Below are 539308 nucleotides of genomic sequence, written 5' to 3'. Positions count from 1 at the left end.
ATGTGGGCTTTAGGGTGTGTGGGCTTCAGTAGTTGTGGCTCGTGGGCTCTAGAGCACAGGCTCAGGAGTTGTGGCACATGGGCTTAGCTCCACGGCATGTGGGATCTTCCCAGACCAGGGATCAAACCTGTGTCCCCTGCATTGGCAGGTGGATTCTTCACCACTGTGCCACCAGGGAAGTCCCACAATATGTATTTTTTCAAGGTTCATTCATGTACCAGTACTTTGTTCCTTTTTTTGATGGAATACTATTCCATTGCATAGATTATACCATGTTTGATTCAGCCATTCATCAGTTGAAGGACATTTGGGTTTTTTGCACTTTTTGGCTATTATAAATAGTGGTTGGTGCTACGAACACAGTACAAGTTTTTGAGTGGATGTATGTTTTCATTTTATTGGGTATATACTAAGGAATGGAATTGCTGGGTCATATGGGAACTCTATGTTTAACCTTTTGAGGAGCTGCCAGGCTGTCTTCTACAGTAGCTGCACCATTTTACATTCCCACCAGCAGTGTCTAAAGATTCCAATTTCACCACCTCCTCACCAACACTTGTTATTTGTCTTTTAAATATAGCCATTCTAATAGGTGTAGGTAAGGTTAGGGTTAGAGTTCAGGGTTAGGGGTTTTGATTATAGCCATCTTAGTGAGTGTGCTCTGTTTGGTTTTGATTTGCATTTCCCTAATGAGTAACGATGCTGAGCATCTCTTCATGTGCTTATTGGACATCTGTATGTTTTCTTTAGAGTATTGTCTATTAAAGTCCTTTGCCCAGTTTTCAATTAGTTTTTTGTCTCTATTTTTCAGTTGTAAGTTTTTTTATATTGTGGATCAGTCGCTTATCAGATGTATGATTTGCAAATATTTTCTCCCATTCTTGGGACAGGATCTAATTTTAAGACCGAACATAAAGTTTACAGTAATAAACACAGTGTGATTTTGGTGAAGGATAGACACATAGATCAATGGAACAAAATAGAGAGTACAGAAATAGACCTGTAGAAATATGTCAAATTAATCTTTTACAAATGAATTAGAGAAGGCAATTCAATAGAGAAAGTATAGTGTTTTCAACAAAAGGTGCTAGAAAAATTGAACACTCATAGGCAAAGAAAAAAAACCTGGACATAAACCTCACACTTCATACAAAAATTATCTCAAAATGGATCATGGATCTAAGTGTAAAATATAAACTATGAAACATGTAGAAGAAACCATAGATAAAAGTCTCTGTGACCTGGGATTAGGCAAAGAATTCTCAGGCATGACTCTAAAAACATGAATCTTAAGAGGAAAACTTGATAAATTAGACTTCATCAAAAATAAAACTTTGGGGCTTCCCTGGTGGCGCAGTGGTTGAGAGTGCGCCTGCTGATGCAGGGGACATGGGTTCGTGCCCCGGTCCGGGGAGATCCCACATGCCGTGGAGTGGCTGGGCCCGTGAGCCATGGCCGCTGAGCCTGTGCGTCCGGAGCCTGTGCTCTGCAACGGGAGAGGCCACAACAGTGAGAGGCCCACGTACCGCAAAAAAATTAATTAATTAATTAATAAAAAATAAAACTTCGGCTCCGCAAATGACACTATTAAGAAAATGAAGTGACAAGCTACAAACTAGGAGGAAATATTTGCAAATTGCATATCTGACAAATGATTGCACCCAGAATATATACAGAACTCTCAAAATTCAACAATAAGAAAACAAACAACCCAATTTTAAAATGGTCAAAAGACCAGAAGAGATATTTCACCAAAGAGAATATATGGGACTTCCCTGGTGGTGCGGTGGTTAAGAATCCGCCTGCCAATGCAGGGGACACAGGTTCGAGCCCTGGTCCGGGAAGATCCCACATGCAGCGGAGCAACTAAGCCCATGCGCCACAACTACTGAGCCTGCGCTCTAGAGCCTGCGAGCCACAACTACTGAAGCCTGCATGCCTAGAGCCCGTGCTCCGCAACAAGAGAAGCCACCGCAATGAGAAGCCCGTGCACCGCAATGAAGAGTAGCCCCTGCTCACCACAACTAGAGAAAGCCTGTGCACAGCAGCAAAGACCTAACGCAGCCAAAAATAAATAAATAAATAAATAAATAAATTAATTAATTAATTAAAAAGAGAATACATGGATGGCAAATAAGCCCATGAAAAGATGCTGCACATCACTGGCCATCAGGGAAACACAAATTGAAGTCACAATGATATATTTTCTCACAACCATCAGAACGACTAACATGTAAAGATTCTGACAAAGATGCACGGACACTAGGACTTCCCTTCATTGCTGAGTGGAATGCAAAACGGTAAAGCCACTCTGGAAAACAGTTTAGTGGTTTCTTACAAAGTTAAACATACAGTTAGTACATGAACCAACAATCCTACTCCTAGATATGGTATCATCCCAGAGAAATAAAAACTTATGTTCACATAAAGACCTACACAAGAATGTTCATAGCAGCTTTATTTGTAATAGCCCCAAACTGGAAAAAGCCCACATGTTTGAGTGGGAGAATGAATGAACATTAGTACCGTGGAGTACTACTCTGCAATAAAAGGAAGCCAACTACTGATACCGGCAATAACATGCATGGATCTCAAGGGTATTATTCTAAGTAAAAGAAGCCAGTCCTACAAGATGACATGCCGTATGGTTCCATTTATAGGATATTCTTGAAAAAGACAGAATTATAGTGGTTGTCTGGGTTTAGGGGACAGAGGAAGGTGAGACTGCAAAGGGGCAGCCTGTGGGAGTTTTGGGGCTGATAGAACTGTTGTGTGTCCTGACTGTGGTGGGGTTACACAAATCTACACACATGTCAAAATTCACAGAGCAGTACATTTAAAAAAATCAACTGTATTGTATGTTGAAATAATAACGTGGTGAGCAACAGAGTAGTCCCCAAAAGCACATGACATTAGGATTCTCTTATTGACCAGCCACCTCCTCCAGCTTTTCAGGAACAGAACCAGTCAGTACCTCCCTCCTCAGGGCCCACTTGGCAAAACCATTGCTTTCTTGGAGGAAACCCAGGGATCCTAGAGCCAGTGTCTGTGGGGGAGGGGGGTGCGGGGGGGATGCTGGCATGTGGGTCCAGCCACAGGACCCACCGAGGAGCAATGCAGGCAGCACGGGCACAGGCCAGCCGAGGAGGGTGTGTGGGCACTGCTCCTCTGGCTTCTCCCATTTTGTGATTCTGAAATGGACAAGGGCAGTGCAGCACTGGGCTGCCTGGGCCCCTATCTCCCCTGGAGTCTGGTCAGGCTGCGGCCAACGCCCCCTTTAAGGCCCAGCAAGGGCAGCCGGAGTGATAGCCCCTCACCCCACCAGGCCCACCGGGCCCTGACTGCCCACTGTCACTGGATCTGATAAGAGACCCACCCCCCATGGCCCCCTCCCCTCTCCCAGCGATGACCACAGCCTGGCCCCCACCCTGGCTCCACATATATAAGGGGACCCTGGGGGCTGAGCACCACGGACACCAGTTCTCAGCATACCCAGCTCCCACTCAGCCGCCACCATGTCTCTGACCAGGGCTGAGAGGACCATCATCGTGTCCATGTGGGGCAAGATCTCCACACAGGCAGACATCATCGGCACCGAGGCCCTGGAGAGGTGAGCACCAGTTGGGCTGGGATGGAGCCTGGTAGGGGACAGTGTGGGTCACTGAGGACAGGGGTCAGTAGGAGGGGTCAGGGAGGATAGGTCAGCAAGGAGCGTCAGTGAGGAGGGGCAGTGAGGAGGAGGCAGTGAGGAGGGGACAGTGAGGAGGGTCAGTGAGGAGGGGACAGTGAGGAGGGTCAGTGAGGAGGGTCAGTGAGGAGGGGACAGTGAGGAGGGACAGTGAGGAGGGGACAGTGAAGAGGGTCAGTGAGGAGGGGTCAGTGAGGAGGGGACAGTGAGGAGGGACAGTGAGGAGGGGACAGTGAGGAGGGTCAGTGAGGAGGGTCAGTGAGGAGGGACAGTGAGGAGGGTCAGTGAGGAGGGGACAGTGAGGAGGGTCAGTGAGGAGGGGGCAGTGAGGAGGGTCAGTGAGGAGGGGACAGTGAGGAGGGACAGTGAGGAGGGGGCAGTGAGGAGGGTCAGTGAGGAGGGCACATATGCAGGTTCAGTGAGCACGAGCAGCGGTGAGGCGGGTGCTCGGCGGTCAGCGAGCAAGAGAAGGGGCATGGGGAGGGTGACGAGGGTCGATCGTGTCCCTCCCTCAGCGCCCAGCACCCAGGTCTCCACAATCATTGTTGATTGAATGAGTGAGTGAAGGATGGAACGAATGACTGGAGGACAGGGCGGTGAGGGTGAGGTGGGCCGGGCCATACTGGAGCTGGGGCAACAGCTGAAGTCCGCGATACCGATCCTGTGTGTCTTTAAAATGTTCATATTGGGGTCAAGTTGCACTTTTTGCCCTAATATTTACGTTTTAACTCCCGCGTGCAAACGTGACGTGTCCCGGCCCGGCCCGCCCCGCCCGCAGGCTCTTCTCCAGCTACCCCCAGACCAAGACCTACTTCCCGCACTTCGACCTGCACGCGGGCTCCGCGCAGCTGCGCGCGCACGGCTCCAAGGTGGTGGCCGCCGTGGGCGACGCGGTCAAGAGCATCGACAACGTGGCGGGCGCCCTCTCCAAGCTGAGCGAGCTGCACGCCTACGTGCTGCGCGTGGACCCGGTCAACTTCAAGGTGGGCGCGGGGCGGGGTCCGGGGCGGGGCGGGGTCCGGGGACGGGGCTGGGTGCTCGCCGCTCGCGCCGCGCCCGCCCTGAGCCACCCTGTCGCCCCAGCTGCTGTCCCACTGCCTGCTGGTCACGGTGGCCTCGCACTTCCCCGCTGACTTCACGGCCGACGCGCACGCCGCCTGGGACAAGTTCCTGTCCATCGTGTCCCGCGTCCTGACCGAGAAGTACCGCTGAGGATGCCTCCCGACCCCCAGGGCAGGCTTCGAGCCCTCCCCTTCCCCTGCACCCTCTTACGATTCCACCCGGGACCCCCAATAAATGGATGAGGATGGAGGGAGCCTGGTTGTGCGTCTCAGTATTGGGGGAAGCGGAGGAGAATGAAGGGAGGGAATGGAGGCTTCGCAGGAACACTGCCCACCCTAGTGTCACCCCCGGCCTGGAGGTCACTCCCAGGGTGCTTTGGGGGCGGTCCTTGGTCCTGAGGACCCCAGAGTCGCGACCGGAGGGAGCAGAACAGCCCAGGACCGCCCACGCCGTTTTCTCGGGTCAGACCTGAGTTTGTGCCTCTTTCCCGCCTCCCAAATCACCCAGTCTGTCGCTTCAGTCAGCGTATTGTGTGTATGTGTAGGGTATGTGTAGGGTATGTGTAGGGACTCAGGGGCCTTTCCTCAAAGCTTGTTGTCACAGCTCAGGCACTGAGAGGACCCTTGACACCTCCTGGCCCTCCGCGCTCTTTCTCCCAATCCCTCCATCAGCTCCCTGTGGAATAATTGTAGATCCCCCTGAAGTCTGCAGCCAAGACACACACACACACACACACACACACACACACACACGCGCGCGCGCGCGCGCGGCGTGATTCAGTTCCTCCGCGGTGACAGGGACCTGGGTTGGCAACCAGGGTCCCCAGGTTCCCGCCGCGCTCCTGAAGATAAGGGCGGGCAGGGCGCCGGGGGGCAGGGCCGCTATAAGGAGGCCGGGACTGCGGGCGCGGCACCCAGAGCAGCCACGCCAACGCCATGCTCAGCGCCCAGGAGCGCGCCCAAGTAGCACAGGTCTGGGACCTGATCGCCGGCCACGAGGCGCCCTTCGGGGCGGAGCTTCTGCTCAGGTGGGTTGGGGCTGGGTCTCCAGAATCGTAGCGAGGCGGAGACTGGGGTGTTGGGCCTGAGTCGGGAGGGGGGCGGGCCTGACCGGGGGTTCGCGGGGTCTGGGCGGCGCAGACGCTGGAGGGACCGCCCTCCCTCTTCACCCTTGCTCCCGCAGGCTCTTCACGGTGTACCCCAGCACCAAGACCTACTTTAAGCACCTGGGCGACCGCCCTGACGAGGTGCAGCTGCTGAGCCACGGACAACGTGTGCTCGAGGCGGTGGGAGTGGCCGTCCGGCACATGGACAACCTGCGCGCGGCCCTGAGCCCGCTTGCCGACCTGCACGCACATGTGCTGCGCGTGGACCCCACCAACTTCCCAGTGAGCCACCCCGGGACGTAGCAGGGTTCGCGCGCGCAGCCGAGGCGGGGAGGCATTCGGCAAGGAATTGGCGAGGACAGAGCTCTTCTCACCGGCCTTTTCTCCCGCAGCTGCTGATCCAGTGTTTCCAGGTGGTGCTGGCCTCCCACCTGCAGGGCGAGTTCACGGTGGAGATGCAGGTGGTGTGGGATAAGTTCCTGACGGGCCTGGCGGTAGTGCTGACAGAAAAGTACCGCTGAGTTCTGTGCCCCGGGTCTAGGTCTGCGCATGTCAATAAACAAGCCTCAAAAGTCTGGACCCCGCGCAGGTGTGGTCTTTGGGGAGCAGGCGGACTGACGTCACAGTTGCGGGCAGAGAAGCTCCGGGTCCTGAGGGGAGCCTCGCGGAATCTTAGGGCAGGATCCCCAACCTTTGCTGACAATGGAACCAGGGGCACAGGAACGGGACCTTGGGCACTCAACAAACCCTGAACGAGGACAGTTCCCGGTCTGACAGTCTGGGGGTCCGGGCTGGGTGTGTACACCCAGAGGCTTGCACAGAACAGTTGCCCTCCCGGGGCAGGGGAATGTGGTGGGGCCGAGCGCGTGCTCGGATGGGGGAAGGGTCTTCGGCTTCACCTCGCATCTGGCACCCGTGCGGTGCCATACCATTTCCAAAGCACGTTCTCATTCACACACTAATTCGTCTCCGTCCCTACCTCACTCCAGGAGCCGCAAGCCTGAATCTTCGCCTCTTTAACAGATAGGCGGGGCACCGAGGCCTAGGGGGCAAGTTCCTGGCCTGAGGCCAAACAGACTTCGTGGCCTAGGGCTCCACAGACCCTCATCTCTGTTCTTTCCCATCTTCTCCCCTACTTCCAGCACTCACTCTGTAGTTGCCTTGCCCTGGTCCAAGTTAGTCCCTTCCTCTGAATCTCCTGGGGCAGGGGGTGGGGGTAGGACGGAAGACCTCTACGGCCACAACCCATGTCACGTCAACATGAGGTGGGATACTAGGCTTGTCCCTAAGCGAGCTGAGCCTGATGCATCCGACGGAAAATCCCCAACTGCGCTGGGTCTTTTAAATAATTTAGAAGATCCTAATGCAGGGTGGGTGCCTGGCAGGCCCACGGCCACCCAAACCCCACCCCAGCTCCAGCCGCCCCGCTCAGTCTCTGGGGTCCCTGGGCCATGGCGCCCACCTTACACACACACACACACACACACACACACACACACACACACACACACGTGCCCTGTCAATCTCTCTTCCCTCTGCAGCACTGGTGCAGGGATCTTAGTGCTCCATTTAGAGCCTTTGCAAATGCAGGAGCCTGACCCTGGGAGCTCTCCAAACTCTGAATGAGAATGGTTCCCCGGCTGATAATCTCACATCTGTGCAGGGCTGGGAAGTGGGGGACCAAGTCCAAAGCAGGGGGTGGGGAGGGGCTGCTGGATGCCAAGCCCTGACCCTGGCTGAGTGGAATGCCCCCACTGTCCATGACAACACCTGCTAACCCGCGCTGTGCCAGGGCCTGCCCACCATTGTGGGTACGATGCTTAAAGGACTTCCCCCCTGTTACATTCTGCACCCACATTATTTACATGGGCAGTTTACAGCTCTTCATCCTGGGGAAAAGTTTAGTGCGAAAGCAGCTTGTTTCACTTCGGAAAAGACTGTGCTCCTCTCCAAGACTGGCAAATAGACACCTCGAGGCTACACCAGCTAGGGACAAACTCGGGTGCCAGTGGGTTTGCGTGGCTCGGAAATGTGTGTGAGCTCCCAGACCCACAGGAGCGGGAAAAGAGTGGGCCCCAGGACTGGGTGGGGCCCACTTGGGACTCCAGCACTCCCGCACTCTCTCGAGACCGAGCTTGCCAGGCTGGCACCTCCTGGCCCTGTGCCAGCCAATGAGCACGGCACGATCGGGCGTGCCCCTCGCACCCCAGGCATAAAGGCTCGCGCACTCCCAGCCCTGCACGCTTCTGGTCCTGACCCAGACTCAGAGAGAATCCACCATGGTGCTGTCTCCCGCCGACAAGACCAACGTCAAGGGCACCTGGTCTAAGATTGGCAACCACAGTGCAGAATATGGCGCAGAGGCCCTGGAGAGGTGAGCAGCCCATCTGCCCGGCTGGGACTGGGGCCGGTCGCCCCCGTCACATCCTGGTCCTGGGCCGACCGGCCTAAGCCTGGCTCTCCCGTCTCTTCTCCACTCAGGATGTTCATAAACTTCCCCAGCACCAAGACTTACTTCTCCCACTTCGACCTGGGACACGGCTCCGCCCAGATCAAGGGGCACGGCAAGAAGGTGGCCGACGCGCTAACCAAAGCCGTGGGCCACATAGACAACCTGCCCGATGCCTTGTCTGAGCTGAGCGACCTGCACGCCCACAAGCTGCGTGTGGACCCGGTCAACTTCAAGGTGAGCTCGCGGGCCGGGTCGGGAGAGATCTGAGCTAGCAAGGCAGAGAGTGCGGTGGGGTTCCAGAGGTGGAGCACGGCGGCATTCCCCCAACCCCGCGGCCCCTGACACCCCCTCTCTCCGCAGCTCCTGAGCCACTGCCTGCTGGTGACCTTGGCTCTCCACCTCCCCGCCGATTTCACGCCCTCGGTCCATGCCTCCCTGGACAAGTTCTTGGCCAGTGTGAGCACCGTGCTGACCTCCAAATACCGTTAAGCTGGAGCCTCCGCGATTCCTATCCTGGCCTGGGGCCCTCTGGCGCTCTGGGCACCCTCACTTCCCGATCTTTGAATAAAGTCTGAGTGGGCTGCAGCCTCTGTAGCCTCAGTTCTCTGTGTCCACAAACCGTGCTGGGGTCGGGGTGGTTCCCAGCAACGAGGAATGGGAGGGCTGAGGAGGGATGGGAGCTAAGGCTGAGGCCTCCCAGAATCTGCTGAACCAAGCTCTGACTTGCAAGGGCTCTGCCCGAGGTGGGTAGTCCTAAAATGGCACCCTGTTTTGCAGTTTCTCTGATCCCCCTTAAAGATACAGTTAGGGGCTTCCCTGGTGGCGCAGTGGTTGGGAATCCGCCTGCCGATGCAGGGGACGCGGGTTCGTGCCCCGGTGCGGGAGGATCCCACATGCCGTGGAGCGGCTGGGCCCGTGAGCCATGGTCGCTGGGCCTGCGCGTCCGGAGCCTGTGCTCCGCAACGGGAGAGGCCACAGCGGTGAGAGGCCCGCGTACCGCAAAAAAAAAAAAAAAAAAGATACAGTTAGATACAAACAACAAACCACACAAATAGGCTTTTTGTGGGGTCTCCCGGCAGTTCTGCCTTGGTGCTGTGAGCAACCTTCACAAAGGCCCCCGTCCCGCGCGCCAGTGCCCTGGACTCCATGCTGGAACCTTGCACACCCCACCCACCCTGTAGCCCTTAGGGACCCTATCAGCACCTCCAGCCAAGCCCCCATCTTCAGGGCAACACCCAGCGCTGGATAAAAGTTTGGGGAGAGTGGTGGGGCCCCTGCTCACCACTTTCTTTCTGGACAAGGACCTCTTCGAACAGCTGGGGAGTGGCTTCCCCCTCTCCACCACACACTCTTCCTCTGCCCCACAGCCCAATTCGCTTTCATTTAAATATAGAAAAACACTGAAGAATTAAATTAAAATCCACCCATGTTTTTTTTCACACACACACGCACACCCTTTTTGTGTGATTCAAAGGAGAGAGAGAATCCCTCTGTCCTGTCCACCTAACCCCCGCAGAAAGAGCCAAGGCTCACAGTTTGGGACTGACCCCACTGGCTCCTATCCTGCGCTGAGGGGACACAGCTACATCTACAACTGTACTTTTTTTTTTTTTTGGTCAAAAATACTATTCTACCTTAGGCATATTTTTCTTCAACCTGCTCTTCTCACTGAACTGTGCCTCCTCTACCTGTCTTCTGGCCAATTCATTCGGCTCTGTCTCACTTCATATATTTGTTGGTCATTTTGATATTTCCATTAATTTCCTGTTAAAATCCTCTGTCAATCGTTCTCATAAGTCATTTGTCTTTTCCTTATATCTTTGTGGGAGGTCTTCCCATATTGTGAATGTAAGACATCAGCTGAGAAATGTTCCTCAAATCTTGCCTTAAAAGGGCCGGGGTGGGGACTTCCCTGGCGGTTCAGTGGTTAAGACGCCGCACTTCCAGTGCAGGGTGCACGGATTCGATCCCTGGTCGAGGGACTAAGATCCTGCATGCCCCGCGGCTCACCACCACCCCCCAAAAAAAGGCTGGGGTGCAGCAACTACCACCCTGGAAGAAGAAACTTGAACCCGGAGCCCCCCAGCCGGAGGGATTCCAGTAGAGATTTGTTGAGGACATGTCAGCGATGCGCACACGTCTTGTGTGCATCCGTCTCTGGCCTGAACTAGACTCACCGAATCGCCCATTCATTCACTGATTCTGCCCAAATTTAAAATGCCTAGTGTGTGCCAAGCCTAGGTCCAGGGTGGGTGGGACGGGCTGACCTACTCCCTTCTTCCATCCCTCAGGGGTTCTAAAGGGTGGAAGAGCGGACATCCACCCCGCTCCACAAACCGGCCCCCGCCAGCTGGGACCAGGATAGCACTTCCGGGGAAGGTGGACGCAGCGGGCGGGAAGCAGCCGGTGGGAGGGCGAATACCCTGGCCAGAGTCTCCAGGTCCCTCCCCAAACTGGGAGCGAAGCACGCACCGCCCAGCCAGGCGCAGACATTGCGCCGCGCGCCCCCTGCTGTCCAGGTCCATAGGCGCATCCCGGCCCCGCGCCAGCCAATGAGCGCGCCCGCGATCGGGCGTGCCCCTCGCGCCCCAGGCATAAAGGCTCGCGCACTCCCAGCCCTGCACGCTTCTGGTCCTGACCCAGACTCAGAGAGAACCCACCATGGTGCTGTCTCCCGCCGACAAGACCAACGTCAAGGGCACCTGGTCTAAGATTGGCAACCACAGTGCAGAATATGGCGCAGAGGCCCTGGAGAGGTGAGCAGCCCATCTGCCCGGCTGGGACTGGGGCCGGTCGCCCCGTCGCATCCTGGTCCTGGGCCGACCGGCCTAAGCCCGGCTCTCCCGTCTCTTCTCCACTCAGGATGTTCATAAACTTCCCCAGCACCAAGACTTACTTCTCCCACTTCGACCTGGGACACGGCTCCGCCCAGATCAAGGGGCACGGCAAGAAGGTGGCCGACGCGCTGACCAAAGCCGTGGGCCACATAGACAACCTGCCCGATGCCTTGTCTGAGCTGAGCGACCTGCACGCCCACAAGCTGCGTGTGGACCCGGTCAACTTCAAGGTGAGCTCGCGGGCCAGGCCGGGAGAGATCTGAGCTAGCAAGGCAGAGAGTGCGGTGGGGTTCCAGAGGTGGAGCACGGCGGCACTCCCCCAACCCCGCGGCCCCTGACACCCCCTCTCTCCGCAGCTCCTGAGCCACTGCCTGCTGGTGACCCTGGCTCTCCACCTCCCCGCCGATTTCACGCCCTCGGTCCATGCCTCCCTGGACAAGTTCTTGGCCAGTGTGAGCACCGTGCTGACCTCCAAATACCGTTAAGCTGGAGCCTCCGCGATTCCTACCCTGGCCTGGGGCCCTCTGGCGCTCTGGGCACCCTCACTTCCCGATCTTTGAATAAAGTCTGAGTGGGCTGCAGCCTCTGTAGCCTCGGTTCTTTGTGTCCACGAACCGTGCCAGGAGTCGGGGTGGCTCTCTTTGCCTTGGACCAAGCAACTCTCCGAGGCAGGTAAAGAGCGGGAAGGGGAAAACAGTACAGAAGAGGGACGGAGCCGGTCCCACTGCCACTGCCTGGGATTCTCTGGGCAGCCCTCACCCTCACCCTGGAGTGACTTGCTGAGTACATCCTCCCTTTACCGAATTCCAGAGACTTGCGTATTCATCGCGGGTTTGCTCAAATAATGGGTTTGTTTCCTGTCTTTACATTTTATGGCACATACACTTGTGCTGAGAGTTGGTGGACCTCCAGCCTAGGACCTTGGAGCTCTCCCAGGGCTCTTCCCAGAGTTGGGTGGTGGGGAGAACACAGAGATCACACTTCTTCAGAGGCTCACTGAGTACCCCCTCTCCATCAAGTGCCTCCCAAGTACATGCACAGTCTAGAGGAAATTGGGGTGAGCAGTGCCATTGCAGAGCCAGGCAATTTCCTGCATATGCCCCTTTCACCTGGTACACCCCCCAGGACACTCACAGGGTCTAAAGGACTGATTTGGGGGGCCCAGCTCAGGATCCACTGCATCACCCTGAGGCCCACTGACTCACCCCAGTGCAGCAGTGGAGAAGAGAGCCCGGGGGGTGGGGTGGGGGTGTGGGCGCCTGCACTCCGATGTGCTTCCTTCCCATGGAGAATGCCCCTAGTGCCCAGTCCTGGTAGTCGTCCAGCCCTGAGCCCCCGACTGAGAGCAGTGTCCTTTCTTCCCTGGGCCCAAGTGTCATCCTCAGAAAATGCGATGGCAGGTTCCCTGACTCAGCGTGTCATGCTTTTAGCACAGCTGGTGGCACAGTATGAGCTCTGTAAGAGGCAGTCTTCCTTATTTTACTATTAGGAAAAATGAGGGCCTGGGCTAAAAGTGGAAACAACCCAGATGTTCATCAACAGATGAGTGTACAAAATGTGATCTATCTATCCATAAAATGGAATGTTATCCGTCCATAAAAAGCAACGAAGTGTCAATACATGCTACAACATGGATAAACCTTGGAAACGTGCTAAGTGAAAGAAACCAGACACAAAAGACCATATATTGCATGATTCTATTCACATGAAATGTCCAGAATACGCAGATGCACAGAGACAGAAAGACTGGTAATGGCCAGGGGCTGGAGGGCAGGGGTTATGGACTGACGGCTAATGGGGACAGAGTTTCTATTTGGGACGATGAAAACGTTCTGGAACTGGACAGTGGTAATGGCTGCACACACTCTGAATGTAATTAAAGACACTGAATTGTACACCTTAAAATAGCTAAGACAGTAAATTTTATGTTACATGAATTTCAACGCAATTTAAAAAAACAAAAGGATGTATAGTGATGCCTGGCACAGCATGAGTGCTGCATAGGTATTAGCTATTATTTTGGGATATATCCTAGGCACCCATTATAAATGCTCATTGTCAGAAAGGGGCGTCTGTTATGAACCAGGCACAACCTTGGAAAGAAGAAATTGTTACCTTCCTTATATTCCATAAATGAGAAAATAGACTCAGAAAGGTGTCATAATAGACTCGGGAGGGAGGTAGAATAAGCTGACGTTCAATGCCAAAATCCACGCTAAAATTCAGGGCAACCTAATATTAATGATACATACTAAATATTAGTTTCCATAGAGTAAACCTTCAAAAATACGGGCCTCAGGGTCCAGGGCGATTAGGAAGGCCCCAGGTCGGAGCAGACGCTCCGTGGAGCGCTCCGGGCCCCTGGGGCCAGATTCTGCGACCAGAGGCACGGCGAACCCAGGAGGCCAAGGGGACCGCGGTCCGATACGCGCAGGCGCAACCCGGACTTTATCAAGGCTCCGAGCGCGCGGCCGGGCGGGCTCCACGATGGTGCTGGAGGCGGCGGACCGGGCTGCGGTGCGCGCGCTGTGGCTGAAGCTGGGTAGTAACGTCGGCGTCTACACGACCGAGGCCCTGGAGAGGTGCGCACAGGCCCCGGGCTCCCCTGCCTTCAGCCCGCTCGGGAAAGCGTCCTCCTTCCTCCCCAGCCTGACTCGCCGTTCCTCCCGCAGGACCTTCCTGGCCTTCCCTTCCACCAAGACCTACTTCCTCCACCTGGACCTGAGCCCCGGCTCCGCCCAGGTCAGAGCGCACGGCCAGAAAGTGGCCGACGCGCTGACCCTCGCCGTGGACCACCTGGACGACCTGCCCAGCGCCCTGTCGGCTCTGCGTGAGCTGCACGCGCATAAGCTGCGCGTGGACCCCGTCAAGTTCCAGGTGAGCTCGCCGGCGGGGTCTGACCCCTGTCGCCGGGGGAGGGGGCTCCCGTCAGGGAAGGGGGGTGCACCCGCGTGGAAACGACTCCCTCTCCGCAGCTGCTGGTCCACTGCCTGCTGGTGACCCTCGCCCGGCACTACCCCGGAGACTTCAGCCCCTCCCTGCAGGCCTCGCTCAACAAGTTTCTGAGCCACGTGATCTCGGCGCTGGCCCCCAACTGTCACTAAACTGAAAGGGTGGTCGCGTGGGGCTTGTGTTTGAGTAAAGTCCGCGGACAAAGCCTCGGGTGCGCGAGTGTTCTCTCTAGGCGAGCGCGCCCTGGGCCTGACAGGGGGCGGGGGCGCCCCTCCTAAATGAAGTAGGGGTCTGAGGAAGCCCGAGTCTCACACTACCAATTGTCAGATCCCAGCAGGACGCCCCCCGAACCCCGGCAGCCTGAGGCAAGTCTGGACAGCGGGTCCCAAATCCCAAGTGGTAAACCCCGACTAGCCATGCCCTTGGGCGCGACCACTTAGCGGTGCAGACCCGGGGCTTCGGCCACTCGGGAAGGGGTGGCAGGTGGCGGTCATGGTCGCAAGCTGGCGAGGCCGGACCCTCCTCCGGGCTGCCCACTTCGGACACCTCAGATCCACCTAGAAGCGCGCGGCACAGCCTGGGAGAAAATTAGGGACCGGCGCCCCTGCCGGCGCGGACCGGAACTGCGCCGGTAGCCTTGGGGTCAAAGGCACCTTTGCCAGACTCTGGACCTGGTGGAAGGAGGTGGCTCCTGCAGCGGACAGGGCGGAACAGGGAGCCGGCAGAGAGCCCTGCCCACATGCCACACTTCTCAGGAAGCAGACCTCAGAGCGTCTTCCTTTAAAAAATTCGGAGAACTACTCCACTTGCTGCACCTGCCTGTGTATCCCAGTGGGCTCAGCACATCCATTATTCCTTCACTCCCCACTTGACACATGGGGAAACTGTGTGAACAATGGAGGGCATGGGAGTCCCATCCAAGAGTACATGTGTGACATGCACAGACAGAAGTCCCCTCTTATCCTGAGGGATATATTCCAAGACCCCCAGTGGATGCCTGAAACCTCAGTACTGAACCCGAAGCATGCTATGTTTTGTCCCATATGTACACACCTATAGTAAATTTAATTTATAATTAGGTACAGTAAGAGAGTAACAGCAATAACTAATAAGACAACGACAACAATGTACTGTAATAAAAGCTATGTGAATGTGGTCTCTTTCAAAATATCTTGCCGTGCAAATTTGATACCTTTTCCATCTCAATACCAGAGCAGTTACCACGCACTGCAGCTGTAACTTTTGCAGTTTGAAGTGCGACAGCAAAACAGCATGAATTTTTTTCCTTCTTCACAATTTCACAGATAGAAGATTCGTTCTTACCATAGATCTTCGCAACCTCAGCATACGATTTTTTTCTTTCCTTATTGTCTGGAACTTTTAGCTTTTATAAAAAAGTTAATTTTTGGCTGTGTTGGCTCTTTGTTGCTGTGTGCGGGCTTTCTCTAGTTGCAGAGAGCGGGGGCTACTCTTCGTTGCGTTACACAGGCTTCTCATTGCGGTGGCTTCTCTTGTTGTGGAGCACAGGCTCTAAGCATGCGGGCTTCAGTAGTTGTGGCGTGCAGGCTCAGTAGTTGTGGCGCACAGGCTCAGTAGCTGTAGCGTGCACAGGCTTAGCTGCTCTGCAGCATGTGGGATCTTCCCCGCCCAGGGCTAGAACCCGTGTCCCCAGCATTGGCAGGCAGATTCTTAACCACTGCGCCACCAGGGAAGCCCTAGCTTTTCATTTAAAGGAAGCACTTGAGGTCTTCTCTTTGGCACATCACTCCTCTTGTGCTTTGAGGCCATTATTAAGTAAAATAAGGGTCACTTTGAACACAAGCACTGAGATGCTGGGACAGTCCATCTGATAACAGAGAGGGCTATTCAGTGACAAATGGGTGGTACACACCGGACAAAGGGATGGTTCACAGCCCAGGCGAGATGCAGTGCGACACCCGGAGATTTCATCACAATACTAGAATGCACATTTTAAAACTTATGAATTGTTTATTTCTGGAATTTTCCATTTAACATTTTTGGACTTGGGTGGACTGTGGATAACTGAAAGCATGGAAAGTGACACAGTGGATAAGAAGGGAATAGAGGGCTTCCCTGGCAGCAAAGTGATTAAGAATCCACCTGCCAATGCAGGGGACACGGGTTGTTTGAGCCCTGGTCTGGGAAGATCCCACATGCCTCGGAGCAACTAAGCCCGTGCGCCACAACTACTGAGCCTGCGCGCTAGAGCCCACGAACCACAACTACTGAGTCCACGTGCCACAACTACTGAAGCCCGCACACCTAGAGCCCATGCTCCGCAACAAGAAGCCGCCACAATGAGAAACCCGCGCACTGCAACGAAGAGTAGCCCCTGCTCACTGCAACTAGAGAAAGCCCGTGTGCAGCAAGGAAGACCCAACACAGCAAAAAATTAATTTAAAAAAAAATAAAAAGGGAATAGACATACCACACACACACACAGATGCAAACACCCACAGGCAGAACAGCCCCACAGAGACATGTGACAAGGTAGCATGTAATGTAAGTCTTCCAGGTCCTTCTAGGCACATTTGCAGAGATTTTCTTTTTTTTCTTTTGGCCGTGCAGTACAGCATGTAGGATATTAGTTCCTCAACCAGGGATTGAACTCATGCTTCCTGCAGTGGAAGAACAGAGTCTTAACCACTGGACCATCAGGGAAGTTCCTTGGAGAGATTTTCTTAAGAAATGGTATCCTCAAAGTGTCACTGGAAAAAATGAACACACTGGATGATATAAAGAGCAAAAACTTGGTATGGGAGGAAAAGACACCATAAACAGAGTTAAAAGAGGAACTGGGAGAAAAATATTTGCCACAAATAGCAAAGGGTTATTATTTTTTTCTTTACAAGATCCAAATTCTTCTTTCCCACCCCCTCAACTTTTTTTTTTTTTTTTTTAAACACCAGTCAACCCAATAGAAAAATAAGCCAAAGGACAAGCAGGCAACTCATAGTATACCAATGACCAAGAGACATTTGCAAAGATACATAAAGACATGCAAATTAAAATGCTCATTAACAAGACACCTGTCATGGAAATATTTAAAAAGGCAAGATCAAATACACTCCTGGTGGAAGTTTTAGTATAACCTCTTGGGAGGGTAATTCAGTTGTATACAGTTGTGGGCTGGGAAATATTTAAATAACTGGCACTCAGAAAGAACGGAATGGGAACTGATTTGTAGCATATGCCAATTTCTGTGATGTAACTACTGCCATCATGGTTGATTCAGGCTATCAAACAGGTTATCACTGAATGGGAAATGAGGAAGAGCTATACAGGGACTTCCCTGGCGGACCAGTGGTTAAAACTTTGTGCTTCCACTGCAGCGGGGTGCCTGTTCAATCCCTGGTCAAGGAAGTAAGATCCCACATGCTGCATGGCTTGGCAAAAAAAAAAAAAAAGAGTGATTCGGTTTCACCTTTAAAAAAAAAAAAAAAAAAGGAAGATGTATAGTAACTGCCATTGTGTCATATTTCCACTGTCCAGATACAAGAGATGTAAACATAGATGACAGTAAACTGTAGTAACATAATTAGGAAGTAATTGGCTTTCAGTATTTATTACCTGTTTTTCACATGACCTATTTAATTGTAAATTACTATAACTTAATTTTTAATAGTGGTTGTGTTTAACAACAAGCTCTCAAAATTCCTACAACTTAACCTGAGCCAATACAAGCAGGTTCCAGCACACCGCTGGCTGTATCCTTTATTTATTTTTTTAAAAATATTAAATTTCTTTTGGACTTCCCTGGTGGCACAGTGGTTAAGAATCCGACTGCCAATGCAGGGGACACGGGTTCAAGCCCTGGTCTGGGAAGATCGCACATGCTGCAGAGCAACTAAGCCCATGCGCCACAACTACTGAGCCTGTGCTCTAGAGGCCGCGAGCCATAACTGTTGAACCCATGTGCCGCTACTGAAGGCCATGCGCCTAGAGTTCATGCCCCACAAAAAAGAGAAGCCACCGCAATGAAAAGCCCGCACACTGCAACAGAGAGTAGCCCCCACTCACCACAACTAGAGAAAGCCCGCGCGCAGCAACAAAGACCCAACACAGCCAAAAATAAAATAAAAAATAATAAATTTACAAAAAATATATAATAAATTTCTTTTATTTCTTTACCTAGGAATAAATCTACATCAAATATCAGTATATAGGGACTTCCCTGGTGGTTCAGTGGTAAAGAATCCACCTTCCAATGCAGGGGACGCAGGTTTGATCCCTGGGCGGGGAACTAAGATCCCACATGCCATGGGGCAACTAAGTCCACACACTGCAACTACCGAGCTCGCATGCGCCTCAATTAGATAAGAGAAAACCCTCACAGCACTAGAGAGAAGCCTGTGCGCTACAATGAAAGATCCCGCATGCCTCAATGAAGATCCTGTGTGCCACAACTAAGATCTGACACAGAAAAAAAAAAAATCAGTATATAATTTATCATTATCACAAAAAGTTATTCTGGAATAAGAGGGAAAGACAATCTCAAAATTCACCCATCATCAGGATGTTCCAATGACCAAATCAACCTCATGTTCACCTTGTTCATCTACAGAACTCATTAATATAACCAAATTTGCCTCACAACTACATATATATATACATATTTTGGTAGGCCCTTCTTAGTTATCTATCTATCTATATTTATTTATTTTTGGCTGTATTGGGTTTTTGCTGCTGTGCACGGGCTTTCTCTAGTTGTGGCAAGCAGGGGCTACTCTTCGCTGCAGTGCCGGGCTTCTCATTGTGGTGGCTTCTCCTGTTGTGGAGCACGGGCTCTAGGTGTGCAGGCTTCAGTATTTGTGGCACTCGGGCTCTGGAGCACAGGCTCAGTAGTTGTGGCACATGGGCTTAGTTGCTCCACGGCATGTGGGATCTTCCCGGACCAGGGATCGATGCCGTGTCCCCTGCAATGGCAGGTGGATTCTTTTTTTTTTTTAATGTGGACCATTTTTTTTAGTCTTTATTGAATTTGTTACAATATTGCATCTGTTTTATGTTTTGGTTTTTTGGCCACGAGGCATGTGGGATCTTAGGTCCCTGACCAGGCATCGAATCCGCACCCCCCTGCATTGGAAGACAAAGTCTTAACCACTGGACCACCACGGAAGTCCTGGTTATTTATTTTAAATACAGCAGTGTGTACATGTCAATCCCAAACTCCCAATCTATCCCCCCACCACCAACCTTACCACTGGTAACCATGTTCTCTAAGTCTGTGAGTCTGCTTCTGTTTTGTAAGTTTATTTGTATCATTTTAAGATTCCGCACATAAGCGATATCATATGACATTTGTCTTTCTCTGTCTGATTTACTTCACTTAGTACGATAACCTCCAGGTCCATCCATGTTGTTGCTAATAGCATTATTTCATTCTTTTTAATAGCTGAGTAATATTCCATTGTATATAGGTACCACATCTTCTTTAACCATTCATCTTTTGATGGACATTTAGGATGCTTCCATGTCTTGGCTATTGTGAATTGTGCTGCTATGAACACTGGGGTACATGTATACTTTCGAACCAAGTGTTTCTCCAGATATATGCCCAGGAGTGGGACTGCTGGATCATATGGTAGCTCTACTTTTAGTTTTTCAAGGAACCTCCATAGCGGCTGCACCATCTTACATTCCCACCAACAGTGTAAAGTTCCCTTCTCTCCACACCCTCTCCAGGATTTACTGTTTGTAGATTTTTTGGTGATGGCCATTCTGACTGGTGTGAAGTGATATCTCATTGTAGTTTTCATTTGCATTTCTACAATAATTAGCGATTTTGAACACCTTTTCATGTGCCTCTTGGCCATCTGTATGGCCAAGAGAAATGTCTATTTAGGTCTTCTGTCAATTTTTTTTTTTTTTTTTTTTTTTTTTTTGCGGTACGCGAGCCTCTCACTGTTGTGGCCTCTCCCGTTGTGGAGCACAGGCTCCGGACGCACAGGCTCAGTGGCCATGGCTCACAGGCCCAGCCGCTCCGTGGCATGTGGGATCTTCCCGGACCCGGGCACGAACCCGTGTCCCCTGCATCGGCAGGCGGACTCTCAACCACTGCGCCACCAGGGAAGCCTGGCTTGTTTGTTTTTATGATATTGAACCACATGAGCTGTTTGTAAATTAGAAGACTAATCCTTTGTTGGTATAAATAATCCCCAACTCATTCTATGAGGCCACCATCATCCTAATATGAAAACCAGACAAAGATACCACAAAAAAAGAAAATTACAGGCCAATATCACTGATGAACATAGATGCAAAAATCCTCAACAAAATATTCGCAATCCAAATCCAACAATACACTGAAAGGATCATACACGATCAAGTGGCGTTTATCCCAGGGATGCAAGGATTTTTCAGTATCCACAAATCAATCAGTATAACACACCACATCAACAAACTGAAGAATAAAAACCATATGATCATCTCACTAGATGCAGAAAAAGCTTTTGATAAAATTCAACACCCATTTATGATAAAAACTCTCCAGAAAGTGGGCAAAAAAGGAACTCACCTCAACATAATAAAGGCCATTTATGACAAACCCACAGCTAACATCACACTCAACAGTGAAAAGCTGAAAGCGTTTCCTCTAAGATCAGGAACAAGACAAGCAGGATGTCCACTCTCACCACTTTTATTCAACATAGTTTTGGAAGTCCTAGCCGCAGCAACCAGAAGAAAAAGAAATAAAAGGAATCCCAACTGGAAGAGAAGAAGTAAAATTGTTATTGTTTGCAGGCAACATGATACTATACATAGAAAATCCTAAAGATACCACCAGAAAACTACTAGAGCTCATCGATGAATTCGGTAAAGTGGCAGGATACAAAATTAATACACAGAAATCTGTTGCATTTCTATACACTAACAACAAAATATCAGAAAGAGAATTAAAGAAACAATCCATTTACCATTGCATCAAAAAGAATAAAATACCTAGGAATAAACCCTACCTAAGGAGACAAGACCTGTACTCTGGAAACTATAAGACACTGATGAAAGAAATCGAAGACTATGCAAACAGATGGAAAGATATATCATGTTCTTGGACTGGAAGAATCAATACTGTCAAAATGAATATACTACCCAAGGCAATCTACTATCAAATTATCAATGGCATTTTTTACAGAACTAGAACAAAGAAATCTTAAAATTTGTATGGAGACACTAAAGACCCCAAATAGCCAAAGCAATCTTGAGAAAGAAAAACAGAGCTGGAGGAATTAGGCTCCCTGACTTCAGACTATCCTACAAAGCTATAGTCATCAAAACAGTATGGTACCAGCACAAAAAGAAATACAGATCAATGGAACAGGACAGAAAGCCCAAGATAAACCCACCTACCTGTGGGCACCTAATCTATGACAAAGGAGGCAAGAATATACAATGGAGAAAAGACAGTCTCTTCAGTAAATGGTGCTGGGAAAACTGGACAGCTACACATCAAAGAATGAAGTTAGAACACTCTCTAACACTATATGCAAAAATGAACTCAAAATGGATTAAAGACCTAAACGTAAGGCTAGATACTATAAAACTATTAGAGAAAAACATAGGCAGAACACTCTGACATAAATTGCAGCAATATCTTTTTCAATCCATCTCCCAGAGTAATGGAAATTAAAACAAAAATAAACAAATGGGACCTAATTAAACTCAAAAGCTTTCGCAAAGAAAACCATAAACAAAATGAAAAGACAACCCACGGAATGGTAGAAAATATCTGCAAATGATGGTTGTATCCTTTAAATCCAAAAAGTGCAAATTCTCTAGGCCTGCGGTCCTGATTCTGGGATTTATCCTGCAGAAAACAGGCACACACATGAAGATGTATGCACAGTGACGTTCTTTGCAGATCTGTTTATCAGAGCAGAGAAATAAAAAGAAAATAAGAAAAAAATATGGTGCACAACCAACACATTCATCAATAGGAGAAAAGTTTAAAAATTATGGTAGATGACACCATAAAACTAGAAGAGAACAAAGGCAAAACATTCTCTGACATAAATCATGCCAATGTTTTCTTAGGTCAGTCTCCCAAGGCAATAGAAATAAAGGGAAAAATAAACAAATGGAACCTAATCAAACTTACAAGCTTTTGTACAGCAAAGGAAACCATAAACAACGAAAAGACAACCTACGGACCAGGAAAAAATATTTGCAAATGATGTGACTAACAACAGCTTAATTTCCAAAATGTACAAACAGCTCATACAACTCAATAACAAAAAAACTAACAACCCAATCAAAAAATAGGCAAAAGACCTAAATAGACATTTCTCTTTTGATGGCCAGATGGCCAACAGGCACATGAAAAGATACTCAAAATCTCGAATTAGAGAAATGCAAATCAAAACTACAATGAGGTATCACCTCACACCAGTTAGAATGGCCATTATAAAAAAAGTCTAAAAATAACATGCGAATTCCCTGGCGGTGAGGTGGTTAGTACTCAGTGTTTTCACTGCTGTGGCCCGGGTTCAATCCCTGGTCAGGGATCATCCCAAGAGCCGCGAGGTATGGAGAAAAAAAAAAGAAAAAAGCCTATAAATAACATATGCTGGAGAGGATGCGGAGAAAAGGAAACCCTCTTACACTGTTGGTGGGAATGTAAATTGGTGCAGCCACTGTGGAAACAGTCTAGAGGTTCCTAAAAAAACTAAAAATAGAGTTTCCATATGAACCAGCAATCCCGCTCCTGGGCATATATCTGGACAATACTATAATTCAAAAAGATAAATGAACACCAATGTTCATAGCAGCACTATTTACAACAGCCGAGACACAGAAACAACCTAAATGTCCATCAACAGAGGAATGGATAAAGATGATGTGGTACATATATACAATGGAATATTACTCAACTATAAAAAAAAATGAAATAATGCCATTTGCAGCAACCTGGATGGACCTAGAGATTATACTAAGTGAAGTAAATCAGAAAGAGAAAGACAAATGCCATATAATATCACTTATATGTGGATTCGAAAATATGACACAAATAACTTATCTGTGAAAGAAAAACAGATGCACAGACATAGAAAACAAACTTATAGTTACCAAAGGGGAAAGCAGGGATGGGGGAGGGATGGATTGGGAGTTTGGGGTTAGTAGATGCAAACTACTATATACAGGATGGATAAACAATAAGGACCTACTGCATAGCACAGGGAATTACATTCAATATCCTGTTAAACCATAATGGAAAAGAATATGAAAAAAATGTATATGTACACATAACTAAGTCACTTTGTCGTATAGCAGAAATTAACATGTAAGTCAACTATACTTCAATAAAGTAAATTTTAAAAAAAATTATGGTAGAGGCACACAGGGAGGTCAGCCTCTGGGCACAAACAGTGAACAATGCCAAAACAAACGATCATGGAACAAAATACACAGCAGGTCACTGTAGAGAATAAATCCAGGTTCATATTGACATAATCACAAGAAAACTGAAAACAACACACACTAAGTGATGGCAGCAGTTCATGGGCGTGGGACTAGGAAGGCAGAGAAGACAGCTGTCAGTATACCTGATCTAATCCCAGAAAAGGAAAGTGGTGGCGGTATGAGTGATTATTCATTTATGTGTATGTGTTTCGCCCTTTCACAATTAATTTGCAGAAAACCTTGCCCTGAGCATTTGTAGCAAAAATTCTATGCACAAACATAATTTTCCTTGGGGGATTTTTATAGAAGTGGAATTTCTGGTATGCCCATTGCTATGGCTTTTTGATAAAATTTCCAAAACTGCCCTCCTGAGTTTCGTGAGCAGGAGGCGAGAGCCTGCACCCCCCACCCCGCAGCCCTCATTTAGCTCATTACTTGTGAAGGTGAACGCTGCTTGCTCCATCTTGACTTCTCTGTAGAATCACCCACTTTCCCAGGGTGGTGTTTGTTCTTTGTCAGGTCTGTGGACCTGACGCCTTTGCCCATTTTTTTCTGTCTTTCTTGGGGGGAGTCTCTCCTCGAAATATACCCAACCCTTCCTTCAGGCCTCTGGGCCCTGTCATGCTCCAAGGCTTTGCCTGCTCAGTGCTGCCATTTCCAACCTGGCAAGAAAAGAGGCTACAGCTTTATTTATGACAATTTAAAATACTGGATAAGATGCCTTTCATCTTCTCAACAGTACAAAGGGCAAGCAAGATGATAAGGAATTTTCAGACCAAAAACCAAGTAAATGTGAGAATTCAGAAATGTCACAGCACCTATACCACCTGCGTTCTGATGTACTTGCTGAAACTAGCAAACTTGAGCTGGGATTTTTTTTCCTTACAGGCTCATAGGTTAAAAGGGCCAGTATAAGGTGACGTACCCAAAAGGTGACTCCTCCCCATAAACATGGGGCCCTAAAAGGATACCCCACTGGGTATCCTCTCCCCAAACACAGGGACTAGGAAAAACGAGCAAAGAAAGAAAAAAAAAAGCAAAAACAAAAAAACCCTTAAGTTCAGCAGAAAAGGGAAAACAATGCCCTGATAAATTGAAATCACATGCTGATACCTGTGGCTTTGCAGACCAAGTTCATATCACCAGAGGGGTCCTCCCCTTAACCAAAATCCCCAGGCTGTGAATTTTGTGTAAAATGATCCTGGACTCCCTCATCGACCCCTGGCAAACAAATCCTCCCTTGAAGAAATCACCATAGGCCACAAAGGGCCAGGACTAGCAAACTCACCAGGCACAGGGGGAAAGAAGACATCGTGCGTGAAAGCCAGCAGATACATGAGTCAGCAGAATGGACCTGCCGAAGTGTCAGATTCAATTACAACTTTGCTTGTTCAGAAAATTAAAGACAAGATTTCAAATATCTGCAGGGAACCATAAAATATAATAAGTCACACAGCACATGTGAAAAAGAACTTTTAGAAATGAAAAATATAACCATCAAAAATTAAAATGGGGCTTCCCTGGTGGCACAGTGGTTGAGAGTCCGCCTGCCGATGCAGGGGACACGGCTTCGTGCCCTGGTCCGGGAAGATCCCACATGCATCGGAGCGGCTGGGCCCGTGAGCCATGGCCGCTGAGCCTGCGCGTCTGGAGCCTGTGCTCCGTAACGGGAGAGGCCACAACAGTGAGAGGCCCGCGTACCGCAAAAAAAAAAAAAAAAAAAAAAAATGCAATGGATAACCTTAACAAAACACAGTCATAGAATTAGTGAACTTAAAAATTAAGTCAAAATCAATTATCAAGACCGTAAGACCCTGCACAACACCAAGCAGGAGCTCTTCCTTTTTTAAAATTTTTAATACTTATTTGGCTGCACCGGGTCTTCGTTGCAGCACGCAGGCTCTTAGTTGTGGCATACAGGATCTAGTTCCCTGACCAAGGATAGAACCCATTGCCCCTGCACTAGGAGCTCAGAGTCTTAACCTCTGGACCACCAGGGAAGTAGCTTCCCAGCTCTTCCCTGAATGTCATGCCTCGGGTGCCTCACTTGCCCCACCCTGTCCTGACTCTACTGAAGGATATATTTCAGGAGAAGTCTGAACTGTAAGAAGAGTGAATAACAAAAACACTGATAAATACAAACACTGATTGTATGTAGTTATAATGTCTATGGAGTTAAGAAAAAAAAAACACCGAAAAGCCCTATACAGACGCGGAACACGCGCCGATACTAAGCAAGAAGGGGTTCAGAGCCCTCAAGTCCTCTTAAGTCCTTGTACCATCTGTCATGCAAACAATGTCTTCATTAACTTTAGACTCAGTTTCCTATTGCTGGTATAACAAAAACTCAGTGACTTAAAACAACGCAAGTTTATTCTCTTACAGTTCTAGAGAGCAGACAATCAAAATCAGTTTCTCTACGCTGAAATCAAGATGTCCGCAGGCCATGCCCCTCGAGAGGCTTTGGGGGAAAATCCTCTCAGCTTTTCAGCTTCTAGAATTGCATTCCTTGGTTCTTGGACACTTCCTCCAGTTTTAAAGCCAGGAGCACCCAGCCTTCTTTGGTGGCCAAATCTCCATCTCCCATTTGTGATTGCATTAGGACTACCTGGATAATCCAGAATCACCTCCATCTCATAATCTTTCACTTAATCACATCTTCAAAATCCCCTTGCCATATAAAGGAATATTCACAGGTCCCAGGGATTAAGACCTGTATATATTTGGAGGCTATCATTCAGCCAACCACAACATATCAAGTATGCATGTTGTAAAATTCTAGGGGAAGAATAGAAAGAATAGAAATAGAGCATATGACTTCCAATCTAACAGAGTGAAAAACACTGTTAAAATAAAACAATCCCCCCAAAAAGGGGCAAAAATGGAAAGAGAATGGGTATGACAAATGGAAAGCCCCCCACAAAAGACAGTGTCAACAAAACCAAGAACATTGTTAACTACACCGACTATGACTTAACTAATCCAAAGGATAAAGATCCGACAAAGGACTTTCAGACAAAAGGCACAAATAGAGTAAAAACAAGTGTCACTAATAACAATGATGGAGACAGACTCTAGAGTGGAGCCTGTAACCCCACCTCTTGGTGTTCTCCCCCTGTGCTGTCACCTCCCTTTGAGTGTGGCTTTACTTTTTGTTTATTTGAAATTTATTTTATTGGAGTATAGTTGATTTACAACGTTGTGTTAGTTTCTGGTGTACAGCAGTGACTCAGTTATACATACATATAATAGTTTGCATTTACTAACCCCAAACTCCCAATCCATCCCTCCCCCAAGCTTTTTATTTTTAATATGGTGAAATACACATAACATTTACCATTTCAACCATTTTAAAGTGTACAATTCAGTGGTGCTTAGTACATTCACAATGGTGTGCAATCATCACCTCTATCTAGTTCCAGAACTTTCTCATCCTCTGAAAGAAAACCCTGTGTCCATTACCAGTCACCCTCCATGCCTCTCCCCCCTCAGCCCCTGAAAGTCACTCACCTACTGTCTGTGTGAATTTACTGATCCTGGACTTTTCATGGAAATGGATACAGTACATGGTCTTTTGTGTCCAGCTTGTTACCCAGCATAAGGTTTTCAAGGCTCATTCATGTTAGACATGCATCAGAATTCCAGTCCCTTTTAGGCCGAGCAATATCTCATTGTAGGAACAGACATTTTGGGTTTTGTTTGCCCCTGTATCTGTTACATATGGGTTGTTTCCACCTTCTGGCTACTGTGAATACCATAAACACGCTTGTACAAGGATTTCTGAGTCTCTTTCAGCTCTCCCAAGTGTGTCTCAAGGAGTGGACCTCTGCTGGGCTCTGTGGTAACTGTTCCCCACACCCTCTCCAGCACTTGCTGTCTCCATGTCTCTCTTGCCCGCGCTCCCCCACCCCCACCCCCACCCCCCGACCACTTGTCTTGTTTTTAACCCACAGGATTTGGGGCGGGAATGGGAAGGCACTCCCAGGACTGAGGTGCTGCCTGTCTGGCTAGGAGACCCTCTCCCTCACCCGCTGCCCTGAGCCACCCTGTGCAGGGCCTCCTGCCAAAGCTGGAAAGCCGCTGACTGCTGCCACGACCAGGTGAGCTGGGGAGGACCCTTCCCCAGTACAGCCTCAGATGACAGCCCTTGCAGCTCTGGGAACCCTGATGCTAAGAAGCGGTGGGACAATAAATGTGTGTTGTTTGTGGTAAGTGATTTTCAAAGAGAGCAGAGACCTCTGACAGGGATTGTGGGGGAAGATGGGGGCTCCCAGGAGCTGGAGATGTCCTATCTCTGGACCTGGGTGCACATGCAGGGCCTGCTCCTCATTCTCTAAACAAAGTGTTTTGTGCTTTCTTCTGTACAGAGCCTGGGCCTGGCCTGGGGCTGACTGGCCTGGATTCCCAGGCAGGCTGAACTTCGGTGGGGCTCCAAAGGAGGCACTAGCAGCTTCAGAAGGAGGCCCGGGACAATACAATACTGTATTATAATATATCACATTATTATGTAATTATAAGCATCATACTTTATATACAATGATACTGTGTTATATGTTTGAAGTTGCTGAGTAGAGGTTAAAAGTTCTCACCACAAGAAAAAAATCATGTCACAATATATACATATATCAAATCATTACGCCTGAAACATAACATTTGTCAATTACATCTCAATAAAAATTAAAATATGAAGGTGGTCGGCATCCAGGTGGGGGAAGTCACCTTGGCTGGCCGCTCGCGACTTCTCTCCTGGACAGTGAGGACAGTGCTCCTCGCACAACCTCCTTGGGAGGGCACCCCCAGGCCCATGGGCAAGGAAATCAGGCAGGCCAGGCTGTGGGGATGACATGGGGAAGGGAGCCAGCCACGGAGGGCGGGGAGCAGGTGCCCCAGTGAGGGAAAGACGGAAGAGCAGAAGAGGCCGGAAAGCGCCAGAGAGCTGTGGGTGCTCAGGACACGCAGGGACCTCCAGGAACCCCTCGGGCTTTCCCAGTGGACTCCCAGGTGCCCTGGCGCAGGGGGTGGAGGGTCGCCTCCGACCAGGGATCACTGGCACTTGGTGGCAGACGTGTAGGTCCTCAAGCAGCCATCAGTTTTGTTGCCTGTGACCCCGTGCCCAGGGCCACGTGGCACCAAAGCCTCCTGTGCTGGAGCGTACCCAGGGGTGTGGGAGGAGGAAGGGTTGTCTGAGGGCCGGGCTTAGGGCCTGTGCAGTGGACATAAAGGAATACAATGCGCCAGCAACTGTGGACAGGACTCAACCCTCTTTTCCTCCGGTCCAAACAGAACAAGTGTAATTTTCCGCATGTGCCCTGGTGGCAAGAGCTTGAAGCCCTGCTCTAAGGAGTTGGACAGCAGCTCAGTTCATGTCCCAAGAGATATGCCACTGAGGGTTTGCAGCTGGTGGCCCAGCTGTCGGGGACCCCTCCTGCTGCCCCCAGTCCAGCTCTCAGTGTGTTCCGGACTAGCAGCACCAGCAGCCCAAGGAAACTGTTACATTCTTGGTACCAATACAGGCTACAGGGTGGATGAACCCTCCAACACCACGCTCAGTAGTAAGAGGTGCTAGTCACAGGTCACATCGTGTGATTCCAGAGACAGAAAGTAGATTAGTGGTTGTGCAGGGCTGGGGCCAGAGGGAAGGGGGAGTAACTGCTAATGGGTACAGGGTTTGGGGTGATAAAAATGTTCTACAGCTACACAGTAATAAACTAGACAGCACAACATTGTGAATATATAAAACCCACTATACCATACACTTTAAAGTGGTTAAAATGTTGAACTTCATGGTAGGAGCGTTTATCTCAATCAAAAAAATCTACCTGCAAAATAATAAAAAAAAGTCTACATTCTTGGACCCCTCCCTAGACCAAGAGAAAGTCTGCGGGGGGTGGGGGTGGGGGAAGCCACCTGTTTTAACAAGTCCTCCAGATGACAATGACATGCAATAAAGTCCAAAAACCACTTAGCTGACCCAGTCTCCCCAGAGCAGGACCACGTGTGGGTTCTAAGCCCCACTGTGGCCCCCATCCCATTCCCAGGCAGGGGGCCCACCAGAGGCACTGCTTGTGCACACCCCCTCCCCAAATCACACAAACCATGGCTGGACACGGCCCCACAGCCCCAACCAAGAGCACCCAGCTACATCCTGGGAGGATATCCCTGTATCCACATGATGCAGCGAGAGCCTGGGAGCTGCCTTGGATGCAATGGGCTCCCACGCAGCAGCAGAGCCAGCACAGATCCTCCAGCCCTCCCTTCCCTAGATTGTAGCTCTGGGCCTGGCTAGAGATCCCCAGAAAGAGAGGGGAGAGCAGCTGAAACAGCCCTGCCCCCCCAACAGCCTGGGGCCTCCATGCACTTAGGAGACTCCACAACCTACACAAGGTGCTACCACCATGCCACACCCCACCCCTGCCAGTGGCCAGAAGCATGGTGTGTGTGTGTGTGAGTCCCTGAGAATTTGGTGACAGGGAGGGTCTGAGGGCACCACAGAGCCCTGGGGTTGACCCCAGGGGCCTAGGGCCCACCATCACCATGGGCCCCGGAAGCATCTGCACCTATTGGCTGGGCCGACCCAACTCTCTGCTAGGACTGCAATCACCTCCCTACCTCCATCCCTGCTCTTCCCTGTTAAATAAGTGATTCCCCACATCAGTATTTTAACAAGGAGTGAGGGGGCTCAGGTAGGTGGCCCCCTCCGGCCCCAGTCCCCTCCTCTCAGCACCCTCCGGGTCCTCCACCCACCTACCAGGCCCTCTGCTGGAACCCACCCAGGGTGCGCTGTGGCGTCCTCAGAGCAGCCTCGGTGTCCTGGGTTGTGCACTGCCCCCACCAGTCTGACCTCTTCCTCTGCCCATCCAGAGCAGAGGGCCACGGCCGGTCTGCTGCACTCCTGTGCCCAGGAGTTGGGCCAACACGGAGAACCCAAGGCTCAGGGGTCAGGGAAACCAGGCTCTCAGGCCCTGTGATGTGCCAGGGGCAGGCGGGTGCCTCCAGCACTGAGGCTGGAAGAGCCAGGTAGCAAGGGCTCCCACTGCCTCGTCCTGGACTGACTGGTGAGCGTCCAGGTGTAAAGGGAGCAGAAGCCGCCCTCCAGGCCCTCCTGGGCGTCTTGACCTCAGCGCCACCTGCTTTCTGGCTGGGACCCCAGGCCTCCTAAGTACAGGGACACCATCTGCCCTCTGCCTCTTCAAAACCACCCCTCTACGGACAGTGGCCACCACAGTGATTGCCACTCAACTGTAGACTCACAAATGGTTACAGTGGTAAATGTATATGTACTGCACGACAATAGAAACAGGACAAAACCCCAAAACATCCCTTCTGGAGGTGATGAATGGAGGTGTGAGGAGCTGTGCAGCCCTGCCCCTGGCTTCCCGCTCAGTCCAGCCCCCACCGTCACAGGCCAGGCTACACCGTTGAGTCGGGAACCCATGACCACAGCCCTCACCCCCTTTGCCTCTCCCTTCCCAGGAGACCTTTACACCCCCTGCCCCGCCCCCGACCCAGGCTTTCTGCCAACTTGTATCCACTTCCCACCTGGGAGGGCACACCTCCACCCACCAACCAGACAGATACTCACCCCTGGCTTCCCAGTGGTCTCCCACTGTGAGCAGGGTTATGTTCCAGCATGTTCTGGCCCAGCCAGAAGCTCCCTCCAAAAATACTCCCACAAAAGTGAAAACAAGAAAAGAGCTCGCAGTTATACTTTTCTGAAGGGCTCACTTTAGCAATACGTGCAAAAGGGCTGAGGGAGAGTGGGTAACACCACCAGGCCCCCCAAGGGTGAGTCAAACCACACCTGACCCCAAAGTCAGCACGCCCCCCTCTGAAGACCTCGTGGCTGTCATGCAGATACTATGCACGGGTCTTTCTTGGCCCTAAGTAACTCCAAGAGGGGGAACTGTAGTTCATCTGAGCTCGAGTGCCATGCTAAGGCTGCTTACCACAAACCAGACAGGCAGCCCTCGGTAAGAGGGCAGCTCAGACTTCAGAAAGACATGTGGAGCCCACAGAGCAGACGGCCGGGCACATCCGGCCCCAGCCAGTCTGGGTGTTGGAGGTGCACAGCACATCATATGCCAAAAGTCAAAGGGGAGTCCAACGTAAGTCACATTTCTAAGCTCAAGTCAGATGACCCCTGGTGTGTCCCCCAACCTGCGGAAGCCACGGCGAAGTCTAGCACAACCGGGGACAGGAGAGACTGCACCGCGGCCGTCAGGAAGCAGTCTGTCAGGCTATTTATTCCCACTTGACATAACCCAGAACACAGGAGCAACTCTGTACATCTCGAGAAACTCACAGCTAGCTCCAAAACAATAGAAATGGTAAACTACAAAAGATGAGTTGTATTCAGCAAATATAAAGGGTAACGTTAGGCTGTGTCAAACATGTATCGGACTATTTACAGCGCGTGGGCGTGGGTTCAGATCTCGCCGGCCTCCTTTTCCTCCGACCTCCGTGACGCAGTCTTTCCATTGGTGCTCTCGAGCCTCCAGTCGGTGGCCCCCCGCTCACTCCGCCCGCGCTCCCAGGACTCCTCCCTTGAGGCCCGCTCTCTGGAGAACCTGGGAAACAGGAACCAGAGGCTCAGCAAGGGCTGGCCCTCCCTCCTGGCTGCTCCTCAGGCACTGACACCTTGGACCCTCAGCATCAGGCCAGGTAAGGGTAGGACCCACCACGGCTGGAAGGGCCCTAGCAGACCAGACGGTGCCAGGCCTGCCGTCTTGTGCCCAACCCACTGCCCAGGGAGGGCTGGGCAGCCACTAGAAAGTGACATCTGCAAAGGTTTCTAGTAACAGGAAAAGTTTTCACTATAATGTGAACACTGCAAAGGAAAATACGACAAGAGTCCACACATGGAATACGATCCATTATGTAAAAACACAATGGAAAAAAAGATATTTAAAATTCATCATACCAAAGCTAACAGTGGTCGTCTCTGAATATGATCATTAGTGGTGTTTTTTGTTGTTGCTGTTTTTCCTTTAAAAAACCACAACAGAGGTAAGCAGGGCCTAGTCAGGGGCTCTGTGTACCAAAGTGACAGTGAGTGTGCAGCCCGAGCATGGCCATGCCCACGTGCGACCACCTCCTCAGTCTCTCAACCGTCCCAGCCCTGAAGCCATCTGCTGCCCTCGGCTTAGGGCTCTCAGTGCCCTGGGCCCCATTCAGGACTCCTCAAGGCCCTAACACTCTGTCCCACAGATGACAGACCCCCAGACCCTGGCACACAAAGAAGGGTTCACTCCTGGATGCAGCTACTGAAGGAGTCAGAGTAGTTACTTGTATTTCGAACTCCGGTCCCTGGATGCCCGGCGGTGGCCCCGGCTGTGGCTCCGGGAACGGCTTCGGTGGCGCCGGTGTCTGTCTCGGGACCGGGACCGGGACGACTTCCGCCGCTCTCTGGAGGTAGATCTTGACCGCCTCCGACGCCGGTCCCGGGAGCGCGACCTGCAGCAGATGTTCTGCTGATGCTTTACTGTTATCTCCCCTCCTCCCACAAACTTACAACTTGGGTTCACAATAATCCCACCAACTACTCTCTGGTAACTACGGCCAGACCCTTCCCGCTGACGCTTCCTGTACATTGGCCAGGAAACTCCCGTCTGCCCAGCAGGCCCCAGCAGCGCCCTGACTGTCCCTCTCATTGACAGTGGGTCCCCACTCCCACGCTGCACTAAGCCCCAGCCAACGCCAGCTACAAACGGGACTGGAGTCTCACCCACGTCCTGTGCCCTTCATGAGCCAGACCTGACCACCAGATAATAACTGTGAAGCTATAAAGGTTAAGTATTAAGTGCATACAGAAAAGAACATCTCACTGAGAACACATAAATGGAAAACCTACCTCCTGCGATCTCTGGTTCTTGATCCAGACCTAAAATGGAAAAAAAGATGAACAATTTCCCCAAAACAGCTCCATCCCTTACAGCTGAGGGGCGGTGCCTCAAGTTCACGTGGTGAAGGAGGCCCGCCTCCAGCCCCAGCTGCTTGGAGGCAGAACGCAGAGACCAGCACCCAGGGGTCCATGCTGCACTGAGTTGAACCAGTGGCTCTGCAAACTCTTCACAGTGGACACCACCTCAGCTACACAGATAGTCACATGGCAGGTGCAGGACTGGGCAGGACACCCAAGTTGCAAACACAGGTTCACTGCCAGTGAGTGTCACATGAGCTCCCTGGGAAACATACAACCAACAACTAAGAAATGCACTTTACAATGAGGTCTCATTTCATTCCAAGCAGAAATTTACAAGATCACCACCAACGTGTGCTCAAGGAGGAAGTGACAAAAGATGCTCTCACATCATGTGGCTGGAGGGTGATCTGACAAAGCCTCTTGAAAAGCAATTTTTGTAACACCTACCAATATTTATATATTATATTCCTTTATCCCAGGAATTCTAAGGAATGTTATAAACCCTCAAACTCATACAAAGATGGTCACTAGATTACTTGTTCAAAAATAGTTTCATAAAAACTTAATCAAAAAATTTTTTTAAAAAGCAAAGGCTTTGGGCTTCCCTGGTGGCACAGTGGTTGAGAGTCCGCCTGCCCATGCAGGGGACGCGGGTTCGTGCCCCGGTCCGGGAAGATCCCACATGCCGTGGAGCGGCTGGGCTGTGAGCCGTGGCCACTGAGCCTGCGCGTCCGGAGCCTGTGCTCCGCAACAGGAGAGGCCACAACAGTGAGAGGCCCGCGTACCGCAAAAAAAAAAAAAAAAAAAAAAAAAAAAAGCAAAGGCTTTAAAAAACATAAAAAGCAAAGGCAACAAAAGCAAAAGTCAACAAGTGGGACTACATCAGACTAACAAGCTTCTGCGCAGTGAAGGAAACCATCAACAAAATGAAAAGGCAACCTACTGAACAGGAGAAAATATCTGCAAATCATGTATCTGATAATAGGCTAATATCCAAAACACAAAAAGAACTCTAAACAGAAGGGGAAAAAAAAAAAGGTAAAAACATGGGCAGAGGACCTGAATAGACATTTTGTCAAAGAAGACATACAGATGGCCAACAGGCACATAAAAAATTGCTCAACGTCACTATTCAGCAGGGAAAAGCAAATCAGAACCATAATGAGATATCACCTCACACCTGTCAGAATGGCTGTCATCAAAAAGACAAGAAATACACTTGTTTGTGAGGATGTAGAGAAACGGGAATCTTTGTGCACTGTTGGTGGGAATGTAAATTGGTGCAGTCACTATGGAAAACAGAAAGGAGGTTCCTCAAAAAATTAAAATGGAACTACAATATCCAGAAATTCCAATTCCGGGTATTTTTACCTAAAGGAAATGAAATCACAATCTTGAAAAGATAGCTGCACCCCCATGTTCACTGCAGCATTATTTACAGTAGCCTAAACATGGTAACAACCTAAGTGTCCACTGATAGATGAACGGATAAAGATGATGTGGTTGTACGTATACAGTGGGATGTTATTCAGCCACAAAAAAGATGGAATCATGCCATGTGTAACAATATGGATGGACCTTGACAGCATTATGGTAAGTGAAATAAGTTAGACAGAAAAAGATAAATACTGTATGATCTCAGTTATATGTGAAATCGAAAAAAACCCAAACCCATAGATACAGAGAACAGACTGGTGGTTGCCAGAGGTAGGGAAATGGGGGTGGACAAAAGGGGTGAAGGTGGGAGAATAAAAGGATATAGTTAATTACAGCATCATAGTAGGGACTTTGTGTAGCCTTCAAGAGCACAGCTGCTATGGGAAGGTCTCACATGTGGAGGGTCCCACATATACCCATGCACACAACATGTCCAGCGACTGTCGTCACCTCTGTGTCTTTTTACTTAATATATTTTTACACTGTTTTGAGTCTATTTATAATCAGAATCTGTTAGATAGTTAAAATAATGAAAAGAAACACAAAAGATACAATAAAGGATTATTTGTCCTGAGTTATTCACTAAGGAATTCCTCCAGGAAAGCCCAGTTTCTGTGCCCAATATGAGAGCGTGGTTACTCGGCGCTCCAGCCTCTTCCTTGAACTCTGACCAGACCCACTGTCTCCACCTGCATGTCTCTTAGGCTGAAAGGATGTCTCTTAGGCTCAAATACAGCCACGGCCAAATTCTCCTCCCCACCTCCTCCTCATCCCAACACACCATTCCCAGTCTCCCCACCGCCATAAGCGGCCACTCCTGGTCAGAAACCCTGAGCCAGCTCCACTCCCCCTTTGCACAACTCGCTCTGTCCACTAGCAAATCCTATCAGCTCCACCCCCAGAACACATCATTCCCTCCTGGCCCTCACAGGGTTCGAAATGCCACCTCCTTGGCCTGGACCCCAGCTAGCTCACGTTCTCTCTGCTTCCACCCTACCACCCACGAGCCTGGGCCCACACCGGAGCCCGTCCCTGGTGGGTCCTGCCCATGGCGGCGTGAGAGCATGTTCCTCTCTGGTGTCCCATTTCCTGCCTGTCCTGCTGGTCAAGGGCTGCTCCACAGGAGGTGCTGTGACAGGTCCCCCTCCACCCCTGCCAGGGAGTCCACATCTTTCTAGGTAAGCATCAGGTGGCCACAGCTGCTCGAGCGGCTTGGGTGTCCTGTCCACACCACACAGCTGTGCACACAGGTCCTCCTGGACCAGCCAGAACCTCGCATGACCGAACGTGCTATGTGTTTGCTTATTTTTCTTTTAAGAGCCACCCAGGTAACTGGCAGACCTCAACTGTCAAGGGCAGTAAATATGCAGTGCTGCCAGGAAGAAGTGGGGTGTCCTCAGGTCGCATGTGCTCACCTCCTGCTCAGTCGTTCTTCCCGCTCCCTCTCCTCTCTCCTCCTCAGCCGATCCTGATTTCTCTTCTCCTGCTTTTCAGCCACAGTTTTCTAAATCAACAAAAAATTGGAAGATGGGGGAGGAACAAGTCACACACTAGAGTGAACATTATTGAACAAAGCACCTTTATGTGACCTCAATACTGACAATTTAAGAACCTAAGAGAAACTCAGGAAACAGGAACACATTCTTCATAAAACCTCTTAAACAATGGAAAATACATGGGAAAAAAAAACCCTTTATCATTTTACAAGTTCAGTGACAAACTACATACCTAAGTGCTGTACATCTAAGTCACAGAAATTTTATCATATTGCTCAAATCAATCCATAAATTTAATTTTTTTACCCCAAGGAGACTCCACAAACTTCATGTAAAAGAGAAAACATGTATCTGACCGAATCCATCTTGCTGCAGGAGCCAATCTGCCCTGCCAAGTTGCAGCCTGCCCCGGGGTGCTGGCGGGGCTTCCTGGGAACAGCAAGCTCCACACGTCCCATCAGGCTGGGTCATGGTGAGCACAGTGGACAAGGAAGGCAGACAGGCAGGAGGTGGCCTAGCAACCCCCCTGCCAGAGCACTATCCACTGGCTAGCTCAGAGCACCCCAAAATCAACTCGGAGCCTTTCAATGCCCCTCCTTGCGCTGCTGAAGGGAAGGCCCTGAGGGGGAGGAACTTAGAGCCAGGAGACAAAGGCCCGAGAGGGCATAAAGGGTGACCTTAAATCTCAGTTCGGATGGGAGCCAGGCCCCAGGAAGAGAAGGCGTGGCCAGGACAAGGAGAGGCCGAGAACCGGCCTGTGGGCTGGCATCACCTCCTTCCCAAACCCTCCCCACTCCCTAAAACACTAGGTTCCCCCACCTGAGGAAAGTCCTCACTCTTCTCACCCTGCATCCACCTTGGAGCATGGCCCAGGGGGTGCACAGCCCAGGGCAGGTGCACACCTCCAGTACCACTGGGAGTGAAGCCATCTCTGATTAGGGCACACAACTCCCACCTTCCTTATCGTTAAGAGGTGCGCTTCCAAATACATTTTCTGTTGATAGTTTAACAGCTATTTATCAAAATCTGTAACTTAGTTGGGTTGTTCTATCAACTATATACTGCTCATAACTGCAATGACAATACATCACTTCTAGATCAAGTGAATACTTAAATTCTAAAGGTTTCAATGTATTCTGAAGCAAAGGTACATCTTAAGAAAAAAACAAAAGGCTTTCAGATATAAGAAACATTAGGACAAAATTCTGGGGTGTTATGGAATGGGAAGACAATTTAAAGGAAATTCCCTAAGGAGCAGATTTTTAATGGGGATGGTAGTTGACACCAAATTGTTATTTACATTCTACTGACTACATATAAAATATTTTTACGTGTTTTATACCCATAAATTTATAAGAAAAAAATTCCAACTTAAAAATGTGTGACAAAGAATATCATTTTTCAAAATTCTACTGGGAGCACAGGAGCAAATGTTTCAAGAACAGTGCTGAGACTGACACCCAGCTCCCTCTCCCAGGGCCGAGTCGCACATCACTTATGGGGGACCGTCCTTGGATGCAGGGCTCTGCCACCCGCTGCTCCTTCCTGGGGGCACACAAGGCCCAAGGCCTTGACTACTGTGGTGTCCTACAGTCAGGTGCCATGTGTCTGTCCTTCCAATAGATTTCAGGTGTCTGGATAAAAGGCCTGCACATTTCCCAGCATCCCATCATAGGGTCCCAGTACACAATTAGGGAAAGCACCATCCATTTGAAGAAGACAATTCAAAATATCACAAACTTATTTAATCTTCCTCCTTGGCATTCTGTACCCAAGATGTCGAATGTTGTAGAGCTTAACCCAGAACAATGAGGAGCCCCGAGGAAGGGACACAGGCATCCAACAGTGGGCCAGGGCTATCAGAAAATGCCCCATCACCTTCTCAACCTTCTAGCCAGACCACCCTCCATGTGTCCGCCTCTGTCCAAGAAAAAAAACTGCAGACTACTGGCTCTTTCCCATCACCAACAAAAGTGTTTTCAGAGGGGTACGAGAACTCTCTGTACCGTGGGACTGAATTCTGCCATTTTCCTCTGTAAACAAGGGGTAGCAGACTAAATAAATATCCCAGGCTCTGCTGGATTCTGAGATCTTAGATCTCTTGTGGGAACATATGGATGAAATCTGAGTAGTTCACTGTAAAACTCAAGTATAAAACCAAGGCATGATCTTAGAATCAGAACAGAAGATTTTCAGTACCTCCACCAACCCCCCCTCCAAAAAAAACCAAAACAAAAACAAAAAAGAACACAAGGTTTTCTAAAAGCAAAGAGATGTGAAGACAATCAGAAAACTTCTCGGGTTTCTTCAGAAACGCAACACATTAACATACCCTTAACTGATCGAGCTTCTCACGGATCTGAATGAACCCCAAGTGTAACTTGCCCCCGAAGTGGTCTGCAAGACGACGATCATTGTCATGGAGACCAAGGTAGGCTGAACAGACTTCACAAACACGCAGCTTCTGCTGCTGAAAACTGGATGCAGGCATGGAATTCCTGTATTCTTCCTGTAGAATGGGAAGAGAGTGAGAGTCAAATGTCACTGTCTACTCAGCCCCTAAAATGGAAGTATGTGAAGGGACTACAGAGATGACTTTTTTTTTGGCTACGTGGCATGTGGGATTGAACGCGGGGGTCCTGGCAGTGAAAGTGCCAAGTACTAAGTACTAGACCACCAGGGAATTCCCTAGAGATGACTTTTTTTTTTTAAACGTTTTATTTATTTTTTGGCTGTGTTGGGTCTTCGTTGCTGCGCGGGCTTTCTCTAGTTGTGGCGAGCGAGGGCTACTCTTCGTTGCGGTGGCTTCTCTTGTTGCGGAGCACGGGCTCTAGGTATGCGGGCTTCAGTAGTTGTGGCATGCTGGCTCAGTAGTTGTGGCGCATGGGCTTAGTTGCTCCACAGCATGTGGGATCTTCCCAGACCAGAGCTCAAACCCGTGTCCTCTGCACTGGCAGGTGGATTCTTAACAACTGCACCACCAGGGAAGTCCGAGATGACTTTCAAATACATAAAAACTGAATCGTTTACAAAGCTTCAGATTCTTGTAACCAGCCCAATTTTAATTGTTTAAGAAATGAGCTACCAGTCATGATTTCAAAGCAACAAGGGGTATTCAGAACACTGACACACAGGATGCTGTGTGTGCTAAAAGGCTAGCAGGGAAGGTGAGTCCCCTGCTATGGTGGAGAGCTCTGCAAAGACCAAAGAAACAAGAGGAGAGAATCTTCAACAGAGGTCTTAAAAAACAAACAAAAAACCTAAACCAAAGAGACGAGCAAAAAACACAGGAGTATCTACGGAGATTGTCCCAATGTTCAGGAAACTGTATCCCAACACAGCTCCAAAAGCTAAAATTTGGAAGGACAAATACATTAGACACTCTCTTCAAAGGAGGAAGTGTGCCAAATGGAACAAAGCACACTCCCTCCTGCAGCCAGTGCAGTCTGAGTCTAATCCTAAGAAGTCACTAGGGACTTCCCTGGTGGCGCAGTGGTTAAGAATCCGCCTGCCAATGCAGGGGACATGGGTTCGAGCCCTGGTCTGGGAAGATCCCACATGCCGCAGATCAACTAAGCCTGTGCGCCACAACTACTGAAGCCCGCACGCCTAGAGCCCGTGCTCCACAACAAGAGAAGCCACTGCAATGAGAGGCCCACGCACTGCAATGAAGAGCAGCCCCCACTCACTGCAACTAGAGAAAGCCTGCGTGCAGCAACAAAGACCCAATGCAGCCAAAAATTAATTAAAAAAAAAAAAAAAGTCACTCGGCTTCAAAGCAAAATACACGAAACACAAAAGAAAATGAACCAGAACATGGTTACTGCCGCTTGTGCTCAAGTTAAAACATTCCTTCAAAATCTAGGTTTAAGAAATGCATTTCAATAATCATTTGCCCTTAAAGGGAAGACTGAATGTAGTAATCTTCCATTAATTCACACATTCAAAATGTTCCCTAGGAAATGCAAATCAAAATAAGACATCACATCACTCACTAAACCGGCAAAGGTACAGAAAGGCACTCTAGTGCCCAGGACCCCCACTGTCCTTACTCCGGCCACTGTCCCCATCCTCATCACCTGAGTGCCCCCCATAGGCCTTCCTCAGAACTACAGGACAGAACAGGATGGGGTAGGGTGCTCTTCCTCCCCTTAGCAGGAGGCAAGGCTGTCTCGTCATCCTAAGAAATGATACAGAGAGGTGCTGCGTACTCTTTACCCAGTTTCCCCCAATGGTTCTATCTTTAAAAACTATAGCACAACATCACAGAAAGAACACAGTGATACAGTCAAGGTTCAGAACATCCATCACCACACAGGTCCTGCCTGCTGCCCCTTCACAGCCACACCCACTTCTCTGACTCCTGGTGACCACCAATCTGCTCTCCATTCTTATGGTTTGGTCATTTTAAGAATGTTATATAACAGATCCACATAGCCCTTTGGGATTGACTTTTTTCACTCAGAATAATTACAACTGATTTTGAAAGAGATTAGAGGAAGGCATTCAAAGTTTTACAACTACAGAGAGGGGCAGAATAATATCACAAATAGTGTACCCACCATATTCAGCACTTCTGCTTAAGGTTTTTGTTTTTCTTTTAATGAAAGATATAGAACATTATGATGGAAATTCAGTTCCTGATGTTTCCCTCTCTAGTGTCTGTTCTCTCCCTCCCCAGAGGCATTCGTGTGCGTTCAGCATAATCTTCAGTGCTGTCTCTGTACTTCATTGCACATGTGGACCCATAAACCATGTGTGCACCTGGGGCATTTAGAAGTCCTGCGTCAGCACTACAGGTCTTTCTCCCACCTGTGTTGCTGGAGAGTTCTCTCCAGGATGTTGCAGGCAGATGTGTTCAGTTCGTTCACTGCTGCAGGACTCCATTTCAGGGGCACATGGCTGTTTGTCCATGGGTGGTTTTCCAGGTTACCGACGGTTGCTCATTTTACCAGTTCTGCTGTGAGCGCCCTTCCACCTGCCTTCTAGCAAGGATGCTTGGAGTCCTGGGCACAAGTTGCCATGGGTCCCCTATCCTGCTGCCCTCTTGGCTGTCTGCAGACATCCAAGTGGTGAACCCCACATCTACAATCATTCAGCCTATGCATAAATCTCGGAGCCATCTCACGGGTTTCTGGTGTCTGCTCTGCTCTTCAAAGCAGGAAGGCTTGGCCTCAGGACTCGCTAAGAGGCCGCAGAGCTTCCTTCCTGACCCTCTGGCCTTTCTGCTGGAGCTGTCAGCAACCGAGGGAGCCTGACTTTTTTTTTTACATGTAAACATAAATTTCCCATTTAAGTACACAGGGGTTTAGTATACAGCCGTGTAGGATTTCTACGCAGGACTTGCGACTCTTCATGCACACGTCATTGCCTGAGTGGGCCTCGCTCGAACACCCACAGGCAGTCGGCAGTACTCGTGTATTCAGCTGAGAATCGTTGTGTCATCGCTGAGCTGCTACTATGTATCAGGCACCATGACAAGCCGGGGGTGCAGCAACAACCAAAACCAGCCCTGCACTGGGGCACCGCCCACTCCACCATCTCACCTCTACCCACCATTCTGAGAACCTTCTCATCTGGTCTCAGCTAAGGGCCTTCCAGGGTCCCTCTGTCCTACCTGGACACGCCCTGCACCCCCCAAGTGCACCCATCTTCATCAGAATTAATCTTATCCGTTGCTCACATTCCTTTCTGCCTGGCCCCCCTCTCCACAGCAGTATCATCTCCAACAGGAGAGGGAGTCTTCCGGCTTGCTCACAACTAGAGAAGTGCCTGGCCCATAGCTGGAGTTTGACAAGCACTTACTAAAGGAACACACCCGCCCCTTCTTCCTCTGACTACCATTCCCACCGTTCTCGAAGCCTACCCAAGCCATCTCCGATTCCAGCAGTGAGATTTGAGAACCAGGGAGTATGCAACAGAGGAAATCATCTAGGAGGAAAACGCTTGTCACGGATACAGACATTGAGTCCCTGACTCAGCTTCTCCACCACACAGCAGTGTGTCCTGGCCTGGCAGCCTAGCGGACACCACCTGGGTACCACCCGCAACCTGCACGGGTCTCTCTACTGAGGACACAGTGTCACTAAGCACCAGGCCTCACTGTACATAGCATCTGCAATGCAAGTCTGGCCCAATTACACCAGGTGAACACCCACCATGCTGCCCCCTCCCTGGGAGCCAGATGGACAGACGGCAGGTGCTCACTAACACTCCTCCGCTGACTGTTATACCCAGGACGCACTCTACACGTGGGAATAATGCGCAGAGATGGCAAGTGCCTAGTCTGAGGCCACACGGGGTCACAGGGGCAGAGTGAAGACACAAACCCCAGTGTGTGCTGACTCTAAACCGTATAATCCTGACAATACACCACGTTATTTCCAACTCCTTCCCAATATGTATACAAAAAAAGAAGGCATGGCTTAATCTTAACCCAAAAGGTCAACTCTGGAGTTACTACTTCCTCCCTCTCTAAGACATTTTTGTCACCAACCTCAGCTTCTTTTTTCTTTGCACGGACTTTCTCCACTTCCATAAGAATCTTCTGGGATTCATCCACATTTCCTTCAGCTCCTAGCTGTTCAGCTTTAGCAAGAAGCTTCCCTATTTCTTCGTTCAACTCATGTACTTTTTCTGCCTAGGAAAGAGAAACAATCAGGTAAGGAGACATCTAAAAACAACAGATTTTTTAATGCAAAGAAAACGAGTGTTTCTCTTGTTGCATTTCTGGTCTGTTCCACTGAAAATATTAGAACAGCTGGAAACCCTCACTGATGACATGTGAATTCTAACAATTACGACATCCTTAACGCCACCACTGAGACTGATCATAACTAGACCTGTGCACCACGTTCCAATAAAAGCAGTGGCACCGCTGTTACTGCCAACAGGCTGCAAGGACCATCATGTGGGTCAGCTTCTAGACCATCTCTTTTTATGCCTTCTATTACAGTTCAATCTTCTGGGTAAGGGTAAAAAAATGCATGGGTCTAAATGCATACACTTATACTGTAAGCAAAATGCCTAATTATTGGGATTTGCTTTCAGAAATAAAACGGCACCGTTGATCCAGTTTGCAACTGTCTATTTCCTAAGAAATGCTTTTATAAAACTGAAAGGAAAAAAGACACTGAAGAGAGTTCCACTGAAGAGGAGACAAGGGTCATCCAGATGACACACGGGCCAATTCCACACAGATCTACTTTCTTCTTCCATGATATGGATGCACCACAGTTTAACCATTTCCCTGCTAACTTTTCTCATTTCCTGTTTTATGTAGGGATGTTAAAAAAAAATTAAAAAAAGAAACTTTAAAACATACGCACACGCGCGCACACACACAAAAAACAAAACAAAACAAACAAAAAAACCCACACGCACAGTGTGGGGAGGGGCTAAGAGCTCAGCGACGGCCTTCCCTCCTCACTGGGAACAGCCAAGGCAGTGGGTACCATCCATCCCAAAGATGCATCCTCAGCAGTGACCGTGACTGCTAGCCCAGTGGCAGACCAGTTCTTACGACAACAATGTGAGGCGAAGGCCTCCCCAGCATACCTTTGCGGAAACTTCTGCACTGATCTCCTCTTGCGTCTCTGCCAGCCGCTTCTTGGCAAGCTCAGTTCTCCGATCACACTCAGCAATAAAGGACTCCAAGTGATCCATCGCCTAGCTCAGGAGAGGCAGAGAGCTACAGTCAGTGACATGCCTACGACCTCAGAACTCACGTGTTCGATAGGAAATAACAGTCCTGGGTTGGTTCTTAAAGCCTGTAGGTTCAGTGGGAAGATCTGAAGCTACACTACAGCTAAAATGTCCACAATCACATTCAATTAAGGGGCTCTGTTAAACCAAATGACCACTCAAAAGCATGTCTTCTCATCTGATTTATTTATTTCCAAAATTTGTAAAAGAACCCCCATCCCTCAACAATGTTTCCAAGAAATTTCTGAGGAAAATTAAAACACCTGGCCATAACTAACAGTGGTCTCTGAGGGTCAGAAAACGCTGGACTGAGCTAATGTCAGAGGCCCTCTCCTGGTGAGTCGTGGGAGATGCAGATGATGTACTCACTGGTCTTTGTGAGCCACGTAAATATTATTCCCTCATGTTCTGAGGGTAGAGTTCCCCCTTCCACCTCAAAACAAAACAATAGAACAAATGTTACTGAGAGCTGTGAACACGTTTAGTTATTGCCCACCGTCTAAAGTAGCGGGAAAACTGGTTACTACTTACCCAAAAAGGTAAAGGAAAAGACACTCTGTAAAGAGTTGGTGGGAATCAATAAAATACTAATTAATAAGCAGTCACATATGCTAAGCACTTAATTTGCCGTAATTAGTCAAAGGCCCCAACATAACTTCAGATAAACATACAAACAGGACGTCACTTTCCCAACTGTCAGGCTAGGACCAGTGATAAGTAGCACCTCCCAAGTTGCTGAAGTCAGCATCATGTTACATAGACAGCAAGTGAGGTTAGCAGTGGATGACCAGGTTAGACAGGGTGAATGATCCACCGCTGAAAAATAGAGAAAGGAAAGTTCTGGGTGGAAATGATAATAAGGCAGGTGAAAGTTAGGCCAACGGACCAAGGAGTGATAATCTATGTCTCTTCCTCCAAATATGGTCAGGAGAGAGCACTCCTCAAGGATTGGTGTGACACTGGAATGGACAGTAGGGACACTGGAGAGGATTACAGTCCCCTCTTTTCAAATGAATGCATACTTGGGAGTAGGTCAAGATAGGGAAGAGGCTCGTGATGGTGCCAAGCCCCACTGCCCACAAGGCCAACTCCCAGATTTCACTCTACACACTTGGAACTCAGGACCTCTTTCCTGTCATTGGTCCCCAAATATTCTCAATAAACATTTCACTATGTTCAAATCAAATGAGCAGGAAAGCCGATGACTGGCATTTGTTTGCATGCATGCACTGCATTTCCTGGAAGTATGTCAAGTTGACCAGCTCTGCTGACAAGGTGGGGACTTGCCAGGATCAGAGCGCCAGTGAGCTGACTCGGGTCATGTACCATCTGTGTTCACCTGGAACAACAGCTCCTAACAGACCAGCCTGAGAGGTGCAAGGGTCATGCATGCACACGTGCTGAGACTTTGATGCAGAGTTCCTCTATTGTCTACCCAAAAAGAGGGATCTCACACCTGACACAGCCAGGGATCTGCTCAACAGGGGTTGAGTGGGGAATACACATTGACAGTTCTGCCAGTGCCTTTACCAATCAAGGCAACCAGCTGCATCTAAGCAAAATATAAACTGACTCAGACATCTGATAAGCTAAAAATTAAATGGTAAACTTCACAACACAGACTAGACATACTGCAGAGACGTCTCTTAACTGCCATGTTCTTTAAAAGATGGCTCTGTCCTACTGCCCCTCCCTCTCTTCAATGTGCTTCTCAATTCCATATTGGTTCCTAAATCAAAAAGCAGGTTTAGCATTTCCCTGGTGGTACAGTGGTTAAGAATCCGCCTGCCAATGCAGGGGACACAGGTTTAAGCCCTGGCCCGGGAAGATCCCACATGCCACGCAGCAACTAAGCCCATGCACAACTACTGAGCCTGCACTCTAGAGCCTGCGAGCCGCAACTACTGAAGCCTGCGCCCCCTAGAGCCCGTGATCTGCAACAAGAGAAGCCACCACATGAGAAGCCCATGCACCGCAACGAAAAGTAGCCCCCTCACGCCGCAACTAGAGAAAGCCTGCATGCAGCAATGAAGACCCAAGGCAGCCAAAAAAAAAAGCAGGTTTAAATGATTAAAAAAAAAAAAGGTACTCAAATCTAAAAATTAAGTCCTAATCACAAGGTACCACTTACTAGGAAGTTATCCACCTTTGTAATTCAGGGGTGGTGTGATGAACCATGAACTACTCAGGGGGCCTGGGCACACCACTGGCACAGGGGGCACACAGGTCTCACTGCCGCTGGAGGCTGTCCGTCCACACACAGGACCATGAGGTGCTCTCCCTGACCCTGCCTGCCTAGCAGCATCAGTGAGCCTGAGGAGCCCATGCTGTCAGCAGAACAGTCACAGCAAACGTGTGCCTCAATAAAGCCACGCAGGGGCTCTCAAGGTACCCAATTTTCAGATGAAGAAATGGAGGCACAGTCTCCAAACTCCTGAGTGACGGCATCAGGATGCAAAGCCCCTTGTGGTTTGACTCCAAAGTACCTACACTTAGTCCTCACAGTTCTGAGGCAGTTTTCACCAGCCCAGTTTATAGAAAATAGAAAAGGGCAAAATAACTTGCCCAGGGTCACACAAGGACTCTCACCCAGGACCTGACTGGGAAAGCGTGACTGTCACACTGCACACCTACAGAGACCAGGTGTAAGCAGAACCGGTCCCATTAGTTGATATGGTGTGTTGCTCTGGAAACCTGTCAAATAAAACATCACAAAGCAAGACAATGTGGGGGAAAAGTGAACCATATTTTCACTGAATTAGAGAGAAGCAAATCTTTACATTTTCCACATGTGAACACTGAAGAAATGGGCTGCCCTGTAACCTTAATGTTCTGTGTGTCTGTGTTCAAGTTGAAAAACTTGAGATGTATTTACAGAGATGACCAATTCCCTCTCCTAGGGAATTCCATAACACTCTCAAGAAATCAAGGCCTGGTCCTGGTGCAGTCAGAATGAGGCTGTACTGGGCTAGAAGGAGCCAATGGTGAGGCACTTTCTCCCAGATAACCTGAATTTGGGGTGGAAAAGTGCCAGAGGTCCCAGCCATCAGCCCAAGCTGAGGGTCTAGGCAGTGAACACCTACACAAAGAAACACCTTTATGACAACCCTGTCAGGCCCACAAAGAAATACCTTTTTACACCTTTCTGACTGGCAAAAACTGTAAGTTTGGTAACTCGCTGCTCTGTTAGTAAAGATGTGAAAATGGGAACTCTCACACATCACTGGTGGGATCATTCACCCCTCTGGAGAATTCCGTGACACTAACTACCAAAACGACAAAAGCACATCCTTTCTGGGCCAACAGTCCCGCTTCTAGGGATCTTTCCTAGATACACTCACAATGTGCCAATGTGCAATGCAGCACTATGACCATCAACAGGGCATGGTCCTATAAAACAGACACACATCCTGTGGAATACTATGTAGACACAAATGGATGAAGTACACTATACAATAGGAAATAATCTCAAAGATATGCTGAAAACTTAAACCAAAAAAAAGGGAAGGGGGGGCAGATATAGAGCACGTGTACAGCAGACTACTATTTGTGTTTAAAAAAAAAGAGGGTTTCCCTGGTGGCGTAGTGGTTAAGAATCCGCCTGCCAATGCGGGGGACACGGGTTTGAGCCCCGGTCCGGGAAGATCCCACATGCCGCGGAGCGACTAAACCCATGTGCCACAACTACTGATACTGCACTCTGGAGCCGGCAAGCCACAACTACTGAGCCCACGTGCCACAACTACTGAAGCCTGCGCACCTAGAGCCTGTGTTCCACAACGAGAAGCCACTGTGATGAGAAGCCCACACACCGCAACGAAGAGTAGCCTCCGCTCACCACAACTAGAGAAAGCCTGTGCACAGCAACGAAGACCCAACACAGCCATAAATAAATAAAATTTATAAAAATAAAATAAAATAGAAAGTAGAGATACATGTCCCTCAGGTATCCACATAATCTCTGAAGGAAAGAGAAGAAACCGAACAACTGGTTACCTCTGGGGCCAACCAGGGGGCTAAAGAACAGAGAAGGAGGCAGGCTTCACAACATACCTTTCATATCTCAAACTCTTAATCACGTGAGTGTTTTACATGTTTTTAAGTTACTGACAGGACTTCCCTGGTGGTCCAGTGGTGAAGAGTCTGCCTTCCAATGAAGGTGATGCAGGTTCAATCCCTGGTCAGGGAACTAAGATTCCATATGCTTCCATATGGGGAAACTAAGACTGCATGCCACAACTGGAGAGCCTGCGATCTGCAACTATTGAGCCTGTGTGCTCCAACTACTGAACACATGTGCCACAAAAAAGAGCCCGTGCGCTGCAAAGAAAGATCCTGTGTGCCGCAACTAAGACCCAATGCAGCCAAATAAATAAATAAACAACTGACAAGCAGTAACCCTAGTGACATAACTGATCTAGGCAATAATCCTCAACTGCTGCTTAAAGCATGAGGCCAAAGGCTGATGGGGGCCTGTGCAACCAAGTCAGGCTGCCTGTGCCACCCAATTCCACTGACGTTTTGCCACCCAAGGTGACGCACCAGCCAGTGCCCGTCCCGGCCCCTGCACTACTCTGTCAAACGAGAACCTGATTCTGACCGTCAAGCTTCCAGATCTAACTCCCAGGTTATAGGAAGTTTCAAAGATAAAGGAAAACACATTAAAAAGACTGCATTATAAGGATGCAATCAGCAAAATCCAGGATATGAGAGACTTAAAAATTAATTTCTTCAAACAAACAGATTTAAAATGACTTACAATACATCCTAATGTGTGGCTCTTATTTTGAATTCTGAGTCAAACAAATGATCGTAAAAAAAATACTTTTTGAGATAGTCTGGGAAATTTGAGGACTTAGATAATGTTAAAAAATTTTTCTTTTTTTTTTTTTTTGTGGTACGCGGGCCTCTCGCTGCCGTGGCCTCTCCCGTTGCGGAGCACAGGTTCCGGACGCGCAGGCTCAGCGGCCATGGCTCACAGACCCAGCCGCTCCGCGGCACGTGGGATCTTCCCGGACCGGGGCACGAACCCGCGTCCCCTGCATTGGCAGGCGGACTCTCAACCACTGCGCCACCAGGGAAGCCCTAAAAAATTATTTCTTAAATTACCAATACTTTAAATAAAATTATCTTCTAGATGTACTATTTGCAGTACTTACAGATGAAATTCTATGTCTAGGAACTACTGTAAAATAATCCAGTGTGGAAAGACAAGAATAAAGATGAAATAAGAATCTTCACGTCAACAATCACTGAAAACTGGGAGATGAAACCCAGAGATCTCATTATATTATTCTGTCTACTTCTGCATGTTTAAATTTTTCCTCAATGTATTTTTAGAAACAATGCTAATAAGATACAAACTACTATATACAAAATAGACAAACAAGGTCCTACTGTACAGCACAGGGAACTATATTCAGTATTTTGTAATAAACTATAATAGAAAAGAATCTGAAAAAGAATTTATATATATGTATAACTGAATCGCTTTGCTGTACACAAAAAACTAATGCAACATTGTAAATCAACTATATTTCAGTTAAAAAAAAAACAACAAACAACATGCTAGTAAGGAGATTCTGTCACAACCAAATATAATACCAGATCTTTGTATGCAGAGTAAAGAGAACTTCAAAAGCCAATGGCAACACTGAAATATTTACAGATGAGATGACAGGATGTGTGAGGTTTGTTTTGAGATTTGTGAGAAGTGGGTACACAAAGATGAAACACAGTTGGTCCTGAGCTGATCATTCCTGAGGCTGAGTGACGGGTACATGGAGATTCATTATACTGTTACACCTCCTTTTGATGTATGAGATTCTCCATGGTAAAACAAACAAACAAAAAACCAAAAAACAAACAAAAAACCCTGACCATCCAAGGTCAGCCTGTAGCATTTGAGCAGCAAGCTGTTGCTTCCTTCCACCTTAAAGCTGTGGTAAGGGACTGCCTCCAGGGAGCGGGAGGGGCACAGGGAAAGGGGGCTTTTGGCGTTTTCCGTGATAGTCAATGAATTCTGATTCAGCCACACGCTTCCAAGGAGAGCACACAGAAATCTTCACTATACACAATTTTATCTTTGTCTTTCTCATGATTTCCTAAGGAATTTTAAGTCATTGAACAGGTGTCACAAAGTTTCAAGAGCACAGTCTACCATTTGAGTGTATCATAATTTGTTCATTCATCATTGAGCCTTTTTTGTTGCATCCAACTTTTCAATCTTATAAACAATGCTAGCTACCACAAACATCTTTGTGTACCAGTGTTTGCCTGTGTTTTCAATCACAGTTGACCCTTGAACAATGAGGGGGTTAGCGATGGATTGTGTAGTACTGTAGTATGTATTTATTGAAAAAAATCCATATGTAAGTGGACCCACACAGTTCAAACCTGTGTTGTTTATAAGAGATTTGTAGAAGTAAGTTACAAGGTAGAAATACCTTTAAATTTTCATTTCTGCCTACTATTTTAGCAACCTGACTGGACCTAATAACTTTTCACGACTTAGCATAATTTGGAATTCCCCGGTGGTCCAGTGGTTAGGACTCCGTGGTTCCACTACAGGGTGCACTGGTTCCACCCCTAGTTGGGGAATTAAGATCCTGAACACCATGAGTCAAAAAAGAAAAAAAAGAAAGCATAATTCTTTCTCCTCCCCTAAGAAATAATCACTTAAGAGCTTGGTATATACCTTTTAAAATTGTATCAAAACGCATATAAAAGCAAACAATTTTTACTCCACTTAGGAGTTTTTCAAGCTTTTTTCATTTTTCACATCAATACACGCATCTTCTGTATCTATAGCTGTGTTTCACTGTATTTTAACACAACTATAACCATTCCACAATGAATACACATTTGCATTTTTTCACTTTTCACTAATCCAAAATGATGCAATAAACATCTTAAGTCTTCTCATACATAGGCAATTATTCTTCTAGGACAATTTCTTACAAATTGCTTAGAGGGGACTCAAAGTCTATAAATATCTGAAAGTAGTATAAAGGGCTGATGACCTCTTTTAAAAGATTTACCGAGGGACTTCCCTGGTGACGCAATGGTTAAGAATCCACCTGACAATGCAGGGGACACAGGTTCAAGCCCTGGCCTGGAAAGATCCCGCATGCGGTGGAGAAACTAAGCCCATGCACCACAACTACTGAGCCCACGAGCCACAGCTACTGAAGTCCACGCACCTAGAGCTCGTGCTCCGCAACGAGAAGCCACTGCAATGAGAAGTCCACACACCACAACAAAGAGTAGCCCCTGCTCACTGCAACTAGAGAAAGCCCACACGCAGCAACGAAGACCCAACGCAGTCAAAAATAAATTTTAAAAAAAACCTTGCATGATAAACATGGCTTAAAATATAATTCAAATGCCTGTTACATTAATAATATATTTAATTTTTTCAATATGAAGACAAAATAAATGCTGTACTTTTTTTGTCAGCTGTCTTTCTAACACAACCTAGATAAAAATAGCTCCTAAATATCCCTGACTGATCTGCTAAACGGAATGACTCCTCTCCCAGCGTCATTTGATGCTGCTTGCATTAATTCTGGCATCAATCTTATTATACTTTCAGAGACTTTGGAGATAAATGTTTGGCTCACCTCACAGATTCATTGTCAACAGTGAAGATATTCTACCAAAACACTTGGTAAGATACATAAATACAAGTTATTAAGAAAAATCAGAACAAGTCATGATTTAGCGATGGTTCACAACTTGTGAAAACAAAACCTGTGTCCACCTTCCAATAGCGATGACTACACTGTAGTCCCTCCAGAAACCAACCTCAACATGGGAGCTGCTGGTCCCACGCCTAGGAACTGAACAGTCCACAGGCTACATATGTGGCAGGCTAGGAGACTAGCACCAACAGCAGGTCATCAGGAGGCAGCAACAGGTCAGTGATAGCAAGAGTCAGCCCACTGGCCACATCTGGCCGAAAAGCTTCTGAGGTGTCTGATTTATCAAAATTGCAATTTTGACAAGAAAAATCACAACTAGCCTTTCTGATATATACATATATATACCTATATACATACATATATATATTTATACATACATACATATATATATTATATATATATATATTTGTTCATCCTGAATGGCCTATCTTTGAAAGATACAAGTGACCTCTGAAGACAGGTACTGGATGGCTAGTCACGTGGAAAGGGAAGACTTTTCACCTGGAATCTGTAACAGTTACGTTTCCTACCGAAGAGATTTAAAAATTGGATTTTTATCAAATTCTTTTAACAAATCTATATTCTGGAAAAGCACCTTATTTTTTCCTTCTAAGTTTATTCTGCATAACTAAGGGAAAAAAAAGTTATTTTAGTTTGGTATTTTAAAGTCAGGCCACATTTACCTCTATCAAAGTAACCCATCCCGTGCACCACAACGAAGAGTAGCCCCCGCTCGCCATAACTAAAGAAAGCCCTCACGCAGCAACGAAGACCCAACGCAGCCAAAAATAAAATTAAAAAATAAATAAATAAACCCATGCACATCTAAACACTACTGATATATATATATGTTAAAAATTTTAAGGCTGGGTAAATTTTATGGCTAGTGAATTGTATCTTAAAGCCATTATTTAAAAAACCTTTTTATGGTAAACTCTCCCTAACACCCAGAGGTACCTGCTTAGCGCTCCACAAAGCACCACTCACTGTGTGGCAGGACCATACCTTACGCAAGTAGCCCCCACTAATAAACATTTCCAGTACATCCTCCTCTTTTTACTTCAGTCTTTTACTTTCACAAAAAAAGCTGCAATGGGCACCTTTTCTGTGTACCCATTAACACATATCACTAAGATACAGTCCCAGCAGAGTTCTGGAACAAGTGTATACAAGCATTTGACATGCTGAGAGCCACCTGACAAGACTGCCCTCCCACAAACACAGCTGCTCCAAGTCACCCTTCGTTCTTCAGGACAGGAGGCCTCCTGCGTAGGTTTACAGCACTAGCCATGAAACATTTCAACATGAGCCATCTGTTAGGTCAAATATGATTTTTAAGGAGTTGAAAGGACAGGTGATTACCTCTTTAACAGGAAAAGGTATTCCTGCAAATGGTAAATTTTCACAATACAAAAAGGTCTCGTGACCCACTTGAGCCCTCCAACTAAGACAAGAATGTTCATAATCTCTTGGTTTCTTCTAAAACTACTCTGTACATCTAGGTACGTCAATGGGTATAAATGTCCTTCCTTTTTAAAAATCACACTACAGAAGCCATCGTATCACACTTGCTTTTCCTCTTTATCTTGAAGATAATTTCACAACAACATACACTGAACCACACTGAACTCAATCCTCTTTCCATAGCTGTACATCATTCCATTGTAAAGAAGAGCAATGACTTAGCCAAGCCCTCAATGAAGAAGCCTACAGTGTTCTGGCTTTCTGCAGTTCTAATGCTGCAGGAATATTCTGGAGCAAATTTATCTTTGTACATATGCAGAAGTATCGGTCAGATATACTCTCAGAACTAGCACTGCTGGGATGTGCTTTCACACCTTCAGATGCTCAATTATCCAGGAGGTGTATCAGGATTACTTAACTCTCCATCTCCTTAGCTCTGAGTGAGGGTGAGTATCTGCCATAGGATTAGATGCCTACCAGAAAGTGTCCTTTTCTATCCTTTGCCCATTTTCTATTCAGCTATTGTTACAGTTCTTCTCAATCATGATGAATTCTATATACAAAGGATACTTGCCCTTCGTCATATGTGCTGCAAATATTTTGTCCCAGTTGAATTCTTATTTTATGTATAGGAATTTCTGATATGCTAATATTTTTAAGTGCCTACTCAGAAAAATGTATCCATCTTTCCCTTATAGCTTCTAGGCTTTATAACATGTCAAGATGACAGAACAAAATTCTCTTTTGGGGGATCCAACCTGGTTTTTCCCCCAACTAGCTAATCCATAGTTCCTAATAGTGTTCATTGAAAAACTCATCTCCACAGTGGCTGAACACATGCCTTTCATAAAATACTAAATTACCGTATATGTTTCAGTCTTTCTGTAGTCTAAATTTCTTCTATTCATCTATTCTTCAGCATAAATTCATCAGGGCATTTAAAAAGTACACTGACATTCTCATGTAGCAGAAATGCTTAGATTTGTGATCCAAAAAAATTATGTTACTAAAATTGAAAATTTAACCTATACATCTGTGTATCTAACTCTTTCTGATATCCCAAGGTAATGGTCTCTTTACATAAGCGTTTTTCAGGTACTGAAGAATTTAAACTCACAATAAAGAAAACTTTCATCTCCAAGCCCCATCTATTAGTTGAGCTGTTTGTTGCTAAAGGCATTTTTAGTTAATTCAAAGATTCAACACTGATGTTGAAGACTGTACTTGAAAAAGAAATGATAATTTTAATCACTTTTTAAGATTACTGATTTAAGTAGAATTGACTCTAGCTATAATATATCTCTAAAATGTCCATTGGCAGGAAAAAAAAAAGTCTTTCCTTGGTTTTGCTTTTCTCTGACTTCCTCCCACCAAGCTCAGTGCCTTCCCAGTCTTCACTGAGGAACCTGAATGGCATCAAACCCCTCACTGACCCCTGGTCAAACCAGGGATGGAGGACTTGGAAAAAGAAAAAACTAACAGAGTGACTCCATGGGAATTCCCTGGCAGTCCAGTGGCTAGGACTCGGCGATTCCACTGCAGGGGACCTGGGTTCAATCTCTGGTCGGGGAACTAAGATCCCACAAGCAACACAGCACGGCAAAAAAAAAAATTTTTAATAAATAAATAAATAGAATGGAGTGACAATCATGCATTCTCAATGGGGACAGGGATGAAAACTTGTCATGAAGAGTGAAAAAAATCTTAGATATTACAATGGTTAGTGGCCCGGAAAGGATCACATAAACTGATATGCTGGGTATCTGTGGTATCAAAATTTCATGGCGGGGAAGTAGACAAATTATGGGAAAAGGTCTAAAAAAGGCTCCTTTGGGAGGCAAAAATGACAATAAAGTTATGAAATAACATTTTATAACCACTAAATTGCAAAAATTTAATGGTCTGACAATACCAAATGTTAGTGAGGATGTGTACACTGCTATTAGGGCTGTAAACTGATACACATTCTCAAACAGGGAGAAAAAAGAAAAAGACAACATTACAGATCTTTCAAGAATAAACGTGCCTCTCCTACAATCCAGCAATACCTCTCCTAGGAATATACCCTAGATAAACCGTTGTACACGTGCACCAAGAAGATATTCAAGAACATTTATAACACTGTTCATAATAGTTTAAGAATAAAAAATTAAAAAAAGAAACTAGTATCAACCCAATTGTCTATGAACACAAAATGGATAGTTTGGGGAATACTCAAGCAGCAATGAAAACAAACAAACCATACTCAACAAAATATGTAAACTGGAACATAATACTGAAGGAAAAAAGTTATTAAAGATTACCTATGCTATGAAACCATTTTTATAAGACTCAAAGAGAAGAATAAACACAATGTTCAAGGAATCATAAAATATGTAATAAGAAACATTTTTAAAGAAAATGATACATACAAAACATAGAACCGAATAGGGATGATAGACACACAGACACAAATCGGTACTGGCCACGTTCTAGCTCCCAGCCAGAGAGCTGTGGAATGACATCTATTATTCTGCTTCATAACTTAAAAGGTTACATTATTCTTGTTGGTGCAGTATTTGGCTCTTCACAGTAGGGAATAATTAACACAAAATAAAACTTACATCCAATTCAAAAAAGAGGTCCCTTTCTTTACTTGCAATCTCATAATCTGCTCGGAGGGCCAAATCGTGGATTTTGGTACATTCTCCTAAATCCATGCGCTGTGAGAAAGAAACAAAAATTTACACATGAACATCTACCCATTTGTAGGAAGCACTGTGACCTGGTGTTTTAGCTGTCATCAAAATAAACAGTACTTTTTTGGATATTAACTATGATAAGAAAATTTAAAAATAATATGGCTAAGAAGACTTATTTTCCTTTTATTGATACCGTCATGACTATATGACACTCAGAACAGGTGCATTTAAGTGTGATGATTTATATCTCTTACAGAACCAGAAATAGACTAGTAATGTTTTCATTATTTAGCTTTTGCCAGTTTTATTATTGCATTAGTCACATAAATGTTTATTCGGTGAATAGCAACATGAGGGGTGAGAGGGTGGCAAGGAAGAGGCCAGGAAACAAAAGTATCACTGATAGCAGCAAGTTTCCATGCATTCCTTCTTGCAGCCACGACTACTCAAGATGCTACAGAGACAAAAAGAGGAAAAAGAAAGAACAGAGAAAAACGAGGTTTTGGAAATTACAACATAACCTAACACCTGGCTTTGTGTAGCTCTTTGTATACCAAAGGAAATAAAGCAGAACAGGCTGATTCAGAGCCAAAGCAATTCTCCAAACATTCTCCTAACCTGCTAAATGGCTCTGGACACGTAACTGGGAACACAGACTGGACCATTCACTTGCCCCATTTGAAAAACAAAAGGCTCTTTTAACAAAACAAATTATTTGTGTTACCAGTAAGATTTCGCCTGATGTGCTATTACATGTTGTGAGCACATACAGAACAATTAGTAGTGCGTATTTCTCATCTAAATCCTAAGTAGAGGATCCTGTACAGGGACACCCCCACCCCCACCCTTGCCTCTGATCATCTAAACAGCAACAGGGACGTTTGGATGCTGAGGGTCAGGCTAATAAGTCAGAGAATGCAAGTTAAGAAAACCCAAGAGCCCAATGAGGAGACACCTTGGGAACCCAAGCTGTTGGTCACAAGTACGACTAGCAAACAAAGAATGATGGAGTTCAGGAACTCCTTTAAGCTCAAACTACAAGTGTGTCCAAAATGAGATCAAAAAAATCTTCATGGGTTACAAAACCCTCAACATTTTAGTTTTTAGGCACATGAGAGAGGCTCGCAGTGCCTGACTCCTGGGTCCGAATCTCAGAAAGTGCAGCCATGCTCTTAACAAAATTTCCTTCAGTATCCCAGTGACAGAGCCATGAGGGGACTGTCTAGGGTGGAGTTTATCTTCATTTTGACTGAAGGCTACATGCCAAAAGCTCTTTTCTCCTTCATTATGCTTACTTCGAAGTCATGTGTAGTTTACACATGTTGGTTACGTGGGGAATCCAGAGGTAGGGAAACAAGTTCCAAAAGCCAAAGTTGCAGCTAAAATTGCTATCACTGTAAAGCTGACAACTTTTGCTTCCTTCACTCTTTTAAATAGCAAGTATAATTCTTTAAAAATATATAGCTTCCACAAACAAAACTCTAAGTGCAACAGCTGAAAAATGAGAGATAGCTATCAGAAATTATTTAAAAGCTAACAAAATTCTGTTACTCAAAGAAAAACCACCTCCAGATGAAGCAAGCACCGAAACCGCTGAGTACTATAATTTTAACTGCAAATCAATTTCCATTCTAAAAACTTCAACTGTCAAGAAAATTTCGACATTAGGGAACCACATATAAAGCAAAATTCACCATTACCTTCCTACAGGTGGGAGCTCTCAAGCTAAAGCAAGTGGAATACAGGTCTGGGGTTCCATGGTTACTCTGGAGGTAGCTTTTCAGCTTTGCCAAGGAGGCAAGGAAGTACTGGCCAATTCCCCTAGCAGCCAAACACCAAGCACAGCTGAAATACCACACTCATAAACTTCTTCCAAAATATTCCAAATGGCTGTCAAATCCAGCATGTCAGACCCCCCCTTTTTTTTTTTTTTACTGAACAAACATCTGTGTTCTCTACTCTCCAGTGGTCTCACACTGCAGACAGGGAAGGGCAAATAAAGGCTCCTTCTAGAACCTTCAGGAAACCAAAGTTCTACCACAAGACAAGTTACACTACCTTCCCTCCAGCTATCCCTCCGCTCTTACTAATCAATACATTTTCCCATCAAGCCTCAATAAAACGATTGCTTCCATTCCTCCGTTGTCTCACCCCTACTGACAGGAGACGGTTTTGAGCAAAGATTTGGGTATGGAGCAGCCCTTGGCAAGCTGAGGGTTATAACCATTTTCATCTTGCAGCTGTGTTCTAAAGAATTATATTGATTCCAATTTAACACAACACAAACTCTACCTCTCACTTGCCACCTCCACGCAGCCCACACCCGTTAAGGCTCAACCTTTACAACACCATCCAAGTTCCCAACCCTCACCTCAACTGACCTCACGACCCCGCACAATTGTTCACGGCACCCTCACATGAACATGGGTCTCCTGGGCTCCCTCCTCCTCAGTCTGAGCTGCCCTGTAACCCAGGCGGGACGGAGTGATGCTGAGCAGTACTTGGCCTCTCATCACTGCTCTGGTTCCACAGCCTCTGTCTCCCTCCCCCTGAAGCACACCAGCCCAGAGGCACCTGAGGCACCCCTGCTTCCCTCTGCTCCAGCATCCACCTGGAGCGTTAATCCCCCAAACGCACACGTGTGTTTTTTCTCACCATTCAGGTCTCTGCTCCCATGTTCCTGAGAGGCCTTTCCTTATCACCCTATCCAACAGTCCAGAACCTACTCATTCATTATTTACTGTCTGTCCTGTTCCTCCATTAGATGAGAGTAAAGATTTTGTCTTATTGGTACCACATCCCCAGTGCCTGGCACAGAGTATGTGTCCAACAAATATCTGGCAAATGAACCTATACCTAACACAATAAACATTTGTAGGAAATGCCCTCATTCACCAGCATTCTGGAACAATGCTACATAGGGATCCAATCAAGAAAAATATGGTTGAACTGCTTCACGCTGGTGCATGTCCCTCTACTCCCTTTGACTTCTTCCACTAAGACCTACCAGCAATTCCAGGTTATGATGCCTCATACAGGAGTATCCTACCGCTGACTGCTTATGACCAGTGGAAGCCAGTAGTCTACAGTGATGGCACCCACAACAATCTGGAGCACACAGTAGTTATAATGTTTTCCTATACCAGGTCAACCACTGGCAAAACCCCAGCTAACAAAGGCACAAGGCTTGGCTTTCATTTCCTATTTGCTGTCAGAAGAGCCAGCTTGAGAAGATTCAATACACCTGTGCAGTTTGCCAGACGCTGCTCCCCCAAAATGGTAATAATAAAAGCAACAATTAATTATGAAGAAAACGTTCCCCAGCACATGCACATGTGACCCTTAAAATGAGTAGACATTCCAGGAGGGAGCTGTGAAATCTGAAAATGCTGATGGTGTTTACAAAACTAATTTTCTGTAAGTGTCTGAATCACTGTAGATAATCCACACTCTTTAGTCTTCTTAAATCCTACCTAATTTTGAATAAATGCACATTCTGCAAAACTAGCATTTATCTGTTTGCTTCATCTGAAATGAACTTAAAGTTTCACTTAGAATTTTACACTTCACTTAGAAGTAGAGAGATCTATACTTATTGGATCATGTATTGATTTCTTGAAAGGGTGGCATAACACAAAATTGCAAATCGATGTTAGTCCTGATTTTTCAAAAATCTAAAAATCTGGGGAAGAAACATACCTCGTTAGATCAAAAGTCTAACATGTGTTTAACCTGAAAACAAACCAACCCAGAATCTTAGAGCTACAGGCTGACCTGAAGTACACTTTTTGCTAAAACCAAAGGAGACTAGTATTTGCACTACTTAGTTGTGAATACCTCAGTATAAATGACTCTACAAAAACCTGATAACTTTACAAAGAGAATTTTATAGAAGTGAAATATGTCATTATATAAAATTCCACCCCACTAACAGAACCTATCACTTGAAGGGCAGTAGGTAATTTCTGCCGGGTAAAGGAAAACAGAATTCAACCTGAAAAACCTTCAGTGCCTACACAGCATCCATGTCTGAGTGTCCTATGACATCCCCCCCAAATGTACCTACCGTCCCAGCCAGAATGTCGTGGGGGCAGCAGTCCAGAAGATGACTCTTGCAGACACGGTCATCTGTAAACTTGACCCTCTGTCTGGTTTCGTCTCCTGAAATTCATGTGTGGTTTTAAATAAGACAATATTATCACATTAAGCACAAAAGCATATCTGGTACAATTCACCTGGATGATTTGCAGACTACCAAATACACTGAAAAGCTGATCTAGAGGTATTTACAACTGGAACGAAATACAGATGATTTTTGATGCTAAATATATCATGAAGAATCACACTTAAAGAGATCTGACTCCGTCATTGTGCCAAGGAAGTCAAGGAGTCAGAAGGAAAATGCTGAGCACCAAACAGCCATTAGCCCCACACATACATGTGGGCAATGAGATACCAAAACCCATGCTAATCAGAGGGCGATGAATCACCATGTATGACTTAAAGCTGGTAGTTTCCAACAAAAGCTATTTATTAGTCTAATCATTTTGCTATAGACCAACGTATAGGCAGTATTTTGCCAAAATTATATGAAGAAAGCTTTCTCTCTCTACTACTGACTGATAAATAATCTGAACCTAGTCTACCTATCCCCCTTTAACCCCCACCCTTAAAAAAGACAGTTGGCACCTGAGAGTCACTTTTAACAAGACAATACCAAGAAGAAAAAAAAAAAGGCAAAAAAGGAACTAGGTTAGTCAATACACACTGTGAGTTCCAACACATACTGTACCCATCTGCATTCTTCAAGACCTCAGCTGCAGAATTTTATGCCCGCTGTTGAAAAGTTTTAAAGGAAAAGTTTTCTTGCCCAACCTGCAGTAAGGAAGTCAGGGGAATGATACATAAAAGTAAAGGCAAAGTGGAATGTGACAAATTTTAAAGCTAATCTGTGTATATGACACAGAGCTGTGTAATACTAAAGGAGGAATATATTTTAGGATTTGCAAGCATCCAGGATTAATGTAGTGTCTTTTTATTGAAAATGTTTTCTTTCTAAACTACACTTTTAAAGTTACTTGTGAAAAAAAGCAAACACTTTTTTGTTATAACAGCTTAGAAATTGGTTGTGACTCACGGCTCGATGAACATGAGGCTTTTCTGCAACTCCCTTGCAGATTGATGTAGGCAGGCAAAGATACACTGAACCTTTATAAATAAAATAGAGGGGCCACAATTGTTCAGTTTGTATGAAATAAAAATATGGGAAGCAATTCAAAAGCAACTCAATATACAAAGAAAGCTAGAAAGCACTTATTCGCCTATGAAATAAAGTGCAAACAATCTGCACAGCCCTGCGAATGTGCCAGTGTGGACTTACAACTTCATTACTTCGGTAGAAAAGAAAACACAAACCACAGCAGGTATATAGTTTTGCAAAGATGCAACCGCTTTCTCCTGAGACAACCATCAAGATCTTGCGCTCCTCCCTACAGTACAACCTACCTAACGACTGCCAAGCGCTGGCTAAACAGAGGCTCTCCTGTGTGGCTAGAGGAAAAGGGGGCTGGAAAAGCACGCGGCAGGAACCCACGTTAGAAAAGCTCAATTTACGGCTCCCCTTGCAACGGTACAGAACAAGACGGCCAGGGTTTCCAGGCCATACGGCTCCCTTGCGCGGAGGAGCTCCGCCAGCCCGCTGCCAGCGCCCAGAGCCCCAGCTGGCTGCAGCCCTTCGCCGACTCCCGGTTCGAGGGGCGGCGGGGGCCGCGGGGGTGGAGGGGAGGCGGAGAAATAGCAGAAAGGTCAGCGGGGAGGGGGCTGGCGCCCCACCGACAACGCGGGCTCCGAGGGAGGAGCCCGCCGGGGACCCAGCCTGCGGGAAGAGCTCAAACAAAGGCCCGGCGCCCCCGGTCGGCGCGCGGGGGAGGGGAGGACGCCCGCGCAGGCGCAGACGGTCGCGGCCCCCCGCCTCAGGCCGCCCGGCGGCCTCGCCTCGCTCCCGCCCCAGCCCCCGCCTGGCCGGCCGCCCCTACTCACCGTCCCGGGCCGTGCCCATGAGCTGGTCTAGCAGGGCCCGCATCTGCGCCTGGGCGGACATGGTGGCCGGAGGGAGCGGCAGGAGCGGCCGCGACGGCTTCTCTCAGACTGCGGCAGCGGCGGCGGCGGCGGGGGCGGCGGCGGCAGCGCGGCGGCAACGAAGAAGGGTCGCGTCGGCCTCGAACCCGCTCGGCTTCTTCCCGCCGCGAGGCACGCCGGGAGGAATTGCGTCGGCGCCGGCGCTTGGCCTGCTGGGAAATGTAGTTTAGGGGCGGAGCCAGAGTCTCCGATGAACAAGCAAGCTGTGCAAGGGGCGGGGCCAAAGTCCCAACCCTGATTTTAGTGTGGATCCCAAAACTTACGTGCTCCGCTGAGGCTAAACCGCAATAAAGTGAAATAAGTGTAGACAATACAAAACAAAAAAATAGGGCTTCCTTGGTGGCGCAGTGGTTGAGAGTCCGGTTACCGATGCAGGGACACGGGTTCGTTCCCCGGTCCGGGAAGATTTCACATGCCGCGGAGCGGCTGGGCCAGTGAGCCATGGCCGCTGAGCCTGCGCGTCCAGAGTCTGTGCTCCGCAACGGGAGTAGACCACAACAGTGAGAGGCCCGCGTACCGCAAAAATACAAAACAAAACAAGGAAATAAATCCCGTGTTTTCTTTCTAGCCGTGAAACTGGGAATGTATCCTTTAGCTACTCTCAGACTTTTTTTACACCTGTGAAAATGGTGCCTGTCACATGACTTGTGAAAGTTAAATGAAGCATGGAGTTCCTGTTAGGTTCTGTGACTACTACTTGGTGGTGGTCCCTGAGTTCACAGTCTGCCATCCACCAAGACTGCTCTAGCCCTGGCCACTTCCGAGACTGACAATGAGCCTCTGACACATGCGTACAGCGGACAGTAGGGGACCGTGATTCATACCATTGGAACTGCCCACATATCCAGATGTGTATTTGCTTGTTCCGACTGCAGTGCCCTCACACCCAAAGGTCTGCAGGATGCCTGATTTACTGACATGGAATCCTGCACAACTTTGTCTCATATAAAGAAATCCATTTTATGGTAAAGCAGGTCAATTATTTATTTCTGTGTAGCAAGCTGCTTCAAAACTCAGTGGTGTAAAACAAAAATGATTTATTATTTCTCATTATTCTGTGGAGTTCAGGCAGGGCTTAGCTGGGCCCTGGGCTCTCTGCTCTAGGTGATTTGTCTTGGTTCACAAAATTGCTTGTATGAAACTGGGCTGAGCAAAGATCCAAAAAGGCTACACTGATGATCTGGCCCCTCTGTGGTTCTCCATGTGGCTTCTGTATCTGTACATGACATCATAACATTCTGAAGTCTAGCCCAGCTTACTACATAGTATGGCAGCTGGCTGCCCCAGGGGAAGGAGTGGAAGCTGTCAGTCCTTTTAAGGCCTAGGCTGAGACCCCCAGAACTCTCCTTCTACCATTACCTATTGGTCAAAGCAAGTCAAAAGGTGGGACTGCCCTGGTAGTCCAGTGGGCAAGACTCCACACTTCCAATGCAGGGGACACGGGTTTGATCCCTGATCAGGGAACTAAGATGCTATATGCCATGCGGCATGGTGCAAAAAAAAAAAAAAGTCTGTGATTTAGTTAATAACAATGTACTAATGTTAATTTCTTAGTTTTGACAAATGTATCATAGTTATGTAAGATATGAACCCAAGGAGAATCTTGGGTAAGGGTATATGGGAATGTTTGTACTATTTTTGCAATTTTTCTGTAAATCTAAAATCTTTCCAAAATTAAAATTTATTTTAAAAATAGTATGTAGAAACAAATTCAAACAAGTTATTATCACAATAACTACAAAGAGATTAAATTTATTAGTTAAAAGAGAACATCAAATAGGATTTCATGATAATCCATTTTTATGCTATTTAGAAGCAATACACTTGAAATACAAAGATGTGTAAAGGTTGAAAGTAAAAGTGTGGGAAAATATGTAGGCTAACACCAACATAAACAAAGCTGATATAGTTACAGTATAAGGTTTAAAGGAAAAAATATTAAGTATGGAGAAGTCATTGTATTGAAAAGGGTTTTGTTCACAGTAAGATTCAACTATTTTAATCTTGCATGCATCTAATCAAATAGCCTCAAAATATGCAAACCAGGGCTTCCCTGGTGGCGCAGTGGTTGAGAATCCACCTGCCGATGCAGGGGACACGGGTTCGTGCCCCGGTCCGGAAAGATCCCACATGCCGCGGAGCGGCTGGTCCCGTGAGCCATGGCCGCTGGGCCTGCGCGTCCGGAGCCTGTGCTCCGCAACGGGAGACGCCGCAGCAGTGAGAGGCCCAAGTACCACAAAAAAAAAAAAAAAAAAAATGCAAACCAAAAGATGACAGAACTGCAGGAAAAACAAATACACCATCACAAAAGTGGATTTCAATATACACCTTTTAAAGTGTTTTGACTAACACAACATTGTAAATCAACTATACTTCAATTTTAAAAAAATGTAGGGGGCTTCCCTGGTGGCGCAGTGGTTAAGAATCTGCTGTCAACACAGGGGACACAGGTTTGAGCCCTGGTCCGGGAAGATGCCACATGCTGCAGAGCAACTAAGCCCATGCGCCACAACTACTGAGCCTGCGCTCTAGAGCCCGTGAGCCACAACTACTGAGCCCATGCACCACAACTACTGAAGCCTGTGCGCCTAGAGCCCGTGCTTCGCAACAAGAGAAGCCACCGCAATGAGAAGCCCGTGCACTGCAACAAAGAGTAGCCCCCACTTGCTGCAACTAGAGAAAGCCCGCGTGCAGCAACGAGACCCAATGCAGCCAAAAATAAATAAATGTATTTTTTTTAAAAAAGAAGGAAATGTAGGGAATTCCCTGGCAGTCCAGTGGAGGTACTTTCACTGTAGGGGCCCAGGGTTCAACCCCTGGTCAAGGTACTAAGATCCTGCAAGCTGCGTGGTACGGCACCCCCACCCCCCCAAAAAAAGTAAATGTATAGTCTTAAATGCTTAAAATATTGTTTTAAAGGCAGTAATTTCATGACCTAACAAGCATTCAACTTGAGTTAGAAAAGGAAAAACACAACATGACTGAATAAAGCAGAAAGGAGATTACTAAAAGAAGACAGAAATCAACATAAAAGAAAACAAACATACAATAGAAAGGATCAACTGGGCCAAAAGGTGGTGTTTTGTTTTTCTGAGGTTTTTCTTTTGGCTGCGTTGGGTCTGTTGCTGCGCGCAGACTTTCTCTACTTGAAGCGAGTGGGGGCTACTCTTTGTTACGGTTCACAGGCTTCTCATTGTGGTGGCTTCTCTTGTTGCGGAGCACGGGCTCTAGGGCTCTAGGTGCACAGGCTTCAGTAGTTGATGCCAGCTCGGTAGTTGTGACTCACAGGCTTAGTTGCTCCGCGGCATGTGGGATCTTCCCGGACCAGGGATCGAACCGTGTCCCCTGAATTGGCGGGCGGATTCTCAACCACTGTGCCACCAGGGAAGTCCCAAAAGGTGGGGGGGGGTTTTGTTGGGTTTTTTTTTTGCAGTACGCGGGCCTCTCACTGTTGTGGCCTCTCCCATTGCGGAGCACAGGCTCTGGACGTGCAGGCTCAATGGCCATGGCTCACGGGCCCAGCCGCTCCGCAGCATGTGGGATCTTCCCGGACCGGGGCACAAACCTGTTTCCCCTGCATTGGCAGGCGGACTCTCAACCACTGCACCACCAGGGAAGCCCCAAAAGGTGGTTTTTTGAAGAGACTAACAACATAGACAAACTTCTGGTGAAACTGATGAAAAAAAGAAAAGAGAGAGAGATAGCACAAAGCAAAGAATAAAATGGGAGTGTAACCACAATGAGAGAAGGAATTAAAAACTAAGAGAACACTATGAACTTTATGCCACTATATTTGAAGCCTTGTATTAAATGGAAAATTCCTGGGAAAATATAATATTAAAATGGACACAATAATAACAATAAAGTCAGAACTGCCATGTAATTGTTAAATAAACTAGAAGAGTAATTTAAAATCTTTCTCAGGCCCCTTGCAGCAGTTTGTGTGATGGCTGAAAAAGCATCTGAACTGCAAGAAGAGAATGATGATGGCCAGCAGGTTCATGTGATGCCTAGGAGAGACCTTGACAGTCCACAGGAGCAGGTAGGCAGAGGCAGCCAGCGTTGGTCCAACCTTCTCACAGTGGGGTCTTGCTACAGCTCTAGGAAGAGGAGAAAGAAGACCCCCAGAGAGGAGGAGACTGCTGACCATGGAAAAAACAAATAAAACACTAAGATACACTTAATAAAATTAAGTTCTAACTCTAAATATTACAATGTATGTGAAAGTACAAAGGAAAAAAACACACACTTGTATGCTAGGGAAAATTCTATTTTGCTTTCTCTAAATTATAATTTTTCTCAAGAGTCAAAAGGCTGTTATTGTGCTTCATTTTAAGAACAGCAAGTCAGAAACGTCAAAAATTTAAAGTGTCATCCATCTTGGGGCAAAAACCAGACTTATGCTATCAGTCTTTAAAAGCCTTAAGCCTGGATTTCCCCGGTGGCTCAGTGGATAAGACTAAGAAGTCCACATGCCGCAACTGAAAAAAAAAGAAAAAGAAAAAGAAAAAAAAATCCCGCATGTCGCAACTAAGAGCCAGCGCAGCCAAAATTAAAAAAAAAAAAAAAAAAAATGTTGCTCTCCATCTGGCTCTACAATGATTAGGTGACCAGCCACTGCAGTTGCTGACCTTCAACACACCCTGAAAGAAGTTCAGGGCCAAGATCAGGAACAAGGCCCTCTGTGCTCTGGGAAAACTGGCAGAACAGGCCTTCAGATAGGTAGGTATTTTCATTACAAAACTTTATGAACCCAATTTCTTGCATCTTTTCATACCTAGAAAAGCAGTAAAATAATTAACAGAGACATCTGCCCCTCATGACTAGCAGCAGCCTCTACCAAGATGTATGCTTGATTGCACATTACTCCCCTCACCAAAAGCATGTACATAATATATACTGACCCCGCCCCCCAGCCCCGCCCCATTCCAAAGTTCAGAGCTCACTGACCGGCTGTCTCTCCTGCTACAGTCCTCAGTAAGCCGCAAATAAAACTGAACTCACAGCTCTCATGTTGTGTGTGTGGTTTGTTGTGTTTTTTTTCAGTTGACATTACCCAGAACGTCACCTCAGTATCTGAAGTTTCCCTCTGTCCCCTCCTCCTCTAATAAGTTGGGGTTTTATGCACCAGCATCAAGGTATTAATAAATCTTATTTAAAAATTTTTCCTTAAAGAATGCATCAGGCCCACCTAGTTTTATTGGTGAAAGACTGGTTTTCTACCCAACTTTTTAAAGGAACAGACCATTCTAATCCACAACCCTTTCTGAAAAATATAAAATGATTAAATATTCCCCAATTCATTCTATGAGGCCAACAGTGGCCATGGCCCACGGGCCCAGCCGCTCCGCGGCATGTGGGATCCTCCTGGACTGGGGCACAAACCCGTATCCCCTGCATCGGCAGGCGGACTCTCAACCACTGCGCCACCAGGGAAGCCCGAGGCCAATAAAATCTTGATAGCAAAACTAGACAAGGATAGTAAAATAAAGTGCTGTATAATCCAACCTCACTCATAAACATAGAGCCAAACATTCTAAACAATATCAGCAAATGAAATCCAGCAACATGTAAAAGGATAATAGGCCATAAGCAAATTGGTTTAATCTAGGCATACAAGGATCAGTTATCTTTAGAAAGTTAATAGCATTTACCACATTAAAAGATTAAAGGAGAGGAAAAAAAGATTAAAGGTGAAAAACTGCATAATCATCACAAGAGATGCAGAAAAAAAAACACTTAATAAAATTCAATGCACATTGATGATGTAGATGAAAAATTAACCAATCAACCTGAGAAAGAAATGAAACATTTTATCCGAGCCAAATTTGAGGACTATAACCCAGGAAGAGCAACTCAGAAAGCTCTGAGAACTGTTCTGCCCATTAGAAGTAAAGGAACAGTTCTTTAAGTTTTTTGAGACAGAGGGCTGTACATCAAATGACATATTATTGACAGTTTACATGATCCAGATCTAAGTGTCATTGTGGTAGGTCATGTGGTCCCGTACAAGATCAAGAAAGAATGTTATCTTTTAAGGAGTCCTCTTGTGGGTGCTAGGAGAACGCTGCTGTTTATGGCTGAGCAGGTATTTCTGCAGATGTGGAGGTTTGGTCGATGCATAATGCAGATATACAATGCACAGTGGTGGGGAGACAGGAGGCAAAGGGCAGAGAAGAATTTTTTATGATTAAATTTTTCTTGTCTTGCCATAAAATATGAATTTTATTTCACAACAATAAAAAAAACTCTTAGGGAATTAGGAATAGAAGGAAACATTTCTAACCTGTTAAAGAGTATCTACAAAAAAAAAATCCTACAGCAAATGGTCAACTATTGTAAATATTCTCTTTAAAATCAGGAACAGGACAAAGATGCACACTACTGCTTCTATTTATCAGCTCAGAATGGCAAGAAAAATAAAGACATAAGGATTAAGGGGGAAGAAACAAAATTGTCTTTATTCAGATTATATGATTATATTCTGAGAAAGTTCAAAAGAATCCACCAACAAAGTATTAAAGATATTCTTAGAATGGTTGCTGGTTAAAAAAAAATATGTAAATCTTTGCACTATTTCGATATGCCAACAATGGAAAATGTAATATTTTTTAAAGACACTGTTTTTTTTGACTGCACCTCACGGCTTGTGGGATCTTAGTTCCTCAACAAGGGATCGAACCCGTGCCCCCTGCAATGGAAGCACAGAGTACTAACCACTGGACTGCCAGGGAATGCCCAAGAAAATATTATCAATAGCATTGAAAACCGCAAAATGCCATCTAACAAAAGAAATAAAAATCTTACTGTAAGACATCACAGAAGGCCTAAATTAAGTGCAGAGAGAGTCTGAGCCCGTGTTCTTTTTTATTTATTTATTTATAGCTGCATTGGGTCTTTGCTGCTGCGCAAAGGCTTCCTCTAGCTGTGGTGAGCAGGGTTTACTCCTCGTTGCGCTTCGTTGCAGTGTGTGGGCTTCTCATTGCGGTGGGTTCCCTTGTTGCAGAGCACGGGCTCTAGGTGAGCAGGCTTCAGTAGCTGCAGCATGCGGGCTCAGTAGTTGTGGCTTGCAGGCTCTGGAGCACAGGCTCAGTAGTTGTGGCACAGGGGCTTAGCTGCTCTGCGGCATGTGGGATCTTCCCAGACCAGGGCTCAAACCCGTGTCCCCTGCACTGGCAAGTGGATTCTGAACCACTGCGCCACCAGGGAAATCCTGAGCCCGCGTTCTACGTAAGAAGATAAATCATGTCACTTCTCCAGTGTGATTTACAGATTGGGGACCATTCTACTGAAAAGCCCTACAGAGTTCTTTTGTGGAACTTGGCCTGATTGTGATTTTGACCGAAGAATGAATGGCTGAAGCTTTCCAGAAGAAAAATAAGGTGGAGGGACCTGTCCAACCAGGTATCACGAGTTACTATAAAGGTATTGTAATTGAGATTGTGTGGCACCTGCACGCCAGAAGAGAATGTAATGATCCCAGGAAGAAGCTGTGGGCATTTAAGACTTCCCTCCATTTCCCAGTGCTCCGGTAAAAAGCCCTAGTCCCCTGAGACTCTTCAGATACTTAGGAGAAAGAAGTCTGTAGTAATTTGTCTAGTTAATTGCTGTGATTCAAAAGTATAATAACTTGCCTTATCTTTCTGAGAGGGTCAAGTAGTTTCAGGCTGGCTTAGGTGCCCAGGTACCCTGGGGCTGCCTGGGCCTGGAGAGATTCATCTAAATATCAAAATACTTGAGTCCAGAGGGGATCCTTTCAGGAGATGAGGAGGACAGATGTCTCTTTCCCTTTATGAACAGATGGAAGTCATTTCTCTGAATCCCTCACCTAGGGATGTTGTGTCAGTCCACTCACAAAGGAAAAATTTCCATCAGTTCTCAATGGGTTGGGTCGGGGGAGGCCTGTGGGAGGTGTGAGGGATGTTTCATACTTACTATTACTGTGGGGTAATTAACAAGAAACCTGGTTTGATGCAGAACACCTTGTGTGAGCATTAGGACAAAGTTATCAATAATGAAGCTGAGGACTTCCCTGGTGGCGCAGTGGTTAAGAATCGCCTGCCAATGCAGGGGACACACGGGTTTGAGCCCTGGTCTGGGAAAATCCCACATGCCGCGGAGCAACTAAGCCCGTGCGCCACAACTACTGAGGCTGCGTTCTAGAGCCTGCAAGCCACAATTACTGAATCCCGCGTTCTAGAGCCCGTGCTCCGCAACAAGAGAAGCCACCGCAATGAGAAGCCTGCGCACCACAACGAAGAGTAGCCCCCACTCAACACAACTAGAAAAAGCCCGCGTGCAGCAATGCAGACAAAAATAAATAAATAACTTTATTTTAAAAAAATAATAGGGGCTTCCCTGGTGGCGCAGTGGTTGAGAATCTGCCTGCCAATGCAGGGGACAGTGGTTCGGGCCCTGGTCCGGGAGGATCCCACATGCCGCGGAGCAACCAACCCCGCGAGCCACAACTACTGAGGTCCGCGCCTACAGCCCATGCTCCACAACGGGAGAGGCCGCCGCAATGAGAAGCCCGTGCACCACAACAAAGAACAAAAGCAGCCAAAATAAATAGATTAAATAAATTTAAATAAATAAATAAAAATTAAATTAAAAAAATAGAGCTGAATTTTAAAAACCCAACAGAAACTCATGCATATACATTGTTTTTTAAAAAATATGCCAGATCGTTGGGGTAAAGAGGGACTAACTCAATAAATGGCATTAGCACTCCTGGTTATCCAAATGGAAAAAAAAAAAAATGAAGTTACCTTCTTACCCCATACTAAAGCTATTCCAAGTTGAATTAAGGACTTAAATGTTAAAATCAAAACTTTAAAAAAACATTAGGAAAATACGTGGGAGAGTAAGGGGGTAGGAAAGGATTCCTTAAACAAGACACAGAAAGTACTAACCATAAAATATTGGCACTTTTTTAATATTAAAGTGAAAAGACGAGACGCAAACCGAGATTTTTACAACACACGCCACCGACAAAAACTTAATATCCAATACAGGGCGCCAGGAAACAACACGAAAAGACAAGCCTTTCAGCAGAAACCTGGACCAACGACCAGAACAGGCACTTCCGGAAGAGGAAACGTCAGGCCAACGCAAGTAAAACCAACTAAAGATGCTCGAACGCGCTAACAACCGCGGAACCGGAGCGGACCGGCAGCAACCCCAAGGCAATCTGCGGGACTGTCACTACCGTCCGCGTTGCTCAGCAACCGAGCCGGCCGTGGGGCGGGGCCTGAGCGCGCTTTCCGCCCCGCCCGACCGGAAGTGACGCCGGGAGCGGGGCCGAGTAGCCTGGTGGCGGCGCGGGCAGCGGCTCTGGCATCCTCGGGAGGGCGCGGCGGCGGGTGAGTAGCGCGTCCTCTTCCTTCTCGCGCGTGCGCTCCGCGGCCTCGCGCGGGTCCACCTCTTCCCTCTCGGGCCGTGTCTCTCCGCGTCGGCGCGGGACCCCGGGAGACCCCAGCCCCAAGAGCCCGCCCGTGCTCTCGCCCACCGCCCAGCGTTGGAGTCCGTGCGTGTCCGCGCCGCGCTGTGGGTGGAGGAGCTACGCGGGAGCCGGGCAGCGCAGCGGGTTGGCAGGACCGACTGCCGCAGCCTGGGTTTGTGTGGCGCTCAGTTCAGCCCCGCTTTCCCCCAAAGACAGGATTTAACTCCCATTAGGAACCTTCCCACCCCAGTTGGCTGCATAGGAGGCAAGCTAGCCATCGCTGCACTGGTTGCCTGGAAGTAATTAAAAATATACTAATACTAAAATAGTATGTCCATGAGCTGCCTCTCGCCAGGGTCAGATATGCATGTCCTCTTTCTAGGACGGCGTCTGTTTGACGACTGGCTCAGTAATCCAAAGCTCAGCTGACGGTTACTCACCTATAGAGGTGATTGCTCCCTACAGCCTGTCTTACTAAGCAAAAGCAAAGCAGAGTTTAAAAGCGGGGAAGAACGCTGTCAGTCTGTGAGAGTTCTCACTTCCCCCATGACTTGATTGCCTGGGAGCTGACTGATAGGTTATCAGGGTATAGACAACTGCAAATACTTGCAACTCCGTGATTTCAGCTGAGGAGCTTGTGTGATGTGCTCACCTACCCCTAGGCTGCTAATGCTCTTCTGAGCCTCAACCAGATGGCTCCATTGCTCTCTTTGCACTTTCCCTGTGAGCCTGAAGTTACAGCAGCCTAGATGAACTCAGCAAGTACTGAGTGTCTGCTGGGTGCCAGGCATATAGCACTCATCAAGACAGAATTCCTGTCCTCAAGGAGCTTCAATTCTATGGGAGGATACAGATAATAAGTAAGATAAATAAGCAAAATATGGAGCATGCTAAAGAGAGAATACGGATCAGGAAAGAGTGAAATGGAAATGACCCTGTTATCAATGAAGTGGACATTTATTTGGGCATTTTACCAGTTCTCTGAGTCCTTGTTGCACGGATTGGAGTGCTTTTGGCTTCAAGTGTCAAGCGTCCATTAAAACTAGATCAACCTCTGGAGGCATTCCACCTACTTTCACTTAGGAAAGTCCAGGGGACCAGAAATAGATGGGGCCAGGGGCTTAAATGAGATCATCAGGATTTAGTGATGGAGTGTGGGGGTCTTACTACCATCCTCTCACACACTTTCTCTTTGACCTGTTTCTCTCTATGTTGCCTTTCTTCTTCTCAGGTTCCTGCCTCTGCTCTACCTGCTTGTATTAGTTATCTGCTGCTCCGTAACAAATCAACATCAATGATGTTTTAATGGATTAAAACATCAAACATTTATTACCAGTTTCTGTGGGTCAGGAATTCAGGAGTGAATTAGGTGATTATAGTTCAAGGACTCTCATGGGATTCTTTTTTTTTTTTTTGCCACTCCACGCAACATGCAAAATCTTAGTTCCCCGACCAGGGATCGAACCCATGTCCCCTGCATTGGGAGCGTGGAGTCTTAACCACTGGACCGCCAGGGAAGTCCCAAAGGACTCTATGGGGTTACCACCAAGATATTGGCTGGGGACGCAGTCATTTAAAGTCTTGATTGGGACCAGAGGGTCTGACTTCAAGACAGTCCACTCACTCAAGGCCTCAGTTCCTTACTGGCTGGCTGTTGGCTGGAATCCTTATTTCCTAGCCACAGGGCCCACGTGCTCACATGTCGTTGTCTTCCCTCAGAGCAAGCGATAAGAGAGGAGAGAGAGGACGGTGGAAGTCACCATGGTTTTTATGATCTAATTTTGGAATTTTGCTGCTGCTCCTGCCATATTCTGTTTGCTGGCATCACTAGGTACTAAACACTCCACTTTTGAAGGGAGGCACATCAAAGAGCTTGTGAACATATTTTAAAACCACTCCTGTGGGAAAAGAGTGCCTATTCCTGTAATTCCAGTTGCAGTTCCAGATCTAGTATTCAGTTGGGTCCTAATCATGTGAATCTGATTAGTTAGCTAGCCCTGGGTAAGGAGCCCTCCCCAAAGTTACCAGAACCACACTAAGCTTGTGGGAAAGTGGATTTACCCAAAGAAAGCCCAGGTGCTGTTACAGAGAGAAGGAGTGGATGTCGGGTAGTCAAATTGACCCCTATGTCTGATACATGCTATCTATTTCAAATCAGTTAGAAAAGTTTACAAGCAGAGCATAGCAAGAATTGGACATTTATTCAGACAGGTGAATGTGTATGTTTATTTTATGCCGTGCACTATGCTTTGTCCTGGGAAGACAAAGGCAATAAACGAGTGATGCCCTCCGAAGTTCTTCACCATCTGGGGGTAGGTCTCACCAGTGGCTCAGTGGGTATGGAGCAGTGGTGGGCGGTGGGTGGGTGGGGGACTGGTTTGAGTGGGCTATGAAGGCCCAGTAGGAGTTACTGGTAGGTCAGCCTTGTGATGGGGGAACAGACGTTGGGTATAGGGTTTGGGAAGACATGATACTAGAGGTAGGCGATAGCCAGGTGGTGGAAATACCTGCAGGCAAACTCAGGTGGCTGAGCTTTGTTCTAAAGTTGTGAAGCGTCAGTCAAGAGTTTCAAGCAGGGGAATGAAATGATCAGGAGATATTAGAAAGATGTCTCTTGCAGCATCAAGGAAGGTTTGAGAGGGCTACAGAAATCCAGGTGAGAAGTTATAAAAATACGATCTAAAGTAGCGGCCGTTGAAAGGAGGGGTTCAACTGAAGAGATACGTCAGAATCTGCAGGGTTTGTGGTTGTTGCAAAATTTACTACGTACCTCACCCGAAATCAGTCTTTAGAAAAACCACAAACTTAGTGAGTTTTGTTCCCACTCTGACTTTGTAAAATCCTTCATGAAGCTTAGGTTGTCTGGATGTAGTGTCCAAAAAGAAGAATGCTGATTCCTAAATGAATAACCAGGAAGCAGATATTGAGAGATCAAGTGGCATATCTCTAACTTTTTAAAAATTGGAGCAAATTTTTTAAGAAATTGGAGGTGGGGCATGGGAGAGAAGTGTGGTCTGTAGATGGAAAAGGTTGGCTCTGTGTTGGTAATTGTTGAAGCTGGGTCGTGGATGAATGGGGCTGGTGGTCTCTACTTTCATGAATATTTAAACATTTATGTGACAACAGGTTTTTAAAAAATAAAGGTAAATAAGTAAACTTAAGGCATATTTATAGGGTTGATCAAAAGTGATCAAGTAAGAATTATACTTTATCTTCTTAAGAGCTTCTGCTGTCCTTAATGTAAGGACAAGAAGAAACACTGATTTGTGGGGGAATCAAAGGAAATTGGATCTTCCTTAGAACTCATGAAAAAAGCTTACTCCATGTTATTTTACAGACAAACCTACAAAACTTGTTCTGTGTAACAGTTGCTTGTCTGAAATTCTGGTAGCCATTTCTCCGTAACTCCCTTTTAGGTGGTATGTGAGCTGCCCTCAATTACTCTGAAAGTTTTGCATCTCGTGGAGAGGAACTGTGTGCTGAGGTTCAGGTCCTAAGCACTGACCTGCCTGTGAAACACTTGCCTTTAACCGGGAACCATGCATGACCTTAAAATTTGTTCTCATTTGAAAGATGATTAAGGGCCTATTGTCTGTCTTGAGATTATTGTTTGGTGAAGAGAAGAAGTAGTTGTTCGGCTGTAAACGGCTGAACACTGTAGCCATCATTGTCTGACTTTTGCTTTGCTCAGCCGAAAACCCAGTCTGCCCAGTTGGGTTCTGTGGGCGTCTCTCACATGCCTCTGGTTGAAGTGCTGTCAGAACACTTGGGCCACTGGGCCGGGACACAGGCCTCCTAATGTATAAGACATTCCTAAACCATTTGTATATGTCACAGCTGGCTTTGGGGACGAGCATTTGAGCACTCACACTATAAGATCGGTTTGTGGGGCTTCCCTGGTGGCGCAGTGGTTGAGAGTCCGCCTGTCGATGCAGGCGACGCGGGTTCGTGCCCCGGTCTGGGAGGATCCCACATGCCGCGGAGCCTGCGCTTCCGGAGCCTGCGCTTTCGGAGCCTGTGCTCCGCAACAGAAGAGGCCACAACAGTGAGAGGCCCACGTACCAGAAAAAAAAAAAAAAAAAAAGATCGGTTTGTGATTACAGGTCATGAGGTCTGTGCATCCAGACAAGCTCTTGAATGAAGAACTTGATGGGCCTTATCTCACCTTCTTGTCAAGGAATGGCTCCCAAAAGCTCTCTCCCGCGTTTCACTGACACTTAGTTTAACTGACACTTACTAAGTGTCTGTCGTTTGTTTAGCACCAGGGAAGTCCTGCTGCCCTAAAATAGCTCTCGGTCAGAGGCTGTGGGAGGAGTATTATGGGTGCTTTGAAAGAAAAAGTTCGAGTTCTCAGGTGGAAGGTGGCCTTCCTGGTCCGCGGTGCTCACGTAGGCTTGATGGTAGTCCAGCCAAGGCTCGGAGCACTGAGAGGACCTCCTGGCAGGAGGACCATCCTGAGGGAAGACTTGAAAATCCGTATCCCTGGGAGTTCCCTGGTGGTACAGAAGTTAGGACTCTGCGCTTACACTGCTGAGGGTGCAAGTTCAGTCCCTGGTGGGGAACTAAGATGCCATAAGCCGCCTGGCACAGACAAAAAAAAAAAAAGAAAAGAAAACCAGGATCCCTTACTGGTCAAATCACAGCAAGGCCAAGTGGACAACGGCGATTTGCAGATAAAACACATGCCCAGTGGATACATGACAAGATGCAGTATGTTTTGTCCAATGTAATTTCTGTCCTCTAGAAAAGTAACCCCGCTGAGTGTGAACTAGGGGTGAGAGCTCCCCAGTGGAAAGAAAGAAATCTGCTCCACTCTCAGCTGCACCTTCAGAGTCACCCTGGACCATATCAGTACACAGTCCAAGAGTGGTAAACTGATCTTTTCATGGTTTAATCCAGTGACAAAATCCTTTCGGTTTCTATTACTAACTGGTGAAGCTAGATAGTAAAGTTAATCTATAATCAGAGTCTTTTCCTAAGTATTCCTTACATATTTTCTCCATTTAAAAAGCTCATCTGCACAACATTGTAAATCAACTACACTCCAATAAAAATTAAAAAAAAAATAATAAAAAATTAAAAAGCTCATCTGCTGTTTCCTCCAAGCCTCTCCTCTGCCTGTTTAAATGTATTTTCTCTCTGTGTGTTTTCTAATTTGCAGGTACCTTTGATTAAAATAATGTCTACTTTGTGAAATTGTCACCCTAGTGAGATCAAGTAATACGAGAAGTAGCTATTCCTGTGTGAGTGGAGGAAGGTGTTCTCTGTCTGGGCAAATAGAAGTGGGCTACTCCTTCCGTATTCTGTCACAGAGCTGACTGTAGTACCAAGTTCTCAAAATTCTCAGCTAAAACCAGAGTTAAGATTTTAAGGCATCCAGTTTAAACTGAACAAAAATTTTACTTAGTTTAAACCAATTTTTAAAATACGCAAACTACCTTTCCAGTGGAAGTGCTTAATTTTCAAAGTCTGATCTCTTTGATTCGTTGTCCGAAAAGAATTCTGTAAAATTGAAAATTTAAAAATTGGGGGTGGTGGTGCATCTCTTATTAAAGTCCCCTGAAGTGATCTTTTCTCCCCCCCCCAAAAAAAAAAACTTACCAAATTTTAGTTTAAAAAGGTTAAACCCCCTACTTTCATAATATCTGTAGAATTGTCAGTTATTTGTTGGGGCAATTTTCCCTTTTCCCTCTGCCCTTGTTAGAATCTTTTTTTTTTTTTAAGATTTACTTTTATTTATTTTTAGCTGCATTGGGTCTTCGTTGCTACATGCGGGCTTTCTCTAGTTGTGGCGAGCGGTGGCTACTCTTTGTTGCGGTGCACGGGCTTCTCAATGTGGTGGCTTCCCTTGTTGCGGAGCATGGACTCTAGGTGTGTGGATTTCAGTAGCTGCAGCATGCAGACTCAGTATTTGTGGCTCGCGGGCTCTAGAGCGCAGGCTCAGTAGTTGTGGCGCACGGGGTTAGTTGCTCTGCGGCATGTGGGATTTTCCCGGACCAGGGATCGAACCCACTTGCCCTGCATTGGCAGGCAGATTCTTATGCACTGAGACACCAGCAAAGTCCCTGCCCTTGTTAGAATCTTTTTTTTTTTAACAGCATCATTGCTTATTTATTCTCAGTGTCTCACCTGTTAGAATCTTTATGCTTTCTTTATCCATCAAAAAAAGTTAGAGACATTTTTATTTTTGAATTTTCTGTTCTCTCTGTCTCAGTAAACTGTTCTCAGAGAAAGAGCTCTTGGAGAAAAAGGAGTTCTTTCCTTTATGCAAATACTGCGTATTCCTGCCCCTCCAAATGTTAATTGTTACTGGGCTTTACTGTCCTTCCCCAGGAGGCAGGAGGGCAGGTTTGGCCTTGAGCAGACACACCCGCAGGTGTGTGGCCCTTTGAAAAGCTGTACACAGGGATTGCATGTTTATCTCAAGCAGGTTATTCTTAGACTCATACCTTTTACCCTAATATGTATCATATTGATACATTTTCTTTCTCATCTCTCACATTTTTCTTCATTTCTTTTTTGTTTCATTTTACTTGACATTTAAGTCAAAAAGTGCGCTGCATAGTCATCATTTCAGAAGCTCAGAAGTGGCAGGAGAAAATCCCAGTCAGTGACTGTCTGGAAATCCTGTAAACCAATTTCTGATCTCTGTCCTTAAGACCACGAGCTAGTTAGAAATGACAGAAAAGGACATTAGATGCAAATGAGGTAAAGATACAAGTCTCTTAACCTCAGAGTCTTTCCCTTTATTATCTTTTCTTCATTTGTTGTGTCCTAACAGCTTTTGTTTTAAGTGAAAACTTCATTCCTTTTCAGTACCTGGGAAGTGTGTTCCTTTAATTTTCTGTATATGTGTACAAATGTGCATTGTGTTTCCCTTAAGATCTGCTGCCCTGATGTTCCCCAGGACCCCTGTTCTCCAGACTTCTCACATTGAGTTTAGCTAACACAGAAATATGCGTTTTTATGCCCAGGTTGGACTTCCAGAAGCCTGTCTTTCCAATGGGCCTGTTACTTAGAGCCCATAGGCCGGTGGCTATGGGTCTTTTCTGTGCTGGCCAACGAGGAACTAGTAAACACACCTGATTTCAGGGATGCGCTTTATTCTAGGTTATGGTTGCAGCTGCTTCATTGCTATATTGGAGGCAAAAGACTTTTTTTAAGTTTCTATTACTTCTTTATGTGGAATTTAACGACAGCAGCTTCAATTTGAAACAAAAAGGAAAAAAGCCTGGAGTTCACAGACTTAGTGATTCGGCTTAGGGATAACCCTTTGCGTCTGCTGGGGTCAGGTTGGCACCTTGAGCTGCCTGTGTGCCTTTGGTGTGAGCCTTCTGCCACAACACCTGGGCTCAGGATCAGGCGTGTCCTCAGTGTTGGCGGCGCTGGGGCCCCGCCGTCGCCACAAGCGCTCCCCTGCTGTCCGGGCGGTCCTGCTCCCCGGCCCTCCGTGACCTCGGGCACCTGCGTGGTACTGTACATGTTCCCGGGTGTCACTGTACACGAGCAGCAAGGAACCACACGGACCTTTTCCCCACAGTGGGAAGGGAAGTGATTGCCGTGGGGAGTTTGCAGAAAGGCTGTAATTATTTTGAAATAGTGGCAGGTTGGGGGTTGGCTGTTCTTTTGGATGTCCTCGTAGAACTGCTCTGTGGTTGATGTTCTGCCAAGAACAAGCAGAACAAAACAGAAACAGTTCCCACCTCTGGAGCAGAAGCTTCATGATCGGGCGGTTCTGAGGTGTCGCCGGGCCCTGGGGAAGCTCTGACCCCCCTCCCTTGCTCAAAGTTTGTTTGTTTGTTTGTTTGTTTTTGCGGTACGCGGGACTCTCACTGTTGTGGCCTCTCCCATTGCGGAGCACAGGCTCCAGACGTGCGGGCTTAGCGGCCATGGCTCACAGGCCCAGCCGCTCCACGGCATGTGGGATCTTCCCAGACCGGGGCATGAACCCGTGTCCCCTGCATCGACAGGTGGACTCTCAACCACTGCGCCACCAGGGAAGCCCTCAAAGTTTGTTTTTTTAAATTATTTTTAATTAATTTTTAAAATTTATTTATTTATTATTTATTTATTTTTGACTGCGTTGGGTCTTCGTTGCGCGCAGGCTTTCTCTAGTTGCGGCGAGCAGGAGCTACTCTTTGTTGCGGTGTGCGAGCTTCTCGTTGCGGTCGCTTCTCTTGTTGCGGAGCACATGGACTCAGTAGTTGTGGCTCGTGGGCTCTAGAGCACAGGCTCAGTAGTTGTGGTGCACAGGCTTAGTTGCTCCACTGCATGTGGGATCTTCCCGGACCAGGGCTCGAACCGATGTCCCCTGCATTGGCAGGCGGATTCTCAACCACTGTGCCACCAGGGAAGCCCCTCAAGGGTTTTTATTATTTTTTTAAAACTGTTTATTTGGAACTAATTATAGACTCACAAGATATTACAAAAAGCTTGAAGTGCTTTCCCCTGGGCCTGGTGGTGACGTCCCTGGGGCTAGCGCATTATCAGAGGTGGGAGCTAGATGTTGGCACAGTGCTGATCACTGTGCCGCAGACCTGCCCCATTCCTGTTTCGCCAGTTCTCACACGGACTCCCTTGTCTGTGTGTCTGATGATATGAGAGTCTATCACATGTGGACGTTTGTGCAGCCAGCAGCACAGTTGGCACGTGGACCGACCCCCCTGACACGGGCCCATCCTCACTGCCCCTCCCCACCCGGCACTGCGGTCCCACCGCCTGCCCTTAGGGACCCAGCTGAGGGGGAGGATTCTCGAGGTGTCAGATAGAGAGGTTATCATCTCTCCCTCTGTCCAACTCAGTTTGTTTTTAGGTGAATAAAGTTTTGTTACTTGAGTTGGTTATGCTGGGTATGCCCTCCCTACCCAGCTTTCTCTCCTGAAGAATAGAAACCTTCCCTGGAGAAGGATCACAGTATCTTTCACCTATCTGTTATGAAGTATCTTTAACTTGGAACTCTGTTAATGATTAAAAGGAAAAAAAAAGAAATTATTCAGAGTAATGCAAGTGAGCCAGTGATTTCTGCGGGAACAGTGAGTGAAGTCCTTGCTCTTAGAGGGATGACGGGAAGCAGCACTTAGGACCAGTTCTGCTTCAACCTCCAGTCGGAAAACACCAGAGCTGGAGCGTCCCGAGCCGTCCCTGCGCTGGGACCCTCCGTCTGGAGGGCATTGTTGCCTCGCAGGAGCTGAAATGGCTGCTGTGGCTTCTGCCCTTTGGCCCTCGTCTTGCTGCCACCCTTCTGCATGAAGCCCGTCAAATATTCAAAGATGTTACAAAGCACAATTCAGTATTTCACTTTTTGTAATTTTTTATTACTGACCCCAGTATAAAAATAACGCTGTGAGGTCAGGCTTTGCCCGAGGTGAGGGCTGTGGCCATTGGTGTTGTTCACAGTGCAGTGTCCTGAGGCCTGGGGTCTGCGTGGCTCAACCCACAGGACTGGGAAAGCCCAGGTGTGACGTTTCCCCACTGCTTCTCTACGTTTGAGAGCTGTGTTTCTTTGGGGCCAGTTTGTGCTTGGTGTTGTCTCCAGACTTCTCCAGGGAGCTGGTGAGAGCGTGTAGTGGAGAGAAAGGGTCCCAGCCGAGGGGGCTGGGTTGCCCAGCCTGTCCTCGGAGGGTCCCCCTGAGAGAGCCTGGGGGCGGCAGGGCCTGGTGCCAGCGGCTGTGTCTGAACCAGACTGCCCCCACGGCCATGGGCCCGACGGAGCCTCAGCCACCTTGCATCCCTGGCGTCCACCCGTTTTCTGAGTTTGACTCTCTGGTCTCCCCATTCATTCTGGACACTGTCTAATCTCTTTCCAACAAATTCTCTTTCTGCCTACACTAGCTAAAGTGTTTTTGGCAAACAGGAACCTTGACTGGTGTAGAGAGGTTGGGTAGATGCCCGGGTGCCTCGGATGGGAGGGGGTCTCTGCCCGGGTGCCTCGGATGGGAGGGGGTCTCCAGTCCCAGCCCCTGCTCTAGACTACACCGCCACCTGTGGTGACTTAGATTAGATAGGGAATCATTCCTAAATTGTGACCTCCCTTTTAAACAAGTATCCCCACTGCCAAGAAAAAAAAAAGCCAGACTGGCTTTGGGTCACATTTGGTTATAAGAACCAGAAAAGGCTTCATAAATAAGATGGCATTTTCCATGGGCCTTGAGGAGTGGGTAGGGTTTGAAAGGAAAGGATGTTTTAGGTGGACTTAGACACAGGGAAGTGTTAGGATTAGGCTTTTCAGGGACACCGGAGGGTCTGCAACCCGTCATGGGGGCCACAGCTGTGGGGGTAGCGGGTGACAACCTCCCAAACACAGTTTTTTGATTTATGCTCTTTGGACACTTGAAGGGCTTACATGTAGGTAAAGGGATTAGATATTATTCCAAAGCACAGAATCTGGATCAGGGGACGGTTACAGGAGAGCAGATTTTAGTTCAGAATATGGCAAATTCCTAGTAACCAGGACTGTGCAGCATGTAGGGCTTGGCTCCATATTCCAGGAGTGGAGGTGTCCCCAGAAGGGACAGGAAAAGGCCAAGAAAGCAGTGTTCCCACTTCATTCATGTGCCACTCAGGATTGTGCCATACTCGCAGCATAACTACACAGTTATTTTTATTTAGTACTTTTCTTTAATCAACTCACTTTTTCTAGTTAAATACACTTTAAGAGAAAACACCAGAGAGGCCAGGGGCACAGAGCTGGAGGAGGGAGCCATGTCCAGAGTCCCCATGGCCTGGGCTGTAGCTCTCCCACCCCGGATTCTCACAGCTGTGCTGCTGCCCCAGAAACCAAAAACCAAAATAATGGCTGAACATATCCACCACTTGGCAAAAGATGTAAACCTACAGGTTCAGGAAGCTGAGCAAACCTTTAGCGGGATAAACCCAAAGAAACCCATGGCAAGACACATTGTAATTAAACTTCTGAAAACTAAAGACAAAGAAAATTTGGAAGTAGCAAGAGAGATTGACATCTTAGTTATGGGGAGAAACAATTCAAAGGACAGCAGATTTCTCACTGGAAACCGTGAAGGCCAGAAAGAAGTGGCATCATGTTTTTCAAGGGCTGAAAGAAAAGAACCTATCAAATGTCAAGCACTGAATTCTATATCTGGGGAATTATTCATCAGGAATGATGGAGAAATAAAGACATTATCATGTGAAGGAAAATAAATTGGTTGCCAGCAAACCTGCTCTAAGAGAATGACTGAAGGAGGTTCTTGAAACGTAAAGGAAATGTTAAGAGAAGCATTCTTGGAACATTAGGAAGAAAGAAAGAACAACAGAAAAAGCAAAAATATGAGTAAATATAATAGACTTTCATTCTCTTGAGTCTTCTAAATTATGTTTCATGAATGAAGCAAAAATATAACACTGATGTGTAGATGTATGTAGAGGAGATATTTAACACAATTCTATTATACACAGACTGGTAAAGGCTTAAAGCAGGGATGTGAGGTCTCCACACTTCACTTGAACTAGGAAAATGCTGACAGCAGGAGACTGTGTTAAGTTAGGTGTGTCTAATAATGTCCAGATCAACCACTAAAAATCTTCAGCGAAACATGCTAAAGCACCTAGATAAATAAAACTAGAATTGTAAATAATATTTCCCTTATTCATAAAGTAATCCACAGGAAGTCAGGAAGAACAAAAGTGAGAAACAAAAAACAGAGAACAAACAACAAAAGGCAGAATAAAGGCCTAATATATGGATAATTTCCTTAAAAGTAAGTGGTCTGAAAATACAGATTTGCAGAGTGGATTTGAAGAAAAAAAAAAAAAAAAGATCCAGGGACTTGCCTGTCAGTCCAGTGGTTAGGACTCAGTGCTTTCAGTGCCGTGGCCCAGGTTCGATCCCTGGTCAGGGAACTAAGATCCTGCAAGCCGTGTGGCACTGCCAAAAGAAAAAAAAAAGATCCCTGTGCTGTCTAAAAAAAACCTACTTCAAATATATGATATAGGTAGATTGAAAATAAAAGCATGGAAAAAGATATACCATGTAAACATTAAGAGACGATAAGAAGAGCTATTAATGTCAGATAAGACTTTAGAGCGAGAATTACTTGGGGACGGGGGGGGGGGTATTGTGCAATGATAAAAAGGCTGAGCCACACAGAAAATACAGCAATCCTACATATGTGAGCAACAAACTACAAAGCTGCCATTTCTTTAAAAACTGAGTTGGCTGTCTGTATCCCCTGTTCCCCATCCGTGAATTCAACCAGCTGCAGATTGGAAGTATTCCAGGCGGAAAAATCCAGAAAGTTCCAAAAAGTGAAACTTGAGTTCAATGCACACTGGCAACTGTCTACATAGCATTTACAGTGTACTGGGTATTATAGGTTATCTAGAGATGATTTAAGGTGTATGGCGAGGGGTGTGTGTGTAGGGTTATGTGCATCCCATTTGATGTAAGGGACTTGAGCATCTGTGGATACTGAGGGACGACTACTCAGCAATACAAGGAATCAACTGTATTCATACAGCAGCAACACAGAGGGACCTCAAGGGCATTGTGTTGAGTGAAAAAAGCCAATTTCAAAGTTCACATACTATGTTATTGCATTTCCATAACATTCCCCAAATGACAAAATTTTAGAAATGAAGAACGGGTTGGTGGTTGCCAGGGGAGAGGGATGGTGGGTGTGGCTCTTTGTGGTGATGGAATATAGTTCTGTATCTTGATATACATGAATTTACACAGGGAACGCCATAGCATAGAACTACGACGTCGCTCTCCTGGTTTTGATACGGTTCTGCAGTTGTGCTGTAACCGCTGGGGAAGGCTGAGACGGGGCTTCTCGGTATGATCTTCGCAACTTCCTATAAAGCAGTAATTTCAAAATAAACAGTTAAGGAAAGAACCTTTATCAGTTACCGGAAGTCTAAGACCACTGTCACCATAAACGGAAAGACATCCGTGAAAAAATACAGAGATAACTAGAAATAAAAATATTCACCTGGCACCACCTAAATTGTCTTGTGTGCTGCCAGTGGTGTAGGACCCAGGCTTTGTGAAGCCCCCTTACGGAGGGGTGGGAGGTCATGGGACTTCACTGGAGGACTTGGGACCCTTCAGTGCAAAGAAACTGTGTTCCTTAGTGAAGTTCAGGTTCTCAGGATCTCAAATATAGACCCTCAACTCCTTGGGCAGCTCCAGGCTTGAAACACTTCGTTTAACAGGAAAAGAGGGCGCTGGTGAGATGCCTGAGGTCTCTGTGTCTGGAGAAGAGGAGCAGCAGCACAGGGAGAGGGTGGTGACAACGATGGAGGGAGTCGCCCCCCTGCGCCCCCGCCGCACACTGAGCCCCCAGCTTTACATGCACTACCCAAACCTTCCCAACAACCTAATAGGAAAAAGAAACTGAGGAAAGCCACAATCCAGAGGCAGAGCTCACTACCAAACCCAGCTTCAAAATCTGCTCTTTCTCGCCATCCTGTACCCTTACGTACATGCATTTAGGGTTCTTTTATTTTGGTGCTAATCTCTCTCTCTCTTTCTCTTTTTTAACCACCAAAGCATTTTTATTTTTGTCACTTGACAACGTACACAACAGTGGAATTGTACTATTACTTTGCTCGACTTCCTTAAATATTACTTAAGTAGGCATGTACGTTTAAGAAAAGTAATACCTTGAAGTATTCTGTAAACACAACCCCTCTCAATATGTTTTCCTGCTTTGTTTCATACATAAATAGCATTTTACAAAGTTATGAATAAAACTCTGAACTCTTATGGCCTAAAAGTGTGTGTAGATTCTGGAGCTTGACAAGATGTTCTCTTTATGATTTTATAGCTAACATACACTATTTTTAAAAATTGAAGTATAGTTGATTTATAATGTGTTAATTTCTGCTGTACAGCAAAGTGATTCAGTTATACATATATATATGTATATGCCTTTTTAAATATTATTTTCCATTATGGTTTATTATAAGATATTGACTATAGTTCTGTGTGCTATACAGTGAGACTTTGTTGTTTATCCAGTCTATATATAAAAGCTTACATGTGCTGACCCCAAACTCCCAATCCATCCCTCCTCCAACCCCCTCCCCCTTGATAATCACCAGTCTTCCTCTGTGATTCTGTTTCTGTTTCATAGATAGGTTCATTTGCGGCATATTTTAGATTCCACATATAAGTGATATCATATGGTATTTGTCCTCTCTTTCTGACTTCACTTAGTATGATAATCTGTAGTTGCATCCATGTTGCTGCAAATGGCATCATTTCATTCTTTTTTATGGCCGAGTGGTATTCCAGTATATATATGTACTGCATTTTCTTTATCCATTCGTCTGTCAATGGACATTTAGGTTGTTTCCATGTCTTGGCTATTGTAAATAGCATTGCTGTGAACATTGGGGTGCATGTATCTTTTTTTTTTTTTTTTTGGCCTCACCGCACAGCTGGCAGGATCTTAGTTCCCCAACCAGGGATTGAACCCAGGCCACCGCAGTGAAAGCGCTGAGTCCTAACCACTGGACCATCAGGGAATTCCCTGTATCTTTTTTTTCTTTAATAAATTTATTTTATTTATTTTATTTTTGGCTGCGTTGGGTCTTCGTTGCTGCACGTGGGCCTTGTCTAGTTGCAGCAAGTGGGGGCTACTCTTCGTTGCGGTGTGCAGGCTTCTCATTGCGGTGGCTTCTCTTGTTGTGGAGCCTGGGCTCTAGGCGCATGGGCTTCAGTATTGTGGCCTATGGGCTCAGTAGTTGTGGTTCACGGGCTTAGTTGTTCCACGGCATGTGGGATCTTCCCGGACCAGGACTCGAACCCGTGTCCCCTGCATTGACAGGTGGATTCTTAACCACTGTGCCACCAGGGAAGCCCCATTCCCTGTATCTTTTTGAATTATAGTTTTGTCTGGGTATATACCCAGGAGTGGGATTGCTGGATCATATGGTAATTCTGTTTTAGTCTTCTGAGGAACCTCCGCACTGTTTTCCACAGTGGCTGTAATGTGTGCTATTTGCAGTGTTTATCATGGGTCAAATGACTTATCATCACAAGTTACTGCACGAGTTCCGCCAACGACAGACCTTCCAGTTCACTTAGTAAAGATGCCATGTGTTAAAAAGTCAAAATGGGGACTTCCTTGGTGGTCCAGTGGTTAAGACTCCGTGCTCCCAATGCAGGGGGCGTGGGTTCAATCCTTGGTCAGGGAACTAGATCCCGCATGCCGCAATTAAAAGATTCCCGCATGCCACAGATAAAGATCCTGCATGCTGCAATGAAGAGCCTGCGCAGCCAAATAAATAAATAAATAGATAAATATATATATATTTTAAAGTCAAACTGGCCAAGAGACATCATTATTATTTATTTTATTTATTTATTTTTCTGGCTGCACCACATGGCGTGTGGAACTTCCCCAACCAGGGATCGAACCCAGGCCCCCTGCATTGGGAGCGTGGAGTCTTACCCACTGGACCACCAGGGAAGTCCTCCCATGAAATTCTGTTACAGGAACAGAATCAATACGCTCCTAAATTTTCCAAATTTTATTTTGAACCACCACTTTGATTAGTTAAAACTTCCAGAATAAAAATAATGACACACAAAAATGATCTTAGAAAGGCACACTTACCATTCCTGGCACAGAACATTTGATTTTTAGTTTTTGAATGACTGGAAGTCATTATTCCTTAAGAAAACATTAACGTATTTGTTGAAAGTGATTTATTAGGTAAGTGAAAATGAATCTTGCACATTGGCTGTTTCATTTTATATAATGAGTAATTTTTTAGGTCTTCACTTATAGGGTGTAAAACTTAGAAAAACATTCTCTAATATGCTTATGAGAATTAAATGATTCAAGCTACAAATAAATACTAAGCTAAGATTGAGGTGGGGATCCCATTGGCGATTTTATTTTATTATTTTTGTAAACTTATTTATGGCTGCATTGGGTCTTTGTTGCTGCGCGCAGGCTTTCTCTAGTTGCGGCGAGCTGGGGCTATTCTTCGTTGCAGTGTGCCGGCTTCTCATTGCGGTGGCTTCTCTTGTTGTGGAGCACAGGCTCTAGGCGCATGGGCTTCAGTAGTTGTGGCACACGGGCTCAGTAGTTGCGGCTCGTGGGCTCTAGAACACAGCCTCAGTAGTCGTGACACACAGGCTTACTTGCTCCGTGGCATGTGGGATCTTCCCAGACCAGGGCTCAAACCTGTGTCCCCTGCATTGGCAGGCGGATTCTTAACTGCTGCACTACCAGGGAAGTCCCCTCATTGGCGATTTTAAACGAGTTTCTCACAAATTCTTTTTGATCTCAGATCAGTTTATGACCTCAACAGATGTCTTAGTGGCTCATTCACAGTTTTAGAAGCCAACGTCTGCTGGTTAAAAAGGTGGCTCCTGCGGGGATGTTTATCACAACATGGCCCTGGACCAGGTCAGCCCGCGGGGTGCTGGTCTCGCGGGACTGCCTTGGCCCCTGCAGAGGGAGCTGGCCTCCTGAAGCCTCTGTCCGTCCACCATCAGGTCTGTGATGGGTCTTATTTTGTCCTCCCCTGCATGCGGGCTTGGCCAGACCGTAGGTGCTGACCTGACTCCCCAGCTGTGTTGCTAAGGACCGTTTGGAGAGAGTTTCCCTTTCTGCTTCTACATCCAGATGGGTGGTAGCGTGGGGAGGGGGTTCTCTCTGCCCTCACTGGGGGACCAATAGCATTCCTTGTGTTCCCTCCATGATGCACCATTGGTCTGACTTAACAAGGAAACCTGTGTAGCAGGGACTAGAGAATAGTTTGGGCTCATATTTCCTTTAATTTTCAGAGGTCAGGTTTATAACTCGATTATTCTACTCACATTTTAAAACACACTTTATGGTTTTCAGTGCACAGAATATTTCTGGAGGGAGCCGTGAGAAACTCGTGCCGCGCTTCTGCTCCTGAGCCTGGGGCTACGGAGGAAGGGCAGTTATGCTTTTATATCTTTCACACGTTGTATCACATAAATTTATTGCTGACTTAAAAAAAAACCCAAACTACATCAGTAACTGTTTTGCACTGTCCTTGTTTCTTCCAAACTACATCAGTAACCGTTTTGCACTGTCCTTGTTTCTTAGCTTAGGGAGTGAAAGACTGACTAGGAAAAGGAGTGGTTTAACTTACTGGCTTGGGGTCATCGGCATTGGGGTTTACTTTACTAAGCTTGCCGAGAACTCCAAGGACAAGAACCCCCAGGCAGCTGGATGGAAGGAAGGTGCTCTTCCTCCCTTTTATTTGCTTTCCTCCAGGCTGGCAATGGGGAGGTGGCGTCTCCATGGCAGGGCAGGAGGCAGGAAGAATCTAGCCATGTGGTGGTGAGAGTGGGGTGACCACAGCAAAAGGGCAGACTCTTGGGCCAGCGCTTTTTCCCAGGTGGCTAGACCTGGGAGTCGCCTTCTGCCCGGCCCCACCCAGACAGGCTGATTTGATCGGGTGGTGAATGTGCCCAAGGTGAGGATCATGGCTCAGGAGGGACCTCTGTGCTCACCCCACTGCGTTCACAGACTGCCTGGTTGCATTTCACCAGCGCTTTGCAATCCCCACATGCGCCTGCGTTTGTGAAAGCGGATTCCCTGTGCAGACCTGGTCTCCAGGTGTGCCAGCCGCAAACGAGGTCTGGGAAACAGGGTTGTAAGTGGGATGTGAGTGGTTGTCATTTTGAGCAGGTGCCCTCATGCTTGCACAGCCGTGGTTCAGAGAGCTTGAGTTTCTGGCCCAACGTTCTAAAGCTCTTACAAAAGAGAACTTTATAGATAGAGCTTTTAAAATCAGTAATTTTAGCATTCTGGTCTCTCATTCAGTTTGCTTTGCTTTGCTAAAAGAATCTACGCATGTTAAACATTTCACACTCCCCTCGCTGGGACCACAGAGGCTGGATGCGCCAGGTAGATCCAGGCTCTGCTGCCGGCTCTTTCCCGTCCCTCCCAGACGGGCCCCCACCTCCCGCCCCACGGGTAAGATGCTTGGGCTTGAGGAGGCCCCTGGTCATGAGTCCTTGTTTGATTTCCTGTGTCCAGCTCATTACCTCGACAGGCTCACCTTTTCTGACTGCAGGATGTTAAAACTCATGTCTCAGCACTAGGGGGAGGCACAGAGATTTGTTTGGTTTTCTTTTTAAATTGTAACATACACACAACATGAACTTTACCATTACTGACATTTAGTACACGCGTTGGGTTTTGCAGCCATTGTTACCATCCCAGAAGGAAGGCTCACCTATTAGCACTCCCCCCAGCCCCTGGCACCCACTTATCTACTTTCTGCCTCCAGGGATCTGCCTGTTCTGGACATTTCGTATAAATGGAGTCGTACGATACGTGACCTTCTGTGTCTGTATAATCTCACCAAGCGTCATGTTTTTGAGGTTTGTCCATGCTATCGCCTGTGTCAGAGCTTCACTCCTTTTCATGGCTGTGTAATAGTCCACAGTGTGGGCAGACCCCATTCTGTTTATCCATCACCTGTTGATGGATAGTGGGGTTATTCAGAACAATGAAGCTCAGAGCATTTGTGTAAGTCCCTGTTCTCGGGTCTCCTGGAAAAACACCTAGGAGTGGAGCTGCTGGGTCGGACAGTTGCCCCGTATTTGATCGTCTGAGGAACCGCCAGGCCGTTTCCACAGCGGCTGCCGTGCTTCCTCCTCACCGCTGTGCACGACTGTGTTTTCCAGGGTCTCTACCTCCTCACCCACCCCTGCCATTTTACATGTTATTACCAAAGCTGCTCTAGTGGCTGTGTACACAGGCTTTTAAGTGAATTATTTTTATTAAATAATAGAGAAAAACAGTTAAAGTCAGAAGGTAAAACGTTTATAGAGAAAACCAGCATTCTGTTGTCTCTTCCTGCCTCCCTAACCCACCCCTTCCCAGAGGGAGCCCTTCCCGCTGTCCTGGTTTTAACCACTGGCACAGCCTCCCTCTCATGTAGATGAGGCTTATAACCCACTCAGACCCTTTGATCCCTTGCACCCTCTCAATATAATTTGTGTTAGTTAGGACACTGGTTTGGCTGTTTAAAAAGGACCAAAATAACAAATACCTTGCCTTACGCCAGGCAGAAGTTTGTTTCTTTCTCGCACGATGAAGAGCACAAAGCTTGGTGATGAAGGTTTCCAGCCGTCAGGCCCACTCTGTCTGTGGTTCAACTTCAGAAGTGTTTTCCGTCTTATTTTCCGAGGTGGCCGCCCTGGGTTTCCTCCCCGACACGCCCAGTGCTGCCAGCAGGGGGGGCAGGAAGGAGGGAGGTCGTCCCGCATCCCCCCCACCCCCCCCAGCCCCGGCGTGACTTTATCTTGTTACCAATAATAATTAGCTTGAGTGAGCGCTCACTGTGTCAGATGCTGTTATAAGTGCTTCTGTGCATTTACTGCTTTAACCCTCAGAGTCTTGTAAACACTGTTTTCCTTTCACAGGGAAGGACACAGGTGCGGTCAGACCTTGCAGCTCGCTTGGGTCACCCGGTGAGTAAGTACAGCCCCCTCCCTGGGGGGCTGACCCCGACTCGGGTTGGGAGGCCGGTCAGAGGTGCCTCAGTTAATAGTTAATGTTTAATGCATGCTCTGCTGTAGTCTAGCCCCGCCAGCCTGCCCAGGTCAGCAGGCAGGAGCTGCAGAGCGTAGAGGGAAACCCGTCCTGCGTGCTGCCTCTGTGCACCCACTGCCCTCTGAGTTTGAGGCCTTCTCCAGTGGAGTCTGTGACACCCTTTCTTGGGCTGATGGGCCGCAGTCACAGCTGCCCCTGGGGCTCCTGACCACCTCTCCTGTGTCGCCACCACAGTGGCCAAGAAGTGAGCTTGGGGGTGTGCACACGATGACGGACGGCAAGGACTTAGAAGCCGAGATCCACCCCCTGAAGAACGAGAACAGGAAGGTGCAGGAACATCTGGGAAACCCAGCGGGAAAGGAAACCAGCGTGAAGCCGCCCCCGCAGTCCCGCCTCTCCCGGTGCCGGACGGTGGCCTTTTTTCTTTCGCTGTTTGTCTGCCTTTTCGTGGTGTTCGTGGTTTCCTTCATCATCCCATGTCCAGACCGGCTGGCGTCACAGGGGGTGTGGAGGATCGATTACAAGGCAGCAGGTGCGGGCGGCTTGTGGGGCAGGGGCGCTGAGTATCCCTGGGTCCCCTGGAGTCTGGGGGCCGGGGGCCGCCTCTCATGGAAACAGGAGCGTCCTCAGGAAGGACGGGCGGGGGGTCAGGAAAGGAAAGTGGCCCATTTGGTTACTTTTCTGAATTAAAAAAACATAGTAAAACAGAGCAACTGGCAGAATAGATGTAGCGAAGACTGATCTAAATGTGAAAACCAGGCAGCAGATTTGTGGCTGGGTCTCCCTGACGTGCTCCAGCCGAGTTTCCAGTCCGCCCCACCGCAGTTGAGCACACTTGATTTCTCTCTCGTAAAATCTTGGCCTTATGGAAGCTGCTGAGTCAGCTTTCCTCTGGGCACTTCCCTGCCTGTTGGGAGTTGTGCCCGTATCAGCGGGCGTGGGTGCTGACAGCCTCGCAATGTTTCTTTGCACAGACTTGAAGCCCTCTCTGGTGGAATAAGGGGAATTTCTTGTTTAAGCCCCACTGACGGTCAATTTTGTTCAGAATTTGGTGCCTAATCTTGAGAGGGTGAAGTAATACATGTTTGTGTTTATTTTTGGCAGCTTAATTGAGATATAATTTATTATCATAATATTCACTTGCTTTGAGTATACGATTCGATGATTCTTAGTCAGTTTAAGACTTGAGCACTGGGACTTCCCTGGTGGTCCAGTGGTAAAGAATCTGCCTTACAATGCAGGGGACGCGGGTTCAATCCCTGATCAGGGAACTAAGATCCCACATGCCGCGGGACAACTAAGCCCACGAGCCACAGCTACTGAGAGCCCACGTGCCGCAACTAAGACCCGACGCAGCCAAAAATAAATAAATAAATTAAAGAACTATTATTTAAAAAAATAATAAAATAGAATAAACTTGTTTAAAAAAAAAAAAGAGACTTGAGCACCTGTGCAGCTGTCGCCACAATCCAGTGTTTAGCACATCCATCATCTCTACACGATTCCTTGCCCGCAGGCCCCAGCCCCGACTCCAGCCCTGGAGCTGCCAGTGGGCTTCCCATCTCTATACACTTGCTGTTCCTGGACGTTTCGTGTAAATGAAATCATGTAAGATGCATCTTTGGCCTCTCTCACTTACATGAGTTCATCCATGTGGTAGTGTGTTCCTTTGTGTGGACAGACCAGAGTATTCATCCATTGACCAGTTGGTGAATGTTTGCATTGTTTTCAGTTTTTGACTGTTAATGAGTAACACTGCTGTGAATATTTGTGTACAAATCTTTGTGTGGACATATGTCTTATTTCTCTTGGGTAGGTTGCCAGGAGCAGAACTCTTGAACCTCGTGGTAAGTTTGTGTTTGACTCTTGTCACTGCCAGGCCTTCCCCAGAAGCTGCACCGTTTCATGTCCCCACTGGCTGTGTGGGAGAGGATTCTGGCTTCTCCACATCCTAGCCAACACTTGTCATTATCTTTTTTTTTTAATTAATTAATTTGTTTGTTTGTTTTTGGCTGCATTGGGTCTTTGTTGCTGCACAAGGGCTTTCTCTAGTTGCAGTGAGCGAGGGCCACTCCTCGCCGCCGTCACAGGCTTCTCATTGCGGTGGCTTCTCTTGTTGTAGAGCACGGGCTCCAGGCGTGCAGGTTTCAGCAGTTGTGGTGCACGGGCCCAGCTGCTCCGCGGCATGTGGGATCCTCCCGGACCAGGGCTTGAACCCATGTCCCCTGCATTGGCAGGTGGATTCTTAACCACTGCACCACCAGGGAAATCTCTTGTCTTTTTTAGTGTAGCCTTCCTAGTGGGTGTGAAGTGGTACCTAACTGCATTTATAGTCTGCGTTTCCCTGGTGACTAATGATGTTCACGTGGGTTATTAGCCATTCTTACGTCATCTTTGGTAATTGTCTATTCAAATCTTCCGCTCACTTAAAAATATAATTGTTTTATTATTGAGTTATAAAAGTTCTTTTAACACAAGATTGTAAATCAACTGTATGTCAATAAAAAAATTTTAAGTTCTTTATATGTTCCAGGTACAAGTCTTTCATCACATATGTGATTTGTGAATATTTGTGACCCATCTGGGGCTTGTCTTTTTATTTTCTATAGTGTTTAGCATGGGTTTTGTTTTTGGGGTCTAAGAACTCTCTGCCTAATGTGAGGTCATGAAGATTTTCTCCTGTTTTTTCTTTGAGAAGCTTTAGAGTTCTCACTGTGCCGTTTAGGTCTGTGATCCATTTCGAGGTGGTTTTTTGTGTAGAGTGTTTGGTGGAAGCAAGTGGCAGGATTTCTAGAAATGGTCACACATGCCTCCCTCCCAGCAGGACCGTCTCAGAGGCACAAGGGCACCTCCCTGCTCTCGGCACTGATGCTGCAGAGCTCCCGTGAGTCTGGGGGTGGGAGGCGTGCATGTCGACAGTGTCGGGAACGTGGTCCTTCCCCCACTGAGTGGCCTGGCGCCTTTGCTGAAACGCATTCAACCATCAGTTGTGTTCTGTCCTTCTGCGTCCTTACACCAGTGCCGCATCGTCTTGATTTCCACAGCTCCACAGACGGAAGTCTTCCAACTCTATTCCTTTATTTCTCCTCAACATTGTTTTGGCTCTTTGGGTCCTTGGCATTTTTATAAAATTTTAGGAGCAGCTTGTCAATTTCTGTAAAAAAGGCTTCTTGGGTTTTAACAGAAATTGTGTAGAATCTATAAATTAGTTTGGGTAGAGTTGCATCATAACAGTATCCAACCTTGCATTCCCCGTGTAGGGAGTTTTACAGTGTTCAGTGGGCAAGTCCTGCACTTCTTTTGTTAAATTTATTCCAAAATGTTCTCTTTTTTTTTTATGAGTACTTTTATCTAAGCATATTTTTAAATTTTATTGAAGTATAGTTGATTTACAGTGTTGTGTTAATTTCTGCTTTGCAGTAAAATGAGTCAGTTGTACATATATATATTCTTTTTCATATTCTTTCCATTATGGTTTATCCCAGGATATTGAATATAGTTCCCTGTACTATGCAGTAGGACCTTGTTGTTTATCCATCCTATACATAATAGTTTGTGTCTGCTAACCCCAAACTCCCAATCCACCCCTCCCCCACCACTGAATATTCTCTTTGATGCTCTTGTGATAGGAATTGTTGTGTGAATTTAATTTTCAAGTTCCCTTTGGTAGTTTATAGAAACACTGCTGGTTATTATATGGACCTTTTAAATTGTGGCCTTGAACTCATTAACTAGACTAGTAGGGGTGTATGTGTGTATTTAGAATTTCCTACGTACAGAATCATGCAATATGCAAAAAAAAACGAGAGAGAGACGGTTTTACTTCTTCCTTCCCTTTTATTTCTTTTTCTTGCCTGATTTCATTGCTCGAATCTCCAGTACAATGTCGAACAGATGAGGTGAGAGCAGGTATCTTCCTCCCAATCTTGGGAATAAAACATTACATGTTTCAGCAGTAGGTGTGCTAATAGCTGTAGGCTTTTTGTAGATGCCCTTTATCTGTTTGGGTTTTTATAATGAAAAGGTGTTGGGTTTTGTCAAATGCTTTTTCTCTGTCAGACAACTGTGTGGTTTTTGTCCTTTATTCTGTGAACCTGGCATATCACCTTGATTTTCAGATGTTAAATCAACCTTGCGTTCCTGAGGTATAACCCACTAGATCATGTTGTACCATCACTTCTTCAGGTTGCTGGGTCCAGTTTGCTAGTTTGTGTCTGTATTAGTGAGGGATATTGAACATAGCTTTCCCTCCCTCCCTTTCTTCCCTTTCTTTCTTTCCTTCTTTCATTCTTTCTTTTTTTAGATTATTAGCCCCATTTTATTTTATTTTTTTGGCCATGCCACACGGCTTGTGGGATCTTAGTTCCATGACCAGGGATCGAACCCATGCCCCCTGCAGTAGAAGCATGGAGTTCTAACCTCTGAGCCTTCAGTGAATTCCCAAACACAGCTTTCTTTTCTGGTGATGACTTTGTCCTCATAGACGTGGAGAGAGCAAGGGCCCTCTCTCGTCTCTCCTGATGGTGGGTGAAGCCTTCAGACTGCCCGGAATATGTGGGGTCTTATCAGAACCAACTAGGGTGTCTCACTTTCTGGCCCATCTCCCTATGTGTATCTCACCCTGGAGCTGGCTCCAAAGTTGGCCTCCCCTTGGTCTGCCCCGGAGATCACTCCTGTTTTCAGCCCCCCTGGCAGGAAGCTGCTGCTTTCTAATCTCACCCAGTGTGGTACCTGGCTGATGGAGGGTGAGCATGGGAGCAGCCCAAGGTGAAAGGCCCCAGATGTCCTCTGTTCCAACCCACGGCTCAATAGTGTTTCTTAAATCAGTGTTTCTTGATTTAAGGTGTGCCTTCAGTCTGGTTCCAGTGTCCTGAAATGGGTGCTTTTGACAACTTTGCCTCATTTTACTGTTATTTTTGGAGGAGAGGATTTGTTTGCCAAGCTCTTCACTCCATGATTCTGGAAGTTTTGTGTCTGGTATTCAGTTTTATTTTTAATTATGGTAAAATACACATCACCCAAAAATCGCCATTTTAAAGTGAACAAATAAGTGGCATTCAAACATTCACAACGCTGCACTGACCATCATCACTCTTTTCAAAACCTTTATCATCTCAAACAGATATTCTGTGCCCAACACACAGCAGCTCCCATCCTGCCCTCCTGTCCACCCTCAGGTAACCTCTGTTCCACTTTAGTCTCTAGAATATGCCTGTTCTAAGTACCTCACATAACTGGAATTGTCTGTCTTTTTGTGACTGGCTAATTTCACTGAGCATAATGTCCTCGAGGTTCATCCATGTTGTAGCGTGTTGCAGACTTCATTTCTTTTTATGGGTGAATAATACTCCATTGTATGGATGGATCACATTTTGTTTATCTATTCTTCTATCCATGGACACTTGGGTTATTTTCACCTTTTGGCTGTTGTAAATAATGCTTCTTTGAACATTCATGTACAAGTAACTGTCTGAGTCCCTGCTTTCATAATTTTATTTTTATTTTTGGCTGTGTTGGGTCTTCGTTGCTGTGCACTGGTTTTCTCTAGTTGCTGTGAGTGGTGGCTGCTTTTCGTTGCGGTGCGTGGGCTTCTCATTGCGGTGGCTTCTCTTGTTGTAGAGCACCGGTTCTAGGGGCCCGGGCTTCAGTAGTTGCAGCACATGGGCTCAGTAGTTGCGGCACACAGGCCCCAGAGCATTTGGGCTTCGGTAGTTGCATCACGTGGGCTCAGTACTTGTGGCGCACAGGCTGTAGGGCACACGGGCTCAGTAGTTGTGGCTCGCAGGCTCAGTAGTTGTGGCACACAGGCTTAGTTGCTCCGAGGCATGTGGGATCTTCCCGGACCAGGGATTGAACTCGTGTCCCCTGCATTGGCATGCGGATTCTTAACTACTGCGCCACCAGGGAGGTCCCCTCATGGTTTTGGTCTGCATTTCCCTTTTAACTAGTGATGTTGAGCATCTTTTCATGTGTTTATGGACTATTTGTATATCTTCTTAGGAGAAACATCTATTCAAGTCTTTTGCCCATTTTTGAATTGGGTTGTTTGCTTTGTTGTTGGGTTGTAGGAGTTCTTTGTATATTCTGGATATTAATCCCTTATCAGAGGTATGGTTTGCAAATATTTTCTCCCCTTCTGTGGTCTGTCTTTTCACTCCCTCGATGGTGTCCTTTGATGAAGTACAATTTACTTATTTTTTTCTTTTCCTGCCTGTGCTTTTGGTGTCATATCCAAGAAATCATTGCCAAAACCAATCCCTATGTTTTCTTCTAAGAGTTTTACAGTTTCAGCTGTTAAGTTTAGGTCTTTGATCCATTTTGAATTCATTTTTGTATATGGAGTGAGGTAAGGGCCTCATTTTGTTCCTTTGGTGTTTGATTTTAAAGCATGTAGTTTATCATTTGAGTCCTTGAATGAAGGAAGAGGTAGCCCCTGTGAGTGTGGACATGTGGACTCCAGACCCCAGTCTGATTGGGGAGGGACTTGGCCCTGAGCAGAAGGTGTGCAGAACGTCCATTTGTGATGCCCAGGTGTCCTTAACAACGGACACCCAAGTGATGAAGAATTGCTGCTGCTCTGAAGGGGTGTGGGGCTGCCAGCCCACGAGGAAGCAGCGCTTCCCTGTGGTTGCTCCGTGGGCAGCTGCACCTGGCACTAGCCCCACGGCGCCCAGAGTGGGGCGCGTCAGGCCTGGCCTGGGAAAGTAGCCGGTGGTTTCCTTTTCAGTTGCCTATGACTTTCTGGCCACAGAAGACGTGAACAAGGACAGGATCCAGGATGTTCTCTTTCTTTATAAAAACACCAACAGCAGCAGAAGCAATTTCAGCCTCTCCTGTGCTGATGAAGGTAATTTTGTTTTTACCCAAAAAATGAGCTCCCTGCAGGAGGAGGAATCCCCTCGCCCTCTCGGTTTTGGGGGAAGCAGTTGGTGGAATTTCTGGGAACTTTCATGTCACTCACCTTCCTCACTGGGCTGCTGACCCCATGGGGTCAACACCAGGGATCCAGGGACAGAGCCCAGGGCAGGGCCACAGCACGAGGCCGGCACGCTCAGCCCTGCAGACCTGGGTCTCTCCCTCCAGGCTTTTCCTCCCCCTGCACCTTCGTGGCCGCTGTGTCGGGGGCCAACGGCACCGTCCTCTGGGAGAGGCCCGTGGCCCAGAACAGGGCCCTTGTGGAGTGCGGTGTCCCCCAGCCGAGGGGCAGCGGGGCGTCTTCTGCCTGCATCATCCTCGGCAGACCTGGCCCTTTCATTGCGGTAGACTCGGTCACAGGTAGGCTGCTTCCTGTGTCCCCCAGGCCTCCGCACACGGGTCCGATGCCAGGATGCTCTGAGGAGGGTCAGCCCGGGCTCTTGTGGGCGGTGTGGCTGGATAGGAAGGAAGGCACGGGTGGGAGGGGGACGCCCCATGAGGAGTCACACTTCACTGTCGTCCCCTCCTAAGTCCCGCCTGTGCCTGCGGCATGGCACCTGGAGGGGGTGGGGGCATTGCTGATGCCCGCTCATTGGGCAGGCCCCGGGGATGGGGTGTGTGGGCCTGGCTAGCTCGAGCCCCGAGACCTGCCTTAAGGCAACAGGACCTGGTCCTTTTCCGAAGCCCTAAGGAATTCTGTGCCTTGATGCTAGGTTTGGGGGTAGCAGCACTTCCTTTGTAAGTTGTGGTTTTAAGAGTAGGGAGGAGAATAAAGAGCAAGCTGGAAATATTTTGAGAAGAGAAGAATCTGACTAAACACGGGCGTGGGCAGATCATACTCGGGTCACATGCTGTCAGGTCAGGACCTCAGTCCCCGGGTCCGTCCACAAGGCTGCACTTTCATTCTCGTCCTGTGCACGGGGCAGAGGCTGCATGTGTGACCCCAGTGGGCGGCAGGGAGGCGAGGCCCTGCCCATCTGAGGGGGAGGATCTGCGTCAGCCAAACACTGGAAACAGGATGAGAAGAAAGGAGGGGGCTGTGCTGCCCCAAAGTGACGCTGCTGACACGTGCCTATGGGCGCCAGGCGGCTACACGCATGTCTTTTTCCATGGCAGCACACGGGCCCTGTGCTTGGTTTTAGGGGAGACCCTGTGGAGCCATCCCAGCAGCTTCGGGGGGAACGTGTCCATCCTGAGCCCTCTGCTCCAGGTGCCTGACATCGATGCTGACGGGGTCCCAGACCTGCTGGTCCTCACCCAGGAGGAGAACCAGGTACAGCTCTCGTTCCAGCCACTGGCCTCCCCCGCTGCCCCGAGCTCGGGTGCCTGCAGACCCAGCGGGCACTTCTGGGCCCCCCAAGAGTGGCAGAGAGTGCGCTTCCCACTGGTGCCATGGGCACAGCTCTGAGGATGGTGCGGGCGGCCCCACGTCTCCTGGCATCAGACACTATAGGTTCGACCCTATAGTGGGTGGGCCTGCTCCCCTTCTCCTCCGTGTGCTGCAGGTCAACGGCTACGTCTATTCAGGCGGCACCGGGCAGCAAGTCGGCCCCCCGGGCAGCCTGGGTGTGGACGGGACCAGCGGCTCCATCCTCTATGTCACCAGTGCAGGTGCCCACTACGTCCTCATCCCCTGCGGTACGTGGCATCCGCTGCCCCAGGGTGGCCTCCCTCGTGGGCCTGCTGGCACCTGGGAGGAAGCAGGTGTGGGGCTGGTGGCTCCCGCTGTCGTTCCAGGGACTGGAAGTCATCACCCGCTGACAGGTGACGCAAGGCTCTTCTTTGTTCACAGGCACCTCCCTCTGCAGCCACTCAGTGAAGGGCCTGTATGAGAAGGCCACCGGGAGGGAGAGCTCGCTCAAGAGCGACCCCCTCTGGGAGGGCAGGCTCAACGCCACCTCCCGCAGGCTGCAGGAGCACAGGTCGGGGGTGTGGGCGCCTGTGCGCGGGGCCCCGGGTGCGAGGAGGAGCCGTAGGGCGGGCACAGGGCCCTTACTTTGTGTCAGGTGTCTGAGGTCGTCCTGGGCTCAGACTCAGTAAACCAGCAAACAGAAGACAAATAAAAACAGGGGAGAAGATGGCCCCCCCGCCCCCGGGCTCACTGGTCCCTGCATCCGGTGAGGGCCTTCCTTGTAGTTTGAAACTGGAGAAGTAAGAAAGATGAGGCTGAGCCCTGGGAGCCTGAGGGAAACAGCCCGGCAGGCATCGCTGGGGAGGGTCCCGTCCCCAACCCTACCCTAGGGACGGGCCCTATCCCGTCCCTCCTGCCCATGTAGCTCGGGAGCTGTCCGCTACCTGATGAACGTTCCGGGGAAGGTGGGTGAGGACCTGCTTCTTGTGAGTTCCGAGGCCTGCGTGCTGCTGGACGGGCAGGAGCTGGTGCCCAGGTGGACCCTCGGTGCAGCCCAGGTCCTGAGGTATGGGGTCCTTCTCCAGGGAGCTGGGTACCCCAGGGTGTCCCCCCACCCCCACCCCTGGCGGCCCTGGGGACAAGGCCCGTATGCTTCTGCCAGAGGCCACTGCCTGTCACCTGGTGCTACCCTGCCCTTGGGGAGGAGAGTGAGACCCCCTGGCGTCAAAGCTCCGGCCCGTGCAGGTGCGGCCGCAGCCTATCCCAGGTGTCTCCTTCAGAGGCCCGTGTGAGCCCTCCTCTCCACTCTCCTTCCAGAAAACCCATCCTCGGCTACTACAAACCCGACACCCCAGCCATGGTCATTGAGAACGGGACCGGCTCCGAGAGACAGGTTGCGGCACTTGCTCCTGGGTCTCACCTTTGCCCGTAGCTGAGGGAAGCTGGTCTGAGCCATAGGCTGAGCGGGGACCAGAGGCTTCGGTGAGCCGCCCTCTGGGACGCAACCCTGTGCTGCCCCTCCCTCTGCAGATCCTGCTCCTGGACCTCAGCTCCGGGGCTGTCCTGTGGAGCCAGGCTCTCCCAGGCCTCCCCAGGGACCCGCGGTCCGCCAGCCTTCCCACCGCAGACCACCGCTCCGCCTTCTTCTTCTGGGGCCTCCACGAGCTGGCTGGTGCCAACCAGACGGTACAGTCTTGGGTCCTGGTTTGTGGCATGGGGTGGAGCCGGTGGCTGGGTGAGTGCAGATAGATAGAAGCCATGCAGGGTGGGCAGGAAAAGGGGGTCTGGGCTTTCTGGGAGGAAGTGGGTGCGAGGGGTGGCAGCTGGAAGACAACCGAGAAGGGTCAGGGTCAGGTGGGGAAGGGGGGCGGGAGGTGGGTGTTTTGTGGGACGCCGGCGGACACAGCTCTGGGTGTGGTCCCAGTCAGGAGCGTCCAGGAGGGTCAGCCTCATGCCCCCACTGCACTCCCTGCAGGAGCGCGGAGCCGCCGGGCACCACCTGTACATGTTCCACCCCACGCAGCCCGGAGTCCTGCTGGAACTGGCCAACATCTCCACCCCTATTGTCACCTTCCAGGGTGAGTGTGCCCCGCATGGGCCCGGGCCGCCAGCCATGGGAGGCCTGTGCTGGCTGGTCCCGGGACCTGATGGCCATGTCCCCACAGTGGTTCTGCTTGAGCCGAGCTGCCACGCTGCCTACATTCTCCTGACGGGCCCGGCCAGCCCGGATCCACCCGGCCTGGTCTCTGTGGCCAAACACCAGGTGCGGGACCTCATCCCGAGCAGCAAGGTAGTCCGCCTGGCTGAGGGTGGCCCCGACAGCGACCAGGCCGTCAGGGACCGGTTCTCTCGCCTACGGTACCGGAACGAGGCCTAGACGTGGTTTGGCCAGAGCCCGAAGCGGAGGTGGCTGCCGAAATTTCACATCCTGGGAAGTCAGCCCTTCACTGGCTCGGTCTGCACGCTGACTCCCGACCTGGTGACCTGGCGACGCTCTCCACTGGGCCCGTTACCCCAGGGACGTGCCAGGGCCTCTCCCCTCTCCCGCCAGCATGCCAGGTCCTCGCTCAGGTCCCCACTCCGAGCCCCACCCAGGTCTCCCTGGGCAGAGCCTGTGCTGGCAGCAGCTCACCCTCACTCCTCCATGCCTGGCCAGAGCCTTGGCTGCAGAATCCCCTCCCTCTTTCTGTCTGAGCCTTGCCTTCTCTGCACTGTCTCCCTGGGGTCGTGGAGCTCAGAGGGTGGTGGGCCCTGGTGGCTTGACGCAGGCCTACACCCTGGTGTGGTTGGTGGTAACTCGCCCTGGAGAGCCCATGACAGGGCCCATGAGGAATGGGTCCTGGGAGGATGTGACAGATGGGCTGCCTTGAGCTGTGAGGGTCCCGAGGACCTGGCCCCAGGATGTGCCCTGGGGTCAGCGTGCACCCCTGGGTACACACTGGAGCTCCTTGTCCCTCAGGGATCCCTGCACCCCTGGGTGTAGCCAGCGGCCCCTCCTTCCTGGTGCTTGGACACCCCCCCACAGTCGGTGTCACCTGATGCAAGACTCACCTCTGTGCCTTGGTCACCCCAGACCCGCCTGGTGCTGTGGGACACAGCCGTGCCCGGACAAAAGCAAGCAGCCTGATGACCGCGGGTGCCTCGGGAAGAAATCAGAATAAACACTGGTTTTGCACTGTCTGGAAAGCCCCATGTGTGCCTGTGTTTGTCTGCTGGATCAGTGGGAAAGGCTGCTGGGGAGGTGAGGCCAGCACCCACACCACCCAATCAATCAGAGACTGGGAGCGTCCAGCACGGCCTCCAAGTGCATCTCAGGTCTGTGGTTCCCGCCCTGCTCACCCACAGCAGGCTAGGAACCCAGCCTGTGGGCACTCTCCCACCCGGGACAGGCAGGGGGTCCCCCCCAGCACCTGTGTCCTCCAGGACTGAGCTCTGGTAGCCGCCCAGGCAGCAGGAGCCCAGGGGGCTTCAGTGAGACAAAGGTTTGGGTTACCAAAGTGATGGGGGCTGTTGTGGAGAATCCTGCAGGAATTTCCTGAAGGCGCTTACGTGTGACAAGCCTGCTTCCAGAACCAGGTCTGTTTCTCCTTGTGAAGGCCTGGGAGGCAACAACAAGGCTGAGGTTGAGGGGTTGGATTCCGTGTCCCTGTGAGAAGCCACCCGGGCCCAAGGGCCCAGGTCTGGGTCCACAGCGGAGGATGGAGAAGCCGGCTCTGGGCAGGGACCAGCCTTTAGGTTCCAGGATGATGTGCAGGAGTTTGGGGTCTGGGCCGCCCCGGAGACAACCTCACCAGTGCAGCCTGGACTTGTAAATAAAGCCTGCACTGTGCTCCCTGTCACTGTGACGTCATAGGGCACAGCTGACCCTGGAGAGGCTGGGTTCAACACCAGACAGCCTCCTAGACTCTGTGCTCACTCTCCCCTGGAAGACTCAGGCATCCGTGTGCCACCAGAGCACAAGCTCCCCACTGTCTCCCCAAGTCTGCAGCCTGAGCCCAGCCCAAGGCCTACAGACCCCACACAAGGGATCCTCCACCCACTGCCTCTGACACCTGAACTTCCTGTTGTCCTTCACCACCTCCCTCACCAGTGCATTCCTCACCCACACGCCACACGTGCGTGCACACCCACCACAAGCACATCCACCACATGTGCACCCACCACGATTTGGACCACAGCAGGACAGGCTCAGAGTGAGGACCCAAAGGTCTTTTATTTCTGCGCTGGGAGCGGGAGGGTGTGGGCAGCCCTGAGGGAGGGGTGGCGCTGCCCCAGCTGAGCCAGTCTGGCTGTACTCCCAAAGGAGCAGCTGAGTCTCGGGGGGCCCTCGGAGTGGGGACTCCCTGGTGTCTTTCCCCAGAGGCTCTGCCGCCCTGGCTGTGAACCAGGGCTGGCTGTTGGAGGAGCAACGATGCTGGAGCCATCTCTGTACAACACCGGGGAGAAGCCATGGGCCTCGGGTGGCCACGGAGGTGGAGAGGCCACGGCCCAGTGGGGGCAGCACCTCCCCCTGCATGCCCACGCGCCCTGCTGGAAGCCACCTGACTATGAATCTTGCCCGGGGAGTCACCAGCGGGGTGGGAACCGGCGTGGAATGCCAGGTGTGCTGCCATCTTGTCTCAGTCCAGGGCACCCCTGCCCTGGGAATCAGCACCCGAACAGCCCCTTCTGGGGGGGGGTGTGACAAGGGGAAAGGTGGAAGCCACAGAGGTCGGTGTCCCCGTAAGGCCGGGCGCTCGGGTTCTGAGGGGACTCCCGCGCCAGGGAGTCTCAGTGGCTGCAAGGACCCTGGGCAAGAGGAGTTGATGAGGGCAAGATGGCCCCATTCTGCCCCTGCCCAGGCCCACCTAGGCCTCCCCGTCACCACCCGAGGGCTCCCTGGAGGCAGAGGCAGGAAGGAGAGCAGGGCTGGGGCTGGAATGGCGCGGCTTCCGCATGAACGGGAACACCCTGTGGAGACGAAGGGGCCTGAGCACAGGGCGCCACCCCCGGCATCCCACCTGCCTCCCTGGGCACCACCTGGCTGACCGTCGCTTGGTCTTCGGGGGCACCACGGCCTCCGCCAGCAGGTCTTTGTACAAATCCGACTTCAGGAACCTCGGGTAGGAGTCCTGCAACAGACAGCATCTGGGCCTGATCCCTTCCCACTCCTGGTCTCAGCCAGCACTGCCCAGGCTCCTCCAAGGGCGGGGCCCACAGTGGACTGGGCCGGAGCAGCCTCCCCAGACCAGCCCAAACCGGGTCGGGCTCAGGGAGACCAGCCCCCAACCACGCAGGAGCCCGGTGCCCACACGGGGAGTGAACGTGGCGCCTCCTGCGACAGGGAACCGGTGTCACTAGTTCTTGCAGACGCACAGAGTGAGGCTGGGCATGTGGAGCGGGACAAAGGCAAGGTCGACAAATCCACGGGATTCAATAAAGAGGGACAGGAATCTACGAACCCAGGTGCTTATGTTTAAAAAAGAAAAATACACATTTTAAATTGTTAACTTCTGGTGGAGGGACAGGGGTATAAACAAGATTTAGTTGAATGTACTTTGTAGATTGGATTTTGAAGCTGTGTAGATATTTTATGTAATTATAAAATAAATAAGCAACCCCCAAACACTGAAGGGGGACAAGTGAAGCTGGGCGTCCAGCGGGCGACACCACCCTAGCCACACGTAACCGAGTGTCCAAGGGGCGTCTGAGGGGCTGTGGACAAATGACCGAATAAACAAACAGTAAACGACTCTCAGTCACTGTGAATGGTAGTGTCGTGCTGCTCAGCTGAGCTACTGAGTGAATCTCGAGAAAAAGCAAGTGAGTGAGTATGTTGGCACCACTGAAAACCCAGATGTTCAGTAGGGGAATGAGGAGAGAGAGAGAGAGGCCAAAGAGGTTAAGGAAACTCTATAATCCTGATTCCGAATTAGAAGTATCAGTATGAACTCCTGGTATGTTTTATTTAAAACACGTATTTCCTGATTCTGTCCACTGAAAGTCCTGGGAACCATGACCACCCCTGGCACTATGACGGGTCTGATGTGCAGGTCATGGTTTCTGAACACCACCCCCGAGGGAGGGCTGAGGGCCCGAGGAATGGCTGGCTTTAGGTCTGGAGTAGGACAGCCCCTTAGAAAGCTAGGAAGTACCATAGATTTCGGACACGTCACAGGACTCAAGAGCAATCAGCCGGAGAGGGTGGGACCTCTGCACATCCCATGAGACAAGGACTGAAAGGGATTGAAACCCATCAAATATGGTCAAAACGTGAATTTACAATGGTATTAAAAGCATCCGAACCTCACTGACTACCCTTGGCAGATACCAGGGGTCCAACTGCTTATTTTGAAAAGTGGTACTTAAAGAAGGAATCAAGGGACTTCCCTGGTGGTCCAGTGGTAAAGAATCTGCTTTCCAATGCAGGGGACGCAAGTTTGACCCCTGGTCAGGCAACTAGGATCCCACATGCAGCAGGACATCTAAGCCCACGTGCCACACCTCCAGAGCCCATGCGCTCTGGAACCCGAGCACCACAACTAGAGAAGAGAAAACCCACACGCCACAACTAGAGAGAAGCCCGTGTGCCACAATGAAGACCCGATGCAGCCAAAAAAATTAGGAAAAAAAATATTTAAAAATAATTATGTTTAGGACTTCCCTGGTGGTGCAGTGGTTAAGAATTCACCTGCCAACGCAGGGGACACGGGTTCAACCCCGGTCTGGGAAGATCCCACATGCCGCGGAGCAACTAAGCCCATGCGCCACAACTACTGAAGCCCGCGCACCTAGAGCCTGTGCTCCGCAACAAGAGAAGCCACCACTATGAGAAGCCCGCTCACCGCAACGAAGAGTAGCCCCCGCCCGCCGCAACTAGAGAAAGCCCGCGCACAGCAGCAACAGACCCCAACACAGCCATAAATAAATAAATAAATATGTTTAAAGGAGGAATCAAGCCTCGGTCCTGCCTTTCCTCTATGATCGGTACCACTGGGACAGCAACGAGCAGAGAGAGGAGGCGTCAGAACAGGGAGGCAGTGATGGGTTAGAACATCCCATACCCTCATGAAATCATGGATCTGGGCCAGACTGTCAAGGCTGCTTTCACCACAAAAGAGAGAGAGCTGGACTGACATCCCTCCTGAGTGGAGAACACATCGGACACCACCTCTGAAGTAACTATTCCCGACCAAACCGAACCAACAACAACAAAACTGAAAACAATCTGATCAAGGAACACAGTGTCCACAGAAGCTGGAGAAAGGAGGACGGATTCTCCCCTGGAGGCTCCAGAAGAAACCAGTCTGCTCTCACCCTGATCTCAGCCCCGAGACCCCATCAGGCTTCTACACTCCACAGCACAGAGAATAAGCAGCAGCGGGAAACTAGCCTGAGGTCACATGGGGAAGGGGACGCGACTGGCCACTCGAGGGCATTGAGTAAATACTGCTGGTGTTTCGCGTGTGATGCTGGCCTCTGCAGCCATGTTGAAAGGGAAGCGGTGGCCGTGTCCTTTAAGGGAACTTCCTGCAATACCTACAGACAGGAAGTCTGGAAATGGCTTTAAAGTCGCGGGGCGGGGTGGTGGTGTGTGGTAGGCCACTGGACAGGATGGACCGTGAGTCCAGATGGGCCCCGAGTCGACAGTTTGTGAAGGTGGGCTGTAGGTACGTGGGGATTCGTCATTTACTTTTTGTTCATATTTGACCTTTTCCACGTTAGAACACTTTACAACCACGGCTGGACAAGCCCTGCAGCTGCCCTGAGCCTCGGTTTGCTGCTCTGTAAAGCGCAGTGTGAGCTGCGGGACTAAGCTGGCAGGAGCCACGGGGAGCAGGTGCGGACCAGCCTCTGAGCTGTGGCCACTGAAGCCACCTGACACTGGCTTGGGGCGGGGGGGGGGGGGGGGGGGGGGCGGCGAGGGAGGAGGCGCCTACCTTCTTCATCAGCATGTAGATATGCAGCTGGGCATCGTCCAGCACATGGCGGTGCGGCCGGCCCAGGCCCACCAGCGTCCGCTCCATCGTCCGGCTGTCAATGTTGACCCAGCGGGCAGCACCGGGGGCCAGGAACTGCCTGGCATGGGAGAGAGGAGCCCCGGTGGGTCTGGGCCATTTGGGCTGGCCGCTGCCCGCCCCCCGCCCCACCCTGCGGCACTCACTGGTACACGGCGTCCACCAGGGCGGGGACCTGGGCCTGCCCTCCGTGGCGCAGCTCCTCACAGGCCTCCCAGAAGCTGAGGTTCTCAGCTGGGGGTCCGGGCACGGGGTCAGGCCCACCCCATGCTGGTGGAAACCTGGGGGGGGGGGCTCGAGCAGGGAGCCGGGGCGGGGGCTTCTCACCACTGAACTCTTTACTGAGAAAGTCCATGAAATGGGCCCGTCCCACAGGGTCTTCCAAGAGTTCCCGGAAGCTGAAGGCCCACTGCTCCACACGGAGCCTTGTGGGCACGGCCGCGCTGGGGGAGGGGCGGGTGGGTCAGGAGCACGAGGAAGGCAGGGGCACACCTGCAGCTCCTGGCCCACCCCGGGCTCACCTGGGTGCATTCATGGCCCAGTAGGTATCGTTGTCTGTGACCCAGGGGTTGCTGGGCAGGCACCCCGACATGATGGGGTCGTGCGGCCCACGCTGGCTGCTAAATTTCAGGTACCTGGGGGTGGAGGGTGGTGCCAGGGCCAGTGCAGGGAGTGCTGTGGGGACGAGGGCACTGGAGGAAGGGTTTGGGCTCTGGGCTGGGGGTCTCCAGCCACCACCCCCATCCCACTCACGCCTCGAGGCAGACGGAAGACTTCACCCGGGCCCTGCCCAGTGCCTTTCGTAAGCACTCGACCTAAGATGGGAGACCTGTGAGGGGCGCCGGGGCTGGGAGCCACCAGCCCACCCCTCCCCTCCCTTCTGCCCCCAGGACCTACCTCCCGCCTGTAGAAATCCACGGTCTTGGTCTGGAAGGGGCCGGTGGGCTGCAGTTAGAAGGCAGGTCCCTATAGGGACTGACATCCCACCCCTGCCCTGCCCTCCGGAGCCCTGGCCTCTAATGCAGGGGTCTGACTTTCCAGGACGCCTCCTGGGGCCTCAAGTCTGGACGTTTCGGGGTGTTCACCAAGCCCTCAGGTGCTCAAAGTTGCCTTGAGTTTCCCCAACTGTCACTATTTCATGTTTTCAAATGTACTGAAGGGAAGGGAGGGCAGACAGCACCCTCAGGATGCTTGTGGTGCCAACCTCTCCTCTCAGCTATCTGCGTGACTTTGCTGGAAATCACAAACCTGTGACCGTGAACTATGATTTTGAAGTCAGGAAGATGTTTTCTCAGAAAAGTACTAGATGACTCCACTCTATGTTTTGGGTGTCGTGGGATCTGACCGAGGACTCTGCTGCTACAAAGTTCGGACACGTGTCCTGGTCCAATTCCATCCAGTTTGGAGGCTTTGGAGGCGCATGGTTCATTCGGCCCTGGTTGCTCGGGCCCGTGGCCCTGCTCGCCACCCCTCCAAGTCCCCACAGACCCTGATGCTGCCCTAGCCTGGGGGAAAAGACCCCCTCCCCCCATAGGGTCTACTGTACTTACTTGCACCCAGGGCAGCAGGTGGGAGGTGAGAGAGAGCGAGAGTTAGCAGGGGGCTGGGAGTCGGGGCAGTGAGCTGGGGAGCAAAGCAGGAGACTTGGAGTGACTGAATCATGGGACATTTGGATGGACAAGTGGACAGGTGGGTGGGCAGCCCCCAAGCAGTCCCCTAGTGGTGGAGTGGGTGGAGTGGTGGGGTAAAGTGGCAGGGGGGGAGGTGGAGGGGTTAAGGGAGGTGGGGGCACATGGAGCGGAGGGCACTGTGCAGGGGTGGGGAGTGGGCTGGGGGTGTGTGCATGCAGGGTCCTCACCATCTGCACTCGCCCAGCAGTGCAGGAATTCCGCTCTGGACCTTGCTCCAGCACGCTGGGGACCCCGGGCTGCAGAGGGGGGATGAGATGAAGCGGGGGCACAGCTCAGGCAGGCTGCTGAGACCCTCCTAACCCCATACACTGAAGCTCTGCGCCCATGTCAGGCCCTAATGTGGAAACATGCTCAGGGGAACTCGGGACCTGTATGCTCTCTGCCCATCCCCACCCCAGGGCACCCTCCCTGTCTAGCCCACCCTGGTCCCCTCTCCAGCCCCTCACCCAGCTCCTGGCTCCTAAAGCGAAGTCTGTGACCTGCCCCCAAGCCCTTGTTCTTCCTCGCCTCAGCCAAACTCACCTCCGAGCTCCTGGCTGCTCAGGCCAGAACCCCAACCCTACCTGAGACAGCCCCTCTGGCCGCACCTCGTCCTGACCACCCCGTCCCCAGACACACATGCCTCCCCGGAGGCCACGGGCGCCATTACTGGTCCCTCCACAGGACCACTGCCGGCCCTCAGCCCACTGCTCAGCCTTGGCCACACCCACTCCACCCTCAACGCCTGAGACCCCGTGACCCTCAGGTGGAAGATTAAGGGTCATTTTCCCAGAGGCACTACCCACACCTGATGAGGTAATCAGGCCCCTGGGTTCCTCTCTGTTTTTCTTCATGGAGTATTTTCCCCCGGAGCTTCTATTCAGGGTCCGCTGTGACTGCCCCTCACAGCACACATCTGTGTCTACTGGTCTCTCCACTGCCCCGCACAGTAGGGGGACCTCAACCCACCTGCCAGGCCCACGGATCTGGGTAAGGCCTGACCCAGGCCAGCACCCCAGAAGCTCTTGGCCTATGACCTCAGTCCCTCATGCTGCAGCTGAGCCTGCCCCCACTCACCTCCCCCAACCCCAAGGGCCTTCAGGTGCCCTCACTCACCACCACACACCCCCCACCCCCACCCCACCCAGGGCCTTCAGGTGCCCACATTCTGCTTCCTTAGACCCAGAGAGAAGCTGCTGTGTCCTAGTCTGTGGGTGGGGGCAGCTCAGGCCTGGCCTTGTGACCTCTGGGTTCTCATGAATCACAGAAAAAGAACTTCCTGTCACCTGACAGGATCCCTAAAAGCATGTCCTTCCCAGGGGTCAGAAAGCAGGTCCTCCTCAGCGAGCACCTGAGGAGGCACACTGACCGCTAGCAGGACTCCGCTGCTGTCCAAGGACCACCCCCCACAAGGGGCTCACCGGGGGCCTGTTCACCAGCCAGTACGTCTGCTCCTGGCATGCGATGACCAGCCTGTCCCCCTTCCTGCGCTGCTTAGCTGCCCTGGGGGGGGGGGGTAGGCAGAGCTGGGGGGACACTGTACCCACCACCTCACCCCCCACTTCAGGCCGAGGCCTGGGCAGGCAGCCAAGCCTGGGTGTGCTGTTTCTGGTCCCAGGGCTGCCAGTGCCTGGGCCGGGGGCGTGCGGGGCATGCAGGGCGTGGTCTCACCACAGCTGCTCTCTCGCCTGCATCACTACCAGGTCCCACGTGTGGCTGATCTTCCTGTGCAGCTGGTCATAGTGCTCCTGCGGAGTGTTGAGGTCTCCAGCGGGAAACTCCCTCCGGTGCCCAGCTCTGGGGTGTGGACTCCCCACCTCCCCTCTGAGACCACCTAGGGTGTTTGTGCTTGTGTATCCACATCACCCTGGGGTCTGGGCTGTGTGCTCTAGGGCCACAAGTAGGGACTGGGTTCCTCTGGCTGGATTCAGCCTGGGAGGGGTGGGGAGGGTGTCCCACCTTTTCGTGGTCAAACAGGCCCCCCCGCTTTCGGATGTTCTTCTTGGCCAGGTAGATGGCTGGAAGGACAGGGCACAGGTTGCAGAGGAGCAATGTCAGCTCCCCCTCCCCTGTGGCATCCCACCTGCAGCCACCAGTCCTGGGAGTTTGTCCCTGGCTAGCCCACCCCTCCTCACTCACCATAGTCCAGCTCAGCGGCTGGCCACAGGGTGCTCATCCAGAAATAGGGCGTCTGGTGTGGTGCAAGGACAAAGGTATCTGTGACCTTCTGGGCCTTCCCCGCCCCAAGAGTCATCCCCACCCTCTCAGCTCCCTTGGGAGGAGACTGGGCTGGCTGGGGAGTATCTTCCCACTGTCCCAAGGCTCAGCTGACCATCCACCATTCCGTCCACCTGGACCGAGCTGCGCTTGGTTCACTGACTCTGGGCTCCCTGCCCAGGCCCAGGAGGTAGTTGTAGTGCTGGGGGGGTGGGGACTGAGGGCAGGCCCTGCCAGGGTCCCTGGTGTGGCCAGGGAGGGCAGGAGGGGGGGCTCCATCATGATTGAGGACGCACACTGAGGTGCAGGGATCCTGTCCTTAGGCCCCTTCTTCAGGGCTGGGGCCTAAGGACCCCGGGTAAGCTGGTGGAGTCCTCTGCAGGTACTACCCCTTATGGGGCCCTGCTAAAGGTCCCTCCCCTTAACTTGGTCTTTCTGTCACAGGGACGCTTCCAGTCCAGGCCTTTTGGGGAGGGGGCAGTGGACCACAAGATCTGCAGTGACATCACAGGTCCTGCTCCTGCCCCAGCCCCACCCCTTCCAGGAGTGTCTGCCAAGGCGCTGCTTGGTGGGATGGGTCCTACCTGCTCCCAGTTGAGCCTGACCTGAAACCTATAGGGCGTTTCATCCAGCCGGAGCTCGAGGTGGCAGGGGTCTCGCAGTGGGTATAGGTAGCCATGCCGCACTAGGAGGGTGCCCAGGTGCAGGGCCTCTGGGGAGCAAGGTGGTGAATTCTTAGTGGGGGGAGCCGAGCCGGGTCCCCCAGCACAGTGGGCTTGGCCCCAGCCCTAGGCCATCAGCACAGCGACCCCAGGGCCGGGTATGGGGTGCAGGAAGAGCAGCGGGCTGACCCCTTACCCTCCTCTGTGATGCAGTACTTGTGGATCAACCACTCCATGATGTCGTTGCCTGCATAGCAGAGACTGGGGTAGGGGGAGGCCGAGGCAGGGCCGGCACACCCCGCCCCACCCCTGCAACACCTCACCAGTCACTGCGTGAGGAATGACGGTGATGAGCAGGCGCTGGCTCCGCATCTTCACGCCCTGGTCGGGGTCCTGCATACTCACGACCATCCGCTCCATCTGGGCAAAGGAGGTTGAGGGCCTGCGGTGGCCTCCTACCCCACCCCCATATCCAGATGCCCCGGAACAGCCCGGGATGCGCCGGATCAGTGTGCTTGAAGGAGATTAACGCTCACTGATGGTGGGATTTCAGGCCGTGGCTGACCGCGGAGGCGAGGGGGGGCGCGAGCGAGCGGCGACCCCAACCCCGGGGTCTCCGCCGCCCCACCCCGCTCACACAGTGCCATCGCCTCAGACCCGCGTCCACACTCGCGCGCTCGCGTAGTATCCACACTCGCGTGCACCCGCACTCACTCCTCTCCTGCCCCTCCCGGCCTCGCGTGTCGGGAAATCGGGGGGCGGGGGCGGGCGGGATCCCGGCACCCACCTTGCTCAGATGCGGCCTCTGCGCGCGGCGGAGCCCGCCGTGGGACGCGGGGCCGGCGGCCATGGCTGAGGCAGGCCCAGCGGGGCGAGGGTGTCCGGCCGCCCCGCCCCGCCCCTCCCCTCCCCTCGCCTCCTCTCCCGGGCCGCCGCCCCGCCCGCGAGTTAACCCTCCGCAGCGCGGGGTCTGGGGTCTGGGGACGCGCGTCCGATCATCCACCTCGAGCAGGATCCCCTCACATCACGAGAAACCGAGGCCCGTGCCCGCGGGAGCTTGCCTGGAGCTTCGAGAGGGGGCTTGGACCCACCCGGACAGCGTGGGGGGAATCAGCCTCTGCTGGGACGGCGGTGGGGGAGGCTCAGAGGTGGGGTGGGAACTCAGGGAAAGGATGGGGACTCAGAAAAGGGGAGAGGGGACTTGTGGGGAAGGAGGGCTGGGGTGGAGGATAACCGTTTAGGGTCACTGTAACCCCTCCCCCATACCCACCTCCTGTGTGGCGCCCCAGGATGTGGGCGACCAGTGGTTCAGGGGCTGTAAGGTCTGGGTGAGGGGTCGAACTGCCCTAGGAGTGTGTCCCTGCAACTGTGACACTGTCCCTGCCACATGCAGGTGCTACCGGGCTGGTATGACACTGCGTGGCTGCATAGGTGTGCTGGGCGGGGGCCCTTGAGGCCTGGGGAAATATGGCAGGCAGCTCACTTCCCCTCTGCTGCACCGATGATGCCTGGGGCACCAGTTGGGGAACAGACAGAGACCCCACCCGGGTTACCCCGAAACTGTGGGAGACTGTGGGAGGGGGCTTTACTGGGAGAGAAGGTCTCAACACCTGCCCCCCAAGATTCGTGGGCAGCCTCTGGGCTCAGGGCCCAGCCTGGCCGTTTCTCTCCCTCCTCCAACAGCTTGGCCACCCACACCCCTTTTGTTGGGGCCATTTTAAAGTGGTGCAAACAGGTCTATTTCTGATTTTCAGGTGCTTGGGGCAGCGCAGGATGTCGGGGTTAGCCTTTGGCCAGAGCCTCCGACATGGCCATCTGAACCCATTTCCACTGCAGGCAAAGCCATGTCCAGGCTGAGCTGGGGCAGGGGTACTGGAGGGGTGTTCTACCCTTCCCAGGTGCCATTCTCCTTTACATGCCAGTGAAATTCTCTCACCCAGCCCCACCCACACAGGTGGGGTCAGGCTGGCACCAGGCCTGGCTGTCCTCTCTTCATGGATGGGCTTCTAGAGAGGCTGAAGGCCCCCAGAGGCCAGAGCTATCCCCAGCCTGGGGACAAGTGGCTTCCCTGACCACCCCAGGGAAGGGGCAGCAGGATGTGACCCTAGAAGGGCTGGGCTCCAGCTGGGGAGATCCTGCCTTGGAAAGACTGTGGGCAGGTGCGGCTCCAAGGGGGACAGTCCCCACCCTAGCACACGTGCCTCCCGCACCCACGGCCTGCTGGCCTCCTTCTCAGATAGGGGGCTCCTTTGGGCCAGGGCAGATCTGATCCTTGGGTGTCCTCAGAAATGGGGGGGCGGAGGGGTGTAAGGAAGCAGGGGGACTCTAGCTGGTGTTCTGCCTCCCCCTCCACTTTGACCCAGCTGTCCCCAGCCTCAGGTCCAGCTCACCCCTGCCCCTGCCCCGCTGACCCCCATCCACCTATCACAAGGTCTGTTTAGGCATCAAGACCAGAGGCCCCTTCTGTGCGCCCCTCTCAGCACTCCACCACCCCGTTCTGTTTCAGATCAGTGTCCTTTTCTCCCCAAGGACAGGGGCCTCTGAGCATAGAGCATGCAAAGACACCTCCACCCCCCGCCATGCTCACACAGCCCAGTCAATAAACACTGGAATAATGGCTGTGTCTCCAGACTGCACCTCACTGTGTGTGTGGACACTGGCCCCTCCGTGCTGATGCCTGTGAACCTCTGGGGTGCGGGGCCAGGAGGCTGTGCATACACACACAGCATCCCCCACCCCACAAGGCTGGGCAGACTCCAGGAGTCCCCTCTGCCCAGACATAAATAAGCTCCAGCGGGGGTGGGAGTAGGGGGAGGGGGAGGGACTGTCGGGCCCCAGGTGCGGCCTGCGCTGCCTGCAGGTAACGAGAGCCTGGGGACTTGGTGGGGGGGACGCACCTGCTCCACTCGCGCCCCCAGCCCCACCAGCCCCGCCCAGAGGGCTTCCCCAGAGACTCCCCAGACTCCGGGCGGCGCCACGGGGTGGGGCAGCCCTGATGGCCAGAGCCGGGTGCAGGCGGGGCGGGATGCTGGGACCGTGACTGCGGCGGCTGTGCGGGGTCCGAGTGCGCCCGCGGCGGGGACGACCGAGTGCCGGCGCCAAGCGGGCGACACGCGCGTCTCTGCGGGGCTGCGCGGGGTCCGCGGAGCGGCTGGGGGCGCGCGGCGCGGGCGCGGCGCTGGGCGCGGGGGGCGCTCCCGGCCGGGATGAGCTCACCGCAGTCGCGCCGGGGCTGAGCGCCGAGCCGGGCGGCGGCGGGGCGGGCGGCGGCTCCTCGGCGGCTCGGCGGCGGGGCCGGGCCGCGGGCCACCATGCTGGGCCTGGACGCGTGCGAGCTGGGGGCGCAGCTGCTGGAGCTGCTCCGGCTGGCGCTGTGCGCCCGAGGTGAGCGGGCCGTGGCCAGGGCGGCCACGTGGGCGGGGGGCTCAGCCCGGGGCGCGGCGGCTTCTCCCCCGCGGAAACTTTGGGGGCGCTCGTGGGGACCTCGCGGCGGGGTCCCCCGGCAGGGCTCTGGCGGGGGTGGGGGGCTTCGTCCAGGCCAGACACTCATGGGGCAAGGGGTCAAGAGTGGGCGGGTCTGTTTGTGAAGCCAGGGTAGCAGGGGGGCCCTCTCCCCGTGGGAACCTGCCCCTGAGGTCCCATCTCCCTTGGGTGGGGCTGGGGCTCCTTCAGGGAGGGTGTGGATCCCGGGAAAGACTGGAGCGCAGTGGGCAGGGACTCGGAAAGACCCTGCCCCAAGGCACCATGGGAGCTTCTCCTAGGACTGTGGGAAGGGCTCAGAAAGACCCCTGCGTTAAGGCGCCAGGGGAAGGGGCTTAGCTGACTGGGTCTGGAGGCACCTGGGGAGGTGGCCTCGGAGCATAAGTTGAGGGGTTTAGAGAGAACCACCCCTACCCTTCAGGAGCATTATGGGGAGGAACTCCCAAGACTGTGGGGAGGCATTCAGGGAACGCAGTCCCTGAGCAGGGTGGTGGGGACCCTGAGAGGTGTCCGAGAGCCTTATGGGAATATGGGAAGAGGCCTAGGGCACTGGGGACCCTAGAGAGCGGCGAAAAGGCAGAGCCTCTGCTCTAGAGAAGACCTCAGCGGTCACCACTCTGTAGTGGTGGACCCTATCCCTTGGGGCTGTCCCCCATTTGGGGTCTTCCTTCCCCCTACAGTCAGGGAGGGGCCTGGGATGAATGGGTGGGGCAGGAGGATGCAGCTGGAGCCTCCAGGGATCACCTGCCTCCATCTCTTGGGAGGCTTCTCCACTCCCCAGGCCCTTCCCCAAGAGGCTGGGTTTGGGCGCTGCTCTGCATCTTCTCGGCCCACCCCTCTCCCAGAGCTCTCACCGGACTCCTGTTAAGTTCCTTCCTTTGGGCAGTGGGAGGTCCAGCTGGCCAGACGGCAGGCTCCAGCAAATGCCAGGTCAGCTGGCAGCAGCTGCTCACACACCCTCCCCGACCCCCAGTCCTTCTGACGGACAAGGAGAAGGGGCAGCTGCCGCCAGATGAGGTGCTGGATGAGGCCGTGCCAGAGTACCGGGCCCCGGGGAGGAAAAGCCTCCTGGAGATCCAGCAGCTGGACCCGGACGACGAGAGCCTGGTTAATTACAAGCGGGCGTTGCTGGGGCCTGAGCCGCCTGCCGTGGGTATGCCTATGCCCTGGGCTGGGGTGGGGAGGGTGGGTTAGGGTTAGGGCACCTGTACACTTCTGGTTTCTCTTCAGACCCAAGCCTGCCCAACGTGCAGGTGACCAGCCTGACACTGATGTCTGAGCAGGCCCCAGGGCCCATCACCATGGACCTCACAGGTAACTCCCAGGATGCCTGGTGCAACCCTGAGCCCCAGGCAGGGACCTCACAGGTAACCCCCTCCGCAAAATACAAACTGATCTTTGGGGTAGAGACCTGGGCTCGTTGCCATGTACCTCTTAGGACCCCCCCATGCCCAATCCCAAGTACTCAGACCTAGACCTCACAGGTACAGGCCCCCCATGGGGGCTCCTGGGGCAGGGTCTCAGCCATCACAGGAGTTCACACTTAGCTGCACTTTCCCTAACAGGGGAGTTGGCTGCGCTGAAAAACCGGGTGTTTGTCCTGAAGGAGGGTGTTGATTACAAAGTGAAGATTACCTTCAAGGTGAGGGAGCTGTCACGAGGGACACCAGCCAGCCACAGGCCCAGCCCCCCCAGGTTCCCCCTAACACCGTCTGTCCTTCAGGTCAATAAGGAGATCGTCAGTGGCCTCAAGTGTCTGCATCACACCTACCGCCAGGGCCTGCGAGGTGAGGGCTGCGTGGAGGGGGCAGCCCAGGGGGAAGGCTCGGGGTGGGGGCCAGTGGGGCAGAGGGCAGCCCCTGACACCCTCGCCCTCCCCCAGTGGACAAAGCCGTCTACATGGTGGGCAGCTATGGCCCGAGCGCCCAGGAGTACGAGTTTGTGACTCCGTTAGAGGAAGCGCCCCGGGGCGTGCTGGTGCGGGGTGCCTACGTGGTCACGTCCTTCTTCACCGATGACGACAGGACCCCCCACCTGTCCTGGGAGTGGGGCCTCCACATCTGCCAGGACTGGGAGAGCTGAGTGCCCCCTGCCCCAGGGCTGTGTTCCCACTTGCGGTCCTGGTCTCCCCCACCTCTGTCAGTCGCTGCAAGGGACCCCTGACCATTCCCCGGCCCCCTCAGTGGCCAGACCCCCCTGCCCTCTGTCCTGTCCCGGGATGTCCCCTCCCCAGGCCTGGCACTGTGCCCTGAACAGTCCTATTAAACGTTGCTCTGTCTTGGTGCCCTCGGTGTCGCCTGTCTGCCTCCCCGCCCCCGGGGTGGGGGGGGCCTCCCAGCCTTATCTTCCCTGCAACCAGGCTTGCGTGCCACGTGGCGGCAGCTGCTTGGCCCCCCACCCCCTTATCTGCCCCTGCCCCGTGGGCCCCGGCACTGCCATGGACGGCCAGCTCCTGCCAGTGCTGCTGCTGCTGCTTGGGGCCTCAGGCCTGTGGGGACAGGGGCCAGGGCCCGAGGGTCCCTTGGAGGAGCCCCCTGAGGAGGAGCCCCCAGAGGAGGAGCCCCCGGAGGAGGATGGGATCTTGGTGCTGAGCCGGCAGACCCTTGGCCTGGCCTTGCGGGAGCACCCTGCCCTGCTGGTGGAGTTCTGTGAGTGCTTGGGGCCAGTGGGGCTGGGAGACCCGCAGGGGCCACCTGGGGGGTTCTACCCCCCCATGCCAGGGCCACTCGCCCCCACCGTGCTCCTGGAGCTCTGTCAGAAGATACCCGAGGCACAGCCCTGGGGCTGAGCTGGGCCTGGGGGTCCAGCCTCACAGTGGCGAAGGGCACAGGTGCAGGGGAGACCCACGGTCATTGTCCTTCTACAAACTCTTCCGTAAAGGGCCAGCTAGCATTCAGGCTTGCACATTCTTCCGGGTTTTTACAAGCTTTTCACACGTGAGAGCCATTCTTAGCCAGCAGGCCTCAACAGGCAGATGGCCGGGCGCCGGCCTCAGGGGGCGGCAACGGAAAATTCCTCCTAAATTCAGTCAGGACAGTACTGGCCACTGCCTCCCCAAGCTGGGGGCCTTGAGGAGGCTGGTCTGCGGCGCTTGGGCTCCATGTGGCCAAGGCTCAGGTGGGCCCCTGATGAGGGAGGTGTGGACAGGACATGCTTGCTCCCTGCTGGGCCTGACTGGCCCCAAGGTCGGCCAGCTCTGGCCGGGCGGGAGCAGGGGCTGCGGCTGGGGCCATGGAGGCCTGGGGCACTCATGGTCCTGTCCCCCAGACGCCCCGTGGTGTGGGCACTGCAAGGCACTGGCCCCTGAGTACAGCAAGGCGGCTGCCCTGCTGGCAGCAGAGTCGGCCAAAGTCAGGCTGGCCAAGGTGGACGGGCCCGCGGAGCCAGAGTTGGCCGAGGAGTTTGCGGTGACAAAGTACCCCACGCTCAAGTTCTTCCTTGACGGGAACCACACGCACCCGGAGGAGTACACTGGTGCGGGGAGTGGGCATGGGTGGGTGGGCGGGTGGCAGGGCTGGCCCAGGCTGACGGGAATCTCTGCAGGCCCCTGGGAGGCCGAGGGCATCGCTGAGTGGCTGAGGCGGCGGGTGGGGCCCAGTGCCACGAGGCTGGAGGATGAGGAGGGCGCTCAAGCGCTGATAGATGCCCGGGATGTGGTGGTCATTGGCTTCTTCCAGGTGAGCTGGTGGCATGAGGGCCGGGCCTGGGAGCAGGGTCTGTGAGGCCAGTCAGCCTCATAGGCTCGGGCCCCTTAGGACCTGCAGGACAAGGATGTGGCTACCTTCCTGGCCCTGGCCCAGGATGCCCTGGACATGAGCTTTGGCCTCACCAACCAGCCTCAGCTCTTTCAGAAGTTCGGCCTCACCAAGGACACCGTGGTCCTCTTCAAAAAGGTGGGTCAGGTCCAGAGTCAGGGCGGAAGTGGGGGTCGGAGTCAGGGCGATGGCTCCTGCTGACCCACCCGGCACTGTCCAGTATGACGAGGGGCGGGCAGACTTCCCAGTGGATGAGGAGCTGGGCCTGGACCAAGGGGATCTGTCACGCTTCCTCCTCACACACAGCATGCACCTGGTCACGGAGTTCAACAGCCAGGTGAGTGGGGCTGGAGGGCAGATGCGGTGGGAGCGGAGGATGGGAGGCGAGCGCGGGAGCAGCCCATGAGCGCCACTTGCCCCCGCAGACGTCCCGTAAGATCTTTGCAGCCGGGATCCTTAACCACTTGCTGCTGTTCGTCAACCAGACGCTGGCCCCCCACCGGGAGCTGCTGGCGGGCTTCCGGGAGGCAGCTCCCAGCTTCCGCGGGCAGGTACTGGCTCAGCCCACGGGTAAGGGGTGAGGTGGCAGTGGGGAGGCGGGGCGCCTACGCAGACTCCCTGCTGGCAGGTGCTGTTTGTGGTGGTGGATGTGGGTGCCAGCAACGACCATGTGCTCCAGTACTTCGGCCTCAAGGCCGAGGAGGCCCCCACCCTACGCTTCATCAACATTGAGACCACCAAGAAGTACATGCCTGCGGACAGGGGGCCAGTCACCGCCACCTCGGTTGCAGCCTTCTGCCACGCAGTCCTGGGTGGGGAGGTCAAGGTCTGCTGCTGGACTGCCCAGTTGGGGGGTGGGAGTGGGAGCAGCGGCTCTTGGGAGAGACCCCCCCAATAAAGCACCTGGCCGGTTCTCCCAGCCTTATCGCTTGAGCCAGGAGGTCCCCCCCGACTGGGACCAGCGGCCAGTCAAGACCCTCGTGGGCAAGAATTTCGAGCAGGTGGCTTTTGATGAAACCAAGAACGTGTTTATCAAGTTCTGTGAGTGCAGAGGGCAGTGGGCTAGTGGGCAGCAGCGACCCTGCTGGCTGTGCTGATGCCCCCCTGTCCTAGATGCCCCATGGTGCACCCACTGCAAAGAGATGGCCCCGGCCTGGGAGGCACTGGCTGAGAAGTACAGGGACCACGAGGACATCGTCATCGCCGAGCTGGATGCCACGGCCAATGAGCTGGAGGCCCTCCCTGTGCACAGCTTCCCCACCCTCAAGTACTTCCCGGCGGGGCCCGGTCGGAAGGTGAGGCAGGACCCCATCCTTGGTCTGGGCTCAGTCTAGGCTCTTCAGACCTCGGCTGGAGATGCGGCGTGGCCTCGGAGGGCTGGCCTTAGACCCTGGACGGTGTGTCCCCCAGACCCGCCCGTCCTTCCTCAGGTGATTGAATACAAAGGCACCAGGGACCTGGAGACCTTCTCCAAGTTTCTGGACAGCGGGGGTGAGCTGCCTGCAGAGGAGCCCACGGAGGTGCCCGGAGCCCCCTTCCCGGTGGGTGTCTCTGTCCCAAGGCTCCAGGTCTCTGGAGGAGTCCTCTGGATGCGTGACTGTGACATGGGCTGGGCTGGGCTGAGGGTGCAGCTTCCAGCTGGGTCTCTATGACCCTTTCCAGGAGATGCCAGAAAACACCACGGAGCCCAAAGATGAGCTGTAGTTGCACCGCGTCAGCGCCCACCTGGGGAGCCGTGTCCCTTGGTGCCCATGGAAGCTGTGGGCTGTGAATAAAGAACTCTGGTCCTGGACTGTGTGTGTGGTTCCTGAGCAAGGCAGGCCCCCTGGCCCTTGGTTTGGGCCCAATCTCAGCCTCCTGGGTCCTTCACATCTTGGATGGAAGATGGGTCCCTGGCTCAGGTCTGAGGCTCCACTGGGGCAGAAAGGGGGAGCATGGCATTGCTGCCGGCTTCAGGCCCACTCTCTCTCCCAAGCTCTGCTAGCGTTGCTAAACGGCACCCCCTCCCCGCCACAGAGGCTGGCCTGACTTCCTCTGGTGGCTGGGAGACAGGGCACACATCCCAGGAGCCAGCCGAGGGGCATTCCCGCCAGCCACATTGGACAGGTGCAGTCCACAGCCAGGGAAGATTCAAAAATGGTTTTATTTCATTATTATCCAAGTACCTTTGAAAAGATAATTGTACAAGTCAGCGCATGAAAAACGGGCTTGGGGCAGCCCCTCCCCGCTGGCCCAGGCCTGAGAAATGTACATATTTACATGGGCCCTTAGGAGGAAGGGGCCCGGGACCCGCTGAGCCCACGCTTGGGCCTCGGTGCTCCGTCGCCGGGTCCACACAGTGAGGCAAGAGACAAGCTGTGTTGAAGGCACTCGGTGACATGTACAATGGACAGAGGCCCCACAGGGCCCCCTGCACCCCGGCTCTGGGACAGGCCTGACCAGGGCAGGCCATGGCGGGCGAGTCCCAGAAGGAGAAGCAGAGCCTGTGGGGTGAGCGCCGGGGGCGTCCGCGGTTAGCAGCAGGGGGCCGCGGGGGAGGGTCTCAAGGCGGCCCCATGGTGGGCTCCCTGCTGGGTGGGCTCTTGAGTGTCCTGCAGAGGAGTGGGTGGAAGCCTGTGGGACCCCAGAGGGACCCCCCGCCCTCCTGGACACAGATGGACCAAAGGGGCGGCAGCTGTGAGGCGGGCAGCACCTGGCCTTCCGCCAGCAGCCGTGTGTCTGCCACACTCTTGCAACCCGGCACAGGCCCTCGTGGTGCGCAGCGCGGAGGCCAGGCCCGCCCGTCAGTCCACCTTCTCCACCTTGCCGATGACCTTCTCCTCGAAGACGGGCAGCACGGCCCCATCCTCACGCACCTCCTCGAACACGACACCGCATTCGAACTCGTCGCTCACCTTCTTGAAGTAGTATCTGCGGGTGGGAGGGGCGGTGAGGGCGGCAGCGTCCGGCAGTTTGGCGGCTGCCCCTGACACCTCCTGCAGGGCACGCGAGCCGGTTCTGCCCGGTGCCTGAGTGCCGGTGCTTGACACGTGCAGTGACCACATGCAGGGTCTCTGCCCCGGCCTCTAGGTGCTGTGGGGGAGGAGTGGGTGGGCGTGGGGTTTCTGTCCTCTCCACTGGGCTAAAGCGCCTGCACTCGGCCCAAGGCCCCTCCAGTGGCCACAGCAAACCACCCAGGCAGGCCCACAGTGGGCTGACTCCAGCCGAGACCCCATGGGCCCCACCCGACCTACAGAGCCCAATGAGGAGCCTGCAGGGGCTGGTCTCAGGCCGGCAGGGCTGGGCAGCCCAGGGCAGACCTGTGGAGGATGGTTAGGAGGCTGAGACGAGGCCGACTCAGGTCACACCAGCACAGGGATCAACAGACCCTCCAGACCCCTTGCTCGGCCTGGAGCCCTCAGTCACCTGAGATCACCCATGCCCCATCTGTCGTGGGGCTCACGCCGACAGCCCGTGGCCAGACACGTGGAGGCAAGGACTCAACGAGGCACGAGCACACAGCACTGTCTCCTGAGCTGACCCCACCAATGCCTCTCACCTGTAGTTGCCTTTCTTGGTCAGCAGCTCCTTGAACTGGCCCAGGGTGACCGCACGGCCCCTCACCAGGGTCCGGTAGGGGATGGGCTCCCCACAGAAATAGTAGGCCACGACGATGCTGTCACACGACTGGGCACTCCCACCGCCTGCCTTCCTCTGCGATTTTGTCCTGGGGGGCGGAGAAGCAGCGGTGACTGCTGGGCCCCAGGCACCCCAGTAAACGACAGAGCAGGGCCTACAGGGTGGGCTGTGCCACGCTCAGAAGTGCCACACATCCACAGGCCCCGACGCCCACCCCACCCACATAGCCACGTCCAGCCCCGGGGGGCTCACCCCACATGGTGCCTCAGCCCAGGTTTCCAGTCCTGCGCCAGCCACAGGCCCTGACCCAGGCGGACAGCGGCTCGTCGCCTGCCCGCCAACCGTCCGACCGGCGCCTCGGCCTGCCCACCACCCACGAGGCCCTGGTCTCACTGTGGCTTGAACTGCCTGGCGGGCAGCACCCACTACCCAGACCACGTGAAGTTGGGCGAGCAGGCTTCTCAGAGCCAGAACCCACAGCAGATGCCTCTGCTGGGCTGCATGAGACAGCCAGGCCACAGAACCCGCCACAGCCACCGCCTCGAGGCTGGGCTAAACTGCTCATGTCCTAGTAAGGCCTACAGCCCCAAACTTCAGAAACACCTAAGGCCAGGGACTGGACGAATAGAACTGTGACGGATCCTGACACGGATCTGCCTCATGGCAGAGAGCTTGTCACGAGACCATAAGCAGCAGCCAGCCACACTTCCAGAGACCGCTGAGGCCAGCAGCGCCTCCTGCCCAGGCTGAGGCAGCACCCGTCTCCTCCAGCGTCCTGTCCTGTGGCCACTCCAGAGCTGCGCCGGTGGAGCCTGGCACAGCCCTTGCACTGGCCAGCTGGGCGTGTCAGTGTCATGTCAGGAAGGCCACCTGAGCTTACAGCAGGCTCTACTCTCCCTGGGGACCCCCCCACCCCGGTGCTCCTGGGCACAGAGCAGGCTGTCACCTCAGCTGTGTGGCCATCCACTGCCTGAGCCAGGCTCCCAGCGCCCGCTTCCCTTCCCTCAGGCCTGCAACCTCAAGCCCAGGCTGTCCTGGGAGCCCAGCTGGGGTTCCTGTGGGGTCCATTCTCTGCAGAAGGGATGCCGAGTCCCTGCTTCTCCAGGGGCCACTGGAGGAGTGACCTATGGGGAGGCCGTGAGCCCCTCAGCACACTCAGCCGGGTGTGATGAAGTACTGTCTGGGGTCAGCCCGGCAAGGCTGAGGTGGGGGCCCCTTCCTTCTTCTCTGTCTTGAGCAGAAGTGCAGGGACAGGGTGGCCAGCACTGTCTACATATGGCCCTTGGCTCCCCAGTGCCCAGCCTGGCCCACGCATGCCCAGGGAGACGACCCGCAGGTGCCTGTGGTCCACGTGAGAACAGAGCCCGCTTGCTGTGCACAAGTGCCCGGGGCTGACGCTTCCGGTCAGCAGTGCCAGGGGAGTCAGGGCTGCAGCCCTGAACCCATCAAGCCAGGCAGGTCGCTGACCAGCGAGTCCCAAGGCCTGGTGGGGACGTGAGGCCAGAGTGCGGGAGGCGAGTGGACCTCCTCTCTGGCCCGTTGGTCACTTGTCACCACGTGGACGGTCAGACGGTTCCTTTGACAGAGATACACTTGCAGACCCAGCTCTTCAGGTGCAGTGCCTGAGCTCCCATCGTGGGTACAGCTGCGCCACTGCAGCACCTGACCGGCGGTGCAGTATGGCTGGGCAGTACCGGGAAGACCCGGGGGGAGCGCACGTACTCTGTCTCGGAGAGCTCCAGGTCGGACACCGCTGGCACCACGCTCAGCACGGGCGTGCACGCTGGCCTGACACAGGAGCGCCCCCGCTGGATGACCTCCTGCACATACCTAGGGAACAACGGCGTCAGTGAGCCGCATGGGCCTGGGCAGGGCCTCCAGCAGCAGTTGGCGGTGACCACAGGAGACCAGCGGGAAGACGGAGCAGGGGCTCCCAAGACGCTCTGTCACCACAGATGAGGCTCCCACTGTGTGCAGCGGACAGGACACCAAAGCCCTCCTTGGGTTGTGGAGCAGGGCGGGAGGATCAGGGCTCCATCAGGATGAGTCGAGAGGCCGATGCTGCTTCCATCCATCCAGGGTTCCCAGACCCTCATCTGGGCAGAGGCTCGGGCACCGGGAACATGCTGGGGTCCTGTCACTTCATGCACACTCAGAGGAGCCTTCGCCTTCCAAGAGGAGCTGCCCTGGCCTCCTCCCTGGGGTGCAGCTCTTCCTACTCAGCACTCGACACAGACCTGGGCTCTGGAGCGCGGCCGCTGCTCCGTCTGAAGGGGACTCGCTGCCTGGCAGCTCCTCTCCCAGTGGCCTTCCACCCCGGGGGCGATGCTCTGTGGCCCTGACACAACTTCTACCTTCACCGGCCTGGGTGGAGGTCACCCCACGAGGGGGGCCCAGCTCTCTGGTCTGTAGCCATTTACAAAAGGCCCACGTGCCCTAGACTGACCACCGTGGAGGTGCCAGAGCCGCCCATGTGCTCAGCTCAGCATCACCAGCCAGACAGGATGTGCCGCTGGGCAGGGCCTGTGAGTACTCACAGGAAGAACAGACAGCGGGCAGCAAGGATGATGGGCCAGGAAGCCCCTGCAGGGGGTCCTCACGGCAGGGAGGGTGTCCACACGCCCTGGCCCCCACGGTGGCCCCGCTGCTGCCCTGCTGGCCTCCAGCTTACAGGCTAGCATCAGGCGAGGCCACCTGCACAAGCCTGCTCCCCGGCTCTATGCTGACGAGCGAGATCACGGGGTGTGAGACAGCTAGGCGTAAACATGGTCACCTTCAGTGACCCGGGGGATACATGCGGGCTTCCAGCTATGCCCAAGACGGACGCTGGGCAGGGTCTGCACCCTGACGCCAGCTTCCCCAGAGCAGCACGGACCCAAACACGGTGAGGCCAGACCCCAGATGCCCAGCTGACCGAGGGCAATGGGAGCCAGTAACATCCAAGAAAAACAGTGGCTGCAGTTTGATGACCACACTCTCCAGATTTCCAGGCCCCTCAGAGACCCTGATCCACCTGGGAATCCTGATGGGTCAGCAGGCCCGGGAAAGTGACCTCAAGGGCCGAGCTGCAAGGACCCAGCCTGGAGGGACGACCTGTCCCCCATAAAGGGGAGGCCTTCCTGGCCCCCTGGGGCCACCCTGGCCCTGAAGGCCAAGCAGGGCACAGTGAGGAGGGCTGTGGGGCTGGGGTCTTTCCAGGAGAAGAGTTTACACCCACACACATCTCAGCACCAACGTCCTGCCTGCACATGACATCGGGGCTCCCCTCCATGTAGCTGTGAACCACATGTTTCGGGCCCCCTTCGTGGAGGCAGCTGGGAGCCCCCAGGACCACCCCCTCCTGGCTCAGCCAGCACAGCAGCCAATGGTCATCTGACTGTGACCTCCAGCAGTCCCAAGGTAAGGGCGAGTGAGCGCATGTGCAGGGCAGTTGCGACACAGAAAGGGCTCCCCCTCCCTCCCCAGAGGGACAGTGTGATGACCACCTGCCCTCCCAGCCCTCGGCCACACAGCAGGCAGCCCTGCTCTCTCGAGGTCCCGTACCTCTGCCTCGAGGGCGCCTTGCTGGCCCTCTTCTCCTCCTCCTCCAGGCGCCGGCGGGCCTCCTCCAGCTGCGTCAGAGGGTTGGGGGCCGGGTTGGGCGGCATCGTGGGGTCCTGGATGAAGAGATGCGAGGGCTGCACGGAGGTCCGGAGCTGGGCGCTGACCCAGGGGTGCACGGCCCCGGGGCGCTCGATGGACAAGGGCCGGGAGCTCTCGTGGGCCTGCTGCTTTTTTGCCCCGGACGACCTGTGGGGCCAGAGAACAAGGTGAGCAGCGCCCACACCCCCCACGGCCCCCTGCACCGCGAACGTACAGTCCTTCCTGGAAACTTGTGTATTGAAATATAAATCACATCCTATGTGAATACTTTTTTTTTTCTGCTTCCCCATGAAAACTTCTTTTAAAGAAAAGTTTTCAGTGTTATTGAAAAGTATTTTGATATTAAAATAAGTGCTCTTTGTGAAAAACCTGAAACAGTCAGGAAATTCAAAGAAAAAAATAAATGTAATTCAGCAACAGCCACTCTCGGTATATTCAGTGTATTTCCTTCTCCATTAAAAACACTTGACACAGGGACTTCCCTGGTGGCACAGTGGTTAGGAATCCGCCTGCCAATGCAGGGTACATGGGTTCGAGCCCTGGTCCAGGAAGATCCCACATGCCGTGGAACAACTAAGCCCACGCGCCACAACTACTGAAGCCCCCGTGTCCTAGAGCCCATGCTCCACAACAAGAGAAGCCTATGGCAACGAGAAGCCTGCGCACCGCAACGAAGAGTAGCCCCTGCTCGCCGCAACTAGAGAAAGCCTCTGCGCAGCAACGAAGAACCAACGCAGCCCAATATAAATAAGTTAAAAAGAAAAACAAAAATACTTGATGTAATTAGCATAATTCTGAACATGTGATCTTTCCTGATTTCCCCCTCCACATGACATCACGCTCCCCATCATCAGACACTGAGAATGTGCTTTACATTTGTGTGACCTGCCATCACTCAATCACTGAATGGAATTCAAGTGAAAACATCTGCCTCTCTCAGCTAGGCTGGAGGCCTCAGAAAGGGGGGCTTAGCCCCAGGAGCAAAAAGGAGGGAATCCCAAGAAGGGGCCCTGGGGAGAGTTGGTTGACCCAGTGCCCTTGTGATGCCAGAACTGCCCAGGGAATGTACCCCAGGGGGAGGTGGACTCCTCCTAAAAAGTCCCACAAGGCCGGCCACAGGGAGACCTCACCCCGTCCCCTACCCCTCACTCCCTGGCCCCACCTTCCCCCCATTCTCCCCTCTACGGGCCTCACCTCCCCTGGGCCCACAGATCCCAAGAAGTGCCTGGTGGAAACACTGCAGCATCAGCATTTGACAGAACCTGCAGCCCAGCCAGAGGGCAGGAGCCTTCCAAACCCAGGAGGCTGTTTCTAGACTCTCACTCTTTACCCACAGAAGCCCTCCAACCCTCCATTTGGGGTTGGGGGAGCAGCCAAGGACACAGCCAGTCCTTGTGAAAATCGCAAAAGAGAGAAATCCAGAGAAGCCAAAAATCCATCCCCACCAGAGCAAGAGAGGGGCTCCCAGAGAGGCCCCCCACCAGGTCAGGCTCTGTGACTGCAAAGGGTCTGCACACTGGCAGGGGGCTTGTTCCAAGGTTACGTGGACCTTGGAACATGTTGCCACGGGAACAAGGGACCCCGTGTTACCAATGACCTGCCTCACCTACCTCACACACACCACTCGGCCCTTCCCAGGAAGGCCCAGGAACAGCGAGGGCCAGGGAAGTCCGCCCATGGGCCGACCCCACCAGCCTCAGGCCCCCCGCCCAGCCCTGTCCCCACCATGAAGGGGACAGGGGTGACACTGAGACCGACACAGAGCTCAGAGGGATGCAGACCAGATGAGAACTGCCCCCGGCAGCCGGAGGACAAGCAGGTCAGGCCCATAAGGTTCCTTGTGCAGGCCCTGCCTTAGCTCCTTCTCAAAGGAGGGCAGCCACATGGCAGGAGGCCCCTCCCCGGTGGGGTGGGGGGGGCTGCAGCAACTTCAGACTGACCCCACCAGTGGGTACTCCTGCCCAGGACACTGAAGCTCATTGACGACCCCCACCCCATCACAGGGTCCCCACAGGGAGGCGTTGACCTCATGCTCCCATGGACTGGACCTAATTCCAAGGAATTCCTACTTCCATGGCATGTGGCTTGCACTAAGACCAGCTGCTCAGGATGCTGGCAGAGGGGCGCTAGAGGCTGGCAGGGTGGCTCTGGACGCCTGCGCCCACAACCGCACAGGGCCCACGCCCCCACACGGCTTCTCACCCGTGGCCAGCCTTCCGGTGCCTGCTGATCTCCTTCTCGCCCTCGATGATCCACTGCATGATTTTCTGGTTCTTCTCTGCATCCTCAGAGGGGCCTGGCGCCTCCACGCTGGTGCTCTTCCCCGACTCAGCCTTCTTGGAGTTTCTTTTGGAGGTCATGCTTGCCTTCCCGCTGCAAGAGCAAGACCCGGGTCACCTGCTACTTCAGCTGGCCCAATGCTGGACAGCTGGCCCAGACCCTCATGGCTATGGGAGGGTGGCCTGGAAGGGCCCCTCCCTGAACGTGGGGCCTCTGCACTGGCTCTGCGGGCATGAGTGGGGTTGTTTTGGCAGACTCTATGGTGGGAAGGAAAGGAAGGAAGGTGTCTGGGCAGCATGGGCCGGGAGGGTTGGAGCCAAGGTGGCAGCATCCAGGGCCTGGCCACCCTTCCTCACCCAGACACTGCCCTCCGAAACAGGTGCATCTGACCTGACCATGCTTCAAGGCTGGAGCTCCAGCGGCCAGTGCACCCAGGTGCCTGCTGTCTCTGTGGCTGACCCTGATTTAATGACTTTTAAAGGGGAATCCTGGCTTGAAGGCTGAACAGAGGCCACAGTAGATACGGCCTCTCGCCTTGACCCCTTTTTCCTGGAGACACACACAGCCTCACTGACACAGATGCAGAAGGAGGGAACCGCCGCAAACACTCACCTGTAGGCCAGGCTGTCACTGGTGGTGGGGGCGGCGCCCATGCTCTCCACGTGGCTTCGGGGCTTGGCCGCGTGGCCGTGCAGCTCTGGGCCCCACGCGAAGCTGCTCTGGACCCGGCGGGAGGCCTCGGCCTCGGCAGGCTCCTTGGGCCTAGCTGAGCCATGGTGGCCGTGGTGGTGGCCGTGTCTGTGGAGGTGCAGGCCAGCTGTGTCCAGCTTCGCCCCCGACTTGGGCACGTGCTTTCCATGCCCGGGCACTGTGCCTCCTAGCGCTCCCATCTTGGGCATGTGCGCACTGTCCGGGGAGCGGTGGCCGGGCCCTGGTGACTGGCAGCCCGGTGTCCTCATGACTCGCTGCACATGCTCGTCCAGGATGCTCTCCGGGTTCTCCTCGTGTGCATCCCGCAGCCCCACACAGCTCACATCCGCATAGCGGGGTGGGAAGTGGTGCCAGGCCGGGGCTGAAGGCAGCTTATGACTGGCCCCTGGGGGGCCAGAGGACACATCACCATCCTCACCTTCTTCCTCCTGTGGGGACAAGGCCACATGTTACCTCTCGGCACTGGCCGCACTGCGGAAACCCCACGCTTGGGGAGACAAATCACAAGCAAGCAAAGGCCAGGAGCCCTGAGCCTGGGATGAGACCCTGAGCCTGAGGTGAGGTGCTGGAGGGGCCGCCCGACCCAGAGCGGCCCCCAGAGCCCCTCCTGTCCCTGCTGAGTCCTGAGCAAGTGCAGCTGGGCTCTGGGCAGTCTGCACGGCAAGATGGTGCAGACGGATGGAGGCTGGGCTCACCACCCGAGTGTGGCGGGTACGCGGTGAGGAGGGGCACAATGCCAGTGCCGCGGAGACCACTGGGAATCCTGGCACTGGTTCCACTTTCTTTTATGCTTATCAATAAAAATTTTGTTTTTTTTTCAGTTGAGTTTTCCTATTCCTCAATCTTACTGCCATATTTTCCATCATATTTTCAAAGGGAATGTTGCCCTTGTACAGAAGAGCTCTTGGTTTTTGCTTACCTTGCTATTGGTGTCTTAATAAATTCTGACATTAAACTAACAGAATTTCCTTTGACTCTCTGAGAATTACCATAACCACATCCATAAACATAAATATTCGATCACTTTAATTCCAAAAGATACTGGTCACATTTATTTTCTTGTCTTATTGACTTGTCCAAACCAGAATGCTGAGTATGTCTGGTCATAACTGAGAAAACGGGTGACTAAGCCACGCTGCACTTTAACACAAAAAACCTCCGGGAGTTCACCACAGGACTCACCACTGCAAAAGTACCTAAATGTCATTCGGACATGCCGTCAGCTGTGGGCACTGCAACTCAGGATGGAAAATGGCACTGAGGAGGACAGACAGGGAGAGAGGGATGGATGGAGGGGGAACACACACCCTGTGGGCACAGATGGGAGCTGCCCTGGCAGAGCCTCAGACCGCTGGGCTCCTGCACCCCATCCTGTGTCCCCATCCCGACCCCTGTGCTTTGCAGGGATGAGGGGCTGGGAGACTCCTCGCCAAGTCTTCCCCAGGGCACTGCACTGTTGACACTATTCACCTAGGGCAGCAGAGAGCAAGAGGGAACCTCCAAATTCCTACGGATCTGACATCTAGTTTTTCTTAATAGCTCTGCATGTGCAGAAATTCAATTTTAGAGCTCTATAATATTGATATTATACATTTATATAACCACTCAGCTGCTAGTATTCGTTTTTTTTTTTTTGTGGTACGCGGGCCTCTCACTGCTGTGGCCTCTCCCGCTGCGGAGCACAGGCTCCGGACGCGCAGGCTCAGTGGCCATGGCTCACAGGCCCAGCCGCTCCGCGGCACGTGGGATCCCCCCGGACCGGGGCACGAACCCGTGTCCCCTGCATCGGCAGGCGGACTCCTAACCACTGCGCCACCAGGGAAGCCCGTTTTATTTTGTTTTTATTTTCCAAGTTTTACAATGAAAATAAGTTATTAAAAAATCTGTAGGATTAAAAAATCCCTCCCTCCCACCCTCCCTATCCCACCCCTCTAGGTGGTCACAAAGCACTGAGCTGATCTCCCTGTGCTATGCAGCTGCTTCCCACTAGCTACCTATTTTACGTTTGGTAGTGTATATATGTCCATGCCATTCTCTCACTTTGTCACAGCTTCCCCTTCCCCTTCCCCCTGTGTTCGTTTTTTCAGAGCGGGGTTGCAGGAGGCGGAAACCATGCCCCTAACTGTCCCTTCAGCTCCTCCGCAGGCCTCACGGCCTGAATGAGAGCAGCTCAGCCAGCGCAACCCCCAACCCCAGCCCTGCCGGCCACTCCCTCCCAAGCAGTGAGACCAAGTCACGGGAGCCGGCAGGGTGGGTGCCTGTCGGGTGACCTCGGGGGCTGCGCGAGGACAGCTGGTCAGCTCAGGGGAAGCCCTCAGGCCATACCTTCTCTGCTGTGAGGGCCGTGCCGTTGCCATGCAGGCAGAAGAGGAGAGTGAGGGCCAAGCAGGCTCCCTAAGGCTCCTCGCAGCACAGCCCTGCCCGCCAGCGTCTCACTCTCAGGGCTGCCTTCTGGTGCTGTGAGGGGTCCCAGGTTCTGACATGCTACGGGAAACCTGCCTGCTGTCTCCCCACAGGGGAAGATGGGGGAGCCAGGCCCCCTGTTTCAGGGCTGGGCATCACTGGGAGCTCTGGAGCCGGGTGCAGGCGGCAGGAGAGGGGAACTCCAGGTGTGACCACGTGCCAGGCCCCATGTCCACCCTGATGGCAGTGCCTCCAGACTGTTGTACACACGGCCCACCCGGGGAACGTGGAACTGAAACAGCAGGGCCCTCCCAAGGGTTCTGATGGGGTCCAGCGAGGGCTCAGGTCCTGTATATTAAATAGGAAGATCGGGTGGAGAAACAACTCCTTCAGGAAACGTCACATTTTTGAGTTTCAGGTATTGGGCAAAATATCAAGAAGAGAACAGATTTCTGCTCTAAGAGAAAAAGCAAAGGCCCGTGGGACACAGCACTGAGGCCCACAGAGTCCAGGGGGGACTGGGCACAGGGAGGGCGTGTGAGAGGCACACCTGTCACTAGCACCTCTGCACGGAGGCCCTGAATGTGTGGAAACGAGTCTTGTAGAATGACACGCCCAGGGCAACAAAAGCAAGGTATCTCTGGCAGTTATGGGCAGAAAGGTATTAAACCAAATAAATTACAAATATTATGAAACTTCTTAGCCTCCAAAGTTCCATCAAACAAGGCTGCAGGTCAGAAAACAAGACAAAACAGAGCCTGTGTCCAGACCTAAAAGCCACTCTGCACTCGGAAGTGACAAGTGGGAGCCTCCTGCCCCTCCTGCCCATGTGAGGGCATCTCAGCTCCACGTGGCAGGGAGGGCACTGAGCAGGATGCAGGCCAGGCCTGGGTCCGCGAGCAGGTGTCATGGGAGAGCTGCCCATAAGCCCCCAAGTCGGGGTGGAGCATGATCCAGTGGGGCAGGGAGGTGCTAGGGGGCCCTGGTGGGAGCAGCTCAGGGCCTGAAGTCCCCCTAAACTCTACCGAGTGTGGTCACACACTTCAGTGACCCTGCGTGGTGCCCCGCCATGGGACCCACTCACCATCCGGACGCGCTTCAGCCGCTCCTCCAGCTTCTCCTCGGCCTCCCGCGTCCGCTGCACAGCCTCCAGGCGGTGGATGAGCTCTGCGGCAAACTTCTGGGGCTCCACACGGACTTCCTTTGGCATTCGGTACGTGCGCTGCAAGGAGACACTGCTGGTGAGCCGTACGTGCAGTGTGGAGCTGCTCCGCACCCGGGTGGCCCTGCCACACCGCAGGTGAGGAGAGAACATGGGGCCTGCATTTTATCCAACCCAGAGCTGACCCAGCAGTGAGAACGAGCAGACACCACCGCTTCCCACCTCGCATGACCCCGGATGGAGACACTGAGCAGGCTGGGAGCTGCGTCCCCAGGACAAAGGCCACCCCGGCACCCTCAGCCCAGGGGCGCCTACCCCGAGAGCTTCTGGGCCGTCCCAGAGAAGCGCTTCTCGTGACTGCCCAGGCTGGGACCCAGGGCAGCTGGGGCCATGGCAGAGGCGTGGCAGGAGAGCTGCAGCTGCGAAGACCACTGAGGACAGGACGAGCCCACGGGCCAGAAGGGCTGGCCGCTCCCTGCAGCGCCCGCCCTGCACACAAGGGGGCAGCAGTGCCTGGCACTCAGGTGTGTGTGGACCAGGCTCTGGACTCTGATGTTGGGATGAGGGACACAAAACACTGGGTACAGAAAAGAGTCAAGGGAGAGGGGGGATGACAGACGGCTCTTCCTTTCAGAGAACATAATTCCGCGATGCAGTTTACAACAATACACTGGATAGCTTTTTCTTTTGCGGGGGTGGGGAGTAGCTAGCTTTAATGTGAAATAATTTCAAATCCAAAACAATTGCAAGAAGAGTACGAAGAACTCCTGTGCACCCTCACCTGGACCCCAGCCCACTGCCACCTGCCACACTTGCTGTAACTTTCTCCCCTAGACACAGGCACACACTTTCCTGAGCCAGCAGAGAACACTGCACATGTGACGCCTGCTAACTCCCATACGCTTTAGAATGTATTTAACAAAAACCAAGGACAATCCTGTACCTAGCTACAGGACAATTATAAAAAAAAAAAAAAAATCCTGATACAATATTCTTATCTAATCACAGATCTTATTCCAATTTCACCAGTTGTCCCAATAAACGTCCTCTATAGCAAAACATGTTTTAAAAATCTAAGCCACTGAGGTCTAAGTGAGGGAGGGATGGGAGCGGCAGGAGTGCTGCATGAGGAGGCTGGTGAGGGAGAGGGGAGACCCAAGGGAGGGAGGGCCTGGAAGGGCCTGGGGACAGGGTGGCGCACAGGGGCCCTCTCTGACCTCTGGGTGGATAGTGGCTATGTAGAACCCTGGCCTCCAGACAGAAGCAGGCGAGGCAGGAAGCCGTGGGACAGGGGTGGGAGCCTGGGTGGAGCTGGTGCCCACACAGCCCTCCCACCAGGGGGCTCTGGACATGGTCTGGATTTGCACACCCATTCCTCATCTACAAGACAGGAGTGAGAACAGTTCCTGGTTCCTCAGAAACATGTAAAATTAGGGAAGAATGTGACATCAAGGGCTCAGAAACAAGCCACTGAGGCTGATGCTGACCACGACAGGCTCGAAGAGGCCTGGACACAGGCCAATGCTTCAGAGGCGGAGAAGCTGGTGCCAAGGGCCAGGCAGTGCCCAACACCAGTCAGAGGTTTGTCCTGGAGCCAAGAAGCCCATGCCCAAGAAGGGCAGTCAGGGTGCCCAGCACTTCTAGAAGGTCCTGAGAGAAGGTGGGCATGGATGATGAGCCCCAGACGACTGGGCGGTGGGACGGCCAAAAGGCCGGGCCCTGGAAGGAGTCCTCAACAGCGGGCGTTGGGACAGACCACAGGGACCTGAGGGCAGCCCGGCCCCACCAAGCTGGTTGGTCAGAGGTCAGAGGCAGGAGAGCCGGGGCAGGGAGCACTGAGCCAAGAGTGCTGTGACACCAGCACGACATCCAGATGGTGAGAGCGCACGGTTCTGACCACACAAGAGCAGAAGGAAAAAGTTCTTGACGAGATCCAGCGAGTCCATTCTGGAAAACAGCCTCCAAACTGTGCAGCTGTGACTCCAAAAATAGGAAAGCTGTCAGAAGTTACAATGATTATCAGATTCATGGAAGAACGGTAACCTCTCCAGCTTTGAAGAAATTTAAAAACACCACAAAGGAAAATATTTCAAGTAAATAAAAATGTGAAACTTCTGAGGAATATAAAAGGCCAACAAAGAAAGAAGAGGCTCCTCTCTCAGCCTTAAGGATCTCAGGACCAGACACTTCACATGTGGAGAGCCACAGGCTCCCCCACATGCCGGCACCTCTCTCCCACGACAGTCACCCACATGCGTCCCCTCCACTGGCCTCCCCAAACCCCCGTGCATCTCGCAGCGAGGAGCACTGAACACAGTAGACCCCCCGAGAAATGGCAACTCCCAAAAAAGACATACAACGGCAACAGGAGTCCCAGCTCCCTGGACCCACCTCCGCCCACCACCCAGCATCCGGTCCGACAATCAAACAATGTGCACGGGCTCCCGGGGCACCAGCCACAGAAGACATGTCGCTGGCGAACAGAGGCGCGAAGCAGCATTCTCTTCCCGTTGGCGGGGAAGGCGTCCACGTGAGTCGTGGTGGATGAGGCTGAAGTCCCTTCACCTTGAACCTCAAACCACATCACTGAACAAAACTCGGCTGCACCTTCTGCCCCGAGCACATGGCCAGGCTGAGCACAGCTGCCGACCAGCCCCCGACCAGCCCTCGCCCTGGCAGGGACTCCGCTCCCCGTGTGCAGACAGCCGCACCCCAGGGAGGACTCCCCCGACTGCAGGCCACTCACGGTGTTTCTCCTCTCACCCCCATTTACCCGGCAGGGCCGTTCTCTTGAATCTGGGCTCAAGGTGCAGGGCCAGGAAACACAGACCCTCAGGATGCAGGACTGCCCGCCAAGGGCCTTCCGGGACCCAAGGGCACTGCTGTTCTGATTCTGGAAGCTGCTCGGGCGGCACGTGGGCTCTGGGCCACCCTGTCCTCTCCGCCCCTCTCAGTGCTGCACGCAGACAACCCGCCCCCGTGCTACTCCAGCTCTTTCTGTAGGTTTTGTCTAACACTTCGCTTAATTTTTCAAATTAAAAAAATTTTATTTTGGAAAAAATCTCAAACTTGCAGACAAGTTGCAAGAACAACATGAAGAACATTTTTTCTGGATCTGACAGCAGACGGCGTGCTTCCTACACGCAGGGACTCTCCCACACGAGCACCTCCAGCCCCGACCCGCCTCCCTGGGCTCACCCTGGAGGGTGCGGTGGCCTCAGCTGGGTCCACATGGGATTCTCATGACCCCGTGACCTATGAGAGTTAAAGGGCAGTTCTTGTGCAGGATGGCCCTCGGCTCAGGCTATGTCCTCGCAGGGGTAGCTCTGGCGTCCTGTTGCGGACGTAGGAGCCCAGGCAGGTCCTTTCACAAAGCAGCTTTCTCCCCCGGGAGTATGTGGTCTGTGAGGGGACACTGGGGACGATGCTGACACCCTGCTCATCAATGGGCTCGACCCCCCCCGTCACGTCAGCATCCACGCACGGACCCCACTCCACGGCACTGACTGTGACCCTTTCCATGTCCCCTCACACCCCTATTTTCCAGGACACAAGATGCTGGGCACCTCCTCTGTGCCCCTGCCCAGCCTGGTCCACAGAGCAGAGAGAACACGTGTGGCCACGGCCTCGGCTCAGGCCCAGGCTGCTCCAGACATGAGCCAGCTCAGCGCTCCCCAGGAGGCTGCCCACAGGCAGGCACACGCATGCGCACACACGTACATGTACACACACACGTGCACACACAGCCCTCATAGCATCTTCCACTTGTCCCTAAGCAGACACCATCGGTGCCTGGTTCAGGCGCATCTGTGCCAAGGGGTAGCTGGGAGGTGACAAAATGCCCTCTTCTCAACCGTATCACTTTTCTTATTTGGAAATTAAAGCGTCTACAGAAAAGTGAAAAGACTCTAACCAAGGAATCCTGATGGAGGGCAGGTGTGTGCAACAATCCTGAGATGCATCTGCTTTCCCTGCACAGAAACCGCCAGGAAGACACGAGTCACTGTGGATGCACCAACGCGACAAGACCACATCTTCCCTGCAAGGTCTTTCCCGCTCCAAGTCAACGCGTCCAAACGAGAACAGCTAATCCCTCCCGTCATCAGCAAAGGAACTCTCTGCCCAGCCCCACCCTGCACTGGGCTCTCTGAGGGTCCCCAGTGCCCACGATCAGGAGAACCACTATCACCTTGTTATTTTTATCCAAGAGGTGAAGTTGAGGCAGCTTTGAAGTCAGGACGCCCCACAGTTCAGCCACAGGCGGCCGATGCCTTGTTTCATCCCGAACAAAGCAGTGCTCATGGGTGCTCAGGACGGGGGCACTGCCACGCTGTCCCACAGAGCCGCCGGCCGCCAGTCTGGCCAGGCCTGGGCATCGAGCCAGCGACAGGCTCCGAGCGGTTCTCCCACCTCCAGGAGAAGCATCTCATTTAACACGATGGGAAAGGCTGTGAGGAGGGCAGTCCCTGCTCATCTGTACCGACTGTGCAGGCACTGCCCCCTCCAGCCACAGGGCGAGAATGCGTGTGACCATGTGCCGTGCCTGGACCTGAGCTGAGCTCCTCGGAAGCCAGGCCAGTGCCACAGCAGCCTGGTCAGAGTGGAGAGAACGGGTGGGCACGGGTCCAGGAGGGCAGGTGAGCCCCAAACTCGGAGACGGGGAGGGCGAGGGCTGTGCAGACGAACTTACAGGAATGTGAGGTAGAGGCACGCGCCCGTTGACCTGGACGCTCTCCTGCATCTCCCGGCGGTGCTGCTTGCGGATCCTGTAAGGTGGGACTCCATCCCTGTCCAGGAGAAAGAGACAGTCCAGAGTGAGCACAAATAGAATGGCTCAACCAAGTTCGGCTGAGCTGGCTTTATCTAGAGCAGGGCCAGCACAGCCTATTTTTCTGAGGTGTGATGGGCTAAGAATGACTTTTACATTTTTAAAGCAGAGGAGGAACATGGGACAGAGACTATTCGTGATCCTTTATGGAAAATGTGTGCTGACCCCTGCTTTACTGCCCAGGCAGGATATGGTGTGCCTACCTGGAAGGGGTGCTCTAAATGGACTGGAAACATTGGAGGGCTGCAAAATCAGTGGCCAAGACAATCTAGATACTGTTGAAAGAGATTTCCAAGGTTCCTATATTCTGCTTTCTTCCAAGGTAAATTGGTAATGCAGTGTAATCTCTCTGTCAAATGCTCAAATTAGCTTCCTTGATGTAAATTTTAGTTATAAACCCTTTTGAAGATTATGATAAAAATAAAAATTAAATTACATACTGTTGGGACTTCCCTGGTGGTGCAGTGGATAAGACTCCACACTCCCAATGCAGGGGGTCTGGGTTTGATCCCTGGTCAGGGAACTAGATCCCACATGCATGCTGCAACTAACAGTTCACATGCCACAACTAAGGAGACCGTGTGCCGCAACTAAGGAGTCCTGGAGCTGCAATTAAGGAGCCCACCTGTTGCAACTAACACCTGGAGCAACCAAATAAGTAAATAAAATTTTTTTTAAATTACATACTGTCTTTAAAATAACGAAGCACTTATTCAAGAGAAGTAGCAGATCCAACACATGGCTCACTGCACATGTGCTGTCCCTTAAGAACTCGGCAGCTCTCTCCTGCCATTTGAAAGCTACTCCGGGGAGCACAGTGGCCAATAGGAGCCTTCTCTGGTCCCCGCTTCTGTCTCTGAAGGACTCTGCAGCGTGCTGCCACCTCCCACAGCTCGAAGAGATGGCCCTCCCAATCGTCTGCTACTGAAATACTCTAGCCTCCCAGTTGTCCGGCAGGTGCAGTGAACGTCTGTGCCAGTGATCCTAACCCCTTGCATCCTGCTCAAGCACTGCCCACAGGGCAAGTGCTGCCAGAGCAGTGCTGTTTTCACTGGACACCAGGATGGGAACACGCAGCCATGACAATTCTGATCTCACTGCATCGACTGCTAGAGCGCCTAGCAAAGGCACCAAGCACGCAGCACTCAGCGTGTCCTGGCCCCATCCCAGGCAGACACACATCCACAGCTCTGTGGCTTTGTGGGCGGGCAGGGCTGCACCCCAGGCTGGGTGGAAAGGGTGCACTTAGGTTCAGAGCAGGGCAGAGAGAGGCTGCGGTGTACCCGGGTGTCCCTGGCTGTCAGGGTCCCAGGCAGTGCCACAGTGCAGATGGCTCAGCAGTCCAGCAGGGCCAGGCTGCTCCAGAGGACAGGCATCAGCGAAGAAAAGCGTCAAGTACATCTGAACGCTCTCACATGTCCCAGGGCTTGTTCAGGTGTCCCAAGCCACCAACTTGTCTGTTTCTCATGTACTCTGACAGGGCACCTAAAATCCATACGCTTCTGAGGATCAGGCACCATCCTCAGAATCTATGCCCGAAGTCAATGGACTAGGAAGCACTTCACCAGGTGGAGGCGACCTTGAGTTGCCATCAGAAATAATTTAGATGAAACACACGATCCTATTTTTTGCCTCATATACATTCAAATATCTGCCACAATTTTACATTCCTAATTCTCGACTATGCCTACATTTCTGAGTCTCAGTGTAAACCAAGATGAATAGAACATCAGGGAAAAAATATTAAAAAATTTTTAGATCTTCCCTTTAGCAAACACATGTCCTTTTCTTGGAGAGAATTAAGAGACTAATTGTCATTGCAGTAACTGAGTTTTGGGGAAGAGGAAAACAGATCTCGTGCTGTCAGCTGCTCCCGGGGGTCTGAAGGGCTGCAGTTCGTTGGAACCCTTTTATGTGATACTTCATATTCACGGAAGGTAGTGTTTGAAACCCCAGTAATTTCAACTAAGTTGTTAAAAACATGTCAACATTTTATACTAAAGATTCAAGACAAAGGAGAAGGTAATGATGAATGAAAAATGCCCCACAGAGGCTCAACCTGACAGGATGACGCCTCCACCATGTGGTCACCAAAGGGGAAGAGAAGAGAAAGGGCACCAGGTGCACACAGCACGGGGCTGTAGGAACCTGCTCAGCGACCCGTCCCGTCAGCGGCCTGACCCCCCATCCCATCTAGCAGCCTGCCCCATCCCGTCCGGCGGGATGCAGCGTGGAAAGCAGTGCAAAGACACAGGCAGCACAAAGCGTATACCGAGAAGACGGCCCACAGAGCAAGACCTCAACGTGGAAAGGCCTGCTCACCTACAAAGACGAGCTCGGCAGCCTTTTCCTCTTTATTTAGACCTATCTGACCTCTAGACCCTAGCCAGGGCGGGGGCAGAGTCCCCATGACCCGCTGAGAGCAGCCAGGGCCACAACCCCACATGCTCTCGTGGGGACAAGACACCTGCGGATGCGGCCACGGGCCCACACCTGCTGGCTTCACACCCAAAGGTTGCCTCCTGCCCTGGGCCTGGGCCCGGCCAGAACCTTCCCCTCGGTGGCGGTCAGATGGCAAATGGCGTACGACCGAAAGCTGGGCGAGCCTGACACTCATGGGTGGTGGATTCAGGGCCCCACGTGACCCAAGCAGGCAGATAGGCAACACCCTGATGTGACATGGGCATGGTCTGACACAATCAAACTTCTGACGCACGCCTGGGTCCCCAAAGTTATCTGCTGAACCAAAGAGAAAGGTATCAGAAACAAGCACTTCCCCCCAAGGGAGGGTTTTCCCTGGAGAGGACGATGAAGGAAGCTGTCACCATCAAGTGACACAGAGGCTCAATGTGGCTCCTGTGGCCCCAGGTGGCCACCCCTGAGCTGTCGGGCAGAACAGAACCACACTGAGGGGACGACAAGCACTGCTGAGCAGGTGAGACGGCTTCCAGATTAAAGGAGCGTGAGCACAGAGCAGGATGGACCGGAGACGCCCTCGGGGACGGCCCGCCTTGGCCGCGCCTCCGACGTGAACACCAGAGACCCAGAACCTGGGGCGCCAGCCCAGGCAGCTCTGAGGCTTTCCCTCTTCCAAAGGTTCCAGCAGCCTTGGCCTGGAGGGAAGCAACTACAACAAACTTTGGCTCCAGTTTGTTTGCGGATTTCTAGCGACACTCCCTGCAATGCAGATGCACTGACACCCCACTGGGGAGGGCCCCAAAACAGCTTCTGGGGAGAAGGCCCTGGCTGCCCCTTAGGGGCTGCTCTCCCAGGCAGGGGCACTTACACGCTGCTGTCGGTGAGGGACAGGCTGTCAGCATCGCTGGACAGGCTCTGCTGCTCACTGTCGTTGGCGCTGGTTGCTGGGGCGAGGGCATAGCCGGAGTTGACATAGTAGGGGTTGACAGGCTCCCGCCAGGATCCATACCTGCCAACAAAGAGGCACGTTAGCAGCTGCCGGACAACATCCTCGTGCATTTATCCACATTTTCATAATCATCTGATATCCCAATATGTCAACTGCAGACGCAAACAATTCAGAAGACGGAGCAGAAAGGGCTGGCGTCTCCACCCTGCCTCCCACCCCGCTGTCCTTCCCAGGGAGATGGGCATCTCCCACATCTTCCCTCCACATGAGGCAGACGTGTAAGTGAACACACGGAGCGGTATTTGGGTTGGCATTTTTATGCACATAACTGGAAACGGGGCACGGCTGCTCTGCTCTCCCTGCTCCTACAGAGCGCTGCCCGCAGACTCGCTAATCAGCCGCAAAGCCACCCGACCCTGTGGGCACAGCCGCAGCACCGGTGCCACGGCCCCCTCAAGAGGACCACGGAGTGGGCCAGGACTCCCGTGCACTGAGAACTGCCACAGGACGGATGAGGGGGATGGTGGGTGAAGGGACTTGTGGGTTTAACAGTGGCTGTCTCGATGCCCCACCGGCCACTTCCTCCCAGGAGCAGTCCAGCACTCCCTGGGTGGGACCCAACACCACTTGTCATGTGAATAGCCAGAAACTGACACCTGGGTTTAGTCTGCATTTCCCTGGTTGGTGGTCAGGCTGGAGGTTTGGGTGTCACTTAAATTCCCTCCTCTTTACCTGTTCATACCTCTGTCCATTTTCTATTAGACTGTTTATGAGTTTCTTAGTGATTTACAGATGCCTTTAAATATTCTTACTATTAACCTCTGGTTATATACGGGAAAAATATTTTCTCCCTAAATGTCACTTTTTAACATTGTTTATGTTGATCTTGATATTACAAAAGTTTTTTATTTCTGTGAAATCTGATTTACCAATCTTTCCCTTTATAGATTTTTCTGTATCTTACATAGGCCAGCTTTCCTCATTCAAAGATTACAAATATATTCTTCTGTTTTTCCTCAAATGCTTCAATAGTTGTTTTTTTAAAATTTAGATCTCTACCTGAAATATGTGTGTGTAAAACCTACCTACTCCCTTGCATCAAAATGGAGAGCCAGCCGTTAGCATTAAGTACTGCACAATCCACCTTGTTCTGAATACTTTCACACCTAACTCCCCGAACACATGAATCAATTTCTGGAGTCTGCTCTGCTCTGCTCATCCCACGACGGCCCTACCGGCCCTTTGCTGCTGCTCCCCACACTGCCTCCTCTTCCCAGAGCCTCCCTGGAAGCAACGCTGGTCAGTCCCCGCGGGCTGCCGAGGGCTACGACGTGCTGGAGGCCCATCGAGCCCGTGCAAACGCCCCTGGCTCCAGCCTCACTCTGGTCAGGGCGCTCATGAACAGCAGCTGCACTGACTCCAGGGACATGGTAGGAGTCACCTCGTCCCTTGGACTTGTGTCCTCGATGCGGGAGGAGAAGGGACCACAACACTTCTAAACTGACGGAGCCCCGTGTGGACGCCCACCACCGGAAGAACAGAACTTCTGGAAGCCCTGGTTTGTGCTGTGCACACACTCAGGAAAAGGCACCTTTCCATCTTGGACACCTGTCATGCAGCACACGTGGGCCAGGCCGGGCAGCGCAGCTGGAGAGGAGCGGCCCACCTCCCCAGGGGCCACAAGCACAAACAGTGCAGCCATGGCACCCCACCTGTTCTGCCACTGAGGCCACAGTAGTGCATGGTGATGTGGCACACAACTCTCCCGCCAGCTCAGGATCAGGTGCTCTTCATCCCCACACCGCAGGGGGACACTGCAGAGGGTCAGTCACCACGCACCACGGTCCTTCTGACCCACCCACGGCAGCCTGAGGGCATCCCTGGAGCCCACTAACATGTTCTGGCCAAATGAGGGCAGCGTCAGCGTCACAGAGGCTTATGGGAAGGGATGGGGACACGTTCACGGACGGGGACCCGCACGCACCTGGTCCTACATTTACGCTGACATGGAGCAGACGTCTGCAACGTCACGCTCTTTCTCAGGGACACTGCTATTCCTCTGGTTCTTTAAAAACAAAACCGCCAGTGCTGTCACCATTAACAGCCACTGTACTGGAACTCAGATCACAGGGAGCGCTAAGCTGCTCTTCAGTGTCCCCGTCACGTCGTGGCCAGCACCCCGCACACCCATGAGGGCAGGACCAAGCCTGCGACGCCAATGCACCAGGGCCGTCTGCTCCCTCCTGACAGGTCCCAGGCACATCTTTCACGCGTATAGAAAAACCAGCTTTGAGGCGATAAGCAGGAAAAACATGGATCCTTTCCACGGCCTCCAGTACAGAGCAAACCCCACTATGTACACAGCTCCCAGTCCAGAACAAAGGGAAGCAAAGGGCTGTCGAGAGAGAACAGAAAGGAGGGAGACCAGCGAGGTGCTGACCGTGGACAGGAAGGCTGGCTCTCAGGACAGAGGCGCTGCAGGCTGCCGCGCGACAGAGGAAGTTCTGGGAAATATCACTCGGGGGACGCTGGGCTGCTCCCCACAAGACGGCCAGGAATCAGAACCCAGATGTGGCATCCAGGGAAACCTCCAAGCTCTCTGTAGTTTCCAGTCCTCGGAATAAAAGCCCGCCGGGGACCGTCCGGCCTCCCTGTCGCCTGCTCTCTGGGGTTGCTGCTGGCAGGATTTTGCTTTCCATCCTTTCACACTCAACCCTCCTAGATCCTTTTACTTTTGTGTGTCCTTTGTAAGCAGCTAGCCTTTTCAAGTTCCAGTTTGACCATTTTTCCTTTTAATTGCTTCCTTTGGTCCTGTTGCATTCAATGTGGTTACAGAGAGTGGATCCACCATCTCATTGTTTGCTTTCTGTTTGTCACAGCTGTTCTATCTTCTTTTGTTCTTTCTTGCCTTCTTTTGGAATATTTTTTATTTTCCATCTCCTCCCTCTAACAAAGTAAGCCTTTTACTATTCTTTCAGTGGTTCCTTTAGAGATTATAACAGGTACCCTTGATGCATCAAGGTCCAATTAACTGCATTTTACCTGTTCCCAGGCAACACATGGTCAGAATTAACTCCACTAGGGACAGTCCAATGGTTAAGACTCCGAGCTTCCACTGCAGGGGACACGGGTTTGATCCCTGGTCAGGGGACTAAGATCCCGCATGCCCCCCAAAAATAATTAACTCCACTCACCTCCACACACACACATGTGCTGTTGTTATCCTGGATTTTAATTCAGTGTAATGTCTTAAATCCCACAAGACATCATCAGTATTATTTTATCCCACCAGCAGTCACCTAGAGTTACCCACATACTTGCCCTTTCCCTCCTGCATTGGGTGTTTCCACCTGAGAGCATTTTCTTTCTGCCTGAAGAACACCCTTAAGTATGTCCTTTAGTAAAGGGGCTGCGGCTGACAACTTGGTGTTTGTTGGTCTGAAACTGTCTTAATTTCCCCTTTATTCCTGAAGGGTATTTTTACTGGGTTGGAATTCCGGTTGGTAATCATTTTCTGTTTCTAGGGAACTTTGTAAGCTTTTGGTGGGAATGTAAAATGGTACAGTCTCTGTGGAACACAGTGTGGCAGCTCCTAAAAATTAAGAGTCACCATATGATTCAGCAATTTCCCTTCTTTGCATATAGCCAAAGGAATTGAAAGCAGGGTCTTAAGAGACGTCTGTACACCCAGGCACTTTGAAATGTCACTCCTCATCATCGACCTCTCCACCTCCCGCAGCTCCTAGGAAGGTGAGGTGGTGCCGGCTGTTGCTGCCCCCCCTGCCACACCCGCCCCAGGCAGGCTCTCCTCCAGGCCCAGCGCCTGAGGCCAGAGTGCCACATCAACCCACACTTGGGATGCACAGCGGACAGACACGCCACAGACCAAAAACAGCAGGCAGCGCAACCCTGACATGGAGGTCGAGCTCGGACCCCGTCCACTGTCCCAGGAGTGGCCTCTAGAGCTATTCCTATGTTCCAAGATGCAGGCCACAGCCACACACTGACTGTCGTGTCTTCAGCCGCCTTCAACCTGGCTCCTAGTCCACCTCCTTCCCGAAGTGACATTCTCAAGAGCCTGGGCCAGTCGTTCCACAGAATGTCTCACATGAGATCTGCATCTAACATTTCTGGCAGAACGTCACAGAAGCGATGTTGTATCACCTCAAGGAAAACCATGGGACTTCCCTGGTGGCGCAGTGGTTAAGAATCTGCCTGCCAATGCAGGGGACACGGGTTCGATTCCTGGTCCAGGAAGATCCCACATGCCGCGGAGCAACTAAGCCCTTGCGCCACAACCACTGAAGACTGTGCGCCTAGAGCTCGTGCTCTGCAACGAGCAGCCACCACAATGAAAAGCCCGCGCACTGCAACAAAGAGTAGCCCCCGCTCGCTGCAACTAGAGAAAGCCCGTATGCAGCAATGAAGACCCAACGCAGCCAAAAATAAAAATAAATAAAATAAAATAAATTTATAAGAAAAGAAAAACACCATGCCGGTTGGTCCCAATATTGGTGGCAAACCCAGTGCCTGCCAAGTGTTTCCACTCTAAATCTATTACTTTTCCTTTGTAATTAAGAGGTAATTTGTGGCGGAGATACTTTGAGATTATATACAAATCCTGTTCACACCCATCACTTGATCTGTATTTATCAGTTGGCGTCCTATGTACCCGAGCGGATTTTTATTTTATCCAGTGGATTATAATCCATTCCTTCCAGCTCTGCTCTTCCCAGAGCCCAGAGTCTGTCTGAGAACACTCCCCCACTCCCAGCCCCAGCCCTGACAGATTTCCACCAAGGAGGTATCCGTAAACCTCCTTACCTGGATCCCCAAGGCTTCCTCCTCCACATTTTTTATCACATTGTCTTGTATTCTTGAGTGCCTGATTATTTTTCATTCAGTACCTGGTTATTCTGGATGGAAAGCCAGACACTGTGTGAAAATCTTTCTAAACTGGCTGCCTGGGATGATGCTTTCTTCCCTAGAGCGTAGGCATTTTACCCTGGCCTGTGGCTGGTGCACTAGGAATCCAGCCACCTTAATCCAAAGTCAGGAACTGAGAGAGTCCGGGCTGGGCTGCAGGCTCTCAGAGGGTGGGGGGTGGATCCTGACCATGTGTGGGGCACCTTCCTCCCACGCAGGCCCCAGCCCCCTGGAGCCCAAGGACCAGCCACACTTTCCAGACTGTCTCCCTGGGCTCCCTTCTCCGATGGGCCTGCCATTCCTTCCTGCTTGGTTAGCTCTCCAAAGGCTTCAATATGATTAAAAAGAAAACCAATTCCCAGCGTTTCTAGCTATTCTCAGCAGTTTTCCCTGAACTGTGTGGTTGTCCAATACTAGAAGTGTGATTCTTCCATTTATGGGAGACCTCCTACCCCCTGGAAATCCTCTGGATGAAAGAGGATTCCTAACTTGCACCACTCCCGGGAGGAATGTCGATTAGACCTCTCTGCTGGCCCCACCACCTGCAGCCCAGCCTGAGTGCTCACCCCACACAGCCCCGCAGAGCCCAGAGGGTGAGGCCTCATGGAATCACTTTTTCACCTTGGTCAGCATCCTTCAGCAGAAGTCTTGTGATTTTTTACTCAGAAATTCAGGCACATACTGCATTATGCTTCACGTTATGCTCCTGCTTGTTCTGGCATAAAAGTAATGCCGTAAGTGGCTTACCAAGTCTGCTGAGCATTCCAGAAACACACTCAGATTCCTGTCCTGCAGCAGCTTCACACGCTCAATTTGAGAAGCAAGGCTTCTGGTTGCCACGGCGAGACAGTCCCTGTGCCGCTCGCCTTCACATTGGTCTGGAGGAAACACCGGAGACCAGATACTCCACTCCCTAACTCTCTCCTAAGCAAGGTGGGAGGTCTCTGATGGGCCAATAAGGTGCAGTTTACTTTTCTTAACATTGTAATTTGGCCACATACAAGTGCAGTCGCCTCAAGTACCTCCTAGAATTTTACTTGTGATTCTACTGGCCCCTAAAATCCCAAATCTGCCTGTGGGACACTGGTCCTTGCTAGTCACTGGGCCTTGGCCCACACAGAGTTGCTAACTGTGGTGTGCGGTGCCCATCTCTCCTCCGGCAGGTGGCAGCTTCGGAATGGCGCCTGGCACGCGATGCATTCACTTGCCGACGTGGGGACACGGCCCAGCTACAACCTGAGGTTAAGCGGGAAAGGCACTTGTCTCCGTGCCAGGTGCCACTGGGAGCACAGCCAATGAAACAGTGTGGGACGGGGCAGGGATGTGAACAATGATTAAGGTCATTTCAGACAAAGAAAATAAGCAGAGACCAGAGGAAAGACGGAGCCTACGTGGCTTCCCCGACCAGTCAGACATGAGGCCCACTCAATAGTGGGCCTTAGCACAGCCCTGGGAGCCCTCCTGGCCCCCGTACCCAGCACCCTGCCGCCCACTTCCTGACTCTGGATGCTGGAGTCGTTTCCAACCGTGGCAGCCTCATATCTCAACCCACAATCCTTCTGCTCAGTGCCACACGTGCTGGAACTGGCAGGGCCCAACCCCCAGAAGTCACATCCATCTTCACCCAACACCTACTCCTCACTGAGCTCAAGCCTCACCATGTCCCAGGCCCGCATCTGCGTGCGGGGGGCTGGCCTGGGCACTGTGGGGGTCCCTGCTCACACGGAGGTGTTGGGGACGCACCACTGCACACTGTTCACAGAGGCCTGCAGTGGGAGCTGTTGGATGGGAGGCTTGCCACGTGGCCAGAATCACTACCCCAAAGGGACAGCAAGTCCACTCCTGAGAGCACTTCCTCCATCAAGACCTTTAACTGATTAAAGGTCACACCTTCTGGACGAAACAAACCATCCCAAATGTGACCGGCATACCACCTGCTGAAACAGCATATCTATCCGTGCACACACTTGTGGTCCTCGGCATTAAGGAAAACGTGCTTTCCTCCTGCCCACGGGGAGGCAGTTGGTGGTGCAGCCACCTGGTCTTTAAGGCAAACGTGCGCTGCTTCCTCGGCCCTGCACCCCTCGCCACGCTCACCCCGCTCCATTTCTGCACGTGCAGCCCCGCAGCACTTGGGAGCTCAAAACCCTCCGGGCCATGGAAACCTTCCGGGCCTGGCCACTTCAGGGTCTGAGGCCAGGGGGCCTAGAAGGGCAGAAGTGTGACGGAGGGAGGGGACTGCCGCGCTGCCCAGGGTCCCCGCCCTGCCCATGCCACTCTCTTCCCTGAAGAGACCATCCACCGTGCACACATCGGTTACCACGGGAACCGCAGCACTGGTCCTCAGTGAGCAGAGGCCGACGCCCACTCGTACCTTGGCCCTTCCTCCCCGGCAGGTCTAAGCCCTCCACCTGCCTCTCCCCAGCCCACAGGCCACAGCTGCCACGTATCTTAATTCCTACACTGCAGTGCCTCCAATAGTGCTACGTAATTCATCCAGACTCTGCAGTTGTTTCCAACTGAAGGGCTGGTCAGAAGACCCTGATTCTGGAAATAGGAATCCCGCCTTCCTCTGTTTAGGGGAGCAGAGGGGGCAGTGTTGCTTCCTTCTCTGGGATCTCCATCAACTCTTCAAGGTGAAAGAAAATCCAGAAACCTCTTGTCTCAAGGTCTGGCCCACGCTCACCCCATCACTCACAGACGTGGTGTGAGGAGAGCTGCGGCTCGGGCTTGGCCCTGGTGAGCTCGCCCCGCCTGCCGGACCCACCTGCCCGTCGTCGTCAGCAGGAACCGGCCCCACTCCGCCTTCGGCTGGTTCTGTGACCACGCCTGGCTTCCACACCTGTAAACCGAGGAGAGCAGACCCAGAATGAGCCCCACAGGCCCACGCACATTGCTAAGTGGGAGCGGGCGGCCTCGTCCTATGAGCAGGAGGGCAGAGTCCTGCTGCCCTGGAAAAGCATCAGGAGAAGTGGGCTCTGGTTCCTGTCCTCTGTTTTTAAACCCACAGAAAATAGTATAGTTATGGAATTCATGGGCAGGAACCACAACGATGCTGAATGAGTGTAAGAGAACATGGCTGACCTTCCCCACGCTGCTTCTGACAGAGCTTCTCTCTCTCTAAGCAAACGCGAGGATTTAACTTTCAGAATACGTAATTCATTTGTATATTCAAACATAAGAAAGATTAAAGGTACACCCCGGTGAACAGCGGGGTTTATCATCCCCATTTCAGAGGATGAGGGGAGCTGCCATCTGGTTTGCTCGGCCGGCCTGCAGGAACACGGACGCTGCGTCCCCTGTGCTCCTAAAACCCTGGGTCCCTGAGAGAAGGCACATGATGTCTTGCACACAATTACAGAGCGCAGTGTGAGGGCTTCTGACACGCGTCCACCCTGTGCGGCCGCCACCATGACCAAGAGGATGAGTGCGTCCACCGCCCCCAGTTTCCTTGTGCCCCTTCCGATCCCCTGTCCAGCCCCACCCCCACCCATCACTGTGTTCTCTAGAATCTCACACAGGAGCACACGCCCCCTCTCATCTGCTTCTCCTGCTGGCACATGGATCCTGCAGTCCATGCACGTCGGCCCTCTCATGCTGAGTGCTGCCTGAGGATTGGGGTGCTGCAGCGCACCCTCCACCCTCCGGTAACCGCTCTCCTCTGGGGTTGTACAGCTCCACATCGGGCCAAGGCCAGCGCCCACCCTTCACTGCACCAGCTCCAGCGGCAGGGAGTGCGGTCTATAGAATCACGTGGAGGGAGGGCACCCAGACCAGAGCTCTCTCCCCCCCACCCTCTGGGAACCCAGCACTGAAGGAGGAGCTCCCACCCAGACCCCAACAGACATGCGGGGCTCGCCCCGCGTCCGTCCCCACCCATCAGAAGGAAGGCAGACAAGGCAGCTCCTGAACAAGGCCACTTGACCCCAAAGCTCATCTTCTCACATTATAGCGCCCTCGAAACCACAGAAAAACGACCAAGACAAAGGCACAGATGGCAAGGACACTTCCTCATTTCACTTGTAAGTCCAACTTTTTCTCCCACGTCACGTGGCTCACGGGATCTTAGTTCCTGGACCAGGGATTGAACCCGGGCCTTTGGCAGTGACAGCCCATGTCTTAACCACTGGACCGCCAGGGCCCAATCTGCCCTCACCACCACTTACCAGCTACTAACCTTGGGCAGGCTCCTCCCCTGCAAAGTGGACCTACAAGGGTCGCCTCTTTGAAAGGAGTCCAAGCATCCTACAGAACAGCACAAACAAGGCGATGCCGAGGGCCAGACTATGCAGAAGGCCCTCAACTCAGACGGGTCCCCACGCTGTCCTGCACGGTGCCCCACACAAGGAACAGGACAAGGCTGTGTGGTAAAGGCTGCAGGTCACAGTCAAATCCCACAATTCCACCTAACTTCCTGTACGATGCTTAACAAAGCATATTCAAGGCTCTGAAGTCAGAAGAACATCATACTCAACGGAGGCCAAGCACTCCTGACTTGAAAGATTCACAGAGAAGAAAGCTGGGGCGGGGGGGTCCACCTGTTATAATTTCCTCTTTGCCACAAATCTTTTATGTAGCTATGCTACGCAAACCAGTAACTCTTTATAATAACTGTTGAAAATTCACAATGTGGGTGAGGTGGATTATGGAGCCCATCTTCCCAGGGAAGATTACACGTGTCGAGAAGACTCCGGAGGGATCCACATAGAACAGTGCTACCTGTGAGCAGTGGGGTATCAGATCGTTTTTCACTTATCTGTATTTTTCAATTTTCCTGCACCAAATATATTTCTTATATAACTTTGATAATAACATGTCCCTGGATGTTTATTGCTGCAGAGCAGTTGTTGGTATCTATGGAACAATATATATGAAGACCACTTTGAAAATTATAAAGCGCTATACAGAAGTCACATCTGGAACTTGCTAACGAGAGCTCAAACATGGTGACAACCAAACCAGAAACCCCGTTCCTCTCTGCTTAGTGTAAACACTGAAAATTTAAATCAGCTTTTCTCTGCTCACAACCGCTTTCTCAAATGTCAGCAGAAATCTCTTCAGGACCTGGACTTACACAAATGTTTCATATCAGATTTTTAGGTTACATGGATTTGATGAAGAGGAAGTTTATGTGGTAGTATTTTTTTTTTTTTGCGGTACGCGGGCCTCTCACTGTTGTGGCCTCTCCCGTTGCGGAGCACAGGCTCCGGACGCGCAGGCTCAGCGGCCATGGCTCACGGGCCCAGCCGCTCCGCGGCATGCGGGATCTTCCCGGACTGGGGCACGAACCCGTGTCCCCTGCATCGGCAGGCAGACTCTCAACCACTGCGCCACCAGGGAAGCCCTGTCCTTTACTTTTTTGTTCAAACAGATTCATGGTGAAAATTAAAATTTCAAATTTCTTTTAAGGAACTTTTAAAGAGTAACAGTTAAGTAAAGAAAGGCTTAACAGTTGGAAAAATTTTGTTTAGCATAGTATTAATTGGGTGAAAAAGGTGTAAATTATGTCAAAATGAGAACGTGATATAATTAGAAATAAAGGGCTGAAGGATATTTCCTTCAGTTAAGTAGTGTAACTGGAACTTTTTACTCTTTAACATGTCTTTTATAAATGCATGGTTAATAATTTTATTTGTTGTCAGTAATTAATAGCTTATTAACATTTTCCTCATCTCTGATAATGAATCTTAAATTACAAAAAAAAATTGTCTAAAAGCTTTAACTTAAAAATGAAACTAGATATTGAAATAAATTTGATACTTTTTTATAAAAAAAACAAACAAATGTTTTCATCTGTTTTAAGGCACAAGATAGCTACCAAGGAAATGAGATCTTTTAAGGGGCCAAAGCATGAGAAAAAAAAGGAAAACAGACAGGCAAGTCAAACATACGGTCCCACTTTTCCCCTTGAGGTTCTCAAGCAATGAATTCCAAGCTGAGAATGTGAAAACTTCCAGAATTCTTAAGTGGGTGTTCCAAGTGCACCAAAGATGTGGGCCCTGGTGAAAACCTCAGGCCTTCAGTCAGGACCCCAATGGGCTATATGCTAGGAGAAGGGATGAACCTGAAATAGACCAGCCTGCCCAAAGACTGAAGTCCTGTGTTCAAATCAGATTGGTTCCTGGCTGGAGTAAAGTGACAGGTCCCCACACTAAAGGCCAGTCAGAAGCAAAAGTAAGCCCTCACTGGAGAAAATTACGATCAGGAATTTCAAACGATCTCTGAATTTTTCATATACAATGTCTGGTGTTCAATAAAAACTGCCCAGCATACTAGGAGACGGGACCAACTGACTCAAGAACAAAAGAAAAACAGACAACAGAAACAGAACCACAAAACACCCCAATTTTAAAATTACAGGACATTAAAATATATGTGATTAATGTGTTCAGTAAGTTAAAAGACAAGCTGGAGAGTTTGAGCAGGGGACAGAATATTTAAAAAAAAAAGAATCAAATGAACACTAAAACTGAAAAATATAACAAATGAAGTTAAGAACTCCACAGACAGATGTAACAGTAGACTACACACAACTGAAGAGAAATTAGTGAATGGTACATAGGTCTGGAAAATATGCATACTGAAGCATGATAAGGACAGAAACTACTGAAAAGACTTAAAAAGAAGAAAGGTATGAAACATGAGTAACTGGAATCCCAGAAGGAGAGGAGAAAGAGAGAATACAGCAGAAGCAATATTTGAAGAGCTAATAACTGAGAACTTCCCAAAATTCACGAAAATCATCAAGCCAGAGATTCAAAAAGTACTTCAAACCTCAAGCCAGATAAATAGACATGATAGTAAAACTTCAGTAGTTTTACCAAAGACACAGAAGAAAATCTTTAACGGTGGCACCAAAAAATGACAAATTACCTTGGACGGTGCAGCTGTAAGACTAAGAACCCACATGCCGCGGGCAACTAAGCCCGCACCACAACTACTGAGCCTGCACGCCGCAATGAAAGATCCTGCACACCTCAACAAAGATCCCGCATGCTGCAACCAAGACCTGACGCAGCCAAATAAATAGATAAATAAATACATACATACACATACAAAAAAAATAAACAACAACTGCATAAAAAGCAATGGGGGAGTACATAACTTGTTTTAGTTTAACCTTTAGTCTTTACATTTTCCGGTAAGTGACAAAAGAACCAACTTACACTCAAATAGGTCAGGGATGCATGCTGTAATCTCTAGAGGGACCACTTAAAAAGTAGTAGTACAGGGCTTCCCTGGTGGCACTGTGGTTAAGAATCCGCCTGCCAATGCAGGGGACACGGGTTGGAGCCCTGGTCTGGAAAGATACCACATGCCACAGAGCAACTAAGCCCGTGCACCACAACTACTGAGCCTGCGCTCTAGAGCCTGCAAGCCACAACTACTGAGCCCGCGAGCCACAACTACTGAAGCCTGCGCACCTAGAGCCTGTGCCCTGCAACAAGAGAAGGTACTGCAATGAGAAGCCCACGCACCGCAATGAAGAGTAGCCTCTGCTTGCCACAACTAGAGAAAGCCCATGCACAGCAAGGAAGACCCAACGCACCCAAAAGTAAAAATAAATTAAAAATTTTTAAAAATAGTAGTACATAAATGTAGAACAAGCTAACAGAGGGGGGCATTTGAATAACAAAAAAAATTTAATCCAAAAGAAAGGAGAATGAGGAGGAACAAATAAAACATAAATACTAAAAGATAGCTTTAAGTCCAAATATATTGGTAATTATTATATATTAAATATAAATCAACTAAATATGCCAATTAAGAGTAGATCATCTGGGGACTTCCCTGGTGGCACAGTGGTTAAGAATCCACCTGCCAACTCAGGGGACACGGGTTCGATCCCTGGTCCAGAAAGATCCCACATGCCGCGGAGCAACTAATCCTGTGCACCACAAATACTGAGCCTGCACTCTAGAGCCCATGAGCCACAACTACTGAGCCCACATGCTGCAACTACTGAAGCCCGCGTGCCTAGAGCCCATGTTCCGCAACAAGAGAAGCCACAGCAATAAGAAGCCCACGTACTGCAACGAAATGTAGCCCCCACTCGCCACAACTAGAGAAAGCCCGCGCACAGCAACAGAGACCCAACGCAGCCAAAAATCAATCAATCAATAAATAATTTTTTTTAAAAAGTAGATCATCTGGATTTTTAAAAAGCTATCCATATCCACCTTATAAGAGAAATAACTTAAATATAAGAATACAGAAAATTGGGACTTCCCTGGCGGTCCAGTGGTTGGGACTTCACCTTCCAATGCAGGGGGTGCGGGCTCAATCCCTGGTCGGGGGGCTGGAATCCCACATGCTTCACGGCCAAAAAACCAAAAAACATAAAACAGAAGCAATATTGTAACAAATTCAATAGAGACTTTAAAAATGGTCCACATAAAAAAAAATCAAGAAAAAAAAAGAATATAGAAAATTTCAGAATTCCGGGGCAGTCCAGTGGTTAGGGACCTGCACTCTCACTGCTGAGGGCCTGAGTTCAATCCCTGGTCGGGGAACTAAAATCCCACAAGCCACACACTGCGGCCAAAAAAAAGAATACAGAACATTGAAAATAAAAGACTGAAATCTCTTCACGAGAAAAAAAATTTTTTTGTAACTACATATGGTGACAGATGTTAACTAGACTTACTGTGGTGACCATTTCACACTATATACAAATATCGAATGGTTATGGTGTACCCCTGAAACTAAGAGAATGTATGTCAATTATATCTCAATAAATAAATAAAAGATTAGGAAACACATAAATCATGCAAATACTTTTAAAAGAAAGTTGGGGTAGCTATACCAATATCAGACAAAGTAGATTTTTAAGCAAAAAGCAATATTAGATATAAAGACATGTTATAATAATAAAATGGTCAATCCACAGAAACAAGTAACAACTCAATGTGTATGCATGTAAACTATGGACTCAAAACACACAGAGCAAAACTGGACAGAAAAAACAACAACAGACAAATCCACATTCATAGTGGGAGACTTCAACCAATAAATTCAGCCTCGACATTCAACACTAGTGGCATATTGAAACACATAAGCCATATCTTGTTTCTGAATCCTTAATAAAAGGAATCAGATAGAATTTCTCACTTGATCTGATTTTTTTTAAACTAGATTTCTTTATCAAAGGTGGGAGGCCAAAAAGGGTAAAACCAATGCAGAGGTAGCTCCTGGCTGTGACATGAACCACAAGGGAAGCAGCGGCTTCCTTGAGATAAAGGTCAGGGGTCTCAGGACGGGGATGTGAACGCTGTACTCAAGGGCACAGGCGGGCGGGTGGATTCCGCACATCTTGCAGGTGTTTTCTAAGAACTCGAGTCATTTCTTTCACTACATATTTATCAAGAGCAGACCTGCAAGACAGTATCTTAAGCCAAGGACAAATAAGACTAAGACACAGTCCTTCTCAAAGGGCTCTGAGCTGTTTAAAGCTCAATCTGAAAGCCATTTCAATGTGCTTTTACCATCTCCCACCAGCACAACTCAGGGTCCCCAACAATCTCCAGGCTGCTAGACGTAAGGACACCAGCCCCCATCTCACATCACCTATCAGCAGTGCCGACGGCTACTCAACCCATCTTTCTTGGTGCACTTTCTTCATTTGGTCTCCAAGACCCCATACTCCGCTGGTTTCCTCCAACCTCACTGCCAGGTCTCTGCAACCCTAGGCAGTGGAAAGCCGCCAGAGGCCTTCTTGTCTCTATCTACGTTCGCTCACTGGGGGGGTCACAACAAGGCTCACGGCTCCAAATACCATCAATACACTGACAATTTGAGAGAGACCAAAGCAGAAGCCGCAGTCTCAGAAATGCCAAGTCACCTCTCTGCGCTCTCCTCCCACCCCTCGCCCCTCGGCCACTCTGCCCCAGCTAGGCTGCCTTTCCTACTTGCTCTTCCCTCGTCCTCCTCCAGGTACACGGTCTGTGCTCTCACCTTCTTCAGGCTTTGCTCAAAAGTCACCCTCCAGAATGAGACCCTCTCTGGCCACTCCTGTGAAAATGGCTCCCTCTGCCCCAACTTAAACTGCACCATCTGAAATGCTCAGTATTTTAGTTGCGTTCTCACCTTGTATCTCCCCCTGTTAAAAGTGTAAGCTCCACAATTGGAGGGATTTTTTTTTTTTTTTTTTTTTTTTTTGTGGTACGTGGGCCTCTCACTGTTGTGGCCTTTCCCGTTGCAGAGCACAGGCTCCGGGCGCGCAGGCTCAGCAGCCATGGCTCACGGGCCCAGCCGCTCCGCGGCATGTGGGATCTTCCCGGACCGGGGCACGAACCCGTGTCCCCTGCATCGGCGGGCGGACTCTCAACCACTGCGCCACCAGGGAAGCCCAATTGGAGGGATTTTTATCTGCTTTGTTCACTAGTGAATCTCCAGCTTCTAGAAGAGTATATGGCACATGGAGGACACTCAATGAACGAATGAATCTGTATTTCTGTCAATTCTCCTTTTAAAGGGGCAGCTGTATTGGGGCCACACAGAGTCATCTTTTCCTGTCTGCTCAGACACAGCTTCTCTTGGTCATATGTGGACCGCTGTCCTTGAGCCCCCCTTTTGTTCTCCAAAACTCCAAAACACCGATCGTAATAGTCTGCTGAGAACATCCAGTTATTTTACCAGCAAAACGAGTTTATTCAGGAATAGCAGAGAATTGCAATTCAGGACGACAATGCTATAGCAAAAACTACAGGCAAGTCCAGCAAACAAAAGAGAGGAGTGTTACTTTATAGAGAAAAGGAGGAAGCTGAGAGGGGTGCTTTGAACCAAAGTCCCTTGGAGGAAAGCAAGAGTTCAGGGTGGTGATGGATTCCTATTGGCTGAGCTGCAAGGGTTCCAACAGGCTGGGCTTGGCGCTGGGCAAGAACTCTTCCTTCCTCCTGCAGGGGCAGTAAAGTAGATACCTCCCTGCTGGGAATGCAAGGTACCTCTCTTCCTGCGCGGTCTCTAACTGAGGTGGAGTGTAGGGCATCAGAGCTCCCCTTCTGGACTCCAGACTTTAAATGAGGTTTCCTTTATTCAGTTTCACAAGTCCACTGCCAGCATAGGGATCAACTGTCCTCAGATGAACAAACAGTCCTCAAGAAGATTCAGTAAGAAATCCAAGAATTACACAAGAATGAGATACAGCATCCATATCTTCCCCAAGACACCAACCCTTCAGCCGTGCCTAATTCAGGCAAGCTTAACACACAGAACAAATGTGCTCCTGACAAGTTATATGTATGCATATAATTTTTATCCACTGAATAATCTCAAGGGTACTAAAGGCATCCCAAAGAGAATTCTCATTGAGAAAGAAAGAATCGGACTTCCCTGGTGGCACAGTGGTTAAGAATCCACCTGCCAATGCAGGGGACACGGGTTCGAGTCCTGGTCCAGGAAGATCCCACATGCCGCGGGGCAACTAAGCCTGTGGGCCACAACTACTGAGCCTGCACTCTAGAGCCCGCAAGCCACAACTACTGAAGCCCGTGTGCCTAGAGCCCATGCTCCGCAACAAGAGAAGCCACTGCAATGAGAAGCCCACACAGCGCAACAAAGAGTAGCCCCCGCTCGCAGGAACTAGAGAAAGCCCACATGCAGCAACAAAGACCCAACTCAGCCAAAAATAAATAAATTAAATATAAATAAATTAAAAATAAATAAACTCTTCCCAAACTGACATGAGTTAAAAAAAAAAAAAGAATCCTTCCACAATGTTACCACCTACAAATTACATATTTTACAGTCATCACATTAGATCATCGCTAAACAGCAGTGCTCCACATCTCCTTTTCCTTCACTGACTTCCCAAAGAATTCTCATTTGTATTTAAAATAAGTTTTGCAAACTAGGCCCAGCTCTATAACCATAGGAAAAAGGAGCAGTCTTTCTCCCACATATGCAGGACTTCTTGACACAACCCACCATGTCTCCCTACTGAGGGGTGGGTAGGGGCATGATGTTAATGTGAAAGTTAATACACAGAACCCTCACTTAAAATGGAGATGGGGGAATTCCCTGGCAGTCCAGTGGTTAGAACTCCATGCTCTCACTGCCAAGCACCCAGGTGCAATCCCTGGTCGGGGAACTAAGATCCCACAGGCTGGGCAGTGTGGCCAAAAAATAAATAAATAAAAATAATAAAATGGAGTTGGGAGGCCAGGAAAGGGAGCCCTCACACCCTACCATCATCAATTGCAGACCCAACAGGAAGAGACATACCTTTGCATCTCCAACATGAAGAAGGACCACCCAGCAGGACCGAGAGAGAATTTCTCTTTGCCTGGCAACAGCTCAGCCAATGAAAAGCCACTGTACTCTGAACTCCCAGTTTCCTCCAATGGGCTCTTTGTTTATAGCAGCCCCTCCCAACTCCTCCTTCTCCTGTATAAAAGAAGTTCCTCTCCTTTGTTCTCTGGACTTGTCTGTGGTTCGCTATAGACTGCATGTCCCAAATTGCAATTCTTTGCAATAAACCCATTTTCTGGTAAAATAACTGGCTGTTATATTGTTTTAGGTCAACACCAGAAAGATTTTTAAATGCTGATCCATGAACAATTAAAAAAAAAAAGATGATTTCGTCTTTTTAGAGTATATATTCAGAAAACAAGAGCAAGAGAAATTTAGTAGAAAGAGCTGAAAACACAACAAAAGAAAACAAACAGAAAATAGGAGAAGAAGAAACAAGATTTAAAGGATCATTCCAAATGGTCCCACATCTAAATAACACAGGCTCCAAAATGAGAAAAGTAATGAGAAGTATTTTGACAGGGACTTTTTAAGCCAATGCAACATAAGGGAAGATTTATGTCAGAAAATCAAATGAAAAAATTCAACAACCATAACTTTAAAACACACACACACAAAAATGGCACAAGAAAGAAAATGCTTGGTCCAACTTGGCTCAGCAATGAAAACACCAAATATGGATGTAAACCAAACCCAGAATGTGTTAATAATCAGGCCAGGTGGTGGGGAAAGGAGAGCATCCACAGAGACTGGCTCAGGGCAGATGCCCCAAGGACAGCAGTATGAGCACATCACTCAGAAAGGGGGGTGTGATGGACTGAGAGTCTACATCCCCCAGATTCTGATGTGGAGGCCCCTACCCCCCCATGTGGCTGTATTTGGAGATGGGGCCTCTAAGGAAGTCACATGGTTAAATGAAGTCATGAAAGTGGGGCCCTGATCTGACAGGATCATTACCCTTAACCAGAAGAGATGCTGGAGAGCTGTTTCTCTCTCCACACAGACACACTGAGAAAAGGCCATGTGAGCAAACCATGAGAAGAATGGAATGAAACCTACCTTGCCAGCGCTTTGGTCTGGGACCTCCAGCCTCCAGAACCGTGAGAAATAAATGTCTGTTGTTTAACCCCCAAGTCTATGATATTTTGTCCTGGCAGCCTGAGCTAATACACTAGGGTAAAACACAGTTGGAAGCGGCCATCCTGGAAAGGCCAGAGGGTCATGAGACTGCTAAATTTAGTTATCAGCCTTTTAGCATTATTGGAATTTTTCCTTCTCTCCATTGTTTCAATAAAAATTAAAATTAATTAAAATACTGGTATAGGGACTTCCCTGGTGGTCCAGTGGTTAAGACTCTGTGCTTCCAATGCAGGAGGTGCGGGTTTGATCCCTGGTCAGGGAACTAAGATCCAGCATGCCACGGTCAATGTGGCCAAAAACACACAAAACAAAACAAAACTGGTATAGCAGTGCAAACATTAAGAAGACCGAAGATCATACTAAAAGGAAACATTTATATGCATCCTTTTAAAAGAAAAAATATGCTGTTGAAAAACTGCACATAATTCACACCCTCTTGTGATATATCTTTGTATATATTTTAATAACATACTTTCGAATTACAAAGGTTTATGTTTTATAGGAATTTGGAAAATGTCGAAAAACAAAAAGAAGAAAATAGAAAGCCTATGTTCTCTAACCATGCAGAAAAAAAATCCCTGTGCAATCAATCCTGCTATTAGACATTCAAGTTACTCTAACTGCTGGCTATTACACGCAACATTCTTTATGATTTTTTTTTTTTTTTTGCGGTACGTGGGCCTCTCACTGTTGTGGCCTCTCCCGTTGCGGAGCACAGGCTCTGGACGTGCACGCTCAGCGGCCATGGCTCACGGGCCTAGCCGCTCCTCAGCACGTGGGATCTTCCCGGACCGGGGCACGAACCCGTGTCCCCTGCATCGGCAGGCAGACTCTCACCCACTGCACCACCAGGGAAGCCCTATGATTATTTTTAAATATTTGTTCAAGAGAAGACACTGGCCCTACAGACTAAAAATGAGCCGGTGATCCAGAGAGGGTCAATACCAGATAAAAGCACGTTAAAGATTCGAAGGGCACAAGGCTGGATGAGCAGAGGGCCAGGGAATGGGAGCCTCCTGCTGCTGGGGGCTGAGAAGGGTGCCCACCCAGCCACACAACGCAGGGCTCACCTCTATCCATCATCAAAACTGGAGGAGTTTGGTCCAAACTAAAGAGCTGAGTCCAGTTGCTACAAAGAGTTTCACCAGTTCTGAGAAGGCTTGTGGGCTGAGGCTGTAATCCACCCAGGGGAGGGGTGAGGAGGGGTGAGCCTGAAGCCCTTCACATGCACCCACAAGGTCCTGTGAACGGCCTCTTTGAAGACTGCGTTTATTTTCACAAAATCAGACAGCCAGCCTGAGTTCCAGGAAGGGACTGAAGAGATTTACTGAGTTGTTTCCTCAGAGCAAACACTTTTTGGAATTAATGAGCTCTGAGAGGACACTGAGTGGCTCACAAAAACGTGCATTTGTACTGATGTGACATGGGGGAAAAATAAAGCAACGATTTTCTTACACACACACACGTACTCGGCCTCAAGCTGGACTGAAGAAAGAATTATTAGACTGCCTTCCTTTCCTAAATGAACAACCACTACTTGGCCAAATTCCATTATTTCTAATGACTGCTGGGTAAACTGGTGTAAATGAAGTCAGGATTCTAGAAGAGAATAACAGAGCCAGTGAGTATGAATCAAATTCCAGCCTCTGTGACGCTAACTGATGCACAAACCTGCGAACTGGCTGATCCCCCAGCAGCTGATGCACAGAAGACACACGTGACCAGCCGCCAGCCCAGCCTCCCCAACCCAGCGGCCAGGCGGCAGAACCACGGGCGGCGTGGGCCTCGCAGACCGCTGTCTCTGTAGGCACTTCCCTTTCATAAACCCACCAACGTGGAGCCCCAGACAAAGGGGCCTCTCTATTCCAAAATTCTTCAGGCTGACAGCTAACTGCACTTCCCGGACTTTGTCGAAACATGTCATCAAAGACTACAGAGTTTTGGGGCTTCCCTGGTTGTCCAGTGGTTAAGAATCCGCCTTCCAATACAGGGGACGTGAGTTCAATCCCTGGTCGGGGAACTAAGATCCCACATACCGTGGGGCAACTAAGCCCATGTGCTGCAACTAATGAGCCCATGCGCCAGAACTAGAGAGAGGCCCGCGCGCCCCCTGCGCTGCAACGAAAGATCCCACGTGCCGCAACTAAGACCTGACGCAGCCAAAAATAAATAAATAAATGAATAAATAAACAAACAAATATTAAAAGAAAAAGGCTGGGCTTCCCTGGTGGCGCAGTGGTTGAGAATCTGCCTGCTAATGCAGGGGACACAGGTTCGAGCCCTGGTCTGGGAAGATCCCACATGCCGTGGAGCAACTAAGCCCGTGAGCCACAACTACTGAGCCTGCGCGTCTGGAGCCTGTGCTCCACAATGAGAGGCTGCGATAGTGAGAGGCCCGTGCACCGCGATGAAGAGTGGCCCCCGCTTGCCACAACTAGAGAAAGCCCTCGCACAGAAACGAAGACCCTACACAGCCAAATAAATAAATAAATAAATAAATAAAAAGGAAAAAAAAGAAAAAGGCTACAGAGTTTTATATGACTAAAACAGAGAAAAAATATTTTTTGACTCTCCTGTAACTAGTTTAAAAACTTTTATTAGCCAGCCTCCCCCCCCCCCACTGATAGGCATGTAAAATGCTCACAGTGTGCTGGTACCACAACAGGGTCTCCCGTGGACACGCTGTGTCACAGGAGCCTGGGGTGCAGTCCAGGGGCAGTGGGAAGTCCCCGCGTCGTGGAAGAAGGAAGAGCGTAGTCAGACCTGCATCTAGAAAGGTCCGTTTGGGCACTGTGGGGAGAAAAGACTGAGGCAGAGGCTCACCCAGAAGGCTCTGCGGGTCCAGGAGGAGGGTGGGGGGGCCGGAGTGCAGACAGCAAGAGGCAGAGGGTTCAGCATACATTCGGATGGGGAATCACGTGGACCACGTTGACCTGGTAGATGGTGGTGCCACTTCTGGAGGTAAGGATGGCCACGAGAGGAGCAGGTTTGGGGTGGGGAATTAACATGCCTCACTCTCAGGAAATATGATTATTAAAATCGGGATGTGTCATTCGTTACTTTGAAATCATTTGTAACCCAGATACAAATTTCACCAACATCTAGCAGACCACTAAGTTCAGATGATGATGAAGAACCACACAAGGATGTGAAACTCCCTGAGCACCTGCTGTGTGCACTGAGCCTGCTGTGTGCGGGCACCCCTAGGGGTCAGCTCACAGAACCTCCCTGACAACGTCATTGGGCAGGCCCTTACTTCATTGTCCCCATTTTTACAGAAAAGCTCAGAGAGGTGAAGCAACTTCCCCACCATCACACAACCAGGAGAAGGCTGACCCAGAAGACACAGCCTGTGGAAAAGTCACCAAGTGAGGGGTCCTTAAGTGAAACCACTGAGATAAATGTTCTCCCATTCAGCCAGCAAGGGGAATGGGAAGATTTGTAAACTCCTGTCTTTTTGTTTTTTCAGTTGCGCCACATGGCTTGTGGGATATTAGTTCCCTGACCAGGGATTGTATCCAGGCCCTAGGAAGTGAGAGCGTGGAGTCCTAACCATTGGACCGCCAGGGAATTCCCTGTCAACTGTCTTGAGAGCCCCACAGCTGCACACTAGGGCCTGTCTGAAAACATCTCCAGTGAACAACCTTGGGATCATCTGTTCAGTTAAAGGAATTCATCCAGTTGGACAAGTTACATACCTGGAAGGTGACAAGGGACTGGCAGCAGGGCCATGCTCTCTTCCCTAGCTTTGTGCCCCACATTTAAGAGTGACTAAAAGCACAGCAGTAGGAAGAAAGAGGGGGAAGGCCACAGGGAGAGCCACACTTTACAAATGAGTCACCTTCCATCACAAATGACCTAAAAATTCAACAGTGAAGAGTATTTGCTGAAGGTCAAATCAAACAGGCTCACTATTAACGGGACCAGTGTCCTGAGACCCCCACCACCAGGGCCACCGCCACCCTTTGGACTGGAGCCCCTTGGCAGCCAAGTGCCAGAGTCACCGCCCCAACCCCACCCGCTGCACTGGAATGCCAACCAGAAACCCCAGATCAATCTCACTTTTCCACCTTCCACATGAAACTATACACATTTGGGTGCTTCCTCTTTTTACATTTCCTTTAAGCCATTTACCAGAAATACAGTTGATAAGGCAACAAACAAGTCAGGTAGTTCCTCAGTCTGGAGAGGAAGGGTTAGTCACCCACCCTTCAAAGGACCCACAAGTCGCTGAGTTATTCCTGCTACAAACACCATCTGTGCTCCACTCTCCGGCCACGGCCGCGATGACCAGCCCTGACCAAGAGTGCCTCACTGGCTGGCCCACCAGGAAGCCATAAGGAAATATCAGCTGGACCCTGTCCTCAGGGAACTTCTCAGTGAGGGAGGTAGTGAAGAGAAATGGAAAGCATCTGCTGCTGTTAGACATTAAAAGCAGCAGTGAGGGACTTCCCTGGTGGTCCAGTGGTAAAGAATTGTCTTCTAGGACTTCCCTGGTGGCACAGTGGTTAAGAATCCGCCTGCCAATGCAGGGGACATGGGTTCGAGACCTGCTCCAGGAAGATCCCACATGTCGCGGAGCAACTAAGCCCGTGCGCCACAACTACTGAGCCTGCGCTCTAGAGCCCGCGAGCCACAACTACTGAAGCCCGTGCGCCTAGAGCCCATGCTCTGCAACGAGAAGCCACCGCGATGTGAAGCCCACACACTGCAACGAAGAGTAGCCCCCGCTCGCTGCAACTAAAGAAAGCCCGTGTGCAGCAACAAAGACCCAATACAGCAATAAAAAATATATATATAAAATGAATAAATAAATCTTTTTTAAAAAAAGAATTGCCTTCTAATGCAGGGGACGTGGGTTTGATCCCTGGTCAGGGAGCTAAGATCCCACACACCACGGGGCAACTAAGCCCACGCGCTACAACTACTGAGCTCACGCTCCTCTACGAGAGAGCCCGTGTGCCGCAAACTACAGAGCTCATGCGCCCTGGAGTCTGCGCGCCACAGCTAGAGAAGAGAAAATCCACACGCCACAACTAGAGAGAAGGCCCACGACCCACGATGATAGCCCACACACCACAACAAAAGATCCTGCATGCCTCAACTAAGACCCGATGCAGCCAAAAATAAATTAAATAAATAAATATTTTTTTAAAAAAAACAGCAGCGATATAGACAAGGTCCTACTGAAGAGCATAGGGAATTGTATTCAATATCCTGAGATAAACCATAATGGAGAGGCTTCCCTGGTGGTCCAGTCGGTAAGATGCCACGCACCCAATACAGGGGGCCCAGGTTCTATCCCTGGTAGGGAACTAGATCCCACATGCATGCCACAACTAAGAGCCTGCATGCTGCAACTAAACATGCCACAACCAAGAGCCCACATTCTGCAACTAAGACCCAGTGCAGCCAAATAAATAAACAAATAAATATTTTAAATGATAAAAAATAGGAATCCCCTGGTGGCACAGTGGTTAAGAATCCACCTGCCAACGCAGGGGACACGGGTTCGAGCCCTGGTCTGGGAAGATCCCACATGCCACAGAGCAACTAAGTCCGTGCACCACAGCTACTGAGCCTGCACTCTGGAGCCCGCAAGCCACAACTATTTAAGCCCGTGCTCCTAGAGCCTGTGTTCGCAACAAGAGAAGCCACCTCAAGGAGAAGCCCACATACCACAACAAAGAATAGCCCCCACTCATCACAACTAGAGAAAGCCTGTGCGCAGCAATGAAGACCCAATGCAGCCAAAAATAAATAAATAAATATATTTTTAAAAAATAAAAATAAAAATTGGGTTGCCTTTAAAAAAACATAATAGAAAAGAATATAAAAAAGAATGCATATTTTGGGACTCCCCTGGTGGCACAGTAGTTAAGAATCCGCCTGCCAAGGCAGGGGACACAGATTCGAGCCCTGGTCCAGGAAGATCCCACGTGCCATGGAGCAACTAAGCACGTGTGCCACAACTAGTGAGCCTGTGCTGTAGAGCCCGCGAGCCACAACTACTGAACCCACGCGCCTAGAGCCCGTGCTCCGCAACAAAGACAAGCCACAGCAATGAGAAGCCCACGCACCGCAACAAAGAGTAGCCCTCGCTCGCTGCAACTAGAGAAAGCCTGTGCACAGCAACGAAGACCCAACACAGCCATAAATAAATAAATAAATTTATTTATTTAAAAAAAGAATGCATATATATGTATAACTGAGTCACTTTGCTGTACAGCAGAAATTAAGACAACATTGTAAGCCAACTGTACTTCAATTAAAAAAAGAGAGAGAGGGGTTTCCCTGGTGGTCCAGTGGTTAAGAATCCGCCTTCCAATGCAGGGGACGTGGGTTCGATTCCTGGTCAGGGAACTAAGATCCTGCATGCTATGCGGGGCAACTAAGCCTGCATGCCACAACTAGAGAGAAGCCCGTGCGACGCAACAAAGAGCCCACGAGCCGCAACGAAACTCCCGCGTGCTGCAACTAAGACCTGATGCAGCCAAAAAGAAAGAAAGAATTTTTTTTTTAAAAAAAAGAGAGAGAGAGACAAAAGAAAACCAGCAGCAATCGCTAAGCACAGGTGGTTGAAGGGCTGAAGATGGCTTGACTCAGGCCTGACCAACCAGGCCCAGCACAGCCCCTGGAGGCCAGGCCAGGCCAAGCTTCTGAGCCTGCTAATGTCTTACAGACCCTGGTCCCCCAGGCCAAAGCATTAAGTATATAAACAGCCAAAACACCTTCAGAGGACCCTCTGCCAATTCACACCAAATTTAAATGGTGCGTATGAACCAACCAAAGTTATGTTCAAAGTTCCACTGAAAAAGGGCAATAAAGACTGTGAAAGTCTTCCACACAAAGAATAGAAGAGCAGCAAGTTATTCTGTGACCCCTCAGCCCTGGGCTCTTTATCCTAGTCACCGCAGGTGACTAGGATAAATGCAGAAAAAGCCAGGGGCATCCCTGTTTTCTCAGTTTTGACAAAGACCCACATAAAAGGCTCATTTACCATCTCTCAAGCCAGCGATCTGAAAAGATCTGAAAAACAGCCGTGTGCACACATGTGAAGCAAATGAGGACTGTTGCTCAGGCCTCCCGCCAGGGAACAGGGAGCCTGGACGACACCAGTGAGCACAGTGGGAGCAGCCTCCTGGCTGACACACTCCTCCACGCAGAATCAATGCTGAGAGAAGCACCTGCTGCTGCAGGAAACACATCCCCTGAGCTGAGGTTCCCACCCGGCTCCTCCTCCTGGCAGCGGGCATTCACTAGCTGCCTATTCACTACCCACTCTCCTCCTCCCTTCCCCGACCCCAATCTTCCCCTGAAGGACCACTCCCCCTGCTGGAGAGTGGTGATGCTGTCTGAATGGGGCACCCCACTTTTCTTCTGGGGTGGCCCTATTTGGTGTAAGCCCAAGAGCAGAGCCTCAGTCCTTGCACAGTGATTATGCTGGAGTGGGCAGGACACACTGGCACACAGCACCCCCAGCCACTCAGGGCAAACTGCAGAACGTTCCTTCAGTGGGAAGCATCTGTTTACAAAACAAGGGAGCCAACCTGAGAGCGAAGCTGGCCGCAGGAAGGCAGAGGCAAAGAAGCATTCAGAAACGGGACAGTTTCTTACAAAAACGAACGTAATCTCAGCATATAATCCAGCAATTGTGCTCCTTGATATTTTACCCAAAGGAAATGAAAACTCACGTCCACACAAAAACCTGCACACAGGTGTTTACCGCAGCTTTAGTCATAACTGCCAAAAACTGGAACCATCAGGATGTCCTTCAGCAGGTGAATGGATAAGTAAACTGTGGTCTATCCAGACAATGCAATATTATTCAGTGTTAAAAAGAAATGAGCTATCAAGCCACGAAAAGACACTGAAAAACCTTAAAAGCATATTACTAAGTGAAAGAAGCCAATATGAATAGGCTACATACTGTATACTTCCAGCTACATGGTATTCTGGAAAAGGCAAAACTGTGGAGACAGTAAAAAGATCGGTGGTTGCCAGGGGTTGGGGGCTGGAGAGGTTAAACACGCCGAGCACAAAGGAAACTACCCTGTTTAGAGTGATAGATACAAGTCACCGAGAGGGAACCCTAATGTAAGCTATGGACTGTAGGTGATTAGTGTAGGCTCATCAGCTGTAACAAATGACCACCCTGGTGGGGGATGGTGATAGTGGGGGAGGCTGTGCATGTGTGGGGGGAGGGGTATATGGGAAACCTCTGTACCTTCCTCTTAATTTTGCTGGTAACCTAAAACTTCTCCGAAAAAAGAAATAAGTCTTTGAAAGAAAAATGGCTGGAGTCCGAATCAAACCACATCTGAAGCTGGGCCTGCCTCTGGACTTTTCACTTACCTGAGCCAACCAATCCCCTTCAGTGTTTAAGCCGGGGTGGGCTGGCTTTTCTGTGACTTTCACACTAATGCATCCTAACTGCACACCCTTGCAGAGCAAGTAGAATGTGCTGGACTCCATATCCTGCTAGTGCTGATGAACAATGACCCTGACACAGGGGACTGTCCACCCGCACAACCGCAAAGGCAGCCCCCAGAAGGACGGGGTCTGAGCACAGGCAGGACTCGTGAGTGCCAGACTCCCACGGCCACCAGCAGCTCCACGAGAGGCAAGTTAAAAACGAGCATGTACGAGTCCTTACAGCAACATATTCTATTAATTTGATAGTAAAGGTTATTTATTACAAATAGAGCAAACCAAAGAGAAAAAAAGCAAAGTTGCTGCTATGACCGGCCCCCGACTGAGAACTGAAAAGTGTGCAGACTGGCTGGTTGGGGGAGGGGTGGCACGCAGGAATTTCTAAAATTAGAAATCAGAATTGAGCTCAATTTGTTTTTCCCTGCAGCCCAGGCCTCAAATTTAATCCCATTTTTAAACTGTTCTAATCAAATATGACAACTTAAAGGTTAGGTCTGAAAAGCTGTGTCAGTTACTAGCCTTACCTATCAGGATAATTTTATAGTATATTCTGCCCTAAAAAGACTGCTAAATCAATAAGGTTTAAAGACAGTGTGAGCAAAAGGCCCACAAAAATTACCTAAGCAGTGTATCTTCAATCACATCACTTAAAGGACATTTAAACCTTAAAAATGTTTAATCCTGTGTTTTATCAGCAAGTGACCAATTTCTCTGCCACAGTAAGCCTGAAGAAGTGATCTGCGCTTTTACTAACTCCACGGGAGAGGCCCAGCACTTGGGGATGTGCTTGCAGACTCTTGATTAAATCAGCAGGGCCACAGGAATTCCAGGCTTTCAAAGTTTCACAGGCAGGAGTATCCAGAACCAGCTACAGGGAAATGAGTGAGAACCGAAGTGCCCACTAAAATCGGCAACAGGCTCCAACTTGAGACCAAATAAACTTCCAGCAACCACAGAAAAGAGAACGAAGAAACAGGTTTCCAAAGTGGTAACAACTTCCCGATAGCACCACTCCACGCCTCCAAAGCCGCATATGTGCCCACGTGCAAAGACTGTGATCACAACTTCAGAATGCTGGGAACTGAATACACAACAGCACAACTCATTTTCCTGGCGGGAGAAAGGTCCAATCCTGGAGCCACAACCACTTTGGAAGTTCCCAAAGTGCTCGGACAACTTGAAGCACATCAGCCTCCTCACCACCACCCCACCCCCTGACCTCTAGGAAGAACCTTATAAGACAGTTACAAAATGCAATGATCCAGAATTCTCTGCGTACTGATGCACTGAAATGTCCACTCTTCTCTTTATTCAGCCAAAAGGATTATGTCTGCCAGGTAAACCACCTTCTGTGCAAGAGGACACAAATTTTACTGCTAAAGGGTAAGGTTTAGGGACTCCCCTGGTGGCACAGTGGTTGAGCGTATGCCTGCCAATGGAGGGGACACAGGTTCGATCCCTGGTCCGGGAAGATCCCACATGCTGCGGAGCAACTAAGCCCGTGTGCCACAACTACTGAGCCAGCGAGCCACAACTACTGAAGCCCACGCACCTAGAGCCCGTACTCTGCAACAAGAGAACCCACTGCAATGAGAAGCCAGTGTACTGCAACAAAGAGTAGCCCCCCCGCTTGCCGCAACTAGAGAAAGCCCGCGCGCAGCAACGAAGACCCAACGCAGCCATAAATAAATAAATAAATAAGTAAATTTATTAAAAAATAAAAAAATAAAAATAAAGGGTAAGGTTTAAATGTCATATCACTTCTAAGAATTCCAATGTTCCTAATGACTTACAAAGCCATATATTTTAGGCTGTTCTTGATAAAAGTGCCCTCAAAATACAAACATTAAAAACATCTAATGACAAACGTGAAGGCATCATGAGTAAAGAGTAAAACCACAATTTGCCCCAGCTCCAGGAGTCCACCCACTTTGGGGCTGAAGGACAAGACCTTTCCCTGCTAGTTCTCCAGGTCTTGGAGGTGAGCACAGAAACGGAGGCCTCGGGTCGGACTCACCTGAACTCTCTGCCTTCGCTGTACCGTCTACTTGAGGAGGCCCTCGGGGCGGCGGTTTCCAGGAGCAGCTTCTGCGTGAGCCTGCCAGGGGGAGCAGGGTCTCTGCCATCGTCTTCGTCTACGTCTTGGTCACATTTCCATTCCTCATCTTCGTTCAAAGTGGGTAGGTATCCAGGTACTCCCTTCCCTGTCCCCGACCCGGAGCTCTGGTCACTGCAGAGCTTTGGGCTCTCCGAGCCTGTCCTCGTGTACTCCAAATAAATATCGGACTTGAGGAACGAGGGGTAGGTGTTCTCCTCCATGGTAGACTGGATTTCCGTCTGGGCCTGGTCGAACATGGCAGGATCAATCTGCTGCTTCATGATGCAGTCCTTTATGAAGCTCTTGGTGGCTGGCTTGGTCTGCCTGGACACAATGCCATTGTTATCGAGGATGTACTTGCGGTAGATAGCTCTGGCCAGCTTCAGCCTCTTCTCCTCATTCGAGTCACAGGGCTCCAGTTTCCTAAAGCCGCTGCAGGCAAACCAGAAGTCCAGGAGATCAGCACAGTCCTCCTGCTTCAGAAAAGTTCTAAACAGGTTTATCCCGTCTTGATCATCCAGTAGGGAGTGCAGCGACTCGGCCCACTTCAAGTACGGAGGGGTGGGCGAAGCGCTGCCCTCAGGCTCGTACCCCAGGTCCAGATCTGAGCGCCTCGGAGTGGCTGTTGAAGTCTCACCTTTAATCCCGGCACCTTTCCCAGAGCAGAAGCTGTGGCTGATGGGCCTGGGGTCCGTGGACACCAGTTCACCCTCCTCACCAGGCACTGGGGGTCGGGGGGCATCTTCGGTGAAACTTGCTCCGAGGTCCAAGGGGAAACCCTGCTCTTGGATATTCATTTTGGGACTCTGTGCGTCAATGAACAATGAGCGCTGCACCCTAATACATCAGTACTTACAGCTCCAAAGTGAATCAATCTGTCCTGTTGAAACCATTAAGAGGACAAGGATTAGGAAAGGTGGGTCCATGGAAACATGACCACAGAGGTTTTCTCAAGACAAGACTCGCAATGATGCCCTCCCGCTCGAACTCAAAGCCAGAAATTCAGTTTAAATTTTCAATCTTTTGTCACAAAAAAGATTTGTACTATATTAGAACAATTTCTGGAAACTTTTCCAACTACAGGAATGCCTCTGGCACTAAGAAATGAATGTCCAGAACACAGAGAGCGCCACTACCCTCAAGTGTCATTCTGTGAGAACAAAGAGAGACTAGCAGCCCATCCCAGCTACAGAGCTGCATGGCCAGTCCCTCTCCTCAGGCTCCAGGAAGGCAGAAGGACTGGAGGAAAGAGAGGTGCTTCTGGTCCTCCCAGCTGTATAAACCTCACATGAAAGACGAGGATGTGTATCTGAGTAGAACAGGGTCGCTGTGATACTCAGATATGGCACATCACTCACCAGAAGGCAGGCGGTCTGCTCTCCACTCCACACTCTCCAGGCCCACAGCCACTGTGCTTCCTGCTGCCCCATTACTTCACACTTACTGTGCCTCACAACATATGCGAACACACAGCAACTTGTTCCTCTAAGTCTCAACACGCCCAAAAGAGCAGTTACCCATGGGTCGTTTTCAGCATCTTCAAGTGAGTGACCAAAGGACATCACTCACATGCACAGGCACAGGGGCCTTCTCACGCTGCCAATGATGTGGACAGTCTTTTTTTTTTTTGCGGGATCTTAGTTTCCTGACCAGGGATTGAACCTAGGCCCTCAGCAGTGAAAGCACGGAGTCCTAACCACTGGACCGTCAGGGAATTCCCGTGGACAGTCTTAAAAACGCTTCATCAGAAAGCTGCTCTCGACTTTAAAACCTTGCTTAAAAGGAAAGTGTCCTTCTGATAGCAAATGACAATTGAGTACTCTGAGGAGCAGAGAAGGTATAGAACAAACGAAATCCAAACACACTTAGCCAAGGAAGCATACAGCTCACATGATTCAACTCCATAAAATGAAAAACAAATTACCCACCCTCTTAGAGGTCAGGTGACTATGGGTTTTGTTTCTGCTGTCAGATGCCTGTCTTGTATGAGGGAGGACTGTCCTGGACCGGGACACTGCCATGGTCTTTGGTCTTCCCTGTCACTGAGCCCACGAGCTCAGGCTACACCTCCCCACCTGGCCTGCTGGATGTAAGTGGTCTGCCTAGAAGGAGACTGGAGAGAAGCATGACAGATCCAAATGCCTAAAGCACTGAACAAGCCAGAGGGAGCAGAGTGAAATCCTAAAACCTGGTACAAACACAAGGCGTGGATCTCCCCAGCCACCTCTCCACACTCTGGGTCCTGGCCTGCATGTAATCTGCCCCGGTACCTGCATTCTCACACTGCACACACTTCAGTTCACCTGCCAGCAGCTGCCAACAGCTAGAAGCATCTAGAGATGGAGGATGGGTCACAATTATTGTTCTGCAGCTAATGACTTTGTATGAAAACTACAGTGTAGGCTGCAATCTCAGCCTCGGCAGGAACAGCCTGCTCCTTCGTCAAGGCCCACGGGCTGTGACACTCTGCTGCTCGTGGACCACTTCAACTGCAAAGTCCTTTTTTTGAGTCCCATCAACACGGAATGAGCACCTTTGATGTCTCCACACCAGTTCATGGATGTCTAGTGTCCTCCTGTCGGGGACACCATCTCAGGAGAGAGGACCTGCACCTGGTGCTCTGAGCCTTACAGATGGAGATACTCTAGTTCACTAGCCTTGAGAAAAAACCAAGTCACTGCGTTCTAATAGGAGGCTAATGACAAGTCACTGTCACTTATCTCTTAAAGTGCTTATGTCTTCCATGTAAATGATTTGTAGCAGCCTGATTTAAACATTTTCTGCAGGGCCCACAGCATCTAACACAACGTCTTGCAACTAATGGGCACCAATAAACACCTAATTCATTAACATTAAGGAAAACAACACTTGTCATAGACGCCAAATGTCAGCTCTTCACAGGTGCTGAAATAGCAGCAAATTCAAGATCTAGCCCTTTATTATAAAAATGTGCTGTCTTGGTAGCCTAACTTTTGATTTGTGTGAACACGTCCCCCTAATCATTTAAATTATTTTTTCATAGCCCAGAAGAAACATTTCTTAAACTTCACATATATTTTTGGCTGTCAAATGACAGAAGACCTTTGGTGTCCCTGGAAGCACACGAACATCTCTCCAAATTACTGCTGTTATTGAAACGTGCTCCAATTACCAAAATATCTGGGTTCCCACGGAGAAGTACAGCAAGCATTCAGTGTGCACACACATACATACCACAGATAAAGCAGTTACATTAATTCAGGTTAGAGTCAAACGCCCACAAACACGGAATCTGGCCAACAGCCTGTAACCACCATCAGTAAAGGGATTCCATAAAAGGAATCCACAACTCTGATAACTCATTTAAAATCACCTTCAGTCACTGCCTAGGTGCACCCTCTGGGTACCATGGCAGCCAGCTCAATGCTATACGTGTGTGTATATTTATTTATTTTACTCAGATAGAACTTTAAAATTTTTGATTTATGTGGAGTGTGGAAATAATAGAGCATGATTCTGACATATTCCCAACTGTCCATTAATTAAAGTCTTGAAGGGTTGGGACTACTGTTTTACATGTAATCTGTTCCCCCACCACCTAAATCCTCAATGACTAATGTAACCCAAAAAATCCACTTAGCTTTTCTGAAACTAGAAATCCAAGAAACATCAATACCTGCTGAAAAATCAAACAGAAACATTGTATTTTGCATGCTTTCCCATCCTTGTCTCTGAATAGAAGTTCCTAAAACTGAAACCCAGATACTGCTATCTTGGGAGGTCAGGTTTAGACTGTGTAAGTTCTCCAAAACAGGGCCTGGTCCAAGTACATCTGAGATTCTTCCTGAAGCAGCAGAGAACGTTAAGTACAAGCAAGAAGGAGGGGCTGAGATGCACAATAACTCTTTATTAATTATCTTAGAGATGGGCTGAGAAAAATCCCCAAAGGACTAATGTATTTTTCTCTTCTGTCCTCGAGGCTGAGCTGTAAGTTTCACTGTCCTGACTATACAGCTCTGGTTTCATGAGCGACTGAATTCCAAAATGTAGGGCAGAGGTAGATTCTAAGATACACACCCAAGAGAGAGTTTTGGGGGCGAGGCATCAACCTGAAAGAGTAAAGCCCCTCAAGCAAGCCAAACCACAGCAGAGACCCAGATTCAGGCACCTCTGCCTCAGAGAGTGCCCTCCTTGGGTTTCACACTCACTCATTTCTACTTTTTGCTGGGGGAGGGGAAGGGACACTCCACTGTCCTGCTTATCTCCAGGATCTCTCTGCACCCCACCCACTGTGGCCGAACATGCCCCAGGCCCACAGACCACAGCACTTCAACCGGCACCATCCAATCAAACACATCAGCTGCAGACCCTGGTCTCTTCCAGGAGGGCCCCCCATTCCTTCTCACAATCCTGAGTATTCCTCACCCCCTTCAGCTCACCTACAGCAAGTGGCTGCCCCTTCTGAACCAAATCCCACTCTTCCCCATCCACAGGCTCCAGAGTCAACAGACCTTGCCTTCTGCATCACCTGCTAGCATCCCTTCCTAGACACACCCGACCTCCCAAGAGTGGACCCACACACCTTCCTCACACGCTCCAAGCCCGCACAGCCTCGGAGCCCGCACACCCTCCAAGCCCCTCTTCCGGGTCCCGCGCCTGGCCCGGCCTACGCGGCCTACAATGGGCGCCGCACAGGCCCGCGCCCCTCAGGAATGCGCGCCCGGCCGCAATACTCACCCGAGCGGCGGCGGCGGCGGCGGCGGCGGGGCCCCGGGACCGGCTCCCAGAGCGGCGCGGCGCGGCGCGGCCCATGCGCTCAGCGGCGACGCGGCGGGCGGGACCGGGCGGGGGCGCGGCCCCGGGCGGCCCCCATCGCAGCGGCGGCGCGGCGGCCCGGAGGCGGGCGCGGGCAGGCCGCGGGGGCGCCGCCAAGACCGGCCGCCCACTCCCACCGGCCTGCTCCGCGGGGACGCAGCTCCGGCCCAACTCCGGCCGGTCCGGTGGCGGTGGCGGTGGCGGTGGCGGCGGCGGCGGCGGCGGCGGCGGCGGCGGCAGCAGCCGCGATCGCTTCCCCGAGCCGGGAGCCGAAGCTCACAGCGCCGAAGCCCAGGCCGGAGCGCCCCCGCCGGCGCCGTCCGGAAGTGCGGGGGCGGGGCCCGGAGCGTGAGGCGGGGCTTGGAGCGCGGGGGCGTGCCAAGAGCGTGGGGGAGGGGCCATGGGCGTGGGGCGGGGCCAGGAGCGTGGGGCGGGGCCGGGAACACCAGACGAACCCCGAGAGCGGTGACAGAGCGAAGCACTGTGGTGGGCGGAGCCTCTAGTGTGGAGGCGGGGCCGGAGCGTGGAGGCGGGGCCAAGAGAGTGGCAGCCCGGCCGAGAGCGCTAGACGGAACCGGAGCGCAGGGAAGGGCGAAGAGCGTAGCGGGTGAGGTCGAGCGTGGGGGCGGAGCCTCGAGCATGGAGGCGGGGCCTGATGTAGAAGTGGACCCTGAGCGTGGAGGCGGGGCCAAAAGCGTCTAGGCGGACCCGAGGCGTGACGCAGAGCGTGAGCGAGTGGGCGTGATCAAATGTGTCGGTTGGGGAGAGGCCGTGGTGTGGACGGTGCCAGGACGCTGTCAAGGGTGACCCGGGAGGGGGCGCCGGAAACTGCGCTGGGCCCCTGGGGCTGTGTGGTCCGGGAGGGTGGCCCGAGCACCGAGCAGATGGGCGGTCCCCAGGCGCACCGCGGGCGCACGCCAGGTTGCAGCCCTTTTCTGCTGCCCACACGGTGTCCACCGGCCCAGGGCTCCCCAGGTCGGCACCCACACGCCCGACCCGCGCCCAGCCGGCCTGCCACAGCCTCGGAGGGAGCTCCCTGAACGGGAAGACCTTCTCAGGAGGACGGCCACCAACAGCCCACGGCACGGAAGAAAGCAGGTGTCCCGGAGTTGGGCTGTTGGAGAGCACAGCCCGGCTGACTAGGAACTAAGCCCCTGGTGACATCCAGCCTCTTTGTCCCCCTGCTCCGTGCCTGCTGCCCCCCAGGCAGCCAGGACCCTGAGAAGGTGGGCGTGGGCTCTGCCCTCCCTGAGTCCCCAGCCCATCAGGACCCAGCCAAGACCAGGGCACACAGTAGGCATCCAATAAATGTTGGAAGTCACTTGGGCAGGGGCCCCAACCTCCAAAGAGCTGTGGGCGGGACTGGCTGAGGCCCCACCCCAACTGGTCCAGCCTGCCTCAATTTCTCCCAGGCACCATCCAGCGTCCCGGCAAGGGCTCCACTTCCCATCACTGCCCCGTGGGTCCCACTGGCCCAGGCCAGCCTGAGAGCAAGGGCTTCTGGGTGTCCTGATCCCTGCACCCACTACCCTTCTCCCCCTCGCTGTTTCCATGGCAGCCCTTGCCTGATCTGCAAGCCCAGCTGGCTAGCTCCCATGTTGCCCACCCACCACCAGCCCTTCCCAGAGGAAAAGGATGTGGGTACCAGGAATTGATTACTGCCCCTAAGGAATTGCTTCTGCCACTCCCATGATCACCCAGGACCTCATCCTCCAGCAGTGCCATATCAGACCTGGCACCTTGAAAAATGCTCCCGACAAGCTCCAGGGCATGGCTGTACCCACATTATAACACAAGGAAGTTGAAGCTTAGGCCACACAGGGACCTGCTCACCTCCTCCCGGCCCAGGGCTCCCCAGCCCCTCATCCATCCCACACTAGCCTCAGCGGCCCTCACCTGGCCTGCTCTCTGGAGCTCTCGCAACCTTCAGGGCTCTTCCCTGGGTGCATTTGGTCACTTGCCCATCGGCATGCTTCAATTATGCTGCCCCCCCAACTCCCCAGTTCACCTCTAATGCCACCACATCTTCTCCTGATTCACCCTTGCTGCCCATCCTCATCCCTCATAGCTCCCAGGCAAGGGGAGAAGCCCAGGCTTGGGGCACTCTACCCACCAGCCAACCTCCTACCCAGCTGCCCACTGCTGGCCCCTGCCTGGGGTGAACGGCACAGAGGCATCCCAACCCCCAGCATCCAGCTTCCCAGGACTCAGCACAGCCTCTGACGCCCAGGGTTTCATAGGAAAGGGGAGCAATGAGGGACGAAGGCCACCAGGGAAGAATCCCCAGCCTGCCAATGGCCCAGGCCACCACCCAGGGCAGGCTGGGCAGGAGCAGGGGCTATGGGTAGGGACAGCACATCAGAGGAACTGCACTGCTGAACTCACTAGAGTCCTGGTGGCAGGTGTCACTCTCACCCACATCCAGCTGGGATGGCCCCAGGCCTCCCAGTGCTGGGTACAGGAGATGTCTTTGCAGCCTCCCCCTGACCCTGTTCAGCCACAGAGCCTTAGAGACAGAGTAGGTGGCCATCATGGCACAACAGAGTCTCTGTGGGGTGCAGGAGTCCTCGGTGGGCCGAACAGACATCAGGACCTCCAGGACACTGGTCCTCAGGCTGTCTTTCCACTCCCAGACACGGGCCCCCAATGCTTGCCTTGGTTCTGCAGAGCTGCTGCTGTGGCCAGGCCAGGCTCCCAGGGTCGTGTCCACATCCATCCTCCTCCTGGCCCATGGTGGCAGATGTCCCCAGGCCCTGGGACCAGAACAGGGCCCTCGTGCCTCTGGCTCCTCGGGGCCCTCGCCCTGTGGGGACAGGAAGGGAGTCAGAAAGCCTGGAGGAAATGCTGTAGCCCTGCTTCAGGGTTGTGGCTATGGGCACTCAGGGAAGGCTGGAGCAGGGTGGCGGTGGGAGGAGCCCAGAGGAGGGAGCTTGGGGAGGCTCTGAAGAGAGGGAGGCAGGGAGGGCAACCCTGGGGGCCTGCACTGGAGCAAGGGTGACCTGGCAGGGGGGCTGCGTCAGCCACCCAGAGCTGAGAGCAGACACAGAGCCATGGGAGCCTCACTTGGGAACAGGGAAGTCCATGATGGAGCCCTCTTTTCCTACAGAAGTCCTTTAAAATGCACCCCTCCCTGGGGGCAGGAGTCTGCCACAGGAGGCTTTAATGTGATAAACTGTAGATGACATTTGTTCAGGCTTTCCAGGAATGAAATAAAAAACTTAAGAGCAGAAAGTAAATCATTTTCTTCAACTGAGACATAAAAGGAATATTTGAAATTGAGTGAGCTCTGAAGCCTTACAGATGTTTGTCCACTTGGCTGGGGGAGACCACTTACAAGAATTAATCCTTGGGAATCATCCAAGATGCACCAAGGTGGTATGTTGAGGGGCGTCCAGCATGGCGCCATGTGTGGGGGATGAGCCCCGCAGACAGGCTACTGCACGTCAGATCCGCACAACTCCTGACTCCCAGGAGGGGAGGGCAAGGAGGGGCTGTTCTGAGTCAGGCTTCTGGAGGGAGTTGCAAGCTTCAGGCTGAGCCCCTTCTGGGCTCTGCATTTTCAGCTCTTCTGCCTGGCCCCAGGTGTGCACAGTGGGAGTGCGCAGTGGGCAGGCAGGTGAGGACCTGGAGAGGGAAGCGGCCTTGGCTCATCAGTTCTGACAAGTGCAAGTGGACTTCCCTTCTGAGAGGCGGCCCCAGCCACAGAGGCCAGCCACCTTCCTGGCCATGAACCTAGACTCCTGGGCTCCATGTTTTGTCTTGAGTGTCCTTTTTCCATCAGTTCTGAGCTCAGGGAGGAGGGCCAGGTGTTCCCCCATCACAAGTTCAACAAAGGATGTGGAGACATCACACCAAGGGCGTGAGAGACACCACCAAGTAGAAAGGCTTGGAGCCCATGCACACGGTACCCACTTGGGTGGACGCAGAGAATGTGCCTATAAAGGCAGGAACTACCCCAGAGCATTAATACCGGTCATTGCTGGAGGGCAATTAAGGCAGGCTCCAGTCTCTTCACACATCAGGAAGAAGCTCTACAACAACATTACTGTTGAGATCTTAGGAAAACCAGGAAGCTCTGCAGCAGGCCATCGTCCCATCAACGGTCAGTATGAATTAATCCATCAGAGTGAGGCCAGCCTCAGGTGAGGATCCTGGGGTATGGGACAGAGCTGACCCATGGGGCAGTGTCAGGCAGGGTGTGACTGCCGTGGTCGCCCCGAGTCGGCCTTGGGACCAGCAAGAAGGTGCCACCTTGAGCTTCCTGGGCTGGCCAGCTCCATGACCACCCTGGGCTGGGGCCTCCCAGGGCCCCGACTCTGCCTCAGGCAGGTCCCCCACCTCTTTCCACCTGTGTCTGGCTCCTCTCACCCTTCCCACCTGGGGGCAGGTGTGTCCTCCAGGCTGCCATTTTGCATCCCTCTTGTTGCCTGGAGTTCTCTTGCCAGCCTGCAGCCGAAGCTGCCGCAGACAGATGCCCAGGAGCAACCTCAGTCCCAGTGCCAAGCTAGGGAGGTGGGGGGACAGGAGCAGGGCTTTGCTTCAGACAAACTGGCTTCAAGGTCACCTCAGTGGTGCAAGACACTTTCTGACCCCGCTGCTCTCTGTCATCCAGTCCTGGTGGCCCCTGCTCCTAGGAAGCACTTCATCCTGCCCTGGCCTCTTACAGGCCAGGAGGTCCCACCCACAGAGATGGAGAGCTGAGCACTCTGCCATTGCCGGTGCGGGCAGTACGCTCACAAACGGGCACGGTGGTCACCTGCTTGCTCCCGCTCGCTCAGAGCCCGGAGTCCCAGGCCCCGCAAGCCGGTGGTATGCTTGTCTCAGGGTCCCTGCACAGACCACTCACCCAGCAGACCTGACACAGCTCCCCTCATGCCTGCCGGCCCCCAGGAGTCAAGGGCAAAGCCCCAAAGCCAGCACACTCCATGCCAGGGTGCCCTCTACACACCCCCAACTCAGGTCTCACCCTGTGTCCTGAGGGGGTCCTGTCAGTCCAGGCTGAGGGGCACAGCAGGGACACCTTTCTGCACTGCCTCTCTGGAGGATTCTGACTGCGAGGGTGTGTCTAGTGGGCTCAGGGATGGAGGATGAGCATCGAAGTCTCGATGGCCAAGATGGCTCCCACCAGCCACAGGGGCTTGGGAAAGAGGAGGGGTGAGCAACCCACCCACCCCCAACCCAGCACCTCCCCAACTTGGGGGCCTCAGCATCACCCGCCCAGCTCCTGCCTCCCTGGACACTTAAGCGTCTGCCTGTGTTTTGGGCCGGCCAGAGACTCTGGGCACCTCCTCGAGCCAGAGTATCCTCCTTAGCAAAGTGAGAGTCCCAGCGTGATCCTGCTAGCCTCAGAGGTCTGTGTGTGACCCTCCATGAATGGGCCCAGGCCACGAGATGGAGCCCACGCCGGCTGTGGTCTCAGACACATCACAAACAGAGGACTGGGCCTCCTGGCCTCGCCCACCCCCAGTGCTATTTCCCCAGGAGCACTGGTGTCCACATGGAAGGGCCAGGTTCCTAGAGACCTCGGCCCAACTTCTGGAAGCAGCAGGTAAAGTTCCACCTTCCCAGTCAGCCTCAGGCTACTCCCCTTCTGGTCTTGGGGCTGCCTGCCCGCCTGCTGCACTGACCCTCACGCCGGGCAGACTCCCCCTCTGTCCTCTCTGTCCCTGTCCTGGCTGCCCCATCCCCTAAGGCCTCTCCCGGTGCTGTGAGCGCTCACATCCATCTGAGGGTTATTGTTTCTCCTTCCACCTGACACATCTCATTCCACCCCCAGCCCCCACCCCGGCCAAGTCCCCATAGTCCTGGGGACCAGGGCCACCCCTCGAGCTGATAGCTAGGGGCCTTGGTGGCGGGAGGCAGGGAAGTGCTGCCCCAGGTGGGCCAGCTGCCCCTGTCCCCAGCCTACCCCTCCAGGTCTGCCTCCGCCACCCACCCTCCACTTTGCCATCCTTCGATGTCTCTCTCGGCTGCCTAGGAGCCCTGCGGCTGCCGCGGACCAGTTGTAAGTATGTGATTATGTATGCCGGGTCCCTCTGGCCCCTTTGTTGCTGCAGAATCTGTCATGGCAAACAAAAGTGCACTGGATTAGCCACAGTGGATTAAAAGATTTGCTTCTCAGAGTTTACCTAATAACCTAACAATCGCACTGACGGAGGCTTTGAACCTCCGAGACACACTCGCCAGGCCATCTGGGAGCCCTCAGCCTCTGCGGGCAGCAGGACGGTTGGGGTGATTACAGGCAGCCTCCGCCCGTCTTCACACCCGGCTCGGCCGTGGCGGGCCTGAGCGCTCGGCTCCTGCCAGGCCCGTCTGGGCCCAACGTGGAGACGAGACCAGACTCCAGGAGAAGAAAATGGAGGCTCAGGTTGGGGGCCAAGGCCCAGGCAGGACCTCCTTCCAGAGGGCCCGCTGCCCAACGCCAGGTGTGGGTGGTGGGCACCAGCCCTTGCCTGCATGGGCCCACCCCCCCAGGGGCATCCACACGTCACACACAGCAGCAAGGACACTGCAACATGGAGTGCGGCCATGGCCGGCAGGTGACACTCCGGGCTCCACCATGCCATGGCGCACAGCCCCACAGCCAGCGCCCCTCAACGCGCGTTCCTGCACACACGCGTGCACACGCGCACACACACACGAGCGCGTCCCTCTTTGATCTCCAAAGGACACTCCATTTACAAGCTCTTAATCGCAGCTGCCTTTTCGGGCCCGTCCTCTGAAGTCCCGAGTAATGGGATTTGGCGCTTCTGATCCATCTTGGGCTGACCACTCCCCGTTATAGGTGGACGTTTTTTCCTTTTTTTCCGCCTTTTTTTTTCTTCTCGAAAAAATGCTTCTGAAATCGCACTGCCTTGACATGCCTGTTGCCTAGCCCTGGGAGCAGTGGCCGGGCAGCTGTTACGCCCAGGGCCTCGGCCAGTTGGGGGTCTTTGATGCCGCCTCTACGTGAAATCTGCCGAGAAAGACCCACGAGAGCGATTTTCGGACCTCGGTGCACTGGGATTCATCCTGCCTTGCGCCGTTTCCTTTGTCTCTCTTCCCATGACCCTTCCTTGGGGTACCTGGGGAGAGGGGCCCGGGGTGAAGGTGCAGAGGGTGGGGTGGGCTGAGGGCTGTGGGCTCAGCCACAAGAACAATGGGCAGCAGGGAGCACGTCCACCTGTCTGCCTGTCTGCCCGTCTATCCGTGCGCCCACCCAGCTTACCTCACCTGCCTGGCTCCGTGTGCCTGCTCCCGCCCCACCGGCCCGCGCTCCGCCATGCTGGGCCTGGCTGTCCGTCCGAGCACTCTGAGCCACTCCAGGAAGCGGGTCCCTGCTCTTGGACACTGTGTGGCTGCAAGGAAGAAGCGTGACTCTAGGCTGCAGCTCGGGCTCCCACCGCCGATTGGCTGAGGCAGGGACCAGATGACGGCCTCGGAACCCTATGGTAGCCATGGCAACCAGCCCCTTTAGACACCGCCACCCCCGAGCCACTCCTGACTGCGGAGGGAGCAGGCGGCACCGCTGGTGGGCCCGCGCCAGGGTCCCCTTGGAGGGTCAGGTCAGACGTGGCTGGATGGTTGCTGCTCCTGCACCAGTTGTTGGGTGGTTTTTTTTGTGTGTGTTTCATGCACGTCCAGTGTTAGGGGTCCCTGTCCCTCTCTTGGGACATGTGCTAGGCCACTCCATGAATGCCCTTCCTGATGCCCTGGCAGTGGCAGGAACAGTGTCCTTGCAGCCCCTACCGAGAGGAAGACTTCAGGTCAGGCTTGTCCCAGGAGCTGAAGGCCAGGCCCAGTCTGGTGAGAAAATCATGTGTGAGGGCAGCAGGAGGAGGAGCAGGAGGAACTCCCCACCCCCAGGAGGCAGATCCAAGCTCTCCTCCACCTCAGACCCCACAGGGCCTCCTGGCCTCACCTCTGCCTGCCAACCCCTCCGCAGCCCTCTCCTTAGTCCTTTGGACACACAGACACACACAGCCCCAGCATGGCCCTGCTGCCCCACAGACCTTGTGTCTCCACCCAGTAGGACCCTGGGACACTTTCCAACCCTGTATCTTTGCACCCGCTCTTCCTGTGGCCTGCCCCAGGGTCTGCTGGCCTCAGTGAGGCCTTCCTTGATGTCTCAAGGCCACAGCTATTCAGCAAGGGCACAATGCAGCATCACTCCGAGAACTGGCCATCCTGGGTGTTGCAGGACAGAAAGCAGCCCAGAGCCACCCCCACCCCATCTCCATGACACCCCCTGGCCTTTCAAAAAGCCTGTGGGGTCAGCACCTCCTGGTCAAGGCCCCCACATAGGGCACCTCAGAGCCCTAGGAGGCCCAGCCCCACCTGCTGAGCAGAAGATGGAGGAACACCTGCAGGGCTTGGAGAAGCAGGTTTGGGCCTCAAGCCCCCAGGAAGAAGCCAAGGCTGAGGCAGGCCCCTGCAGAGGCCACTGCCAAAGCCAGAAGAACCCAGGAGTAAGGGGGAGCACGGAACAGGAGTCCAGAGTGGTCACATATCTGAGGGAACAGGCACAGGGCAGGCTGGGCTGGGCCCAGAGTCACAGGGCACAGACGCTGCTTGGCCAGCACCCTGAACTTGTCCTGAACTCTTCACACTGGCCTGGCCACACCCCAAGCTGCCCAGTCATGGGGCTTCCACCCCTAGCCTTGGGGCATCCCCTGCTGTGCTGGATGCCATGCGCAGACAGATCTTGTCCAAGGGCAAAGTGGGCTGGGTCACCTGTGGGTGGTAAAGGGGCCAGGGCCTGAAGCCTCATTCCCGGGCTCAGGGTGAGCAGGGGAAGACTCTGGCAAGCTACGGCACAGAGTGCCAACCTGCACAGGGCTGGTGCTGCTGGGCAAGTTCTCCTGACCCAGGGCTCCAGCTAGGGGGCAGCCAGTGGCGGTGGGAAGAGAGGGGCTCAAGGGGGCAGCAATGGATGGTGAAGGTTGAGGTGGGTCCCAGTGCGTGTGGATGGGCCCCACAGCAGCTCCCTTATGCTCCCAGCACCCTGACAGGGCTCCAGTTGCCCTCTGCACACCTGCCACCCTGCAGACCCTGATAGTGAGGGGTCAGGCACAGAGCCCTAGACTGAGCCCTGCCCCTCTCAGCCTAGGTTGTCCCCTCTCTAGGTAGGGTTGGTCCTTTTGCCTGCCCTGGGACACAGGGACAGTGGAATCAGGCAGTGGACACAACAGGGCCTTGACACATCACGGTGTTGACGGCCATGCTACTGTCAAGGCCTCCAGTGCTGGTCCCGAGGGCCCGTCCCCAGTCCATAGCCATAGTGATGCTTCACCCTCCTGTCCACAGCCCAGCATGGAAGCTGACTGGTTGAGCTGTTGTCATAGAAACACACAGGAGGGTCGACCCAGCTGGTACAGACAGCGGCATGGCCTGTTTGCTGCCATGGGTCAGTGCAGGGCAGCTCATGCTTCCATAGGTTTGACCTTGATCAGCACAACCCCCTGCACTGCACCAACCCAGGGTTCCGATGGGCTGCAGGGCCTCAGCCAGGGCAGAACTGGAGCTCTGACAGAGCAACAAAGGGGCTGTGGTTGAGAGGTGTGGTTGACGGAAATGAAGGCAGCTCAGGGGCCTCCGCCTGACCAGGGCCGGGAGGGTGGGACACGTGGAGGGCAAGGATGTGTGGCTGATGGGCAGCTCAGCTCCTGGCTCCATGCTTGTGGATGAGTGCAGCCCTTGTGTCCTCTCCCCACTCCCACCTCCCAGACGAAACCGGAAGGTCTGGGTTATTGTTTTCTTGGGGCTGGGGAGTGAGTTTGTCACTCAGTGAGGGCTTCTGAACCTTTCCTGAGTCAAGGATTTTTGTGAGAATTTGATGAAACTGATGCTGCACCACCAGAAAAATGCTCATGTTTTAGTTCTGGGGCCAGGACCACACTCAGACCCCCACCTCAGTCCAGCCTCAGGCTATACAGGGGGCAAGTGACCTGCTAAGGGCATGCCAAGCTCCTCCCAGGAGCCAGCAGAAGCCAGCCTGGGCCCACCAGTGCTGACAGGGAGGCCAATTCCACCCTCCATCCACCTCTCCCCTCCCCCGTACTGCTCACACCTGGCCCAGCCCCCACCCTGCTCAGGCCACAAGCCCTATGCCAGCGCCAGGTCCCTCAGTTCCCTCGAGGCTCCAGGAATGGCACAGGTACCCCCTCAGCCTGTGGTCTTAGTTGGGGCGGGAAGGAGCAGGCAAGGGAGGGGTACCTGAGTCAATATCAGTGAACTGGGATGTTCTGGGTATGCATTGCAGGGGTACCCAGGCCACAGACTGGGGGTGGGGGTTGGGGGAAGGGGGGCGGGGCACAGAAAGGGGATCCTGAATGTGGGAGGGAACCAGGAGGTGGAAGCTGGGGAGACTGGCCCACCCAGAGCACCAGCAGTCTGTGTGGTTCAGACAACTGCGCTGGGCGTTGCCAGCCCACAGAGCCGGGCCAGGCGTGAGCTGGGCATCATCAGCTTTTGGTAAAATTCTTAAAAAATTAAAAGGGTCACAGAACAGGGATGAGGACACGTGGGGTCTCAAGGCGTCCCCGGAGGACACTGGGACTGGTGACCTCTGGGGCATTCCCCCCAGGGCTCTGACCCAGAGGCAGCCCCCAATCCTGGATGACATCCTTACAAGCCATGGAGCCTCCAGGGCCCTCCTGCAGCCGTGCCCACTGGCCAGCTGCATGCTCCCTATGGCCTCCCGCCCCATAAACACAGCCCAGGTGGCAGCACTTCCAAGGCTCCCTCAGGGGAGCCTGGTGCCCCTCAGTCAGTTGCCAGGACCAGGTCAGAGGAACCCACCTGTGTCCTCCCAAAGAGACCCAAATGGGTCTCAGTGCTCAGGACTTCCAGGTAGGGTCAGCAAAGAGGGTCATGCCACCCCCAAATCTCAGAGCAGGAAAGGCCTCAGGTGCCTGGTCCAGTCTCCCACTGGGGGCCACATCCCCACCCAAGTTCAGATCTGGGTCAGCTGAAGAGGGAACATCTGTGTCACAGGCCCCGCAGGCCATGTCGCTTCTGCCTCCTTTTGGACCGTGACAGGGAGGTGCTAACAGAAGCTCCAGACTCAAGGCCTTCCCTGCGAGACACTGGCACCAGCAGCACCTTCTGGGGCCCCTGCACCTCCCAGAGCTGGGGGGGTGGTGCTTGCCACCCCAAAGGCAGTGCTGGTGTGGACACCATACAGCCACTCCCAGAGCCAGAGCATAGCACCAGGTCTCTGCTCTGGAGAACATTCCAGGCAATGTGCCTTGAGCAGGAGCGAGCACAGTCCTACTCTATCCTAGGATGCCTCCCACAATGCTGGGTTCTCCCAGAGAAGAGAAAAGCACCAAAACCTTACACACCTAGGGACCACCACCCACCTCAGCTGCGTCCTGGGTCTCTGAGGCATGGGGTGAGCCTGATCCTCTAAGCAAAGCAGCACACACACAGCCCAGCTCAGACTTTACTCACACTGTCCCCCGAGGGTGGTGACCTGCCTTGGCAGGGCCTCCACTGCGGGGCGGGGGGGACAGACGCAGCGAGAGGGCCCCAGGCCTCTGGGGATCCTGGGACAAGAGACCTCCTGGGGCCTCCACAAAGCCCACCCCACCCGGGAGCTGCACGGCCAGCACACACGACCATGGGTGGCCCTCACCACCACCCCAGGCTCTGTCCACGGTGCCAAAGGGGGCGGGGTGCTGAGCCTGGCTGCCAGGTCCAGGTCCCATTGCGGCTACGTCCTGCTGGCTCTCTTCTGCATCACTGCTGGCTCAGATAGCGCTTGCTGCTGAAGCTGCTCGATCAGCTCTTCCACGTAGACCTTGAACAGAGGAACGGGGTCCTAGGGAGACAAGGCAGGTCACAGTGAGGCGCTCTGGGGAGGGTGGGGATCCAGCTCCTGACCAAACACCGAGAGGAATCGAGCATGAGAGGACCAGGCCCCTCCGGCTTGGCCACGGGGTCAAGCAAGGCTACTTGCCATCCGCTAGCCCCCAGCCCAGAGGACAGTGCTCTGTTCGTGGGAGAGGGGCTGCAGGGCCCTTGGCTGCAGAGACTCCGGGCAGAGAGAAGGGGCAGCAGCTGCGACAGGCCCCCTGTCCTGGCAGCTATCACACGCTCCAGGCTCCTCTAGGGGACAGACACAAAAGGCCTCAGTGCAGTACTGGGCAGACCCTGGGGAATACTAGGTGGCCACAGAAATCGATGGTGCCAAGCATCCAGCTCTTATCCATCTTCCCATCCACGAAACCAGCCAGCGGGGGCAGGAGAGAGTCAGGACCTGGAGGGGAGGGAGTGGGCCACGCGGAGACCACAGCCCATGGCTCCCGCTGGGCAGCAGTGCCTTCCCAAGCCCACCCAGTGCCCCTGTCAACGCACCCCAGGGGCTGCTGCTTGGCAGCTGTGCCCACTCCTGAGAGGGCAGGGCAGCTGGTGCCCACACACGCTCACCTTCTCTTCCAGGAGCCTCTGCTTCTCCACGGCCTCGTCCAGCGTCAGGCCAACCCACTCGGCTTCCGCCTCCGGGATGACAAACGCCTGGGCAGACAGAGATGGGCTTGTGGGTGAGGTCAGGGTCAGGCAGCCGGCCAGGGGGCCCACGAGGAGCAGTAAGTAAAGGCTGGAGCCCTGACCTTGTACTTGTCGTAGATGGCCGCCCTCCTGTCGGGGTCATCTGGGTGCAGCTGGGGGTCCTGTCGGGCGAGCCGCAGCAGCATCCCTCGCTTCAGGTCCATCCCAAACTTGGAGCACAGGTCCTCTTTCGGGGTCTGGCAAGAGTCTCTGCATGGGGCCAGGTGCTGTGGGCAGGGCCCTGCCCACCCCACCAGCCGGCCCTTCCAGCTTCCTCCCCAGCAGCTGGCAGCCCCCAGGCCAGCCTGGTGGAGCACTTTAGGCCAGGTGGGCAGCCCCAGCACCCAGACCAGAAGCGAGGAAGGTCTAAGAGCAGAGAAGGAGACAGCTGTGCTCCCTTGGCCACATGGGCAAGATGGCCGTCCACAGTGATGACCTCCCACTGGGGCTGCCCAGAAAGGGACATGGTCTCATTTACATCTCACAAGGAACCCCAGCATGGTGCAGATCTGCTTGCCTTGAGAATGTAGAAGTCAAACCCGTAGGCCTCGTCGATGAGGTCCAGGGTGCGCATGGTCACGGTCACGGTGAACCTGGTATCCAGGATCTCACTGTAAAGCTCACGCTGGAACAGCTGCGGCTTCCACACCTTCTTCACCCTCTTGGAGAGCTGAGGGGGCAAGAATCTTGGTGAGCGTTGCTGCTTCTCCCCACACACTAGAGTGGGGAGACTGGGCATGTGGAGTTGCACGAACCAGTCCCCACCTGGGGACCCAGTTGCCCACCCAGAGGTCAGCTTCTCCCCAGACCCTGCCCAAGTTGCTGGTGTTTATTCCAGACACACCGCACACACAACCATAACTCCACGGTCCACAGGTCATCATATCCCAAACCAGGGACCAAGGGGCCAAAAGCAAAGGGAGACTCTAGCCTAGGAGGTCTCAAAGACATAAGCCCCCTCCTCCCCCCTGCCTCCCCACCAGAGGCAACACAGCTCAGGGAGCAGACTCAGGAGACCTGCTCCCAGGTGAGCCTCTCAGCCTTCCCAAATGCCAGCCCTGTAGGTGTCACAAAAAGTAGGGAAAGTATGGCGGTCAAGCTGACAGGTGACCTTAATCCTCATTCTCCATCTCTTCTCCCCACTCAGGGCTCCTCATCTATACACTTAATCTGGCTGCCAGAACTGTGACTTTTTACTCCTGAGGACACTCTTCAGATGGAGCTGTGTCTCCACCAGACTATAAGCTCCCTCTCCCCGAGGGGTGGGGGTCCCTTTCACTGTCCAGGTACTTCCAGAGCCCGGAGCAAGGCAGCGAGGCACAGGAAGTACCGCTCAAGCCCGTCCTGCTCACCCACCTTGTCGTTGTTGATGTATCTGTGACCCTGCACCCAGCCCTCGCCGCCCCAGAGCCCCAGCTGGGACTCCGGGGGATAGTGAACGGGAATGGGCACGTCCTCCACGCGCTCCCGCTGCCCGTTCTTGGGGTTGATCTTGATTTTGACCCCGTGTGGCCTGTAGTGAACGGGAGTGGGCGTCCGCGCCTCCTCCAGGGAACGCAGGTAGTGCTGGGGCAGGCGGGAGTAGATGCCCTCCCGCAGCCGGAGCTGCTTCCACAGGCCGACTGGGACCTTGTGCAGGGGCATCGCGGCGAGCCTGGCAGGAGGCAGGGACCACCGTCACGCGCGCCCGGCCGGACGCGGGCCCCGACCCCCACCCCCGACTCCAGCCCCCGGCGCCCCGCCCCATTCCTACCCTCACGCGCCGCCTCGACCCCTGCCCCATGGCCCCGCGCGGCCCCGAGCCCAGCGACGTAACTCCAAGCGGCCCGACCCCCCCCCCCCGACTCCCGCCCCCGGCCCCCAGCCCCATCCCGACCCCCGGCTCCGCCTCCGTGCCCCCCGCGCCCGGCCCCCCGCGCGGCCCCAACCCCGACCCCGAGCCCCCGCGCGGCCCCGACCCCAGCCGCGTAACCCCGGGCGGCCCAACCACCGCAAGACCCCAACTCCACCGCCGGGCCACCACCTTCCTAACCGAGTCCCGCTCCCCGGCGGAACCGGAAATTGTGTCGGGGCACCTTGCCCTCCACTCGCCGCTGACTGGCTGCAAAGCCGGTCGGTCTACACCCACCTCGTCCCGCCCCCTTTCACGTCTTTAGGGACCGTGGAAAACTCGCTGCGGAAACGGCGGCAGCTGCAGGCACCGTCAGCAAGTGTGGGCCCATTTCCCGGGAGCAGGGACTTGTCATTCTCGGTCCCACCTCCCCTCCTCCCGGAGGAAGCGCAGAAAACAATGTAAAAACTCTTTTGCCGTGAAACATCATGTAGAATATTAAATTCACCAATCACAGTGCAATCAGAGCTACAGAAAAATAAGTCTTAAATGTCTTGAAAAAATTCCTCCCCAAAATACTGTATATAAATATTTCCGCTTTACAAGCCTAGAGAATGCTCCAGTGGCCAAGTGCTGGGTGACTGGGGGTGCGGGAAGCCTCCAGGGAGGCCGCAGCCTGGACAGGACTCAGAAGGGAAGACGCCAGGGCCAAAAGATGGGAGAGTGCGTGCCCCCCACCCTGGGCTCAGCAGCCCTGTCCAGCACCCTCACACAGACAGCAGCCCCTTAGGGAGGGGCAGGGCACTGCTCCTGGGGCAGTCAGCAGCCCTTACCGTGCTTCCACCACAGAGGAAGGAGAAAGGCAGGGCCGGGCCTCCAGGAGCCCCCTCCCAAAACGTGTGGTTGGGCCAGTGGGGGGCGGCAGCCATCACCTTCTCTCCTGGGAGTAACTCAAGGAGATGCTCCCTAGACAGGGCCCAGGAACCCAGGGGTCAGTAGGACACAAAGATGGGACAAGGTGTGTCCTGCAGGCCCAGCACTCCCAGAGCAGCTTGGCAGCCCCCTCCCCAGGAACCTCATCTCAGGGGCCTGCAGCTCCAAAACTGAGAGCCAAAGGGAGTGAAGGGGGAGGGCTGGACAGCCAGAAGTCAGCCTCCCCCATGCTACCCATGGCAGCTGGCCCTTACGGACACCCCAGTGACATCAGCTCCCTGGTAAATGTGGTCACTCCTTCACATGGCAAATGTATTAGCAGGGGGCATCCCCATGCCCGTGGCAGGCTGGCATTCAGGGGCACAAAGTGTCAATGAGCCAGGGATGGCATAGCTCCCAGCCTATGGGGCAGGGGCCCATGGGAGGTGGGCTCAGGCCTCCTCGGCCCACCTGGGTCTCTCATACCACAGCCTCACAGGGGAATAGGGCAATGGGGGACTCTTACACTATATCTCCCTCCAACCATCCCCAGGCCAGAAGAACTCAGAACCTGACCCCACATGGTACCTGTGGTCTCCAGGCAGCCAGGCCCAGGCCCCAGGGGCCACTGCAGATACCAGCTGGGACCTGCAGAGTGACCGAGTCAGCTGGCAGCCAGTGGGCACAAGGGAGTTGGGGGTATGGTCCTCTCCTCAGGAGGAGAAAGCAAAAGAGTGCTCAGGGCAATTTTATTCAGTTGGAAATGGATCTGGACAGGGTCCCTCTCCTTTGGTCCTGCCCCTGGCTAGAGAGATCATCAAAGCTGCAGACGTCCCCAAGCTGGCTGTGTCATGTCACTGTGTACAGCTCGTCCCGGTGGTTCTTGCAGATCTCATAGTGGCAGGTGAGCTTCTGGGAGCAGGCCCAGGGCTTGGTGTGCTGTTCACGTGGTGGCAGCAAGAAGGCTGCGCTCCCTGCCAGCAGCATGTGCCAGATGCTGTGGGTATAGTAATAGTTGTCGCTGGTCATCATGGAAGTGTAGATGGTGATGGCCACAGCGGCCATGGAGATGCCGGGCAGGAGGTAGAAGACCCAGCGTTGCCAGGAGGGGGGGTAGCAGTGGCGCCGGCGCCCGCAGCGGTACACCTGGAGAAAACCACCACACGAGTGTTGGCACAGGGGCTGCAGCCACAGCTCCTAGGGGCCTGCCCTGGTCTGGGAGTATGGGCTGCTTGGAGGGGTTCAAGGGCACAAAGATCTATGGGTTCCTCAGGCCCAGGCCCTGGGCATGAAGCCACACTGAGCCCCTGTGGGTGCCACTGGCAGCCCTCAGCAGATCTGGAGGACTCAGACCCAGGACTGAGAACATGGCCAAAATGAGGGACCATGCTCTCTCCTCCCAGAGTAAGGGTGTATGGAGAGCCCATGCTCTTTTACCCCAATTACCAGGAGAGGGAGCCTGGGCAGGACCCCAGGCCTGCCCTAGTTCCTTACCCACATGGTGACCATGACCACAATGGCAAAGAGGCAAGGCCCCATTGTGTTCCAGGCGGCCCTGCGGTCCAGCTGCAAGGACATGGCGAAGACCAGAGCGCCCAGGAGAAACAGAACCTGGGCAAAACACAAGGACGATGGCAGGGTCACAGGAGCCCTAGGCCTGGTTTGTCTTTAATGGCACAAGGTCCAGCAGGAGCAGGTGGTTTGGGCCTGCTGGTCATCCCACTGTCCCTACTGCCCCCCAGCACCTCTGCCAGTCCCCTTGGAGCAACTGGCACACCCTGCCCTGCTCTGCTGGCTGGGAGGGAGGTGCCCCTCCTCCAGCTCCTGTATTGCTGGGATCCATCAGTCCCAAGGGTCCATCTACAGGTGGATTTCTAATGTGTTCTGTTTTGGCCGCGCTGCACAGCTTGTGGGATCTTAGTTCCCTGACCAGGGATTGAACCCACGCCGCCCTCAGCAGTGAAAGCACGGAGTCTTAACCACTGGACTGAGAGGTAATTCCCCACAGGTGAATTTCTGGGGCACAAACTTGGGCAGGCAGGGCACCAGGGCACGCATCTCCATCAGCCAAGCCCAGCTACAGCAGAAAAGTCCCTGAAGTGTCCTCAGCACCAGGGACTCCAGGAGCACAGCTGGGTGCTTCTCAGGGAGGTCTGGTCCAGGGTTGGGTCTCCAGACCTCCTCTCTGAATGGGGCCCTGGGAGAGAAACAGGCCTCGCCCAACCCTGCCCACCACCTTCCTTTCCTGGCATCCTCCGAGCAGCTGACACAGTCCCTTCAAAACTGGAGGCAGCCTCTTCCAGCAGGCGACTGGTCAGTACAAGAGGTTTTGAAGGGCAGCGGCCAAACCCCCTTTCTGGTGTCTCCCTCGACACGCTGTGCACAAGGGCTTCCACCCACCCAGAGCCCAGACCCCGGGTATCAGGAAATCGCTCACGTATTTCAGGGCAGCCTTCAGCCGGGCCATGCAGAGGACGGTGACCCAGATGGACACTCCAGAGCCCAGGAAGTCGCAGTACTGCAGTGTGTCATAGTTGAGGATGCACAGCACCGCTTCACCCGGCTGGTCGCAGGCATGGTAGAACTGTGGGGCCGGGCGGTGAGCAGCAGCCCAGGTCCCCCTACCACCCCCAGGGGAGCAAGCAGGCCTACCGTGGAGAAGAACATGGTGTAGGCGTAGACGGAGGCCTCCACCAGGAGGGAGCGGTGCACGGAGATGGCGATGGGGGCCAGGAACACGAGGTTGCTCAGGGTAAGCAAGAGGGCGGCCGCCTTCTGCTGGGCCGCCGTCTGGGCTGTGCTGTTGTCTGTGCAGCTCCACCCACGCCAGCCTGTGGGCCAAGGCAACGCAGGGGGTCTGAAGCCGGGCAAGTCGGGCAGGCTTGGCAGGGGGCACTTTGGAACCTCAGGGCCCGCCCCTCACCCAGGGCCCTGCAGAGAAGCCCCTTCCTCACCCCTGAGCAGGCCGGGACAGGTGTGGGTAGGTGTGGGGCACATGTGGGTAGGTGGATGCCAGTGTGGGTAGGTGGGGGCAGGTGTGGGCAGGGGAGGCCAAGATCAGAAGGCAGTACCATCTCTGGAGGTGCCTCTCTGTGCCCGCACGGGGGCACGGTAGGGGTGGGAAGGGGGCATCTGTCCTTGCTCTTCGGGGGCAGAGCTGGGATGGGCTCCCAGAGGAAGGCACAGGGCTGGGAGGCCAAGGGCACGAGTGGGGGGAGACATCAGGACTGTCCCTCACCTGCCTTGCAGCTGCAGCCCGCATACAGGTAGCCATGTCTGCGCAGCAGGAGGCACTGGCCGTAGGGTCCACAGTCATTCAAGCAGGGCACCAAGTTCAAGGTGGTCTCCACGAGGACCGAGGCCTGCTCACACTCCCTGCAAGGAAGGGGCCATAGGAAGGCTGGCTGCTGAGGTCTGCCGGTCAGTCCCCCACCAGTGCTCCCAGCAGGGTCTTGGACACATGAATCCAGAGTTGAGGCCCCCGAGCTCCGAGCCCTGGAGGACAGCAGCCACAAGCTCTGCGAGGCCAAGATGCCCCTCTTCTTCCCGCTGCCCGAGTACCAGCCTGTCTGGGGCTGTGTCCTGGACCAGTCCCCCTGCTTGTGTCCGGACTCTCAGAGCTGCCACAGGAAGAGTGGCCAGGTGGAGGTGGGGAACCCTTTAGAACTCCCAGAAGTCAACTGACCCTGCACGGCTTGCAGGAAGTTGGGTCAGTCCCAAACTGGGATGCGGGCAGCCCTGTCCATGGTCCCGAGCGCAACCATGTGGCCGGCTGCCCTCAAGTTTACTTACTCAGGTCTCTCAGGGCACATGAGCTGCAGGGAGAGGTACCAGTTGTCTGTCTCTGGGTAGGGGATGATGAGGTTGGCCGTGGGAGAAGAGGCACTCAGAGACAGGGGGTGGCCCTGGAAGAAGGCTGCAGGGGAGGAGGAAGGCCTGGTCATAGGGAGCCAGAGGGCCTGCTGGTCCCTGGGCCGGATGCCACCTATACCTGTGGTGCAGCTGAGCGAAGCGTTGAAGCTGAGCAAGGGTGAGGCAGCAGTCACACAGGCTACCACTGAGGTGTTGGCAATCGCAGTCTGGAAAGGAGGCCATTCAGGGTCAGGCCCTGGCCTCCACCTCAAGTTCACCCCTGGTGCTGGGTGCTGTTCTCTGTGGCCCCCGCTGGCTCAGGGCCTACCAGGACCCTTCCTCCCCAAGCCTGCGGCACCCAGCTTCTGACCCTACCTGCAGCCCTGGGCCTGCCGACGGGGACCTGCTGCCCCGCAGAACAGGCCTTCTGTTTCTCAGATGGTGCCTGTTCTGGCCCAAGGCGTGCTGGGCTCACTTTGTTGCCCGAAAGGCCACCCCAATCCCGTCTCCGTGCCAAAGTCGGCACAGGGAGGCCTGAGCAGCATCACTCCCCCCAGGCAGGTCTGAGCCCTGGGCCCTGAGCCCTGATCCGAGCCGGGCCTCTAGGAGCTCTTGAACCAAGGTACCTTGTTGACCCGCATGGAGATGGTGAGGGAGCCCCCGCTGTCCATGCCTGTGTTGAGGTTCAGCCGCATCACCGAGGGCATGTCCGACTGCACGAGCACCGAGACCCTGTCCAGGGGCTGGAAGCGCACAGATACCACGTCCACGTCTTCCCGCAGGACGGGGAAGCTCCTGAGGCAGAAGGAGCCGCCGCCCACCCTGCCCCTCCGGTCCAGGTCCTGGTAGCTGGGGGTCGGGGGCAGCAGACCAGTGGAGGCGTTGCTGCTTTGGTTTGGGCTGCTCTGCAGAAGGTGCTGGAAGTTCACACTCCACGGCCTGCAGGCTGTCAGGACCACAAGGGGCTCAGCTGGAGAAAGGCCTGAGGGCGGAAGGCAGGGGGTAGAGCCATCTCCCCGCTCAGCCCACCTGTGAGGGCAGCCACAGCACTGAAAGCCACGGACACCCGGGGCCCGGCAAGGCTCTTGGCCGTCACTTGCAGCCACCGGTCCCAGGGTGGTGAGGGCAGCAGCAGGTGGCAGGCCTGGGTGGGGCCGCTGCAGGTGAGCACCTTCTGGAAGTTTCCAGGCAGGGTGGCCAAGCCCACGGTGAGGCGCACAGGGCAGCCCAGGCTCCCATTGGACGCACAGCCCTGCAGCTCCAGCCGCAGCTCCTGGGTGTACTCGGGGACGAAGACCCTGCAGCCAAAGGGATACGGCCTCACTTGGGCTCTGCAGCTTCAACCAACCTCCCCATATACTTCACCCTCAGAGTGGTAGCCAAAGGGCACGAGACACCTAGCCCCCACTTCTTAGCACGACCCAGAGACACAGACCCACTGCTCTTTCACCCACAGTGAGGACAGCAGTACCACCCACTCCACCCAACCTCCACTCACTTGAGGTAGCTGGGGTGGGAGAGAAGGGTCTGTGGAAGAGGCACGTCAGGCTCCAGGATGGAGACCTCGACCACTCGCACGACCAGCATGTCAGGCTGGAAGATGTAGGCACAGGTGGGAACAAAGCCCTAAGGAGAGAGTAGGCACAGGGGAGAAGGGGAACCAGGAGGGGGCAGCAGGGCTGGACCAGAGAGCCCTAGGGTTGGGGGAGGTGAGGCTGGACCAGAGAGCCTGTGGGGAAGGGTGTCAGGGCTGGACCATAGAGCCCTAGGGTGGAGGGGCAGGGCTGGGCAACAGAGCCCTGAGCAAAGTCTGCCCTGGGGAGATGAAAAATAGGGACTGGCCATTCATGCACTGTGGGGTCCTGCCCACCCCCTGTCCCTGGAGGGAGCCCCCTTACCTTCACCTCAATCTTATGGGATGAAGGGGGCAGGTGGGCGGCCACAAACCAGTCCCCGGGTGCTGGGTGGGAGATGTTGATGGAGGCGTTGCTGTGCAGCATCTTGAGGAAGAAGGAGGGCTGAACGGAGGTGTTGTCAGGGAAGCTGGTGCCCAGTGGGTTGATGACGGGAGGGGCACCATAGCGGAAGTACCTGGAGGCAGGGAGAACAGGGCAGGCTCAGGTGTCGCCCAGGCGGCTCAGGCGGGGGTGGGGGCAGTGGGCGGGCACCTACACGGTGATCTCCACGTTGGTGCAGGTGGGGCCACTGCCCCTGGACACCTGCAGCAGCCAGCGCAGCAGCACTGTGTCTGGGGGTACCCGGAAGTGGAAGAGCCTGGCGCTGCCATACCAGCTGTAGAAAGCCAGCTTCTGCGGGGCCTGCGAAAACTGCTCCGACACCAGCCTGGCATCTGCGGAGAAGGCGCTGTCAGCCGGGCCAGGGTGCCCAGGATCCCCCTCCCCTGGGGAGAAGATGGAGGCCCTCATGCCTGGCCTGGGCCAGAGAGAAGGGGCGAGGGAAGCCATGGAGCCCCTGGGATGCCTGGCATGCCCACTCTGACCTCGGAAAGGTCACTGCTCCCCCCCAGCCCTTGGCAAGGGCCCAGGGCTCAGAAGTTTTCACTCAGGCATCACGTTCCCACTCACGTGCACACATCCATCTTTCTAAACCCCTCCAGCTCTGCCAATGATCTCTAGCTCACAGGCTCAGTCTCCCACAGCCATTCCTCTGCCAACTTTCCCCAGATCTCCACATCCCAACCACCAGCCACCCCTTATCAACAAGGCCCAAGCCACCCAACACCGATCACCCCAACGGTCTCAGACCTTAGAAGCAGGAAGAGTCCCACTCAGACGGCAGCTCCTCTCCACACTGGTCACAGCCCCCCTCCCCTCCCTCCACTGCAGCCCTGGCACATCCAGGGCTGAGGGATGGAGTCTGAAGGGCACAGGAAGTGGTCAGGGTGGGACCCCCCCAACTGCCCTGGGCACTGGACGCCAGGACACTCTCCCCCACCTCCTCTGAGCCTCCCTAGCTCCAGCATCCTTGATCCTGGTTCCACTGGACAGGCCAGGGAGTCCAGGTCTGGAGGCTGGCTGCCTGCTCAGGCCATGATTTGGGATACAGTTGCACCAGAGCCGTCACCCCTCCTCACCCAGACAGGAAGCAGGCAGAGACCCTGTGGGGAGGGGACCTAGGCTGGAATGGCTACCCCCCAGCTCCAGTGGGCACAAGCCCGTGCAGAGTGGCCCCAGCCCGGGGCTCCCCTGCGCCCCAGTACTGGCAGTAGCTCCCAGGCCCCCACCTCCGTGACTCGCCAGCTGCCCTCCCCCACACACTCCAAAAGTTTGCACTTGCAGCCCCCTTTTGTCATGCCAGCCTTTCCCAGACCAGCTCTGAAGGTCTGCTGGGACTGGGCACAGAGGCCTGTGGCCCCAACCTGGATTGGGACCCTCCTGGGAGTGTCCGGCACAACCTCGGCTGGAGCATGTGTCTGGGGCCCATGGTGTAACCACCTGCCCCATGAGTGGGTGAGGGTGCCCACTCAGACCCCCCCTCTAGGGCCTCCCAGAAAACAGGCATGCTCTGGTGCTCTCTGTGTCCCAGGGGTGGCTGACAAGGCACCTGGGCTGCATGGTAGGAAGCGTGGCCCCAGTGGCCCCAGCACCAGCTCAGGCCTTGTTCTCCGCGTGACCTTGACCATCCCTTCCCCTCTCTGGGTCCTAGCTTCCTCTGAGTTGGCTGAGGCGGACAGCACCTCCCTTTGGCTGCCCCTCCCTCCATGGTTAATGGATGTTAAAGTGCTTTAAGAAGAAAGGCATTGTGGACACAGCAGGGTGTGGTCTCCCTCTCCTCTGAGCTGGGTACCTCCCCCTGCCCCACTGGGAAACTGGCAACTCACACCACCCCAGCAGCAAGCCCGGGCCCTTCCAGGTGGGCCAGGTGAGCAGGTAAGGGAACCAGGTGAGCAGCTGGCTTTCCTGCCAGCCTCCTGACCCTGCCATGGAAACACCCTGAGAAAAGATAACAGCCCACTTGCAAAGCCAGTCTGAGCTCGGAGGAGCCTGGTATGGGGGGCTGGGCAGGGGTAAGCATCACATAGGACACACTCCAGGCTTTCCAGGTCTACTGGCCACCAAGTCCCAACTGCCAACTGTGGCCTGAGTGCCAGGAGACTAGCAGCCACTGAGCTAATACAAACTTTCTCCTGAGGCTGCTGCAACCCTCCCCCCCCACCCCAGGACCACAGGACCTTAGAGAAACAGTCAGCCAGCCCACCAGGCACCCAGCTTCTAGATGGGGCCAGGCAGGGGAGGTCCCGCTGCAGTGTGCAGCCCCCTGACCAGAGAGTGTCCAGGTCCTCTGGCCCCTGCCAGCCCTGGACACCTGCAACCCAGCTGGTGGCTGTGAAGTTTCAGCAGGTGCATGAGAGATAAGAGGGGTCACCCTAAGACCCAGTGGTCCCCACTCCCAGGCCACACAGCCCCTCCAGCACTGCACCCCCAGCTCTGCAGCTCTCCATCTGAGCCAGATGTGGAAGACACATTTCTGATATCAGGGAGGACCAATCACATGCATACCTGCTCTGCCCACAACCCCCTCCAAGGACACAGGGCTGGGGGTAGGAGAAAGAAAGTCTCTGAGCCTGTCCTGGGAACCCTAGTAAGGGCACCCTGTCCCACATCCTCCAAACCAGGACAGGCACACAGTGCGGAGACCCTGCCCACCCAGAGACGCCAGAAGCCAGGATCACACAGAAATCAGGATCACTTCAGCAGGCCTGGGAGGTGAGCGGCTGCCCCAGGTTTTCCATCTCCATAAACTCTTCACCAGTGACCCTCACCTAGCCCTGATCCCGGAAAAGGAGGAAAGGAGAAATCAAGCATGACTTTCTCATCTGTACCCGATGGAGCAATTTCATCAGGGGCCCATCTCGGGGAAACTGCCTTTCATTTCAAGCTGTGCCAAGCTCAGAAACCAGAGGCACAACCCTCAAAGAAACAGGAGCTTGGAGAAGCAAGATTTCAGAGAAGGGGGGATGGGCTGGGAGCCAGCCCCAGGCTGTGCTGGGTAAGCTGCCTACTGCCCGGTGGGGTATCTGGGCCCTCCCAGCCCCACCAGCCTGCCACCAGAGAGCCCAAGGCCTCAGGAATCAGGCAGTTTACTCAGCATCCTCAGGTATCCTGCAGAACCCCAAGGACAGCACCTTCTGGTCTAGCCACCGCCTTGGGCCTTCGTCAAAGGGAGTGGAAGTTCCCAGACAACACAGAGGTGCCCATTTCTCAGAACCACTCTGGCCTGCTAGTGTCCTGAGGACGACTGGGAGTCTAGCCTCCAACAAGCAAGGTCAGCTGTTGAAAGTGACCGCAGTAGGGTGGTGGTCACCTTGGGAGGAGTGGAGGCATTACACCCACCCCAGCTGCTACTCTAGGATCTAAGCAACTTTTTCCCAACTCTGGCCCTCTCCCAGACCAGATGAGGACCCAGGAATCCCACGGCCCAACGTTTCTTCCCAGGGGCTCTTAGCTCCCCCCCGCAGCTCTTGAGGTCCCAGAAGAATCCCCCTGGGCCACTTCACCCCCACGTCCTGGTGTGCGAGGCTCGTGCCCGACCAGAACCCGTTGGGAGGAGGAGGAGCAGGAAGGAAGGGAGGACTCGCTCCAAGGGGACCGTCTGGCTGAACCCGGCCCCGGGGACAGAGGAGGGGGCGCGGGTGTCCCTTCTACCGCCCGCTGTCACACTCGGTGCCCCGCAAGGGGCCGCCCTGCGCCCCCAACCCAGGGTGGGGACCTGGGCCCTACGTCCGCGCCAGGTGAGCGCACAGGTGCCCCCAGGTGACTCACAATCCCGGCCGCTCCCCCCACTGTTCCCTCCGCCCCCCAGCCCGAGCCCCCGGGATGGCGCCCGCGGGTCCGCGCTCGCTCACCGCTCTTTTGGCCGTCGCCGGCGGCGGCAGGCGGGGACCGAGCGAGCAGCAGCAGCAGCAGCAGCGGCACAGCCACCGGCACCACCGCCACCAACGCACCCCCGGTCCCGGTCCCAGCCTGGCGCATGGCTCCGCGCTCGGCCCGGCGCTAGCCGACCCGCGTACCCGGCCGCCCACCCCCGCCGCCGCTCGGGCAGCCACGGCCGCCACTGCGGCCCCAGCCGCCGCCTCTGCCCTGGGTTCCCATCGTCCAGGCCGGTCCCAGCCGCCGGCGCCCCGGGCACTTCCGCCTGAGAGGCCCCGCCCCGCCGGGAGCTGGGCCGGAGAGCGGCGCCGGGCGCACGGCGCTGAGCTGGGCTCGGGGAGCGCGCGGGGAAGGCGATCTGAAGGAGGGTGCGGGGCGGGGGTCGACGCGGGGCGGGGGTCGATGCGGGGACCAAGAGGGCGCGCAGGGAAAATGGGTCGGAGGGAGGTCCGGACTGGTGGGGGACTCGGGCCCGCGACAGTGCGCAGGTGGGGGAGGCGGGGCGGGATGGAGTGGAGGGTCTCGGGACACGTGGGGCGGAGGGAGGAATGGGGGCGAAGGGTGGCGCGGGACCCCGGGGGCCGCGGGGGTCTTGGTTCAGAGAGAGAAATGGTGGGGCGTGACTTGGAACGCGCAGGAGATTCGAAGCGTCCGCGGAGTGTCCCCACATGCTTTCTGGATGCGCTGGGGGGACCCCGGGACACCAGTGTCTTTCGGTCCCTGCTCGTGGGCCGGGCGCCGCGCGAGGTCCGGTCAGCCTGCGCCGGCTCCTGCCTCCCGGAGCTAGACTCCCCGGCCGGCCTCCCGGCGCGTCACACCACAAAGGCGCTACGAGTATGTGTGAAAAACACTTTCATGGAAAAATGAAAAGGCTCATTGTACATATTTCGTACACTGTGAAGGTGGCGATTCACGTCAGTGGATGGGACTCACTCACCCTTGACATCCGGGTAGATTCCAACAGATTAAGGATTTCAGCGTGAAAAGGAAACGATGGAGGGACTGGAAGAGTACATGGGGAAACTTTTTCACAGTTTAGGGGAAGCGAAGGCTTTTCTACATGTGACCTTGTAGGCTAGAGGCAAGATAGAAATTCAGCTACGAGCAAAACTGAGTAACCACACTCAAAAAACAAGCCTCAAATGGAAGGACACTTGCAACTCACATCACAAAGGGCCGATCTTAATGAGATTACTAATAATAAAGAGTTCCTACAAGTAAATAAGAAATATCAACTCTCCCACAGCAAACCACCAGAGAAGATTCCTGGAAAGGATATGCAGATGAATATTTCCCTCCTTAGAGAAATGCAAACTGAAAAGCACCCAGAGGCCTTCTTTCACCTAACAAATCTGCAGAGATCAAAAAATTTGATCCTACCGAAAGGGTGGCATTGCCCACAGACTTTCTTAGGTTTGCTGAGCCTCCCGGGAGCCCCAGTCCTGCCACCGCTGTGCATTTTCCCTGCAGATATGGTCACAGAAGCGTGAGGCTGCATTCAAGTGCAGCATGCACCTAGATATTGGTCATGAGGGTATGGGCATTAGAGTCATGGGTACCCAGATCGAAATTCAAACACTGTGATATTATAAACACTGATCCAGTGGGCTGTAAAAGGAAAACCAGGAAGCTCTGTGTACTAATTGGGAATGGTCTACCAGGGGGACTATTAGCTGAAAAAAGGGAAGGGCAGAATAATGTGTTCAGAAAGCTACCATTTTTGTACAAAAAAATTTTTTTAATTTGCATATCTTAAAGACGTAGAATGCCTGGAAGCATCCAGCAGCCGGGGAGGGAAGGGAGCCCTGTGGCCGAGGATTGGTAAGAGGGGCTATACCTGTTTGCACCTTTCGAACTTTGTACGTATGGGGGTGTTCGCGCGTGCGTGAGGGTTTACCGGTCGGGAGGGAAGAGAAGCTGACCGGGGAGCCCAAGGCCACTGAATGCTGGGGGGTAAGGGGGGACGGTGAGGCATGGTGGGAGGGTGGGGGAAGGAAGTCCCAGGTGTGAACCCTTAAAAGAGACCCTTTATTCCTCTGGAATCTAGGCTGGACCCCCCTCACCCCTGGCCGAAGGGGGCTCCCAGGTTCTCAGTTTTAAGGGACAGAGACCAATTCTGGGTTTTGCTGAGCTTCGATTTTAGTGCACTGTACTGACCCAGATCATGCTGGGGACAGCAGCTGTGGTCAGCACTGAGCCCTGCAGACTGTTCCAGCCGAGATCCATCCCTGCCCCAGGCTGGGCTCAGCGGTCCCCCACCAGCCCTACCCACTCTGAGGGTCACCTCAGTGTGAGGCTCCCGGGCCAAGCTCCCCAAGCAGGCAGGAGAGGAGGCATCGGTGCTCCATCTAGGGGGCTCAGGAGAACTCTGCTACGTAACAGAGTATTAATAATGGAAAGGAGGGACTTCCCAGGTGGTCCAGTGGGTAAGACTCCATGCTCCCAATGCAGGGGGCCAGGGTTCAATCCCTGGTCAGGGAACTAGATCCCACATGCATGCCGCAAAAAGGTCCCGCATGCCACAACTGAAGCCCAGCGCAGCCTAAATAATAAATAAATATTTTTTAAAAAATGGAAAGGACCCACCTGGGAGGCCAAATGTGAAGATGGAAACAGGCCCAGTGGCAGGAGGCCCCTTCTCGAGGTCTTGCGGATACACGGTTCTGTATCCTACCTCACACTACACAGAAAAATGAATTCCAACTGGATCAGGCTGTCAACTGTCAAGAATAAAATGATAGTGCTTGCCTCAGCAGCACATATACTAAAATTGGAACGATACAGAGAAGATTAGCATGGCCCCTGCACAAGGATGACATGCAAATTCGTGAAGCGTTCCATATTTTTAGGCGGGAAAGAGGGGAGGGATAAATTGGGAGATTGGAATTGACGTTTACATACTACTATATATAAAATGGATAATTAATAAGGATGTACTTTATAGCACAGGGAACTCTACTCAATACTCTGTAATGACCTATATGGGAAAAGAATCTAAAAAAGAGTGGATATATGTATATGTATAACTGAGTCACTTTACTGTACACCTGAAACTAACACAACATTGTAAATCAGCTATAATCCAATAATTTTTTTTAAAAAAAGAATAAAATGATAAAAATATTAAAAGGAAACTAGAACACGTCCCTTAGAATACAGTCATGGGAAAGAATTTCTTGAGCAAGACAGGGAACCGGGGAACATGAAGAAAAAGTTACTTATTTGACTACATTTTTTAAAATGCTACGTAATTATAAAAAGTGTGAAAGGATAGACGTCATCAATTAAGTCAAAAGACAAATGGGAGAAAACATGTGCTTTGTGTGATAAACGGTGAATATACCTAAGATAGAAAGGAAATTCACACACTGAAAAAAAGACAGTCCAAAAGAAGACACTGGAAATATCCCATATCCCGGCAATTTACAGAAGATGAGAAAGATGAAAGTGGTCCCCTGGTGGCAGTGAGTGACAGGGGCAGATGTTGCCAGGGTAGGATACCCCAAGAGTGATGCTCTGGTTTGAGTGCTCCCCCTTGGCAGCCCTCACCAGCTTCCCTGGGCTGGCAGATGCAGGTCAGGCTACCTGGGACCCCAGCTCCGAGAAGAAGCCACCCACACTGGCTCCCCCTGCAGTGACCCGAGCAGGGGTGAAAAGAGGTCTAAAATGTTTAAAGTTGCAGTCCCAAAAGGATAGGAGAGAACGAGGCAGAAAAAACATAAGAAATTTGGTGAAAGACATTAATGTACAGATTCAAGAAGCTCAGTGAATCCTAAGAAGAAATCGTACAAAGAAAATCACACCCAGGCACATAATAGTCAACTACTGAAAACCAAACAAAAAGAGGAAATATTGAAAGCATCCAGAGAAAAATGACATTCAAGGGAATAACAATTCAAACAACCTATGACTTCTCTGCAGAAACAATGGAGCAGACAGGACAGGGGGGAGGAGAAAACAGACCTACATGGTTGCAAGATTCCTGCATCTTACATGAAGTGGCACAGTATAAATTCTAAATAGTCTGTGTGATGTTAGGGATGTAATTACAATCCCTAGAGCAACCAGTATAAAAATAATGCTAAGGTATACCTAAAAATCCAATAAATAAATTAAAAGGTATTTTAAAATATTCATTTAATCCGAAAGAGGTCAGGAAAGGAGGAAAATAATATAAATCAGAGGGGGCAAACACAAAACAAATAATAAAATAGGAGACCTAACTCCAACCATATCAATAATTACATTAATTATTCATGGACTACACACTCCAACACTCCAGTTAAAAGGCAGAGATTATCAGACTGGATTTTCTAAAAAGCAAGACCCAGCTATCTACATCCATAAAGACACAGATGGGTTGAAAGTAAGCGGATGGACAAAGACCCAGCATGCAATAATAAACATGAGAAACTGGAGTCCCTATATTTCTATTAGATAAGGTGGACTTCAAGACAAAAGGTATCACCAAAAAAATTTTTTTTTTCATAACCATAAAAGGGTCAATTCATAAGGAAGAAATAAATATGTATGCACCTATTAAAAGAGCGTCAAGGGACTTCCCTGGCGGTCCAGTGGTTCAGACTCTGTGCTCCCAATGCAGGGGGCCTGGGTTCGATCCCTGATTGGGAAACTAGATCCTGCATAACACAGCTGGGAGCCCGCATGCTGCAACTAAGACCCAGTGCAGCCAAATAAATAAATAATTTTTAAAAACCAGTTCTTGGGCTTCCCTGGTGGCGCAGTGGTTGAGAGTCCGCCTGCCGATGCAGGGGACACAGGTTCGTGCCCCGGTCCAGGAAGATCCCACATGCCGTGGAGCAGCTAGGCCCGTGAGCCATGGCCGCTGAGCCTGCGCGTCCGGAGCCTGTGCTCCGCAACGGGAGAGGCCACAGCAGTGAGAGGTCCGCGTACTGCCAAAAACAAAACAAAACAAAAAACCAGTTCTCCATAAACTTCAAAGAATTTGGGTGATACAGAATATGCTCTCTGACCACAATGGAATTAAATTAGAAATCTATAACAATAATTAGGTAACTAGAAGTCAGTGAAAATCAGACTCAGGGTCTCCTGAGAGGCTGCTGGTTTGCAGGTGTTGGGGAAGGGGCAACCTGGAAACTTCCACGTTTACCCAAAGAGGCACAAGATTAGAAACAGCTGGAGAGCCGGTGTAGGGCAAGGAGACAGTAGCAGCAGGGCTGGTACGGAGTCTGGTTCTACTGGGTTGCCCCCTCCTCCCACCCTGCAGGGCAGGGTCTCTCCAAGCAGGAATGTCCCAGAAATTCAAGGCTGTCGCCCCTCATTCCCCACCCATCTCATCCTTAGTCAGGCTGCAAAAGTGTCAACGGGGGCTTCAGTCATCTCAAGGCTAGACTGGGGTAGGATGTGCTTCTAAACTCACATCCGTGGCTGTGGCCTCAGGTCCACACTGGTTGTTGGCCAGAGACCTGGGTTCCTTGTCACGTGGACCTGCCCGTAGGGCAGCTGGAGCTCTACGCAGGATGTGGGGGAGGAGAAAGGAAGAAGCAGATCAGCGGGTCTGGTCACCAATCCTGGAGGCAACCTCCCATCTCCTGCTGTTTTCTCCTTGTCACTGGGTGCAGCCCACACTCAAGGGGAGAGGGTTACGGGAGGGTGTGGGCGGAGTGGTTTTCTGTTATTAACTTGTAAGAGTTCTTTATAAATTCTTCATACTAGACCCTGATCAGATTTATGAGTTGCAAATATTTTCTCTGGCTCTGTAGCTTGTCTTTTCCCTTTCTTGATAACTCCACGCTGTTCACCTAAACGGGTTTGGTCAGCTGAGAGTCTCACTAGCAGTGAGGGGTTCCAGTGGTCCACATCCTCGCTAATATCTGGAATTTTCAGACTTGGAGATTTGTACCATGACTTTATTTGCGTTTCTCTGATTACTCCTGAGGCTGAGCACCTTTGCGTTATTTACTGGCCGTTAAAATTTCCTCTTTGGAGAAACGAATCTTCAAGTATTTGCTGTGCTGTTGGGCCATTGGTCTTTTACTCACTGATTTCTGGTCATAGAGCACTAGACGTGCACAGGTTTTAAGTGGTGGAAATATTCTTTCCTGTTCTGTGACTTGTCTTTTTCTTTCTTCATAGTCTGTGTGTGTGTATTTAATATATTTTATTTTTAAGAGTTTTAGATTCATAGCAAAATTAAGCAGAAAGTGCAGAGTTCCCATATACCCTCTGCCCCCAAACATGCACAGCCTCCCCCACTATCACCATCCCCCACCAGGGCGGTCATTTGTTACAGATGAAGAACCTACATCCTAATCATCCACAGTCCGTAGCTTACATTAAGGTTCACTCTTGGTATTGTACATTCTATGGGTTTGGACAAATATATAATGACATGTATCTATCATTATAGTACCATACAGGGTAGTTTCACTGCCCTAAATATCCTCTGTGCTCTGCCTGTTCATCCCTTCCAGTGCCCAACCCCCGGCAATCATTGATCTTTTTACTATGTCCAGAGTTTTGCCTTTTCCAGCATGTTATATAGTCAGAATCATACAGTATATAGCCTTTCCAAACTGGCTTCTCTCACTAAGTAATACGCATTTAAGTTTACTCCATATCCTTTTAGGGCTTGATGGCACATTTCTTTTTTCTTTTCTTTTTTTTAAAGACCTGTTTTGTTTTTTACCTTTTATTATAGAAATTTTCAAACATACACTGAAATCAAATCATACACTCAAGCCCTCACATACCTATCACACCAGTTCAACAATCATCAACATTTTGACAGCTCTGTTTCATCTACTCCCCACCCTTTCTTCTTTTTCTTTTAATATTTTTATTTTTTTAATTTATTTATTTTTGGCTGTGTTGGGTCTTCGTTGCTGCGCACAGGCTTTCTCTAGTTGCGTCGAGCGGGGGCTACTGTTCATTGTGGTGCACAGGCTTCTCAATACAATATCTTCTCTTGTTGCAGAGCATGGGCTCTAGGCGCGTGGGCTTCAGTAGTTGTGGCACGCGGGCTCAGTAGCTGTGGCTCGTGGGCTCTAGAGTGCAGGTTCAGTAGTTGTGGCGCTTGGGCTTAGTTGCTCCGTGGCATGTGGGATCCTCCCGGATCAGGGCTTGAACCCGTGTCCCCTACGTTGGCAGGCGGATTCTTAACCACCGGGCCACCAGGGAAGTCCCCTGTATTTCTTTTTATTGTTGAACTATATTCCACTGTCTGGATACACCACAGTTTATTTATCCATTCACCTACTGAAGGACATCTTGGTTGTTTCCAAGTTTTGGCAATTTATGAATAAAGCAATTATGAATAAACCTGCTATAAACATCCATGTGCACTTTTTTGGGGACATACATTTTCAACTCATTTGAGTAAATACCAAGTATAATGATTGCTACAGCACATGGTAAGAGTATGTTTAGTTCTGTAAGAAACCACCAAAATATATTCCAAAGTAACTTCCATTTTGCATTTCCACCAGTGATGAACTAGTGTTCCTTTACATTCCTGCTAGCATTCGGTATTGTCAGTGTTTTAGATCTGGGCCATTTTAATGTCTTCATGGTGCTTTTTATGAAGTTCTTCATTTTAATGTAGTTGAATTTGTCAATCATTTTCTTTATGATTAGTGCCTTTTGTGCCTAAAGAAATTCTTCCCCTTAGAAGGTCCTGCTTATAGTTTCTTACCTTCTGAAAGCTTTATAGATCTGCCTTTCATATTTAGGCCTTTAACCTACCTGAAATTTATTTCTGTGTATGTAGGATTAGGTCTCTCTCTCTTTCCATATGGATACCTGATTGACCCAGCAATGTTTATTGAAAAGTCTGCATTTCCCACTGATCTGCAGCAGCTCCTCAGTCATATATTTGGTGCTCGTACATGTATGAGTCTGTTTCTGGGTTCTCTATCCTGTTCCCTTGGTCTACTTGTCAATACCTGGGCCAACACATGGTCGGAATTATTACAGCTATGTAACAAGGACTGATAGCTTGCAGAACAAGCCCTCTCACCCTCATCTTCTTCAGAGAGTCTGGGTAGTCAGGCACCTTGCATTTCCGTATTGTAATTCGAGACCACAAAACAATCCTGTTGGAACATTGATTGGGGTCTGTGGGTCAAGGTGAGGACAGCTGACCACTGGCCCTGGGCCCTGGCTCTATCTGAAGGGCTCAGGGGTGCAGGGTCCGAGACAGGATGTCTGTCGTCCTAAGTCTCAGAAGGAACTAGGGCTGCCTTGCCAGGAGGAAGCTGAATGTCAACAACTTGGAGACAAGAAAGTCATGCACCAGATGAGGACAGAGACTGAGAGAAAGGACGTTGTTGCAGACCAGCCTCACTTGGACCAAACCTGGCCGGCTTGGGGGAAGGAGAGAAAGGACTCTTCAGGTGGATACATGGCGGGGGTTTTAACCCACGTGAAACTGGACCTGTAACAACTGAAAATGATCTGAGGGCTATGAGATCCACTCCTCAAAAGATGCGAGAGGAGAGTCTAGAAGGGAGGAATGCGGTCACGGAGAAATAAATACCGAGCAAATGTATTGATAAAGTGCTTCCACGTTTAGTGCCGGACGCGGGAGGAGAGTCAGCATCAGAGGAGAAATGAACAGCCTCGTGTTTGTGCTCTGCTGTATCAAATGTGGTCATAAAGTGCTTCCTTCTGGTATCTTCCTTTCTGAGGCTGGGTTTCCTGGAGGTGGACCCTGATGTGGACCTGTGTGAAAATGTGAGAACGATGTTTTAGGACGTGGTCCCAGAGGACACTCAGGGGGAGTAGGAAGTGGGTCTGGAAAGGGAAGAGAAGGAGGCCCAGGTCATGGAACTCTGGCCTGATCTCTCGGGAACCTCTGAAGGCACCCCAGAACTGTTGCGATATGGGGGCCAGGGAGATGCAGGGTGCACATCTCTGCCTCTGGGGGAGGTAAATCCCCCAGCAATCCCACACAGTGGCAGTGGGTCTGGAAGCCTGAGGAGGGCGTCAGGGTGCAGGAGAGGGACAGGAACAGGGACCAGAGGGGACAGGACGAGACAGGACAGAGCAAGAAGCAGCCCATGTGCCAGAACCCTATTCCCTGAGACACCGTCAGCAGCACTTTCCAGAGGAGGGGACGGGGGCTCAGGGCGGGTAAAGGTGTAGCCTTAGAAGAAGGACCAGGGTCGAAACTCAGGTCTCCTAACTCACTCAGCCAGCCACCTGTGAGCCTGAAGTCTTCACACAGAAGCTGCACAGATCCTGGACAGAAGAGGATGCAGGGAACTGTGGTCGGAGGAGCAGTGGACCTAGGGCCACTCTTCTACTTGAGCCCTGGCTTGGCCACAGAGAAGCCAAGGGATTCCACATCTCAGATGGGCTCAGTTGAGCCAGGCTGGGTTGAGTGGGAGGCATCTCAACAAATTACCCCGAATCTGAACGGCTTCACACAACAGCCAGGATACTTTCTGCTGATTCTTTGCTGAGTTAGGGAGTTGGGCAGGGTTCAGCTGGTGGCTCTTCTGCTCCCTGAGGCATAAGCTGGGGCTGGAACTCTCAAGATGACTACCCACACTTCTGGTGCTTTGGTAGGGATGGCTGGGGGCTGGGGGCTCTTTCTTTCTCTTTCTCTGTGGCTGCCTTAGGCTTCTTTACACGGAAAGGAAAGTCCAAGCCCGTGCATCCCAAACGGCAAAGGCAGAAGTGTAGATCTCTAAGGCCCAGATGAGGATGTTACCCAGCGTTTGTGCAGACACAACCAGCCACAGGGCCAGCCCAGATGCAAAGGGGGTGGGGAAGCAGGCTCACCTCCCAACAGGAAGTGGCCACCTTGCACAGAGCAGTACCGTGAGCCAAGTGCTGCACTGTCTCTGGGAACAGGGATCAGTCTGGGGCTGGGCTACAGCAGCCTCAGAGTCCCAGAGCAGTGTAGGGCCTGACCTGTGCAGGGTTGGAAGTGGTTTGATGAAACAGCCAAGATGCCTCAAGACATTTAAAATATGTGACATAATAATAAATGCTTTTTCATTTTTTTGGTCTTTTTTTTTGTTTTTTTTTCTTATTTTTTGCCTTTTCATCTTTGAAAAAACAGCTTTGTTGAGAAATAATTCCATACTAAACCATTCACCCATTTAAAATTTACAATTCAGGGGCTTCCCTGGTGGCGCAGTGGTTGAGAGTCCGCCTGCCGATGCAGCGGACACGGGTTCGTGCTCCAGTCCAGGAGGATCCCACATGCCACGGAGCTGCTGGGCCCGTGAGCCATGGCCACTGGGCCTGTGCGTCCGGAGCCTGTGCTCCGTAACGGGAGAGGCCACAACAGAGAGAGGCCCACGTACCGCAAAAAATAAATAAATAAATAAAATGAAATAAAATTTACAATTCAATGATTTTTGGTGTACTCACACATATGTGTAACCATCACCACAGTCAATTTTAGAACATTTTCATCTCCTAAAAAGAAGCTCCAGGGACTTCCCTGGTGGTCCAGTGGTTAAGAATCCACCTTCCAATGCAGGGGATGCGGGTTCAATCCCTGGTCGAGGAACTAAGATCCCACATGCTGCAGGGCAACTAAGCCCTCATGCCTCAACTAGAGGGCCCGCATGCCGCAGAGAAGATCCTGTGTGCCGCAACTAAGACCTGAAGCAGCCCAAAATAAAATAAAATAAATATTAAGAAAAAAGAAGCTCCATACCGTTTAGCTATCACCCTCCCATTCCCCCACCACTCCCCACCCCCAGCCCTAAGCAACCACTAATACTACTCTCTGTCTCTGTATACTTCCCTATTCTGTACTTTCACATGAATGGAATCATACAATATGTGGCCTTTTGTGACTGAATTCTTTCACTCAGCATAATGTTTCCAAGGTTCCTTCAAGGGAATTCCCTTGCGGTCGAGTAGTTAGGGGAAAAAAAAGTTCATTCAGGTTACAGCATGTGTCAGTATTTCCTTCCTTTTATGGCCGAATACTATTCCACTGCATGGACTGACCACATTTTGTTTATCTATTCATCAACTGATGGACACTTGGGTTATTTCCACCCTTTGGCTACTATAAATAATGCTGCTGTGAAAATTTGTGTACCAGTTTTTGTGGACATGTACTTTCATTTCTTTTGGGTATATACCTAGAAGTAGAATTTCTGAGTCATATGATTCGATTTCTAATCATTTGAGAAATTGCCAGACTATTTCCCAAAGTGGCTGCATTATTTTACATTTCCATCAGTAATGTAGGAGGGTTCCAATTTTTCCACATCCTCACCAACACAGGTTATTATCTGACCTTTTGGTTCTAGCCATGATAGCGGGTATAAAGTTGTCTCTCAGGGTTTTGATTTGCATTTCCCTGATGACTAATGATGTTGAGCATCTTTTCAGTGCTGAATCAAAGTGATTCAGTTATATTGTAAAGCAATTATACTCCAATAAAGATGTAAAAAAAAAAAGGGATTCAGTTATATATTCTTTTCCATTATGGTTTATCACAGGATATTGAATATAGTTTCCTGTGCTATGCAATAAGATCTTGTTGTTTATGCATTGCATACATAATAGTTTGCATGTGCTAATCCCAAACTTCCAATCCATCCCTTCTCCACCCTCCTCCCACTTGGCAACCACAAGTCTGTTCAGTGAGTCTGCTTCTGTTTCATAGATAAGTTAATTTTTTTAAATGATACTTTTTTTAATACATTTTTATTGGAGTATAATTGCTTGACAATACCGTGTTAGTTTCTGTTGCACAACAAAGCAAATCAGCCATATGCATACACATGTGCCCACATCCTCTCCCTCTTGAGCCTCCCTCCCACCCTCCCTATCCCACCCCTCTAGGTCATCACAAAGCACCAAGCCAGTCTCCCTGTGCTATGCTGCTGCTTCCCACCAGCCAACTGTTTCACATTTGGTAGTGTATATACGCCAATGCTACTCTCACTTCGCCCCAGCTTCGCCCTCCCACCTCACGTCATCAAGTCCATTCTCCATGTCTACCTCTTTATTCCTGCCCTGCAACTAGGTTCATCAGTACCTTTTTTTTTTTTTTTTTTAGATTCCATATATATGCGTTAGCATACGGTACTTGTTTTTCTCTTTCTGACTTACTTTACTCTGTATGACAGGCTCTAGGTCCATCCACCTCACTACAAATAACTGTTTCATTCCTTTTTATGGCTAAGTAATATTCCATTGTATATATGTGCCACATCTTCTTTATTCATTCAACTGTCAATGGACATTTAGGTTGGTTCCATGTCCTGGCTATTGTAAATAGTGCTGCAATGAACATTGTGGTGCATGTCTTTTTTTAAAAAAAAATTATTTATTTGGCTGCACTGGGTCTTAGTTGTGGCATGCGGGATCTGATTCCCTGACCAGGGATCGAACCTGAGCCCCCTGAATTGGGAGCACAGAGTCCTAACCACAGGACTACCAGAGAAGTCCCGTAGATAAGTTAATTTGTGTCATATTTTAGATCCCACATATTAACTGATATCATATGGTATTTGTCTTTTTCTGACTTACTTCACTTAATATGATAATCACTAGGTCCATCCATGTTGCTGTAAATGGCATTATTTCATTCTTTTTTTTTTATTTCATTCTTTTTTATGGCTGAGTTATATTCCATTGTATATGTGTATCACATCTTCTTTACTTATTTACCTGTTGATGGACATTTAGGTTGTTTCCATGTCTTGGCTACTGCAACACCACTTGTTGAAAAGACTATTCTGTCTCTCATTGAATGATCTTGGCTTCCTCACCAAAATCAGTTGACTACAGAGGTATGGTTTTATTTCTGGACTCTCAATTCTATTCCATTGGTCTATATGTCTATCCTTGTGCTGGTACCACACTGACTTGATTTTTATTGTTTTGTGATAAGTTTGAAATCAGGAAGTGTGAGCTCTCCTGCTTTGTTCTTTTTCAGGAGTTTCTGGTTATTCCGGGTCTCTTGCAAACCCACTGAATTTGAGAATCAACTTACCAATTTTTACAAAGAAGTCAGGATTTTGACAGGGATTGAGTTGAATCTGTAGATCAGTTTGAGGAGCATTGACATATTAACATGTTAAGTCTTCCAATCCATGAATGTGGGATGTTTTGTCATTTATTTAGATTTTCTGTAATTTCTTTCAACAATGATTTGTAGTTTTTAGAGTATACGAAATCAAAAGGGAAATCAGAAAATACTTTGAGATGAAAGAAAATGAAGACACATCAAAACTTATGGAATATGGTTAGTGCAGTGTTTAGAGGGAAATTTATAGCTGTAAATGTCTATACTAAGAAAGAAAAAAATATTTCAAAACAATAATCTAATCTCCCGTCTTAAGACAGTGGAAAAAGAAGGTCACTTGTATTTAACATTGTACTGAAGATTCTAGCCAAGCAATTGATTAATAAAATGAAAAAAAAAAGACATCCAGATTGGGAAGGAAAAAGTCAAACTATCTCTATTCCTGTATGACATAACCTTGTATGTACAAAATCCTGAGGAATCCACTAAAAAACTGTTAGAATTAATAAATGAGTTCACCAAAGTCTCCGGATACAAGATCCATATACAAAACTCAATTGTATTTTTATATGCTTGTAATGAACAACTGAAAATGAAATTAAGAAAACAATTCCATCCACAACAGCATAAAGAAGTATATATGCTTTTTGAAAAACTCATTACAGGACTTCCCTGGTGGTGCAGTGGTTAAGAATCCACCTGCCAATGCAGGGGACATGGGTTCGAGGCCTGGTCTGGGAGGATTCTACATGCCACGGAGAAACAAAGCCCGTGCGCCACAACTAGTGAGCCTGCACTCTAGAGCCTGTGAGCCACAACTACTGAAGCCTGTGTGCTACAACTATTGAAGCCCGCGCGCCTAGAGCCCGCTCGGGCTCCGCAACAAGAGAAGTCACCGCAATGAGAAGCCCACACATTGTAATGAAGACTAACCCCCACTTCCCGCAACTAGAGAAAGCCTGCGTGTAACAACATCCAACGCAGCCAAAAATAAAATAAATTAGAAAAAAGAAAAAAAAGAAAAGAATCCGCCTGCCAATGCAGGGGGCATGGGTTTGAGCCCTGGTCCGGGAAGATCCCACATGCCACGGAGCAACTTAGCCCGTGGGCCTAGAGCCTGGGCTCCGCAACAAGAGAAGCCAACACATTCAGAAGCCTGTGCACCCCAACGAAGAGTAGCCCCCGCTCATCGCATCTAGAGAAAGCCCGCGCACAGCAACGAAGACCCAACACAGCCAAAAATAAATAAATAAAATTAAAACAAAAAGAAAACGAAAACTCATTACATAAGATCTTGCAGCTGATCTCATATTTCAAACAGTACTGCGCCATCTTCTCAACTGGAACAATATAGTAAATGAGAATATCTGTGATTTCTGCTTGCGATAAAGTCACAGGCACCGTAAGGGTTTCAGTGGAAGCTAAATTCCTTCAGTTAGAGGAATGCAGTTACATGTCCACTTGAGAATAAAGGTGGGATTTTCCCCATCCAAATGCAGAGATGTCCTGCCTGACCATCCAGGTCCACCCTCCCCTGATGCAGGGTGTAATTTCCGAGGGAGACTCAGGTGGGAGGACACCCCCCGCCCCCCAGAAGCAGGTCCTCCTGCTAGGGCGGGGTGCAGCCCAAGACAGGCGCAGGAGGACTTGCATGAACTCAAACTGATACTTAAGGACTGTGTTCGTATAAAGACGAATACAATCCATGCTGTGTTCATCATCATTGTTGTTTTTTTCTTCTGATTTTAACAGAAATTGACATTAAATACTTCCTTAGGCCGCCTGAGTGAATCAGGGTCGGTGTGGGGCCGCGAGGGTAGAGGCCATGGGGGCCTTGCGCCGCTCTCCCTCCCTCCACCCCTCCTCCTCTCCCCCTTCCCCTCCCTCCCTCCTACCTTTCTCCCGCTGCCCGTTCCCCGGGTTCCTTTTCTCCCTCTGCCCCTCCACCTCCCTCCCCTTCCCTCCTCCCGCTTCCCTCTGTCCCTCCAACCCTTCCCCAGGTTCCTTTTCTCCCTCCACCCTCCTCCCTCCCACTTCCCTCTGCCCCTCCCCCTCCATCCCCGGGCCTCTCTCTTGCGCTCTCAGACAGCACTCGCGGGCAGGGAGTCATGCGCGGTCTCTCCGGGCGCGCGGCGCTGCGGGGGCTGATGTGCCGCACGCGGGCCCCGGTCGCCAGCCTGCTTGCGCGCTCCAGCTCTGGTGAGTCCGCCCACCCGGCGGCCATGCGCGAGGTGGGGCGGCCTGAGGCGCCGCAGGCCTCTGCTGGCGCACGTGCGGGCCCTGGTGCAGGGGGCTTGAGGCCTCGGGACTGGCCGGCTGGAGCTGCGCGACCGTCGGGTTCTCGCCGGGCTGGGGCCCTGCACGCACCCCCCCCCCCCCACCACCGCTCACTCCCACCCAGCCCCCCACGCCCCCGCTCACCTCCTCACCGTGCTCAGGGCAGGGGGTCCCCAGGGTTCCAGGGCAGGAGGAAGCCAGAAGCCTGGTGGCCACACTTTGCAGCGGACTCGGGGCTCCTGAGAGGGGTCATTCTCATCAGATGAACACTGCCGTCCTGGGGCGTTTTTCCCTCTGGCCTATCCCTGCCCGCTGGTATCCACAGGGACCTCTGCCCTAGCTGCTGACCCTCAGGCTCTTCCTGAGCAGCAGACGTCCTGGCGTTCCAAATGCTGGCAAGAGTGAACTGCCACCGGCTGAGGCACAAGCCAGCTGGCAGCAGGGCCCCCAGGCACTGGGCTTGGGGGACGGAATAAGGATGGGGGGACTTCCTCCAGCGCGGTTCACTGAAGGGATGTGGTGGGAACCCACTGTCTGCTCTCCAGGCCCTGCACAACTTTGGTTTATTTTCCTCCTGGGGATGGGAAGGCAGCTGCAGATGCCTCCAGGGACACTGGCCCTCCTGGACCCTATGTCTCATCGCTCCTCCAGTTTTCTCCTCCCTCTTTGCAGGAATTAGCTGGACATCCAGGGTCTGGGCTCCTCTCAAAAGTACACTTGACCCTGGACCCAATGCTGAGGGTCAGCATAACTCTGGAAGTGGCCTGGGGCTGTAGGAGGGTGACGATGCTGGGGGGTCTTCCGGGCAGTGTCTCCCCAGGAGGGGGAAGACTGTGGCAGTGTTGACTTTAGGTCTGGAAGCATCCCACCCTGGAACCCCACAGCAGCCTGGCCAACGAAGGTGTGAGGGGAGGAGCCCTCTCAACTCTCCCCACCTGCAGACAGGAACCCCTCCACCTTTCTCCTCAATCCCCAGGTCCCTTTGTCCCGCTGTCTGTGGCCCAGCCGGTGGGGAAAGTGCACTTCTGTCTCCCTGGTCCCCTGCCATTCCTTCACCTGAGACCCAGAAGATGGGTGGTAGTTCCTTCCTGATGTGGCAGGTTGGGGGTTCAGACATTGTGCTAGCGCCACAAAGGACAAGAGTGAAAATCAGGCCAAGACTTGTACTTTCTTTCCAGTGTGGCATCTTTGGGCCTCCAGGTGGCCTCTGAGCTGGACTGTGCCTCCCTAGGCCTCCAGGCTGTCTAAGATAGATGCCTTTTCAGGGGACTCAGCTCTATCATGGGCAGCTTCTGCCACTGCCTGGGAGGGCCCATGGCCCCTCTGACAGGCTGAAGTCCCCAGGGACCCCCTGTGCTGCTTGTCCCAAGGGGTAGCACCATGCTAGACAGTCCTGGCTGTGGACACCACACTTCTCCCCTCCAGAGCTGCTCTGCCTGAGGCAGACACTCTGAAGTCCAGGTGACCCCTGGGTCCTGGCAGGGGAACCCAGGTCCGGGAGACATGAAAGGGTGAGGCCTCGGCAGCCCCGAACCCCCCTCTTCTAAAGGAGGACCCTCCTGGACCCTGGAGCGGACCCTGGTTGCGGTGAAGCCAGACGGGGTGCAGCGGAGGCTCGTTGGGGATGTGATCCAGCGCTTTGAGAGGAGGGGCTTCAAGCTGGTGGGGATGAAGATGCTGCAGGTACCAGGGCTCTTGGCCTGTGGGTGTCCCTGAGGGGACTGGGATGGGGGGCTTCTCACATCTCAGCCCTGCGTCAGGAAGACATCCCGGTGTTGGCAGTAGAAGGGGAGGGGTGGGGAGGTGTCTGCCTTGTGCTTTTGTGGCTGGAGTGCTGCCCCATGTAGGTGTCGTCTGCAAAGGGCCCTGTGATCAGTACACCATGTCACTGTCCCAGTGCCTGGTGGGGCTCCCTCTCCAGGGCCTCCTCTCACCTCCTTCCCCCAATGCACCAGGCACCAGAGAGCATCCTTGCCGAGCACTACCACAACCTGCAGAGGAAGCCCTTCTACCCAGCCCTCATCAGCTACATGAGCTCCGGTCCGGTGGTGGCCATGGTACAGCGGGGCAGGGGTGGTGGGAGGGGTGGAGGGTCCTGGACTGAGCCCTTGGTGATACCCACCTCTCCCCACCTCCTTTATCTCTGTGCTGCAGGTCTGGGAAGGCCCCAATGTGGTTTGCACCTCGAGGGCTATGATAGGACACACCAACTCGGCTGAGGCTGCCCCTGGCACCATCCGGGGAGACTTCAGCATCCACATCAGCAGGTATGGGGGCCCTAACACACTTGGCCACTTGGAGCTGAGGGCCAGCTCACTAGGGGCTTGGGGTGGCGGCTTGCTGCTAAGGCAGATCCACCAGACCTGGGCTTCTTGCTCAGGGGAAAGTAAAGCCAGAGGAGACTTTTACTGATGGCACATCACACCTAACGTTTGCTAGTGCAGTTTTTTTAAAAACCCTTTCATGCACACAGGAGAAGATAAAGCATTCCGTGGGTGTTTTATATGTGCTCTGCCATCGTTGTCTGTCACCTCACTTTATCGCCAGACACCCCGGGGGTTAGCACAGGACAGATGAGGTTGTGGGTAAGAAGCTGAGATCAGGCTGTAATCCAGTTTTGCAGCTCCCCTGTTCTTCCTTTCACCTCTGTACAATCACCCCGCTTGCTCCCCTCGACAGTAGGGGATCAGCAGACTGTCCCTGGGACCCCCAAGGTGCACGCAGCAGACTGTCCCTGGGACCCCCAAGGTGCACACTGAAGCCTGTGTCCTACCTCTGCCACCTGGCACAGGAATGTCATCCACGCCAGCGACTCCGTGGAGGGGGCCCAGAGGGAGATCCAGCTGTGGTTCCAGAGCAGTGAGCTGGTGGACTGGGCAGACGAAGGCCACCACAGCAGCATCTATCCAGCCTGAGCACTCAGGGTGCCCTCGGTCACCCCAGCATCCACCCAGGACCAACTACCTCTGTCGACAAGACCTTGAGCCCACACCCATGCTCTGCCCATCTGTCCCAGACCCACCCGCCTGTCCACCTGCTGCCCCACCCCAGCCCAGAGGGGTTGAGCCACCAACTTTATGTGCCTTTTAGTATTATCCGAAGCAAGCAAGAGATTGGACAAAATCCTTTCTGTACCAAAGTGCCAGACAAGCTTTGGGGTGCCTCCAAAAGCTGGTAGTGTGACCTCCCTTCCCCCAGAGTGGGGACATTAAAATTCACTGTGCTGTGCGTGGGGGTGGAGTGCTCATTACAGCCTCTGCCATCTCTGAGGTAAGGATGAGGCCTTTATGCAAAGTTGTAAGCAGCCTGAAAGTAGAAATGAAGCTTACCATCTCTCACACACCAGGAGGGAATCAATAACTTTGTTGAATGTATGAGACAGGCAGAGGTCCAGAGATCTCCAGCCTGAAATCTGGGGAATCCAAGCTGAGCCCCTGAGCTAGTGCTCTCCCTGAAGGAGGAGCCCTAGGCAGGACTGGAGGGTTGCAGGAAGGGGTAGGCAGGGAACTGAAGCCGCCCCCAGGGCAGAAAGGCTGGTGACCACACTGACACTACACACTTACGCCTGGTCCTCAGGTGTGTCCCCGGTCACTTGTCACAGGTACTGGACACCACACATCATTACACCTGCTGAGGCCGACTTGGTCCTCACTCAAATTTGACGTCTTGCCGACGGAAGCGCTGGTCCCGGATTCCCGGCTTTGGTTGCTCTCTGTGCCTACACATGAGGGCACGGATGAAGTGTACTGACTTTACTGGCCGCGAGAGGGTCGTGTTGGGAGCCAACCCTGGGACTGGCCATTCGAGAGAAGGGCCTTCCTTGTTTCCCATGGCTTTTCTGGGCTCTACTCTCCTTCCCTCTTCTACGTCACACTTTTGCAACAGGAAAGGGAAGCGTCCAGGAGGCGAGGAACTTTAAATGCTAAGCGAGTCCGACCAGGTGTTTTAAATGCACAGCAGGGCCCAGGGCGGTGAGGGAAGCCGAGGGGCCCTGGGCCGGCCCGCGAGCTCCACCTTAGCCCAGGAACCGAGTGTCCCCTTTGTCCGGCCGGCTCCGACCCCGGCACTGACGCCCAGCCTTGTGAAAAGCAGTCGGGAATGCGGACAGCTCCCATCCGCGTTCACCGCGCCTCCGCCGCGAGAACCTGCCCGCCGCACTGCGCCTGCGCACACCTTGGCGCCCAGAGTGACTTCCAGTCCCAGCAGGCCGCGCGGCCATGCGGCCGGACGTCCTGGGAGAAGCGGGGGGAGGGCCGGGAAGGACCCGGTAGTCCTGGGAAGAGGGAGGGCCGGGGTGGTTGGAGCGTCCTGGGAGGAGCGAGGGGACGCGGAGGCGGGGCTTCCTGGGAGGAGCGAGAGCACGCGGAGGCGGAGCGTCCCGAGAGGGGCGAGCGCCGGGTGGGCCGGGCCTCCTCGTCCCAGGCCAGCCAGAGAGGAGGGCGCGGGCACAGCGCCACCTGTCCCCGGAGGACGAGGTCGGAGTCCTGTTCCCGGCGGGCCCCTGCTGTTCTAGCCTCCCAGGCCCGCACCGAGCGCCATGGCCCAGCCACCGCCTGACGTCAGCGAGGACGACTGTCTCCCGGAGTACCGCCACCTCTTCTGTCCGGACTTGCTTCGGTGAGGGCCGTGTCGGGGGCGCCCCAGGGAGCCGGGCAGGGGGCGGGGGCGCCTGCGGTACGGGCTGCACGGGGACTGCGGTTTTACTGGGATGCGTGAGGACCCCATGCCTGATGGCCAGACTGTCCGGAGGTCCAGGTGCCCCAGAGATGCAACTGCTGGTGTTCTGATCTTTGCATGGCTGTGAGCACGGTCTGTTTGTCCTGTGGGTGATGGTGGGTGTTCATTAGCAATGTTCCGAGGTGGGGGTGAGTGTCAAAGGACACAACCAAGCCAAAGGTCAGGAGAGGGAAGGATTTATTATTGCCAGCAGCAAGTAAGGAGAACATTGGAGATTTTCCCCAAAGCGGAGTCTCCCCGCACAGCAAATTTGGGGAAGTTTTAAGCTAAAGGTGCATGCATATTCATGAAGGGTTTGGGCGGTTGAGAGACCAAGCTTTAATTGATTGAAGTCACAAGGGTCATCATCCCTGAGGTTCCAGTTGATCTGATGATTGCGCACTTCAGGCTAATCTTTACCATGGAAACAACTGGGAGTCTTTAAACCTGATTTATTATCTTTGCTATTGTTACTTCTCTTGCTGATGACAATCGTTAGTTTCTGTATTCTTTTTTTTTTAACTTGGATAGAGTTTGACCCCTATCCATTTCTTAAAACTTTTATTTTATTTATTTTTTTATACAGCAGGTTCTTATTAGTTATTTATTTTATACATATTAGTGTATATATGTCAATCCCGAACGCCCAATTCATCCCACCACCACGCCTCCCCGCCACTTTCCCCCCTTGGTGTCCATATGTTTGTTCTCTACATCTGTGTCTCTATTTCTGCCCTGCAAACCGGTTCATCTGTACCATTTTTCTAGGTTCCACATATATGCGTTAATATATGATATTTGTTTTTCTCTTTCTGACTTACTTCACTCTGTATGGCAGTCTCTAGGTCCATCCACGTCTCTACAAATGACCCAACTTCGTTCCTTTTTATGGCTGAGTAATATTCCATTGTATGTATGTACCACATTTTCTTTATCCATTCGTCTGTCGATGGGCATTTAGGTTGCTTCCATGACCTGGCTATTGTAAATAATGCTGCCATGAACATTGGGGTGCATGTGTCTTTTTGAATTATGGTTTTCTCTGCATATATGCCCAGTAGTGGGATTGCTGGGTCCTAGGGTAATTCTATTTTTAGTTTTTTTAAGGAACCTCCATACTGTTCTCCATAGTGGCTGTATCAATTTACATTCCCACCAACAGTGTAGGAGGGTTCCCTTTTCTCCACACTCTCTCCAGCATTTGTTGTTTGCAGATTTTCTGATGATGCCCATTCTAACCCGTGTGAGGTGATACCTCATTGTAGTTTTGATTTGCATTTCTCTAATAATTAGTGATATTGAGCAGCTTTTCATGTGCCTCTTGGCCATCTGTATGTCTTCTTAGGAGAAATGTCTATTTAGGTCTTCTGCCCATTATTTGATTGGGTTGTTTGTTTTTTTAAATATTGAGCTGCATGAGCTGTTTATATATTTTGGAGATTAATCCTTTGTTGCTCCATTTGCAAATATTTTCTCCCATTCTGAGGGTTGTCTTTGTGTCTTGTCTGTAGTTTCCTTTGCTGGGCAAAAGCTTTTAAGTTTCATTAGGTCCCATTTGTTTATTTTTGTTTTTATTTCCATTACTCTAGGAGTTGCGTCAAAAAAAGACCTTGCTGTGATTTACGGCAAAGAGTGTTCTTCCTATGTTTTCCTCTAAGAGTTTTATAGTGTCTGGTCTTACATTTAAGTCTTTAATCTGCTTTGAGTTTATTTTTGTGTATGGTATTAGGGAGTGTTCTAATTTCCTTTTACATGTAGCTGTCCAGTGCTCCCAGCACCACTTATTGAAGAGACTATCTTTTCTCCATTATATATTCTTGCCTCCTTTGTCATAGATTAGTTGACCATAGGTGCATGGGTTTATCTCTGGGCTTTCTGTCCTGTTCCACTGATCTGTATTTCTCTTTTTGTGCCAGTACCATATTGTCTTGATTACTGTAGCTTTGTAGTATAGTCTGAAGTCAGGGAGTCTGATTCCTCCAGCTCCGTTTTTTTCCTTCAAGTCTGCTTTGGCTATTCGGGGTCTTTTGTGTCTCTACACAAATTTTAAGATTTTTTGTTCTAGTTCTGTAAAAAATGACACTGGTAATTTGATAGGGATTGCATTGAATCTGTAGATTGCTTTGGGTAGTAGTCATTTTCACAATATTGATTCTTCCAATCCAAGAACATGGTATATCTCTCCATCTGTTTGTGTCATCTTTGATTTCTTTCATCAGTGTCTTATAGTTTTCTGAGTACAGGTCTTTTACCTCCTTAGGTAGGTTTATTCCTAGGTATTTTATTCTTTTTGTTGCAATGGTAAATGGAATTGTTTCCTTAATTTCGCTTTCTGATCTTTTGTTGTTAGTGTATAGGAATGCAAGAGATTTCTGTGCATTAATTTTGTATCCTGCAACTTTACCAAATTCATTGATTAGCTCTAGTAGTTTTCTGGTGGCATCTTTAGGATTCTCTATGTATATTATCATGTCATCTGCAGTGACAGTTTTACTTCTTCTTTTCCAATTTGTATTCCTTTTATTTCTTTTTCTTCTCTGATTGCAGTGGTTAGGACTTCCAAACTATGCTGAATAATAGTGGCGAGAGTGGACATCCTTGTTTTTTTCCTGATCTTAGAGGAAGTGCTTTCAGGTTTTCACTATTGAGAATGATGTTGCTGTGGGTTTTTTCATACATGGCTTTTATTATGTTGAGGTAGGTTCCCTCTATGCCCACGTTCTGGAGAGTTTTTATCATAAATGGGTGTTGAATTTTGTCAAAAGCTTTTTCTGCATCTATTGAGATGATCATATGGTTTTCATTCTTCAATTTGTTAATATGGTGTATCACATTGATTGATTTGCATATATTGAAGAATCCTTGCGTCCCTGGTATAAATCCCACTTGATCATGGTGTATGATCCTTTTAATATGTTGTTGGATTCAGTTTGCTAGTATTTTGTTGGGGATTTTTGCATCTATATTCATCAGTGATACTGGTCTGTAATTTTCTTTTTTTGTAGTATCTTTATCTGGTTTTGGTATCAGGGTGCTGGTGGCCTCATAGAATGAGTTTGGGAGTGTTCCTTCCTCCACAATTTTTTGGAAGAGTTTGAGAAGGATGGGTGTTAGCTCTTCTCTAAATGTTTGATAGAATTTACCTGTGAGGCCATCTGGTCCTGCACTTTTGTTCGTTGGAAGATTTTTAATCACAGTTTCAATTTCATTACTTGTGATTGGTCTGTTCATATTTTCTATTTCTTCCTGGTTCAGTCTTGGAAGGTTATACCTTTCTAAGAATTTGTCCACTTCTTCCAGGTTGTCCATTTTATTGGCATATAGTTGCTTGTAGTAGTCTCTTAGGATGCTTTGTATTTCTGCGGTGTCTGTTGTAACTTCTCCTTTTTCATTTCTAATTTTATTGATTTGAGTCCTCTCCCTCTTTTTCTTGATGAGTCTGGCTAGTGGTTTACCAATTTTATTTATCTTCTCAAAGAACCAGCTTTTAGTTTTATTGATCTTTGCTATTGTTTTCTTTGTTTCTATTTCATTTATTTCTGCTCTGATCTTTATGGTTTATTTCCTTCTGCTAACTTTGGGTTTTGTTTGTTCTTCTTTCTTTAGTTCCTTTAGGTGTAAGGTTAGATTGTTTATTTGAGATTTTTCTTGTTTCTTGAGGTAGGCTTGTATTGCTATAAACTTCCCTCTTAGAACTGCTTTTGCTGCATCCCATAGGTTTTGGATCATTGTGTTTTCATTGTCATTTGTCTCTAGGTATTTTTTATTTCCTCTTTGATTTCTTCAGTGATCTCTTGGTTATTTAGTAATGTATTGTTTAGCCTCCATGTGTTTGTGTTTTTTATGTTTTTTTCCCCTGTAATTGATTTCTAATCTCATAGCGTTACGGTCGGAAAAGATGCTTGATATGATTTCAATTTTCTTAAATTTACCGAGGCTTGATTTGTGACCCAAGATGTGATCTATCCTGGAGAACGTTCCATGTGCACTTGAGAAGGAAGTGTAATCTGCTGTTTTTGGATGGAATGTCCTATAAATATCAATTAAATCTATCTGGTCTATTTTGTCATTTAAAGTTTGTGTTTTGTTATTAATTTTCTGTCTGGATGATCTGTCCATTGGTGTAAGTGAGGTGTTAAAGTCCCCCACTATTATTATTATTATTTTTAAATTTATTTATTTATTTTTGACTGTGTTGGGTCTTCGTTGCTGCATGCGGGCTTTCTCTAGTTGCAGTGAGCAGGGGTACTCTTCGTTATGGTGTGCAGGCTTCTCATTGTGGTGGCTTCTCTTGTTGCAGAGCACAGGCTCTAGGTGCACAGGCTTCAGTAGTTGTGGTGCGTGGGCTCAGTAGTTGTGGCTCACGGGCTCTAGAGCACAGGATCAGTAGTTGTGGTGCATGGGCTTAGTTGCTCCACGGTATGTGGGATCTTCCGGGCCAGGGCTTGAACCTGTGTCCCCTGCATTGGCAGGCAGATTCTTAACCACTGAGCCACCAGGGAAGCCCAAAGTCCCCCACTATTATTGTGTTACTGTCGATTTCCTCTTTTATAGCTGTTAGCAGTTGGCTTATGTATTGAGGTGCTCCTATGTTGGGTGTATATCTATTTATAATTGTTATTTCTTCTTCCTGGATTGATCCCTTGATCGTTATGTAGTGTCCTTCCTTGTCTCTTGTAACATTCTTTATTTTAAAGTCTATTTTATCTGATATGAGTATTGCTACTCCAGCTTTCTTTTGATTTCCATTTACATGGAATATCTTTTTCCATCCTCTCACTTTCAGTCTGTATGTGTCCCTAAGTCTGAAGTGGGTCTCTTGTAGACAGCATATATATGTGACCCCTACCCATTTTTATTAAAAAAAAATTTTATTTATTTGGCAGCACCGGGTCTTAGTTGTGACATGTGGGATGGCATGTGGGATCTTCAGTTGTGGCATGTGGGATCTAGTTCCCTGACCAGGGATCAGGTCCCTGCATCAGGAGCATGGAGTCTTAACCACTGGACCACCAGGGAAGTCCCAGTTTCTGTATTCTTTTGAGACCTGTTCGAGGACAAGACTGTGACCAGGCTTAGATCATAGAATGGCTTAGGCCAAAACTGCTTCTCTTATGTCAGGAAAGCCATGCGTGTTTCTCTTTCTCCAGGAACCGTCTACTCTATCCACTTAGCAGGTGGCTGGAGGAAGGCTTGTATGTTTTGAAAACATTTCTCATTTAATTGATAACTTTCTGCATAGAGACTTTTATGCATAGAGACATTCTTCCCAAAGATTCAAAAAGCTGAGGAATGCAGGCTTTAAAAAGCAGCGTTTCTCAAATTTGACAGAAGTGCCCAGTGCAGAGGGTCAGTGTCCTCCAGGAGCACCTCCTCCCCGCCCCCATTTAACGGGGGCCTCTTTAAAGAGCCTCTATTTTCTTCTCTCAGGGACAAGGTAGCCTTCATCACAGGCGGCGGCTCTGGAATCGGGTTCCGGATTGCTGAGATTTTCATGCGGTAAGCACTGCTCTGTGTGCTCTGTGCCCCATCTTGCTCCCCACCCCCTTGCATAGACCCCACTGGACCCTGGGATCTTGGGCAAAATGCCGGTGGGTGGTGGGAACCCCTCTAGCCCCAGGGCCATCAGAGAGCATCTGAAAGGGGTCAAGTGCTGTCCGGGGAGAGGCAAGACTACAGCCTCTCCTAGAGATTAGTCTAGACTGTTGGGCTCTGGCCTCAGCACCCCCATTTGTACAAAGTGGGAGGATCCAAAGGTTGAGGTAATTCTACTGCAGTGTCCCCCAGGGTCTTGCTGAGCCAGGGTCAGTGTGGGCCGAGTTGGACCCTGGCACCATGCAGAGCACAGTGTCTCCTGGGACACAAGGTTTGTGGTCTCAGGCCCAGGTCAACAGTTTGTCACCCCCACCTAGGAGAGGCCTAGAGTTAGGCTGGGGTTAGGGGAGGTGAAGCTGGTTTCCTCCAGGACCCTGCTTTTCAGAGATGTCCCACTGGACGAGATTTTGGGACTCATCCATTCCAGGTGAATTTGTTTTCCTAGCTGGAAGCTTTGTTGCTTCTCTGAGCAGAGCGTGGCCAGCTGTGCTGTGGTGTCCTGAGGATTCAGTGGGACTGGCTTAGCAGGTGGTAGCTGGTACTGTTACTGAGTTTGAGGCTGGGTTTGTCGGGAGGTAAGGCAGGGGAGGTGCCCTGGCCCTGGAATGGGCTCTCTGTCCTTCACTCCAGCCTCCCGGGGAGACCCAGGTGGACCCAGCAGGACTCATGCAGAGTCTGGGCCCTGTGTCCAAGACTCACAGCTGCTCACATGGTGTTTGGGGCAAGGCCCACATCCCCGCATGGCTGGCGTACCTCATGCCAGAGAGCCCAGCCCAGAAACCAGTGGTGCCTGCCTGAGGTCCTGCCACAGTCTCTCAGCCCCACAGAGGCCCCTGTGTCCTCTGCTAGCTGTGCCTTCAGCCCTAGGCTGGTGTTTAAGCCTGAGAGACCCTTTGGGGAGGGGGACCTTTGCTTCAAGCGCCAGGCAGGAGCCCGGCTGGGCGTGTCCCTTGCACCTTGCTGCCCTCACACCTGCCCTCTGGCTTTGCAGGCACGGCTGCCACACAGTCATCGCCAGCAGAAGTCTTCCCAGAGTGTCGATGGTAAGGGGTCTCTCCTGTGCCCACATGTCCATGGGTAGCTTTGGGGGCTGGGAGCCTGGGCCTGGAGGGTCCTGAGGTCCAGAGGATGATTACACCAAAACCTGCCCCTGTTCCAAATACAGAGCTTCAATGGAAGTGGCCCGCAGGGACATCCTTGTCTTTTTAAAGAATCTACTTATTGGGTCCTGTGCAGGAACCCTTATGTTGGGTGGTACTGTGGCCCCAAGACAGATATCTGGGCTCACCAGGGTCATGAGGGTGGAGAGTCTCTCCACTGCCATGGCTGGTCTCGGGGCAGGGACTGGACGTCAGCTGGAGCTGCCGTTGACCTGTGACTAGTGACCAGGGGCCTGGAGGGTGATGAAAGGGGAGAGGGTGCGGGCTGTCTTAGCAGCGTCCACCAGGGGTCATGGCCCTAGGGAGTGGCCACTTGCCAGCTGTGTCTCTGCAGAGTGGGTTTCAGCAGCAGAGCCCGGCTTCCTGGCAGAACCTGGCTCATCATCCTTATCAGATTCTGAAGGGCTGTTCCTCCAGGCTGAGGCCACCAGCCTGCTGCCCACCTCTCTCTTCCTGTCCGGCCTCTAGGCTGCCAGAAAGCTGGCTGCTGCCACTGGCCAGAAGTGCCTCCCTTTATCTCTGGACGTCCGAGCTCCCCTGGCCATCATGGCAGCCGTGGAGCAGGCTCTGAAGGAGTTCGGGAAGATCGACATTCTCATTAACTGTGAGTCACTGTTGAGCGAGGCCAGGGGGCTTCCTTTTTTTTTTTAGAAAAATCACAGTACTTTATTATTTCCAGCGCAAAGGGCAGGTCTTTGAAAAACGAGGGGGCAAGTTCTGATTGCGGGGAGGAGGCCCCTTCTTGCTGGCTATGCATGAGCGAGTTCCACAGGACCACAATGACCGAGTCCCCACGCAGGACCATCTTGGAGATGTAGCGGTGCTTGTTGACTGGCTTGGACTTCTTCTTGCTCCTGCCACTCTTGGGGACCTCGGTCCACACCTCCTTCACTTTCTCCAGCACCATGTTGCGGTGCCTATCAAAGGCCTTCACACGGCCCAGGAGCTTCTTGTTGCGGCAATTGATGAGCACTTGGGTGTTGTTCTTGACCGACTGTGTGAGCACGGGGAGTGGACCCATGTTAAACTCTTCCTCCTCCCGCTTCTGCAGCTCCTCTGGGGTCATCTCACCCTTGGGCTTGTTGAGGAGGCACATGGTGGCAGTGGTGGTGGCCGTGCTCTCAAGTCACTAATGTCTCCTCCACATTGCTTCGGCCTTCTGGCCAGGGGGCTTCTGACAGGTCAGCAATACCAGATCTCCCTGTTTGGAGGCCCCAGAACTGTCCTGGCTCCAGGCCACTGTCTCAGCCCAGCTCAGCTCCTTCCGGGTCAGTGCAGCTGTGGCTCAAGAGGATGCCCTGTGAACTAGGCTGAATCATAGAGTAGGGCCACTCTTGTGTCCTGAAATTCCCCCTTAAAGAAAAAGGACTACATGTTATTGTTTTAGTATAGTTTTAGATTCGCAGACTAATTGAGCAGATAGTACAGAGAACTCCACATACTATGAACACCTTGCATTTGTTACAACCAGGGAACCGATATTGATACATACGGTTCACTATAGTCCCTATTTTACATTCAGCTTCATTTTTGCTGAAATTTCCTTTAAAAACATCCTGCGTCTTATTTTCCTGCCACTAACAAAGTCATAAGCTGGGCAGCTTAAAACAACAGAAATATATTCTCTCACAGTCTGGAGGCCAGAAGTCTGAAAACAAGGCTCGGCGGAGCTTCTGTCCCAGGCCCTGCCCTCAGCTCCTGGGGTTGCTGCCTGGTGGGCCTTGGCTCTGGGCTGCACCCCTCCAGCCTCTGCCTTCCACACACTGCCATCCCCTGTGCACGTCTGTGTCCTCTTCTTTTTAAGGATGCCAATCCTTGGGCTTAGGCCACCCTAATTCAGTATGATTTACTCTTACCTTGATGACATCTGCAAAGACCATCTTTTCAAATAAGGTCACGTTCACAGGCACCAGGGGTTGGGACTTCAGCGCATTTTTTTAGGGACACAATCCAAACCATAATACCCATCCTGCCCGTCATTCAGGAACTTGTCCAAATGCTCAGGTTTCCTTCCCTGGCCAACCTGGGCCACCCCGAGGGTCCAGATGCTTCAACTGCCCGGGGCTCCAGCACCATCCGCTCTCTCCTTCCACTGGCAGGTGCAGCCGGGAACTTCCTGTGCCCTGCCAGTGCCTTGTCCTCCAACGCCTTCAAGACCGTGATGGACATCGACACCTTGGGCACCTTCAACGTGTCTCGCGTACTCTACGAGAAGTTCTTCCATGTGAGTGTCCCGTGGCCAGGGCCTCCCCGCTTCTGGCCACCGCTCACTGCCCCTCTCGTGTGTTGCAGCGCCATGGAGGGGTGATCGTGAACATCACTGCAACCCTGGGTACCCGCGGGCAGGTGCTCCAAGTGCATGCAGGCTCTGCCAAGGCGGCCGTGGGTACGGGCGCCCCCTCTGGTCTGCCCACGTGGGTTCCTCCCCATCCCTGTCCCCGGAGGCCGGCAGTGTCCCCCCACCCCCACCCAGGCCTCCCTAAAGGCAGAGCAGCCCTGCTTCTCCCTCATGCCTGCCGGCCTCCCGTGCAGATGCGATGACACGGCACCTGGCTGTGGAGTGGGGCCCCCAGAACATCCGCGTCAACAGCCTTGCCCCCGGCCCCATCAGCGGCACAGAGGGCTTCCGGCGGCTGGGTAAGGCTCCCGGGAAGCCCAGGCCCCCCAGCGGGTGCTCCCCTAAGCACAGGCACCCCTGCCCCCTCCACCGTGCCTCCGAGGGCTCCCCTCCCACCTGGCTGGGACAGGCCTGGGATCAGTGCCAAATCCTCATGGCTTCCCAGGGTGGGCAAAGAGTCCGTCTCCAGGCTGGGGACAGTTTGCACAGCCCTGCAATGGACTAAGGGTCAGCTGGACTTGGGCAGCTGCCCCCTAGAGCTAGAGGCCAGGGGCTGCTGGCCTTGATGTGTGAGCCGGACACAAAGTGGGGCCCCATTGAAGCCTCCAGAGCCTTGGCAGGGTGAGCAGAGCAAGGCCCTGTGCTGGTTCTGTAGTGGTGTTACTGTACCTGGCCTGTTCCTGCTCCCCCAGGATGATGCTAACGATGCCCCCAACATTCCCGGGTGTGGTTCAGGGAAAGCTGGGCAGGGGAGGGTAGAGGGCCCCGGGGTCCTGGGGCCTACAGGGGCTGAGCCTCCCACTGCTTCCCAGGTGGCCCACAGGCCAGCATGAGGGCAAAGGTCCTGGCAAGCCCCCTGCAGAGGCTGGGGAACAAGACGGAGATCGCCCACAGCGCCCTCTTCCTGGCCAGCCCTTTGGCATCCTATGTGACGGGGGCCCTGCTGGTGGTTGATGGTGGGGCCTGGCTGACATTCCCTAACGACATCCAGTCGCTGGCGGACTTCTCATCCTTCTCTGCTAAGCTCTAGGTGATGTGCCACTCCCACCTTCAGGGGTCACCTGTGTCCTTGGCCCCCTCCCCAAAATACCCACCTAGTGGACTGATGGTCACTGTGCTGGGCCTGATGCCTTTCTCCTCAGTCTCTTACGTGTATTTCTAGATGTATTCTCGGGCACTGTTGGGTTCCCCTGCTCCACACATAGGGCAAGGCTCGAGTCTTCCAGGGCAAATGGGTGGTGCTGGGAGGGGCCAGCCCCACGGAGCTGCACTGCAGACCTCGGGGCCTCCCTGAAAACCAGAACCTGTATGGCTTGCCTGAAGAGGCTGGGAACCCTGTCTCTCTTTGGGAGCTCCCCTGGGTGACCCTCTCTGGGGGCCTGAGGGCTTGCTGGGCCCATGGGGGTGGGGGAAGGTGCCACTGCTCTCTGCTTCCCCTCCTCCCCCACCAGTCCCAGGGGTATGGCCAGCCCTTGAGACCTGCTCATCCTAGTCCTCTGAGCAGCAGCTTCCTTTGAGGATGGCTGAGGAGATGTAACCGCCCTGGTTGGGACCTGGCCCCTAAGCCTCCTGGGTCCCCGTCGCAGGGTGGTGGCAGGAACGTTCTAGGACTTTGGCTGGCTCCTGTCCCGTCCTGGGGGCGGGAGTGCTGGAGGGACACCCAGGAGCTCACAGCGTTCAGTCACACCATGAAGCTGCAGTTGGCGTGGGCTTCTGTGGAGAACCCCAGTCTCAGAGGTGGGCTTGTTTGTAGGACAGGAACTGCTGATTGGCCATCTGTGGTTTGGTGGCCGGCAGACACGTTCTCAGTGCCCGGGGCATGCGGGCGACCAGGTGGCGGGAGAGTGTGGGTGCTGGGCAGGCCCCCCGGTCGCTGGGGTGAGGAGTACTGATGGAGGGCTGGGAGGGGGCAGAGGGGGCCACTGTATCCACCTCCAGGAGACGCACACAGCCTGGTGGCCTGCTGCTTGCCCCAGCCTGGCCACTCACACCCCCAGGGCTGTGCAGGAGGTGGGTGCCCCTCAGTGCTCTCCAGTGACCTTGTGTCTGCTGGCATTTCTGACAGGCAGGGGACAGTGTGCTGCAGAGGAGCTGGTCCACACCTGCTCTCGGATCCCTGCGACCTGCCTCCCGCCTGCCCAGCCTGAGCGCCAAACCTGACAATTCCAACAAGAGTGTCTGAAGCAGAGACTGGCCTTTCCTCTAGGAACCGTGCTGCATCCACATTCCCTCCTCATGGCCCTGTCTCCCATGCATGGGGGGCAGGGACTAGGCAGTGTGGCTGGCCTGCTGACCTGCTCACACACGCCGGGGAGGTCTGGGTTCCAGCGCTTCGAGAGTGTTGAGGAGGCCAGGACGCAGGGGTGTCCCCCTTGCACAACCCAGGGTCAGGGCTGTCCCGCCACCCCAGCCCCTGCCTAGGCTGGCCTCCTTTCCCCTCCTGCCTGCATCCAGTGGGTGTCCTGAGGTGGCTCCCATGGCCTGGGTGGAGAGAAGGGGGCATTTCAGGCTATCTTCTCTTCCTTGCTCTCCCGCTTTGAGACCTTTGCTTGGCAAAGAGATGCCAAACTAGGGAGGCTGGAGAAGCGTGTTTAAGCCTCTCCACAAGACCTGTGTCCTGGGTCCTGTCCCCGGGGGTGTAGGCTGCAGAAGGGACCTCTGCCGGCCTCCAGTGACACGGGCAGGGTTGCTCCCCACCTGCCCTGGAGTCTGTCCTTTGCTGGGACATCCCCAGAGGACTTAGTCCTTGGTCATTTAGGGGCTCACTTTCTAGGTCCTCCAGGTGGCCTGTCCCCATTGTCACCAGCACCCTCCCTCAGGCCCAGGGGGTGGGGGATCTCTGGACCCTCAATTCTTCCCCAATGACCACTCTTTGACACACATCCAGGCCAGGACCTAAGGCGGCCACTTGGATCCTGGGCTTGTTTTCTGTGCTGTTTGTTACAAACTTCAAGGTGCTCAAAGCTGTTGGTCTGCCCTCTGGCTGGACATGCGGCTTGGGTGCCCCCTTCCTCCCTGCCCCCATCTGTACCGTCCATTTGCATAAGCACGGGTCCTAGAGTTTTGCCAGAAAATGCATTTACTTAAAAAATAATCATTTTCCTGTGAAAATATCTATTCATTGGACTTCACAAATGTTTTTAGAAGGAGAAGGAGGGCACCTGAACAGAATCACTGGTGATCTGGGCGTTTAGTGGTGTGTCTACTTCCTGTCTTTTTCCTGTGAAGAGTTTAGAAAACACTTTTTACCTAATACGTGAAGCCCTGGTCCTGAGGCAGGGGGAGCCCACCCTGAGGCGAGGGGAGGCTGTCTGCTCCCCTGGTGGGAGGGGTGTCCTCCACAGCTGGTCCTGGAGTGGGGCGGGGGGCGCTGCCTGCCCTGCAAGCTCCTGGTGCTGCCACTAGAGTCCTGAGCTTGAGCCCTCTGCCCCAGATATCCACACCCACCTGAGTTCCTTCCCGCCTTCATGGGTGCAGGGGCATGGCAGGGAGGCCACCGGGCAGAAGGAGCTCCGCTTGCCATTTAAACAGAGACCAGGGTGTGGTGGCATCAAGTCTACCAGCGAGGCAGGCAGATGGGCGCTCGTGATGCCACGGGAGGAGGAAAGAACCATGAAGGCAGTTCCTGGGGAGCTGCAACCATAGACCCCACGTGCCAGAGAGCTGAGGCCTGCCGTCCCTGGAGGAGACAGAGAAGGCCCTGGGGAGGGTGTCCCGCCAGCCACATTCAAAGGCCTGGGACTCAACAGCAGCGTAGCTCCAGGAGGACAGAAGAGAATGAAAGGAGTGAGCCTTTTATTACTGTTAGTCAGGATTCTCCAGGAAACAGAGCCAGTAGGATATATATAGATCTGCAGGAGGAGATTTATTATAGGGACTGGCTCATGTGACTGTGGGGGCTGAGAAGTCCCATGATCTGCCAACTGCAAGCTGGAGACCCGGCAAAGCAGATGGCGTGATTCAGTCTGAGCCCGAAGGCCCAAGAACCAGGGGCTCCGACAGCCAAGGGCACCGGAAGGTGGATGTCCCCGCTCAAGCAGAGAGCGAGGGAACTTGCCCTTTCTCAGCTCACACTGATGAAGTCAGGTCTTCCATCTACTGAATCAAATGCTAATCTCTGAGAAATACCCAGAGATACCGATCTACCAGCTATCTGGGCACACATTAGCCCCGTAAAGCTGACACAAAGTTAAACATCACAGTTGCACACACCATGAGGTCCGTGCCCATGCTCATCGTCTGCATGTGGTGGTCAGTTTGGCTGTAAGGAATCTGCCTTGCTGTTTGGCTTAGTCCACCAGCCCCGGCTGTCATCCTGCAGGTCCAGGACACCTGCTGGGGGCTTGTGGGTCACGGGCACACCTGGCGCGTTTCACTTGCCAGGTGGGCTCTGGGACGAGCTGGCAAAGGAGGGCCAGGTGCACGTGGTGAGGGAGTTAACACCGGCCCCAGCAGTGGCACTCGGACTTGGTGGCAGTTGGCAGAGAACTAGGTTGTCCCCTTCCACATTAACAATCTCTACAATTCCCTTAGAAAATGCCAGGTTCCCTGAAAGGAAGGATCATCTTTTATGTGTGAACCTCAGCTGTGGAAGCTGATTTACAGACCCCGCCCACTCCGAGTCCCCCTTCCATGGCATGAGGATGCCTCACGTCTTTTCAGAACTACACATAAAAACATCACGGCCGGGCTTCTCTGGTGGCACGGTGGTTAAGAATCCGCCTGCCAATGCAAGGGACATGGGTTCGAGCCCTGGCCTGGGAAGATCCCACATGCTGCGGAGCAACTAAGCCCGTGCGCCGTAACTACTGAGCCTGTGCTCTAGAGCCCGCGAGCTACAACTACTGAAGCCTGTGTGCCTAGAGCCTGTGTTCTGCAACGAGAAGCCACAACAATGAGAAGCCTGCGCACCGCAACGAAGAGTAGCCCCTGCTCTCCGCAACTAGAGAAAGCCCGTGTGCAGAAATGAAGACCCAACACAGCCAAAACAAAAACAAAACAAAACAAATAAGTTAATTAAAAAAATAAACAGGAAACATCATGGCTACAGCATAGGGCTGCCCACCACCGGGGTGCAGCCTTCCAGCCCCTGCTCCACGTTGTACATTTTTATTTTTATTTTATTTTTTTGGCTGTGTGTCTTCATTTCTGTGCGAGCGGGGGGCCCCTCTTCATCGCTGTGCGCGGGCCTGTCACTATCGTGGCCTCTCTTGTTGCGGAGCACAGGCTCCAGACGCGCAGACTCAGTAGTTGTGGCTCACGGGCCCAGTTGCTCCGCGGCATGTGGGATCTTCCCAGACCAGGGCTCGAACCCGTGTCCCCTGCATTGGCAGGCAGATTCTCAACCACTGCGCCACCAGGGAAGCCCTGTACAGTTTTTTGAATGAATATGTGAATGACCCCTGTGTGTTGTGAGCCACAGAAGGTGTCCCCGAGGCGTCGCCATGATGCAGTGAACTTTAAAATTCACTTATCTAAACTGTTAACTTGGGGGAGTTTGGGGGAGTTTCTCTGCCGACTCCTGTTGCCATGGTAACTTGGTAAAACTCACTGGCTTGCCTGTGCTTTGTCTGCGGTCACCCTGGAAAGGGCTGGAGGTCGTGCTTTTTTGTTTCTTGGTCCCTTGGTTGGCATCCTCCACACGTAGGTCTCTGGTGGCCCCGCGCACTGTGGGACCTGCCAGGGGTGGGCCACTCAGATGGAGGAGGAGACTTGGGAGGCTGAGGCTGACCTTGCCCGGACGCGGTCCACCCACCAGGTGCACACTGAGCCCTTTGCCTGGTGCCCTGGCTGGGGGCTGGCACAAGCACGACTGTCCCTCCGGAACTTCCTCTCGGCCATGCACGTGGGCTCGCGGAGTGAAGCAGGGAGAGATGGTAAATCACCAAGCACCTTGCCAGTTGGAGGCTCAGCAGATGTTCCCCTCTCCTCTGACCCTCACATTGCTTTGTCCTTCTCATGTGGGTCAGACTGAGCCTGCCTTGCAGTGGTCACGCCCCCACCCTGGGCTGTGTGTCCAGGCGGGGTCCTGCTCACCCCTGGCTCTGCCCCGAGGCCCGATCATGCTGCAGCCGGGCAGCCGTGTCCTCTTGAGCAGGGCAGAGGGGCTCTCCGGGGTCAGGGCTTCCCAGGCCGGGGAGGGGACTGGGCGTGGGCCCCTTGGGGCATTTCCCTCTGGGCACTTAGGCTGGTCTCTGCTGGATGCTGCAACAGATACAAAGAGGGGATGTGGGGGGAGATCCTGGGAAGTTCACAGGCTCCAGGGGTGGGATGCACTGGAGCTTGGGGACAAAGCTGGGGCCCAGGGTTCGGGGGTTCTTCCTTCTCCCACTTGACCTGCCCTGTTAACCTGCCCCTCCCCTCGCTGCCCTTCTGCTCTCTCTGCCCAGGTCCCAGCTGCCCTGTGTGCAAGCTGTAGCCCAGCCCCCTGAAAAGAGACGGCATTCCTTCTGTCAGACACACATCCCGGTTCTTGGGAAAGGTGCTCCCTTCGGGTCAGGGTCTGGCTCTTGCTCAATAAACCATGGCCAAGGGTTGACTGCATTATATGAACCTGGCAACTCCCACTGCTTCTAGAAAACGCGTGTGAGCAGGCATCCCATGTGGGTCCTGACTCACATCAAACACACTCACTAGAAACCAATGTGTAGACCAGCGTGCTGAGAATGTGTGTGTGCGTGTGTGTGTGTGTGTGAGATCGCATGAGTCTCAGGTCCCCTCTCTGGCAAAACCCGAGGGCCAGTGGGAGATGGCAGAGGCTCCCTGCTCACCTCTTGGGCCAGAGTTCTGCCCAACTCGGCTCTTCTGTCCTAGGGGCCGTGGGGGACCAGATCCTTCTTTGGACTTCTCTTTTCCTTGATTGTGCTAATCGGGCCCTTCAAGGGAACAGCCCCTCAGATGGGATTGCTGGATTTCATGTTTACCGCTGCATCCTGGTCCAGGTCTCTGGGATTAGACCTACATTACCCTGTCAGCAGACAGAGGTTTCTATAACTCTTCAGTCATTTATTTACTGATTATCTTGCATTATTTCCTAGGTGACACATGTTATTAGTATGGAGTTCCTTAACTCAACTCCCAGAGCATAACTTTATTTTCACATTTTGGAGTATTTGGGGGGCACCTCATCGCATCCCTACATCAGAGCATCTCAATGAGACAGCACCTGACAGGCGTCTGCTGAAGAAGGAATAAGGAATGTTAGGAATATGCAGAATTAACGTTTAACTTTTCCACCATCACATGTAATTTGGACAATTTTTACCCCATGGGAGGAGAATGGTGTGAATTATATCTTCACCTCTGGAAAATGTGACCCGAGGCTAAGAAAGGAAGTTCTGAATCTGCGTACAAACCTCTCCCAGCCTGGTGCTTGGCGCCCATCCCCCCGCCGTGGGCTGTGATTCTGGCTGCAGGGGAGGCGTGGGAGGTGTGGGATTTGGGCGCTGTGGGGACTGGAGATGCCTGTCCTCACAGGAAGATGGGACCAGGTGCCAGCAACTGCAGAGTGAAATGTTAAAATAAGAAAATCATCCAAACCTCGGCTGAGTCAGGAGGAATTAAATTGTGCCTTACAAACTCATGGTCTATTTTTACTCTAAGAAATGTACTTTACTAAACTTGAAGGTGAGAAAAAAATCCTTCCCCACTGAATAAATATCAGTAAACAGGAGTATGGACTGTGATCTTGGCTTCAGGAGGCCACGGGGAGGGTGCGTGTGATCTAGACCTAAAATTGACTCTGTTCTCAGTTTACTTACTCTACACAAAATGTATATGTAGTTTTTTTTTTTTTTTTCTTTTTAAAAATATTTTATTTATTCATTTTTGGCTGCGTTGGGTCTTCGTTGCTGCACGCTGGCTTCTCTCTAGTTGCGGCGAGTGGGGGCTGCTCTTCGTTGCGGTGCGCGGGCTTCTCATTGCGGTGGCTTCTCTTGTTGCGGAACACGGACTCTAGGTGCACGGGCTTCAGTAGTTGTGGCTCGCGGACTCTAGAGCACAGGCTCAGTAGTTGTGGCGCACAGGCTTAGTTGCTCCACGGCATGTGGGATCTTCCCGGACCCGGGCTCAAACCCGTGTCCCCTGCATTGGCAGGCGGATTCCTAACCACTGCGCCACCAGGGAAGCCCTGTATATGTAGTTTTTAAAATTTTTATATTGAAAATATTTGGCCAGCAGTTTGTAGCTTGATTGAGGTATAACTGACATTCAGAAGACCGCACATGAGTGAAATCTACAGTTTGGTGAGTTCTGACATTTCTACATCCGTGAAACCATCACCACAATTAAGAGGATGAACATACCCATCGCCTGTAAAACGCCTCCTCCCGCCCCTTGGAAACCCCCTCATTTCTCCCTGCCCCTTCATCCCAGGTGACCCAGCCAGGATGGCAGTTCAGGACTGGGAGGGGGAGGCCAGCCTCTTCTGGGTGGGAGGAGAAGGTGGGACAGGAGGTAGAGGTGCTGAGCCCTCAGCCAGGTCCAGAACCCCTTTCCTGGGGCGCCCAGTGGCAGGCTGTTTGGTGGCCCTGCTCCTCCCTTGCTCTGGCCCCATCACGGGCCTGTGGCAGGTCACTTCGTCCTCCAGAATAAAGCTCTGCCCCCTCCTACTGTCCATCTCCAGGGCATATCCATGGCCTCCCTGGGGCACTAGGTCCACCACTGGCCAGCTGAGAGGCTTCCCCTTGACTGCGGGCTGGCTCCTTCTGGAGCTCTGGGTGGAGGGCTTGCTCCAAATGCAGATGTCCGGCCCAGCACAGCCCGTAGTGCTCGCTGAGAAGGGACCTGTCACAGAAGCATCTGTCCTGTCCCCATGGGAGGTGGGCTTCTTTAGACGCCCCGAGAACTGTTCCACAACTCTCTGGTCTGGGTTCCCAACATCACTCCACCTTGGACACAACTTACTTTCAATCTTCAAATGGCTGATAGGGATGGTCTCACAAATAGGTGGTGGAAGAACAGATGGTTCTGGGAAACCGGCTCATTAAGTGAGAGAAACAAAAGTGGGTCCCTATTTTACACCACATTTTTTAAAAGTCCAGGGACTTCCCTGGTAGTGCAGTGGTTAAGAATCTGCTTGCCAGGGCAGGGGACATGGGTTCTAGCCCTGGTCCAGGAAGATTCCACATGCCGCAGAGCAACTATGCCCACGTGCGCCACAACTTCTGAGCCTGCGCTCTAGAGCCTGCGAGCCACAACTACTGACCCCATGTGCCACAACTACTGAAGCCCGTGCACCTAGAGCCTATGCTCCACAACAAGAGAAGCCACCGCAATGAGAAGCCCGCGCACAACAATGAAGAGTAGCCCCCGCTCGCCGCAACTAGAGAAAGCCCGTGCCAGCAATGAAGACCCAACGCAGCCAAAAAAAAAAAAATTCCAAATAGCTTAACGACATACTTGAGAAAGGAAAAGCTATAAATAGAGGTGGATATCTTTGAGACTTTGGGTACAGGATTTACTTACTGAATTTAAAAAGTGTTTAATTATGAAATCCTTAAAATATGTGGACAAGCCCAGACGCACATGTACTCACCCGCCAGGTTTACCAGATGTTGGTACTGTGTCCTGTTTATTCCCAGTCTGCCTGTTTTGGGAGGAAATAAATGTTACAGGTACAGCTACCTTTTACCACTCTCCTCCTCTGTCCCCCTCAATATAATTCCCACTTTCGTTGTGGTATTTTTACTACAAATGAAGGTGTTCAAAAACAATATATGTATTGAAACTTTGCAAAAATGGTATTACACAGTATCTGTTCTGTAACTTGCTTTCTCACACAGCTTGTTTTAGAAGTCTGCCCATGTGGTTGTGTGAGGATGTGATCCATTTGCTGAAACTGCTCAGTATTCCATCACAACAGACTTCCCCTCAGCCAGCCAGCAAGCTCTTCACGGGACTACGGAAACCAGGGCTGCCTCAACACCCCTTTCCTTCCTCCTCTTGGACCTGAAGGTGGAGAAGCAGGAGTGCCAGGTTAAGGGGACACAGAGCTTCAGCTGTATTAGTTCTGTGAATCCCCACACTTGGTTGACATCAGACTAAATTTCTACTGGTTGATGTCAAATGCTATCGTTACTCATTCCCTTGATTATCAGTGTGGTTAAGCATCTTTTTTTATGTTTATTGGCCAATTGAGTTTCTTCCTCTGGAACTGCTTATTTGTATTCACTGCTGATTTTTCTACTAGTTTGCTGTTCTTTTACTGTTTTATGAGGAATTCTTGTGTATTCTGGAAATAAATCCATTGTCAGTTACATCTGTTTTAAATATCTCTTCCCGGTTGCTATGGACTGAATTGTGTCCCCCCAAATTCATGTGTTGAAGCCCTAGCCCCCAAAGCAATGGTATTTGGAGATGGGGCCTTTTGGGAGATAATTACCATTAGATGAGTTCATGTAGATGACCTCCCATGATAGAATTGCTGCCTTATAAAAAGAGGAAGAGGGAGAGATGGCTGTCTTCACCATGCTAGGACACACCTAGAAGGAGACCCTCACCACAAGCTAGGAAGAGAGCTCTCAACAGGAAGGAATTTGCTGGTGTGAAAAGTAATGAAAGGAAACCTCACCAAAATGGAACCAGGGTGCCAGACGGGGGAGCTTTCATGCGCATACCACTCAACATCAGCACAGATCCCAACATGTCCCAGCAGGAAGGGATACTACTTTACTACCCAGCAGGAGGAAGAAACAATTTCTCTTTAACCAGCAACAGTCCAGCCAATGAAAGACTGTCACAACTCAGCCAATGAAAAGCCACTGCACCTAGAACTCCCAGTTTCCTCCAATGGGCTCTTTGTTTATGACAGCTCCTCTCAACTCCTCCTTCTCCCCTATAAAAGCATTTCCTTTCCTTTGCTGGACATAGTTGCATGTCTCCAATTACAACTCTTTGTGGCTTCTGAGTAAACCCATGTTGCTGGTAAAATAACTGGCTTTTTAATTGTTTTAGGTTAACACTGGCATCTTGATCTTGCATTTCCCAGACTGCAGAATTATGAAAAATAAATGTGCTTTTTAACGAACCAGTATATGGCATTTGGTCACAGCAGCATGAGCAGACTAAGACACCAGTCTATGATGTGTCTTTCATCAAACAGAAAGATAATTTTTTTAAATTAATCTTTACTAAGGCATAATTTACATACAGTAAAATTCATTCTTTGTCGTGTACAGTTCTGTGAATTTTGACAAACACATTCAGTTATAGAACCACCATTACAATCAAGATATGAAACAGTTCCTTCACTTCAACAAATTTCCCTCTCCCCCAGCCCTCCCACCCTCTATTTGATTTGTGTCCCTTTACTTTTGGGAAGTTTAAATTTTAATGTATTTAACTTTAAGTCATTGTCTTTTTAAAAATGGTTTGTAATTTTTATTCTTGTGTGAGAAACTTTCTTTCTCCAAGGTCATAAAGCTATTTTTCAATGTCTTCTTAAAGTTTTAAAGTTTTGCTTTTTTTTTTTTTTTCTGGCCACACCTTGTGGCTTGCAGGATCTTAGTTCCCTGACCAGGAATCGAACCTGCACCCTCAGCAGCATGAAGTCCTAACCACTGGAGTGCCAGGGAATTCCCTTGCTTTCCACTTTTATGTCTTTGATGGCTCTAATTATTTTTGTATCTGATATGACATAGGGATCTAGTTGTAAGGTTTCTGTACAGACAGCTAGCACCAGCTATAGAAAAGTCCATCTTCCTTATGATTAGCAAAGCCACCAAGGATAAAAATGATGGGTTTGACTACCCAAAATGAAAGATTTATGTCTAATCTTCCCTAACAGGCAGAGTTCATGAAGGGGTCACAGGCAGGGAGAAGATACTTGCAACATCAAAAACATATGAGGGATTTTACCTAAAGAAAAAGTCAGAGAACCCAAAAGAAAAGCAAGTGCTACAATTGGGCAATTCACAGATCCTAGTGGTCAGTAAACACAGTAAGAAACACTCAACCACATTAGCATTCAGCTAAATTCAAATAAGACAAGATGAGCTGCCGTTTTAAGTTCATCAGACTAGCAAAAATGGGAGAAATCATATGTAATCTCTTTTGTAATTTTGGTGTATTTCCGCATTTTAAAAATGTGCATTAAATAAGATAGATTTGTGATCAAATTTATCCTTGCCTGTCACCTTCCCCTTCCTCCTGTCAGTGGCCAGATCTCACCCAGGTGGTGGAGAGGCCCTATCCCAGGAGAGACATGTGCATTCTTCCACTGAGGCTTCTTGACCTACTTTCCCTTTGCTCCCTTGTCAGGTCCAACAGGGCTGTGCTACACAGCTAAGAATCTGCTGAGTCACCTTGCTGGTCTTCATTTTCCCATCTTTCTCCGTAGGTCAGAGGTCACCAGGGAAGAGGGATCAAGGAGACCCATTTGCTTGAGAGTTCCAAAAGATAAGTGTTTAACCCAGGTACCTTTCAAAAAGAAAGACTCACAGAGGGAGGTTTTCACAGACATTCACTCAGACTCAAAAGCCAACAGATGTGAGCTGTACCCCACCCTCTCCCTTCCTCTTCTGGGTACCTGTTACATGGCTAAATTAAAATGTGCACGGGGTGGGCATGGAGGAGCAGGTTAAAATGGCAGCAGGGGCTGCTTCCCTTGAGTTGATTCATTTCATCCTGAATGTTAGAGATCAAAAATGTCTAAAGGGAGGACTTCCCTGGTGGAGCAGTGGTTGAGAGTCCACCTGCCAATGCAGGGGACACAGGTTTGCTCTCTGGTCTGGGAAGATCCCACATGCAATGGAGCAGCTAAGCCCATGCACCACAACTACTGAGCCTCCACTCTAGAGCCAGCGAGCCACAGCTACTGAAGCCTACATGCCTAGAGCCTGTGCTCCGCAACGAGAAGCCACCGCAATAAGAAGCCCGCGCACCGTAACGAAGAGTAGCCTCCGCTTGCCGCAACTAGAGAAAGCCCGTGCGCAGCAACGGAGACCCAACACAGCCAACAATAAATAAATAAATAAATAAATTCATATATTAAAAAAAATGTCTACAGGGGATGCTTGAGGTCCAAACGCCCAGTCCAAGTGCCCAGGAACTTGTTACCTTTAATATTTCAGGAACAGAGTTTCTTGAAGTGGTCTAAGCAGGTAGGTGCATGCTTTCCATGCTGGGGTTCTGTTTGGGTGCATCAGCCAGCCAAGGAATGCAGATTTTTCATGAATTGGCACAGTAGCAGTAGGAGTGCTGCTTCCTCGGGGCACAGCCCTCGCCTCATTTGGTTTTACCTCCTCCACATTAATACCCTTATTTAGAAAGGTTGACACATCACTGTAACTACCTCTGAAAACTGTATCTGGTCAAAGGCACCAGTCCAATTTCAGATTCTTGCCAAACTGGAGATAATTTATTTTCTTTGAATGCAGTATCTTCCTCATGAAAGCATACAGCTCTTATAAGAAATTGAGAATATAGTTTTAGGGTTGCGGGGCGGTATTCCTTTGCCCTTCTTTTCCCTAATGCCAACCTCACAAAATCTGGTGCCATGTGCCCTGGGATTTTGTCATGGGAGATGAATCAGTTAATTAACACACTGCTCCTCACAGTACACTTGGAAACAGGTTCAGTTTCCTTTGGTTCTTGCCAAAGATGCTTATGAACATACCTAGTGCTGGTGCTTTCCCCGATACATCTCATTACAGGCTCTAAATGAAGACTGTAATGTTAAGTGCACCTCGCCTGAGGCCTGGCAGCTCACCGGCTCCTATCCAGCATGTCTCCGCTTTCATGCCTGCTTCAAGGTGCCCATGTTGCTGCCTGGCACCCTGTGTCCCCACTGACGATAGTGACATCTAGAGAAACACATGTCAGTTGTCAAAGACAGCCGCAGTGCTTGGGAGGCTTGACCGTACACTGGTGATGAACACTGGATATCCTACGGGAAAAAAAGCACTTGTCATAGATTTTAAAAAAGGTATCAGTGTTTGGCCACGCGTTCCTTCGGTCACAAGTGATGGACCTCATTTTCAGGGCCCTTCCACACTCAGGCGGGGGCTGCTGCTCTTGCTGCCGCAGGTCAACGCCTGGGCTTTTCCGCGCGACGGGCGACTGCGGAGGGCGCCACTTGCACTTGCCCCGCCCCATTAGAATCGTGTTCGTTGCTTATCAATTTGTGGGAGCGCTTTACACTTTCAGGACTCAGTCCATCCGTCCAGTGCGTGGGTCGATGACGTCAAGCCCGGGCCCACAGCCTCTTGCTCCCACCTCTTGCTCCCAAACTTCAGTACACTGCGAGGGACCGAAAACCCCAAACCACGCAGCCGCGCCGGCGCCTGCCTTTATAACAAGGCGGCGAGGGGCGGGGCCAGCGTGCAGCGCGACGTGATGACGTAAGGCCGAACGGGGGGCGGGGCGAGGGCGGTGGCGTGCGCTCCGGTACCTCGGGTGCTTTCTCGTCGTCCGCCTAGGCTGCGTCCCCCTCAGCGTACACCTCCGCGTCGTCCTCCTCATCAGGGTCTTCTTCCTCCTCCTCCTCCTCAGGGTCCCCTTCTCGGCGTCCCCCTCCTCGGCGTCCTCTCCCCGCTCTCCCCCTCGACTTCCCTCGGCCGCCCGCCGCCGCCATGGGCCCGCGCCCGCCGCGCCGCCGGGCCGAGGACAGCTGAGGCGCGGCGCGAAGATGGGCGAGGGCGAAGCAGGGCCCGAGCGCCAGCCCGAGCAGTCCGGGCGCCCCGCGCGCGCCCGCCCGCGCCGCCGCGGGGATGCCCGCGCCCGCCGCCGCGCCCTGAGCGCCTTTGTCTGCCGCCCGCGCCGCCCGCCGCACCACTGGCCTCGCGGGCCCGCGCCGCGGCTGGGGTCGCGCCCATGAAGATGGACCCGAGCTGGCCGGCCTCCCCAGCGGGCGGCCCGGGCCCAGACCCAGAGCCCGGTGGGCCCGGAGCGCCCGCCGCCCCCGCCCCGCGCCCTGGGCTCGGCCCGCAGGACCTCGCGGCCGGCGCGGATGCTGGGCGAGCTCCGGGGCGGGAGCGGCAGCCGCAGCGCTCGAGCCGGGACTCCGACCCCGACCCGCCGCTGCCGGAACTCGGCCCGCTCTTTTCCTGGATGACGGAGCAGGAGGGTGACGGCCCCCCGCACAGCGCGTCTGGCCGCGCGCAGGACTTCAGCCGCAGCCATCACCTGAGGGGCGAGGTCGACTTCTTTCCTTCCTTCGCGTCCCCCGCGGTGGGCGAGCCGGCCCTGGAGCTGGGTCCCGGGGACCCGGACCGGCCCTCGGACTTTAGCCAGACCTGCCCCCTAACGAGCGAGCCCGCGGGGTGTCCGGAGGACGGCCCCCGCCTCCGAGCCGTATTCGATGCGCTGGACGGGGATGGGGACGGCTTCGTCCGCATCGAAGACTTCGTCCAGTTCGCCACCGTCTATGGGGCAGAACAGGTAACTCGCAGCGTGGCAGACGGGCCCCGCGCGGTGTTCGCGGAGTGCCGGTTACGCGTTCTCTTTTGATTCAGTTCTTCTACTCTCACCTCTGGTTGAATTTCGCTGAAGCACCTCTTCCCCCTTTAAAGAGGTTCTATTCCCGGGAGTCAGTTTCTTTCCCTGCCATCCCAAGCCACACAAGCTTATCTCTCCTAAATTGAGAGATTCTCCTGGCGTGGGGACATGCCCCTAGGCTGCCGAATAAAAGTGCCCCGTGGATGGAGAAGTGCCAGCGGTTCCCCCAACTGAGGGCCCAGGTCTGGTTTGGCTGAAGTAATTCACTTCTTTGGTCTGCAAAGGACAGGCTGCACTTGGATGCTTAAGATCATGTTAATCTATTTTGAGCGCAGTTACTTTACTGTGTGTGTTTGGCTTATGTTTTAGGTAGATTCGTTGTTGGGGAAACAGTGAACGTGAAAAACGGTCATTTCCATACCTTTTGCGCGGAAGGGAAAGGGATGAACCCCAGAGGGACGGGAATGAGCCTAAGAGCACAGCGGTGAATACAAACTCGAGCAGAACTCCATCAGGGCCATCTCCACTCTTGTAGGACAGGTGAGGTGCTGGACAGGTGACGGGAATGCACAGGGCAATGGCAGGAGTCCTGTGCAGCTCCCAGGGCTGCGGCTGCTCTGGGAGAAGGTGGGCCTCAAGATCCAGGTCTTCCTCCATCTCAGCACTTATGAAAGTTTATGTGGAGACAGCAGCAGGGCTGTGTACGTTCTGCTGTTAACCCAAATAGACATCAAATAGGTTACTGGTGTTCATTTTTAAATATTTTACTTAGTAGTGGGAAATCACAAAAGGTTGATCTGCTAGTTTCTGTATTTTATTGACTTTTCATACATGTGGGTATTTGTTAAGTGGGTGTTCAGGTACATATGCATGTTTAAGCCAAGAGGTAAAATTGACATCCTGCTATTTAGGGTGTCTGCCATAACATTAAGAACCTTTATAAAGGATCTGTGTGCCCCCAGAGTATTCACAGTGTCCATTGAGCTGTCATGTAAAGAACTGGGTCGTCCTGAGTCAGGGCTCCTTGTTGAGTTTTCAGCGTGGGCATGTCCCTGTGGGGCATCCTGAATGTTGGCGTCTAGGTCAGTGTGAGCTCCTGTTTAGCTCTGGGTTGAAGACATTGCTCAGGACAGGTCTTCCATCTCAGTGTAATGGGCAGAGAGAGAGGTACGTGACTGACAGTTTCCTGTATGGTTAGTATGGATTGTGATTGCTGGTCTAAGATTTATTTATTTTTTTAATAAATTTTAAAATATTTTATTTATTTATTTTTGGCTGCTTTGGGTCTTTGTTGCTGCACGCGGGCTTTCTCTAGTTGTGGTGAGCGGGGGCTACTCTTCGTTGCAGTGTGCATGCTTCTCATTGCGGTGGCTTCTCTTGTTGGGGAGCACGGGCTCTAGGCACGTGGGTTTCAGTAGTTGTGGCACGTGGGCTCAGCAGTTGTGGCTCGTGGGCTCTAGAGCACAGGTTCAGTAGTTGTGGCGCACAGGGTTAGTTGCTCCACAGTGTGTGGGATCTTCCCGGACCAGGGATTGAACCTGTGTCCCCTGAATAGGCAGGTGGATTCTTAACCACTGCGCCACCAGGGAAGTCCTGGTCTAAGTTTTTTTTATGCTTTTCCTTCTTGTCCCTCGGCTGGAGAGCACCTTGGGTATCCTTGGTTGTTTCTCATTAGTGTGATGTGTCTTCTCTGCAAACATTCCCTTCCTCATTACACCAATCAAGAATGTTAGGAAAGTGGCACATTTGTTCTTCTTTACCATAATCTGACTCTTAATAGAGTGCCTTATAGCTTATATGAGGCTCATTTATGTTTTCACTGGATCATCAACCTTTCTCTGAGGTAGTAGGAGGCAGAAGGGATTCATCCCACTTTACAGGTAAGAAACTAGAGGCCCAAAAAGGTTAAGTTACTTTCCAAGGCCTCACAGATTGTCAATGCAATAACAGGGACTACACCTAGGTCTTCTGGGCTCATAATGTTTAGGTGGCTCTCAACTTCCTAGGTTTGGCGCCCCTAAATAATCCCATAAAGTTTCATCTTATTGACTTAATAAAACCATTTTCATTTGAGAACCACCTTTTGTTGTATCATTCTTAGTGATCACAGTGGGAAAAAATTGGGGTTGTTATTTGGGTCTGAGCTTTTTCTAAATACAAAGTAGAAATGAGTCAACATTCTTTGTTCTGGTAGCCCCTGGTGGAATTTTAAATTTGGGGGTAAGGCCAGGATGACTCAGGATTTGGTGGGGATGGGCAAGTGAGGGAGATCTCTTGTGACGTTGCCCCTTCTGTCTGCTGTCCCAGACTTCTCAGGAAGAAGCAGTGTTGGATGTGATCTAAGTACCAGACTTGCACAGGTTTCCTGGGATGGTGGAGGAGAGCTCTTGTTTTGAAGCAGATAATTAACAGTGTAGCAAAAGGTTAATTTTTGTGTCTGTGTAAGGTTTGCTAGCCTTTATTATGACTCAGTCTTGCTTTTCCAAGTCCAATGTCAGAATACATTATAGAGGAGCAAAGAGAAGAAATATTCCTTGATAGTGAAATAATTTAGAGAAAAGTGAAGAATTATACCTCATGATAAATATTTTTAATTTTTTAAAATGAAAAGTATTGAACATACATAAGAGTAGAGAGCATAGTTTAGTGAAACACTCTACCTGCCCCCAAGCCATTGCAGTTTCCCAAAGTCTTGGTTCATTTGTGAACTCCCTGCTCCCCACCCCCAGATTACTTTTGAAGCACATACCTGACATATCATTTCACCCATAAATATTTCAGTATGTATCTCTAAAAGATAAGAATTCTTTTTTAAACATTTATGATTTTTTTTTAACTGTAGGAACAGTTTGGATAAGCTGGATAACAGCAATAAAGACCATAAGTTGCTGTACTTTCCACCTTGAGATTTCAAAATAGTGAGTTCATGAGTCTCTTAGGCTGGTCACATTACTGTCCTTGATGATCGCAACTCAATTATCTTGATTATTGTCAAATTTTCAAAGGTAGCACTTTCAGTATCTTTTAAGTAATCTGTTTATGAAGGAAGTGTTTTAAATTATTTAAGTGGATTATCTGAATTTTTAATAGAAGCAGTTCCCATTCATAATACAGATGGCTTTTGTGTCCCTCTTTCTTTAGCAATGTCATGGTGTGTTTGGCTCTCATTACCTCATCTGGTGATAGATCAGGTGTGGTGTAATAGAACACAGTGTTGGCAGGAATTGAAAGGGGAAAGAAGACTACAGCGGAGCTCTCTGGTTGTATTTTCTTGACCAGGAATTTATAGTCAGATGTGCCCAGGCACTAGTTCTGAAGTTGCAATAGGTTATCTTTAAGGCCTTGACTGTCTATGAAGATTCCTCGTTGACGTGACCCGTTCGTACTGAGAGGACTAATGCTTTTGTAGTCATCACCAACTTATCATAAAGCAGAAATTGTAAAATAAACTGTGAGAGTATTGTGAGAAGGATTCATTTCTTTTGGTGTTATTTTTCAAAGGAATTAATTATAATTGTAAAGGTTATTTTCACAGTGTAGCACTCACTTAAGCATTTACATTTTAACAGTCACGGGTCATTTCCAGAAAGCCCTGCACGTTGGAGCCGTGAATGCCCTTCAGTAACCTTGTGGGCCCTGTCCATCCTCCTCAGCACTTGCAAAAGGAGGCTGCTGGAGGAGGTGTCAATGCAGAGAAGGTCTCCCTGCTTTTCATTCCTTTCCATTCCTCTGCTGGTGGGCAGTTGGAACTCCCTGGGGACGTTTGGCCACACCTTTTAGTTGCTTCAGTTTCCTTTACAGTTTCTGTCCTAGTCTTGGGTTTGCGTGTGTGTGTGTGTGTGTGTGTGTGTGTGTGTGTGTGTGTGTGTGTGTGAGAGAGAGAGAGAGAGAGAGAGAGAGAGAGAGAGAGAGAGAGAGAGAGAGAGAATGAGTGTGCGTGCGGGAGCAGGTGCACGTGAGAGCTGGTAGTGTGTGTGTGTCTGGGTCTGTGTGTCGGAGGAATTGCTAAAAGGCAGATGACGTTCCTTTCTGTGCTTGGATCCCAGGCAATTTTGTTAGTGTCTTAAAAAATGTCTTTTTCATAGTATAAAAGTAACGCATGCTTATTATTTTTAAAAACTGGAAAATACAGAGTTATAAAATATAAAACAAAAAATGACCAATAATCCCACTATCACAAGAAAAACAGCATTAGCATTTTTGTGCATTTCCTTCCAGACTTTTTTGTATACACACACACATAACTGTATAGAAGTACACAATTGAGGTCGTATTGGGTAGAAGCTAAATTATTTTTATAGATGTTTATTGTTTATTTTCTATTATTATTTTTAAATGTTTATTTATTTATTTATTTATTTGACTCTTCCTGGTCTTAGTTGCGGCATGGGGGACCTTCGTTGCGGCACGTGGGTTCTTTTAGTTGCAGTGTGCAGAATCTTTAGTTGCAGCATGCGAACTGTTAGTTGCGGCATGTGGGATCTAGTTCCCTGCCCAGGGATCAAACCCAGGCCCCCTGCATTGGGAGCACGGAGTCTTAGCCGTTGGAACACCAGGGAAGTCCCAGATGTTCATTGTTTAAAAAATAGAAGTAACACCAGTAAGCAAAATATAAAAATAAGAATCACCTATAATCCACCATCCAGAGATAACTATTTAAGTATTTAATGTGTAAATTAAAATATATGTAATAATGCTTCATTGTCCAAAAATGGTATAATTCCATGTCTGTTGTTTTGAACCTGCTTTTTGACCTGTTTTTTAAAATTGAAGATCTCAGATGTATACATTCGTCCCTCTGTATGGAGGGTAGGATTGGTTTCAGGACTTAGCCCCCTTGGATACCAAAATCCATGGATGCTCTAGTTGCTTATACATAATGGTGTGATATTTGCATATAACCTATATACATCCTCCCATATACTTTATTATTTTTTGTTCTATAATATTTTTTATTGAAATATTGTTGATTTACAATGTTCTGTTGATTTTTTTGGTTTTATCATTTTTTCCTCCTATATGCTTTAAATCATCTGTTTTACTTATAATATTTAATACAATGTAAATGCTGCATAAACAGTTGTAAATACAGTGTGAATGTTAGGTAAATAGTTGACAGCAGGTGGCAAGTTCAAGTTTTGCTTTTTGGAACTTTCTGGAATTTCTTTCCCCCAATTTTTTTGGCCACTCTGCACAGCATGTGGGATCTTAGGTCCCCGACCAGGGGTTGAACCCATACCCCCTGCAGTGGAAGTGTGGGGCATTAATTTAACTTCCCTGGACCACCAGGGAAGTCCCCCCAGCCCCAGCCCCCAAAATGTTTTTGATCCTTGGTTGAATCTGTGGATGTGGAACCCACAGATACGGAGGGCCAGCTGTACTTTAATGGAAGCCTAAGGCTTACTTGTCCTCAGGGAGATTCAGAGTCATGTGGGATTATTCCAGTGTAGGATCTAACATTTAGGAAGAATTAAATTCCATGTGGACTACACAGATCACATTGTAAAGGGCACCAAGTTAGGGGTTGCTTCCTTTTCAAACACTTGTTTCGTTTAAATTCTGGGCACAGGGTCTAAACATTAATTATAATAAAAATATCAGACAAAAGGGTTAGGCACCCACTGAAGACTGTTTAGGTGGCCATTGAAAGTACTTTTATGATAACTGCAACGTCTCCAGTGTAGCCTAGATTATCACTTCTGATATAAGTGAATAGTCGTATATAAATTCATTGTATGTATACCACGATTTTAACTGGGTAAAAGTTATCCATGTGAAAATAAAAGTCTTGAAGGAAGTATTAAAAATTATTTTTCGGGGCTTCCCTGGTGGCATAAGTGGTTACAAATCTGCCTGCCAGTGCGGGGGACACGGGTTCAAGCCCTGGTCTGGGAAGATCCCACATGCTGCGGAGCAACTAGGCCCGTGTGCCACAACTACTGAGCCTGTGCTCTAGGGCCCGTGAGCCACAACTACTGAGCCTGCGTGCTACAACTACTGAAGCCCATGTGCTGCAACTACTGAAGCTTGTGTGCCTAGAGCCCACACTCCGCAACAAGGGAGGCCACTGCAATGAGAAGCCTGTGCACCACGACAAAGAGTAGCCCCTGCTTGCTGCAACTAGAGAAAGCCCGCACGCAGCAACGAAGACCCAGTGCAGCCAAAAATAAATAAAATAAATAAATGTATTTTAAAAAATTATTTTTCGTTGTGTGGGTGCGTGTGGTGGAAATGGGGTGGTTTTATTTGAAGTATTGGCCAAATTTTTATTATGTTACTCATTTTAATTATTTTGAAAAGTAGTGCCTGTACATATACCATAAATTTCAAACAGTATAAAAAGGAATCTAGTAAAAAATTTCATTGTCATCTTTAGAAATAAAAAATGTAAATAAACCCGAAAGACAAAATATTTACATGTTTTACTTCGACTCTGTTAAGGTTTTAGTTCAATATACAAAATACATCTAAAGAAACTCAGATTTTCTAGTAAACTTAAAAACTGCATAGAACGTTGAATTAGCATGTTCAGATGCTTATTGAAGATGGAATTTTAATTTTAAAAATTTATTTTTAAAATTTATTTATTTATTTTTGGCTAAGTTGGGTCTTCGTTGCTGCGCATGGGCTTTCTCTAGTTGTGGCGAGCAGGGGCCACTCCCCGTTGTGGCGTGCAGGCCTCTCGTTGCTGTGGCTTCTCTTGACGCAGAGCACGGGCTCTAGGCGCGCGGGCCTCAGTAGCTGTGTCTCAGGGGCTCGAGAGCGCAGACTCAGTAGTTGTGGCATGCAGACTCAGTAGTTGTGGCTCACGGACCCAGTTGCTCCACAGCACGTGGGATCTTCCCAGACCAGGGCTCGAACCTGTGTCCCCTGCATTGGCAGGCAGACTCCCAAACACTGCACCACTAGGGAAGCCCTTTAATTTTTATTGATATTTGGAGAAATGCGTATGAGAAAATGCCTGTAATTTTTGAAGGTTGGCATTTAGCTTTCATCAGCATCTAACGTAAGTAAGTAAGAACTTCCTGGTGAAAAGAATTGCACTGATTGCATTGGAAGTTTCAAAAGCTTTTGAGATTAGTCGATTAGTATAAATGGATTCAGTATCATGGTTAGGGAGAAAAAGAAATTTTTTCAGTAGGTACATTTTGTTTTTTCTGTCTAAATATTTAATACTTGTTTTGGCAAGTTGGTATTACTCTGGTTACAGTCTTGTGGTGGTGTGTTTTTCGTAAGTTTCAAAACCAGAGCTAATGTTGAGCCAGTGTCCTGTCTGTGCTGATGGATCAGCTGTCCCGGCTCCTTGTCTGTAAACCTCTTGCTGGGCAAGCTGAACCTTGGGCTGAGAGCAGCAAGCCTGGAATGGGTGCTGCCCCCTTTCAGCAGGGACATATTGTGGGCAGGGTGTCCTGGATGGCTGCTCTAAATATGACACAAACCAGAGAGCCAATAACATTTTAGTATTATTAGCTGTAAATTACTTGAAGTAGTGTCACGATGCATATTAAGTCCTTTTGCATACAGTGTCTGTATGTCTGTTATTTGGGATTTCTAAAATCCCAGGTATTTTTAGCTATTTTCTTGAAGTCCCAGCTATTTTTTAAAGACCCATGTCTTCAGAAGGATTTAAGGATATATAACTCCTGTAATTCTAGTTTGTTAAATGACCTACTTTGCTTTTTCTTTTGTTGGATAATTTTTAAAAGCATTTACAAAAGTTTTAGAGCCTTCTGTGCCCACAGGTAAATAGTCCTGCTGTAGTCAGAAGTGAGCTTGCCTGTTCATATCCCTGTTTTGAGCTAGGGCTCCATGGTGTTGGGACCTCACCCAACCTCACCTCATCCATGGTGTGGATGTCAGAGGCTTTAATGATCCATTGTTCTTTTTTATTTCACATACTTTACTCTGATTTTTCTTTAAGCGAGTTTAACCAGCTTAAAGCCTAAAATTCCGGTTATGAATGATGTGGTAGCACCTGTTGGCTGAGTCTGTTGGCAGGTGGTTTATGTGTTTGGACCAGAGGCATTGTTCAGGACTCTAAAGGCCTTTATTGCCATAAATCACTGGGTCAGTAAACAGAACAGTGGCTTAGCATTTTACTGTCACTAGCAATCCAAGGATGTTTTATAAACCTTTTTGTTTAGATTAAGCTTCCTGCCAGTGAACTGATTAATCATATATATTTTAATTTTTTAATTTTGAATTTTTTAATTAAAAATTTTTATTGAAGTATAGTTGATTAACAATGTGTTAATTTCTTCTGTACAGCGAAGTGACTCAGTTTTGTATATATATTTATATTCCTTTTCATATTCTTTTCAATTATGGTTTGTCACAGGATATTGAATATAGTTCCCTGTGCCATGCAGTAGGACCTTGTTGTTTATATATTTGACAAGTTAATTGGTAATTTTGGGCTTCCCTGGTGGTGCGGTGGATAGGAGTCCGTCTGCCAATGCAGGGGACATGGGTTCGATCCCTGGTCCGGGAAGATCCCACATGCCGCGGAGCAGCTAGGCCCGTGCGCCACAACTACTGAGCCTGCGCTCTAGAGCCCGAATGCCACAACTACCGAAGCCTGCGTGCTTAATTAAAGCCTGTGCTCTGCAACAAGAGAAGCCCCCACTCCCCGCAACTAGAGAAAGCCTGCGTGCAGCAACGAAGACCCAACACAGCCAAAAAACATTTTTTTAAATGGTAATTTTAATTTTACTCATAGATTACTTGAGCCACAATAAAAGTAAATAAAAATTTACACTGATTAGAGAGATTAGCATTTCCTTTGAAAGCCTACTAAAGTAACTTTAAAAACTTCAACCAGTGAGAATATTTTTCTCACTTGACAAACAGATGAGGATGGTTCGAAGGTGTGAGTTGCGGGAGAGATCTGATCAGAGGATGGCTGGCCTCCTGGCTCTGCCAGAGTTGATGGCTGGCTCTGTGTTAGGTCCATCCTGGAGCTCCTGACCACGCCCGCACAGGAGCACAGGTCTTCATCTGGGAGAAGCGGGAAGCACAGCCAGCCCAGGGCACCTCTTTGGCCCCAGTGTTCTGGAGTAGGAGCTCTCAATAAGATTTTTTAAAAACATGTGAATCACAGATGATATAAAAACTCTTAAAAGTCAAAAGGAGGGCTTCCCTGGTGGCGCCGTGGTTGAGAGTCCGCCTGCCGATGCAGGGGACGCGGGCTCGTGCCCCGGTCCGGGAGGATCCCACATGCCGTGGAGCGGCTGCACCCGTGAGCCGTGGCCGCTGAGCCTGCGCGTCCGGAGCCTGTGCTTCGCAACAGGAAAGGCCACAACAGTGAGAGGCCCGCGTACTGCAAACAAACAAACAAACAAACAATAAATAAAATCATAAAAAAAAAAAGTCAAAAGGAAAAGAGACCAAAGCTGATAGAAAAATGAACAAGAGATATGAAGACATTGCACAGAAGATACACAAATGGCCCTTAAATATATGAAAAGATGCTCAGCTTCGCTTATGATAAAAGAAATGCAAATTAAAATCGCTGAGATAGCATTTCTCACTCTTGGCATATATGTAAAAGCTTGAACACATTCTCTTGGTGACGTTTTGGGAAACAGGCATGCTCTTGTATTGCTGTGGGAGTGCAGGGTGGTACAGTCCTCTTGGAGGGGAGCTTGGCATTATCTGTGTGTGCATTTACCCTCAACTTCACAGTCCCACTTCCAGTCATTTACCCTGAGGATATACCTCCCCAGGTGCGAAACACCAGATGCATGGGGTTATTCATTGCAGCATTATTTGTGATATAAAAATGGAAACAACCTAGATGTCCACCCAGGATGAGTGAACCAAGGTACATCAACTTAACTTAGAACTGTACAGCTGCAAAAATAAAAAAGGAAGATTTCTATGAACTGGTAAGAGTTATTTCTAAGATGTATTAAGTGAAAAAAGAAAGTATTGATACAAATTAATATGCATACTATGTGGTAGGAAAGAATGGGTGCTTATATGAGGCCTGCTAGAGTAAACAATGGGGATAGAAAGTAGAATTGTGGGTGCCGGGGGAGGGGGATTAGTGTTTGATAGGTAGAGTTTCAGTTGAGGAAGATGAAGAAGTGCCAGAGATGGATAATCGTGATGGTTGTACAACAGTGTGAATGTACTTAATGCCACAGAGCTGTATACTTAAAAATGGTTAAAAATGGTTAAAATGGTTAAAAAATGGTTAAAAATGGTTAAAAATGGTTAATTTACCCCAACTTAAAAAAGAAAAAGAGGAAAGAAAAAAAAAAAAGATCTGAGGTCCAGAACACTGAGTGATGGACTTCAGTCTTCAGTTCAGAGGAGGAGGAACCTACCCTCTCAGCCTCTAGTCTGATCCTCAACCCGTCCGAGGTTTCCATAGTCAGAGGCTCTAGGACAGGGCCTGACTGAAAAGAAAAGAAGGGAGAAAGAATGTGAAATAAGAAAGAAGAGGAAGTAAGAATATGTGTATATTGTAAGTCAAGTATACTTCAATAGAAAAAAATTTTGACTATATATATCTGCTTCTCTTTGCAAAAAGAAACATAGGAAGGATAGACTAGAAACTAATTAAAATAACTTATCCAAGTAGGTGAGGGCAAGTGGTAAGGGATCTGGATGGAAGTGAAACTTATCCGAGTATGCCTTTTTATATAATTTTGACTTTTTGAACCATGCAGATATTCTGCATATTCAAAAAGTAAAGCAACAATGATAGAAAAAAAGACATATTGAATTCAAATAGAAACAGGTGAACCTAGAAGTATATTGAATTAATAACATAACCATATAAGAAAGAGTAATTCCAGTTACACACACAGTACTCTGTATTCCTTTAGTGGGATATATTCAGAAGAAAAAAAGAACTACAGAGAAATATACTACAGAGTAGGTTTGTTGTTGATAGATCAGAGTAGTAGTTCTGAACTGACTTTGGCCATATTTTAGGATAAAATGAGCACATGTACTGGTGTTGGGAACCAGAGTTCCCTGGGAGGAAGGAGATGAAATGTGAAGAAGAGGTGAGGAAGGACCCTGCTGTCTGGTGATTTAAATCGGAGGTATGAGTATGAATACATGATTAACAAACATTCCTAACCCTGTTTTCTGAGAGGGTCTAGGGGCAATGATACCCCAGTAGCACTGAGTACACCTAGTCCCCAGATTTTGGTTGCCAAATACCATTTTCCACTAAAGGGATCGGGGATCCTTGGAGAAATGCCGTATTCCAGGTTCTGGGCAGGGAAAATTCAATGTGAGCCTGGATTATCTTGTACCAGAAAGCAAGGAAGTGTTCAAAAATTGATGGGGACATGCCAAAAAAAAAAGAGCAGCTTGAATGGGTTCCTAATGGGCAAATCTGGGGCATTTTGAGCACAAAAAAGAATAACGATCATGGATACATTGAATTTAAAAAGTCCATGGCACAGAGAATAAAAATCACTCATAGTGATACTCCAAAGGGGGTGCATAGGGCTTCTTATAGACAAATGCCAGTTAAGGTAGAAAGTCGGAAAGATTTAGACAATCAGTATTTTGCAACCACCAAGGTAATAATTGATTCAGGCAAGGATCATCAGTGGTTGTCAAAAAACGTGGTTTAAACATTTTGTTGGTGGCAGGGACGGCAGGATACTCACACAGTCTAAAGTGTCTTTCCAGTGATGATTGATTACAAAGGGAAAAGATCTCTTTACGTTGGAGAAGTCTGGTGGATTCCGCCTTGAGCACGTGATCAAACTCAGACTCTCCGGTAGTGGACAGACTATGCCCCTCCATGGGATGCAGTGGGAGGGACAACATTCTTGCCAAAAATGTTTGACCTGAGTCAAGTAATGAGAAAAAAGTCAGACACATGCTGTAGGGCATCTACAGGACAGCTGCTTGGACTCCTCAAATATGAGTGTGGTGGAACTTCCCTGGTGGTCCAGTGGATAAGACTCTGCGCTCCCAATGCAGGGGCCCCAGGTTCGATCCCTGGTCGGGGAACTAGATCCCACATACATGCCACACTAAGAAGTCCACATGCCGCAACTAAAGATCCTGAGTGCTGCAACTAAGACCTGGTGCAGGGCTTCCCTGGTGGCACAGTGGTTAAGAATCCACCTGCCAATGCAGGGGACACGGGTTCAAGCCCTGGTCTGGGAAGATCCCACATGCCGCGGAGCAACTAAGCCCATATGCCACATCTACTGAGTCTGTGCTCTAGAGCCCGTGAGCCTAGAGCCCATGCTCCGCAACAAGAGAAGCCACCACAATGAGAAGCCCGCACATAGCACAAAGAGCAGTGCAGCCATAAATAAATAAATAATGACCTGGTGCAGCCTAAATAAATAAATAAATATTAAAAAAAAACCCTCATATAATAAAATATCAGTGTCGTAAAAAGGGTCGGACACGTAGATTGAAGAAGACTAAAGAATCATGACCACTAAGGCCTGGCCCTTGACTGGATGCTGGATTAAAAGAAAACAAAACTACAAAGGCCATTATTGGGATGGTTGGGAAATTTTGAGTATAGATGGAACACTTGATAATAACAGTGTTAAATTCCTTGTGGGTCATAATACTGTTGTCATTATGTAGGGGAGTCTTGTTCCTAGGAAATACATGCTGGAAGGGTTAGAGAGGTATCAGGACGTCTGTGGTTTACTTTCAGCAGTCCCACAGAAAAAGCACGTGTGTGGAAAGAGACTTATAGCAAATGTGGAAAGACGTTAGTCATTGCTGACTCTAGGGGAGGGATGTAGGTGTTTCTTGTGTTCCTCGAACTTTTTCAGTGAGCTTGACGTATTTAAAAATAAAAAGGAAAAATACAATATGGGAAGTTCATTGATGTAATCTACACTACATCTTGTACGGAATGTTAGGTTGTGTGGCTTTTATCAATCTTAAAAACAACCAACAAAAAGAAACAAAAAACTCCTTTATTCCCAAACAAGTGAAAGGAATGTTACACCTATGCACCCAGGTTTTCCTTCTTATTGACTCAGTGCCCCGTCTAGCATTGTTGGTTCATCGAGTACACAAGGTATGCAGTGACCCCTCTCTTTGACACAGGGGTTGAAATGGGAAATTAAAACTCCTCTTAAACTAGGAATAGCTTGTGATAAAACCATATTCTTATTTATCAGGAGATTCTGCTCCCCCAAGGGGCGTGAATATCTTGTTCAGCCCAGAGTCTCACTGAGAAGGGAATTTAGAGAGAGCCCCTTTCCTCTGTCTGGTGACAGTACTCAAATGGGATAAACCCATACTTGAACAAATGTGTGAAAGGACCTTAGAAATGCTTAGGGAGCCAAAAATAACTTCTTGTTTCAGGGCAACTTCATGTATTTTATGCTTTGTGTTTTGTCATGAAAATGGCTGAGTGCTGCTGTGGAGCGTGTACATACACATACCTTAAGTGTATATGGCGGGTGTTGCACATTGCGGTCCTGAGGTTCGTTCACTGTGGGTTTTAGATATCAACAGAGTGCAGCAGAATGGACTTGTGTGGGGTTGGTTTAAGCCACAAAGATCCTGTCGTCACTGCTAGTGATGTAGAAAGCCTTTAAAGATGGTACAGTGTACGGCTTCCCCGGTGGCGCAGTGGTTGAGAGTCCGCCTGCTGATGTAGGGGACACGGGTTCGTGCCCCGGTCCGGGAAGATCCCACATGCCACGGAGTGGCTGGGCCCGTGAGCCATGGCCGCTGAGCCTGCGTGTCCGGAGCCTGTGCTCTGCAACAGGAGAGGCCACAACAGTGAGAGGCCTGCATACCGCCAAAAACAACAACAACAAAAAAGATGGTACAGTATATATTGTGACCTTTGGGTGATGGGCAGGAGACTCCTTGTGTATGTAGGTTGTCAATGCCTTAGACCACTGATTCATCAACTTTTTATCTCAGACTCCTGTACATTGTTCAGTGTCGTTAAGTACCAAAGAGCCTTCATTTATGTGGGTTATTTCTGTTGGTCTCTGCTGTATTAGAAAGTAAAACTAAAAACATCTTTTTTTTTTTTGCTGTGTGGTGCGGCATGTGGGATCTTACTTCCCCGACCAGGGATCGAACCTGTGCCCCCTGCTTTGGGAGCGTGGAATCTTAACCACTGGACCACCAGGGAAGTCCCTAAAGTATCTTTTTATTAGTTCATTAAAAAATAATCTATCACATGTTAACATTAATGGCATATTTTTGAAAAATAACTGTTTTCTAAAATAGCGAGAGGAGAGGCATTATTTTACATTTTGGCAAATGTCTTAAATGTCTGGCTTGATTGACGAGAGCTGGTTTGTTTAATATCTGCTTCTGCAAGCGATCTGTTGTGTCATGTAGCCTCTGGAAAACTCCACGGTACATTCGGGAGAAAGTGTGATGAAAGAAGGCAAAGGACGTCTTAGGATGTTATGGAACTAGCGTTGATTTTGCAGACCCCCCTTCCTCAGACACTAGGGTCCCCTGGGGTCCCTGGACCACTGGTTGGTTGAGAACAGCTGTCTTACACTCCTGAAGTGGCTGAGTTGTGGCCTGATCTCACATGTTTACACGCATCCAAATCACCTGTAGATCCCGTAGTCACTGGCTGCTGGGCTGCCCCAGAGTGTCTAATTGATCTGGTCTGAGTGGGGCCTGTTTCCTTGGCACAGTTCCTGGCGATGCTGCTGCCCCTGGTCCTGAGGTCATGTTTGGAGAGCCACTGTCCCAGAGAGTTCTGAAGATGTTTGCATCTCTTTAAAGACCACGCTCCCCAGTCATATTTTAACATGCCTCTTTTCCTCACTGCTGTATTTATCTGGACATTAATTTCACCAGTGTTTACTTGGGGCCCACTCTGCCGGCCCCTCAGGAGGCCTCCGGGCTGCCCTCTGCCCTCTCTGCTTTGTCTGGTAGAAAATCACAGACAAGAAGCCAGGACCCCGGCGGAGAAGTCTATTCACTTTGGCCCGTTCTTCCTGCCGTGTCCCTGCTACTCTCTCACTTCAGCTTACTACGTGTGTTTGGTAATTACTTTATATTCTTTCTTTCCTTCCTTCCTTCCTTCCTTCCTTCCTTCTTTCTTTCTTTCTTTCTTCTTTCTTTCTTTCTTTCTTTCTTTCTTGCTGTGTTGGGTCTTCGTTGCTGCATGCAGTCTTTCTCTAATTGCGGCGAGCGGGGGCTACTCTTCATTGTGGTGCGCTGGCTTCTTATGGCTTCTCATTGTGGAGCATGGGCTCTAGGCGTGTGGGCTTCAGTAGTTGTGGCACGCGGGCTCGGTATTTGTGGCTCATGGGCTCTAGAACGCAGGCTCAGTAGTTGTGGCGCACGGGCTTAGTTGCTCTGCGGCATGTGGGATCTTCCCCGGACCAGGGCTCGAACCCGCGTCCCCTGCATTGGCAGGTGGATTCTCAACCACTGTGCCACCAGGGAAGTCCTATTTTATTTTTTTCTTAATTTATTTACTTGGTTTTGCAGGTGGGCTCCTTAGTTGCGGCAGGCGGGCTCCTTAGTTGCGGTATGCGAACTCTTAGTTGTGGCATTCATGTGGGATCTAGTTCCCCAACCAGGGATCGAACCCGGCCCCCATGCATTGGGAGTGTGGAGTTTTATACATTGCGCCACCAGGGAAGTACCTACTTATTTTAGTTTTATGTTTCTGTTTGATTTTTTGTCATGTGTATAGTTTAAAAAGTGAAATAGTGTACCGCACGTCATATGATGAAAGTAGCTGCACTCTCCTGACTGCCACCTCCCGCTCCCAGGCTCCTGGCTGTTTCCTCTCTTGGTGTTTTCCTCCAATTTTAGGTACTTTTTATTGACTTTTTCTTGTGGAAGGTACACCCACATATTTCCCTTCCGTCTCCTCCATTCTTTCAACATGGTTAATCCCAGTCTTGGCTAAGTAGGCATTCTGAGTTTGTCTTATTTTGACTGCAGATATTTTTGATGGCTGACCCGTTTAGTGTGCGGTGATTACACTTCCTTTCTAATATAGCCTTTTGCTTTTCCTGGAATTAGTGATCACATTAATGTTTCCCTTTGCTCAGTTTTCTGCATACCTGTCAGTATTTCTTTCTAGCCTGTCTTCCGGGGTCTGACTGTTCTGCTTGTACCCTGGGGCTCCAGTGGGGCTCACCTCCCACCTCTGGGAGTACCTGTGGTTGCATCTCCTAAGTCGGCCTCCCTGCTGGGGCTTCCCTGTTAGACCCTCTACCAGGCTTTTCTTTTCAGGTATGACGCCCAGTGCTGCGTCATCCGGCATCCCCTCTGTGCGCTTACATCTCTGTGTTCTCTCCTCTAATCAACTTCCTGCTTGTCTGTTCCTGTGCATCTTCTGGAACCTTGGGGCCTTGCCTCTGGAGTTGCATTTTCCTGGACTTCGGGAGGGAGTGGAGAGAAGCTCCCGTGTTCTGCATTTAGCTCCGTTTTGGCCCTTCTCTCTCCTCAGCGTCCCAGACATGCATTTGTCAGGACAGGCTTAGGCATCTGCCTGCAGGCTTTTCTGTCTGCTCCACCATCATCCTGTGACCCAGGCAGAGCAGGACTTGTCAGTGTCCCCTGGCTGGGGGGACATGACCAGATGCAGGCTCTGCTGCCCCTTTCCATTCTCCCCCAAATGTTATCTGCAGGAAATCTGGGTCAACAGATGATTTGACTTAGCCTTTCTCGTCTGTATTTCACATGTGTGTGAAAGTTTTCATATTTTGACAAAGTCCACAAACATGAACTTAGGTTGTTTAAACTTAGAATATTCCATTACGTTGCTGTGCTGTGACTGGTAAGCATTTATTTTTTCCAGTGTTTCTCTACTAGAAGTAATGCTGCCGTACCCCCAGCCACACGGGTCACTTTTCATGTACCTAAGTTCTAAGCAAGAGCTAATTTTTGTGATGGGGAAATGGAGGTTATTGCCTTGGGCTTGGAGTCATAGATACATGGAAGAGGTTTACTCAGGCTTTTTTGGCATTTCAGAGCTTTTCTGTGGGAGCCGAAGTAGGTACTAAAGAGAGGAGGCAGAAAGCCCTTGGCTGTGCTTCTGGAAATACCTCAGCTGCTCAGCGAGGGCTTCCTGTTACTGGCTCTGAAATGCAGTCCCTGGAGAACCTGCAGGCAGTGCTCCCCGCCCACAGGTCCTTCTCTTCCCGGTTTGCAGGAGCTCAGCCCTGGACGGTGCTGGGAGTGTGACCCCAGGACGCCGGCACCCATGTGCCAGGGACCTAAGCCCAGGGCACTAGGAGTCCTTTGTGCTGTAGCACGTGGCCTCTGGATGTAGTGTTCTTTCATGTTTGGGCCCCTATTTTTCCATCTATAAGGTGGATGTTATATGTGTTCAAGGACACAAAACAGTCAGAGGGACTCGGGTGTGGCTTCAGGCTCGGGCACCTGTCATTCGTTCACTCAGCACCTATGTGCAATGGCGTCTGTGAGCGCCTAACCCATCCAGGCGGTGCTGTGGGTGCGGGGGCATGGGGACATGGTGGTGAGGAGGGCTGGCCCGCTTCCTGCCCTCCTCAGGACGTGGGACAGGTCGTCCCCAGGAGCTGCAAGATGATACAAGTGCTGTGCGGGAGAAGCAGAGTGTTTGAGGTTGTGTAACAGGGAATCCAGCCTAGTTGGGAATGTTTCCCTCAAGGAAGTCGGTTTATTCTTGTTTATTCTTCTTTTTTTTTTTTTTTTGAGGTAACTCTTGAGCCTACATACTGAGGCTTAGCGGAATTAGTGAAGCAAATGGTGGAGAGGAAGAGCGCTCCAGGTGGAGGCACAGCCTGTGGAGAGGCCTGAGTGGGAGGAAAGAGGACGCTTGAGGGGGACAAGGAGCCTCGGGGGCAGAGGAGGTTCTGGGCCAGGCCTAGCAGGGGATTTGGTCTTTAGTCCCAGGGTGGGTTGAAGGCGCCAAGGAGTTTAAGTAGAGAAGGGTCGGAAATGAGACTGACTCTTCCAGAAGATGGTTTGTTTGGAGAGGACAGGGGTGGACGGGGAGACCCGATAGGAGGCTGGTGAAGAGTTCGGCCAAGGCTGGTGACCGCTTGGATTAGGTGGTACTCAAGGGGATGGAGCTGGGGGAGGCTAGAAGGGACCCCAGGGGGCAGTAACTGTCCCATCCTGTGGCCGAATAGGTGCGGGTGGGATGGAGGGCCTAGGCCTAGGTCTGGGGGACATTTCCATGGATGTCCAGTGCTCTCTGGCCTGGAGCTTAGAGACCAATCTGGGCTGGATGTAGAATCTGAGAGGTCAGTATGTAGAAGGACTCAGCAGCACGTAACACAGCCAGGCTCCGAGAATGAAGAAAGTGCGTCCTCACACAGGACAAGCCTCCGGCGGGTGACCCTTGACAGCGTCCTGAGATCCTGCCCGTCTGGGCTGCAGCAGCCAGGTCCCTCTGTTCCTGTCTGAGGAACTCTCCCCCAGTCTTCCCAAGGCCCACTGACCCCACTCCGCTTTGTTGGCCAGTTTGCTTGTAGGCACTCCCCGGGCTGGTCCCTGCAAGTAGGGTCCCTGGACTGGCAGCAGGGCCCAGAGGCTTGTTAGGGACACAGCATTCACTCTGCAGGGTGAGGTGTGTGAGAACCACTGGTTGACCAGTCAGGACCACTCTGCTGGCCTGGTTCCAGGCAGCCTTGCCTGCTGGGCCTCCCCCACACTAACAGGCCATTCCTTGCCTCTAGCATTCTCTGTTCCCCTTTCCCCACTTTGCTTTTCCCCTTAGCACTTAAAGCATCTAGCAAAGTCCATGTTTTACTTATGCTGCTATTTGTCATCTCTGTCTCCATTCCCACCTGCCCACCATGAATGTGCCTGGTGGGCCTCCCAGGTATTTGCAGACACACATGGCTGAAGGAAGGAAGACCCGGACAGGATGGGGGTCTGTCAGCAAGGACAAGGGGGAGTGCTATGGGCGACCAGCCGTGGCCGATGGCGTCCAGCTGGAGTCACCAGTGAAGCCTCCGGAAAACACGAATGTTGAGGCCCCCGGGGGATGGAGAACGCAGAGGGGGCTGAGGAAAGGGTGTGAGGGCCAAAGGCTGGGGGCCCTGGCAAGATACTCACCTGCTCCAGGCCTCTGTCCAAGTGAGGGTCCTGGCAGTGCCTGGTTCACAGGTGCTTGTGAGCAATGAATAGGGCAGGTGTGGTGCTGACCCGGGGTGGGGGGTACTCTGAGTGATTGAGGGTTCACTGTGTGCAGAGCCGTGTTCTCTAGATTTTAATTCCCTTTGGGACGCCCTAGAGGAACTTTAAAAAGCTGCATGTATATTTATGGCTTGTGGCTCAAGGGCCCTGGGGTGTGTGGTTACCTAAAAGGTGTGCAGGAAGCTAGTGCTGGCCTTTTAGGGGGAGTTGCCAAAAGAAATTAGGAACACATTTCCTGCCTTCTAGGAATTAATGGTTTGGGGGCTGTTTGAAATTGGGTAGGAAGAGTAAATACTTTTCTTTTAAAGGGAGGCTTTGTTTCTTGTCTGTGGTTTCTGTGTGTTTGTTTTTGCCGTGTCTGATTATTTGGGACCCTTCAACAGATCAGACCCTATTTTTTCCTTTGGTTGATTTTTAATTAATTTCTGTTTTGTGAAAAACATTCTGCCTCCTAAGAATCTCCTGTTTCCAATTCTGTATGTATAAGTAGCATATTCAGTGTTAACCTTTTCACTTCCTAAGTATAGTCATGCTCCAAAACCATGTTACATTTACCTGGTTATGTGTTGTGTTATTATGTTGTATTATTAATGTTACATGTGGTGAGCTTGTAAATAGTTTCAAAACTTGGGAACTGCTTAAAATATTTCTGGACCTTACCTTGCTGTGTTCCTTTTCTTTGTATTGAAAACTTACTAAGTGGCTCAAAAGACTTGGGATACCATGTTGGGGATGAAACTGGTTTCTGTGGAAGCCAGAAGTGCAGGGAGAGGTGGACCAGGCGGCTCCTTTCTCCCCCTCCTTCCCCTCTCCCCTGAGGACAGGTGATGGTGGGCGCTCCGTGGCCTGGCTGGCACTCTAACTTCCTGAAGGATGCCCTCTTGCTGGAAGAGAGCCCCTTGCGTTGCCGCAGCGTCCTGCCTCTGGTATCTCAGAAAGCTGGAGATGCATCTTCCTCACCAAGCTGCTCAAGAGACACAGTGAGACCCTTCTATCCCTTGAGGAAAGACAGACTCACTTCTGAAGATGCTGTGTGCTGAGTCTGGGAGGCACAGCTGGGGAGGCGAGCTCTGTCCATGCCCGCCCACCTTCTTCCTCATCCAGCCTCTTGAGACCTGAGAAGATCAGCTTGGGTCCGTGTTCCTTCAGCCTTTGATGTTCCTGATGACTGAAGTCATATTTTTCCATTACTGCAAAACATGTTCCAGAAGTGTACATCCTAGGACATGAAATCTCTCCCAGTTGCTGTTGACAGTAGAGCGTGTCCCGTCTCCACATCCACCCCCTCCCCGAGAAAATGCTGCTTATTTATTTAAACACCCACAGATAGACAAGTCACAAAAATTAAATATGGATTTGAAATTTCCTGTGATGGTAATAAAATAATCCCTTATGTCTGATACTCTGTAGTTTCTACTACAAAGAGATTTTGTACACAAACTCTCCTGCGAGCTGGGACGTGCCCAGTTGGTGGCGCCATGCATGGGCTGGAGCACTTCGTCCTGCCCTGCTCTCTCCTGCCCTGAGCCGGGCCCTCTTCCTGTGATGTAATAACACAGTCTGCCCTTTGATTGTGTGTTTAAGGAAGGAGGAATCCAGGTTCAGATTCACAACCTATGAAATAGGAGGGTCCCTACATGGCACTGTTTTTTGGAGGTGGGGTTAATATTCCCGCTTGTGGGTGTCTTGGGGAGTCTGGGGATGGTGGTTGGAGTTACATTCTTTTAAAAAAATTATTTATTTATTTTTGGCTGCGTTGGGTCTTTGTTGCTGTGTGCGGGCTTTCTCTAGTTGCGGCGAGCGGGGGCTACTCTTCATTGTGGTGCGCCGGCTTCTCATTGCGGTGGTTTCTCTTGTTGCGGAGCATGGGCTTTAGGTGTGCGGGCTTCAGTAGCCGTGGCTCAAAGGCTCTAGAGCGGAGGCTCAGTAGTTGTGGCGTACGGGCTTAGTTGCTCCGCGGCATGTGGGATCTTCCCGGACCAGGGCTTGAACACGTGTCTCCTGCATTGGCAGGCAGATTCTTAACCATTGTGCCACCAGGGAATCCCCTGGAGTTACATATTAATAAACAAGGTCTTTGGCTCCTTCAGTCCCGTCCTGTCTGGTCCCATGAAGTCCTCCTGGGGCCAGGCCTCTGCTCCTCCCTCTGCTCAGAGGGTCTCAACCTGCAGTGGCATCGGGTGGCCTGGATGGCTTGTTAGACCACAGTGCCAGGTCTCACCAGCAGGTCCCCTTTTCAGCAGTTCCCGGGTGGGGCCTGAGAGTCTGCATCCCTAACGAGTGCCCAGGAGGTGCTGCTGCATCACTGGGAGACTTCTGCCCCAGAGCCATGCATCTGGACCCTGGCTGCACACAGTGACCCAAGGGCCCTGCTGTGCCGTGGGCACTTTCCATCCCGCTCTCTGGGGTGGGACCAGGAACAGAGGTGGAGAACTTGGCTGTGAGGGAAAACCCTTGTCCTGCCCTAGCAGGTGTGTCGAGGGTGAGACCAGGAGCTCGTTGAGGAGCCGCTCTGAGAAGACACAGTTGCTGAGAGAGGCTGCATCTGAACCTGGAGCTGTCAGACCCAAAGTCCCATTACTTTCCACTTTGGGGCACTGCCTCCTGGGGAGAAAGTCCCAACACTGTGGTGACGGGTGACTGGGGCCTCACTAGCTGGGTGTATTAGTGGGGTCTTTGTGGCCTTTTTAAGTCATCAGTAAACAAGTATGTTTTTTGGTCAGGCTTGAAAGTCAGTGCTTGGGCCTGGACACAGGCTTCCTTTGTGGCGGTCACCATAGAGGTTCCCTCCTGGGTCCTGCCCCTCTGCCTCGCCCAGGCCCAGTCAGTGTGAGGGGTACTTGGGGAGAGAATGGGGGGCCGGGGCCGCACATACTTTGAATTAAAGCACTTTTTCCTTTCCTTCTGGAGCCTTGGGTACTCCTCGTGAAGGCTGCTGCTGTTTGCAGAGGAGCAGAGGCTGGACAGGGCTGTGTGCAGGAGCTGGCTCTCCTGCTCAGCTGTCCACGGTCCAGGTGGTGGTGCTTTCCTGGGAGCAGCACTCCAAGGGAGTCGGGAGGAGATATATTGTTTTCTGTGCTGTCGGAGTGGCCCTGTGTGCTGAGCTGTGGGAAAGCACAGAGCTGTGCTTCCCGTGTGTGCATGGGGTTCACGGGCAGCGCCTGTGAGTGACCCTCTGGGCAGGAGCTCTGGTTCCGCTGGCTGCTTATCAAGTGGCTCTTTGACCACAGAGGGGACCTCAGGACAGTCTCCCTTGTCGAGTGTGGTTCTCCCAAGAGTCAGGAGAGACGCTGCGGGGGCAGGTGCCTCCCTCTCCTCCCCTCCTCCACCCACCCTTCTCCTTTTTCCACTTGTTTACGGTTGTGTTTCATTCCAGCTTTGGGTGGGTTGGTTTACTCTACTAAAATCCAGGAAAAACAAGGCTGACTTTTTTGCTGTGGGAAACAGAAAGCCCTTTTATGAGAAAGTCCATCCTTATCAGCGTGATTCAATTCACTCTGGCTGGTGAGGAGAGAAAAGCCACAAAGTTGCCAGATATTTTCCTCTTGGTGATTTTATTTTTAAAAACTGCCTTCAAGGAGCCTGCCTTATGATGCCTTTTGCGAGAAGTACTGGTTAGTGGGGCTTAATCCGCATTTAGAGGAACATTTGGCTTTCTCTTTTACACTAAGAACTTTCTCGTAGGAGGAATCTTAGCATTTGTAACATGTGAATCAAGAACCTGTTCTCAGGTTGGTATTGCCTTTAAAGCAATAACAAGGTAATGTACATTTACATAAAAACATGCAAATAAAGGAGAAAACAAAAATCCCATCTGGCACTGTGAATCATTTCAACCTTCTAGGCTTTAAATCATTATTTATATAAGAGAGATAAATAAAACTAGAGTCACAGTTAACTTACAGTTTTAATTTACTTTAAATCAGTAGATTATCATCATCTCTCAATGTTGGTAGATTTACTCCTACAACATGATTTTAATGCCTACTTTTCCATCATGTGAATGAATGTGCTAGAATTTATTCAGTTAATCCTCTGTCTTTGGTATTTTAGGTTTTCATTTTTCTGCTGTTATAAGCTTTTTCCTAGCTGAATCTTCCTGCACAATCTTTATTATGTCTTTAGGTTAAAGTCTTAAGAATGAGGCTTCCCTGGTGGCGCAGTGGTTGAGAGTCAGCCTGCCGATGCAGGGGACACGGGTTCGTGCCCCGGTCCGGGAAGATCCCACATGCCGCGGAGCGGCTGGGCCCGTGAGCCATGGCCGCTGAGCCTGCGCGTCCGGAGCCTGTGCTCCGCAACGGGAGAGGCCACAGCAGTGAGAGGCCCGTGTACCGAAAAAAAAAAGAATGTAATTGCTGGGGAAACATGTGTAGATCTTAAATGATTTTTTAAATGTTTTTAACACCAAATTGTCCTCTAGAAAAGTATTGCCAGTCTGATACAGGGACAATGGTATATCAGTGTAGTTTTAACTTGCATTTTTCTTATGAGTGTGTTTGACCTGATGTTTCTCTAAAAGTATTAGTGAACAGTATTTTTGTGTGTGTATCTTTTGTGTCACAGTGAGTGCTGACTGGCCTCCATTTCTTAACCTGTGATGTGGGGGTCAGCTCAAGCAGCCTCTAAAATCCTGTGGAGCTGTAAAAATGTTATGAGTTTCTGTAGAGTTCCTTTCTTTTGTGCTATTATCCCTTCTTACATGTTTCAGATGGATGCCATCAGTCTATATCATTAAGGAATAAATACTGTCTTTGTTTTGGTTTAGCATTCTACTTTTAAAGAGCAAAGTGCAGAAGATGAAGGCAGAGAAAACAGGCTGATAGTGGACAGAATGAGAGCCTGAAGAATTTTCATTTTGTGCTGACTTAGAAGTTTTCTCCACTGTTGCATGATCCCTTGATAATTTTTTAAAAATTGTGATGATTATAGACATTAGGCCCGTTCTACAGTTAGCTTTATTTAGCTCCAAGGTTTAACACTTCACATTTTAGAGCTTCTGGAGTTTTTTTTTTTAGTCCTCTCAAGATTTGTCCTAGGTACTGTCACAATCTAGGAACTGTCACTTTTAGGTTTAAACAAATCTCAAAACAAAACAAAACTACTGAAACCCAACCACAGACTACATGGGTGTGGCTGTTTCTGACCTGGTCTGGTGCTGGGGAGTGACATCTGAAGGGCGTTTTCCCCAGTCAGGTGGCTGAACCAGGTAACTGTTGGCTCCTGTACTGGGTTTCCTGTGGGGAAACGGTTCTGCCAGAAGACCCGAAGGGCTGAGGGAGAGAGCCTGTCTTCTGGGCACTCGCGCATTTGTTCCCAGCCGTGTGCCACCCTGGGCCAGGTGCAGGTCGAAACCCCAGCGAGCAGGATGGGGTGGGGTGGGGGAGAGACTGTGCTGAGTGCCGTGTGGGGAGTGGAGGAGGTATGTCCTGATGGTTCTGGGGTGGGGGTGTCGGTCTTCCTGGGTCTTCTGGGACCTGCATGGGAGGATGGTCTTTTGCGTCTTGTCATCTCTTCTTTCCCCTGCTGATTGCCTTGGCCTCTCTGGCCCACGTCATAAGTCGGTTGTCCAAGTGAAGCAAAACACTGGCGCTACTCGAGGGCGGGGCGCTACTTGAGGTTTGCCTTGTTTCTGGTGGTGACTTTGCAGCATCAGCTCTCCTTATAGAGGGTGTCTTCTTCTGGGGACTTAAAGAGTGACGCTCGCAGGCCGTCTTCCCAACATCGCCCTTGGTACAGCTCACCTGGGGGGCTTGGCTCACCTGGGCAGCCTGCGGGGGGCAGAGGACCATCTCAGAGCTCTTTGTTTAAGCAGAATGATCACATAATGAAGTCCTTGTGCCACTTGTAAATCTGTGCCTTCAGATACACCCAGGAGGGAGCTGAAGGCACAAGGGAAAGAGTTTTGGGTCCCGGGCTGTGCTTACCCAGTGCCCTGGGTTGTAACCGTCTGGAGCACACAGGGGCAGCCTTAGGGCCGAGGGCAGTTAGGTACCTTAAAGTAGGGGTTTTATCTGTTGTTTCACATGGCCTGTGGCGCTGTGTCTCTTCTTATCTAGAAAAGTGAGTATGTGCAAATCAGAGGCTTTGCCATGTTCTGGAGCTGTGGCTGCTGGAAGGCCCTGAAATGTGTGCCCCCAGCTCTTTCCTATGCTTGTGTGACCTTCCTAGGAACAAAGCGAGGGTTGTACCACAGTTTTATGAGAAAGTCCATCCTAATCAGCGTGATTCACTCTGTGAAGAGCTTGTTTTCAGGGGCAACTCATGCCATGCCAGCCTGGGCCCAGGGGCCACCAGTAGCAGTCTGGGCTTCTGTGGCGGTGTCTTTCTTAGGCACTGTCCCTACATGGTGACTCTGGGCTGCCTGCTCCACCAAGGAGAGAGAGGCCTTTCCTTGAGGCAGAGCACAGGGTCCAAGAGGACATTGGTTCCCCAGTGGGGAGGTGGGGGTCTGTCCCCATAAAGGGGGACATGAAAGTCCACTCTGGGCAGCCACCTGCTCTGGGAGACGCATATGTTCTTCTGGGGCATGGTTTGATCTGGCCGCATTAAGGGGGTCTCGACCAGCCCCCCACTGTTGCGTCCAGCTGCTGGTCCCTGTGACAGAGCCCTCCTTTCACTGAGTAAATGTTTACTGAGCACCTGCCGTGGGCCAGGCACCACTCTCACCCTGGGGTATAGCATTGAGCAAAATGGACTATGGCAGTGGGCCCCTGCCAAACGGGTGAGAATAAAGGTTTAAAATCAGCATTCAGTACAGCAACATGGATGCAGCTAGAGATTATCATACTTAAGTGAAGTAAGCCAGAAAGAGAAAGACAAATACTGTCTGATACCACTTAGATGTGGAATCCAAAATATGATGCAGATGAACCTATCTGTGAAACAGAAGCAGAATCACGGACATAGAGAACAGACTGGTGGTTGCCAAGGGGGAGAGATTGGGGGAGGGATGGAGTGGGAGGTTGGGGTCAGCAGATGTAAGCTTTTATATAAAGAATGGATAAACAAGGTCTTACTTTATAGCACAGAGAACTATATCCAATATCCTATGATAAATCATAATGGAAAAGAATATATATAAAAAAGAATGTATATATATGTATAATTGAATCACTTTGCTGGACAGCAGTAATTAACATTGTAAATCAACTCTACTTCAATAAATAAATAAATAAATAAATGTTAATAAAGTAAAATAAAATCAACATTCAGGTAAGCTGAATTTCTTCCAAGAGGAGTGGATTGACTTAAAACAGTAAGGGTGGAAATTGTATCTCAATAAAGTGTTATTTTAAAAAAGTAAGTTGGGTGTGGTAGGTTGACAGTGGCCCTGGAAGATATCCAGGTCCTATTCCCTGGAGCCTGTGAACATTACCTTACATGGCAAAAGGGACTTTGTGGATGTGATTAAATTAAGGGCCTTGAGATGGGGTTATCCTGGTGGGCCCTCAATGGAACCACAAGGATCCTTATAACAGTGAGGTGGGAGGAGAAGAGGACTTGGCTGTGTGGCATTGGAAGTCGGGCTTGGGGTGTCCAGCCTCAGTGAATGCTGGCAGCCAGACGGCCAGGGGGCAGATTCTCCCCTGGAGCCTCCAGGAGGGACCAGCCCTGCCAACTCCTTGATTTCAGCCTAAAGACTCATTTTGGACTTTGACTTCCAGAACTGTAAGAGAATAGGTTTCTGTAGTTTTAGGCTACTAAGTTTGTGGTAATTTGTTATAGCAGCCACAGGATGCTAATACAGTAGGGGAAAGTGTCCATGATCCAAGAAAGGAAAACAACCAGTTTCAAACAGAGGACATAAAATTCAAAGTGCTTCAGTAGCTGTGGAGGGAGACTAGGAAATGGGATGAAACCACTAGCGTTTTACACGTAGACCCTCTTGAGAAGTAATATGATAATATTTACCCAGGTCGCTAAATGTCATTGTGTTAGAATCACACAGCATGTACATTTTTTCTTCCTAAAATTATACCATTATATATTTGCACATCCTTGTTCATAGCAGCACTATTTACAGTCAGCAAAAAGTGGAAGCAACACCAGTGTCCATGGTCAGATAAATGGATAAACAGAACATGGTGTATGCATACAGCGACTGCCATTCAGCCTTAAAAAGGAAGGACATTCTGACACACACTGCAACACGGACAAACCTGGAGGACATTTTGCACAGTGAGATGAGCCAGACACAAAAGGACAAGTCCTGTATGATCCCTTCTACGAGGTCTCTAGAACATCAGATTCAGAGACAGAAAGTAGATAGAGGTCGCCAGGGGCTGGAGGGAGGGTGTGGGGTGTTAGTGCTTAGTGGGGACAGTTTCAGTTGGGAAGATGAGAAAGTTCTGGAGATGCTGGGGGTGATGGTGCACAGCAGTGTGAGTGTATTTAATGCCACTGAGCTGCGCACCTAAGAATGGTTAAGATGGTAAATTTTATGTATATTTTATCACAACTAAGATTTTTGAAAGCGTGCCATCATAGCCTTTCTGAAGGTAAAGTAGCAGTAGGCATTAAAAGCCTTCGGAAAGTGAAGGCTCAACGAGGCAGCCCCATTTCTAGGTCAGAGTGAGGAAAGCCGCAGATGCTCTAGACACCTGTGCTGTCATGGTTACGTTGGTTTGTGATTGTGCGTCACTTGCCCGGCCTGCCCTGCCACACACAGCACTGAACACCACTGGCTGTTGAGTCTCACTTCGCTGGTTCCTCACCCAGGGCGGAGGCCCAGGGCTGCTCCTCCCCCTTCGGTCTCACTCACTCCCAGGCTAACACTGTAAATGTGGCCTCTGTGCTGATGACCCCCAACATCACTTCTCCAGCCTGGCGCACTCCTGGATGCTGGGCTCATGCTGGGATGTCAGATGGCCGTCTCAGACTCATGGCTGAAGCTTTGAGTGCCACCTGCAGTGTCCCCATCTCAGTAAACAGCAGTCCCACCCTTCTAGCAACTCGGGCCAAAACGTCTTTCTCTCACCCGACTTTATGATCCATTGGGAAACGCTGCTGGCTCTGTCGTCAGGATACGTCCAGAGTCCCACCACTTCTCAGGCTTCGCCTGTTGCTCTGCTTGGCTTGTGGGAGCACTGCCTCATTGCCCCACCCTGCAGCCTTGGCTCACAGGCAGCCAGATAGTAGTGTTAAGGCAAATCCTGTGACTCCTGTGCTCAGAGCTCTCCCAGGGCACTGACCACCTTTCTGCTGCCAACCCCTCGCTCCCTCTGCTCCAGCCACTGGCCTCCTTGAGGCTCCCTGTGTGCCACGGATTTGCCTCCTCCTGCCCTTTGCACTGGCTGTGCCCTCTGCCCGGTGTCTGTCCAGGCTGCATTCCCACCTGGGACTCAGGGTCCTCCACCACGCTCATTCAGTTCCTTGTGGTTGTAGTGCTGGGATCCCTGTTTTCTTGCTGGTGGTTGGCAGGCAACAGCCCTTGGGTCCTACTGGCCACCCTCAGGTCCAGCCATGTGGCCCTCACAGCACAACAGCTTACTTCTTTGTGACCAGCTATCTGCTACAGTTAACACACGCACTGGCCTTCATGTTTGCCGCACACGGCTATCCCATCATATCCACAAGCCCTCTAAGGACCCTGTCCCCACAGCGTCCAGTCCTGGAGCAGCTGACGACACAGAGCCAGGTCTCTGCCCAAGGCAAACTGCAGTAAGGTCCCCAGTCGACAAGCCCAGCTTGTCAACTTTTTAGTGACCACTTTTAAGTATAGAGGGATGGTCAGGGACCTCAGATCCTTTAGGGAAGCCTCCAGCAAGAAAGGCAGAGACCAAAAACAAAAAAGAAAAAGTGGAAGGCACTTGAAGGGAACAGAGTCAGTGCAGAGAGCAGAAGAAAACTTGGAAAATGAAACGATTTATATTGTCAGGTTAAAGAACACATCACATTCAGAGAACTAGAACACACCCTGAGAAATTAAAAATGAAATAAAAGCATTTCTTTAATAAGAAATTAAAAACGAAGATCAAGTCAAGAATACATCCCAGAAAGTTCTTTAAAAGGCAGAGATACTAGGAGATGAAAGATAAGGACGAGAGCGTGATTAATGAGGTGCACTGCCGGACCAACAGTTGTGGGGAGGGGCCCAGAGACACCGTCATAGGGACCTTCAGGAGGACTGCGTCTCCAGGTGAAAGGGCTCTTCCTGTGAGGAAAAAGTACCCCCAACAAATATGGCGAATCCTGCCAATAAAGAGAAGGGAGATTAAAACAGGCCGCACACAAAGCATTATGACGGGGTTGGTATCAGAGGCCACAGCACGTGCAGGAGTGGGGTGGATGGCCTTCCCACTGCATTGGGACAGGTTTCCACCCTACAGCCGGGTGCAGGCACCTGCCCAGGTAAGGGGAGAGTGCTGGCCTCAGATAAGGATGCTCAGGATGCACACCACGCACCCCCTCCTCACGAAGCTGCAGGGGCTTCTGTGAGATGAGGGGCACTAAGAAAGGGGAGGACACAGGGTTCCCAGCATGGAAGGTGGGAACGCGGGCTAGGAGCAGCGGCATGAGGAAACACAAGGAGTCGGGTGGGGCCGGGGGGTGGGGGTCTGGGGAAGGTTGCATAGAGCAGTAGGTGTGTGGACAGTGGAGGCATGGAAAGCAAGGGAATTGCTAAGCAGAGGAAGAAATTATGTAAGAAAGGCAGTGCTCTCCAGTGAAAAATATTTCTGTACTCCATGATGTGAATGCTGCAGAAGGCCTAGCTAAACTGGGGTGGGAGGGTGGTGTTGAATTCTTGCTTTTCATCATAGGAGGCCAAAATGCAGCATGTAAATTTGACAAGCCACGAAATAGCACCAGGAGCACATTAGTTAGACGTAGAGGCAGTGAACCCCCAAAACCATCCAAAGCTGAAGAGCAGAAAGAAGGGCTTCCGAATGGAGCCAGGCGGGCAGGAGTGGGGGTGGTCTGTCCTGTTTCAGCCTGCAGCGCCGCGGCTGCTGAGCTGCATACCTGTGCGTACCTGTGCTGGATAACTGTGCGGTTTCTTCTTTTCCTCCTTTACTTATTCTAAGGGGCCTGGGTTAGGCTAGGAGTCCAGGGGTGTCCCGTAAGGAATGACGCCTCCACTTCTGATGTGCAGAGAGGTGACAGGCTGGAGGGCACACTGCACGCTGCCCTCACATGTCCGGGAGCAGGGCCTGATCGTCCTTGATCCAGAGAAGAGCCGTGAGGGGGACCCTTTCGTAGCCCCTTGGGGGGGCCCACAGTGCCCCTTCTGGGAGTTGAGATGCAGGGAGGGGTGGAGAGGCCTCTGCGTCCAGCAGTGCCTCCTCTTCACCCTGATTAACGAGGTTGCATAAGTTGAACAGACATGTTCTCTGTTACTCCTGTAAATTCTGTTTCATCTTTTCAGCACATTTGCATAAAGCTTGAGTGTTTCCACTTGACTATTTTCCCGAGTATTCTCATGTGCATTTTAAGATTTTATTGTCTTTAAAGTAACTTGGAGCGGCTCTGTGAATATACGAAAAACCGCTGAATTGTACCCTTTAAATTGGTGAATTGTATGTCCATAAAACTGTTAAAGAAATAAGGTGGTCGGAACGGCTGCGTTCCCTGAAGCGGCTGGAGGTGCCCCTGCCCCAGACCCCAGCCTCCCTGACCCCCACCTCCCACACCAAGATCTTCAAACAGCAAGCCTCCAAACTCCTAGCGATGACAGACGTAGGGAGACGGCAGCTTCTGGTGTCCCTGTCCCAAAGCACAGCAAGAAGAGCCTCCCAGTCACGGGGTACAGCTGGGCTCTGAGTGGGCGCCTTCCATCCACAAAGGACACGGCTGGCGACACTGCAACACCTGTGTCTAAAGACAAAAGTGGATTCCTGAACATGATACATGAGGAGTAACCTTGTCCATCTAAGACCAGCACGATGCTTTTATTTTAGAATTTTCTAAGCCCTCCCCCTTAAACCAGGGGCGGTTAATCAGTTCATCGTAACAGGTGATCTAGGATCACCCCTCCAGGTGCAGAGGCAGATGGCCTCTGGATGCCTCGGGCACTGGCTGGTCCCTCCAGGTGCTTGGGCAGAGCAGCCCAGGACAGCTGAGAGGAGTTCTCGGCAGCAGGGAAAGCCGTTGTATATATACGGCACGTAGTTTAGCTGCTTTATAGATGCTCCTAGAAAGAAGGTCAGATGCCTTTAGGTGGGCGAGCTGCAGGCCTCGTTGTGGACATTCGGGGTGAGCTACCATCAGCTTCTCTCCTGCCCCCGCCTGCCCACCCGCACGTCGGTGTGAAGTTTATGAATTGCTATAGGAGGCCCTAGAGCATTTTGCTTCTTGTCACCATGGCTGCTGCTGCTTATTTTTTCCCCCCATGGAATACCACATTTTATACATTCTTGTGTGGATGGACATTTGGGTTGTCTCCATTTTTTTGGCCATTACAAATCAGGCTTCTGTTATCCTTTGTCTACAAGTCTTGCTTTGGACGTCTGCTTTCATTTCTCTTGAGTAACACCTAGAAGTGAAATGACTTCTTTCGTGTGATTGTGTGGTAGGAATAAGACTAACCTTCTTAGGAATTTCCAGACAGTTTCCCAAAGTGGTTGTGGAATTTTCCAGTTGGCAGCAGCGTGTAGGAGAAGTCCAATGCTCATCCTCCAAACACTTGGTGTGTGTGGTGTGGCCAGTCTTACATTCTGGCCACTCAGATACACATGCACCTCACTACAGTGGGGATTTACATTCCCTAATGGTTAATGATGTTGACTTGAGACCTGAGTCTTTTGAAACTTGTTCTATGGCCCAGTATATAGACTGTCTTGATAAATGTTCCATGTACACTTGTCAGGATTCTACTTATATAGGCTGGAGTGTTCTGTAAATGTCAGTTAGGTTGAGGTGCTTCTGATAAAAGACAAGCTGTTTTGAAAATGTTACAATTCAAGGACAGTGGTAAGGAGCAGGTGCAGGAAGGAGGGTCGCTCTCCTTGTGAAGGGCTGTGCTTTCCCATGATTTCTGTGACTGGGGCTTCTGTGGCTGGAGTTAGCTGTGGTTGGAGAAGTTGTTCTGGCTTCCGCAGATTATGTCTGCACGTCTGTAGCAGAAACAATATGATTTGCCAGTAAATTTCTCTTGTTAGAATAACCACGTGGAAGCTGGGCCCATCTGCCTGCAGCTGGTTGCAGAGTGGGGTTCTCTCCTGGGGTGTTTCTGTGGTCTCCTGTGTCTGTCTGCCCGACGGGTGTTAGCTGGCTTGGAGGGGGTGTACTTCTCTGAGCTTGGTTTTTTGTCTCTTCTTTGCAAGAAAGGGCAGGTTCTTAATTTCCAGGCTCGTTGTTTTTTCTGAAGGCCTCTGAATGGAGTACTTTGGGCTTAGAGAATAGAACGATCCCCCAATCATCAGCTGCATGGACATTGATTTATCCTCCAAATTATAAAGAAAAATAAAGTGGACTTTTTTTTTTTTTGATTTTGGCTGTGTTGGGTCTTCGTTGCTGCGCATGGGCTTTCTCTAGTTGTGGCGAGCGGGGGCTACTCTTCCACGCGGTGCACGGGCTTCTCATTGCAGTGGCTTTTCTGGTTGCAGAGCATGGGCTCTAGGCGTGCGGGCTTCAGTAGTTGTGGCACTTGGGCTCAGTAGTTGTGGCTTGCGGGCTCTAGAGCACGGACTCAATAGTTGTGGCACACGGGCTTAGTTGCTCCGCGGCATGTGGGATCTTCCCGGACTAGCACTCGAACCCGTGTCCCCTGCATTGGCAGGTGGATTCTTAACCCCTGGGCCACCAGGGAAGTCCCCTTAGGAATCTTAAGGACATATTGGCCGCTGTGGATTTCAGGTCCCCAGCAAGCGAGATTTAGGAATGAGGGCCTTCGTGAGATAAGGAGGGAGGATTCAGACTCCATGGTCTCAAGAAGTCAGCTGCTGCGTGGACTTCCAAGCCCAGTGTCTCAGGAACACGTGGGCCCTGGGATGGGGGAAGGCTAGAGAATCCTGAGCTGTGGGTCAGTTGGCTTGAGCTGGTCCCTGTCCACGCACATCAACAGATGCGGGAGAGGGCTAACTGTGGCAGCGTCCACCAGCCTGCCCAGCACAGAACAGTGCTTGTGGGGGGCCTTGGCCAGAGTGGGTTCTCCACCGCTGAGCGCCCTGTTTGCCTGTACCCCTCCCCGAGTGTGCCCTGTCCATGCGTCAGCCCTTTGTGGTCCAAGGTCCGCCCTATCCCTGGCTGACTGCCTCCTCCTTTGCTCCCTCTCCTCCCCCCATCTTTCCTCTCTTTCTTTCTTGCTCTTCTTTGGTCTTTTTCTCCTTTTTTCTTTTATTTTCACTATGGAAAGTTCAAGCCTATAGAAAACTAGAGAGAATTGTGTGATGCCTTCCTGGTGTGCGCCCCCCTGCCCTGACACTTCTCAGCCATGCCAGCTGGGTGCGTACATGTAACCACATATATGCCTTACCCTCTAAATATTTCAATAAGTATATATCAAAAAAGCAATGCGCTGGGACTTCCCTGGCAGTCCAGTGGTTAAGACTCCATGTTTCCAACGCAGGGGGTACGGGTTCGATCCCCAGTCGGGGAACTAAGGTCCCACATGCCACATGACGTGGCCAAGAAAAAAAAAAAAGCAATGCACTTGGGAAAATTACCAAAATATCATTGTCACACCTATAAAAATTAACCGCCGTTCCTCAATATCATCAAATAATCAGTGTTCAGTATCCTGCATCAGTCAGTATTCAAGCTTCTAGTTATCTTATAAATACGATTAAAAGCTTTAAAAAATTTGAGTCCAGGGCTTCCCTGGTGGCGCAGTGGTTGAGAGTCCGCCTGCCGATGCAGGGGACACAGGTTCGTGCCCCGGTCCAGGAAGATCCCACATGCCGCGGAGCGGCTGCGCCCTTGAGCCATGGCCGCTGAGCCTGCACGTCCGGAGCCTGTGCTCTGCAACGGGAGAGGCCACAGCAGTGAGAGGCCCGCGTACTGCAAAAAAAAAAAAAAAAAGTTGAGTCCAGACCCAGAAAGTCCCTGCATGGTAGTAGGTTGATGTGTGTCTCCTGAGTCTCTCTTTTTTTTATTAATTTATTTAATTTGTTTATTTTTGGCTGCTTTGGGTCTTCGTTGCTGTACGTGGGCTTTCTCTAGTTGCGGCGAGAGGGGGCTACTCTTCGTTGCAGTGCGCGGGCTTCTCCTCGTGGTGGCTTCTGTTGTTGAGGAGTACAGGCTCGAGGCTTGGGAGCTTCAGTAGTTGTGGCTCGCGGGCTCTAGAGCACAGGCTCTAGTTTTGGCGCACAGGTTTAGTTGCTCCGCGGGATGTGGAGTGTTCCTGGACCAGGGCTCGAACCGGTGTCTCCTGCGTTGGTAGGTGGATTCTTAGCCACTGCACCACCAGGGACGTCCCTCTCCTGAGTCTCTTTTTTTTTTTTTTTTTTTTTTGCGGTATGCGGGCCTCTCACTGTTGTGGCCTCTCCCGTTGCGGAGCACAGGCTCCGGACGCGCAGGTTCAGCGGCCATGGCTCACGGGCGCAGCCGCTCCGCGGCATGTGGGATCTTCCCGGACCGGGGCACGAACCCATGTCCCCTGCATCGACAGGCGGACTCTCAACGACTGCGCTACCAGGGAAGCCCCTGAGTCTCTTAATAAAGGTTCCTCTCCATCGTTTTTTCCCTTAAAGACAGCAGGTCCCTTGTCTGTCTCTGTCAAGGGTCTCACGGACTGGGTTTTGTTGATTATATTCCTCAGTATTGTTAACACATGTTGATCATTGTATTTCCTGTAAATTGGCAGTTGGATTCCGGGTGGATTCAGGCAGTGTCTCGCTGTTCCATCAGGAGACACGTGGTGTTTGGGTGTGTCTTCTGTGCCCTTGGGGGCACTGAACATCGTATTGTGTGATGTGTGACGTGTTGTTACCTCACCAAGGATCGCGGGCAGGACCTGCTGTTCTGGTCCCATCACTGCTGCGCTTAGTAGCTGGGATGCTCTGTACAGAGCTATTGCCCTCGTTCATATACTGTGGCCCCATTATGCCTGTGTAGGGAAGGCAGGCCCACCACTTGATTCTTTCCCTTTATGGGTTAGTTTTCACAGTAATAAGTGGGTTCCCTAGTGTCTCCAGTGATGATCAGTGACTTTTACTGCAGTCACTCCATTGTGAGTTGAGGCGAGTTTGGTGTGTCCAGTCAGTGCTCAGATCAGCTCACTTTTGTGTTGGCTCCTGCGTTCTTTGATGTTGACCTGACAAAGTCTTTCACAGCATCTTTGCTCTCAGGGATGACAAAATAGTCCAGGCTCAGCCTGCACTTTCCCTAGCACTTCTCCAAGGGTCCTGGTTCCCTCTAATGGGAATTGGAATGTAAATACCTTCACCTGGGTGCGAGGGGTGCTGACTGCTAAGTGGACAGAATAGAAAGTGATTGTTTTGTTTTTAGTACATCATGAGTGATGCTTCATGGTGGTACTTAAAATTCAAAATCAGAATTATAGGGTATTTGCCTGGCATCTTCAGTCTTATATCTTTTTCTCCTTTCTCAGTCGTGTTGGGGATCCCAGTCCTCAACAACACATGGCCTGGTGGAATTCGAATATCCCTTGTTACTTGGTGTTGCTGCCAGAAATGTTAATGATCATTTAATTTTCTTCTATAAATCACTTGATTTTTGCATATTCAAAGGATTTTTTTCTTTTCCTTTAAAGTCTAAGAAATTCACCAGAATAAGTCTTGTATGAGGTCTTTTGGGGATGGGAGTTGATATTCTTAGGGATGTGATATATTCTCTCAATAGGTAGTTGACCCCTGAAACATGGTAAGTCAACTGTACTTCAATTAAAAAAAAATAAGATAAAGTCTCAAGGAAAAAAATAAGGAAGAAAACAAATATGTAGTTAAAAACTTTTTTTTATTCTAGGGAATTTTTCTTAAGTATAGTTTTCAATTTTATTTATTTATTTTTTATACAGCAGGTTCTTATTACCTATCTATTTTATACATATTAGTGTATATATGTCAATCCCAATCTCCCAATTCATCCCACACCCCCACCCTTGGTGGCCATACGTTTGTTCTCTACATCTGTGTCTCTGTTTCTGCCTTGCAAACCAGTTTATCTGTACCATTTTTCTAGATTCCACATATATGCATTAATATACGATATTTGTTTTTCTCCTTCTGACTTACTTCACTCTGTATGACAGTCTCTAGGTCCATCCACGTCTCTACAAATGACCCAATTTCGTTCCTTTTTATGGCTGAGTAATATTCCATTGTTTATATTTACCACATCTTCTTTATCCATTCGTCTGTCGATGGGCATTTATGTTGCTTCCATGACCTGGCTATTGTAAATAGTGCTGCCATGAACATTGCAGTGCATGTGTCTTTTTGAATTATGGTTTTCTCTGGGTATATGACCAGTAGTGGGATTGCTGGGTCCTAGGGTAATTCTATTTTTAGTTTTTTTAAGGAACCTCCATACTGTTCTCCATAGTGGCTGTATCAATTTACATTCCCACCAACAGCGTAGGAGGGTTCCCTTTTCTCCACACTCTCTCCAGCATTTGTTGTTTGCAGATTTTCTGATGATGCCCATTCTAACCCGTGTGAGGTGATACCTCATTGTAGTTTTGATTTGCATTTCTCTAATAATTAGTGATGTTGAGTAGCTTTTCATGTGCCTCTTGGCCATCTGTATGTCTTCTTTGGAGAAATGTCTATTTAGGTCTTCGGCCCATTTTTTGATTGGATTGTTTGTTTTCCAATATTGAGCTGCATGAGCTGTTTATATATTTTGGAGATTAATCCTTTGTCTGTTGCTTCATTTGCAAATATTTTCTCCCATTCTGAGGGTTGTCTTTCATCTTGTTTGTAGTTTCCTTTGCTGTGCAAAAGCTTTTAAGTTTCATTAGGTCCCATTTGTTTATTTTCGTTTTTATTTCCATTACTCTAGGAGGTGGGTCAAAAAAGATCTTGCTGTGATTTATGGCAAAGAGTGTTCTTCCTATGTTTTCCTCTAAGAGTTTTATAGTGTCTGGTCTTACATTTAAGTCTTTAATCCGTTTTGAGTTTATTTTTGTGTATGGTGTTAGGGAATGTTCTAATTTCATTCTTTTACATGCAGCTGTCCAGTTTTCCCAGCACCACTTATTGAAGAGACTGTCTTTTCTCCATTGTATATCCTTGCCTCCTTTGTCATAGATTAGTTGACCATAGGTGTTTGGGTTTATCTCTGGGCTTTCTATCCTGTTCCATTGATCTATATTTCTGTTTTTGTGCCAGTACCATATTGTCTTGATTACTGTAACTTTGTAGTATAGTCTGCAGTCAGGGAGTCTGATTCCTCCAGCTCTGTTTTTTTCTCTTAAGATTGCTTTGGCTAATTAATTAATTAATTTGGCTGTGTCGGGTCTTAGTTGCAGCATGCAGGATCTTTGTTGCAGCATGCGGGACCTTCATTGCAGCATGAGGGCTTCTCCAGTTGTGGTGCATGGGTTCCAGAGCGTGCAGCCTCAGTAGTTGTGGTGTGTGGGCTCCGCAGTTGTGGCACGCAGGCTTACTTGCCCTGAGGCATGTGGGATCTTAGTTCCTCGACCAGGGATTGAACCTGTGTCCCCTGCATTGGAAGGCAGATTCTTAACCACTGGATCACCAGGGAAGTCCCTTAAGTATAGTTTTAATATTTGTTCTTTGCTTTGATTTTTCTTCTGAGGGACTTCTAATATCCATATATTAGATCTTCTTTGCCTTACTTCAGTATTTGTCAGTTTCCCTTGAATCCTTTTTACCTTTCTATTCATTTGTTTCTTGAGAGTTTTGTTGAAGTATAACATATATACCAAAAAATTCATCCATTTAAAGTGTACAGTTTGTGAATTTTAGAAAATTTATAGAGTCATGCCCTTCACCTCAGGCTAGTTTTACAACATCTCTAGATGTTGTAAAGGGATCCAGAAAGATCCCTTGTGCTGTTTGCAGTCAACCCTTGCTTCTACCCCAGAATCCCAGGAAACCACTGAGCTCTGTAGGTTTGTCTTTTCTGAAAATTTTCTGTAAGCGAGAAGATATAATTTGTAGTCTTTTGTGCCCAGCTTTTTATCTAGCAGAATGTCTTTGAGGCTCTTTCATGTTGTATGTGTGTCAGTATTTCATTCCTTTTCGTGGCTGAAGAGTAGTCCTTTGTATGGAGGGACCACATTGTGTTTATCCGTTCCTCAGCTGGTGGACATCTGGATTGCTGCTGCTCTTTGGCTGTTTTGAATAATGCCGCTTGCTGTAAACATTTGCATACACGTCTTTGTTTGGACCCACGTTTTCCTTTCTCTTGCGAAGATCCCTAAGAGTAGAGTTTCTGTGTTGTGTGGTTGGCCCTGGTTTTCCAGATTTCCCAGACCATTTCCCACCCTTCCTGGCAGCGTCGGAGGTTCCTGTGCCTCCACTTCCTCGGCAACACTTGCTGTTGTCAGTTGTCTTCATTACAGCCGTTTATGGTTTCAGTTTGCATTTCCCTAAGGACTCAGGATCTTGACCATCTTTTCATGTGCTTATCAGCTATTTATTTATGTTGTTTGATGAAATGTCTGTTTAAATCTTTTGCCCATTAAAATGAATTGTGTTTGTCTTCTTGTTGAATTTTAAGATTTCTTTATACATTCTGGATGCAAGTCCTTTATGAGATATATGATTTGCAAAGATTTTCTCCCAGTCTGTGTCTTTTAGTTATACTAATGGTGTCTTTTTTTTAATTAATTTTTATTGGAGTATAGTTGATCTACAGTGTTGTCTAAGGGTGTCTTTTAAAGAGCAAAAGTATTAAATTTTGATGAAATCCAGTTTATACTTACAAACAGAAACTTATCTTCTTTTTGGAGAGTTTCATTCTCTGGAACATCATGTGTGTATTATCCCACTTACTCTTTATTATTTCTGATGTCCAGGGTCTACTTGCTGGAGTCAGTTTTACTAAGGCCTCTGCACGGCTGGGGTGCCTGTCGGGATGGGCGGGTCTGTGCTGTGCATAGCGCCTGGATCCTGACTGCAGTAATGCCTAAAACTTCAGCACACTCAAGAAGCATGGCTTTTGGCTTGAGAGCAGGGTCTTATTCTGTGGTTTGTGGTTCATGGTTCTGGGCACTGTTGGCAGCATCTCCCCAGATGCCACCTGTGCCCTGGCTGGAGCTGTTGCTGGCACTCCAGTCAGAGGACCTAATGGCCCTTACTTTCAGCACTGCCCCTTGCAAGCCGCCTGCTTCTCTGAATGTGGTGAGATGTCACATGCACGACCCCCCCACCACCCAAAGTGTGAAGGCTCCGATAACATTCTCACTTGGCCATTGCAGGTGAAGGACTTAACGAGGTACTTGGATCCCAGTGGGCTCGGCGTGATTAGTTTCGAAGACTTCTACCGAGGGATCACAGCGATCAGAAATGGAGGTCAGTCACCCCACCGTGGGCTTCTGTCGCCTCACCCCTTCCTCAGCCCCCTCCCTCAGCCCCCCGCCCCCCGATTAGTGACCCTCACTCCTCAGGCTCCCTTTGCTGAGCCTTCTCCTCCTTAGAGCCCCTGAAACATCCCAGGTTTCAGAAGGCCCTCTCTCCCACCTCGTTCTTTGCTCCTCACGCACTGTCCTCCAGAATTCACTGACTCAGCTACTTATTTGTAATGTTAGAAGTCTACTGCCCCTTTCCCCAGAAATTTTTTTTTTTTAATATTTATTTATTTGGTTGCACCGGGTCTTAGTTGCAGCAGCCCGGCTCCTTAGTTGCAGCTCCAGGGCTCCTTTAGTTGTGACTTGCCGGCTTCTTAGTTGCAGCACATGGGCTCCTTGGTTGCGGCTCGGGGGCTCCTTAGTTGTGGCATGCATGTGGGATCTAGTTCCCTGACCAGGGATCGAACCCAGGCCCCCTGCATTGGGAGCATAGAGGCTTATCTGCTGTGCCACCAGGGAAGTCCCCAGAACTGTTTTTTTTTTATGAAAACTTCCAAACATACAAAAACATTGCAAGACTTACACAATGAACACCCACACGTGTGTTTGCCATCCACAATCTGCAGGGAACATCTTCCTGCGTTTGTGTCATTATATATCATATATCCACCCATACATCTGTCCAACAATCCATCTTTTTTTTTTAAATGGGATGCACTTTAGACAGGTATACTGCCGTACACTCCCCCAAACACCTTGTCCTGTGTATCAGTCATTACTGATTCATTAGAGTTCAGTATTTGTTTGCAGTCTTATTTTGAGTCAAAGTTTACCTTTTGTGAATGCACAAATCTTGTGTGCCCTTCTGTGAATGTTGATGTTCTCCTGCTGGGATGCAGACCCCTGCCCAGAGCCTTACTGTCCCCGGAGACAGCTCCCTGCTGGCCTTCCAGTGATCCCCTCCCTTCTGCCGGCATCTCCTTGGCTGGTTCTGTCAGCATGGATTAGCCTTGCCTCTCGTGGACGTCACATAAATAAACCATTGGCCACACTCCCGTGTTGTGCTCGCCCGCGTGTGATGCTTGTGACTCACCCGTGCTGCCGCGTGTCAGGGCACTCTTCCCGTGTGGAGCTGTGCTCACCTGCATGCCTATGCAGTTTGTCCGCCCCCCAGGTGATGGACAGTAATATGTCTCCAGTTTGGGCCCGCAATGAATGAACCTTCTAGTGACGCTGAGGTCCAAGTCTTTGTGTGGACAGTGTTGTCATGGCTTTGGGGCCTGTGGCCAGGGATGGGATGGCTGGTCGCGTGCTGGCTGTGAGCTTAGTTTCTTACAGAACTGCCAGAGCGAACGTTTCACACTCTCACCGGTTGCCCATATGCTGTCCTTTTAAATAAAATCCCGAAGCTCTGAATAGAGTTTTCCTTCTCATTCCCCATCTGTGGCCACGTGCTGGGGTGAGGGTGGTGGGAGGTCCCAGTCGCAGGCTTGTTCCCTCCTCCTGCTCTTGGCAGAGGAAAAGGAGGACGTGCAGACCTGGGCAGGACCATCAGTTACCTGATGGGGCTGGGTCAAGGGATGCCTTTGGGTCTTATCAGCAGTTGTTGGTAGTGTCACCTGTCTTGTCTGTCCCCGCCCCAAAGTTATTGCCTAGCAGTGTCACGTGGGCAAGGTTTCCTAAACCCCAAGTCCCCACTGGCTCTTTCTCCCAGTCAGTCTGCATGCACGCCGTCTGAGGCCCCGCGCAGCCTGGGGACCCCATGTGTGCACGGTACATGCCGAGGCCGTGTAGCTGCCCTCAGTGTGGTGGGTGGGCCAGGCTGGAGGACCTCACGGGCCAGCTCCGGGCTGGCAGCCCTCTCTGGGGGCCAGCTGGCGTGACTGGCGTGAGGCTGGTCCAGGTGGGGGGCAGTCCCAAGGCCCGTGTGGTGAGCTGGGTAGTACCACCCAGAGGTCGTACAGGGGGTGGTGTGGGTGAGGTGAACCCTGGGCTCCAGGCTGAGAGTCTGCAGGCGGAGGCTTCGTGCCTGTGTCTGGATCTGTGTAACCAGTGGGTTGTAGTCCTTCAGTGATTTTTTGGAGGTTAGGTGTGCGGTTAAAACAGAAAGTTGTTTAAAACTTCATCCCTTGCACAAAATTTTTTGGTGGCTTCATGCAAATTTTTGCTTCTCCACCTCCAGTGTGTCTTGGTTCTTCCTGGTATGGTGTGCTCACCACCCCACAGCAGACACCCAAGCCAGGCCTTCGGGAAGGTCACCGGGGCCACCGCAGGCACGCCCAGGACGCGGGTGGGGGTGGGGGCTGGCTTGTCCACCCACAGCTTCCTCGGTTAACCTTTGGGAAACTCTAGGTGTAGGCTTTTTTCTCTTAGTTTTAACAAACCAGTGTGATTTTTTTCTTTGACTCATCAATTATTTTAAACAATTTCTAAATGTATTTTAAGATCTTGTCAATAATTTGAACCTAATCATGTGTGTGATAGTCAGAGAATGGGATCTCTGTGCTGTGCCTGGAGTTTGAGGTCTGCCGTGTGACTGGTTTTCACGCGTGTGCCACGTGTGCTTGAGAGCTTCCCGCTGGGTCCATGGGTGTCCGGACCCAGTGGGGCTGGAGCCGCCGCGTTGGGCTGCCTGGTCTCAGTCCCGGGGGTCAGTAAGGAGGTCACATGTCCCAGAGGAGGTGGCTCCGTGGGTCTTTGTCTTCAGCAGCTTCATTTCACCTTCACCCCATGTGATGGGTTGGCCACAGGTTGGCGGTGATGGGAGCCAGGGCCCCAGGACTGGTGGGTCATTGGAGAAGGCTTCGCAGCTCTGCCCGAGGGCTTGGGGGTGGGAGGGTGGTGGGTGCATAGGGGTCAAGCCCAGGACACCAGCAAGCAGTCACTCATGCCAGGAAAAACAAGACGTGGAGTAAGAGGAAAATGTGCTTCTGGAATACTCTTGGCCAGAGGGGTCAGTGTTTATGTGGTCACAGTAATTAAACAAATTGAATATTCAGGTAAGCAGAGACTAAGCCATTTTGTGGGGAAGAAGGTGCTAAAGTCCCTGAGTGCTCTACTGGGATGTCAGCAGAACATTCTAGAGTTCAAGAACTTATGGGAATTGCTGGGACACTTGGCCTGACATGAGCCAGGCTAGGCATGCTGCTGTCCACCCTCAGCCCATGGCCTTGGGGGGAGTGGTGTGGACCACTCCCTGGGGTGACCACGGAGCAGCTGCTGACCACGGGGCACCTTCCAGCCAGGGCCGAGACTGGGCTTTCTCTGAAGGGTCAAGGGCCCTGGGCGTGGGCAGGAAGGAGCACAGGACAGTGGCCAGCGAGAGACGGTGCCGGGGCTATCTGTGTGGTTCTGAGGCCCTCTCTGAGCCTCTCTGAGCCCACGTCCCCGATTCTGTTGCTGGGCAGTGGCTGCTCTGTTCTGATAGGCCCACAGGTGACGAGAAACAGAGCAAGCTCAGCTGTAGGAATTCCTGGGGGGTCGTGACCTAGGGGGTCCCAACCCTGGGCCTCAGGAGTCAGAATGTGCTCCCTGGAAAACTCATGACCAGGTGGGCGCGACCCAGTGTGCTGTCAGAGCTCTCCAGCCACCAGCCCGTCAGGCCCCGGCGTGGGAGCAGAGTGACCCCCATCTATTGAGCCGGAGGGGTGCCAGCTGCTGTCCCCGAGGCTGTCCCCTGGTTGCACGTGTCTCGAAGTTTCGTGTGCATAGATTTATCAGCCTGGTGAGAGAAGATGGTTGTCTGAGAATGTCTTGTCTCCTGGGTCCTGCTTGTCCCTTGTGGTCAACCTTCCACCTGATGCTGAGATGGGGCTCGCCACACCCCTCCTCCCTCCTTGCCTTGGCCTGGGCCCTTCCCCCTGCAGCTGGGGGGCCCTCTGTCCTCACTTCCTCCTGAATTAGAGCCTCCAGGTCAGGACAACTTTTTTTTTTTTTTTTTTTTTTAATGTTTTTGGCTGCGTCGGTTCTTGTGGCACACGGAATCTTTCGTTGTGGTGCGCAGGCTACTCTCCAGTTGTGGCGCATGGGCTTAGTTGCCCCACGGCATGTGGGAATCTTAGTTTCCCAACCAGGGATTGAATCAGCGTCCCCTGCATTGCAAGACTGATTGTTAACCACTGGACCACCAGGGAAGTCCCCAGGTCAGGACAACTTGGTGAAAGTTCCGCCTCTGAGGCCCACACACATCACTGAGTCTCATTATTTGTGCATTCTTTTTTGGTAACATTTCCACTGTAATTAAAAATAAAAGCTTCTTAGGCTGTCCCAGAGTTAGCCTGAATGCTCTAGGAAGTGGTGCTTTGATTCTTCAGTGGCACGAATATTCTGGAACAGCAGCGTCCCACGTGGTGGTGTGGGAGGGTGAGGCTCAGTCTCAGCATGATGCCACACTGCAGCTGGTGTCCCCCGCCCCAGTTTAGCCTATGCAGAGCAGACCCCACTCCTGAAGTATGTGCCGGAGGGAGCAGAGAGGGTGGTCGGCCTGTCGCGTCTGTCAGGGTTGGTCAGGGGCCCAGCCTGGCCAGCAGATAAGGTGGGGTCCTCGGGTGGGCAGGCTAAGGGGAGGCTGCTGTGATGAGAGCTTGAATCAGGCAGATGAAGGGGCTGCAGCTGTGGGAGCGGGCAGCTGAGACCTGTCAGGGCCGTCAGCTTTGCCGAGAGGACCATTCCAGGCTCGGGGACACAGCACCGGTGGAGCTGGCTTTCTAGTGGAGGACAGCCCGGACAACCCCGGGAGGTGATGGGACTCGGGGGATGGTGAAGCTGGGGGCACACAGGTCTCCCAGAGGGTGTCTGGGAAGGGGACCTGGGGCCACGCTGCACATTTGGGGCTGCAGGAAGGCTGGGGGGCTGGGCTGGGCAGCTTGGGTGCCTCAGGAGACTCGGCCTCTTCTGGAGTGGGCAGTGCTGGTTGGGACGCCCCTCCCCGCACAGTGGGTGAACTGCTGGGAGGGTCAGGGCTGTGGGCCCTGCTTTTCCTTTTTTTTGTTTTTTGTTTTTGGCCTCACTGCTTGTGGGATCCCAGTTCCCCAACCAGGGATTGAACCCAGGCCCTGGCAGTCCTAACCTCTGGACTGCCAGGGAAATCCCCCTGCTTCTCCTTTATTTTTTTGGTAATTTGACATCATCATTCAACTTTTGTTAGGAATGGAGAGTGAAAATAAAATTAGAATAAAAACAAGTCAGAGACGATTTTGAAATTGTTAACTCGTAGCATTTGGGAGAATGGGAGCGTGATCACCTGAACTGCTTTCAGCCAGAGCTCACCTCAACATCTTCCTGCCGGCACCCCTGCCATGGCCATGGTTGGCCTGTCGCGTCTGTCAGGCTTCCGTTCTGCGTCCAGGAGTGGAGCACTGACTCCGTGTACTGACCCAGTTTTGCAGAGGAGCGCAGGAGTCTGCTGTCCTCGCCACAGGCCTTGTTTCAGGAATAGAATGAAATCAAGCCGGGTTGTTACAAATGGGCCATTGCTCTGGCTCATCCCCCACCCCCAGGCTCTGGAAGAACAAGATAAATAAACAGTAAAAACTGATACTTAATTGAGAAAACTGATAGAAGAACCATATTTAGTTCCCATCGAGATTGTAGAAATGCGAGCTGCGTTCACACGTGCCTCCACTGCATGGGGCAGGACCCACCCCTGGAATCTGAGCACATGTCCACCATGGCTAAGATGATTGGCTGCTTTCTGAAAGTTTTGAATTCTCTGTTTCAGTTTTTGGAAGTGCAAGCAAGACTTAACATTTGAAAGTGGAAAGGTAGGCAGAGTCAGCCTAGCGTTTTACAGCTTTCCGCTGGGGTAAGTGGTCCTCTCCCTCCCCTGCCCCAGACGCCAAAGTCTTCCATCCATAGTCACCCTCTCCCTATGGTTCTGCCATAGTTCACCTGCACCAAAGACCAGGCCTCCAATGAGGGGCTGCAGGGCTGTGGGCTGGCATGGTGGGCAGCAAGCACGGGGTCCAGGTCCAGCCTGTCACGCTCTGAGGCTCCTTCACTCCAGCCACCGTCTGAGCTACACTCCCCTAGGGAAAATGGTACAAAGCAACTGCAGCAAAAGTACCTGTGATTCTTAAGACGGAAGCAGCCAAAGGGCTTTTGCAGTCTTGAATTTGGAGCAGCATCTCACAGTTACTGAACGTGTAAACGTTTGAATCTGCTTGATTGTCGAGGGGAAGCATGATTATTCTGTTCAAATTGAGAGCTCTTCAAAAACAGTACATAGCCACGTGTCCTGCCACTGAGGGGTCCGGCAGCGTCCATCCCCCTCCCCAGGCTGTCCTGTGACTCCAAGCCTCAGAGCCCTGTGGGCGTGGTGTCCAGATGCCAGAGAAGAGCGTCCTCTGGCCAAGGAGGCCAGTGCTGACCCTTCAGAGTCCTTTTCCCAGGAACATCAGGAGGCTTGCTGGTCCACTTGGCCCTCAAAGGCCTCTACTCCATACGAATAAGTGACTGATGTTTTGTTAGGTCACGTGAAACACACTCAACAAGGAACTGATGTGTGTGAGTAGTCACTGCTGTGATCTGTGTTGTGGATTTTCCTCACCACGCAGTCCTCTGTGCTCTGTGGATACCACCTGGGACACCAACTGCCCAGGTGCCCGGGTCACCCTCCCTCCTGTCTGACTTGACTGCAAATCGAGAGTTCCAACTTCCTCCGCAGGTTTGATAATTTGCTAGAATGGCTCATAGAACCCAGGGAAGCGCTTTACTGACTGTTACCAGTTCATTATAAAGGATATTATGAAGGTTACAAATGAACAGCCAGGTGAAGAGGTATATGGGGCAGGGTCTGGCATGGAGAGGTTTCTGTCCCCATGGAGTTTGGGATGTGCCACCCTCCTGGTATCTGAGTGTGTTCCCAACCCGGAAGCTCCCCGAACCCCTTCATTTGGGGTTTGTGTGGAGGCTCCATTACACGGGCAGGACTGTTTAATCCCTGGCTGTTGGAGATCAGCTGCATCTCCAGCCCTTCCCCATCCCGGGAGATCAGAGGTCAGGAGTGGGGCTGAAAGTTCCCTGGCAACCAGCCCCCATCCTCTGAGAGTCACTTCACTGGTGTGAACCCAGGTAAGGCTGAAAGGGGCTTGTTATGAATAAAAGATGCTCATTTCACCCCTTCACTCAGGAAATCCCCGGGGTTTTAGGAGCTCTGTGCCAGGAACCAATGGAGACAAAGACCAAATAAATATTTCCTATGATATCACAGTAATGAAGCAGCTTCAGGAAACATAGGCGTCTTGCATGCTCTTTGGGACGGGCTATGCCCTGACATTGCCTAGAGGCCATGGGAGCAGAGCTTTTTCTGCAGAAGGGCCACTGCTGTGGGCTCGTGTCTGAGAAGTGGGGTCTCTGGTGCTGACGTCAGCGTTATCCAGCATGAAACGATAGCGTTTCCTTCAAACTTATTATTATTATAAAATAAAATGTGTTGTAGAAGGTAAAGTTAAGTAAAAAGGGAGAAAATAAAAGCTGCCATGGGTCCAGCACCTTGGACAGATGTTATCACACTGACACCTCCCCAGACAAGACAGATTCTTTAAAACGTGGAGTCTGGGACTTCCCTGGCGGTCCAGTGATTAGAACTCCACACTTTCACTGCCAAGAGCCTGAGTTCAGTCCCCAGTTGGGGAACTAAGATCCTGCAAGACGCGTGGCATGGCCAAAATAAATAGAACGTGGAGTCTGGCCCAAAGCCTTGTTTCCCCGGGGGCTGCACTGCTTGCCTCCTTTCCCCGGGGTTTCTCATGGCCAGTCCAGGTCCTGCTCATGTCCACCACGCACGCACCTTCCCCCTTGACCTCTCTGGGGATACTCTGGGCCACCTGCTGAGCCGGGTCTTCTTTCTCTAGCAGATCCCGACGGCCAGCTCTGCAGTGTCACGCCTGCCCCTGACGAGGAGCCGCCAGCCTGCCCCGAGGAGTTCGATGACTTCGTTACCTTTGAGGCAAGTGGTCTTCCCGGGAGAGCTGAGCGGGCATCTGACAGATACACCCTCTCTTCCTCATGTACCCTAAATCCTGCTTCACTCATTGGTCCCCACGGCTGTTTTTTGTTTTTTTTTTATAGATCTTTACTGGAGTATAATTGCTTCACAATACTGTGTTAGTTTCTGTTGTACACCAGAGTGAATCAGCCATATGCATACATATGTCCCCATATCTCCTCCCTCATGAGCCTCCCTCCCACCCCTCCCTATCCCACCCCTCTAGGTCATCGCAAAGCACCGAGCTGATCTCCCTGTGCTATGCTGCTGCTTCCCACTAGCTATCTATTTTACATTTGGTAGTGTATATATGTCGATGCTACTCTCACTTCGCCCCAGCTTCCCCCTCCCACCCCATGTCCTCAAGTCCATTCTCTGTGTCTGCGTCTTTATTCCTGCCCTGCAACTAGGTTCATCAGTACCTTTTTTTTTTTTTTTTTAGATTCCATATATATGCGTTAGCATATGGTATTTGTTTTTCTCTTTCTGACTTAACTTCACTCTGTATGACAGGATCTAGGTCCATCCACCTCACTACAAATAACTCAATTTCATTTCTTTTTATGGCTGAGTAATATTCCATTGTATATATGTGCCACATATTCTTTATCCATTCATCTGTCGATGGACATTTAGGTTGGTTCCATGTCCTGGCTATTGTAAATAACGCTGCAGTGAACATTGTGGTACATGTCTCTTTTTGAATTATGGTTTTCTCAGGTATATGCCCAGTAGTGGGATTGCTGGGTCATATGGTAGCTCTATTTTTAGTTTTTTAAGGAACTTCCATACTGTTTTCCATAGTGGTTGTATCAATTTACATTCAACAGTGCAGGAGGGTTCCCTTTTCAGCACACCCTTTCCAGTATTTATTGTTTGTAGATTTTTTGATGATGGCCATTCTGACCGGTGTGAGGTGATACCTCATTGTAGTTTTGATTTGCATTTCTCTAATAATTAATGATGTTGAGCATCTTTTCATGTGCCTCTTGGTCATCCCCACATTTCTGTGGGGAATGGCATGAAGGGCAGGCAGGCAGGGCTCATTCTGACACTGGTGGGGACACTGTGGTTGGCGGGCGTCTGCTCTCCGTGCTGTGCACCCGGGGCTGGTGGCCTGTTGTCAGCAGAGGGGCAGGCTCTCCTGTGACATTGCTATCCCCTTCTGCCAGACTGCCAAGCAAGGCCAGAGCACGGGCTCCTTTGTGAAATGAAGAGCTTCTGAGAGTCCCTGTGAATGGTAACACCCCACAGGATCCCACTGCCCTCTTCTGTGTCTCTGTAGCTTGTTCCCTGCTCTGAGAAACTGCCCAGGTATTAGTCACCCCCCAGATGACACAGGTTCCTTCCTGACTGTCTCTCACTTCTGCCAGCACAGGCCTCCAAGCCACCTGGGAGCATTCACCCCTCACAGCTTTGTCCTAGAGTCCCACCTGGGCCTGAGCCCCTGAGGGCAGGGACAACCCCACCTTGCGTCCCCCATTCAGCAACAGCTGGTGTGTTCATTCTTTGTGTGACCTGGTGGTGCCAGGCCCAGTCCTGGTACATGGAGGCTAAGTGCCCAGCTGGGACGTGTGCTGGCTGTGAGGCATGGTGTGGCCGGGCAGGGCTGAGGGTGTGCAGGACCCTGACGTGTCAGCTGTCAAGTCAGCTGCCAGACCCCGAGACTGTGGGATGGCGAGGCATGGAAGGCTATGTGTGGAATGACACACCTTGAACTTTCCAGAAGTGCAGCTAGGTCAGGGGAGAGCCTGCTTTTCTTGTTCAGAGTGTCTAGAGAACCCCGTCTCCTCACTTAGTGGTCGGCCAGCAGCAGATCTCTCCTGCCTGTTGACACACCAGCACACACTTTACCATCAATGTCGTCCGTTTTGTTCTTGTCTCGTATTTCCGTGAGGGCGTTATACTGATTCTTTGTATTTGATGTGTATGTGGGTGTCGTGGGTTGAATGGTACTCCCCAGAAGGTACATCGGAACCCGTGAATGTGACCTCATTTGGAGAAAGGGTCTTTGCAGATCTCGTTAAGTTAAGGATCTCAAGATGGGATCATGCTGGGTAGAGTGGGCCCTGAATCCAATGACCAATGTCCTTTGAAGAGAAAGGGAGATGACGCACGGGGAGAAGGCGGTATGAAGACGTGGGCAGAGCTGGAGGAACATGGCTGCCAGCCGAGACATCCCCTAGCCACCAGGAGCTGGACGAGGCAGGAAGGGTCCTCCTCTGGAGCCTCAGGAAGAATTCAGCCCTGCTGACACCTTGATTTCCAACTTCTGGCCTCCAGGTCTCTGAGAATATATTCCTGTTGTCTTAAGCCACCAGTTTATGGTAGTTAGAAATTGGCAGCCCTGGGACTTCCCTGGTCGTGCAATGGTTAAGAATCCACCTGCCAATGCAGGGGACACAGGTTCGATCCCTGGTCTGGGAAGATCCCACATGCCACGGAGCAACTAAGCCCACGAGCCACAACTACTGAGCCCACGTGCCACAGCTACTAAAGCCTGCGCACTCTAGGGCCTGCGTGCTGCAACTGCTGAAGGCTGAGTGCCCAGAAGCCGTGCTCCACAACAAGAGAAGCCACTGCAATTAGAAGCCAGTGCACCACAACAAATAGTAGCCCCCGCTCGCTGCAGCTAGAGAAAGCCCAAGCACAGCAACGAAGACCCAATGCAGCCAAAAAAAACCCCACCGAAATTTAAATTAAATTAAATTTAAAAAAGAAAAAAGAAATTGGCAGCCCCAGGGAACTAATACAATGAGTTTTGTTACTCAGGATAGTAAAAGGCGTCAACACATTTGATCCAAAAGGGTGAGGCCCGGGCTTCCCTGGTGGCGCAGTGGTTGAGAGTCCGCCTGTCGATGCAGGGGACACGGGTTCGTGCCCCGGTCCGGGGAGATCCCACATGCCGTGGAGCGGCTGGGCCCGTGAGCCATGGCTGCTGAGCCTGCGTGTCCGGAGCCTGTGCTCCGCAACGGGAAAGGCCATAACAGTGAGAGGCCCGCGTACCGCAAAAAAAAAACAAAAGAAAAAAAAACCAAAAGGGTGAGGCCCACTGACGCTGGGGCTGCCTCTTGAAGCCTGGGCGGAGCAGGCTTGGGGTGCTGTCCGATCGCTGGCTCCTGTCCTCTGCAGGGCAGACCCCCCTGGCATCCGACAAGTGTGGCCCTCCCACCTTTTTTTTTTTTTTGTGGTACGTGGGCCTCTCACTGTTGTGGCCTCTCCCATTGCGGAGCACAGGCTCCAGACACGCAGGCTCAGCGGCCATGGCTCACGGGCCCAGCCGCTCCACGGCATGTGGGATCTTCCTAGACCGGGGCACGAACCTGTGTCCCCTGCATCAGCAGGCGGACTCTCAACCACTGTGCCACCAGGGAAGCCCGCCCTCCCACCTTTATGGTGCCTCAACTCTCAGGTGTGCCATCCCCCACCTCGCGCTTGTCACCTTGCAAGGACGTGGGTGGGAACCTGACGTTTCAGAGTATGCAGCAGGAATGCTTCTCAGGTTTTTAGATCTTAATTTTTTTTTCAACAAGGAGGGAATATTTCTTTTTAAGTTTTTTGGTTGCTTTAAAAGAATTAACACACTTCACATTTTAGCAGTTTTAGGTTTTCTGCTCCACAGAAAATGGAGTAGACGGTACAGAGAGTTCCCATTACACCCCACACACATACACAGTTTCCCGGCAGTGAACATCTTCCATTTGTTATAAAGGGTGAACCAATGTCGATACATTGTAACTAACTGAAGGCCATGGTTTACATTAGGGTTCACTCTTGGTGGTGTACCGTCTGTGGGTTTTGATAAATTCATGACATGTATCTACCATTGCAGTTTCGCTGCCCTAAAAATCCTCTTTGCCCCCCAAATTCGTCACTTCCTCCCACTAGCACCTGGCAACCTCTGATCTTTTACTGTCTCCATCGTTTTGCTTTTTCAGAATGTCGTAGAGCTGGTTAGAATCATACAGTGTTGGGCCTTAAAAGTTCCTCCGTGTGTTTTTATGCTTTTCAAGGTTTTTATTTTATTTATTTATTATAAATGTATTTATTTTTATTTATTATTTTTGGCTGTGTTGGGTCTTCGTTGCTGCGCGCGGGCTTTCTCTAGTTGCAGCGAGCAGGGGCTACTGTTCGTTGTAGTGCACGGGCTTCTCATTGCGATGGCTTCTCTTGTTGTGGAGCATGGGCTCTAGGCACGCGGGCTCAGTAGTTGTGGCACACGGCTTAGTTGCTCCGCGGGCTTAGTTGCTTCCCGGACCAGGGCTTGAACCCGTGTCCCCTGCATTGGCAGGCAGATTCTTAACCACTGTACCACCAGGGAAGCCCCCTTTTCAAGATTTTTAGTTGTAATTTTGAGGGGAGTGGAATTAGGTGCTTAGAAACTTGTAGAAAGCTGTTTTTTAAAAATGTTTTGAATCATGTAATCCTAATAAGTACCATAACGATATGAGTGAAGATTACGTGTATTATATCCAATACCACATCTGGAGACCCTCTGCTGGCGATCTTCAGAGATAAATAAGCCTTTCGTTGAACATTTTCTGGCTGGGCACACAGCGGTGCTGGTCAGGGTGCACTATGCAGTAGCACTTGGTGGACTGCTGCTCCCGAGTCCTTTCCTGCTGGGGACGCTTTGGGGGACCCGTGACTTCCGGTGTTTGACTGAGCATCCCTTTGGCCCCAGCTTGTAGGAGAGCTCCTAGGAGAAAGTTTTTATTTTTATCATTTTTAAAAAATTTTTTTGGGCTCAACACATGGCTTGTGGGATCTTAGTTCCCTGACTAGGGATTGAACCTGGGCCCTCGGCAGTGAAAGCACGTAGTCCTAACTACTGGACATCCAGGGAATTCCCCAGGAGAAAGTGGTGATTCTGAGAAGGGGGAAGGGCGGGGCGGTGAATGAGGGTTGTCGCTGACGTTCTGGGAATGAGAAGAAGGTTCCGGGTCCGAGAGTCTGAGCGAGGTGGAGGGTGGACTGGCAGAGGACCTGCTGCCCATGGGGACGAGCGCGTGTCAGAACTTCTAGAGGGGCGATGGGAAAGTCGCAGAGAGCAGGCGCCAGCGGAACGATAAGCATGGTCTCTGCTGTGCCTTCTCTGGCCCTCCCTTCTCCTCCAACTCTTGGCCTTAATAAGATGATGGAGAAATAGGTCTTTTGTTCAGACTCTTATCAGAAAGGTTAGAAAATCAAGAACAAAAGCCACTCTGTTTGGAGATCTGACTGTGAAAAACCCAGCAAGCACTTCCTGAACTTTGCCCCCCTTGCCAGCTAGAGCAGCAGGTTTAATGGAGCATATCTGGGAGTGGGTTAAACTTCTTCCGAGACAGCGATGTACCTTCAGGTGGACACACAGGTTTTGCAGAACCTCAGCACGATGAGCAAATAGAAGGCCGCTGGAAGCTGATGACCGGTCTGGACAGAGTCCCCAGCGCTCCAATTCCATGGAAAGGCTGTCTCCACGAGCGCGCCCTTCCTGGAGCTGGTGTGAGGAGCCGGGCCCTGGCCAGGCTGGCATCTAAGGGTAAGAGGAGGCTGGACACCGGCCACGGTCTGCCCGGCAGCTTGTTCCCCTTGGAGGAACCATGACCAGACAGCGAGGGCCCCAGGCAGGCCTGGGCGCCCTCGAGCCCCTCACTGATGGCCGTGAGCGTGGGCTTCCTTGCCCACCCGCTGGCCCAGCGTTTGTTAACCGGTGAGGAAACACAGCCAAGCTTTCTAATGTGCACTTTGATTTCCACATGAGCTTATCCTAACGTGTAATTTGTAATCATTTTTAAGCTGGCGGCATAGACGGTGGGCTGGCAAAGCGAGGTCCTGTCTGGCGGCACATGGGGGCTGCTGGGGTGCCTCTCTGAGCCCTCGGTGTTCCTCCAGTGGACCACGCTCACAGACAGTTTTCTGCCCTCTTAAAAGGCAGGTGTTCACCCGCCTGCCCTAGAAAACTATCTGGCTTGCTGAAATTTATTCAGGACAGCCTGGACTTCAGGGGGTGAGCAGGTGGGTAGTGTCTGTGAAACGAGCTGGCCCCGTCCTCCCGGTCCCCTTGGCCCTCCCTGGGCCTTGCCCTGGGGTCCTCTTGGAGCCTCTGGGCCTCCTGCCCCTGGGGCTGCTCTGTGTGCTCCGGGGCCGGGCTTGCTTTAGGAATGAAGATGGAAGGTGAGCATGTCTGCTTGCGAGGTGTGGGCGCAGTCGGGTTTGCATGGCATCTGCTTCGTCTTGCATTGTGAGGAATTACTTCCACCCTGAACCGTCCTCCAGGCCCCAGGGAGGGTTCCGGCTGCAGCCCGGCCTCAGCAGCATGACTGCAGGTGAGGTCAACAGGCCCGAGCTCTGGGCCTCCCCCGGCACCGAGCTGGCCGGCGCTTCTGCGCACCCCGCTGCCTGCGAGGACCTGGGGCCACACTGGCCAGAGGAGCCTCTGCTGGAAGTGGTGGTGGTTGGCTGTCTAAACGCTGACCTCAAGGTTCACGTTCTGTCCCCTACAGGAAGCCATCTCTGAGGCCCCCAGTCCAAGTCCAAGACCCGCCTGCTTCCGGGTCGAGGGCGAACAGAGGGGAGGGGAGGGCTCCGGGCAACTGTCCCTCAGCCCAGGAGCAGCGGGCCCAGCCTCGCACATGGTGGAGCCTGCCTGGCTCGGACAGTGTCCCTACCTGCAGGCTGAGCCCAGAGCCACCTGCTTGGTGGTGAGGAGAAGGAGAGTGGAGGCCTCTTGAAGGGATTTCCTGATTTCAGATTTTGAAATGAACGCTCTTTGTGAATGACTTAGTTGCCTGAGATTCCAAGGAATATCAGGTTTTCCCTTGGAAATAAGGAGCGGCATGGAATGCGTGCAGTAGGTACCTCGGGTGCCTTCCCTGCTTCATTCTGTCCTATGTGCAGGAGGCAGAGGTTGCACCACCTATGACACGTGAGCCCCCGGCTTTCAGGCTCTGTTCTCGTACCCGCCTGTGTGATCTCTAAGTCTTGAGTGGTTACGACCTCTTGAGATCAGCATTGCAGCCCCTGATCTACAAATGAGGCAGCACAGCTCGGATGCTCGAGAGCCCGGGCTGGGAACACACGGCTGCTGGACGGCAGACCGAGGATGGGCCCTGGGTCTCCATCGGGCGCAGGTGCGGAGACAGCCGTCAGGGACCCTCTAGCCCGCCCCCCCCCCCCATCGTGTGACACCAGAGCCCGAGGACAAAGTGCACTGTCTCCAGTTGCTTCTCTGAATTCTTACTTGTTTGCAAATTGTTAACCTCAGACTCTTTCGAGCATGAAAGGATGGCTACTTCTCCTAACCAATGAAGTTGCACTTCAGTTAAAGCTGAGATTGTACATTGAAAATGGCCTGTTTAATGGTTCTTCAGTTTTAAGTTCATTTGGACAATCCACAAATATCTACTGTCTGCTGTACGCCCAGCCCTGTGCTCGGTACTGGGTCCACAAGAGTAAAAAAACAAAGATGTGTTTAGTGGGAAAGTAGACCTTTTTAAAATTAATTAATTAGTTTATTTTTGGCTGTGTTGGGTCTTTGTTGCTGCATGCGGGCTTTCTCTAGTTGCAGAGAGCAGGGGCTATACTCCTCGTTGCAGTGTGCGGGCTTTTCATTGAGGTGGCTTCTCTTTGTTGCAGAGCACAGGAGGGCTCTAGGCGCACGGGCTTCAGTAGTTGTGGCATGTGGCCTCAGTTGCTGTGGCCCATGGGCTCTAGAACGCAGGCTCAGTAGTTGTGGCACATGGGCTTAGCTGCTCTGTGGCATGTGGGATCTTCCCGGACCAGGGATCGAACCTGCGTCCCTTGCATTGGCAGGCGGATTCTTAACCACTGCGCCACCAGGGAAGTCCGGGAAAGTAGACATTTAACCAGAAAACATAATTGGTCAAATAATTGATGAATTCGTATTTTGAGGTTAGACCACGTAATTGAATTTCAAAGCAATAGGTTGCACATACAGAGCAGATATTGATGGAGACTTTTTAAAAGGCATAGTCTTACACTATTGAACATTAGTTCCTGGGGTAGAATTCATTCCAGTGCTGGAAAGCCACAAAACGGGCTGTTCTGGCATGTATCCTGTGATGTTGGGATACTTTGTGTCCATTTTAGGCATATTTCTATAACTAAGTTTAAAAATCCCTCCAGTCATTCTTTTCTGCTCTTGAACATGTGCCTATTTTTCATTTTTGAAAATACTGAAGTGTTTTGTAAGCTACTGTTTCTGCTTAGAAGTACAGGAGGAACATCTCCCACGTGCAAGCTCCCCCTCCACGGGGTCCTTTCCCGGGCCCCGGGACTGACTCTTGGCTCTCTCTCCTAGGCCAACGAGGTGACAGACAGCGCATACATGGGCTCCGAGAGCACCTACAGTGAGTGTGAGACCTTCACGGATGAGGACACAGGCACCCTGGTGCCCCCCGAATGCCTGGACGCCACGGAGGAGCCCGGCCACGGCGCCCTGCTGCTGCTCCCGGGCAGGTCTGTTCCTATCTACATGGCCCAGGGCTGATGGCAGATGGGTTCATGGTGGGGTTCATGTCAGGTGATCCAGAGGGGAGTGTGAGCCTGCGGAGGGCTGTGGTCCTGGGAAGAGCCTGCGCCCAGCTGAGCGTGCAGCCTCCATCAGAAGGTGCTCCTCTGTACAGATAGGAATCCTAGGAGAAAACATTTGCTTGGTCTTTTGGATTTTGTCATCACAATTCTTATGACCCAGGGTGAGACACATTTCAAACGTCTTCATCTTTATGGCACCCTGACTCCATGCGTTTGAGGACAGTGAGGGGGAAGGGCCGGATCAGAGAGGCCAGGTGCCAGGTGGCCCATGTGGGCCCAGGTGACGGCTGGCGGTTCTGCCCTGGGCTCCCCAGGAGGCCTTGAAACTGGAATTTTGCTTATTTTATTTCGTTTTGTTTCTTGTTTGGCCCCTGCAGAGCTTGTGTTTTTCCTCCCTAATTGAAGATGGCATGCCTATCCCAAGCGCCAGCCCTCCCGCCGCCCCCCATCCCAGCTCCTTCCCTGGTACCCTGGCTCCTGGTTTGTTCCTCACTCAAGGGTCATCACACAGTGTGTATCCTTTCTCCACCTGGCTTCTCCCACTTGGTATTGTGGCTGTGAGGTTTATCCGTGTCTGTGTGCACCGTTGTGAGTGGTTTATTCTGGTTATTATTGAGTGTTCCTTTAAGAAGCCCACAGCTTCTTAATTTCCTGTAAGTGGGCATTGGGGCATTGGGTTTGCTCACAGTTTGGGTTTCATGAATAAAGCTGCTGCCTGACGTCTTTTGGTGGCCGGGTTTGTTCCTCGGTGGCGTAGGGCGCACCTGGGGCACAGGCTCCTCTGTAGGGGTTACTGCAGGTCAGACACTTACAGGTGGGGTTTGGTAGCTCCCTGCCTGCCAGCCGCCTGCGGGTTCCAGCTGCTCTCCATTCTCGCAGTGCCTGGCATCCTCCGCTTCTTCACGCCTGTTGTCTGAGGGCGCGCAGAGCAGGTGGTCCTCACTTGGGTTTCCCAGGTGCCTGACGGGGGCAGTGCCTTTCTTGCACTGGCTGCCCATGTGGAGACCCTCTCCTGTGCAGTGCCTGTTCCAGGCTTTCGCCCCTTTGTTGATTGCAGGACTCTGAAAGCTCTTCCGTAAAGGCCAGATAGTAAACAGGCTCGTGGCCCGATGGTCCCAGCACTGCTTCTCAGCTCTGCGTTGGCTGCCTCTGCAGATACAGGCGGTGGGTGGATCTGGCCTCCCCGGGTCCCGTGGGCCGTCTTTTCCTCTGTCTTCAATTGTGGGAGCTCTTCCTCTGTCTCAGGGGACTCCTTTGTCCCGGGTGTGTTGCAGGCATCTTTTTCCCCCTCTGCAGGTCATCTTCTCACTTCCCTGGGGTGTCTGAGAACAGACGTTTTAAATTCTACTATAGTCCAGTGTATCTGTTTGTCTTTTGTGGTTGGCACGTCTGTGTTCTGCTTCAGAGGTCTCTGCTTACTCCACATCACTGTGACGTTTACTTCTGCTTTTCTTTAACAGCTTTATTGTTTTGCCTTTGTTTTCAGATCTTTCATCTCCCCATAAGGGAGTTTTTGTGCATGGTGTGAGGCAGGGGTCATTTTTCCTGTATAGATGTCCATTGGCTCAGGCTCGGTTTTGAAGCTCCCTCCTTCCTCATTGCCCCACAAGGTGGCCGAGTGCATGGGCTGTGCCGGACGCCCTGCTTGGCCCTGTGTGCCCTGTGCAGGTCAGCATCGCTCAGTCCTTCTGCTCCAGGCTTGTCGCCCGCTGGTCCTGCCGTTCGGCCATGTGCACCCTCCAGCCTCGCTCTACAAGGCTGCGTTGGCACCTTTGGCCTTCACATTTCCATGTGGATTTTATATAGATTCAGCTTGTTAGTCTCTGGAAAAAAGTACCTGCTGGGATTTGGGTTGGGATTTTGCTGGATCTGTAGATTATTTGGGCAGAACCAACATCTTGTCCCTATGGGTCTCCCAGTCTTTGAACATAGTTTATTGCTCCATTTATTGGGGTCTTTCCTTGATTGCTGCGGTGTGGGGTGACCGTCTGGTAGGGAAGGGGGCGTCGTGCGTGTGCGTTCGGCCATTGGGCTCTGTTGGGACTGGAGGAACACCTTCCAGGGCCACCAGGGGCCAAGCCCAGCGTGTGGAGATGGGAGCCCAGAGTGGCTTGCAGTGACCAAGGAGGGAGGTGTGAGGGTAGAATACGTGGGGTGGGGTTGCCACGTTTGCTGTAGCTTCCTGATCAGTACTTCTTTTTTTTTTTTTTTTTAAAGAATTTATTTATTTATTTATTGGCTGCATTGGGTCTTCGTTGCTGCGTGCGGGCTTTCTCTAGTTGTGGTGAGCGGGGGCTACTCTTCGTTGCGGTGCGCAGGCTTCTCATCGCGGTGGCTTCTCTTGTCACAGAGCACGGGCCCTAGGCGCACGGGCTTCAGTAGCTGTGGCTCAAAGGCTCTAGAGTGCAGGCTCAGTAGTTGTGGCGCATGGGCTTAGTTGCTCCGTGGCACGTGGGATCTTCCCGGACCAGGGCTCGAACCCATGTCCCCTGCATTGGCAGGAGGATTCTTAACCACTGTGCCACCAGGGAAGCCCCTGATCAGTATTTTTTAAGGTAATAGGTAAGTTCTTTTAAATTTCTTTAAATATTTATTTGGTTGCACTGGATCTTAGTTGTGGCTTGCGGGCTCCTTAGTTGTGGCTCGTGGGGTCCTTAGTTGTGGCATGTGGACTTTTAGTTGCGGCATGCATGTGGGATCTAGTTTCCTGACCAGGGATTTAACCTGGGCCCCCCGTATTGGGAGCGTGGAATCTTAACCACTGCACGACCAGGGAAGTCCCTAAGTTCTTTAAATTCAATTTGGGTCAAGTAATCGAAGTTGAAGTGTCAAATCTGGGAAACCATTATGAGGTCTTAGTTTTTCTCTGGAAGTTTCTAGGCTCTGGGCTGTTTTGCTGCTTAAGCAGTGACTTGCCCTCAGGATTCGTTGAAGTCACGTTGGTGTCAAATGAGAAAATCTTGAATTGCCACGAGGTTGCCGATTATAATCTAAAGTCACCCGTTTTCTGTCGATGCGGTGCGTGACGGCTGCGTGGTCTGCCCCGGGTCCCCAGCACCAAGTGCACATCCCCTCTGACATGAGGACAGGCGCTGGGCTCCTCGCCGCCCACGGGCGTCCACGTCCGGCCCATGGAGGCTGTGCATGCTCCCTCTCACTTCGGGGGCAGCTTCCTCTCCCGGGGTCTGGGCACGTGGATCCACGAAGCAGCTCATCTACAGAAACAGAAAGTAGCTTAGTGTGAAATGGTGTCTGTCGGAAGGAATCATTTCTTCCTGTCTCTGTGTGAGAAGGTGAGGGCTGGTAGCAGGCGGGAGGCAGTCAGACTCGGACACGCTCTTCAGAGAGCAGTCGGACGTCCCGAGACCATTGGGGTCAGGTGCCTCGGGGAGCTTGCGCTGCGTGTCGTGCGACTGTGGGTCTGGGCAGCGGACAGAGACTGGCCCCTCCTGACTACCAGGCCTGCCCCTCTGAGGGGGCAGCTCCTGCGCCTGCTCACAGGATCTCGGGGGGTGGGGGGGTCTGTGGTGAGGTGGTGGCCCGGCCCCGGGGCAGGGAGCACCTGCCGTGTGCCCGGGTTGCAGCAAACACCAGATTCGAAAGCTTATTATGACACAAGGACATAGATAATATAAAGATCTTGTTTTGGAAGTGATGATTTTGGGTATGTTGGGCCAAGTGAAGTACATTGTTAAAGTCAGTTTCACCTGTGCATTTACCTTCCCTAGCGCGGCTGTTAGGACACGAACTCACACGTGTGGTCACTGCACGTTTCTGCTGGAGGCTCAGGTCACGCCCGTGGCTCTGGGGGTGCCCGCAGCCCATGTCGGCAGCTGACACTCGTTTGCCTCTGCAGGTCCCACCTGCACAGCCAGTCGGTCGTCACGGTGATAGGAGGCGAGGAACATTTCGAGGACTATGGTGAGGGCAGTGAGGCGGAGCTGTCCCCAGAGACCCTCTGCAACGGGGAGCACGGCTGCAGAGACCCCATCTTCCTCACCCCCAGGTAAGAGCCCTGCACCAGGGCCCTGTCTCTTCACGTTCTGTTAAGGGGGAGGGTCTCCTTTTGGTTCACAGAGAACTTGTTTTATTCACTGTAATATAATTGAACAATGCCACAGTCAAAACTTTAAGATTTCTATCGGGATAACAGTTGGCTGTGGTTCCTCTCATCGGTTATGGTCCCAGTCACTCCCCGTTTATGCGGCCTCAGCCGAGTCCCAGGGCACAGAGCTGGGGTTGGGAAACTCGGCTTTACGGGTTTCACAGTGCTGTTTGTGGATCACATTGTGGTTTGCATTGAGCTTGAGGGAGGCTGTGTGTGTGAGAGAGAGTGTGTGAGTGTGTGTGTGTGAGAGTGTGAGTGTGTGAGAGAGTGTGTGTGTGTGAGTGTTGAAACCCTGCTCAGCAATCTCAGTCTTGCTGTGCAGGTGGACCTCGTCCGTCACTTCCCTTTGTGTTTTTTACTCACTGAAGGCCTGTGGAAGCCCTGCATCATTTTTCCAAAGCCATTGCTTGCACCGTGTCTCTGTGTCACATTATGGTAATTCTAACAATATTTCAGACTCTCATTATAATTGTTTGTTGTGGGAATCTGTGATCAGCAATCCTTGATGTGACTGTTGCAAAAGGATTACAGGGCTTCCCTGGTGGCACAGTGGTTAAGAATCCACCTGCCAGTGCAGGGGACACGGGTTCAAGCCCTGGTCCGGGAAGATCCCACATGCCGCGGAGCAACTAAGCCCGTGTGCCACAACTACTGAGCCTGCGCTCTAGAGCCCACGAGCCACAACTGCTGAAGCCTGTGTGCCTAGAGCCCGTGCTCTGCAACAAGAGAAGCCACCACAACTAGAGAAAGCCCACGCACAGCAACAAAGACCCAATGCAGCCAAAAATAAATAAATAAATTTAAAAAAAAAATAGAAGGAGCTCCTCTCCCCAACAGGGAGCAGCCTTCTACTTAGGAAAAAAAAAGGATTACAGCTCCCTGAAGGCCTAGATGCTGGTGAGCATTTTTTAGGAATAAAGTATTTTTTAGTTAAGATATGCATGCACATGGGTTTTTTCTTTTCTTTTTCAATTTTTAATATTTTAATTTTTTGGCTGTGCCGTGTGGCTTGCGGGATCTTAGTTCCCCGACCATAGGGCGAACTCGTGTCCCCTGCAGTGGAAGCGCAGAGTCCTAACCACCAGGGAATTCCCTACGTTGTTTTTTTAGATGTGATACTTTTACACACTTATTGGACTATGGTACAGTGTAAACGTCACTTTTACATGCACTGGAAACCAAAAACTTCGCATAACTCACTTTATTGCACCACTCACTTTATTACGACGGGCTGCAGGTGACCCCGCAGTATCTCCAAGGTCTGATTGCACGGTGTTATCATCTGTGGTGTCCTCGGACCTTATTCCTCTTGCTGAAAGTTTGTGCCCTTCGACTGGCCTCTGAGGGAGGTTTAACATCACAAATGGCTCTTCGGATTCATTTTCTTATAATCACCTGACATCCCCAAACTCTCTGGAAAATTCTGGCTTTGAATAAACTCAACTGTGGCATCTAAAGGGCAGGACCTTTGCTCGTGGAGCTGGCTCCTGCCCAGCTCTCCTGCCTCTTCGGGCTGCAGGAGGCCCTGGGAGAAAGCACCCACCCTTGTATCCAGGTCAGGGAATGTGCCGGCCCCTCGGGGAGACCCTGGCCTGGTTGGACAGCCTGCACATGTTAGTCACCTCTCCCTTCTGCCCCCAGTTCTGGAAATTCTCCAGCTGTGCCAACAGCAGAGGCCAAGGGCCTGGGCGGGGGCCAAGCCAGCAGGGCTGCCTGACGTGCTCCAAGTGGTGCTGCCCCGAGGGCCAGGCTGTGGCCCCGCGGGGCGTGTGTCTCCCCATTTTGGTGATCTCTCCATTTGTTCCGTGTGTCCATCCCTTATCCCTTGTCCGCAGGGTTACTTCTGCGCTACGATTGATGTCTCACTTTAACTTTTCTGTAGCCTGGGGTCCTAATGCCCACAAGACGTGGCTGCCATTACCACTGCCCTGAAAGCCCACTGAGATTAGGTCGTGGCGCGGCTGACGGAATTATGAGTTTTTAACGAAAGTCATCCACCCATAGTTCTTGGTTCTGGTGGTTCTTAGACAGTTACTGACAGGGTTACAGAACAGAAAGTAAGACGCCCCCTGGCCGTGTGCGTTGCTCTCGCGCTGATGGGTTTCTGACAAAGGAGGATGCAGTGTGTCCAGTCATTTACTTCTTGGCAAAGCAGGGTTCTTCTTTTACAACGAGCCGCGGGGCTGCGCCTGTGTCTTCTGAGAGCCTGACCAGGAAGGTGCCCCCAGCCGCTGCGCCGGGTGTTGCAGGTCCCGGAGGTGGTGCTGAGGGTGACAGAGGCCTCCGCGGCATCCGCCTGACAGCTCACCCTGTCAAGCCACCCGATCCTTGCTCTCTCCTGAAGCCACACCTCTCGTCCCTCCAGCGCTGACCCGCTTGCCGCCAAGCTGCACAGCATCCTCACAGATGAGGCTTTTGAGTTTTACTGTAGCCAGTGCCACAAACAAATCAACCGCCTTGAAGATCTTTCTGCTCGCCTGAACGATCTTGAAAAGAATAGGTAACCTATGCGGTGCCTGGCCTGCTCTCTGTCCCGGGGGAGGCAGACTCCGCCTGCCCGCAGCCGCCCCCACTGCCCTGGCCCAGGTGCCACTCCCTATGCCTGGCCCACTCCGGGGGCTTCCTCCAGAGGCCAGGCAGACGTGCGGACAGCAAACTCTTCGGCCCCTGCCCTGCATGTGCTGTTCCTGGTCTGGTGCCCTGTGTGCATGCCACGGTCCAGTCCCCTGCCTCTGCCCTGCCTGAAGACAGCCAGCATGTGGGAGAAAGTCTGCTTTTAGAAAGATGTGCTTTCTCCGTTTTACTGAAAGATGTTTGAAGTTGAGAGTCACAAGAAGTAGCACTGGGAAATCTAAAGTGAGAGTAGGTCTTCAGTGCAGACTTGTGAGCAGCTTTCAGGGGCGTCAGTTTGAATTGGGGTGAGCCCTGCCCTGAGCTGGTCTCTGGGAGGCTGTGCAGCCTCCGTCAGCGGCAGGGTCACTGGCTGCTCTGTCCCCGGAACGGGCCGCTGGGCCCAGCATGCCTGCTGCTCTTCGCCTCTCCCTCTCCTCATCTCCTGGTTCCCTCTCCGCCCCCTGTACCCACACCTAGTCAGAGTCCCAGGAGGAGGCACCTGGCTCCTCACAGCCTCACAGGCTCCAGCTGCAGGAAACATTTTGGGTGGTTTGCACATGCTGACGTGTCCGTTAGGCAGATTGCTGATTAGCTTGTTGTGTGGAGGAGAGATGGGCCCTCGTGCGGCGCACCCCACAGCCCCAGCCCAGCGGAGGGAGTGAGGGACTGCCAGGCGCTCTCGTGCGGGCAGCAAGGAAGGGGTGGGACGTGCCGACCAGTGCTGTGGGCTCCCATGCAACTTCCTGGAGGCAGGGGCCTTGGACTGGTGGGAGTTGCATGGAAGGTGAACCATCCTAATGGTTTTGGCATGTACGCTTCCTCCTGGGCCTGCCGTCTGCCCTTGGGGCTTGGCCTCGGCCGCTCAGTCTGCCTGGTGGGCCCTGCGACCGACAGCCAGTAGTGTCCTGGTGCTGGTTCAGCCCTTCCTCCTGCACTTGTGTAGCTCACAGCTTGGGCCGGGGTCCAGCCAGCACCTGGTCAGGTGAGGGATAGGGCCGATCGGCAGCTTCAGAGGGGAGCTGGGGGTGCCAGCAGCGCTGAGGAGAACTGGAGGTGCTCTTTGAGGAGCTTCTAGGGAGACCAGGGATTCCAGAGACCCGCCAGCCTCCCTTTACCCCTCGTGTTCAGCCCAGTGCTCAGCGCTCCAGGATGGCTGCTCAGCCTGGCGGGGATGGTCATTTGTCCTTCCCGAGCAGGGACCTGCCTTCCCCGTATCTCAGCTCTCACCCTCCAAAGGTACTTGATGTGGAAGTGATCTTTTCCCACATTGAGGACCTGCCCCAGGGTGGCCACAGTCGCCTCTGCTAGGCTTTGTGGGGCAGAGAACAGACTGGGACGTGGCCGAGTCCAGCCAGCAAGTCCAGGGGGTCTTACATCCAGTTTCAGCCACCTGTTCCCTAAGACAGGCACTAACAAGGGGGCTAATATGCCATCAGAACCCTCGTTATAATCAGTCAGGAACTTTCCCCTACACACTCACTTAAGGAGATGTGAATCTTACCCATTGGTTTCCATGGAATTGCCTCAAAATAAACGTATTTGGTCATGCTTTGTGGTTGGTGAAAGGTGATTTAGTCCAAACCATATTCAGACAGCAGCTTTGACGTCTGATATAATTTCTACCCATTGAACCTCAGAACATACATATTTTCCACATACCTGGGAGCCTCTGTAAAACGGTTCATTTTGTAGAAACTGAGAAGTCTGCTTTACCCAGAGGTGCAAGTGATGCCAGCCCCTGAAGGGGGACAGTACATTGGACAGTGGTCTGTCCATTCCTGTTGCTTCAGGATGAAATTAGACTTGTGTTAAAATGTACAGCATCAGTCAGGGCCCAGTCAGAAGAGGGGACCACACAGTAACTTGAATAGGAAAGTTGAATAGAGAGTGACCATTGTAACTGGGGATTGGAGTAACGTGGCATTGGCTGGGAGGAGGGCTCAGGAGGAGACGGGGCAGCAGCTGTGAGGGAGGAGCAGCGGCTCACGCCACCGGCTGCAGAGGGCGTAGCCGCACCTTCTAAAACTTGCAGAAGTCTGCCCTCTGGCTGCCAGGAAAGCTGTTCGCTGGGAGGGGTCTCACCAGAGGGACTTCCACCACGGAACTGCCTGGGAGATGTCAGGTGCAGCCGCCCAGGTGGGATTCGGGAGTGTGGGGATCAGGGCCCAAGTTCAAACCCTGGTGCTGCCCAGGCAGCAGGGGCACCTGGAAGCAGGCCCTTTCCTGGGTCCCTGTCCAGCACCCTCTGCCGACACAGCATCACAGGGGCCAGGAGCTGGTAGGCAGGACGAGCCCAGAGCGGAGAGGCAGTGCATTGGTAATGGGTACAGTTGCTGGTGATGGGAACAGCGTGTCTCCCCAGACAGGGTTTCTTGCCCCAGCCTGAGGGGGTCACAGTAACTGATGGGTGTGTGTCTGTCTGGCCATGACGCTATTCTTGTTCTCATAGGTTGAAGCTAATAGTTTAGCAGTTAAATTGGGAAGCAAACGAGGGGTATGGTAAGCTTGGCCCTTTTGCCACTGCAGGTGATCACGTCAGGCAGGCGACATGGGGCTGACTTTCCTGTCCTGAAACGGCGGCAGGAAAGCTTTGCGAGTCTCTGCGCAGCTGGGCTGGTAGAGGTTGAAATGTCAGTGCCAGAGTTAAAACCGACAACAGAGCTTTCCTGTACACACGGGTCCGTGTCACGCCTTGTGTGGAGCCCCTGACGGCCGAGCCTTTGGAGGGCAGTGTGGCTCCAAAATCACTTGGGACGTGCCGTTGGCCGATGGCTCGAACCCAGCATGGCCACCTGTGGGTCCAGGCGCTGGGGCCAGCCCCTGAACCGAGGCCCGGTTGTGACACCATCTGAAACTTCCTTGAGGGCTGGGACTAGGTGACAGGCCCCTGAGATTGTCCCCGTGCCCCTGAATGTTTTGCTGAGCGAGCCTTTCTGTGCATGGAGCTGGCCTCGGGAGCGGGTGCTGCATGCCTGCGGACGCGCCCCCGCCCCATATCTCTTTCGCCTGAGTTTCCTGCTTCCTCTCCATCCTCCCTGTCTGTTCTCTGACACCGTTTTCCTGTTTGTTTTGATTTCTGCAGTCCATCGAAGCGGCTCTCCAGCAAGAAGGTGGCAAGGTAGGAACCCTGGGTGCCCACTGAGGTGCTCTTCTGAAATGTGTCACTGGTCACAGTGCTTTAAAAACTTGTTTAGAAAATACTATTTTCAAGGTATTTTTTTAAAAACTTCTGAAAGTACTTCTCATGGTTTGGGATTGAAAATAGTTTGAGGGGACGGGTTGTAAAAAGAATTTCCAAAGCAGTAGATTTGGACCTGTGTTTGTGGCTGGGGGTCCGTGGTGGAAACTTTTGTCCTTCCTCCTGTTCAGTTGAGTCTTTCCCATGTGAGGGCTGTAGGCTAACCTGGTGGGGAGGGTCAGCGGGGCCCTGATGCCACAGCCCAGGTCTGGGTCCACCTCCTTCAAGGGCTGTGTCCTTTCCACCCCTGCTGGCTCCCCAAGGTGAGGAGGAGGTGGAGGAGCTCCTAAAGAACAAGCGTTGGTGACCACTTCTTCATTTTTCAGTTTTGGGAGCTGCCCACTGGCTTCCTGCAGTGAGAGGTAACAGCACATGCGTTCACCCCTCCTGCCAGGCCTGCTCTAGGCTTGTAAGATGCCAGCATTCTTCACAGGAAGCCATGTGATGTGTTACTGGATTTCCTTTCTAAGATGAGTTGTTGCTTCTCCTGGAAGCAGTGATTGCCTTTATGTTTTTATTTGCATCGTCTTCTGCCTCCACTGCCTGGCCCTGCTGCTGCCTGGATGGTTACCCCAGAGCCCTAACCCTCTCCGCCCATGCTGTGTGGGCTGCACGGCTGCAGCCCCGCATGTCTCCCTGATGCCGGGTCCTGGTGTCTGTTTCAGGTGTTGGATCATCTCTCCCCCTGAGCCCCTTCTTCCTTTTTTTAATCTCCATTTTCTATCTAGCACGTCTTCTGGTAGCTTCTTGAGAAAAGACATGCCCAGGAAATAAATTTTCGAGCCCTTGTTGGACATTTTACTCCTGTGGTTTGGCTTGGGGTGGAATTCTAGATCAGAAGTGGTTTCCGTTTAGCCATTTTGTAGGCGTTGCTCATTATCCTCTAGTCCTGGTGCTGCTGCAGGACAGTCTAGTGCTTGCTGGTTTTTCTTTGTGACTGCTTTTCCCTTCTGGAAGCTTTTAAAGGTGTTCTCCCTGTCCCTGAAGCTCAGACATTTCAGGACGAATCTTGTGCGTCCTTTCCACCATTAATTACGCTGGGTGGAGTGAGAGGCGTGGTTCCAGTCTGGAAGTGCCTGCCCTGAGCTCTGCGGGCCTCTCTGGAGCGCGATCCAATCCGCAGAGCCCTCCACCCCACCTCCTGGTCCTGGAGCTCCTACCCCCGGAGCCCCTGCCCCCAGAGCCCCTGCCCCCGGAGCCCCTGAAGGCGGCCTCTCTGCTCTGGCTCCCCCACCCTTCTCTGAGCTCTGTCTCTCTTGCTAGAGGTCTCCCTCTGAGTGGGGTCCTGCCTGGCTGCCAACCTTCAGGTAGTTCATAGGCTGTGGTGCAGCCCGTTTGGAGGCCTACAGTCCTGAGTTGGGTGCCTGGTGGGGGCCGCCCCTCCCCCATCTGAGCTCCTCCCTTGCTGCCCCTCAGGTGCCAGCCGCCTGGGCTCTCCTCCAGCGTCCAGCGCCCTGGACATCTCATCTCTGGCCCTGTCTACCCTTCTGCTTCTGTCCCTGAGAATGTAAAACACTTGTTTTTCTTTTCCTATCATGTTAAGGGCTGAGGGTCCAGGGGAAGCAGAGGTGAATCCAAAGGCCCACCCTCCTCACTTGCTCTCTCCATCACCTGGGTCTTGGGAGCGTCCTAGTAATTCCAGACCATGCTTTGATCATAGTTTCAGCATTCCCTTCTCGCTCCACCTTTTACCCAAACAGCCTGCAGCTGGTGAGACTAAGGAAGCTGACTTGCCCTCCCAGCTCCCACACCAGGCACGTGGACGGACCTGGAGCCACCAGGGCCCGGCTCCTCGGCTTTTGGCCTCTGTGGCTGCTGCTCTGAGAATTCATCTTCCTTTGTAGATACCCTTTGGTATAAAAAAGGCCAGCCTGCAGGTGTTTGTTGTTTACAAACAGGCATCGTCTGCAGTCGGTGCACACACACACACACACACACACACACACACACACACGTGCACTTTGAATCTGCTGCTCTTCTGCCCTTAGAACTGCCACCAGCCTTCCAAGGAAACTCAAAATGCTTGCTGTCATTTCACTCTTGTGGCATCGTTTCAGCCCAGGCCTCTGACCTGGCTGTGTGCTCGCCTGGGTGCAGATGGCTCTGGGATCGGTGTGCCTGGGGACCTCACAGGGCGACAGCAGGTCTGGGGTCGGGTGACATTTAGGGTGCAGTCCCGTCCACCGGCCAGGCTTGACCTGACTCCCTTTGGGGTGGATCAGGCATCCCCCCCCTTCCCCTGGTAGGTCTCCTGAGCCAGGATGGGCTTAAATAAACAAGCTCCCCACCCACCATGGGAGGAACCTTGGCTTTACCCTAAGGTGGCTACATGCTGTGGCCACACACCCTAACCCCAGATTCAGCCCTTGGAAAATGCCTGAACCCCTGGTCTGAGATCAGGATCGGGTGTCAGCCCCCAGGCTTTGGACCCTCCTCAGGGTGGTCTCTGGGTCTGGGGTGGGCAGCTTCCTGCCCCAGGAGTGGCGTCAGGAGCTCATGTTTAGGTCAAGGTCATGGATGTTAAGAGGAGTGATTAGATGGCAACTTGATGGCCTGTCCTCCCCTGGCCCTTGGGATTCAGCGCCCTCGGGGAATTGAGTGAAATCCACAGAAATGCCCGGATACGTACCCCCCAGGGCACAGTTGGGGATTGTGGTCTACAGGGATAAAGATGCCCTTCCTTTTTGTTCCCCTGAGAATGTTTCTGGAAAAGAAATGTAAGGAATGCGCAAGCTCAGTCAGTGCTGAAAAGGAAATAGAACTTCATATGTTTGGTAAAGAGACTGTACTTTTTTTTTTTTTTTTTTTTTTTGGCCATGTGGCACGGCATGCGGGATCTTATTTCCCCAACCTGGGAACGAACCCGGGCCTGCTGCAATGGAAGCACAGAGTCCTAACCACTGGACCACCAGGGAAGTCCTGAGAGTGTACTTTTTAACAGTGTTTTATTGAACTGGCTCTGTGCTGTGTCCTTAGTTATGTGACAGCCTGCAGATCCCCATTCTGTAGCATAGGGAGGGTGCCTAGCTTCCTCAGGGTCACACAGTGCTGAGGCTCCTCCCGCATGTGTCAGAGCCAAGGGCTTGTGCCCTTTTCACGGTCGGCCCCCAGAGGCCCCGAGTGTGTCTTGCCATGGCTGCCCCAGGAGGTGTGCCTGGAAGTCAGAGATGGAGAGGACGTGGAAGTCACGGTGTGCCCACAGGTCATGACCTTGAATTAATATTTCACGGCTCGGGGAAGATGAGATTATTTCATATCACTGAGAGGAGTGACGTCCTGTTTTATTGCCCAAGTTCAAAGTATCTTGGCCCAGTAGCTGGTAGGGAAGAAGGCCGGGCCCGTTGGGCTCCACAGACTATGGCCTGTTCACCCAGCCCTCGGTAGTGGTGTCCTGCCCGGAGTCCCCTTCGGTGGAGACCTGGCCGCCTACTGCTGGGTTCTGCTTTCCAGACCAGCCTGGGGGTGTTCATGTGTACAGGCCTGGCCGCGAGGTTGTCCCTCTTCTTTGCTCTCCTTGCTCTGCTGAAGGACCTTCGCTGGACAGGGCTGTCGTTTATTCTCCCCAGGCACCTGCATCAGTCAGGGGCCCTGACCATGGAGGCCCTGCAGGACCCTCCCCCAGACCCTGTGGAGGGCATGGAAGAGGACATTGCTGACAAGGTAGGCCCTGGATGGATGGCAGGGCCGGAGGGCCACGTGTGGACAACTCAGCGGCCTCAGGCGCAGGCCCCCAGTGGGTGTGTTGAGTGAGGTGCGCAGAGGGCACAGTGGGAGGTGGTGATGGCGCCGGCAGGGCTGCACCGTCCACCAGCCCTGATGATCTCTGGCGGGTTTCCTCGGGTTGGCAGCTGCGGGGTGAACAGGAGAGGTGTCACGTTGTCCACGGAGAGGTGCCGGCCAGGGAGGCGGGAGGGCCCGCAGCCTGCAGTGATCCTAGAGCCAGGACGGTGGAATCGGCCACTCCTGAGAGGTTGCTGGGGCAGGGCAGCCTCCCTGTGGCCAAGGCCCTGGGGCTCCAGGACCAGCTCCAGGAAGTGCAGGGGCAGGGTGGCCACAGACACCCCCCCCCACCTTCTCTCCCACCTCCTTCTGTCCCCCTCGCCCACCTCACCCTGCCCCCCGCCTCCTGGACCTCTTCAGCACCTCCAGCATCTCAGCTCTGCAGAGCCCTCCCCAGCTCTTCGGTCTGGCCGTCATGCCTCCCACCACCGCCTGGTGAGCGTGTCTGGCTCCAAACCCCGGGCCTTTCTGTCACTCGAGTCCCCAGTGTGAGCCGCCTCTGTGGGCTGTGTCTGGCGGAGCAGTGGCCCTGCCTGCGGCCCCTCAGCTCCTTTGCCTTTGAGGGTCGAGGGCACCACGTGCTCCCCCGTCCTCACTGGTGCCCATAGGGCTGCGCTGCCTCGTTCACAGGGCGTCTCCAGCCTGGTGGGCATGGCCTCCAGGACAGTCTGCGTGGGGCACACACTCTCCCACCCCCTTGATTCTCAAGCCACCATCTTGCTCCCCAGGTTGTCTTCCTGGAGAAACGAGTGTCGGAGCTGGAAAAGGACACAGCTGCCAATGGGGAGCAGCACAGCCGGCTGAGGCAGGAGAACCTCCAGCTGGTGCACAGGTGAGCGCAGGCCTCTTAGTGCCTGTGGGATGTGATCCGCCCCCTGGTCGTTCTCCTCCCTTCAGGTTCTCTGAGCACCACCCTCCATTCAGCTGCTGGATGGTGTGGGGTGAGCAAGGCTCCTGCTGAGGGCTCTCCCCAGAGGAAAGGGTGAGGGAGGGACCTCTCAGGAGAAGCCGGGGCCAACACCCGGCCTGCAGACTGCCCGGCTGGGATTCCCGTCTGGGGGTGTCTGGCGTGTGCCCCGCTTCCAAGACCTGTCCTGACCGAAGGTGCGCCCCCCACCCCACGCAGGCTTGCTTCATCTCCGCATCTCCTGGACAAGGAAACCAAGGCAGCAAGTCGGGGCTCTGGGGTGGGGCCAGTGCCTCCAGAGCTCCCTGTGCTCGGGTACTTGACCCACCCTTGAAGCATGGGGTCCTCATGGGGCGTAGCAGTGCGACCGAGCCCCACGTGGGAGCCGCGAGCTCTGAGTTAGAAATAACAGCCGTGTGGAAGTCGGTGTAAGGAGGGAGCAGGTGCTTCCCCATCTCCTGTTTTGCAGACTTTTCACAGCACGTGGTGTGGTTTTCGGTGTTGGGAAGCTGGTCACGCTGTGTACCTCACCCCAGTTTGCAGCACTTCTCCTGCAGAGGACAAGGGACTTGGCCTGTGTGCAGCCAGAGCCTTGGCGTCACAGACCCCTTTCAAGAGGTCCAGAGGCTGGGAGCACGGCATGTGTTCTGGGCGAAGCCTGGCCCTGCCGAACCCTCTGCAGCCCCAGGCTCTTCACCCTCCGAGCACTTGTACCAGCGCTGGACACGGGCCCCGAGGCTCTGGGGGACGCTGGCCTCCTGTTGTGGCTTCTCCTGGGCGAGATGGGCCTTCATGACCTGTCCTCCTGCTCTTGGAGGCTGGGAACCGGGATGTGCCATGCTGTCCTGGGCGCCTCGCCCACTGCTATAACAGAGCAGCAGAAGCACGTTCTCCTGTGTGGTCGAGACCCTGGCTCGGGGGCCACCTGCTTTCCTGCCCTGCTTTCCTGCTGCAGAGCCAGAGGTGGGGTCGGCCCTGCTTATGCGAGGACTGGGGCTCCAGTGCTGCGTCTGCAGGACATTCCTTACTCCCTCCCTGTCCTTGTCCAGGGAGATCTGGATGGGCCACCAGACTCCTTTCTCCAGCTGACTGGAGGTTCATCTCATCCAATGGGCACTTATCAGTTATCCACGTTTGTGGTGGAAAGTCCACACTCTGTGCCCTGCCCGGCCACCCAGCCCCAGGGCCTGTCATATCCACTTCCTGGGGCCGTTTCTGCCAGTGTTTGCCTAAGTTCCCCTCAAGCACACACTCCTGCCGCTGCTGCTTGGCGTTTCCCAGCCGCACTGACCCGCCGCACTGCTCTCCTTTCCTTCCATCCTAGGAGTTCCACCTGCTTTCTCCACATCTGGTTTCTTATTCTCCAGATCCTGCATTTCTTCTTTGCTTACTCGCTTTCTGAGCAGATGCCTTACTCGCAGCATAGGAGCCAGGCTTCCTAAGGCCTCACGTGTCTGAAAACGGGGTTGTGTCGTGTCCCCCCTCCACCCCCACCATCGATAGTGTGGCTGAGTCTGGGATCCCGCTGGGAGCTGGGTCCCTGGAAGCCGGCTCCGCTGCCGTCTGTCCCGTCTGTGACCAAGGCCCTGGCACTGCTGGGCTCACTGCTCTGTGGGGTCCTGTTCTCTCCCAACGCTGTGAGGGTCTCTTGTTGTTTCCTGTGCTGAGGGCACGTGGTTTCCAGCCTTTAAATCTGGAAAACGTGTCTCTCAGAGTTTCTTCCATTTTCTTGTCTGTCTGAACTTCTGTTAATCAGATATCAGACCTTATGGACCTTCCTTCTCATTTTCTTTACTTCCTTATTCTCTAACTTTCTCATTATTCTTTTTTTCTGTGTAATAATCTTTGGTTTTCTCCTTCAGTTATTCTATTGAATTTAAAATTTTGTCGTGTCGTAGTTTTAATGGCTAAGAGTTACTTCTGTTACCCATTCCTTCTGCGACAGCTGCTCCTGTTTCGTGGACATGGTGTCTCAGGCCTCTGAGGGTGATAGTTACAGGGCTTCTGTGGTGTTTCCCACATGATGTGTGTCTCCTTCAGGTCGTTTTTTCTGTTTGCTTTGGCCACTTTGTATTAAGAGCTTTCCTGTGATGTCTGGTGGTCTTTGGCTGTCTGTTCACTCTTGGGTGCGAAGCACCAAAAAGCAGATGAGAAACCCTGTGTGGACGGGCAGCTTGGAGGCATGGGCTCCGGCCGTCCGTAGGCAGGGCCCAGAGCCCTTCTCTGTGGTTTGGTCCGTTCCTGTCTCCTGCACTTGGGAGTGGTGGTCTGGGAAGAGGCCAGGGTCAGGGTCCCCATGTGTACCTTCCTTCTGTCCCCATGTTCTTGCTATACCTGCCTTCGAGTCTGCCATGGCTGACCTGGGTGGGGTGGGTCTGTACACCATGTCTCCAGCCTGGTATCAGTATCAGTGCAAGGTGCCCTGGGGCCAGGCACCTGGTGGGCTTGTGCCCGGGAGGGTCTCCTGCCCACACCCAGCGAGCAGGAGGCAACTGTGGGTGCAGGCCAGGATGGGGGTAATTCCCCCTGGGAATGATGGGGACTGTCCTTGCCATCAAGACTGTGCCGTGGTCTGAAGGCCAGTCACCCTCTGTGAGGTGAAGGGTGTTTGGGGGGATACATGTCCTGCTTCAGAACTGCCCTTGACTAGAGCTGTGGGCCATTGGGGGACGTCTCAGTGCCTTCCTGTCCCCCCTCTGGGCAGGGCCGCTCTCTCCAGCTCTGGGCTCAGCATCTCAGGACGGTTTCTCCCCTCCCCCTCTGCCTTGCAGAGCCAATGCCCTGGAGGAGCAGCTCAAGGAGCAGGAGCTGAGAGCCTGCGAGATGGTCCTGGAGGAGACACGCAAGCAGAAGGAGCTCCTGTGCAAGATGGAGCGAGAGAAGAGCATCGAGATCGAGAACCTGCAGGCCAGGTCGGGGAGAGGGGGGACGGGGGACCCGCGGGCCAGGTTGGGGAGAGGGGGACGGGGGACCAGCAGGTCAGGTGGGGGAGAGGGGGACGGGGGACCCGCAGGTCAGGTGCGGGAGAGGGCTGATGAGAAATGCAGCTGGGCTCTCACCACAACAGCTGGCCACCCCAGGAGGGCACGATACCTAGGAACAAATTTGATTTTACGAACAGTGGAAAAACCTTTATGAAGAAAACTAAAAAACTCTACTGAAGGCCACAAAGTATTTGAAGGCAAAGACTGACACTACCTGGATGTCACTTTCTCTAATCTTTCTCCAGTGGATGCTGCACCATTCAAAATCAAAGTCAAACTCTTTTTTAAGGCAACTTGAGAAAAGTACCCCTATGCTCCCCTGAAGGCATAAGCCTTAGATAAGTCAGGAAAAGGGGAGCATACTCTGTGCAGACACCCCACAAAGGCACAGGAGTGGACCAGGAACTCAGGCTGGGGGCGTCCACTCACGGTGACACGTGGATGTCAAACGTTGTTTGTCAAAGAAAACCAGCAGAGAACCTAGATGTCCACAAGTTAACAGTCACCTGGAGGTTCCTGCTCATCCTCCCTCTGCAGAGCTCGCTCCTGGGTGGGTAGTGACGGGGAGGCGGGTATTTCACAGTCTTCTTAACTGAATGGGCACCACTCTCAGCCTTCATCATGCAGCCATTTTACCCTTGTGAATGACAACTCTAGGCTCTTTAGCATGTGTTTACCTCCAGCTCTTAAAGCTGGAAAATACATTTTGACACATTTTCAACAGTGGGAGGTGGCAGGAGGGACTGCACACAGAGCTGTGCTGGGGTCTTCCTGGACGGGAGGCCTCCCCGGGGGCTGGCCTGCCGTGTCATCTCCCGGGAAAGCCTTCTTCCTGGGCCTCGGCACAGTGCCATCCAGTGGACCTGCAGGCCACAGCCTCTCCGTGGGGCCCTGTCCACCGGGCTATGGGTGCCTAGGGGCGGGCCGTCCTGCCTCCCGTGTCTGCCAGCACCAGAGCCTGCACGGCAGGGGGCATCCTGCTGGCTGAGTGGGACATCCTGCTGGCCGAGTGGGACAGCAGCTGCAGGAGCCCGAGGTGGACAGGGCCTCATGAGGCCCTCACAGAGCAAGATGGGACTCGGGGTCACCGCTGCCTGCTCTTTGCACCTCAGCAGCTCCATGTGCCTGGACCCTGGTGGCCTCCCTCAGCTCCCTGGGGTTCTTGCGGGGGTGAGGACAGCGGGGCCATGGAAGGAACTGGGGATTCTTGGAGAAGGGCTGGGTCTGTGGCTGGGACAGAGGAAAACCGGCAGAGCCTGGGGTGCCAGGAAGCAGGGAGGTGCTTGAACAGAAGCACACGCAGACGACGGTATGTCATGGCTCCCAGTGGGCATAGCTGGGGCACAGTAGGAACCGCCATCCAGAGTGTAACCCAACGTGGACTCCTGCAAAGGAGACCAAATAACACACAGACATGTCCGCTTGGGGGTCCCTGGAGCGTGGACTGGACCCCATGACTGGCCTCCAGACAACAGAGAAGGAACGGGAAAAGGAGAACTTGACAGAGGAGACACCTGGCAGACACACCCCAACCAGGCGACCCAGGTCAACGTCACCCATGATGCGAAGGGCACCTCTCCTCTGTGGGATTCTCCCCAAACCCACAACCTGTCCAGTCACGAGAAGACACCAGACAAACCCAGTCTGAGGGACATTTTACCAAATACATGACCAGACCTGCTCAGAACTGTCAAGGTCATGAAGAGCCCAGGAAGTCCAGAGGTTGCTGCAGACCAGAGGGGACAGAGGAGCCATGACGGCTAATGCGGTGCGGGGACACCAGACGGGAAGGAGCGCTGGTGGGAAAGCTGTGTTGAGTCCATGGGTTGGTCATTTGCATTTCCAGCGTGGGTGTGATGAACGCCACGATGGTGAGCAGATGCCTGGAGAAGCCGAAAGGGACTCAGGGTCCGTGGAACTCACTCTGTGTCTGCAGCTTCTCTGTAAACCGGAGGTGTGTGGAGACACCATCCTGGCTTATAAGAAGCTTTGGCCCAGGGCCCTTGTGTGGGTGCGTGTGGTGGCCGGGGGACAGCTCTGCGGGTCCCAGCCTTGTTCTTGTGACCCAGGCTGCAGCAGCTGGACGAGGAGAACAGTGAGCTGAGGTCCTGCATGCCCTGCCTGAAGGCCAGCATCGAGCGCTTGGAGGAGGTAAGCTGCCGGCCAGACTCTCCCCGCCCTCCGCCCCAGGTGACTTTGGGCCATCGGGACCTGAGACAGGTTCTCCAAAGCAGGGCAGCCGCACTGTCGGCCGATGGGCCTGTGGGGGTGTGGCTGCAGGCCAGGAAGCTGTGCTGCTCGAGAGCAGGCTGGTGGCCCCGGGGGTGAGGGAGCCAGGACACACTGGGCCTGGCCGTCCCTTTCCTGGAAGATGCGCGACCCTGCCTGGCTTCCCGGCATCCTTGGGCCTGAAGAGTCACGCATAGATTAACACCTGGTTTGAATCTAGGATGATGTCCTTGAGGGGCTGACTTCAGCTTGACCCCTTGTGCCCCGTGGTCCCCTCCCCACCCGGGGACCCCTGGGCAACTCTGCACCCTGAGGACATCTGAGAGCACTTGGGCTCTGGCCTCCTCCCAGAAACAGTCCCGGGCGCCTCGCAGGCCCACCTGCCACGTGTTGGGCGCAGACAGCTGAGGAGAGCTGCATGGATGGGCGGCAGACAGGCATGTCTCCGGCAACTGTTTCGTTCTTGCAGGAGAAGCAGAAGCTGCTAGATGAGATTGAGGAGCTGTCTCTACGGCTCAGTGAGGAACAGGAGAACAGGAGGAAGCTGGGGGACAGGCTGAGCCACGAGAGGCACCAGTTCCAGAGGGACAAGGAGGCGACCCAGGAGGTGAGCACAGAGCCCCGGGGTTCCCCCCCCCCATTGGCGTTCAGACCACCCCAGAGGTCCTGAAGCCAAGCTGAGCCAACCCCCGCTGCTGCAGCTGATCGAGGACCTGCGCAAGCAGCTGGAGCATCTGCAGCTCTTCAAGCTGGAGGCCGAGCAGAGGAGGGGCCGCAGCAGCAGCGCAGGCCTGCAGGAGTACAACAGCCGCACGCGGGAGAGTGAGCTGGAGCAGGAAGTCCGGAGGCTGAAGCAGGTGCGGGCTGGGCTCACGCTTCTGGGGGTCGACATGGGGGTGCGTGGGGGCCGGTGCCCGAGTTGGTGGTCCTGCCTCGGCCCAGAAGTGACACCCTGTGTCCCCCAGGACAACCGCAGCCTGAAGGAGCAGAATGACGAGCTCAACGGGCAGATCATCAACCTGAGCATCCAGGGCGCCAAGAACCTCTTCTCCACGGCCTTCTCTGAGTCTCTGGCCGCAGAGATCAGCTCTGTCTCCCGCGACGAGGTAACGCCCCGCCCCGTCCCCTGCGGGCGTCCGCAGTCTGGGCACCTGGCACCGACCCCTAGCTCCTCCCACAGCTCATGGATGCCATCCAGAAGCAGGAGGAGATCAACTTCCGCCTGCAGGACTACATCGACAGGATCATCGTGGCCATCATGGAGACCAACCCATCCATCCTGGAGGTCAAGTAGTGCCACTCAGCGGGGCTCCAGCACAGCACACACGCAGCTGAGACCGAGGTCCCTCACCCACCGTGGAGCACACAGCTGGGCAGGGCAGGGCAGGGGAGGAGGGATGCTGGGACCGGAGCCTGCGGTGGCTCTGGCCTCTCGCTATGCCCTCCTTTCTGCAGAGAATGAGGGACAGTCTCTCAGGCTGGGGTGAACCCCTCTGTGACCTCTCCCACGCTTCCTGCCTTGTCAGGGAAAAGAGGAATGAAATGGGTCCCCGCCGGGGGTGCTACTCCCTGTGCCCGCCAGGCACCCTAACCTGGTGCCATCCAAGTCTCAGCCACTCCTGGATGGCATAGAAGCCCCAGGACCCTGGCACCAGACATGGTGGGGCAGGGGGAGGACAAGCAGGAGAGGCCAGTGTGTGTCAGGGTCTGGCCAGGAGCTGTAGGGCCGCCCCCCCCCCAGCTTTCCTGGAGCTGCTCAGGCTGGCACCCAACCAGAAGGGGCCCCTTGGTCCAGCTTCAGGCCCAGGGGCCTCTAGGCCACAGGTCTGTGCTCACGGCCAGCCTCTCGTTGCAGTAACTCTGGGCGCTGACGCTCCTGTGACTTGAGAGTCATGGCGTGGAATGTGCTGTCTGTATCGGGTGGGTGTTGCTGTTCCCCTCTGACCCTGGGGGTTCAGGCAGGGCTGTGGCTCCCAGGGGTGTGTCCTCTCCTCCCTGTGCGGATCTCCGCTGGCCCGAGGAAACCAAACGTCTGGAACCAGTTTCCTCTGGGAGTTTGAGGTCTTTAGGAGTCGTCCTGTCTCCACAAGGTGCACTTTGCAGGAGGCTGGGGCGGGCAGGCTCTCACAAGTACACAGTTCAAGGCCTTCCTGGTGGCTTGGGGGCTCCTTCAAGGAAGCCCCTGCCCGGCACTTGCACTGCCAGGAGCAGCAGCATCACCCACAGGGGCTGCTGGGCCTGCCCCCCGAGCCTGAGCGCCAGCCAGGAGCCTCCGGGTGCTCCCAGGTGGGCCAAGACCCTGCACACAGGCGGGCCACCGTTGTGTGCGAGCGCATACGTGAGGGTGTGTGTGTGCGTGCGTGCGTGAGCAAGCGTGTGTGTGGCTCTGTGTCCCTCCACCCTCCACGTGGCCCACCTTCTACACTAAGATTTAAGACGTTGCCTCGTATTGTATATTTTGGGGAAAGCTTTGGGTGTAAATCAATGTAAACTTGGAGGAGAGATTTTTCTATCGTGTAGAGTAGGTATTTTTTATAGATTGAAGGTTGATCAATTTTTTAATACTTCTAAGAGAGAAAACTATCTGTGTATACACATGAAATATATATATGTACGATAATAAACACTGGAACTCTGCTCCCCGCCCAGCTGTGACCTGCCACACAGACTGGGTCTGTTTCTGTGAACACAAGCTGCTCTGAGACCTTCACGCAGACGCCGGGCACTGGCTGGCACGCTGACCCTGTTTTCACCCCCTCGAGGATTTCCAGGCTGAGCAACAGTGGCCTGGATGATGTAGGAGCACGAGGCCGGGGGACCCAGCACCGATGAAAGTTGGTGCTGCATGTGAGGGGGCTGACGGGCGGGCCAGGAGCTCCCCATGGTGTCATCTGGGCTTGGACAGCAGGAGGCCTTCTGGTCCAGCCAACCCCTCTCAGAGGCAGCAGGATTCCCCCTCCTGTCTGGGCCCACAGGGGAGTCCAACTGGGGATGCTCCTGGGGTGGGGCGACGTGGTGGGGCCCCAGGGCCATGTGTTCATGGTAGGACACAGCCCCCAAGTGCAGCCTGGCTGCTGACATGGTGCTGAGGGCCAGCCAGGCCTAAGTGGGTAGGGGCAGACACAGTACCCAAAGGAAGACACAGGAAAGGCAAAGGCACCATGGGATTGGGCAGGAAAGGCTTGGCATGGAAGCCAGGGAAGGAGAACTCAGGTGCCACTGCAGTCATGGGGATGCCACCAAGGAGCTTCTAAGGGTGAGTGACCAAATCTGACTTGAAGGGGGGCTGTTAGCTAAAAGTCCCCCAAACTTGACTCCCTGGCCTAGGCATCTCCCACCTCCTAGCACGGAGCTACCTGTGTACCAGACACAGATGGAGAAACTGGGTCCCCACCCGACCACCCAGTGGGGCAGAGAAGGGTTTGAGCCCAGGTCTGCTCCCCACTCAGCCCCCGGGTGATGACAGGTTGGCCTGGCCTGCAGCAAGCAGGGCCCCCAAGGCCTTGTCCTCAGCTGGGGGTGTGGCATTAAGACACTCTGAGGGTCACCAGGAGCCTTGGGTGCTGTGTGAGTAGCACCGAAGGGGCAATTGGAGGGTGTGGATGTGTCGCAGGAGTTCCTGCCTGGAGCCGGCATCCCTGCCAGGATTCGGGGGAGGGCCTGGAGAGGATGCAGGCCCCCAACCATGCTCCTGCGGCTCAGAGTGGGTAGCTCCTCAGTCAATACATACATCATCAAGTTCATTAGCGGGGGGCTTCCCTGGTGGCGCAGTGGTTGAGAGTCTGCCTGCCGATGCAGGGGACACGGGTTCATGCCCCGGTCCTGGAAGATCCTACATGCCGCGGAGCGGCTGGGCCCGTGAGCCATGGCCGCTGAGCTTGCACGTCCGGAGCCTGTGCTCCAGAACAGGAGAGGCCACAACAGTGAGAGGCCCGTGTACTGCAAAAAAAAAAAAAAAAAAAAAAAAGTTCATTAGTGGTCTGGGACTTGTGCCTGGCCACCCCCAGGGCCCAGTGCTTGCCAGGTGCAACCAGTGGGCCACGTGGCCAGGGCAGCCAGGGAGGGCAGCATTGTGGTGGGGCCTGGGGTGCGGGCTTCACCCCCAGACTCTTGGTGGAGTTGCACAAGGGGGCCGGCTCAGCACTGGGGGTACCGGGGTGCTCCAGCAGGTTCAGGAGGTCAGTGGGGGCCTGGAAGGGCCTTGTCCCTAGCCTTGCTGCACTGGGGACATCTCTGCTGACCTGGGAGGAGGCCAGTGCCTCTGCTTTGACACCGGGTGATGGCCCGGGTCTGTCCGTCGGGAGCTTGAAGGGCCCGTCTCTGCCTAGGAGAAGCTGGGTGTGGGGAGAGGCCTTTCCATCAGGTGAAGCCAAAACCAGGAAGGAGCTCCTCCCCGTACCCCACTGAGGCCTGCCAACCCGTTCCATTTCCACTCTCAAACGTGGGGGCCTGTCTGCAGTCCAGCTGGTCCCACCAGCCAAGGCTGAGATCCTTGCCCTGGTCCTGCAGGGGTCCCAGCCCTACTAGAGACAGAGCCCCCTTGGGACAAGGTGGGGTGGGAGAACACATGACAAAAACCCATTGTAAATGGAAATGGCAGTGCCTCGCTGCTGCACAGGAAGAGCTTCCTGGAGAGCCCAGGCAGGTGGCCCAGGCGGAGTGTGCCCAGAGGGTGCTGGAGGGGACCGCAGAGTACACATGAGGCCACTGTCAAAAGTGCATCTCTCCCGTGTGGGGAGCCCCCACCCCCAGCCCCAAAGCAGATCCTGTCTCAAGTCAGCTCCTCCCCCACGTTGCTAGAGCCCCGGCTTCACCCTTCAAGGTCTTGGCCAAAGAGCACAGAGCAAGACTGCCCCTCCCCTGGAAGCAGACTGCTGGCAGGTGGCTGCACAGCTGGCCCCAGCCCCTGGTTCCTCGTGCCCCACATGTACTGCCCGGGTCCTTGGCTCAGCCTGCTCCAGCCTGTCCACACTAAAGGAAGGGGTGCCTGCCTTCGCCCCAGCCCTGTGGCACCAGCGCCTGTCACTCCACCTGCTGGTGGTTCAGAGACCAGGAGATGGAGGCCCTGTGAGGGCATCTCACAAAGCAGGTGATTACGGGTCGTTGTGTAAAACCTGCCAGAGCACAGGTGTGTCCTGTCCTCAGCCGCCTGCTGGCCTCAGCTCCCACGTGCCTGTCACACCACGGAGGGTCCCTGTGCCCTCATCTCCATAGAATCTCCACTCCTTGAGAGCATTTGTTCACTGCTGTGTCCCAAAGCTGCGAAAAGCCCGAGTGAGACCTGCACAGGGACACTTGAACTAATGCCGCCCCCCACCCCCTCTCCCCTCTGGGTGGCCATCTCCTGAAGGTCACTTATCTTCCGCTTTATAGTTACTTAAAATTTACACCTATGTGACTGAGAACATTTAAGATGATCACAGGTTGACCGTACAGATGCGCCCCTGGTCTCGCTGCTCTGGTCCTCTTGCTGCCCCTGCACATGAAACCTGTTCCTTCCAGTTCCCTCCTGGGACAGTCTTGAAGAATCCTCCTGAGGCCCTCTTCTGGTGACTGGGCTCTCTCCCTATGACAGCAGGCCTTGGCCCCTTACTGGGGAGAGCTGGGATGCTCCTGCTCTCTCCCCACCCCCACGTAGGGACTGGCTCTGCAAAACCCTGCAGTGAACTGGCAGGAACCTCAGCTATCAGGTCACCAGCCTCAACTTCGGCTGTTTTTCTTGTTGGGAGGTTATAGGGCTGTGGACACCGGTTCTGGCCCAATCACCCCAGGCAGTGCAGACGGAAGAGGGCTGGGAAGGAAAGGGACTTGTGGTCACTGAGCCACCACTAGGAGTCGGCCCTTGACTCCATCCTCTAGTGATTCTGCAGCCAGCAGGCCTTGGTCAGAGGCCTGTCATTGTCACCTTCGTGCAGGTAAGGAAGCTGGAAGTGGGCTGAGTCCCCAGAGGCACTCAGGAAGCAGCTCTGTCTCGGCTGTCTGAGCCCAAGCACCTATGATTGGGACGTGGGTGTCCTGGCTGCAGCACCTGGAGAATAAGATGGAGGTTTTCCAGGAGCATTCAGCGCTGTCCCTGAAGGTCCTACTGGCTGGACGCTGGAGCAAACATTACCTAACCTCCCCTTGCAAAACTCCTCTCCATCTGGAGGCAGAATTGGACCACAACCACTCTCCTTAAATCTGTCTTAGCTTAGGGGCCTTGCTTCCGTGTCTCCTGCATGGGCCGTGCCTTCTCAGGATCCCCACGCGCCCCTGAATACCAGGGTCCCTGGAGCTCCGACCTCAGCATCCCCACTCCCCGCTGTGGCTTCTCCGTGCTTCGGTTGTGCCTGGTAAACCGCTGACACCAAAGCGCTTTCAGCAGATCCTGCTGCCTCCACAGCCTCTAGGCGACAGAGGGACCTCCGGCTGCCCAAAGGACAGGGAGCGGCCGCCCCTGAGGAGGCTCTTTGCGAATGGGGGCGGATTCTGCTCAGAGGCCCCCCGCTCACCACACCGGCTTCCTTCCTGCCAGGCGCCGGACTGCGCCTCCCTCCGTCCTCCCAGCGGCGCGGGGTGCTGGTTTCCCCGGTGGCCGAGGAGAAACGGGGGCTCAGACAAGCAACGTGCCCAAGTCACACTGAGTGGCACGGCCTTGGGTCAGCCCAAGTCGGTCCCAGCGAACCGGAGCTTCGGACCATGAAGCCTTTGCGGGGACCCGAGGAAGCAGACAAGCCCAGAAGGACCCCGTAAGGGAGGTGGCGGGTCTGCGGACACCGCAGACCTCAGGGGCCCGAGAGAGGTAAGCAGCCGCTGCCCGCGCCTACCTGCACGGCAACCGGAAGCGCCGTGACCGGGGAGGGCTGGGGGTCCCGCCCCTTCCTCCAAGCGGGGCGTTCTGGGAGTTGTAGTCCCGGTCCCGTCGGGGCCTCCTTCAGCACGCAGCGCCGCCCGGGACCGGGCTCGGCCACCTCCCTGGGCGCCCCGGGAAGTGGGAGAGCGCCAGTAGAGGCGGCTACTGGCCATCGCCCCGGACTCCGCCTCCCGGCCTGCCTCGCGCGCCGCGCCGCCTTGTGGGAGTGGTAGTCCGGGCGAGAGATTCACAGCGCCGCGTGCGCCCCGGGCGCGCCGTAGCCGCGGGGCCCCGGCAGGGCGCTACGTTACGGAGGCGGCGCAGGGCGCTGCGCGGGACGGGTCGGGCCGGGTCGGTGCGCTTGCCCGCTCCGCCACTCAGCGCGGGAGGCCGTCGGGGCAAAGCGCCGGCGGCAGAGGGCCCGCCCGCCCTCCGAGAACAAGTTGTGGGCCGGCCGGCGCAGGCGAGCGAGCCCGGGCCGCAGGGACTGAGGAGGCGCCGCGGGTTTGCGGAGGTGAGTCCCGCTCCTGGGCCAGGCCAGGGCCGGGGGCGCGGCCTGGACCCCCGAGGGGCCGTGGTCGACGGGCGGCACCTCCTGGGCATTGGCCGGTCCCGGCCGGGCTGGGGGCGCTGCTGGAGAGGGGAGCCGGCGGGACCTCGAGCAGAGGGATACCAGCCCGGGGTGCTAAGGACACGGGAGGCGGCCTCAGCCCCTCCTGCCCTTGAGTGCCCTTACCTCCGGGCAGTGTCTCGGTCCCGGCGACGTTAGGGGATGTGTCCTGGGGCGGCCCCGTGGAGTCGGGGAGCAGGCGCGCCCTGTGTGCCCACTGGCCACCAACCACATTTCCTCCTCCCGTCCCTCTCTTGCTGCCGCTGGAGCGAACCGAAAAGTTACCTATGGTGGCCCTGAGAATGTTTGCTAGGCTGCCGGCCGACCCAGCTCTTCCTGTTGCCCACAGGAGGGGCCTTTCTGATCCTGACCAGTGCAGCCTTGTTGGGTCGTCAAGTGGCCCTGACTGGGCTGGCTCTTGGGACCCCTTAACACACAGGAATTTGTGACCGGACTCCAGGCAGCAGTACCCCAGTGAGGCCAGGCCTGGGAGTTTGGGGTCCTGTGGCTCGGAGCCATGGCGTCCTGTGAGGGAAACGGGCTCAGCTGGGTGCTTGGTAGTTCTGAGCTCTTTCTGGGAGCCCCTCCTTTGGAGATCCCTGAGCTCCTCCCTCTGCCTGGGTCTGGGGGGCTGCGTGAACCACTGTTAGGAGGATACCGGTAATCACCTTCCTGCCCCCAGAGGCTGGGGGGAGGGGGTAAGTCGATCCTTCCACTTCTGAGTGCTTTCCTCAAATGTGGGGAGAGAGGTAGTGTTTCCCTGGCCCAAGTTGCAGAAGGAGGGCCCCAAATGGACGGGGAGCCTGAGAGCCACTACTCTGCAGCCTGGCTGGTGGGAGCAGGTCTTGGAGAGGCCAGCTGAGCCCGGCCCTGGTGTTGAGCTCCTCTTACTTCCTCTCAGGTCGTTCTGCTCCCGGGAGGAGCACCCCTCTTTTCTTCTGCATCTGAAACTCTATAGAGCTGCTTCTCCTGAGCAGCCAGGCTGGTGATCTCGTGACCTACTGAGAGCCAGGCTTAAGCCCCGCTGGGCCCAAAGCTCAGTGATTGCACAGCTTTAGACAGGGACCTTCGGTCTCGGATCTTGTGTCTCTGCTTTGAGCCCCGGGGCTCTGAGAGCAGGAAGTGGCTGGGCCCTCCGATCCTGCATCTGGAGGATGGTTCCAAACCCCTCTGCCCTTCTTGACAGGGTAACTTTGCTGAAACTCCTTGCTCTCAGGCCCTGCATGAAATTCTCTGGGCCCCTGTCTCTCAGGTAGCACTCTACTAAGCCCCACTTTACAGACCCGGAGGCCGAGGCTGAGGGGCAGGCGTGGCTGTTGGGGAGGGTTGGATGGGGCTGCACATCCAGGTCTGATCCACGACGATGCCTTTCAGCCTCTTCCTTCCACCACCGACGGTTTGTTTTTTATACATGGAGTTGGGAAGGACTCTGCTGTCCTAAAAATTCTCTAAAACCACAGATGTTTTCACCGGCCTGAGCTGGTTGGTGAAGAGCCTAAGTGGTGCGGCCCACACCCTGACCAAGGGTGCTCCGTGGCCTCCGGGTCAGTTGGCTCCTCACCCTGCTCTTTTGCCTGGACTGCCTCAGGCCCTCCCACCCGGCACCCACAGGAGCATCCCAAAGCAGGAATATGGTTGTGTCTTTCTTGCCTAATACCTTCTGCCAAGTTCACAGGCAGGGACCACTCCCCCCAACCCCCTGCCCCGCTCTGCCAAGAATGCCCAGCAGGCCTGTGGTATCCCTTTGGCTGTCTCCGGCTCCCCCTGTGCCCAGCACTGCCCCATTTGCACCAAGGGCAGGGTGGTCAGCGAGCATCCTCTGTCAGCTGCTCGCTGGCAGGCAGCTCTGGTGACCCAGCTCTGAACTCGGACGGGAACTCCGGGGTTGGAGAGGGAGGCATCCAGAATGGCCCCTCTCAGCCTCTCATGGATGAGGAAGGGTCACTGGTCTCCACCTTCTTTGAATGAGCTGGAAGGAGGCTGTGGGTGGAGTTTGGGCTTGGAGACCTGCCCAACCACACCCTGTCATCCTGGGTCACTCTGCAGATGGCTGTGCTGGTGCTGCCAGGGCAGTGCAGGGAGCCAGGGGCTGTGGGAGAGCAGCATGGGGCCTCCCGATGCCTGCAGGATGTGCTGTCCCTCCAGTAAGTACTTGTCTGGGGCACCCGGGGTGGACTTGCACAAGACCGAGTGGGACACACGGCCTCACTGCCTGTCCTGGCAGCACCATCTCACTTGAGCACCTGCTCCACACCCTGCTGTCTGCTTCCCCCTTTCCCTGGTGGCCAGGCTGGGGGACGTGGCTGGATGGTGCTGCAGAATATCAGAAGGAAAATAGGTTGATAGCTGCTGTTGATGAGAGTCATGGTGTCTTTGTCCTGAGGAAGGCATCCATGGCTTCTGCTCCTCTGGGTCGTCTTGGCCAAAGGCCAGGGCAGGGGAAGTCCTCCCACACCTGGCCCCCCCACATCCACACTGCTAGAACCTCCTTCCCCTCCCCCCACGGAAGGGGAAAGGCCGCGTGTTTGGAGGCCCTGCAGCTCCTGAAAAGGTCCCTCCCTTCGGGGTGAGCTGAAGGCTCCAGTGCCCTCACTGTGAGGTGGCTCTGCCACCCTCGAGGCCCGAGGTCACTGGGCTGCCTGGGCCAGGGCTGCTCCTGCTGCCACTTGGCGAACAGAAATGTGGCAGTGCCAAAACCAAGCGCACTCATCATCAGACGGTACTGAACTCGTGAACTAGAAGCGAGATCTTGGTGGCATCCCTGATTCCCTGACAATAATTTCCTTTTCCACGACGTACGACTGAGGCAGGTACGACTCAAAAGACACAGGACACGCCGTGACCCTGTCCCCTTCTGGGAGGCAGCCCAGACCCCCGCAGCTTGTCCTTCAGCCTCCGTGCTGGCGAGCTGCCCCTCACACATGGGTTTGATTTTGAGGGGCCTGTCTCCGCTCCTCCCTCCCCAGAAAGCAGGGGCCCTAGAAGCAGAGCAAATCCCACCTGACACCTGCTGGTCGTTTATGTGACCAGTACCATTGGGGCCCTGAGTTCTAACCCGTGGCTGGATGCTTCAGGGCTGAGGTGCTGGACAGGCAGAGAAGTCCAGAAACGCCAGCAGAGCGGCCACCTTAGAGTGTGTGCAGGCAGGGATCTGGGGCTCCAGCATTTCTCCCCAAGTTGGATGGCAGGGAGTGCTCATTACCATTTTGTTCCTGGGCCTGGTTCTTAGGGGCGTTGATAGCAATTTTCAGCAGAACTTCCACAGTCTCCTCTCAGAGGTCGACGATGCTGTTGTGGGGTGCTGGCCTGGCTGTGGGGGGGGGACATCTGGGCCTCACAGCACTCCTAGAAAGGACTGGCAGGGGGACATGTGCCCTGTGGGCAGTTGGAGTGGCCAGATGGTGCCAGGACCTGGGTCCAGATGAGTCTCAATGGCTACTGGCTGCTTGCCCAGAGCCCTGCCCCACCTGGGCACCTTTCCCTGGTGGCCCCAGCCATGGGCAGAGCCAGGCTGAGGGAGGCCTTGTTCCCTATGACCCTGGCTGGCCTAGAGGTAGTTGTGGCCTTGGACCAGGTAGCGAGGAGCAGCTGAGTCAGGCCATACCCCTGGGGCCTCCAACCTCTGGGTGAGGGACAGGTGCAGCTTCTAAAGGGACATAGTCCCCGGCCACTTCCCATAGGAGTGTTTCCCTGGGGCAGTGGAGGTGGGGCGGCCTCTGTGTGACCTTTGCCTCGGGGTTGGCCCCGGTCTCAGGGTGGCAGGCAGAGCCGTGTGGCCGGTCGACACCACTCTCCGATGGACTCTGGCTCCTGCCGATAAGCCTGGGGGCTGGGGCTGCTGCTCCAGGGGCCAGAGTCCAGACCCTTCCAAGAGAGGGACAAGGCATGCCCTCTGGGTGGATGTGCTCTTGGCAAACCTGCCACGAAGGCTCACCTCCCAAGGCAGAGCCCAGGCACGAGCACCGTGGATTTGTCCGGCTGCAGTGGAGCGATGTGGGCACCCCCCTCAGAACCCTGCTCCTCACAGCCCTGCAGGCCGCCATGCCCCTGAAGCTTGGGGCTGTGGTCCCGGCATTCTGGGCACACTGCAAGGCAGACATGTCTCCTGGACTGTGTCTGCTGTCCCTTTGGTGCTCCCCAGGTAGAGCCACCACGTCCCCAGTGGCCCAGCCCCTAACTGTCCACCCCACTGCCCTCCCACCTTGCGGGTTTGGGCCCATGAGCTGCTGATATGGGTGCCTGACCCCTCGAGGGTGGCCGTGGGAGGATGCTGTCCCACCCATGCTGGGACAGGGGCCTCCTGGCATGTGGGGGGGGTGTCCCAGCCTGGTTTCTGGAAGGGATGTAGGTGGGTTCATTCACTGTCCTGGCCTGTCCCTCCCTCAGGCAGGAGTACCAGGCTTCACGTCTGGTGGGTGCAGCTGGGGCACCCGGGCACAGGGAGCAATGCTCTGGGAAAGCCTGGGGTCCCCTCATGGCTGCTCTCCCTCCATGCCCCATCTGGGCTGGTTTTGGGCGGCCTGTTGGGGTTGTTGCAGTTGTGAAAGCACCATTGTTACGAGATGAGATTTAACGAGACTTGCGCCCGGGGCCCTGAGTGGGAGGTGGTGTGCAGTTGGCACATGGCAAACCAGCCAGGCATGGGGCACGTGCACTGTGAACACGGCTGGGCGAAGCGTGTACGCACGTGTGGAAGCATCATCAGGCGGCCCGTGTCTGCAGAGCCTGGCTGTCCCAAGGGACTCTGGTGCCCTGTGTGTGTGCCCCGCAGGCTAGCGGGGGCAGCCTGTGCTGATGCCCGCAGGACTCGCGGGAGCCCCCGGAGCATTGGGGGTACAGGGAGTAAGGATCCTGCGCCTCCCTGCCCTGGACCTGGGGTTCAGCCTCTGCCAGGTGTTGGCTCAGCCCTAGTCCTCAGTCGGGTAACCCACCGCGGGAAGTGCCCTGTGGGCAGTGGGACGAGATGAGCTGGGTGAGGCCGTGGGATGTCACCCCCAGGACCCGGCTTGCCACCACCAAGACAGGCGCGTCCCACGCAGGGTCCTGAGGAGGCTTCACCCTCGTCCGGCCCTTCATGCTCTTGTCACTCTGGGGGAGGGGTCCCCTGCTGTCCCCAGCAGCTGGGGAGTGCTGGTAACGCCAGGTGGGGGGCTGCCATAGCCCTGTGCCTGCACTTCCCTGAGGCCAGATCTAGGCCACCATCCCACTCAGATCTAGGGCAGCAGTTCCCGAACAAGGGCAAGGAGGCACTGGCTTGGTCTGGGCGGTGGGATAGGCACACCCACCCTTCGGGCCCTCGGGAGGCTGGCATTGCCAGCGTCTGAGCCCAGGCTTCTGCCGGGAGACGCGATTATGTTGCATTGCTCCTGAGACAAAGCGGCCAGGGAGCGGCCCTGGGCAGTGCCATTGGAGCCCAGGTGGCCTGGGCGCTGGTGAGTGAGTGAAGGATGCAGGAAGGCATGGATGAAAGGACCTGACTCGGGGCGGGAGCACAGGGCCTGGACCAGGCAGCCAGGGCTCCCCATCACCCCGGCGGGCCGAGCAGGGTGTGGGGGTGTTGGTGCTGCCATCCCCAGAACTCCCCAGAGAGGCCCTTCCAGGTCACCCTCCCCCAACCCTCTTGATTGCAGGGTCAGAGTTTCCTGAAGGTGTGTCGGGAGGCTGGCACGTGGGGTACAGCTGCTGCCGGGCCCTGCTTGGTGCCTCGTGTGCTGTTCACATGCGGTACCCCAAGTGTCTGTGACAGGCCTGAGCGCTCAGTCCCCTGAGGCTAAGAGCGTCGGTGAAGAGCAGGCCGGTCCTCACAGGACCTTGGTGCTCCTTCCTCCCAGCGAGCCAGGCCCACAGGCCCCCGGGAGGTCCAGGGCTGTGTCCTCACTCTTCCCTCGGCTCTACCTGCATCAGGCACACGTGATGCCAGCCCTGACCTGGCTGCGGGTGGACTGTCTACCTGCCCCCCGTCCTTTGTTCTCACAGTGGACACCGGCCTGGACCCAGGCTTGAGTAGTCTTGCTCCAGGGACACCTTTCACTGGGCTCAGCTTCAGCTCAAGCCCTCACCTGCTCAGGATTTGGCTGTGAAAGGGGAGTGTCAGAAACGCTTGGGCTCTTTTCCCACGAAGGGTTCCTATGTGGAGTGGGATTCAGGAGCCTGGGGGCTGTTCTAGCTGTTGTGGTGTCCGACTCGTAATCATGGGAGAAGCAGGTGTCTTGAGTGACCCTGCTCGAGGTGGACGTGACCACTGGGGGTGTGCTCTAGCACAGCCCAGTACGGAAACCTTGGGCAGCCATGGCTGCTGCCCCTGGAGTGTGGCCCATCTTCGTGGAGGTGAGCATCAGCCACAGTAGAGGAAGGACCTCAACTCAACATAGGTGGTACGTGGTTCACGCGGGTTGCATCCTGATTCCAAACTGACCTGGCAGCACATTGGACGTGTTGGGTGATGTAACATATGCTACAGAGATTCCGTTTACCTGTCCTGCCTTTCTTTTGTGGCTGTCAGAGGGTTAGAAATGACACTTGAGGCTCGTGTGATGCTCCCACTGGACGGCACTCCTGTCAGCAGGAGCCTCAGCCCTTCCTTCAGGGTCCAAGTGGGCAGTGTCGGCTTTAAAGGCCACTGGGGCCTCTGCCCCCACCGTCGGCTCTGGTCGTACTGAGCAGGGGAGGCCTGAGTGGTAAGTGACTTTCAGGATCTCCAGGCCTTTCGGGCCCTACGCTGCACTATCCTGTCCATGTCCCTTGGAGGAATGGGTCCAGGTGAACAGTATTGCTACAGGGGACTCGGCTGGTCTGACTGAAGCTGTTATGGGGCAGGGGCCCAGACTTCTCCCGCCCCTTCAGCCTCCAGAGTTGCGTGTGCTGCTAGCCACTCAGGTGTGGGCATCCCCACCCGTGTCCCCTGGACGCAGCCTGGACCAGTGCTTCAGAGGCCTGGGCGCCCTCCAGCCTGCCTTTGTGCAAGGACGCGTCCACCATTTCCACCCCTGCTGCTGGCCCCTGTGTCCAAGGGACTTGTTTGGAAGCTGGGAGAAGGGTGTCATTGGGTGACGGTGGACCTGGGGGTGGGGGCAGGGCTGCTGGTCACCTCTTTGGCCAAAAAGCCAATTGGACGCCCACCTTGGCCCAGAGCCTGGCCCAGGCATCTTCCCTGAACCTGACTGGAGCTCGCCTTATTTGAAATGAGATGCACCTGGCCTCCCATTTCAGGGCGGATGATCTTGGGCCCATTGGCCTCCTCCTGGAAGGCGGGCAGCCTCCCGGGTCCCTCCCTGGTCACCCATCTCTGGGTGGAGGGAGCTGTCCCTCCGGAAAGGCCATGGTGGTGACTGCACCTCCCTGTGACTTTGGACGCTGCCCAGTGCCCCTCCCAGAGGCCGTCCTGCCAGGGCTCGCCTGCCTCGCTGGGCTCCCTTCCCTTGTTTTTCTTTTCTCTGCCTAAATATCCCCTAAATCCTTTCTTTTAAGGCTGATACCCTTTTGGCCAGCGACCGTGGCACAGCCGCTCCTCCCCTGTGGGAGCAGAGAAGGGGGTGCCACTCCAGGGTGGAGGCGAGCTGTGTGCCGGGGCTGCAGCCCTGTTGGGACCCTGGCTGTGGGGACCCCTACTTTGGGCTCTCCTTTGCCACCCTAAGGCCACTTGTGTGCTGGGAACCTCCCTGGGCTCCTGGGGGCTTGGTGCCTGTGAATCACACTGTCTCTTCTCTCTCTATTCTCTGTGTCATTTCTGTTGTTGTGTGACTCGGACCAGCCCGGCCGCCCTGTCTCCTGCGTGGGTGCCCTCCTCCATGCTCCACCTCGCCAGCCGCCGCCGGCCACATGTGACCAGGTCCGGCTCTCAGCGTGGCCACTGTCGCAGGGGCCATGGGGAGCTCCGCCTCCTCGCTGGCCACTGAGACCGAGTCGGACCACGGCTTCCCCAGGGGACTGCCCTACCCAGGGCCCCCGGCAGCGGCCGGCTGGTGTAGGAGCGGCCCTGGGGAGCCTGTCTGGGGTGACACCCTGGTCACCCGACAGCACCAGCCCCCACGCCCCCGGGCCCGAAGGTAAGAAGATGGAGACGGCGTGGCCCCAAGGGACCCTGAGGGGCGGGTGCTGCTGTCAGGTGCCCCTTCCTCGGCAGAGGGACTTTCAGAGAAGTGGGGTCCCTGTTCCTTAGGGTCCTCTGGCAACTCATATCCCCCCAGACACCTGAGAGGCTCTGGGGTTGCTCACTCAGTAGAGAAGGCCCAGGATGCTGGCCCCTCCTGGAGCCGGGCTTCAGGTCTCGCCTGGCTGGTCGGAGGTGGTTGGGACGGGGCCTTGCAGCCCACCTTGAGCCCGGGGGCTTGCTTGTCTGCTGGAGCTGGAGCTTCTTGCTGGGTGGGGAGGGGCAGGGGCACAGCATGCACCGAGAATGCTGGCTTGCTTCCCATGGGATTTGGGGGGCACTGCCCTGGCCCCCCACCCGTGCGTGGTACCCTGCTCTGATGTGGCTGCCTGCAAGGGAGCAGAGGGGGGCGTGGGTCCCCGCTGGCAAGGCTGCACACGCCAGCTGCAGCCGTGGCTGCACTCAGACCCACCCAGGCTGTCCTGGATCACCTGGAGAGCTTCCCCTTGGGGTGCTGGGGTGACGGGCGTGGGGCAGCCCAGGCACTGTGCCCACTGCTCACGTCTGGGTGGGTTGGGCTCCAACGTCAGCCACGCACACACTGACGCCCCCGCCTTTGCCCCGTCCTGCGGCCTCACTGGAGGGAGAGGTACCTGGTGCACAGCAGACACTCAGGGTCCACGGACCTCCGGCCAGAGGTAGCCTCACTCTCCTGGGCCCCCACGCCTGGGCTTAGTGGGTAGCAGACACCCTCCTCCATCTCCCGGAGGCCCCTGCCAGCTGCCCTTGGCTGTCACTTCTCTCGGACACAGCTCACTTGTGCAGGACAGTTTCCTGGTGTCTGTGGGCCCCATGCATGTCCTGGGCTCACCGTCTAGGTGGCCAGGAGGCGTGTGGGAGCAGGACCCGCCTCCTGGGAGGCTTCAGGGGTAGTATGAGTGGTCTTGTCTGAGTTACCCTTAGTGGATGGAGTCATGAGGGCTTAAGGTCCAGGGGGATGTGCTGGGAAGCAGATGGTGGCAGGCACCAGGAGTTAGCAAATCGCCTCAGTTCACTTGTTACTGTATCAGTTACTGTATCAGTCTTATTGGGGTGTAACGTAACCTACCGCCAGATCCTCCGCTCCTAAGCGTGTGGCTCAGTGGTTTTAGTCCACGTGTGCGGTTGTGCAGCCATCAGCACAATCCAGTTTCACAGCATCTCCGAGACCCCATCTCCTGCCCATTTGCAGTCACCTCCCACCCCCTGGAAATCACTCAGCCACTTTTGGTCTTTGTGGATTTGCCACAGAGACCAAAAGTGCACATTTTACGTTTTACGTCAAGGGAATCACACCTTTGTGTTTGCTTCTCTCACCGAGCATTGTGTTCTCTGGGCTCATCCACGGTGTAGTATCAGTGCTTCGCTTCTTTTATGGCTGAATGATGCTCCTCTGTGTGGAGTTTATCTGCTTATTAGTTGATAGACATTTGGGTTCTTTGCCCATGGATTTTATGAATCTGCTGCCGTGAACCTTTGTGTACCGGTTTTTGCATGGACGTGTGTTTTCACTTTTCTTGGGTAGATACATAGAAGTGAGTTGCTCGTGTTTATTTTAAGTTTATGTTTAACTTTCTGAGAAACGGCCAGGCTGTTTTCCACAGTGGCTGCAGTGTTGCCCATCCCCACCAGCCGGGCAGGGAGAGTTCTGGTTTCTCCCAACCCTCCCAATGCTGTTACCGCCCGCGGTTCTGATCCTGGCCTCCTGGTGGTTTGAGGTGGTCGCTCATGCTAGTTTCATCAGCTTATCCCCAGTGGCTGGTGCACCTCTTCACGCCTTTCTCCATGCACACGTGTCATTTTATTTCTGTGTATTTATGTCCTCAGGATAAATCGCCAGGGGTAGAATTACTGGGGTGGGGGGCGGGGGGGCTGCAGCGAGCAGCAGAGGTGGCGACCCTGTGCCCCAGCGCGTGTGTGCCTGTTGGATCTTGGCTCACGCTGACCAGCGAGCGGCCTGGGCGGGCAGCGCCCTCTCTCACTCTCTGGCCTCCCGCCAGGCCTCTCCGCAGGCTGGCGCATCCGGCCTGGCACTCCAGGCAGGTACTGTCTGCCCCTGGGAGCAAGTTGTGGGAAGAGCTGCCAGTGACCTTGAGGAATCCAGACACCCAGCATGGACACTAGAAGGAGCGGCGCAGGGGGCTGGGCACCAGAGATGCAGGAAGAGGGGCAGAAAGGTCGGCTGCCAGGACCCTTCCCCACACCCATACCTGGACACGTGGACATGCACGTGCGGACGGTCCGGCTGACTCTTCCCCTGCTCTCATGGGCCCCGGGCATCATGCGGACACCCACCGCATGCAGCCCACCCTTCACTGAAGAGCCTCCAGGTCTGGGCATGACACCCACCACCAAGCCAGGCCAGGAGCTGTGAGGCCTTGAGGAGTAACGGGCATCCACCACCTACGAGCTCGGGCCTCCCCTGGGTACACAGAGGCGGAGAGGACAGCCCAAGGCTGGCTGAGGATGACCTTAGAGGGAGGGGCCCACGTGCACCTCAGAACCAGCAAGGGGTCAGGTGGCGACATCCTGCCTGGGAGCCTGGGCTTGGGTCTGCTGGCCTGACCGAGCAACGTCCTTGAGTGGGGGCAATACTTAGTCCTCTCAGCTTTTTTGCGGAGGAAAAGGCCGTCCCCAGGCTCCTGCAGACCCTGCGTGTCCCAGGCCCTTCCATCACCTCCCTTTTGAATTGGAGCTGAGTGTTGCAGCCCCAGAGAATTGAGGGCAAAGCCAGGTATTTGGTGTCCGTTTCCCACTTGGCTGGCCTTCCTGTCGTGCGGAGTAACACCCGTGTCCTGGAGTTCAGTATGCTGGTCTCCGACTTCCAGGCTTTGTCTGGTGCTCTGGCCTCACCTCGGACACTCTAGGGGTCCAGGTCCTGGGCCCCCAGCGCATCAGGGTGGCCGTGAGGGTGACCCTGTGTGTGGAGACCGGAGCAGGGTAGTTGAGGGGGTGGGGACAAAGGCCCAGGGCTCCTCTGGACACCTGGTCGCTGACCCCAGAGCCACTTCATCTCCGCCCACCTGGTGACGCTGAGGTGCGGACTGAGGTGTGGGCCACAGGTGTCCCTGAGGGAGTATAGCTCCCGCCGCCTCCAGGTGTCACCTGCTGTGTGTCCTGGGTGTGGCCTCATGTTCATCCGGCCAAGGGACTGGCCAGCTGTTGGGTCATGAGAGTGGGTGGGACTTGGGCTCTCTCCCCATCCTGTGTCTTCTCAGCATGTCTGGGACCACCAGGGGCCTGGAGCTGAGGGCAGGTGTGTCCTAGGAGGGCCCCAGGCCCACCTGTCCTGTGCTGGGGGCGGGAGCCCGAGTCTTCTCCCTGGACACCCCTCTGCCAGGAGCAGGTGGTCCACAAAGGGTCAGACCAGCTCTGCAGGCCAGGTGGGGCACCCAGGGCAAAAGACCATCCTCTGAGCCTGGGGCCCACGTGGAGGCTGCCTGGGACCCAGCGTGTGTGTGCACGTGTGTGTCTGTGTGGGCACACATGTGCCCATGCCTTGACCGTGGGCCCTTCTGTCAGTGGGGAGCAGCAGGGGAGGCTCCAGTCATCTCTAGGCAGATTTCTTAGGCTTTTGGTAGTGCAGAAGACAAGGCCAAAGCTGACCTGGCCAGGCCCCACCCCCGTGCTGGTCGCCCCAGGGCCCATCCACCCACTTGGGTGCTGTGGGCAGCCTGTGAGTCTCAGCCACATGCCCGAGAAGGCGGCTTCACAGTTTGCTCTGGGCCAAGGAACAGTCGCGCTGCTCGGGGGACATTTTTTGTTTGTTTTTTTTAATATTTATTTATTTGGCTGAGCTGGGTCTTAGTTACGGCATGTGGGATCTTTTAGTTGCGGCATGCAGGATCTTTAATTGAGGCATGCGGATCTTTAGTTGCGGCATGTGGGATCTAGTTCCCTCACCAGTGATCGAGCCCAGGCCCCCTGTATTGGAAGTGTGGAGTCTTAACCACTGCACCACCAGGGAAGTCCCTTGTTTGTTTTTTTTGAAGAGGGAAGTTTTCTTCCTGAAGGATTTGGCACAAACATACCATAAGAAGCACGAACTTCATGACTTGTCATGAAGAACAGTTGACTTTTCTGCCAAGCAGAGCAGCTACAGTCAGGGTAGGAGACAGTGTGTGTGGAGTGTGGACGCCCCTTGCACCCGGGTTAGTCCTCAAGAGGCGGGTTGTAGGGCCAGCTCTGCCCACCCCAGAGGCTCCCAGAGCCCTGCTCCCACCCCGCTCCTCAGCCCCCAGGAACCATCAGGCTCCTCTCTGCCTTTGGGTTTGCCCATCCTGAACATTTCCTGTGTATGGAATCACGCCACGTATGGCCTCTTGTGTCTTCCGGGGCGCGTTGGTGTTGTGTGTTGGTGCTTCGTTCTTCTTGGTTGCTGAATGATGTTCCATGTTTCGTTTATCCATTTATTCATTGATGGATACTTGGGTTGTTTACACTTTTTGACTGTTGTAAGCAGGTCTGCCATGGACATGTGTGGATGTGTGTTTGTGAAGAGCACCAGTTTTCAATTCTTTGAGCATATACCTAGGGGTGGAATAGCAGGGTCACAATTGTGGTAAGGCTGTTTAACTTTTTGAGGAACCGTCAGACTTTTCCAAAGCAACTGTAATATTTTACATTCCCACCAGCAACGTAGGGAAGGTCTGTGGTTTCTCCAGATCCTCGCCAGTGCTGTTACCGTCTGCCCTGTTGGGTGTGAGGTGGTACCTTGTAGTAGTTTGATTTGCATTTTCCTGATGGCTGCTGGTGCTGAGCATCTTTTCATGGGCTTTTTGTGTATCTCTGGGGGAGTCTTCTCAAGTCCTCTGCCCATTTTTTTAATAATACTTATTTACTTATTTGGCTGTGCTGGGTCTTAGTTGCAGCATGTGGGATCTTTTAGTTGTGGCGTGCAGGATCTAGTTCCCCAACCAGGGATCAAACTCCAGTTCCCTGCATTGGGAGCACGGAGTCTTAACCACTGGACCACCAGGGAAGTCCCCATCTCTGCCCATTTTTAAAAACAGATTGTTTGTTGCGTAGTTATAAGAACTTTTTATATATTCTGGATACTAGACCCTGATCAGAAATAGATGATGGGCATATATTTTCTCCTGTAGGTTATCTTTTCACATTTTTCATGGTGTCCTTTGAAGCACGGAAGTTGTTAATTTTGATGAAGTTCTTTCTGTCCCCCTTTGTTTGCCTGTACTTTTGGTATCATATCTAAGAATACGTTGCCAAATCCAAGGTCATGAAGATTTACTCACATTTTCTTCTTTGAAGAGTTTTACAGTTTTCGTTCTTACATTTAGGTCATTGATCCATTTTGAGTTAATTGTTGAATATGGCATGACGTAAGGCTCTGGCTCATTCTTTAGCATTTAAACCCAGCTTTCCCAGCACCATTGATTGAAAAGACTGTCTGTGCCCCATTGAATAATCTTGACACCCTTGTCAAAAATCACTGACCGCGGCCTTCCCTTGCAGCCACACGCACTCGCCCGGGCCCATGGCTGCGGTCGGGGAGTGGTCCTGCGCACGCTGCACCTTCCTGAACCCGGCCGGCCAGCGCCAGTGCTCCATCTGCGAGGCCCCACGGCACAAGCCTGACCTCGACCAGATCCTGCGGCTCAGCGTGGAGGAACAGAAGTGGCCCTGCACCCGTTGCACATTCCGCAACCTCCTGGGCAGGGGGGCCTGCGAAGTGTGCGGCTTTGCCCCCGAGCCCATCCCTGGGGCCTCCCTGCTACCCGTCATCAACGGGGTCCTGCCGGAGCCCAAGGGCAGCTGCGGGGAGGAGGCAGGGCCTGCACAGACGGCAGGGCTGGCGGCCATGGAGCCAGCGGGGGGGCGGCCGGAGGAGGTGGAGGGGGAAGAGGGGGGCGCGGCCGCAACTGGGAGTGGCTGGGCCTGCCAGCGCTGCACACTGCACAACACGCCAGTGGCCAGCTCCTGCTCGGCCTGTGGGGGGCCGCGGAAACTCTCGCTGCCCAGGATTCCTCCCGAGGCCCTGGTGGTCCCAGAAGTCGTGGCTCCCACAGGCTTCCCTGTCATGCCTGCCCCGCCCCAGCCCGGGGAAGGCGCTGATGTCAACCCTCCCTCCGCTGCGGACCAGGAGCCCCCCCGGGGGCCACCCTTCAGCCCCTTCTCGCCTACCCTCCAGAACAACCCTGTGCCTCGCAGCCGCCGCGAGGTGCCCCCCCAGCTGCAGCCACCGGTGCCTGAGGCCACCCAGCCCTCGCCCTCTGCCAGCTCCAAGGGGCCCCCCCAGGGCCTGGGGCGGACCGCGGCTGGGGCCTCCCGCCTGGCGGAGCTACTGTCGGGCAAGCGGCTGAGCTTCCTGGAGGAAGAGGCAGCTGAGGGTGGCACCACGCTGCGCCCACCTGGTCCCGCCAGCCCCGCCCACTGCGAGGCTGGCACCACACCGGGCAGCGACGTCATTGACCTGGCCGGCGACACCGTGCGCTACACGCCCGCTAGCCCCTCCAGCCCTGACTTCACTACCTGGTCGTGTGCCAAGTGCACGCTCAGGAACCCCACAGCTGCCTCCCGCTGCACGGCGTGCGGCTGCTCCAAGCTGCATGGCTTCCAGGAGCACGGCGAGCCTCCCACCCGATGCCCCGACTGCAGCGCGGACAAGCCCGGGCCCTGCTTGGCCCACAAGGCTGGCCACCTCTTTCCCACAGCACCGTCTGAGCGCCTGGGCCAGTGGGCTTGCCCTGCCTGCACCCTACTCAACACGCCCCGAGCCAAGCACTGTGCCGCCTGCCACACCCCCCAGCTCCTGGTGACCCAGCGCCGGGGCACAGCGCCCCTGAGACGCAGGGAGAGCATGCACGTGGAGAAGCGGCGGCAGACGGACGAGGGCGAGGCCAAGGCCCTATGGGAGAACATTGTGGCCTTCTGCCGGGAGGTGAGGCCCCTCTGCATCGTCTGTCCTTCCCCACTGTCTCTTCTCCAGCTTGGGGGAGGGTGGGACTCTCTTCCCAAAGCTCAGAGCACCGGCTGGCCCTGAACTTGGGTGGGGCCACCAGGTCACTTACTCGCCTGAGTGTGCTGGGCCCTTCTCCCTGTGTCCACAAGGGTCCATGACCCCACATTCCGTGGTCCTGACCCCTCGGCCCCACTGTGAGTTCCTGCAGATGGTGGCCCCACAGGGAGGTGGGGACAGGTAGCGGCTTCACACCAACAGGCAGGCCTGGTGCTTCCCGCAGCCGCAGAAACCCTGCTGAAACTCAGGGTTGGGGTGCCCCTTCATGCCTTCTTCCCTTGGAGCTGCAGGAGGGCTGAGCCCAGGGCATCACCCACCCCCAGGGGCACCTGGAGAGGGTGTCCGTCCCCCCTCATGCTGCTACCCTCTGTCACTGCTGGCAACCCATCCAGGAGCTTGTGTTCTGGCTGCCCTGCCCCTGTCAGGTCCCCCCACTTTTATTCCTGGGGCCTTCGGTGCAGTGGGCTGTGCAGGGAGGCCACCCAGGCTCCCTGCGACCCATGCCCACCACGCAGCCTACAGGCTGGGCACTGCACCCTCTCCCTGGGGCTCACATACTTCCCACTGACCTGTTGCCTGGCCAAGCCATCCACAGGGGTCAGGGGGCTACACATGTGCCCACCTCTTCCTCTGGGGCTCAGGCAGCAGGGTGCTCTCTTGGGCAGTGGGCCCAGCCTGACCTGAGCCTGTGGCCATGGTCTCTGCAGAATGGCGTGAACTTTGTGGATGACAGCTTCCCCCCTGGACCTAAGTCTGTGGGCTTCCCCGCGGGCGACAGCGTCCAGCAGCGTGTGCGACAGTGGCTGAGGCCCCACGAGATCAACTGCTCCGTGTTCAGGGACCACAGTACCTCGTGGTCTGTGTTCCACACTCTCCGGCCCTCAGACATCCTTCAGGGGCTCCTGGGGAACTGCTGGTGAGTTTGGGGCACCCACTCGGGGGTGGGCTGCCAGTGGGCGGCAGGCAAGCAGGCCGTGTTCTCCGTGAGCCCCAACCTCACACAGGTTCCTGAGTGCGCTGGCGGTGCTGGCCGAGCGGCCAGACCTGGTCGAGCGGGTGATGGTCACGCGCAGCCTGTGTGCAGAGGGCGCCTACCAGGTGCGGCTCTGCAAGGATGGCACATGGACAACGGTGCTGGTGGACGACATGCTGCCCTGCGACGAGGCCGGCTTCCTCCTCTTTTCCCAGGTGGCGCCGGCGGGCGCGGGGTGGGCGGCAGGCATGGGCCGGGCGGCAGCAGGCCTCACAACTCCAGCCCCCCCTGCAGGCTCAGCGCAAGCAGCTGTGGGTGGCCCTCATCGAGAAGGCTCTGGCCAAGCTGCACGGCTCCTACTTTGCCCTTCAGGCCGGGCGCGCCATCGAGGGCCTGGCCACACTCACCGGCGCACCCTGTGAGAGCTTGGCCTTGCAGGTCAGCTCCACGAACCCCCGCGAGGAACCAGTTGACACTGACCTCATCTGGGCCAAAATGCTGAGTTCTAAGGAGGCTGGGTAAGAGGGGTGGCCATGCTGGGGCATGGAGTAGTGGGAGAGGCAGGGCCAGCGCCCTCTGACCTGTACCACGTCTCACAAGATATCTCGGGCATGGGCTGACCCCAGCTGGAGCCTGGCTCCCATGTTGCACTGGCCGTCCCACCTGCCCTGGCAGGGTAGCAGCAGGCAGGATGCTGTCCGTTGGCCTGTACCTTGAAGGCCCTGTCCTGACTTGGGCCGGTGATGGCCATCAGCGTCCTTGTGGAACTGTGTGGAGTGAGCCCCACAGAGGCACCTGGCGGCAGCAGCCGGGGCAGACAGGTGGGGGGAGTCGGGGGACTTCTGAGCCCCAGCACGCATTGGCCAGTGTCTGGGGAGGGTCCTTGACCCCAGGCCTGGGAGAGACAGCTCATTGGTGCTAGGACCCTTGCACTCAGCTGTTGCTGGGCAGTTAGGTGGCCCCACCCGTCAGGGAGCCGCAGCCCTGAGCTGGCAGGATCAGCCGGCCTCACCAGGCCTCCGAAGGCCCTGGGTCTGCCTGTCTCCCAGCCCAAGCCCTCTGAGCTCTTGGGCCAGCACTTCCTGAGTCCCATGTGTCTCACGTGGGTCTCCCAGAGGCAGGGAGGGTCCCCTATCTCGTGCTGCACCTCCCCGGAGGCAGGTCTGGGCCGGCAGGGGTCCCCTGGAGAGTGAGCCCACCCCCCCCATCATTAAGGCCCGTTACTGAGGGGCTCCCTGGTCAGCGGGGCTGCTCTGCCTGCACAGATTCCTCATGGGCGCCTCCTGTGGGGGAGGCAACATGAAGGTGGACGATGCTGCCTACGAGAGCCTGGGCCTGCGCCCGCGCCACGCCTACTCCGTCCTGGACGTCCGTGATGTCCAGGGCTCCAGGTAAGTGTGGGCGTGTGGATGTGGCAGGGGCGTGGGGGCATGAGAGTGGCCTTCAACCCTGTGGTCCGCAGGCTCTTGCGCCTTCGTAACCCGTGGGGCCGCTTCTCCTGGAACGGCAGCTGGTCGGACGAGTGGCCGCACTGGCCGGGGCATCTGCGGAGCGAGCTCATGCCGCACGGCAGCAGTGAAGGCGTCTTCTGGATGGAGTACAGCGACTTCATCAGGTACTGGACGCTGGGCAGCCACGTCCAGTGTCGGCCCCATGGCTGCCCTGCTCGCCCCAGTGTATGGGGTGTCCTTCCTGCCAACCAGAGGCCTGGTCCATCCTGGAATTCGGGTCAGCACAGGGTGGGGGTGTTTCTGCCAGGGCTCTGTCTGTGGGTCAGCCTTACGGCCTGACGCCCCCTGGTGGTGTCCACAGGCAACAGCCAAGACCAGGGCTTCTGGGACACTGATCCCAAGAGATCCCGATGGGCAGGATGCCTGCTGGGGTTACCCTGCCCAGGGACGGGCGCCGTGTCCGGGGCGAGGGTGGGGGCTGCTCAGCAGGGCTGTCCTCTCGCTGCCCAGGTACTTTGACTCCGTGGACATCTGCAAGGTGCACTCGGACTGGCAGGAGGCGCGGGTGCAGGGCTGCTTCCCCAGCTCGGCCAGCGGGCCGGTGGGCGTGACGGCCCTCACGGTGCTGGAGCGCGCGTCCCTGGAGTTCGCCCTCTTCCAGGAGGGCAGCAGGTGGGTGGGGGCCGGGCAGCAGGGGTGGGGCCTGGCCGGGGTGGAAGGGGCGGGACAGCTGGGCAGGGCCTGGCTACCCGTGACCCCTGCGGGCCACCGCAGGCGCACGGACTCGGTGGACAGCCACCTCCTGGACCTGTGCGTCTTGGTGTTCCGGGCTTCCTTCGGCAGTGGTGGCCGCCTGAGCCTGGGCCGCCTGCTGGCCCACAGCAAGCGTGCAGTCAAGAAGTTTGTCAACTGCGATGTGATGCTGGAGCCCGGCGAGTACGCCGTGGTGTGCTGTGCCTTCAACCACTGGGGCCCTGCACCGGGCCCACCAGCTGCGCAGGGTGAGCGACCCACGCCCGCCCACACAACCCCCACCCCGGCCCAGCATGGACCCCCACCCATGCCTTCTGGCCGCTCCGCAGGGTAACCGCCCTGCCACACCAGCACAGCCCTGCCTGCACCCAGCGGGGATGTCTGCCCGCTCTCCTCACCCAGTGCCCCCCACAGTCTCCGGCCCCTCAGCGGGGGTCCCACGCGGCACCCCGGAGCCACCCGGCCACGTGCTGGCTGTGTACAGCTCAAGACTCGTCATGGTGGAGCCCGTGGAGGCCCAGCCGACCACGCTGGCAGACGCCATCATCCTGCTCACGGAGAGCAGGGGCGAGCGGCATGAGGTGGGCGTGGGTCCGGGGGGGAGGGGGAGAGAGGCGGCTGCCCGCCCACCCACCCACCGACCCCTGCACTACCTGCACCCAGGGACGCGAGGGCATGACCTGCTACTACCTGACGCATGGCTGGGCAGGGCTCATCGTGGTGGTGGAGAACCGGCACCCCAAGTCTTACCTGCACGTGCAGTGCGACTGCTCAGACAGCTTCAACGTGGTGTCCACGCGTGGCAGCCTGCGCACCCAGGACAGTGTGCCGCCCCTGCACAGGTGGGCACCCCCGCACCACCACCACCCCACCGCCCCGCGGCCCCCAGCCTCCACAGGCCCTCATCGGCCCCCCTCCCCCAGGCAGGTCCTGGTGATCCTGTCCCAGCTGGAGGGCAACGCCGGCTTCTCCATCACCCACCGCCTGGCACACCGCAAGGCGGCCCAGGCCTTCCTCAGTGACTGGACGGCCTCCAAGGGCAGCCACAGCCCCCCACTCACGCCCGAGGTCGCTGGCCTGCATGGGCCCCGGCCGCTGTGACCACCCTGCCCCCACCTGCCTGCCCCCACATGCACTTTACGAGGAAGACCCCAACACAGGAATGCTTGAACCAGAATCTCAGGACCCCCACCCAGGGAGCGCCAGCGGCATGGCGCAGCTTCCCCTGGGCCTTCCTTCCTGCCCCTCCCTCCTACCCAGGGCCTCATAGCCACCAAGCAGAATACCTCGAAGCGGCCTCTAGCTCGAGGGAGCTGTGTGCCAGCTCCTCTGACCAGCCCACCTTGAGATCTGGCCCAGATTGCCAGGGCCAAGGTAAGGCTGCCCCTTCCCATGGCCTGGGGCCTCCTGCCTGGCAGCATTCACAAAACCAAATCTGGGGGGTCAGAGGCCAGGACCCCAGCGTAGGAGCAGGGACTGCCCCTGTTTTGAGGGGTCAGAGAACAGGACCCTGGGGTGAGCAGGGACCACCCACCCTTATGGGGTCAGGCCAGGACCCCAGGATGAGAGCAGGGACCACCCCCATTTTGGGGGGCCAGAGGCCAGGACCCTGGGGTGAGCAGGGACCACCCCCCTTGTGGGGTCAGGCCAGGACCCCAGGTGAGAGCAGTTACCACCCCTCCTTGTGGGGTCAGGCCAGAACCCCGGGTGAGAGCAGAGACCCACCCCCTTTGTGGGGCACGAGGTCAGGAGCCTTTTCTCCGCAGTTTGCCCCTAGGTCCCATCTCCCCCCAAGCCCTCATGAGGCAAGCAGTGGTTCCTGGAGTCCCAGCAGTGTCCCAGGAGGCAGGTGCCTGGCGACCATGGGATCAAGCAGTGGTGGGGAGGGACACTATGCAATTCCTGGAGCGCCAGCCAGGATCGAAGCCATGCCCCAGGCTGGGGTTGGGGCAGTGGGTCAGGTGGTCCTGAGCCCAGGCCCAGCCCTGTGCTTGGTGAGGGGGTTTGTCCTCAGCACCACCTGACCTCTGCTGGGAGGAACAGTCCAGGAGAAATCCTTGGCCAGCCCTGTCCAGGCACATGCAGGGTGTGGCCCTTCCCAGCCCCTCCACACCTCAGAAGCCCAGCGTCCTCCCTGTGGCTGCTCAGCCCTGAGTTCTGTGTCTGCCTGAGGATGACTGAGGCCGGCTTCCTGGGCCGCCTGGCCTCACTGTCCTGCAGCCCCCAGGCAGCAGGTGGCCCAGTCTGTGGCCCCTCGCTTCCCGTGGGACTTGTAGGCGGGTGGGTTTACACCTGGAGAAGCACCCAGAAGCACTAGATTCCCCTTTGGGCCTCCTTTCTATTCTCGTTTTACTCTGAGCTGTGAGTATTTTTAACCCTGTACATACGGCAGCTCTTCTGACACAGAGGCTATTTTATCAGTCGTCAGTACCATCCCTGTAGGATGATTCTCCATGGGTGTTTCCAGACTCAGGCTCCGATGGACCAAATAAAAATGTTTTGTTTTGTAAGGATTCCTCCTCATCTCTCTCTCCCAGGGGTTCCTGGCCCCTCACCTCTCCTCCAAGGGCTGAAGGGCACCAAGGCCCACCTGGTGACAGCTCCTCGGGGTGGCTGAGCCAGTGCCCAGGCCAGCCTCACAGGGAGCCTTTAGGGGTACCCTGTTCACCAGCTGCCTGCATCCCAGGAAGGACTGGGTATCCAGGTGGGACAGAGGCTCAGGCCAGACCCCGCAGTGGTTGGCGGACTGGTCCCCACGAAGCCTCAGAAGGGCCGTATGTGTGCTCGGCTTTTCCCAGAGGCATTTGCGTTCAGGGTACCTGTCTGGATCCATCAGAGTCATGGACGGAGCAGAGGAGTGAGGGGCAGGGAGAAAAGTTTGTCTCCCGCAGGTGGTGGGGTCCTGTGCCCCCTCCCTCCTGTCCCATTTTACCGGTGGCAGCCAGGACCAGGCACACAGCCTGCAGCCCCAGCCTGGGCTCCCAGGTTGGAACGGCGGCGGGCCCAGCCTCCTGGCCGAGAGGGGGGCTGGGGTGCAGAGGCCGCTCGGCGGGTGTAAGAGGCCTGTCACAGGCCAGCCTATCGTATGTGAAAGCAATTAAAGCCACCAGCAGTGTTGGCTCCAGGCGGGCCTCGGGCAGCAGGGGAGCTGCCACAACACATCTCCCCTCAGCACCCAGAGACGCCCGCCCTGCTCCACGGCTGCGCGGCCACGCCGGACCTTCTCCCGTGGGGTGGGGGCTGGGCTCCCCCGTCACTACTGGGACGTCCCGGGCAGCCTGAACCCGCGTTCCTCCAGCCCCAGGATGGCCTAGGAAGCGAGTTCAGAGAGGTCTGGCAGGGGTCTCCACAGTGGGGTGGGGGCTGCGTGCTCATCCTGTCGGCTGGCCTGGAGACCCCGGCTCACCCCAGCCAGCGCCCGCTCCCCTGGCACCCCTGCTCCAGCAGGGAGGGGCTGAGGGGAATGGGAGCTGGGGGCCCCCCGCGGTGGGGACGCAGCAGCTCATGGGAGGTGCTGGTGGGGGCTGAGGTGGGGGCCCGGCCGGGGTCAGGGCTTGGGGCGGGGACGGCCACTGTGATGAGGTTCGAAGGAGGGGGAGCCGGCCTGAGGATTGGACTTGGCCTGCTGGGCCTTCGGCCTTCATCGGGTGGCACCTGGACCCAGGCCTGTGCGAGGGGTGGACGAGGGTCGGAAGAGGGCAAGCCGCCTCCACACCGCCCGGCCCCGCTCCCTGCCTCAGTCTCTGACCCTCCGGCCACAGGGGCCCTTCGTCCCGAGCCCACCCCCACTCCCCACAACCCCGGTCCCCTCCCTGTCTCTCCTGGGCCAGATCCCCCCACAACCCCCTTCCTGCCCCTCACCCAGGCCGCCTGGCTGCCCACCCGTTGGCCGCGGTGGCCTTCCTGAGGCGGGTGGTGCTGTGTTCTCACTTGTGAGGCATCCCTGTCAGAAGCACTTAGTGTACAAATTAGCCGCGGCCTCCCGCCTCCTCCGCACGGCTCTGGGCGCTGGGCTGACTCTCCCGCCTGCCCTGGGCGCCCACCCACGACGGAGCAGCAGGTCTGGTCCCGCTGACCACCTCCTCTCCCGGGCTCCTCTCTGGGCCCCCGACCTTGACCTGGACAGGGGTGACCGCAAGGGGTGGGTGTCTGGCGGGATGTCGGGGTCTCCCACTCCAGGCCCAGCACCTGCGTCTGCCCCGACTGGCAGGGTCAGTGTCAAGAACCGTGGGGGACAGACCCAGAGTACGCACAGGCTCTGCAGCCCCCGCCCACCCCGCCCGCTGGCCGGCCTGCCACTCAGGCAGGGAAAATCGCCTGTGACAGGCCCAGGAAGGCTGGGCCCCGGGGGCCGCGGAGGGACTTGCGCAGCTCCTCTTCCAACATATGGTTGCTGCCGGCCCCGGGCGCTGCTCTGCCAGGGCAGCTCGGAAGCTGGGTGGGGGCTCTAGGTTGGGGCTCCGCGGCCTGAGCCATTCCTCCCACTCGCCTGGCCAGGCTGCTCCCTCAGTGATTGGAAAGGCCCCTGCCCCAGCTGGCATGCCTCTCATAGCGGAGAGCTCACTCCCGCTGCAGCCTCTCTTGGTGCCTCCAGAGAGCGTCCAGGAGCCTCTCCATCCCAGGGCCTGAGGCAGATGGAGGATCAGATCCCACCCCACCCCACCTCACCCCAGGGTGGCCGGCTAATCAAGCATGCAGGGAGCGCTGGCCGGGGTGACTTCCAGAGGAGGGAGCTAATTGGGGGAGGGGTGCAGTGAGCAGGTTTGGGACCAGAGGCCTCCTGGGGTCCCCGGTGCCCCGAGCCTCCCAGCCAATGCCCTTTCCCTCAGGGGGGCCCGCTCCACCCCACATCCCTGGACCAGCTTGGGCAGCACCCTCATACACTCCTTGGGGAATATCTGGGCCCTGCATGTGCCCGCCATGGGCCACACTGCCCACCCCTCAGAGGTTTATAGTGGAGTTCCCCAAACCTGCTTGCAGCCCTCTCCACACAGTCAGTCACCCAGCACCATCTCTCTGGCTCTGCTGCTCCCTCACAGACCCGCTGTGAACCTGCTGTGGCTCCCCAGTGCTCTCAGATTCACTGGACTCAGACTGGCACCCAGGGCCCTCAGGTGTGACCCTGCCCCTCTGTGGGTTTTTTGGGTTTTTAAAAATTGTTTATGTGGCTGCACTGGGTCTTAGTTGTAGCATGCAGGATCTAGTTCCCTGACCAGGGCCCCCCTGCGTGGGGAGCTCAGAGTCTTAACCACCGGACCACCAGGGAAGTCCCAACCCTGCCCCTTTGGACCAAGCCGTGGGTCCCTGAGGCCACCTCAGATGGGCAAGGAGAAGGAAGTGCCAAGGACAACTCACACTGGCCTGTGGAGGGGCCCTCAGACACTCTGGGGGCTGCCATGTGTCCCAGAGCTCATCAGCGAGAGGGTGAACATGAGCCGTGGCCATCATCCTGCATGGCACTGACCCCTCCCAGGGGCTCCCAAACCCTGCCTAGAGGCTCTACCACCGTCCCTCTACCCACGGGGCAAGCAGAGGCTGGCCCAGCCCCGACACCTGTCCTGGTGAGGCCGTGTGTGGACACTGAGGGGAGGAGACAGACCTGCCCTGGGCACTGCACCACCGTCCCCCTGCCTTCCCTGGACCCACTGTCTGTCCAGCCCACGTGCCCCTGGCGCACAAGTACCAGCATTAATGGAGGTGACAGGCGGGCAGCCTTGGGCAAGGAGGCAGAGGACGTTAATGGCCACAATGCCTCTGGCTGGGGGCAGAGAGAGGGGCTGCATGTCCCCACCCCACCCTGCACCAGGACAAGCTGAGGAGAGAAGACTGCTCCCTAGGACCCCACTGGTGCCAGAAGCACCCAGAGACCAGGTCTTCCACCATCCAATCTGCGGACAAGGGGACTGATGCCAAGGAGCCTGGGCAGGGGTTTCAGGGCTCAGGTCACATGGGGGACCAAGCCCCAAAGCTCGGGGATCCCTGACACTGCCTCAGGGAGCAGGGGCCACCTCCCTGCGCCCAAGCTTTCCCCAACATGTTGCAGGGTGGGGTCCAGTGGGTGGGTCATGACCTACCACCACGCCCCACTCCTTGGTGGAAAGTGGGACAGGCCCCAGGCACACTGTGCCAGCTGTGAGGGAGCAGATGTGCCTGGGAGTGCCTCAGGCAGACAGCACAGGGGCACAGGGGCTGGCACTGCTGTCCGGCCTCGCCTGGCTGCAGACCGGCAGTCAGTGCACCTGATGGGCTGACCTGACTCGCACCCCCGTGTACAGGCCATTAGGCTGCAGCCATGGCCAAGCTCTCGGGACCCCTGGGGCAAGTTCAGGGCCCACCTGCACCCCTGGCAAGACCCCTCCTGGAAGCCCAGTCGTGCCTCTCAGGTGCTGAGCCCCTTGGAGATGCCGACACCTCTCCTCCCACCCAGACTTCTGGAAAGGCCCATCCACAGAGGCGGCCTCCACGGCTTCTTCTGAGCTGCCTTCCCTGGACTCCTGCTTTTCCCAACATGCTGTGAGGCCTGGCCTCCTCCCCCCTCTCCGGTGCTCCTTGGTCACCTGGCTTCACTGGGCTGTCCCCTCCGCACCCTGAGAGGCCCCTCCCTTCCCTTGGAGGACGGTAACACCCTCCAACCTGCCCGCCCCCTGTGCTGGCAGCATGGCCTCCCCAGACCCTCAGAGGAGTCAGCAGTGCAGGGCCAGGAAGCACAGAGCCGTCCCTGAGACCCCCACCCCCACTGGCTCAGGGTGACCTGTGCCCCCTGCCCTCTCTGGGCAGTGCCCAAGATAGGGGCCTGGGCCCGGCTGAGTATGTCCGGAGTGGGGTCTGTGTGCAGAAGGAGCAGGCCTCCCGGCCCCCACTCTCCACAGGGCTGCTGGCGTGACGACCGCTCAAGCTGTCTCCCGGCCTGGGGCTGCCTGCACGGTCAGCTGGTCAGCTGGGCCAGGCCAGGCGGGCAGAAAGGAAAAGGCTGGTGGGCTCTGCCACCCACAGCAGTCTTCCAGGCCCCCGCTCTGCCCTGTGGACTTTACAGGGAGAAATGGGGTCCCCCAGGTTGTGTCAGAGAAGGTGGCACTAAGCAGTCACCCTCACATCAGTGTCCTTGCACTGGGCACCCCCAGGACATGGCACCCTGCTCCTTACAGATGTCTGTCGTGGCTGACCAGAGCCCCAACAACTGGGCCATAGCCTCTCACCCTCCTGCACAGCTGGGGAAACTGAGGCCAGGTTCACAGGGCCCAGGAGGCACTAGACTCTGGACCTAGTGTTCTCCATCCCACAGACCCCTACTGGATACTCCTTTTTTCTCCAAAGCACCCCAGCCCCCCAAGCTGAGCTTGAGATACCCCAGGAGCCTGTAGCTGAGCCTACAGGGAAGGCCAAGTAGACACGGGGACCTCTGTGCCTCCACAGAGTGGGCCTGGGGCAGCACACACCCCTCCGACGGCAGACCCCACCCCATGCCTGAGATGGCACACTGCTCATCTCTGGGTTAAGTCACCTTCCCCTGAACAAAGGCAAAAATTTCTTGAGAAACGTGACTGGCCTGTCTTGAGTATCTGTGTCCACTTCTGGAATGGTCCTGGCTGATCAGATGAACTTCCGCTAGGACCCAGCTGAGAAGTGGGCTCCCTGTTAAGTCTGGACAGTTTGGGGATCAACATGGAGTCTAGTACCCTGGGAGGTGGGGCTGGGAGCAGCTCTGGCCGTGAGGACATTAGGGGCGGGAGTTTTCTGGTGGGCCCTTTCCCAGGCCCCGCCTCATTCACCCGGGTCCTCCCAGGAGGGACAGCCAGTGGAGAGGAGTCCTGCCAACAGCAGGCAGATGCAGCCCTCCTTGGGTACCTGCCAGGGGAGTGAGGAGTAGGGGCTGGGGGGTGATGCTTCTAGAAAGGGGGAGTGAGTGCATGTGACCCTCTTTCTGAGCCGGTGGCTGTCAGTGGGCAGGACAGAGGTTTGGGGGTGCAGACCCATTCAGCCTCCTGTTTGGAGAAGAGGGAAGGGTACTGCAGGCAAGTCTTGGCCAGAAAAGGAGGCTTGCTCCGCCGTGTGTGCTGGGCTCTGCTGCCGGCTCTCTGCTGCAGCCCTCCCCGAGCTAAGTTCTGTCCCCTCTCGGGCTGGGCTGCAGCCCTCCCCAGGCTGGCTCTGTTCTCCAAGGTCCCCCTGTCCCGGGGCTCAGCCCAGGGGCCCTGGCTCAGGCGGAGGGGCTGTCAGGGGCCAGAGCCCTGCCCTGACGGATGAGTGCTGACGGCCCCACTCCCTGCGTCCTCGGCCGCTGACACCCCATCACACTGCTGCGGGGACCCCGGGAGACCTGGCTGCCTCTGCGCACCCCCGCGGCAGCCTGCAGGCGACGGGGGCGGGGACGGTGCCAGGAGCCCCTCATTCGGCAGCACACCTGCGTCTCCACTCTCGGCTCCGCCGCGACGCTACCCGTCCCTGCCCTGCTCTGGTGGCGCCACTGGTGTCACCGGCCACGGCTCCATCCAGGAGTTGTCGGCGCGGCGGAGACTGCTGAGCGGGTCCCGGGCGCGCGAGGCCGGTGAGTGCGCGGAGGGGGCGACTGTGGGCAGGGAAGTGGGAGAGACGGGGGGGGTGCACCTGAGGTGGCCGGTGGGAGACCGCTTCCGGCGCTCGCGCCCCCACCCCCACCGCGAGCCCGGGTCGGAGGTCGCTGCGCCCCCCGGAGCCCGGCGCCGTGGCGCACGCGCGGCCGCTCCCGCCGCCAACTTCTGTAGGTGCGAGTCGGCGTCGGGGGGACGCGGTCCGTGGCGGAGGCTTCGGGGACTCGCTGCCTAGTGAGTGACCGCAGACCGCGTGGGGGCCGCTCCTCAGTTTCCCAGGCCGGAGTCCGAGTTGCGCCCCGAGAGCTTGTGCGGGTCCCGCGGGGTGCGGGGTCGCGGCAGGCGCCGGGCGGGGAGGGGCGCCGGGCGGGGCGGGAAGTTCCCGCGGGGTCCCGGGGCCACGCGTTGACTTATCGGGGCGCCGCAGGTTCTGCTCCGTCCGGGGCGCAGGTACGGCGGGCACGGGGCGGCGGCGGGTCGGAAGTTTGGGGGCTGCGCGGGGCCCGGCAGGGCGTGAGGGGCGCCGGGGTGGCGGGACGCCAAGCTTGTCGGGGCGCGGGCGGGGCAACCCCAGTCCCCACGTCCCCCACTTAGCGGCGTCCAGGCTCGGCGCACCGGGACCATCAGGGCGCAGCAGCCCCATCCTTGTAGGAGGGCGCCCTCCGGGCTCGGCTGTGGAGGGAAGGGGGGAGGGAGTTGGGGTCTCGACTTCAGCCGAGGAGGAGCCTGGTCACTTCCTCTGCACCACGCCCTGTGGGGTGCTCCCAAGTCCCAAGGGCGCCAGCCGGGATGGGTGAGCTATAATCAATCCCCTGGTGGCTGGTGGTGGCTCCAAGCACTGGGTGCCCCCTCTCCCACCCTGGGGTGAGGCCTCCTGCGCCTGGCCTGCCACCAGTTCTGCCCCAGACAGGGAAAGGTTAGTGGGACCAGGTGTATGCGCAGGCACACTGCGGGTGCAGGCCGCCCTGGGCACACGCACCCAGTCACGGGTTGGGACACATGTGCGAATGAATGTGCCTTTGGGGGTGTGTGCTGCTGTCTGGGGGTGTCTTCTGCTTGTGCACAAGCACGCTGGGCAGGTGCCAGGTGTTCTCTGGGCCCCTGTGGGGTCAGCAGGTGCTGAGATGGCTCCCAACCAAGCCCCCCCCACCCCAAGCCAGATGACTGATCTGAAGCGGGAGCACAGGAGGGGCCCCTCGCCCCCTTAGTCCAGAGGCCTAGGAGGAGCCCCCCCAGTTCAGGGGTCTGGCTGGGAAGTGGGGTGGGTGGTGGCACGAGGCAGCACAGCTGTGTGGCTCCCAGGGCTGGGTGATCGATGGCCCCAGCACAGCCGCCTCCATCTCCAGAGCACACACACCCATTTGTCATCTGTATCTTGGGGGGGTGGGGGGCAGGGATGGGGCCTGCCTCTGCACCCACCACCAAGTCCAGGGAGTGTCTGCAGCCCCTAAGGGAGCCCCAGTTCCTCTCCTGGGCACAGCCGCCTCCTCCCAACCATGCACTCCTCTTGGAGCCCTGTCCCCTCCCCGATGTGGACATCCCTGCACAAGCTAGTCACTTAGCCTCTGCTCACCCTGCCCTCCACACTCTAGCCATGGCCATGCCAACCCCACCTCCACAGGGCCCATCTGGACAGGCAGCCCTCGCCACCCCTGTGGCTGTTTCCATAATGGGGGTGCCCATCCAGTGTTTGGGGGCAGCAGACATGACTGCCTGCCATGTACAGAGCCCGAAGGCCAGTGGGGAGGACGGCCTGCTCCCAAAGGCTGCCCAGCTACCCCAGCCCTGCCCTGCTCAGTGCCCTGGCCGTCCCTGAACCCCGGGAGCAGGGCAAGTGTACATGTGTCTACATCCGTGAGTGACTGTGACCCTGTGTGTCCTCGGGTGTGCGTGTGTGTGTGTGCATGCGCCCTGTGCCTGTTCACACCCCGGCCGTGCCGAGTGCATTCATGTGTACAGTGACCCCGTCCACTCTGAGTGGAGTGTGAGCCTCGTGTGCCTGGGCCCCTTGCATTTTGGTGGCCGCCCTGCTCTCTATTCCGAGTCAGCCCAGCCGTGCAGAGGTGGTCCCTCCAGGCGCTGAGTGAGGAGGGCTCAGCGGGAGCTGTACGCTTGTGTGCACACACTCGCTGAGCACCCGGCTGAGGCGCACACTGGGGCGGTGGACAGCCCAGGTGGCAGCCCAGATGGAGTGCAGAGCGGCTTCTGAGCAAGCGTGCGGGGGCATGGGGAGAGGAGGGTCTTGGCCAAGCTCGGCCGCTGCAGGCTCGGCTGCCGACCTGCCGGCAGCCACCCAGATGGAGCCAGGCTGAGCAGGTGGCTGTGCCGTGAGGCCATGCTGGACATCCACGCCCCCCAGCCTGGCCTGGCCCATGCAAGGCTGGCCCCCTCAGAGACCACAGTGCCCACCCGACGCCCTGCAGAGCAGGGACACTGTGTAAACAGGCGCTCAGAACCTCTGCTGGTTTCTCATCTCACGGCTCTTATCCTGGCTTTCCCGCGGGCAGGAAAGTCTCTGGAGGGCTTAAGACAAGGAAGGGCCGTGTCCCCAGGAGTGAGTCTGGTCATACTTGGCTTCCTCCAGTCACTCACCCAGTGCCCGTGGGGTAGACGGAGACCCGGGCTCTGCTGGTGTGGGGGAGATGGGCGTGGATGGAATCACACCAGAAATGGGCCTGCTGGGGACTGGCCAGGCCTGAGGGGAGAGATGCGTGTAGGGTCAACCAATAAAGTACAGGACTTAAGCTTTAATTTCGGATGAACAACAAATAATTTTTTTAGTGCACATTCCAAATATTGGCTAGGTCATACTCATACTAAAAAAGTATTTCCCGTTTACCCGAGTCCCATTTACCTGGGCATCCTGCATTTTTTCTGCCGTGTGTCTGCTGACCCTACAGAGAGTGAGGCAGGGAGGCCACTTCTGCTGGCAGAGGCCAGGGAGGGGGAGGGGGCGGGTGCCGGTGCCTGGATGCTTAGCCTTGAGCTGTGACGGAGGGGAGGGGGCATCGGCCGGGGCGGCTGGCAATGACCGAGGCCCTGTCCGCAGGTGGCCATGGGGCCGGGGCTTGCCCGTTAGCAGCTGCCATGTCCGGAGAGGCAGGCTCATGCCGCCTGGGCCCCGGGGCACGGGCCCGGGCGAGGAAGCCTAAGAAGCCACACTATATCCCACGGCCCTGGGGCAAACCCTACAACTACAAGTGCTTCCAGTGCCCTTTCACCTGCCTGGAGAAGTCCCACCTCTACAACCACATGAAGTACAGCCTCTGTAAGGACTCCCTCTCCCTCCTGCTGGACTCCCCCGACTGGGCCTGCCGCCGGGCATCGGCTGCGTCCCGGCCACGTGCACCCACCCCAGGCCACCCCGCAGATTCCTCGGACCCCATGGACCCCAGCGGCCGGCCCCAAGGAGCGCTGGACGCTCCCGCCACGCCCGACCACATGGTCACCGATGTCCTCTCCCTGCGCCGCTGGGTTGGGGGCCCCAGGCCAGGGGCCGAGGGGTCCCCAGAGACACTGCTCCCTGAGGCCAGGGACTCCCAGAAGGGTGCAAGCCTCGGTGGCCTCCTGGCCGAGTCGTGGAAGCCGGGGAGGGGTGGGGGCCCGAGGAGCACGTCCGGGGTGGACGTGCCTGCCACGGGCCCTGAGAGCAGTGTCCCCTGCTACCCCCCGCCCACCCCCGGGGAGTTCCCTGAGGCCCAGAGCCTCCACCTGTCCCTGCTGGGCGTCAACTACCCTCTCGGCCCGGGCCTCTTTTCCTACCTGGGGCCCTCCCTGGCCGCTGCCGCCCACGTGCCCTTCCTGGCCTCAGCCAGCCCCCTACTGCCCCCGGCCACTGCCTTCCCTGCCCCACAGCCCCCAGAGCGCCCGGCCCTGGTCCCTCGCCTGTACTACCCCCTGCTCCTGGAGCACAGCCTGGGGCTACCGGCAGGCAAGACTGCCCTTGCCAAGCCCTCCGCCCCCCCCCAAAGGGCCCCCCGAGACTCTGGTCCCTGGGCTGCTGAAGTTGCCAGTGCCTGGGCTGGGTGGGCCCTGGCCCCGTGGTGCTCTCAGGGACCCGGGGAAGGAGCGGGGGCTGGAGCGGGCTGCCCAGAGCGACCCCAAGAGGAAGCTGGCCCTGGGAGGCAGGCCAGAAGCCCCACAGGACCCCTGCAGCAGGATGAAATTCAGTTCCCAGAGCAGGTGGGTGTCAGGGGCCCCAGTCGTGGGGGTGTTAGGAGAGGTGGGAAGAGGGCTGGGGGGGAGGGTGGCTGGGCCCCCAGCTGGAGCTCAGTCACCAGGAATAGGGGCTTCAGGCCGCAGAGGGGAGACTGAGACCAGAGAGCCAAACTGTCCTTCCTTCTGGGGTTCCGAGGCCCTAGGCCAGGGCGCCAGGCTGGACAGGGGCGTGAAGGGGGTGGGGCACTGTGTGCGCAGCACAGCCTCCTGACTGGCTTCTGCCCCCCAGCCTGAGGACCGGCCCCTCCGTGATGCTGTGGCCTGAGGACAAGGAGCTAAGTGACCTTGAGAGCCCTGGTCCTGCGGCCCCCCTGCCCCAGCAACCGCTGGGCCTGTTGCTGGGGGGCCCTGGGCACGTGGGCGAGGACCTGACTCGGGCCCTTGGTGACTGTGCCAGGGTGGAACAGCGCCTGGGCCAGTTGGCGCCTGCTGGGGGCCTGGCCCCGCGGCCTCTGCGGGAGCAGCTGGGGAAGATCCGCCGGGAGCTGCTCACCATCCACCAGGCGCTGGAGCGGGCCGTGCGGCCACCTGACACTCCCCTCGACCTCTCTGTGAAACGGGCACCCACCAAGGGGCATGAGGTGCCCCCAGGGCTCTGGGGGCAGCCGGAGCTGGGCCCCATGCTGGTCCGGGGGACCCCCAAGCCACCCGGCATGCTGGCAGCCCAGCCTCTGTCCAGCCACACCACCAAGTGTGAGGCTGACTCCAGTGTCCCTCCACCGGGTCTTCCCCTCCAGGCCCCAGAGGACCCTGTCCTTCCTGGCAGCTGGGGCACCCGTGGTGGGCCTGGGGGCTCCTGGCCCCCTGAGGCTGTCCCTGGCCTGCAGAACCCCACGGGTGCCGAGGTCTGACCACAGCCCCTGCTGCCATCTCTGTCCTTAACAGACAGGGGCCCTTCTCCAACCCCATGCCTGCTGCCTGGCCCCACACCTGCCCCAGCATGCCCGTGGACAGACCCCACCCGCCATGGCCATACCCGTCTCTGGGGCCACACAAGTACAGCAGAGGGTCATGGCTCTTTAGTGATCACAGTTGTGGACATTAAAATGGAAACCACCTTCACACCCCGTCTGGGCCTCCTTCATCCCTCGCTGGTCTAGCGTCACCTTCTGCAGAGATGTCCCCAGACTGAGCGTCAGGGGGGCAGTGTCCAGACCTCCTCTTGTGGACTGGGCCCTCCCTGGGGGGCCGGAGTCTGGGGAGAGAGTGGGGAGCTTTCTATGGGGGGGGGCAGAGTGCGGCGGGGGGAGGCAGGTAGGTGTGCACGGTCTCAGCCCTGGTCAGGCCTGTGTTTCTGCACATGGGCTGTGGGCAGGGACCCCTGGACATGCTTCAGCCCCCATCTGGCAGGACAGGCCTAATGTCAGATTCATGCAGGAGGCCGCTCCCTCTGTGGTTCAACGGTGCCCCCACATTCTGTGGCCCAGGGCTGTTCGCCCAGCGTGGCCTCCGCTGGGCCCCTGCCAGCCCCTGCAGCCACGATAGGCATCGGTGGCCTTCACAGCTCGCTGCCTCCCTCCCAGCGCGACCAGACTTGGCTTTTCCCACAGGCGGGGGTGGGGGGTGGGGGGCAGGCGGGGAGGGGTGCCCGGGGGACCCTCGGACCCAGCGAATCACTTCTGTTCCTGGGAGCTGGCCGCACCTCCACGCCCACCCAGCAATGGCCCCAGGGAGGGCAGTTCCTGCCTGTGCCTGGCTCCCCACGCTGGGCCAGCCGGGCTGGGGCCAGTCGGATCAGGACCTGCGGCCGCCCCATTAACCGCACCGGTAGCAGATAGCATCGCCGCCCGCCCCTCCGCAGTGTCCAGAGCTGGGGTGCAGGCGGTCAGGTAGGGAGTGCTGTGGGTCACAGACACGGCTGACCCCCACCTTCCAGGGGCTTCCTGGAGGGGCTGTGGGCTGAGTCAGGCGGTGTCTGGAGAATCCCCAGGTCCTGAGTCTGAGGGAGACCCACCCCACCTTGACCTCCCGTTAGCACCCCTACCTGGCTACCGCACCCCGACTTCTTATCACCCAATGGACAGACATAAGCCTGACCCTGCTGGCAGGCTGGTGCAGGAACAGGATCAGAGAGACAGGACCCAACCTGTCTAGTCTGTGGGGGTGCAAGATGCAGCCCCTGGAGGCCCCCGCCCTGGACTCTGGTGAGTGACCCAGCCAGCAGGTTGGGGGCACAGCCCCTTCCCCCAGGTCCTGAGATTTCAGTCCTGCTGGAGGACGGAGGCGGTGCTGTCTCCTGAGACAGCAGGTGGTGGAGGCCCTGGGCCCCCTGGGGAGGGTGGGCTGAGAGGACCGTGAGTGCAACCAGCTGTGCAGGGGCAGCGTGAAGAATGTCCCAGAGGCCAGAGTAAAGGCCCCGAGGCAGGAATGTGGCAGCACTGGAAGGTACGTGGTGGGGTCAGCAGCTGAGTGATTGGACTCCTTAGAGCTTCCTTGGGTGCTGCTCAAAGGTGGCCCAGCCAGAGCTCTGCCTCCCTGCCCCCCTTCCCCCCTTCCCCCCGCTCCTCTGCCAGGTGGCTCCTCCCACCCCCTCAGGCTCTGGTTTCCAACAACAGAGCACGAGCCCCCCCAGGTAGGAGACCCCTCCCCACAGCCAGAGAGGCCTAGGAAAGGACTCCTGCTTCACCCCTCAGGAGTTGGAAGTCTCCAAGGGCTGTGTGGGGCAATGGGCAGGGGCTTGGGCTGCCCTCAACAAGGGCCACTTTCCCTGTCTGGAGAAAAGGTTCTATGGGCGGAGGCGTTTGAGAAACACTGCTCATCTGTCACCCCTCCCCCCACCTCGGACACCTAGACGCCCCTGAGCTCATTCCGGCCTCAGAACAAAACCCACAGCAGCCCTCCTGGGTCATGTGTCTCCCAGAATTGTGTTCAGGGACCGCATCTGGGAAAATAGGGCCCAGAAGCACGGCTGGAAGTCGGGACCTGGTGGAACAGAGTCAAATTTGTAAAACAGGAGGAACCAGCACCGCCGGGAAGTGTGCAGGGGGTCCACTGTCACACTGCTTGGCACATGGTGGGGTGTCGTTTCTTTTGCAGCCCCAAACTTGGCCCAGTTGGAGGACTGGCTCAGAGAGGCTGAGGCTGTGATGTCCGCCTACCGGCCAGCTCTCTGGCCTCCTACCCTGACCTCCTGGGCCTCCCCCACCAGCGGGTCAGCCACGTCCCAGGGACCACGCCTCACACTGGACCTGCCTGGAGACCCCACTCACTCCTGGTGGCCCCGGCTGCTTGGGTGGATCCCAGTGCCCGCAGGGGCTGGGGCCTGCACTGCTCCCCAGATGGCCTGCTCTTCCTGACGGCTGGGACTGCACCCTGCATCCACGTGCTGGACCTCTAGGGACGCTCCATCTGCCACCTGCCCTGCCTTGTGCCAGGGGCCAGGGCCTTCGTGATGGAGGACGTGGCTGTGACAGCTGCTGGGCTCGTGGTGATCAGTGACCTGGTCCACAGGGCTGTCCGTGTGCTGCAGCACACCGTCCGAGCCCCTCAAGGCCGCTGGGTGACAGTGGGCACGTTCTTGGCCCCCAGGGGGCTAGCTGTGGACACCCTTGACCACCTCTTGGTGACAGACTACGTGCCCGGGGCTGTGCACAGCTTCACACTGGGCCCTGCCTTGGAGCCACTGGCCCCCGCCTCCATGCTGGGCCTGGAGGGCCCCTGCTGGGTGGGTCTGGGGCCCGATGGGGGCCTGGCTGTGAGCAAGGAGTTTGGGGACGTGTGGCTGTTTGGCAGTGCCCGCCAGCCCCTGTGCTCCCTGGGGGACCTGACTGGGCACCACTTTGGCAGCCCAGCAGGCGTGTGCACCGACGCAGCGGGCAGTGTCATTGTGGCGGACGAGCAGCGGCACCAGGTGACCCTGTTCCCCTGGGCCAGGGCGCCCATCTGCCTGGTGTCCGAGGGGCTGAGGTGGCCCCTGGGTGTGGCCTGTGCGCCCCAGGGCCAGCTCATGGTGGCGGATGCAGAGGACGGCTACATCAAAGTGTACCAGTCCTACTTGGAATTCGCCTGATCCGGTGGGCTTGAACGGGAGCAGCCCCTCACTGTGCATGGGTCCAGCCCCCGGAGTTTGGACCACGACAGGAGGAATGTTCAGGGTTTGCAGGGTCCTCCAGGGCTGCTGGCCATGCCTTCCTGACCTTGTACATTTGCTGACACTCCTGAGCACTGCTGTCGGGCCCGGGCCTGGCCTCCTGTCTTCCTCCTGGAGAGGATTCAGACTTGGTCCACAGCCTGGATCAGCTGCCTCCCAGCCTCCAAGGCCCAAGAGGCCTGCGCTTTGGGGCCCTGGAGATCTTCAGCGTGTTGGGCCAGCTACCAGCACTTACCCAGGCAGGATCTCCCACCAGGTGCCGCAGCCCCAGCCTCCTAATCAGACAGAGGCAGGCAGGGAGGGTGTGGCTGGGCGGGCAGGGCCGGGCTGGGCTGGGCTGGGCAGCCTGGGCAGGGGCGCGGCCCTGCACTGTCCACCATTTTCAGAGGTGCCCCAGGTGCCAAGCCTCCTGAAGCTTCTCTGGGCCCAGCTGAGGTAAGGGGGGAGCAGAGGAGGGGCCCCCCCCAGAGGTGCCCTGGGGTGACACATGGCTGGGTTGGAAGCCTCCATGCTCCTGGTCCACTTCTCCCATGTGACACTGTCTGAGCCTTCATTTTCTCCACTGCAAATGAGGATCAAACAGCTCCAAGCTCATGGGTGGGGTTGCTGGGAGAGTTCCGGGCAGTGGTCAAGTGCAGAAGAGCCTTCCTGTGAGGACAGACTCCTGCTGCTTAAAAATAGCAGGAAAATGAGGCCGGAAGGGGTAGGGGGTGTGTGGGATTACTCTGAGTCAGGAGCCCAGCCAGGCTCCTAGTTCCAGTGGGTGGTCTTCAGGGGAAAGGGCCAGTGCCTAGTCCTGCCCCTGGGGGCTGGTGAGGGGATGGTCTCAGGGGTCTGTGGTTTAGGCCATTGCCTGACAAGGTCCCCTCCATATGTCCCAGCCCCTGCAAAGGTGGGGCAGTATTAAGTGGGTCAGTGTAAGGAAGTGTGTGGGGCAGGTGCTCTGTAAACTTTAGTAGTTGCTGCTGGTGCTAGGGGTATTGTCCCCTGGAACAGGAGGGGCCAGGGACGCCTCCTGACCATCAGATCAGATGGCTTCAGACCCTGGGCTGGCCCTCCAACCTTCGTAGCTCACTTGGCCTCTACAGGGACTAGGGTGCAAAGGGGCCAGTCTGGGGCTGGGGTGGCAGCTTTTTCTGGGACCCTACCCAGGGCCTGGGGATCCTTTCACCCTGGGATGGTGGAGACAAGATGAAGTCTGGGACCCTCAAATGTCAGGTCTACTGGATCCCTCAGATGAAGAAACCAGGCATGGGGGAGGTTTGGTGGCTGTGGGAAGGTGGGGAACTGGAAGGCAGGGGTGTTGGGGACACTGTGGGTAGACTGGAGGGGGAACAAAGATGCTGCGAGGGGGACAAGGACATGGGGGACAAGGACGTTGTGCACAGGGCATGGGGAGGACAAGGACGCAGTAGAGACAAGGGCGCTGCGCGCACGGGCCACCGGCTCTGGCGACCGGAACGTTGCGTGCACGGAACGCTCGGGCGAGGGCCGGAGGGCAGCCCGGGTGCCTTTGGGGCCGGACCGTCGCGCGGCAACGCCGGGAGCGGACGGAAATGGGGCTCGTGTTCCGCGGCGCCGCCGAGGCGGGGCTGGGGGCGGCGAGTGCTGCTGACCGCCCGGGCCCGCCCGACGCGGTCCCCAACCCCACCCCGACCCCGCCAGCTGAGGGCGCGGACCCGGGGAGCAGCCGGTGAGCAATCGGGGGGCGGGCCGGCGTCCTTGCGGCGCGACCTTGGGGAGCCGACCCCGCCGGGCTGTGGGCCCCGACTCTTGCCGCGGCGGCCGCGGAAGCAGGGCCGGGAGCCCGAGGGTCTCCGGAGCCTCCTCCCGGAGGCGGCGCAGGCCTTTTGCCTCTCGGAGCCTCTATTTCCTCATCTGTAAAATGGGGACGCCGCCGGCCGCCGGCCAGGGTGGGCCTGAGACTTGGGAGGGCAGTGAGGACCCACCAGCCCCTGCAGGAGCCCGCCCTCCCAGCCCCACGGGCCGCGTGGATGCCCTGGCGGGGAGTCTGGACCCCCGCCCTGTGGGGTGAAGGGCGGCCGGCCGGTTCCCTCTGGCCCACCCCAACCCGGGTCCCTCTGTGGACCCTTTGGAAGGGCATTCATGGTCAATGGAACTGGCTGTCAGAGCTTTACAGTTGTTCCTGACTGCAGTACAGGGCAAAAACCAGAGCCTGTGGGGAAGAGCATTCTTTACTGAATGCCTGTTGTTTTTTAAACACAAACACATGGAGTAACAATGAATTCTTGTGAGCTACTGAGGAGCAGTGACCAGGAGGCTCCGCAGAGGATGGTTTTAGCCATTTAGATGTCCCTGGCCAGTCATAACTGGGCTTTTGCTCTGAATCAGGTCTTGTGGAGGATGACAGGATGTCCACTTCACAAGGTAGATGGTTGAGTTCAGGTTATGCGGGGAGGGTCGTTCTAGTGACTGCATGCCCTGACTGATCTGGAATGGGCTGGGTCACAGGGAACCAGGTGTCATTCATAACAGAGGCAGCTTTCCCAGGCCTGTGCCCTTGTTTTTATCACAGTCTTTAAAGATGCACACGGCTGCGTGTTACTGCCCCGCTTTCTCCCATCTGCACCTCTGCTATCGATTGCCTCCTCTTTCATCTTTTCCTGGCTGTCTGATCTGAGCAGACTTCTTTGTGTTGGTCACTCCCAGAGGCTGAGGTAGTGGTGGGGATGGGAACTTACCCCGTGATTTAAGAGTTCTCTCTCACTACCCCATAGATGGGAACACCAACCTCTGCCCTCCGCTCTTCCCCAGACATGAGGAGCTTTTTTTTTTCAAGGTAAACTTTGTAGATGAAGCATAAAACACACAAAGAAAGTGCACAGATCGTATGTGTACAGCTCAGTGAATTTTCTGAAAGTGAACCCACCGTGTAACCAGCTTCGCCCAGAGCATCTGCTCAGTGTTAGGCCAGTTGTGTTTATTTTCTGACAGTAGCTCTGGGCAGTTTTCCTTAGCTCCTGTGAAAGAAGTCCCTGAGCAGGGTGTGATTGTGCCATTTGGCTGAGCTGGTGGGTCCCGACAGGCTGGTGCTGAGAGGCTTGGACCATGATGGCTGGTCCCCTATGGTGGTCACCAAGCGAGATGTACTGGGATCCTCACAGGCAGAATTGCTCTGTGTCTCTCACGATGCCCGTGCAGAAGTGTCAGGAAGACAAGGTGGTCCTTGATGCCCTTGCTGATGGCCACAGGAACTTAGCCCCGGGGCTGCCTTTGGGCTCCAGGCTTTCCCCTGCTGACACCCATGTTGCCTGCCCTCTCTGGTCTCTGGGGGGGAGGGGTATTTGGGAGTCCAGCTGCTGCTGGACTCAGAGGGATGCTTTTCAGTCAAAACCCACAGGTGGGAGAAGCCTCGCCCCTCCAGCCCCACTCTGGACTGCAGGGGAGGAAAGCGGCTTCACCAAGTTGCCTTTTTTTTTTTTAATTTATTTATTTTTTGGCTACGTTGGGTCTTCGTTGCTGTGGGTGGACTTTCTCTAGTTGCAGCGAGTGGGGGCTACTCTTCATTGTGGTGTGTGGGCTTCTCACTGCGGTGGCGTCTCTTGTTGCAGAGCGTGGGCTCTAGGCGCGCAGGCTTCAGTAGTTGTGACACACGGGCCTAGTTGCTCCGCGGCATGTGGGATCTTCCCAGACCAGGGCTCGAACCCGTGTCCCCTGCATTGGCAGACGGATTCTTAACCACTGTGCCACCATGGAAGTCCTACCAGTTGCCTCTTAAGCCCTGGGCATTTGAGGCTCCTCCCACAGCCCCCCTGATCCTCAGGAAAGGGCTCCCTCAATGTCGCACCTCCCCAACATGTGTGTCCCTCTCTCTCCCCCTCTCTCCAAGGGCCTGTTGAGCACTGGGGCCTGGAGGACCAGGCTCAGTCTGAGGCCTGTGTCCCTCCCTCAGGTGTATCTCCAACTTGGGGGTCTTAGCTCAGGGCAGCTTCTCTGCCCTTTGTGCTGACACAGTGGGGTCGTTAGTGTCTAGGAAAGGGCGAGCTCCAAGGTGAACCCTCACCAAGGTGAACCTCCTGCCCGTCAGGCCCTGTCTAGGAGGGCTCAGGTGGGAAATGAGTTGCTTACTGAGAATCCACATCCGCAGTGAGCTGACTCCTGTGCAAGGCAGGGCTCACAGTCCCACAGGATTCAGGAATTGCAGCTGCTTGGGGATGTTATTGCTGCTCAGAGGTCCTGGGAAGGCTGGTGTCCCCTCAGCCATTCTCCAGGGCTGGAGAACTTCTCCCACCCCCATTTCTAGAACACTGCCTGGTTGCGGGAATAGGTAGTCCTGAAGGAGGTGCTCAGCTGTGACAAGAGGATGGGGCTCCCAGGGAAGGATGGGCACAGCCGCAGGCTGGAGGGTTGGGATAGAAGCAGAAGCCCCATGGAGCTGAACCTGTTCCCTGAGCACCAAGGCTCCCCCAGGGGGCTCACTGGGAAGGGAGGTGGGCTTTGGCACCAGGCATGTCCCCAGGCATCTTCTGGCGCACCTGTACCAATGCCCACAGCTGCCAGCGGTGTGGACGCATCTGATTTCCCTCAGCTCAGCGGCAATTTGTTTAAATGTTCATCTTTATTCTTGCTAGCTTAGTAAGTAAATCACGGTTTGTTAGATATTTAAATTACTTTAATTGTTAATGAGATTGTAGATTTTTCCATGTGCTACACATCAAAAACTAATCAGTTCCCTAAAAACAAAAATTAAACCCTTGTGCTCACCCCGGCACAGCCTGTGAGTGGTGCTGAGCAGGTCACGTGACCTCATCTGTATCAGCCTGCCTGTGTCTGGAGTGGGGAAGCGTTGCCCTGCCTCAGGGTAGGAATGGGAGTGGCCTGGGCCTGTACTCACAGCAGCCAGGGGCAGAGATGGACAGCTGGGCCCCCCTGCCAGCCTCGTGACCAGACCCAAAGCTGGTTGCCCCCACCTATGGGCCCAGTGGCCACGTGGATGTGTCTGTCAGGGCCACCTGTTGGCCAGGACCTGCAGCCCTGGCACTGCCAGCCACCCCGGGTCCTCGGGGCACAGTGGCACCGGCAGCAGCTCTGAGCTGAGCCCCTCCTCTCTTCCAGAGGCCCCGGCATGGTGCTCAAGGCCTTCTTCCCCACGTGCTGTGCCTCGGCGGACAGCGGCCTCCTGGTTGGACGGTGGGTCCCGGAGCAGAGCAGTGCCGTGGTCCTGGCTGTGGTGCACTTCCCCTTCATCCCCGTCCAGGTCAAGGAGCTCCTGGCCCAGGTGCAGCAGGCCAGTCAGGTGGGCGTGACTGTGCTGGGCACCTGGTGCCACCGCCGGCAAGAGCTGGAGGAGAGCCTGGGCCACTTCCTGGAGGGCCTGGGCGCCATCTTCTCCCACAAGCCCTGGTTCCAGCTATGCCGGGAGAGAGGCAGCAAGTCCTGGAGCTGCAAGGCCACCCACTGGCGGGGGCCCGCCTCCCCTGCCGCCTCCGGCGAGGACCAGGTCATGCTTATTTTCTACGACCAGCGCAAGGTGCTGCTGTCCCAACTGCACCCGCCCATGGCCCTGCCCGACCGCCAGGCTGGGGACACCACAGCCAGCGCGGGGGGCCTGGCTGCTGTCTTTGACACAGTGGCGCGTAGCGAGGCACTCTTCCAAAGTGACCGGTTCAATGAGGGCCCCGTGCGGCTGAGCCACTGGCAGTCGGAGGGCATGGAGGCTAGCATCCTCGTGGAGCTGGCCAAGTGGGCAGCAGGGCCTGTCTGCCTGTTTCTGGCCTGCCTGCTGTCTCTCATCTCAGCTGCCAGCTCCTGTCGGTAGGTGCCCCTTGGCCAGGCAAGGGAGAGTTGGGCCCCTGAGGCCTAGGCCCACCCCTTGGTGTGCAGGGATCATGGAGGCCCAGATGGCCCGTCTGAAGCTTACCGCTGCCCCCTGCACCCCTGCTCTCATCCCACGCTCCCTCCGCACTGTAGCTCAGAGGATACCCTAGTGGTGGTTTCTGTTCTGGTGTCCCTCGCTCCTGTGGCAAAGCTAGGCTTCCTGGAAGCCCCTGTGGTTGCGTGGGACACACTGAGTAGGGATACATGGTGACCCTCAGACAACTCAGGTCCCTGAAAGGAGAATTAGATGATGAACAGACCGGGTTGTTGCCGCGCAGCGGCCACTGTTTGCCTTGCTGGCAAGTTGCTTGTCCTGCAGACCCACAGGCCCACCTGCTTCCCTGGCCCCGACCTCGCAGGAGAGGCAGCCCTGGGAGGCTGTGGGACAGCATCCACTTGCTGTCTGTGGGGCTGGGGGTGTGGTCCCCAGCCTGGGCCGCTCTCTAGAATTACCGGAACACTCCTGGCTGCGGGCCTGGTCAAGGGATTTGTAAAAGCCCCTGGGGGCCCTGAGGATGCTGGGGCAGCACGTGGGTGTTCTGGCGAGTTAGCCACAGGACCCTCTCTCTATGAGAAGCCACCTCCCTGGTGGTACCACCTGGTATGGGACAACTGTGCTGCATCCTGAGGTCCAGGGTTTCGACTGTCAGGTTTGGGGACTGGCCTCGCCGGCTCACCAGGGGCTCTGGGAGTGCTCGGGCCTGTCCCTGCAGAGAGACCCCAGCAGCTACGTGTGCACACCACCTTGGGCTGTGGGGGCTGCTGGGTATCCTGTCCTGAGCGGTGGGTTTCAGAGCTTCACAGCCCCTTGGAATGAATCGTGTGAAAGTGTGTCTGGGCCTGCGTGCAACTTTGGGAAGAGAAATTCCTTTTGTCAGCTCTCAAAGAAAGCAAGAAAGGTTATGAACCGCTTGAGTGCCCCGAATCCCGATCTGCCCCTTAGGTAGGCAGGTGCTGGCTGTTGGCGGAGGTCAGGAGCCCTGTGACGTCCATGTGGGGCATGGCTGTTGCTGCCCAGGGCAGGTGCAGGTGCTGCCCAGGGCTGGTCTGAACCTCGGGGAGACCCTGCATGGGGGTCTCTGCAGCCCATGCGAGGCTGCCTTCCACTGGACTGGAATGGGGGGTGCAGTGCAGACCACACGTCACTCTTGGAATTGGGTCAGAGTGGCTTGGCTGAGGACAGAAGCTTCAAACCTTCAAGGTCAAGACCTCCTTCCTCCCGAGGGCCTGAGCGTGATCATCTGGCAGCTCTGCACTTTGCACGAGCCCTTTAGGTCCCTCCTGCCGGCAGTGGGGCTCTGGGTGGGAGCTAGGCTCTGAGTTGCCATTGGACGCTTTGTCCATCTTTGCTTGAGAACATCTCCCCTCAATGCCTTCATGTCTGTGAAGTGTCTGGTTCTTTCTTTGCTGCGTGAGAGATAATTCTCGTTGAGCAGTCAGGTCAGCTGAAACCCTTGACACGGACACGCGTCCGGCAGGCACTCAGCTTCAGTGCCTGGAGTCAGCACCTTGCGTTCCCAGTTGATGTTTGTGAGTGACCGCAACCCCCGCTGGGCTGCCCACCTGGGTCCTCCCCCCGTGTCCCCGCCCCGCTGAGTTCAGGAGTGTGGCTACTGGTATTTGGGGAGACCAGGGCCCTTCCTCTCTGCACGTTGAGGGATATTGGCCACGGCTGAGACGGCCCTCCCTCCCTGTTGGGCAGAAGAACCCCAGAGACCCGGAGGTCCATCCTTCTCCCCTCCTCCGCAGGGTGTTCAAGCTGTGGCCACTGTCCTTCATCTGGAGCAAACTCTCCACGTGCGAGCAGCTCAGGCACCGGCTGGAGCAGCTCACACTCATCTTCAGCACCCGGAAGGCTAAGAACCCCGCCCAGCTGATGAGGTGCGGGTCCTGCCCTGGTCTCCTCCACAGTGGCCAGACGCGCCACGGGCCCAGCCCCTTCCCCACAGCAGGCCTGCCCAAGCTGACCCTTTCTGGCCACGCCATCCTCACCACTCGCTCCTGTTGGACCCCTCCTTCCAGGAAGGCCAACATGCTTGTCTCTGTGCTCTTGGATGTGGCCCTTGGCCTCACGCTGCTGTCCTGGCTCCACAGGAAGGACCTCATCGGGCAGCTGGCTGATGCCCTCATCCCTGTGGCTGACGTGAGTTGGTTGAGGTGTACTTGAACACCTGTTTCCCAGGGTTGGGGGGCAGGACCCTTCCTGGGGGCAGCAGAGCCCCCTCAGCCAGCCAGAGCAGCTCACCCCTGACCCCAGACAAGTCCCCTAGGAGCTGCTGGGTCTTACAGAATAGGTGGGGCTGTGTAGACCTGGGCCCTCCAGCTCCTGGCCTCTTCCTGCAGGTGGCCTGTCTGGAGCCCCCTTGTGTTGGAGACTTTTAGGGGGAGCCACCTCCCTGCCAGGCTCAGTGTCATGGCATCCCCATTGCCTCCCCACCGTGCATGACCATTTCTGCTCTCCTGGTTCTTCGGGGTGGCTCACTTTTGGCCTGGGCGCTCTGCACAGTCAGCATCACAGAGACCTTGTGTGCGTGCCGGTGTCTGTGTGGTCGAGCTCAGCCTCCCACCCTGATGCCTACACCAGTTCTGCATCTCCCATGCTGAGAGCCAGAGGCACCAGCTCATCGGCTGTGCTCCTGAACTTGCCCTGCACAGTCTGTGCGCCGCTCCCAGGGCCTGGGCACCGCCCCAGCCTCCTCTCCCTTCCACAGTCATCCTCCCACTGTCTGTCCGTGCTGGCTCTGAGCCTTCATCTTCTTTGCCTCCTTCAGAGGCCCTGTCACTTCTATTGGGAGATTGTCTTCTTGCCTAGGGCAGCCCCTCTGGTCCCTCAGTGCCCCACCCCCCCTCCCCCTCTGCCCAGGCCTCTGTGGGGCTCCTGGCCCTGGGTGTGGTAGAGCCGCTGCAGCCTGGCTGCGAGGTCCTTGTGGACTCAGCTGCTGCCTGCTGTCATCAGCGTCCAGGCACAAGTGTGCACTGGGCCTGCTTGTGGCCAGGCCAGGACCCTGCAGGCAGGAGCCCCTACAGGCCAAGAGTCCCATAGCTTCTCAGGGAAGCCTGGCCCAGGAGGCAGGAGGGTGCTCTGCCTTTTGGCCAGCTTCATCCTAGGCCTCCCTTTTGCAAAATTGCTCAGAAATATAAATATTTAATTTAAAAATGAAAGCCTCTTCCTGACGCCAAGCTCTTATCCTTTAAATATTAAATAAGGTCTATTTATAAAGAACATTCTGTTCCCCTTCTCACTGCTCCTGACACGGCAGAGGCCTTCACCCAGGGTTGGAAAAGGCCTGCATTGGTACGTGGGAGGGAGGTGGCAGACTCTGGGGCAGGGATGTCGGTCCTGTGGCCTCAGTGTTGGGGATGAGGCCAGGAGTCCTGCAGGCCTGCCTCCCAGGGCTGGCACAGCTTTCCTCCTGGGGCGGCCAGGACAGTAGTTGGCCTCCCTGCTTGCTTGTGAGGGTCCCTGTGCTATCTCTGGTCCTCACTTGACATTGTTCTTCCCTCTGCGGGACCCTCCAGCACCCACCTCCTCCCTGCCCGCCTTCTACGGGGGCCCCTGATGGGCTTGACCCCCTCACTCTCACTCAGGGTCACCCAGATGGGTAACTGGGGTGGGGCCAGTTGATGGACGGTGTGGCCCTCATGTGTCCTCGCAGCACGTGGCCGAGGAGCTCCAGCATCTGCTACAGTGGCTGATGGGCGCACCCGCTGGGCTCAAGATGAACCGGGCGCTGGACCAGGTGCTGGGCCGCTTCTTCCTGTACCACATCCACCTGTGGATCAGTGAGTGCCAGCGGTCAGGCGGGCCGCCTCGGGGTTTCACCCAGCCCCACTGACCCGCACTTTGGCTCCTGAAGCCCGTGCCCCCGGGGACATAGACCCTGGCTGAGGGGGGGCAGTGGGGCCCAGCCAGGCCCTGTCCCCTTGGTCTCTGCTTCCTGTTGACCCAGCATCCCATGTGTGGAGCCTTGCTATGCTGTGCTGGCCACTCACAGTTTCCAGAAGCTTGGGGCAGCCATCCTCATGGTGGGCTTGGGGGGGACCAGGACCTCCCTGGGCTCCCCCCTCAAGGCTGACCCCCATCCCACCAGGCTACATCCACCTCATGTCCCCCTTCATTGAGCGCATCCTGTGGCATGTGGGCCTCTCAGCCTGCCTGGGCCTGACGGTCGCCCTGTCCATCCTCTCAGACATCATAGCCCTCCTCACCTTCCACATCTACTGCTTCTATGTCTATGGCGCCAGGTGGGTGTGCACCCCCCCACTCCTGCGGGCTGACCCAGTGCAGCCCCCCGAGCCCTGGGCACCACAGACAGGCTTCCGGGGCCGGGTGGGCATGGGGTCACCAGCCCAGCTCTGATGGTACCACGTCCTGCAGGCTATACTGCCTGAAGATCCATGGCCTGTCCTCACTCTGGCGCCTGTTCCGAGGGAAGAAGTGGAATGTTCTGCGCCAGCGCGTGGACTCCTGCTCCTATGACCTGGACCAGGTACCGGCTCCAGCTCCAGTCCAGCTGCCCCTTCCGATGGGCCGGTGCAACTGCTCAGGCACCACAAGGGGCAGCCTCACTCCTGTTTTGCAGGGCTCCGGGGTGTATGGGGAGCTGCAAGGGGTAGGGTGTATGCAGGACCTCAGACAGGGCGAACCTTGCCCAGGCGGGGATGGACCCTGCTCTCAGGAGGCTGCGGGGCTGCAGGTGCTTAAGTTGACCTTGCACAGGGCTTGGCTCTGGCTAGTCCCATTAGCTTGCTCAGACCTGACACAGGGACCCTGAGTGCTGCCTTCCAGGGCACGTTTTTTGCTGCCTAATTTTCACCACCCTCCTGTCTTTAGTGTACGGGCTGTATACCCTGTCAGCTGGTCTCCCCAACCCCTGTCACCCCATGTGTCACCGGGTCTGGAGGCAGGTGTCCCTCCCAGTACTGGAGAGAGCTGTCCTGAGTGGGCTTCCCCAAGTGGTCTCAGGAAGCTGGCAGGCGTTCCATCTCTGCTCAATTACAGGACGGATTTAGTGGGATGGGTATCGGGTGTGCCCAGTGCTGGCAGGGCTGTCGCTGATGCTGGCATCCTTTCTCCCTGTAGCTGTTCATCGGGACCTTGCTGTTCACCATCCTGGTCTTCCTTCTGCCCACCACGGCCCTGTACTACTTGGTGTTCACCCTGGTGAGCCAAGTGCTGTGTACCATGGGGGTGCTGGGCGTGTCACCTGGCCAGTGGACCTAGCCCACAGTGCTTGGAGTGGTGACTGCTAGCAGCTGTGGGCAGGTCGTCCATCCCTGCCGGCCACATGGGGTGTGGCTGTTCTGGACTCTGGGCAGTGTGTGCTGGCCCTGGAACAGGCAGGGGTCCCACCCGCGGGGGACACCACCCACTACTGCTCTGGGACACGCATCTGGGTTCACAGAGGGCAGGGGTCTCCCGTGTTATGGGGGAGGCGAGCACAGACAGCAGGAGGGGAGTGGCCCCCGGGTGGCTGGGCTGAGGGCCCAGTGGCATGTTTCCCTGGGTTGGAGCACCACCTCCTCTGACCTGGCAGCAGGGCAGACCGCTCCAGCCTGTGGCTTCCCTGCCTCCTTGTGCTCAGGCCTCAGGTTCAGGGCGGGGGTCCCTGCCCTCCTCTTGGGACCCGTCAGGCTGTTCTGCTCAGGGGCATGCAGTGTGGCTGTGGCCACAGTCCCAGGTCAGAGACCCTGAGCACTGTCTGTGATGCAGCTCCGGCTCCTGGTGGTCGCTGTACAGGGCCTGATCCATCTGCTTGTGGACCTCATCAACTCCCTGCCACTGTACTCACTCGGCCTCCGGCTCTGCCGGCCCTACAGGCTCGCAGGTAGGTCTGCATGCTGGCTAGGCGGCGCACCTGCGGGCCCTGGATGCAGCCGTGTGTGGGGCGGGCAGGGAGGACAAGAACCTGGTCCCGGGGCCTGAGCTGGAGGGAGAGGCTCCCTGCCCTCAGGTTCAGAGGCCACATAGGCAGCCCTCAGCCTCCCCTGTGACGAGTGTGGACGTTTGCTCTGAGGTCTGTCTGCAGTAGTCCTGTAGGTGGTGCCTGAAAGTGGCTCAGAAAAGACGTGTCTCGTGTGGTTGTGTGGAGCTGTGTGTGCCTGCTGGTGCCTCTCCTCCTGGAGGGGACCGGCCAGGGTGGAGGACGCCGGGCTGGCCAGAGCTGTGTGACAGGCGTGCCTCCCGCCCCGCCCCCAGCAGGCCACCACCTGCGGGGACAACACGCACCAGCTCAGCTGCTCCTGTCATCCCCTCTGCAGGTGATGCCCCTGTTTGCATGCTGACACCAGCCACGGGTTGGCCAGATGCCCCTGACAGGAGGCTGTCCCCACTGCAGGCCTAGGGAGGCCCGACCCAACTGGTCACTGAGTTGTGGGTTGGCTCATCCGGTTCAGGGGCTTTGAACATAACAGGAAACTTGAGGAGTTGCTGGCACGGCCCCAGAGCTGACCAGCATGCCCAGGAGCCCCTGGACTAGTTTGCAAATGGCAGCTCGGCCGCACGCCAGAGTTCACGGCTGCTGCTCCCAGCCAGTTCCGAGTCAGAAGACATGAATGTGCATGTTCCCTGGGCTTTGGGCCTTGAGTCTGCCCGCTGGATGGCCTCAAACCCTCTTTCCAAGCCACGTTCTCCACAGACCCCCAGGTGGCCCAGGCCAGGGGCCCATGTGTAGTGCTGCCCATGCTCCCTGGTCCCCCAGCCCCCACCCACACTTCAGCACGCCTGGAAGCAGGCAGGTGGAGAGCCTGGACCCGGCACCTTCCTCTCCCAGCCCTCAGCTCACAGCTAGAGCAGAGTCCTTTTAACTTGACATAAAAGGCCACAGATGCCGCCTCTTCTCTCCACCGAGTTTGCCTTGGGGCCTCTTCATCAATTGATAATTAGCTCCTGTTTCTCCTTTCAAGACCTTCCGCCTTGGGAATCCCCAGGCTTGAGAGCCCACACTGCAGGCCAGAGTGTGGTGGGTCCCTGAGTCAGCCGTGCACACAGCAGTTGGAAGGCACTGAGATGCCAGCAGGGTGCCCACCACCCAGCAAGTGCCTCGTCCACTCTGGGAAAACCCCTGTCCTACTCAGAAAGCAGCACAACCTGCCCGCTTTTCCCCGCCTGCTAGACCCGCAGCTTTGGTCTCTCAGTGCAGTTCTGCAGGAGGCCCTGACGAGGGCCAGGCTGCCGCTCAAGGAGGCAGATGGGAAGGACGGGCTGGAGAGGCGAGCTGCTGCCCGGGCACCCTGTAGCCCTCGGAATGCCGCTCGGAGCAGGAGCGCTGGTGGGGGCGGCCTGCAGGGCCCTGGGAGCCCTGGAAGGCCGCCCTCCCTCACGGGGACCTTGCTCTCCTTACAGCCGGGGTGAAGTTCCGAGTCTTGGAGCACGAGACTGGCAGGCCCCTCCGCCTCCTGATGCAGGTAAGGCCTCCACACAGCCCTCATGCTGTTGCCCTCCATGAGGCCACCCATGTTCTGAGGCATGTTCTGTGCCGCCCTGGGTGTGGGCCTCACAGGCCTGGGTGAGGTGCAGGCAGGAGGGCCCAGCAAAGCTGAGGGGTGGGGCCCGGGGGAGACTCGCCCACCCCCAAGGCCTCTGGGCACCATGAACCTCTGTGCCTGGAACCTCCCCCAGCAGGGCCCATATATGGGGTCCCGTATGCTGTGCCAGACACCCTCAGCCACCCAGGGCACCTGCCTGCTGGGCCTGCATCCCTGTCTCCTGCCCTGGGCCCCCGGGCTCTCCTTCCAGGCAGAATAGCAGAGACTTGGCAAAGGCCTCAGGACACGCCTGAGGCCTACTCTGTTGAGCTCCTTTATCTTAAGCAGTCTGGGGCCTGTCTAGCGGGAGGGAGCAGGCCAGGTGCCGGTGTTGCTGAATGCAGGTGTCCGGTTGGCCTGAGGGGAGAAGTCAGATGCTGAGGCAGCTGGGCCCTGTGTGGTTTTCTCGGGAGTGTCCTGAGTCCCACTTGAGGAGGCTCCAGGGAGCTGAGTGAGTCTTGGAATGGAGGGGTCGGTGCCCCGCAGCCGGGCCAGAGCGGAGCCCGCCTGACCGTGGCCCAAGCCTGCCTCCCAAGCCGCTCACCCTGACCCCCGTGTGCCCCAGGTGAGAGCGCATCTGGCACAGAGCTGGCCCTGCCCCATGGTTGTCCAGCCCAGGGACCCCCCACGCAGGCCTGCCGGTCCTAGAGAGCTGGACTCCCAGGGAGTTGGGGGCTGTGTCCCGCTGACCGCTGCCCTTGTGCTTCCAGATAAACCCCCTGCCCTACAGTCGCGTGGTGCACACCTACCGCCTCCCCACCTGTGGTTGCCACCCCAAGCACTCCTGGGGTTCCCTGTGCCGCAAGCTGTTCTTCGGGGAGCTCATCTACCCCTGGAGGCAGAGAGGGAACAAGCAGGACTGAGGGGCCCTGGCCACCAGCCGGCCCAGCACCACCTCCTGCCAGGGTGTCAGGGTAGCACATGGTCCTGCTCTTTGCCTTCCTGCCCCTGGTTGCCTGGGGCCTCTGCAGGCCCTGCCGGGGCCCTGCCTGCCACATCTCCTCCTGTCTCTGAGGTCGTGGGAGTAGTGAGCAGGAGGATGCGGGAACGGCCAGCCAGGCCAGCGGCCCACGCTCCAGCACCAGCACATTTGCCTCGGGAACCCCCTGCTGACCTGTTGTGATGGCACGGTTAACCTGGTGCGCACCGGCCCCCCAGGCCTATCCAGAACCCCCGTCCTGCCCCCCACCCCAGTCTATACCCAGACCCTAGGAGGGGGTGCAGAGCCCTGCCTCTGCCCACCATGCCCGTTCCCAGTGGGGTGGGCTGGCAGGTCTTTCTGGCTGCTCATTGGCGCCCCATCCTATCATGACGTGGAGGGGATCCTTCCCAGGGTGCACTCAAGTGTCCTTGAGACTCTGGCCCCCAAGCATCTCCTTCTCTGGGGGATGCCCTCCTGGGTCCCCAGTGCCTTCCAGCTGTCTCAGTGGAGCTACCGCCAGCCAGTCTGGGGGATCCAAGCCACTGCTGAACCCCAGCGCAGTCCAGCAGCTCCAGGAACCTGGGCAGCAGCGCCCCTCACGCCCTGATTCGCATAGGGCTTACTTGTTGATGCTCCTGGAGAGACTGCTCTGCAGGAGGAGCTGCCCTCAGGGCTTTGGGTGTCCCTGTGTGAAGCCAGGCCACATGGGGTGCCTGGAGCTGTCAGCAAAGACCCACGCACCCGGCTGCCCCGTTCCTGCCCTGTACCCCTGCAAATCTTCCATCTCGCTCACCGGCTTCTCCTGGGCAGATGCTCCTGCAGCCCCCAGGGAGGGGTCCTAGCACTCAGGCTGCATCTCCCTGCTGGCCACAGGCAGAATCTGAGTGTGGGTGTGAGCCCCAGAATCCCCAGGGGGAGGAAGCCTCAAGATGCGGTTGGCGTCACATGCGGTGTGTCATCGTGGAGTTGGAGATGTTCATGCTGTAGGCAGCGGGGCAGCGCTCTCTGTCCATCCCAGGCACTTGGGACTGTCCACTTCTGCCACCCACGCTCCTTGGCTGTGGGCCACAGTGGGAGGGGGCCTGGAGGAGTCCCCACCAGCCCAGGGTCGGGCAGGAGGGGTACTGGCTCTGTCTTTTCTGCTGGGACAATAAAGCCTCCCACATATTTGGAGTGTGCGCTCTGCCTTCCCATCACCACGTGGGCAGTGGGTCTGGGGAGGCGCCCCTTCTCCTGGGGTGGCGGGACAGCTGGCCCCCACTTTTTGTCTTGAGATGATTACCATGCCTGTTTCCTGTTTGTTGCCAAGCTGCGGGGCACTGGGCTCCCTGTCCCCTAGAGCAGGCCTCTTTGCAGGTCTGGTGTGTGTGTACGTAGGCTCTGGCCTCTTGAAGATGTCCTCGTGTGGATGGATGGACCCAGGGCCACTTGCTTTCCAGTTTTGGCCTTGCCGTGGCATGAGGAGCTCCCAGGGCAGGGCTGGGGGCAGGGGTGCAGACCTCTCTGGGAGCAGGGGTGAGCTCTGATATATATATTTGTCACCACCTGAAACCTGTGGACTCCACACAGGAAGGGGCTCTCCCTGATGGACTCTGCCTGACCTGCAGCCTCCAGGGGCCCTCAGGTGGCTTCCTCTGTGCCTGCTGTACTGGCTACGGAGGCAAGGGGGTTGGAGCCCAAAGGTCACTCAGCAACTGCCAGGCCTGCATCACCACTGAGGGTCAGCAGAGGGCCCCACATGGCTCCTGATGGGCAGGACCACACCCCAGAGCCTGCTGAGAAGAGCCTCCATCACCTGCATTTCTGGGGCCACCTTCCCAGTCACTAGATGCCAAGACACAGAGATGGCCCATGGGGCCTGCCTCACCTCCCGCTGAATTCTCTCCCCTGCTCCGCCCAGCCTGCTGGGCGGCGGTGGCTGTGTTCCAGGCATTTTCTGGCAGCTGTCACTCTCATGCCAGGTGTGGGGCTGCCTGCCCATCTCCCAAGGGCCAGCCCAGGCCTGGCACCAGAGCTGGCCGAGGGAACAGTGGTCACTCCAGCCACTAGCAGCCACCAAGACGTGCCACCTGCATGTCCTAGGCTGCTCCTATCCTGTGTGTCGTCCCTGGACCTGTACAGCCCTTGCCTAGGGACAGCCTTCATCTGTGGCCCCTCATCCTCAACCCAGGGCTCTGACCACCCCTGCCACGCTGACCTGGCAGAGCCTTGTCCTACAACTTCTCCGAGGCTGATCCTCAGGCTGCCCTGAAAAGTGGATGATTCCCTTTTCAGCTGGGGCCACCACCTCCCAGACAGGTCCTCACGGCCACCCACAGAGAAGGGCCCTGTGCTCTTCCAGTGTGGAGACAAGCTCAGAGAGGGGAGGTGAGCTGCTGAAGCAAGCGGTCTGAGCCACATAGTTCACTCCCGCCAGCTCCCTCCTGTCCTTGAAAACTTACTTTGATGTGATTTCAACTCAAAGAAACAGCTAGCACATCACAACCTTCAGCAAATTCCCTGGGGCTAATGTTCTGCCACAGCTGCTTTTTCGTGCTCGTGCTCTAACTTTTCTAAACCATCTGATCATCAGTTGCCCCTAATTGTGCTCCTAAGATGCCCAGTGTATATCTTGTAAAGCCAAGGACTGACCTGTGTAACCAGGGCACGGCAAGGAGCATGGGTGGGGCCACCTTGCTTCCCATGCTCCTGGGCGCCAGTCTCAAGAACCCTTTGCCCTCAGCCACCCCACAGCCCGTCTCTGCCTTTCCCAGCACTGGGGTCCTCAAAGATCCAGCCAGTCACTTGGTAGCCTGTCCCTATGTGGGGTTCATCTGATGATTCTGAGATTCAGTTCCTGTGCTCTTAGTGTGAACATGTAAATGCCGCTGTGTCCTTCTCAGGCATTGCCTTGGGAGGAACACTGTGTCTGCCCAAACCAGTGACGTCAACCTGACCCACCAGGTTCTCTGCAAAGCTACTCTCCCTTTTACATAACAAGTGATTAGTACAGAGATATTTTCGACCACGTGACCGTCCCGTCCCTCCTCCCCCTCTGGCCCACTAGCTGGCAGCGTCCACCATTGATTCTTGCTGGGTACACACAGCTTTCCACGCCCTCTGCCTGTAGGACTTGAGTGGGGCCTCTCCTGGCAGCAGGCCTGGACTGGGGGTCAAGTAACTGACACTTGTGTGAGAGCTCCTAGGGCACCAGGGCCAAGGTCTGTTTGCCCCAATGGGTGGTCCCCAGGCCCTTCTGAGTGGACAGCTTTGGGTATCCTGGAGTGGGGGGAAGGAGGCACCCCAGACCACTTGTTTGTTCCCTCCTGGACAGAGGCTGAGTCTGGAGGCCTGGCGCCCATCCTCACTCGGAGCCAGTGGGTGTGGGAACTGCAGGGGAGACTGTCAGGGCTCTTCACCAGACACCTCTGGGGCCTCCAGAGGGACTCAGAGTTACCCTCGACCACCCAACACCTGGGCGCCTCGCAGGGCTGACCCAGGACCTGCGATCGGAGGGCTGTTCTGGGCTGCTTTGTCCTTGGCCTGAGGTTCCTCCAAGGTCCCCTGGGCCAGGCCTGGCACTTAGTGGGTCCCAGAGCGTCCTTGCAGAAGGGCATGCAGCTACGTTGGAGGCCGGCTCCTCCACCCACAGGGCCTCCTGGACAGCAGGGAATGGCACCCCTCCAGCCATCCCTCCCTTGACTGGGCCCCACTGCCCCAGACCCTGTGGGTTCCTGCGGTGCCTTTCTGCTCTGAGGTTGGGAAGTCGGAGGTCAGAGGGAACCGGAGCAGCACAGGAAACCAGTAAATCAGGAGGACAGGAAGCACCTGACAGGTTACTGAGTCTTGCTCCCAGGATCAGACTCCGTGGACAGGTTCTAGGGATGGTCACGCCTGCTGCACAAGCTGTGCTGGGAAGGACCCAGCTGGCCTCACTTCGTCCCTGGTGATGGAGAACCAGGCAGCGGGGCCTACAGCTGCTGGAGCCCCTTCGGGGGAAGTCCTGATGTACAAAGGGTGCTTTTGGTTTAAATTCTCTGCAAAGTGGAATGATAATAGTTTCTCACCCCCCATCCCTTCTGGGCAGCCTCAGAAACCGAGGACATGTCAGCCCCACATGGCTTCCAGCCCCAGAGAGGGGCCTCAGTGACTTCCAAGCAGGGAGTAGGCAAAGCCAGGCTGAGGCGGGCTCCAGCTTGGGTGTAGTGACCTCTGCCAGAGAGGCCGCCTTGGCCGTGGTTGGGGGGTGGCAGGTTGTGGGGACTCAGCTCCCCGCCCCCACCAGCTGAAGGCTAACAAGACTCTGCCCACTGGCTGTCGTTTCTGTAAACACTGTGCTGTGGGTGCATGTGCCCTTTCTCTTTTTTTTCTTTTTTAATAAATATATTTATTTATTTTTGGCTGTGTTGGGTCTTCATTTCTGTGCGAGGGCTTTCTCCAGTTGCGGCAAGCGGGGGCCACTCTTCATTGCCCAGGCTCAGTAGTTGTGGCTCACGGGCCTAGTTGCTCCGCGGCATGTGGGATCTTCCCAGACCAGGACTCGAACCCGTGTCCCCTGCATTGGCAGGCAGATTCTCAACCACTGCGCCACCAGGGAAGCCCCATGTGCCCTTTCTGTACACGCTGGGGGCCATGTCTGCTGTAAGCCATCATCCAGGGTTTGGCCACTCTGTGGATTACGAATGAGCAGGTGGCCTTGCCCATCCCTGGCCAGCCTCTGCTCTTGAATGTCCCAGAGGGCCAGGAGGATACCAGGAAAGCCTCTCCCTGAAGGCAGGTGAGAAAGGCCCAGGTGCCTGCTGCCCACCCAACAGAGGGACCAGCTCCTCAGGAAGCCTCCCCGGGCACCCCACCAAAGTGAAACAGCAGAGTCCACATGGCTCACTGCCCAATGAGGGTTATCTGCAGCTTGTAGGGGGTGGTCACTTGGTGTTGTGCCCTGCCCATGCAGGGGTCTGCTCTCTATGAAGACCACCTGCTGCTGGAGACACAGCCCAGGCTCAGTGATCCCTTGGGAGGAGTTCTTGCTGCCCTGTTTCTCGCCTGCTGGACAGATGTGCCAGCCCAGCTGTCCTTGGTGCAGCCCTCGGGGCCTGGTCACTATGATGATGTGCTTGTTCTCTCTGCACAAATCTGCTTTTTAGGGAGCCCCAACCCACACGTGGCCTCTCCCTAGCATGCACCCTCAGTGCCTCGTCCAGCTGAGTCTAGTGGCTCAGCTTGGACAATGTATCCTTTTGATTGATTTATTATTTTTAACAGCTTCATTGAAGCATATTTTACATATTATAAAATTCACCCATTTCAAGTGTGCAATTCAAGGATTTTTAATAATTTTATCAAGTAGTATAACCATCACCAATTTTAGAACATTTTCATCACCCCAAAGGGAAACAGGGTACCACTAAGCAGTTACTCACCATTTTCCCCTCCCCCAGGCGCTGGCAACCACTAATCTACTTTCTGTGGATTTGCCTATTCTGGAAGTTTCACATAAATGAAATGTAGCAGGTATCAGCACTTTATTCCTTTTTATGGATGAAAATCCATTGTGCGGATAGGCCACATTTTGTTTATCCATTGATTTGTTGATGGATGTTTGAGTTGTTTCCACCTTTTGGCTATTGTGAGTAATGCTGCTGTGAATATTCATGCACAAGTTTTTGTTTAAGTGTATATTTTCATTCCTCTAGGAGAGGAATTGCTGCATTGTATGGTACTTTTATGCTGAACTTTTTGACTTACTAGTTGTCAATTACATGTCATATGTGAATATGTTTTCGTGAAAATGTTATCAATGACGAGAACATCACTCTCCACCTCCAACCCCAAAGGAAACGATGCTATCCATTTGGTGAGCATCATTCCAGGTTTTATCCTGTGCATACATTACATTTTGCTATATGTAAATCTAGAATGAAATGAACTAAGTTTTTAAAGCATAATCGTTGAAGTTACACTGAATATACTGTACTATCATTTGCTTACTTGTCTTCTCAGGTCAGTATTGCCTGCATCTTACCTTGTTCATCGAAGGGGCTGCGTGAACCTGGTTGATTTAATGGCACCCTATCGGGGGCTCCAGATGGCTTCACTACTTTCACCATCACCACAGCGCTACAGTGAAATTCTTTCAGCTAATTTCTGAGAATTTCTCCAGGCTCAGTGAGATATGGAATTATTAGGCTGTTCAACCAACCTCCCAGAGAGCTGTTCCCCACATCCTGGCCCACATGCGACATTGCCAATCTAATATGAAAAGGGTATTACTTTGCTTCACTTTCCATCTTGCAGAGTAAAACTGTATCTTCGCACGACTTCATACGCTTTTCATAACCCACCCATTCTGTAAACAACCCCAAAGTCACTTGCTCCTCGAGTGCCCCTGGTCAAGCCTCAGAGCCTCACGCCCTCACCCTCTTCCTGGGCCCTCCTGGGTCCTCCACTTGACCTGACCCCGATTCTTCCCCGGGTAGGAGGCTCAGAGCCGGTGCTGCCGTCGTCTCTGGAGCTGGAGGACCACCAGCCCACTGACCCCGACGTTCCGCAGCGTTGGGCTTTCGGAGCCCCGCTGTCACCTGCAGGTCTTGCCCAAGGGAGGGGCAGACGAGGGGCCAGAGCAGAGCCGCCGAGCTGGGGACCCTACGCCCCCGCCAGCACACATGCGTCACCCCGCCGCCACCTGCGCCCCCCCTCCGCGTCCACCCCCACCTTACCCCACCGCCCCTCGGCCCCGCCCCCATGCAGGAACGGAAGTCCCGCCTCCTCGGCCACCCCGAGCGCCGATTGGCCGCCTTCATCCCGCCACGCCCTGCCACGCCCTCGCCGCGCCCCCGCCGCGGGACAGCGGCTTCCGAGAGCGCTGTTCTGGGTGGGCCCCGCTGTCCTCTCCGGGGTCTCTGTGGGAGCAGCGGCCACAGCTTTCTAGGGGGTTCAGTATTGCTGGACCCAGCCGCGTCACCTCAACTCGGGGACCGCCACCATCCTGCTCCGTCTGCGGAAGGAAGGGGGCGTATGCAAACAACCTGGAGTTCCAAGTTCCTGATTGGTGAGCGTCTCGGAAGGGAGCGGGAAGCTCGGGGTGAGCAGGGCGGGCTTAAAGGGCTGTGATCGACGTGCGGACGGTCCAGTGGCTCTGGGAAGATCGGCAGCGGTGGCCAATGGCGAAGGGGAGGGGGCGGGCGAGGGCCGTGAGGAGTTGCGGGGGCAGTGGGCAGGGTTGCTGGTGAGTCTGGGATGCTCTGCGGGAAGCGACGGGGGCGGTAGTGCTGTGACGGACGTGGAGGCGGACCACTGTTTCTTGGAAAGCGGGAGGCGAAGGGCCAATGGCGACGGCTGGAAGGAGGGGCGGGGCGACGATGGGACGGGGCAACCGGAGGCTTCGCTGAGCTGCGTGGGAAGCGGTGGGGGCGGGGCATGTGTGATGGACGTGCGCACGGGCCAATGGCCGCGGGAAGGGGGGGCAGTGGGTGACCTATGGCAACAGTGTGGTGGCGGGGCGGTGACGGGGCGGGGCGAGCGGAGGTCTCGCAGCGAAGTCTGGGAAGCGGGGAGGGGGCTGGGGCGCTAGTGGTGCTGACGGACGTGGGCAACGGCCAATGGTCGCGGGAAAGGAGGTGGCAGGCGGCCAATGACGCCGCGTGGGGCGGGGCGGAGCGGCGGGTCTGCGCGGCGCTGTGCGGGAAGCGGCGGGGCGGCGGCGGCGGCGCTGAGGCTGAGTAAGAAGAGTCCAGGCGGGGGCGGTGGAACAGGTGCGGGCGGGGCGGCCTCGCCGTCCGCCGGCCCCGCTTACCCGCGTCGGCGCCCGCAGGTCGGTCGGAGGCCTCCGCCGCCGGGCTCCGCGGCGCAGTGGGCATGCGGGCGAGGCCCGCGCGCGCGTGAGCGACGATGGGGACGCAGGGCAGCCCGGTCAAGAGCTACGACTACCTGCTCAAGTTCCTGCTGGTGGGCGACAGCGACGTGGGCAAGGGTGAGATCCTGGAGAGCCTGCAGGACGGCGCGGCCGAGTCCCCGTACGCCTACAGTAATGGTAAGGCCGGCCGGCGGGCCGCTGCGCGCACCTGGCACCGCCCGGCGACCTGCCGTCCGCCTGGTCTCGAGCCGGGGCCGGGCGGGGGCCGGGGGAGCAGCGACCCGAGCTCGCCGAGGCCCTCTGGGGCCCGCAGCGTCTTTGGGGGCGGAGATTTGGCCGCGGGCCTCCAGAGGAAGAAGGGCTTTTCTTTGGTCGCGGGTCCGCACCAGGTGTGCATACCTGGGTGTACTCAAAGGCAAGCCGTTGGCTCAGGGCTCAGAGCATCAATGCCTTGTGCTGGAGGAAGATAACCGTTCCTGACGGGATTAAATGTTCTCTCCAGATTTCTGGACGTGTGGCCAAAATACACAGCAAATACCCGTCACTGGCACCTGCCTGAGCTCTCCTCAGCTTCCGCGGTTGAAGGGACCAGTGCGGCCCTGTGGCCGGTACCCCTGCGGCCCCTCCCAGGCTCACGGGCCCTCCCTCCCCGAGGACCTTCGTGCTCCTGGCTGGGCTGTCTTTCCTGACGAATTCTGCTTCTTGGCGTCCTCATTCTGCACACCCTTTGTGGCTTTGTGTCTTGGGCTGTTGTCGGTCCCGCCTGACCACCGCGAGCGGCGACTGTTTGCTAAACTGCTTGCCTGTAGCGGCCGAGAGTGTGGGCGCTGCTTTCCCACCCTTTCGTTTTAGGACTCGTTAGGGTCGTGGGGTTACCTGGGCTGGCCGAGCACCCTTCCTGCTGGGGGCTGTGCCGCTTCCCCGAGCACATGCTCCCAGCCCCAGCGAAGGCCAGGAAAGCAGGGCCCTGGGTTCGTTTTAGGGGCGGGAGGGAAAGCAGGAGGTCTCCGGGGCTGAGCCAGCCCCTTCACCGCCACTGCCAGGTGTTCCTCCAGATGCAGATGGTGGGCGCTTTAGTTGCCTCCCCAGAGGTGCTGTTGCTTCCCAGAGCCCCGCGCCCAGGAAGCTGGCGGTGTGTGTCCGGCAGAGCGTGAGGGCCTGGGCTCCGTCAGGGCGGCAGCGGTTTCCCAGGACGTGATCACTGCTTCCGAGGGTCCTCTAGCCGGGTGCAGCGAGTGCTTGGGGACACACAGCCACAGGTGGAGAGGGGGACCCGCCTCCTGTCCCCGCTGTCAGGGAGTGATGTGTTGCCGCACTTCCTGTGACACGTTGACCGAAGCAGGGCTGAGGCCTGCCTGAGGTGGTGGAGACGGAGGGACTCACAGTGACCTGGGCCAGCGGGACGGCCGTCTGCCAGACCGGTGAGGAGAGCCCCCTCTTAGACAGTCCTTTCGGTCAGGGCATCAGCTCGCTCCCCTGAGGAGCTCTGATTTCCTTTCTCTTAATACCCAGTAGTGATCTGAGGGGAGGGGTCTGTACCCGCGTCAGGACTTGGCAGCGGTGGCGGCGGCGGCGTTGTTAAGGCTCCTGAGGGCCGGCCGCTGGCTAGTTAGGCTCAGAGCATGGGCAGCAGGAGTCTGCATGGTGGAAGCTGGCAGGAGGGAGGGCCAGGCTCTGGAAGCAGCTTCTCCCCAGCGCAGCGCCAGAGTCTGCTCCATGCTGGTGGGCCCTTGGGGCGCCAGGCTAGTGTTGGCACCGAGGCTGCATTCCGGGTGCGCCCCGGAGCTCGGGAAGTGTTCTGCTGCCATGCTTGGGCCCTTCCCACTCTACCGAGGGCGGTGAACAGCCTCGGTTAAGGCAATTCCATTCTCCGTACCCTGGTTCCCAAGAGTCTTCACATGGAGGGTTGGGGGCCTACAGGAAAACACATCGTGGTTGATGTGCCCACGTCCTGGAAGGCTAGAGAGTGGGCATAACTCCATCCTCGCTGTCCACTCCTCGGGGTCAGTGTTGGTGGGAGCTCGCCTCCTTTGAGCCCAGGGCGTGGGGGAAGGAAGGAAGGAAGGAGGTCTGATGGCCGGAGGATCAGCATGACTGTGACGGGTGTGCACAAAGCATGGCCAGTGTGGAGGTCTTCCCTGAACCTGTGGGGCCTGCTGGCTGTTTCTGTTTCTGGGACCCAGCGATGCTGTGTGCCTGCGCCCCAGCGTGCCAGTGCGTCACCATGTCCCTGGACAGTTCCAGGTGTTTCTCTGGCTGTAAGTTGGTTTCTGTCCTCAGTGAAGAGCTAAGGGAAACTGCATCTTCAGATGCTCTCGTGCTGGACTGTGCACACCTGGTGTTTTCTCCACTGCTTTGTCCCCAGTGCGAGCTTGAGAGCTGCACACGGGAGGTGCAGGGAGCAGCTTGGTGTGGCACCCCTGTGCTGATGGTCACCACACAACCCCTCCCAGTCCCTTCTCTTTCTCTGTGCTTGCCTGGGTGCCGGTGTCTGGATTTCACCCATTTTTCTGGGTGGTTTTCTTGGGTTTGCCTTTCCTCTGGGAGGTGCGAGATTCTGAGGTGAGGTGTGGGCCCAAATGTGATGTGTGCCAGGCACTCCTCATCCTTTCCTCCCCACCACCCTGGATGAGACACCAGTATCCTCCCATTTTATAGGTGAAGAACCGAGGCTCAGGCAGCGCTGGGCAGCTGGGCGCTGAGCGCCCCCAGTTAAAGTCTGGCTGCCAGGAGCCCCGGCACTGTGGTTGCGGGGGTGACCCCTTCTCACCACTCACTCTTGGGCCCTTACCCTCGCCTCCACCCTGGGCCTGGGCCTGGCTCCTCTCTCTGATGACCACAACCCTCCCCTCCAGCGCTTCCTGTCCTCAGTGCATCCCAAGCTGAGCTCTTTCTTTTCTCCCTGCACTTTCTTGCCCTCTTGGCATTTCTGTCCCAGGTCCTGGGGCCCCTCCCTCTGCTCTGGGGCCTGGGACCAGTCACCAAGGCCCATTTGTTCTAACTTCACTGCAGTGCTCCTGCTCTGCCTGCCTCTCTCCTGGGTGTGCCAGCAGAGCAGAGCCCCAAGAGTGCCCAGGGTCAGCCACTAACCAGGACAGCAAACCACCAGTTTCCAGAGAAGTTTCTGGAAGCCAGGGTCACACGTAGACCCATCTGCACGCCTGGCGGGATTCCTCTACTCTGCCCCTTTGTGGGAGGTACTCACATGCTACATGTGGTGTAAAGACCAACCTACCCTACCCAAGAGGATGGCAGGCTTTGAGGGATGGATTTTGGTACCTGCTTTGGATTATGCTAGTTACGTTGATTTGTAATTTGGATAGGCATGGCTTTTTCTAGATTTTCAGGTAATAGTTAAGTGTGTAGCTAGAATATTTTCAGTTTTAGAAAGACTTTCCCCAGCTTTCAGCACATGCCGTAAGTTTGAGCAGAGGACAGCGGAGGCTTCAGTGGCAGGCGCGGGCAGCGCAGAGCTGGTCTCCCTCGAGGGGTTGCGTGGTCCTAGCAATGCTGCTGTGTTGTGTCGTGCACACATGATATCATTGTTCGCATCAGCAAGAGTGTTTGTGGTTTGGATGATGAACCAGGTAGAAGTGTGTTTCAGGAAGGAAATCTTAAGAGGGGGTGGGGAAGCAGGTGGGAAGGGTCCTGGGGCACTTTTGGCCCCTGTTCTCTTTGAATTGGAATTGGCAAGGTGCATGGTGGCTGGTCCGTGAAGAGCTGGCCACTTACCTGGTCTGGGCCTGAGTGGGGGAGGAGGAGGAGGAGGCAGGGTTGCAGCCAGGCCGGGGAGCGGGGAGCATCTAGTGTGGGGACACGCCGCTTACAGGGTGTCGTGGGGCCTGGGGCCACATCAGTCAGGGCGTCGTCCATCAGGCGCTTGGAGAAAGTGGGGAAGGTCTCAGTGTCCGGCACCCTTGCTTGGAGTGAGCTGCAAAAGGAATGCGCGAAGGGAGGGAGAGATGGCGGGTGGGCCTGGATTTACTGCCCTGGGCACTCGGGAGAAGGGTGTTGGGACTGAGTGCAGGCATCAGAGACCGAGATGGGGCCGTCCGCGCCAAAACCGGGTGTGCGGGGTCACCCTTAGTGTGGGAAGGTGGGCCGTTTAAGTCCTTTGGGAATGAGCTGGGAAATAAAAGTGAATAAAGTGAACTTGAACTCTGAGGGTAAGGTGGTAACCTAGGTTTTCCGGTCATGATTGGGGTCTGATAGTGACGGACAGACTCCGGTGTCCACAGTGCTGCACGATTTTCTTCTGCGGAGGTCAGAATGTCCAGGACCTCGTTGGCTGTGGACATATGTCTTTCAGAAGGTAGAGGAGGGATAGGGGAACAGAGCTAACGGGGTAAACTGATGCTGATGGAGGCGGTGGGGCGTGATCAGGCAGCCTCGGCTCTTCACGGCCCTTTGGCTAGAACGCAGAAGAGGGAAGCTGTTCACACAGGAGGAGGGCTGCTTGGCAGACAGGCTTCCAGAATCGTGAGGAGGGAAGGAAAGTGAGGAGGAGTCTAACCAAGGTTTAGCCAAGGAGTGCAGAGGGTGTGGTGTCAGGAGGCCAGCATACAGAGAGGAAGAACAGAGTGGAGACGGCCCGAGCCCTGGACATGGACCGGCTCTCCACAGGCAGCCAGGTGCCAGGTCTGGGCGAGGGAGTCAGTGTCACCCCTGGGCAAAGGTCTTGGCTGGTGATAAACACATGTTTGTGAGCCCAGGAGGCCACCCGGTGTGTCCTGTGAATCAGAGCGCAGCACTGTGGTCCCTGGGGTTGGGCAGATGCGCTGGGACTGAAGCGGTTCTTGAGGGAGTAAGCTGAGCTGTTGCCGGCCTGCACCTTCCTGGGCAGTGGTTGTCTATCACCTGGGCAGAGGTAGGGTGGGTGCCTGCAGATGAGGTCTGTGCAGCATCTTGCTGGGAGGGCTGATAACAGGGACATAAGATGCTTTGTGCAGCCTTGGAACACGGAGATGTCTAACAGGGTGCTGAGGGTCTGTGTTTAGGTCCAGAAGCCACCACGGAGGATTTGGGAGCTCCAACTCGGCAGCAGCGTTGCCTGGCCACTTTGCCCACCTGCCGCTGTTGGCCATTGCCTCCTAAGCCCTGGGCTGGTGTGGCTTATAGCAGTCCCCTAGTTTTAGCCAGTTGTTTTGCATTGATCTCTGCTTCCCCTTGTTTAGGCCTCTCTCTCTTCCTGAGTCCGATGTTGTTAGTCCTCAAACTGCTGGAGTGTGTTGGGAGCTGAGTCTGATTTTCCTGCTGACGTAGTTGGGGCAGGAGGAGGTGTGTCCCTGAGCACGGGCTCCGGTGCGGCGTGGCCGGCAGAGGCCCCTTTCAGCGCGGCCCATGCTCACTGGCTCACACATGCACAGGCACACACATGTGCAGGCACACACATGCGCACAGTTTTGCGCACACAGGTTGGGTCCCAGTCGGCAGCGATGAGGCCCCTCAACAAGCAGGAACAGCTTGATTGTGTTGTCATTGCTGGGAGTATCTTCCATACTTCAAGTCACTTGGCAACACGTAGACCCTTCAGAGAGGAGGTCCTGGTGAAGAATACATGGAAGATGTTTAACCTTAAAATCCAGCAGGATGGAACATTCACCCGGGAGCTCCTCACAGAGCAAGTCTGATGGCGCTGGCCATCTTGCCGGGGGACTCAGCAGCCTGTGTCCGAAGCTGTGAGACACTTCCCTTTCCACCAAGTGATCAAGAGTCTATCCTAGGGAACATAAGGGGACACAAGTGGAGAAAAGCAAGGCTTTTTTTTTTTTTGCGGTACACGGGCCTCTCACTATTGTGGCCTCTCCCGCTGCAGAGCACAGGCTCTGGATGCGCAGGCTCAGCGGCCATGGCTCACGGGCCCAGCCGCTCCGCGGCATGTGGGATCTTCCCAGACTGGGGCACGAACCCGTGTCCCCTGCATCGACAGGCGGACTCTCAACCACTGCGCCACCAGGGAAACCCTTTTTTTTTTTTTTTTTTTTTTTTTTAATAAAAATGAAAAACTTGAAGCAGCCCAGGGGTCTGGCAGGGGACATATGGTATATCTGTAGAGTGAGATATTATAGGGCCTTTAAAAATGCTGGTTTGGAACAATATTTAATGAATATTCAATGATATGGGGAAATCTCTCTGTTATCTTGTTAAGTGGGGAAAAAAAGCATGTCGAATTACATAGTGTATAAATGTATGTAAGATGAAGGACAGAATCGTCGAGTGAAATCTAGGAGAATGTTAATGGTAACCTTTGAGTTTTGGGGTTATGAGTAGTTGTGTTTGTTTGTTTTTATAATGTTCCGGGTTTCGCCAGGTGTTGTGTGCGAAGTGTGCTTGCTCTTTATGGACGGCAGAAAGCTTTTGCTTTGGTTTGGTCTGGTGTGGTTTTTAAGGCATTGAGGAAACCAGCCCACAAACCGCCCTCGAGCTGCTCCCCATCCCATGTGCCAGCATACAAGGACGTCTTGAATTGTATGAGGTGCCTCTGTGTCCTCTCTGTTCCTGAGCAGCCCTGGCGGCAGGCTGGCACATGCACCCGTGGTGCCGACCCTGTCTGGAGAAGGGCAGGTGCTGGAGCCAGCAGATCGTCCTTGTCCCTAGAACGTCCGCGTGGTCAGCACGTTAAATGTGATTCTCTCGTGCCCCTTCGGGTCCCCACTGGCCTGCTTCTTGTGCCTCTATGTTCCTTTTGCCAGCACTTCCTGTAAGTGGAACCATACAGCATGGCCTTTCTCATCTGCTCGTTCAGCTCAGCAAGTCCATTCACATTCGCATACTGCAGCGAGTGCCGTCCTATCCCTGGTGGCACTCCTGTGCACGCAGGCACCCAGTTTGTTTGTCCATTTACCTATCAATACGGTTTGGGTTTCCTGATTTTGGCTACTGTGAATGATGCTGCTATGAACATTCTTGTACAAATCCTTTAAAATTAAAAAGAAATATTTTTTTGTGGTGAAATACACATTTATCATGTTGGCCCTTTTGTAAGTGTCTGGTTCAGTGACATGAGACATTCAAACGCACAAATCCTCATGTGTGCCTGTCTCTGGGAGTGGGGTTGCTGGCCATGTGTGTGTCTGCTTCCCGTACAGGGAGTGGTCAGACTGGGTCCTGAAGTGACCTTTCATTTTGAGTCCCTACCGGCAACACGTAGAGTTCTGTGGCTCTACATCTTGGCCAGCCTCGGCTGTTGTCAGCCTCTTTCCCTTTTAATCAGCTTTATTGAGGTGTAATTTATGTAACCCAGAACCTGTATCTGTGTAAGGCCTGCAGTTCAGTGGCTGTGCTGACAGGTGCACTCACCTGAGAAGCCATCACCTCCCTCCACTCTTTGCAGACTACACCCCCTGCCCCAGACCTGGCCACCGCTGACCTTTACATCACAGACTGGTTTGCATTTCTGGTGTTTTTCTATGAGCGGAACCACACGGTGTATAGTTGTGTGTGGCTTCTTTCTCTCCCCGTGTCGTGTGGGCTTCGGCCACGTCGCTGTGTGTAGTTGTGGTTCATGCCTCCTTTGTGTGCAGCGTTCCACGCATGAGGACGGCAGTGTATTCATCTACTCTGCACATGGGCTTTGGGAGACTTTCCGTGTTTGGGTCACTCTGAGTAGTGCTGCTGTGAAAATTCTCACACGTGTTTTTGGTGAGTGAGTGTCTGTGTTTCTGTATGGGAAGCAGTGAGGGGTGGAGTTGCTGGGCTGCAGGTGCAGCCTTAGTAGATACCACCCAGTGGTCCAGAGCAGTTAAGCAGTTTCTATCCCATCAGGAGGGTATGAGAGTTGTGTTCGCTCTATATCCTGCTTCCGTCCTCGCCATGCTGAGGGCCATACAGCATTCCATCCTGTGGATCACCTCCTGTTAAATCCTCCCAGTGGGTGGATTTTTAGCCTGTATTGAGTCTGTTTATAATAGAAAACGATGCTGAGGTGAATACCGTCGGTTACTGGTACCCTGAGACGTTCCCTCTCTGTTGCTGCTGTACCTCGTCATCTTACTGTTCTGTAGGTGTAGTGATCAGTCACAGTGTAGGACCAAGGTCCCTGTTCCTTTGCTGGCTGTGAACAGAGGGCTGTCCCAGCTTCTCAGGGTCACCTGCACTCTTCACCATGTCCCCCTCCTCCACCTCCAAAGCCAGGTCAGCCGTCCTTCCGTCTCATCTGTCAGACTCACCGGCAAAGGGTCCCCACTCTGAGGGCTCCAGATGACATTGGGCCCACCCGGGTAACCAAGGGTCCTCTCCCTTCTTGAGGCCCATAACCCATCACATCTGCAAAGCCCCTCTGCCCTGTGGGAAGCATGTCCCCAGGTTCCAGGGACTAGGACTCTCCCACCACAGCCTGATGAAAGGTTCTTTTTGTTATTTTGTGTTGGTAGGGTTTTACAGGCTGGTCGGAGGAGTGCACATTTGCATTTCTGCGAGATGCTGCCAGGATTAGTTAACTGCTGTGGACTGAACATGTGTCCCCCCAAATTCACACACTTACACCTGACTTTTAGGTGGTGGTCTTAGGAGGTGGGGCCTTCAGGAGGTGATCAGGTCAGGAGGGCGCGTTGTTGTCCTTGTAAAAGAGACCCTGGAGAGTTCCCTCACCCCCTCTGCCCCTGAGGACACAGCGGGAAGCCGCCCCACCAGGCACAGAATCTGCAGCCACTGTGGTCTTGGACTCCCAGTCTCCAGACAGTGGGAGATAAATGTCTGCTGTTTGGAAGTCCCAGTCTGTGGAATTCAACCCAACCAAGAAATACCACAAACTGAGTGGCCTAAAACAGCACCTACTTATTAGCGCCCAGTTCCTGTGGGTCAGGAATCTGGGCATGGCTTGGCCGGGCCTCACAGGACCTCTGTCTCTCACAGGCTGTGCCCAGGTGTGGGCTGGGGCAGAATCCCTTCTGAGCTTATGTGGTTGTTGGCAGCAGCCGGCCACCCTCCTTCCTGGCCATGGGCCTCTCCCCGGCACGGCTTGCTTCACGGAGCAGCAGGACAGTCCTGTGCAACGTGATCACGGAGGGGACGTCGTCACTCGGCCCTATTCCAAGGGTCAGAAGCCAGTCTCAGATCCCACTACCCTCGGGAGGGGCATGTTTGGGGTGGGAGTGCCGGGAGGCGGGACCTGTGCCCACCTGCTAGTGCCCACACACTGTTCTGAGACCCTCCTCTGTCTCCACGCACGCCGTGGTGCGAGGTGTGTGGCCTTGACAGAGGCCTGTGCTGTGGCCTCCCCCTTGGGAGGATGCATAAAGGATGGTCAGGCATGTCCAGGAGGACCGCTTAGCCTAGGGCTGCCAGTTTCAGGTGCTGGATTTAATACTGCAGAGGAAGGCATTGATTAACATTTTCTCTTTCATTCCTAACTCAGTCTTTTATCACTCAGTTTTTGTTCTTTGTTATGAATTTTTAACAAGTTGTCCTGTGGCTTTTCATGTTGTTGGAAAGTAGCTGGATGGTTAGGCACTTAGTGTTGACTGAATAGACATAAAGACAGAAGAGAGGTTGGGGGATGTGCTGTGTGGTGGGATGTCCCTCCTTGCCATTCCCTGCAGGTGGGTCTGAGTTGAGCCTGGACAGGTATGTGGGAAATGCCTCCACCCAGGGTCAGTCAGGCTGTGCCTAGTGGTCTTCATTCTCACTGGCTTCTGCTCCCTAGGAGTGATGGACAACTAGGCTTTGAAACATCTGCAGTCTTGGTTTGTACGCACAAGCTGAAGCTGCAAACTAACTTGGTTTGTTCCCTTTGCCCTGATTACCTTGTAATTTCCTAGGGGTGGAGTGAAGATGAATTTTCTAGGGGTCTTTTGTTCTGAGTTGGTGCCAACAGATGTGGGAAGTGTGACTCCTGAGGGAGGACCGGCCGTGCGGGAGAAAAGGAGCCCAAGGAACGTGGCTTCTGCACCAGGTCAGGTTGTCCTTGACAGGCTGGAGCCGTGGCTGTGGATGCCCCACTCAGGTGGAAACGCCCCATGCCCGAATATGGGAGGCTGCAAAGACAGGGGTGTGTCCTGCTGGTCAGTGCCACCCAGCACTCAGCCTTCCTCCTGTGTGTCCCTGTCTCGGGGGGCCTGTGGGGGTGCCCGGTAGACTCCCCAAATCACTAGGATGTGAGCAGCTGTCAAGATGAGACTTGAGGAATTCCCTGGTGGCGCAGTGGTTAAGAATCCGCCTGCCAATGTAGAGTTCGAGCCCTGGTCCGGGAAGATCCCACATGCTGCGGAGCAACTAAGCCCATGCGCCGCAACTACTGAGCCTGCGCTCTAGAGCCCATGAGTCACAACTGCTGAGCCCACGTGCCACAACTCCTGAAGCCCACACGCCTAGAGCCCATGCTCCGCAGCAAGAGAAACCACCGCAATGAAAAACCTGCACACCACAATGAAGAGTAGCCCCCGTTCTCCGCAACTAGAGAAAGCCTGCGCACAGCAACGAAGACCCAACACAGCCAAACAAACTAAATAAATAAATAAAAGAAAGAAAATATTTGTTAAAAATCTTTAAAAAAAAAAGATGAAACTTGAGTGACCTTTTTGGTAGCCTTCTTCCTTCTGCCTCCCCCATCTCTTGAGTCTGTGCTCTGAAGCACCTGTTGCACAGGCGGCAGCATCAGCAGCCAGGCAGTTACAGTGCTCCTGCCTCTCCAGCCTGTCACGTTTTCCCAGAGCTGGTGAGCTGCTTGGTGCTTAGCTCCTCCCTGCTGGGTGCAAGGCCAGCGATGCAGAAATGGGGTAGGAGGCCGGCAGGACCAGTGCTCTGCAGCATCCCCTTTACTGTCCTGAAAAGGAGTGAAGTTAGTAGATCATCTGTTCTACCCACACTAGGAACTAAAACACACACATACGTATACATACTTCGGTAATGTAAAGGAGGAAGAAAGGGGTGCAGTGGGATGTCGTAAGATCGTTTGTGGTTAAGCAAGTCAGTGCTTGGGGACAGTTGTACTAGATGCTGAGAAAGTGACGAGGAAAATGTACCTGATATAGGTATTACTGTGGGTGATGTGATTTTTTTTTCCAAAATGGTGAACAATTCTCGTTAAAATTCTGAACAAACAAGACAGAGTCTCCTGTGATTCACAAGGTGGAAGCATCCCTGCAAAACGTGGTGTGAGGGTGGGGCCCACACGTTGTGCGGGGCGGGTCAGGGTCTCGGCACAGAGTGAGAGCCACCGGTGCTGCGCCGTGAATACCCAGCCGGTAGGGACGCGTCGGTGGGAATCTGAATGCTCAGGCTGCAGATCCTGGCCGGGTGCTGCCCGAGACAGCTGGATGCCTGGTGGACAGTAGAAGTTTAAAAAGCCTCTTGTGTCAAGTGAATTGTACTCCTTTCAGAAACCCCATGAAACAGTAGGAAGACCTTCTTAACAACTCGTGAACACCTCAGGTGACAGGGGCTGACAGTCTGGGAGGGGCAGAGAGCTGAAGCCTGGGCTGTGAGGGGCCAGCAGGGACCCCCGAGCCAGGGGCCAAGTGGCTGGGCAGCCCCCAGTGGGGACACAGGAGGTCTACTCTGGCCCCTGGTGGCCTCCCGAGCCCTGTGTCCATCAAGGGAGTGTCTACAGTCCTAGAGCCTGAGGCCTGGTCACCTGGGAACCCCTCCTCGTGTGTGAGCTGCCCCCGCCCCCTTGCGCACCGGGCAGCTGCCCCAGCTCCTGAGAGCTGGTTTGTGTTCTCAGCAGTCATGCCTGTGCTGTACAAGGTGTTAGATGCTTTCCGTGAAACCTCTGTTCCTCACGTTCTCAAGCACGGGTGGGGTGAGGTGAGGGAGAGGTGATGGAAGTTCTGCAACAGCAGATATTGAGACCTAAGAGCTGTCGGAGCTGGTTCAGCCATGGAGTCTGGCTGGCACCATCCTTGCCTACAGGAGGTGCTGCCTCTTCGGGCAGGCCTCTCTTTGGACTTGCTTTGTCAGTATTTTCTATGAATTTGTAAAGCACACTGTACATTTTTATCCAGATTTGGGAGGTGGGCAGGTGAGAGGCAGAGCAAGCGTGAAAAATATACGTGAGTTTTTTCGTTTTGTTTTTTTTTATTTTTTGGCTGCACCGCACAGCATGTGGGATCTCATCAGTTCCCCCACCAAGGATCAAACCCCCACCCCCTGAAGTGGAAGTACAGAGTCCTAACCACTGGACCATCAGGGAAGTCCCCTACTTGAGATTTTTTTTTTTTTTTTTTTTTTTGTGCGGTATGCAGGCCTCTCACTGTTGTGGCCTCTCCCGCTGCAGAGCACAGGCTCCGGACGCGCAGGCTCAGCGGCCATGGCTCATGGGCCTAGCTGCTCCGCGGCATGTGGGATCTTCCCGGACCGGGGCACGAACCCGTGTCCCCTGCATCAGCAGGCGGACTCTCAACCACTGCGCCACCAGGGAAGCCCCCTACTTGAGATTTTTTTACCTCTGAGGGAGCGTGTCAGCCTGAGGGCTGCCCGTGTTTTCTGCACGGCCAGCTCCCCGGCCATTCTCAGCTGGACACTGCCATCTGCTGTGGGGACCTGCCGTCCACTGCCCTCAGTCCCCTCACAAGGCTGCTCAGCCTTTCTGGGGGTGCCAGTGCCGTGCTGTAGGGAGGGCTCCTGGGCGGGAGTCTCACTGGTTTAGTGGCCCATTCCCTGGGAACCCTGTTCTCCGGGAGCCCTCTGACCCAGCTGGTGGACTGTGGGAGGTGCGGGGGGGCGTGCTGGGAGGAGTGCAGAGCTGATCCCTCATGGTGCCTGCTCCTGGCTCTGAGTGCCTGTCCCCACAGGTCTCTCTTGGGCATTTGGCAGAGCTTTGAGCAGAGCCCCTGGAGGGTGAGGACTGGTCATCCTTTCTGAAGTTGAAGTCGTGAGTAAGGGGTCGGTTGGGCGCAGGCGGTGGGTGGGCAAGGCGCCCAGCTGTGCAAGCCTCACGGTGTGCAGAGGCTGGCCTCCTCCCCAGAGGCGGGCAAGGGCAGCAGCCCCGCTCCCTGTGCCCTGCTTCCTCCTGGGCCCTTCCTGGGCGCCCGCTCCTTCCTGCAGCTCCAGGCTGGGCCTTTGGGCCATGGTGCCACCTCGATCGGGGTCCTTTCATGGGGGCTGCCCTTGGCAGAGGGTATCCAGTCCCCATGGCCAGAACCTGCTGGGCTGGTCCACCACATGGAGGTGACATTGTGTAGAGGATGGGCATCCCCATCCACAGCCTTCCTGGAGGTTGCTGTTTCCAACACTGTCCTCATGGGGCCCAGCTCTCACAGCAGCTGTAGAGCCAGAACTGAAAGGAGGGTGTCCTGGGCCAAATCTGAGCTTCCTGTTTGACAGAGAATTCCAAGAGTTTCCACCCAAAGAAGTGGGTTATCAGCAGGCAATTGGGGGGAGGGGTGGATGCAGAGGAAGGACGGTGGAGACGGGCCTGAGTTCTATTCCTCCCTGAAGAGTGTTTCTTTAGCTTGAGAATATGTGCAGGAGAATCTTCTTTCACTTTAAAAAAAAAAAATGTGGCAAAATATACACAACATAAAATTTACCATTTTAAATATTTTTGGGTGTATAGTTCAGTGGCACCCCCATCAGCTCCAGAAATTTCTCATCTTCCCAACTGAAACTGTCCCCACTAAGCACTAACTCCCCACCCCCTCCTCCAGCCCCTGGCGACCTCTATCTACTTTCTGTCTCTGAATCTGATGCTCTAGGGCCCTCGTAGAAGGGATCATACAGGATTTGCCCTTTTGTGTAGGGCTTATTTTACCGAGCATAATGTCTTTAAGGTTCATCCATGTTGTAGCATGTGTCAGACTTTCCCTCCTTTTTATTTTTTTTATTATTTTTTAAAATTATTTTTATTTTTGGCTGCATTGGGTCTTCGTTGCTGTGCACGGGCTTTCTCTAGTTGTATCAAGTGGGGTCCGCTCTTTGTTGTGGCGCATGGGCTTCTCATTGCGGCGTGCGGGCTTCTCATTGCAGTGGCTTCTCGTTGCAGAGCACAGGCTCTAGGAGCGTGGGCTTCAGTAGTTGCAGCACGCGGGCTCGGTAGTTGCAGCATGCGGGCCCTAGAGTGCACGGGCTTCAGTAGGTGCAGCGTGTGGGTTCTAGGGTGCGTGGACTTCAGTAGTTGTGGTGCGCAGGCTCTAGAGCATGGGCTCAGTAGTTGTGGTGCACAGGCTCAGTAGTTGTGGCGCACAGGCTTAGTTCCTCTGCGGCATGTGGGATCTTCCCGGACCAGGGATCAAACCCATATTCCCCCTGCATTAGCAAGCAGATGCTTAACCACTGTGCCACCAGGGAAGTCCCTTTCCTTCCTTTTTTTTTTTTTTTTTTTTTTTTTTTTTTGCGGTACACGGGCCTCTCACTGTTGTGCCTCTCCCATTGCGGAGCACAGGCTCCGGACTCGCAGGCTCAGCAGCCATGGCTCATGGGCCTAGACGCTCCGCGGCATGTGGGATCTTCCCAGACCCGGACACAAACCCGTGTCCCCTGCATCGGCAGGCGGACTCTCAACCAATGCGCCACCAGGGAAGCCCCCTTTCCTTCCTTTTTAAGGTGGAATAATATTTTGTTGTACAGATGGACTTCATCCATCTTTGGACGCTTGGGTTGCGCCCACCTTTTGACTATTGTGAATAACACTGCAGTGAACGTGGATGTGCAAATATATACATGTTCGATTTCCTGCTTTCACTTCTTTGCGGTATAAACCTGAAGTGGAATTTCTGGATTACGTGGTAATTCTGTGTTTAATTCTCTGAGGAAATGCTATACTGTCTTCCATGGTGTCTGCACCATTTTCCATTCCCACCAGCAGTGCACAAAGGTTCCGATTTCTCCACATCCTCACTAATGCTGCTTACTTTCCGGGTTTTTGATAATAACCATCTAGTGGGTGTGACGTGGTATCTCATGTGGTTTTTTCTTTATTTTAATTAATTAATTAATTTTTTGGCTGCATCAGGTCTTCATCGTTGGTTCTTCATTGCTGCACACAGGCTCTCTCCAGTTGGGGCAAGCGGGGGCTACTCTTCGTTGTGGTGGTGCATGGGCTTCTCATTGCGGTGGCTTCTCTTGTTTCGGAGCTTGGGCTCTAGGTGCGTGGGCTTCGGTACTTGCAACACACGGGCTCAGTTGTTGTGGCTTACGGGCTCAGTAGTTGTGTCACACGGGCTTAGTTGCTCTGCAGCATGTGGGATCTTCCAGGGCTCGAACCCGTGTCCCCTGCATTGGCAGGCGGATTCTTAACCACTGCGCCACCAGGGAAGTCCTTCTCATGTGGTTTTGATTTGCATTTCCCTACTGATTAGTGATGTTGAGCATCCTTTCATGTGCTTATTAGCTATTTGCATATCTTCTTTGGAGAAAGTCTTTTGCCCATTTTCTAATTGGATTTTTGTTGTTGTTGAGTGGTAGGATTTCTTCATATTTTCTGAATATCAGTTCCTCATCAGATACGTGATTTGCAAATATTCTCTCCCATTTCGTGGATTGTGTTTTCATTCCGTTGAGTGTCTTTTGATGGGTGGGAGCCAGGTTTTGACACATGGTTAGAAGTTAGCCAGATGGAAGGACGTTGAGGGTAGAGGCTTCACGTGCAGCTCTCTGAGGTTGGCTTTGCGCATGCACACACAATGTGTGAGAGCAGTGTCTGCATTAAAAATGCCCATTTCCAAGCCTTCTTAGAGCAAGTGTTATAAACAGCCAAGAAGCTGATGACATCTTTAAGGCTTAAGGGAGGAGGAGAAAAGACAGCTTTTAGGAAGTTTCCCGATGGCCTATAAACCAGTTGAAGATCTTACATCTAAAGTAATGCATCCAGCACTGGCCCTGCTCCTACCCACCTTTCTTGGACTGACTTTTTTCGCTTAAAAGTATGAAAAAATAATAAACAAGGATCTACTGTGTAACATAGGAAACTATATTCGATATCTTATATAAATCTATAATGGAAAAGAATCTGAAAAAGGATAGAGATATATATATAGCTGAATCACTTTGCGGTACACCTGAAACATAATTCAACTATACTTCAATTTTAAAAAGTATAGGGCTTCCCTGGTGGCGCAGTGGTTGAGAGTCTGCCTGTCGATGCAGGGGACATGGGTTTGTGCCCCGGTCTGGGAAGATCCCACATGCCGCGGAGCGGCTGGGCCCATGAGCCATGGCTGCTGAGCCTGCGCGTCCGGAGCCTGTGCTCCGCAATGGGAAAGACCACAACAGTGAGAGGCCCGCGTACCGCAAAAAAAAAAAAAAGTATAAAGAATAAAAACTAAAGACATGGCAAGCAGAGGTTCTCCAGATACCTCTCCAGAGAAATGGCATTTTAGACGTTACTGTACCACTAAATCATGCTCCAAGCACGCTCCCGTTGTCAGTACCTGGGAGCTGCAATGAACCCAAGAACTCAGAAAACCCATTAGCTTTGAGAAGCACACGACGTGGGCCGATGCTGAGACCAGCTGCCCTCCCTTTGGCCGGTGCCATTGGTACCCGGCTTGCGTCTCTGGGGTGACAGGAGGGTGGCCAGCTGGGGTCACTGGGCTGCCTGGGCTGGAGCCACACTTCTGCTTGGCTTCAGGGACTGGGCGCTGGCCAGGTGGGTCCTTCAGCCACCCTCTGCTTCCTTGCAGGGATCGACTACAAGACTACCACCATCCTGCTGGACGGCCGGCGGGTCAAGCTGGAACTCTGGTGAGTCGGGCTGTGCGGCCAAGGTGCCTGGCTGCCACACTTCAGTTGTTGTGCGGGCCGGGAAGCCAAGTGAAGTGACTCAGGAATCCTTAAGGAGACTGGAAGGCGCCCTGTTTACGTGTCAGTAGACTAGCTATTGATACCGCCCCTGTATAAACATGGGCTGGAACGTGATGCAGAAACCAGAAGGCCCAGGGCTGCTTGTTCGGGCAGAGCCCAGCTCCCTTTGCCCACAAAGACTCACTTCCACAGGAGCCACAGCCCCTCTCACCTTGCCCTTTACTGGGCTCCACATTAAGGGCATTTCCAGAACCTCAAAGTTGAGCTGTAAATTCGTCCAGGTTTGGGGTTCTCCCGCCCCACAGGGCAGTCTCCTGGGGTGCCCAGGCCCATGGAGGCTGGCCAGCATGTGCAGCAGAGTAGGAGGGGGTCATGCTGTGCATGCTGGGGTCCCACGGGCCGCATCCCCAACCGCCTTTGTTTCAGGGACACATCGGGCCAGGGCAGGTTCTGCACCATCTTCAGGTCCTACTCCAGGGGCGCACAGGTAAGACCAGCGGTGCTGCCGGGGCTGTTCTCCAGAGGGGCCGCTCTCCTCACACGTGCGGTGCTGTCAGACACCACGTGCAGGGTTCTTTCCAAGGAAGTTTTTCGTTTGAACATCAGCCTTCCAACCAGGAGCCCAAACAAGGATGCCCCCGAGTGGAGGGGCCTCAGCCTTCAGAGGGTGCCAGGGCCCCACGAGCTCCTGTGGCCCTTGCTGCCCAGAGCTGCTGCAGGAGGTGTGTGGGAACCCTGTACTGTGGAGAGGTCCCCCATCACCTGGTTCACCAGGGGTGACTTCTCCCTGTGCTGAGTGAGGAGGCTGCTGGAGCTCCCAGGCCAGCCGGTCTGGATCACTCATCAGACCGCGGGACTGGGAGCTGGAGCCGCCGTGGGAGGGGCTGCCACAGGTCCTAAAGGGCAGGGCATTAGCAGGGAGCGGAGATGGGGGCTGTCCCAGGCGGGGCCTGCCCTGGAAGAGCACCTAAGCTGTGGCCTGCGCAGGGGCGAGGGGGCTCACTGGGGGGCCTGGGGACTTGCTCGTCCCTCTCTGTGTCTCCTGGGCTCCCTACGACGGGCTTGCATGCTGACCGGGTCTGTTTGTGATTCAAGGCTGGAAGGAGGGGAAGAAGCAGTTGTGTGAATAGACCAGCTACCCACTCGCTGCTTCAGCGTGAGGGGACTGGATTCAAGACCAGCCCTGTCTGTGCAGGGCAGGGCCATGACCCCTTGGGCTTCTGGAATTGCTGAGGAGAGCCCTCAGTCAGCCCTGTCCAACCATTCTCCCCAAACAGGGTGCTCCGCCAGGGGGCCCATGGGCCCGTGTCATGGCCTCTGGCTGTGTAGAGCCTGTCACCCCTTCAATCTGGCCTGGGTAGTGGGGAGCCCCGGGCGTCCTTTCTGCCTGGTGAGCAGGAATCGATGGTGTCTTCAGGTGACCAGGCTCCCCCTCCTGAGCCGGAGACGCTCAGGGGTGGTGAGAGCGCCTCTCTCCCTGCTGAGGTGTGAATGTGGGTGGAGGACCCTCAGGCTGGGCTCAGAGGCTCCAGACTGCAGTGGTGCTGCCTGTCCGCTGGCTCCACCCCCCAGTGTGTGCCTGGTGTGAGGGGCCGCAGAGGTGGTGCTTAACCTGGCAGTTCCACCTGGAGCAGCTGGTGCTGGGTGGTCAGGGACAGCAGCCCTCTGGTGTGGACGGCACTGGATGTGAGGTTAAGGAAGGACAAGGCCCTCACAGCCAGGCCCTCAGTGGATGCACGGGGAGCGCTTGAGCACCAAGGAGAATGTTCCGTGGGCTACCTTCTGTAGAGGAGGGACCCTGACAATGATTCATACATACAAGGAAGTGAGAAAGCCATGTTCCGAGGGGAGGTGTTCATTATTTCTGGACCATGGGATTACTGATGAGTTCTGTTGTCTTCCCTTTGCTTTTGAATGTTTCCCAGTTTTTTATGGCACACACATTGTTACTTTTTCGATAAAAAAAGAAAATGAGGCGATAAGGGGAGTAGTTACCTTGGGTTATGATAATTGGGCGATTGGGAAATATCAAGGAAGGTCCTGGGAGACTGAACCTGAACGGGCTCAGATGTCCGCTTGCTCGGATGTGAACATGGAGCAGGACAGAAGGGCACACCTGAGAACCTGGGCATTCGCCAGAGCACGCGCTTTGGGGAAGGGAACACCTTTACCACGTCCACATCCTCTCCAGAGCAATCAGCAGTCAGTGTGCATGTGTCGTTGCTTGCGCTTAATTCTGTGCTAATTCCAGAGGTTCTTGTTGCTTCTGGGCTGGAGGAGCCAGTTGCAGATTCTGAGTGCGCATCTCGGGCCTGGATGGTGGGTGGATAGGTGGTTTTTGGCTGCAAAGCTGACCGTGGGTGCTCCTACCTAAACAGTAGTGCTTCGCCTTTCCTGTTTCCATCCTGCTTGGTTGGTGTTTTCCAGATTTGGCACCAGCATGGCTTTGTGCAGCCCGATGGTGCAGGCTGGCATAACTGTCTTCCCAAGTCTTGTTTTTCTTGTCTTGTCACCCTCCTACCCTCGGTTAAGAACAAAGAGGCCTTGCAGATCTCTCAGGGCCCAGGCCACAGAGCCACTGACCAACCCCTGGCCCTCTCTGTCTTGTGGCCCTTGTTTTCTGTTGCCGAGGTCTGAGGTGGCCACTCGTGGCTCAGGGGGGAGAGCGGTCCCCTGCGCCAGTTCCCCCGGGGCTGTGCGTGTGGAGGGAGCCAGCGGTGGGCGACGTCCTGTTTAGTTGGGGTTTGGGATCAGCTGGATTAGGACGAGGGGGAGCTCAGTGAGGCACTGGTCTCCTGGAGGGAGGGTTTCAGGTTTCACATGGAGAGCGGTCTGGGTGCCCAGTGAGTGCTGACTAGGACACCACCCTGCCAGTCGGCCCCGCCTGGGTGGGGCGCGTGTGGATCAACAGCTTTGACGGCTACTCCCCTTGTCAGTGCGCTGGCTTCTGGGCAGAGCCCATGCATATGAGTGTGGGCAGGTGTGTTCAGCCACAGTCTCTGGTTCCTTGGCAGCTTCACCACACAAATGCATTACTCACTCCAAAACTAACTTAATTAAAAACCGCACCTCTGTGCTTTAGTTGGGGTGGTGATTGCGCAGGTATATATATTTGTCCAAAGTCATCAAACTGTTCATACCTAAAACCTGTGCGTTTTTTTGGTGTATAAGGTCAATAAATCACCTTGGCAACAATAAGGGTGTGCACTCCTAGGCCCAAGCTCCACATCCAGAGATTCTCTCTTACAGCTCGAGTTATATGTATGTACTCAGAGGTTCATCGCTGATGTTTGTAATAAAATTAGGTGCATTACCTGAAACCCAACAGCAGTGCTAGCTGATGAGCCTGGCATGAGGTGCTGGCCGCTGTGGGGGAAGGGCCCTGCGGGTGCCAGGCGGTTTGCACCATGACCCAGTCCGGGTCAGGAAACGCCTGGGAGATGCTTGAAAGACAGGTGATTCCTGGGCGGGTTAAGGGACCAGAGCTTCTATTTATACCCTAGAGTACTTACTAACTTTTAAAAAGCTAAGCAAAAAAAAAGGAAAAGAAATATAGTGAGAATCTCTTTGCCCCTCCTCTGGCTCTTTGAGATACACAGCTGATTCTGGAGTCCTTTGAGGGGGTAGTCCTGGTAACCAGGAGCCTCATTTTGGTTTCTCAACTATCCCACCTGTGGTCGACCCTAGGTGTTTTTCCCTGCCAAGCCCATGATCACTTTGGTCCCCGTCTGCAGTGTGACCAGCTCTGTGTCCTTCCTCCTGTGACCTCTCTGTCATCACCCTGCCCTGTCAGACTTAGGTGGTGGTTGTTGGTGGTGGGCAGAGGCTGGTGCCAGCCAGGGGGAGCAGCCAAGGGCAGGCTCCTCCACAGCCTCAGGGTGCAGTTGAAGCCTGAACCCAAGAAATGGGCTTCTCCTCATTTGCTTGAGCTTTTAGGCCCGCCCCTCTTCTTTCCCCACCTGCCGGTACTGGCCCGAGCTTTCGCTAGGCTTGGTGGGTCTGTGTGATTGGCCGGGGCCCGTGAGAGCCTGCCAGCAAGATGCGGCGGCCCTGGGGAGGGCAACCAAGTGGGCTGTGACCACAGCCTTCCCCCAATGCCCCAGAGTCCAGCAGTGGCAGCCTCGCACCGATCTGATCAGTGGAGACCTGTGGAGGGGTGGCAGCAGTGACCTGGACAAACCATCTTTCTCTAGACTTTTATATATAGAACATCCTGGAGTCCACCATGATTGGGCAGTTGAATCTGAGTGGGAAGCTAATCATCAAAGCTCAACTTGGGGAGGATATTCAGCGAATTCCCATTCATAATGAAGATAATATTAATGATGAATTAGTGCTAATGATGCAGTGACTCTTCAGAGGAAAACTTCTGAGTAATGATGAAATTACAATAAAATATAAACATGAAGATGGAGATCTTATAACAGTTTTTGATAGTTCTGACCTTTCCTTTGCAATTCAGTGTAGTAGGATACTGAAACCGACATTATTTGTTAACTGCCAACCAACACCCCTTGAATCAAGTCAGGTGAAATACCTTCATCGAGAACTGATGGAGCTTCTAAATAAAGTGAATCACTTATTGGATAGCTTGGAACCACCTGGAGAACCAGGACCATCCACCAACATTCCTGAAAGTGATACTGTGAATGGTAGGGAAGAAAAGCCTGCTGCTAGAAAAGGACATTAAAAGAAGAAGCCTGCTGGGCTTCCCTGGTGGCGCAGTGGTTGAGAGTCCGCCTGCCGATGCAGGGGACACGGGTTCGGGCCCCGGTCCGGGAAGATCCCACATGTTGCGGAGCGGCTGGGCCCGTGAGCCATGGCCGCTGAGCCTGCGCGTCCAGAGCCTGTGCTCCGCAACGGGAGAGGCTGCAACAGTGAGAGGCCCACGTACCGCAAAAAAAAAAAAAAAAAGGCCTGCTGCTTCTGATTCTTCTGGAAAACAGTCTACTCAGGTTATGGCAGCAAGTATGTCAGCTTTTGATCCTTTCAAAAACCAAGGTGAGGGACTTCCTTGGTGGTCAAGTGGTTAACACATTATTGCCCGGAGATGTATCAATATGTTTTTAGAGAGTGATACGATTAACATCAGCATGCAAAGTTGTTAGAGCTTAAAATTGATCATGGGTTCATTATACAACTTACGATTGTCGTTATCATTCACATTTTGCTCCGTTAGGTTTTTGTTCCAACCTTGTGTATATTATAAATGTAAAATTTTCAAAAATGACGCATCGCGAAATTTTGAGTGAAGTAGAATATTTCGGTGAATTTTATGCAGATGCTTTCTCTGATTGTCCAAGCGACATATACCCTAGTGTCTCAGAAGATGATAGTTCTTCAGAATATAGTTCTGATTCAGACGATGTGAATAGTAGACCAACAAAAAGACAAAAAACTTTAGTGATTGATTCTGATACGGAAAGTGAACATGAAACTCCTTTGCTTCTGCAGAAAAGTGGATCGAAGACAACATTTCTTGAAAATTAGAGGACTTTACAGGTGTGTCAGGTGTAACTATTGAATGTGATAACCCACAAAGTGTTAGTGAAATAGAAGAATTAACATTTTGGCCGGCCAAACTAAAAATCGCCAGCCACAGGCGTTAAGTTTCTGCAAAAATCCTCCGGTCCATAATGAGTTAAGACTCCATGCTCCCAATGCAGGGGGCCCAGGTTCGATCCCTGGTCGGGAACTAAGAGGCTGCATGCCACAACAAAGATCCTGCATGCCGCAGCTAAGACCCGGCGTGGTCAGATAAATAAATTAAATAAATAAATATCTAAGAAGAGAAAAAAAACCAAGGTGAAATCAATAAAAATGTCCTGTCAGCGTTCGGCTTAACAGATGATCAGGTTTCAGGGCCACCCAGTGCTCCTGCAGAAAGAAGACTGCTCAGGAACTCGCAACAGCATTGCTGCCTCCTCTGCAGCTTACCCACCAGGAATTCAGCCACAGCAGCCACCATGTACAGGAGCTCAGACTCAAGCAGGTCAGAGTGAAGGTCAGATGTGCCAGCAGTACCTGCAGCAGGCCGGCCATGGCACTCAGCAGCCACAGGCACCTCCCAGCCACTACAGCAGAATGGTATTCAGTATTCAGGCTGTATCGGCCAAATGCACCTCAACAGCCTCAGCAGTTCCAGGGACATGGCCAGCAACCAACTTCTCAGGCACCGGCTCCTGCCTTTTCTGGTCAGTCTCAGCAACTTGCCTGCTCACCCGGCTCAGCAGTACCAGGCGAGCAGTTACCCACCCTCCATAGACTTTCAACCCACTAGTTACACTGTGGCCCCTGCCTTACAACCCAGTATGGCTCCAAGCCAACCCGGGTCCTGTCAACCAAGACCAGGTTTCACTCTACCTCCTGGAAGTACCAAGTGGGTCTAATCCTTATGCACATAGCCGTCCTCCCTTCAGTTAGGGCTATACCCAACCTGGACCAGGTTATCGATAAAGAGGCTCCGTTACACTCCCAAAAGACTCTAATACTACTATTTTAATTCGTACTGAAGTACAGAAATTTAAAAAGCAGAGCATAGGGCTTCCCTGGTGGCGCAGTGGTTGAGAGTCCGCCTGCCGATGCAGGGGACGTGGGTTCGTGCCTCGGTCCGGGAGGATCCTACGTTCCGCCGAGCGGCTGGGCCCGTGAGCCACGGCCACTGGGCCTGCACGTCCGGGGCCTGTGCTCCGCAGCAGGAGAGGCCACAGCAGTGAGAGGCCCCTGTACCAAAAAAAAAAAAAAAAGCAGAGCCTTTTTTTATGATATCATTGTTGCTGTTAATTGAAAGTATAATTTGCTGGGGAAATAAAAGACCAAAATGAAAGGTTTTTTTCCTCCCCTGCTTAAAAGTAGCAGCTTCCTAGTCATTTTGGAACACTACTCTTACATGTGCGCAAAGTGATTGACTTTTCTAGCTTACCTTGTCCAGAGGATATTAAAATGCTAGGTTGGGGACTTCCCTGGTGGCGCAGTGGTTGAGAATCCGCCTGCCAATGCAGGGGACACGGGTTTGAACCCTGGTCCGGGAAGATCCCACATGCCGCGGAGCAACTAAGCCCGTGCACCAGGGCTACTGAGCCTGCGCTCTAGAGCCCAGGAGCCACAACTACTGACGCCCGCACACCTAGAGCCCTTGCTCTGCAACAAGAGAAGCCACCACAATGGGAAGCGTGCGCACCGCAACGAAGAGTAGCCCCCGCTCACCACAACTGGAGAAAGCCCACATGCAGCAACGAAGAGCCAACGCAGCAAAAAATAATAAATTTATTAAAAACTAAATGCTAGGTTGAAGTTCAGCCATCTTACTTGGCTTTTTACTATTAACACAATGTACTAAAGTAGATCCTTATTTTCTTTTTCCCTTCACTGCACAGTATGTGGGGTCTTAGTTCCCTGACCAGAGATTGAACCCATGCCGCCTGCAGTGGAAGCGCAGAGTCTTAACCACTGGACCGCCAGGGAAGTCCCCTAAAGTAGATCCCTTTGAGAACACAACTAGATATTATGTATAAAATGTAACATTGATAGGTTAATAAAGATGGTAGAATCCAAAAAATAAAAAAATTAATAATGTTACATAGGAAGCATAAGCAAGAAAGTAAGTCCCCATCCAGCCCTTCCATGTGTGGTCACGTCCGTGGAAACCTTTTCTGTGTGGTGTGTGGAGTGCTTATACTTGTATTTTTTTTAATTAATTTATTCATTTATTTAATTTTTGGCTGCGTTGAGTCTTCGCTGCTGCACGCGGGCTTTCTCTAGTTGCAGTGAGTGGGGGCTACTCTTTGTTGCGGGTGCAGGCTTCTCATTGTGGTGGCTTCTCTTGTTGCAGAGCACAGGCTCTGGGCCCGCGGGCTTCAGTAGTTGTGGCGCATAGGCTTAGTTTCTCCGCTGCATGTGGGATCTTCCCGGACCAGGGCTCGAACCCGTGTCCCCTGCAATGGCAGGCGGATTCTTAACCACTGTGCCACCAGGGAAGCCCCTATACTTGTATTTTTTAAAAAACTGCCCTGTCTGTAACATTTGGGATCCGTGTTTGTCACCTTGCAGTCTGTTATGCATGTGATCAGCACAGGTGCTTTCAAGTGAATCCTTACTTTCATCGCCTGCCTGCCTGCCAGGGGAGTCTGCACCTCGCTGGACTGCTCAGCAGCCCTGGGGGCCACATGTTTAGTTTGTTTCCTGCTCTTTGTCTTACGAGCGATGCCGTGATGAGCATCTGGCAAAGCTGGTCTTTAGATATGTCCTAATTATTTCTTAGAAGGGGGTTTCCAGGTTGGAAGGCGGGTGGCTCTACCCCCATCCCAACACCAAGGGAGAGGGCTTTGGTCCCTGTGCCCCCGGGAACAGGATGAATTCCTTGTCAGTGTACTCTGTCGACCACCACAGCAACCGATTCCCCTCCAGGCCTGGCATTCCTCCCTAGCAGGCAGCTCCGCCCTATTCTGCGCAAGACTTTCCATCCAGGGAGCAGGAGCCACCAGGATGGGTTAAAGTAATCTCAACCTTTGTCTTAACAGGACCTCATCTTCTGGAATTTGAAGGACATTTTTAAGGGGAAAGGCTTTAAAATTCCTCATTTTGAGATGGAGGGTGCCCTGTTCCTTCCATCTCAGCTGCACTTTTCTCCTCCCCTGTGTGTGATAGAGACGTGGACTGAATGAAGAAGACTTCCTGGGATGGGGAGGGGTGTGAGTCCTGCTTGGGGTTGGGTTCTGGAGGAGACTGCTTCAGGGTGGGATGTAAGGCCAGAGTGGGCTTGGGGGCCACACTCACTTGCTGGAGTTGCCTTCCTGAGGCTTGTGACAGGTCCCCGCTGAGATGTACCAGGCACAGACGACAAGGAGAGCTGGGCAGATGGAGTAATTGGTCTCTAAGGAACGTGACAGGAAAGTCCCTGCAGCACACCCTCTGTGCGGCTTGTGGGGGCAGCTGCCAGAGTGACTGGAGTCCTCAGCAAGTGTGGGTTGGAAAACTCAGAAACACCTCTGCTCGGTACCCCCCGGGAAGAATGCACTGCTGGGTAGTGTGGCGATACAGCCCCTCACCATACGTGGTCCTTTGTGCACCTGTCTTAGGTCGAGTGACTTTTAAATGATCACAGGGTAATACAACGTGCTTGGAGGAAAGACACTGAAAAAATGCCAGTTCTGCCCCAGCTGAGTCCTCAGGGGGAGGGAGGAGGCAGTATTGAGTCCACGAGATCCCTGACAGTCAGGCAGCCCACACACACAGGCAGCGTCCAGGGCCACAGGGCCAGGCCATGGTGAGGAGACAGGGACAGGGCTAGCTGAACCCTGTGCACAGAGCCGCCCTGAAACGCAAAGAGGAAAGCTCAAAGCACATTTCCCACGATGCCACCTGTTGAGTAAACTGTATGGTCCACCTGACAGCTGTCTGGCTGGTGCCCCAGTGTCCCTGGCCCTGCCTGTGCTGGGAGGGAGTGGTGTAGGGCCAAGCCTGAACCAGACCCCTTCCATCCGGGCGCCCCCTGGGCCTCGTAATGCCCGCGTTTCCCTTGCAGGGGATCCTTCTGGTGTATGACATCACCAACCGCTGGTCCTTCGACGGCATTGACCGGTGGATCAAGGAGATCGATGAGGTAGGTGTGCTCCTGTGGACACCCCCTTCCAGGGTCACCCCCTCCCCAGCATGTGCGCTCACATCCCCCATGAGGAGACTCTGTTACCCCCATTTTCAGCCCCTCCTGTGCCCCAGCTCTGCATCTTCTCATGCACTGACTGCTATGGCACTCTCCCAGTGGGGTCCTGTGCCCCAAGCAGCCCCACCTCATCAGAGAAGCGACAGAGGGCCCCCCCGGGGGGGCAGCACAGAGAGGGGGCGTCCCACGTTCTTGCCTCTGCTGAGTCCTGTGCGCTACCTAGCATGCACCCGGGGTCCCCCGGATCCTGGTTGGGAACCGGCTGCACCTGGCCTTCAAGCGGCAAGTCCCGACAGAGCAGGCGCGTGCCTACGCGGAGAAGAACTGCATGACCTTCTTCGAGGTCAGCCCACTGTGCAACTTCAACGTCATCGAGTCCTTCACTGAGCTGTCCCGCATCGTGCTTATGCGGCACGGCATGGAGAAGATCTGGAGGCCCAACCGAGGTGAGGAGTGTGCCCAGCGGGGCCGGCTGTGGGGCTGGGGGTGTGGCTCAGGAGGGGCGGGGCCGTGACTGACCTGTCCCACCCCCAGCAGGCGGACAGGTTCCAGGCTCCGCCTCCCAGGCCGTTGGACTCAGCAGTCCCACCAGAACAGAGCTGCCAAGGCGGCCAGGGAAGCTCAGTAGTCGCCCAGGCTGAGGGGCTGGAGGTCTAGCCGCCGAGCCCTGCAGGGTCTCCCAGGGCACCTCTCAGTGTGCCGTGGCTCCGGGGATGAAACGGGAGCAGGGCGTCCAGTGGCTGCTCTCTGCATGCCTTGGGCAGGAGCAGGGTCCGGGGGTTTTCTGGTTCAGGAGCCCTGGGAGCTTTGCAGACCTCCCCAATCCCCAGCCCCTTCTAGGCGTCAGTTGTGCTTACCTGCTGGCGAGATTGCCACTGGCCACCGAGATCTACCCGCGCCTCACGCCCACCTGCCCATGGTCTGATCCCCTCCCCACGGTCTGACCCCGCCCCCCCATCTTCTGACCCCCACCTGCAGTGTTCAGTCTGCAGGACCTCTGCTGCCGGGCCATCGTTTCCTGCACCCCCGTGCACCTCATCGACAAGCTCCCGCTTCCTGTCACCATCAAGAGCCACCTCAAGTCTTTCTCGATGGCCAATGGCATGAACGCTGTTATGATGCACGGGCGCTCCTACTCACTGGCTACTGGAGCAGGGGGCGGCGGCAGCAAGGGCAACAGCCTCAAGCGGTCCAAGTCCATCCGACCACCCCAGAGCCCACCCCAGAACTGCTCACGGAGCAACTGCAAGATCTCCTAGCTCGGCAGGCTGTGCCCCATCCAGATGCACTCTGGGAGGGCTCACGCTTGGGGAGTGCTCCTGGCTGGGCGCTGGGCCCAGCGCTGTGTGCAGGGAAAACTTTGGCCACACAGTCCCTCCTGGGAAGCGTGGGGATGCCCCTAGTAGGCTGGTGGTCTCAGCCAGACCAGCTCCACAGGACAGTGGAGGGCCATGCTGCTGGGATGGTGGCAGATCACGCCCAGGACCCCGAGGTGTGGCTGAGAAGACCCCTGGAGGCGGCTCTGCCTGGCCCCAGCCGTGAGGGGGCTGTCCCTGGGGACTGGGAGACCAGGTTCCCTTTCTTATTTATGTAAAAGATGGTTCACCCCTTTTGTACATTTTTAAAGGACCAGCAGGGAAGCCTCCGTGCAACCACGCGGTGAGCCCATGACAGCTGAGGGGACGAGCTTTGGGACATTGGGAGAGAGGAGGTGTTTGAGGCAAAGATGGGAAAGAATCCACCATCAAGGCTTGAATCTGAATTCACATAACACTTCACATGGGGCTATGGGCTGTGTGGGGGCCAGTGGAGAACATGTGGAAGCTTTGGGCAGCAATCTTGGACTCCCCAGCTACATGCATTGGCCTTTCTGAGCATGGTGGTCAGTGTGCCCGCCATGTGCTGAGGGTGCGGGCCCCAGTAGTCTCCGTGGTGGAGCTGCAGTTTCCAGGGCTCCCGCCGGCCTTCCTGGATGACATCCGTGTGTGTCATGGAGCTACGGGTTCAGAGCCAGGGGCGACTCGCAGGTTCCCACGTTGCTTGGAAAAGGGGAAGCGGGGTGCACCCCCCACGTCCCTCCCCAGCTCCCTCTCTCCCCACGTGGGGGCCATCAACCTTCGTTCTGTGATTCTGCACCTTCAGTTCCGTTTACATCTGTTGCTGCATGAAACTGGCTCGGCGTCTCTCCGAGTTGACACAGAGCTATTTGTAGGCAGTGCTCACTGGGGCCACCAGGCCCTGGGCAAGTCTGGACTGAGCCTGCCCCACTTGCCTCCTGGGGTGTCTAGACCCTTCTCTGGCCAGCTTCTGTCTTCTGACCTTGGGTGTGATCCCATAGCTGCTCCTCACCCAGTTGCACCCCTCTGTGAGGTCACATGTCACCAAAACCTTTCTCACCCGTTTCTTAGTGGTGGACGCTGAGCCCCTCCTCGAGGACCCACCGGCCAGCCTGAGCTGGAGGCCTGGCCTCCTTCCGTCCACCTGGCTGGTGACGTGGCCACAGGTCACTGGTGCTCAACTCTACCTCCTGCCCACGGGCCCCTCCCTGGCCTGTGACCCCCTTGCTCGGGACTGTTCTGTGGTGGGTGCCCCGAGGGCTGCTGTTATGGGAGGTGAGGTGGGGAGGGGCTGCAGCACCTGTGAGCAGGATCCTGGCTGAGGCCTGGCTGCCAGCAGGGTTGGGTGGGCAGAGGAGGCCCCACCCATCCTGTCCTGCCAGCAGGAGCCCCTTCTTTGGACATTGTTTTGAGGAAACGGATGATCCTGCATTCACCATATCAACACTACCCTTTGCTGCTGTCCACACTTGCACTATTCCTGGGCTCGTTTTGGACAGTTTTAGTTTCTTTGTGTAGTAAACATAATTCAGCTCTGGCCTCCAGGTTGCGTTGTGAGTGAATGAAAGTCTGGCTTTAACCCACTGGGCTGAGTGGCGGTTGGAGGGGTGGCACTGCAGAGGGCTGCTTTGTTCCTGCTCCATCCCCCATGACTCCCTTGCTGAGCTCGGAAGGGTTTCAGGCCTCCCTGCGTTTCTAGGTGGACCTGGAAGCAGCTTTCCCCAGCTGTTCCTGCCTGTGCAGTAGTTCAACCCATGGCCGCTGGGAGCATCTGCTGCCTGCTGCCCCCAGGGCCAGAACCTGGGATACTGAGCCCTCACTAGTGTCCTGGGCAGGGCCTACCAGGTTCCCTCTGCTGCTTGAGCAGGTGGTGGACCAGAAGAACTGTCCCCCGAGACTCACCACAACTGAGAACCCAGGCCGTGGGGCCAGCACCCTCCGTGGGAGAGCCACCCACTTAAAAGGGTATGTAGGGCTCAGCTCAGGGGTGCGGCAGACGCCCTGGAGGTCAGCAGGGCTGGGATTAGGGGGGCAGTTGCTCTGAACGTAGCCCACACGGTTGAAGACCACTGCCTGTGGCTGTGGCTATACAGGGCAGGGGACCCATGGTGTCCTCCACACCTGGGGTGTCTCTTGGTCTCATTTGGACCAAACCAGGCTCTTATTGCCCTGCCTCTCAGGTCAGCCAGTCAGACACAGGGTCACAGGACACTCTCCCATCCAGTCTCAGAGCAGGCACTCCTGGGGCCCCAGACCCCTGGGAAAAGCACATTCTGGCGGTGGCTGCGTTTGATCTCCCCGCTGCCCCCACGCCCAGGAGGAGCTTCCATCCTTCCTGAATGTCACGGGCCTGGAGGGGCAGGCGAAGACCTTTGGGTCCTTGCAGTTCCTTAAGCTCTCCCGGGACACGCTGTTCTCAGGGTGCTCTTAGATGCCCTTGATCTCTCTCAGGACTGTGCTGCCCCACGCAGGGCCACACACAGCCGCTGAGATTCAGATCAGTCCAAGTAAACACCCTCACCGCGTCTCTAGTGTCCACAGCCCTTGTGACCGGCGCCTGTGCCGGCCAGCACACACAGACTGTTCCCTCCCTGTCCACTGCTCTAGTACCCCACTTTTTTGGCAAGCACCATAACCCTTTGAGGAAGGGCCTGGACCAGGAGACAGGCGCCTGGGTTTCAGAAGGGGCGGGAAGCAGGCTCTCTAAATGCAAAGTTCTGCCATGCGTCAGCCTCCCCCAGGCCGTGCCCATCAGGTACCTTTGTGCTGCAAAGGCTTCACCTCCAGCAGGAAGGGTTTAGATTTGACCCCAAGACCTGCTGGCACGGTGTGACTACGAGAAGGGGTATGGGGAAGGTTGTGGAATCTTCCTTGGGAAGGGAGCAGAACCCCACCGTTGCTGGGCTTAACACAGAGCCCCTGCACCTTTGCCTGGACGTAGTGACTACCAGGTGGCAGTCCAGCCTGGCCTGCTCTGGGGAAGACCCAGGCCCAGGGTTGGATGGGGGAGCCAGAGGGGTTGGCCAGCCCTGCCCCCTTTTGCAGGCCAGCTTTGATCCCAGGGCCTGGAGGGAGGAGGGGCTCCGGTTACAGCGTTTCCCCCTCCTCTCTCCGGCCGGAGCCGCCCTTCTCCGCCCCTTGGTGACCCTCATGGCCAGTGTCTCTGTGCTCCTGGGCGCTGGCCCCTCCCCAGCCTTCCTCTCCTCTCCCCGCCCCCTGCCCTGAGCTGACCAGAGGGGCCAGGAGGGGGAGGGGCCGGTGCCACAGGCACAGACTCAGCTCGGAGAGACCCGGAACCCACCCAGCCTGAGACTTGAGCGTCTGCTGTGAGCTCCAACCTTGGGGGACAGAGGGGAGTCCAGGGGCAGGGGGCAGGGGCACCGATCACAGATCTGGGAGGGTGGATGCCTGCAGGGAGTGGGAATCGGCAGGGCCTGAGGAGGGGCTAGCGGCCACACCCCCCCACCCCCTGGTCCCTCGGTCCCCATGCCGGCCCTGAGGCCACTCCTGCTGCTGTTGCTCCTGGTTGGGCTGACTGCGGGGGCCAGCCTGCCGCCGGGGCCCAGGAGCCACCCGGGTGTGTGCCCCAACCAGCTCAGCCCCAACCTGTGGGTGGACGCCCAGAGCACCTGTGAGCGTGAGTGCGTCAGAGACCAGGTGAGCACAGGCACTGTCACCACTGGCCCAGCTTGGGGGGGGGGAGACAGACTACGTTGGGGGCCCCTGGTCAGCATGGGAGAAGCCAGGACCTCCCCCACGCCCCAGGCCTTGCCTGCAGAGGGGACCCTCAACCCTGGAAGTCACTTCCTCCTCAGGCTCCCCACTCTTCTGCTGGGGTTTCACACTGTGCTCCATATGAGGGGCCCTGGGGACAGCCGCCCCGTCTTTGCCTTCACATCTGAAAACTGGAGGCCCCCTTCTCACTTCTCAGACCTGCCCACCCCCACCCTGCAACTAGCTGTTTTCAGGTCCAGCGGGGCAGAGAGGCGGGAACCTGTTTGGAGGTCCCGCCTTTGCAGCCCAGCCCTGCACCACTGCAGTGGCCTTGAGCACTTTTACGTCCTCCCGGAGCCTCAGTGTCCTCATGTGTATGATGGGATAACAAAAAAAGCTGCTCTGGTGGCCAGGGGTCTGAGGATTCCGTGAGGTCCAGTGAGATGACCTATGTGATGGGTGCGCCAGGCAGTTGTACAGTTCATTGTCCAGATGGAAAGCAAACCTGCAGACCTGCTCGGCTCCCAGAGGGGAAACAGATTCAGGGAGAGGCAGCAGGGGACTCACCACTGCCCTCGCTGGGCATGCTGGGGCAGGGCTGAAGGGGGAGGGGTATTTGGGTGTCCGCTGAGCTGTCCGCTCCCGCCCCCTCCACAGGACTGCGCTGCCACTGAGAAGTGCTGCACCAACGTGTGTGGGCTGCAGAGCTGCGTGGCAGCCCGCTTCCCTGACAGCGGCCTGGCCACACCCAAGCTGGCGGCCTCATGTGATGGCTTCGTGTGCCCACAGCAGGGCTCCGACTGCGACATCTGGGATGGGCAGCCTGTGTGCCGCTGCCGTGACCGCTGTGAGAAGGAGCCCAGCTTCACCTGCGCCTCGGACGGCCTCACCTACTACAACCGCTGCTACATGGATGCAGAGGCCTGCCTGCGTGGCCTCCGCCTGCACGTCGTGCCCTGCAAGCATGTCCTCAGCAGGCCACCCAGCAGCCCCGGGCCCCCCGAGACCACCGCCCGCCCGACACCCGGGGATGCCCTGGTGCCGCCTGCCCTCTACAGCAGCCCCTCCCCACAGGCAGTGTATGTAGGGGGCACAGCCAGCCTCCACTGTGACGTCAGTGGCCGCCCGCCACCCGCTGTAACCTGGGAGAAGCAGAGTGACCAGCGGGAGAACCTGATCATGCGGCCAGACCAGATGTATGGCAACGTGGTGGTCACGAGCATCGGGCAGCTGGTGCTTTACAATGCCAGGCCAGAGGACGCCGGCCTCTACACGTGCACCGCGCGCAATGCCGCTGGCCTGCTGCGGGCCGACTTCCCGCTCTCCGTGGTCCAGCGGGAGCCGGCCGAGGACGGGGCCCCAGTGGCCGCCGCCCCAGCCCAATGCCTACCCACCACGCAGGCCTGTGTCGGCACCCCCTCTGGCCAGGTCCTTTGGCACTTTGACCCGCAGCGGGGCGGCTGCATGACCTTCCCAGTTGGCAGCTGTGCCGGGGGTGCCCAGGGCTTCGAGACCTATGAGGCGTGCCAGCAGGCCTGCGCCCGTGGCCCCAGGGACGCCTGCGTGCTGCCGGCCGTGCAGGGCCCCTGCCAGGGCTGGGAGCCGCGCTGGGCCTACAGTCCGCTGCTACAGCAGTGCCACCCCTTTGAGTACAGCGGCTGCGAGGGCAATGGCAACAACTTCGAGAGCCGCGAGAGCTGCGAGGACGCCTGCCCCGTACCGCGGACACCGCCCTGCCGGGCCTGCCGTCTCCGGAGCAAGCTGGCGCTCAGCCTGTGCCGCAGCGACTTCGCCATCGTGGGGCGGCTCACGGAGGTGCTGGAGGAGCCCGAGGTGGGCGGCGGCGGCGGCATCGCTCGCGTGGCCCTGGACGACGTGCTCAAGGATGACAAGATGGGCCTCAGGCTCTTGGGCACCAAGTACCTGGAGGTGACGCTGAGCGGTATGGACCGGGCCTGCCCCTGCCCCAACGTGACGGCTGGCGACAGCCCGCTGGTCATCATGGGCGAGGTGCGAGACGGCGTGGCCATGCTGGATGCGGGCAGCTACGTCCGCGCAGCCAGCGAGAAGCGCATCAAGAAGATCTCGGAGCTGCTAGAGAGGAAGGCCTGCGAGCTGCTCAACCGCTTCCAAGACTAGCCCGCCCACCCGCCCCACCCCGCCCTCCCCACAAACCACCCACTCCCGGCCCGCCCCGCCCTCCGCCTGAATAAAAGCGTCCTGGACCTCATAACCTGCCTGTGCTGGGGGTCCTGCCACCACACGGGGATTTGGCTCCAGTCTGAGGTCACCAGGGAGCACCAGTGAGAACCAGCCTCTGAAGTGGGTATCACCTCCCATGGCTGGAGGGCCAGGCAGCCAGCTCAGTCGTGTCTCAGCAGCCCCTGGGTCCTTCCTCCCTCCCTCCCCTCTCTGCCCGAGTGGAGCAGCAGAGTCCAGGATGCCCCCAAGCCCTGACCCACAGGCCAGACCCTTCTTGTCCCCAGAATGGAACCCTTGGAGACACAGCCTGCCCACCCAGCACCCTGCAGGAGTGCTCCCAGGAGGAGGCATGGCAGATACCAGCAATGGGACAGCAGGAAACACTTTATTCCCAGGCTCTTAGCAGCCCTGTGGCCACTAGCTAAGAATCCCCAGTCTGGGGAGGGCCAGTCCCCATAGTCTGGCCCAGGGTGGTAGGGGCTGGTGATCTGGGTTTGTCCCAGGGACACAGGCATGGCGGAGAAGGGGTTTACTCTTTCCGGAAAATGAGGCACTTGTTGTTGGCTGGCATGTCCACCTGGGGGAGATACTTTGGCTGGAGAAGCTGCTCCTGGTCCCCAGGGAGGCTGCCTGTGACCACAGTCCTCCCCACTTACCATCCTCTCCAGGAACAGCTGGCTGGCCTGGCCCAGGTTCTCCAGAAGGGCCGTGTCCCGCAGCCCCCACTCTGGGTTCCTGCAGGAGAGAAGGAGGTGGAATCGGCCTGGGGGTCTACCCAGCCCACCTGCCCCCCAACCAAACCCCCTACCCACCCAGCTCTGACCTGCGTCTGAGGGTGAGGTCAAAGTCCACGTTACTCTGGGGAGAAATCTTCCCATTGATGGCATAGGGCTGTGGAGACAGAGAACACGATTCTGTCTACTATCCACAGGCTCAGCCATCCCCTGTCATCCACTGGGCAGACTTGCAGGATGGCACCCACAGAATGGAAAGGACACACCCCTCATTGCTTCCCAGAGCGGGACAGCTGAGGACCAGCTGCTGAGCCAACGGGGTGCAGAAAGACTGGCAGATGACAGGAGTGTTGGAGAGAGGAGGGCCTGGGTGTGTTTCAGTGATAATGGGAAGCTGGGGAAAAGGGCAACTGAAAATACAGAGACAAGAAAGGAGTCCTGAAAGGCGGGGACAGCCAAGGCTGGCTGGGGTGGTCCTGCCAGGAGAGGCCCATCTCAGGCAGGAGCACTCACCCCATAGGTGATGAGGAGCGCCTTGCGTTTGAGCAGGTGTCCTGCTGCTCTGAAGAGCCCCTGGGAAGTGGGGGAAGCAGGAGAGCAGTGAGGAGCCTTCCCCAGGGCCCAAAAGAGCCCTGGGCCCAGTACTGGAATCTCAGCCTGACCTCCCCCGGCCTGAGTGCCCTGTCTCTGATTCGGGGCAAACCTGGCATCCCGCTCCCTCCCAGTGCAGGGGAAGGAATGCCGCACGACGCAGGTGGGTGGCCCCTGGGTAGCTCACCCACGCTCCCACAGACCTCGGTGCAGCTCAGGGGGCTGATGTGGCTCATGTTGATGCAGAGTAGCAGGTCCAAAGATTGCGGCAGGATCCCGCCCCACTGCTCCCAATCCCACCTCACGTCCAGGTACAGCGGGGCCTTCACGTTGGGCAGTCCCTGGGCCTGAGTGGTGGCCAAGATGCTGCGGGAAGGCAGCCCGTGGGTGGGGTGGCCTGTGCAGCCATTTCTGCAACACTACTTGGGGGAGGCTTAGAGAGATCACAATAGCGTGGGGATCCAGGGCAGCGGGACGGGGCACATTTTCACCCCCGGGGTCCCGCCTTCCCGCCGCACCTGTCCAGGCAGCGCTGGTCCACGTCGGACGGCTGCCACTCGGCGTGGGGAAAGGCCCGCGCGAAGTGGGCCGTGTGCTGGCCAGAGCCCGAGGCCACCTCGAGCACGCGGACGCCGCCCTGGGCCGGGTCCACGTACTGCTGCAGCACGCGCAGGATGGGTTCCTTGTTCCGTTCGGCAGCCGCCGCCACCAGCATCTTCTAGTCCCGCGCGGCGGGGCCCGTTACGAGTGTTAGTCCAGCACCGCCGGGCCCGTCGGGAGTAGTGGTCCGGCACCGCGGGGCCCGTCGGGAGTGGTGCTGTGGTCCGCGGGGCCCGTCGGGAGTGGTAGTCCGGCACCGCGGGGCCCGTCGGGAGCTGTGGCCTAGCCGCCGAGCAGCCGGCGCCCCCCCCACACCCACAGACTACAATTCCCAGGAGGCCACGCGCCGCGCCTTAAAGGCCCCGCAGCCGCAGAGGCGGGTAGCGAGCCGCGGCCTCCGCAGGGGGACGGGGCGAGGAGCTTGTGGGGGGCTGGTTTACAGGCACCCATTGGCTAAGCACCCCGTGCCCGTGGCTGTCCTGGCACATTTTCATAGCGCTTGTTACTCCAAAGTAGTCTTGTTCGTGTCGCATCGGAATGGGATACTTCCCTCTAGTCTTTCTTTCCTTTATGAAATCTCTCGGGGTTTTTTTGAGTTGAGGGGAAAGAAAAAATACGACATGCGCCGCCCGGGAATCGAACCCGGGTCGCAAGAATGGGAATCTTGCATGATACCACTACACCAGCGGCGCTGCTGGTAACCAGCTCGCCCGCGAGACTTAGGTGATTATGACGCAACTACTAGCCTCCTCCACTACCCTTCCCACACCGGCCTTCCCGGCTCTGCGCAGGGACATTGGTGCGCATGCGTCGCTAATGGTTAGGTGCACCAGGTTTGGCGGGGTCCGCGATGGTGGGGGGGCTCGGGGTGTCGCTCGGGCACCCAGCACTCGAGGGGAAGGAGCGGGGATGAGCTACGTGGGCTTGCAGCCGACTGGATTCGAGCGTGCTCTGTGGAAAACACGGCAACCGCGGCATTCGGAAATTGTGGGGGCGGGGCCATGGGAGGGCCTTCGTGGCTGGGGCGGGCTCCTAGCTGGGCGGAGGCTGCGTGTGGGTGGGGTTGTGTGGCGGAGCTCCCTGTGGTGGGCTGGGCTCCACTGGGGCGGGGCTGGGGCTGCAGCTGGGCGGGGTTCTGGGGCGGGGCTCTTATGTGGGCGGGGTTGTGCTTGGCGGGGCTCCTTGTGGCTGGTGGGACTCCGGGAGGGGCGGGCCCAGCCTGCCGGAACTGAGCCTGTGATGCTCAGGGCTTCTCTGTGACACTGAGATGACCAGCGCTAGCCTAGGGTTCACGGATGTTGTGCGGGGTCAGTGACCTCTGAGTCAAGTGGGAGGCCGATTTGTGTTGTGTCCACGGTTTTTCCCTGGTTGTCTTCTTGGGGCCCATGTCTCAGAAGGGGCCCTTTCAGCAGGCTGGAGACCGTGCTCTGCAGTCAGGACTAGCTTATCTCCTTTGCTGGGCACTTTTTCTCGCGTGAGACACCCCTCCCCCCATACCCAACGTCGCTCTGACAAGAGCTCTGAGAATGGCACTGACCGAGACTTTAGCCTGGGATTGCTGTTGAGGGGGCATGCAGAGTGGGACCAGAGGCCGCTGTCTGAATGTGGTCAGAAAAGGAGGACAACCTTGCATCTTAGGGACGGGAGATGCGAAAATTCCACTCAGTGCGTCGGCCTCCAGACAACCCCTTTGGCATTCTGCATTACGACCACCCTTTTTTCGTAGCTGACTTTCCCATTTCATGGCCCTGAGTTTTCATTACCTGAGTCACTTTTGCTTCACCTCCTAGTTTGTTGGCTGAGCATTTTCTGTGTCTCCAGGTGGAGAAGAGGTGTCCCTCAATGTGAATCCCTGACCGTCACCTGTAATGATCAGTGGTCATCTGAGGCCTCACCAACCAGGCCCCTCAGCCCTCCTTGCCCACTCGAGAGGCACCACGCTTCCTGGTGACTTAACATGGCATTCCTGGGCACGGGCCACTCTGTCATATTATAGTATAATAAGAGACAGATATTTGGTCTTCGTCCTGGTTCCTGGAATAGAACTCTTAAAACCCTGAAGATTTCGTGAGTGATGGGGTGAGAGGAGCATCTGTTATTCATAACAAGCCTCTTTCAGCCTTACCTGGATTTATACCATTGAGGTGACTCTTGGAGGATGGGGGCTGGTTGCCAGGGGAACTCTGTGATTAGGGGGTTGGAACTTTCTGCCCTACTCAGACTTCTGACTCCTGAGAGGGGGAGGGGCTGGAGACACAGCTAATCTCCAATGGCCAATGATTTAATCAGCCCTGTTCTTGTAATGGAGCCTCCACACAAATCGCAAATAGAGGGGTTCAGGGAGCTTCCAGATGGTGAACTTGGAGGTGCTGGGAGGGTGGCTCCCAGGGAGGGCGTGGGGGCTCCGCACCCCTTCCTCACACCTTCCCAGGGCATCTCTTCCACCTGGCTGTTCCACAGTCGTGTCCTTTATGATAAACCAGTAAATATAAGTAAAATGTTCCCCTGAGTTCTGTGAGCCATTCTGGCAAGTTATGGAACCCAAGGAGGGGGTAGTGGGAACCCTGACTTACATCTGGTTGCTCAGAAGCACAGGTGACAGCCTGGACTCCTCATTGGCGTCTGCGGGGGTGGGGGGTAGTGTTGAGGGACTGAGCCCTCAGCCCGTGGGTCTGTGTGGACGCTGGGCAGTTAGAGTTAGAATCCAGTTAAATTGTCGGACACCCAGTTGGTGTCCAAAGAGAACTAGAGCATTCTCACTAGAGAACCAATAAGAACCACCCCCCCACTTTTGGTGTCAGAAGTGTTGTGAGTACAGAAAAAGAAGTTTTTCCTTTACACTCATGTCCTGTAAGAGAGAAGGAGCCTGCTTCCCCCATGTTGTATGGTGCTGCTTGAGGAACTGCCCACATGCCCTGCAACGTCTTCTGTTTAACGGCACTTGACCTCAGGTTGACGTCCCCCTGCCACGTTCATCACTCTGGACTGGATGCTGTGGGAACTGACACCTGCCCTCTGCACTCTCCAAGCTCAGAGCCTGGGACAGAAGCAGCTGGGTGCAGCCAAGCGGTGGCCTTTGCTACAGTGCGTGTGTGTGTGTGAATGCATGCATGTGAGCATGTGTGAGCTGGGTGAACAAGTGTGAGCACACATTTCCTGTAAAGTGCCAGATGTGTGTCAGACTCTGGGAGGGTCCAAGTCCCCCAGGGGATGCTGAACATGGGACACCTGGAAGTGTCCCAGACCTGGGCCTGTGCTCAGTGGTACCTCCTGGGGTTGTGTCTCCTGCGGATTACTGTTGGAGCCGGAGGGGCCTCTCCTGCTAGTCATGCTCATCTACAGAGGGCTGTGGAGTAAGCCCCCCTAGTGTCCAGAGCCAACAGCAGGGTCCAGCTTCCTTCCTGAGGTCCAGGCCCATGTGCCCACCATTCACTGAACTTCCTCCCAAGCCCTCCAGTGCTGCACCCTGGGCACTTCCCCTCCCATTCCCTCACCGTCACCCACTACTGCTTCCCTCTGTATGTTAATTTTCTAGAGCTAGTATAACAGATTACCTCAAAACTTGGTGACTTAAAACAAAAATTTATTTTCTCACAGTTCTGCAGGCCAGAAGCCCAAAATAAAGATGTCAGCTCCCTCCAGTGGCCCTACAGGAAGCCCTTTCGTGATCACAGCTTCCGGCTTCTGTGTGGCTCCAGGCGTTCCTGGGCTTGTGCAGGCTCACTGCAGTCTCTGCCTCTGTCTTCACCTGGTCTTCTCTGTGTCTCTCTGTGTCCAAATATACCTCTCCTTTCTCTTACACGGACACTCATCATTGGATTTAGGGCCCATCCTAATCCAGAATGACCTTATCTCGAAATCCTTGCTTTAATTATATCTGCAAAGACCATTATTCCAAATAAGGTCATGTTCTGAGGTTCTGGGCGATGTATCTTTGGGGGGCCACTGTTCAACTCACTGCACTTGGGTATGGGAATGGGCAATCCCTTGGGAATTCCCTGGAGGTCCAGTGTTTAGGACTCGACACTTTCACTGCTAGGGCCCAGGTGCAGTCCCTGGTCAGGAAACTAAAATCCTGCAAGCCACGAGGCCAAAAAAAAAAAAGGAATGGGCAATCCCTAGAAACTCGGTGGCAGGTGTGGCAGCATCCAGCCGGAGCCTTTCCTGGGGGCCACCGATCACCCTTTATTGGCAGAAGCCCATCCTCTAGTCTGGGTTGGTGAGGGCATGGATTTCAGATCTGAAAAATGATGGAGGATGACTGAAAACTTAAACATCTTTCTCTTCTAACATGACATTTTTGTATCATATTTAGAGGCTTTTAGAAGAGAAAAACCAATACTTGTTTTTATTATGATTAACTGGGGTCAGTGAGGTAAAGGCCTTTCCTTACTATGACACCCATTTTTTTCAGCCTGCTGGGTGAGGCCCCTGCCTGCTCTTTAACTGCCCATGACTCCAATTCCAGGATGGGTTTCCAGGCTCTCTGACAATAGGGAATGTTGCCGGCTGCAAGATGCTATCTCTACGGGGGCTTAGCAGCGTGGCACACCGTCATGGACAGTGTAGTCCAGGGAAGGCCAGGCTGGCCAGGGTTCCTACCCTAACAGGAGAACCAAACTGAGATCTTGGTTGCAGGCCCATCCAGACCCTGACCTCTCCCAGGCTCTGGCTGGGCCCTCCCCACGCCCCTTGGCTCTGTCCCGGGGCCAGAGCAGGTCTCACACTTGAGTCCTGGGAGCAGTGAGGCTGGAAAGGCGCCTCAGGGGGAGATCAGCCCCACCCTCCTCCCTGCCCTCCTCTGCTGCCTGTCCCCTACAACCGGGCCTTTCTCTCCCTGGCTCCCCTCTCCCTTAGCTCAGTGTCTTTTGGGGACCTCTGGGTTCTCTCACTTCTCCCCTAGGCCCAGCCTGTCCTGCACCCCCTCCTCTCCTGCCTGTCGGGACCATTTCTGTTCTGCTCCTCTTTCCTGGAGCCCTTCCAAGGGGTCTTGGACCCAACCTTTGACATCAGACAAGGCCCGTAGGCAGGGCTGGGACATTACAGTCTAGCAGCCTTGTCCACCATCAAGGCCAGGCCTATCTGCTCATCAACAGGCCCTGTCCTTCCCCTCTTCACCCTGGCCTGAGGGGGTGCCTGGGAGAGGAGGAGCTCTCATGTCAACCTGGGGGGAGGTACTCCCCCACCCCAGGGCCTGGCTCCTTCTGCCCAGAACATATGCCTTCAGGACACAGGCCCGCCCAGGCCCCTCACCCTGCGGGCCCCTCACCCAGCCTGAGTGAGTTAGCATTGTGCTCGAGGCCACCAGGGAGACCAGGGCAGCCAGCATAGACCAGGGCAGGAGCGTGGTGGCCTTGACACAACTGGGGGGCGGGACGAGGGATGGGCACCTCGGGTGGAAAGGGGGGCCAGCTTGGCCAGGGGCTGTGCTCATGCCCAGACTCCCTGGGCATGCTCTCCCCTCTCAGGGTCACAGGCTTTGCTCAGCCCAGCCCCACAGAGTGGGCAGCTGGGGCCGGGGATAGGGGTCTTATCCTTTGGCCTTGGGTAGAACAAGACACAGAGCCAAGGGGCTATGGGGGACTTGGGAGGAAGGACAGCACAGCTGCCCCAGGAAGCAGACTTCCCTGAAGGAGCCCCAGCAGGCCCAGTGCCCCCACCTCAACCAGCAGCTACACAGGTGCATGGGGTAGGGGGTTGGGGGCATCCTCCCGCTGGTTGCCACCCCCCCCCCCCCCGCCATGTTGTACACAGTACTTGTTGTCTGGACAGGATACGAGGAGAAAGATGTGCTCTAGCCCCTGAACTGGCTTCTCAGCCCTGCCTGGGTGGGAGGCTTTAGGCCCGCTCAGGTGTGGGGTGTGGGGGTAGTTGCGCTAGGTGCCCTCCAGGAACCCACTGGGCCACAGTGCTGAGGGGAAGCCCCCTTGCCCCCTGGGGCAGCGGATCCCAGACTGAGACACACCCCAGGCTCTGGTGCTGGCCCGACTGAGCCTCCCCAAATACTTGTGGGAGCAGTGTAGGAGCCCTGAGGGACCAACGTGGTTGCACAAGCCTCTGAGGCGGATGCCACACCCCCTGGATGACCCCAGGCAGAGTTTTTTTTTTGGGGGGGGCATTAAGGATTGAACTCAACCAAAGGGAGGATGGGTGCCTCCTGCAGAATCCAAAAGGCCCTCAGGCTCACAAACCCAAGAGTTGTGTGGTTCCCCCTCCCCCAACCCAGGCTGCTGTGTGTGAGACCCTGTGATGACCCTGCCCCCACTGGCAGCCTGAGGCAGCCCTAAGCAGCCTGTGAACTGGGAGGAAGGGGCATCTCTATCTAATTCTCAGGAAGGAACCCTGTGGGTAGAGCCCCCAGGGAAGGGCCTGCCTGGCACATTAGGGCACAGCAACCGCTCTCCTCTGGCAGGCAGGTCTGGCTCCTCCTGAGGCACTGTCACTGAAGTAGGTCTTGCGGCTGACCCCACTGCCTGGGGGATTTGGAGGAGTAAGTGCTCTTTCTCCCCTGTGGAATGACATAAACTGGGTTGCTTCACCCACCTTCTCCATCCCCAGGATCCAGTCCCCACGATGCTCCTGGATTGGTAAGTGGCCTCCCACCTCCCTGGGGTTGGGGGCAAACATCAGCATGGAAGGCTGAGCTGCGGCAGAATGTACTTTCTGCTCCTGCCCCATGGGATGAAAGGGAGATTCCCACGGCGTCATGTCTGCCCGAACCCGGGGGCTGGCCGCCTTTTCTCATCTCTGACCCCCTCAGTCCCATGACTGGGTGAACCGGCACACTGGCCCAGGCCCACCCAGGCACCTTGGAGGAGTGTCTCCGACGTGAGTGGGAATACCCTTGCTTCCAGGGTCCACACAGCTCACTCCCAGCATCTGTCAATGCCTCAGCTCCTTGGACATCACCGAGGGCCTGGGCCAGAACCTCGCCACGTCTGTGTGCCTATGGCTCCCGTAGCCTCCTGTGGCGGACGGCGGCCCAGGCCTCAGGGAACTTCCTTGACCTAGGCCTTGGGCCAGAGGGGTGGGCGCTGCTTGCGGCCGCCCAACCCCAGCCTCGGGCCCCGCCGCGGGTCCAGCCAGTTTCCCAAAGGCCCAAGCGCCACCCCTGTCGCGTGCCTCGGCGCGGGCCCTTTAAGGGCCGGGGGTGTGTGGCGGGCCCGCCCCCTCCCCGCAGCGCCGGCCGCCCGTTAAAGGGGCCGCGCCCTCGGCACCCGCCGAGTGTCAGCCGGGCGGAGGGCGCGAGATCTGGCCGCGGGCCGGCGGGCGGGGAGGGCGCGGAGGGCGCGGGCGCGCTGCGGCCCCTCCGCACCATGTACACCATCACCAAGGGACCCAGCAAGCTGGTCGCGCAGCGGCGCACAGGTGCGCAGCGGGGGCGGGTAAGGTAGGGAGGGGACGACCGGAGTTCCGCACGCGCTGCCCGCCCCCAGCGCGACGGCGGCTGACGCGTCCTGCCCGTGCCTGCAGGTCCCACGCAGCAGCAGGTGGAGAGCAGGCTCGGCGAGCTCCTGAAATGCCGGCATCTCGCGCCGCCGACCCCGCAGCCCCCACGGGCGCAGCCGCCGGGACCCTGGCCCCTGTCGAGGTGAGACGCGCGGCCGCGGCCGGAGCCCGGCCCTCCCCTCCCCCGCCGGCCGCCGCGGGGCCTTGAGGGTGACCTTGGGGAAAGGTTAGCGGAGATCGGGCCACATGCTCCGGGCGGGCGCGGAGGGGGCGGAGCACGCCGACCCCGCCCGCGCGTGCAGCTCTGGCACCGCACCTCCGCCTCACCTGGCACCTGGCTGGGTCCGAGGGGGCTGGACCGGATGTGCGTGACACACCTCCGAGTCCTCTGGGATCCCGCGGACCCCGAGTCGGGAGAAGGCCGACCGGCTCCTGGATCTGAGGGGCTCCGGGCGGCTAAGTCAGGTGCCTGGGCCGACCTTGGGGCTAGAGACGAACTGCTGGGGACTCGCCCTAGAGGGCGGGAGCGCGGTGGCCCAGGACGCTGGCCCGCAGGTGGCCTGCCTCTGCCCGCGGCTGGAGGCTGCCAGCACCGTGCTTGCGGGGCAGCTGGGGGAGAAGTGCACGTGGTTCCCTCTGGCTCTGCCAGGCCACTGCTTGCCTCTGCCCTTCACCCCAAACACCCTGGCTGGGCGCAGAGACCCCCGCAGATGCTCGGGGCTTGCTGGAGTTGTGGTTTTTCCGCCTTTCTTGACCAGCATTTTTGCCATAGGAGGCTCAGTTCAACCACTTTGGCCTCCAAGTGACTGTGACCTGGAGGTCATATCCTCCATCCCCCAGGACTGAACCTTTCACTTTTTGGCTCAGGTCCTGGCTTCTGGTTTCATTTATTCTATGCATGTTCTGGGCCCAGGGCTTAGTCCAGGCCCACACAGGCCTGAGGGCTCCTGAGCTGGGCTGTGGATGGGTGGGGGCAGCAGACTCAGGGCCCGGAGGCAGCGCTGACCAGGCCTTGGGATTTCTTCCCAAGTTGAGAACAAACAGCTTCCAGGATTGGCTAAGAGGTGGGGGCTGTGTGCTGCAGGCCACAGCCTGACCTTCTCCCTCAGTTACTGGCCTCAGATGCCACAGGTGCGGGCAGCCTGTGAGGACCCTTCTTGGCTGAGGCCCTTTCCTGGGGCCTCCTGCTAGGAGCATGTTGACACTTTGAGACTGGTCCTAGTGAGGAAAATGTTCCAGGCCGGCCACAAGTGCATCCTGGGGAGAGGGGTGAGTGGGACCTTGGGGGGCATTTCCCAGGACCCAGCTGTGCTGTGACACTGCCTGTGACATCAGCCTTGGTCCTCACAGCCGCCCTACCTCCCAGGGGAGGGAATAAGGCATAGGTGTGTAGACCACCCCCCAATCACCCAAGCAGGGAGCCTTCCCCGCCCCTTACCTGGAGAAACTTGTTGCTTCCTCCATGGCCCCTTTGCTGGGGAATGGGGAAGGAAATGTGCGTCTGTGGCAGGATCAGGGTGCTGGGGAGAGAGATGGGAAAGACAAAGCAGAGCCCTTAAGATGTTGCAACTTGCCAGGTCCCGGGGTTCAGGGGGGTGCTGGTGCTTGGCCCCTCAGCTTGCTGCAGTCCTGTGTGGCACTGTGAGTACAGGGGAGTGGCAGGAAGGCAGAGTGTGTGCTGGTCATGCCGTCCCCCCTTCCCTCTGAGGTCACTCCTTCCCTGAGCTGCCCCCTGCCAGTCTCAGGGACCTTGAAGAGTACCCCCGCTGGGAGGCCAGAGCAGCCACCAGGTCCTCCACACCAGGAGCCCCTGAAACTTCTGAAATCACTCCACCCAGACTTCCTGTCCACCCTCCCTCACCCAGACTTTGCCCAGGAGGAAGGAGTCTGAGCCACTGCTGCACCCTCTGTGCCTGGTGCACCACAGGTGCTCAAAGCATTTGACCTGCTAAATGTCCGGGCTCAGATTCTGGCCGGGCGCTGCCCGTGGTGGTAGACAGGCCACATGAGTCTGTGCCTGTGATGAGTTCTCCCTTCCAGCAAGAGAGAATAAGATCAACTGTTGGGGGGAAGAGAAAATGGGGCCACCTGATGGTGCAGGGGAGGTGGACTGGTGGAGGAGGGGGCTTGGAAGCTGTACTGGGTTGTGGGCTTTGGGGTCAGACAGGCATAGAGTTCTGATGCTGCCACTCACTCACCACATGTAACCTTGGACAGGTCACTTCTCTCTTGAACCCAGGTTCCTGGGCTGAAAACGGGTGGGTGGTCTACCTTGGAGAGTAGTGAAGGGGGTTAAGTAAAAGGAAGCGAGGCCTGTATCAGCAGGCACCTAGCAGGGATTCCGGTGCTGCTGTTGCCGTGGGCAGAGCTTGCCTGTGGGCGGGGCTTTCCTGCGGGCCGAGTCCCTGGGCGCTGGCACAGAGAAGGGTGGGGAAGACGGACGCTGGACTCGTCCATAGGTGCACAGGGAGCTGTGCCCTTTCCCCCAGAGGGCCCGCAGAACTGCCTTATGTAACTGCCGGCAGCGGGCGGCCAGGTGCCCGCTTGCTGGGGCCCCTTCTCAGCCCTGGCCAGGCCACCGTCTAGGTACTTGCGATTTACAGCCTTTGACTGCAGTTCTTTTTTTCCTTCTTTGATGTTCAGTCTCCAAATTTTTCTAGGGCTAAGGGTAGCAGGCGAGGGGCTGTTCCAGTTAAGGACAAATAGCTATGCCCTCTGGTTGGTATAGCTCAGGCCTGGGAGGAGCCCTGCCCCTCCACATTCTACGTGGCCACCTGACCCTGCCAGCCTGGAGCTGGTGGGACTGGTGCCCCTCAAGACGCTCCTCTTTATTTTAGTGCCCCTCTCAACTGAGGAGGAAACCCCAGCGGCGGTGGGGCACCTGAGCCCAGGATGGCGAGCAGGCCGGCGGGACCGCGAGTGCCTGGCGGAGTGGCACGTGCAGCCCAGGACTCCCGGCTCCCACCTCCTGCTGTAGGTGTGGGCCCCGCACTCTCCACGGCCCTGTCCCGGGCTTCATGTGCACAGGGCTGGGCCAGCTGCCACTGGCCAGGGCAGCCCAACCAATGCCCTGGGCCCGGCTGGCCGGGATGGGCCCAGTGGCCACCTGGACATCGAATGCCCACCAGGCCGAGCTCCAGCACCCAGGGCCATCTCCTTACTCAGCATTCCTGCCCCCGTGGGCAAGAGCATAGCCCCTCATCTGGGGCCTGCAGGGGTGGGCCAGGGTTGCAGTCACACCCTCCCTACTCAGGATGGCCCACTCAGCACTTGGTGCTGTCTAGCCAGACCAGGAGCTGTCCCTGGGGACCTGGGGCAGCTGGGAGAGGGAAGGGCAAAGGCCGTCAGCTCTTGTTTGGGTCCTTCATCCCACACTGGGGGGCATCGTGAGATGGAGAGACTTCTGTGGGGGAGAAAGTGGCCAAGAACTGCGCCTGGTGGGTGGGGTTGGGCCAAGTGACCTTTACGCAGGTCAAAACCTAGGGTGATGGAGGCCTGGCTGGTCCAGGGGAGGTGGGTGGCTGGTGGCAGTGGGGGTGCCTGAGACCCTTGGAGGGCCGCCTATGTGCCTTGAGCATAGAGCTCTGCAGGGGATCTGGGGACACAGAGAGGCCCCACTCCACCCCTGCAGTCTTAGGCCTGGCTCAGGGTCGGGGGGCTGCAGTTGTGAACTGAGCTGCTGGGGGCGCAGGCCTGCACGACAAAGGCCTTGGCCACTGGCTGCAGCACACAGCCTTCCTGTGGTTCAGGGAAGTGCCCAGGCTGGGCTTGGCCCAGGGGTGGTGAGGGTGGCCTGAGGCTGCTCCGGGAGCTCTGCCAGGTAACACCTGGGCTTGGAACAGTTGCTGACCATCTCTTCCCCCTTCCTGCAGTCCAGGGCCGAGGCTCGTGTTCAATCGGGTGAATGGCCGGCGGCCACCTGCCACATCCCCGTCCCTCAAGGGAACCCAGGAGACCTATACACTGGCTCACGAGGAGAACGTCCGATTTGTGTCCGAAGGTAGTGCTGAGGCCCGAGGGTGTGACCTGGGCCACTGGTCCTTTTCCCACTGTAACCTCACTCGAAGTTGCCAGAGGCCTGGGCTCTTCCTGGGTTCTCTGCCTGTTTCTCCTGTGACCATCCAGCAGGCTGCCCACTCCCAGTTCTGGGCTGGGGTCCAGGGTAGCCACCATGCCCTGGGGTGGGAGACACAGTGCCAGGGGCCTGGCTCAGCCTGACGATCCTCTCCCCACAGCCTGGCAGCAAGTGGAGCAGCAGCTGGGTGGTGGCCCAGCCGGTGAGAGCGGGCCGAGGCCAGTGCAATACGTGGAGAGGACCCCCAACCCCCGGCTGCAGAGTGAGCCCTCCCCCGCCCTCAGGGTGTCCCCTCTACCTCCTCCAACCCTGATCTGGCTCAGCCAGGTTCTTGCCCCAGGGGGTTGGGAAGAGGACTGGAGCCTGACCCAATTCTTCCCAGCATCTGCTACAGTTGGGGTCTGGGTGAGGGGCTTGTGGTCAGCTCGAGGTGGGAGACGCTGGTCAGCCTGGGAGGCACATCATTGCCCAGCCTTCTGCCCCCCTGCAGACTTCGTACCCATCGACCTGGACGAGTGGTGGGCACAGCAGTTCCTGGCCAGGATCACCAACTGCTCCTAGTCGCAGCTTTGGAAGGAACGCTGCCCATTGCAGGGCCTGGCCCTGCCCCACGCTGGACCCTCTGCCAGGAGAGGACCACGGCACCCTGTCCACCCGCTGCGGTGTGCCGTGCTTCACCCTGGGCCTGGCCAGGAGCCGGCCACACCTGAAGTGCCAGAATTTGGACTTTTGCTCCTGCTGACCCCTTGGCCCAGCTGTTCCAGGCTGCCAGAGGCCAGGGGTTGAAACTGTCTGACCTCAGTCCTGCTCACTGTGCCCGGGGACCAGCCTGTGGGGCTGGCAGGGAGGAGCTCCAGGCTAATAAAGTTGAGAAACTGCCCTTTGGAAAGGCCTTTACTTGGGGGTGGTGGGGGGTGGATGCGGGAGGGGGCGCTTGTGCCCCAGCACCAGGCCCAGCCCAACCTTCCATTGTAGCCTCATCTCTTTACAGCTGAAGCTTTGTCTAAATTTGGTCCCCCCCCAGCCTCTTGCCCAGCTGCCTTCCTGTGTCCTGGGCCAGGTCATTTTGCATAGAAGTCTATAAATGCCACCGCGCCCCACCTGACACCGCCCCCCCCACCCCCGTAGTCATTGGCAGGTGTCTGAACCCGGCCTCAAGACCCAGAAATGTTACATAACTGGCCCTGAGATGGCGCCCCAGCCACCCAGAATTGCGGTCAGGTCTCAGGACGCCTGGTGCTGTCTCTGAATCCTCCAGGTCTGGTGGGGAGCCCTCGGGGTCCTGTAGGACATTGCTTTGCCTGTGGGGCCAGATGACTTTGCCTGCGTCTGACACACGTGCCTCCAGAGAGCTAGGTAGCAACAGGGTAGGTGGGGACAGCTCCTGCCAAGTGCAGCTCACAATTTCTGTGCTGCATCTCATACCCTATACAAAGATGCCTCCCAGAGGGAGTCAGGAACCTTCTCGGATCCCACAGCTGGTGGCGCTAGAGTACCCCCAGGGGGTCCCAGCTTGGGAGTGGCCGCAGAGGCCTGGGGGCGGAGGCTCCTTATGCCCCAGGGCACGACAGCAGAGAAGAGGAAGTGGTCGGGCAAGGTTTGGGGGCGCCCCGAGAAACAGCTGGTGAGGTGGGGGTCCAGACCACCAGCGCGGTCACTCACCAGGCCCCGCCCCGTCACGCGGTCACGTGTCAGGCCCCGACCCTGAAGCGCGATCACGTGCCCTGCCGCCGTAACGGCGGAAGTGGCGTCGTTGCCAGGCGGCCGTTGCTAGGCGCGCACTGCGTGCTCTGCGTGGAGCGCGCGGTGGCCGAGGCGGGAAGCGCGAGCGGCGGCGCCATGGCCGGAGGTAGCGGCGCGCGGCGGGAGGGCCGGGGGCTCGGGGCCCGGGGCCGGGCGCCGGGGTCTGGGGCCCGAGATCCGGCGCCGCCGCGGACGGGTCGGTGTTGAGATTCGCCCGGAGCCCAGTCCGCGCGCTGCGCTGGCTGTCACAGCTGGGGAGCGCGCAGACCCTGCCCCGGCCCCCTCCCTAGACCCGCGGTGGGTCTGGCACCTCACGCCCCCGTGTCCCCCAGTGTGGCAGCAGCCGTTCCTCAACGTCTTCAGACACTTCAAGGTGGACGAGTGGAAGCGGTCCTCTAAAGAGGGCGACGTGGCCGTCGTGACGGTAAGTGGGCCGGGGCACCTGGCAGCAGGAGCGGCGGCTTCTCCTCTGTCTCCTGGGCCGCTTTGCTGCAGCCCTCCTGGCGCTCCGTGGGGCTGAGCGGGACGCCATGCCTCCCGTGTCTCTCTGCAGGACAAGACCCTCAAGTGCACGGTGTACCGCGTGCGGGGCCCTGTCTCTGCTGGCAATTACATCCAGCTCCCCAAAACCAGCACCCAGTCCCTGGGGCTGACCGGACGCTACCTGTACGTGCTCTTTCGGCCCCTGCCCGCCAAGCATTTTGTCATTCACCTGGACCTGTGTACCGAGGTTACAAGCTGGAGAGCGGGAGCTGCCGGTGGGGGCCCTGCACTCATGCTGCAGTCTTCTCTCCTCACGCCCATGCTGTATGCCCACAGGGCAGCCAGGTCGTCCGAGTGTCATTCTCCAACTTCTTCAAGGAGTTCAAGTCCACAGCCACATGGCTTCAGTTCCCTTTCATCTGTGAGACTGGGACACCCAGGAAAGGTAACATGCAGATGAGGTGTGAACGGGTCACAGATGGTCTGGAAGAGGCAGGCAGCCAGAAGGCTCAGCGGGGAGGCAGGCCAGGGACAGCCTGGGTGGAGGGGCATGTGGCTGTGGCCATGAGAGTGGGGACAGGCCGAGGACAGAGAGTGCTGTGGGCCAGTTGGTGAGGGTAGGCTCTGACCTTTACTCCTGTCCTGCACACCTGGCAGGTGTGGGCTCTCCTGGTGCCCGCTGGACCTGCCTGCAGCTCGACCTGCACGACATTCTGCTGGTCTACCTGAACCGACGGTACAGTCACCTCAAGAGCATCAGGTTGTGTGCTAGCCTGCTGGTCAGGAACCTCTACACCAGCGACCTGTGCTTCGATCCCGGTGAGGGCTAAAGGTGTGCTTAGCCTGCAGCCCACCTGCTCTAACTCCCTGTGTGCTGGTCTCCACACCCTCCCTGGCACTTGGTGAAAATGCCCATGCTGTACCATCTTTGAGCCTCCCAGCTCCCAAGGCAGCCACTGGGGGAGAGGGTGGCTGGGCTGGTGGCCAGGCAGTGCCCTGCTGGCTGGCACCTGGTGTTGTCTTGTCTGGGCTGGGAGAGGGAGCTGGGTGGGCTTCCTTGGACTCTGCTCTTCGTAGCTGTCACTGTCGCTGAAGCCCGGTGTGCAAAACTGCCCATCACCCCCATACCTCGAGAAATGGCATTCCCGGTGCCGAAAGGGGAGAGCTGGCACGACCACTATGTCCACATCCGGTGAGCAGCTCTGCCTGTCATGAGGGCGGCCGGGTGGAGGGACGGCAGGGCCGCCCTTGGAAGCTGACTGTCCTTCCACCCCGTCAAGGTTTCCAAGCGACAGCTCAAAAACACCCTCCGAGGCAGTTCAGAAGAGCTGTTCCCCTTCTGAGGCAGGTGGGCCTGTGGGACCAGCGGTGACCCAGCTTCAGGCCTGAAGGGCCCATGGAGCTCGGCGGGGGAGGGGGGCCTGATGCTGCATCTGGGGAGGTGAATGCAGCAGCATGATGCCTGCAAGGGTGAGGGGAGGCTGTCTCGAGGCCCCAGACCCAGTGTGGGAGGTTCCGACTAGAGTGCCGGGTGGCTTCAAGCTTTCCAACTGGGAAGGGGTGCCGGGGCCCACGGGAGAGTAGGCTACAGCTGTTGTTGTGGCTTCCCTCCTGCATAGTGGGCAAGGTCAGGGCCCACTGCTGACCCCTGCCCAGTGCCTTGTGGCCACGTTCTCACAGGCTTGTCTGCACTCTGCTCAGTGGGTTCTTCTCAATTGCAATCTTAGCGAGGCCTGTGCTGCGGCTTCTTCCTCACCCAGCGGACTTCAGCAAGCCTGTTCAGGACAGCCTGGCCCTCATGGTCCAGAAGCGTGGCCCCACAGCCGTGAGTGCCCTGTGCCCTTGGAGATGGGGCTGAGGGTGGTGGCCACAGGGTGCTAACAGGCACTTGTCCTCCCGAAGTCCCGCCAGGCCCCCTCTGTGCCCAGGCCCCTTCCAGAAGTCAGTGTGTCCTGTGAGCGCTCCAAGGTCTCTAGTGTGGGTGGCCCCAGTGGCCGTAGCCAGGAGCCCTTGGCCTGGGTGGAGACCACTGACAAGCACGTGGCCAGTGACAGCCTTCACGTGTCTGTGCATCAGACGACTGTGGAGCCCACGGCCCCAGAGGATGCATCCCCACAAGAGGTGAGTGCTTTTCCCAAGGAAGGTGGGGCTGGACTGTGCCACCGAGGGGGGTGGGATGTGGACGAGGTGTGGGTGGAGGGCTGCTGGGCCTCTGTCCACTGGGAACATGCGTGGGGCAGATGGTCTCTTCCCATCTAGTCTCCTGGCAGAAAGCAGAACCAACAGGAGGTGGCTTTGGGCAAGAATCGTTTTCAACAAAGAGTAAGGAGAGGGCTGGTGCCCTGACCCCAGCCCCAGTGGTTTGGTGGGGGGCGGGCTTAGGCTCCAGGCAGGCGCAGGACTGGGGTACCTGGAGGGTCTAGCAATGTGATTGGAATTCTGGTTTCCTGCCGTAGAGCAGCTGGCAGAAGGCACTAGAACCAGGTGGCTTTCTTGGGAGGCAGGCACCAGCTCTGGGTGGGGCAGCCTTGGTGGGACAGGAGCCTCGCCACTTCGGGGTCTCACTGTGAGTTTGCCTATTTCAGAGCTTCCTCCCGGATCCAGTCTTGAGGCTCAAGGGGGTCATCGGCTTTGGGGGTCACAGCACCAAATGGGTGAGGGGTCCGACTCTGTTCTTGCTGGGTCGTGCAAGTGTCAGATACACAGAGGGGACAGTGGGCACACCCCGTGTTTCCTTGAGGTGGCTGTGTGGACAGCCGAGCTCCCCCAGGCGTCGGGTCCCTTCACCGCTGCGGACGCCCAGCCCTGCCCGCATCCTCACACGCTCGGTGCTTCCTTGACGTGATGACATCCCGTCGCAGGCGTCCCTTTGTGTCGTGAACACCAGCCGGGTCGGTGCTGGTCCGATCGCTCAAGCTTCCAGAGACCTGAGAGCCCTTGCTCACCCTTTAAAGCTTTGATGCGTGTTGTCCAGCCGAGTGGGGCCGGGTATGGGCGAGACTTGTGGGACCCTGCAGGAACAGCAGCAGGAGAGGAGGCTGTGTGCTCGCCAGGCCTTCCAGGACACGAACTCCAAGTCTTTGTGGGCTCTCTGGCCTTTTGTCACCTGAATCCCAAAGTTTCTTGTGTTGCGGACAGGGCTTAGAGGAAGCCCTGCTTTTGCGCACGTGCACCCGAGCTCTTTCTGTTCTTTTGGCACATGCATCCCATTGACTCCTGTGTGTGGGGCTCGGCGGAGTGCTGGGGTGGGGGGACGAAGCCGACCAGCCTGTGACCTCAGCCTCCGGCCCCTGTGCACAGGCCCTGTGGACCCGGGATGGGGCCGCCGTCGTGTACCCTTGCCATGCGATCATCGTCGTCCTGTGTGTCAACACCCGGGAGCAGCGTCTTTTCCTTGGCCACACAGACAAGGTGGGCACCCTGGCCCAGGGGTGGCTTGTTCTGCAGGCACACACCCTCCCTCACCCTGCTGCCCCCCAGGTCTCTGCCCTGGCGCTGGACGGGAGCGGTTCCCTGCTGGCCTCAGCCCAGGCACGGCCCCACAGCATGCTGCGTCTCTGGGACTTCCAGACCGGGGAGTGCCTGTCCCTCTTCCAAAGCCCAATCCACACCGTCTGCTCCCTCAGGTGGGTGCAGGGTCTCCGAGGGGGGTGGGGGCTGCGCCTGCAACACTGACCTCCACCTCTCCATCTGCAGCTTCTCTGACAGTGGGGAGGTGCTTTGTGGTGTCGGCAAGGACCGCCACGGGCGGATGGTAAGCAGGCCAGGCCGGGGGAGGTGGGGCAGCCCATCCTGGGGTGCAGGCAGGCAGCAAGGGTCCCCCGCAGGCCTCCCCCAGCCCCGCCGGGCACTACTGCGCCATACTTGCCAGAGTGTCTGTGTTACTCCCTCGTGGATGGAGCTGACCTTTGACTGACCGGCCTCGACCGGCCTCACCCTCTTCAGTGGCAAGTCCCCCACGCCTGAGCTGGGCGTGTTTAACATGACAGCATCTCTGAAGTTGGGTGTTTCACCCGGGGTCTCTCCTCCACTCGTAGTTGTGTCTCCTGCTCCTTTCTGCATACATATGTCTGTGGAAACCCCGGGTGGGCACATGTAGGTTCCTCCGGGCCGCAGGGGCCAACTTTCCCACCCCCTGCAGCCCAACGCGCCTGCTTCTGTGGGAGAGGCCAGGCGGGTGGTGGGTGCTCAGCGTGGACTTGTTGCAGACTGTGGTGGTGTGGGGCACGGCCCAGGTGGGGCGAGGCGGAGAGGCCGTCATCCTCACGAAGGTGCACAGCGACGTTGATATCCAGGCATTCGAGGTGGCCTTTTTCGATGAAACCAGGTGATTGGCTGCCCACCTGCCCATCCTCCGTGCTGGGACCAGCGAGTTGTGAGCTGGCCCCTCCTCCCTGGCTCACCTCCTACCCCTCGCAGGATGGCATCGTGCGGGCGGGGCAGCGTGCGGCTGTGGCGGCTGCGAGGTGGGGGGCTGCGCTCCTGCCCTGTGGACCTGGGGGAGCACCACGCACTGGAGTTCACTGACCTGGCCTTCAGGCAGGCCCAGGACGGCCATATACTGTGAGCCCCACCCTCCCTCCCCTAATGGCCAGGGCCCGCCCATTCCTTGCCCCGCTCCTCGGTCCCTCCGCCTTCACTTGTTACTTCTGCCTCTCTGGGCAGCTACGTCTGCAGCCGCAGCGGCCACATCCTGGAGATTGACCACCAGCGCATGGCTGTGCGGTGCGCTCGCCGCCTCCTGCCTACACAGACCCCTGGTGGCCCCCTCCCACAGAAGCAGACCTTCAGTTCAGGTAGGTGGGCCCTGCTGTGTTGGGAGGAGCGGCCCTGACGCTTTGGGCTGACCGTGCCTCCCCCTACCCAGGCCCCGGCATCGCCATCAGCAGCCTCAGCATCTCCCAGGCCAAGTGTGCCATGGGCTCCGAGGACGGCTACCTGCGCCTCTGGCCCCTGGACTTCTCTTCTGTGCTCTTGGAGGCAGGTGGGGCCTCGACATCACCTTGCCACCAGGGTTGCCGCAGGAGGGCCGTGTCCCCGGGCTGGACGGCAGTCATGGGGCTCCAAGGGGCTGTGTCCTGAGCTGGGGTCCACCATTGCTGAGCCCAGGGGTGGGTGGTCACAGGGGAGGCACCTGTTGTAGCTCACAGGGAGATGGGGCTCCAGGCAGCAGGGAAGCGCATTTCTCAGTGTCCTGGGCAGAGGGGCTGGGCACAGGCACAGCATGGATATGGTCAGCCTGCCCCAGTTGGCCCAGGTTCCGGGCCCACCCCACTACAGGCCTGGGCGATCACCAACCCACCCTGCCTGCAGAGCATGAGGGCCCCATCAGCTCCGTCTGCGTCAGCCCTGACGGCCTACGTGTGCTGTCCACCACCTCCTCGGGCCACCTGGGTTTCCTGGACATCCTGTCCCGGGAGTACAGCGTGCTGGTGCGCTCCCACGCCGCCCCGGTGCTGGCCCTTGCCACTGAGAGCAGCCGGGGACAGCTGGCCACTGTGTCCCAGGACCACACTGTCCGCATCTGGGACCTAGCGACCCTGCAGCAGGTGGGGTGTGGCCGGAGGGAAGCCAGCCAGGAGGGAGGGACTGGAGGGCCGCAGGCCATACTGAGGCCCGGTGGGTGGGGCCCTGAGTTCTTCTGCCTGTGTTTGGGGCCTGAAGGTTCAAGGCACTTGGAGAGAGACTGGCTCTCGGGCCTTGTGGCCAGCTGGTTGCCCCAGCCTGTCCGCCCTCACATGGCCCTGTCCTCCAGCTGTACGACTTCGCGTCTCCGGAGGAGGCCCCGTGTGCTGTTGCCTTCCACCCTACCCAGCCCACCTTCTTCTGTGGCTTTAGCAGCGGGGCCGTCCGTTCCTTCAGCCTGGAGACCACCGAGGTCCTAGTGGAGCACAGGTGGGTGGTCAGCCGGCTCTGGCCCCACAGACGATCGAGGTGGAAGCTCCAGTGGTTTGTGGGTCCCCTGGGGAGTGTGGGAGATCGGGTAGTATGGGGGAGGGCCGTCTACTGGAAGCCCCGCCCTCTGCTGCCCCTCCGGGATTCTGCAGGAGGTCTGGGACGGTGCAGCTCAGGGGCAAGGCAACGGCGTCTCGTGTGTGCAGGTGTCACCGCGGAGCCATCACCGGCCTGGCCGCCAGCCCCGACGGCAGCCTCCTGTTCAGCTCCTGCTCTCGGGGCTCCCTGGCCCAGTACCATAGCAGCGCGCCCCAGTGCCGCATCCTTCGTGTGACAGGTCAGGCCCCCAGGCCCAGCCCCAGCCCCACTCTGGCCTCCCAGCCATTCCCTGGTCAGGTCCCTGCGGGGGTGGGGGTACGTGTCGCCCCCGACTGTGGTACTGCGTTCTACAGTCGCACTACTGAGACCCCCAGAGCCAAGTGTGGTTTTAGGACTCACCAGCCTCCCGAGATTGAAGGTCAGTGAGAGCCTGTGCCCACCCTTCCCCAGGAGGAAGTGAGTACCTGAAGCCTGAGCACCAGGCCAGCAGGGAAGTCAGCCCCCTCCCATGGCCACTGTAACTCGGGCCAGCCAGATGGTCACTTGGTGGTCACTCGGAGAACCCCCAGATTTCCTGGCAGTCCGTGGTGCCCACTGGTGTCTTGGTGCTCTCACATCTAGGCCCCATGAGCTGGCTGCTGTGGGATCTGCCCTGCCCAGCCCGCAATAGTAGGTCTCTGACCAGTGTCTGTTCTGGTGCCCCACCCCTACTCTGACCCAGCTGACTGCCTGTCCCCATATGCCGGCAGCTAACGTGGTGTGCCAGGAGGCTTGCCCGAGCCCCAGTGCCCTGGTGGTCAGTGGGGACAGCCACCTGCTGGCCTTTGTGGGTCCCTCCAAGTACACAGTGACTGTCATGGACACAGCCTCACTGGATGAGGTGAGTCAACTGGAACCCTCCCTGTGTGCAGTGAGGGTGGAGTCACGCCAGTTTGGCCCACAGACCCTGTGGGCACCCTGACCCTGGCAGCTGCGTGTTTCCCTGGGTGGAAGGCCATGCTCATTTCAGAAAGGACCTGGGCCCTGCGCCCCTCATGGCACAGAGGACATGTGAGCTGTGGGCAGCCTGCCGGATGGGTGCCCAAGGCCGCCCATGGCCCGGGCCCCAGCTCTGGGGGCTCGAGCTCTGGCCGGAGGTCATGGTGAGGACACTTGCTGCTCTCCCTCAGCTGCTGAGGGTTGACATCAGGACTCTGGACCTGGCTGGCAGCTGCCTGGACTCAGCTGTGGCCGTCTGCTTTGGCCCTGCACCCCCTGGCCACTTGCTGGTGTCCACGTCCTCTAACATGGTTGCAGTGCTAGATGCCACGTCGGGCCGCTTGGTCCGAGAGGTGAGCCCAAGACTGCGGCTGGTGGCCTGGCCTCCCCCGCCTTCCCGGCTCCGGCCTTGCTGCCCGCAGTGCCCAGAGGAGGGGAGGCCCTGGGCTGCTTGCTGCTCCCTAGAGGTTGTGTTCTGTGAGAAGGGGGCTCCCCCAACTGGTGGTCCTGTGTGCTCTGACTTTTTCCCTCAGCAATCCCTCTCTCTCCCAGCTGTCCTGTGTCCCCCCTGCGGCCTGCTCTGTCCTAGCTCTCAGCGGGGATGGCCGTTTTCTGCTCACAGCCGCTGACCGGGCCATCAAGGTGTGGGACTACTCAGCACAGGCTGGCCCTGGCTGCCAGGTGTGTGCCCTGGGCGGGCGCACAGCGGGTAAGAAGGAGGGTGGAGGACAGTCCCTGAAGTTACCCCGTGCCTGCTGGGGCCTGATACTGCACGAGGTCCTCTTGGTCAGTCTGCAGTCTGGTGGCCAGGTGTCTCCAGCTGTGCCTCAGTGGTCTCTATATTGCCACACTGCTGCAATATAGGAGGCCCCGTGTGCTGTTGCCTTCAGGTGTACATCGGCCACTCAGAACCTGTGCGGGCCGTGGCTTTCACCCCCGACCAGCAGCAGCTCCTTAGTGTGGGAGACGCCATCTTTCTATGGGACGTTTTGGCGCCCTCTGAGAAGTCCCCTCCAGGAAGGCAAGTTCCTGCCCTCGACATGCATCTGCCAGGCCTTCCTCTGCACCCCTTCGCCCCACCCGACCATCTCTCTTGTCACCTCTGCAGTGTCCAAGGCTCTCCCGGGGCCCCCACAACCTGCGAAGCTGGTGAGTGGTCCCACCACACTGGCAGTCTCCATGGTGATGTCTGGTGCTGGCGCTGTAACCGCTGTGGGTGCACAGCACTGTTCTTTTCCTGAGGGTCCCGATGCAGAGCTGGTTGGGCGTGAGGGGCTGGGCACGCCTCCTGCTCTGCCCTCCCCAGGCCCTGAGCTCAGCCGAGCTCCTTCCGTCCTCAGGCCTGGGTACAAGACAGCTGGAGGACATGGTGTCCGGGGCCAATGGGCTTCCCCGGCGGCAGGTGCCCATGCCATCCCAGGCGTCCCCACCCTGGCTGGACATCTGTGCCAGGCCCCCCAAGGACCATGATGGTGAGGGCAGGGGTCCTAGGAGGGCCTGGAGGGGATGTGTTCCTGGCTCCCATCCTGACATGCTTTGTTGCTCCTGGCCTGGGGGAGGGGCAAGGGCATGGGGGTGCTCTGCTCCCTCGTCTCACTGTCTCCCCACCCTCCTCAGGCGCTTTCTCCATGTCAGATGAGAGCCGTGGCCCTGAGGGTCTCCGCCAGGCCTCAGGCCCACCTGTGCTGGTGCAGAAGGAGGCTGGCAGGGCCGGTGATGGGGCCTGGGGGGCCATGGGGGGCCCCTGGGACCTTGGCAGGCCTCCCAACCCCCGTGGTTGGCCCAGTAAGCAGGGGAGGGGCAGCAGGGTGGGGCAGGGTCACTCATAACTGGACCAGGGCCCAGGTGCATGTACCACGTGGACTCCAGGTGGCCTAAGGACAGACCTGGCTGCCCCTGGCAGACAAGGGATGGTCACCTACAGGACAAATGGAGAGCCCAAGGCCCCTGCTGGGCCAGGTGGGTGATGGGACGTGGCTCGTCTGTACCCTTTGAACCCAAGCGTCTGACCAGCCAGGGCAGGGTGCCTGCAAGGAGGGTCACTGTGTGGTCCCTGGGGGTTCACAGCCTCATTCCCTTCCCTGACAGGTGCCTGCAGCACTGGAAGAGCCAGGGCCCAGCCCCCCACTCGCCCGGACTCCTATCGGCATTTCACAGCTCGCTACAAGGCCTCCCTGCTGCCCAAGGTTGGCTGGGTGGGGCATCCTCATAGGCCCTGCCACCAGTGGATATCCTGGAAGCCCAGGGGTCCAGGTGGCATGGCCCTGTGGTGTCTGGGGTACTCCTGCTCCCTGGTAGACACAGGCTCCCTGGGGTTTCCCTGGGGCAGCTCCCAGAGCTGACAGCAGCCCAGGCCTTGCTGGCACTTGCCCCACGGGTCACCCCTCTGCCCTGAGCCCCATGCTCTCACCGGACTGGTTTAGGTTCTCACTGTCACGCAGTGACTGGACCCAGGCGTGTCCTGCTAAGCCCACACACTCACTTCACTCCGTGGTCCTGGCTCCCCTTCACTTCCCCCCTGGCAGGCGCCTTCCCGTCTCCTCCTCCTGCCTCCCTGTCTGCATGCTGCATGCCAGGCTCCCAGCCCCGCTGGCCACCGCGTGCAGACTTTGGTGCCCACGTACCTGCCGTTTGCCTCCTCCCAGGAGCATGCATCTCCCAAGGCTCAGTCCCACGCCCGGCCTGATGGGCAGAGCTTGAGGTTGGGGGCCTGGGCCAGGTGGGCCGGTGCCAGCGTCCTGGGTCCACTTCCTCACAGGGCCTCTCCTTCCCTGCTGTTGGCGATGAGCGGCTGCACCTGAAGGCCGTCATGGGTTACAACGGGAACGGGCGCGCCAACCTGGTCTGGAGGCCAGACACAGGTGGGGGCCATGGCCCAGACGCTGCAGGGTGGGCTCAGTTCTGTCCACCCCTAGGCCAGGCCCCATGGAGGGGCCCGCAGGTGGTTTGGGCTGCAGGACGGGCGTGTCCTCCTGGTGGCACTTCCTGCTGTGAGCAGGAGTTCTCCTTGGGGTGGGGTTGGGGGGTGTGGGCACGAGTGCCTGGGGCTGTGGGGCTGACGGGGCGGGCGCTTCCTCCCTGCCCACAGGCTTCTTCGCCTACACGTGTGGTCGCCTGGTGGTGGTGGAGGACCTGCACTCTGGTGTCCAGCAGCACTGGCTTGGCCACCCTGAGGAGATCTCCACGCTGGCCCTCAGCCACGATGCCCAGGTGCCTGTCCTGCAGCCTGCCTTGAATGCCCAGGGCCAAGGTGTGCCTCGGAGCTTGGCTCCTTGAACTGCGTGCAGCTGGCTCTCGCTCTCGCTTCCAGAACAGCCCTTTACACAGAGCGGGAATGGGCCCGTGGACTGCACCCTCCCTGCTGACCACCCACCTGCCTGCCCACCAGGTGCTGGCCTCTGCCTCAGGCCGAAGCAGCACTGCCTCCCGCTGCCAGATCCGTGTCTGGGACGTGCCAGGGGGCTCCTGTCGGCAGCTCCTTTCTCACCACGACACTGCTGTTCAGGCCCTGGCTTTCTCACCAGACGACAGACTCCTCGTCACTCTGGGTCAGCAGGGTGGGGGCGGAGGACAGTGGTCTCTGGACTCCCCTGCCTGTCCTGGGAACCCTGGGCAGCTGACGTGGTCACTCTGCATCTCCCCCAGGGGACTATGGCGACCGCACCCTGGCCCTGTGGAGCATGGCCACCTACGAGCTTGTGTCCTCCACGTGCCTCCCAGAGCCAGTATACGGCATGGCCTTCAACCCCTGGGACGCTGGCGAGCTCGCCTGCGTGGGCCAGGGTGCCATCACCCTGTGGCTTCTGCAGCAGCATGGGGGCGATGTCAGCCTCCAGGTGCCAGGGTTCAGAGGAGGCTTTGGAGGATGGGGTCTGGCTGGACCCCAGGGCATCGCTGACCCACACTGTGCTCGTGTTCCTCCAGGTCCACCGAGAGCCCATCCCTGAGGAGGTGGGGGGGTGGGAGCTGACCTCGCTCTGCTACGGGACCACACCCCTGCTCTACTGCGGCTCCAATGCTGGCCAGGTGTGTGTTTGGGACATGTGTGCCAGCTGCTGCTTCCTGGCCTGGGAGGCGGACGACGGTGAGATCGGTGGGTGTCTGATGGAGCCTCCGTGGCCCTTGACAGCTTGGGGCTCGGTTCTCCCTGGGAGTCCCAGTGCTGGGGCGGTGGACACCGTCTTGAGTCCCAGGCATCTGGGGACGTGGCTCACGGCATCTCCTGTCCCCCAGGAGTGCTGCTGTGCTCGGGCGCGCGTCTGGTCAGTGGCAGCAACACCAGGCGGCTGCGCCTATGGGCCGTGGGGGCCGTACCAGAGCTGAGGCGCAAGGGCTCCGGGGCCAGGTGAGCGTCTACAGTGTGTCTGGGAGCTGGCACTCTGTTGCCAGCTGGGCCCGTCCCCCAGGGGACATGCTCGGGCAAGGCCAGGGCCCGTGGGCCAAACCACCTGGCTCCCTCGGCTCTCGCTGCTGCCACCCCTTTGACCGCCTGCTCCTCCAGGTCTAGCTCTGTGTTTATGGAGCGTGAGCTGACCCTTGACGGGGCCGTCGTGAGTGCAGTCTTCCACGAAAGCATGGACATGGGTGTGGTGGGCACCACGGCGGGCACGCTCTGGTACGTCAGCTGGGCTGAGGGCACAAGCACCCGCCTCGTCAGCGGCCACCAGAGCAAGGTGAGGCCGCTGGGCCACCGGCTTGCCGCCGAGGATTTCTGAGGGGATCCCAGCCCGCACAAGCCGGGCAGCTGCCGTGCACTCCCTCCGTCCCCGCCCCCCTGGGTGCTCCCAGCCCAAGCGAAGCTGCGAGTGTCCAGGCGTTCCCAGGACCAGCTGCACCCCTGGAACCACGCGCCCCTCCCCGTGGGCATGGGGTCCATGCCGTGTCCACGTGCAGCAGCCCCAGGCCCTGTGGCCTTCTTGACCCTTCCTCTTTTCCGCCACTTTATTCTCTTGTAATTTACGTGTTGAAGAAAACTGGTCATCCACCCTGGAGTCTTTCACCACCGTTGTTGGACATGCTTCCCTGGGGTCCGAGGGGTCTGGAAGCCGGGCCAGGGTCTAGTCAGGGCCAGCCAGTCCCAACGTTACTTTCTTCTGGGAGCGTTGTGTCTCCCACCAGTGATGCCCTTGTCTGGCGGCAGGAGTTGCAGGTGGCAGTAGTCAGATCCCTCGTTCTTTCAGAAGGGAAGTGGCCTCGAGAGCTCTCAGGTTTCCCGGGGCTGGGACAGGGCACAGGTAGATGAGTGTCTCCCTCGTGGACCAGGCCCCCCAGCAGCAGTCAATGTGTTACTTTCTGAGAGCTATTAAGGGCTGGTGGGTGGAAATGTGGGTCTGGCTTCCCCACCGTCACTTTCTCTTGATGCTCGTGGAGTCCTGGCCTTGGCTGGTGGCAGGGTCTTCAAGTTGGCTCCTGAGTCTTTTTAAAAAAATTCTACGTTCATTTGTTCAGGTGTAACAGTAGCCAACAAAGAAACTCTTGTGTGAGGTAGTGAGGGTTACATGTTTCCTTTTTCTTTGGTAATGGCTTTATGTCGAGGTACAATCTGTGGGCCACACACCCATGTAACATCAATGGATTTTGAAACATTTGCAGAACTGTGCAACACCGCAGTCACTTTCATCCCAGAAGGAAACCCCCCAGCCATTAAACACTCACCACCCAGCCCCTGGCAGGCGCTCACCGACTCTGTCTCTGTCGGTTTGCCTGTTCTGGATGGTCCCTGTGAACAGAAACACACTCTGTGGTGCTTTCTATCTGCTTCTCGTACTGAGCATCGTGTTTTCAAGGTCCATCTGAGTTGTAGCGAGTGTCAGTGCTTCACTCCTATTTACTGCTAAATACGCTTCTGTGGTACAGATAGGATGAGTTTATCCACCCACCAGGGCATGAGCTCGAGGGTGCTGAGTTCTTGACCTGAGCTGGTGGTCACTGGTGGTCCCCCTCTTCTGTGGACCACAGGTGCTCCAGCCTCTCCCTTTGCAGCTCCGCCCAAGACCGGACTTGGCTGTTCCAGAGCCTGTGGGCCCCTCCAGTGGGAAATGGGCTTAGAGGTCATGGTCTGAGGCCCAGAGGGGCCCATCACTTCTCAGCCAAACAGACCTAAATTATTATTTTTCTAAGATAAAATGCTTCAGGAGTTTATACTTAATGCTTGAAATTCACATTCAGGACTCGGATATTTTGTTTTACCTCATTGGTGCACGGCCTGTCTCCTTTTTCTAATTTTTTAATTTTTATTTTAATTTTATTTTCTGTCTCCTTTTTTTTACACCAGAGATCCTGACTCTGTGTAATCATACAACTGCTTTCTCCCTTGATACACATGACACACACACACATGACAATCTCAGCCCCACCCCCCCTGCTGTGATGAGGCCCAGGAGTGGCCCCCCTGGGAGTCCCGTGTTCTAGGTTCTGTCAGGACAGTTCCTTCTGTGACGTCCTAGCAAGTGGATGGTCAAGTTCAACTGACTGGTGGGCTTCTTGCAATTTGGATTCCACCCAGGTCTAGTGTGGGGACACTTGGGAGGGAGGGAGGTCAGGACAGTTTCTTTGTGCCACATGGTGGGCCGGGGCCAGGTAGGCTCAAGGGGGAGATGGATGCTCTCATGAATGACCTGGCCATGCTGTGTTCCCTCTCTGCTCGAGGGCCATGGGCCTCAGGTAGGGTGGTGACTCCTCACAGGTGAATGAGGTGGTCTTCAGCCCCAGCGAGTCCCACTGTGCCACGTGCAGTGACGATGGGAGCGTGAGGGTGTGGAGCGTGGCCAGCATGGAGCTGCTGATCCAGTTCCAGGTGCTCAGCCAGGTACTTGGGGGGCGCCTGGGGCTGGGGTGCACGCCCGGGACTCCGGCAGCCTCGTCCTCCGTCCAGCCTTGGTGTCTGTCTGTGGCCTTGGGCCTGGGCCCCTTCCCCTCTCCCCAGGGGAGTGCTAATGTTTTCCTACCGTGGGTCCCCAGAGCTGCCTCTGCCTGTCTTGGAGCCCCCCATCCTGCGAACGCCCAGAGCAGCAGTGGGTGGCAGCGGGCTACAGTGACGGCACGCTGCGGCTCTTCAGCATCCCCCTCATAGCGATGGAGCTCAAGATGCATCCCCACTCGGCTGCACTGACGGCCATCGCCTTCTCTGCTGATGGTGAGGCCGGGCTCACGGTGACAGCACGGCTTCTGCCTGGCCCAGGTCACACCTTTGGGCTGAGGGCTAGGGGCTCACGAGTAACAGCTTGGTCTCTGCCTCGCCCAGGTCAGACCATCCTCTCCGGAGACAGGGATGGGCTCGTGGCTGTGAGTCGCCCTCGCACGGGGATGACCTTCCGTGTGCTGAATGACCATCGGGGAGCCCCGATCTGCACCATCCAGAGCACGAGAAGAGAGGTGAAGTAGCCTTGTGAGCCTGCAGGGCCTGGCCTGAGCCGAGGGTGCTGGCAGGGAAGGGGATGGGAGAGCAGGGCAGACGGCACCTACCAGCCTTTATGTCCCCAGTATGGAGATTTCGGGGCAGAGGGTGTGGACCTGTGGCTGGCTGCCAGCGGGGACCAGCAGGTCAGCGTTTGGGTCTCCAACTGGCTGCAGGACCGCTGTGAGCTCGTGGACTGGCTGAGCTTCCCAGCGCCCGCCCTCACGGAGGTAAGAGTCCCGGTGGCCCTGCGGGCGGGGTGCCCCCCCACCCTGCCACAATGTGCTGTGCCCTCCACAGGTTCCCAGCTGCCCGCCACCCTCCCTCGCCGCCTTCTGCCCCTGGGATGAGGCGCTGCTGGTGTGTGCGGGCCTCAGCGTGCACCATGAGGTCGTCTTCTACAGCCTCTGCCAGAAGCAGGCACATGCACCCCTCCATGTGGTTCTGGGAGCCTGAGGGACCCGGGGCTGGGGAGGGACAGGTCTCGGGGCCACGGGAACCCCCGCCCAGTGCCTCACGCTTGCTGTCTGCAGGTGATGAAGAAGATCCCACTGCCTTTCTTTGCTGTGTCCATGAGCCTGTCCCCTGGGGCCCACCTTATGGCCATTGGCTTCTCTGGTGAGTGCTGGTGTCTTGAGTGAGGCCCAGTGGGTACACCTGTGCCCCCACACTGAGCCGTACCCCTCGTCCCTGAAAGTGGGGTGAGGACACCTGCTCCAGGGGAGTCTTTCGGGTAGGGTCAGGAAATGAGGGGGGTGGGGGGCCAGGTTCCCCCAATGAGGCACTGGCCCCAGCTGGAGACAGAGCCAGGGTGGGTTGGAGGAACCCTGGGTCCTGGAACTATACAGACACAGGCACAGGGCCCACGGCACCCTAACTGTCCCAGCCCACCCGATGCTGTCCCCCAGCAGAGCGTGTGCTGAGGCTGGTGGACTGTGCGTCGGGGGCCGTGCAGGACTTTGCTGGCCATGATGACTCGGTGCAGCTGTGCAGGTTTGCCCCATCTGCTCGGCTGCTCTTCACGGCGGCCCACAATGAGATACTGGTGTGGGAAGTCACAGGCCACTGACCCCCAGTGGGGAGTGTGGGGTCAGGTATTGCCCTGCTGGTCAGCCGGGCACCTGGCCTGGGCAGAGGCTCAGCTGAGAAGCTGGGTTGGCCGGGGGCCTTGTGCTGGGCCAGGATGGCTGGGTGGGCTTCACCCCTCCACACCCGGCTGCCCAGGAGTGTGTGCAAATCATCAAGACCTTGAACATGTATGAAGTGCTTATTGCTTCTTTTCCTTTGGGCTTTTGTTTCTACCTTGTACAGTTCAAATAAATGTGGGTGTTGCACTGAGGCATTGTCTCCTGGTCACTCCAGACTGCCTGAGCTCAGTTTCTGCCCAACCTCCAGACCTCCTGCTCCCTGCCAGGGATCCTGACCCCTGCATGAGCTGCGGGGGCGGGGCGGCACTGGGCAAAGGCCCCGCCCCCCTGGCCGGCGCGGCGCTGGCAGTGCCCGGCGTGCCCACGCGGTGGCGCCGCCGGGCAGCTAGGCCGGTCTGGCCCGCCCGCCTCGCTAGAGAGGATGCGCGGGCGGGGGCCGGAAGTGCGGGCGCAGCTACAGCGCGGGTCGGGGTCGTGGGCGGGGGCCGGGCCTGCACTGGGGTCGGACTGCAGCTCCCGGCGGCCAGCATGAAGCGGGACGTGCGCATCCTGCTGCTTGGCGAGGGTATGTAGGCGCCTGGGCCTGGGTCAGGCGGGGGTCGAGCCTGGTCGGGGATCTTGGGGCCGGGGTGGGGAGAGGCGCCGCGACCTTGGCCGCCGCGCTGACCGCGCCGCCCCGCGCAGCCCAGGTGGGGAAGACGTCGCTGATCTTGTCGCTGGTGGGCGAGGAGTTTCCCGAGGAGGTAAGGCCGAGCGCGCCCCCGCGCCCAAGAAGGGCCCAGGTCCGGGCGCCGCCGCTCTCCGCCCTTCCCGGCTGTCCTCACGGCCGCGTCTGCCCCAGGTCCCTCCCCGGGCAGAAGAGATCACCATTCCCGCGGACGTCACCCCAGAGAAGGTGCCCACCCACATCGTGGATTACTCAGGTAGAGGGGCCGCCCGCCCGCGGTTGCGCCCAGGAGCGGGCATCTCTGGCAGGTCTGCAGTAGGGTCTCTTTTTCCACCCAGAGGCTGAGCAGACAGTCGAGGAGCTTCAGGACGAGATTCACAAGGTACGGTGGGTCCTGGGGAAGGGAGTGCAGGGCTCAGGCCTTGGGGATATGGCTGCCCTGGCTTGATCGGCTTCAGCCTCTGAGGGATTGGATTAAGGTGCCCAGAATGTCTGCAGCCTCGCTAATTCTGTTGTGACCTGTTAGCACTGAGTGTCTTTGGGGTCCCTGTGATGCACTCTGCTGGGAGCCAGGAGGAAGGCCCATTCCTTCCTCTTGCATGCGTGGTTGGCCAGCCCACAGCTCTCCGTGCCTAGCCTTCCCTCTTCTGGTGGACCTTGGGGAGCAGTCTCCAAGTCCTTGAAAGTGATCCCTTGGGCAACTCTGTGCCCAGCACCCCCATTCCCCACTCCTTAGTCCAGCCCACTGTCCTGGGCCTCTGGGCTGCACCGGGTGTCATGACCAGGGCTGTGGGCTGCACAGCTAGCTCTCTGCTCTCCTCTGCACAGGAAGACCTGTGCTTGGACCAAGCTCCTGGTAGGGGTGCTGCCCCTGCAGCATCTGCTGTGTCCTGGGGGTGCCACTGGGCAAGGGTACAGGCCGCAGCCACTGTGTTGCCATCATCCCCTACCTTGTGCTGTTGTCCTCTGTCTGCTGTTGCCTGTAGTGACCAGGGAGCGAAGGGCTGAGGCTGGGGCTGGGGAGTCAAGTTTAAGGGTGGCTGTGTCCTGAGCCCTCAGGGGACTCGTTGACCAGAGCTGCAGTATTGGGGCCTGGCATCTGCAGCAGAAGTGGGTAGGGAAGAGCTGGCCTGAGGTGTGCCTAGCCAACAGCCAGTGACTCGGCCTGGGAGCAGCTGGAAGGGTGGGCTCCCCAGTCTCTGAGCCCTGTGCTGTCCAGCTTGTGAGTGGAGCAGGGAGCTTCAGATCCCACCATACAGTCCCTCTCCCTGCCCCCAACAGGCAAATGTGGTGTGCGTGGTGTATGACGTGTCTGAGGAGGCCACTATTGAGAAGGTGAGCAAGGGAACTCTCTGTCCATCCTAGCTTTCTGTCACTGGCGCCGAGCCTGGTCATCAACCTGTTCTCTGCACACACCACAGGCGGACGCTCAGTTGACCCGGGTTCTGGGCAACTTGCACCCGTGGCTGGCCCCACTGGGGAGCTTCACGGAGCCATCCTGGCCACGGCCCCCAAAGCTCCCCCTGAGTTCCCATGATCCTGTCTCCCGCCGAGAGCGTGGATGGCCTTGCGTCTGAATCTCTTAGGCCTGCAGGAGGAGTTGCTGATCTCAGGCCCTTTGTGGGTGTTTGGGAACTGCTAGGATCAGATGAGGTCCTACCTGCCCGCTGCTCTTCCCCACTGGTCTTGTTGCCAGTGGCCGTGACTTTGGCTCTCAGTGGCCCTCAGTCTCCCCCGTCTCTCCTCGAGCCAAGTGAGAATTCCACATGGGAGCTGTGGGCCGGGCAGGCCTCCATTCTCATGGCCAGGTCTTACCTTTCAGATCCGAACCAAATGGATCCCGCTGGTGAATGGGGATACCAAGAGGGGGCCCAGGTAATAGGCAGGACTCGGGGAGGGGGGCTGGGCCCCGCCAGCTCCCTGATCCCTGGTGACCGTGGGTCTCTCCCCCAGGGTCCCCATTATCCTGGTGGGCAACAAGTCGGACCTGCGGCCAGGGGGCTCCATGGAGGCTGTGCTGCCCATCATGAGCCAGTTCCCTGAGATCGAGACCTGTGTGGAGGTGAGCAGGCAGGGCCCCGGGGGTGCCAGGACTGCAGAGGCGAGGACAGGGGGCCTGCCTGCCTCCCCCTCTGAGTCTGTTCCCACGTGTCCCAGTGCTCGGCGAAGAACCTGAAAAACATCTCAGAGCTGTTCTACTACGCACAGAAGGCCGTGCTACACCCCACGGCCCCCCTCTATGACCCTGAGGCCAAGCAGGTGGGCTGAAGGCACCGGTGGGGAGGGCGAGCAGGAGGGAGTGGTGGGGGTGCTGAGCCGCTGTCCCCACAGCTGATGCCCGAGTGCGCCCAGGCCCTTACACGCATCTTCAGGCTCTCAGACCAGGACATGGACCAGGTGCTCAGTGACCAGGAGCTTAATGCTTTCCAGGTGCGCCCCCTTCTGTCTCCTCGCGGTACCCACCCTCCCAGCTGCAGCCACACCCCACGCCTTGGCTGCCCTTGTGACGGATGGAGAGGGCAGCTGGCTGACTAACGGCGACTTTCTCTCGGAAGCAGATGTCCTGCTTCGGGCACCCTCTTGCCCCGCAGGCCCTGGAGGATGTGAAGGTGGTGGTGAGCAAGAATGTGGCAGGAGGCGTGCGGGATGACCGGCTGACCCTGGACGGTGAGGCCCGACACCCTGCCTACATCGGGCGTGGGGTGTGGGGCAGGGCCGGGCTGTGCCTGGTGTTACTCCCTTTTCTGCTTCTCCTGAGCAGGCTTCCTTTTCTTGAACACGCTCTTCATCCAGCGAGGCCGCCACGAGACCACGTGGACCATCCTGAGGCGCTTTGGCTATGGCGACTCGCTTGAGCTGACGGCCAACTACCTCTGCCCACCGTGAGTGGCGTTTGGGCTCAGGGCTCGCCTCCCATCTGTGTCGGATGGGGCCTGGGGCTCCTGGACCCTGTGCTGGGGGCCATCGGGGCATCTCTCCCTGGCGGGGGGACTCTCTGCTTGCCTGGATGGCCTGTGTTCGGAGGAGGTGCCCTGCGGAGCACAAGGAGGTGTGCACAGCCCCACCCCCATCCCGGCACCCGCAGGCTCCATGTGCCCCCCGGATGCAGCACCGAGCTCAACCACCGCGGCTACCAGTTTGTGCAGAGGATGTTCGAGAAGCATGACCAGGTGAGGGCGCTGGGCCCCACTGAGACCCCCTTGGCCTCCCACCCGCACATGTCACCGCAGCTCCTCTGCCCGCAGGACCGAGATGGCGCCCTCTCGCCAGCAGAGCTGCAGAGCCTTTTCAGCGTGTTTCCTGCTGCTCCCTGGGGCCCCCAGCTCCCTCGCACAGTCCGCACCGAGGCCGGTCGGTTGCCTCTGCACGGGTATCTCTGCCAGTGGACGTAAGTGCAGCCCTTACCCACTGAGACATGGCCTCACCCTCTGCCCTGCTGTAACACCACATCCCCACTTTTCCCGTCCCCAGTCTGGTGACCTACTTGGACGTCCAGCACTGTCTTGAGCACCTTGGCTACCTGGGCTTCCCCACCCTCTGCGAGCAGGATTCCCAGGCCCACGCCATCACAGGTGGGTGCCCGCTTCCACACCGGCCCCCAGCCAGTGCCTCCCTGGCAGCCCCTCCCTCACGTTCATCCTTGCTCCCTGCCCACAGTCACCCGGGAGAAGAGGCTGGACCAGGAGAAGGGACAAACGCAGAGAAACGTTTTCTTGTGCAAGGTGGTAGGGGCCCGCGGAGTGGGCAAGTCCTCCTTCCTGCAGGCTTTCCTTGGCCATGGCCTGGGGGTGAGTGTCCATGTGTGCCGTGCGTGGACCTGGGGGGCAGGGGTTCTGGAAAGAGTCCAAGCAGTGAGCTTCAGAGGCGTCCCTCCTCTGCACCAGGATGCTGGGGAGCCTGCCGGGGAGTCCTCTGCCTACACCATCGACACCGTGCAGGTCAACGGGCAGGAGAAGTACCTGATCGTGAGTGCGGGGTCCCCAGGGTAGGCCTAGAGCGTGCACGCTGAGGGAGCCGCCCAACGTGGCCCTGGGAGACCTAGCCTGTGCCCCTCTGAGGCCACCCTTTCTGTTCAGCTGTGTGAGGTGGGTGCAGACAGCCTCCTGACCACCTCGGCCGACGCCACCTGTGACATCGCCTGCTTGATGTTTGACAGCAGCCACCCCAGGTCCTTCTCGCTGTGCGCCAGTGTCTACAAGGCAAGGTCCCGCCCACCCTGGGGGCCCTGCTGCATAGCAGGGCTGTGGGCAGGTGTCCCCCAGCACACTCACATGGCCCCTCCCCCTGCAGCGCCACTACATGGACAGGCAGACCCCCTGCCTCTTCGTCTCCTCCAAGGCTGACTTGCCCGAAGGCGTCTTGCTGCCTGGTCTGTCTCCAACTGAGTTCTGCCGTAGGCACCGGCTGCCCGCCCCCGCCCTGTTCTCTTGTGCCGGCCCAGCCGAGCCCCGCGCGGCCATCTTCACCCGGCTCGCCACAATGGCCGCCTTCCCGTGGGTACCAGGATCGAAGCCCCTGTGTGGGAGACCCCTCCCTGTCCCAGGAGAGTGGCACAGCTGTGGTGTCAGGACTGGAGTCAGTCAAGGTTGCAGGGTGGGCCTTGGTGCCTGTGCTGATGCTCAGGCGGGGCCCTCGGGGCCTGGCCTGACAGGCTGCCCTCTAGTCTGGGGGTACTGCCATGCTGGGCACTGACACAAAGCAGCTGAGTGGGGCTCTGGGACTTTGTAGGAGACGGAGGTGGGGTTACAGCAGCAAGACTCCCCTCTCTCCTGCAGACACCTTGTCCACGGGGAGCTGCACGCCACCTCCTTCTGGCTCCGGGTGGCGCTGGGGGCCGTCGGGGCTGCCGTTGCTGCCGTTCTCAGCTTCTCACTCTACAGGGTCTTGGTGAAGAGCCGATGAGGTCCCAGACCCCACAGTCTGATCTCAGGGTGCTGGTGTGGGGCCACTTGCTTGGTGGGGGATGGAGACCCTCTCAACTTTCCTCCTGAGGACAGTCCACCTGCTGCCCCACCCCTGCCTCAGCCCCGAGGGTGGCCCTGGCTCCCAGCAGCCTGTGTCCGGCCTTGCTGCAGGTGCCGGGCATGACCCTCTTCTGTGGGCATCATGTGTTGGAGGGACCGGGAGGTGTGGGTGAGGAAGTCAGTGACCCCAGACCTGAATTCTCAGGGCTCCACTCCTCCTTCCTGGTCCCATGTGGCCAGAGGGTATGAAGGGGGTAAGAGGGCAGAGCTTTGGGCCAAAGGCAGGGGCGTGGAGGCAAGAAATGGCTGGACCATTGTGCGCGCCCCCACCCCCCAATCTGAAGACAGGTCCAGGTCTGTGCCTCTCACAGAAGACGTATGAGATTGGGTTTCCTGATTAAACTTCACTTGTGTCTTTTACATATTGGGTCCTGCTTTCTGAGGATGACTTCTTGAATTAACTAAAACGTGTCTTTGGTCTGGGTGTGGGCTGGGAATGCTACTCCTGACCCCCTCGCCTCCTCTCTGGGTCACCATCCTGAGGTCTCAGGCCAGGATAAGGACCAGTTATGGCCCAGCTGCAGCCTCAGGGCCTTTAGGTCCATTGAGGTCCATGCTGGCCTGAGAGTGAGGCTGGAGGGGGCCTGATACCTGAGGACCCCCCTGATGTGACCCCTCCCCACAGCCAGGTGTAGTCACTACCCAAGCCTCAGCATCCTGTCAGGTTGGCTGAGGTGTGCTGAGGATCTGGGGTTTTGGGATGTGCTGAAATGTCCTGGTGTGCGAGGTGGCCCTGGTCTGGGGGAGCTGCCCTGTTTCTCACACCCCACCCAGAGGCCTCTGCCCCTCCCACTGGGCAGGAGACAGCCAGAGCTCCAGCCTAAGGACAAGGGGACAGAGAACCTTTCTTGGGCTGAGGAGGGGGCTCAGCTTGGAGTTTAGGTGCTCACTCTGGCGTGCATTCTGGGCGTGGAGCAGAGGCAGTATGTGGTGTGCTTGGGTGGAGGACCTTGGCCAGACAAGTACCCCCTCTACTTCCTGTAATTAGTCATTCTTTGCAAGACAGGCCTTTAGGCCAGGGCCCCTCCCCCAGCCCTGACAAGCTGTTTCTAGAGGCGGGGGAGGTGCCTCCTCGGCAGGGGATGCTTAGGCCTGACCCAACAGGGGCTGGGGGTCACACCCTTAAGTTGTTTCAACCATCCCGCTGGCCCCCCAGTTCCAGTGACCTGAGGACCCCTGGTGCAGTTCTTACTAAAGCTGGGCAGGGCAGGATGCTACTTCTAGCTGCTGCATCTGTCCTGAGGCTCAGCTGTGCAGGCATTCTGAGCGGTGCTGTCAGGGGTTGCTATGGTTATACATTACCACAGCCTGTCACCTTTTTATTGTAGGGGGTCTACCTGTTCTCCCTGGGAAGTAGGGCTCCTCTCCATCCCAGCTGCGGTCTTGTCCACTGGGGGGGCTCTCCCCACCCCCATGTCCATGGGTCAGTTTAGCACTGTGGCCACAGGAGTAGTCAGGAACCTTCAGCCCAAGTTGTGTTGGTCCCCACCCACTGAGCAAGGCCTGCTGCAGGGACCTCCCTCAACCCTGCTAGTTGCCCAGTTGGCTTCAGCGCTCGCCGCTGGGGCCGTGGAGCCGCTGTTGCCGGGACGGGCAAGCATGTCTGCCAGGGAGGGAGGTGCCTTCAGGGAGCCCGGTGGGGGGAGTCCCCAGCAATGGGTTGTTCCCTGAAGCCTTCCCCGAGGAGGTGGCATCGGCGCTGAGGCCCAGACCGGGGCAAAAGGGTGGGCGCAGAAGGGGCTTGCGTGCCGCGCGTGACTCAGTTTCCCGGCTGCTGCCCCGCGGGACGAACAGCTGCAGCCCGGGGCGGGGCGGGGGCGCCGGCACTTGAGCCAAGCGCCCCGCGCAGTTCTTGCCTGGCACGTCCGCGTGCGGGTCGCGCGCGTGTCCTGACCGCGAGTGGCTGGGCTGGCAGCGGCGGCGTGTGCGGCGGGGGCGGGCGGCTCCGTGACGCGGCGCCGAGCGGAGTGGGCGGAGCCGGAGGGCAGGGGCGGAGCGGAGTAGTCCGCAGAGAAGCCCCTCCCGGCCGCGGCCGCCGACCCCGGCCCCCGGCCCCCGGCCCCCGGCCCCCGGCCCGGCCTGGCTCTATGGACAGGAGCTCGCTGCTGCAGCTTATCCAGGAGCAGGTGCGTGGAGAGGTGGGGGGCGCCGACACCGCCCCCGTTGCCGGCCCCCCGCCCTTGGGTGGGCCGGGGGGACGGAGCTCTGAGACCCTCAGCACAGCCCCTTCCCTGCACGACCTTGGTCCCCTGCACGAGACCGAGCCAGACTAGGGCGCTTGGGGAGGGGCAAAAGGGTTGGTGATTGCCCTCAGACCTTGGCCCTACCCTTTCAGGATGGGCAAGGCAGAAATGAGGTGGGGAGACGGCTGGAGAGCTAGCGGAGCTAGAGGCCGGGGACCTAGGTACCAGTGCCTACAGCTAGCTCCTGGGACCATGTGGGCACAGGGGCCTGGACCCAGGGTGCTCGGAGCCTGCCTCTCCCGCCTGACGTGGCTCAGCCCTGTGGTCCTGGGGCCCGGCCCACCCTCAGACCTTGGCTGCTGGCTCCCCGACCCCAGCAGCTGGACCCTGAAAACACTGGCTTCATCGGTGCGGACACCTTCGCTGGCCTGGTGCACCGCCATGAGCTGCCCCTGGACCCGGCCAAACTGGACATGCTGGTGGCCCTGGCCCAGAGCAACGAGCGGGGCCAGGTCTGCTACCAGGAGCTGGTGGACCTGGTCAGTGCCACAGTGGGTGGGCAGCTGGGGTATGGGCGCAGTGCCCTGGCTGGCATGGGTTGGGCAGGCGGCCCCTCCTCCCTGCCTTTCCCATTGGGGAGGGCTATAGCCATGGGGCAGGGCTTCAGACCCTGTGACAAGCTGGGTGGACCACTCAGGAGGGGCAGCCATGGGGGGAGTATCGTGGCCTATGCCTAGGCCCCGCCCCCCAGATCAGCAGCAAGCGCTCAAGCAGCTTCAAGCGGGCCATCGCCAATGGACAGCGGGCACTGCCCCAGGACGGGCTGCTGGACGAGCCAGGACTGGGTGTCTACAAGCGGTTCGTGCGCTACGTGGCGTACGAGATCCTGCCCCGAGAGGTGGACCGCCACTGGTACTTCTACCGGCACCGCAGCTGCCCACCCCCTGTGTTTATGGCTTCGGTCACCCTCGCCCAGGTGGGCCTGCCCGTCCACCACCCACCACCCCGGGAGCCTCCCTTATCCTTGGTCTTGCCTGGCCCCAACACTTGTCCCTCCCAGATCATCGTGTTCCTGTGCTACGGGGCCCGTCTCAACAAGTGGGTGCTGCAGACCTACCACCCTGAGTACATGAAAAGCCCCCTGGTATACCACCCCGGCCACCGTGCTCGGGCCTGGCGCTTTCTCACCTACATGTTCATGCACGTTGGGTGAGTGGGCCCACCTCTGGCACCCCTCGGATTGGATCGGGAGGGCTCAGCCTCTCGAGGTGGGGGCAGGGGGCTGGTAGCCCCCTGGCGGACCCCACCCTTCACACCTATTTGCCCCATATGGCCAGGCTGGAGCAGCTGGGGTTCAACGCACTCCTGCAGCTGATGATCGGGGTGCCCCTGGAGATGGTGCATGGCCTGCTCCGCATCAGCCTGCTCTACCTGGCTGGTGTGCTGGCAGGTGAGGCAGGTGTGTGCGCCCTGGCCACCTCACTGGTGGGCCTCACCCTCACGGCTCTCCCCTTGCTCACACAGGCTCCCTGACCGTCTCCATTACTGACATGCGGGCCCCTGTGGTGGGGGGCTCCGGCGGGGTCTACGCCCTGTGCTCTGCACACCTGGCCAATGTCGTCATGGTAACGGGGCAGCCCCTGCGGCGGGGTGCGGGGAGGGGCCCATAAGGCCTCCCTCACAGCCTTTTTTATTCACACCCCATCAGAACTGGGCTGGGATGAGATGTCCCTACAAGCTGCTGAGGATGGTGCTGGCCCTGGTGTGCAGTAAGTAGGGAGCCAGGGTGGAGGGGCCTCAGCCTATGGCTAGGGTGCCTCTCACCTGCTGCCTCCCTCTGTAGTGAGCTCCGAGGTGGGCCGGGCCGTGTGGCTGCGCTTCTCCCCGCCACTGCCTGCCTCGGGCCCACAGCCCAGCTTCATGGCACACCTGGCGGGCGCGGTGGTGGGTGTCAGCATGGGCCTGACCATCCTGCGCAGCTATGAGGAACGCCTGCGAGACCAGTGTGGCTGGTGGGTGGTGCTGCTTGCCTATGGCACCTTCCTGCTCTTCGCCATCTTCTGGAACATCTTTGCCTACGACCTGCTGGGTGCCCACATTCCCCCGCCACCCTGACAAGAGTTCCCAGGGCCACACCAGCCAGGGCGCAGCATCCGTGGGCCAGCCACTAGGGAGGCCTGCATGTTCGTCCTCTGTGAATGTATGTCTTGAGGCTGCTTCTTCCTGGTGGGTGCAGGTGGCCCCTGTGGCCCACTGACTGCAGGCCAAGCCTTACACCAGCCCTGGCCACCCCCTCCCAGGCCTGGAGGAATAGGACTGATGGACTGGGCTGAGTGGTGGAGGTCCCCAAGGGTGGCCCCAGAGGAGACCCTGCCCTGGCCTCTCCCATGAGACTTGCAGTCTGAGCCTTTTTGGAGAATGAATAAATATTTTACACAGCACCAGGTGGCTGTACTGGGCACTGCGGGCTGGGCTGGTCTCCCCCCAACTCACTGATCAAACTGTGAGGGCCCTTCCCTCCACACAAACAGCAGCCTGGGCTTCCCCCTTGCTTTTCTGTACCCAGCATGAGGTGTCTCTGTATGGGAGATGGGAGCCCCTGGGGAGAGTCATGGGCCTCATAGTCAGGTTTGAGTTCAGCAAGCATTTATTGAGCTCCTACAGCAGCCAGCCCCCTGTCCAAAGACTTGTGCCCTGAGATCACAGGGTAGGTGTGCAAGCCCTGGGCCACAGCCAAGTCAGTAGGCCTGGGTCCTGTGGTTCTTGGCTGGCCTGGTGTCCTCAAGGGTGGCCAGGCTGGGACCGAGGTCAGGCAGCAGGTCAGGGCACAGCTTCTGCCCTACAGCCCAGATCCACAGTGCTGTCTCCACACGGTGAGGAGTCCACAGCCTGAGGCACTGCCTGGGGTGGGGCAGAGGGAGTCTGGGGCTCAGGGGCACCAGTCACCCTACCCTGCTGGATAACTCTGCACATCACCCTGACCAGAGTCCTGGATGCCCTCTCTGGCCGCCAACAGATTGCACGTTGGCTCAGGGCTGTGGCACCCTCCTGCACCCGGCCCAGGTAGAGCAGGTAGTGCTTCAGGGTGTACTGCAAGGCTGGCAGACCGGGCACTGCGGCCACTGCCTCTTCAGACATGAAGGCTGCTACCTCGAGAGCTCTGGCAGCCAGGACTGCCGCGGGAAGTAAATGGACAGCACTCAGCCCCACCTCGACGTGGGGCTGCCATTCCCAACAACTCTCGGTGTCACGTATCCGGCCATTTCACAGATAAGGCCACTAACACGCCAGGTTCCGCCCACGACCTCGCCGGGGGGACGCCCAGCTCTCCCTACTAACGCGAGGTGATAGCCGGGCCCACGCCCCGGAGGGCGCACAATTCCGTGACCGCTGCGTTCACGTCTGGCAGGAGACAGAAGGCGGCGGCCGAGCGCTGCACCACCAGCTCCGGGGAGTTGGTGGTCAAGAGCTGCTGCAGGCGCGGCCGAAAGTGGCCCCTCGGTGGTCAAGGCGGGTCTGGGGTCACGGCTGGTGGATCTCGCTAGGGGCCCCGCCCCCAGGCGCGAGGGCCCGCCCCCAGGATGAAGCCACGCCCACGGCGCTACGTCCCGCCCCGGAAGGCTCCGTCCCCCACGTGGGAAGCTCCTCACCGCCAGTTTCCACGCCAGCAACTGCTCCAGCTCGTCGCGTGTCACGTGCTTCTCGATGGCTGCGGGCAACTCCTCTCGACACCTGGGGAAGGGCGGTGACGGGGAATCCGAGCCACGGGGGTCGGCCCGCCCGATGTCCCCACCGTCCTACCATCGCTCCAGGGTTTCCAGCCGCCCCTGGGGGCTCGCGCGCGCCCGCAGCACTTCCCCGTGGCACCCCAGGACGTTGGCCCAGCTGCTCGAGTCCTCACAGCCCGAGCCCGCGGGCAGTCGCCATCCCCACGCGCCTGGGCGGAGCCTCGGGGGCGGGGCGTCGGAGTGCCCGAGCGGGCTCCTGCCCCGACGACCTCGGCACTTCTCAGGCCTCAGACGCTGCGCGTCGCGTCGCCGCGAGCGCATGCTCCCCCGCCTGCCCCGCCCCTCCCCCTCCCCGTCCTCCGCCTCGCGTCTGGTGCACGCGCTGCCCCGCCCGCTCGCAGGCCATCCTTCCCGCTGGCCCCGCCCACCTGCGCGGCCGGAAGTTCCGGTGGCGGAGCGCTGGACCGGGCCCGAGCGGATCGCGGGCTCGGGCTGAGGGCGTAGGGCGGGCCCGGCGCGGAGCCTGGGAGCGGAGCCCGGGCCGTGCCGCGCGGCGCCATGAAGGGCAAGGAGGAGAAGGAGGGCGGCGCGCGGCTGAGCGCCGGCGGCGGCGGCAGCCCGGAAAAGAGCCCGAGCGCGCAGGAGCTCAAGGAGCAGGGCAACCGGCTCTTCGTGGGCCGCAAGTACCCGGAGGCGGCGGCCTGCTATGGCCGCGCCATCGTGAGTGCGCCTGCACCGCGGGAGGGGGCCGGCGTCCGAGCCAGGGGAGGGGCCGGACTGCGGCTTCGCCTCCGCGTCCTCCCCGGAGCCCCTGTCTGGCCACCCCCGCCCGACTTTCGGAGGCGGGTGGTGCTTGGGCTCTGAGAACTCAGTGATGATGTTGTTCCAAAGGGGCCAAGGCCACGGCTCCAGAGCCAGTGCTGGTTGCCAGAGAACTGTGGCGGGTGGGAGATTCAGAGTGCTTGAGGCCCACTCGGCTGGGGGCCAGGGACCCTTGCCCTTTGAGGAGTCCAAGCCCAAAGCTGGTGATTTCCACAGATCTGGAAAAGCTACCTTCACAAGACTCACTGGAGTCCAGAGGGTGGGCTCAGGTAGGCTCCACCCTCCCTCAGAACCCAGAGGCTTGGAAGCGGAGAAACCTGTAGTGTCTTGATTCCAGCTATGGGCTTCAAGCTGGGACAGAGGGGGTAGGCTGAGCTCACTCCCTCACGCTGGCTGGTCTGCCCTTGTTCTCCAGACCCGGAATCCCTTGGTGGCAGTGTATTACACCAACCGGGCATTGTGCTACCTGAAGATGCAGCAGCATGAGCAAGCTCTGGCTGACTGCCGGCGCGCCCTGGAGCTGGACGGGCAGTCTGTGAAGGCACACTTCTTCCTGGGGCAATGCCAGTTGGAGATGGAGAGCTATGATGAGGCTATTGCCAACCTGCAGCGAGGTGGGCTTACAGGCTGGCTGGTGCCAGGGTGCCTGGGACCAGGCGGGTGGACTGGCTGGAGGTTTATCCAAATCTTCTATTCCTCCAGCCTACAACCTGGCCAAGGAGCAGCGGCTCAACTTTGGGGACGACATCCCCAGTGCTCTGCGCATCGCGAAGAAGAAGCGCTGGAACAGCATTGAGGAGCGGCGCATCCACCAGGAGAACGAGCTGCACTCTTACCTCACACAGCTCATTGTGGCCGAGCGTGAGAGGTGGGCTGTGGTGATGACAGGCGCCCCCCGGAAGTCACCACTTTTAGGTTAACTCTGAGTCGTGAACACAATCATTTATTGAAGGTCAACTCTGGCACGCAGGAGATGGAGGGGAATGAGGCCTGAATGAGCCTAAGATTGGAGTGGAGTCTGACCTCCTGGCCAGACCCATCTCTGATCAGCTTTTGGTCAACCTCCAGGGAGCTGGAAGAGTGTCAGCGGAACCATGAGGGTGATGAGGACGATGGCCACCTCCGGGCCCAACAGGCCTGCATTGAGGCCAAGCATGTGAGGGTGCCCCAGCCCAAGTGTGGGTCCTGTGTGTATTTGCATGCGTGTAATGGACGTGAGGTGCCCCTGGCTCCTGCTGGGTCTGTGAGTTTCGGTGCCTGGGGAAGGGAGATGGGGTGTCAGGCCCACAAACATAGCTGCTTGGTTCTTTGCAGGACAAGTACTTGGCAGACATGGATGAACTCTTCTCCCAGGTAGACGAGAAGAGAAAGGTGAGCTGCCTGTCTTCTGGGGTCTGTGGGTAGCAGGAGTCGGAGCAGTGCCCCTTCCCAGCCCCTGATCTGACCCTGTGCTGCAGAAGCGAGATATACCCGACTACCTGTGTGGCAAGATCAGCTTTGAGCTGATGCGGGAGCCCTGCATCACACCCAGTGGTATCACCTATGACCGCAAGGACATTGAGGAGCACCTGCAGGTGAGGGCCCATGGGAGTTGGGAGCAGGACCCACACCCACTGAGCCCCTCCTAATTCTGATTCTGTTGTCACTGCAGCGTGTGGGCCATTTCGACCCTGTGACTCGGAGCCCCCTGACCCAGGAACAGCTCATCCCCAACCTGGCTATGAAAGAGGTCATTGACGCGTTCATCTCCGAGAATGGCTGGGTGGAGGACTACTGAGGCAGGGCGAGTGTGTGAGCCACTCACCCGCCTTGCCTGGTACCCTGGCCCAGGAGGGCCTTGGGCAGTAGTCTCTAGCCGCTGTACATAGTTTGTGTCCCTAGATCCCTATCTTGGTGTCCCCAAGCCCACCCCCATCAGTTCTGCTGGGTCATGAGCCTCCCCCATCCCCCTCTGGGCCAGAAACAGTGGGTGAGAGTGGGCTGGGCTGAGGCTGCCGCTGCCATCTCTGTCCCTGTAATAAAATCTGTGAGCACTATAGGGGCATGTGCTGGTGTGCGACGGGCTCCCCAGCCACCCCCTTTGGCTAGCTGAGAAAAGTAGACATGAAGACGCTGGTGTCGAGGTTGAGTGTGGCGTGCCACCATCGGTCAGGGAAATACAGCACCTGGGAGTGGGGGGGACACAGGGATTGGTTGGGGCCCCTTGACCCAGCCCAGCCTGGCCCCTGTCTGCCAGCCACTGACCTCACCAGCGTGGATGGTGCATTCCAGGGGCCGTGCAGATAGTGCCAGGGCTGGGTATGTGTCCCGGAGCCAGGCCAGTGTGGTCTTGTTGGGGTGGAATTCAGGTGTCTTCGCAGGAGGGTACAGGAACCAGCGCTGAGGGTGGGAGCAGCAAGGTCACTCTTTGTGCTGTGGTCAGTGAACCCAAAGTCTCAGCCCCACCCTTTGCTGACCTTTCGGCCATAGATCACCTCTGAGAACCCGGGCCCGTGCCAGTGGAAGGGCACCCCAGAGCCGGCACCTGTGTGGTGAGTTACGAGCAGCTGGTTACCAAGCCTAATCCTCCCCCACCCAGTTCCCAAGTCCCCTGGTCCTGCAGGGCACTCACCTGCAATTCCAAAGCTATAAGCAGGAATGGTACCTAGCAGGCTGAATGGAGGTGGAGAGTAGTGCCGAAAAAGTGATGCCCATTCCGTGAAGTTATTGTCCCCAAAGAAATACAGGGTGTCTGACAGCAAAACACACAAGAGGATGCAGGAATCTTGGCACCTGGGTACTAAGTCACCCCACCCCACCCCATGGCCACCTGTCTGGCTCACCATTGCCCATGGAGAAGGGGTCCTGGGGGTGCAGCATCTGCTCCACATACTCCTGAAAGGGCAGGTCCACTGCGGTTTGAAAGGGGTTGGTCAGGACTGGTTGGTGCTGCCTTCAAGATGCTGGCAGGCAGGCTGGGCTGCTGGGAGGGGCAGCTCACCTTTCTGGTAGGAGTAGGTGTTGGCAGTGCTCAACCGGACCACGCTGTCCCCAAACAAGGCCAGCAGCCTTTGACGGGAGCACAGGTCCCGGAACCTCTGTGGGGGCGGGGAAAATACTCAGGGGCCAAGCTCAGCACGGGCGAGTGGTGGTCGCGAGGAGCGTGAGCACTCACCGAGTTGTCTGTGAGCCCCTGCAGAATGACAGGTCTGGAAAAGGCGTAGCTAGAAGAAAAGGAGGAATCATGGCCTCAGTCTGATCCGCGCCCATCGTCCGCCCCCGCCCACACGTGCTCGCACGAGCTCAAGGGGAAGCGGCCTAAGGAGGCCCGGGAGGACGGGCCGGCGACCAGTGCGCGGCCTCAGCGGTGCACGGTGACGGAGCCCCCGAGTTTTCAGGCGTGGGAAGTGTGGCCATACAAGAGGACGCGCTTACCGCTGCACGAACTCGGCGTAGCTGAGATCGGCCCGGCGCTCTACGGTGCAGCGTTCCTCCTCCGCCACGGCCGCCGGCGCCCCCGGCCCGGGCCGCCGCCTGCCGACACAGCTGGTCAGTGCCCTTGGCTGCCCCGCCGGCCGCCCCGCCCCGCCCTGCCGCCCGGCGCCGCTCACCACCCTCCGTCGCTTGCCTCCCGGAGGCTCCGGGCCGGAATCACCAGCGTCCAGAGCGCGAGCAACAGGAGTAGCCGCACCCCCAACGCCATATCCCGCCGCCGCGAGGCATGCCGGGAGCTCCGTCGTCGTGGCAACAGGCTGGCTCCCGGAAGCGGCTTCCTCTGGCCCGTCCTGGAAAGAGGGGGCACTTCCGGAAGGCGGGACGAAGGTCGCACCAAGAGCTGCTATTGGCTACTGCCAGCTCCCGTGGACACACTGCCACCCGCCCACCAGAGTCGCCCACGCGGGACCGTAAGCGACGCGACCGGGTGACAGGCAGCCTCAGAATACGTCTCCCGCTTCCTTTATTTGGTTCACAAGCCCCGCACACCCATCCAGGTCCGGCAGGCGGGTCAGGAGTACTCGCACAGGTGGCCGCATCCGGCGGGGCAGTGGGAGCTGCCCTCCAGCCACTTCATGATGTGCTGCAGATGTCCGCCGTGACTGCAGCCCTGGCACCACACGAACAGACCCTTGACCACGTGGTGGCAGACGGCGCACATGCTGGCGCAGTGGTGGCACCTGTCGCAGACCCAGCCCCGGCTGCTCATGGGCCGCTTGCAGTGACTGCAGTTGACGTGCAGGGTGGTGGAGGCCTGGTTGAGGCAGCTGATGGCACGGCTGGTGCTGAGTTTGACCACCTGGTTGGACACATTCCAGAGGCAGAAACGCTGCAGCAGGTCGATGTAGGACGTGTACCAGTGCTCCTGGTGGTGCAGGGAGGGGAGGAAGGAGGTAAGAGACCAGGGTTTCGGGCACACTGAGGAGCTTCCCCCAAGTGTGCTGGGCACAGACAGAGGGGCGGGTGCAGGCGGGGCGTGCAGGGGTAGTCCTGGGGGTGGCAGCTGCTCCAGGGAGACCCCCCCAGACCCTGTCACCCACCTGGGTCTGCTCGTCGATGTCTTTGCGCACGCGTTCACCCAGCACAATGAGCACGGACACGGCCATCTGCACGTCGCCCTGCTCCGCATAGAAGCGCAGCATGTCACACACCAGGGCACTGAAGAAGTCAGGCGGCAGGCGGCTGTCGTACAGTGCGTGTGAGACGGAGATGAGTGAGAAGGAAGAGTCCACAGGCACCAGGGAGGCTGCATCTGCCTCGTTGCCACTCACATGGGGCGAGTCGGCCTTGTCTTGCAGGTGCTCAGGCCCGGGTGGGGTGTCCACAATCTCGTGGCGCAGTGGGAAGGCTTCCTGGGGCAGCACATACTCGGGCTCCTCAGCTGCAATGCAGGGGGGGGCGGTAGGCAGGGTATGAGCCTCTGGCCCCGCCTCCTGGCCCCACCCCTCCCCAAGCCCCCACTTACAGTGAGCGTGTTCCGGGTCTAGCAGGTACAGCTCGTCATCCTCACCTTCCACATCGCCCAGCAGGTAATCGGCAGGCACGTCGCTGCCCTCGGTCTCCTCGTTATCTGCCCGAGGGAGGGAGAGCATTGCAGGACCAGCTCACTCTGGGAGGCCCCAGTCTCACTCCCATGAATGCCCTGCGTCTGCTCCCAGCCTACCTTCGTTGGTGATAAGTGTGGCTGAGGAGTCCAGCAGCACTGTGTCACTCCGTGCATCACCCTTGCTGCGGTCCAGCCGAGTCTCACTGCCCAGCCCTGGGGCCATATCCTTTAGATTGAAACTGGAGGCAGGGAAAGCCGATGGATAGGTGGGCCCCAACAATCCCACCCTCTGGGGAAAGCCACCCCCAGATGTCTACCTGTTCATAAGTGGCAGGCCACAGGAGCTGCCCTTGCCCACACTGTGGTTGAGGTTGGTGGTGGACACCAGGCCAGGACTACAGTAGATGATCCGTAGCATGGTCCATGTCTGCGCCACCTAGGGGTGGGCACTGTTCACTCACGGGGGTCCTGGGTCCCTGGCGCCCCGTGCAGGCCCCCCTCTGCCTGGATGGAACCACAAACCCTCAGCTTTCAGCTGCCCCAGGGACCCAACGTCCTGGCCCGCCCCAGGTGGGAAATCGATGCCCATGGGAAGACAAAAACCCCAGCCTCAAACTTGCAGAGGCACAGAAAGAAAAGTGGAAATGAGCCTGGGGTCCCCAGGAGGTGATAAGTGAGGCAGTGTGGGCCTTCTGTGTAGGGCTGGACACCTTGGGAAGTCTAAAAGCAAGGATAAGCCAGAAGAGGGGGCTCCAGCCCCACAGCACCCCAGACCTGCATCCCAGGAATGGCACTGGCATCTGGCCCACTTGGGGCTCTGGACACCCTTAGTTACTGGGGCAAGAGCCAGTGGTGACCTCAAGCAGAACTGAGCACTGAACTCAGGGCAGGGTCTGGGCACAGCAGTCAGAGGAACTCTCTGACCCTACACCGAGGTCATGGCCCTCAACCCAGCCCTATGTACCTGGTTGCGGCCAAGCTCCCGAGCCACTTTCGCATTGTGGTCACAAAGCTCGGCCAGTGGCCGGCCAGCCAGGGCATAACGCTCAGCCGTGTCCACGAACCAGCTCATGCTACTGCTGCCAGGCTCCATCTCAAAGACACTGAGGGCACTGGAGGCGAGGCCTGAGAAGGGCTCGGCAGGGTCCAACTTGCGCTTGAAGAAAATTGGGTGGCGCCGATCCCCAGTGTAGGGCTTGCGCCCCGACTCAGTGGCCACTAGGCTCTCCTTGGCTGCGAAGGCCAGATCCCCAAAGAGACCATAGCAGAGGCCCTCAGGGTTGGCGCGCTCAACAGGCTGGCTGGCATCACGGAATAGGTGCTGGCATAGGGTGCTGTCCTTGGAGCCGGAGAGCAGGAAGGAGGGATCGTGCGGGTGGCGCCAGGCAATGCCTGTTGTGACATCGCGGTGCTCCTCAAACATGGCAGCTGGCACAAAAGGCCGGCGCACGTCCCACACGTAGATGTTGTGGTCCACCATCATGGAGCACGTAGCTAGGTGGTGGCGGCACTCAGGCCGCCACTTGACTCTGGCCACGGATGCAATGGTTTGCACGCAGTGCACCTCCTTAGCGCGGTGTGTGGTCATGTCCCAGACCTTTACCATCTTGTCACGCCCACCTGTGGCCAACCAGCCCCTGTGGAAGGCCCGTGAGGTCCTCAGTGACCTCTTTTGGGGTGGGAGGGCTCCCCACTCTGTCTCACAGGTCTTGAGGCAGTGAGAGAGCCCTTCCATAAGCCCCACCCATCTTGCCCCATTGCCCCGGCCCCCACCCCACCCCACACCTGTCCTCGGGGTGCCAGTCGCAGCAGAAGACAGGCCCATTGTGGGCCGTGAACATTCTCTCACAGCGGTCGGGCCGCCGAATGTCCCAGAGCTGCACGTTGCCGTTCTCAAAGGTGGAGGCGAATGTGAAGTAGTCCCGGATGCTGAACTGGACGTCACGCACACTCTCAGACTGGCCTGTGGGCAGGACGTCAGTGGAGGGAGAGTTGGGGGTGGGTGGGTGGGTAGCCTACAGGGACTCCAGCAGGGAGAGCAACCAAGGGGTATCCCTTGGAGTGAATGTGGACTGGTGTCACATGCCTGCCCATGGCGCAGGCCAGGAGGCCTAGAGGGTGGAGTAGATACTGCCAAGGCCTGCCCAGGGTGGACAAGGGTGAGGAGAGGCCTGGCAGAGCAGACACAATAGCCTGGGCTGGTGAGAGGGACACAGGCATTGGGTGGTTTTGACACAGGCTCCTGGACCTCGATTTTCCCTGGATTCTGCAACTGACATCAGTCCTTGGGCGAAGCTGTGGTCGGCTTCAGGACCAGGTATCAGAGCATTGAATGAACAGGGGCCTCAGTGGGCTGAATACAATCCTTCGGGGGCCTGAGGCCCACGGAGGCATGGATGGGATGCCCCAGGATCTGCCCAGTCCCTACACCTTGAGCTGGAGCCGCCACGTCAGCCCCAGAGCACTGGACACCTTGAGGGTACACGTCCACCCCTGTGGACCACCACACCAAGAGCCTCTGAGTGCAGTGTCCAGCTTTTCCCCAGCACAGGTAGCTCAAGGTCTGTCTTAAGAGGCCCTCAGATTCTCTCTGGGCTCTGCCCTGTGCTTCACTTGGTCTCAGCGAGGTGAAAAGGGAGAGCTGGCTCAAGGGGGGTTGTCAGGGAGCTGGGCCTGCTGGGAAGAGAACTGCGGGGGGACCAGGCAGTGCACCACTCCCCACTGCTTCCCTGGGCTGAGGACCCTGGAGGTAGACTTTGTGCAATGAGGTGGCCTGGAGCTCTGAGGCAAGGAAAGAGGAGACAGCAAAACAAACCCTCTGCTCAGCTGCCCAGGTGGGCTGTGGATCTGCTCAGGCCCTGCTCTCTCCCTGATCTCACACTCAGCCTTGACTCCTGCTGACTCCATAAGTGCATCAGAGCTGTGACCACACTCCAGGTACCCCTCACACTTCCACTAGGCCTACCCCTGCCCTGCCCCTCTCCTGCTCACCTCCACCCACTCTTCCAGTGCCAGCTCGGCTGGCTCCTCCTCCAGGAAGCCCTCTGAGAGTACATCTGAGGGCCTTTGATGCACACAACATTTCTCAACCTGCCTAGACAGGCCAGCCACCTGCAGAGATGCACACCTGCCCGACCCGCCTCCAAGGGCCTCACCCGAGAAGGTGCTGACAGAGTCCTTCCTGCGAAGGTCGAAACACTTCATGAAGCCATCCTGGGAGCCACTGAGCAGCACGTGGGCCTCAGTGGGGTGGAAGCAGACTTTGTTCACCGTGCGTTTGTGCTCCGTAAACAGCTGGTCCTGCTTGTTGCGGGATGGCCGGCCCAGGTTCCAGGTGACCACGACTCCATTAGTCGCCGCCGTGGCAAGCAGGTTCTCGTCCATCTGGTGCCAAACAACATCTGCACAGCTCAGGTTGAGCGAGGGCTTGCGGCCCACACGAAGGTTCAGCTTCTCCACAAACTGCTCCTCCTCAATGGCATAGATCTTGAAGATGCTGCGGCCTGCCACGACCACCTGGGCCGCGTCACGGCACACACTGATGGCATTGGCTGGTGCATCCAGGTGGCAGTGCATGGTGCGGCCCGTCAGCGTGCTGCCACCCAGGGCTGTAGTCACGCGAGACATCTTCTCCATGGGTGCACGGGTGGTGGGGATAGGTCAATGAAGTTGGCAGGGCTGGTCAGCCTGGGGGTAGGGACCTGGCAGTTCAGAGCCTTTACCCTGGGTGGGTCCTCCAAAACTGCTTAGTCCAGGGCAGTCCACCATTAGTCAGTCTGACAGGCAAATTCCATCACCCTGGCTGAGCAGTCAGAAGGCGCCATAGCTGCCCTGAGGCCAGTGAGTCCCATGTCTGACTTCTGGGGAAGACCCTATCTGGTCAGTCCCAGGCCAGGCCACCTCTCCAACCCCCCAACTGCCAGATTAGGATAGTCACTGGACGTTCGGTCAGTCAATCCCGCCCGGGGAAGCCAGGTGGTTCCCACCGTCCGCAAAGTCGGCCTCTGGAAGGCGGGCAGAAGGATAGAGGAGCCCGGAGAACACAGGCTATAAAGGCGCGAGGGACACAGAGGGACTTCAAGGACCGAGCTGTTTAAGGAGCCTGGGGGGGTCTGGCGAGACCGGAGGCAGGAGAGGCTGGCGGCGCGGAGGTTGCGGGCGAGCGGAGGCAGCGGGAACAGAGCTAGCCGAACGGAGAAGTCTCTCCTTCCGAGAGCACCCGAACCATTTCCTAAAATTGCCGGGCCGGGGAGGAACCGCCGCGCCGGAAGCAGCCCGTCTCTTTCCTGCCCCCCCGCCGGACGTGGTCCTTTTCTTGCCAGCCCCTCGCCGGAGGCGGGTGCCCACACTACAAACGTTCCGGGTCCGGGAGCTACGCTGGTGGAGGCGGAGGGGTTGACCGGGACTAGGGGTAGAGGGGTTCCCCCGGTTCCGCCTCGAGTGGTGGTGGGTTTTTTTTTAATCACTTTTTTTTTTTTTTTTTTTGCGGTACGGGGGCCTCTCACTGTTGTGGCCTCTCCCTTTGCGGAGCACAGGCTCCGGACGCGCAGGCAGCGGCCATGGCTCACGGGCCCAGCCGCTCCGTGGCATGTGGGATCTTCCCGGACCGGGGCACGAACCCGTGTCCACTGCATCGGCAGGCGGACTCTCAACCACTGCGCCACCAGGGAAGCCCCTATTGCAGTATTTTAATGCTAATGCTCATCTCTGCCCCAAGGTCCATCAGCAAGTCCAGGCATCCCTAAACTAGTCCTGAATCTCTCCATCGTCTCCGCCTCCTTTCTCGCCCTCCCCGGGACCCCAAGAGCAGCCTTCTAACGGCTCTCCCTGGGTTCCTCGTTTCCCCTGATCTGAACCCCGCACAGCAGTCAGGTACCACTCTTTGGCCTTAGGTCCCCCATAAGTCCCCACCGCGCTGTGAGTAAATCCCAAACTCCCGGCCTCTTCCTCTCTCCGCGCACCTCCAGCCACGGCGGCTTCTAGCCCTTCTTCCAGCTGGGCAAGCTCTTCCCTGCCTCGTGGCCATCGCACGTTTTCGCCCGCTGTCCTCTCCAGAAGGGATCTCCTTCTCCTTCAGAGTTCAGCTTACATGTCACGTTCTTGGAGGCCTTCCCTGGCCACCCCATTTAACGTGACCTCTCCACTGTCACCTCCACAGCGCTTGTCACAACCCATTCCTTTGTATACTGGTTGTCATCTGTTGCACACGAGTATGAACTCAACCAGGCAGAGATCACATCTGTCTCTGTCTCCAAGAGCTCGAGTGCCTGACCCGACCTGTTCACACAAGCGGCTCGGCTCAATCAGTGACTCTGTGAGCCTGCCTTTCTCTCCTGGGTATGAGCCCTGGTCTGTCCGTGCTGCACTGTGTGATCTTTTAGGACAGCGGTCCCCAACCTTTTTGGTACCAGGGACCAGTTTCGTGGAAGCCAATTTTTCCACGGACGTGGGACGGGGTTGGCTGGGGAGGTTCAGGCGGTAATGTGAGCGATGGTTCAGGTGGTAATGCAATCGATGGGGAGCGGCAGATGAAGCTTCGCTTGCTCGCCGGCCGCTCACCTTCTGCTGTGCAGTCGGGGGTGGGGGGGTGTTGTGGACCCGTTTTAGGATATCCCTGACCCATTCCTATCCTTAGTTACCCTGTGCCTGAAACAGGCCTCATTTTTGCCCTTCTAGAAGGATAGGCTAGATCCTAGATATTTTGGAGGGAATGTTATGTGTAATAATTTTAGTGTCTCTCCCCCTCTGAAGCAGTGAGAGGTTAGGGACCTTCTGTTGGTCGCTGCTGGGTTTCCAGTCTGGCACAGTGTTACCAGCCTCTGCACGTTTGTTGAAAGAACCAGTAAGTCTGATGAGTTGAGAGGTGCACAAAAATTCAGACTTGGGCCACTCAGGACAGTTACACCTTCCCCCCACCATGGCGTCATGACCTAAAACCAAATCAGACATGTGTTTTTACAACTTTTTTAATATATATTTTTATAAACAGGTCACGTGATAAAATAGCACAAGAAACACTTACCAAATATAAGGTTATATCTTCCGCATATACAGGAGAATGAGGTCGTATGTACAATAAGAAAATGATTTTAGGGGTTGGTTGGTTTTGTTTTCCTCTCTCCCCCTAATTTTTCCTCCTACAGTCGTTGGAAATATCACAGCTTCAGTTGCATTAATACTTTGGACAAATGGACAGCTGCCCCTCCCCACTAGGGAGCTGTGGGGAGGAGGGGCTGAAGAAACTGGCTCCTGACCACCTCAGCCCTGGAGCCTCTGGCCAGCGCTCCAGGGGCAGGGAAATCTTTGGGCTGTTGAACTGTTTCTCTTCAACAGCATCTCTCGCTCGCTCTTTCTCTCTCTCTCTCTCTCACTCTCTGGCTCTCTGGAAACTGGTTACTCTCTTCCAACCGGATGGGGGGGTGGGGGGAGTGTCCCAAGATTGGATGTGGGTGCTGTATATCCTGGGGCTCAAGGTTGGGATGGAAAGGGGTCCCAGCCCCCTCCTCAGTAATTGCCAAGATGTGCCAGCACCCCCGGGACCTCCCAATATCTTGGGATTGGACAGAACACGGTGAACCCATGTGGGCAAGTAGAAGTTTGGGAAGCTGGGGAGGGGTGTGAGGCTAGAAAGGAGCCCTCCCTCCTTTGGGTGTTGAGGGTGAGCTGGCCACTGGAAGATCGGAGCCGCTGGCTGGGGCCCCCTTTCCCAGCTTCCACCTGACGGATACCTGCCCTGGGTGAAGTGTGATGCTGAGGGGCCTGGGCCCAGCTGGCTACAGGGGCTGCGGGGCAGGGTCCAGCCAGGACTGCTCCCAAGGCCTGCAGGCCCAGATGGTCGCTCCAGCTTCAGGTCTCTCAAGGTAGCTCTACCACCCCTGGGTTGAGGTGGACTGGAGCCAGCTGGGCTAATGTTGATTATGCCAGGGTCACTGTCAGCCCAGCGGTCCCTCTCCTAATCCAGTTCTGCCCTAGCCTGGCCAGGGCCCAAGGACCTTAGGCCTGTGTATGGGGGTGGGACGAGCACGGCCTGTCTCACACAGCGGCAAAGAAGAGGGGAGGTCGCTGGGGTCAGGCTGGTATGAGGTGGGGGAAGGGCGGGTGGGACTTGGGCTCCTGGGCGGGCCATGGCTTTGGCGGCGGCCTGTTTCCCCTCGCACCCCTCGGAGGGCTCCAGGCGCGGTGCAGTGGAAAATGCGGGAAGCCCTAGGGTCTCTTCCGGGACCCCGTGTCCTGAGGGGACCCAGCTCCCCTCAATCCCCCTGGGCCCTGCCAGGGGTGGGGGGGACAGCGGGGAGACAGAGAGGAGTGTGGCGGGGAAGGCGGTAGGGGCGGCCGTCTGACGAGCTCAAAGCGCCCGCAGGACCGAGCCCCAGCCCCCCGCACCCAGCGGGCGGGCAAAGGATGGCTGCGGCTGTGGCGTGGTGGAGGGCGGGCGTGCAGTTGCGGGTGCGAGGGGCATGCACAAATTCCCCGAGCGTGCGTGCGTGCGCGGGGCTGGCCCGCCCACCGCCCTCCCTGCTCGAGGCGGGGCCGGGAGGAGAGCGAGGGGCCGAGAGGCGGGGAGGCCCTGCGCTACTCGACGACGAGGCAGCGGGGCAGGTGCTGCGAAAAGTACTTGAAGAGCTCGGGGGTAGCCCCAGGGCAGTTGGTCAGCTCCAGCTCCTCCAGCTCCTGCAGCTGCACCAGGCCCGACAGCCCGGTGGCGGTCAGCAGCGGGCAGCCTGCGTCGGGCGGGAGGCGGGGCGGCGGCTGAGTGGGCGCGGCCCGAGGGCTCCGGAGGGCGGGGCTGGGGGGAGGGAGCTCGGGGGCCGGGCAGGAGCAGGCCGGGCTAAACTTTGCCCGGCGTCTCCGCCTTCTGACTGGGACTTGGGACGCAGCGAGTCAGCACCAGGTATGGGTCTGCACAGGGGACCCGGCAGGGCTGGCGGAGTCGGACTAATGGGGGTGGGTGGTCACTGCCCAGGAGGACGGCGTGGGGGGGGGGTCTCACCTGCCAGAGACAAGAGACGCAAACTCCTCATGGCCAGGAGGTGCTTCAGCCCGAAGTCCTGCACCTGGGCGGGAAGGCGGGGCGAGTTAACTATTTCCGTTCGCGCCTCGAGGGAGCCCCACTCCTGGGGTCAGGCCATAGGGGGCAGGGGGTGGGTTCAAAACGGGGGTTCTCAGTTCCCCACGGAGTCGGTGAGGCCCTGGGGACTCTTTGCGCTTCGCTTACGTCGGCCGCTTGGGTGTGGAGGGATCCCAGACTTCATTACAGGATCTGAGCGGGCCGGGTGCAGGCCAGCGGCTTGTCTGGGTGGAGGCTTTCCCCGTGCCCCCCACCTCCCCTGCCTACTCCCCAATCTCTGGAGGCATGGAGGGCTGATACCTGGCAGCACCATCGCAGGTAGAGGCTGCGAAGGGACGACATGGTGGACAAATAGCTGAGGCCAGTGTCCGTAATGCGTACACACCTGTGGTCGCAACAGAAGGAGGCTGCCCACCTTCAAAACACCCGACCCCTTCCTCCTTTTCCCGAAGTGTCCCGGTCGTGAACTCCCCTCCTGCCCCAACATGCCCCGCCCTTTCCATAGCCCCGCCCCACCAGGCTCCGCCCCCACCTGACCCCTCGGTGGTATTCCCTACTGGCGGGACATAGCTCAGCCCTGCTCTCGTGTTATAGCCCACACTAGGCAGGCCTCTTATGAGGGCCCCGCCCCCCCTTGCTGCAGCCCTACTCTAGCTATAGGCCTGTCCACTAGTCCACTAGGCTCCCTGCTTAGAGGTCCGGCAGGCCTCGCCCAGCCCTGCCCTCCAAGGCCCCGGGGTGGGGGACGCGCACACCTGTCCAGCACGAGCTCCTCCAGGCGGTGCAGGTCGCAGGCCACGTACTCGAGCGCCATGTCGGTGATGCGTGGGCACCACGAGAGGTCGAGGCTGCGTAGCTTGCGCAGGTTCTCGGCCACAAGCTCGACACCATCGTCGGTGACCTTGGAGCAGCCAGAGAGGCTGAGTGCGGTGAGGTTGGGCAGGCTGTGCACCACGTTGACCACGCCGTGGTTGGTGATCTCCCAGCAGGAGAGCAGGCGCAGCGTGTGCGTGCTGTGGCCCTGGCGTGCCGTGAAGTAGGCCAGTGCTGTGTCCGTCACGTGGTAGGCCTGCAAGCTCAGCTCAGCCAGGTTGGGCAGCAGCTGAGAGATAGCCGCGATGGCGTCGTCGGCCACGTTGATGCAGTCGCTCACACTCAGCGAGGTGATGCGCGCGCTCAGGCTGGACCACAGCCCAGCTTCGGTGAAGTCGTTGCAGCCTGACAGCTCGAGGCGCACCACACCCTGCATCTGCTCCAGCATCACCTGAGGGCGGGCAGGCGCGGGGTCAGGGGGCCCCGACCTCCCCCTCGCCAGGGTGCAACCCTACCACGTTTTCCCCAGACACGCCCCTTCCCCCAGGGCGTGGTGAGGATGGTAGGAGACAGAGCAGAAGGAGCCCACCGAGGGGCAGGAAGCTGTGTTTTTAAGCGTGTATATGGTGTAAACATGCATCAAGCTGTATTCTGACAAGTGCACTTTACAGTGTGTTCGTTACACTTGAACAACATCTAAAAGAGGAGGCAGGGCACAGGGGGCCTGGGAGTCCAGGGCCTGGCCAGAGCAGGTGCTCAGAGCCATAGGTGTTAATGATGTGATGTTAAGAGTCCAGGTCCCGGGGAAGGGGCTGCCTCCACAGCTGCTCCTCTGACCTTTGCCCGTTTCTCCCACCTCCTCCAGCATCCTCCCTACCCAATGTGAGCTTCTTGGGCATGCATGGCCTCGCATTTAATTGACTGCTTTGCTGTTGCTGTCTTGAAATTCTTAGTCATCTTTGAACAAGGAACCCGAATTTTCATTTTGGTCCCCCAAATTATGTAGCCAGTCCTGCTCCCCCCACCCCAGAGCTACACTCCTCCTCAGGACACCGACCCCACCCTCGGCTGCTTTGCTGCTTGTGTGCCCAAGCTTCTTCCTACTCCCCCCACATGTGCTGAGTGGCTGCTGCCTGGCCCTGCCCCCCATCCCTGCCCTTCTGGGCCAGTGGTGGTGCGCACCTCCAGGCCGGCATCAGTGATGGTGGAGCGCTTGAGGCTCATGGCCTTGACACCCTTCTTGGAGAGGGCATAGTTGTCGATGAACTCACAGATGTCCAGGTCGGAGACACCGACCAGGCAGAAACCCTCAAAGCCACGTGCTGCGAAGCCCTGCAGGTTCACGAACTCCTTCTCACCTCCAGGCAGAACTGTGTAGAGCTCCTTGGCATGCAGCACAGGCGTGAGGCCTGCCCAGAACTTGGGCTGGTAGAGCACACGCCTCCAGGCCTTGCACACCTGGGCCAGCACGCACCTCTCGCAAGCTGAGAAGTACCAGAAGAGGCCATTGAGGATCTTCTCGTCTGTGGCCAGTGGCGGCCGCTCTACTGGGGGCCCGGGCACTGGGGCTAAGGCTGGTCCACCAAGGGGGAGCCCTGCCTGGGGGCACAGGCCCCCGGCCAGAGCAGCCCGGGGCGGTGGGGCAGCCAGGCTGGGTGGTGGGAGGGTGGGCGGGGGTGGCTGGCAGGGGCGGTTCTTGGCAGCCGGCGTGCCCTTGGTGATGCTGGCTGTGCCCAGGCCGTTCGGCTGGCCTGGCAGCTTCACCAGGCCATTGCGAGGCAAGCATGGAGGCTTGGGGTCGCCGTCGACGCCCGGGCTCGACATCTTCCTCGCTCGGTCTGCAGACAGTGTCCAGGAGAGAGGGTAGTGAGTCTGCTGCCAGGGCAGAACTGAACTCCTTTCCATCCATGGGCGTCCCCTCCCATGCCATTCCCAGAACCACCCAACAGAAAGGATCTGAGTGTAAGTCCCTCCCTCCCTGACTGAGCAGTTACAGGAAGGCAGGGCTGGTCATGACCACGACACTCCTTGAGCACCTACTGTATGCACTGAGCTCAACCTCCACCCACTCACAGAGCTTTTCAATACCTAGGCACTATGGCTCCCATTTTACAGATGACAGAACAGAGATGGAGGGACATTCGCCCATGACTGCTCCCTTTACCTTTGCTGCTCACCATCAATGTCTGCCAGGCCTGCCTCTGCTGGACAGGGGCTGGGGAACTGAGGGTTTGGGGCATTCTCTGGCCACTCCTCTATGGGGTGCCAGCGTAGCTGTCTGGAGTGGTTTGAGTAAGCCATCTGAGACTCACATACCAGCCTCTGAGAATCTCAGTGGCTACAGGAGGTTCTGTGGCTCAGAATCTACTGAGAGAAAGGGCAGGTGTCTTCCCAGGGTGCTTACCGTGATGCCAGCACAGTGAGCCCTGCACACAGACTGTTTCTTTAATCCTCCACTCAACCCACTGAGGACGATGACTGTACCCACTGTACAGATGAGGAAATCATGGCTGAGGCAGCATGAGTTGCTTGCCTGAGGTCATAGTAAGTGGTGGAGCCAAGACATGGACACTGAGCTGGCTGTGGAAGGCTATGTGTAGGGAGCTTCCCACAGGGTGGGGGCTGAGACCAACCCCCAGCTCCCCTCCTCAGGCCTCCAAGGCTGTGAATGGGTGGCAGAGGGCACTGGGCACAGACAACCTGGAGAGAAGGGGCAGCAGGACCCCCACAGCGCTACCATCTGTCCCACATTCTAGATCTCCTGCCCATCCCCACCTCAGACATTCAGCGAGGAGGCAGCATACCCAGTGGCTCACCCCACTCTGGCTATGTGGCTTTGGGGAGCCACTTCCTTCCCCAAACCTCACTTTCCTCACTTCAAAGCCTGGGAAGTGACGATACTGCCCCACGGGACAGCATGTGACAAGGACTACGTGCAGTGCATGGCTCATAGTGAGCTTGCTGGCCAAAGGGTGAGCGGACAGGAGACCCCAGGAGGGAGGGGAGCCAGTGGTCCTGCCCTGCTCTTCCCAGTACCACACCCTCCACTGGCGTCCAAGCCCTGGACAGGACAACACTTGCCAGTATTCCACACCTGGGGAGGGGGTGCATCCTGGGCTGGGTCCAAGGGTCTTACTGTAACATGTGGCCCTCATGGCTGCCAACCAGCTTTGGGTCCAAAGGCCTTCCTGCCCTGGTAGCCATGAACTTTCAGGCTGGCAGTCCACCCCAGGGCCTCCCTCCCCCGAGGAGGCTCCCACACCTTGGCTGCCCCTTCACTACAGCTCATGACCGGGTAGTAGCAGCCTCACACTGGCTGATACACGACATCCCTGACAACATTTGCTGAATGCCCACTGGGATAATTGTGTATTTCAACCTTACAGCAGCCTGGGTGGGGGGCACAGGGGAAAGCACTACTGTTACCACCGTTTTCAGATTAGGAACCGGAGGTTCCCAGGAGGTACAGTTGGCCCACAGTGGCAGGAGTGGCCTGACATGAGGGCTGCCCGATATCGCTTAATGCCAGTACATAGGAGGGGACCATCCTGGGACAGCAGTGCCTCATGGGGGACAGGATGAAGCCCACAATTGCCCCTGCCCCACTACTGGGGCCAGTGGAGAGGCTATCCTGGCAACTCCCTCCTGCGGTTTGTGCTGGGTACAGAGGGGTAGCCCCAGCCTGAATACCTTCTGTGTCCCCAGAGCAGGGCACGCCGGCTTTCTGCAGAGCAGGCGCGGCCGGCCTGACGCCCGGAGGCAGCACCATGGACAGCGCCCCTCCAGCCGCCTCGCGCGGGCTAGGAGGCCACGCCAGTCCCGGCCCGCTCCACCACGGACAGCGGCGGGGTGGGGTAGGGAGGGGTACGGCCCGGCAAACCCAGTTCAGCTGGAGCTGGGAGGGGCCCTGGAGGCTTGGGGTGTGGGGCGGGGGGAGGAGACGCCCGCTCGGCTAAGATCCGGAGGAGGAGGCGGCGGAGGCGGCACCAGGGGAGAAATAACTCAAGAGCAGTGCCGATTTAGGTTGAAAATTCGCCCAGCCATGGGTGTGCACGTGGAGCGCCTGAGTTGGGGGGATCACGTGTATGCCCCGGGCATCTGCGGGGCTCCCTTCCCGTCCCCCACAGGAGCTCACATTTGCATACACCCACAGTCCCATCCCCACCCTCCAGACCTCAGGGTGGAACTGGCCCATGGAAAAGAGTACACAGGAGGGAGGGGCCATGCCAAAGATGGCCCGCAGCAGCCTGTGAGGCGTGTCCAAGGCCTGACTGCCCCTCATCCCACACCCCATCCCCGGCCAGAAGGCACTGGTCAGCCTGTTGGTCAGCACCACCCCCCCATATATGCCCTGGGTTGGAGCTGCCTTCCCACAGAGGCGGCCCTGCTGCTCCCCAGCCTTGTCCACGGTCTTCCTGTGCTCCAGCTGCTCCTCATCCTTAAGCCTCTCACCCAGCCTGAGCCCTGGCTCTTTAGCTCAAAACTGGAAACAGCCACACATTAGCCCAGGGGTCAGGGCTTTGGGAGAATGCTCACTGTTCACTTTGGAAATGGGTCTGCCTGCCAGTTAGGCAAGAGGTCCCTGGGGGGCTGGGATGAGGGCCCCTCTGCCTGGCCCTGACCCTGGCCCCACCCCCCCAGCCAGACGGGTTGCAGAGCCTCCCACCTTCTTGGTACCTGCCCCCGCTGCCCCCAGTGGGGCTAGGAGGACCTGCTTGGATTTTCCTGCCAGGATGGGGCAGGGGCAGCTGCCAGTCCGCTGGGGACTACTTCCCCTTTAGGGATAAGCACGAGAAGCTAACGCCAGGAAAAGAGGCTTTTAAAATAAGATGGTCAGGCTTGCACTATTCTTAGCCTCAGCCCCTGGTGTGTTGTGTCTCTGTGTGGAGTGGAGTTCTGGGGGAGGCCTCCTCCTGGGATAGGCTGCAGGGGCTCGAGGGTCCTGGGTTCACCCCAGAAGGAGGGAGGTGATGGTCACTACTTTAGTTGTCTTGTCCTCATCAGCCTGAGCCAGAGCTGGATCAGGGTGCCACTTGGGAGAGCTAACCATGCCTCTGTGTTTCCCCAGCAGACTCATGTGAAGCATGGGGGGGTCCCAGGGGCTCGCGGGAGGACTCCAGACCTTGGTGGCTTCCAGGCTAAGGGTCTGCAGATTGCCATGCTGGGGCTTCATAAGGAGCTGCCTCTCCTGCAAGTCAGGTCACTGGGCCCCGAGACTCAGCAAGTCCACCTCACAGCCTCACTTCTAGCCCCTTTTCGTCCTGACCCTACAGTTCAGCCAGACCCTCTGTCCTGCATTCCTCCTCCCCTCCCCTCTCTGCCTGGGCACATGCTGGTCCCCCTGCTTGCTCAGTAGGCCTCCCTGCTCCGTAACCCTGCCAGCTCCTTCTCTTCCATCCTTCAGTGTGAGCACTGCCCCTGCCCCTCCCTGGGGGACCCCCAGCACCGGGGAAGCATAACCAGAGTCTCCGCCATCACGTGCATTATCATCACCGTCTACCTGTCTGCCTCTCCTTGGCTGGGGACTCCTTGAGGACAGACAGCGTGACTACTGAGTGGCCTCTGAGTGCTTGCTGAATGAAAAGAATGGCAGTCCATTTATCAGGGTCATGCAGAAAGGGGTGCAGCTGACAGAGGCCCAGGAGGCGGGATGGAAGGCAGTCAGTGGAGAAGCTGTAGCTCAGCTTGTCAGTTCTGGTGACAGAGGCCAGTGTCCATAGGGGAGGGAGGGGTTGGTGCCAGAGTCCCTGAGAAGGCTCCCAAGACCCTGGGGCTTGGGGTGGGCCTTGCCGTTATTCTGACCTTTGGGAAGAGGACGGCTCATGTTTCCTTTTTGACTGAGTTCCCCCCCCGCCCCGGGAGCTGCAGAGTTAAGGAAGCTGGATGCCTGTTCCCCATAATCTGGCCAGACCTGGGGGGCAGGGGACAGGAAGCACCAGAAGGGAGGGAAGCCTGGTCCTGCTCTGCTCTTCCCAGCACCACGTGCCCCCCCTTCCACCCAATGCTGGTCTGAGCCCATCAAACACTGCCTGACCACAAGTGGGGAGAGAGAGGCTCGGACAGTGAATTTTCAGAAGTTGTACAAAGCTGGGATTTGACCCCAAGACTCAGGCCAGGCATGGTGGTCCAGAGGGCAGCCCCGGGCCCCCACCAGCCTGCTGCTGCCTCCTTTCTCTGCTCTGTTCTGCTTCAGTCCCTGTGCCCTTCCAGCCTGGGTCCCTCCGCTGGGGTCTCTCCCAGCGTGCCCCTGTCATGCCCCTGTGCTCCTTCCAGAGGCTGCAAGCTGATGTCAACCACTGGCACACTCTTCTTTTAGATTGCTCATGCCCAGGAAATCCCCCACTCCTCATGGCCCTAAGCTCAGAGGTCTCTTCCTCCATCCCTGATACCCCCACGTAATGCAGTGTGCCCTGGATGCTGGGGGGCCCGGCCCCAGTAGAACCTGCACTGACCAGTTCTCCCTGCTAGCTGAAGACCATAGAGCTGGGCAGGGCATTGGTAGCCAGAAAAACTCACATCAGGTCGATCTGCAGTGCTGGCCCCAGGGGCTGGGGTGACAACTAGGATAGTTTGGGATTGGGGACACAGCGCAGGCTGACAAATTCCATGACAAGCCCTGTGACTCAGGCACATTCACATCCCTGCCACTTTGCACACGTCCTAGCAGCAGCGCTCCCCTCCCGCCCCCAGCTCGGAGATGCTTCTGGGGTGCGGGCTGCCCCACCCGTGCACTGGGGGCTCTGGGAAGGGAGCACGTGGGCCTCAGGAGAGACCTGAGTCGGTGCTCAGCAGACCAAGTCCTGAGGCCAAACTCAGGGCAGCTCAGCCATGTGGGGCCGGGTGCCTCGGGGGTGGGTGTTGGGCTTCAGTCCTCATCTTGGCCTCTCTGCTCTGAAGGACCTGAGCCCCACAGGGCCTAGGCCTGGGGCATCTAGTGCCTCAAACACTGCCAAGGGAAGGAATGTAGCTTGAGCCCACCCTCTGCAGCTGGTCTGGCTAAGGCCCCTCCCGGGCCACTGGTAAGGAAGGTTCTGGGCCACCCACTTACCCCATAGTGCTTCCTTTGCTGCCACCGTCGCTCTTCCCCTGAGCCAGCCCTCTGAGACGCAGCAGCAAGCTCCCACGTGTGACAAGATGGGGGCTGTGGAGAGCTGACAGCGCCAGCCAAGGAACCCCTTCCCCGACCTCCAGGTGAGGTGTCTCCCTGGCTGAGAAGGCCTGCCTGAGGCCCAGCTGTCTTGAGTGTCCCAGGTGCCCTGACCTCGGGGCCACTTGTTTCCTTTTGAGCAGTGGGAAACAGGACTCATGCAAGTGCCCTGGAAGCGGGTGTGAGCTGCAGGGTGGCATCTGTCCCATGAACCTCCCCAGCGTTAGAGGTGCCCATAGGCCTCCCAAGGCGAGGGGTGGTAGAGGTGGGGGAGCCAGGCCAGGCTGTGGACGCGGCAGGCACTGGGCCAGATGAATCCTGGGGTCCCTGAGGGCTGAACAGCCCTCCCTGCTCTGCCAGTGTTTATGACTGGGGCTTGAATTTCCCTCCTCCCCAGATAGCACTCGGTCCAGCCCTATGGCCACCTCCTGCCAAGCCAGTGGGTCTCCATCAGGCCTCTGCCCTGGCCTGTGGGACCCCAAACCTCTCAAGGTCCTGAGCTAGCTCAGGCCTTCTGCTCCAAGGCTGCTGTCCAGTATCTCTCAAAGGAGCCTGCTGGAAGAAAGGGCCCCATGCCCCACGTGGCCCCGGGGAGGCCTGAGCTGACCCTGGTCAGTGGGCCCTCGGAGGCGGCAGGTGAAGCAGCATGTAGTGTCTGCCCTCTCCGTGGAGGGAAGGCTTCCTGTGCAGAGGCTGGGAGGGGCTGGAGGAGTGGCCACTGGGCTCCAACAACCAGGCCTTCTCTCCTTCTGGGGTCATGGGTGGGGACTCTCCCCACCCACTCAAACTCCCAGAAGGACAAGACCCTCCCCCAGCAGTCTCAGGGTGCCCAGTTCTCCTTCTGGGGCCCTTCAGCCTTGGACATCGCCCAACCCCTCCTCCAGAGCCAGGCACGTGGCCAGCCCCCTCCCTTCGCCTCGTCTTCCCACTGTGGCAGCTCCAAACAGGGCCAGGTTCAGGTGTCCAGAGGCAGATCAGCCACCGGGCCACACGTTCACAAGCTCCTCCTGGAGTGTAATTGTATATAACACCTGTCTCACAGGGGCAGGGGCTAATGGTGCTGGGGTGGGGAGCCCAGAGTGCAGTGGGGTCCAGGACCTCACCCAGCCAACCCAACTGGGGTCCTGCAATTCGGCTTCCACAGGGGCACAGCACCGTGGCACCGACCCCCAGCCTTGGTCCAGTTGCCATGGGGATCGAGCCTCGACCAGGCCAGCCACTGGGGTGAAGGGCTGCGGGAAGGCCTGGCAGGGCTGGAGGCCCAGCTGCAGCAGCCAGGGAAGGGGCTGCGGTTACGTAAGCCCTCCGGGGGTGGCGGCGACGCTGTCCCAAGCCCCCTCCCCGCGTCGTCCTCATTGTGGCCTCCGCGGTGTTGTGGCCTGGCCCCCTACCCGCCCTGTAAGCCTGGCCCGGCACACACACCTTACCTGGGCCCGGGCTCCTGGCTCATGCCACGCTGTCCACCGGGCGTCCTCCCGTCATGGGGAGCCCGGCATGGGCACCGGCGAAGCGGGGAGGCGGCCGAGGTGCTGGTCTGGCAGGCAGGGCCCGGCCGCGCCCCGCGCCCGGCCTGGCCGGGCCCCCTCTGCCGCGCCTCGAAGAAGAGCTCCCGGGTGGGAGAGGATCGGCCGCCCCGAGCCTCCCACCAGGGAGGCTGAGGCTGTGCCCAGATAAATAAGGCCGCTTTGCAGGGAGCCGGGCGGGCGCCTCCTCCCTCCCCTCGCCCTCCTCCTCCCCGCCCTCCTCCTCTGCCCTCCTCCCCGCGCTCCTCCCCGGCCGCCGGCGGCGCCGCGCCCGCCCCCCGCCCGGCCTTACGCGCCGCTCCCTCGCGCGCCCCCGTTGCCGGTAGCCAATCCGGGTTGGCGAGCCCGGGCGGGGGCGCCGAGGATGCTGAGCCCCGCCGCGCCCTACCGCGCGCAGAGCGCGCTCCCGCGGCGGCGTGCACGGGCACGCGCCAGCCCGGACCTCACCCCCGCTTCCCCTCGCCGCGGGCGCCCGCACAATAACAAACCCTGGCGCACGGCGGGTCGGGGAGGGGAGAGGAGGGCAGGGGAGGGCGGGAGAGGGAGGAAGGCGAAGGAAGGGCCGGGCGCGCAAAGGGAGAGCCGGGTGGTGCGAGCCCTGCCTTTTGCGGAGCTGTGGGGACCCCGAATCCTGCGGGGCGGAGAGGACTCGAGCTTTTGGGCGCCGGCCGTCCGACCCTCCCCCTCCTGGCCCCTCTTGCGGAGCCGGTGGCCAGGCCCCCTGAGCGGCCCTCGCATCTCCCGCGCACCTGCGGGGTGCCAGGCCCAGGAACCTCCCTCAGTGAGGAGCGCAGTTGCACACCCGCAGAGCCGAGAAACAAGAGACCAGTAGATCATTTCAGAGAGTGACGAGTGCGGTGAACGTTCAAGAGGGTCACGTGATGGTGACCGCGCGAGGTTGGTGGTGGGAGTGGGGCTCCTGAAAACAAGACGCTTAAACTGAGTGCCCCAAGGGTGAGAGGGCAGACGAAGTTGTTCAGGAAGGGATGTGCAAAGGTCCTGAGGCCTAAGGAGCCAGGCAAGTTCCCTCTGGAATGGGTTGCAGGCCTCGGTGGTGGCAGCTCTATAGGGCAGGCTGGGTGGGGGGCAGTGGGGTCTGGCGGGAGGGTGTGGAGGGCTCTGTCTGGGCCACTGGGGATGCCAGGCCTCCCAGCAGGCTCAGGGCAGAGGACAGCGGCTAATATCGCCCATCCTGGGACCTCCTGGGAGTGGAGAAGGCAGAAGGACCAGGTGCAGGGAGAGCAAAGCTGGGTTTTCACACCAGGGAAAGAGCCTCAGGGCAGAGAGGCAGCACCCCCGCCCCCCAGAGCCTTAACAGAAAATGAAACCAGCTGTTGTTTGCAACATTTTGACAGGAAGCTGGACCCAGTGGGGCTGGTGTGAGGTGAGGGCAGTGGAGGGGGAGCAGCCTGGCCTGTCCCTGGCTGGTTTGGGGGGTGCCACTCTGGCTGTGTGTGGGACACCGGTGGGGGTGAAGGCAGCTCTTCTGTGTGGCAGGGACTTAAGAGTCACCATCCTGCTGACACTGATCAAAGGGGGAGGCTTGGTGGGACAGGCAGGGAGTGCGTGAAGACTTCGGGGTGACCGGGAGAGTGTTGTCTGACCCATCGGGTAACGTCCAGTGTGTGCTCAGCCTCCACCCCGTGAGAGCATGCGTGGGTCGGCATGGACCCCGATGTGGACAGCGCCCTGACTGGTAGGCAGGACTTCACTTTGCACTTTGAGGGGCTCTTGCCCCCCAGCAGTGCCAGGGCCCCAGGCAGAGAGCAAGTTATGCCCTCAAAGGGGCCTGAGAGGCCACCTGCCTTGGGAGAATCTGAGCGAAGAGCTCTTGCTCAGAGGGACATGCGTACTCTGTGGGGGCCTCCTGAACACCTGTGCCCTGCTCACCTCTGCCCCCACCTGTTCTCCCAGGTGCAGGGGGGTCACTTTACAGTGCAGATGCGGTCCCCATGCTCCCAGGGCTCCCTCTGCTCTTTGCTGAAGCCTGCAAAGCCCTGAGTCTCTGGCACTGCCAGCCCACAGCCTTGCCCTGTACCTGGCCTCTTGCTCTTGGAGTCTCAGCTACACTGGCCTCCCTCTAGGGCCAGGAGGGCACCATGTCCCTCACCTAGATCATCCCCTCACCTGGAGCACCCCTCATCTGGAGCATCCCCTCACCTGGAGCATCCCCTCACTTGGAGTACCTTCACCCCTCAACTGGAGCACCCCTTGTCTTGATGCCTAGGCATGGAGGAGTCTCCCCAGTCCAGGCAGCAAGGGCTTTCCAGCTCTGGAGCATGAGGGGGTGAGGATCTGAGACCTTGGAAGGCTATGAGAGAGGGAGCCACTGTCACATCAGGGAGTGGGGCTTCTCACCATGGAGGTCACCCTCATGGCTCTGGAGGCCTGGGGCAGTGGCTCTAAAACTCCCTGAAGCTCCTCACAGGAGGTCCTCAGGCCTTTCCTTGGGAGTTCTGGGGTGATACGTGTGCCCTGGAACCACATGCCTGGGCCCAAATCTCCTCTCTGTGGATGGGGCCTCAGACAAGTAGTTCCCTGCCTGGAAAATGAGTCTGGGGTCCAAGGGGTTGCCCTGAAGATCCTAGTGCAGCACAGGTGGTGAGAGCCTCGTGCTCCCTAGTGATTAGGCCGGCTCTGAAGCTTCCTGCTCTGAAGCTGCGGGGCCACATGGACACTGGGCCCCTCACTGCCTCTGCTCCCCACCCAGAGGCAGGAGCCCCGAGAGTGCCTGGGGAGGGAACCATGTGGGGTGGGAAGGCCACAAGTGTGTTTGCCAGTCCTCACCACCGAAGCCAGATGGGCGCCCACAGAAGTGAGAACCTCGCAGCGTGGGGTGGCCCTGGCAGCTGTGGGTGGCGGGCGGTGGGCAGCAGGCCTCTCTGCTGCTTCTAGCTTCTGCTTCCTGCCTTCCCTCCTCCTGGGACGCAGGCCCGACTCACCAGGGGCAGGGGGGTGGAGCAGCCGGGGCTGAGGATGACTCAGGGCCCAGCTGTCACCATGGCAACCCTGTTGCCTAGCAATGGCGGTCTCCCAGTAACGTCTCCTAGCAATGGGATATTTTCCCGGGCCCTGGCTGGAGCCTGGCAGTTATTTTTAGCTCAGCTGCAAATCAGTCTGCAGCTGCGTTTTTGGCTCCTAGAGAAGATGCAAGGTGTATGTGGGGCGGGGAGGGGGGTGGATTTCTCATCAAGGGAGGAAACTTGTCATGTGTCCCAAGGTACAGGCTCATAGGTGGGCAAGGCCAGATTCCACCTGGGAGTGGAGGTGGGGGTGTGTGCAGGTGAAGCGGAACCAGCTCAGGCTGCCGGGAAGAGTTGGCAGATATGACTGTCTCCCTGATGGGGTCTCTGGGAGGGCTGGTCACTCCAGCACCCTAGGGCTCCCTAGGTCAGGCTGGTCAGGAGCATTCCAGGCCAGTGTTCATGGTGGGCACCACTGGAGCGTGTCACTTGGTGGCAGCTTCCTGGCACCCTTGGCTCTCAGTTGTGGGAACTGTCCCCGTTGTCCTTTGCTCCCATGCTCCCAGCCCCCGCAAGGGGTGCAGCGCCCTGCCCTGGGCCAACTAGAGCACACATTCAAGAGGTCCTGGCTGCAGGGGCCTGGGCGGCCACAGACTCAGCTCGGGGCAAGGCTGAGCTGGCCTCTGCTTAGCCCCCATTTCTCCCTCTCCCCCACTTCTGCTGAAATGGGAGCCCAAGTGGGAAGTCTTGGACAATTGGGAGAACTTGACCCTTTTGGGCTTTCTCACCATTTCCTCAAGAGCTAGGCTCACTGTCCCCTCGAAGCCAAGTTCCACCTCCCACTGGCCAGCTTCCTGTCCCTGGTTGGCCCTAAGCTCCATCCAGACCTGGGGCACTCTTCCCATCCCTCCACCCCCATTGCCTCTGTCTGGCCTTTGTGTTGCTCCCACCGGCCCGGGACCAGCCCAGCGCCCCCCTCGGTCACATGTGCTCCTCATCTGTGCCCCTTACCCTGTGGGGTTGCCTCCCCTGCTGGAGGGCAGGGCTCACTTGGACTGCTCCTTGTCCCAGCATCTGCTCCAGTCCTCTGCCAGGACTTGGGTTTTGAGTGGAAATGCAGAGAGGCCCATTTTGGAGGGTCAGGGCACTGAAGGGTCTGGAGCTGGGGGCACTCCAAAGGCTGAAGGAGCCTCCAAACTGAGCACAGATGTTGAGGGAGTTACCTGAGATTTGGGGTATCATTCATCGATCCATGCACTCACTCTCCAGGTTATTTACTGAGCATGTCTGCTCCGGCACCAGCAGCAAGCAAGGCCAGGCGTGGCCTTCTGGGCGCCCTGTCTTGTGGGTGGCAGACCTCCAATGGCTTATGCCACTGGGTGCTTCAGGGAAGCACCCACAGGGCGTGGGGCCAGGAGCTGTGAGGAGAGGCAGCCTTCTGTGGTCTTCTGTGGGTGACAGCATCACCATTGGGCCCCTTGAAGAATCAGCTGCGGCAGAAGGCAGGGGAAGCCTGGTGTTGAGGGGGCCACAGCTCAGTCCTTTCCAGACTAGGTCACCCTTTAGGAACCCCTTCCAGGCACCCACGGACACTAGCCCATTTTCCGGGGGAGGAGGAGGGTGGGGAGCCAGGGGCCCCAGACTGGTGGGAGGTGGGGCTGAGGCTGACTCCTCACACTGCCACCAGAGGGCGCCTGGAGCCCACTGTCCGCCTCCCAGGCCTGTGCAAGAGCAGTCAGGGCCCCAGTGACCCGCCAGAAGTGGACCCACTGTCTCAGCAAGGGCAGCTGATGGGGGTGCCCGCTCCCTTCCTTCTAGTGGGGCCTCTTTTGCCTTCTATGTGCCCAGCGCCAGGCCCTGTGTACCCCTTTTTAAATTTGTAATTGGGTAAAATACACATAAAACTTACCATCTTAACCATGTCTAAGTGTGCAGGAGTGTCAAGTACAGTCACACTGTTGTGCAGCCGTCACCACCATCCCCAGGACGTTTTCAGTCTCCCAGACTGAAGACTCTGTCCCCATTAAACACCAACTCCCCATCCCCCTGCCCCTGGCAACCTTCATTCTAATTTTTCTCTATGAATTTGGCTATTTTAGGTACTTCAAATGAATAGACTTATATTTGTCCTTTTGTGATTGGCTTATTTCACTGAACATAATGTCTTCTAGGTTCATCCATGTTGTAGCATGTGGCAGAATTTCCTTCCTTTTTAACCAGAATAATATTCCACGGTATGGATAGACCCCATTTTGTCTACCCATCATCTGTCAATGGATACTTGGCTTGTGTCCACCTTTGGGCTATCGTGATTGATGGCTGGTTCCCACCGCACCTTGCCCAGGGCAAGGGGCCAGCTGAGCCCTGAGGATGCCTTGCCCCTCTTTGGCCCTGAAGGGCCCTGGAGCCAGGGGAGGGGGCAGTGGTACGCTCAGTCTGGCAGCGGCTCCAATGCCTCCCTTCACCTTGGCGCCATCTGCCTTCATCTGTCAGCCTGCACTTCTGGCCCAGGGCAGCAGGAGGGCTGGGGTGGGGGGACAGTGGGGTAAAGACTTCACATCCGGGCTTCCCTGGTGGCGCAGTGGTTAAGAATCCGCCTGCCAATGCAGGGGACACGGGTTTAAGCCCTGGTTAGGGAAGATCCCACGTGCCACGGAGCAACTAAGCCTGTGCGCCACAACTACTGAGCCTGCACTCTAGAGCCCGCGAGCCACAACTACTGGGCTCGTGTGCCACAACTGAAACCCACGTGCCTAGAGCCTGTGTTCTGCAACAAGAGAAGCCCGCCACCACAATGAAAAGTAGCTCCCGCTCGCTGCAACTAGAGAAAACCCGCGCACAGCAACAAAGACCCAAATACAGCCAAAAAAAAAAAACACAAAAAAAACCCTTCACACCCACAGGCGGCAGAGAGTCTATGTCAGCTAAAGCTTTCAGTGATCTCAAGGGTTCCAGTGTGAGGTTGGAGTCCTGGGTTTGTGCCTAAGGCCTCTGTAATCTGACCCCACGGTTTCACCAGGCTCTTGGGTCCCATCCACCAGGTCCACACCTCAGGGCCTTGGCCAAGGCTGTCTGCTCCTCCCCATTGTCTGGCATTCTCTCCAGTCGCCATCTGACAACCTACTGCCCACCTCCTCCCTAGCCTACACATTGGCATTGGGGGCGGGGTTTCCTCTATGAGAGTGGGCCCCGTTTCAGCTTGTCCCGACCTACTAGGGGCTTGATTCTGGGGCTCAGGGCTGTCCTTGCTCCTGCTTTTCCACGGTGCCTGCAGCCCCAGTGCCTGGACTCTCATCGCTGGGTTACCGCGTGGCCTGTGGGAAGTCACCAGGGCCAGGTTAGGGAGAGATGGGGGATGGAAGCCTAGGTACCAGTCTTGGAGAGAGCCACCCAGATGAACTCCCCTCCCCCAGAGGTTCCAGTGGGCACCACCCCCACCCTGGCCAAGGGCTTGGAGGACAGTGGCCCGACCAGGACTGCAAGCAAGGCGAGGCTGGAGGCGGGGGTTGGCGGGGGAAGTAGGGGGGTACCTCGAGGAGGTGACACTGAACACGTCCGGCCGTGGAGCCCCCTCCCCAGCGCCTCCTGGGCCACGGGCTGGTCCGCCCACCCCCGAGAGCGCCGCTGCAATTGGTGGAAAGTTCGGGCACCGCGGCGCGATTGGCTGCTCGGCCCGCCCACTGCCTCCCGGCAGCTTCCAGGCTCCCGGCCGGGTGGGCGGCCGGCAGGCGCGGGCGGTGGGGGCTGCGCGGGGCCGGGGCCAACGCCCCCCGGCTGCTCCCGCCGCGCCCCCGCGCGTCCCCGCGCGCCATGCCGCCCCCGGCGCTGCTCTGCGCCCTTTGCTTCGGCCTCTTGGCCACGGCCGCCCGCGCCGGCTACTCGGAGGACCGCTGCAGCTGGAGGGGCAGGTACGAGCCCCACTGGACCCCCGCGCGGGTCAACCCCCTGGGACTCTGCGCACCCCTTAGGAGGGGGCTGGAAGATGTGTCGCCAGCCCTTTGGGATGGGGGCGCTCCGTCCCGGCACCGAATCCTTGCCCTCCCCGCCCCCCGCCGAGTCCCAGAACGCTGGGCCTCAGTTTCCTCTCCACAAAGTGGACGCAGCTGTTGATGGCTGCGGGGAGAGGGTGCAGCGGAAGCGGGCTGGCCGGGTGTGGACGCCGGCCGCCCGCCTCAGCACCGACCCTCCGGTCCGCAGCGGCCTGACCCAGGAGCCCGGCAGCGTGGGACAGCTCGCCCTGGCCTGTGCGGAGGGCGGGATCGAGTGGCTGTACCCGGCCGGGGCGCTGCGCCTCACCCTGGGCGGCTCCGACCCCGGCGTGCGGCCCGGCATCGCCTGCCTGCGGCCGGCGCGGCCCTTCGCAGGCGCCCAAGTCTTCGCGGAGCGGGCGGGCGGCGTGCTGGAGCTGCTGCTGGCCGAGGGCCCAGGCCCGGCCGGGGGCCGATGCGTGCGCTGGGGTCCCCGCGAGCGCCGGGCCCTCTTCCTGCAGGCCACCCCGCATCCCGACATCAGCCGTCGCGTGGCCTCCTTCCGTTTCGAACTGCGGGAGGACGGGCGTCCAGAGCTGCCTCCGCAGGCCCACGGCCTCAGTGCGGATGGTGAGTGCAGGCCTGGGTGGGGACAGGTGGGAGTCGGGAAGTCGCTTCCTGGCCTCGCTGGGTGGGAACCTGCCTGTCCTCCCCACTGCATAGAGGGAGAAACCGAGGCAGCCTGTCAAAGGCACACAGCTAGTGAGTAGCAGCGCCAGGACAGGTGGGGGGGAGGGGCAATCCCTCACCTTGCGGGTTAGGGAAATTGCTGACAGAGGGCAGAATCCCGGAAGGGGAGGCCGGGCAGGGCAACCCGGGCCCCTGGTCCCTGAAGGGTTGGGGGAGGGGATGACGGCCAAAGCTGTCCAGGGCTCCCTGGCCCAGCGGTGACCTCCCTCCCCTCCCCCAGCCCAATACAACAGAAGTCCACTGTGAGCCCGGTCACCATGGAGATGCAGCCCCGCCTCCCGGCAGGGCACCAGGCCCAGCTTTTTGCTCTCCTGGAGCTTGGAGCCTAACCTCACAGGGGATGGGGGGTCTCTGCTCTGTCTCCTGACCCTCGAATCCACCATAACCTCCTGCCACGTGGGCTGGGCCGGTGACTTTGGGCCCCAGGAAGCAGCTCTGGGAGACCAAGGGTGCTGGTGCTGCCTGTGAGATGGGTGTTCAAGAGCATGTGCCTCGTGCACCCAGACCCTTGAGCTCCAGCTCGGTGGGTCTTTGTGCCTGCATGTTGGGCACAGCCCCCAGGCCCATGTCTGTGCACGTGTGTGATGCATGCACGAGCCTGCAGTGTCACCCCAAGTACAGGGTGTCTTCAGGGTGTGTACACATGGTCCCTGAGACCCCCAGTTGCCATCAGGCCCTTAGGGGGGTCTGGTAGCTTGCCCTCTCTATCCTGTGTCCAGCTGGGGAAGGGCTCGGGTAGTCCTGGAGAGGTCAGGGCTGCCACTCATGACCTCCCCTGCATGCCAGGTGCCTGCAGACCCTGCAGTGATGCCGAGCTCCTCTTGGCCGTGTGCACCAGTGACTTTGGTGAGTGTCCCTGCTGTGGGGCGAGCCAGGGGCCTGCCCTCCCCTGAATGCCACTGTCCAACATGTGTCCCCACAGTGGTCCATGGAACCATCCACGGGGTTGCCCATGACACAGAGCTGCAGGAGTCTGTCATCACCGTGGCCGCCGCCCGTGTCCTCCGCCAGACATTGCCGCTGTTCCGGGTGGGGGGCCCTGGGGGCCAGGCGCAGGCCTCCATTCGCACCCCACTGCACTGCGGCGTCCACCCTGGCCCTGGCACCTTCCTCTTCATGGGCTGGAGCCGCTTCGGTGAGGCCTGGCTGGGCTGTGCACCCCGCTTCCAGGAATTCAGCCGTGCCTACACGGCTGCCCATGCTGACCACCTCCACCCCTGTGAGGTGGTGCTGGACTGAGGGGCCTGGGAGCAGGGTGCTGGGGAGGGGCGGGTAGGAGGGTGGGGGGGTGACCTCCAGATGGCATCACAGTACCAACTGCTTCCGAGGTAACAGCAATAACCAATAAGAACGCAGCTTGCATTAGCCAATTTGCATCGGGTGCTCGTGCCTGAGCCCAGCCCTGGGCCTGCCTCACTTCATTTTATTCTCCCACAGCCCCGGGCACTGCCCAGTTACCGCTTCACAGAGCCAGAGACTGAGGCTCTGGGGCAGTGGTGCCATGTCTAAGGCCACCCAGCCCACGCCCTGGAGAGGGGCTGCTGCTGGGTGGGGGCATGCAGGGACCCCCACTCACGTCACCCTCAGCTCTGCTGCCCCCAATGCCAGGTGATTCCACTTCTCAGAGTGGGAGTGGAAAAGGGGCCATAACACCCAAGGTCTGAGGTGGTTGGAGGCCTTTGTAGGGGGAGGCAGGCGACACCACTCCCAACCTGAGGGAAGGGGCTGCAATCTGGCGGGCCACCGACTTCCCCGCGTGGTTCGCTGCAAGCCCAGCAGAGTCATCCTGGCCCCACTCTGCCCCTGGGGCAGAATGGGCCCCTCTGTCCACAGGCCCCTGCAACGTGCCCAGCATCCTGACAGCTGTGGGGTCTCTTCTGCAGGGTCCTGCTTGTTGCCCATTTCTAGTGGGCGGGGGCACACAATGGGGTCTCTAAGGACCGTTTCCCGCCGCTGGCCTCATTGTCGCTGCCCCCGCCTTCCTCTCCAGCCTCAGCCACATAAAGGGCCAGCGCGGTCTGGACAAAGCTGACGGCCCTGAGGCTGAAAGGCCCCAGGATGGGGGTGCACGTGGGACTACTGAGCCCAGAGGGAGCTGATTCTGCTGACCCAGACCCATAGCTCCTGGGAAAGAGGGCCACAGCTCAGATCTGGTGGGGTGCCTGGGCTGAGCCCCAGAAACAACTTCCCATCTCTGCCTGGCAGCCCTCACTGGAGAAGGGGCCCTGCCATCCTGCAGGCAGGAACTGAGGCTGGGAGAGGAACAAGGATACACAGGGCCACTTCTGCCAGATTCGGCTGATATAGGTACCTCATGTTGCCACGCCCTGTGTGAACACTGCATCACTCCAGTGGCTGCCCTGGAGTTTCCGTGGGGCAGGCTGTCTAAGGCTACACTCGTGTCGGGTACGCACTCCTTTCACTTGGACGGGCCATTTGCTGTGGGGACTGGTGAGAATTGTGGGTGGGAGCACAGTCATCCTGGATGGTAGGCTCCCCTGGGCTCCTTCCACCTTCTGCTGTTCCTGAGGCTCCTTGCTGTGCCCTTTCGCGTCCCCAAACTCAAACCGGCACCCATGGATTGTTCAGAGCTCAGGCACCAGACCTCTCCTCTCCACGCACATTCCGACATTCCCTCATTGGAGAACTGGGCCAGTCTTCTGGCTTTAAATACGATCAACGTGCTGATGACCCCACATTTGGATCTCCAGCGTGGACCTCTCTCCTGGACTGCAGACCCTTGTATTCCTGTTTCCCCCTCCCCCCACCAGGGAGTATCTCAGTAAAGACCAGAGGAGGAGGAGGTGAGTGTGCTCTCCTGTCATCCTCCTCTTCATCTTGGGAGGCTTTTGCACTGCCCATGCAGACCCCGACCTGAGGAGTGTTTCGCCTCCAGCGCTGAGAAGCACCTCACCCTTGGCTCTTGCCCTAATTCTCTGGCCAGCTCCCCACAGCCTTGTTTGGACAGAGGCCCATGGCCACACGCAGTGTGGTCACTGTGGACTACCTTTGGGACCATCTGTCCAGAAAAATGTAGGGCATCTTCTCTGGGCTGGGCCCTAGGCTGGACACTGGCCTCTGCCCACCTGCCCCAGGAAGCGCCTCCTATGCACACACCCTCCTCCAGAGAAAGTGTTGGCTTTGCAACCAGCAAAAGGAGCAGAAAGGGCAGAAGTGGGTGTGGCTGACAGGGTCAGAGGAGCCCCAGGGTGCTCTGGGAGGAGCCTGGAAGGCTTGGGCCAGGGGCTTCATGCCTGCTCACAGGGGAGTGGCCAAGGGGAAACGGTGTGGGTGAGCATGAGGGCTGGGGCTATGGGAGCAGGTGCCTCTGGGGCACCTCTGGGCATGTGCATTCACACAGGTATGCACTCGAGTGCCCAGTACCCAAAGGTGAGGAGCAGGGTGCAGGTGTGAAGGTGAGGGACTTTTGGGTGTGCACACTGGGGAGTCGGGGTAGGTGCCTTCATTCAGTCGACCCGCTTCTATTGAGTTTTTTCTAGGTACCAGGTGCTGCTGTAGCACCAGGAATAATACAAGGAACAAAAGAGACAAGAATGGGATGCTGTGTAAGCCCAGTGCACATCCTCCTTTTATGGGGAGGGCCAGGTGACAGCCAGGAAGGAGACAGAAGGTTCTGAGATGGGGGTGGGGAGCAGCCCTCCTCCGCTCCAGTGCTCAGGTCTTGGGAGCATGGCACCGGGGTTTCCTGCCACAGGAACACCTGTCTTTTCCAAGTGGAGGCAGCTGGGGCCAAGTGTGCGGCAGTCTGCACTTGGGGATGGGGGCAGTGGTCTCCAGCATGCCTGCATTGTCTGAAGCAGCCTCCGTCCCTCCTGACCGATGCCGTGGATGGATGAGAAGCCAGGCCAGGGCCTGTGTGCAGACAAGTCGCTGCCACTCAAGGACGTTTGGCCTCAGGGTGGGGTAAGGAGGGGGTCCTGCCTCTGTCCCCGCACTTGCCTCTCTCATTCCCAGGCTTCATCAGGTCACTTCCGGGAACTCAATCTTTCTTCGTGTGTGTTACATTTTCTGGAGAAGGAAGGTGGTCTCCCCAGTTCCTGGGGCTCTTCCTCCCATCCACCTGACTGGGCCAGCTGCCAGAGCGCCCAGCACCTCACATCCGGCTCCCCTCCCATGACGCTCAGAGAGAGCCAACATCTGTTTTCTCGGTTCTGCTAAATTTCTCCTTATCAACCCCCTCCGCCCTGCCCCTCAGCCACGCTCAAACTCCCACCGCCCCCGCCGAAGCCTGCGCATCCTGCGTTTCCTGCGCACTCGGGCTGCCTTCAGCCGTGGGAGGGGCCCGGGTGGCCTCCCCGCGACTGCTCCTGGGCTTGGTTGGCTATCGGGGTGTGCGGGGCGGCGTCTCCCCGGTAAGCCCTTCCCCCCGGGCTGACCGCCGCCCCTGGCCTCCAGCCACACCGCACGGACCTCCGCTGCCAGTCAACTGGATCCACGGCACCGCTTCCCTCGGGCGTCTCCCCGCGCTGGGATGTGCAGCCCCAGGGGTCCGCAGCGCCCAAGACAGGCCCGCAGCAACCATCTGCGGCATGGGCCAACGAGGCTGAGCGACGCGGGCTACAGGCAGGATGTTGTGCGGCCAGAACCCGCGAGGGTAGCCCCGGACCCCAGGGCTCCGCGGTCCGGAACCCGCGGGAGGGTCCCTGGACCCGGACGGAGCGGAACGCGAGCGGACCGGCTGCTCAGGCTCTCCCGGCCGCTTCCGGTGTCTCGCCGCGTCCGCCTCTTCCGGCGCGGCGCCGCGGATCTGGTAGGCGCGGAGCAGGGAGTAGGGGAGCCGCGGAGGCCGCGGACGGTGGGGAGGACGGCCCTCTCCAGGCCCGGGCCGGGGCATGAGGGTCTCGGACCTGAGCCAGGGAGGGGCCTTGAGGTGGGGAAACCCTGAGCCGCTCTCCCGCAGCCATGGAGCAGGACGACCCGGCCGAGGCGTTGACGGAGCTGCGCGAGCGGCGGCTAGGCGCGTTGGAGCTGCTGCAGGTGGCGGCGGGCTCGGGCCTGGTCACCTACGCCGTGTGGGCGCTGCTGCTGCAGCCGGGCTTCCGCCGCGTGCCGCTGCGGCTGCAGGTGCTGGGCCAAGGCTTGTGGGGACCAGCTGCCGGCCGGGCGGGTCCGGGCTGGGGGCGGGGCCTGGAGTGTGGCGCTAAGGCGGACGGTGCAGCTACTCCAGGGCCGATTCGGCTGTGGGTTGGGACCTCCTTCAGGTAGGACCGGACAGGCCACTCTAAGAATGGAAGCCCAGGAGGCAGGCCCCCCACCCTCACACTCCCGCCTGCTTCCTTGTACAGGTGCCTTATGTTGGCGCGAGTGCCAGGCAGGTGGAGCACGTGTTGTCGTTGCTGCGAGGCCGTCCAGGAAAGATGGTGGATCTGGGCTCTGGCGACGGCAGGATTGTAAGGACCGTGTTCGTGTGTGTTGGGGAGCGTCTTTGTTGACCCCTCCCCTGAGCGCACCGCCCCATCTGTTGGTCCTGACGCTCGTTGTGCCCACAGGTGCTGGCTGCCCACAAGTGCGGTCTCCGTCCAGCTGTGGGCTATGAGCTAAACCCGTGGCTGGTGGGGCTGGCGTGGCTGCATGCCTGGAGAGCAGGATGTGCGGGCAATGTCAGCTACCGCCGTGAGAACCTCTGGAAGGTAATCCAGGGAGTCCTGGACCCTCTCAGACCCCACCCTTGATCTTCATGCTTCCGGTTCTAGCTTGGTAGCTTGGCCACCCTGCTGACAGTGCCAGGTACCTCTGCCACCTGGGCAGGCTGGAGCTGGGACTTGGAAGCTGCAGTTACCCAATGCCCACCAAACCTCCCTCCCTGCTGGGGCCCCAATCCCTGCTGGGGTAATTTCCTTTTCCTGCAGGTGAGCCTGAGGGACTGCCACAATGTGTCTGTGTTCCTGGCTCCTAGCGTGGTAGGTCTGGGGTTTGCTGACCCCATGGGAGGCCCAAGCCATCCCCAGTGTAGGTGCTGGGCCTGGAGGAGCTGGGTAGGGGGAGCTGTGTTCCACCCTGCCCACCCCAACCTCCCCTCTCCCCCATAGCTCCCACTGCTGGAGGACAAGCTACAGGCAGAGTTGCCTGCAGGAGCCCGAGTGGTGTCTGGGCGCTTCCCCCTCCCCACCTGGCAACCTGTGGCTGTACTGGGTGAGGGCCTGGACCGTGTCTGGGCCTATGATGTCCACAGTGGTAGGCCAGCTGGGCAGGCTGTCCCAGGGCCTAGTTCTGCCTCCGTACCTGGAGCCCCCAATTCTCAGGTTGGCTGAGTGGACACAATAAAGACTCAGTGGGTTCCAGCCTGATTTTTTTTTTTTTTTTGCGGTATGTGGGCCTCTCACTGTTGTGGTCTCTTCCGTTGTGGAGCACAGGCTCCAGACACGCAGGCTCAGCGGCCATGGCTCACGGGCCCAGCCGCTCTGTGGCATGTGGGATCTTCCTGGACCAGGGCACGAACCTGTGTCCCCCGCATTGGCAGGCAGACTCTCAACCACTGCGCCACCAGGGAAGCCCCCAGCCTGATTTTTGTTGGGTGTTGAGCTGGGTGGAATGATCTCCCAAGGGGGTGCTGTGGGGAGGGCTCCATGCTGGCTGTGAAGAGTTCTGCTCCAAGTTTATCTGTTGACCAGCTAACGACTGCGAGTCCTTGGGTGCTGCGGCTTGGCTGGAGGTGTGGCCCCCGCTTTCCAGGGGTTCCCTGTACCCACCAGTTTTCTCAGCCTCAGGATCTCCTGCTTGTACCTGCTCAGAGAAACTAGGCATAGTCACCACCTGGCTGTGGACAAGCCCTGCTGCTAGTGCCTGGGACTGAGGTCCTTGGGTCTTACCCAGCCCACCTCTAGAGCCCACCTGCCCAGGTGCTGGTCCACATACTCTTGTAGCTCAGAAAGTTGCTCCTCAGCCATCGTGGCTCGGACTAGCAGCTGTGCTCTCTCCCTTTCCAGCTCTGCCTGGAATGAGGGAACATAAGCCATGAGCCTGGGCACAGTGTGAGGAAGGGCCTCTGGCCAGGTTTTGCCCACTACCTGGGTGCCACGGGAGAAGTCCTGTAGCTTCTGGCGGATCTGGGCCCAGGATGCAGCTTCCAGGCCCCTGTGAGGGGAGGAGGAGGGGTGGGCGTGAAAGCTGGCATGGACCCAGGTTTTGACCAATGACCCTGCTCAAGTCAGGGCCCCTAGGTCCTTGAGGTGCCTGCTGGGAGCGAGTTTGGGACAGTATAGGGCTGCCTTTCCACTGTGGGCTCTGTGAGGCTTGGAGCCATCTGTGCATGGGGGCAGCCACTGGCCACTCAGGGAAAGCTAAGCCACAAGGCCAGCTGGGACAGTGACCCCAGTGTCTGTAAGATGCTTATGGGGGGCCTCCCCCCATGCTGGGGGGTTTCCCAAAACCCCAGGCAGGTGACTTGTCCTAGCTTCTGCCCACTGCACAGCTGAGAACATGAAGGTGCAGAGGCAAAGGCTGTGAAGGTCACCAGGTAGCCTGCTCCTGCCTTGTCCTGGGGTCAAGACTTCTATCGTCCATGCCACTACAGGTCTTCAGCTATGGGTCCTCCGAGTCTCAGCTGAAGTGTCCTTTCTTCGGGGTCTCTCCCTGACCCTCCCATTCAAGGGTAGCCCCCTCCCATCCAGGAGGGTAGTCCCTCCTCTCTCCAGGCAGTTGGTTTTTGTGCGATTATTAGTGTCTCATAAGCAGACCGAGACTGGAGAATACAGATGGGCCACCTTGTCCACTGCAGCAACCAGAACCCCTCTAAGCAGTTAGTTCACAGAATGAATGAATAGGTCTCCCCAGCACCTACACCAGGTACTCACTGTGGCTCTAATGGGCCCCCCTGAGAGGCTTCATTGGGTTCTTTCTGTAGGAACAAGAACAGCGATTGCTGAATGAGGCAGGCTGCTCAGAGGCCCTGGGCTTGGGGCTTTGCTGAGCCTGGGATGGGTCCTGGGGCGAGTTGTGGGGCAGCAGGGAGGGGTCACCTGGGCCTGGAGCTTCTGGAGCTGCTTCTCCAGCCTAGCCTGGTCCTCCCTCAGGTGGCCGAATTTGGTGACCATGTGCAGGGGCGGCGGCTCCATGTCTGAGGTGGCTGCACCAGAGGTAGCCTTGGGGATCCTGGGTGCCCCGTTGGGCTCCACCAGCACCTGTTGCACACTAAACCCCGCACCAGGTCACCTAGGGCTATCCCACCCCAGGTGCCCAGCTCAGGGAGGGGCCCACCTGTGGGCAGCCAGCAGCTCCTCGTGCCTCTGACTCAGATCTGCCAGGCGCTTGCGGTAGGTGCGAGCAGCCCGGGCCAGCTGTTGCTCACGGCTGTGATGTGCCCCCCGAATGTCCTCCAGAGTGGTTTCCAGGAATGTCCGAAGGGCTGTGGATGCAGGCTTTGGGCCTGCACCATCTGCATACTCCTGGAGGAGATAGGGCTGGGCTGGGGCGGGTCCACACCTTGCCCCCCCAATTCCCTCCATGGAGCTGGTCTGACGACAGTGTGCTGGGTGGGCCTGAAGTCTCCCACAAGGTCAGAGTCTCTCTGAAGTGGTCTAGCACACCCAGGCCAGACTCGGGCTCCCCAGGATCCAGAGGCCTCCCACTCAACACAGGGCCAGCCGGCCCAGTGCTCACAGCCACGGCTCGGGCGCAGTGCTGCAGTCGGATGGCGTACTCCTCGTTCAGCTTCTTGAGTTGCAGCTGCAGCCGGGCGTTCTCTGCTTCAGCCTGGTGGAGCTGGCCCCGGCAGGCAGACAATACCTGGGGTTGGAGATGGCCCTGAATTTATGTCCTGCAAGGTGGACCTTTGCTGAGCCAGACCTCAAAGCAGGTAGGGGTGGGCCTCACCAAGGTTTGTGCAGCCAGTTGCTGCCCAGCTGTCCTGGCCTCCTCCTGAGCTCCTTGCAGCTGCCAGCCCAGGGCTGCCCTGCAGACATGGGTATGAGGCTTAGCCAGGCCTAGGGCAGGTGACTCCTTCTGCCCCTTAAGAACAGCTCCTTTGCTCACTGTGCCCTGCTGGGCCCTCCTGTCCCAGGTGAGGCAGTCACTCACACACGCGTCTCCAGTGCCTGCTGCCGAGCCCTGTGCTGCTCTGGCGCCCGACTTACTTCTCCCTGCGGCTGCGGGGTACACAAGGGCTGGCTGGGTGAGAGCCCAAGCTCTGGGTCCCCTGCACTGCCCCACCTCCACCCTGGGCTGGGAGAAACTTCAACAGATTCCCGGGCTAGGTGGCTGCACACTCACACCATGCCCCAGCTTCTGCTGCTCGTTCTCAGCTGTCAGGAAGTCCTTGGGCTGTGCCTGCACAGAAAAGCCGGTCTCAGCCTCACTGTTCCCCTGCTGGACCCCTGTTTAGCTTCCACCCATGCGCTCATGGTGACCTGGAGTCTGTGGTGGTCGGAGTGTCCCTGCCCCCAGGCCTTGTGCCCAAGCTCCTGTGCCAGTGCCTGGCGGTGCCCCGGATTAGCTTCTGCTAGGGCTGCCTGCTCTCCGTGCAGTTCTAGCTCCAGCACCCGGCTCTCCAGCCACAGGACCTGCGGGGTGACCAGGTCATCATCCATCTGGGCATCCACAGGAACACAGCACACACAGGACAGGTGGGGACTCGCAGACACTGCGTGTGCACAGTCACATGGGGCACACCTGCACCCCTCACAGTTCTGGCACTAAGTGTGCACCCTCCCCCCATGCTCTCAGGCTGGCACACGTAGGCACACATCAGTGCCCACCTCACTCTTCAGCTCGAAGATTTCAGCTTCGTGTTGCTCCTTCAGGCGATGGGTTTTGATCTGCAGGTCCACCAGCTCCTTGCAGACCTGTGAATGGCCAGGATGAGAGGTGGGGCCTGTGGGGCCCTGGGGATGCTCTCCCTCCTGCCAGTGCCTGAGGGCCACCACACCCACCTGCAGCCGCTGCTCCTCACTCAGCTCTAGATCTGAGGGAACCTCTGTCTCAAGGTTGGTGGCCCAGGTTGGGGTACCCCCAGGGACTCCTGGCAGCCAGGTCTCGGCCCGCGGCAGAACCTAGGGAGGCACCACCACTCATACCCCAGGTGTGTCTCAGACCTGGGCTGTGGCCTCCACTCTCATGAAGCCACCAGCCATCCACCCCCACACCCTCAGCCTGGCAGAGCTGGGGCAGGCCCTCCCACAGCCAGGATCAGGCCCAGGTCCTGGGAGGATCTACACCCCTCCTGGTCTCTGAGGGAACAGGGAGAACCCCCGAGCCCAGAAACGCAGCGTCCTGGGAGGACTCACATTCTTGGTGGCCCGAGGTGGGGCCCCTGGCCTGGAGCCTGGGGCTGCCACATACTCCATAGGCAAAAGGGACTCTGGGCTGCCCCAAGCCTGGTGCCACCTCGACTACTGGCCTGTTGCTGCAACACGGTGGTTTGTGTTGCCAAGGCCTCTGTTGTCCCCAGGAGACTCCCGGGGCCCCGCCCACGAGGGCAGGCAGGACAGTTAAGTGGTTGGGGAGGTGGGTGCAAACTCTCAACTGCTTCCGTATTTGGCGATCCATTCTTTCCGGTTTCCTTTTCCTCATCTGGGAAACGCAGATCGGCACCCCAGCATTTATCAGGGACGCGGATGGAACCACGAGTGCATAGAAGGGCCCAGCCTGGGGAGGTGTGGGACAGCGCGCATGGTATGGAGGTGCCGCTGCTGTTACTGTTGTCCTCACACAGCGCGCTTTGCTCTACCATGTGGGTTCGCACACTCATTAGGCCCCTACGCTGAGCACTGGACGGGCAGGCAAACAAACTGGACAGATCCCTGCAGCGCTCAGCCTGACGGAAGCGGGCTCAGACGTCCCAGTCCGGGTCCGGGGTACTCAGGAGGGCTGTCTCAGCCCGGTGCCAGGAGGGCTTCGCGGAGGAGGCGCCGCAGCGCCGGGCGCGACTGGCCAGACGTGCGTGCAGCTCCCTTCGGGCACGCGCGCGCTCCCTCCCGCGCACGCGTGTGCTCTGGGCACTGTGCGCCGGTTCCCGCGCGCGCAGGTTCCAGGAGGGCCCAGCGGGTCTCAGGGGCGCGGGCCGTTGGTGGCGGCCCGGGTGAGCGGCGCGCTCCGTCCAGGCCCCGTGACAGGCGCCCGAGGCCCGCCTCTGTCCGGCTGTCCTTTAGGCAGTCCTTGAGACCAGCTGGCGCAGCCCAGCTGGGGTGAGTGGACGACCGGAAAAGGGGGCGGGCCGGGGTCGTACTTCGGAGGGAGGGGGCCTGGGGAGGGCGGGGCCTGCGGAAGGACGTTGAGGGGCGGGGCCTGGAGAGGGGCTGGTCCAGGGTCGCGCTGCGGCGGGAGGGCACCTGGGGAGGGGGCGGAGCCTGGGAGGCAGGCGGGGCCTACCGGGGCAGCGGCGTGGCTGGGGGCGGAGCCGGAAGAGGGCGCGGTTAATAGGGGGTGTGGCCTGCTGCGCGGGGGCGGGGCCTGCGGCGGGCTGAGTCTTGGCTAGAGACTGGTCCCCGCAGCTGCAGGTCAACTTAAGCCAGGAGCTTGGGATTCCTCAAGGGCCCTCGGGGAAGTCCGGGAGCAGGGAGTGCGGTTCCTTTCCTGGCCCCCAGCGTGTCTGTGGAGCTGACCCCTCCCACGCACAGCTCTGCCTAGGGTCTGGAGAGGGTAGTCCCACCCTGAGGAAGGGGCTCAGGAGGCGCGGGGTGGCTGAGCTCTGCGACCATGAAGGTCAAAGTCATCCCTGTGCTTGAGGACAACTATATGTACCTGGTCATCGAGGAGCACACGCGGGAGGCTGTGGCCGTGGACGTGGCCGTGCCCAAAAGGGTGAGGGCAGCTTTCGGGCGGCGGGAGCACAGCTGTGGGCACAGGCATCGTAGGCCGAGACCGTCAGTCCGCATTCCGAGAGGCTTTCCAGACTACGCTGCCGGGGCCAGATCCTTCCCCTATTGTCTCATCTCTGGTTATTTGGCGTTTAGGGTTTCTTGATTATCTTGGGTCTCCTCTGAGGTTAGAGCCGTCTCGGGTCTCCCCTTTTCCCTGCGTATGGTGCCTAACTGTACTGTGTGTGCTGGGCGCTCAGTAATTGTCTGCTGGATCTCCCCTACCCCCAGGCCCGTCCCCTGCCTGGGGCACTGTGCACCCGGGCCTGGCGCCCCAACACAGGCAGCCACCTGGACCACCTGCATCTCCCTAACTCCCATCCCTTTCAGCTGCTGGAGATCGTGGGCCGGGAGGGGGTATCACTGACAACTGTGCTGACCACCCATCACCACTGGTGAGTGCCATCAGGGCGGGCTGAGGCAGGAGGGTGTCACCCCTACCCTACCCTGACCGCATGTGATCCTGCTTCCCCCCACCCGCAGGGACCACGCCCGGGGCAACACGGAGCTGGCGAGGCTGCTGCCTGGCCTGGTGGTGCTGGGCGCAGATGAGCGCATCTGTGCACTGACCCGCAGGCTGGTACATGGCGAGGAGCTGCGGGTGAGCGTGCACTCAGGAGGGGTGGGGAGAGCGCCCTGGGCCCAACCACCTTACAGGCCCACCTGCTCCTCTGCCATAGTTTGGGGCCATCCACGTGCGCTGCCTCCTGACGCCCGGCCACACCTCGGGCCACATGAGCTACTTCCTGTGGGAAGATGAGTGTCTGGACCCGCCCGCCGTGTTCTCGGGTACTGGCTGCCCTGCGCCTACCCACCCCACCTCCCTCTGCCCCATCCACCTTCTCTGACCCACCCAACTCCCCAGGGGACGCATTGTCTGTGGCCGGCTGCGGCTCACGCCTGGAGACCACAGCTCAGCAGATGTACCACAGCTTGGTGGAGACCCTGGGCACCCTGCCCCCTGAGACAGTGAGCCGCCTGCCCCTTACCCTCTCATGGGGCCCAGCCTCCCTACATAACTGGTGCACTCTGCACCTGCCTTATGCCAGGGTTCAGGATGACTGCTTGCCAGCCGTGGGGACAGGTGGACCAGGCGAGGGGGGAGGGGCTGGGCCACTGGGGTGAGTGTCTCTGCCCATCTCTGCCTATGGTGGTGCTGTGCACCCCAAGTGCCTTCTTTCTCCAGAAGGTGTTCTGTGGTCACGAGCACACACTGGGCAACCTCGAGTTTGCACAAAAAGTGGAGCCTTGCAACAACCACGTGAAGGCCAAGCTATCGTGGGCCAAGGTGTGACCACTCCTCCCCTCTCAGTGGCAAGGTTGGAGGGTGGGGTAGGACTGGAACCAGGGAGGGACTGCAGGGGAGTCCACCATGATCGACCCAGGTGACCAGACATGGCTTGGCCCAGGGCATTCTGCCAGCCAAGGCTCCCACTGGTGAGGGAGGGGAGCTGGGCAGCCTGCAGGTCTGGCCCATGAGTGCCTGCCCTCAGGGTCTAGGCTCAAGCCCCCAGACTGGTAAGCTGAGCCAAGCTGCCTGGAGCTGCCAGACAAGGCTGTGACAAAGGCCTGTGGTCATTCCAGAAGAGGGATGAGGATGATGTGCCCACGGTGCCCTCAACCCTGGGCGAGGAGCTCCTTTACAACCCCTTCCTGAGGGTGGCGTGAGTATTGGCCAGCGTGCGGGCCCTCTTGTGGGGCAGGCGGGGGAGCACATGGCAGGGCCTGAGCCAGCGCATGTCGGGAGGACCTGTGTCCTCCCCAGGGGCCATGCTGCTGAACAGGCTGGCATGGGGCCGGACTGTTGTCCTTTGGGCCTCCCTGGCAGTCATTTGGATGCTGAGGGAGGTGTTGGGGGACTGGTTATTGGATTGTCTGGCACCAGGGAGAGGCTGCTCTTTAAATGCCCTCCAACAGTGGCTTCATTTCCACCGCCACGTCCAGCTTGCCCAGCGGTTCCCATCGAACCCCCTCTCCCTGCAGAGAGGAGCCTGTGCACAAGTTCACAGGGAAGGTCGCCCCAGCTGAAGTCCTGGAAGTGCTCTGCAGGGAGCGAGCGAGCTTTGAGCGGGCAGCTGAGCCACTGCAGCCACAGGCCCAGGCACTCCTCGCGCTGCAGTGGGGGCTCCTGAGCATGCCCCGGCCGAAGTGAGCCCTACGTGGGCTGGGCCACACACCCCTCCTCCCTTGACCCACAGGAGGATCGAGCCTTCCTCAGCCCTGCCCAGCCTTAGAGGGTGGGCGCCCTGGCCTTTCCTGGTGTTGGACACCCGGGGCCCCTCTCTGGGCCACAGTGAGCCCCGAGACCTGGGTGTTTGCGAAGCAGCCTAGTGGGGTGCACAGGGCTCCTAAACTTGAATAAAGCTTTGAAAGGCCTCTTTTTTGATGCTGGTAAACACTCTTGAAGAGAAGCTGGTTTCAGAGAGAGTCCCCTTTACTAGAAGTGAGCTTTTCGGGGCCAGGCCTGGTGGGCTGAATGCAATCTGCCCTCCCCCTGCCCCTTAAGTGGGGGTCCAGCTGTGGACACAGGACTCAGCCAGCGAGACCACTGAGGCCTGATAGCAAGAGTCCTTCCCACCTGGACTCAGCCCCCAAGACAGAGGTTCTCAAGCCCCAGAGACCGCAGCTTCTTCGAACACCTGGTTCTAGGTGGAGGGAGCACCCATCCCCAGCTGGGGTCATGGACCAGGTGCCTGTCTCCTGCCAGTGTCCTCTGCTGCCCAGCGTGGCAGGGTTCCCCAAGCTCTGCTGTGAGCTTGACCAGCCTGGCAGGTCCAGCCTATCACCACCCTCCACATCGCAGCTTCAGGTGACTCTAGAAATGGGGGATGAGGAACCCCCCCTTTTCTCTCCCTTAAGTTCCCCACAGGATGAGCTGAAACCCTCACAGCTTAGGCCACCACAACCAGGAGGAGTCAGGGCACCTCTAGGGCTCTGGGCCCATGGAGAGGTTCCAGCAGGTGGTGGAACCTCTGGCCCCCTGCAGCGGGGAGTCCAGGTGAGCACAGGCTTGAAGTCACCTTTACTGGCTGGGGGTCCTGAGTCCCATCTCTATGTGGGTCCCAATGTCCCCACATCTCATCCAGCATTTTGGGGGTATGCCCTGGGGTCTCGGGCGACTTCCCTGCTGGAGACTCCACATGCCTTCCTGGGAGTCCCGGTGCTGGCTGTGTTGGGCCGGGTGGATCCTTGAGGCCTCCTACCACCTGATGCTAAGGCTGGAGCCAGCCTTTTCCACCGCGTGGTAGCTTGTGTGCAGCAGGCGGCTGGCCTGCTCTGAGCCCTCGCCCTGCAGCCAGTGCCCATACAGCTCCTGGACTCCAGGCACGTCCTCTGGTGCCTCGGTCCTGACCATGCTGTATAGCCTCTCAACCTGCTGCAGAAGCTCCTTGCCAGGCATGTCAGGGGCCTTGAGCTGGCCTCCACCATTCAAGCAGCCTGTGGCAGAGAAGGACGGGCAGAAGTGTGGTCAAGGGGAGGGTGTCAGCACACGGGGTCCCAGAGGGCCCACTCTGTGTGCAGCTACCTGCAGGGCAGGCCATGACCTCCACATAGTGGTATGGGCAGCGCCCTCGCTTGAGCTTTTGTACCAGGTTCTGGATGTTGCGGAAGCCGTAGGCCGCAGCGAAGTGCAGCAGGACCTGGCCCTCCCTCTCCAGAGTCACCTCTTGGAGGTCCTTGTTCCTGAGGGCACACAGAGCAGGCTGTCCACACGGCACACCCAGGCTTCCTCCCGGGTGGGGGACAGTGATAGGGGAGGGTAGAAGGCTCCCTTCAATGAGTGGGGCAGGTGGCCTCAGCCCCAGCCTTGGTTTCCTGGTCTGTAGAATGGGAACCCCACCTTCCCAAGGTCTGACAAGGGCCCCAGCCCGCCCTCCCTGGAATGGGGACTCACGTTGGGACACACCCTGTGCCAGGAAAACTGTCCTGCCACCATGGGCCTCTGGGGCCCTGGGTCACCGTGCTGTGGGTAGGGGACACTGGGTCCTATGATGAGGAGACCAAGGGCTGGAGAGCTCTGGCCCCTTCACATGAGCCAGAGGGGAGGGCCCAGCTCCTGCCTGGTGCCCCGAGAGGCTGCCCTGCCCCAAGCTCCAGCCCTTCCCACTGACCTCAGGGGTCTGTAGGTGACTTCAGTGACGTGGATTCCAAAGAGCTCCTGGGCTGCATGCCGGAACACGTGCTCCAGGTAGCCCCCCGAGCCCCCACCCTGATGGCTGGTAGGCTCCTGGGCAGATACACTGCTGCACCTGGGGAGGAGGGCATGGCCTCAGGTGGTAGTGGGGCTGCTGTCCACCAAGGCTTCTGGGTAACCTCTGTAACTTCTGTTTGAGAGCACTTGCTTTCTAAGTGGAAGATGAGTCACAGACTCCAGGGCTTTGTGGGTGTGTCAGGAGGAGGCTCTGGGGGAAAAGGACTGTCCCCTCCGTCATGTCACCTGTTCTGGGGAGCTCAGACCTGTATGAAGCTGGGGTCAGCTCTGATAACCATCAGCCAATTGTCCACAGGCTGCCTCGTGAACTCAACCACCTCTGGACACCAACACATACCACGGGGCAGATGCAAAACCAACCAGAAGGAAGCTGAGGCAGAGAAGAGGGGCGAGGACAGTGCCTGCCCCCGCCTCGTCCCTTCTGCTGCCCACCAGGACACCTCTGACCCCAAGGTCAAGAGCACCCCAATGCTGGACAAGCTTACTGCCCCTGACATGGCAGGCACGACGTACAGACTGTCCAGGGGAGCCGACTCCAGCTCTGACAGCGAGACCCCTTCTTCTTCCAGCAGCTTGAAGACTTCTCCTACGATGAGACCACAGCACAGACAGACGCTCTTCAGCTGAATCTCAACAAAAACAGAGACCATGAAAGGTCCCCACCACCTGCATCCCTAGCAACCTGTGAGTGGCCAGACGTCCAGCCCGTGCTCGTGAGTGGGGGATGAACCCAGCCAGAGGCAACTCCACTTCTGAAGGGCCTCCCGGTGCTGTGGTGGGGCAGACGCGCCTGACCCTGGGGTGCCTCGCAATGCGCCTGGAGTGGGCAGGGCACTGCGTCCCTGGACAGCGACCCTTCCTGGATCGTCTGCCTCCCGGGTGGGCATTCATTTTTCTTTTAAGCATTTGGGAGCCTCTGCAAGGCTGCTCAACTCACAGACGGGGTGACCAACATGAGCCAGGGGGATTGTGCTGGGCCTTATGCTGGGGACACAGCGCCAGCAGGCTCGGGGCCCCGCACCTGTTGTGATGACACAATCCACATCGCGTGTCTGGTGCTCCTGGCTGAAGAAGTCGGGTCTGGAGGCTTCCAGCTTTTTGTCGTAGCAGGGCATCACCGTCACGTGGTAGATCTTGTCGGGGGTCAAATGCTGCGTGGAGAACACGGCAGTGGTGCAGCTGCCTGGCCCCAGCAGCAAAGGCTGAGGCGGGGGTGACAGCACAGGCACGGCTGGGAGCACAGTTCTGTGTGTGGGTCCTGACCACTGCAGTCTTGGCTCATTTTGTAAGATGTCCCTGTTACCTGCTGCTGGGAGAAGAAGTCCTTGACCAGGGAGCCCATGACCTGCTGCGGGGACCGGGCGGTGCTGATGTAGGGGAGGAGGACGTTCCCGTGGGTCTTCTCGGCGTAGCAGATCCAGCCTGAGGCCGACACAGGGTGGGGGTGGTGGGGGAAGCGAGCAGGGCAGGGGTGTGACTTTCTGGGGTGGACCGACTTGTACAGGAGTTAGGAGCCCACTAAGCCCCCACCGTGCTGTCGCCGATACGTATCTCAGGTGTCCCTATGATCACCTCTCTGGGAACTGAAGCGACTACAGGTGACCCTCAGGCAGTGCCTGCTGACGAGCCCCTCCCCCAGCACTCCCGTCACCCATGTCCAGCTGTTGACATCGGTCCGCAGCATCAGCATACCTGGGCAGGCGGAAGTCAGCACAGGCAAGGCCTGCTTGGAATCGGCTTGTGCTCGGAATCGCCGCACGAACTCCCACTGGCTCTCGAGGAGGCTGAAGTTCCTCGAGAAGGCGGTATCAAACACGTAGTGTGCCCCTGCAAGGGAGCACCCACCTCACCCCAAGAAGGATGGCCACAGCCCCAGGCGCTGCCCACCTCGCCCCGGGAGCAGGGCTCTGCCTTCCCGTGGGGCGTCACATGACACGCTGGTGTGCATGCAGACAGCCCGGTGTCCTTGGGCTTTCCTTCCTTTGAGCTCGGTGGCTGCCAGGGACCAGGCCAAACTCTGCATGCTGCCTAGGGCAGCCGCCGGCACCGGGGCTCACCCCACGTCCTCCCAGCCCTACTCCCAGCACGCAGAGGTCGACCAGCTGATCTGAGCCAGAACCCAACTCAGACCTGGGAGATGTGCCTTGATGGTGATAGTTTAAAAACAATATTAGGAGTGGGTAAATTCCAGACTCGGGGAAGTGCAACATCAGAATTCAGACAGCTTTCTATTAAAAGGCACTGCTCTCTGTATCAAAACAGAACTTCAAGTTGAAGTCAACCTCAGATAGAGTTCCTGATGTGTTTAAGCCCAGTGATAGTGGGGCATGACGAGCCCCTCGCCAGCTCTCGTGTCCAAGCTGGAGCTCACCCAAGGTTCAGCACCTACCTATTTTTTTAAAGAACGCAGTTAATTTCCTGGCAGTGTCTGTAGGATTCAGCTGAAATCTCACAGCCAGCGATGCTCTGGACTGGGGAGAGACCGAGATGACAACCAGCCTCTGCTGATCGGGCGCCACCATCTGCAAAGCAAGGGACCTGCCGCTCACTCTGTGTGTTTAACAGATTCCAAGCCTAACTCCATCAGGCATGTCATTTTTGCAAACACGTAGAACCTAAAGTTTAGGGTTAACACTTCAATGTCAAAATACAAGTAATTGACTGAGATCCCACCGATGAGACCTAAAAACGTCAGGAGTCACTAGGAGACATAGGACAAAGGGCACCAGAAGATGAGCTGCCCTGACAACACGAGTGAGGGATGCTGGGGTTGATGTCGGGTTAGAGTGGCATTCCAAAGACTGTCCCACCGCTCACCTTATTAGCACCTAGAACCTTCCGCAGCTCCTCGTGGCTCTGCTGAGTGATGAGCACGGTCTCTGCCGAAGTGACGCAGCCACTGCACGCCAGGCAGTCGTCCAGCGAGATCTTGGCCCTCTCCAGCTTCTTTGTCCCTCCATCCTGGAAGCACAAGAACCTGGTACCCCAAGGGCCCTCCGCATGAGGACGTGGAGCTCTCAGATGATGGGACCCACAGGAAACCTTCATTCTCCGTCTCACAACACTGACAACCAACTACTGGGTTTATGTGCTGTAACTTCTTAGAAATTAAATATTTATTGCAGAAACACGTATACACGTTCTAGATTTTCATAGTGGCACCAAATTCTAACTTCGGTACAAACTTGGCTGCACGTCAGATCATACTGAAGAGGCTTGCTGCCCGCCAGGGGTGGGAGACAGGCATTAAACCTGCAAAGGAGCAGCTGACTCATCACAGAGGCCCTGGACAGTCATTGGTCCCCAGGCTGCCCTCACGGGGCTGTGGGGACAGGAAAATGCCCAAGGCCAGGCTCTAAATGGAGGAGGAAGAGAAAGGCAAGGGCAAAGATTAAGGAAGAAAGGACAGAGGGACAAGGAAAGGGGCAGAGGGAGGAGATGGCAGGAGCCTGTGCCCACCTGGGCTGTGCCTGCCCAGTGCCAACACATGGAAGAGTGGGTGAGGGACACAAGGGGCAGTCACACTGTCAGACTCGGCCAGACAGTTGCAGAACTTGGTGTTCAAGCCAGCTTCCAGGCTGGGCAACTCTTCTTAGCTGCAAATGATCCCAGTAGAGCCCCTTCACTCCCTCTGCACACACAGGAGTGGTCTGAGCCAGGGCCAGGCGAGCTTCAGGGGCCCAGAGTGTTACCAGGGGGCTGACAAGACAGGAACTCCCTTCCAGCCCAGATCACTAGGCCTTACTTAGCACCAAAGCCACAATTTGAGCTCAGTGCATTTTCCCAGGTTGGACTGGTCTCAAGGACAGGCTGTGATGCTGTGCTGAGCAGGGGGCTGATGTGCTTCCGACTTCCCTCCAGATCAACCACTGCTGCTCTGGAGCAGCGCCCACTTGGTCCCTAAAAAGGACCCAGTCTTCCGTGCTGTGCTGGGCTTAGGCGGGACCCGTGGTGTGCTGCTGCGTTACCCTCCTGGGCTGAGTGAACAGTGGCTCTCTCCTTGTGAACTCTGGATCCTGTTGTCTGGCCCTACCGTGAACCATCCTGTGGCTCCTCCCCTGCTTGGGCAGGATTCCTGGGCCAGCGTGCCTGGTGGTGCCTGCGGTCCCTGGGACAGCACAGATGTTCTTGAGAGTCCAAATGGCAAACAGTCGGGGTAAATTTTAACGCCATTGGATTAGGATCTCGTCATTGCTAAATTACACAGGAAGTAGGTGTTCCCTAAGAACAAGTGGTCTGGACTAGAAAATCTTACACAATTACAACTCAGAGAGAGAAGGAGAGAGGGAGGGGATGCGGGAACTGCCATCTCTGCAAAGAGCTCTCTGCAGAACATATCTGAGAAAGGATTGGTGAGACGTGCAAGGTCCTGTGGCCCCTGCATTTGTCACTCGACGGAGCAGTGAAACGTGCTTCAGGCCAACCAAGCTGGCACTTACCTGACTGACTTGGAAGTAACTCCCGTCATCTTCGACGTGGATCTTGGCTACGCCACTTCCCGGCCTCTTATCCACCCTCATGGGCTTGATGCAATCCTATACCAGTAAGAAACCCCAACGGGCACCTGAGTGCACAGAGGCGGAAGAAGAGGGGCAGCCTGATGGCCACACCACCACCTGGGACGAAAACTGTGCCCTGATTCCGGTCTTCCTGCACCAGAAGCACTCTTAGCGCTATGGATTTTGTCACTACTTTCCCTACTCACTCACGCTTGGTCAGACACTCTGTCCGACCAAGAGTCGCTCTGCAGGTCACAGTCAGATGGAGGCGGTGCTGACTGGGCCTGCACGCTAACCTGTCTGCAGACAGCACCAACCCCCGCCCTCACCTTCCTCAGCGTAAACGTCTGGCGGGGCACCGTGGCCAGTTTTTCATCGACTGCTGGGAAGAAGCCAAGGGGTCGCTAGGAACGCTTGGCCCCGCCCAGTTCCTGGAAGAAAGTTCCTTTCTTTGCCCAACTCCTGGAGTTCTCGCGGTCTCTCTCAACAGGAGCACCTCACTGGCCATCGCATTCCCAAAGGGAACTAGCCCCAGAAAGCCTTAGTGGGAGGCCTGTCCGAGCTCCTCCTGCCGCTGTGCCGGGACCAGCCCCACCCGTTCCTCCTCCTGGGACGGCTTAGCTATGGCCCTCCGAGCCCTGGTCCTGCACGGCTGGTAGCAACCGATAAGCGGAGACATCAGATAAGGGCGGCCGGCTCTCAAGTGCAGCTGTCCTGTCCCCTTTGGGGGCAAGCTCTGTCTTCCCCCCCAGGGGCGACACCTACGACGACCACCGCGGTGACTCCAGCGGAGCACCTCCCAAGTCCTCGCAGCGGGGTGGGGCCGTCCCACTCTGTTCACACGCAAGGAATTGGCCAGGGAAGCTCGGCAGGGTCTCCCGGGCCCCAAGCTAGGTGAGTTCGGCTGCAGTGGCCGCCCGGGAAGGGGACGCGGAAGCTACGGGGCTGTGCGACCCAGCAGCCCCGCTTCTGAGCCCCTCTCTCAGGGGAGAGACTGCGGCGGAGGGGGCTCCCCGCGCACGGCCGCCGCCCTGCCCGCCCACCTGAGACGGCGCGATGAAGTCGTCCAGGTCCGTCAGCTGCAAGGCCCCGCTAAAGAGCGACGCCATGGTGCCACACTGCCGCCCGCCGCCGAGCGCAGGTGTCGCCAAATGCCGCGAAACGGCGAAGCGGTTCCGCCACGCTGCCGGAAAGCGTCCGCATGGCTCATGCGCGACTGGCTAAGCGGCCGGGTGTCTGGCAGGCGCGGGTTCCCTGCTGGAGGCCCCGGGCACCTCTCACTCTCCACCCTGTCTGGGCGCCGGCCGGGAGGCAGAGGGGCGGCGGGGCGGCGGGGAGGCGAGGGCGCCTCACTCGCGGTCCCGGGCTCACCTGCCAGCCAGGTGTGCGGCCCCCGCCGTCTCCTCCCCGGGAGAGATGCAGCCAACTTTCTTTACTTGGCTCCGGACGCAGCCCAAGAGCCCAGAAGGGCGCCGGGTACGCAGAGACGCCCAGTGTCTGTTGAAAAGAGAAGAAAATGAGAGTGACGGGGAAGGGGAGCCGTTCCTCCCGAGGCTGCGGCTCAGTGCAGAGCCCTGGGGTTCTCGGAGAGAGTCCGCGGTTATTTCAAAGACCAGCCTGAGAAAACTCCAGTTCCCTGTGCGATGTTATTACCTGAGACAGAACCGTTGCTGGCTGGACTCAGTTCTTGAGTCGTCATGTACAGGTAATGACCACTTTTTATGGGGCTTTCCAGAAAACGCCAGTGATGGAGTCTGGCACATCCCCGGGACCCACGTGGGCCCACTCCTGAAGGTGCCTTGGCAGGATCAGCCCCAGAATACCCGCGGGCACGGCATGATCTCACATGCTGGGGGCCCATTCCAGCCTGTGCTCTTCCTGGGGTTCTTGTTCTGATGTGGGCTCTACCGGGTGATACCTCATCTACCTGCGGGTTAACTGTGACGTCCAGGTGCCTGAGGCCCAGGTGTTGGTGCTGCCTCCTCCAGCACCTGCTGCCTCTCCTCTTGGCTCCCAGGATGGGAACTTCCTTCTCAGCAGTGAGAGGGGCTTTCACCAGGGGCTGTACCTGGTGGGCTTCCAGGCCCCAGCACCCACCATCCTGGCAATATCTGACTAAAGTCTGGGGTTCGATGCCTGAAATCTCAACATTCTCACTCATTATTAGAACCAGACAAATACAAAATAAACTTAGTTTCACTGCAGTGCCCCAGAGAACGTTTACAAAAAATGTGTGAAGATAATAAGTGCTGTTGGGATGGGGCCAGGATGAGGGTCAGTTAGGCTGGGGCGATGGAGAGGGTTTATAGCATAGGGGGCTCTGGCTGAGGCTGGGGGACAAAGGAGGGCTCTTTTAATGCTGGAGGGGGACAGTTTGCGTGTAGATATGCAGGGCAGTTTCCATCTCTCTCCCCCAGAACCAGTGGAGCAAAGGTGGGGGCTAGTCAAAAGATGGAAACTGCCCAAGTGACCATCGGCAGATGCGGATAAAGGAATGTGGTCCATCCACATCGTGGACTGTCATTCAGCTATAGAAGGATGAAGCACTGACACACTGTAATGTAGACGAACCCTGAAAACACTGTGTCTAGTGAGAGAGCCAGACACAGATGCCACTACTGTGTGATTCCACTTATGTGAAATGTGCAGAACAGGCAGATCCATAGATACAGGAAGTAGATTAGAGTTACCAAGGCCTTGGGAAGGGGCTTCAGTTTGAGATGATGAAAAAGGTTTGGAAATAGATAGTGGCGATGATTGCACAACATTGTGAATGTAACTCTCGCCACCGAATTGTACACTTAAAAATGGTTACAATGCCCAATTTTGTTATATATATTTTAACACAGTTTTAAAATTAATAATGTAATATGTTAAAAACCATTGAATCGCACACTTTATTTATTTATTTAATAATTTTATTTATTTATGGCTGCTTTGGGTTTTCACTGCTGCCTGCGGGCTTTCTCTAGTTGTGGCGAGCAGGGGCTACTCTTCATTGCGGTGTGCGGGTTTCTCATTGGGGTGGCTTCTCTTGTTGCAGAGCACAGGCTCTAGGTGCGCGGGCTTCAGTAGTTGTGGCTCTCGGGCTCTAGAGCGCAGGCTCAGCAGTTGTGGCGCACGGGCTTAGTTGCTCTGCGGCATGTGGGATCTTCCTGGACCAGGGCTCAAACCCGTGTCTCCTGAATTGGCAGGCGGATTCTTAACCACTGCGCCACCAGGGAAGTCCCTGCTATTGATTTTTTTTTTTTACTTATTTATTTTTGGTTGCATTGGGTCTTCGTTGCTGCACGGTGTGCGGGCTTCTCACAGCGGTGGCTTCTAGTTGTGGCACGCGGGCTCAGTAGTTGTGGCACACAGGCTTAGTTGGTCCGCGGCATGTGGGATCTTCCCGGACCAGGGCTCGAACCCGTGTCCCCTACATTGGCAGGCGGATTCTTTGTTTTTGTTTTTTTGCGGTACGCGGGCCTCTCACTGTTGTGGCCTCTTCCGTTGCGGAGCACAGGCTCCGGACACGCAGGCTCAGCAGCCATGGCTCACGGGCCCAGCTGCTCCGCAGCATGTGGGATCTTCCCGGACCAGGGCTCGAACCTGTGTCCCCTGCATCGGCAGGCGGACTCTCAACCACTGTGACACCAGGGAAGCCCTTGCTATTGATTTTTAAATCAATCTTATTGTGGTACAGTTTATGCACAATAAAGGCATCCATTTAAAGGGTACAGTCCAAAGAGCTTTGGTGGTTACACAGATCCGTGAAATCTCCACCTCAGTCAAGACAGAACATTTCCATCAGCCCCAAAAGATTCCTCACTGTTACTCCTGCGAACAGGAATCCTGAGTTTTAGTGAAGTTTTCTGGCCCCGGCAACCAGTGATGTGCTTTCTGTCATGAGGGATTCGTTTGCAATTTAACATTTTTATAGAAACAGAATCATACATTATGTACCCTTTGATATCTGCCCCTTTCACTCAGCATAATGATGTTGAAGTTCATCCTTTTCCCCCAAGTATGAGTAGTCTGTTCCCTCTTATTGCTGACCAGTAGGTCAGCATATGAATAATACCATATTTCGTTTGTCCATTGGTCTACTGATGGAAATTTGTTTTTCCCCATTTTTGGCTATTGTGAATAGAGTTGCTATGAATATTCACGTACGAGACTTTGTGTGCACATCCAGGTTTATTTCTCTGGAGGGATTACTTAGGAGGGGAATGGCTAAGTTGTATGGTTAGGAGTATACCTAACTTCTTAAGAAAATGCCGGATCCAGGTGGAAAATGGCGGCAGCAGCTGGATCCTGGGTTTCTGGGCTGCAAGGTTCGTTCCCAGCTGCAGCTGGAGCAGCCTATGTCGAGTGGCGCCGTGGTGAGGAGGGCTCAGCTCGCATGTGGAAGGCCCTCACCTACTTTGTGGCGCTTCCCGGGGTGGGAGTGAGCACGCTGAACGTCTTCCTGAAGCACCACGGAGAGGAGGAGAGACCTGAGTTCATCACCTACCCGCATCTCCGCATCAGGGCTAAGCCCTTTCCCTGGGGAGATGGTAACCATACCCTATTCCATAATCCTCATGTGAATTCACTTCCAACTGGCTATGAAGATGAATAAAGAGAACCTGGACCACTACCCAGTGGGGACCACAGCACTGGTTTGGACCATTACTCTGCACACATGGACCAGAAAAGTGTATAGGACCTTAAGCTCACCTTCTTGTATCCAGTGATGACCATTATACTGATCTTCTGTCCCTTTACTTATGGCAGGAGATGGCTTTAATAAATAACTTAGTCAAGGGACTTCCTGGCGGTCCAGTGGTTAGGACTCTGCGCTTCCATTGCCAGGGGCCTGGGTTCGATCCCTGGTCGGGGGACTAAGACCCCACAAGCTGCATGGCGTGGCCAAACAAAAACAAAAAATGCGCAGCAGAAATGCCCACACTGCCTTGTGCTCCCACCACCAGATGTGAGTCCCACTGCCCCAGGCCCAAGACACACTTTCCTTGTCAGACCCTTTAAGTGTCCTCGTTCTGGCGGGTGTGTCTTGTGTGGGGTTTGATCTGCATCTCCCCAGTGAGTTGGGCATCTTTTCATGTGCTTATCGGCCATTCACACGTCTTCTTTTATGAACTGTCTGTTCAGATCTTTGGACTGTCTTTTAAAAACAGCTTTCCTGGGGCTTCCCTGGTGGCGCAGTGGTTGAGAGTCCACCTGCCGATGCAGGGGATGCGGGTTCATGCCCCGGTCTGGAAGGATTCCACATGCTGCGGAGCGGCTGGGCCCATGAGCCATGGCCGCTGAGCCTGTGCGTCCGGAGCCTGTGCTCCGCAGCGGGAGAGGCCGCAGCAGTGAGAGGCCCACGTACTACAAAAAACAAAACAAAACAAAACAAAACAAAACAGCTTTCCTGAGAAAGAATTCCCACACCATGCAACTTACCCACTTAAAGCATACAATTCAACGTTGTTCCTTTAACCTGAATTATTGAACACCAAATGGCTTTGGAATTTAGCTTTTGCTTCTGACTTGATAGTGTTCCTTTTTTAAAAATAAATTTATTTATTTATTTGGCTGTGTTGGGTCTTTGTTGCTGTGCACGGCTTTCTCTAGTTGCGGCGAGCGGGGGCTATTCTTCGTTGTGGTGCACAGGCTTCTCATTGCGGTGGCTTCTCTCGTTGTGGAGCATGGGCTCTAGGCACGCAGGCTCAGTAGTTGTGGTGCACAAGTTTAGTTGCTCCGTGGCATGTGGGACCTTCCTGGACCAGGGATCAAACCTGTGTGCCCTTCATTGGCAGGCAGATTCTTAGCCACTGTACCACCAGGGAAGTCCCTTGATAGTGTTTCTTAATGAAGGCAACCTAAAATTACAAGGGAAAACAGAGCTTACACGCAAAACACGTACTGCGTGACCATCATTTTAGCAACAAAAGTAACATGTTTCATACGCCTCCTGTGCCATCAAAGTTAAAACAGGACGTGAACTGTTCATTCCCACCCACATTGCAGCCGCTGTGTCTTTTGGGCTCAAACTGCAGTTCCTGCAAGTGGGCACAGAGGAACCTTCCATCCACATCTCAAAATTCATTTAACTGTGCAATTGGGGGGCCCCACCTAACCCTCAGTTGGAAGTGATTGATCCTGGACACACCTGGCAGGTGTGTCCAGTCCATCTAGTGAATTTTTAAATTCCAGATTTTGTATTTTTCATTTCTAAAATTTACTATTTGGTTCTTTTAAAAATATTTTCATTTTTTTCCTACCTTTGCATTCATGAGAACCCATTTTTCCATGACCTTATTGTCTGGTAATTCTAATACTGTCTTACCGTAGCCTGAGCAGATTCTTTTCCCTGGAGAATGGGTCAGTCTCCCAGCTCTCCCTGTGCCGAGCAGTTTTTGATTTCATTATGAACATTGTGACTGTTTTGTTGTGTAGACACTGCATTCTGTTATATTCCTACAAAGACTGTTGCTGCTTCTGTTTGGGCAGGCAATGAACTTGGTCATACTTGAACTGTGACCTCTGCCACTCCCAAAGAGTGCAGAGCTCAGTCTTGGCCAGTTTGTCATTTGAGCTGTCTACCTTGCACACACATGATTCAGGGGTCGGCAAGAGGCCTGGGTAGAGTTGGTACACAGAATTTGGGGTCCCCTCCTCTGGCTCTCTCCTTTTCAGAGTTCTCCACCGCTCTCTGCTGTCTGGTTATTCTGGGCTCCTTCCTTTGGCTCTTTCGGCCAGAAAGATGGTGGGATTTCTGCTGGTGTTTGAGCACCGCACACCACAAAGCCACACCCACAAAGGGAAATCCACTCTGGCATTTTCCATCAAGTATCAATTCCCGTCCAAAATCTGGCTTCTTTCCTTCACTCCCCAGAGCCCTCAGGGAACTATTTTTTTATATTTTGTCCAGAATTTTTCAGTTGTTATCTATGGACAGGACTTTTTTTTTTTTAAAGGCACTTACTCTTTCTGGGAGTTGGTTCTTGTACCTGGCAGCCTTCCTGAATTCTGTACTAATTAGCATTTGGCTCGACTGTACATAATAGAAAACCTAGCCCACGGAGAGAGGTCAGAGACCAGACAGATTCCACACAGGGAATTCCTATTCACAAAAGTATAGGAGGGCAGGGGGGCGGGGTGGGGGGATCGAGGGAGCCACCAGGGACTCTGACTCCAGGGGCGCACACAAAGGCTGTGGTGCCAGGATCCGCATGCGGACACTGGCGTCTGGCCAGCACAGAGGTAGCCTCCACCTCCCATCCGGGAGACGGCCAGTGCCTGGGCAGGTGAGCTCCTGCAGCCCTCCACCTGACCACTGCACCACCACGCCAACCTGAGCCTGGAACTCACCCCCGGGAGTCAGGGAGTCACATCCTGCTGACTGGGGTGGAGACCCTCAGGGCACCAGCTGTGGGTGGGTGGAGACGGGGACCACGCCCTTGCCTTGCCCTGCAATTGTGGCCTCTCTTCGGCACTGAACCTCTGTTGTACCACCTGAGAAGGGAGAGTAAGACCCCACGAGGTGAGGCCTTGGCTCCACACACATGCCTGGTACCTGACGGGTCAGCCCGCCTGGAGCTCCCATGACTGCCCAGGGAGGGAGAGGCAGAGGTGGCTCCCGCCCACCCCCCACCCCGCCTCCTGCAGCCCCTCCCCAGGCCTCCACCCACGCATTCCTATGGCCTGAGCACCGCTGGCCCGAGCCTTGTTCATTTCCCTTGACAGACCCCAGAGGCTCCCACCTCTTGCCCTGCTGCTTCCCAGTTGAGGAAACCGAATCAGAAGATGCGCAGAACCTTGGCCTCGTCTGTGTGGGGTGGGATCATGATGGAGGGCATGCTGGGGGAGGTGAGGGAGGGGACACCTCCTTCAGTACCTCCAGCCAAGCAGCTCTGGGTGGGAGCAGGGATTAGGCGGAGGCTGGTACTGGGACCCAAACAAGCAGGCTGGGGGAGGTAGGGCAGCCCCCATCCCTGCCCACCATATGGATTCCTCCACCCTAGTCCTCACTGCACTTGGGGAGCAGCGAGGACAAGCTCCCCTGGCCTCAGAGGGCTGTGCCTTCGGTCAGCTTTACCCTTGCCCCAGCTGCTCCTGACATGCTGTGTGACCCCAGGCTAGCCACACAGCATCTCTGTGCTTGGGGAAGACTAAATGACCCTGCATCGAAGACCCTAAACCTGTGATCCGTGCCCCTTCCTGCTCTCACCAGACAGGCCTGAGGCTGGCAGGGAATGTGGTCTGACTTCATTTGCCACCACTTGAGGGCCAGACCTTGGGGACCGAAGTTGGGCTGGGGTGGGTGAGACAGGTGGGGTAGGAGAGAGCTTCAGCCAGTGTCCTGCAGCTGCACACCTGCTGAAGGCTGTGAGCTCATGGTTCTTAGGCTCAGGGTTGGAGCTGGCCATTCCTCTGTCACTGACACAGCTGCCTCTACCTCACATGCCACTCTGATGAGCTTGTGGTCCACTCAGACCCCAGACCCCACATGCTAGCAGGCAGGCCCACCCCCAGGTCCTGGGCAGGGCTCGAATCACCTGCTCCAGCATGTGCCAGCATCTCTGCAGGGCCCAGCATGCCGTAGGCACTCAGGGAGTGTGCAGGTGGTTAATGAGTGACAGATGACCAGGTGGACATTGGTCTTGAAGGACTCAGGGTTGGAGATGGGACCATCCCAGGTACCAGAAAGGGAAGCATGCGAGCAGCCTTGGATAGGGAGACAGAGCATGGTGAGGGGACTGTTTCCTTGTCACACAAATATGCGTGCCCTGGACTGCCTGAAACAGACGTGACTCTGGCAGGTCACACTTGGGCCACTCTGTAAGCTGCAGCCCTAAGACAGCTGAGGTGCCTTTGTGGCCCCAGCCTGGCCTATCTGGGGGTAGGAGGTGTGAAGGTTGCAGATTCTAGGGCCCACTGTGGGCTGCAGGGGTTCTGAGGGAGCCCCTACCTGGGGTGCAAGGGGTCCCTGGTTACACGGGGCTGGAGTGGGGGCTGAGGGGAGACAGCAGGGGGAGGCATAGCTCCTGCTTGGCCTTACCCACCCCGGGGGCAGGGGCCCCACTCAACTGCCTCTTTTCTGTTCTGGGGGCCTGGTAGGGGAGGGGAGCTCCCCAGGACACTCCCCGCAGGCTGGGCTCTTTGCCCTGCTGAAAGGGGTTGCTGAAGCATAAGTGTGCCCCCCCCCCGCGCCACCGCCAATTTCTGTGCCCTCCCCCCCCCCACCAATTTCTGAGCCAGGGGTGGGGCCGACACAGGCCTGGGTGGAGGTTTGGGGGAAGGGATGGTTCCATTCCACCAGCCCTAGGTGGCCTCTGGCTCCAGGCCTTCTTGGGAGGGGCAGGTGTGGAAGGCAGTTTGGTCTCCTGCAGGCCCCTATCTACTCGGGGACAATATTCTGTGGGGAGCGGCTCCCCACCCACCTGCCACCCACACTTGTCCACAGGCCCCAAACCCCACTTCAGAGAGCACACGGGGGTCTTCCCAGAATGCCCACCCACTGCCCCACCCTAAGGGCTGGCAGGTGGGAAAGGGTATCACCCTTTGTTGTTGTTTTTTTTTGGCCATGCCACATGGCATATGGGATCTCAGTTCCCTGACCAGGGATTGAACCCGGGCCACGGTAGTTAGAGCCTGCAGTCCTAACTGCTAGGCTACCAGGGAACTCCCTCTGGTACTGCCCAGGCCTCTGCTTTGGGAGCGACCTCAGAAGGGAAAGCAGTGGGCTGGTGGGCCCTGCCAGCCTTGTCTAGCTGGCAGGGCCCTGGGTTTGCGCAGGGCCCTGGGTTTGCACAAAGCCCAGCACCTGCGGCTGTGGGTGGGAGGGGAGGGTGGCCACGCTGCAGGGTGAGGTGTCGCTCAGCCTGACCCCCAGCCCAGAACTGCTCAGCTCCCTTGTTTTTTGTTTTTTTTCCCGGTACGCGGGCCTCTCACTGTTGTGGCCTCTCCCGTCGCGGAGCACAGGCTCTGGACGCGCAGGCTCAGCGGCCATGGCTCACGGGCCCAGCCGCTCTGCGGCATGTGGGATCTTCCCGGACCGGGGCACGAACCCGTGTCCCCTGCATCGGCAGGCGGACTCTCAACCACTGCGCCACCAGGGAAGCCCAGCTCCCCTGTTTTGAGTGGGGGAAACAGGCCAGCCAGAGCCAGAGGCGGTCCTGCCTCCTCGCACGAAACTCTCCTGCCCTGTCCTGCGCTGCCCTGCCCTGCAGGGAGAGAAGACAGGCGCCAGCTGCTGGCTGCCCACTGGGGCCCTCACAGCTGGGGGCCAGGCTGACTCAGACCTGACACCCCTGGCTGAGGGGCCAGTTTCCCGGAGGGGGCGGGGCAGGCTTGCTGGTTGGTTCTGAGAGAAGGGCCAGCGGCAGCACAGACACTGCTGTGGAGGCCTGTGAAGGTTTGACCTGGGAGCCCCCCGAGGCCCCGCACTGGCCCGGGGCAGTCATGGGTAGGGTGACATGGTGGGGGCGGGGAAGCAGGGCGGACATCAGAGTGGCTGTCCTCCACAGAGTGGCCTTGCAGACTGCTCAACCCCGCCTGGGGTCCTGTGGGACTCCCACCCACGGCAGCCTCTTGCTTCTTCTCTGCCTCGGTGAGTCATGAGGGCGGGTTGCCGCAAAACGCTGGTGTGCAGAGAGCACAGAGGGCAGCCAAGGGTCCTCAGGGGGTCGGGGCCTTAGGAAAGGCTCTACCTGCTCTACACATCCTCTCCGGCTGTGGGCAGTGCCCCCCAGCCCCTTCCCGGGCAGGTGTCCCGAGTCCTGGGCAGGTGCCCCTGATTCCAGAGAAGTGTCCTGAATCTCGGCAGGTGCCTTGAGTCCCAGGCAGGCTGTTAGCCTTGTCTCTGCCCCCAGAGATGACTGTGTCTGGCACCCCCGCTGCACCACAGTGCCCTATGGGGTTGGAGGCAGAGGCAGGGTGGTGATGGGGGCACAGGCCAAACTAAGGGTGCCCATGGGACAGGTTTCTGCCTGCCCTGAGCAGAGGGGCCCCAGGAGGAGGATGTGGGAGGCCTGTGCTCCCTGGTTCGGTGTCATGGGCCGTGACACCATAGGGTGAGGGGCCTAACCCTCTGCTTCCACACCCATGGAGTGTGCATGGGGCTGGAAGGGGCCGGCTTTGCCTCCTTCCTACCCTGGGTGGAGCCCCTGCCATCCCTTCGAGCCTGGTGTCCCTTCCCCTGCAGGGTGGGTGCTACTTTCCAGGGCCCAGGCTGCAGACACGGAACTGGTAAGGCCCCTCTGGGGAATCAGGGGAGGGTTTTCTGGCCCTGGGTGGGGGTCCTTGGAAGCCAGGACACTCGCGGCTCAGTCCCAGCCCTGCTCTGTTCTCAGGGTGTCATGACCCCATGGCTGCAATGGGACCTGTCCTGGCAGCGGCCTGAGGTGACCATCATCCTTCTGAGGGCCCAGCGGTGCACAGAGAGTGAGCACGGTGCCCAGCTGCGTGGGGAGACTGGGATGGGGAGCTAGCATTGTGAGGTCTCACTTGTCCACACCTGCAGCCCTTCCTAGCCACTCAACTCATTCAATCATGACAATGCAGGAGAGTGAACAAAATTGCTCCATTTTGCTGATGGGTAAACTGAGGCCTGGAGAGTCATGTGGTGCCCAGGGTCTCAGCGTGGGTGCAGAAGGAAGAGGAGGTTGACAGGAGATGGCCAGCCCCCAACCCACTGCCTGCCCCTGCAGAGAAGGCCTGCCCCCCGGGGCGGAAGGCCCAAGTGTTGGACGAAAACCTTGTCTTCTACGAGGAGTGGGAGCTGGAGGCTTGTGTGGACGGAGCCCTGCTGGCCGCTCAGATGGACCAGGTGAACCTGGTGCCCTTCACCTACCAGCAGCTGCACATTTTCAAGCGCAAATTGGATGAGGTAGTTCAGGACTCCCGCCTGCCTGCTGTAGCACAGTTTTCCCAGCTGCCCGGGGAGTGGCGGCGGCCGTCACAGTCCCTTCACCCGGAAGCTCTACCCACAGGGGTACCCTGAGTCCCTGATCCAGCACCTGAGGTACTTCTTCCTTTGGGTGACCCCCGAGGACATCCACAAGTGGAATGTGACTTCCCTGGAGACCGTGAAATCTCTGCTCAAAGTCAGCAAAGGGCATGGGATGGATGCTCGGGTGACTGGCTGCGGAGGTGGGGAGGGGAAGGCACAGGGTTTGAGGTTGGGCAGGCCTGGGGGGCACAGAGTGTGAGGTGGTACAGGCCTGGGGGTTGCACAGGGTGTGAGGTTGTGCAGGCCCCAGGGGATATGTCTCTCCCTGCTCCACGCCACTGAGTGGCCTCCTCCCACAGGTGGCCGCCCTCATTGCCCGCTATGTAGGGGGAGGGGGCCAGCTGGACAAGGCCACACTGGACACCCTGGCCACCTTCCCCGCTACCTACCTGTGCCTCCTCAGCCCTGAGCAGCTGGGCTTCACGCAGCTCAACGTTGTTTGGTGAGTCCTGGGGTCTGTCAGGTGTGGTGGGTGTGCTGTGCTCCGAGCTCACTGCCCGGCCTTATGCTGCCTCCTCAGGGCGACCAGGCCCCAGGACCTGGACACATGCAGCCCATGGCAGATGGCTGTCCTCTACCCCAAGGCCCACATCGCCTTCCAGAACATGAGCGGGTCTGAATACTTCACAAGGATCAAGCCCTACCTGGGTGAGCCCGGGAGGACGTGGGGGGCGTGATCCCTGAGGCTCCCCCTCTCATTGGGCAGCCTGCTGGTGGTGTGACTGGTGGTCAATGTGCCCTCCATCCCTCCAAGTGTGTGTAGGCTGAGACCCTGTGAGTTCTGGGCACCCCCAGCCTATCTTCCAACCCAGAGGGTCAGGTGGTCACCAGGCAAACCAGGGTCCCAGGAATTTCTTAGGAAAAGGGACTCTTGGTAAAGGAATTGGCTTCTGGTAGCCTGTTGTCAGAGGGTGAGACTGGGGGTTGCTGCAAGGTCTCACACTTGGGGGCCCCTCTCCCCGTGGGCAGGTGGGGCCCCCATGGAGGACCTGTGGGTTCTCAGTCAGCAGAACATAAACATGGATGTGGCCACATTCAAGAAGCTGCAGAGAGAGGCTGTGCTGGTAGGGCCATGGAGAAGGGCAGGGCCTCTGGTGTGGCGGGCTCTCAGGAGAGGCAGCCAAAGCCCCCTCCGAAGTCTGGAAGGGCCAAGGAAGGGTCTGTGGGTGGGGCAGCATGGGATGGTTTGGACACAGTAGAGGACAGCAGCCTTCTGGGGAAAGGCAGGCAGACCCTGAGCCCTGTCTGGGGGCTTTGGCAGCCGTGACCATTGCTGAGGTGCAGAAACTTCTGGGTGCAAACCTGGTGGGCCTGAAGGCTAAGGAGGGGAACAGCCCACTGCGGGACTGGATCTCCTGGCAGTCGCAGGAGGACCTGGACAGTCTGGGGCTGGGGCTCCACGGCGGCACCCCCAACGGCTACCTGGTCCTGGACTTCAACGTCCGAGGTGGGCTGGGGTGGCCAGCCGGGTGGTGTCGGGCAGAGTGAGGGGCAGGGTCTGAGTCACCTCTTCTCTGTGCAGAGGACTCCTCCGGAGGCCCTCACCTCCTCAGACTAGGACCTGGACCTGTGCTCACTGTGACCCCAAGTCGGCTCCTGGCCTTGATCCTGAACTGACCCCACTGCTATGCTCTGGGAACTGGGCCCTGCCATGGAGACACCACCTGGCTGGGAGTAGGCCTGGGTGGTCTCTGTCTGACCCCGAGGGCACCAGAGCTCAATAAAAGAAGCCCCATCCCCCCTCGAAGAGGTGCCCTGTGGTGTTCTGAGAACTGGGTGGGAGGGCCCTGATGGCTGTGGCCCAGTTGACAGTGTTCCCTGGGTTTCAACCCTCCTCTTTGCACTTGGAAAGGGGAGGGACTCCAGGCAGGGGGGCCCTCAGGGCCTTCCTGATGCTGCTTCCATTGTTGGGTCTCCCCCCAGGCCAGGCCAACACTCAGGGTGGCTTCTGGTGACACTGCTGCCCCAGGAGATGGCAGGCTGGAGTCCTGATCCTAGTTAAGAGGGTCTCTGTCCCTCCTCAGGCCCAGAGCAAAGGGACACAGGCAGGAAGACCACCTTGTCCTTTATTCAAATCAATCAGCGAAGTCAGTCCGCGGAAACCCCTCCCCAACCCCAGTTCTTCATCTGGAAGAAGCCAGAGGGCAGGGGCAGCATCTCCCTCACTGGCTGGGGCAGTGACCCTGGGCCCAGGTCCTCAGTCTGGCTCCAGGTCCTGGGAGCTGGGTGTGGGCAGGGACTGGCCCTGCAGGCCCCTGGGATGTGGGACGTGGCCAGGTCCCCTGGGCATGGGGCAGGCATCTTGGTCTAGGCAGGCATCCAGCTCCACCTACCAGCCCCGGTTTTCCTGCAAGTGGTGCTGGGGCAGCGCTGTCTTTGGAGGCCATGGGGCAGGTGCCCTGTGAGTGGTTCCAGCTGGGCCCCAGGGTGCTCCAATACAGCAGCCACAGGAGGCCTGACGGCAGGGCCACAGCAAGTGGCAGATACCCCAGGTGGCAGTAGGTGGAACATGGAAGGAGCACCCTTCAGTCAAGCTGGGAGCCCCCAGGCTGTCCTGCCTTCCCCAGGCCTGGGCGGCCCCTGCGCCGGGCTCAGGGCTCACACCATCCCTGTGGGTGGGGAAGAGCAGTGAGGACACCCATGTACAGCTGCTTTTCTGGGTCCCGATGGGGACCTCAAAACTTCCCCACTCTCCACTTTCTGCTGCTCAGCAGATTTTGGAGGAGGTGTCCCTCAGCAGGCAATGCAAGGTGAAGCCAGTGTCACCCAGATGTCACCCGAGGAGGCAGATGGAAAGAGTAGGCCAACTCTTGGGCGCAAGACAAGAAGCTAGTAGCAGTTGGGGGAGGGGGGGCACACAGGGCAGAGCGGGGATGGCCCGCTGGAGTGGGGAGGGTGAGTGCAGGCATACCTGAGCTGGGGTCAGTGCTCCAAGGCCGGTCTGAGGTGGGGACTAGATGGGGCATCCAGGGGATGGTGTTGGGGGTCCCAGTTGTCAAGTGGGTGAGGCCGGTGGGGCCGGTTGGGTCCGTGTCCAGGCCCAGCTCGCCCAGGGCTGACCGATTGAGGCTGCAGAGCCAGGAGCTGATGGTGGGGTGGCTGTGAGCCTTCTGCAGGTCCCCCATGTTCTGGCCCAGCAGCGTCGTCACGTTGCCCACGCTCAGGCTCTGCGAAGGGAGCGAGGGGTCGTGGGCGGGGTCAATGCTTGGCCAGAGCGCAGGGGTGAGACCCAGCAGAACGCACCTGGAGAAGTGACCTGGGGCCCACACTGCCTGCACACCTCCGACTTTGGGGTGGGTGTTGGGGCCTGCAGACCGTAACCTAGGCATCCTCGTCTAGGCCAGCCCCACCCCCTGACGGGTAGCCCCCGGCCCACCTGCAGCACTCGGGTGTTCAGACTGGTGAAAGCGTCAATGTCCACGGAGACGTTAGCCTGGGGCAGGTGCCGCAGCTCCTCCACGGGGGCACCGCCTAGGGGCGGGGCAGCGATGAGGGGCGGGGCTTCCGGGAGGCGTGCCCTACGCAGGGCGAGGTCTCACCGAGGTAGGGGGAGGCGTGAAGCTGTAGTAGGCGTCTACAGTTCTGGCGGTGCCGAAGGCCTCTCGGGCCTTGTCGTAGAGCACGTTCTTGCGGCTCTGAGGGCAGGAGGAGATGTCCAGGGCTCCGGCCAACCTGGGTGGGGGGTGAGGCTGATGGGCAGGCCAGAGGCCCCTTCTCCTCTGGACGCTGGGCCTGGCTCCCGCTTTCTGAACCACAGCTTTCCTCTTGCTCTCCGTGCTAGGTTCAGTAGTGTCTCCTCCAAGTTCACGTCCACTCAGAACCTCAGAATGTGAGCTTATCTGGAAATAGGGTCTTTCCTAATTGTAGCTGTAATCAAATTAAGATGTGGTCATACTGATTTAGGGTGGACCTTGAATCTAACGACTGGTGTCATAGAAGAAGGAAACTTGGACACGGACACAGTGGGAAGCCAGCTGTGACAGAGGCAGAGATGGGGGTGATGCAGCCCCGAAGCTGGAAGAGGCAGGAAGGAGCCTCCCCTACAGGTTTCAGAGGGAGGCCAGCCCTGCTGACACCTTAACTTCAGACTTCTGGCCTCCAGACTGTGAGAGGACACATTTCTGTTGTTTTTAGCCACTCTAATCTTTTGTTACGGAGGCCATAGGAAGGAAGCTAATTACCTACGATGGCCTGGCCTGGGCCCCCACCGGATCCTTCCTTGGCCGAGGAGTGGAGGTAGCTCTGAGGTGTGGGGGGTGGGTTGCTGGGTGGGCTCACCGAAACTCCAAGGGCCGGATGGCCTGGATCTGGCGGGGGCTCATCCAACAGAGGCGGGAGCCCCCGTTGGCCACAAGCAGGGCACTGGTGATGGTGCCGATGTGGTCCAGGAACTTCTGCAGGATGACCTGTGGGCAGGGTTCGGGTCTGCAAGGCCAGGGTCAGTGGGGTCCCCTGCCCACCCCCACCCCCACCCTCACCTCTGTCTGGTTCTCCAGGGCCCCGTCTGGGGCCAGCAGGGCCACGACCGTGTCCTTGGACGTGATGTGCCACTGGCCAATCTCCGCATGGGAGTAGAGGTAGGCCAGCGAGGGGATGAGCTGCAGCTGCTCCTCGGGGACGCTGCCTGGGTAGACCTGCAGTGGGAGGCAGGTGGTGGTCAGGCCACACGGCCGGCCCACCACCTGCCTCCCACTGCCGGTCGCTGGCGCACCTAAGCCAGCTTGGCCTTGACGACTTTCTGGCACTGGGTGGGCAGTGGGTGCTGCAGCAGGGGGTCCAGGTTGGCCCTGAGCACACGGCTGCCCAGGCAGGACTCGAGCTGCACGCAGTCGTAGCATACCAGGAAGAGGTCATCGTGCAGCGTGGCTGCAGTGATGTTGCCAGGGATGCAGGGTCTCCCTGTGGCAAGGTGGAGTACGGGTGTTGAGGACCCAGCTGGTCAGCACTGCTGCTGACTTTGGGCCCCACCTCACTCCTGACCTTGACCCTTCCCAAGCTTGACTCCTAGCCAAAAACTTGGCCTGGACCAGACTGACTCAACCCTGACCTTGGTCTCAACTCCCAGTCCAGCCCCACCAGACTCTGACCACTCCCCTCAACCTGGACAGAGACCCTGGGCCAAGCTCAGGAGGTCCAGGCAGAGGGTGCCATGCCTCTGGTGCCCCCACTCCGGGATGAGGAGCCTGAGCAGGGGGAGATGCGAAATCCCCAGGCCATGGTGGCCACACTGACCTGTGTCCTGCTTGGGCCGTGAGGGTACCAACTTGACCTTGGCCTCGAGGAAGCCAGTGCCAAAGCGCCTGGCATCACACTGGCTGAGCTGCCCTGCCCGTGGCCACTATGGCCACTATGCTGCCAAAGAAGTCTAGGCCCACGGCCTGGCGGGCGGGCCTGGAGAGTCCACACCCTGGGGAGGGCCACCAGGGCTACCTGTTCCCTCCTTCCTCCCCACAGACAGAAACTCTGTGACGGGGAGCGACTGGGGACAGCAGTTGGGCATCAGAGTGGCTGCCGGCCGACCATCAGGCCTGGGCAGGCTGGTGGAAGGTTGGCTGGATCCCCACCTGCCCCGGGGTGCTGCCCTACCTCCTGCAGCTGCATCCACAGGCTGGGGCTGATGTAGGTGGCTAGGGGTCCCAGAGCCTGCAGCCCCTCCAGGTTCCAGGAGCCAGAGGGCCTGGTGTGCGAAGGGGGCTCTGTGTCGGGCCCTGAGCAGCACCCAGACCCCTCAGACCGCCTACCCTCCCTGAGTGCCATTCCCAGGGCCTGCCCAGCAGAGACTCTCCCACCCCAGGCCTCTGGGCACCTCAAACCCATACCCCATAGGCTGCAGGGTCAGAGTGGGGTGGGAGCTGGGTCAGAGGTTAGAGGTCAGTGGGGCTGTGGACATTGATCTCCAGGCTGCCTCCTCTATCAGGTGGAGGAAGGGAAGCCTGGGCAGATGGCATGGGCCCCCACTCACCCGAGCCTGGTCCTGCCGCTGGCCAGCAGCCTGTTGAGGGCGGCCATCAGCTGGGGACAGCGCCGCAGGTTCTGCAGCACATGGGGGTCTGCAGCCATGATGCTGGATGCATCTGTGTCACACACCAGGACCCCGAGGAGCAGCAGGTCGGAGGTGCTGAGGCTCGGGCGGGGCCCTCCCTGCAGGACAGCAGGTCAGCATGAGCCTGGTCCCACTGCCCGTCACCTGTCCTGTCCTGGCCTGGCCGGCCCACGGTGCCTACCAGGCAGGCCAGGGCCCTGTGCCGCAGGGTGGCCCTCTGGTCGGGCAGGTTGGCCAGCAGCCCTGTGTTGCCCTGGGCTGTGCGGCGGACGAAGGCCTGGCAGTCGGCTTCCCTCACCTGTGTCAGTCTGTGGGAAGGTTGGGGGGCTGTCAGGAGGGGGGGAAACTGGGGGGCCTCCGAGTGACTGAGGTGTCCCTGGGGAGCATGCTCAGCCCACGCGGCTGGGTGCTGGGCGGGGAGGGGCACTCATTCGTAGAGGAGCAGCAGGTTGGTGGGGTGGAGCTCGAAGTCGCCCTGGAGGCCTTGCCGGGCGGCCAGGTTGGCCAGACAGCTGAGCTAGGCAGGGCAGGCAGCGTGTCGCTTCCTTGCCCGGCCGGGGGCTTGCCAAGCCCCTTTCCCTCTGCCCATCTTAGGGCCCCCCACCTACCTCTCAGCCCCCGTCCCCACGTCCACCCGTCCCCTCCTTCTGCCTGCTGGCTCTCTGTCCCTGGACTTCATGTTTTCCTCTTCCTGCCTCAACCTCCACAACGAGAACCGGCCTCAGAATGGGTCAAACCCAGCTTGAGAGCCCCCTCTCCTCTGGCATCAGGCCCTTGCCCACCCCAGCCCCCACTGCACCACATTGGCTCACTGAGGATCTGCTTATCCAATGCACCCCTGCCTGGACGTCTTGTCCCACTTACTTGGCCTACTTTGGGGTTGTTTCAGATTTATTACTAATTTTATATTAATTTTATAATAAGACAAAATAATAGCTTTCTTTTTTTCTTTCCTTTTATTAAACTCAGGGACTGGTGACGCTTGGGTCAGCTGTGGGTCCAGGTGAGCTCAGCTGGCCCCTCTCACAGCCCAGGTGGAGGAGAGGCCAGCAGGCTGGAAGATCCCTCGCCCTCGGGGAGCCTGGAGGACCTGCCACAGGTGCCAGATGGAGGCCAGGTAGGCAAGCCCTCACCAAACGAAGAACAAGAGGCAGGAGTCTGTGGGTGATTGGTGGGAAGTCCTGGAAACAGTCCAAAGTGGGCCACACTGGAACATCATCCAGGGGAGGGAGAAGCCCACCTCAGAGGCTAACTTCCTGTCCGCTGGGTGACCTGAGGGGCGCATCTTGTGTCAGCTAGAGACAATCGTGCAGCTCTCCAGCACAGGGCCCTTGTGCTCAGGAGAGCTACTCCGTGTCCTGGCACCACATTCCTGGCCCTTGCTGCCTGGGTCCTCTGCCAGGGATGCCTCCCTTCCTGCCCGTCCCCGGGGCCCTTCTCCAGGGAGTCTGCCCTTGCCCTCGACACCCAGGCAGTCTTGGCAAGGGCCGCCGCTGCCCTGCCAGGCTCCGAGGAGGACATGCTGCGTCTCCATCCTCCTGATCAGAGCGGCAAGCTGGTCCCGGGCTAGCTGACTGGCCGGCTGGCACCAGAAGCCTTGCAGGAGGGAGGTGTTGGCACTGGGCAGAAAGGAGATAGACAGTGAGGGGCAGAGGGAGTAGGGGTCCCAGACTGCAGCATTTGGGGTGGAGGTCAGACTCCTCAACACAGGGTGGGGGTGAGAGACCCAGGAGGTGTGGACAGCAAGGCTCTGGCTGTCAGCATATGCATACCACACATTTCCCCCGAGGGCGCCCTGTTGGTGCTGGGCTCTGAGCTATGAGCAGGGCTTAAAAGTGGCCCCTGTCCAGACTCAGGGTCTGGTTGAGGCCCAGTTCCAGAGCTTGGGGCTCTGAGGTCCCAGCGATGGCTGAGGTTTTGAAGGGCACCTGTTGGGTGTCTGCAGCCAGGCCTTCCTCGTGATGTGAATCTAGTAAGATCCGTGCACAGGGGAGGGTTAGGTCTCATGAGACCTTAGCCTGGGCCCAGCTGGTCCAGCTTGGCCTCCAGCCCTGCCTGATCAGTCAACTGACTGATCAATTGATTGATGGCAGATCAGTGGCCTCCAACCCCCACCAGGACAGAGTCTCAGTTTGGGACCTGAGAGGGCAGCAAAGCTTGGGGCAGAAAGAAGAAAGCTGAGAGGCCTCAGGACAAGAAGTGATTGTCGGGACTTCCCTGGCAGTCCAGTGGTTAAGACTCCGTGCTTCCAATGCAAGGGGTATGGGTTTGATCCCTGGTCGGGGAACTAAGATCCCACATGCCGCATGACGCGGCACCCCCCAGAAAAACAAAAAGTGATTGTCTGCCGGGCCGAGGTGGGGGACCCGGGCCCCAGCCAGCCGCGATGGCCTGGGGTCCTGTCCCAGCCATGTGGGTGTGACTCTGATGAAGGACACCAGCTGCCCTGAGCCATCTCCAGCGAGTGACCTGGGCAGGCAGGGCCAGGCCCCCCATATAGGAGCCGGGAGTCAGTCCTGCCCCGGCCATGTCTGGGCCGTCAAATGCAGACCCTGGAGATGGTCCCTCCTTCTCACCCCCACCCAGGCCTGCCAAGGAATCTGCTGGGGAAACTTGATTGTGACTCCGAACCTGCACTCACCTGGCCCACATGTTGGCCCTGCTGACATCCAGCCCTCCCTGGGTGGCACCCTCGGCCTGGGGATGAGAGCAGTGGGCAGTGAGTGACACCAGGAAGGTGAGGCCTGGGCTCACCAGGGCACTTGGAACAGAACAGGCCATAAGCATCTGTGTGGGAGCGTCCAGTGTCGGTCTCCCCAGGGCTCCCTGTGTCCCGGGTGGGCCTGTGACAGCCCCAATACGGAGTCCTTGGGAGCTCCACGGTGCTGGTCACCTGTGTGCCAGCCTGGGTCTGAGCGTGCTGTGTGACCAGGTGAACATGTGTGGCAGTGTGTCTATCTGTATACACGGCTGTCTGATGCTGTATGCCTGTGCCCCTAATGGTATGTACAGTGGTGGTGGTGTATACACAAGTATGGTGGGGTGTACATGTGTGGGATGGCATGCATGATTACACAGTAGACCTGTGTGCCTGCTGGTGTGGCAGTGTATACATTCTGTGACGATGTGTAGCTGGTGGCATGTGACTGTGTGTCTGGAAGCATGTACACACCTATGTGATGGCCTGTATGCATGCCTACCCGTGTCCACGTGTGTGCACCTTCTCCCTCCACCCCCTGTGGCTCTGTCTTCACAGTCTGAGCCCTGAAACCCCCGAGCAGAGGGACAGGGGTCAGCTACCACCTTCTCCTGCTCCTCGGTTGCTCAGTCCCTTCTAGCCATGGCCCGCCTTGTCCCTGCCTTGTCCCCAACAGGACCCCCACCCGCAGTGCCCCATCTGTGCCACCCCCTTCCCTTCCCAGACCCCCAGTAGAGGCTCAGGAGGAAAGAGGGTGGTCCTGCTACCCCGAGGAGCCGGCCATGGGAGCTGCCCCCCAAGAGGGGGAGGGAGAGTCATCTCACCTGCTCTGGGGCCCATGGCTGTGTGGTGCCCACTGGTCATCCTGGCAGGAAGGCACCGGGGTCACAGGCAGCGGGTCTGGGTCAAGCTGGAGAGGAGACAGGAGGTGGTGAGGCCGGGGCAGGGTACAGAGGGGAGGTCACCACCCAGGGTCACACAGGACAGGTGCCATGCAGGGCAGGTGACCCCGAACCTTGGGCTGCAGCCGTGTCTCTTCGTCTTTCAGGAGGGCACAACCCACAAGCAATGTGTCTCTGGAACAAAAGGGAGCAGCAGAGGGGGAGCCAGGCCAAATCCCGGCTTTCTTATCACAGGTCAGGGCTCAGGGGATCTGCAGCTGGGCTGCTGTGTCTCCAGTGGACAGCTCTCTCAACAGCTCGGAGGTGGGGGTGGGCGGCGGTCCCAGTGAGACCCTGCAGCAGCTGGGGTGAGAGGCCTGCTGGCCCCCAACCTGACCTGGTGCAGCCCCAGCTTCACCCCCACACCAGGTGGCCCAGGCAGCCCCCTTCCCTTCTCAGGGCCTCGGATGCCCAGTGAGACTTGGCCCCGGGCACAGCCCATGCTGCAGCCTGCTGGCAGCTCTGGCCGTGGTGGAGACCGAAACTGAGGCCTGGGGAGGAGGTTGCGCCAGGGAGCCTGGTCCACACTGCTGGCTCCTGGACCACGGCCTTGCACGGGCTGCTGGCTTGGGGCACCTGTGCGCCTCTGGACTCTGCATGGCCCAGGAGGAATATAGGGAGGTAACCGCCCCAAGTGGGGGCCAAGACGGAGGCTCAGAGGGGCTCAGCTACCTGCCCAGGGCCACACAGAGGCCAGACTCACAGCTGGGGCCCTGTGCGTCCAGTTGGTCGCGGCTCCCGTCCCACCCCTGCCCCTCACCTGAGCACCAAGAACTCTGTCTGTCCTAGAAGGAGGCTGCTCCAGGTCCGGGTGGCAGATATCAGAAGCGGGGATATTGTAGACGTGGCGCCAGGAGCTCCAGACACCAGTGGTCCCACCCCGCTCTGTGTCAGCCCCTGCAACTGAGCTTCGGGGCGCAGGTGTGGTGCAGGGTGGGGGCACCACGGTCTCCGCTCACCTCCATGGCTCGCTCAGCACCCTGCCCTGCCAGCCACCCACTCCTGCAGTGACGCCTGCCAGGCAGATGTGTAGGGGAGGGGCTGGGGCTATACCAGGTGATGCAGCCTTGTCAGCCCCTGGAGGCCCCAAGAGCAGTGGGCACCTGCTCCCCAGCCTCACAGGAGCGGGAGGCTTAGCTCCCAGTTGGCGGCTGCCCAGCACACACCCCTCCCCTGGGGGGCCTGGCTCAGCCATGACCTTGCCCTGAGGGTCGCACCTGCGTTTGTACACGTGTACACCTGCACTTGACGTGTGCCGGCATCCATGTGTGAGCACACATGCACATCCGTGTGCACCGAGGAGCACACACATCTATGTGCACACGTGGTGCATGTGGTTCATGTGTCCCCTGCAGGGATCTTAGGCACACGTGGCCCCACTGTGGGGCCTGGGTTGAGTGACGTGTGGCGTGTTTCTGTACTGTGGATACTGGAGCAGAGCCGGCTATGCATGTCCACACGTGTGTGCACTGTGGGGCAGGGAGGGTGTGCAGGCAGCCTCAATGGGAGAGCTGTGCCTGCCACACGTGTGGCCCTGGGGCCCAGCACCCTGGGGCCCAGGACAGGGACGGCTCCACAGGGCAGGTCTCCAAGGCAGAGCAGGAGGTGTGGCTGCGGGAGGGTTGGGAATGAAGGTGCCCACAGACACTTCTTCCCCAGCTGAGGTGGGGCGGGCTGGGTGCCCCAGGCTGGCCCTTGGCCCCAGCTTTCACCACATCTGCCCCTGCTTGGCAGGACCAAGAGGGCTCTGGGGCCTTGAGCCCCCATGACATGGGTTCAGCCGCTGAACAACTACCACCTGCATCAAGGGCCACACATGCCCATCGAGCCAGCCCCGCAGACAAGCAGAGGTGCTGACCCTGGGGGACCGGCAGCTGGAGGGACCAGCTGAGGATCGCTCCCCGGCCCCTGGATAGGCCCCATGGGAGTCCAGCTGCAGCATCTAGAGCTGGAGGGCACCCAGAGCTTGTGGTGACAGCCCCTCTCCCCTGAAAACTGTCCAGTGACTCCCCGTCCAGCTGGCCCAGGATGGGCTTCCAAGGGCCCCTTGGCCACCAGGAGGGCCAGCTCAGCTCCATTTGGCAGGGTGTGTGGCAGTGAGGACAGTGACCCCCAGGGTCTGGAGGGGGGCGGGGTCCAGGGAGCAGGTCCCACTGGAGGTGGGCAGGCTCACCCTGGGCTCTAGCACTGACCCCCTGAGGCTGGCTGGTCAGCTCTGGAGCAGTCAGTTTTGGCTGAGGGCTTGCTGGAGCTCTGGGTGCTGAGGGGTCTGTGGGGGTGGGATGTCACTTGATGGTGGGGTCTCCACCCACCTCAGGGTCCAGGCCTGGCTGAAGGACACTCCCCATAGGCCAGTGAGTGCAGGAGGCCAGATGCTGGCTGCCCCTTTTGGGTTTGGCCTCTAGGGAAGCCCAAGGCCCCGGGTGGACAAATGACCACAGCAACAGAGCGAGTGCTGGGCTGTAGAGAGTCACACCCATCCCCAGCTCTGTCCTGTACTGCTCGTGGAATCCGGCCCCCGCCAGCAGCACGGCACAATGCTCGCCGTACACACGAGGAGACTGAGGCCCACGCTGGCTGACGGCTTGTCCCTGTCCACACAGAGTGAGCAGGGGCAGGGTTGGGCACTTGGGTGTGCTCCTGACCTGCCGGCATTGTGCCCCCTGGAGCATGACCGCTCACGGGCTGCCCCACAGTAGGCTGTGGGGGGCAGATGGACTGGGTGGACTCCATGTCCTGGGGCCAACGGGAGAGGCAGCATACCTGTAGGGAGCAAGGTCGGGATCTGTGGTCCTGGGGGTTCTCAGAGGGGCTGACAGGGCTCTTCAGGGGGAGGAGCCAGGCTGTGGGGAGAGGGGAAATATACATGGAACATCCCCAGGGCAGTTCCTACCCATGGGCCCCTGTTGCCCTTCCATCCTGCCTTCCCTCCCTCCGTGGCTGCCTGTCTGTCTGTCCAGTCTACCCCTCTTCCTGTCTGTCTTGTCGCTTGCTCTGCAGGCTCAGCCCATGGGCCCTGAGCCAGGCTGTCATGCCCAGGTCAGTGCTCTGCGGCGGGTCACGCCTGCCCTCCGCTCTCCCCTAGGCCCCTCCTCAGCCAACTGGTCCTACCCTGCAGACCATCAGTCAGGGTCGTCCCAAGGCCCCAACCTGGCTGACCTCCTCAGGCCATTTGGCAGTAAGCAGGGGCTGGAGCCCCAGGGCCACGTGGTGGCGTCGGCTGTGTGCTCCCGTCCCTGTGGCTGGGGTCGGGGGTGGGGGCCCTGGAGGCTGGTTCCTGGCCCAGCCGAGACTTCTGGCTACAGAAGGGTGGGGATGGGGGTGACCCTTGGCTCCCTGGCCTCACCAGCAGCTTCCTGGGACCTGAGCGGGGGGACAGCAATGATGCCAGCCAGCTGAAGAAAAATGATTCTTTCTGTCCTGGCATGAGAAACGCCCTCCAGAGTTCAGGACCTGTGCCCCAGGGAGGGCCCCAACATGTGGCCAGTCGCTGGGGCACAGGGAGGAAGACCTGGCCACCCTTTGGGGTGTTGTGGGGTAGCCCTGCCTGAGCTGGGTGGGGAGGGGCCCCTGGGGGCCCCTGGAAGGAAGGGCTGTCAGGGTGGTCCTGGCTTGGCCACAGCCCCTGTAGGTCCAGACCCTCTGGCAGGTGCCAGCAGTTGAGAAGCACCTGGGTGTGTCCATGGGAAATGGAACTTCCAAAGGTCACCGCAGTCTCAAGAGGACAGGGCTATGAGGGGCCGGGGTCAGCAGTGACCCCGTGTGGCAACAGCAGGCATGACAGTGGCTGAGCACCGCCCAGAGGTGTAGGGGGTGGGGCCGTGAGGAGGGGGCGTGGGGAGAGGCGGGAAGCCTGCACAAAGTGGGCTCACGGCCCTGAGTCCTTTGGGGACCATTCTTTCATTCTCTATACACACTCACTGAGCAGGGTCTGTGGGCCGGGCCACGCTGGGGGTGAGGGGCTGATGCTCCGCAGGGACCTAAGGAGGAGACAGTGGTGAAATGCTGAGAAGGAGGTGAAACAGGTAAGAGTTGATGGCAGAGGAGGGCATTAGGGTGTGGGGGGGCAGATGGTGGCGGGGAGAGGAGGGCAGAGGGTGAAGGTAGTGGGAAGGAGGTGGAGCGGAGGGTGGTGGGGGGAGAGGTGGGGCAGTCCTCAGCAAGGAGGTGAGGTGCTGGGAGTGCCAGGAAGGTGATGCTCTCCCACCCCGCCCCCATCTGACAAGAAAGGGTTGTGCTGGGCACATCACAGTAGCCATCCATCTGTCCGGGCTGCTGCCCCGTGGGTCCCTCCGATCCTGTTACAGATGAGGAGACGGGGGAGCAGAGGCTGGGGCCTGGGTCTCTGCAGAGCCCCCATGCGGGGTGGGGGTGGGGTGGGGGGCTGCCTCTGGCTCCACCCGGGCTGAGAGCTTGCTGTGGTTACAGGTGGGGTGAGCCCAGGAGCCCCACAATAGGGCCTGTCTGCCTTGGCCGGCCAAGAGGAGGGGCCTAGCCTAGTTGGGCACAGGGACATGGTGTGTGACCTCAAACTGGCTGGAGGCCTAGGCGCCAGCCCTCCCGTGGCATTCTGAGGTGTTGGAGGGCCCCAAGGTTTGCACTGTGAGGGCAGCAGCTCTACGGAGAACCCTGGTGGGACCAGGTGGATGCTCTGATGGTTTTGGCTGTGGGTCTTGGGGTCCTCCAGGGATGCAGCTGACCCAGCTCTGTCCCCTACTCAGAGCCCAGCCCCCACACCAGGGCTGCAGGGTGTTCACTGAATGGGGGGTGGGCAGGTCAGCAGCTAGGATTATAAGGTCCATCCTGGCTCCTGTTGGGGTCTAGGGCAAAGGTCTGTCCAGTGAAGG

General features: G+C 55.5%; 39 protein-coding genes, 4 long non-coding RNA genes, 2 other non-coding genes and 3 pseudogenes across 182 annotated transcripts; 30 read left to right on the top strand and 18 right to left on the bottom strand.

The window, feature by feature from the left end:
* The first annotated feature begins 3473 nt into the window (after positions 1–3473).
* On the top strand, positions 3474–5003 carry HBZ (hemoglobin subunit zeta). Its single transcript, XM_004322121.4, has 3 exons — positions 3474–3610; positions 4467–4671; positions 4772–5003. The coding sequence occupies exons 1-3, from the start codon at positions 3516–3518 to the stop codon at positions 4898–4900; spliced, it is 429 nt and encodes a 142-aa protein (XP_004322169.1). The 5' UTR covers positions 3474–3515; the 3' UTR covers positions 4901–5003.
* Positions 5004–5620: 617 nt separating this feature from the next.
* HBM (hemoglobin subunit mu) lies at positions 5621–6430 on the top strand. The gene is made up of 3 exons (XM_004322120.4): positions 5621–5777; positions 5933–6137; positions 6248–6430. The coding sequence occupies exons 1-3, from the start codon at positions 5686–5688 to the stop codon at positions 6374–6376; spliced, it is 426 nt and encodes a 141-aa protein (XP_004322168.3). The 5' UTR covers positions 5621–5685; the 3' UTR covers positions 6377–6430.
* A 1642-nt stretch (positions 6431–8072) lies between these two features.
* Positions 8073–8892, top strand: LOC117308133 (hemoglobin subunit alpha). Its single transcript, XM_033840039.2, has 3 exons — positions 8073–8229; positions 8337–8541; positions 8668–8892. The coding sequence occupies exons 1-3, from the start codon at positions 8135–8137 to the stop codon at positions 8794–8796; spliced, it is 429 nt and encodes a 142-aa protein (XP_033695930.1). The 5' UTR covers positions 8073–8134; the 3' UTR covers positions 8797–8892.
* Positions 8893–10937: 2045 nt separating this feature from the next.
* LOC117308132 (hemoglobin subunit alpha) lies at positions 10938–11725 on the top strand. Its single transcript, XM_033840038.2, has 3 exons — positions 10938–11063; positions 11170–11374; positions 11501–11725. The coding sequence occupies exons 1-3, from the start codon at positions 10969–10971 to the stop codon at positions 11627–11629; spliced, it is 429 nt and encodes a 142-aa protein (XP_033695929.1). The 5' UTR covers positions 10938–10968; the 3' UTR covers positions 11630–11725.
* Positions 11623–62174, bottom strand: LUC7L (LUC7 like). 7 transcript variants are annotated; one of them, XR_012326177.1, is made up of 12 exons: positions 61963–62174; positions 61061–61131; positions 59990–60084; positions 55846–55944; positions 43929–44039; positions 42868–43011; positions 38704–38880; positions 36291–36379; positions 33367–33396; positions 32802–32969; positions 23952–32083; positions 11623–20825 (listed from the first exon to the last, which is right to left on the bottom strand). XR_012326177.1 is itself a non-coding variant. In XM_019927500.3 (11 exons), the coding sequence occupies exons 4-11, from the start codon at positions 55939–55941 to the stop codon at positions 31942–31944; spliced, it is 957 nt and encodes a 318-aa protein (XP_019783059.1). In that variant the 5' UTR covers positions 55942–55944; positions 59990–60084; positions 61061–61131; positions 61963–62174; the 3' UTR covers positions 11623–31941. The 7 variants fall into 7 exon arrangements, 4 of the variants coding, with proteins under 4 accessions (XP_019783059.1, XP_019783057.1, XP_019783058.1 ...); XR_012326178.1 differs by having other exon boundaries at positions 11623–16825; XR_012326176.1 differs by having other exon boundaries at positions 11623–24178; positions 24805–32083.
* On the top strand, positions 13602–14301 carry HBQ1 (hemoglobin subunit theta 1). The gene is made up of 3 exons (XM_004322117.4): positions 13602–13726; positions 13817–14021; positions 14120–14301. The coding sequence occupies exons 1-3, from the start codon at positions 13632–13634 to the stop codon at positions 14246–14248; spliced, it is 429 nt and encodes a 142-aa protein (XP_004322165.1). The 5' UTR covers positions 13602–13631; the 3' UTR covers positions 14249–14301.
* A 9167-nt stretch (positions 62175–71341) lies between the features above and the next one.
* Positions 71342–102469, top strand: FAM234A (family with sequence similarity 234 member A). Of its 6 annotated transcripts, none has more exons than XM_033839354.2 (13): positions 71342–71423; positions 90894–90941; positions 91258–91555; positions 97751–97870; positions 98107–98298; positions 99081–99211; positions 99444–99576; positions 99731–99860; positions 100215–100355; positions 100607–100682; positions 100820–100975; positions 101265–101367; positions 101455–102469. In XM_033839354.2, exons 3-13 carry the CDS (start codon positions 91291–91293, stop codon positions 101664–101666), a joined length of 1659 nt encoding a protein of 552 aa, XP_033695245.1. In that variant the 5' UTR covers positions 71342–71423; positions 90894–90941; positions 91258–91290; the 3' UTR covers positions 101667–102469. The 6 variants fall into 6 exon arrangements, with proteins under 6 accessions (XP_033695245.1, XP_033695247.1, XP_033695244.1 ...); XM_033839356.2 differs by having other exon boundaries at positions 71369–71423; positions 90894–90945; XM_033839353.2 differs by lacking the exon at positions 71342–71423 and adding an exon at positions 71607–71675.
* On the bottom strand, positions 88276–90714 carry LOC141276507 (uncharacterized). The gene is made up of 3 exons (XR_012326175.1): positions 90521–90714; positions 89828–89943; positions 88276–88395 (listed from the first exon to the last, which is right to left on the bottom strand). It is a non-coding gene; the product is annotated as an uncharacterized lncRNA (long non-coding RNA).
* Positions 102470–102612: 143 nt separating the features above from the next.
* Positions 102613–112715, bottom strand: RGS11 (regulator of G protein signaling 11). Of its 20 annotated transcripts, none has more exons than XM_073792563.1 (17): positions 112623–112715; positions 112159–112255; positions 112032–112082; positions 111779–111885; positions 111096–111147; positions 110916–110974; positions 110628–110704; positions 110378–110459; positions 109145–109213; positions 108184–108231; positions 108040–108101; positions 107808–107921; positions 107614–107729; positions 107433–107520; positions 107209–107347; positions 104290–104400; positions 102613–102887 (listed from the first exon to the last, which is right to left on the bottom strand). In XM_073792563.1, the coding sequence occupies exons 1-17, from the start codon at positions 112683–112685 to the stop codon at positions 102639–102641; spliced, it is 1584 nt and encodes a 527-aa protein (XP_073648664.1). In that variant the 5' UTR covers positions 112686–112715; the 3' UTR covers positions 102613–102638. The 20 variants fall into 20 exon arrangements, 17 of the variants coding, with proteins under 17 accessions (XP_073648664.1, XP_073648662.1, XP_073648663.1 ...); XM_073792569.1 differs by adding an exon at positions 104137–104239 and having other exon boundaries at positions 102750–102887; positions 104318–104416; positions 107433–107729; XM_073792571.1 differs by adding an exon at positions 104137–104239 and having other exon boundaries at positions 102750–102887; positions 104318–104400; positions 107433–107729.
* A 2142-nt stretch (positions 112716–114857) lies between these two features.
* ARHGDIG (Rho GDP dissociation inhibitor gamma) lies at positions 114858–117600 on the top strand. Its single transcript, XM_033840569.2, has 6 exons — positions 114858–115219; positions 116289–116468; positions 116546–116629; positions 116881–116957; positions 117039–117102; positions 117198–117600. The coding sequence occupies exons 1-6, from the start codon at positions 115147–115149 to the stop codon at positions 117395–117397; spliced, it is 678 nt and encodes a 225-aa protein (XP_033696460.1). The 5' UTR covers positions 114858–115146; the 3' UTR covers positions 117398–117600.
* PDIA2 (protein disulfide isomerase family A member 2) lies at positions 117534–120851 on the top strand. Its single transcript, XM_033840566.1, has 10 exons — positions 117534–117963; positions 118583–118789; positions 118859–118992; positions 119071–119208; positions 119291–119407; positions 119496–119621; positions 119699–119896; positions 119991–120111; positions 120184–120365; positions 120501–120851. Exons 1-10 carry the CDS (start codon positions 117534–117536, stop codon positions 120720–120722), a joined length of 1875 nt encoding a protein of 624 aa, XP_033696457.1. The 3' UTR covers positions 120723–120851.
* Positions 120852–121195: 344 nt separating this feature from the next.
* On the bottom strand, positions 121196–185993 carry AXIN1 (axin 1). 9 transcript variants are annotated; one of them, XM_033840553.2, is made up of 12 exons: positions 177376–177514; positions 169847–170807; positions 148775–148849; positions 141001–141141; positions 137577–137673; positions 132809–132946; positions 129223–129749; positions 128533–128703; positions 126232–126477; positions 124411–124518; positions 122609–122776; positions 121196–121980 (listed from the first exon to the last, which is right to left on the bottom strand). In XM_033840553.2, the coding sequence occupies exons 2-12, from the start codon at positions 170722–170724 to the stop codon at positions 121854–121856; spliced, it is 2676 nt and encodes an 891-aa protein (XP_033696444.1). In that variant the 5' UTR covers positions 170725–170807; positions 177376–177514; the 3' UTR covers positions 121196–121853. The 9 variants fall into 9 exon arrangements, with proteins under 9 accessions (XP_033696444.1, XP_033696446.1, XP_033696445.1 ...); XM_033840555.2 differs by lacking the exon at positions 177376–177514 and adding an exon at positions 174644–174775; XM_033840554.2 differs by lacking the exon at positions 177376–177514 and adding an exon at positions 171856–172138.
* Positions 185994–186132: 139 nt separating this feature from the next.
* On the bottom strand, positions 186133–189340 carry MRPL28 (mitochondrial ribosomal protein L28). 2 transcript variants are annotated; one of them, XM_033840568.2, is made up of 6 exons: positions 189276–189340; positions 188609–188906; positions 187770–187922; positions 187315–187449; positions 187133–187219; positions 186133–186524 (listed from the first exon to the last, which is right to left on the bottom strand). In XM_033840568.2, exons 2-6 carry the CDS (start codon positions 188894–188896, stop codon positions 186417–186419), a joined length of 771 nt encoding a protein of 256 aa, XP_033696459.1. In that variant the 5' UTR covers positions 188897–188906; positions 189276–189340; the 3' UTR covers positions 186133–186416. The 2 variants fall into 2 exon arrangements, with proteins under 2 accessions (XP_033696459.1, XP_073648660.1); XM_073792559.1 differs by having other exon boundaries at positions 189243–189295.
* Positions 189341–190727: 1387 nt separating this feature from the next.
* On the bottom strand, positions 190728–216565 carry PGAP6 (post-GPI attachment to proteins 6). Of its 9 annotated transcripts, XM_033840562.2 has the most exons (13): positions 199714–199972; positions 196020–196197; positions 195746–195938; positions 195346–195473; positions 194877–195145; positions 194474–194793; positions 193987–194074; positions 193788–193911; positions 193234–193370; positions 192648–192826; positions 192433–192579; positions 191490–191606; positions 190728–191141 (listed from the first exon to the last, which is right to left on the bottom strand). In XM_033840562.2, exons 1-13 carry the CDS (start codon positions 199838–199840, stop codon positions 190845–190847), a joined length of 2304 nt encoding a protein of 767 aa, XP_033696453.1. In that variant the 5' UTR covers positions 199841–199972; the 3' UTR covers positions 190728–190844. The 9 variants fall into 9 exon arrangements, with proteins under 9 accessions (XP_033696453.1, XP_073648654.1, XP_073648650.1 ...); XM_073792553.1 differs by lacking the exon at positions 199714–199972 and adding an exon at positions 215151–216565 and having other exon boundaries at positions 193788–194074; XM_073792549.1 differs by lacking the exon at positions 196020–196197 and having other exon boundaries at positions 199714–201083.
* On the top strand, positions 202479–202585 carry LOC117308384 (U6 spliceosomal RNA). Its single transcript, XR_004522366.1, has one exon. It is a non-coding gene; the product is annotated as a U6 spliceosomal RNA (small nuclear RNA).
* NME4 (NME/NM23 nucleoside diphosphate kinase 4) lies at positions 214747–217934 on the top strand. 2 transcript variants are annotated; one of them, XM_033840100.2, is made up of 5 exons: positions 214747–214928; positions 216556–216689; positions 216962–217063; positions 217161–217273; positions 217686–217869. In XM_033840100.2, the coding sequence occupies exons 1-5, from the start codon at positions 214838–214840 to the stop codon at positions 217867–217869; spliced, it is 624 nt and encodes a 207-aa protein (XP_033695991.1). In that variant the 5' UTR covers positions 214747–214837. The 2 variants fall into 2 exon arrangements, with proteins under 2 accessions (XP_033695991.1, XP_033695992.1); XM_033840101.2 differs by having other exon boundaries at positions 214764–214928; positions 217798–217934.
* A 1388-nt stretch (positions 217935–219322) lies between these two features.
* On the top strand, positions 219323–239088 carry DECR2 (2,4-dienoyl-CoA reductase 2). Of its 3 annotated transcripts, none has more exons than XM_033840098.2 (9): positions 219329–219623; positions 225153–225221; positions 226309–226360; positions 226946–227081; positions 228577–228701; positions 228770–228863; positions 229010–229114; positions 229628–229845; positions 238598–238734. In XM_033840098.2, exons 1-8 carry the CDS (start codon positions 219544–219546, stop codon positions 229843–229845), a joined length of 879 nt encoding a protein of 292 aa, XP_033695989.1. In that variant the 5' UTR covers positions 219329–219543; the 3' UTR covers positions 238598–238734. The 3 variants fall into 3 exon arrangements, with proteins under 3 accessions (XP_033695990.1, XP_033695989.1, XP_033695988.1); XM_033840097.2 differs by lacking the exon at positions 238598–238734 and adding an exon at positions 230881–236624 and having other exon boundaries at positions 219330–219623; XM_033840099.2 differs by lacking the exon at positions 229628–229845 and having other exon boundaries at positions 219323–219623; positions 238598–239088.
* LOC141276573 (small nuclear ribonucleoprotein Sm D2 pseudogene) lies at positions 227134–227898 on the bottom strand (annotated as a pseudogene).
* Positions 239089–243165: 4077 nt separating the features above from the next.
* On the top strand, positions 243166–322731 carry RAB11FIP3 (RAB11 family interacting protein 3). Of its 15 annotated transcripts, XM_033840087.2 has the most exons (17): positions 243184–244193; positions 283624–283717; positions 291567–291661; positions 300003–300160; positions 304092–304241; positions 306709–306843; positions 310039–310074; positions 310521–310556; positions 313761–313854; positions 314703–314806; positions 317653–317793; positions 319712–319819; positions 319935–320016; positions 320564–320701; positions 320796–320951; positions 321060–321200; positions 321275–322731. In XM_033840087.2, exons 1-17 carry the CDS (start codon positions 243627–243629, stop codon positions 321386–321388), a joined length of 2349 nt encoding a protein of 782 aa, XP_033695978.1. In that variant the 5' UTR covers positions 243184–243626; the 3' UTR covers positions 321389–322731. The 15 variants fall into 15 exon arrangements, with proteins under 15 accessions (XP_033695976.1, XP_033695975.1, XP_033695979.1 ...); XM_033840091.2 differs by lacking the exon at positions 319712–319819 and having other exon boundaries at positions 243186–244193; XM_033840092.2 differs by lacking the exons at positions 310521–310556; positions 319712–319819 and having other exon boundaries at positions 243182–244193; positions 291570–291661.
* LOC141276506 (uncharacterized) lies at positions 322623–327021 on the bottom strand. Its single transcript, XR_012326170.1, has 2 exons — positions 326901–327021; positions 322623–324033 (listed from the first exon to the last, which is right to left on the bottom strand). It is a non-coding gene; the product is annotated as an uncharacterized lncRNA (long non-coding RNA).
* CAPN15 (calpain 15) lies at positions 326978–348330 on the top strand. Of its 5 annotated transcripts, none has more exons than XM_033839412.2 (13): positions 326991–327440; positions 335287–335581; positions 341140–342565; positions 343351–343559; positions 343648–343831; positions 343911–344134; positions 344882–345007; positions 345079–345231; positions 345578–345739; positions 345842–346068; positions 346235–346401; positions 346484–346662; positions 346748–346890. In XM_033839412.2, the coding sequence occupies exons 2-13, from the start codon at positions 335400–335402 to the stop codon at positions 346755–346757; spliced, it is 3249 nt and encodes a 1082-aa protein (XP_033695303.1). In that variant the 5' UTR covers positions 326991–327440; positions 335287–335399; the 3' UTR covers positions 346758–346890. The 5 variants fall into 5 exon arrangements, with proteins under 5 accessions (XP_033695305.1, XP_033695303.1, XP_033695302.1 ...); XM_033839411.2 differs by having other exon boundaries at positions 326996–327440; positions 345911–346068; positions 346744–348330; XM_033839410.2 differs by having other exon boundaries at positions 326997–327440; positions 346744–348330.
* A 9141-nt stretch (positions 348331–357471) lies between these two features.
* On the top strand, positions 357472–359453 carry PRR35 (proline rich 35). The gene is given in 3 exon segments (XM_033839841.1): positions 357472–358335; positions 358337–358566; positions 358832–359453. Coding segments are annotated over 3 exon segments (1716 nt in total).
* A 2756-nt stretch (positions 359454–362209) lies between these two features.
* Positions 362210–362611, top strand: NHLRC4 (NHL repeat containing 4). The gene has a single exon (XM_019927590.1). It carries the CDS (start codon positions 362240–362242, stop codon positions 362609–362611), a length of 372 nt encoding a protein of 123 aa, XP_019783149.1. The 5' UTR covers positions 362210–362239.
* A 1616-nt stretch (positions 362612–364227) lies between these two features.
* PIGQ (phosphatidylinositol glycan anchor biosynthesis class Q) lies at positions 364228–383197 on the top strand. 4 transcript variants are annotated; one of them, XR_004522043.2, is made up of 12 exons: positions 364228–364385; positions 367769–368467; positions 370280–370411; positions 370553–370673; positions 372187–372313; positions 372622–372775; positions 372909–373020; positions 373614–373694; positions 374244–374358; positions 374730–374791; positions 375876–375937; positions 376768–376854. XR_004522043.2 is itself a non-coding variant. In XM_033839590.2 (11 exons), the coding sequence occupies exons 1-11, from the start codon at positions 364249–364251 to the stop codon at positions 383013–383015; spliced, it is 1797 nt and encodes a 598-aa protein (XP_033695481.2). In that variant the 5' UTR covers positions 364228–364248; the 3' UTR covers positions 383016–383197. The 4 variants fall into 4 exon arrangements, 3 of the variants coding, with proteins under 3 accessions (XP_033695481.2, XP_033695480.2, XP_033695479.2); XM_033839590.2 differs by lacking the exons at positions 374730–374791; positions 376768–376854 and adding an exon at positions 382959–383197; XM_033839589.2 differs by lacking the exon at positions 374730–374791 and having other exon boundaries at positions 370625–370673; positions 376768–377053.
* A 269-nt stretch (positions 383198–383466) lies between these two features.
* Positions 383467–414027, top strand: RAB40C (RAB40C, member RAS oncogene family). Of its 6 annotated transcripts, none has more exons than XM_033839594.2 (7): positions 383875–384006; positions 384769–384987; positions 401370–401430; positions 401917–401977; positions 411014–411091; positions 411375–411597; positions 412130–414027. In XM_033839594.2, the coding sequence occupies exons 2-7, from the start codon at positions 384846–384848 to the stop codon at positions 412408–412410; spliced, it is 846 nt and encodes a 281-aa protein (XP_033695485.1). In that variant the 5' UTR covers positions 383875–384006; positions 384769–384845; the 3' UTR covers positions 412411–414027. The 6 variants fall into 6 exon arrangements, with proteins under 6 accessions (XP_073648644.1, XP_033695482.1, XP_033695483.1 ...); XM_033839595.2 differs by lacking the exon at positions 383875–384006 and adding an exon at positions 384552–384676; XM_033839592.2 differs by lacking the exon at positions 384769–384987 and having other exon boundaries at positions 383685–384006.
* On the top strand, positions 401984–411007 carry LOC117307520 (protein TFG-like; annotated as a pseudogene).
* Positions 414028–414165: 138 nt separating the features above from the next.
* Positions 414166–418512, top strand: WFIKKN1 (WAP, follistatin/kazal, immunoglobulin, kunitz and netrin domain containing 1). Its single transcript, XM_019927479.3, has 2 exons — positions 414166–416145; positions 416860–418512. The coding sequence occupies exons 1-2, from the start codon at positions 415975–415977 to the stop codon at positions 418339–418341; spliced, it is 1653 nt and encodes a 550-aa protein (XP_019783038.1). The 5' UTR covers positions 414166–415974; the 3' UTR covers positions 418342–418512.
* Positions 418513–418770: 258 nt separating this feature from the next.
* Positions 418771–420558, bottom strand: METTL26 (methyltransferase like 26). 5 transcript variants are annotated; one of them, XM_073792544.1, is made up of 6 exons: positions 420248–420554; positions 419917–420162; positions 419652–419711; positions 419228–419295; positions 419061–419139; positions 418771–418981 (listed from the first exon to the last, which is right to left on the bottom strand). In XM_073792544.1, exons 1-6 carry the CDS (start codon positions 420442–420444, stop codon positions 418822–418824), a joined length of 810 nt encoding a protein of 269 aa, XP_073648645.1. In that variant the 5' UTR covers positions 420445–420554; the 3' UTR covers positions 418771–418821. The 5 variants fall into 5 exon arrangements, 4 of the variants coding, with proteins under 4 accessions (XP_073648645.1, XP_004330912.1, XP_019783039.1 ...); XM_004330864.4 differs by having other exon boundaries at positions 419933–420095; positions 420248–420547; XR_012326169.1 differs by having other exon boundaries at positions 418925–418981; positions 419933–420162; positions 420248–420555.
* A 392-nt stretch (positions 420559–420950) lies between these two features.
* TRNAG-CCC (transfer RNA glycine (anticodon CCC)) lies at positions 420951–421021 on the bottom strand. Its single transcript has one exon. It is a non-coding gene; the product is annotated as a tRNA-Gly (tRNA).
* A 2874-nt stretch (positions 421022–423895) lies between these two features.
* Positions 423896–427371, bottom strand: LOC117308117 (uncharacterized). The gene is made up of 2 exons (XR_004522083.2): positions 427138–427371; positions 423896–426837 (listed from the first exon to the last, which is right to left on the bottom strand). It is a non-coding gene; the product is annotated as an uncharacterized lncRNA (long non-coding RNA).
* Positions 426772–432732, top strand: MCRIP2 (MAPK regulated corepressor interacting protein 2). 3 transcript variants are annotated; one of them, XM_073792542.1, is made up of 6 exons: positions 426772–426916; positions 427803–427920; positions 430597–430751; positions 431651–431778; positions 432014–432115; positions 432344–432732. In XM_073792542.1, exons 1-6 carry the CDS (start codon positions 426903–426905, stop codon positions 432412–432414), a joined length of 588 nt encoding a protein of 195 aa, XP_073648643.1. In that variant the 5' UTR covers positions 426772–426902; the 3' UTR covers positions 432415–432732. The 3 variants fall into 3 exon arrangements, with proteins under 3 accessions (XP_073648643.1, XP_019783037.1, XP_033695895.1); XM_019927478.3 differs by lacking the exons at positions 426772–426916; positions 430597–430751 and adding an exon at positions 427646–427697; XM_033840004.2 differs by lacking the exons at positions 426772–426916; positions 427803–427920 and adding an exon at positions 428114–428243 and having other exon boundaries at positions 430616–430751.
* Positions 432733–433346: 614 nt separating this feature from the next.
* WDR90 (WD repeat domain 90) lies at positions 433347–449786 on the top strand. 18 transcript variants are annotated; one of them, XM_033840574.2, is made up of 44 exons: positions 433568–433702; positions 433929–434020; positions 434150–434326; positions 434416–434524; positions 434737–434898; positions 435157–435271; positions 435360–435427; positions 435807–435904; positions 435982–436200; positions 436339–436401; positions 436665–436733; positions 437380–437490; positions 437560–437705; positions 437776–437833; positions 438288–438406; positions 438499–438642; positions 438745–438875; positions 438947–439063; positions 439360–439628; positions 439835–439974; positions 440127–440311; positions 440823–440953; positions 441243–441404; positions 441604–441732; positions 441942–442072; positions 442160–442200; positions 442392–442523; positions 442669–442836; positions 442921–443010; positions 443140–443237; positions 443810–443912; positions 444140–444261; positions 444440–444599; positions 444697–444887; positions 444976–445144; positions 445285–445396; positions 445553–445724; positions 447737–447859; positions 448012–448186; positions 448295–448425; positions 448534–448677; positions 448748–448867; positions 448981–449065; positions 449356–449786. In XM_033840574.2, the coding sequence occupies exons 1-44, from the start codon at positions 433693–433695 to the stop codon at positions 449514–449516; spliced, it is 5652 nt and encodes a 1883-aa protein (XP_033696465.1). In that variant the 5' UTR covers positions 433568–433692; the 3' UTR covers positions 449517–449786. The 18 variants fall into 18 exon arrangements, with proteins under 18 accessions (XP_033696469.1, XP_073648628.1, XP_073648621.1 ...); XM_033840577.2 differs by having other exon boundaries at positions 433569–433702; positions 439393–439628; positions 440181–440311; XM_033840578.1 differs by having other exon boundaries at positions 433347–433702; positions 441674–441732; positions 442392–442836.
* RHOT2 (ras homolog family member T2) lies at positions 449540–455646 on the top strand. 8 transcript variants are annotated; one of them, XM_033840586.2, is made up of 19 exons: positions 449546–450160; positions 450280–450338; positions 450437–450518; positions 450601–450644; positions 451544–451597; positions 452085–452137; positions 452216–452324; positions 452420–452521; positions 452594–452692; positions 452821–452929; positions 453024–453144; positions 453348–453432; positions 453508–453650; positions 453734–453834; positions 453920–454050; positions 454147–454227; positions 454339–454461; positions 454553–454755; positions 455038–455646. In XM_033840586.2, the coding sequence occupies exons 1-19, from the start codon at positions 449878–449880 to the stop codon at positions 455162–455164; spliced, it is 2109 nt and encodes a 702-aa protein (XP_033696477.1). In that variant the 5' UTR covers positions 449546–449877; the 3' UTR covers positions 455165–455646. The 8 variants fall into 8 exon arrangements, 6 of the variants coding, with proteins under 6 accessions (XP_033696472.1, XP_033696478.1, XP_033696474.1 ...); XM_033840585.2 differs by having other exon boundaries at positions 449543–450160; positions 454553–455179; XM_033840584.2 differs by having other exon boundaries at positions 449544–450160; positions 450280–450518; positions 450603–450644.
* A 125-nt stretch (positions 455647–455771) lies between these two features.
* Positions 455772–459922, top strand: RHBDL1 (rhomboid like 1). Of its 3 annotated transcripts, none has more exons than XM_073792539.1 (8): positions 455772–457412; positions 457850–458008; positions 458221–458445; positions 458530–458678; positions 458807–458919; positions 458994–459094; positions 459178–459238; positions 459313–459921. In XM_073792539.1, the coding sequence occupies exons 1-8, from the start codon at positions 457374–457376 to the stop codon at positions 459582–459584; spliced, it is 1119 nt and encodes a 372-aa protein (XP_073648640.1). In that variant the 5' UTR covers positions 455772–457373; the 3' UTR covers positions 459585–459921. The 3 variants fall into 3 exon arrangements, with proteins under 3 accessions (XP_073648640.1, XP_033696480.1, XP_033696481.1); XM_033840589.2 differs by having other exon boundaries at positions 457847–458008; XM_033840590.2 differs by lacking the exon at positions 458994–459094 and having other exon boundaries at positions 457847–458008; positions 458807–458928; positions 459313–459922.
* Positions 459923–460057: 135 nt separating this feature from the next.
* On the bottom strand, positions 460058–461538 carry LOC117308245 (uncharacterized). The gene is made up of 6 exons (XM_033840599.2): positions 461271–461538; positions 461122–461201; positions 460809–460970; positions 460484–460642; positions 460421–460424; positions 460058–460358 (listed from the first exon to the last, which is right to left on the bottom strand). Exons 1-6 carry the CDS (start codon positions 461516–461518, stop codon positions 460208–460210), a joined length of 804 nt encoding a protein of 267 aa, XP_033696490.1. The 5' UTR covers positions 461519–461538; the 3' UTR covers positions 460058–460207.
* A 98-nt stretch (positions 461539–461636) lies between these two features.
* On the top strand, positions 461637–464055 carry STUB1 (STIP1 homology and U-box containing protein 1). The gene is made up of 7 exons (XM_033840591.2): positions 461637–461917; positions 462435–462633; positions 462722–462887; positions 463088–463175; positions 463334–463390; positions 463477–463593; positions 463671–464055. The coding sequence occupies exons 1-7, from the start codon at positions 461756–461758 to the stop codon at positions 463794–463796; spliced, it is 915 nt and encodes a 304-aa protein (XP_033696482.1). The 5' UTR covers positions 461637–461755; the 3' UTR covers positions 463797–464055.
* JMJD8 (jumonji domain containing 8) lies at positions 462947–465728 on the bottom strand. Its single transcript, XM_033840594.2, has 9 exons — positions 465610–465728; positions 465434–465532; positions 465174–465222; positions 465000–465096; positions 464842–464910; positions 464631–464750; positions 464476–464543; positions 464264–464398; positions 462947–464184 (listed from the first exon to the last, which is right to left on the bottom strand). Exons 1-9 carry the CDS (start codon positions 465699–465701, stop codon positions 464104–464106), a joined length of 810 nt encoding a protein of 269 aa, XP_033696485.1. The 5' UTR covers positions 465702–465728; the 3' UTR covers positions 462947–464103.
* Positions 465729–465996: 268 nt separating this feature from the next.
* Positions 465997–472083, bottom strand: WDR24 (WD repeat domain 24). The gene is made up of 8 exons (XM_004312898.4): positions 470195–472083; positions 468825–469002; positions 468004–468676; positions 467357–467475; positions 467157–467278; positions 466959–467063; positions 466534–466874; positions 465997–466358 (listed from the first exon to the last, which is right to left on the bottom strand). The coding sequence occupies exons 1-8, from the start codon at positions 470673–470675 to the stop codon at positions 466005–466007; spliced, it is 2373 nt and encodes a 790-aa protein (XP_004312946.1). The 5' UTR covers positions 470676–472083; the 3' UTR covers positions 465997–466004.
* LOC141276504 (uncharacterized) lies at positions 469052–470200 on the top strand. Its single transcript, XR_012326168.1, has 3 exons — positions 469052–469356; positions 469925–469976; positions 470138–470200. It is a non-coding gene; the product is annotated as an uncharacterized lncRNA (long non-coding RNA).
* A 913-nt stretch (positions 472084–472996) lies between the features above and the next one.
* On the bottom strand, positions 472997–484776 carry FBXL16 (F-box and leucine rich repeat protein 16). Of its 3 annotated transcripts, XM_073792536.1 has the most exons (6): positions 484495–484776; positions 477103–477758; positions 475863–476371; positions 475408–475492; positions 475030–475093; positions 472997–474760 (listed from the first exon to the last, which is right to left on the bottom strand). In XM_073792536.1, exons 2-6 carry the CDS (start codon positions 477742–477744, stop codon positions 474612–474614), a joined length of 1449 nt encoding a protein of 482 aa, XP_073648637.1. In that variant the 5' UTR covers positions 477745–477758; positions 484495–484776; the 3' UTR covers positions 472997–474611. The 3 variants fall into 3 exon arrangements, with proteins under 3 accessions (XP_073648637.1, XP_033695899.1, XP_073648638.1); XM_033840008.2 differs by lacking the exon at positions 484495–484776 and having other exon boundaries at positions 477103–479787; XM_073792537.1 differs by lacking the exons at positions 475408–475492; positions 484495–484776 and having other exon boundaries at positions 474627–474760; positions 477103–479788.
* A 5403-nt stretch (positions 484777–490179) lies between these two features.
* On the top strand, positions 490180–493600 carry METRN (meteorin, glial cell differentiation regulator). Of its 3 annotated transcripts, XM_019925695.3 has the most exons (4): positions 490180–491461; positions 491751–492151; positions 493058–493117; positions 493194–493561. In XM_019925695.3, exons 1-4 carry the CDS (start codon positions 491364–491366, stop codon positions 493508–493510), a joined length of 876 nt encoding a protein of 291 aa, XP_019781254.2. In that variant the 5' UTR covers positions 490180–491363; the 3' UTR covers positions 493511–493561. The 3 variants fall into 3 exon arrangements, with proteins under 3 accessions (XP_019781254.2, XP_033695773.1, XP_033695774.1); XM_033839882.2 differs by lacking the exon at positions 490180–491461 and having other exon boundaries at positions 491468–492151; positions 493194–493600; XM_033839883.2 differs by lacking the exons at positions 490180–491461; positions 493058–493117 and having other exon boundaries at positions 491468–492151; positions 493194–493600.
* A 2233-nt stretch (positions 493601–495833) lies between these two features.
* On the bottom strand, positions 495834–502976 carry CCDC78 (coiled-coil domain containing 78). 18 transcript variants are annotated; one of them, XM_019925671.3, is made up of 13 exons: positions 502752–502976; positions 501985–502278; positions 501637–501789; positions 501500–501556; positions 501308–501375; positions 501104–501182; positions 500891–501016; positions 500489–500676; positions 500251–500422; positions 500086–500129; positions 499300–499366; positions 499124–499224; positions 495834–499015 (listed from the first exon to the last, which is right to left on the bottom strand). In XM_019925671.3, exons 1-13 carry the CDS (start codon positions 502974–502976, stop codon positions 498904–498906), a joined length of 1686 nt encoding a protein of 561 aa, XP_019781230.1. In that variant the 3' UTR covers positions 495834–498903. The 18 variants fall into 18 exon arrangements, 15 of the variants coding, with proteins under 15 accessions (XP_019781230.1, XP_019781232.1, XP_019781231.1 ...); XM_019925673.3 differs by having other exon boundaries at positions 499148–499224; XM_019925672.3 differs by having other exon boundaries at positions 499124–499366; positions 501985–502071; positions 502159–502278.
* ANTKMT (adenine nucleotide translocase lysine methyltransferase) lies at positions 496080–498573 on the top strand. Of its 2 annotated transcripts, XM_073792538.1 has the most exons (7): positions 496080–496195; positions 496688–497042; positions 497193–497356; positions 497578–497682; positions 497782–497922; positions 498142–498192; positions 498322–498573. In XM_073792538.1, exons 1-7 carry the CDS (start codon positions 496112–496114, stop codon positions 498541–498543), a joined length of 1122 nt encoding a protein of 373 aa, XP_073648639.1. In that variant the 5' UTR covers positions 496080–496111; the 3' UTR covers positions 498544–498573. The 2 variants fall into 2 exon arrangements, with proteins under 2 accessions (XP_073648639.1, XP_033695777.2); XM_033839886.2 differs by lacking the exon at positions 498142–498192.
* A 919-nt stretch (positions 502977–503895) lies between the features above and the next one.
* On the top strand, positions 503896–511431 carry HAGHL (hydroxyacylglutathione hydrolase like). 3 transcript variants are annotated; one of them, XM_033839320.2, is made up of 8 exons: positions 503896–504028; positions 504415–504479; positions 504568–504685; positions 504765–504873; positions 504950–505053; positions 505271–505372; positions 505669–505748; positions 506944–511431. In XM_033839320.2, the coding sequence occupies exons 1-8, from the start codon at positions 503924–503926 to the stop codon at positions 507275–507277; spliced, it is 1017 nt and encodes a 338-aa protein (XP_033695211.1). In that variant the 5' UTR covers positions 503896–503923; the 3' UTR covers positions 507278–511431. The 3 variants fall into 3 exon arrangements, with proteins under 3 accessions (XP_033695211.1, XP_004312943.3, XP_033695209.1); XM_004312895.4 differs by lacking the exon at positions 506944–511431 and adding an exon at positions 506068–506460; XM_033839318.2 differs by having other exon boundaries at positions 503899–504028; positions 504316–504479.
* Positions 506501–514560, bottom strand: CIAO3 (cytosolic iron-sulfur assembly component 3). Of its 6 annotated transcripts, none has more exons than XM_019925684.3 (12): positions 514450–514556; positions 513840–514293; positions 512737–512832; positions 511115–511274; positions 510687–510819; positions 509990–510124; positions 509601–509719; positions 509319–509499; positions 508811–508883; positions 508197–508334; positions 507611–507768; positions 506501–507522 (listed from the first exon to the last, which is right to left on the bottom strand). In XM_019925684.3, exons 3-12 carry the CDS (start codon positions 512763–512765, stop codon positions 507284–507286), a joined length of 1365 nt encoding a protein of 454 aa, XP_019781243.2. In that variant the 5' UTR covers positions 512766–512832; positions 513840–514293; positions 514450–514556; the 3' UTR covers positions 506501–507283. The 6 variants fall into 6 exon arrangements, with proteins under 6 accessions (XP_019781243.2, XP_019781239.2, XP_019781242.2 ...); XM_019925680.3 differs by having other exon boundaries at positions 511115–511258; XM_019925683.3 differs by having other exon boundaries at positions 511115–511258; positions 514168–514293; positions 514450–514555.
* On the top strand, positions 514559–518359 carry LOC109548405 (cytochrome c oxidase subunit 6A1, mitochondrial pseudogene; annotated as a pseudogene).
* Positions 518360–518479: 120 nt separating this feature from the next.
* Positions 518480–526858, top strand: LOC117308041 (mesothelin). Its single transcript, XM_073792540.1, has 11 exons — positions 518480–523378; positions 523973–524016; positions 524121–524211; positions 524478–524656; positions 524760–524903; positions 525079–525221; positions 525300–525427; positions 525749–525843; position 525937; positions 526041–526226; positions 526302–526858. The coding sequence occupies exons 1-11, from the start codon at positions 523231–523233 to the stop codon at positions 526394–526396; spliced, it is 1254 nt and encodes a 417-aa protein (XP_073648641.1). The 5' UTR covers positions 518480–523230; the 3' UTR covers positions 526397–526858.
* A 394-nt stretch (positions 526859–527252) lies between these two features.
* Positions 527253–534903, bottom strand: LOC109548404 (mesothelin-like protein). The gene is given in 18 exon segments (XM_073793241.1): positions 527253–527388; positions 527691–527946; positions 528156–528280; positions 528342–528451; positions 529058–529185; positions 529258–529413; positions 529491–529678; positions 530012–530114; positions 530116–530157; positions 530366–530456; positions 530742–530920; positions 531004–531248; positions 532281–532441; positions 533464–533519; positions 534023–534086; positions 534345–534430; positions 534536–534596; positions 534794–534903. Coding segments are annotated over 18 exon segments (2172 nt in total). The 3' UTR covers positions 527253–527377.
* Between the last annotated feature and the right edge of the window lie 4405 nt (positions 534904–539308).

The sequence above is a fragment of the Tursiops truncatus genome, chromosome 15 (genome assembly GCF_011762595.2).
Source record: "Tursiops truncatus isolate mTurTru1 chromosome 15, mTurTru1.mat.Y, whole genome shotgun sequence".
Taxonomy (NCBI): domain Eukaryota; kingdom Metazoa; phylum Chordata; class Mammalia; order Artiodactyla; family Delphinidae; genus Tursiops; species Tursiops truncatus.
Note: the sequence above shows the minus strand (reverse complement) of the source record. Positions and strands in the feature narration are given on the sequence as shown.

Excerpts from the sequence above, each read along its gene's own strand:
- HBM (XM_004322120.4), top strand. The coding sequence starts at position 5,686 with ATGCTCAGCGCCCAGGAGCGCGCCCAAGTAGCACAGGTCTGGGACCTG. Across the intron at positions 5,778-5,932 it reads GGGGCGGAGCTTCTGCTCAG|GCTCTTCACGGTGTACCCCA; the intron begins GTGGGTTGGGGC and ends TTGCTCCCGCAG. Across the intron at positions 6,138-6,247 it reads TGGACCCCACCAACTTCCCA|CTGCTGATCCAGTGTTTCCA; the intron begins GTGAGCCACCCC and ends TTTCTCCCGCAG.
- FBXL16 (XM_033840008.2), bottom strand. The coding sequence starts at position 477,825 with ATGGAAAGGAGTTCAGTTCTGCCCTGGCAGCAGACTCACTACCCTCTC. Across the intron at positions 475,493-475,862 it reads GAGGAGCTCGTGCTGGACAG|GTGTGTACGCATTACGGACA; the intron begins GTGTGCGCGTCC and ends TTGCGACCACAG. Across the intron at positions 475,094-475,407 it reads ACCTGCGATGGTGCTGCCAG|GTGCAGGACTTCGGGCTGAA; the intron begins GTATCAGCCCTC and ends CTTCCCGCCCAG.
- LOC117308245 (XM_033840599.2), bottom strand. The coding sequence starts at position 461,518 with ATGCGCTCGCGGCGACGCGACGCGCAGCGTCTGAGGCCTGAGAAGTGC. Across the intron at positions 461,202-461,270 it reads CTGGAAACCCTGGAGCGATG|GTGTCGAGAGGAGTTGCCCG; the intron begins GTAGGACGGTGG and ends GCCCTTCCCCAG. Across the intron at positions 460,643-460,808 it reads GGGCCCGGCTATCACCTCGC|TCCTGGCTGCCAGAGCTCTC; the intron begins GTTAGTAGGGAG and ends TTCCCGCGGCAG.
- STUB1 (XM_033840591.2), top strand. The coding sequence starts at position 461,756 with ATGAAGGGCAAGGAGGAGAAGGAGGGCGGCGCGCGGCTGAGCGCCGGC. Across the intron at positions 462,888-463,087 it reads ATTGTGGCCGAGCGTGAGAG|GGAGCTGGAAGAGTGTCAGC; the intron begins GTGGGCTGTGGT and ends GTCAACCTCCAG. Across the intron at positions 463,594-463,670 it reads ACATTGAGGAGCACCTGCAG|CGTGTGGGCCATTTCGACCC; the intron begins GTGAGGGCCCAT and ends TTGTCACTGCAG.
- RGS11 (XM_073792561.1), bottom strand. The coding sequence starts at position 112,685 with ATGGCCGCCGGCCCCGCGTCCCACGGCGGGCTCCGCCGCGCGCAGAGG. Across the intron at positions 112,256-112,622 it reads AGAGGCCGCATCTGAGCAAG|ATGGAGCGGATGGTCGTGAG; the intron begins GTGGGTGCCGGG and ends TCCTTTGCCCAG. Across the intron at positions 110,705-110,915 it reads GCCTGTTTGACCACGAAAAG|GAGCACTATGACCAGCTGCA; the intron begins GTGGGACACCCT and ends AACACTCCGCAG.
- WFIKKN1 (XM_019927479.3), top strand. The coding sequence starts at position 415,975 with ATGCCGGCCCTGAGGCCACTCCTGCTGCTGTTGCTCCTGGTTGGGCTG. Across the intron at positions 416,146-416,859 it reads GTGAGTGCGTCAGAGACCAG|GACTGCGCTGCCACTGAGAA; the intron begins GTGAGCACAGGC and ends CCCCCTCCACAG.
- FAM234A (XM_073792560.1), top strand. The coding sequence starts at position 89,157 with ATGCTTGCACAGCCGTGGTTCAGAGAGCTTGAGTTTCTGGCCCAACGT. Across the intron at positions 99,212-99,443 it reads TCACCCAGGAGGAGAACCAG|GTCAACGGCTACGTCTATTC; the intron begins GTACAGCTCTCG and ends CGTGTGCTGCAG. Across the intron at positions 101,368-101,454 it reads CCCTATTGTCACCTTCCAGG|TGGTTCTGCTTGAGCCGAGC; the intron begins GTGAGTGTGCCC and ends ATGTCCCCACAG.
- METRN (XM_033839882.2), top strand. The coding sequence starts at position 491,536 with ATGTGTCGCCAGCCCTTTGGGATGGGGGCGCTCCGTCCCGGCACCGAA. Across the intron at positions 492,152-493,057 it reads CCACGGCCTCAGTGCGGATG|GTGCCTGCAGACCCTGCAGT; the intron begins GTGAGTGCAGGC and ends CCTGCATGCCAG. Across the intron at positions 493,118-493,193 it reads CGTGTGCACCAGTGACTTTG|TGGTCCATGGAACCATCCAC; the intron begins GTGAGTGTCCCT and ends GTGTCCCCACAG.
- WDR24 (XM_004312898.4), bottom strand. The coding sequence starts at position 470,675 with ATGGAGAAGATGTCTCGCGTGACTACAGCCCTGGGTGGCAGCACGCTG. Across the intron at positions 466,875-466,958 it reads AGACCCGGAACACGCTCACT|CTGAGGAGCCCGAGTATGTG; the intron begins GTAAGTGGGGGC and ends CCTGCATTGCAG. Across the intron at positions 466,359-466,533 it reads ACATCGACGAGCAGACCCAG|GAGCACTGGTACACGTCCTA; the intron begins GTGGGTGACAGG and ends CTGCACCACCAG.
- CAPN15 (XM_033839410.2), top strand. The coding sequence starts at position 335,400 with ATGGGGAGCTCCGCCTCCTCGCTGGCCACTGAGACCGAGTCGGACCAC. Across the intron at positions 343,560-343,647 it reads GGGCTCCTGGGGAACTGCTG|GTTCCTGAGTGCGCTGGCGG; the intron begins GTGAGTTTGGGG and ends AACCTCACACAG. Across the intron at positions 343,832-343,910 it reads GCTTCCTCCTCTTTTCCCAG|GCTCAGCGCAAGCAGCTGTG; the intron begins GTGGCGCCGGCG and ends CCCCCCCTGCAG.
- JMJD8 (XM_033840594.2), bottom strand. The coding sequence starts at position 465,701 with ATGGCGTTGGGGGTGCGGCTACTCCTGTTGCTCGCGCTCTGGACGCTG. Across the intron at positions 465,533-465,609 it reads GAGGCAAGCGACGGAGGGTG|GCGGCGGCCCGGGCCGGGGG; the intron begins GTGAGCGGCGCC and ends CTGTGTCGGCAG. Across the intron at positions 465,223-465,433 it reads TACGCCGAGTTCGTGCAGCG|CTACGCCTTTTCCAGACCTG; the intron begins GTAAGCGCGTCC and ends CTTTTCTTCTAG.
- CIAO3 (XM_019925680.3), bottom strand. The coding sequence starts at position 513,905 with ATGGCGTCGCTCTTTAGCGGGGCCTTGCAGCTGACGGACCTGGACGAC. Across the intron at positions 512,833-513,839 it reads ACTTCATCGCGCCGTCTCAG|GATTGCATCAAGCCCATGAG; the intron begins GTGGGCGGGCAG and ends TTACTGGTATAG. Across the intron at positions 510,820-511,114 it reads AGGTTCTAGGTGCTAATAAG|ATGGTGGCGCCCGATCAGCA; the intron begins GTGAGCGGTGGG and ends CTTGCTTTGCAG.
- LOC117308133 (XM_033840039.2), top strand. The coding sequence starts at position 8,135 with ATGGTGCTGTCTCCCGCCGACAAGACCAACGTCAAGGGCACCTGGTCT. Across the intron at positions 8,230-8,336 it reads GGCGCAGAGGCCCTGGAGAG|GATGTTCATAAACTTCCCCA; the intron begins GTGAGCAGCCCA and ends TTCTCCACTCAG. Across the intron at positions 8,542-8,667 it reads TGGACCCGGTCAACTTCAAG|CTCCTGAGCCACTGCCTGCT; the intron begins GTGAGCTCGCGG and ends CTCTCTCCGCAG.
- PIGQ (XM_033839588.2), top strand. The coding sequence starts at position 364,249 with ATGGGGCTCGTGTTCCGCGGCGCCGCCGAGGCGGGGCTGGGGGCGGCG. Across the intron at positions 370,674-372,186 it reads CCCTCATCCCTGTGGCTGAC|CACGTGGCCGAGGAGCTCCA; the intron begins GTGAGTTGGTTG and ends GTGTCCTCGCAG. Across the intron at positions 374,359-375,875 it reads CCGGCCCTACAGGCTCGCAG|CCGGGGTGAAGTTCCGAGTC; the intron begins GTAGGTCTGCAT and ends CTCTCCTTACAG.
- AXIN1 (XM_033840553.2), bottom strand. The coding sequence starts at position 170,724 with ATGAATATCCAAGAGCAGGGTTTCCCCTTGGACCTCGGAGCAAGTTTC. Across the intron at positions 137,674-141,000 it reads TCCCTCACCGACAGCAGCGT|GGATGGAGTCCCACCTTACA; the intron begins GTAAGTGCCCCT and ends TCTCCTGGACAG. Across the intron at positions 121,981-122,608 it reads ACCAAGAAAGGCAACTACAG|ATACTACTTCAAGAAGGTGA; the intron begins GTGAGAGGCATT and ends TCCCACCCGCAG.
- ANTKMT (XM_073792538.1), top strand. The coding sequence starts at position 496,112 with ATGCCGTGGATGGATGAGAAGCCAGGCCAGGGCCTGTGTGCAGACAAG. Across the intron at positions 497,043-497,192 it reads GGCGCGGCGCCGCGGATCTG|CCATGGAGCAGGACGACCCG; the intron begins GTAGGCGCGGAG and ends GCTCTCCCGCAG. Across the intron at positions 497,357-497,577 it reads GCGTGCCGCTGCGGCTGCAG|GTGCCTTATGTTGGCGCGAG; the intron begins GTGCTGGGCCAA and ends TTCCTTGTACAG.
- MRPL28 (XM_033840568.2), bottom strand. The coding sequence starts at position 188,896 with ATGCCCCTGCACAAGGTCCCAGTCGGCCTGTGGAAGCAGCTCCGGCTG. Across the intron at positions 187,450-187,769 it reads TTGACTTCTACATTCTCAAG|ACCCCGAAAGAGGACCTGTG; the intron begins GCAAGCAGATCT and ends GACTCTTGCCAG. Across the intron at positions 187,220-187,314 it reads CCATCTACGACAAGTACAAG|GCGTTTGTCATCCCGGAGGC; the intron begins GTCAGGGCTCCA and ends CTGTCTGCCCAG.
- DECR2 (XM_033840098.2), top strand. The coding sequence starts at position 219,544 with ATGGCCCAGCCACCGCCTGACGTCAGCGAGGACGACTGTCTCCCGGAG. Across the intron at positions 227,082-228,576 it reads GATCGACATTCTCATTAACT|GTGCAGCCGGGAACTTCCTG; the intron begins GTGAGTCACTGT and ends TTCCACTGGCAG. Across the intron at positions 229,115-229,627 it reads AGAGGGCTTCCGGCGGCTGG|GTGGCCCACAGGCCAGCATG; the intron begins GTAAGGCTCCCG and ends ACTGCTTCCCAG.
- HBQ1 (XM_004322117.4), top strand. The coding sequence starts at position 13,632 with ATGGTGCTGGAGGCGGCGGACCGGGCTGCGGTGCGCGCGCTGTGGCTG. Across the intron at positions 13,727-13,816 it reads ACGACCGAGGCCCTGGAGAG|GACCTTCCTGGCCTTCCCTT; the intron begins GTGCGCACAGGC and ends TTCCTCCCGCAG. Across the intron at positions 14,022-14,119 it reads TGGACCCCGTCAAGTTCCAG|CTGCTGGTCCACTGCCTGCT; the intron begins GTGAGCTCGCCG and ends CCCTCTCCGCAG.
- PGAP6 (XM_073792546.1), bottom strand. The coding sequence starts at position 200,408 with ATGTGGGGACACTCCGCGGACGCTTCGAATCTCCTGCGCGTTCCAAGT. Across the intron at positions 195,939-199,713 it reads CGGCGACGGCCAAAAGAGCG|GTACTTCCGCTATGGTGCCC; the intron begins GTGAGCGAGCGC and ends CCCTGCCTCCAG. Across the intron at positions 195,146-195,345 it reads TCCCACCCCAGCTACCTCAA|GGTCTTCGTCCCCGAGTACA; the intron begins GTGAGTGGAGGT and ends CTTTGGCTGCAG.
- NME4 (XM_033840100.2), top strand. The coding sequence starts at position 214,838 with ATGCGCGGTCTCTCCGGGCGCGCGGCGCTGCGGGGGCTGATGTGCCGC. Across the intron at positions 217,064-217,160 it reads CCGGTCCGGTGGTGGCCATG|GTCTGGGAAGGCCCCAATGT; the intron begins GTACAGCGGGGC and ends TCTGTGCTGCAG. Across the intron at positions 217,274-217,685 it reads TTCAGCATCCACATCAGCAG|TAGGGGATCAGCAGACTGTC; the intron begins GTATGGGGGCCC and ends TCCCCTCGACAG.
- LOC117308041 (XM_073792540.1), top strand. The coding sequence starts at position 523,231 with ATGGGTAGGGTGACATGGTGGGGGCGGGGAAGCAGGGCGGACATCAGA. Across the intron at positions 524,904-525,078 it reads GGCATGGGATGGATGCTCGG|GTGGCCGCCCTCATTGCCCG; the intron begins GTGACTGGCTGC and ends CTCCTCCCACAG. Across the intron at positions 526,227-526,301 it reads CCTGGACTTCAACGTCCGAG|AGGACTCCTCCGGAGGCCCT; the intron begins GTGGGCTGGGGT and ends TTCTCTGTGCAG.
- NHLRC4 (XM_019927590.1), top strand. The coding sequence starts at position 362,240 with ATGCTGGGCCTGGAGGGCCCCTGCTGGGTGGGTCTGGGGCCCGATGGG.
- RHOT2 (XM_033840581.2), top strand. The coding sequence starts at position 449,878 with ATGAGCTGCGGGGGCGGGGCGGCACTGGGCAAAGGCCCCGCCCCCCTG. Across the intron at positions 451,598-452,084 it reads AGGAGGCCACTATTGAGAAG|ATCCGAACCAAATGGATCCC; the intron begins GTGAGCAAGGGA and ends CTTACCTTTCAG. Across the intron at positions 453,433-453,507 it reads TGTTCGAGAAGCATGACCAG|GACCGAGATGGCGCCCTCTC; the intron begins GTGAGGGCGCTG and ends CTCTGCCCGCAG.
- METTL26 (XM_073792544.1), bottom strand. The coding sequence starts at position 420,444 with ATGCTGGTGGCGGCGGCTGCCGAACGGAACAAGGAACCCATCCTGCGC. Across the intron at positions 419,296-419,651 it reads CGCTCCTCATCACCTATGGG|CCCTATGCCATCAATGGGAA; the intron begins GTGAGTGCTCCT and ends CTGTCTCCACAG. Across the intron at positions 419,140-419,227 it reads GACCTCACCCTCAGACGCAG|GAACCCAGAGTGGGGGCTGC; the intron begins GTCAGAGCTGGG and ends TCTCTCCTGCAG.
- HBZ (XM_004322121.4), top strand. The coding sequence starts at position 3,516 with ATGTCTCTGACCAGGGCTGAGAGGACCATCATCGTGTCCATGTGGGGC. Across the intron at positions 3,611-4,466 it reads GGCACCGAGGCCCTGGAGAG|GCTCTTCTCCAGCTACCCCC; the intron begins GTGAGCACCAGT and ends CCCCGCCCGCAG. Across the intron at positions 4,672-4,771 it reads TGGACCCGGTCAACTTCAAG|CTGCTGTCCCACTGCCTGCT; the intron begins GTGGGCGCGGGG and ends CTGTCGCCCCAG.
- RHBDL1 (XM_033840589.2), top strand. The coding sequence starts at position 457,374 with ATGGACAGGAGCTCGCTGCTGCAGCTTATCCAGGAGCAG. Across the intron at positions 458,446-458,529 it reads CTTCGGTCACCCTCGCCCAG|ATCATCGTGTTCCTGTGCTA; the intron begins GTGGGCCTGCCC and ends TGTCCCTCCCAG. Across the intron at positions 458,920-458,993 it reads CCTGGCTGGTGTGCTGGCAG|GCTCCCTGACCGTCTCCATT; the intron begins GTGAGGCAGGTG and ends TTGCTCACACAG.
- WDR90 (XM_033840578.1), top strand. Across the intron at positions 434,525-434,736 it reads GACTGGGACACCCAGGAAAG|GTGTGGGCTCTCCTGGTGCC; the intron begins GTAACATGCAGA and ends CACACCTGGCAG. Across the intron at positions 442,201-442,391 it reads CCCCACAACCTGCGAAGCTG|GCCTGGGTACAAGACAGCTG; the intron begins GTGAGTGGTCCC and ends TTCCGTCCTCAG.
- RAB11FIP3 (XM_033840084.2), top strand. The coding sequence starts at position 243,627 with ATGAAGATGGACCCGAGCTGGCCGGCCTCCCCAGCGGGCGGCCCGGGC. Across the intron at positions 244,194-283,623 it reads CCGTCTATGGGGCAGAACAG|GTGAAGGACTTAACGAGGTA; the intron begins GTAACTCGCAGC and ends TGGCCATTGCAG. Across the intron at positions 314,807-315,350 it reads AACCTCCAGCTGGTGCACAG|ACTTTTCACAGCACGTGGTG; the intron begins GTGAGCGCAGGC and ends CCTGTTTTGCAG.
- RAB40C (XM_033839591.2), top strand. The coding sequence starts at position 383,621 with ATGCGTCACCCCGCCGCCACCTGCGCCCCCCCTCCGCGTCCACCCCCA. Across the intron at positions 384,007-401,369 it reads GAGTTCCAAGTTCCTGATTG|GGATCGACTACAAGACTACC; the intron begins GTGAGCGTCTCG and ends GCTTCCTTGCAG. Across the intron at positions 411,598-412,129 it reads GATCTGGAGGCCCAACCGAG|TGTTCAGTCTGCAGGACCTC; the intron begins GTGAGGAGTGTG and ends CCCCACCTGCAG.
- PDIA2 (XM_033840566.1), top strand. The coding sequence starts at position 117,534 with ATGTCCCCTCCCCAGGCCTGGCACTGTGCCCTGAACAGTCCTATTAAA. Across the intron at positions 117,964-118,582 it reads TGCCCTGCTGGTGGAGTTCT|ACGCCCCGTGGTGTGGGCAC; the intron begins GTGAGTGCTTGG and ends CCTGTCCCCCAG. Across the intron at positions 119,622-119,698 it reads CTCCCAGCTTCCGCGGGCAG|GTGCTGTTTGTGGTGGTGGA; the intron begins GTACTGGCTCAG and ends CCCTGCTGGCAG.
- LUC7L (XM_019927498.3), bottom strand. The coding sequence starts at position 62,023 with ATGTCCGCCCAGGCGCAGATGCGGGCCCTGCTAGACCAGCTCATGGGC. Across the intron at positions 60,085-61,962 it reads CATGGGCACGGCCCGGGACG|GAGACGAAACCAGACAGAGG; the intron begins GTGAGTAGGGGC and ends CATGAATTTCAG. Across the intron at positions 44,040-55,845 it reads ACCTCTTTTTTGAATTGGAT|GCGATGGATCACTTGGAGTC; the intron begins GTAAGTTTTATT and ends CTCCTGAGCTAG.
- ARHGDIG (XM_033840569.2), top strand. The coding sequence starts at position 115,147 with ATGCTGGGCCTGGACGCGTGCGAGCTGGGGGCGCAGCTGCTGGAGCTG. Across the intron at positions 115,220-116,288 it reads GCTGGCGCTGTGCGCCCGAG|TCCTTCTGACGGACAAGGAG; the intron begins GTGAGCGGGCCG and ends CCCGACCCCCAG. Across the intron at positions 116,469-116,545 it reads GCCTGAGCCGCCTGCCGTGG|ACCCAAGCCTGCCCAACGTG; the intron begins GTATGCCTATGC and ends GTTTCTCTTCAG.
- MCRIP2 (XM_073792542.1), top strand. Across the intron at positions 431,779-432,013 it reads CGTCCGATTTGTGTCCGAAG|CCTGGCAGCAAGTGGAGCAG; the intron begins GTAGTGCTGAGG and ends CTCTCCCCACAG. Across the intron at positions 432,116-432,343 it reads CCCCAACCCCCGGCTGCAGA|ACTTCGTACCCATCGACCTG; the intron begins GTGAGCCCTCCC and ends GCCCCCCTGCAG.
- CCDC78 (XM_019925669.3), bottom strand. The coding sequence starts at position 502,976 with ATGAGTGTGCGAACCCACATGGTAGAGCAAAGCGCGCTGTGTGAGGAC. Across the intron at positions 500,130-500,250 it reads TCCAGAAGCTCCAGGCCCAG|AAAGAACCCAATGAAGCCTC; the intron begins GTGACCCCTCCC and ends TTGTTCCTACAG. Across the intron at positions 499,367-500,085 it reads GGGGGCCCATTAGAGCCACA|GGGCCTGGAAGCTGCATCCT; the intron begins GTGAGTACCTGG and ends CTCCCCTCACAG.
- HAGHL (XM_033839318.2), top strand. The coding sequence starts at position 503,924 with ATGAAGGTCAAAGTCATCCCTGTGCTTGAGGACAACTATATGTACCTG. Across the intron at positions 504,480-504,567 it reads CTGACCACCCATCACCACTG|GGACCACGCCCGGGGCAACA; the intron begins GTGAGTGCCATC and ends CCCCACCCGCAG. Across the intron at positions 505,373-505,668 it reads CCAAGCTATCGTGGGCCAAG|AAGAGGGATGAGGATGATGT; the intron begins GTGTGACCACTC and ends TGGTCATTCCAG.
- LOC117308132 (XM_033840038.2), top strand. The coding sequence starts at position 10,969 with ATGGTGCTGTCTCCCGCCGACAAGACCAACGTCAAGGGCACCTGGTCT. Across the intron at positions 11,064-11,169 it reads GGCGCAGAGGCCCTGGAGAG|GATGTTCATAAACTTCCCCA; the intron begins GTGAGCAGCCCA and ends TTCTCCACTCAG. Across the intron at positions 11,375-11,500 it reads TGGACCCGGTCAACTTCAAG|CTCCTGAGCCACTGCCTGCT; the intron begins GTGAGCTCGCGG and ends CTCTCTCCGCAG.